Source organism: Balaenoptera acutorostrata, chromosome 9, assembly GCF_949987535.1.
Source record: "Balaenoptera acutorostrata chromosome 9, mBalAcu1.1, whole genome shotgun sequence".
NCBI classification, from domain to species: Eukaryota; Metazoa; Chordata; class Mammalia; order Artiodactyla; family Balaenopteridae; genus Balaenoptera; species Balaenoptera acutorostrata.
In genome coordinates this window covers 107,700,264-108,126,289 of record NC_080072.1, presented here as the reverse complement: position 1 = coordinate 108,126,289, position 426,026 = coordinate 107,700,264, and the positions used below count along the sequence as shown (strand labels likewise).

Here is a 426,026-nt window from a genome sequence, read left to right as displayed (position 1 = left end):
GGAAGCTGGGTCTCTGATGCCGTCGTGGAGCTACCATACCCACCCTGCGCTCTGTTCCTCTAGGTGCTTTGTAACGTAAGAAAAAAATAAAACTTCTAATTTGTTCAACCACTGTTTTTTTTGGTGTTATCTATTACACGCTGTCAAACTCAAATCCTGATTGTCATTTGTCTTTGACAAACCTCTTCTCTGGAAGAATCTTGCCCTGGTTCAAAGGCAGCTTGGTAGGAAAAAAATCTGGTGTTTTTGGAGAGCCCAAAGGTTCTCCAGGTCAGACCCCTGGTGTCCACATACCATGCTGTACACTCTGCCTCTTTCTTCCATCTCATGAACCTTCTGTAGGTGATATGGGATATCACCCAGTGGTTTAGGCGTTTTCGGCAGACTCTTCCTTGCTGGTGGAGAATTCCTGCAAGGATAAAGCATTTTAGTTTCTTGCAGTGGGGGGAAGAGCATGTGGCCTGCCTCTGTCCAAGGAGATCCAGAAGGGAAGGCAACTGGGAAGCTTCTCTCACAGAAAGGGAGCCGTGAAAACAAAGGTCCCTTCCTCTTCACTGGATATGTTGCTTAGAAATGCTGAGTCATCTTGTGATCAGTGACTCCGTGAGGGGAGCGAAGACCTGGATGGGAAACACTCAGGCCCTTGACCTCTCTCCAAGTCACGCCACCGATCCTGGACACGAACTGCCTTTGAACATCTGGTTAATTGTTTTTGCCACTTTCGGGTATATTCTGTTACTGGCACTTGAAAGAACTCTAAATGATACAGGGTTGTCAGAATAGGGCTGGCTGCCATCTTCACAATTTCTAGATCTGTTTCTTTGAATTAAGCTCCTCAGTCCCCTTGCCATGTAGATCCCTGAACCGCCTGTGTTGCTGGTCATCAGAAAGCCCAGACAGGCCTGAATCTGCAAGGAGTGTAGTTCAGGCTTTATGCTGGGACTCTGCTTTATAAGCGCAATGTAATTCCTATTCTAATTCTTGACTTTTTTAGTATTGTAAATTTTAATACAATCACCACTCTGTGGTATGTTATTTTTTAAAATAGTAAAACAATTTAGATGCTTGCTAAAAAGTCTTTACAAGGGAAACAGGATTGTTATAAAATACCAGAATTATATTAAGAAAAAATCCACAAACAGGAATTAAAATATGTGGAGTCAAACTTTTATTACCTAATTGAAATGTTTGAAAATATTTTGCAGGTTTTTAGGAACAATTAATAGCCTTCAAACAAGATACCAAAGATAAATATTTTATTTGCTACAGATAAGTATTGTCTTATTTCCATGGGTACATCCTAATATATCTCCAGATGAGATATTTGCTGCTAGTTAATCCGGTGGTATTAATTTATGCTTTATATCAAGTAAGGACTGCAGGGTAGATAGGCTGAATATTTAACATTTCCGTTCGAATCATCAAGATACATATAAATCTTAAATCGTTCTTCGGTCTCTTTTCCCACAGTGGCAGGAGCGCTGTCTAGATGGTCAGTTCTAAACCGAGTCAGTCCAGCTCTGTCTACCTGCACAGAACACTTGAGTGAAACATGAAAATTTCAGTCAGTCATCTGAATAGTTTCAGACTCACAGGCAAAGCATTGGAGTGATTAAACTTCTCACTTTCCACAGAGATTTGGGCAAGTTAGTGATACAGTCTTTGTTTTTTTCCTGAAGAAGATACCACATGACCAAGAGGAAAGCTCTGACCTGTTATAATTAGGTAAAATAATCCTGTATCTCTGTGTATTACAACCACACATTGTTACCAAGAATGTTCAGCTTCCTGAATGTTGAAGTGGTATTCCGAGAGGAAAGACTGCTAGATAGAGATTTGGGAATTATCTTTTAGACGAGATTAACTAAATTAGTAAGGAAATAGCGGGTTAGCCTAGGATTCTGGGTCAGTCAGAAACCAACCCTGGTCTAAATAAAAATTAGATAAGTTCTTTGTGTAGCTATTACTAGAGGGCTTTGACCCCCATTCAGACGACCCTTTGATTTTTATTCTACTGGCAAGAACCCCAGGGAGGGAGTGGGCAACTGGTGTCTCTAACCTAACCCCCAATAGCGACACTGCCAATGTTAAACTAGTTTAAGAGGTACAGGAGAAAGGAGAGCTTTTGAGACTTAAGTGTGGTGTGCCTTCCTTGGCAACACTCAGACCACGGGAGAGCATGTGACTGAAGCACTGTAGCCATAGAACCAGAGCAGGAAGTACTCTGAAGAGTCCAATCATCTTCATTTTCACAAATGAGAAAATACATCCAGGCAGATTCTGGATGAAATCTCAGATCTCTTGATTCATTTACTTCCACATTCTTCCAGTACATCATTGGACCAAAGGACTTATTAAGAGAGTAATGAAGGCAAAAAAAAAAAAGGAGATGCTCCAGCTTTGGATATCAATGATGTATATGAATTTACCCCGAAGAACACTGGGAAATAGAAAGGAATTTGCTATGGGTCTCAAAATCTAAGAAAAGACTTCGCCAAAAATGCCAAAATAGTGCCCCAAATAACAGTCTCACTTGGGTGTGAAGGACTACTACAAACGTTGTGATCACTGTAATAAAGTTGTTCACACATCTCCACCTTCAGGGTCTGGCCAATAGTGTATAAAAACAAAGGATTGGGCTACACAGGAGTTGAAGCATAACATTATTAGGACTTTGGTGATGGCTAGATTGGAAGCGGTGGGGCTGGATGTAGGGGGGAGCGGCGGGGGCGAGTCAGCTTGCTTGATGGAAGCAGGTCTGAGAGAGACAGAGAGACAGAGACAGAGAGACAGAGACACAGGTGGCAGCAAGCAAGTATTTATTGCCCAAATTTCAAAGCAGGGATGGTTGGTGAAAATGGATGTCAGATTCTCTCTAATCCCACCAAGGTAAGACATTCTCCTCCTGTTTATTATAGGTATTATTACCTATTATTATTATTTTTTAGAAATCTTTTTATTAATTTAATAGGTATGGAAAATTGCCCTTCCCTTGTTTTTGTTTTGTTTATTTTAGTTTTCAAAACTTACCTAGTTACTTTTAAGATTATTCTTTCGATGACCTTTTGAATTCTCAGAAAAATCATCCAAATCCTGGACATAAGACAAAGGTGAGCAGCACACCTTTTTAACGGCATATCACTTTAGGACTGTAGAGAAATGTACTTAGTTCATTGTTTACTGTTGATTAAGGCCCCAGACTTAGTGAAATTACTTGCTAAATTCTAAATTTTTGTCTGGTGGAGATACAAATAATTTCTGTCTTGTGAAACAGATCATCTCTAAGATTTACAGCCTGTTGGGAATTAATCAGTTTAAAAAGAAAAAAAATCAGACTTGGCAACCTTGGGACTTCCCTGGTGGCACAGTGGGTAAGACTCTGCGCTCCCAATGCAGGGGGCCCGAACCAGCGTTTGATCCCTGGTCAGGGAACTAGATCCCACATGCATGCCACAACTAAGGAGCCTGCCTGCCGCAACTAAGACCCGGTGCAACCAAATAAATAAATATTTTTTTAAAAATCTCATAAAAAACCCCAAAAAACTTGGCAACCTTATCCTAACATTTCTTTGTTAAATTGATTATATATACTGAATTTTTCAAATACTCTCTGAATCAATCATAACATCTTACTGGTTACCTCATTAATGATCTTTGACATGTGTTCATTTTGTATTTGCTGGATGATTATGATGTTACCTTTTTGAAAATTATCCTTTAACAGAATCTTTTTTTCCTAGTATCCCTCCAAAAATATCTTGTTGAGCTTTTGATTGGAATTCATTTCATTTATAGATGCTTTTGGGGTGAATTGACATCCTTACAGTACGGAGATTTACTATCCAAGAACTAGTCTTTTTTTTACTTCGCTTAGTTTTCTTCATTTAGGTACTACACATTTTTTATTCAGTTTATTCTTGGGTAATTTATGTTTTTGTTGTTAATGGGAGTTGTTTCCATTTTTATTTTCTAACTGGTTAATTTTTGGAATAAAAGAAAGTGTATGTGCAGGGTATGTTCTATAATGATGCCTTACTTTACTGAAAGTGAGCTATAGTTTGCAATAAAAAGGTTTTTTAAGCCACCTGATCATGTAAATAGTCTAAATATGGCAATTAAAAGACAAAAAGTTTCTCATCACACACCAAAAAAAAAAAATTGCAACTATGTATGGTGATTGATAGGTATTAACTAGACTTATTGTGGTCAACATTTCACAATATATATAAATATCAGATCATTATTTTGTACATCTGGAACTAATATGTTTTATGTCAATTATATCTCAATAAAATAAAATAATATCCATAATAAAAATAAAGTGTGTGTGTATTTATTGGTAACCTCCCATCTTAGTGAATTCTTATATTATTTCTAATAGTTTTTTAAAGTTTTTTTAGATATACTATAATATTATAATCAAATCATGATAATTTTGCTGCTCCCTTGCCAATATTTGTAATTCTTATTTTCATAAAGTACATTTAGAACACTGTTGAATAATAAATGGAAGAGTGGGCACCCTTGTTTTGCATAACATTATCATACTTGGTTTGAGGTGCAGTTTTTGAAGGCACTAGAGAAAGAGCGTGTTTTTAGTAAACTGACACAAAGGAAAGGTCTCCTTAAATAGCTCAATCTCTATTTTCACTTAGTTCTCTTCTCCTATTAATCGTACCTCAAACATTGACTCCTCTGTGTATTGAAGACAGGTCGGGAGCTCTGCTGATACTCAAGTGCTAACATACCAGCTTTATTATTGTTATATTAATCAACTCCATATAAGCAGCTGTAACGCTCTCTAAATTTACCTGGCATCTCAAAAAAAAAAAAAATTGCTGCTTTTGGAGGTAAAATAAGGTTTTTTATTTCTTTTTTTTTTAAAGTTGGACATGCACTTAGAGAAAGCGGTTGGAACAGGATGCACCATTCCTGCTGCTCTTTCTACCAGGGTACCCCATCCAGGTGAAGGGAAGGGGCCAAACAAACAGCTTTCCCATGTCTGCCAAATGGTCCTTGTCACCGCCGTGGCCTTGCCAAGGGCAGGGCCCCTGCTATAGACTCTGCGGAGCTGAAAGCTGAACACAGAATACTTTCCTGTGCTTTTGGCCTGTGGAGCAGGCTTGTCTGGCCCAGATCACACTTGAATAGATGAAAAGAATCTGTTTTTGCCTTGGCCCTCGGCCTGCAGTGGAGGCCACAAAGGCTAGTACAGACACACAGGAGTGGAAGGGCAGCTAAGAAAGGAGAGAGAAAAGACTTAGGAGATTTTGAGACGAAATAAACAAACCCTCAAGAACATTTCCAGCTGATGTAGATTACGAGTTATTCAAATGGCCCCTTTCCTCTTACTTGGAGAAGAGATGAAAATTGCAAAGAAACTAGTTACAGCCTCCTGTGGTTTCACTGGAATCCAGTCTCCCAACCTCTTTAAGGAAATCTAGGTAAAAATAAAGTCACAGGCCTAAAGGTGACCCTGGGAGATGAGAAACATCGTGAACAAGATGGATTTCTCCCCCCTCCCCGCCCCAGCTTGATTCAGGAATTCAAGAGTTTAACCAAAGTAAGAGAAATGCCGTTCGTGCATGATAATGATGTTGGGAAAACTAGCAGTGGTTTTTATCAATGTGCTTTGTTTGGTGGGTAATTGTGAGAAGCAGTCCCTTTGTTTAAAAGCTGTCTTTGGAGTAGCTGAGAGCTTTCTACTCTGGTTAGAACCAATGAAATGGGATTTTTCACATCTGAGCAGTGACTGTGCCTAACGTTGCCGCCTGCAGGGCTTTGAACACAGTCCCAGGGATGCACAGGGGGATCTGTCTGCAGCCAGAACCCAGGATGCAGCAAGGAAGTAGGGTCTGTGGGACATGAGGAAGCTCCATCCTTCTAGTTACCAGGTTGGTTACTCTCGGTTATTTCCACATGCTGGGAAACACGTGTTTTGGGAAAAAATAAGCAAACGATCAGAGCTATCAGAGACTATCAGGTGAAACCTCTTCTACATTTTTTCCACCAATTTAGTTCCGCCCTTGTTGCCCGTATGCTTGTTCCTGGTCTTTGCCTCTGCGTGGGGTAGTATTTTGGTATGTCAGGCGTGGGGACTGGAGTCCCCATGTTAACAACCTCCGGGATGCACGGTAAAATGCAGACTCCCAGGCCCCACCCTGGAACTGTTGAATCAGAATATCTGGGAGGGAAGAGGAATGTGCATTTTTAATTATCTCAGGTTTGAGAAGAACCGGGGCTCTGATGACACGAAGATATGACTTTAAACCATAGTGTTGCCGGGTATTACGTGGTCTTAGGCAAATTATTTAACCTCTGTCTCAGTTCTCTGGGCTGCAAAGCAGGGATCATTATACCTACTTAATATTGTTGTTGCAAATATTAATTACTACATTTTTAATGAATGTACACAGGATAGCATGTAAGTGTTGATTCTACATCAGCGATTGTATTTGCCATCATCTCAATAAACCTTGAAGGTCAGAGCCTCCTGCGGGGCTGCAGGTCAACTGGTTTACACCTTACATGTCTGTCCCCCTTCACCCTTTGGTACCCAGTCCCCCCCGACCCCCACCTTCATGAGCCAAGAAGAGCCAGCTGATAGAAGCCTTGGTCCTGATCTTGGGTGGCCTCGGCCTGCAGCGGCTTGAAGCAGGGTTTCGGTTCCTGGCCAGAGACTGAGGTCAGGTCGTGGCAGTGAGAGCGCTGAATCCTAGCCACTAGACCAGTGACCAGTGACAAGGCCCTGGCCCTTCGCTTTGCAGAAATGAATTCCCACAAAGACGGAAAGTAGTGAAACAAGTAAAGTGTTTATTAGGAGGAAAAATAGTACGTGTGGATAGACACACTGGCTGGCTCAGAGAGAGAGTCGCGCCCTCGTGGTAGTTTAAATCACTTATATGGGCATTTCTTCCCGGTTTCCTTTGGCCAGTCATCTTGCTGTGCCTGGTTCAGAGTCCATATTTGGTACGTCTTAGGGTCCTCCCCTGTGTGCACATCTCTCAGCCAAGATGGATTCCACCGAAGAGGCCTGTGGGTAGTTGACATCACTCCCCTTTTGACCCCCAAGGAGCTTTCTAGTCGGGAAGGTTTCCTTGACTTCGGGAATGAGAAATATGTGGTCTCTTATCTTCTATCTGGGCAGGGCCCAGCCCCCTCTGGATTGTCCTGCTATTCTCTTGGAGTATTGGTCCACAGGGAACGAATCTCCAACTGCTTACCCTGGGGGAGGGGGGGGGCGCCCATCTACCGCCTGCCTCAGTCCCAAGGTCAGAACAGACTCCCTTTTAGTTGTCGACCCCACTGCTCCCTGCTTGGTCCTCTTGTCTCTCTGCCCCTTGCTCTGGTCTCTGGCTTCCTCTTCAGCCTCCCTTGGCCGGCTTGTGATCCTTGCCTCTCTGTATCTGCATGCTGTCTCTGTTTGGCATTACTCACAATTCTCTGTGGAAGGCTCCTTCATCCCTTCTCTTTCCTGTGGATCTACCAGTGGTGTGACTACGTCCTCAATCCCTCGTCAGAGGAAGGGAATCCAGACAAACCACACTTTAAGCCCCAACTCTCTGTGAACTGACACAGACAGAACAGTAGAAAACAATTGGAGTATTTGCTTAAAAATACTGACCTTCTAGAGCTAGAGCCTTTGGTCCTTACTCCATTTTATGAAAGCCTTTGTATTTCCTTTTAAACTCCATTCCACTCTTTTGCCTTTCAAAGCCGAAAAGTGGGTCTGTGCTGAGCCTTTTCAGGAAGGAAGGTATGCTTGGTAGGGTGTGTGAGAACAATTAAAGCAGCATTGTAAGCAAGACAGCTTCCAACCTAAGGAGGTGGTTATTAACTGCTCAAAGCTTGAAATGCCAACTATGTGTGGGTGGGTGGTGATGATCTCTTTCTCTTTCTCTTTCTTCTTGTAATTGTGAAGCTTCAGCGATTGGGTGGGTACTCTTCCCAAGAGAGCAGTATAGAAAAGAAACATCTCCAGCAAAGTTGTCCTTCCTCAGTGGTTGAGTGAAAATCCAAACGATATAAAAGGAGCCTGAAGTAATAACGTCTTCATTGAATCTCAAAACTCCAACTGTAAATGAATTCATTCTTATGCCTTTGTGATGGAAGGAGTCGGAAAATTTTACTGTCCTTGGTCTCCAGGTGTGAGATGGAAGGAATGGAAGCATTCAGTCATTTCCCCAAGGTTGCCCTGTGAGTCTCTGGTGGAAAGAGGACTTTAGTAACAGCAGCAATTAGCACTTAAGTACCTGGCAGGCCTTGACATTGCTGACCCTCAGTCTCTGGAGATGGACGCCACTTCTCTCTCTCTCTCTCTCTCTCTCTCTCTCTCTCTCTCTCTCTCACACACACACACACACACACACACACACACACACACACACACACACACACAGGAAACTTCACTTCTCCTTAGGCTCTGCCTTTTACAGAGTAACCGGTATATTCTGATCACACACCTCAGAGACACACTGATTGGGACACATGAATAAGAAGAACTATACCGTCTCCGTGGGGATCAGAACGCACCAGACCGGAATTCTGGAGCTGGCCGATCGTAGTTATGCTGCTTGGAAGTGAAATAAAAAGTGAGGTCTCAGGTTAATTCACTGACTATGCAGTAATGAAGACAAACTATAAGGTAAATAGATGTACATTTACAGAAAACCAAAAAATGTACAATATAAGAAACATGAGAATAAAATTAATGAGTATCTGGATCAGGTATTAAGGGAATAAGCCAGGACTGAGTGCATTTCCTATACTAAACTAAATTTAGGTAGTAATTAGTACCAAACAGCATTAACTGTGTTACCAACTGCTCAAGGATTTTAGTCAATTAAAAAGTACAACCTGAGTGGACTTTGGAACTTTTCTGGTTTGATCAGCCAAAACTTGGGGCTAAGGCCTGAGCCTGGAACCCAGCTTTGAGGCCCTTCTCAGGAATTCCCAAAGAGAGGTTTAAGTTGGAAAGTGTTTAAGGAGCACCTCTCCCGGCACTCTAACTTTTTTTTTTTTTTTAACATTGGCTTTTTAATTAATTAATTAATTTATTTATTTTTGGCTGTGTTGGGTCTTCGTTTCTGTGCGAGGGCTTTCTCTAGTTGTGGCAAGCGGGGGCCACTCTTCATCGCGGAGCGCGGGCCTCTCACTATCGCGGCCTCTCTTTTTGCGGAGCACAGGCTCCAGACGCGCAGGCTCAGTAATCGTGGCTCACGGGCCCAGTTGCTCCACGGCATGTGGGATCTTCCCAGACCAGGGCTCGAACCCGTGTCCCCTGCATTGGCAGGCAGATTCTCAACCACTGCGCCACCAGGGAAGCCCCAGTCTCACTTTTTAACTAGACAAAATCCTTAAGCCAATGGCAGAGGCACTGAGCATGGGATTCTAGGCATCAGCTAGTAGGTGAGGGAAGACTTCAGACTCTCATGGGTCCATGATGTGCACACACTTTTAACATCAAAGATGACCCATCAGCCATTGCCAATTAGAGCAAAGAATCACAACCCTAGAAATATCCAACAATAAGAGAATCTTAGAGGAAGTATGTTTTGGACAGATGATCATATAAAAACAATGTAGATAAATATTTATCGACATGGAAAGTGAAAAAACTTGTTAAGGAAAAAAGCAGATTGCACACATTATTTTCAATATGATCTTTTAAAATTTTTCTATATAGACATGTTTCTAAAGATACGTAGGAGAAATGTACCAAAATCTTAATAGGGAATATCTCTGAACTGTAGAATTACGGATTTTTCCATTTTTTCTTTTTTTAAAAATTTTATTTATTTTTGGCTGCATTGGGTCTTTGCTGCTGTGCACAGGCTTTCTCTAGTTGCAGTGAGCGGGGGCTACTCTTTGTTGCGGTGTGCGGGCTTCTCATTGTGGTGACTTCTCTCGTTGTGGAGCACGGGTTCTAGGCGTGCGGGCTTCAGTAGTTGTGGCACATGGGCTCAGTAGTTGTGGCTCGCGGGGTCTAGAGCTCAGGCTCAGTAGTTGTGGCACACAGGCTTAGTTGCTCCACGGTGTGTGGGATCTTACCGGACCAGGGCTCGAACCCGTGTCCCCTGCATTGGCAGGCGGATTCTTAACCACTATGCCACCAGGAGAGTCCTCTCTGTTTTTTTCTGCCATTCTAATTTTTAAACAATGAGTTTGTATTGTTTTATCTTTTTAAAAAATCTTTGTTTTTTCAAATATAGGACACTCCTCAGAATGTTCCTGAATAACAATACCATTTTTATTTAAAATAAGCACCAAGGCCCATACTTCCTTTCGCCTCCTCAAGTAAGGAGAGATTCATGGGCAGCTTGGTAATTCATCAATCATTCATGTCTCCATTCATGATCCAGGTGTCGAGTATAGGAATTCAGGCTAAATAAAGCTGTGCTGCATCCCGAGTTCCTGCATAGAGAAGGCAGGAAATTTCCACGGTGTGGGCTAGCAGGCAGAGTCTCCAATGGCAGTAAGCTACTGTAGCTTCTTTAATTTCACCCCAGATACATCTAGAAGAGCAAGATATTCTTTGAGGTAGGACAGTTCAGGTCACCTCCTTGGGTTCCTGCTATTGCCCCATGAGGGTGGTCTCTGACTCTTTAAAGTGATTCCCTGACATAAATTCCTAGAAGCATAGTCTGCTATATAAAAGTAATTTCTGAGAAACAGAGTCACTTCAGCCTGAAGACCCGGTTTAGAGGCTGTGCATCAGCGGACAACAGTTACATAACAGTTTGTCTTTGTTTCTCTGGCCATCTGTGACCTCTCCACTCCTTCCTGCTGACACGATCCCCAACAGAAAAATAAAATCTGTGTAGCCTAATGTACCTCCTTCCCTCCTGAGCCTTCGCGGAGAATAATAACAGCAGCTGCATGACTTTTACTTGATGTAAATACTTTATTTACTTTTGTATTTAATTTATGCATCGGTCCAGTGTTTGCACAGCTGTTTGATGTCTGTGTGCCCATAGATTAGCCTTTGCTGATTTGATCCAGCTTAAACTCTAAGCATTGAGAAACGGAGAGGGCTCCCTGTTCACTTTTTTTTACGCAGCCTCCAGCATGATACCATACAGATGAAAACTTAATTAAGAATTCCAAGATTTAGACATCTCCTTGAAGATATCTTTCTCCCTTGATAAAAAGAAAGACCAAAATTTCCTGATCTGCTCAGGGAAAACATGATGGTTGACTTTGTTTTCCTTGTAAAAGGACACCATTGTCATATCAAGGTGACATTGTGGAGGTCTTTTCTCCCCCCAGAAGTGTACCAAATGATTTGGGGAGGTGTGGGATGTGAGAGCCAGCCTGGATGCAGGGCTAGTAATTAAGGGATGGGTTGGGACGGAAAAATTGCTCTTACTGAGGTTTACTTGCCCATCAAAAAACCAAGAAAGGACTGGGTAGTGAAATGGCAATGGTTTGGTCAACACATATACTGGAACTTAGTTTGCACCCCAGTACCTGAATGTGGATTTGTTTTTGATGCTGTCTTGTGGGAAAAGTCATGGTCAGCTGCACCAGGTATGGTTACTAGAGGCAGTGGTGGGAATGCAAGGGCAAGGACCCCCCAGTCTTCTCCCCTCCGGTAGGAGGGGAGACAGGGTACACAGGGGTTTTTCTGTTTGGCTGGGCTCTCTCTTGTAATGTACAGATAACATTATGCTTCAATAACATTTTTGTCAGTTTTATGTGACCTGGCCATCATCAACTGTTTATTTAAAAAAAGAGCAATAATAAAGATCAAGTACAGGGACTTCCCTGGCAGTCCAGTGGTTAAGACTCCACGCTTCCACTTCCACTGCAGAGGGCACAGGTTCGATCCCTGGTCAGGGAACTAAGATCCTGCATGCTGCACGGCATGGCCAAAAATAAGAGATCAAGTACAGGTTGAATTTTAGGCAGAATTTGAATCTCTCTGTGCCTCAGTTTCTCTCAATATTAATAGTGCCTCGTACCTGTTGATAATACCTTAGATCTTGTAGTAAAAGGTGAATCACAAAGCACAGAAAACTCTGAATTACCTAAAGTATAACTTTCTCAGCTGCTTGACCTTCTCTATCACTGTTGCAGTATTCATTTTTTTTTTTGTTTGTTTTTTTGGGCTGCGTTGGGTCTCCGTTGCTGTGCGCGGGCTTTCTCTCTAGTTGTGTTGATTGGGGGCTACTCTTCATTGCGCTGTGCAGGCTTCTCATTGCAGTGGCTTCTCTTGTTGCGGAGCACAGGCTCTAGGCGCGTGGGCTTCAGTGGTTGCAGCACGTGGGCTCAGTAGTTGTGGCTCGCGGGCTCTAGAGTGCAGGCTCAGTAGTTGGGGCGCACGGGCTTAGTTGCTCTGCGGCATGTGGGGTCTTCCCGGACCAGGGCTCGAACCCGTGTCCCCTGAATTGGCAGGCGGATTCTTAACCAGTGCGCCACCAGGGAAGTCCCCGTAGTACTCCTTAACGAAGTATTTTTTTTTGCCATGAGTAAGATGGTTGTCATTGCTTTTTTGTTAAAATTCATCAAGAACTAAAGAGAAATACTTTTAAAATTAGATCATGACTCAGGAAAGAAGGAGTGAACTGGTAAGTTTGAGTCTGTTATCAGCTTTGCTTGAGACTGGCCTTTTTTATCACTCTGAGGAGTAATGCTGTTTGTTTTCAGCATGAAATCCGTAAGAGAAAAAATTGAGAAGGGAACAGGGCAATGATATTTTGATAGGGTAGTTTTATTGTTTTGTCTGATGTATTATGATCCCTAACCCCCAATGTATTTAGGGATCATTCATATTTAAATACAAAATACCTTCCAAAGCCAAGTGCAAGTGGTTTTATAAAAACAGTAAAATGGCATATTGGATTATTCTTCTCAAGTTGCCCAGGAAACTTAGCATTGACTGCATTAAGGTTCAGAAACATAGGTACATTCTCAGCCAACATGTATTTTGAATATAGCAGGGAAACACAGATGGTTTAGACCTTCTGAGATGCATTAAGTTCTGGAAACTGGAAGCCATAAAAGACAAAATCGTGGGAGGGGAATTGCAGGGAGCACCCTGGGGAAGAAGCAGCCCTGGAGTTGAATGACCTCCCTTTGAACTCTAGCTTTCCCAAGTCACTTTCCCATGCACTTCCTCAACACTGGTTTCAGTTCTTTAGCTCTCATAAAAGGCTTTGGGCCTGGGAGCATCACTGCACAGCTGAGAAGAGTGCTGATTCAGGCAGAGCTCGGAGGGAGGGCTGGAGCACGCGGTGTGTTTACAGTGAAATATTGTGTGAGCTTGAGTGACATGCATGTGTATGTGTGAGTGTGTGTGACTGTGTGCGTGCATGTGTGTGTTTTCTCACGAGGAGTAGCGATATCTCACCACGGTCACAGCCACCAATGGGAGATTTAGTTTCCTCCAAGTCACCTCAATTAAACATACATTTTAAATAAAGCAGCATGTTTGCATGAGAGATGCAGCTTCTAAAGCTCCCCGAGACCTGATTCCCCTTCCAAACATTTCGCTGCCCCTTAAGGATCTCATATATAGAAATGTTTGAGTTGCTTCTTTGTTCATTCTTTCATGAGCCACCACATAATTTCGCTTGATAAGAAGTGGAATTAATACTTCTACATAAGCTTACATTTCAATGCAATTCCTTTCACTTCCTGGTCTAAGTTCACACCTGACTATAAAATGGATTCTGTAGAGCTCAGACAGTGGGTGATATACTCGGGTGACTGTATCTTGCTTTGCTACCTCAGAATGTTTTTTTCTGATCAATTTAGAAATGTTGAGTGATTTTCATGAGTCTTTAGTTGTATTTTAAAAATACATTCATTTCTTCCTCATTTCAAAATATTAGACAAAGAAGTTTGGGAAACATAATAATCATGGATAATTTCCAAATTTCCTTTCTTCCAAAACTTTTTCATGATAATTAAATTATTCTACTTTTATGATACCCAACTAAAGAAGAAATCGAGTAGGCCCATTTTGCAGATGGAAAAACAGATGTTAATTGACTTGTTCAAGGTTACATAGTGGGACAAGATAAAAAATGAAAGGGACAACTAGCCTCTCCTTAAATTTACCACATTCCTTTTCAACATGGTGATTATTTCAGTTGGAAGTGAAAAGGCACTTCATTTAATTTGCCTTTGATTTTCTGTGCCTCTTGATATGTAACTTCTACATTTCAAAACCTAATTGCAAGGTTAGACTATGATTTTGCCTTATAGGAATTAGATTATTCATTAATGCCCCTCTCCATTGAATCTTTATATAATCTTAGATTTCCAGTATAATTTGTTTTGATTTGATTTGCAGTGAATTGCAAATGATATAATTTTATAATTTGCACTTGTTTCCACTTGCAGTAAAGATACATCCATAGCAATAAAGAATGGCAGAAAATAAGTGAGGATATAGATCCTGTATTCTGACAGTACCATTTATTCATGTATTAGGCAACATGGATACAATGGTGAATAAACAAAGTCCTGCCCTATGGGATGTTCATTTTAGTGAGAGAGGCAAATAATAAATAATCAATTTCAAAACGCAATCATGGGGACTCTCCTGGTGGTGCAGTGGTTAAGAATCCACCTGCCAATGCAGGGGACACGGGTTCGAGCCCTGGTCCGGGAAGATCCCACATCCCACGTGCCACGGAGCAACAAAGCCCGTGCACCACAACTACTGAGCCTGCGCTCTAGAGCCTGTGCTCCGCAACAAAGAGTAGCCCCCACTTGCTACAACTAGAGAAAGCCCGCACGCAGGAATGAAGACCCAACGCAGTCAAAAATAAATAAATAAATTAAAACAAACAAATAAACACAATCATTGATAAGTGCTGTTAAAAAAAAATAGCAGAGGAAGGGGACAGAGAAGGCAGAACTATTTTAGAAAGTAGTTGAGAAGGTTAATTTAAAAGCCAGGAAGAGGGCCTTCCCTGGTGGTCCAGTGGTTACGACTCCATTGTTCCAATGCAGGTGGCACGGGTTCGATCCCTGGTGGGGGAATAAGATCCTACGTGCCGCCTGGCTCAGCCAAAAGATAAAAAAAAAAAAAAAAAAAAAAAAAAGCCAGGAAGAGGTGGTTCTCCCTGGTTTAAAGACCACGTAGCTGGAACAGAGTGAATGGAGAGGTGAGTGTTGGCTGAAGAGATTTGCAAGGCTGGAGAAAGGACTTCGGATTTTATTGTAGTGTTATTAGAAGCACAGAGCACTGAAGAGTTTTGAGCAAAGACAATGACTTCTTACTCATATTTTAAAAGAAATTCTCTGGTTGCTGAGTTGAGACTGGACTATGGAGGGGTAAGAATAGAGGTAGGAGACCACTTAGTCATCCAGGGGAGAGATTGTAGGGGGCAGACGTGGGTGTTAGCAGTTAGGAGGGAGGGAAGAGATTGGATTCAGAATATGTTTTGAAGGTAGAAGTGGAAGGATTTCCTGCTAAAATGAATGCGGTGTTTGGGAGAAAGGGTTGTTTTTGTCCTGAGATGGGGAAGACTTGAAGGAAGCAATTTTGGGTGTTGGTTTTAATACAGAAAGTCCAGTGTTCTGCTTTGGACACATGCAGTTTGAGATATTCAAATAGAGAGGTCACGGAGGCAGCTGGGTATAGGAGCCCGAAGTGCTGGCGAGAGGTCAGGGTTAAAGATATACATCAGTGAATGGAGGCTATTTAAGGGCAAGGGCTGGGAGAGACTGCCTTGGGAGGGCGCGTGGAAAGAGAAGAGGAAAGGCCCAAGGTCAGAGCCGTGGGGCAGTGGACATTTAGAATTCTGGAAGTGGAGAAGGACTCAGTGGAGGAGAGAGCAGTAGAGCTAGTATCTGGCTAAACATTCAACAGCAGATACGTAGATAGGTACAGCTGGTGTTAAGGTTTAGCGTCTGGAAGAAAAAAAACCTTTGTGGGAGAACAGCCAAAAGTTCTAAATTATTGTGATAGAGGCTAATGAACCAAAATGTGACCGGGAGAGGACAGAAAAGGGGAAGTTTATCATTTTAATGACTGCCCTGGGGATTAAGCACTACTGACCACTTCCTAAGATGTTGCCCAGTAGTAGTTTCTCGTGGTAAAGGGTTCAATGTTTAGAGAGGCTACTCCGTGGGCATCCAGCTTAGCTAGGAGGATGCTATACACAGACAACACACCTTTTTCAAAAATCTATTTTGTTATCCCGTTTAATGGGGACACAACATGGAGCTGGCCCTTTGGCCAGGAAGAAAATAAATAAACAAGGCAATGTCAAATGTCACTTTGGGAAAATTCTCTCTTAAGCCTGGCTGGCTTTCAGCAACTCATTTTTCTCAAGTCAGCTGTTGAGCCTTCAGTTTGGGGATGAGAATAAGTTTTCTCTCTCTCCCTTGCTCAAATTTCCAGGTTCTCTCTAAAACTCAAGGTTAGGCAAGCAATGCAGTCGTCTCTGTGGCTGCTCTCTGTGCTGGCTCGACTTGTCTGCACCGTGACGCTGCTTCAGTGCCTGGAGGGGACTGCAGTGCAACAGATCTGAGATGCCAGGAGTGAGCCCAGATGCTACTGTCAGGAAGACGACAGTGTCAAGGCCGAGAAAGGAGGCCAGGGGGAGGCCTCCGACAGCTTCAGAGACAGAGGGAATTTGCCTTCTCCCCGGCTCCCCCCAACCCCTCACCGTGAGAATACTGAATCAAACTATAGCAAATGCAGTTATTTACCGATTTACATCCAGACAGGCTTTTTCTTTTTTTAGGGAATGTTGCAATTATTGGAATATATGTATTGAATCACTGAAGGTGTTACTAGGACAGAGGTAATTGGTTACAGACTCTGAAGCACCAACTTCAGATGGCTGCAGAGTTGCCCAGAAATCACAGCCTTCTGTTTATCTGCAGGTATAGCAAGAATAACTACTTACCTGTAGGCTATCTGGATGTTTCTTTCTAAGGAGGGGAAGTGCTGGCTCAGAACGAGAGTAAGGAACATCAGCACCCTTGAGCTCGCTCAAACACCCCTGACATCTGGAATACACAGAAGGAATCCATTTCTTCTTTCTCTGAACTAGACAGAATACCAATGGCGGGAAAGTTACCAAGATGTTTTGAGACCCTGGAATAGAGTATCTGTGTCATCCAATGTATGTAGAGATCCCAGTTCCTGTAGGTATTATTCACCTTCTCCACCAGCTGAGCATAAACCATTTAACATTCAGTCAGTACAGCTGAATTTGGAGGTGTGATGGCCAAACTCTGGGATGTGAAGTCTTTCTGAAAGAATACAGAATGTCATTATCTTAGCTGAGAGTAGCCAAGGGATGAGAGCCTTGGGCAAAACTCCATTCTCACGGTGACTTGGTTGAATGTCCCATCCTGACCTCCTCTTGACATCACAGGAGATTTTATGTTTCATGCTCACCAATCCCTGGGAACAACACAAGCTATTAAATCCCTCTCTGCATACTCTTCTCTCTCTGGCAGAGATGGCTCTGTGTGGCCAAAAGGTGAACCCATGGAACTCCTGCAGTTTGGAGAAAGAGTAATTTTTAAACTATGTGTTTGTGTGAAGCTGCAGGTCTCTAGTTTTCTTCATTCACCTGGCTGTTTCTCCAGCACTTAGGAAGTACCCATTAAGACCATTACAGATCCTAAGTGTACCAGTTTCAAGTAGATGGCTACCATACCAGGATACATTTCTTTAAAGTACACGTCTTTCAATTCTCCCGTCCAACCCTGTGCTTCTATGGGAAACTCATTCCATCCTTTCCCTCCTTCTCTGCTAGAAAACATCTAGAATTTTGGTCTTTAAAAAAACTCTGGTTATACTGAAGTTGGCAAGAGTGAGATTATTATGCATGTTCACTCCCTAATTTCTCTCCAGGATGTGGTGAAACCCTGCTTCACATCCATGCCCTTGAAATTCTGCTAACTGTGGTCAAGGCCACGTTTTATATTCAGTGACGCCCACTGAAATGACTAAATGCTGAGTGGACCCGAATCTCTGCAGTGACATTAGATGATGCAGTATTTGGCATGGGTGGGTTCGGGTACTGGGTTAAATTATGTAGGTTAACCCCCTCCCCAACATTTAGATTCCAAAGGCGTCAGAAGGAGGGAAAGGTACAAATATAAAAGAAAAAGATCGAAACAAAAAAGGGAGAATATCAAGATCTGTTCTGTTACACAGACGCTTGTTGCAGGTCGAAGTGCCGCGCAGCCTTCAGAGGCTGAACAAAAGGAGCCCGGGGAGAACCAAGGGCAGTGCCATCTACGGGCAGGGGTTCACTTGTCTCCTGGCCATGCACCTTCGGGGGTTGCTACTCTTTCACCCTTTCTTGTCCTTCCTCTCCCCTGCCAGGTCACTTCCAATCTTCTGGTCCATAAGTCTGAATGAAGAAGACAACCAAAGGAACTTTTAGGCCCCGATTCCAAATAATAACCAATGCGAGTTGATTCTACACCAATATGCGCAAGAGATGGAGAGACGAGGAGCTTCCCGACTTGCGGCAACGCCCCCTCTCCTCCGCCGCGCGGTGACAGTACCCTGGGGTCAGCTGGCAGTGGAGAGGAGCCACTGCCATAGTCTCGGAGGATGTCTCTTCCTGCTGCTGCTGCTGCTGCTGCTGCTGCTGCGGCAGGTTCAGTGTTTTTGCACCGCAGCACAGTGCAGAAGCCGAGGCTGCAGACCTCGCCCAAACCCCCGAGCCGGCGTCCGGGCCGCGTTCCCGCGCCCCACCGGCCCCAGAGCCTCGGGGCGGGGGGGGGGCGGCGGGGACGAGCCGCGCGCCTCTCGCCGCCCTCCCGCCGCGCACGTGCGCTCCCGGGACAACGGCAGGCGAGGTCCGGGCGCGCCCCCGCCGCCCTCGGCCGCGCGCGCGCTCCGCCCGCCCTCCTCGCGCGTGCTCGTGCCCGCGACGACGGCGGCGCGCCTCTTCTCCCCGCTGCGGGCGTCGCGGGCGCTGGAGGAGGCGGAGCGCGGGAGGCGGAGGCCGGGCCGACGGCGGGCTCCGGCGGGCGCGCGCGCCGCGAGCGGGGCGGGGGCGCTGCGGGGGCGGCCCGAAGGCGGCGGGCGAGGGGCTCGGAGGCGGAGGACTGCGTCCCCGGGGCCGACTCGGCCGGGTGAGGGCGAGCGCGGTGCGTGTCGGAGGTGGGGACTCCGAGGCCGCGGCCCGGAGCCCGGCGTCCCCGCCCCCGAGCCTGACGGGGCGACGCGGCGGGATGAGGCGCTGGCGCGGGGGGCGCCCGGCCGAGCCCCCGCGGCTGCCCTGGGCGGCCAGGCGCTAGGCTCGGCGCGCGGGCGGTGCTCGGCAGCGGCGAGGACCGGGACGAGGACGAGGACGAGGAGGAGGAGGAGGAGGGCGTCGGGCCCGGCGCCCCGCAGGGCAGACACGGAGCGGCGAGCGGGGCGCAGCGACGCCGCGGCGGCGCGGCGGAGCCGCGGGGCTCGGTAAGGCGGGGGCCGCGGGAGGGCCGGGGGCGCCGGTGACGTGGGCAGGCGCCGCAGGGGAAGGCTGCGGGGGCCTGGGTTTCCTTGTCGGGAGAAATTCTTTTTAAAGTAAAGGTTCGGGATCGAATGTTCTTAGAAGGCCATCTCGGGTTTCCCCCGTCCCCGTCGACTCCCTCCCTGGCCTCCCGGGGCGGACCGCGCTCCGGCCGCTGCCTCCCGCGCCCGCCGCTTCCCCGCGGCCTCGTCGGAGCGGGCCGGGCGGTTCCTGGCCTGCTGCGGCGCTCCGGACCCGAGGCGCGGGCGGCGGGCCTGGGGGCTCCGGGGGCGTCCTCGCCGTGCCCGCCCCCTGCCGTGCTCGCCGGCGCACCCGTGGAGTTTTCCCTCTCATCTTTCTAATTGGCTGAAGTTGCCACTGCACATTGGACGGTGCTGGTGACTTAGTGCCCTTTTCCCCCGCCATCACCCCCCCACGCCCCCGTCTTGCCTTTCTCGTTTTGCTGACTTGAGTAAATATTCATATTAAAAAATTACCCAAACAGATGACGAGAAACGGCAGAGGGAGAAAGTCAAAGCTGATTTCTTAGCTGTAGTCTACTTCTGGACCCTTTATAACTCCACCTTCTGTTGCTGAAGCTTAAGGAAGGTGGGGGGGGGGAGGAGGAGGAAGAGACCCCCAGCAGGATGCTTGGGATGCAGTTTGATAGTTATCTTTTAGGAAATAGAATTTGGAGCATTATAATTTTGATCCGCATGCAGAATTGCAGTCTGCTTTTAAACTGCTTGGGGCACTGCATGATGCTACATGGGTAGCTGGCAGCTGGGCCACATTGCATTGTTGTCAGCACCTCTTTTATTTTCCATTCTTTCAGAGTTTTGTTTGGCACAGATTTAGACCTTTTAAGTCAGTCTGAATGGGAATAACTTCTGATACATTGGTTGCTTTTGTAAACGTTGTCTGTATCTGTATTTCTGTTGGAAGAAAAAAAGCATATGGTGCTGGAGTGCCGTGGCTCTTAGAGTCCAGAAAATGTGCTAGTTTGAATCAGTAATTGAATTGGTTGTAATATTTTTGGGTAGTGACTGTTGTGATTCATTATTTTTCCTTATTGGGTAAATTGAAATCTAACTCGGCATCTTGACATTTGGTCAACTTGAGAGTGAAGGAAATAGAAGCTTTAATTGCTGCTACGGCACGACCTCAAAGTTTTTCAGGCCCTCATTGGTGTGAATTATTTTTTAATAGGGCTGTTTGTGAAGATGGGATATTATGATGTTGTGATTACCATTTTCAGGAATATCTGGAGTCTACTTCATTCCTAAAATTGGGTGTGTGATGCTTTATAGAATAAGTATTCTAGAACGGTGTGAGGTTGGAACTATGCTCAAGCTGGTTATCTTCATACCATCGTTCCTATAGCCGTCCGTGGAATAAAGCAGCACTTTGGACAGAGACTTGTCCAGACCTAGCTGGGGTGGAAGCCCAGTTTTTTACTGTATGGTGATGCACATTGAGGTGGGTGATAGCGTGTAAGTGGGCCACAGAGGAAATGTTAGTTGGAAGAACCTTCGTTGGTTATATAACTTTTTGTTTTCTAGGGAGAGACCAAGAAGCAGACAGGCAGGCTCAACTGTCATTAGAGTCTTTGATGTTGGTTTGAATTCCAGTAGTTACGTTCCTCTTATTTTCTTTTCCTAACCTCCACATTATTTTCCAATCACCAGAAGCTATTCCACAGTTGGGCCAAGACTTTAATGGCAGTTCATTCATCTCCATTTCTCTTTCCCTTATTCTCTGTTCAGATGACTTGTTCAGCAGTTTCCCCTTTCTAAGCTGGTCTGGGTGTACTGTCTGCATAGTACACATAGATTCACTATTGAGTCTAAATGCATTTAACAAACGTCAAGAATTAGCAGCTGTTTTCTTCAGAAGACTGTGATAGCAGAATAAAAATCGAGTGAAATGAACTAAACGTTTTCATTGCATTTAAAGATTTTGACAAATATTCTTGAAAATCTTAAGGGTTTAACCCATTAATGTGAAATTTGATGTCCATGGAAGTAGTTAAGAGGCAGCGAGGACTTGAAATCAGGTCGAAGTTGCAGTTATGCTGCTCAGTAGCTGTGTGGCCTCGTCCCTGCTTTGGGCAAGTTATTTACATTTCTGAGCCTGTTTTCCGTAGGTGTAAAATGGGGATGAGAAGGTTTGCACTGTCTTCCTTACAGAGGAGGGGTCAGATGAGAGAAAGGGTGTGAAAATGCTTTGTAATACTTCTTATATGCGTAAGGTATTACTGTCATTACCTATAAACTTAGTATTGAACTGTTTTAAATGTCTTAATATCACTTTTAAAAAATGCACGTTAGGAATTAGAATGTGTTAGATCTCTTTGAGTTCCAGAATCTTGTGATTCTATTTCATTCTTAGGAAATCCATATGTGGTGTCTACAGTTTTGGACTCTGGAGTTTTTGAGTATTTTGGGACAGATGTCAAGTTTATTGAGACTTTGAGCTTCTTTAAAGTATCAGTTCAGAATATTAAAGGAGATTACAAGTTAGGAGTTATGAAAAGAGCTGTTTAGCAAAAAATATTTTGTATTTGTCTGCATTATTTAGGACAGACATTGGCAAAATTCAGCATGTAGGCCAAATCTGGCCTGCAGCTTGTATTTTATATGGCCTATGAACTAAGAATGAAAAATTTTTAAATGGTTGAAAAAAATAAAAAGAATATTTCATGATGTTCAAGTTACATGAGGTTCAGATATCAGTGCTCATAAATAAAGTTTTATTGGGATACGGTCATACTTGTTTATGTATAGTCTGTGGCTGCGTTGGCAGTACAGCAGCAGAGTTGATTTCTTGCAACAGAGACAGTATGGCCTGCATAGCCCCCAAATTTTAATAGCTGGCCCCTTCCAGAAAAAGTTTGCCAATCTTTGATGTAGGACTTAAAATTTTTGCTTTACTTAGCACAGTGTTATTTCCTATCATAGCATTATAGGGGTTAAGACCCCTGGAAAGGTACTAATTTTTGCTTTGGAGTCAGATAGACTTGTATTTGAGTACCAGCTGTGATATAAACTTTGATCCTGGACAAACAAATTAACATCTTGGTGTTCAGGTACCTCCTTTGTAATCAGAGAATATAGAATCTGTCTTAGAAGGTTGTGGTGATGATTAAATGAAATGTTACATGTCAAAGCTTAATACGATTTAGGCATACAGTAAGTACTTAGTAAGTTATACATGACAGTGATCATAAATTCTAGTGTAAACAATAAGCCTAAAATATTGCACATCACCTTGCCCCAGTATTGTAGAATTGTTCTCCTGAGTGGTATGCTACTTGGTATGGAATTTTCTCCTTTACTGAAACAATTAGTTCAGTTACCAGCTGATAATTGGAATAGCTTGAGAAGTTTCCCATATGTTGTACTGTATTTTTATTAATCACTTGCTTATTTAGATGATTAAGAATGGGTGAAAAGGTAATTCTGCTCGTTTTTCAGAGATCCTGGTTCTTGATAATTTCTTGGTATTAATGTATGTTTGCAAGCTGAATTTAAATACCAGTTCTCTGTTGGTTTTGGTGTTTCCTGTTTTTATTTTTTTGAGACAGATATTTGAGAAAATACATTAAATAAGGCCAGGGTTAGATAACTTTTTTAATGTATTTGATACTCTATGTCTTCCTTATGATTTGCATTAGCATCTCTCTCATATTCTCTTCAGAATTGGAATAATAAAACTTAATTTTTTTCCCTAAAGATAGACCTAGTGTACTATCTAGAAGCTTCGATGTTAAGCTGCTTTCTGAAGTATTTGGTTTAAATTATCTTACAATTGACAAATTGGATGTGCTTCCCAACTTCAAGTGCTGGTTTATTTAACATTAATCCTAAACTAAGAGTGAGCAAATAAACAGAGGCCATTGTTCTGACTGAGTCAAACAGAACAGAATTGGGGCCAGTGTGACTCTTGCCATCCTACAAATTGTGCAGTTTTACACCTTGGATGTTGCTTACATTCAGTGGGATGATCCAAGGGAGACATGGGAGGGCACTCATGCTGTCCCCATTCTGTCCTTGGTGGGGCAGAGGGCCTTTCATCAAACTGTAGAGCTGCAGCCCCTGGAAAACTACACTGCAGGGTTCTAATTGTAGCACCTCAAAAGCAGTAGAGGCCTAAAGAAGACCCACGTGGAGACAGTATTCTCTTTTGAGGTTAAAACATATAAACAACAAAACCAACCAGAGATTTCCTCTTTGAAGAGATGCAGGTTGAGAGGGGATATTCCCCATGGTAGCAAAACGTAAAGATTTGGTAAAATAGGTGTTTATAGTTTAATAGTATACCTGGACAAGGGGACTTCCTTGGTATTTAAAGGAGATTGTGTTAGGAAGGTAAAAGGAAGTGAGAAACAAGGTGTTTGGTCTAATTTCTCATAAGAAATTTATGAATCAGAATGTTCAGAGTGGAAGTAGAATTCTGATTTTCAGGGAGATCCTGTTGTTTGGCTTATGATCATATATTCATTTACTACTTTATTTTATGCCATGGATCATAGTATACATTAGTATTGGAGGCTGTGGAGATGGAAAGCACTGAGTGGAAAAGCATACGTGACCCACGTGGTATGATATGTTTACATTGTCTCTGTTAGGAAAGATAGGCACCACGCTCTGGGGAAGAATTCTAAAATAAATATTCCATTCATTTTCCCTTAAAATAGTAAAATTTTTATTATCTGGGGTTCAGCCTTGTGGTCTTGGGCAGGCCATTTGATTGCATTGTTTTTATTCCCTTGTGTGTAGGATGGAAACAGTAATTCCTGTTCCTCTTTTTATTGGAGAGGTATATGGTAAAAGGACTCTTAAGATGAGTAGTATTTTCAACAATTTTGAAGAACATATTATATGTACTTTATAAATTACCTAGTATATTAAGGACAGACAAAGGAGATTTTTGTTTAACAGAAAGGAGATTTGAACTTGAAGTCAGGACCTGGGTTCTTGTCTTGGCTCTGCTGTAAATAATCTGTGACTTTGGACGAGTAATTCATCTCTCTAAAGCTCATTTTCCTTATATGTAAAATGAGGGGTCAGACTACAGGTCTCTAAGATCCTTTCTTGCTCCAAAATTCCATGATTCTCTGATTATTATTATTTTTTTTTAAAGTAGGGACCATCCTCTTGCACTTGCCCAGTTTCCATTGACCTTCTACCTGAGGAGAACCTGAAATCCAGTGGTCTTCCGGATTCGGTAACAATCCTGGCTCCGGTAGGATGCAGGAAATCAAATCTCTTTTATCAGTGAACTGAAAAGTATCCATTCAGTACAAGTGAGTATTTTGTACCATGCTAAATGCAGTGGAAGATAGATATGAAAGAAGGTGGCATTGAGTCTCTGCCCTTAGGAAGTGTTCATTCCACTGGGGAGATAAACTATATTATGAAAAAGAATATCTATAAAAGAGTAGACAAGGGGACAGTGGGATGATCCCTGATCTGGCAGTTCGAGGACTTGGGTGTACTATTGGAGAGGATACTTTGTGGCTTTATGGCCTTGTGGCCTTGAACATTTGTAACATGAGCTTTGTAGACTGTCTCCAGCTCTGAAATTTGGTCATATTCTCTTTGACAGAGAGGCAGCATCTTTGAATCAGCCTGTTAGGAGACAGCTCAAGTGAGAACTGCTCAATCCAGGCCAGATTTTTATGCTCATTTTGCATAATTGCTTGATTTACTGGATAGAAGGAAAGGGTTACTTTAATTTGCTGGAAATGCATTCAAGGGGCAACTTTTCTTCTGGAAAAGTCAAGCATGTGAGAAGTGACAAGAGACCAAAGTGTCCCTGCTTCTGGGTCAATAACTCTGAGCCCTGGATCTCATTCATTTTTCCCTTAAGGCTTTCACTCCTGCCATTATTTTTTTCCTTGAATTATCATTCTCTCCTTACTGGATCATCTCTCTTAGTATGCAGACATGCCTTATATTACTTGCAGCAGTGATGATTAACTGTTCACCAAATGCCATTCTCTGCAGCTTCATTTCAGTAATAGGGCCCTCAGTTTTGCTCTGGCACATGGATGCCCAACTAGACTACATTTCCTAGCCTCCCTCTTACAGCTCGATGTGACCACATGATGAACTTTGGGTAAATGGATATGACCAGAAGTGATGTGAGTGATTTCTGTGTCATGGCCTTAGAAAGGAAAGCAGGTTGCTTTCTGCTTCCTCTTCCTTTCTGCCAGGAGAATGTAGTGCTGGTGCCTGTTATTCAACCTTGCTGGTGAGAGCAGCACTTTAGCGGGGATGGATCAGTAAGATGGGTCCTCGGATGGTCTCGTGGAGCAGAGCCGCCCTACTACTGCTCATTTATCTCTGGGTGGTTAAGTGAGAAGGGAATACAGTTTTGTCTTGTTGGAGCCCCTAATACCTTAACTGAATAAATCACCTCTGTTAAACCAGCCTCTCCTCCACCTTATGTTTCCCTTCAGCTGTTGCCCAATTTCTTTGTTCCCGTTTGCAACAGGAGAGGTTTATGTTTGCTGTGGCTACTTCCTTACCACTGATTCTCTCTTTAGCCTGATCCGTTTGAGCTCCTGTTTCTGCACTCACTGACATTGTTTTTAATCAAGGCTGCAACGACCTGTGTCTTGTCAAAGCCAGTGATCAACAGTGTCTTATTGACCTCTCATCAGCATTTCACATTGGCCAACTACTTTCTCTGACCTCGTAGCTACTCATTCTCTATGTCTTTTTGCAGCTTATCTCTACCCACCCCCCACTCTAAAATTTGGAGTGTCCCTGGGCTCGCCTCGTGTGATTTCATCCATTTTCATGGTTTCAGATACCATTTATATGCTGAGGGAGCTCAGATACCTTTTTTTTTCCCCTTGAGCTCTAGACTCATCTAACGCCATTCCTCCACTTGGATGTCTAATAGACACCTCAAATGTAACATGAACAAAGCAGAACTATGAGTTACTCTTTCTTTCATTTGCTCTTCCTCCACCTTTACGAAGTCTTCATCTTCTCAAGTGAAGTGACACCACTGTCTACCCAGTTGTGCAGGCCAAAACCCCTGGGGTTATCCTCCATTTTTTTCTTCTCATCTCATATTAAAGTCCCCTCAGCTCCACCTTCAGAATACAAACTGGACGTGACTACGTTTTTTAATAGTTTTTTCACTGTTAACACCTAGGCTGGCAGCCTTTCTCCTCTGGAAAACTGCCAGCAGACTTCCCTGCCTCTACTCTTGCCCTTATTTTCCTCACCTGTCCTATAACAGGAGCCAAAAATAATGTTAAATGTTAATCAGATTGTATCACCTGTTTACTGACTTTCCAATACACTTAACACTAAAACTAAAACTTAAAGGTTTATTATGGAAACAAAATCTCCACTGTGGCCACTTATGAGGCCTTGTATCAGCGGTTGTTAGTTGGGGAAGATCTTGCCCTTAGGGGACGGTTGGCAGTGTCTGGCTGTCAGGCCGGGGGGACGGGTGGCAGGGGGAGTGTGCTGCTGGCATCCAGTGGGTAGAAGCCCGGGATGCCGAGCATCCTGCAGTGCACAGGACAGCCCCAACCGCGACGAACACTGTCGTCCAGCATGTCTGCAGGGCGCGGTCTGGCGCCTTGCTTCCTCGCCAACCTCGTCGTCTTTCTCTGTCTTCTCCTTTGTTCACAGGGCTGCAATCACAATGATGTGATTCTTCTTTTTTTTTCCTTAATAGACTTTTTTTTTTTTTTTGAGCACCTTTAGGCTCACAGCAAAATCGAACAGAGGGTACAGGTATTTCCCGCATCCTGCCGGCCCTCACACACACAGCCTTCTCCACTGCCAGCGTTCCCCACCAGAGCGGGACGTTAGCTACAACTGATGGAGCTGTGACAGCACACCATCACCACCCAAAGTCCGCAGTTCTATTAGGGTTCATTCTTGGTGTTGTACATTCTGTGGGTTTGGACAGATTTATAATGACATACATCCACCATTATAGTGTCACACAGAGTGGTTTTCACTGCCCTGAAAACCCCCTGTGCTCCTCCTGTTCATCCCTCACCTCCCCCCACTCCCAACCCTTGGCTACTCATGATCTGTTTAATGACTCCAAAGTTTTGCCGTTTCCACAGTGTCTTATAGTTGGAATCGTACAGTATGTAGCTTTTGCAGATTGGCTGCTTTCACTTAGTAATGTGTATCTAAGTTTCTTCCATGTCTTTTCATGGTTTGATAGCTCATTTCTTTTTAGCACTGAATAATATTCCATTGTCTGAATGTACCACAGTTTATCCATTCACCTGCTAAAGGACGTCTTGGTTGCTTCCAAGTGTCGGCATTTATGAATAAAATTGCTATAAACAATCCGTGTGCAGTTTTTTTGTGGACATGTTTTCAACTCCTTTGGGTAAATACCAAGGACTGTGATTGTGGGATTGTATGGTAAACGTATGTTTTGTTTTATAAGAAACTGCCAAACTGTTTTCCAAAGTGGCTGCATTGCCACCAGCAGTGAATGAGAGTTCCTTCTGTCCCACATCCTTGCTGGCACTTGGTGGTGTGAGCTTTCTGGATTTAGGCCATTCTAATAGGTGTATAGTGGATGATGCTCTTTTTTTTATCTCTTGAAGAAGCTAAGCATGTACCTTTTCAGGGATTTACAGTTGCTGTTCCTTTTGCTTGGAATGTACTTCCTTCAGATCTTTGTGTGACTGCCTTCTACCCCAGAGAGGCCTTTGTGATTACTGTGTACATGCAGTACCGCAGTCTTTCTCTTCTATATTACCCCATTTTATTTTCTTCATTTTAGTTGATTTATTTGCTTATGTTTTACATTTATAATCCCTTTCTCTGCAAGCTGTTTGAGGGGCACGGGCTCTGTCTAGATATGTACTGTATCCCTGGCTTTCCTATTAAAACATATTTGTTGATGCCGGAGAGGTACCATCCATCGTGGGGATGGGAAGACAAGCTTTTCAGTGATAATGATAAATCAGAGCATCCTGAGAGCAGCAGGGAAGGTTGTGATTTTCCGGAGGATGGGAAAAATCCCTTGAGACAAGGCTGCTTTAGTCTTAAGTAAGTAATTTTGTAGAATGGAGGAATTTACCTCGATTTTTGTGAGGAGGCAAATGACAAGAGTAAGCTGACAGCAGGGACTTTTTAAGAGAGAAAGGTTACTTCAGGGTTTAACTTCCATTTTGCCTTGTGTCTTATACCACTTGTCTCTGCATATAGAGCTACACGTTCATACTGCAGTTATATAGGCCTTCTGGTTATACATAGTTTTACCTTTTCCCAGTATCAGAGTTTCTTCTGCATTTTCCTTGGAAGAGAAGCACATACCCTCTGCTTCTGTATTTTCAGTGACTGAAAACTCAGTTACTCACCTGACAGCCCAATTCTTTTTTTTTTTATTTTTATTGAAGTATAGTTGATTTACAGTGTTGTGTTAATTACTTTTGTAGAGCAAATTGGCTCAATTATACATATATATACACATTCTTTTTCATATTCTTTTCCATTACGGTTTATCACAGGATATTGAATATAGTTCCCTGTGCTATGCAGTAGGACCTTGTTGTTGCCCAGTTCTTTTTAAAAGTTCTTATTTTTAAAAATTCCTCATTATATTAGAGTGGAATGTACCTGCCTGCATTTCCAACACCACACAGATCTGCTCTGTTTTTCACATGATGGCCTTCAGCTGTCATGGAAAAATGGCTGGTTCTTTGATCTTCCCACCAACTTTTTCTCTTTCCAGGCTAAATATACTTATTTTCTTCAACTGTTCCTCATATGCCTAAGATTTTTAGCTCCTTTTCCAGGAGCTGTTTACAAGTTATTAATCAAGCTAACTGATACAGATGTTGCATTGCCTACCATAACAAAGAAAATTTCATAATGACCTAACTCAGGGTCAAACAGGGAATTCTCAGATTCCTCTGAGTTCTGCTCCAGAACATGGTAAAGGGCAAAGACCCAGCCTTCAACCCAAGATTCCATTCTCCCTCCAGGTTCCTTGCATGAGGGACTTTTTGCATGTGCACATATGTGGACACTTGAATCCGTGCATCCCCGTTCACCTTTCAGACAGCAGCTCTTTGATCATCCCTTGGACCCAGCGATGTAAATACCAGTGGTGGGGTCATCTGCCATTGGGAGGATCAACTCACTCAGGGAAGAGACCTGAGCAAAGCCTAGAAGTAGCCAGGAAGTTCTGGGGTCCTGGCAAAATGAGGGCTGGGTGTGTAGGCTGCAGTTGGGCATACCTTTTAAGTCCTGAGATCAGCTGGCCCCATGCATGGTCAAGGGTGTGGTCAGAGGGAGGCCAGTGCATGGCCCTTCAAAGATCCAGGCCTAGGACAGGGGTTTATTGCTTAGGTCCAAGGTATTACTGTTCTGTCATCGTCAGACTCTACTCTTGATTCTGTTTCCCAGAGCCAGTTATTGTGGAAAAAGTTAAATTCCCTCTTACAAGTGTTCCAAATTAGACATCGCGTTTTAATTAGAGCTTCCTAACGAGTGTGCCAGACAGCACTCTGAATGTGTTACAGATAGGGCAGAAATACTGATGTCCTTATTCCTCAGAGAGGATTATCAGTGACGGAGTGGCAAGAGCTTCTGCTGATCGCTGTTGACCAGCAGCAGCATGGCTTGCTTACTGCCGTGTGCCTGTATCTGGACTGTCATTTTCTGTATGTGTCCTAAGTGCAAAAGGCCTGAGAAACCCTGCTCTAGACTGCTGTGTGGTGACTATGCAGGTCTCATGGTATAACGTGTTTACATACAGCTTTGAGAGCATTTTTATCAACATTAATATTTGGTCCGCCTGATGATGTTGGAGGTGTCAAAGTAGGTTTGTGCCCTTCTTATTAATGAGGATATAGGTCCAGGTTAAGTGGCTTAATCTAGCTACACATTCTCACTCAAGTAGGGCAGTCGAAACTAGAACTCCATTCTTCTGACTCTTATTCTGGTGTATTCTCTCTACTAACCCAAATTCTTTTTCTTGTACTTTTTTTGGACAGCCTATCACTTCTGGTTCATTTAGGGCATGCAGGCAATTACATTTTTTAGAGTTTTTCTGTCCCAACTTCTGTTATGTTGTTTCCCTTTATTGTTACTTTTTAACCTGAAGACTCAGCTTGACATTTAATCTCTATTAATTGGTATCATTTTTATCAGATTCAAACAATTCATCCAGTGTCTTGCAACTTAATTGTATGTTATGCATTTTGATAGCTCTCTTCCCTAAAGTAGTGTCCTATTTAGTTGTTACAGTGACGTTTGTTTGAAATGGTCACCCTGCATTGTTTATAAAAGGTTAGATTACGTTAAAGCAGGAAAATGTGCAATACGTTTTAGAAATCTTTCTTTCCTAAACCAGTTATGATTAAAAAAAGTTCTGGCATGTTAAGTGTAAATTCACTTCCCTTTTTATTTAGTGCCCATTTTTTAAAAAAATTAATTAATTTATTTTATTTATGGCTGTGTTGGGACTTCGTTTCTCTGCGAGGGCTTTCTCTAGTTGTGGCAAGCGGGGGCCACTCTTCATCGCGGTGCGCGGGCCTCTCACTATCGCGGCCTCTCTTGTTGCGGAGCACAGGCTCCAGACGCGCAGGCTCAGTAATTGTGGCTCATGGGCCCAGTTGCTCTGCGGCATGTGGGATCTTCCCAGACCAGGGCTCGAACCCCTGTCCCCTGCGTCGGCAGGCAGATTCTCAACCACTGCGCCACCAGGGAAGCCCAAGTGCCCATTTTGTATTGATCTTTACAAAAGTTATTTTATTTAAACCTCAGTAACCTCACTTACTCATGTTACCTAAGTGCTGGATTGATTCATAATTCAAATCTAGGTCTGTTTAACCTCAAAGTACCTGTGCTTTCCCCCAGTACTAGTCTATAAATAATGTGAAATGATTTCTAAACATTTAACTTGAGCTGAGAAAGGGATGTTTCCCAGATTTATATTCTTAACATTTGGAATAAGTAATTCTCTGTTACTTATGCATAGGACAGGCCCCCTCACCGCACCCCCCGGCCCTCTCATTATCTGGTCTAAATGTCAGTAGTGCCAAGTTGAGAAACCCTGCTCTAAAGGTTTTAAGTAGTCAAGGTTTTACTTTGAATATGTGTGTGTGGTTTTAGCCAACAGCATCATGGTGATAGGTGCTAGAATGGATCAGAGATAGTTTCTCCTACTCCCTGCTTGGGAACAGGTTGTCAGTGACATTAGAGCATGATGTTTTTATTCATTTCTGTGTTGCTTCTAGAGAATCTGGGATTTAATGCTAAAGGCTTTCTGAGTTAGAAAAGGTTAGGCTTTTTATGTTATAGTACTTATGTTTGTTAGAACTTTTGATGGGTAAAAACGTGAAATATATGAAACTTAGCTGGCATTTTGGTATTGACCTGCTAACCAACATAACTTCTATGAGAAGTTGTATTTATTGCTTAAAAGCACAGATTTGAAGGGATGGTTGCTTAGCATTCTAACACCAGTTCTCTTTTCCCTTGTTTTTGAGTTGCAAGGCATGACTGGAACATCACTGTAGCACCTTTCTCAATTTCTTTACGTTAATTTTCCCAGACTTGATTTTGTGTTCCTTTGTTCTAGATTGCTATACCTACCTTCTTAAACTAAAGTTTAATTCTGTTTACTCTGCCTGATCAAGAACCATCAGAGGTTCTGTATTCCTGTTATACTTATTAAATGCTCTTGCTACTACACGTACTAAACTCTCTTGCTTGATTTTCAAGGAAAGCTTTTTTTTTTTTTTAATAACCCTCAATTCACGATTCAGTGTCACTAAATGATACATATCTGTCTTTTTAATACTATCAGTAGCTGCTGTTACTGCTAACATTTATTTATTATTGATATGCTGGAAACTATTCTAAGCCCCTTACATGTATTATCTGGTTTATTATCACAATTGCCCCATGAGGTAGTTACTCATACTGTTTTTTTTTTATTGTGGTAAAATTTACATAACAAAATTTACTATCTTAACCATTTTTAGGTGTCCAGTAGTTTTAAATATATTCACATTGTTGTGAAACAGATCTCCAGACCTCTTCCATCCTGCAAAACTAACACTCTGTGCCAATTAAACATCTCATTTCTTCCTCCCTGCAGCCCCTGGTACCCACCATTCTACTTTCTGTTTTTATGAATTTGACTACTTTAGGTACCTCATATAAATGGAATCATACACTGTTTGTCTTTTTGTGACTGACTTATTTCACTTAGCATAATGTCCTCAAGGTTCAACCATGTTGTAGCATGTGACAAGATTTCCTTACATTTTAAGGCCGAATAATATTCCATTGTATGTATATATCACATTTTATTCATCTCTTCATCCATTGAGGGACACTTGGGTTGCTTCTGTCTCTTGGCTATTGTGAATAGTGCTGCTGTGAACATGGATGCAAGTAGTTCTTTGAGATCTTGCTTTCAGTTGTTTTGTATGTATACCCAGGAGTAAAATTTCTGGGTCATATGGTAAGTCTGTTTTTAACTTTTTGAGGAACTACCATAATATTTTCGACCCCAGCTGTACCATTTCACATTCCCACCAACAGTGCACAAGGGTTCTTATTTCTCCACATCCTCATGAACATTTGTAATTTTCTGTTTTTTTTTTTTTTTTCTTGTACCATCCTTATGGATGTGAAGTGATATCTCATTGTGGTTTTGATTTGCATTGGCTTAGTGGTAGTGATGTTGAGCATTATTTTCAGAAGTTTGTTGTCAATTTTCATATCCTCTTTGGATAAATGTCTATTCAAGTTCTTTGTCCATTTTTAATTTTTATTTTTTTGGCCACGCCATGCGGCATGTCGGATCTTAAGTGCCCCGACCAGGGATCAAATGTCCCCTGCAGTGGAAGTGCAGAGTCTTAACCACCGGACCGCTAGGGAAGTCCCTGTCCATTTTTTTAAAATCAGGTTTTTTGTTGTTGTTGACTTGTTGGAGTTCTTTATATATTCTGGATACCAATCTCTTACCAGATATGTGGTTTCAAATATTTTCTTCCATTCTGTGGGTGGCCTTTTCACTCTGTCGATGGTGTCCTGTGATGCACAACAGTGTTTAATTTTGATGAAGTCCAGCTTATCTATTTTGTCTTTTGTTGCCTGTGCTTTTGGTGTCACATCCAAGAAATCATTGCCAAATCCAGTGTCCTGAGGTTTTTCCCTTACGTTTTCTTATAAGAGTTTTATAGTTTTAGCTCTTTTATTTGGATCTTTACTCCAGTTTGAGTTAAATTTTCTGTATCTTATAAGGGTCCAATTTTTTTTTTTTTTTGGCATGTGGATATCCAGTTTTCCCCAATACCATTGTTGAAAAGACTATCCTTTTTCAGTTGAATGGTCTTGGTACCCTTGTTGGAAATCATTTGCCCATATATGCAAGTATTCCTACTGATTTTATAGATGAGGTGATTGATATTGAGATGTGACTGATAGATAATACTAATACATTAAAAAAAAGAATTAGTTTACCGCAAAGTAATTTATATTTGGTGCAGTAAGATGAAGGAGGTTTGTAGGGTCGTGAGGTCTTTTTGTGTGTTGTAGGCTTCGCCCAGGAAAATTAAGTGTCAGTAACCTGGTTACTGTGTTTGCACCCCAGTTCTGATAGGTTGCCAACTCCATGCACTAAGTCAGTGATTTTTTTCAAACTTTTCCAGCAACAAAACCCTTTTTTTCCCCCCCCTCAAACAAAATCATAGGTGGACCTCCAGGGTTTTAGTGATAATTAGTATTTTGTTATTATGTATTCATCTAAAAAATCAGTGTATAATATTCACCTATTTTTGCTGATTATTATAACACGAATTCATGCATTTGTGGTTTCCACTGTGTTGAAAACATGTGCATATTATGGTTTTAAAATTTCTGCCTGTTATCGTTTTAAGCATAGGGAATGATGTATGGGAACACCTTCAAATCGAATGTTTGCAAAACATCTGAAGCTCTTCCATGGATGTCAGTGAAAAATGCTAGCTTATCTAGGTATCTTTGAGGTTCAACTTGTGATTATGGAGAACCATTTTTCTCTATGCAAAGTTGGCTAGAGAGTTAATATGAGAAAGTCTTGACTTCTTTAGTGCTGAGATGCAGGGCTAATTTAATAGCCTAACAGCTGGCTCAGACCGACTTCTTTTCATTTTTATACTCAGGATCAAAGGGTTAGTGCCAAAAGATATCTTTTTTCTGTGTGTCCTACGGTGGTTTAAACTTAAGGTCAATTCAGATCTTGTATTTTAAGATACTTACATTGATAGGGATACCAGAATTTGTGTAGCTAGTTGTAAGAATTTTATTCTTTGAGATTTGATTTTAAGTATGTCAGCGGCATTTGTTAAGTTTGGAAGATAGTAATTTTGGGTTTCAGCATTCTTATTAGATAAAGTAAGGTCTTCAAAAAATGAATCACTCTTTTTTTAAAAAGTTCTTTTTCCTAATGGAGTGTCTCCCATGAATTAACTGTATGTATAATGAAATATACTCTTTTCTAAAGCTGTAATCATTACTTAATCACTGTGCAATGGCATTAAGTAATTTTGCAGAGCCCAAGATGCTTGAAAATTGGTATAGTTGGTGATATTTTAAATTTAGCAACAATAAAAAATAGTCCTATTCAGGCTATATAATTCAAGTGTTGGAAAAGGTTTTGTTTGATTTCTTTCATACTCTGTTTTTTTAGAGCTTTCGCAGCCCCCAGCTTTATTGAAATATTGTTGACATGTAACGTAAAAGTTTAAGATGTACAAGCTGATAATTGGATACAGTATATATTGCAAAATGATTACCACAATAAGATTAGTTAATATCTCCATCCCCACAGGCTATTACCATTTTTTTTTTTTTTTTGGTGTGGTGATAACATTTAAGATCTACTCTCAATATCTTTCAAGTGTATAATAACAGTATTGTTAAATGTAATCACCATGCTGTACATTAGATCCCCAGAAAACATATTCATTTTATAGCTGGGTGTTTATACCCTTTGACCAATATCTCTCAGTTTCCTCCACCCCAGCCCCTGGCAACCACCATCCTACTCTCTATTTCTATGAATTCAGCTTTTTTTTGGTTCCACATATAAGTGAGAACATACAGTATTTGTCAGGGTCCATTCATATTGTTACATATTGTTTCCTTCTTTTTTTTTCTTGGCTGAATAATATTCTGTTGTATGTATACCACATTTTCTTTATTCATTCATCCCTTGATGGACTCTTAGGTTCTTCCCATGTCTTGGCTATTGTGAATAGTGCTGCTCTTCAAGATAGTGATTTCATTTCCTTTGGATATACACCCAAAAGTGGGATGGCTGGATCAGGTGGGAGTTCTGTTTTTAACTTTTTAAGAAATCTCCATATTGTTTTCTATCATGGCTGTACCAAATGACATTCCACCAACAGTGCACAAGGGCTCCTTTTTCTTTACATCTTTGCCAACACTTATTGTCTCTTGTCTTTTTGAGGACAGCCATTCTAACAGGTGTGAGGTGATATTTCATTGTGGTTTTGATTTGCATTTTCCTGATGATTAGTGATGTTGAGCACCTTTTCATGTACCTGTTGGCCACTTGTTTGTCTTCTTTGGAAAAATGTCGATTCAGTCCTCTGCCCATTTTTAAATCAGATTTAAAAAAAAGCTCTTTTTCTTTTTTGGTGTATTTAAAAGGTAGTGTTTAATAATTGACTTTGTTGTTGATACATTTGGGAAAACAAACAGGTTTCCATATGCATGTTCAACTGTTCTCTCTTGTAGGGATACATTCTGACCTGATGTTTTAAAAACTTCCCTAAGTGTGTAAACTGTATTTTGAAATGGTTTTAAAATAGTAGATTTAGCCAGATTTTACAGCTCTTTATTTGTAAATTTGGTTAAACTAATAACTCAGCATTCATTCAGTAGATATTTACTACCTACCTATTAGAAGTGGATTTGTAGGGGATTAAAAAGTAGGGGTTTTCTTTTGCTACCTATATTGTTAGAAGTTAAAAAAAATAAGACAGCTAGAATAATATTAAATATAGTACAGTATAAACTTTTTTAGAAATTGAAGAAAAATTAAAAGCTCAAAAGGTATATTTTAATTCTATTTAGTTTTTGTGGCATGCTCAATTTATTCTGTCATAAGTAAATATTTGTGAACATTTTGTTAGATTTCCATATTTTCTCTTAATTTGTGTGTGAAAGGCAGACATTTCCCTGTTTCTTTTTTAAGTAAATAAATATTTATTTATTTATTTTTGGCTGCGTTGGGTCTTTGTTGCTGCACGCGGGCTTTCTCTAGTTGTGGTGAGCGGGGGCTGCTCTTCGTTGCGGTGCGCGGGCTTCTCATTGCGGTGGCTTCTCTTGTTGTGGAGCACGGGCTCTAGGCGTGCGGGCTTCAGTAGTTGTGGCTCACGGGCTCAGTAGTTGTGGCTCACAGGCTCTAGAGCGCAGGCTCAGTAGTTGTGGCTCGCGGGCTTAGCTGCTCCGTGGCATGTGGGATCTTCCCGGACCAGGGCTCGAACCCGTGTCCCCTGCATTGGAAGGCGGATTCTTAACCACTGCACCACTAGGGAAGTCCCCATTTCCCTGTTTATATGAAGCTCCATCTTCACTTATCATATGGTGATACGGCAATGGCTAGCCATAAACATCAATACGTTTAGTTATAAAAATCACCAGAATTTGAATATTTTTTTCTATAGGAATTTCTATATATCATTTCTAGTAGCATATTAATTTCCTGCTAAATAAGATTCTAATATGATCAGTTTGCCCTTTTTTTCTTTGCACCATTAGTATTCTAGGAATCATTTTAGATTCCTAGACATGTTTAGAGTCTGTTACTTCGATAAACAGAACAAGTTGCTTATCAGCTCTTTGCTCCTCGTAGGAAGCAGTTCTCATACATTTAGTTGCTTAAGAGTATGTCTTGAAAACTATTTGGTGAATTCCTCATTACCTGCTCGCTTAGCATAGGAAGAGGTGGAAACAGAAAAAAATGCTTGGTTTTCTTTCTTTTAGCATTACTGTCTAATCAAAACAGGGGCCTGGGCTTCAGCATATGGAGAACTGAGTTCACGTAACTGGAGCTGATCTGTTTATAGGCTAACCTCTTGGAAGGTAGAAAGGGAAGGTCTGAAACAGGAGAAGAGGTTTAGAAAATCCTTTAGCTTAGTCTTAGCTAGATTAGTGATATGAAAAATATTATGATATTCTTAGTGTTTAGGATTAAGGACTTTAGTAGAAGTAGAAAAAAAGAAATGCTTGGTTAAATGAGGTGATAAAGGCCCTAGTGGTTTAGAAGTATTTCTGAGTCACTGAAGTTCATGCAACAAGATCTGGAATAACTTTTCCTTCACTTTAGACCCTCTTCCTTTGTTTAGCCCTGTCCAGAGCTACCTTATACTCCATTTCAGCAATATTTCTGTATTTCTGTGATCTTTGGTATATGCAGTTCATTCTTTTTGCTTCTTTCAGCTGTATTCCTTTCCACTGCATGCTCCTTAACATTAAAAACATTGTGATCTTGGACCCATTTGCTCTGAGGAGTATGGTGTTTAGCACACTGTTGGAGGCTCAGTAAGTTTTCAGAAGTCTTTTCAGCCTTCCAGAGTGTTTGCCTTAGTTAGAAACAGTTCTGGAAAGTTTTCTTTGCGGAGGAAACTGCCTCTTATCTTTGTACCGGCAGAGTCCTTCCAGCATCATGCTTCAGTTGATTTGTGTTCATTTAGCAGCTCTGCTGCTAAAACTTTTTTTTTTTTCAAAGATGCTTATGTAATTCCTTTTTGGATTACTTACTGGTTAATTTTTTGGGTAATTATGTTTTGATTAATTATTCAGCTATAATAAAAGTATTGTATGAGAATAGATTTTGGAGGTTGCTGTTAGCACATGAAAGTAGTAGGAATTTATTTAAAAATTGGCTTAAATGGACAGTTTTAACAATTAAATGTTTGACTTCTATGCTTAAAGAGTTGTTAAAGTATATGCATAAAGGTAAAATTACTTGTATTCTAAATTATATTACTGTATTTATACTATTTTTCAAACATATTCTTTAGACTCTTTTATTTTAAAATAAATTTTATAACTTTGAGATTTCTTATTTAGATGTATTTATTGTCACATTTTAAGAAAGAACTTTTAGATTTACAACTCTGTATAAAAGCCCATAATAAATTTCTTTACTTTTTATCATGTGGGTATGATTTAAAATAGAGAAAGGCAACAAGGATGAGAAAAACCCTGAAAAAGTCTTTAACAAAAACTTTACTAAATCATGTTATAGGAAGTATGATCATTATGACAAGAAATTGTAAGACCATTACTGTCAGTGATGTTCTTTGTGTTTGGCTAGAATCAACATTCATTTATGCCCAGGTAAATAAATTATTTTATTTCACAAAAGAGATTTAATAATTTATGGCTGAAGCGTAAATGAAATACTATGGCCCTTCATTTAAGTAATGCACATGTAGGCCTCAGATGTAAAATTTCAGTCAGTGTAGTTGTTGCAGCCCATGTCATTGAAGGAATGGGGACAAAAGTTTGTTTGTAACTACCATGGAACTGAGTACAAAGACGCCAGTGACCTTTGAACTTCTGTGGCTGTGCGTCTGAACAAGGAATTGTTTGAGGATGGGAAAAGCTGCCAGTAGACTTGGGATGTGCTTTTCCTTTGCTTTCTATGGAATTGTTGAGTGACCCTCCTCCAGAAAAACAAAAAAGCACAAACCCAAAAAACAAAAAGCTTAATTGGAAGAAATTCTTATTAGTCCCAGAGGAATCTCATGTCCACACAGCTAAATCTAATTAGATATTCATATCCCAAAGTGATAGTCTCTATAAAAATATTGTCTCCACTTACAAAAATGGCAGTGTTAATTACTGCTGTTTTATGCATTGACTAATCTGGTAGATGCTTGTGGTTTCTTCCTCTGCAGTTCTTGTTATCTTCTTCGTAAAAGCTATCCTGCAGCTCTTCTGGTTGAAAAGTCCTTCTGTATCCGGGTCACACTAATTCCTTAGCTTTCTTTTTTACATTGTTTAAAGGTTGGGCATTATTCAGTCAGTGAAACCTATAAATATTTGGCAAATGAATGAGTGGGTTAATAAATCTACAGGAAAAGTGTTATTTTTTTGTGTGAGAAAGTAGGAATAATGGCATTTGCATTAGTGTTTTTTTTCCTTTATCCCAAGGTGGTTAATAAAAATCTAGTAATATCTCTCAATATGAGAATACCATAAATGCAGTATCTCTTTTACAAATATAGAGTAGCTCGGCGTTTGAGTCTTGGTTGCATTAGCCAGTGTTCAAACTGGGCTCAGATAACAAGGTTTTATTTCAAGTCTGTTGTCCTTGGAAAGACTAAGGAATCAATACTAGTATTACCATTTCGGTGAAAAGCTGCCTCTGGCTTATGTTGTTGCATATCTCTCACCCATGATTAATAAAGCAGGAAGTTTGTATTTGAAACTAATGCACTGATTCACCATTGAGTAGTGCATGTGCTTTGAGGTAGTTCCTCTTTCCTATCAGTAATGCATTTGTGTATTTTTTTTGTATACTTTTGGGTAGTTCTCTTTCTTTTTTTTTTTTTTTTTTTTTTAAAGGATTTTCTTATTTATTTATTTATTTATTTATTTATTTATTTTTGGCTGTGTTGGGTCTTCAGTTCGTGCGAGGGCTTTCTCCAGTTGTGGCAAGCGGGGGCCACTCTTCATCGCGGTGCGGGGACCGCTCTTCATTGCGGTGCGCGGGCCTTTCTCTATCGCGGCCCCTCCCGTCGCGGGGCACAGGCTCCAGATGCGCAGGCTCAGCAATTGTGGCTCACGGGCCCAGCTGCTCCGTGGCATGTGGGATCTTCCCAGACCAGGGCTCGAACCCGCGTCCCCTGCATTAGCAGGCAGATTCTCAACCACTGCGCCACCAGGGAAGCCCAGTTCTCTTTCTGATTAGTGGTCAGCACCATGGTTTGGTTTATAGGTTATGATATATGTGGTCATATTGCTTAACCGGGGCCATTGGGATTGAGTCTCTGACTTTAGGAGGAGCTTTGTCTCTGTGAGTGGTAAGAGTTAAGGTGGGAAAAATGAGTATGGTAGTTATGATAACTCTTCTAAATGTCTTTATGTATTATGTATGTCTTTATGTCTTTATATATTAAAATCCTGATTTTCCAGAAGTTTAACATAAATTCTTATTAACTTATTGCTACTTGGAGAATTTTGTTCATCACACTCTTATGGAAAGTTACTTAGGAGGTTTAGCCTTGAGTCTTGATTTATCAGCTACTGTTATGAAATATAACAATTTTTAAAAATAAATGTATTTATTTTATTTTATTTATTTCTGGTTGTGTTGGGTCTTCATTTCTGCGTGCGGGTTTTCTCTCGTTCCGGCAAGCGAGGGCTACTCTTCATTGTGGTGCACCGGCCTCTCATTGCGGTGTCTTCTCTTGTTGCGGAGCTCGGGCTCTAGGCGCGTGGGCTTCAGTAGTTGTGGCACGCGGGCTCAGTAGTCATGGCTCGCGGGCTCTAGAGCGCAGGCTCAGTAGTTGTGACGTAAGGGCTTAGTTGCTCTGCGGCATGTGGGATCTTCCCAGACCAGGGCTCGAACCCGTGTTCCTGGCATTGGCAGGCGGATTCTTAACCACTGCGCCACGAGGGAAGCCGGAAATATAACAATTTGCTGCCAGAAGTTTTTCAGACTCTTGTTAGGCCTGTTTAAATTGCCTAAGATGAGCATGGCCTCCAGATGTTTGTTATCCTGGAGACCAGCTCCTCTGGAGGCAGAGATGTAGCGCGGAGAAGACTGTGGCTGAGACCCGAAGGAAGGGAGGTGAAGAGTGGGCGCTAGGAGACGAGTGGGGCTGAAAAGAGAGCAGAGGAGTTACAGACAGCTGCAGATGAGAGCCTCTCAGATCCCAGCTAAAGGAAACAGGAGAAACTGGAGGCATCCTGTAGAGGAGAAAATCCTTAAATGTTTTGAAGATTACAAAAAATTAAATTCAGCTTCCTTGGGTTAATTGATGTATATCTTTTATTCAGTTTTGCTTTGTTTTAAAGTCTTTCCTGTGATATGTATTGAACTTAGTTTAAACTTTAATGTGATAGTTGTTTAAGAGAGAACAAGCAAACCTTTGCACAAAATAGAGAATATATTTGACAGACTGCTCGAAAATTGCGACGTAACATTTAGTGAATTGAATATTCCCCTTTAAAAATCTTCCAGTAAATGTATTGTTACTGATTTGGATGAAAATAATTTTTTGAATAGTCTACTTTATTTTATTAAAATGGATGGTTTATTCAGGGGAAGGATAAAGAGGAGGACTAAAGAATATGGGAAATACTGGTTGAATATAGCATTATTCACATCTGTTACATCGAGAGGACATGTTTGAGTTCTGATAACTGTATTTCAGCAGAAAAGTGCCATGTTACTTTATGAGATGGCAGAGGCTAACTAAAGTTAATTTGGTTGAATGGTGAATAATGCTTTAGGTCAGAAAAGGGCAGAATGAGAATTCACTGTTCATTCTGAAAAAATTTGTCAGGAAATAAATACTCTCTTTAGAATTTAAGAAGTTCTGTTTTTGTTTTTTTTTTTTTTTCGGATTCATTATTACTACATCTAAGAACTGGGTATTTTAGAAATCATTCAACTTTTTTGTAATTTCCGGTTTAAAAGATTAAAATTGAAATATGAAAGGAAAACAATCTGGACATTGAGCTTTAGCTGCTAGCTGGAGAAAGGTGGGTGTGCCTGGCCTTGTGATGTTACAGGGCCTGAACTTTTAGATTTCTTCCTGTGGGAAATAGTGTGAAAAATGCTTCGGAAAAATAGTTGCCAGAGTTGTACCACAGAACATTGCCTCTAGTGCCATGAGCCACAGACTTGTAAATTGCTAGATTAAAAAAATATATTCAGTATTAGTAAAGACATCAAGTACTGATCATAGCTATGGCAGAGATTCCTCATTGCCTATCTGATATCCATTTCCCTATGTTTCCTTTCTAATAGAACTTAAAGTTTTGCTAGAAGCAGAAGTAGGCCTAGCTAAAACAACTATACATTTCTTAGCCTCCTTTCCAGCCCGAGCAGCCATGTAACATAGTTCTGGTCAGTGAGATGTAGGCAGAAATTTCTGGATGAAGTTCTTTTGAAAGCCCTTTTACCTGTTTTTTTTCCTCCTGCGTAGAAATCAGACCATGCCTGGGGCTAGACCAGTATTCTAGAGGCCTTTAGAGGAAAGCCAGGAGATTTACAGAGATCTTCCCCCATGTATTCCTGAGCTGCCAAACCAGTGTCAGCAAGTGCCTCTGTGCACTTCCATTTGATGAGAAGAGTAAACCCCTGTCTTGCTTAAACCAGTATAATTTAGGCTTCCTGTTACATGCATCAGAACATTATTCCTAACTGATATAATTATTTACATGCCCGTTATGATCTGCTTCCTGGAGATTTGGAATCGTCTCATTATAATTTAACAAGGGATTTTATCTAACTTCAAATCCGGAAGACCTTGGGAGTTTTGGAATTATTTCTGTCTTTTAGACTTGATTGGACCAGCTGGATATCCAGCTGGATGGATATTGGTTACCAAGGAGGTCTGAGGAAATGTGAGGAAGTATTCATAAATAGTCTAGCATCTCCCACTGTCACTTCATCCTCTCTTTCATTTTAGTTCCTGGCTTCATCTGGCTACATAATCTATAGTGAAACTACTGGAGCTCCCTCTGAATGGAGAGGATTTCAGGTAGTTATAGCACAGTCAGGAATCTGACTGATGACCTGATCTCCCTCCATACCAAGGTTAACTGTGGAGACCGTTTCCCTTTTAAAAAAAAACTTATTCAGGTGTAATGTACATACGGGGAAAGTACACAGATCATACATGTACAACCTTATGACTTTTCACAAACTGAACATATCTGTGTAACCAGCATCTTGATCAAGAAAAAAAGAAGTTCCTCTATTGCCCTCGTGGATTATCAGTGTCCTTCTAACAGCATACATTAGTTTTTACCTGTATTTGTATTGTATATACATGGAATCATACAGAATGTACTCTTTTGTGTCTGGCTTCTTTTGCTCAGCATTTCTGTGAGATTTGTCCATATTGTTATATATAATTATAGGTCATTCATTCTCATTGCTGTGTAGCATTCCATTGTGTGACTATATCCCAGCTTATTTATCTCATCAACTGTTGGTGGGCACTTGGGGTGTTTCCAGTCTTGACTTAAGAATACTGCTGCTAAGAACATTCTTTTGGTAAACATATGTAAGTATTCTGTTGGGTATGTACTTTGGAATGGAATTGCTGGATCATAGGGTATCAGTGCTTGAGAGTTTTAGCTCCTCTGCCTTCTCATCAGCACTTGATTTGTCATTGCTTTTAACCTAGTCATTCTGGTGGGTGTGTATTTTGTGAAGTGCCTGTTTGTCTTTTGCCCATGTTCTATTGAGTTGTAGGTCTTTTCTTACTGTTTGTGGGAGTCCTTTTTATATTCTGGATACTAGTCCTTTGTCAGATATTTGTATTGTGAATACCTTTTCCTATTCTGTGATTTGCTCTTTCACTCTTTAATTGTCTTTTGAGGAATAGGTCTTTATATAATCCAATTTATCAGATTTTCTTTTATGGTTAGTGCTTTTTGGGTAATGTTAAAAAGTATCTTTGCCTACTCCAACATCACAAAGATGATGATCTATATTTTCTTCTAAAAACTTCATTATTTTACCTCTTATATGTAGATCTTCCCTCCATCTAGAATTGACTTTTGTCTAGATATGAGGGAGGGGTCACAAAACATTTTTCTCCATATGGTTATGTAGTGGAGTCAGCACCATTTGTTAAAAAGATTATCCTTTCTCCTCCACTACAGCGTTAGGTTTGTCGTAAATCAGGTAACCAGATGTGTGGCTTGTTTCTGGACATGATTCTATTCTGTTCCATCAGTCAGTTTTTCTACCCTTGTGCAAGTAGCATACTGTTTTAATTATTATAGCTTTATAATGGGTTTTGTTAACTGTTAGTGTTAAGTTCTTTACCATCTTTGTTTTTCTTTAAGATGGCCTTAGCTAACTGGTGATTGTCAGCCGGTTATGTGGAGTTAATATTCATTCTGTATGCCTTCCACCCTCTACCATACACATCCCTCAACCAGCTGACTGAAATACTGGCTTAATCTACTTAGCTGTCAAGAGAACCCAGTAAGGACCTCTAACCTCTTAGTGGATTTTCAGATTTATTGAGTAAACAGAAAACAATTTTTTTTCTGTTATTGAGTAAACAGAAAATGTGATGAATTAAATTATTCATCACATTTAAACTCAGTGCTCACTTTTAGCATAAATCACTGCTGTGTGCAGTAATCAAATATTTAGTTCAAATGTGTATATTTAATTGCACTGAGGCTTAATTTTCTCATTTGTAAGTAATCAGCTGTTTTGTTTATTATGACCAACTCTGTGGATACTGTGTTTGGGATTTTTGAAGCAAAAAGATGAAACAGGAATAGTAAAATAAAAATAAGACGAATCCATCTGGAAGACTGAATCATCTGTGCCTGACATTTAAAGGCGGTGATCTTTGTTAGTCACAATGTGATATTGTCAGTTGGAAGAAATTTCTCCTCAGTATCCTGCCTTCTTTTCCCCTTCCATTTCATGTTGAATCAATTGGGGGAAATCATAAGTTTTTAAACTAAAATATTAGTTATTTTTCTTCAATATGAGTCATTCATAACTTATTTTCTTTGGGGGCTGGAGAATGGGAAGGAGTCAGGGAAGTAGGGGCCTTCTGGTGACAGTGTGCATTTCACGTTCCCATGTGACACACGTCATCATGTATGGTACGTCAGAGTTGGCCCTTGAACAGTGCAGGTGTGAACTGTGTGGGTCCACTTACATGTGGATATTTTCCAGTAGTAAGTACTACAGCACTACGTGGTCTGTGATTGGTTGAATCTGCGGATGCGGGGGTGGGAGGTGCCTATAAATTATATGCTGATTAACCCTTGCATTGTTCAAGGTCCAACTGTATTTAAAATTGAGATTGTCTTGAGAAATTGAAAATATATGAATTATTACAGTATCTTTAGGGAACTTTCTTTCTAGTTTTTAAACTCGGGGGCCAGACGATCAGAGATCTGTATACATGTGTGCTGCATGAGTTTTTAATTCCTCTCTCAATTAATAAATGGTGAGTTACAAGGGTTCATGTTTGCTTCAGAAGTTGGAATTGAACTGAATGTGAGTTAGGCACATAAGGCTCTAACCCCACCTATTTGCTTTTAATTACAAATAAAGAATATACCATTTCATTTATAATGTAATTTTAATATAATTAAGCTTGAATAGTTAAAAGTTGCATAATTATATTCTGCATGAGTTAGAATAACTAACCAATCCAAATCTGCTCAGATCCCTGGCAGCAGTCCATTTGTACAACCATGTGGTAGGCAGTTCTCCTGTGTTAGCAGGTCTGATACAGATTTTTGCCTAAAGATCTCAGTGGCAGCATTTTTGAACAGGTACTTACTGAGTGCATATTGATTTTCAAATACTTTGTAAGCTCTGGCAATACAAAGATGAGCAAAATAGGTGTGTTACCTGCCATCACAGAAGTTTCCAGCTAGAGTTGTATAACTCTGGGTTATAATGCGGTGTGTTTGCCTACTGGTAACAAGAAATAATTTTTTCCAGCTTTATTGAGATATAATTGACATATAATATTGTGTAAGTTTAATGTGATGATTTGACGCACATATATATTGCAAAATGTTTACCACGTAAGGTTAGTTAACACATCCTTCACCTCTCAAAATTACATTTTTGTTGTTGTTATGGTGAGACTATTTAAGATCTACTCTCTTAGCAACTTGCAAGTATACAGTGCGGTATTGGTGACTGGAGTCAGCATGCTGCACATTAGATCCTCAGAACTAACTCATCTTATACTGGAAGTTTGTACCGTTTGACTAACATCTCCCCATTTCCTCTACCCCCCAGCCCCTGGCAACCACCAATCTACTCTGTTTTTATGAGTAAGTGATTTTTGATTGCCCTGTGAGTATTCAGGCCTTCTGCTCCAGTTAAGTATAAAGTTTCTAGGACAATATATTAGTATCAGACTTCTACATATTGTGGACTATTTTTCCTCAACATGTAATTAGTTAATAGTGTGTAACGTAGCTGGATTTAGCCGTTTGCACTCTGTGCAGAGCATATTCTGTCTGAAAATATTAAGGCTCTGTTTCTGAGTGCTTCTGGAAACAGGCACTCAAAAATTAACGTGCACTGCATGTTCTTCATGTATCACATTTCCTTATCTACTGCTCTTTTTGCTTGGATTGGGAAATAATGAGGATGTGTATACTTACCTATCCATAGACTGTGGCCATATTTGGTATCAAGAGTATGTCCTTATTCATAGATAAGATCTGTCTCCATATATCACGAGTTCCTGTTTAAGAAGCAAAGTGAGGTAATGAACAGGGAGAGGGATGGATCCCTATCTGACAGAATTTAGGTGGCCACTCCCTAGGTGTCCAGGAGTAGGAGGGCAAGATTAGGACCAGTCTTCTTCAGAGGTATGTAGGTTTGGTGCCCCTTCCTTTCCTTGTTGTCTTCTAAAGATCCTCCCTCTGTCTTCTTAACTTACCCTCTGGCTCTCCAGTTCCTTCCCCCAAAGCACACCTGGATTTAATTTATCTATGTAGTTCTACTTTTACATCTTTTAAACCAATGTCAAGTTTGTCTGCCGCTTGCCATCTCCACTGCTGCATCTGATAGATATTCTCTTACAGTTATTGCAACAGCCTCCTTACTGCTCTCTCTGCCGAAAACTTTTCCATTCCAGCTCATTCTTCCTTCATTTTGGAGCCAGAGTAATTTTACTGAGATGCCCCTATGGGTATTCAGGGAGTTTCCCTAGGTGCTTTTCCCTGGTTGGGCTTAGAGTTTGGCCTAGCGAGAGGCTGAAGCATGCTGTGTAGAGGGAGTAGCATTTACAAAGCTTTGATACTTTAACTGATGGCAGCATCATTACATCAAGTAGACAGCCTCCAAGAAAGACTGCAGTTCTTTCAGACCTGATAGTCATTCACCTCTAGGCATGCTGGCAAAGGCAATTATATTACTTACTGGTGGTATAGCCTTACTTTAATTCAAGCACAAATACACTTGAACCTTGTTTCTCTTACACAGTTGGATTTGGAAGACCTGTTCTGCCATTTATATCTAAGAGCTTGTTCCTGTTATTTTCCTGGAGTATTTGATTCACTCTACTGTGTTTGTTTGGTTAAGAAGAATAACTAATTTGCAGTGGTGATCAATATTTTGCCCAGTTCAGCAAACATCTTTGACGTGTTGGAATCCCCTGTCGAGGAGAGAAGTTGCCAGTTAAACTGCTAATGGAAAGCAGTGTATTAGCATAGACAGCATCCTGAAAATGCACAGGTACCATCTACTAATTAGCTGACCATTGTTGCCTCTTAACCAGTTTGGTGACAGTATATCCTAGGAGAGTTTGTTATTTTCCTCCATTGATAATCAAAGATCAGACATGACTACAGTTGAGAGTAAAGCTGTTAAGCTGGAAGTAGACCAGTTAGTGTAAGTGATGGTAAAGGTGTTAGAGAAGATAAAAGTAAACTGTAGTTGTAAAGGTAATGTCAGTTTAGAATTGCTCCTAAACTATAAATTATCTCCCTTTTCTGTGGTGGAGATGATACAAGGGTGACGCATGTAATCACACTGGCATGTTTGAGATAAATGTCCTTTGTTGTTGTCTTCAACCCTGCATATTTTTTGCTCTATTTCTTCCATAATATTTTAGTTATAAATATGTGTAATTAATATATTGTTGATGTGTTTCATTCAGTAAGTTTCTGTCAAATATAATTTTAAAGTATAGTTGCATTTAAACATTGAGCTTAAGCAAATTAGATGTTTTCTGTGTTTTCATGAATACATTTACATGTATTCATATAGTCCACTTACTTTTAAAAGTTTACTGTTTCCTGCCATGTGTTTTTTACATTCAGAGACACATTTTCTTCTTATTGAAACTGTTTCAAGATTTTGTGATGTAGGCTGGTGGAAAAATGATTCATCTGACAGTATTGTATTCTACAGTCAGGGTTATTGGAGTACATCATATTTCATTAAGGGAGAAAAGCTTGAGAAAAGGAGAGTCTGTAAACCAGATAAAAGTAACAGTGTCTGGGGCTTCCCTGGTGGCGCGGTGGTTGGGAGTCTGCCTGCCAATGCAGGGGACATGGGTTCGAGCCCTGGTCTGGGAGGATCCCACATGCTGCGGAGCGGCTGGGCCCGCGAGCCACAATTACTGAGCCTGCGCGTCTGGAGCCTGTGCTCCGCGACAGGAGAGGCCGCGATAGTGAGAGGTCCACGCACCGCGATGGGGGGTGGCCCCCGCTCGCCGCAACTAGAGAAAGCCCTGGCACAGAAACGAAGACCCAACACAGCCAAAAATAAAAATAAATAAATTAATTAAAAAAAAAAAAAAAAAAAAGTAACAGTGTCTGTTAACTTCATTATCTTATCACCATCACCTTGGGAGTTACTTAGTGGTGCCTCATCAAGATAGGACCAGTCTACTTACTGTCTACTGGTTTAGAATTCTCTTAACCAATATCTAAGAAATCACAACTTGCTGGTTTAAATTATAAGGTATTTTCTGGATCTAAGCCAAATTCAAAGATGGATTTTATAGCATTCAGTGTAATTTTTTTAAAAAATTTACATTTATTTATTTATTTTTGGCTGTGTTGGGTCTTCGTTGCTATGCGCAGGCTTTCTCTAGCTGCGGCGAGCAGGGGCTACTCTTCGTTGCAGTGCGCAGGCTTCTCATTGCGGTGGCTTCTCTTTGTTGTGGAGCATGGGCTCTAGGTGCATGGGCTTCAGTATTTGTGGCTTGTGGGCTCTAGAGCGCAGGCTCAGTAGTTGTGGCGCATGGGCTTCAGTATTTGTGGCTTGCGGGCTCTAGAGCGCAGGCTCAGTAGTTGTGGCGCATGGGCTTAGTTGCTCCGTGGGATGTGGGATCTTCCTGGACCAGGGCTAGAACCCGTGTCCCTTGCATTGGCAGACGAATTCTTAACCACTGCGCCACCAGGGAAGTTCCCAGTGTAATTTTTAAACATCTGTTCCTTGAATAAATAATTCTTTAAAAGGCAAAAATAGTGTAATGGAATTCATACACTGCTGTGGGTGTGTTAAATGGTGTAATTTTTCTGAAGGGCAATTTAGGAATATGTATCAAGAGCCTTGAAGCGTTACCTTTGACCTAGTAATTCCACTTTGAGGATCTTAAAGATTTAACCAAAGATACTCATTGTAGTATTATATCTAATGATGAAAATTTGGTAAATCATAATGTCCAACAAAATATAGTTATGATATATCCATATAGAAGAATGTTACTTAGCCATTATAAACTTTATTACTTAAGACTTTAATAACAAGGGAAAATCATGATATAAAAGTGAAAAAGGTATGAAGAACTCTATAAGAAGTTGAGCTCTATCAAACAAAAGCTAGCAGTTAAAAGCATGAGTCAGGGGACTTCCCTGGTGGTGCAGTGGTTAAGAATCCACCTGCCAATGCAGGGGACATGGGTTCGAGCCCTGGTCTGGGAAGATCCCACATGCCGTGGAGCAGCTAAACCCATGTGCCACAACTACTGAGCCTGCACTCTAGAGCCCACGAGCCGCAACTACTGAGCCCGCGTGCCACAACTACTGAAGCCCGTGCGCCTAGAGCCCGTGCTTCGCAACAAGAGAAGCCACCGCAGTGAGAAGCCTGCGCACTGCAACGAAGAGTAGCCCGTGCTCGCAGCAACTAGAGAAAGCCCGCGCACAGCAACGAAGACCCAACGCAGCGAAAAAATAAATAAATAAATAAACTAAATTAAAAAGCATGAGTCAGCCCTGTATATAAAAGATCTGGAAAGATCATCAAGCCACATAAGATGCAGAAAAGCAAGGTATAGAATAATACACACACATGTACAGAAAAATAAGGTATTTATGAAAATACACTAAATGAACTATATTTATATTTGTATATAAGCATGTACAGGCATAAAGAAAAGTCTTTTTAGTAAAACTGTTAATAATGACTGGAACTGGAGATAAAAAAAGGCTTACTTTGACTCCTACTTGACTTTTAACAATGCGAGTGTATCCATATATTAATTTGTAATTCAACGTAATAATAATAAAAACCCCTGAAACTTTTCTATTTTATAAAGAAAAAAATTCACTGAGATGTAAGCAGTAGTTATCTCTGGATGGTAGGAGTTCAGATAGTTCTTAATAATCTTTGTATTTTTTTGTACTTCCCAGAATTTTGGCAATGAACAGGTATTATTTTTATAATCTGGAAAAGCAGGAAGATTTTTTAAAAAGCTGAAATCACAGGTAATAGCGTGGTCTGGAGTAAGGATTGCTGTTATTCAGATCCTGGCTGTAGCATTCTAGAGCCTTGTGACCTTGGGGCTGGGGCAGGGGGAGCTGCTTTACTTTTTCTCACAGGATTTTTTGAAGATTAAATTAGGTATGACATATGTAGGTTAATTTTTATACTGTCTGGCACGCATTTGGTGCTTAATGAACCTTAATTTCCTTCCTTCTTGTTTTTTCTCATTAATGACATAATAAACTCTTCAAAAGAGATGGAAAATACCATAAAGCTATTAACAAAAACACAAATGTATTCAATAATTAGACAGTTGAAGAGCTTACAGTGTGATAGTTTCAGAAATAATCCTGCTACAGTATACGAAGTGAGAATATTCCTTAGAGCAAAACAAAGAACTATGGTATTTCACTTCTGATGGTAGGAAGAGGCGGGTATCAATCCTCACCGTTCTGTATGAACCAGTTGTTAGCCAGCAGTAACATGGTTGTCTAAGTATAGTTTAAAAAATTCTCCACAGGTTCAACCTGAATAGTTTTTTTAAAGCTTTGTAATAGATAAATTGCTGTTTTTATTCATCATAGCTGTCAATATTAAGAAATAAAATTAAGATTTCAGGATAAGTCTTATATTAGTAAATTAATATGTAAAATGAGATACCTTAATTTCAGAGGCTTTATTTCAGTGACATAAGATAATTAGGGAAAATAGACATCAACATAAAATTCTCAAAGCAGTTAACGATTGTATTCTTCGTACACATTTGTTAGATATACAATAGAAAATACAGACATCTGCTTTTCCCTGTTTTGCAGAGGAGGTATCACAAGCTTAAAGAGGAAGATTGATTGATATCAGCTGGTGAGGTGGCAAAGTAGGATCTCATCCTAAATACATTGGACTTGAGAAGCACCAACATTGCTGTCTCTGGTATTGCTGCATCTGATGTTTTCATACAAGGAAGCAATTTTTAAAAACACGAATTCAAAAAGATACATGCACCCCAGTGTTCACAACAGCATTATGTATAATAGTCAAGGTACGGAAGAAACCCAAGTGTCCATCAACAGATGATGAATGGATAAAGAAGCTGTGGTATGTATATACAATGAAATACTACTCAGCCATAAAAAAGAATAAAATTCTGCCATTTGCAGCAACCCAGATGGACCTAGAGAGTATTATGCTTAGTGAAATAAGTCAGAGAAAGACAGATACTGTATGTTATCACTTATGTGTGGAATCTAAAAAATAAAACAAACGAATGTCTGTAACAAAACAGACTTACAGGTATAGAAGACAAATTAGTGGTTACCGGTGGGGAGAGGGAAAAGGGGAGGGGCAAGATAGGGGTATGGGATTAAGAGGTACAAACTACTGTGTATAAAATAGATGAGCAACAAGGATAGATTGTACAGCACAGGGAAATATAGCCATTATTTTATAATAACTAGGTGGAGTATAATCTATAAAAATACTGAATCATGACGCTGTTCACCTGAAACTAATATAATACTATAAATCAATTATACTTCAATACAAAAAAAGGAAACAATTTCTTTAAAGGGCTGAGAGGTTTGGATAGGTATCAAGTGTTCCTGTTAGTTCATTTGTTTCCTTATTTAGTCATATTTCTCAAAGGAATACATTTGATATCATGTATAGCTGGCTATGTTTCTTCTTATAATCTTTCTCTTGAATCGCAACCCTTCAAGAATGCCACATAGTGAAAAACAGTTTGGGATAGATTTTCGTGTGGTAGAAAATGAGTGTGCTTTGGGAAACCACTCTGCTCATGTGACTCTGAGTCAGCAGCAGGGTCTCAGCTGGGAGCCTGCACTTATGGTTTGGCATGAGCACCTCTTTTCTTGAGTATCTACTAGTAATAAAAATTTCAATATTAATGCCAATTCAGTGCTTTTTATAAATGTATGAAATCCTTTAGAATTGAGCCCTCTGAGTTTATTTCCACTCTGATATACATATTTTCCTTTATTCTATATGATTTTTTTTCTAAAAAGCTAAAAAAATATGTTGGAATATATTGTTCTTTCATACCCGTATCTGATTTTTTACCTTGTAGATTGGTCAGTGGTCAGTGTTTTTCTTTATGTCTCAGTAGTGTCTTTATATTTTTAATCTTGTAGTTGTTTGACTCATTATAGGTTTTCTAGGAAATTTTTTGCTGTTTTTAATGAATTTCAGAATGGTTCTCTTTTGACTTTGTCCCTTCTCTTAATGGCATCCTATTATTTTCCTTATCTAATTCAGTGTATTATTGTCACCCTTGCACTACAGCATTTGTTGTAAGAGGTAATCTGAGCGGCATTGTGTTACCCTTTTCTCTTGGTTGGCTAAATGACTGTGAGAGAGGCAGTGCACTCCAGGCTCCAGGAGGGCAGAGACCATGTCAGCTTTACTCACTGTGCACTGTGTCTTGCACAGCAGGTGGTACATAGTAGGCACACAGTACAGAAGTACACGAGGGTGTGTCTAAGCACGGATAGAGCAGAAGGAACCTTGGGGTCATAGGTCACTACAGCCTGAGTCATCAGCGTATTGTTGGGGGTGTGGAGCACAAGAAAATGAGGAGAGGGAAGATTCAGCCAGAATTTTAGAAGTATGTGGAGAAACGAGTAATAGTGATAACAGTACTTTTTTTTTTTTTTTAGCATTTTAACTTTTTTTTTAATTTTTGAATTTTATTTTATTTATTTTTTTATATAGCAGGTTCTTATTAGTCATCCATTTTATACACATCAGTGTATACATGTCAATCCCAATCTCCCAATTCATCCCACCCCCCCACCACCCCCCCGCCGCTTTCCCCCCTTGGTGTCCATACGTTTGTTCTCTACATCTGTGTCTCAACTTCTACCCTGCAAACCGGCTCATCTGCACCATTTTTCTAGGTTCCACATACATGTGTTAATATACAATATTTGTTTTTCTCTTTCTGACTTACTTCACTCTGTATGACAGTCTCTAGATCCATCCACATCTCTAAAAATGACCCAATTTCGTTCCTTTTCATGGCTCAGTAATATTCCATTGTATATATGTACCACATCTTCTTTATCCATTTGTCTGTCGATGGGCATTTACGTTGCTTCCATGACCTGGCTATTGTAAACAGTGCTGCAATGAACATTGGGGTGCATGTGTCTTTTTGAATTACGGTTTTCTCTGGGTATATGCCCAGTAGTGGGATTGCTGGATCATATGGTAATTCTATTTTTAGTTTTTTAAGGAACCTCCATACTGTTCTCCATAGTGGCTGTATCAATTTACATTCCCACAAACAGTGCAAGAGGGTTCCCTTTCTCCACACCCTCTCGAGCATTTGTTGTTTGTAGATTTTCTGATGATGCCCATTCTAACTGGTGTGAGGTGATACCTCATTGTAGTTTTGATTTGCATTTCTCTAATAATTAGTGATGTTGAGCAGCTTTTCATGTGCTTCTTGGCCATCTGTATGTCTTCTTTGGAGAAATGTCGATTTAGGTCTTCTGCCCATTTTTGGATTGGGTTGTTTTTTTTTTTAATATTGAACTGCATGAGCTGTTTATATATTTTGGAGATTAATCCTTTGTCCGTTGATTCGTTTGCAAATATTTTCTCCCACTCTGAGGGTTGTCTTTTCGTCTTGTTTATGGTTTCCTTTGCTGTGCAAAAGCTTTGAAGTTTCATTAGGTCCCCTTTGTTTATTTTTGTTTTTATTTCCATTACTCTAGGAGGTGGATCAAAAAAGATCTTGCTGTGATTTATGTCAAAGGGTGTTCTTCCTGTGTTTTCCTCTAAGAGTTTTATAGTATCTGGGCTTACATGTAGGTCTCTAATCCATTTTGAGTTTATTTTTGTGTATGGTGTTAGGGAGTGTTCTAATTGCATTCTTTTACATGTAGCTGTCCAGTTTTCCCAGCACCACTTATTGAAGAGACTGTCTTTTCTCCATTGTATATCCTTGCCTCCTTTGTCATAGATTAGTTGACCATAGGTGTGTGGGTTTATCTCTGGGCTTTCTATCCTGTTCCATTGATCTATGTTTCTGTTTTTGTGTCAGTACCGTATTGTCTTGATTACTGTAGCTTTGTAGTACAGTCTGAAGTCCGGGAGTCTGATTCCTCCAGCTCCGTTTTTTTCGCTCAAGACTGCTTTGGCTATTCGGGGTCTTCTGTGTCTCAATACAAATTTTAAGATGATTTGTTCTAGTTCCGTAAAAAATGCCATTGGTAGTTTGATAGGGATTGCATTGAATCTGTAGATTGCTTTAGGTAGTATAGTCATTTTCACAATATTGATTCCTCCAATCCAAGAACATGGTATATCTCTCCATCTGTTTGTATCATCTTTAATTTCTTTCATCAGTGTCTTATTGTTTTCTGCATACAGGTCTTTTGTCTCCCTAGGTAGGTTTATTCCTAGGTATTTTATTCTTTTTGTTGCAATGGTAAATGGGAGTGTTTCTATAATTTCTCCTTCAGACTTTTCATCATTAGTGTATAGGAATGCAAGAGATTTCTGTGCATTAATTTTGTATCCTGCAACTTTACCAAATTCATTGATTAGGTCTAGTAGTTTTCTGGTGGCATCTTTAGGATTCTCTATGTATAGTATCTGCAAACAGTGACAGTTTTTACTTCTTCTTTTCCGATTTGTATGCCTTTTATTTCTTTTTCTTCTCTGATTGCCATGGCTAGGACTTCCAAAACTATGTTGAATAACAGTGGTGAGAGTGGACATCCTTGTCTCGTTCCTGATCTTAGAGGAAATGCTTTCAGTTTTTCACCATTGAGAATGATGTTTGCTGTGGGGTTTTCGTATATGGCCTTTATTATGTTGAGGTAGGTTCCCTCTATGCCCACTTTCTGGAGAGTTTTTATCATAAATAGGTGTTGAATTTTGTCAAAAGCTTTTTCTGCATCTATTGAGATGATCATATGGGTTTTATTCTTCAATTTGTTAATACGGTGTATCACATTGATTGATTTGTGTATATTGAAGAATCCTTGCATCCCTGGGATAAATCCCACTTGATCATGGTGTGTGATCCTTTTAATGTGTTGTTGGATTCTGTTTGCTAGTATTTTGTTGAGAATTTTTGCATCTATATTCATCAGTGATATTGGTCTGTAATTTTCTTTTTTTTAGTATCTTTGCCTGGTTTTGGTATCAGGGTGATGGTGGCCTCATAGAATGTGTTTGGGAGTGTTCCTTCCTCTGCAATATTTTGGAAGAGTTTGAGAAGGATGGTGTTAGCTCTTCTCTAAATGTTTGATGGAATTCACCTGTGAAGCCATCTGGTCCTGGACTTTCGTTTTTTGGGAGATTTTTAATCACAGCTTCAATTTCATTACTTGTGATTGGTGTGTTCATATTTTCTATTTCTTCCTGGCTCAGTCTTGGAAGGTTATACCTTTCTAAGAATTTGTCCGTTTCTTCCAAGTTGTCCATTTCATTGGCATAGAGTTGCTTGTAGTAGTCTCTTAGGATGCTTTGTATTTCTGTGGTGTCTGTTGTAACTTCTCCTTTTTCATTTCTAATTTTATTGATTTGAGTCCTCTTCCTCTTTTTCTTGATGAGTCTGGCTAATGGGTTATCAATTTTGTTTATCTTCTCAAAGAACCAGCTTTTAATTTGATTGATCTTTGCTGTTGTTTTCTTTGTTTCTATTTCATTTATTCCTGCTCTGCTCTTTATGATTTCTTTCCTTCTGCTAACTTTGGGTTTTGTTTGTTCTTCTTTCTCTAGTTTCTTTAGGTGTAAGGTTAGATTGTTTACTTAAGATTTTTCTTGTTTCTTGAGGTAGGGTTGTATAGCTATAAACTTCTCTCTTAGAACTGCTTTTGCTGCATCCCATAGGTTTTGGATTGTCGTGTGTTCATTGTCATTTGTCTCTAGGTATTTTTTGATTTCCTCTTTGATTTCTTCAGTGATCTCTTGGTTATTTAGTAACATATTGTTTAGCCTCCATGTGTTTGTGTTTTTTACGTTTTTTTCCGTGTAATTGATTTCTAATCTCATAGCGTTGTGGTCAGAAAAGATGCTTGATCTGATTTCAATTTTCTTAAATTTACTGAGGCTTGATTTGTGACCCAAGATGTGATCTATCCTGGAGAATGTTCCGTGTGCACTTGAGAAGAAAGTGTAATCTGCTGTTTTTGGATGGAATGTCCTATAAATATCAATTAAATCTGTCTGGTCTATTGTGTCATTTAAAGCTTGTTTCCTTATTAATTTTATGTCTGGATGATCTGCCCATTGGTGTAAGTGAGGTGTTAAAGTCCCCCACTATTATTGTGTTAGTGTCGATTTCGTCTTTTATTGCTGTTAGCAGTTTCCTTATGTATTGAGGTGCTCCTATGTTGGGTGTATATATATTTATGATTGTTGTATCTTCTTCTTGGATTGATCCCTTGATCATTATGTAGTGTCCTTCCTTGTCTCTTGTAACATTCTTTATTTTAAAGTTTATTTTATCTGATATGAGTATTGCTACTCCAGCTTTCTTTTGATTTCCATTTGCATGGAATATCTTTTTCCATCCCCTCGCTTTCAGTCTGTATGTGTCCCTAGGTCTGAAGTGGGTCTCTAGTAGACAGCATATATATGGGTCTTGTTCTTTTTTTTTTTTAATTTCTTTAATTTATTGCTTTACTTTTTTTTTTTTTAAGTATTTGTTTATTTATTTATTTATGGCTGTGTTGGGTCTTCGTTTCTGTGTGAGGGCTTTCTCTAGAACTTGTGGCAAGCGGGGACCACTCTTCATCGTGGTGCGTGGGCCTCTCGCTGTCGCGGCCTCTCTTGTGGAGCACAAGCTCCAGACGCGCAGGCTCAGTAGTTGTGGCTCATGGGCCTAGTTGCTCCACGGCATGTGGAATCTTCCCAGACCAGGACTCGAACCCGTGTCCCCTGCATTGGCAGGCAGATTCTCAACCACTGCGCCACCAGGGAAGCCCTGGGTCTTGTTTTTGTATCCATTCAGCAAGCCTGTATCTTTTGGTTGGAGCATTTACTCCATTCACGTTTAAGGTAATTATCGATATGTATGTTCCTATGACCATTTTCTTGATTGTTTTGGGTTTGTTTTTGTAGGTGCTTTTCTTCTCTTGTGTTTCCCATGTAGAGAAGTTCCTTTAGCATTTCTTGTAGAGCTGGTTTTGTGATGCTGAATTCTCTTAGCTTTTGCTTGTCTGTAAAGCTTTTGATTTCTCCCTTGAATCTGAATGAGATCCTTGCAGGGTAGAGTAATCTTGGTTGTAGGTTCTTCCCTTTAATCACTTTGAGTATATCATGCCACTCCCTTCTGGCTTGTAGAGTTCCTGCTCAGAAATCAGCTGTTAACCTTATGGGAGTTCCCTTGTATGTTATTTGTCGTTTTTCCCTTGCTGTTTTCAATAATTTTTCTTTGTCTTTAATTTTTGCCAGTTTGATTACTATGTTTCTCAGCGTGTTTCTCCTTGGGTTTATCCTGTATGTGACTCGCTGCACTTCCTGGACTTGGGTGACTGTTTCGTTTCCCATGGTAGGGAAGTTTTCGACTATAATCTCTTAAAATATTTTCTCGGGTCCTTTCTCTCTCTCTTCTCTTTCTTGGACCCCTATAATGCGATGTTGTTGCATTTGATGTTGTCCCAGAGGTCTCTTAGGCTGTCTTCATTTCTTTTCATTCTTTTTTCTTTATTCTGTTCCACAGCAGTGAATTCCACCATTCCGTCTTCCAGGTCACTTATCTGTTCTTCTGCCTCAGTTATTCTGCTGTTGATTCCTTCTAGTGTAGTTTTCATTTCAGTTATTGTATTGTTCATCTCTGTTTGATTGTTCTTTAATTCTTCTAGGTCTTTGTTAAACATTTCTTGCATCTTCTCGATCTTTGCCTCCATTCTTTTCCGAGGTCCTGGATCATCTTCACTATCATTATTCTGAATTCTTTTTCTGGAAGGTTGCCTATTTCCACTTCCTTTAGTTGTTTTTCTGGGGTTTTATCTTGTTCCTTCATCTGGTACATAGCCCTCTGCCTTTTTATCTTGTCTATCTTTCTGTGAATGTGGTTTTTGTTTCACAGGTTACAGGATTGTAGTTCTTCTTGCTTCTGCTGTCTGCCCTCTGGTGGATAGTCTATCTAAGTGGCTTGTGCAAGTTTCCTGATGGGAGGGGTGGTGGTTGGTAGAGCTGGCTGCTGCTCTGGTGGGTAGAGCTCAGTAAAACTTTAATCCACTTGTCTGCTGATGGGTGGGGCTGCGTCCCTCCCTACTGGTTGTTTGGCCTGAGGCGACCCAACACTGGAGCCTACCCGGGCTCTTTGGTGGGGCTAATGGCAGAGTCTTTGATGGCTCATGCCAAGGAGTACTTCTCAGAACTTCTGCTGCCAGTGTCCTTGGCCTCACAGTGAGACACAGCCACCCCTGCCTCTGCAGGAGACCCTCCAACACTAGCAGGTAGGTCTGGTTCAGTCTCCCCTGGGGTCACTGTTCCTTCCCCTGGGTCCCGATGCACAGACTACTTTGTGTGTGCCCTCCAAGAGTGGAATCTCTGTTTCCCCCAGTCCTGTCGAAGTCCTGCAGTCAAATCCCGCTAGCCTTCAAAGTCTGATTCTCTAGGAATTCCTCCTCCCCTCCTTCCCCTCCCTTCCCCTCCCTTCCCCTCCCTTCCCCTCCCTCCCCTTCCCTCCCCTCTCCTTCCCTCCCCTTCTTCCTTCCTTCCTTCCTTCCATCAAAAAACATTTGTTGTTCACTCCTGTGCCGTGTTTTATGTTTTATATTGAGGATAGTAAACTTTATCATATTTATTGCTTGACCTGTGGTTGTTAGTGGTATTTCAGAACGTAGATGATGAAGACTGAAACTACTGTGGTGTTTGTAGGAATGAAATATTAGATGTCAAATGCGTTACAGAGGTGGCATGGCAGGCTTGATAACTTTGTATGTGGGGTAAGGGAGAGGTCCAAGTTAAAGACAACTTTTAGGTTTTAAACTTGAGTGACTTGGGGACTTATTGCACGTCTTGTTCCTAATGCACATTGGGAAATAAAGAGGGTGTGCTAGTGTATGTGGACAAGTGGGATTTTCTATTGGATTTATTTCGTTTGCATTGCCAGTGGAAAATTCAGTTGATTCCTTCTAGGAAGCAGGTAGCAATGGGGAACTGGGACTTGGGGAGTAGGGAATAGGGGTGGCCAGAGATGTTAAGAATATAGATTTGTAATCATGTCTGCAGAAGTGGTAGATAAAGCCTGAAGTGAATTAAACTGTCATGGGAGAATGTGGGTTTGTGCTCTTAGTGGGGGTGGGTCTGGAGCTGAATACTCTTAATTTTAAAAGAGTCACTTTATTCCTTAAAAAAATTATATATGCCCATTATAAAAAACCTGGTGGTATGGAGGGTATTTCCAAAATCTTACTACTCAAAAGTAACTGTCATTAATATTCAGGAAGATCATCCTAGACTTCTTTTTATACATATTTGTAGGTAGTTAGAAATAATTTTGGAAATTACTATTTATTGAACAGTGTATTTTGTTTCATACCATGACTGTCTTTAGCAGTCCAAATCCCTCAGTTGTTTGTTTGTGATATTGAGTTCCTACAACTGTAGCCCTGGATAGGGCTAGGAGGAGTACACTCTCGGTATGTTGCAAGAGCTTGCCTTGGGGGGCAGTGATCAAGGGAGGTGACAGGAATGTGACACATGATGGAACTAGTTGGCCTCAGGGTTCCAAGTAGAGCTGTGGTATGGTAGGTTAAAGGTGACTGCACATTCTTTGCTGCTCTTTAAAGGAGGCATTTAAATTATACTAAGAAAAACTTTTTTCTGTCACATCATTAAAAACAGTTACTTCTGATAGCACTTAGTGAATTTAAGTGGTATTTCAGGGTTAGTTTGTATTATTAATATTATAAAAGCTAGATTGCTACTATTGCAATTCCTGTCTTTAAGCTATATCGCATAGATATATTTTCAAGAATATATTATTCATATGTAGAAAATATAAAATTAAAATCTGTAAAGAGATATTTCATGAACTTAATGGTGTCCAATTATTTCCATTTGTATCATGCTGTTATATGCTCCCTTCTGAGTAGGGAAGAGTTTGATCTTGTTGACTAGCTATAAATGGGGAGAATGTGCTTACAGCTTAAGAATTAAACAACTTGGTTTAGGTATTGATATTTGATGGGGTTGGTTATCTGAAAGTCAAATCTTAAGATAGTAATCTCAACTAGTATAACTGGCAAGTGGGACCTGCATCTTTAAAAACTTAAGTTTTATGCCCAGAATTAATTCTACAAACATTTTATGTGCAGGTGATATGTAAGAAATGAAGATTACAAAAAACAGTCCCTCCCCTGGAATTTATATAGTCTGAGAGGTGAGAGAAGGAATTTGTATGAACAAGGTAGAATGATAGTTGCCTAAAAAACTACAAAATGCTGTGGGGTCTCCAAGAGGGAAAAATCTGTTTTTAAAAAAATTGTGTGTGTATGTCTTGTAAGTTTTTGGGAAAAAAATTTCAGGAAGAGTGGCATTTGAGTTGGATTTTAGAGAGATGGCTTGGTGTCAACAGATTGAGGCTGGTTTGATGGATTAATGTGAGAACAACACAGGTGGAATAGTATGGAACATATTTGGAAAATGGCCAGTAGTGTGTGTTGGCAGTAATGTGGGGAATGAGGAGGATTAATTGGAGATGATGTTAAGGCTAATATGCTAAGGAGTTTGTACTCTATTTTGTAGGCGTTTGAAAACACTTAGAGGTATTTTATTTGAGCAGGAACTGATATCATTCAATTTGTATTTTAGGAAGGTTTCCTAGATGGACTAAGAGATACTTAAATGGTAGGTAGGAGCATGAACTGTGGGGCCTTCAGTACAGGGACACCTCCTGGCTCTGTCACTCTTGGTAATCTGATCAATCACGGGTTTACTCATCTGCAAAGTGGTGGTAATGATAGTACTTAGCTGTTGTGATGAATAAATGACATTATGCAGTGGAGTGCTTACTGCAGGTCTTAACACAGAGTAAATGCTCACAAAAAATATTTGCTACAGAAGAATATGATTTTGGAAAAGGGCAAAAGCTAGAGGTAGAAAGAACACACAGGAAAGAGGAAAGTCAGTCTGTACTAACTAACAAGGTATATAATATGCCGGGCTTTTAAAAATTATGGAGATAACATTTTATTGCACTATTGAAAAGTCTTAATTGTGTTTGTTAGATATATGTGTGCATGTATTTAAAATAAGTTCTCTGAAAAGGCAGCTGGTTATATTAAATCTCTCCTGTCTTTGTATCAGAGTGACCTTAAGCCTGCATGAACGCATGGGTTAGTGATTTTTGTAGATACGCGGTGTTGGCGGAACAGGAGATGATTAGTAAACCCAGCTGCCTGGGAAGTCATTGATTGAAGAAAGACCATCGCTGAAGTTTTCACTCAGTGCTTCCTCACTGTGCAGCTTTTTTTCTTACTGGGTCATGAGAAATGAGAAGAGGTGGAAAAGAAAGGACATGAAAGGGCAAAGGCTCCATTACTTGGCTTTGTTGTTAGGAGTTATTCCTGAGAGGGTATAAAAGTTAGAAGGAAGAATCCTTTAACATAAAGGTGCTCTGTGTCCTCAAAGGGACTGTGAATAAATTCCGTGATTGATTGGCCTTAAGATGAGAGATTCAGGGTGAATTGATTTTACCTAAGTTTATGGGAAGAGTTAGGATTAGTCAGAACTGTGATTGAGAAAATTGAAAATTACCTTGAAACATCAAAGTCTTTGGGGTCAAATGCGACTCTGCTTTTTCTCCAGTTCATACCCACTATATCAGCAAACTCTGTTGTCCCTACCCTCAAAATAGATCTTGGCTTGGGGCATTTCTCACTTCCTCCATTGCTCCCACTGTAGCTCAAAATCACCACTACCTCCTTGACTAGACCAAGGCAACAGCCCTAAACTGGTCTCCTTGTTTGATTTGTGTCTAGCTCAGAACTAGTCTTTATATAGCAGCTGAGTTAAACCTCTTTAATATAAGCAAGGCCATATTCCTCTTTCACAGAAACCTTAGTAGATTCCTATTTCAGGTGTTCTTAGTACAACTTGGAAAGCCCTGCAAGGTCTGGCCCTATTTCTGGAGCCTTTTCTCCTGTCACTCCACTGATACTCTATTGCACACCCTAGCCATCAAGCTGCTCTTGCCCCAGGGTCTTTGCACTTGTGGATCCCCTTGCCCAGATGGGCTTTCCACAGGTACCCACGTAATTCACTCAGTTTATTCAGGTCTCTGTTCACAGGTCACCTCCTCACAGAGGCTTCTCTGGTTACCTACTGTAAAGCAGGCATTCTCCGTTCCCTTTAACAGGCTTTATGCACTTATCACTACCCAACAAATACATCTTTTAAGAACATTTGTCTTCCCCATTAGGATGTAAACTCCAAGAGAGCAGGGATTTTGTTTTTTGGAGTATTCCTACCAGCTAAGACTTAGTAAATGGCCAGTAAATATTTGTTTAATGGATGAATGATTTATAAGCAAAAGGGGATTTATATTTCTTTAAATCTGAAATTTACTATTTTCATCAATATTTACTTATTATCAGCTATGTACTGGAGCAGGCAAAATGAAAATATGAAATATTTAAGAAAAGGAACAACTAGGGAACCATAGGATTATAATAGGATATCCAAGCAGCTTTTGCTTAAGATCGTACTTGGTGGTATAGAGGATATAGTCTTTAGAAGCTTCTTTCCCTCTAGCTGTAAATTATCTTTCTTATGACATTGTCTATGCTAAACTTGAGGGCTGACAAAAATTGTTTGATTCTTACAAATTATTTAGTAGCTGACTGATTTTGTAACTCTCTGGTTAACAGTGTGGTCTTAATCTTGTGTGATTCTTTTCAGAAATACAATTTTTTAGGTCTTATAGTATCTAGAAGTTTTCAATCTTAAAGTGAATTTCAGCTCTAGATCTTTTTGACAAAGGGTCAAACTCTCAGTTCCAAATATCAGAGAACTATGTTGAATTTAAATGGCTAAGTGAGGGACTTCCCTGGTGATGCAGTGGTTAAGAATCTGCCTGCTAGTGCAGGGGACACGGGTTCGAGCCCTGGTTTGGGAAGATCCCACATGCCGCGGAACAACTAAGCCTGTGCGCCACAACTACTGAGCCCGTGTTCTAGAGCCCGCAAGCCATAACTACTGAGCCCACGTGCCACAACTACTGAAGCCCGTGTGCCTAGAGCCCCATGCTCTGCGACAAGAGAAGCCCCTGCAATGAGAAGCCTGCACACCACAACGAAGAGTAGCCCCCGCTCGCCGCAACTAGAGAAAGCCCACGCGCAGCAACGAAGACCCAGCGCAGCCAAAAATAATAAAATGTATAAACTTATAAAAATAAATAAATAAATGAATGAATGAATGACTAAGTGAAAAACAAACGTTGCAAACACCAGAATGCTCTTTGGGATCATTAGGAAACCCAGCATGCCTTAGTGCATAAAACTAATGTAAGTCATACTTAAATTTGAATTCTTCCTTACTAGTATTATAATTTTGCACAAGTTTTTTAACCTTTCTTGAGCCTGTTTATCTAATGAGTAAAATGGGTATAAAATTATCTAGCTACCGTACAGGGTTGATGTATGAATTAAGAAGATATTTGAATCATATAGTTTGTACATAATAAATGGTAGATAATATTATATAATAGTATATGCATGGGTTGCTGTGAGTGCATATGTTTTTGTATTTTGATAGTTGTGATGTTTCTAATTTTCCAAAGGTATTCGACAGTATTAACTAACATATTTAAAATCTATCCAGTTGTCATGAAATCCAGTCAATTTGTTTTATGCTTTTTATTTTAAAAAGCAGGTGTATTTTGAATTAATGCGTTATTCAAAATAGTATTAGATAGGGTGGGAGGGAGATGCAAGAGGGAGTAGATATGGGGATATAGGTATATGTATAGCTGATTCACTTTGTTATACAGCAGAAACTAACACACTGTTGTAAAGCAATTATACTCCAATAAAGATGTTAAAGAAAAATAAAAAATAATATAGTATTAGAAGTTATGAACATGAGAAAGTGACATAATTTCTGCTTTTAGAGATTAAAAAAACATTTTTAGGATCAATATTTTTGAAGCTCTGTAACTGTGTGTGTGTGTTTTTTTTTTTTTAGTTTATTTATTTATTTATTTACTTGGTTGCGCCAGGTCTTAGTTGCGGCAGGCGGGCTCCTTAGTTGTGGCTCAAGGGCTCCTTGGTTGTGGCACATGGGTTCCTTAGTTGCAGCATGCGAACTCTTAGTTGCGGCATGCATGTGGGATCCCTGACCAGGGATCGAACCCGGGCCCCCTGCGTTGAGAGCACGGAGTCTTAACCACTGTGCCACCAGGGAAGTCCCTGTAACTGTGTTTTAAAATTATACTATGAAGGGGCAGTTGGCAGAAGAGATCGTGCTCCAAGGCCGCCGGCTCACTTTCTGCTTGGAGTTCTCGTGGCCCGTGATTCGGCCTCTGCTCTCGACCCGGGGTCCATTTGTTGGGCGTCCTGGTTGCCCTCTCTCACCCGGCTGGGGCACAGCAAGGAGGCCCCATCTTCTGACGGCGTCCTATGGAGTAGGGTCCCGGACCGTTGTCCTGAAGAGCGAGATTGAGCTTGGCCCCCTCCCCCTCCTCTCCCTCCCTCCTTCCTTCCGCTGCAACGTGGCTAACCACAGCCCCGCGCTGAGCCGCAGCCCCAGGCGGCTCAGCAGCAGCAGCAGCAGTGTGGCGCGGAGGCGCCAGCGAGCCGGCAGCCCCAGGCAGGCAGGGCAGTGTGCTGCCGCTGCGGAGCCACGGAGAGACTGTGGATCTCCACCCCACGACCGGACCAGTATCCCGTCGTCGCCTTACTTCAAAGTGCAGCTCTATGAGCTCAAGACCTACCACGAGGTGGTGGACGAGATCTACTTTAAGGTCACACATGCTGAACCATGGGCGAAAGGAAGCAGGAAGACAGCTGGCCAAACAGGGATGTGCGGAGGGGTTCTAGGTGTTAGGACAGAAGGAATTGATTCTACAGCTTTTTGCCTGTTATACAGATTATTTACTCTGAAGTTAACTCGCAAGCAAGTGATGGGTCTTATAACACACACAGATTCTCCATATATTAGAGCCCTTGGATTTATGTATATAAGGTACACACAGCCACCTACAGATCTATGGGACTGATTTGAATCCTTCCTTGATGCTGAAGAGGACCTAGATGTGAAGGCTGGTGGAGACTGTGTAATGACCATTGGAGAAATGCTATGGTCTTTGCTCACAAAACTGGAGTGGTGTTCTACCTTGTTTCCAAGAATTCCGGTTCCAGGTCAGAAGAATATTGATCAACAGATTAAAACGCGGCCAAGAAAAATCAAGAAAGATGGAAAGGAAAGCACTGAGGAAATAGACAGATATGTTGAATGCAGGTGTTCAGGGTCTCCAAGGAGATCACTGAGTCCACGGAGGTACCCAAGAAGATCCAGAAGTAGAAGCCATCATGGGGAGGGCCATGGGTCTTCTAGTTTTGACTGAGAATTAGAAAGAGGAAAGAACGCTGGCAACCAGAGCGTGAAGCCAAAGAAGGAAAAAGAAAGGCGAAGATCCTGAAATATTGATCGGGGGCTAGAAGGTAGGCATAGCAGGAGTAGGGAAAGACATAGAAGCCGTAGTTGAAGTCGTGATAGGAAAGGGGATAGAAGGGACAGGGATCGGGAAAGAGAAAAAGAAAATGAGAGAGGTAGAAGATGAGATTGTGACTATGATAAGGAAAGAGGTAATGACCGAGAAAAGGAGAGGTCAAGAGAACGGTCCAAGGAACGGAGAAGTAGGGGTGAGGTAGAAGGAAAGAAATATAAAGAAGACAAAGATGATAGGCGGCATAGAGATGACAGAAAAGATTCCAAGAAAGAAAGAAAACATAGGAGTAGAAGTAGAAGTGCGGGGAAACGAAGTAGAAGCAGGAGCAAAGAGAAATCAAGTAAACATAAAAATGAAAGTAAAGAAAAATCAAATAAACGGAGTAGAAGTGGCAGTAGAGGAAGAACTGACAGTGTTGAAAAATCAAGAAAACGGGAACATAGCCCCAGCAAAGAAAAATCTAGGAAGCGTAGCAGAAGCAAAGAACGTTCCTACAAATGAGATCACAGTGATAGTAAGGACCAGTCTGACAAACATGATCGCCAAAGGAGCCAAAGTATAGAACCAGAGAGCCAAGAAAGACAACATAAAAGCAAAGAGGAGAGTGTGTGAAAATTTTTTGTATAAGTGGATCACATTGAATCCTGTAAATGTTGGATTAAATCTGCTTTTTTTTTCCTCCCAAGTTGAGATGGTGAAGTAGTTACACACTCTTCAAGCTCCCTGTAGGCTGCATTTTCATTTCCTCTTTTGTGTAGGGAAGTGCCTTTGTAATCCCATTTACTGCATTGATGTTTTCACCCAACTGTTGAGTTTGATACATGATGCACAGATTATTCTTGCATTTTATTGTTGAATTGTTTTTGAGATGTACAGTCTGTACATATGTCCTGAAAATGTTTTAATTCCTTTGGCATGGTTGCCATGTTGGTTAAATTTGTATAAGGCAATAAACTGCCACTAATTCTATTTTTGTTTTGTAGGTGTGGGATTATGGTTTGTGTACTGAAGTTAGCATGGCTGTGCTTTTCGTAATAGAATGCTAAAAACTTTGAAAATGGGTCTTGGATGTCTATTATAGGAGAATTACATGCTTTCAGTGTACATGAAGGCAGCAGTTGTAGGATTCACATTCTTGTCCACTGTATATTATCTTGGAAGGCTCTTGTTAATATGTCAAACCTAATATTCTCCACAGTTAACTTTAGAGAGAATTTAAGAGAAGTCAGTTTCTGATGCAAAGGTTTCAGTTAGGCTGTGACTTGATCAAAAGTCCTTTTAGCATTCTACCTCAAAGGGACACTGTTAGTATACCTAAAATTTATTCACTAAGTTTTCCTTTTTTATTTGAAAAAATACATGACATGTAATCTTTTTCTTGAATTTTTCAGATTTTAAAGTACTCTATAAAAGGAGAAAATGTCTAAAGCCTAGCATTCTTGCAGCAACCCTATGCTAATGTGAAATTGGGAGGGGGGGGCAGATGAGTAGAGAAATAGATGTAAGCCTCAAGCTTCCAAAGCATTTTTATAAATGGAAAATACTTAAATTATGAAACAGCTTGATATAGTGTCCTTTTTTTAAATTCAAAACTTTTTTTTATTGATAATGAAGATTGCTGTTTGAGGTTTTAAACTTAATCTAGAACAGAGAAGTATTAAAAGTAATGCTATGCTGCATTATTTAAGATTATCAGCAAATTATTTGATAGATTGTTCTAATGACTTGTATTCTGATTACAGAGAAGGATCGTGAGTGTGGAATAAATACTGGATTAAATCCTTTAAAAAAATAAAGTTATACTGTGGCTGTACCTGGTCACCTCATGGATGTCAGTGTAGGACCAGTGCACAGAATGGCTCAGTAAAATAAAATCACATATTGAAGTTTTCAAGTAGCAGATTCCAGCTTTATTAGATAATCTTTTGATGCTTCTACAAGCTTTTTTATGGTTAACATTTTGCGGTGTAGTTTTATTCCTTAGATGCTTTTTTAGTCTTTCATCTCTCAGGTGAGATAATTAGCTTCATTCCATGAAATACGGATTTTAATGAACCTATAGGTAACAATAAGAAAAACATTATTTCTCCTGAGTCCTCTGAATATGAATTAAGAAGGCAATAAGATGTACATAATAGACTTATAAAAACAGTGCTGCAGTAATGACTGATTTTAAAATATCCAGTTATATACAGTTCATTTGATATAGCAGTTATGGCAATATTCTGGTCATTGCCTATAGAATATATTTGACTTAGAAACTCCCTCTGAGTCTTCATACGCTACCCCCCTCTCCTCTCCAGCTGTGTAGAGAAATATAAAAATATATGGTTAAGCAGAGTCAGTGGGTGAGAAAATGGAATAGACACTCAGGAAGTAGGCAGTTAACTTGAAAGCTGCCTTAGAATAAGCTGAATGTGCTGTGTAGGAATTTTGCAAATTGTCATTAAGATTTGTGCAAATGTAAATGCAAATACTGGGTTCTTCTGATTGTTTGCTCTTTCAAGTACTATACACAGGGGTACACTGCTGGAGGCTACTGCAACAGAAGTACCGGTTGAGCTATATAGTCTTGTACAAAAATATAGAGAACTGGAGAGTAGTAGCAGGGAAAGCAGTCCAGCAGGGAGCAATCAGTGTTTGCTTAGAGGAAGTCATTCGACAAAACTTGGCTAAAAAACAGGTTGCAACTGCAACCTGCCTGCTTTATCTGTGTGAAATGATTTATCATTCTTTTATTTGATGTCTGCATATACAAATATAAAGGTGGTCCGTCACCAGTGGTCACCTGTTCTACATAGCAACTCACACATTGTGTGTGAATGTCAGCAGTTATTCACCAGGCAGCGGCATGAAAAGGCCAGACTCAAACGTGTCATCTTTAAGGGAGCTTCAGGTAGTAAGCATGGAAACCTTGTCCATTATAGCAAATCAGCAAAAGGTTATATTATTTTTTTCAATTTGTGCATTAATACCTGCTGAATAACTGTACTGTCAAGTACAATAAATAAATATGTCATCACCATTTAGTGGTAATTCAAACCTAGCAAGAACTGATAACCAAAATCAGGAATATTTTGAAATACACTAGCCATTTTAGTTGATCTGTTATCTTAACTGCTTTCAAATTAAATGCAAATTTCTGGGAAAAAAAAAAAGAATAGGAATCTTGTAAGCAGAACCCTATTTTATTATTTGTATACATTTTTACTGAACTGGAATAAAACCAGCTGATGGTAGGTTAGTAAGTCACAAACACTCTATCGAGGTACAGCTGATGTCAGATGTGAGTTAAGTAGCTCTAAATGTCTTTGAAATTTCATATCTGTCTTAAAAATCCAGATGACTTTTACAATGCCCACACCATAATATATTTAAATTTATATAAATATAACAGTGTTTAAAATTACCCCTCCCCTGAAGATGTGCTGTTTTAACTTCTTGTATTCCTTGGCACTTGTTATAGTACTTCCATTTTGAAAAGTAATGTGAAGATGGTAGGTTTTTGATTTAATTATCTGTTTTAAAATTTATTAGTTTGAAATGTCCCACACGAGGAAGTACAAATCACCATTTCACTTTTGAAGTCTGTGGTTGGGTGTACAGGCAGGTACAGGTCATTTTAGATAAAAATACTGTTATCTAACACTGAAGAAAAACCCCACAATTCTTATCAAAAAAGCAAATAAGGCCAGTTTTTAATTTCCAGTTAAAAAGGTGAACTATCTTACTAGTGATTCAAAAGTTAGACATGAATTGATACTGGTTGTTGGTACACTTTTGGTAATAATAGATATAAATCTTTTTCAAGCAGAAGAAAATGTAAGTAAAAGGAGAAATAAGCCAATCTTATTTACATGTAGGTAAGATATATAGCATTCAGGGACTTCCCTGGTGGCCCAGTGGCTAAGACTCTGCACTCCCAGTGCAGGGGGCCTGGGTTTGATCCCTGGTCAGGGAACTAGATCCCGCATGCTGCAACTAAAGATCCCGCGTGCTGCAACTGAGACCCGGTGCAGCCAAATAAAATAATAAATATTAAAAAAAAAAAAAGATATATAGCATTCAGAACATGAAAAGAGTTGTTAAAAAAAGCTTCAAATAAGATCTGTCAGAACCACTGAACAGTGCACTCCTTGTGAACGATATTTTCATCATCCGGATTGCGGGTGTACACAGTTAAGATAAGAATAGCTATCTTGGAGTAGTTTCTCTTTGAAAAACACCAGTGCTCTTCAGAATGTATTTGTTTTCCATTATAGTCTTCTTTTATTATTTTAAAATTTTAGAATTTATGTTTTGAATAATAAATACATTCAGATGTTCAAAATTCAAAGGAAATAGCAGAGTTTATAATATTCACTCCTTGTGTCTCCATCTAGAGATATTTTAAGCATCTGCAAGTATGAGTATAGTTATTTAACATGTATATGTTTTTCTTCTCCCTCCTTTAAGCAGAAATTCTAACCTACTGTATGTATTGTTCTGTACCTTGAAAACATTTTTTTTTTTTTTTTTTACATAATTCTGTATCATTATGTAAAGTGTCTCCCTCATGGTTCTTTTCTTAGGACTGCCTGGTATTTTCTTGAATGGCTGTATCCCATTTTTTTTTAACCAGTGCCTGTTGTTATACTTTCAGATTGTTGCCTTATTGTCTTGACTCCATAGATATTTTAGTGTTGAAAATCATTTGTTTCGTACTTTCAGGCAGAAATGTTTCGGAGTTATGAAAAGAATAAAGACTGTTGGGAGCTGGGTGAGGAAGGGTAGTCCTCAGCTAGTTTTTGATTGTTAAAGAGTTCATTTAAGGACTTTTAAAATCTGCTTTCATTCATGTCTGTACATAAATGATAGCATTCTACAGAAAGGGCTTAAAAAAAACTTGAACAGCCCCAGGCAACATTCAAGCATCCACTGGGAGAACCTTGTGTCACAGAGATCTGGGTTTTTATTTCCATTGAATTGGGACTGTGGGCAAGCCCGAAATTCTGAACTGACTATATCTTTTTTACTTTACTTTCTTTATATTGTTTTGTAATAATAATAATAATAAACCCCTAGTTGTAAACAGTTTAGACAGTGGTTCCTATATTCATTCTCTTGCTTCCCTTTTTTTTTTTTTTTGGAGGGTTTTTTTTGTTTTTGTTTTGTTTTGTTTTGTTTTTTTTAAAGAAATTCACGTTCTTTTATTTATTTAAATTTATTTATGGCTGTGTTGAGTCTTCGTTTCTGTGCGAGGGCTTTCTCTAGTTGCGGCAAGTGGGGACCACTCTTCATCGCGGTGCGCGGGCCTCTCACTATCGCGGCCTCTCTTGTTGCGGAGCACAGGCTCCAGACGCGCAGGCTCAGTAATTGTGGCTCACGGGCCCAGTTGCTCCGTGGCATGTGGGATCTTCCCAGACCAGGGCTCTAACCCGTGTCCCCTGCATTGGCAGGCAGATTCTCAACCACTGCGCCACCAGGGAAGCCCTCTTGCTTCCCTTTTAATATAGTTTTATTGCATCTATATATTCCTAAGAATATTTTATTTTTAAAAAACTAGTTTTAAATTTTATAAAAAGATTATGGGGCTTCCCTGGTGGCGCAGTGGTTGAGAATCTGCCTGCTAATGCAGGGGACACGGGTTCGAGCCCTGGTCTGGGAAGATCCCACATGCCGCGGAGCAGCTGGGCCCGTGAGCCACAATTGCTGAGCCTACGCGTCTGGAGCCTGTGCCCCGCGACGGGAGGGGCCGCGATAGAGAAAGGCCCGCGCACCGCGATGAAGAGTGGCCCCCGCTTGCCGCAACTGGAGAAAGCCCTCGCACGAACCGAAGACCCAACACAGCCAAAAATAAATAAATAAATAAATAAATAAGAAAATCCAAAAAAAAAAAAAAAAAGATTATGATGCTCTGTCTAATCTCTAGAATTTCTTCCACTTAATATTACATTGCTAAAATTCATCTATATTATTACTTGTCACTAAAATGTATCCATCTTATAATGTATGTATATCTCATTCTATGATTATGACTACAATTTATTTATCCAGTTTTCTGTTTGTGGACATTTGAGTTGTTTCCCAGGTTTTGTTATTGTGAACAGTGCTTCTAAGAATATTTTTGTACTTGTTTTCTGTTGCACTTGTGCAAGAGTTTCTCTTAGGTATAGACACTAGGTAGGTGTATAGCTAGGAAATTAGGAAATCCTCAGGTATGTACCTAGGACATTAGTTGCTAGGCATATGTGAATGTTCCACTTCAGGAAGTAATGCCAGACTGTTTACCAAAGTGCTTGTACTGCATGCAACAATTAAGTTTCTATTTCTGAGTTGTGTGTACAAATTGGGTTCCTGCTCTCATGGGAATTATATTCTAGTTAAATAAATACAAGAAGATAATTTCAGAATTGGTGCAGTGTTATGCAAAGGATAGATAATGTTGGGAGCTGGGCGATGGATGGTCTTTAGCCAGTTTCTAATCATTAGGAGCAAAGAGTGATGGCAAGTGATTAGGAGGGTTTGTTTTAGTTACGGAAGGCCTGGGGTGGGGTGGTCATTTGAGGTGAGACCTGGATGAAGAGGCAGCTGGGTCAAAATCAGGGACCCCAGGAGTAGAGAGCGCAGAGGCACTGGGGAAGGAACGAACAGGGTCTGTAGCAGGTGCAAAAAAGCTACTCTGGTTGGAAAGCAGTGGACCAGGAAGGAAGTGAGAGGTCAGCAGAGCTGGAGCATGACAGGGCGGTGAAGAGCCATTAGAAATTAAAATAGATGAGTGATGTGAGCTTATTTAGATTAAAAAAATATATATTTATTTATATTTATTTTGGCTGCTCCGGGTCTTAGTTGTGGCACGCTGGATCTTTTAGTTGCGGCATGTAGACTTCTTGGTTGCGGGCATGCGAACTCTTAGTTGTGGAATGCATGCGGGATCTAGTTCCCCGACCAGGGATCAAACCTGGACCCCTTGCATTGGGAGTGTGGAGTCTTACCCACTGGACCACCAGGGAAGTCCCGCTTATTTCTATTTTGAAAATATTACTCTCACTACCGTTTTGGTAATGAATACCAGATCGTGATGTGCAGGAATGGAGAAAGGGAGATGGGTTAGAAGCAAATGCTAGTCCAGTTGAAAGATGCTGATGGCTTAGACTAAGGTAGCAGTGCAGAGGAGAGAGATAGTGAGGTTCAGGATATGTCTTACAGGTAAAGTGACAGGATTTGCTGGTAAATTAGTTTTGGAGTTTTAGGGAGATAGAAGCTTTTAATTTCTAAAACATGGTCTTTAAAACCAGTATGTTATTAATTCAGAAGCTTTGTCTCTGCTCTAAATAATGTACTCAATGATTTTAGTAGAGTTAATTGATTTTCACTCATCACTTGAATCTGTTTTCTGGGATGTTGCAAATGTTTGCTGCACAGGTGTTAAAACTGGTTCCTGGTCTAGCTCCAGACCTTTCCTGTGCACTTCTATCACTGCAGTCCCTTTTCTGGCCTCTACCTGGGGACATCTGTCCTTGTTCCACCAGCCATTTCTTGTTCTTTGTTCTGCATTCTTTTTTTTTTTTTTTAATTTTTTAAATTTTTGGCTGTGTTGGGTCTTCGTTGCTGCGCGCGGGCTTTCTCTAGTTGCATCGAGTGGGGGCTGCTCTTTGTTCCAGTGTGTGGGCTTCTCACTGCAGTGGCTTCTCTTGTTGCAGAGCACAGGCTCAAGGCCCGTGGGCTTCAGTAGTTGTGGCTCGCGGGCTCTAGAGCGCAGTCTCAGTAGTTGTGGCGCATGGGCTTAGTTGCTCCGTGGCATGTGGGATCTTCCCGGACCTGGGCTCGAACCCATGTCCCCTGCATTGGCAGGCGGATTCTTAACCACTGCGCCACCAGGGAAGCCCCTGTTCTGCATTCTTGCTGTCACGCTTACTTTGCAGGGATGTGCAGAAGCTGCATCATTTGGATTAGGGCCATGACATCCAAACCTGAAACTGTGGCTGGTAGGTTGGGTCAGAACAGCCTGAGGCCTTGGAGATTTGGACTGAGGAAAGTAGTTGAGTCTTAACTGTCAGAATTTCTGCAGAATCCAATTACTTTTGTTTCTGTGAAATTAGAATTGATAAGATACAGCTGATTCATAAATTGATGTTAGGTTCAAACACATCTTTTAATGTAGCCTTTACATTTTAATCAGATTCTAGTTTTTATAAATCACATCATGTTGTACTTCTGCTCAGAAATTCTGTAATTGTTTGTGACTGGAGACTCTGTACTCCAATAATATCACTTATTCCTGCTTCTCTTTTTATATTACCACCACCCAGGGCTGGTTTTCTCTTATTTGAAGACCAAGTTCAATGGTACTTTTTACCCACACACCCGCATTTGTGTCCATGGTGCCCTGCCACTTTACCAGTCCTTTAATTCCAGCTGATAACAGCAAAAGTGGTACAGACCTACTTTTGCTACAGATGATGGAAGTTTCAGAATAGGTTATATTGCTACACATATAGCATCTAAGGGTAGGGGCTCAAGCAAGAGCTCGGGGAGGGGCACAGGAAATGTGGACTGAGATTCTACAGAGCAAGGAAAGTCATGGCAGGTACCATGTTGGGTAGCTAGTTGAATCGGTAGGGGAATGTCTGGAAGGGGAGATTGTATTGGTGCCTGGTGGCTGCTGTAACAAATGACCACAAACCTGGCGGCTTAGAGCTGCAGAGATTTATTCCCTCACGGTTCTAGAGAGCAGAAGTCTGAAATCAAGGTGGCAGCAGGGCCACACTCCCTCCACAGGTTGTAGGATCCTTTAGCTCTTCCAGATTTTGGTAGCTCCAGGCTTCCTTGGCTTGTGGTCACATCACTCTTGTCACTGCCTCCATCTTTACATGGTCTTCTCCTTTGTGTCTTAATCTCCTCTTCTGTCTCAGAAGGATGCTTATAACAGGATTTAGGGCCCACTGGAAATACAGGATGATTTCATCTCAAGATCTTTAACTTCAAAGGTCTTTTTTCTAAATGATGCAACACTCACTGCATATGAATATTAGGACATGAACATATCTTTTTGGGGACCACCATTCAACCCACTACAGTGATCAAAACCTGTGAAGTCCTACTTTAAACCTAGAAAACTAAGGTAGTGATCAAGTGGGGAATCAAAGATAGAAACAACTACCTTTGGGTTTTGTTTGTTTGTTTTTCCTAGAACACATTTATCCTGACAGAACCTCCCCTTTAAAGAAGCATAAAATTCATAAAGCATAAAGTTCATAATGCTGAGTAGGTCTTCCCATTCCACTCTGGAGAGGTGGTTTAGTTAGTATAAAAGTGGCCAGATTCGTTCAGGTAGAAGATTAAAAATAAATAAACATTTTTCTTTTTTGAACAGCTAGTATGGAGATCTTTGGGAAGAATTTCCTAGAATGCTGTATATGTATATATATGTATATACATATTATATATTTACCATTCTTTCTGCAGATATTTCAATTATATTTATTTTTCTCCACTTCGTAAAAGGTTTCAAAACATAAAGTACAGAGAATCACAGCACTTAGGTGCCCATCATCTAAACTTAATAAAATTTTGCATTTTGCCATATTTACTTTGGATATATATTTTTAAGAAAAATAATGTAGATATAGTAGGCTATTCATCTTACATATATATTTTATAATCTTAAAATTATTTGGCACAATGCTTTGACTACATTTTTGGGTTTAGTTATTCATAATTCATATTTTGTACTATGTGTTATTAGTGTTGTCAGCAGGACTTCTTTTAAATCAGTATTTAACTGTGGGTGTTTTGAAGTGAGATAATTTATAGTTCTGAAATAGTCTGTAATGTTTGAAATTGATTAAATTGATTCTTAAAATCTTGGGGCTTCCCTGGTGGCGCAGTGGTTGAGAGTCTGCCTGCCAATGCAGGGGACACGGGTTTGGGCCCTGGTCTGGGAGGATCCTGCGTGCCGCAAAGCAGCTGGGCACGTGAGCCACAATTGCTGAGCCTGCACATCTGGAGCCTGTGCTCTGCAACAAGAGAGGCCGCGACAGTGAGAGGCCCTCGCACCGCGATGAAGAGTGGCCCCCGCTCGCCGCAACTGAGAAAGCCCTCGCACAGAAACGAAGACCCAACACAGCCATAAATAAATAAATAAACAAATACTTAAAAAAAAAAAAAATCTTATTTGAAAACTTTAATGTTCGATAACTTGTCAGTTATCAAGTAGTAAACTCTCTTGAACTCTTGCAATAGCTTTATAGTTTTTTGTTTCGTGTTTTCCAAAAATTTTGAAATGTTTCAAACAAACAGGAAAGAATAGAGAGAAACATAAACCAACACACCAGCTTCATTAATTCCTTATATTTTACTAACTTGCTTGATATTAAAAAAAAATAAAAATAAAACATTACATATATAGTTGAACCCTTGATGTTATTTTCCTTTCTTCTTACCTAGAAGTAACCATTAACCTGAATTTGGTACACTGTCATACTCATTCATGATACCCTTTCTATTAAGTACATACATCTAGCCATAAATAATATGTACCGTTTCTTGGTACATATTACAACTATATAACAAGTATCATATTTATTACTCTGCAGCTTTTTTCTCACTTTTAAAATTAATTAATTAATTAATTTATTTTTGGCCGTGTTGGGTCTTCGTTGCTGTGCGCAGGCTTTCTCTAGTTGGGGTGAGTGGGAGCTACTCTTCCTTGCGGTGCACGGGCTTCTATTGTGGTGTCTTCTCTTGTTGCAGAGCACGGGCTCTAGGTGTGCGGGCTTCAGTAGTTGTGGCTTGCGGGCTCTAGAGTGCAGGCTCAGTAGTTGTGGCACCCGGGCTTAGTTGCTCCGTGGCATGTGGGATCTTCCCGGACCAGGGCTTGAACCCATGTCCCCTGCATTGGCACGCGGATTCTTAAGCACTGCGCCACCAGGGAAGCCCCCTCATCATTTTTTGATAGTCATGTAGCTATATGAAGATACAGTTCATTTTAACTATTGTGTATATTTTCACTGTGTGAGTATTCCACAATTACTTCATCCATTATCTCAGAGATGTTTAGATTATTGCAAATTTTTTGATGACTCTGCTGCATGGAACAGCCTTGAACGTTGACTTCTGCGTGAGTTTGTTATGGTGTCCTAAAAGTGAGTTGCTGGGTTGAAGAGCATATGTAGCCTTAGGTTTAGTAGGTTTAAACAAATTGATCTCTAAAGGGGTTGTACCCATTTGTACTCAGACCAATTATGTATTAGAATTCCTGTTGTTTTGTATTCACTGCCAAGAATAGGTTAGTTCAGCTATCTTTTTATTATGGACATTTTCAAATATGTACAAAAGTAGAGAGTAAATATAATGAATTCCCACGGAACCCTCACCTAGCTTCAACAGTCTTTAATATATGACCAATTTTACTTTATCCACAAAGCCGCTCCTACCACCCAGGATTGTTTGGAAGCAAATCTCTGCCGTTGTATCATTTCATCAGTAACTATTTTCATACATAATGCCTGTCTTCAGAAGATAAGGACTCTTTTTAGTAGCATTGGTATTTATTTAGCATATATCTTTTTAGATTGAAGTATAACTTTTTTTTTTTTTTTTTTTTTAATTCACGTTCTTTTATTTATTTATGTATTTATTTATGACTGTGTTGAGTCTTCATTTCTGTGCGAGGGCTTTCTCCAGTTGAGGCAAGTGGGGACCACTCCTCATCGCGGTGCGCAGGCCTCCCACCATCGCGGCCTCTCCTGTTGCGGAGCACAGGCTCCAGACGCGCAGGCTCAGCAATTGTGGCTCACGGGCCCAGTTGCTCCGTGGCATGTGGGATCTTCCCAGACCAGGGCTCGAACCCGTGTCCCCTGCATTGGCAGGCAGATTCTCAACCACTGCGCCACCAGGGAAGCCCTGAAGTATAACTTTTATATAGTAAAATGCATGTCTTAGGTGTACTGTTCTCTGTTTTGATAAATGGATATATTTGAGTAATTCATAGCCCAGTCCAGAGCAAGTCCATCCCTCCAGCTGGAAGAGATCTGTGCAGATCTGACCTCTGTGAGGGAGACGGAAGTAAAGGAAGGTGGGTAGGAAAAGCCCCAGACTGTGGCATAGTTTTCAGAGTTTTGGCAAAGCCAGTGGGGAACCATTGAGCCAAAGTTACCTGTCAGGGGAGTCACATGGTTCCCAGGGACAGGCTTGCCTTTACATCCCTGTGGCACTCAGTTCTTGTCTGGGGGCAGCCCGTGAGAAGACTGGTGGACAGAATTCCAAAGACAGCCCCCAGGATTCCTGTCCCCTGGCTGTTCCGTCAAACACTCATCTAGGTACTGTTGTGAAGGGATTTTTACAGATGTAAGTCCAAGTCAGTTGACTTTAAGTTATGGAAATGACATAGGCCCTTTAAAAGAGAGTTTTCTCAGGTTGGTGACAGGAGGGGAAGTCAGAGAGATTTGAAGGCAAGAAGGATTAGGTGTGCCGGTGCCGGCCCAGAGGTAGAAGGCGCACAGGTGAGGAAGAATGTGAGTGTCCTCTAGAAGCTGAGGGTGACCCTTGGTTGGCCGCCAGCAAGGAAACAGGAACCTCAGTCCTGCAACTGCAAGGAACTGAATTTGGCCAACAACCTGAATGAGCTTGGGAGCAAATTCTTCCTAGAGCTGACAGCTGAGAGTCAAGCCTGGCTGACACCTTGATTTTGGCCTTGTGAGACCATTTATTAATAATATCACTGATCTCATCAGAAAAGCTATCAAGCTCACAGTGTCAGATACAAATTTTTCCAAAAATCTAACTTTACTTGAAAGTTCAGATTTTATCATTTGCCACAGACACAATTTTATTCCTTGAAGTGAGAGACTTGCTTCATTTCTGAGAAAATTCCTGACAAATATGGTTTGAGTAACCGTAATTGGTTCTTCTTTCAAATAAAAATGTCATTCAGTGAAGAATGGAACTAGTTCATCCCTTATTGCAGTCACTCAAGTGATTTCCTCAGACACCTCAATCTGTTGTGTACTGAAGCCTGAAGTACTTTATGGGTACTTCCCATGTCATCACACAGAATATTAAAGAGATACATCGATTCACGGGTCACAATTGAATACAATTAATAATTTTTGCTGCTTCAAACGTATTTTAAATGAAAGTAGATTTTGCTTTTTGGAATTGTGAGTGCATGTTAGTGAAGAATACGATGACTTACTATAGTTTATTACACTGCCTTTGTTCATAGTTACACCAGTATTTTTATGTATCTGCTTTCACACCATCATGCAACACAGTGACAAGGTGATAAGTTATTATGAAAATAGTTTTACCGTGTCAGACCCCTGAAAGGATTTTGGGGATTCTTAGCTATACAGGTACACCTTGTTTTACGGTGCTTTGCTTTATTGTGCTTCACAGATAATGGGGTGTTTTCAAATTGAAGGTTTGTGGCAACCCTGTATCGAGCAAGTCTACTGGTACCAGTTTTCCAACAGGATTTGCCCACTTTGTGCTTCTGTGTCATATTTTGGTAATTCTCACAATATTTCAGACTTTTTTGTTATGGTGATCTGTGATCAGTGACCTTTGATGTTGCTGTTGCAAAAAGATTATGACTTGCTGAAGGCTCAAACGATGGTTAGCATTTTTTAGCAAAAAAATTGATATTAAATTGATCAAATATTAGTTAATTACATTTTTTAAGACATAATGCTATTGTGCTCTCAGTAGACTGCAGTTTAGCGTAAACATAACTTTTATATGCACCAGGAAACAAAAAACGTTTGTGTGACTTGCTTTATTGTGAAATTCGCTCTACTGCAGTGGTCTGGAACTGAACCCGCAATATGTCTGAGGTATGCCTGTACGTTGAGAAATGCTGCCCTACATCTTTTTGTCTTGTCAGTTCTTCAGTTTTAACCATCTAGTGGGTGTACAATTGTATCTCGTTGTGGTTTTAATTTTCATTTCTTTCATGACTAATGAGCATTGAGTACCTTTTTATGTGCTTATTGGGCACTTGGATATCCTCTTTGTCCAGGGCCTGTTGTCTTTGAAATGCCTCTTCTGGACCCTATGATGGAGGTAGATAACCTTGGAAAGCCCGCTTTTAGACCCAGCACACTTAACATTTTTACTGGGCATCTGCAAGTCAATTAGGAAAAAAATGTCATTTATTCAGTACTATGTAGTTTGTAATTTTTTTTGTTTTTAAAACTTTTTATTGAAGTATTAACATCAGTTCAGCAAGATGCTTTTCATATTTATTAATCTTTTAGTTTTTTAAGTTACTGATTTTCCGTTTTCTATTTCATTTATTTTTGCTTATCTGCATTATTTCTTTCTACCTATTTCTTCCTAGGTTATGAGTGGCAATTTAGATGATTGGTTTCAAGTCATCTTCTTTTCTAATTTAAGCATTTAATGCTATAAATTTCCCTCTAACCACTGCTTTAACTGGATTTTACAAGTTTTGATGTAGTATATTTTCTGTATTGTTAAATTATGAAATATTTTAAATTTCCTTTTAATATCTTCTTTGACCCATTGGCTGTGTATATGTTGCTTAATTTCCAAATATCAATATTTGAATCTTTTCTAGATATCTTATTACCGATTTCTAATTTAATTATGTTATCAGAAATTTTACTCTGTAAACTAACTCTTTTGAAATTTGAGCCCTGGTTTATAGCACAGCATATGCTCCATCTCAGTGTTATGTTCCACATGCATTTGAAAGAATGTATATTCTGTGTTTGTAGTGTTCTATTAATGTCCATTAAAGCAAGTTGATTTAATAGTATATTATCCAATTTTTCTATATCATTATTTTTTGGTCTAGGATTTTCTAGAGAGGAAGAGAGGTGTTAAATTTTCTAATTATGGTATGGATATCTGTTTTTCCCTTTATTTCTGCAGGCATACCTCAGGTTTTGTGGGTTCGCTAGACCACCATAATAAAGCGAATATTACATAAAGTGAGTCACATGAAGTTTTTGGTTTCCCAGTGCATATAAAATTTATGTTGACACTAAACTGTAGTCTATAAGTGTCTAATAGCATTATGTCTAAAAAAACAATGTACAAACCTTCATTAAAAAATAATGCTGTTGAAAAAATGGCTCAGATATATCGACTTGCTCCAGGGTTGCCACAAACCTTCAATTTGTTAAAAACACAGTATCTGCAAAGCACAATACAGGGAAGTGCAATAAAATGAGGTATGCCCATATTGGTGTCTACTTCATGTATTTTGAAGTTTTGTTATTTGGAGCATACACATTTATGATTAAGTTTTCCTGATGAGTTGACTTTTCTTATATTATTTGCAGAAGTCCCATTTTACCTCTGCTAGTACATTTTTTTCTTAAAAAGTGATTATATTAATATAGTCAAGTCAGCTTTTCTTGGGCTTACTATGTTGATGGTTTATCTTTTTCTGTTTTTATTCTCAACCTATCTTTGTCTTTATTTTTATCTTTTATTGAAGAATAGTTGATTTACAATGTTATGTTAATTTTTTCTTTATAGCAAAGTGACTCAGTTATACACATATATACATTCTTTTTTATATTCTTTCCCATTATGTCTTTATTTTTAAGGTGTATTGCTTGTCACTAGTATATAAATGGGCCTTGCTTTTTTATCCAGCCTGACAACCTCTGTATTTTAATTAGAATATTTACTCTATTTATATTTCAACTACCTGCTAATTCCAATATCTCGGCCATTCCGTGGTTTGTTTCTGTTGACAGCTTTTTCTCTTTACAATGGCCTAGTAATTTTTTGTTGTCTCCTAATCATTATGGATGATTGTTGTAGAGAGTCTGTCTTTTCTGTTATCTTTCTCTGAGTATCAATTTGGTTTTAGTAGGCAGTAAAATTACTGGGTGATCACATTGAACCTTTGGTACCTTAGTTTTGTAGTGTACCAGGGTGGGCTGGTTTTGCCCTAGTTCAAGAGGACCTCTTTAATCCTGGGGCATAGCCTTTACTCTTCAGGAAGGAGCCTCAGTGTAAAGCCTGAGGTTTTTACCCAGCAGTTTCTAGGCTTGGCTGAAATTCTGTTTCCTCTCGGGTGGCAGCAGCTGAGATACCGTCTCAGCCTCTTTCAACCTTCCAGCTGTTGCTCTCCGGTGGGCTCCGTGGAGTCTTTCTTTGCACATGTGAGTTAATGGGTCAGCCACGAATTTGAAGTGAGCTTATTTTTAGAGTATAGGTCTCCTCTGCAGCCCTCTCCTTTCTGGAATTTCTACATTCAAATTTACACTCACTTTGGTGACCCCAAACTCTGTCGTTTGACACCTCCAGCAAATAAGACTGTGGCTTTCTGCTGGAATTTTGGTTACTCCCACACTGTGGGAACTGGGATGTGCTCTCGGGAAGAGCTTAGATATGTGGACCTTACCCATGAGTGTGGTTGTTTAAGTGGTTGAATCCCTGATAGTTTTGCTGGTGTTTGGTTGCTTTTGTAGATTGGGTTCCTTTGGGAAGCAAACTCTGTGGGGCAGAGAGAGATGTGAAGGAAGTTTATTAGTATATTATTGGTATTGACACCTGAGGAAAAAGGGGGAAGAGAAGGGAAGGAAGAAATGGGTAGAGGGAGAAGGTGGGCTGTGATGCATTTTTAGAAAGGCCGTAGCTGACTCTGTAGGGGGTTCTGAAATGGGATGGCTCTTCAGAGTTCATAGCCATTCATTAGATGTTCTTCTTCTGTCTTTTCAATTACTTGTCTTATATTTTGTTCACAGTTGATAGTCCTTAACCTGTTGGAGATAGACAACGTGGTGGAAAAATATAAGCTGTTATACCATTACCAGAACTAGGATTTCCCTAGGTTTTAAAATTGAAAGTTATTTGATTTTCTGGTAGTGTGTCATGCTTACATTTGACAGTGTGAAGACACTCCAGGTGGTTTTCATTTAGTTTGAAATACTTGCTTGTTAGTGTATTTAACTTAATAAGAAAATGCTACTCTACTGAACTTTCATCTGTAATCAGAAAACATAATTGTTTGCCACATGTTTAATAGCTGTCAAAAATAGGGCAGGATTTCTTAACATAAAACAACGACATCAACACAACAGAGTAAATATTTGTATAAGAACCATAAAGTATGTGCTACATAACTATGAAAAGTTATTTTATATATTGAATACTATATGAAATTTTAGGCTCTTATTTGTTAGATTTTTACATTTTAAATGTTAGCCAATCATTGAATTGATTTGATGTGAAATCACTTAGTCCAAAGATATTTCAGTCTTATTTTAAAAAAAGTTTTACTGTCAGTTCTCTAAGTTGTGAAATATTACTTGTGAGAAATTTCACTTAAAAAGCATATTCTAGTTTAACGTGATGTCACAAATTTAGCCTGGAGAAGACAAAAATACCTAAACAGTTGTTTGCTTTCCTGCCACATCCCAACAAAAATGCTTTACCTTAAGATGTTTTGTAACCAGATTAAAAAAAAAAAAAGTAAATCGAACAAACTAGTAAATATGTTATGGAGTACAGTTGCATCATTCATTATATGTTTTACTTGCATCCTCACTGTAAATTTAAATGAGAGAGATTAGGGAGAGTGAAGATGAAAGCTCCTTGACCTTTGTCCGGGTCCAAAAAGAATGACTTTTTTCAGCAGCATCTGAAGCATTTCCTCAAAGATATGGATTGTGTATTCGGAAAAAAATTAAGTAGTTTCTTTTGAAGTATGTTTTATAAAAGAATCTGGATTGGCCACGTAGTGTAATGTTAAACTTGAGGTTCATGTTCTTAGCCTGTGTTACCATTGTTACCATAATTATTTCTTTTACAAGAGTGCCACCTGACGTTCCAGTTCTTCAGTAGCAGCTAACTGCGTATTTTCATTTAGCAGCTTAGACATAATTTTGTTGCTTGCTATCTGGCCATGTTAATGTAATATATATATATATATAATTATGCAGACTTTGTCCCAGTTAAGGTGATAATTAAAATCCTTAAGTAACTTAATTTTAAAAATTGGCTCATTTTAAGGGATTCCATTATGTGATTCTTTTCCTGTGTCCCCAAACCTTGCCGAGCCTCTCCACATCTTACCTTTTGTTGCCCTTGCAACCTCTACAGACTTCCAACCCTCAGCTTGGTCCCTGAGTCATATCAAATAAAGATAGCTGTACAAGTGGGGTGTTCTAAGGAGGTACCAGGTAGGTCCCTATGTTGAGAATTCCTTGGGAACGAAGCTTTCAAGCAGCTCCAAACCTCTGGTGTCTGCCAGGTTGCTGGTTTTCATGGGTTGTAGGTTGTTGGTTTTCAAGGATACCGTGGAAATGCGAGGCAGGGGTGGGATTAGGTCAAGTTAAAGCAACACAAAGCTCACTCTTTCTACTGAGATTCAGTCATTTTTATTGAAAAAAAATGCTCCCTGGATTGCTGCAAGCCTTTGGTTAATTTTCAGAATCTTTTAAAAACTGAGGAGAGAATTTTCAGAGGTTCTTTCTTCACCGTTTTCACTGGTATAACTCTCTTGGCCGGTATTTAAACCTCAATAAATGTGGGTTCCTCTCTTTGACTCTCTTTGGTTTGAATTACTAAGTTTTTAATACATAACCATTCCGTTGTAGAGCTTCTGTAATCTGAATGCAGGGACCAGAGCCTTCTAAAAGTTTGAATCTCTTGCCACGTCTTCTAGTATAATTCTGCGAGTTCTGCAGTGATGGCGGGGTGTGGATGCTGTCGTCCCCAGTGCGGTGGCACCGCCATCTGTTTGCCACTTCTCTTGTGGATGTAAAATTTCAGTTAGTGATAATAGTGCAGTTGGTTCATCTGTTTTCTTGGTTGGCATTTTATTACTTCACCGTCACCGTGGAGCCTGTGAGCTCATCACCAGTATTCAAAATGAAGGCCAGTAAATGGACTTGGCGTCTTTTTATTTCTACGCAGAAATTTCTGGTATTGGCTCTTTTTATCCTTACTTCAAGACAGTACCACAGTGTGATTTGGTTCAAGTGGCATATGTGTGGGCAGGTGTCCAGCTGATTCTTTTTTTTTTTTTTATTAACATATTTCCATACATATTTCCATACAAATACAAATATAAGATTTTTAGAAATTTCATGTAATGTCTGAAACATTTATATTAACATATTTCCATACATATTTCCATACAAATACAAATATAAGATTTTTAGAAATTTCATGTAATGTCTGAAACATTTATATTAACATATTTCCATACATATTTCCATACAAATACAAATATAAGATTTTTAGAAATTTCATGTAATGTCTGAAACATTTATATTAACATATTTCCATACATATTTCCATACAAATACAAATATAAGATTTTTAGAAATTTCATGTACTGTCTGAAACATTTATATTAACATATTTCCATACATATTTCCATACAAATACAAATATAAGATTTTTAGAAATTTCATGTAATGTCTGAAACATTTATATTAACATATTTCCATACAAATAACCCAATGAAAGTTTAGTATTAGTTGTTTTGTTTGTTTTTTTATACTGCAGGTTCTTATTAGGCATCAGTTTTATACACATCAGTGTATACATGTCAATCCCAATCACCCAATTCAGCACATCACCATCCCCACCTCATCGCAGTTTTCCCCCCTTGGTGTCCATATGTCCATTCTCTACATCTGTGTCTCAACTTCTGCCCTGCAAACTGGCTCATCTGTACCATTTTTCTACGTTCCACATACATGCATTAACATACGATATTTGTTTTTCTCTTTCTGACTTACTTCACTCTGTATGACAGTCTCTAGATCCATCCACTTCTCAACAAATGACTCAATTTCGTTCCTTTTTATGGCTGAATAATATTCCATCGTATATATGTACCACAACTTCTTTATCCATTCGTCTGTTGATGGGCATTTAGGTTGCTTCCATGACCTGGCTATTGTAAATAGTGCTGCAATGAACATTCGGGTGCACGTGTCTTTTTGAATTACGGTTTTCTCTGGGTATATGCCCAGTAGTGGGATTGCTGGGTCATATGGTAATTCTATTTTTAGTTTTTTAAGGAACCTCCATATTGTTCTCCATAGTGGCTGTATCAATTTACATTCCCACCAACAGTGCAAGAGGGTTCCCTTTTCTCCACACCCTCTCCAGCATTTGTTGTTTGTAGATTTTCTGATGATGCCCATTCTAACAGGAGTGAGGTGATACCTCATTGTAGTTTTGATTTGCATTTCTCTAATAATTAGTGATGTTGAGCATCTTTTCATGTGCTTCGTGGCCGTCTGTATGTCTTCTTTGGAGAAATGTCGATTTAGGTCTTCTGCCCATTTTTGGATTGGGGTGTTTGTTTCTTTGATATTGAGCTGAATGAGCTGTTTATATATTTTGGAGATTAATCCTTTGTCCGTTGATTCATTTGCAAATATTTTCTCCCATTCTGAGGGTTGTCTTTTCGTCTTGTTTATGGTTTCCTTTGCTGTGCAAAAGCTTTGAAGTTTCATTAGGTCCCACTTGTTTATTTTTGTTTTTATTTCCATTACTCTAGGAGGTGGATCGAAAAAGATCTTGCTGTGATTTATGTCAAAGAGTGTTCTTCCTATGTTTTCCTCTAAGAGTTTTATAGTGTCCAGTCTTATATTTAGGTCTCTAATCCATTTTGAGTTTATTTTTGTGTATGGTGTTAGGGAGTATTCTAATTTCATTCTTTTACATGTGGCTGTCCAGTTTTCCCAGCACCACTTATTGAAGAGACTGTCTTTTCTCCATTGTATATCTTTGCCTCCTTTGTCATAGATTAGTTGACCATAGGTGCGTGGGTTAATCTCTGGGCTTTCTATCTTGTTCCATTGATCTATGTTTCTGTTTTTGTGCCAGTACCATATTGTCTTGATTACTGTAGCTTTGTAGTATAGTCTGAAGTCAGGGAGTCTGATTCCTCCAGCTCCATTTTTTTGCCTCAAGACTGCTTTGGCTATTCGGGGTCTTTTGTGTCTCCATACAAATTTTAAGATGATTTGTTCTAGCTCCGTAAAAAATGCCATTGGTAATTTGATAGGGATTGCATTGAATCTGTAGATTGCTTTGGGTAGTATACTCATTTTCACAATGTTGATTCTTCCAATCCAAGAACATGGTATATCTCTCCATCTGTTGGTATCGTCTTTAATTTCTTTCATCAGTGTCTTATAGTTTTCTGCATACAGGTCTTTTGTCTCCCTAGGTAGGTTTATTCCTAGGTATTTTATTCTTTTTGTTGCAATGGTAAATGGGAGTGTTTCCATAATTTCTCTTTCAGATTTTTCATCATTAGTGTATAGGAATGCAAGAGATTTCTGTGCATTAATTTTGTAACCTGCAACTTTACCATATTCATTAATTAGCTCTAGCAGTTTTCTGGTGGCAGTTTTAGGATTCTCTATGTATAGTATCATGTCATCCGCAAACAGTGACAGTTTTACTTCTTCTTTTCCAATTTGTATTCCTTTTATTTCTTTTTCTTCTCTGATTGCCGTGGCTAGGACTTCCAGAACTATGTTGAATAATAGTGGTGAGAGTGGACATCCTTGTCTCGTTCCTGATCTTAGAGGAAATGCTTTCAGTTTTTCACCATTGAGAATGATGTTTGCTGTGGGTTTGTCATATATGGCCTTTATTATGTTGAGGTAGGTTCCCTCTATGCCCACTTTCTGGAGAGTTTTTATCATAAATGGGTGTTGAATTTTGTCAAAAGCTTTTTCTGCATCTATTGAGATGATCATATGGTTTTTATTCTTCAATTTGTTAATATGGTGTATCACATTGATTGATTTGCGTATATTGAAGAATCCTTGCATCCCTGGGATAAATCCCACTTGATCGTGGTGTATGATCCTTTTAATGTGTTGTTGGATTCTGTTTGCTAGTATTTTGTTGAGGATTTTTGCATCTATATTCATCAGTGATATTGGTCTGTAATTTTCTTTTTTTGTAGTGTCTTTGTCTGGTTTTGGTATCAGGGTGATGGTGGCCTCATAGAATGAGTTTGGGAGAGTTCCTTCCTCTGCAATTTTTTGGAAGAGTTTGAGAAGGATGGGTGTTAGCTCTTCTCTAAATGTTTGATAGAATTCACCTGTGAAGCCATCTGGTCCTGGACTTTTGTTTGTTGGAAGATTTTTAATCACAGTTTCAATTTCATTACTTGTGATTGGTCTGTTCATATTTTGTGTTTCTTCCTGGTTCAGTCTTGGAAGGTTATACCTTTCTAAGAATTTGTCCATTTCTTCCAGGTCGTCCATTTTATTGGCATAAAGTTGCTTGTAGTAGTCTCTTAGGATGTTTTGTATTTCTGCGGTGTCTGTTGTAACTTCTCCTTTTTCATTTCTGATTTTATTGATTTGAGTCCTCTCCCTCTTTTTCTTGATGAGTCTGGCTAATGGCTTATCAATTTTGTTTATCTTCTCAAAGAACCAACTTTTAGTTTTATTGATCTTTGCTATTGTTTTCTTTGTTTCTATTTCATTTATTTCTGCTCTGATCTTTATGATTTCTTTCCTTCTGCTAACTTTGGGTTTTGTTTGTTCTTCTTTCTCTAGTTTCTTTAGGTGTAAAGTTAGATTGTTTACTTGAGATTTTTCTTGTTTCTTTAGGTAGGCTTGTATAGCTATAAACTTCCCTCTTAGAACCGCTTTTGCTGCATCCCATAGGTTTTGGGTCGTCGTGTTTTCATTGTCATTTGTCTCTAGGTATTTTTTTATTTCCTGTTTGATTTCTTCAGTGATCTCTTGGTTATTTAGTAACGTATTGTTTAGCCTCCATGTGTTTGTCTTTTTTACGTTTTTTTCCCTGTAATTCATTTCTAATCTCATAGCGTTGTGGTCAGAAAAGATGCTTGATATGATTTCAATTTTCTTAAATTTACTGAGGCTTGATTTGTGACCAAGATGTGATCTATCCTGGAGAATGTTCCGTGTGCACTTGAGAAGAACGTGTAATCTGCCGTTTTTGGATGGAATGTCCTATATATATCAATTAAATCTATCTGGTCTATTGTGTCATTTAAAGCTTCTGTTTCCTTATTTATTTTCATTTTGGATGATCTGTCCATTGGTGTAAGTGAGGTGTTAAAGTCCCCCACTATTATTGTGTTACTGTCGATTTCCTCTTTTAGAGCTGTTAGCAGTTGCCTTATGTATTGAGGTGCTCCTATGTTGGGTGCATATATATTTATAATTGTTATATCTTCTTCTTGGATTGATCCCTGGATCATTATGTAGTGTCCTTCCTTGTCTCTTGTAACATTCTTTATTTTAAAGTCTATTTTATCTGATATGAGTATAGCTACTCCAGCTTTCTTTTGATTTCCATTTGCATGGAATATCTTTTTCCATCCCCTCACTTTCAGTCTGTATGTGTCCCTAGGTCTGAAGTGGGTCTCTTGTAGACAGCATATATATGGGTCTTGTTTTTGTATCCATTCAGCCAGTCTATGTCTTTTGGTTGGGGCATTTAATCCATTCACGTTTAAGGTAATTATCGATATGTATGTTCCTATGACCATTTTCTTAATTGTTTTGGGTTTGTTTTTGTAGGTCCTTTTCTTCTCTTGTGTTTCCCACTTAGAGAAGTTCCTTTAGCATTTGTTGTAGAGCTGGTTTGGTGGTGCTGAATTCTCTTAGCTTTTGCTTGTCTGTAAAGCTTTTGATTTCTCCATCAAATCTAAATGAGATCCTTGCCGGGTAGAGTAATCTTGGTTGTAGGTTCTTCCCTTTCATCACTTTAAGTATTTCATGCCACTCCCTTCTGGCTTGCAGAGTTTCTGCTGAGAAATCAGCTGTTAACCTTATGGGGGTTCCCTTGTATGTTATTTGTCGTTTTTCCCTTGCTGCTTTCAATAATTTTTCTTTGTCTTTAATTTTTGCCACTTTGATTACTATGTGTCTCGGCGTGTTTCTCCTTGGGTTTATTCTGTATGGGACTCTCTGCGCTTCCTGGACTTGGGTGGCTATTTCCTTTCCCATGTTAGGGAAGTTTTCGATTATAATCTCTTCAAATATTTTCTCTGGTCCTTTCTCTCTCTCTTCTCCTTCTGGGACCCCTATAATGCGAATGTTGTTGCGTTTAATGTTGTCCCAGAGGTCTCTTAGGCTGTCTTCATTTCTTTTTATTCTTTTTTCTTTAGTCTGTTCCGCAGCAGTGAATTCCACCATTCTGTCTTCCAGGTCACTTATCCGTTCTTCTGCCTCAGTTATTCTGCTATTGATTCCTTCTAGTGTAGTTTTCATTTCAGTTATTGTATTGGTCATCTCTGTTTGTTTGTTCTTTAATTCTTCTAGGTCTTTGTTAATCATTTCTTGCATCTTCTCAATCTTTGCCTCCATTCTTATTCCGAGGTCCTGGATCATCTTCACTATCATTATTCTGAATTCTTTTTCTGGAAGGTTGCCTATCTCCACTTCATTTAGTTGTTTTTCTGGGGTTTTTTCTTGTTCCTTCATCTGGTACATAGCCCTCTGCCTTTTCATCTTCTCTGTCTTTCTGTAACTGTGGTTTTTGGTCCACAGGCTGCAGGATTGTAGTTTTTCTTGCTTCTGTTGTCTGCCCTCTGGTGGTTGAGGCTATCTAAGAGGCTTGATGGGAGGCTCTCCAGCTGATTCTTTCTTTGCCTGAAACTTCAGTTCTGGTGAGCATGGTAGACCTTGTTAACTTAGTTCCTTAATTTTCTTTGGTTCTTTGTGGAATCCTGGCATATAGAAACTTGTTTTTGGAAAGTTGAATTTACTTTTCATTTTGTCCGCTTTTACTCCTTTCACTGTTTTTGAAATGAATGTTCGATATTTAAGTTGATATTTAAATCTTTATTTCAGATTTTAAAAAATGTCAGCAAAAAGTCTGAATTCATAAAAGTAAGCAGGTATCTTTTTCATTTTGTTTCCTGAATTATGCCAAGATTACATTTAAAAATATCATCAATTCTGCTTTTCCTATTAGCATTCCTGGTGTTACTCAGCCTTCCACCTTTTCTTTCCCTATAGTGCGAATATTTGACTAATTATTATGTTCTTCCTGTGCTTTAGCGCTCAGTCATGGATTGTCTGGCAGCCTGGGTAAAAGGAAAATGTAAAAAACAAACAAACAAAAAGTAAACAATCTGCTATTCCACTGATACCACAGATCAATAGCTAAGCTTAAATAGTTGGCTAATGAGAAATTTTCAAGCATTCAAACATTCTAAGCAAGCTAGAGGTGCAGAGTAGCTAAAATTCAATAATATACTGGGTCTGTTCTGTTCAAAATATAGCCACTAGCCATTTGTGGTTATTGAGCTCTTGGGATATGGCTGTTCTGAATTGACATGTGTACTGTAAGTGGAAAATTCATATGGGATTTCAAGGGCTTAGTATGACAAAAGAATGTAAAATAGATCATTAATTTTTAAATATTGAATACTTGGTGAACTGATAATGGCTTGGATATATTAAAGTAAATAAAATATATTATGAAAATTAATTTTACCTGTTTTAAGAAGTTTTATTACTAGGCTATTAAATTTAATATGTATGTCACTTACATTATTTCTATAGGGGAACTCACCATTGCACTAGACTCTTGCTAACGGATGTGTCTGAAATGTCAGTGTTCTCAGTTTCTAGAAGTTATTTTTTCATTTTTAATTTCTGTACACCTTTTTTTCCCTAATCAGAATGTATAGCATCATCTGAGTCAGTGATTTTTAAACATGGCCTCACATCAGAATTACCTAGGAGACTTTTAATAAATACTGATGCCCTCACCTTATCCTTAGAGAATTTGATTTAGTTGATGGGTCTCAGGCTTTGGAAAGTATTAAAAAAGCTCCTTAGATAATTCTAATGTATCGTTAAGTTTGAGAACTGTTGTACCATTTGGTTCAATTCTATTTGTTAAATAGTTTGTAGAAATGAATAGATATAACTTGGAGCAAAGGTATTATTACCATTATGGATTCTGCACCAAAACAATAACCAGGCTTTAACCTGTAAAGGAAATGCCTAGAGGTTGTTAACAATGCAGAGTTTTGAGTCGTGCTAACGGAATCGTTGCAGGGTTGATCCTGGAAATCTGCCTTTTTAATGGCCTTGTAGGTGATCGTGATGCAGGTGGGTCACCATCCGTTGAGTGAAGCCAGGCTGGATCCCAATCAGAGGACATGTGTTTACTGAGGAATTGATGTCCCTTCATGTTGGGAAAACCTGACTCTGGCAAGGCAGACATTTGAGTGTGTATTCTCCTCTCACCTTTTCTGTGTTGGGACAGCTTGTTTTTTTAATTTAGGTTGCTGTAGTGATTTCTGTATATACTGATTATTAAAAAAACATGCAGGTGTTGGAGAAGTTGATAACATTTGTGCTGTTTGCATTAAAAAGGAGTGTGTATGAAAGACGTTGGCAGGGCTATGTTTTGGCCATAATTCACAATTTCATTTTAATTGAATATTCGCAGTATGCAGTAGGCTCATTTGGACTGGAGAGTAACTTTACTACAGCTTTTGCCATATACCTGCTTTTGAAAATGACCCTCCAGCATTCTGCTGTAACACTCAGTTTAAAGCCTTTATTGGGCATAAGATATAGTCTCTGCTAGTAAGCAAAAAGTAGTAAGAGTAACATTTGGGCTTCCCTGTTCAGCAAGCTGTCTACATTTTTGAGTTAATAACCCCCTGATAAAAGTGGCATTTTTCGTTTTGTCTAGAAGTGAAAGGTGACCTTTGGTTTTCTGTTGTATTGTTGCACTAGGGCTAAAATAGTTTTTTCCTTTCCCTCTTTCTCCCAAAGCTTATTTACATGTCTTTATTGTTAGTCACAGTCTCTTTTACTCCAAGTCCTTTGCCATATACAAATCCTTTCTTTTGCCTTAAAATTCACCTGCAGTTTTAAAATCTTTTTTCTTTGTTTTGTCTATACTGTGCTCTCCTGGACGCTCCAAATGGTGAATGAACATATTATAGGTACTTAAGCCACAGTATTTCAGTTAATGATACTCTGGTTTTAAAAAAGTTAATTCATTCCAGAGAATGTTCCAGTTAAAGGAAAAGCATATTCATTGTTAAATGACCTGCTCTGCCTGATCCAGCTTTCTTAAGCAATTTATGCAAGTGCTGTCGTATTAAAACCCCCACTTACCCAGAGTATAATTCCTTTTCATTGTTTGTCTATGAACTTTAGAAAAAAAGAGATGTGTTTGGAAATGGGATTGCCAGGATTTGTTTTTTTCATGACAAAGTGGTTATGGCTCCCTCTGTTTGAGGCGGACTAAGTTGTGTGGGATTGAGAATGAGCGCTGCGTATGTGTGGATGGGTAGTTAACGTGAATGTTACTAATCTCTGGATTTTAGGTACTTTTTATTTGCAAGTAGGAGCACGTCTCTATCTTCCATTTTCAGTCTGGGAGAAAGAATATTAATAATTGTATGGCAGAAAAATAAAGTTGTGGTCTGACCTGAGAAAGTTTGAGGCAAGTCTTAGTAATTATCTTTACAAATAATGTTAATGTTTTTGAAATTATCAAAATATTAGAAAAGTTTGAAAATTACTGGAGAAATTATATTTCTGGGCCAGAAGAATAGAGATTTTGGCCAGCTAGTCTGAGAGACTGCCTAAGAACTGGTGTGAGATTGTAATTCTCTGCTCTTTTGTGCTTCCTAAGTAAAGTATGGTTTGCATAACAGGCCTTAGAAACATTTAGCTGAAAAACAGGTTTAAGCTTTCTTGGGTATCATTTGGAGGAGAGGAATAATAGAAAAGTTACAGGAAAGGTTCCTCAGCCTGAACTCAATAAAACAGTAGGAGCAGAAGGAAAAGATATGCTTTGTTTGTAAATCTTTAACCATTTTTATATTTGATAATTATAACTACCGAAACATCATGGAGAAAGTACGAGAAAACAATTTTTGTATATGTATTCCTTATGTACACATAACTGAAATTTGCATTTTCTGGTAGGATAAAAGTGCAGCTTTCAAAATAAAGCTATTTCTATTTGAACTAATGCCCCAACTAAAAGGTGAAAAGAATTTTGAAAATTCAGCTATCAAGTTCTCCAAGAGCATAATCTGAATTTGAAACCTAGCTGGTGTGTGTTTGTGAATTTAGCACCCCTTCCCAGTGTGGCCCAAAGACTGGTTGGTATAGGATATAAAGGGCCCTCTTGCCCCTCCTCAGTTTTGGGGGCCACGTCAGTGCTGCCCGTGGGATTGGTGTTGACTGTCACTAGGTCTGCAGTGCAGGCCGGCTTCTCTCCAATCCCCCCATCTTCTCCAATCCCCTGGCCGGCTTCTCTCTCTGCTGAGTGTTGCTTCTCCCCCTCACCACAGATGTTGATCCCTCTGGTACTTCCTAATAAAGAGTCTACATGCCACCATCACCTGGAAATTAAAACTCTGTAAATAATTTTTGGATCAAAGAGGAAATTTTAAAATGTAGAAAATGACAAAATATATTAGACAAAATATATTAGAACCTATGGGATCTAGCTAAAACCATATTCTCATTTTATTGCACTTCACTTTATTGTGCTTTGCAGATACTGCATTTTTACAAATTGAAGGTTTGTGGCAACCCTGTGTTTGTCAGATGATGGTTAGCATTATTTAGCAATAAGGTATTTTTAAATTAAGGTATGTGCATTGCTTTTTTAAACATAATGCTATTGCACATTTAATAGACTGCAGTATAGTGTAAACATAACTTGTATATGCACCAGGAAACCAAAAAATTCATGTGACTTAATTATTAAGATATTTGCTTTATTGCGGTGGTCTGGAACAGACCCATAATATATCCAAGGTATGCTTGTGTAGGAAGATTATTTGTCTTAAATATGCATATAATAAGCAAGAAAGAATTAATGAGTTATCCATCTAACTCAAGGAGAGAGGAAACATCATAAAATAAATCCAAAGAGAGCAAAGGAAGAAATGAATAAAGACCGGTGGGCATGAATAATGGCCTCTTAAATATGTCCCTGTCCAAACCCCAGAACTGTGAATGTGTTGCTTTACATGGTGTGTTAGTTTACCATGGCTGCTCCAACAAATTACCACCAACCTGGTAGCTAAAACAATGTAAAGCTGTTCTCTCCGTCTCGGAGGCCGGAAGGCTGAAATCAAGGCATTGGCAGGGCCATGCTTCCTCCAGAGGCTACAGGGGAGAATTGGTTCCTCACTTTTTCTTGCTTCTGGTGGCTGCTAGTATTACTGTGCTTGTGTGCTTCACTCCAATCTCCGCCGCTCTCTTCACATCACTTTTCCCTCTTCTGTGTGTCTAATCTCCCATTGCCTCTTTCTTATAAGGATACTTGTGATGGCGTTTAGGGACCACCTAGGTAATCCAGGGTTATTTAATTATCTCAAGATCCTTAATCATATCTGCAAAAATCCTTTTTCTAGGCGTTGGGACATGGACAAGTCTTTGGGACTCATACCAGATTACCGCACATCGGCAAAAGGGACTTTGAGATGTGATTAAATTAAGAACTTTCGCATGGGGAGGTTATCTTGGATATCTGGGTAGCCCAAGGGGTCCTTAAAAGTGAGAAGCAGGAGAATCATTGTGAGTAGCAGAGGTGATGACGGGAGCAAAAGGTTGGAGTGATGTGTGGAAGGGGCCGTGAGCCAAGGAGTACAGGTGGCCTCTAGAAGCTGTAAAAGGCGAGAAACAGATTCTCCTCTCTCCCCAGGGGACCAGCCCTGCTGACACTTGGACTTTAGCCCAGCGAGACTGATTTTGGACTTCTGATCTCCTGAACTTTAAGATAGTACATTTATGTTGTGTTAAGCCACTAAGTTTGGGGTGATTTGTTCCAGCAGCAGTTGCATATGAATTCAAAGATCAAAGCAGAAATGAATACATAACAATGCATTGAGTGCTAGGGTGTGTTCTAGGCAATTTGCATATATGAGCTCATTTAGTTCTCACAGTAACCTTATGAAACAGGAACTTTTATTGATAAACCGAGGCACTGGAAAGTTACATAACATTTTCAGTAAGGTGATAGATCTATTTAGAGAAATTGAATAACTGTTTTGTTTTAGAAAACAATGAAATAACTAATCTGTTAAGTTTCATTTGGAAATGAACATAGGTACAGAATGAATTTAAAGAATCATTGGATTTGCTCAACTCTGATGAAACAAATATGAGAAACTGAATGAATTGGATGATTTTTCTAGGAAAGTTGTTGTAACAACCAAGCTTACCCTAGAAGATAGAGAAAATGGAAGCAGAGCGATTACCATAGAAGAAAGAGAAAAACTTGTTAAAGAGAAACCCTCCTTTTTCGCATCCTAATCTACCAGACTTGGGTGATACTGGAGAGGAAATCTACCACAGCTTTATGAACTGGATAATACCAGTGCCGTTTAAACTGGTGGAGAGAATAGAAAAAGAAGGAACAGTTTCAAAAATTTTAAAAGATGCTAGCGAAACTTGGCAAAGATTGTACATTGGAAACTTGATCAGTCTCACAAATGAATAACAGTGTAAAAATCCTATAAATATTAGCAGAATCAAAGCTCATTAAGGAGTAATGCACCATGGTCAGATATGATGATTTACTAACCCCAGGAATGCAAAGATAGTTCCTTTTGTAAATCACCATATGAATAAATCAAATCAAAAGTCTGATTTCATCACTTATGTAGATTTTTGAAAAACTATTTGTTAAAGGATAAAAGGAATAGATGGCTGTTTGCTCCAAAATGATTAAATCTGTGTGTGTGTATGTGTGTGTGTGCGCGCGTGTGTGTGTGTGTGTATATGTATGTGTATGTGTCTGTTTCCAAAAGCCAGCATCATGATTACTGAGCCAACACTGGAAATGTCATCATTAACCAGAATAAAACAGTGATAATCAGTGGCAAGAAGGACTTCAAGAGGAAAGTGTTGCTTGAAGGATGAGTCATTGTTTACCAAGTGAATGAGTGAAAGCCTCTTCAAAGGAAAGGGGCTGAGCAGTACAAACATAGTCATGGCGATGTGAAAAAATTGGTGAGTTCAGGGAAGTAATTTTCAGATACGATTTGAGTGGAGCTGGTAAAGGGAAGTAGTCATCCCTTTGTACCTGCGGGCTCGGCATTGGCGGATTCAACCAACTGCAGATCAAAAATATTCAAGAAAAAAAGTTACAGAAAGTTCCAAAAAGCAAAACTTGGATTTGTTGCAACTGTTTATATAGCATTCACATTGTATTTACAACTATTTACATAGCACTTGTATTAGGTATTATAAGTAATCTACAGATGATTTAAAGTAAATGGGTTATATATGTTATATGCAAATACTCCATTTTATATAAGCGACTTGAGCATCCTTGGAATTTGGCATCCCCGGGGGGTCCTGGAACTGATCCCTCAAGGATACAGAAGGATGACTAAATTTTATTTATTTATTTATTTATTTTTGGCTGCGTTGGGTCTTCGTTACTATGCGTGGGCTTTCTCTAGTTGCGGCGAGCGGGGGCTACTCTTTGTTGTGGTGCGCGGGCTCTTTCTCATTGCGGTGGCTTCTCTTGTTGCGGAGCACGGGCTCTAGGCGCGTACGCGGGCTCAGTAGTTGTGGCTCACGGGCTCTAGAGCGCAGGCTCAGTAGTTGTGGCGCATGGGCTTAGTTGCTCCACAGCATGTGGGATCTTCCTGGACCAGGGCTCGAACCTGTGTCCCCTGCATTGGCAGGGAGATTCTTAACCACTGTGCCACCAGGGAAGCCGAGGGATGACTAATTTTTAAAAAGCCTTTCATATTGATTTTTAAAATCAGTATATAGTGTTACCTGGAGAAACTATAATTCAAAAAGATACATGCACCCCAGTGTTCATCGTAGCACTATTTACAATAGCCAGGACATGGACGCAACCTAAATGTCTGTCAACAGAGGAATGGATAAAGAAGATGTGGTACATATATACAATGGAATATTACTTAGCCATAAAATAGAATGAAATAATGCCATTTGCAGCAACATGGATGGACCTAGGGATTGTCATACTGAGTGAAGTAAGGTAGACACAGAAAGACAAATATATCTCTTATATCTGGAATTGAAGAAAAATGGTACAAATGAACTTATTTACAAAACAGAAGTAGAGTTACAGATGTAGAAAACAAACTTATGGTTACCAAGGGATAAGGGGGGGAGGGATAAATTGGGAGAGTGGGATTGACATATACACACTACTATATATAAAATAGTTAACTAATAAGAACCTGCTGTATAGCACAGGGAACTCTATTCAGTACTCTGTAATGGCCTATATGGGAAAAGAATCTAAAAAAAAGTGGATATATATATATATATATGTATAACTGATTCACTTTGCTCTACACCTAAATCTAACACAATATTATAAATCAACTATAATAAAAATAAAAAAAATAAAGTCAGTATATAGTGTTGATGAGAGGAACTCATTGGACTTAAGCAAATTTCCATTGTCCTTGTAAGCTTTAAGAATATATTTTTTGGAAACTCTGCTTGCTTGCTTCAGTATCCGTGAGCTGCACTTTATCCATGGGTTAGTTCTGAAGTCAGTGGGCAAGGTGATGTGAATGCCTAGTTAAAAGTATCCTTGAAAACCCTTTAAATTTGCTGTAAAGAACAGAATAAAAACATATTGTCGTCACTAAATTCATTATAGTTTTTTCCCAGCAGTGAAACAGATTTGCTATTTTTCTTTTAATTGAGCACCAAGTGAAATATATTGTCAGATTTTTTAAGAAGCTCTGTTATATTAAAAATGCATGTCTTAAAAAAATGCATGTCTTTAAATTACTTGGAATCAAAAACCCAGTGCTGAATAGGTATTGTTGAGTTTGCATAAATTAATCACATGTGAAACTCTGCCACTCTAGCTCTTGTACATAGAGGTTGTACTAGATACTTGTTTTCTCCTCCCTCCCTCCCTCCCTCCCTCTCTCCTTCCCTCTCTCTCCCTCCCTCCCTCCCTCTCCCTCCCTCCCTCCCTCTCTCTCTCTCCCTCCCTCCCTCTCTCTCTCTCCCTCTCTCCCTCCCTCTCTCCCTCCCTCCCTCTCCCTCCCTCCCTCCCTCCCTCTCTCTCTCTCCCTCCCTCCCTCTCTCTCTCTCCCTCCTTCCCTCCCTCTCTCTCTCTCCCCCCTCCCCCTCCCTCTCTCTCTTTCTCCCTCTCTCCCTTTCTCCCTCTCTCCCTTTCTCTCTCTCCCTCCCTCCCACCCGCCCTTTCTCTCTCTCTCTCTCCCCCCCTCCCCCCTTCCCCCCTCCCTCCTTCCCTCCCTCCCTCTCTCTCTCTCTCTCACTCTCCCTCTCTCTCTGTGTCTCTCTCTTTCTCTCACTTGCTCACGCACTGACTTTCTCACTCCCTTTTTGCAATAGCCCTTGATTTTGGTTTGGGAGTCCTTTCTTGCCCCAGTCTTGGTTCCTTAGGGACCAAGCAGGACTCCACCTTCCTGTTGCAATGATAAAGTCCGTGACTCAAGCCCAGGCCAGTCAACAGAGTGTCTTTCAGACAAAGTGATCTGTTCAGAAGTGGGTAGGAAATCTTAAGATGGCCCAATTAAATGGACTCTGTGGTGCTACCGGAGGAGGAGGTGGTGTGGGAGTGTGGCCCCCTGTGGTTAGGGCTGAGGAGGCTGGTCAGAAATCAGATGGAAGTGGTAACAGCACATGTGGCTGGGCGCGGCTCCTTGTCCTAGGGAGTTGTGCACGGTCTCTGTGTTCCTAAGCGGTTTGGTTCAGCGGGGTGCAGCTTTCTGCATTCGCTTAGTGCCTGGTTGTTTCAGTAAATAAATTGTATTGGAAAACATCCGTGCCCATTCATTTACTCTTGTCTACGCCTGCTTTTCTTCTACAAAGGCGGAGTTGAGTAGTTGTGACAGAGACCATACGGTTCACAAAACCTAAAATATTTATTATCTGGCCCTTTACAGAAAAAGTTTGCTGACTCCTAACCTAGTGCTTCTGGCAGATGAAATCATGTATAAGCAGATGCAAAATTCATGCTGTGTATAAATTGGTCCCTAATATAACAATAACTTTGGAACAAATTTGCCTTTTCAAAGCAAGTATTGTAGCAGAACTGTCTGTACATGAAACCTAAGACTGTAGCCAACATCTGGAGAGACACCTTCCTGAAGCCATTTGAACCCTCTGAATGTCTCTGTACCTAAAGTGAGAGCAACCTTTAGGTATTTTCAGTCATATGATCCAACAAATTTCTTTTATGTTTAATCCAGTTTCAGTTGCATTTTCTATCCCTTATAATAGAGTTCTCTAGAAAAATATTTTTTTGGAGTAGTTTTAGATTTACCAAAAAGTTGCAGATAGTTTAGAGTTCCCATTTATCCCATTCCGATTTCCCCTTTTGTTAACATCTTACATTAGTATAGCACATTTGTCACATATAATGAACCAATATTGACACATAATTATTATCTAAGGTTCATATTTTATTTGAATCTTGGTTTCTACCTAATGTTCTTTTTCTGTTCCAGGATACCAGATACCTTTAGTCATCATTTCTTCTTGGGCTCTTCTTGGTTTTGACAGTTCTCAGACTTTCTGCAGTTTTGATGACCGTGACAGTTTTTTTTTTTTTTTTTTAAGATTTTTTTTTTTTTTTTTTTTTTTAAGAAATTCACGTTCTTTTATTTATTTATTTATGACTGTGTTGTGTCTTCGTTTCTGTGCGAGGGCTTTCTCTAGTTGCGGCAAGTGGGGACCACTCTTCATCGCGGTGCGCGGGCCTCTCACCATCGCGGCCTCTCACCATCGTGGCCTCTCTTGTTGCGGAGCACAGGCTCCAGATGCGCAGGCTCAGTAGTTGTGGCTCACGGGCCCAGTTGCTCCGCGGCATGTGGGATCTTCCCAGACCAGGGCTCGAACCCGTGTCCCCTGCATTGGCAGGCAGATTCTCAACCACTGTGCCACCAGGGAAGCCCGATGACCGTGACAGTTTTGATTAGTACTGGTAGGTTATTTTGTAGACTGTCCTCACTTTGAGTTTGTCTGACTTTTTCCTCATGGCTAGAGTGGGGTTATGGGATTTTTGGGGGAGTACTACTGCAGTTCTCTTTTAAAAATTGCTTCTTGAGCAACAAGCATGGACAAGATAAGATAAATATGAGTTATTGTTCTTCCCTTCAAGATTTTTATAATTTTTATTTTTAAAAAAATATTTAAAACATACCTACCTTCCTCCTATAAAACTAGAGTGTGTAGTCTCCTTCCCTATCTTTTCCTGCCCTCATTTAATGCCTCATTTATCATTCCTGTAGCATCTTCATGTAAGATTTGTCATTTTGGCTATGCAAAGCACTGTGTTTATTTGAAGTAAATCTGTTTTTAAATGGCTTATGTAGGGTTATGAAAATGTTGCACTATTAAAATGTTATCTTTAACATAAAAATTTAATTCAAGATAAGGGAACCTGTCACATTTTTAGGAGTTTTGGTTTAATATTTATATTTGCATAATGCAGAATTCACCTAATGCAGCTGAAATAGGGCACACTATTTTTGGCATGTCTCGCAGTACGTTACTTAATGTGGGTTACAGGGTGCTGGGGTGATGTCTCAGGCTCTCACATCCGTCATTTTTCTCCATTACTGTTACCTGCTGCCAATTGCAGGAAATTTCAGTACATTATTAACGTTCTGTCATTTGCCTTTGGCAAGTAGTTCTGACAAATGGAAGATTAAAATTTAGCTGCTATAGGTTTAAACCACATCCTTTGTGTCAGTAATACCCAATACCTCCTTGGGTATTTTTCTGGTTTACCTGAAGCAGTGATTTTGTCCATTTTCAATGAAATGGGAGTTTCATTGAGCTTCGCAGTGTGGTCCTGCCTTGGGGACATCTCTTGATTACCCTGTATCTCAATTTACATCATTTAAATTTCAAATAGCAGCACTTCCAAAGTGAGTCAGAACATTTGAGGCTTAGACAAATGAAAACTCATTGATTCTTTTTTTTTTTTTTAAAGATTTTAATTAAAAAAAAAGTTTTTAATTTTTATTTTTGGCTGCGTTGGGTCTTCGTTGTGGTGCGCAGGCTTTTCCTTGTCGGGGCTTCTCTTGTTGCGGAGCACAGGCTCTGTGCGTACGGGCTTCAGTAGTTGTGGCGTGCGGGCTCAGTAATTGTGGCTCGCGGGCTCTAGAGTGCAGCCTCAGTAGTTGTGGCGCACGGGCTTAGTTGCTCCGTGGCATGTGGGATCTTCCCGGACCAAGGATAGAACCCGTGTCCCCTGCATTGGCAGGCGGATTCTTATCCACTGTACCACCAGGGAAGTCTCACTCATTGATTCTTTATACTATATTTTATTTGAAATGTACAGTTATGAAATATAAACCTTTGATGTGGTTTGGAAAATAAAATTCAGATATCATATATATTTTGGGGACAACTAGGTAAAGGCCAGATAAAAATATAATTTGAGACCCAATTCAGTCATGTTTGGTGGTCCAAATAAGGTTTGTTTATATGTAAAATGAGCAATTTTTTCGCCCCCAAACTAAAACTTTTTGCCTTCTTGTAAGTATCCTGGATTACAAATATTCAACTACAATTACTTAAGTACATAACATGTTATGCAGTTTCCTAGAACATTGTGTATAAGCATACTTTGCTCTAATTGCCATCTAGAATGTTTACAGTTGTACTACCTTATGTACTGTAGTAGCTGTAAGAGTCTGCCAACTGTGGTGGATTCATACGAACATTTAAATAAGAAATATTAACGGAGAAATAGTGTACATTATGTTGAGGCAAATTAAGCAGTATGGTTAGTAATGGTTAGTATAGTAGTACTGGTATAGCCTTAACGAGAATAATTTGCCTCAATAGATAGAATAACTCCAAAATAAAAAAGTCCAAAGGTTGTCAGAGCTCTGAGCCAAGAAATGACAACTTCCTACCTGTCATATATTACAAATACCATGTGTTTCCTTCCATTTCCCACGATGAGGGACTTATTTGTATATCAGGCAACTGGTTAGAGGGTATAGTTGATAGTTATGTTACTATTTCACTCATTTCCAGCCTCTCAGTAACCACATACATCTCATGAACAACCCTTCATATTTGAATTGATAAATTCTGAGTTACAGGATTAAAAAGTGGTATTTTTACAGTTCTAATACTCTTCATTTAGGAATGCTATTTCTTTCACTTGGATTATTGACCATTTCAGAAAGTAAAAGCATATCATTTGGGAGGCTTAATTTTTGTTCTTATTGCTCTCTTATGTGAATACCTGATCATTATACAGCTGGGCTGTCGGATAAATAGAATCACCTGAAGAACTTCAAATGCAAATCCTAGAATTTGGTCTCTGGAAATACAGTAGGTCTGTGTGTGTGGGGGGGAAACCTGTCTTTTTTTAAGCTACTCATGTAATTCTGATGTCTAGTGGTACATGTTTGTGTAGTTCTCTTACGTACCTCCTGAGGAGTGCCTGCATTTGGTTTATATGGAAGGCACTGAGATGGGTAGGGAATGAACAACTGTTCTGTTGTGTTAGGTGTCCAGTAGTTGCGACGGTAGCAGTTTTATTTTGTAGTAAAACTCTAATGGGCCATAACGGAGTATGTAGTAAATATGGTAAATATTGATACCGTTTTTAAAACATTATTTTTTATACAGTTGTTTTTGCAATAATGTGTAAAAATACGGTTGCACAAATCACTCAAAATCTATACAGCTTTGTATCCAGAGCACTAATAAAAGCAATAACGATCCTAATAATAGCACAGTTAAGAAGATATGTCAAATTTTGAATAAGTAAAGAAATATTACAGTTAAGTTAGGATTTTACCTTTTGATTAATTAATTAATTAATTAAAAAAATTTTTTGAGCTGTGCCACGTGGCACGTGGGATCTTAGTTCCCCAACCAGGGATCGAACCCACGCCCCCTGCAGTGGAAGCGCGGAGTACTAACCAGTGGACCACCAGGGAAGTCCTAGGATTTTACCTTTTAAATAGGGTGATGGTTGCTTGATAGAAAGTGGTGGAATGAAGGGTTGAGACTGCTGATAACAGAGACAAAGGCCAAGCACACCAAAAGGAGGAAGCACCATGCGAAAAGCCCAAGACGTAGGATGGGACCGAATTGAACTAGCAACAAAGTGGTGCGAGTGGGCGTCACGTGCAGTCCACGGGTCCCTGTGTTTCGCCTCTACGTTCACCCGCTTAGAGAACTTTGTGTTAAACTGGATGTACCCGGCTGAAAACATAAGGTGTGGGAAAAATTGTCACATATAATCTGAGTTATGTTGACACATTCCCCTACTTACCAACCTCATATGAACTAATTCGTGTTACAGAAATGTGTTGTAGCAGAACAAATCATACTTGGTGACCATTTTGGGGGCATGACTTCGTGGTTAAGTGCATAGTCTCAGGCTCACTCCACCCTGGTGTCCCTTGGGCAAATCACTTTACCTCTTTATGCCTGTTTCTCTTGTTTTTTTTAATTTAAATTAATTAATTAATTTATTTATTTTTGGCTGTGTTGGGTCTTCGTTTCTGTGCGAGGGCTTTCTCTAGTTGTGGCAATCGGGGGCCACTCCTCATCGCGGTGCGCGGGCCTCTCACCATCGCGGCCTCTCCCGTTGCGGAGCACAGGCTCCAGACGCGCAGGCTCAGCAGTTGTGGCCCACGGGCCCAGCCGCCCCGCGGCATGCGGGATCCTCCCAGACCAGGGCTCGAATCTGTGTCCCCTGCATTGGCAGGCAGATTCTCAACCACTGCGCCACCAGGGAAGCCCTCTATTGTATTTTTAAAAGTATTTTGAAAGTGTGTTTTTTTTTAAAATTTTTATTTATTTATTTATTTATTTATTTATTTTTGGCTGTGTTAGGTCTTCATTTCTGTGCGAGGACTTTCCCCAGTTGTGGCGAGCGGGGTCCACTCCTCATCACGGTGCGCGGGCCTCTCACTATCGCGGCCTCTCCTGTTGCGGAGCACAGGCTCCAGACGCACAGGCTCAGTACTTGTGGCTCACGGGCTTAGTTGCTCCGCGGCATGTGGGATCTTCCCAGACCAGGGCTCGAACCCGTGTGCCCTGCATTGGCAGGCAGACTCTCAACCATTGCACCACCAGGGAAGCCCTTGAAAGTGTTTTTGAAAGTATTATGGGAAAGCAGAAAGGAGAATACTTTGGACTGGGAAATAATTTGAAAATTTCTTGGTGGAGGAGATGTTTTACCTCTTCCTTCTCAAATAACCCAATAGGTTAATGCCACTTATAAATTGTGTGACTTTGGGTAAGCCTCAGTTTCCTCATATGTAATTCAGAGACAGTGTTTTGATCACAGCATCTCATCAGAATTAATATGAGATACTATGTGAAAATTTACCATATAGTTGAAAGGTAGAAAAAGGAAACATGCATTTCTGGAGTTAAGTTTACTAACTGACTTCAGAGTAGATGGTCTTAAAGATTTCTTCTAGCTCTGAAAGTACTGGAATCTCTGAAACTTCTATAAGTTCTAATAGTTGTTTCCAGTTCTCTGTGTTCTCTGACACAGATATTTCTCTGGCCCTTCATCGTCTTCAGCCTTAAGTAGCCACTGGCCAAATTCTTCTTTACTATCATGTCATAGAGATTTGCACGAGATACTCATTCAGGCGAATGTTCCTAATTTCAGAGAAGATTGCCTAAGAAAAAATATCAATAACAGCATAAGAATTACCCGCATATTGATTCACAGCCTGTGTCCATGCAGTTGAGCATTCTGTCACTTTGGTGTCATTTGTAGAATGTTTTGAGGAAGGGTATTGATACCCTTACTGATAGCCCCAGATATTCTGGTTAATGATTTACATCTATTTCATCCGTTAATTTTTAAGGAATTAAGACAGAGTTTACTTTTTGCCTTCTGCCTTTTTGCCCTCATATTGCCTTAGCTGATCAGAGACTTCATTTCATCCAGCTCTTCCTCCCTCCCGATCCTTTAAAACCAATTTTTGTGTGTGTGTTGCTGATTTCAACTAAATTAAGTTCTCATTAAAATAATTTTCACCTTAAGGTTTGAATGCTCAACAAGCTTGACCCTCTCACAGATAATTTGCTTTTCAAATGGTTGTTCATCAAAATAAATCTCTAAATAGTTTATGAGTCATTGTTCCTAATGAGTGTGTGCATATCCTTGAACTGTTTTGGGGCAGAAAAAAGGATTGAGAATCCTCTGTTTTAAAGCCACACTTGGAGAAATAGCCTCAGTTTTTTCCTTGGAAAACAATGCTGTAAGTGACCATACTTTCCTGTTTGTTTATTTTCCTGTGTTACACCTGTTTTTATTATTAAGCTCTTTAATGTTAGACTATATAGTTATTGAAAGATTATAATGAATTCACTTCTCAGTGCTTTTTCTTATAAATTTAGTTTTCTAAAATCTGTTATTTCAGATGTAAAATTCCCACCCTTCACTTGGTTTAGTTTCTTTTCGTCACTTGTTATTTGCTTTGAAATATGTCAGAGTGCTTTCAAAACAGTAAACCACTGTAATAGTCTAAGGTGGTATTTTTGTTTTGCTGGTAGCTACTTTGTATTTTATATTTGAAAATGACAGAACGGGTGATGATACTCACTGGCTGGTGGTTCAGCTGGCAGAAAAGCCAGTGCATGGCGAATCGCCTCTTCCATGTGTTCACTTAAGAATGCCTTGTCAGTTTGTGGATATAGTTGCTACTTGTAGAATCTTTCACTGTTTTAGTAGTTCTTTGACTTGGAGATTCTGATAGACTGGCCAAATAGCTAACAGTGTTTTCTTGGGGGGCAGGGAATGGGGAGGAGATTTGTCTAGTTCTCCTTGGCAAATCTGTGTTACTTGATACTAACAGGTTGGATTTCCAAGCTCGTGAAGGTTTATTAATGTTTACACCTCTGTGTTACATTATATCATGAATCCATGTTTTCTCAGATATGCAGCCTGTTATAGATATATCTTTGATCTCTTGATTCCTGCTAATCATTTAATATCAAATGTTTAAGAGTTGATGAACCTAGGTTTAATATACTAGAGTGGGATAAGTCCTGCATTTCACCTGTTTTCACGTAATTGATAATTTATTCCAGTATATCAGTTGTTCCTTTTCCTGCTCAAAGAGGAGTGATTATAATGTTTCTGTCCTTTAAGAATATTTCATAGTTCACACAGCTTTTGTGTTGTCCTAAAATGTAGAAGCTAATTAGTGGCAGACATACTGGGTAAAGTCTTGGTATTAGTCATAGATTGTTCAGGTGTGTGCAGGTATTGCCATTGTCCTTAGCAGATTGTGTAGGAGGACATAAAAATGTCATAGATGATGGTAGAGGATGCAAGAGCCCTTTTAGGTTAGAAGTTAAACAACACTTGAAACTTCTTAATGTGCTGTACCTTGGATAGCTACCCCACTATGCCTGGTTAAGTCATGCAAGAATATATTATCTATGGCCCTTTGGTTACTTGTGTCTTTGCATTTTGTATCATTTTACCATTTTGCTGTTCATTTGATTAATGTTTATTTTAGAAGGCTGGTAGGTAAGGCAAAAAACATGAAACTAAAGCATTCAATGTAGCTTTTAGGAATTAATGCCTGTAAAGGAAATAAGAGAGCTAGAGGAACCGGTAGAACAACACTGTTGGGATAGATATAATCAACAAGGCCTGGAATACTAGAGGTTATACAGGACCTGATTTCTTCAACAAATATGTGACAAAAAAAGGAGAAGAGGAAGCCCGTAAATCTCAAGATTATTAAGTAAATTATTAACTAAAAACGTATTAACTAAAATGTCATGTGTGGTCTTTCTGATTCAAACAAACCAACTGTTTAAAAAACAGGTTTGTAACAATTGGAAGACTTTGTACACTGAACTGGGTATTTGTGATATTTCTTCAGGTGAGATAGTGATATTTTAGTAATTTATAAAGGAGCCCTTATGAGAGTTTTGATTTCTCTTCTGAAGGAGTTTAACATTTTTTTTTGTAGATCCTAAACCTAGATTCATGAAACATCTTTCTTTTAATTATACCTTCCATTTTTTTAGCATCTTTTATTTACAAATGTTGTGTTCCATAGGTGCTTTATGTATACTGTTTCATCTAATCACTTTGATTGCAATATGATTGGGCATGTTTATTTTGTTCAGATGAGGAAATTGCACTTCAGAGATGTTAAGTAAATTGCCCAAGTTCATATAGGTAATAAGTGGCACGGAAGGAATTTGAATTATCTGAGCTTCATCAAATTAAAAAAATCCAACATTATTTCTAAAATGGAAACCATGGACTCAAAAGTAGTACTGTTGTTTTCAGTTGCTTTGTATATTTAACTTGAATACTACTTGTAATAGTGAAACAGTAGCTTAATGAATGGTATATCAGTAAGCAGCAAGTTAATTCAGTTTCTAAACATACTTATCTTACCGCAAAGGTATAGTGATATAATTTGAGGATTCTGAATTGACACTTAAAAACAGCTTTATTGGGCTTCCCTGGTGGCGCAGTGGTTGAGAATCCGTCTGCCAATGCAGGGGACACGGGTTCGAGCCCTGGTCCAGGAGGATCCCATATGCCGTGGAGCAGCTAAGCCCGTTCGCCACAACTACTGAAGCTTGTGCGCCTAGAGCCCATGCTCCGCAAAACAGAAGCCACCGCAATGAGAAGTCTGCCCACCGCAACGAAGAGTAGCCCCTGCTCGCCACAACTAGAGAAAGCCTGCGCGCAGCAACAAAGACCCAGCTCAGCCAAAAATAAATAAATAAATGCATTAAAAAAATTAAAAAGAAACTTTATTATTTTGCAAGTACTGCTTGAGACATCATAAAACGTACTTTGTATTCATCATATCTTTTGAAAATATCATGTGAAAAGCACCACAGATTATAATATCAATGTCTGGTTCTAGCAAAAACAGAAGAAATCGGCAAATAGTCAATTCTTAATGTATCATTCAAATTTAATGCCCATACTATAAGTGTAAAGACTGTATCAAATTCATAAACCACTTCGTTTCACTGTTTCCCTTTTCAAAAATTCACAAAATCCAACCCAGGAAATACCTTGTTCCAATACTCAAGAGCTCCAGGTGCTCTTGCTCAAAGGAAAAAAAAAAACCCAAACACCATGGTAGCAGCATTAACATATTCTAGCAAGTGAAATTAAAGTAGTCAGAGGCTGCAGAGAACTCTGCATCCACCTTGACACTGGCACACAGAACAAGCAAGCTGCACTAAACTTAAGCATTCCACTGGCTGACTCAATGAATAACAAAACACTTGCTTTATGAGACATGTTCAAAGCTAAGGATCTCAGGAAATCCTCACTGGCTAAGCAACCACCTCACTAAATATGATAATTACATCATCATTTCTAATCCATGCATTAACCTTACAAGGTTGTTATTCCTCTTTTAGAGATTACCAGACTGAGACGCAATTTGTTACTTGCCCCAAACCATACCATCTTATAAACAGTATAGTTGAGATTTGAGCCCATGTCTGTTTGACTTCAAAATACTTCCACTTCTATTGAAAACTGTTTTTTTCCCCCCAGGTTTTACAAACGGAACTTTTTATGAAACGGAACTTTTTTTTCATGAATATATTCTTGTGATAGGGATGACACATTCAGATAGCCATTCTGGGGGGAAATTTTATTTAGTTCTTTTGAACAGTTCAGAGAGCTGTCCTTGAATACAAGTTTCTAATGAAGCAAAGTCTTCTCTAACATCAAATGTTCCATTTTCTAGCCAAGCAGACCAAGGTTGTCCACAGAATGCTTCACAGCTATGACTCTACACATAGATATACCAAATGGACTCTTCAGAAAATTATGTATTCTAAACATGAATAGTGCGTGTCTGAGTATAATGTATACATGTGTATCAAATAATTGTATCAGAAAAATTAAGCAAGAATCCTTCTAAAATATTTCCAGTGACTGAAGATTTTCCTCAAATGTTCAAATGCCATCCATCATTAACCATTCTTACACTATGTATTCATTCTAAATTTTAGTGGATTTATATCTTTAAATTATTTTTCTCTTGAAAAAAAAAATGCATTCTACTTTGGGACTCTTCAACTGTTGCTAAGAATGCTTTTCCTCTTCCTGCAGGGATTAGGAACTTCTCTTTCCTTCACCTTCCTTACCTGTCTTGGTCAGTGGAAGATGAAGAATCAGCTGGTTCTAAACTGCTGCTGATGACTCCCTGGGTTTAGGTCAGAGACTTGTGCTCTTAAGAAGCTTGTTGTGGAAATGGAGTCTGGTCAGGTTTTAAGCCAATCAGGAAAAAGGGTTAAAGCCACCCTGTGGTCTGCAGGAAGGGCCAGTCCCTGGCTCAGCTTCTGGTGCCCTTGGGACTGACTCTGCCTGGTTCCTGTCCTGCCTCCCTGCTATTCATTATCTTTTGTTTTTTTCTAGATTTTCATAAACTACCAAAGAAGGGAACAGAAAAAAGAACGCATGTTGATTCTGAAGTTAAAAACATTTTTTTAAAACTTCTAATAGCAGAGTCAAAACTGTGAGAACAAGTGTTGGGAGGTCTGCTTGGTGTGTAAGTCAGCTTGGGAGGGGAGGAGGCTCTCACCGCAGCAGGGGCGCGGGACAGGGAGGTAGGGTTCTGACGCGGCAGCAGAACTAGAAGAGACTGCCGGAGTGATCTGACGTTAGTCAGGCTGCCCGCAGTGTGCTGTGTACAGACACTGCTTACAGGTCACTTTTTCTTGTTTGAAAGGGCTTGAGGAAGGGAGGTAATCAACCATGGGAGTGAAAGAGCAAAAGAAATGATTAAAAGGAAAGGTAAGTAGAATTCATGAAAACACAGGATTTTTTTTGCCAGATTGCCCTGCAAAGAGGTTATACCAATGTATATTTCCACCAACAGTCTATATTTATTTTCCCACATCTTCTTCCAAACAGCTTGTTAAAACTTTAAAAAATCTTTGCCTGATAGATAAAAAAAAATCTTACTGTGTTTTTTTGCATTTTTATTATGAGTGAAGTTAAATACTTTTTTTTATGTTTTAAGATTCTTTCGTATTTTTCTATTATTATTCTCTTTATGCCCTTTGCCTAGTTATCTTTTGGGTTGTTGGGTTTTAAAGAGTTATAGGCACTTTTTAAATATGTTAAGGAAATTAACCCATTGTGATATGTTCCAAATATTTTTTCTTAATTAATTACATTTTACTTTATTCACAATTAAAAACTTTTTTTTTTGGTTAGGGAAGATTTTAAAATTTGTATGTAGTAAAATGTATCAGTCTTTTGTGGTTTCAGGGCTTCTTAAAATTATACTTAGAAAGGACTTCCTCGCTGTGAGGTGATAAAAGCTTTCCCATGATTTTCTTTTATGGTTTTCTCTTTACATTTAAATCTTTGATCCATTGGGAATTTATTTCAATGGATGGAATGAGGAAGGGATTAAATTTAATTCCATCTCTTTGGAATCTTTGGAAAATGATAGGGGATTTATGGCATAGAGAGATCTCAGTAATCCTTTAATTTTTTTTTTATAGTTATTCAGGCCAAAATTTCTCTGGAATTGTCTTGAGTGAAAATCATTAGACTAGTTTGCAAGATATCTCTGTATAAATTGTTCAGGAGTTTTTCCAGTGTAGCTGCTCTCAAGAACAGTTTGTTTTCCAGATTTGTTCCCAGACCTGATAACAAATTTCAGTTTCTAGCAGGAATATATGTAATGACCACACAGTCTGTAGATTAAAACTGTATAATTTTTGAAGCAACAAGATTAAAACAATAACACATAATGTAAATTGTAGTTTTGTAGAAAGGAAGAAGTATCGTATAAACAAAGTCAGCTAGAGGGTTAACTTCCCTTATTTTCAAATATGAAAATTCAAGGGTATCCCAGTTGATGCCTTTTAAAATTTCATCTGGTCAGATTTAACGTAAAACCAGGCTCGTCAGTGTTTGGCTGCTCAGTAAAGGGCAGACGCCCATGCATGGGTGACATGTCAGTGGTTGGTACCAGCATGCTTGATTTTTAAGTAACAGTTATGTTGTTGCCAGTGTTGTAGATGCTATACTTTTCACTCATTTCCCAGCGAGTCATTTTATTGCTGCTCTAGGCATCTGCAGTTTAAGTTATGTGTGAAAATGTTGCATGCTTTTATTTGCTGTAATTGTCAGCATCTTTTAACTTACGATATTTACTTTTTTTTTTCTTTAGAAAGCCATGGACAAGCCTGGCTGCTGTGTCCCACTTTGGATACTTGAGCAAAGGTGTATATGGCAGTTATTATTGTGGGGAAGGAAAGACGGATGTAATACTAGAAGGCACGAAGTTGGGCAGGTCCCTAGACCATGCTTATCTTCTCTATAAATTGTGATCCTCCCTACCTCTGAGATCTATAACTGTGCCTCCCATTGTGCTTGGCCCAGGAGACCTTTTCATGCAGTGTTATCCTTTCTAGTTTTTAGTTGACCTTTCTTAAGTCTGAGATAGAGCTTTTAAGTTTAATTAGGTCCCATTTGTTTATTTTTGTTTTTATTTCGATTACTCTAGGAGACGGATCTAAAAAGATGTTGCTGCGATTTATGCCAGAGAGTGTTCTGCCTATGTTTTCCTCTAAGGGTTTTATAGTATCTGGTCTTACATTTAGGTCTTTAATCCATTTTGAGTTTATTTTTGTATGTGGTGTTAGAGAATGTTCTAATTTCATTCTTTACATGTAGCTGTCCAGTTTTCCCAGCACCACTTATTGAAGAGACTGTATTTTCTCCATTGTATATTCTTGTCTCCTTTGAGGAAATCGTAAACAAAACAAAAAGACAACCTACAGAATGGGAGAAAATATTTGCAAAGGATGCATCCGGCAAGGGATTAACTTCCAAAATATACAAATAACTCATACAGCTCAATATCAAACAACAAAAAAAAACCCAATCAAAAAATGGGCAGAAGACCTAAATAGACATCTCCGAAGAAGACATACAGATGGCCAACAGGCAAATGAAAAAAATGCTCGACATCACTAATTATTAGAGAAATACAAATCAAAACTACAATGAGTTGTCACCTCACTCTGGTCAGAATGGCCATCATCAGAAAGTCTACAAATAATAAATGCTGGAGATGATGTGGAGAAAAAGGAACCCTCCTGCACTGTTGGTGGGAATGTAAATTGGTGCAGTCACTGTGGAGAATAGTATGGAGGTTCCTTAAAAAATCAAAAACAGAGTTACCGTATGATCCTGTAGTCCCACTTCTGGGCATATATCTGGAGAAAACTATAATTTGAAAAGATACATGCACCCCAGTGTTCAGAGCAGCACTATTTACAATAGCCAAGACATGGAAGCACCCTAAATGTCCATCGACAGGTGAATGGATAAAGATGTGGCACATATATACAATGGAATATTACTCAGCCATTAAAAAAGAACAAAATAATGCCATTTGCAGCAACATGGATGGACCTAGAGATTGTCATACTGAGTGAAGTAAGTCAGAGACAAATATCATATGATGTCCCTTATATGTGGAATCTAAAAAAAAAAAGGATACAAATGAACTTATTTACAAAAGAGAAATAGACCCACAGACATAGAAAACAAATGTATGGTTACCAAAGGGGAAAGAGCAGGGGGAGGGATAAATTAGGAGGTTGGGATTAATATATACACACTATTATATATAAAATAGATAACAAGGACCTACTGTGTAGCACCGGGAACTATTCTCAATAATTTTGTAATAACCTATAAGAGAAAAGAATCTGAAAAAGACTATACACACATACATACACACGTATAATAACTGAATCACTGTGCTGTATACCTGAAACTAACACAACATTGTAAATCAACTACAATTTAAAAAAAAAGTCTGAGAGAAAAAAGGATATAAGTAAGAGAAGTCTGCATCTTGAAAGCTTCTATTTTTTAACTTATTAGCTGGAAAGTTTAAGAAGAGAGAAATAGTTATTAAATGAATTATAGTGAAAACTCACCTTCATTTGGGTTCTGCATTTGGTTATGTAGGTCACAGAGCCTAAGGCAGTGGGAGGGGTCCGGTATCACAGGTGTAGCAGTCTGACACAGTGAGGGTGCTTCATGGGATTTCCTGTCTTTGCCTCACCTGCAATTAACCTAGCACGTAATAAACTTCGGCCCAGCATGATCACATATCACTGATGCCTCAGCTGCGCACCTGTGTGTACATCAGTAGAGCTGAACAGCCTGAACACTGCTGTTCTTTAGTCCATGGCTTGAGGTTTACATTTTTGAAGTACAAGATGGAGACAGAAAGTGAGAGTAGCACTTCAGGAGATGACAGTGTCTTTTTGTTGGATTCAGAAGTTATAACTCAGGTGAATGACATTGAAGAGGGAGAAAGGGAAGAACATTTCAGGTAATTATGGAATTTGCTGTCAGTTCTCCCTCTCTCACCTTTGTCCCTCTGTCCACATCCTTCATTTGTGCTACTCAGCCCTCCCATCCTCTTTGTTTTAATCTCTTTTCCAGTAAGACTTCTTTTCTCTGGGGGAAGGTTTGGAGCTGAAGAGGACAGGTTTCTAGTTGTATGTAGCACTCTTCATTTCACAACTTGTCCTGAGCTTGTAAAAGACATTTTAAATGACTTGTTAGAACACCAGGAAGAGAAGGTGTTAGACAGGTTTTGTAGTAGCATTTCAGGAATTTCAGGTAGAGACTGAACTACTACCCCTTCGTATATCTGATTTGTACCTAACATGTGATTTGGATTTGAATCTAGTAGATTTTTCTTCTTTTTCTTGGAATATGTTCCTGTGTGTGTGTGTGTGTGTGTGTGTGTGTGTGTGTGTATGGCTGCTTTTGTTGCCTTATTCATGTGTATGAAACATTTTGATTAAGTACAAATTAATTGTTTCATGAATCAAAGCCTCTGACCTTATATCTCACTCCCCTTATATCTCCCCTGCCCCCCGCCCTGGCAAATCTCTCTTGGTTTGATCTCTAGCTGTAACTTCATAATTGAAGTGTTTGCGAATGCCTCCTGATTAAGCAGCTCTCCAAGTTCCTTTCATTGGTGAAGAAAGAGGTCTCACCCAGCTTGTAGACACAGTGCCATTTGTGTATTAATTGTGTTGTGCTGTTACAAATTTTAGGAGGCTTTCTTCTGGCTTTTCTTTCTCAACACGGTTAGCAAATTAATTCTTTTGGAGGTATTAAAAAAACTCTTGAAGTTTGTACTGCATATTATCACTGTCAGCCACATGGGCAGTTAAACATCTTTTACAGTTTTATCTATGAGTAATTGGGTAGGAGAACAGATCATTATTTTCATCAGATCTTGTCTTTTTTTTTTTTTAATTTTACTTATTTATTTATTTATGGCTGTGTTGGGTCTTCGTTTCTGTGTGAGGGCTTTCTCTAGTTGTGGCAAGTGGGGGCCACTCTTCATGGCGGTGCGTGGGCCTCTCACTATCGTGGCCTCTCTTGTTGCGGAGCACAGGCTCCAGACGCGCAGGCTCAGTAGTTGTGGCTCACGGGCCCAGTTGCTCCGCGGCATGTGGGATCTTCCCCGACCAGTGCTCTAACCCTTGTCCCCTGCATTGGCAGGCAGATTCTCAACCACTGCGCTACCAGGGAAGCCCAGATCTCGTCTTTATGTTTAGTGTTCAAAGAGTCTTTCCTTTCTCAAGTTAAAGGATTTCTTTATCCACAGATTTTATTTTTAAAGTCTAGGTTAAATTACAGAAGAGATTGAATATTAGGAACTCTTGATAACCCATACTAAATTTGTTAATCAGTGGTTAAAATGAATAAGAAGTATGTTTTACATTTTAAAGAATAATTCAGTGTTCAAAGTATGAAAATGAACTATTTTATTAACATATGAAATTCTTTTTTTGTGTCAGCCTTCTCATTCTCTCCATAATTTTATTTTAGCCTTTAAAAAAAAAAATGTTTACTTATTTGGCTGCTCCAGGTCTTAGTTGTGGCACACGGGGTCTTTTGAGTTGCTGCATGCGGGATCTTTTAGTTGCAGCATGCAGGCTCTTAGTTGTGGCATGCGGGATCTAGTTCCCTGACCAGGGATTGAACCTGGGCCTTCTGCATTGGGAGCTCGGTGTCTTTTAACTGCTGGACCACGAGGGAAGTCCCTAGGCTTTCTTATTTGAGTAAGCTACTTCTCTCCCAAGGTGTGCTGATGCTTCACATATTGCATAGTTTTAAATATGGTCAGTGTGTCATGAACAATTAGTAGGAATGAGGTATTTATTATGTTTGTGTTAAAACTGTTTGGCCTGGTGTTAAAATTGTGGAAGTTATTTTGACATATTTGTCAAAGGAAGAAACAACCTGGACTTTGTTGTTGTGATAGATTTGGTACTGTGATCCTCCATGTACTTGTGAGGCAACAGGAGGCTGTCTGGGATATTCTTTTGACAGCTCATTTAAAAGCAAATCTGTGTAAGATTGAGCTTTTCTTTTCTTTAGGACTATGTGACCACGTTTTCATCCTGAGAAACTGAGCTAGTGTATGCATTGTTTTAGGAAACCGTGATACTTTAGGGCATTTGTCTGTTTACAGTATTATTTCATAGCTGAATGTCACCGTGACTCTCCCAAACCAAATATGTCTTTGAGGTTTGATCTTATTTCATTTATAAGTACAACAAAGAGATCAAGGTAAGGCCACATTCCAAGTAGTGTTTCTCACCTCTTCAGCAGTCAGACGTAAGGAAATGTGGCATCAGAGTGCTTGCACAATGTTCACAGTGGCGTTCCAGCTGAAACGCCTTGCAGAAAAAAATGTGTGTGGGTGTCGAAGGTGGTGAGGGGCGGATAGTGGGAGTTGCAGCTGTAACCTTGGGAGAACCAATTATAGATTCAGTGCTGTATATGAGAGTTGTTTCTGTAAAAACAATTTGATAGTTAAAAATATATGTAGAAAAGTTTTATGTGTTTCTTTAAAATCTGTGCTAATACACATTAACCAAACTGTCATTATGGTTACATACTCATTAATTTCCATGCATGCACACACACAGAATAAGGGCAGAGAAGATTGTGTGCTCTTCTTTTTCTCTGAATAGCTTCTGATCTGGGTTTTAAATTCATTCTTAAGAGAATAGCATTGTGTCATTTGAGGCAGCATGGCTAAGAGGGTAAAGTCATAGCTGCCTGAAATGTAGGTTTCTGGTACTTCTAGTTGTCATCTGCTTTAGGAGGAGGTACTCACAGAGGAGCACTATGCCCAGTAGCTTTTGGAATAACTTTTATTTTTGGACTTGGTTGGAGTAAGGGGTACCTTTTCTTACGTTATAGCTCTGTGGGAAGTTGGTCAGTCTCCCTTCATGGCAGTAGTTCTAACCTGCCTACCACTGACTCACAAATCTCTCATTTTCTGATTTCTAATTTTGTGAAGTTAATATCTATCATACCATTACGGTAAAAGAGTTCTTAGACTAGAATATTTCGAGATCCTCAGAGTCTTTAGAATAGTCCTTAGGGATCATTAGAAGAATGCTTCTGTAAATATGAAAGGGGAATATAAGGCAGAAAGGAAAAACAAAAATGTTTTAATTCTTTTAAGAGAGAAAAATTTATTTAGGAGTTATATGCAGTGTACTAAGCCAAATATGATATAGTATATCAGTTATATGTTTATTAATCATGTAAAGTAGGTGTTATTATTTCCTATCTTCCAGATGCAGAAATTGTAGCTCAGAAAGCCACATACACCATATCGTCAGTATATGGTAGAGCAAAATCTTGAACCCCAGGGTAACTGATGTTAAAAGTAAAAGACTTCAGTTCTATAAAAAATTTTCATATGTCTGCTGCTAAATGTTATTTTCTAGTAAGTAATAACTTTTAAGAGGCTACAGCTTATTTCTCAGTTCTGAAATTCCTTCTTTGAGCACCAGTGGTGTATAAATTATGCAGCCAACATAAAAGTGAAGTAGTGCATACGGTAATGTGACCTTTTAAAAATATGACCTCGAGGACACCTGGGAATTATTATTAACTCACGATCATGAGAGGTTCTAGTTCTTTGGCATTTGAGAGTAGAAATGTTTATCATATGATCTTTTTTTTAAAAAAATTATTTATTTATTTATTTATTTATTTATTTATTTATTTATTTTTGGCTGTGTTGGGTCTTCGTTGATGCGCGTGGGCTTTCTCTAGTTGCGGCAAGCGGGGGCCACTCTCTGCTGTGGTGCGCGGGCTTCTCATTGCAGTGGCTTCTCTTGCTGTGGAGCACGGGTCCCAGACACGCGGGCTTCAGTAGTTGTGGCACGTGGGCTCAGTAGTTGTGGCTTGCGGGCTCTAGAGCACAGGCTCAGTAGTTGTAGTGCATGAGCTTTGTTGCTCCGCGGCATGTGGGATCTTCCCGGACCAGGGATCGAACCCATGTCCCCTGCATTGGCAGGCAGACTCCCATCCACCGCGCCACCAGGGAAGCCCTATCATATGATCTTGTTTAATGTTCTCTGGTATCTCATTGTTGGCAGATTCATAGCCTAGTATGTATGACAAACAATGACATATAGTTTGAAATGTTTACAGAGATAGTGCATAATTAAACCACATTTCTAGAACTTGTATACCTTTAAAATTAAGAGTATACAGATGCCCAGGTCTCTCAGTCAGATCTTCACTTGTATCTCCATTATAAGACAATTGATTTTAAGTGAGAAGAGAAGCTTCTGATTTGAGTTAAACCAGATAATTTGGTGTACATATTTTAATTTTTTTGCAATGTCTCTATTGGTTTATAGCATCAGAGAACTAATAATAATGGCTCATGCATTTGATTGGTTGGTTGGTTGCTTGCTTTATTCATTCTCTGCCTTATTTGAAATGAGGCCATGAGTTAGAAGATACTGCAGCAGTCCAAATAGGTAACAAGGGCTTGGAATATGGTATTTCTTCTATGTTCTTGCATTTCTTTCAGGTCTAGGATGGCTATTTTAATGGCTAAATTCCTCTGGAAACCCATAAAGCTATTTCACAGTTCTCTGCTTTTAATACCCTGACTGTTATTTTGTCTTCTATAGAAATTCCTCATTTTAGGGTTCCCAGGATAGAGAGGTAGCATTAACAGCTTACCAGTGACAGATATATCAATATCACACCCAGGCCTATTTTATACTCTGTGACTTTTCCTAGTCATCACACCCTTAATAATCTGTTATGTATGATACCAAAAAAGATGTGTATTTTTGCATTAAAAAAAAAGATATTTCTATTACTGTGTAACTTTGGATGTGTGATCTGGAGTATAGTTTAGCCCCTAAAATATTCTTTCAATATGAAATAGAACTATCACCCAATATACTCTCATTAGTGTCACAAAAATAATAAATTTAATGATAATCAGCAGAGTCTGATGTGAACATTGCTTAATCTCAGAAAATTTTATTCAGTATTGGAGTCTAGCCAATTGGCTGCCTTTGTAATTAACCATGAAGCATGCTCCTACAAGACTTTCTTGGTATTTCAGTAATTAAACTCTTTGGGATGGAATCCAAGGTATGTTTATCTGTATGAGTTTTATGATGTACAAGAAGGACCTTAGAGCACAGAAACTGTATAAAACTATATAGAAGTTCCTGGTTATTAAGTTATTAAAGTTAAAATTTTAACTTTCTTTTTCTTTCTATTTCTCCTTAAGCTTTGGATTCAACTTAACATTAAACCCTCGTAAACAGTCAATTGCATGTTCAAACTTAGTAAATGAAAATCCCTGAAACACTTAAAGCTCTGTTGATAAATGTAATATAGTCAATTTCCTTTTTTAAAAAAAATACATAAAGTGACAAACCTGGGAAGATTACAATCAGAACAAGCAAAACCTTTCTAGATACTTAATTTTAGAAGTTCTGCTATACTTTTACTTTCCATTAGTGATTAGCTTCCCTTTTCCATGCTCTTATATGCAGATATGCATTTTCTGTATTAATAATTTGCAAATCAAACAGTTTCTTTAACTTAGGTAGGCTGTTTTTTCCCCTCTTGGTGCTCTCTTTTCTTCCCTATTTCCCTTCCTTTTAAGATAAGGTCTTTAGAATACTTCTTTCAGTCCCCTTCTCTCTGGATGAGACTTCTGGTACTCTTCTGTTTAACACCATTCTCCCCTCACCCCCAGGCCTAGTGTTTTGCTGTAATGCTTTACTATTTTTTATCATTCAGTCAGATTCAGTTATATGTGTCATTGTTGTTTGCTCTCCTTTTTATCATATTACATCTTAATGTATCTGTTCTAGTTCATTTGTTATTTGGTTGATATTTTCTTGTGTATTTTGTTCAGATAAGTTCTATGAGTGATGTACTCTGATTTCTTGCATATACGCAATGCTGTTTTTTTCTTTTCCGTTGTAGGCAACTTATCCTTTCTGAACGCTTGTAAGATTTTCTTTTTATTCGTAGTTATGTGTATTTTGTCATCAAATCTTCAGCTTGGAGCTCAGTGACTTTCAATCTACAGATTCAGGTCTTCATATTAGGAAAGATTTTTTAATGTTATCTATTATTAATTTAATTATTACCTCTTTTATCTGTAATAGTTTTCTCCTTGTGGAATCTATTTATTGCATATTTAGTCCCCTTAATCATTTTTTCATGATGTATTTATCTTTACATTTTGATTTTGTGATTTGAGGTATTTCTTGTACTTGTTCTTTAGGCCAGGGGTCCCCAACCCCCAGGCCGTGGACCGTTAGGTACCAGTCCGTGGCCTGTGAGGAACCGGGCCGCACCGCAGGAGGTGAGCAGGCTGGTGCGCGAGTGAGTGAAGCTTCATCTGCCGCTCCCCACTGTTCGCATTACGGCCTGAACCATCCCCCCCTGCCCCGTCCCCATCCGTGGAAAAATTGTCTTCCATGAAACTGGTCCCTGGTGCCAAAAAGGTTGGGGACTGCTGCTTTAGGCCACTGATTTCGTCCTTTTCTTTAATCTTTCAGATTCAATTTGAGTATAGAAGTAATTTCTAAGCATTCTTCTTCACGTATAGATATAACATATCCACTGACATAATATTTATACAGTGATAAATTTAGATTATTGTCTTTCTTCTTCAGCTTTGTAGCTTGATTCATTCAATGTACATGTTCTGTTTGTTCTGACTGAACAGAATTGAAGCTTTTACTGCTAAGCTAAATATTGCCCTTCTTTGTTTCCTCCCCCTACGGTGTTTTCTCCAGCAGTCCCATGATGTGTATAGCTCTGCCTTCTCTTAGGTGCAGATACCCACATTAGGAGCCCTAGTCCTTCTAATTGACTGTTACATTTATTTACAGAGTAATTTTCCAGTTTTTACTAATTCCTTGGGGGCAAGTACCTCTTTTGTTGTGGAGAGAAGTGGGAGTGTAGCCTCCTTGAACCTCTGTTTTTCTCTGCCGGTTTACCAGTCAGTATGATCCCATTTGCTTTTTTGTCTTCCACAAGTTGATCGAGATTTCTGGCCTGCTGATCCCACCCATATTAATCTCTTAAGGAGTTATTTCCTTTTATTTGGCTTACTGGCTTTTCAGAGACTTGGAGAAGGAGAGCTCTGTTTCTCAACATATATGAGGTCTTGAATTGGAAGTCCACTGGTAGTTATTTTCATGGCTTTTGAGAGGAAACTTCTGAAGGGGGCATTCAGTGAGGCAGAATCTTGGTGTCTGTCACCTAGTCTAGTGGGTCTCTAGAGGTGAGAATGGCTTGTTTCAGTGTCCTCTTCAGGCTGGGAAGTGGGAACTTCTAGGAGAAAATGGTCTATCACATCTGGAGTGACTGAGATGTGCTAATATATTTCAGTCTTCCCATCTGCAAAATAAGGCTAATAACAGTGTATCAAACAATAACCAGTTAGAAGATATAATGGAAGAAAAGGTGCCATTTTTAAGAGCAACAAAGAAGATAAAATACTCAGAAATAAACTTAATAAGAAATTCTAAAACCTATATGAGGAAAATTTAAAATATCACTGAAGGACATGAAAGAAGTTTGGAATAAATGAAAAGGTATACCTTGTTCATAGCAATATATTCAACATCATAAAGATGTCAGTTTATTATAAATTTAATGTGATAATAAGAATCCTTGTAAAAACCTAGGTAAATTGGTTTTGAAAGAAATTGACCTTGACCAAATAATTTAGCAAAGAAACTTTGGGGAAAAGAAAAAAGCAAGGATGTTGGATACAGGATTAGTGTGAGCAGACATTGCTATAAAGTGTCAATAGTTAAAACCTTGTGGTACCGGTATGAATAGAGGGCATAAGGGAGTAAAATGGAAAGCCTGGAAATACACCCTAATACATAGGCAGGTATGGCAAAGATGGCTTCTCAAAAACCAACAGAGACATTATGTTTTTGATTTTGTTTTTTTAATTAATTTATTTTGGCTGCATTGGGTCTTCATTGCTGTGTGCGGGCTTTCTCTAGTTGCGACAGTCGGGGGCTACTCTTCACTGCAGTGTGTCGGCTTCTTGTTGCAGTGGCTTCTCTTGTTGCGAAGCACGGGCTCTAGGTGCATAGGCTTCAGTAGTTGTGGCACATGGGCTAAGGAGTTGTGGCTCAGGGGCTTAGTTGCTCCGTGGCATGTGGGATCTTCCCGGCACAGGGCTCGAACCCATGTCCCCTGCATTGGCAGACGGATTCTTAACCACTGCGCCACCAGCAAAGTATTCAGGAAATACTTTGGGGGAAACTGGATATGCATCTGTGGAAAATAAAATTGGAGACCTGCCTCATACCAGGGATAATTTCCAAATGGTTGAAGATATAATGTATTAAATAAAAACATGAAATATTCAAAAGAAAACATGGGAAATTTAAAAAAAAATTGTTTTAGATCAGGAAAGGCATTTTGAACTGACTTAAAATGCAAAACTCCCCGTAGAGCTCTGTCAGCTTCTGGTCCGTCAGGAAGTCTAAGCTCTGCTCTGAGTCTGACGTGGCCGACTGCAGGGAGCTCTGCAACCCGTTGGGACCAAACCACACCCCTCGAACATCTGTGTGGCTGACAGGGTCTTGATGCTCCGGCTGGGTGTCAGGCCTGAGCCTCTGAGGTGGGAGAACTGAGTTCAGGACATTGGACCAACAAAGACCTCCTGGCCCCATGTAATACCAATGGACGAGACTTCGCCCAGAGATCTCCATCACAATGCTAAGTCCCAGCTCCACTCAACGACCAGCAAGCTCCAATGCTGGACACCCCATGCCAAACAACCAGCGAGACAGGAACACAACCCCACCCATTAACAGAGAGGCTGCCTAAAATCATAATAAGTTCACAGACACCCCGAAACACACGACCGGATGTGGTCCTGCCCAACAGAAAGACAAGATCCTCATCCACCAGAACACAGGCATCAGTCCCATCCACCAGGAAGCCTGCACAACCCACTGAAGCAACCTTACCCACTGGGGGCAGACACCAAAAACAGCAGGAACTACGAACCTGCAGCCTGCAAAAAGGAGATCCCAAACACAGTAAGTTAAGCAAAATGAGAAGACAGAGAAATACACAACAGATGAAGGAGCACGGTAAAAACCCACCAGCCCAAACAAATGAAGAGGAAATAAGCAGTCTACCTGAAAAGAGGATTCACAGTTATGATAGTAAAGATGATCCAAAATCTTGGAGATAGAATGGAGAAAATACAAGAAACATTTAACAAGGACCTAGAAGAACTAAAGAGCAAACAATGATGAACAACACAATAAATGAAATTAAAAATTCTCTAGAAGGAATCAATAGCAGAATAACCAAGGCAGAAGAACGGGTAAGTGACTGGAAAGGTAAAATAGTGGAAATAACTACCACAGAGCAGAATAAAGAAAAAAGAAAGAAAAGAATTGAGGACAGTCTCAGAGAGCTCTGGGACAACAAAAATGCACCAACATTTGAATTATAGGGGTCCCAGAAGAAGAAGAGAAAAAGAAAGGGACTGAGAAAATATTTGAAGAGATTATAGTTGGAAACATCCCTACTATGGGAAAGGAAATAGTCAGTCAAGTCCAGGATGTGCAGAGAGTCCCATACAGGAGAAATGGAAGGAGAAACACGGCAAGACACATATTAATCAAACTATCAAAAATTAAATACAAAGAAAAAATACTAAAAGCAGCAAGGGAAAAGCAACAAATAACATACAAGGGAATCCCCATAAGGTTAACAGCTGATCTTTCAGCAGAAACTCTGCAAGCCAGAAGGGAGTGGCAGGACATATTTAAAGTGATGAAAGGGAAAAACCTACAACCAAGATTACCCTACCCGGCAAGGATCTCATTCACATTTGACGGAGAAATTAAAACCTTTAAAGACAAGCAAAAGCTAAGAGAATTCAGCACCACCAAACCAGCTTTACAACAAATGCTAAAGGAACTTCTCTAGGCAGGAAACACAAGAGAAGGAAAAGACCTACAATAACAAACCCGAAACAATTAAGAAAATGGTAATAGGAACATACATATTGATAATTACCTTAAATGTAAATGGATTAAATGCTCCCACCAAAAGACACAGACTGGCTGAATGGATACAAAACAAGCCCCCTATATATGCTGCTACGAGAGACCCACTTCAGACCTTAAATGTAAATGGATTAAATGCTCCAACCAAAAGACACAGACTGGCTGAATGGATACAAAACAAGCCCCATATATATGCTGCTACGAGAGACCCACTTCAGACCTAGGGACACATACAGACTGAAAGTGAGGGGATGGAAAAAGATATTCCATGCAAATGGAAATCAAAAGAAAGCTGGAATAACAATTCTCATATCAGACAAAATAGACTTTAAAATAAAGACTATTACAAGAGACAAAGAAGGACACTACATAATGCTCAAGGGATCAATCCAGGAAGAAGGTATAACAATTGTAAATATTTATGCACACAGCATAGGAGCGCCTCAATACATAAGGCAAATGCTAACAACCATAAAAGGGGAAATCGACAGTAACACAATAATAGTAGGGGACTTTAACACCCCACTTTCACCAATGGACAGATCATCCAAAATGACAATAAATACGAAACCAAAGCTTTAAGTGACACATTAAACAAGATGGCCTCAATTGATATTTATAGGACATTCCATCCAAAAACAACACAATACACTTTCTTCTCAAGTGCTCATGGAACATTCTCAAGGATAGATCATATCGTGGGTCACAAATCAGCCTTGGTAAATTTAAGAAAACTGAAATTATTTTTTCCGACACAACGCTATGAGACTAGATATCAATTACAGGAAAAAATCTGTAAAAAATACAGACACATTGAGGGTAAATAATACACTACTAAATAACCAAGAGATCACTGAAGAAATCAAAGAGGAAATCAAAAAATACCTAGAAAGAAATGACAGTGAAAACATGATGGCCCAAAACCTATGGGATTTAGCAAAAGCAGTTCTAAGTTGGAAGCTTATAGCAATACAAACCTACCTCAAGAAACAAGAAACATCTCAAATAAGCAACCTAACCTTACACCTAAAGCAATTAGAGAAAGAAGAACAGGAAAACCTAAAAGTTAGCAGAAGGAAAGAAATCATAAAAATCAGATCAGAAATAAATGAAGGAAACGATAGCATAGATCAATAAAACTAAAAGCTGGTTCTTTGAAAAGATAAACAAAATTGATAAACCAGTAGCCAGACTCATCAAGAAAAAAAGGGAGAAGATTCAAATCAACAGAATTAGAAATGATAAAGCAGAAGTAACAAGTGACACTGCAGAAATACAAAGGCTCATGAGAGATTACTAGAAGCAACTATATGCCAATAAAATGGACAACCTGGAAGAGATGGACAAATTCTTAGAAAAACACAACCTTCCAAGACTGAACCGGGAGGAAATAGAAAATACAAACAGACAGTCACAAGCACTGAAATTGAAACTGTGATTAAAAATCTTCCAACAAACAAAAGCCCAGGACCAGATGGCTTCACAGACGAATTCTATTAAACATTTAGAGAAGAGCTAAACCCTGTCCTTCTCAAACTCTTCCAAAATATAGCAGAGGGAGGAACACTCCCAAACCCATTCTACAAGGCCACCATCACCCTGATACCAAAACCAGACAAAGATGTCACAAAAAAGAAAACTACAGGCCAATATCATTGATGAACATAGATTCAGAAGTTGTCAACAAAATGCTAGCAGACAGAATCCAGCAGCACATTAAAAGGATCATACACCATAGTCAAGTGGGGTTTATCCCAGGAATGCAAGGATTCTTCAGTATACACAAATCAATCAATGTGATACACCATATTAACAAATTGAAGGATAAAAACCATATGATAATCTCAATAGATGCAGAAAAAGCTTTTGAGAAAATTCAGCACCCATTTATGATAAAAACCCTCAGAAAGTAGGCATAGAGGGAACTTACCTCAACATAATAAAGGCCATTATGACAAACTCACAACCAGCGTCATTCTCAATGGTGAAAAACAAACCATTTCCACTAAGATCAGGAACAAAACAAGGTTTTCCACTCTCACTGCTATTGTTCAACATAGTTTTGGAAGTTTTAGCCCCAACAATCAGAGACAAAAAGAAATAAAAGGAATCCAAATTGGAAAATAAGAAGTAAAAGTGTCACTGTTTGTGGATGACATGATACTATACATAGAGAATCCTAAAGATGCTACCAGAAAACTACTAGAGCTAATCAATGAATTTGGTAAAGTAGCAGGATACGAAATTAATGCACAGAAAGCTCTTGCATTCCTATACTCTAATGTTGAAATGTCTGAAAGAAATTAAGGAAATACTCGCATTTACCATTGCAATGAAAAGAATAAAATATCTAGGCATAAACCTGCCTAAGGAGGTAAAAGACTTGTATGCAGAAAACTATAAGACACTGATGAAAGAAATTAAAAATGATACAGAGAGATGGACAGATATACCATGTTCTTGGATTGGAATAATCAACGTTGTGAAGATGACTATACTACCCAAAGCAATCTACAGATTCAGTGCAATCCCTATCAAACTACCAATGGCATTTTTCACAGAATTAAACAAAAAATTTCACAATTTGTATGGAATCACAAAAGACCCTGAATAGCCAAAGCAATCTTGAGAAAGCAAAATGGAGCTGGAGGAATCAGGCTCCCTGACTTCAGGTTATACTACAGAGCTACAGTAATCAAGACAGTATGGTACTGGCACAAAAACAGAAATATAGATCAATGGAAGATGATAGGAAGCCCAGAGATAAACCCATGCACATATGGTCACCTTATCTTTGATAAAGGAGGAAAGAATGTACAATAGAGAAAAGACAGCCTCTTCAATAAGTGGTGCTGGGAAAACTGGACAGCTACATGTAAAAGAATGAAATTAGAACACTTCCTAATGCCATACATAAAATAAACTCAAAATGGATTAAAGACCTAAATGTAAGGCCAGACACTATAAAACTCTTAGAGGAAAACATAGGCAGAATACTCTATGACATAAATCACAGCAAGATCCTTTTTGACCCACCTTCTAGAGAAATGGAAGTATAAACAAATGGGACCTAATGGAACTTAAAAGCCTTTGTACAGCAAAGGAAACCATAAACAAGACGAAAAGACAACCCTCAGGATGGGATAAAATACTTGCAAAGGAATTAATGGACAAAGGATTAATCTCCAAAATATACAAGCATCTCATGCAGCTCAACATCAAAAAAACAACACAATCCAAAAATGGGCAGAAGACCTAAATAGACATGTCTCCAAAGAAGATATACAGATTGCCAACAAACACATGAAAGGATGCTCAATATCACTAATCATTAGAGAAATGCAAATCAAAACTACACTGAGGTATCACCTCACACCGGTCAGAATGGCCATCATCCAAAAATCTACAAACAATAAATGCTGGAGAGGGTGTGGAAAAAAGAGAACCCTCTTGCATTGTTGGTGGGAATGTAAATTGATACAGCCGCTATGGAGAACAGTATGGAGGTTGCTTAAGAAACTAAAAATAGAACTACCATACGACCCAGCAATCCCACTACTGGGCATATACCCTAAGAAAACCATAATTCAAAAAGAGTCATGTACCACAGTGTTCATTGCAGCACTATTTACAATAGCCAGGACATGGAAGCAACCTAAGTGTCCATCGACAGATGAATGGATAAAGAAGATGTGGCACATATATACAATGGAATATTACTCAGCCATAAAAAGAAATGAGATTGAGTATAGTGAAGGGTATGGACCTAGAGCCTGTCATACAGAGTGGAGTAAGTCAGAAAGAGAAAAAGAAATACCGTATGCTAACATATATATATGGAATCTAAAGAAAAAAAAAGGTTCTGAAGAACCTAGTGATAGGACAGGAATAAAGACGCAGACGTAGAGAATGGATTTGAGGGCACAGGGAGGGGGAAGGGTAAGTTGGGATGAAGTGAGAGAGTGGCATGGACATATATATATACACTACCAAATGTAAAATAGATGGCTAGTGGGAAGCAGCCGCATAGCACAGGGAGATCAGCTCGGTGCTTTTTGTCCACCTAGAGGGGTGGAATAGGGAGGTTGTGAGGGAGCTGCAAGAGGGAGGAGATATGGGGATATATGAATATGTATAGCTGATTCACTTTATTACTCAGCAGCAACTAACAGAAGAGTGTAAAGCAATTATACTCCAATAAAGATGTTAAAAAAATGCAAAAGTCCTAAAGGAAAGGGTTCTGAAATTCAACTACATATAATATAAAACATCTGCATTATAGAAAACAATAAGCAAGGACAAATGACAGCCTTTAAAAAATACTTGGAATTCATAATACAAATGAAGAACTAATCTCTTTAGTATATAAAGAACTAAAAAGATATAAGAAAAAGACCAAGAACCCAACAGAAAAATGGGCTACTGTATAAAAAGAATTTTTTACACTGTATTGTATTTGTCTTTCAGGTATACGTGAACATATATAAAAATGACATCTTACAAACTTGTAGCATAGTTAGTAATAGCAAAAGATTGGAAATAATTGAAGAATTCATTAGTAGGGGATTGGTTCAATAAATTATGGAATATCTACACAGTGGACTATTACACAGTTGTAAAAACAGTGAAGAAGCTCTTTATATACTGATATGGAAAGTTCTGCAGGAAATATTAGAGAACTGCACAACAGTCTGTAAACATACTTTTTATGTAAAAAGTGGGGTGGAGATGGAGGAATAAAACTGTTCTAATGTTTTATGCAAAGAGTAGCATATTTACACATTGCTTTTTTACTTTGCTTTTTGTGGATATATTCTTTAATATATATGAAAAAATTATATACGTAAATATATATATTCATAAAGTCTGGAAGAGTATATAAAGTGGGGAATTTAATGGGTAGAAATTGGGCAGACTGGAGGCAGGGAAGGGAGGAAGATTTTTCACTATATACCTTTTGATACTCTTGATTTTTGCATGATAAAGTTATACCTGCTAAGAATTATAGTATATCAGGCATTTTCAGTTGGAAATAACCAAAACTCGATTCCTCTGCCTTCAGTAAACCTCCATTCTGTTTTCACCACCAACATAGCTAACCCTGTTATTGTTAGAAGTTCAGTTTCTTTATTTTCTGGGAATTCTAAGAATATTAGATATTTGTAAGCGCTTAATAGTCTGTATAAACGAATCAGAACAGAGCTCCAGTATTTTAAGGTGCTTTATAATCTAATTTATTAATATCCTCTGAAGGTAGGAAAATATATTACTCCCTATGATGACAGGTAATAACTCTTATCATTTAGAGACACACACAGCCACCTTGTAGCTTCAGTTTTACAACTTAAACAGAGAACACCAAACTCACCAGTTTAGGTATATCTCAACGAGATGATGTTCTCTTCAGTAAAATTTAAATATATTCTTTCACAAACAGACAGACATAAATAGACTAAAACCCATTTCTCTGACAGAGAATAGGTGCCTTTCTCTGTCAAATATCACCACGTGGTCAGACCATAAGAAGACTTCCCAGTCATTCCCTATACCAATGGGGAGTAACTCACTGGCCACCAGTGTCACAGAACCATACCCAACTGGGCAAAGAACCAGAAATGAACAAAAAGCAAAGATTGGGGGATACAAGGAAAAAAGTTCTGTCGCTGCTCGGAATTCACTCCATGGATCAAGGGAAGATATCCCTGGGAGCAAGCAGTCCCTTAGGCGATGTGTCACTTGGGCTTCTCTGTGGAACTTCAACTCCGTCAAGTATGATTTTTCATGTTATGAACAAGAAGCTCATAAAATATAAAGTGAGTGTGTGTCAGAGATTCAAATAATTTTTTAATTAGGGAAGCAGTAAGATGGTAAGGCTAGTTCCTACAATTTGAAGAAAGTGTTGTCTCTCTGCTTTTTCCTTTTGATTGAAAATATCCAGGTTCAAGTCTGGAGATGTTTTACACAAAACTCTTGTAAATATAGCATTAGATTCTTCAGGTTTTATGGTTAGTAATCTTAACACTTTGTCTTTTCTGTTAGATATGCAACTATAATTAATCACTTTAAGGGTAAAATCTGTCTATAATTTTAAAAGCATAGAAGAAAATAGTCAATTAAAAAGATACTAAGTTTTTGTGGAGTTGATTCATTGTTATATGACACAAAATGTATATAAACATAATTTTTATACCTTTTATGATAATGTGTGACATTTGCCAATAAATTTTTATTTTATACTTTTTTAAGGTATAACTTGCATATAAATAAAGTCCACAGATCAGAAGAATGGAGCTTGAAGAACGTATAGAAATGTATACATTCATATACTCACAACACAGTCAAATATAAATTATTCTCAGCACCCTACAAGACCCTTGCCCCTTCTATTCATTACCTCTCCCAAAGGTAACCATTCTGACTTCTGTCACAGTAGATTAGTTTTGCCTGTCCTCTTACTTCATGTAAATAAACTACGGTATGTACTCTTCTTCCCTCCAGCTTTATTGAGATATAATTGACTTATAACATTGTGTAATTTTAAGGCTACAAAGTAATGGTTTGATACACATATATACTGGGAACAGCACGTACTCATATCTGGCTTCTGTTTCTCAACATTTATGAGATTCATCCACTTGTTGCAAGTTGCAGCAGTAATTTTTTTTTCTCTTCTGTGTAGTATTATATGGAAGATAGTACTAATTATTTATCTATTGTATTTTTGGTGGGATTTTTTTTGGTCTTAATAAATAATTGTATGATACTACTGGTATATATAAATACATTCTATTTTTGCATTTGACCTTATATTCTGTGATCTTGCTAAATTATCTTATTTATTCGGATTGTTTTTAGAGTCTGTTAGATTGTTTGCATACTGTATCATTTTCAAATAATGAGAATTTTATTTTTTCTGTTCTAATTTTTATACCTCTTATTTATTTTCCTTACCTTTTTAAATAAAACTGATTAAGAGGGACTTCCCTGGTGGCGCAGTCATTAAGAATCCGCCTGCCAATGCAGGGGACATGGGTTCGAGCCCTGGTCCGGGAAGATCCTAAATTTCGCGGAGCAACTAAGCCCGTGTGCCACAACTACTGAGCCTGCGCTCTAGAGCCCATGAGCCACAACTACTGAAGCCCACACGCCTAGATCTCGTGCTCTGCAACAAGAGAAGTCGCCGCAATGAGAAGCCTGCACACCGCAACAAAAAGTAGCCCCTGCTTGCCGCAACTATAAAAAGCCTGCGCGCAGCAACAAAGACCTAACACAGCCAAAAATAAATAAATAAATTTAACAAAAAACACCTGATTAAGATCTCAAGGACAATGTTGAATAGAAGACATTCTTGTCTTGTTCATGACCATGTTGACCATGCTTGTCAGCAGGAAAGCATCAGTTTTACCATTAAGTGTGATGCTAGGTGTGTGTGTTTGTGTGTGTTTTAATAATCCTCATCAAAACATACGTGTAGTTAAAAAATCATGAATAAGTATTAAATTTTACCTGTTGAAATTATATATGTTTTTATTCCCTTATTTTAATGATGTGGTCAGTTTATAGGGACTGATTTTAGAATATTAAATTAATTTGTATTTTGGACTGAAACTCACTTGTTCACTATCCTTTTTGCTAATATTTTGTTTAGGAGTTCTGCAACTATGTTCATGATATTGAACCATAATTTTTTTTTCTAGTAGTGTCTTTATCAGCTTGTTATGAAGGCTGTCCTGGCCTCATGGAACAGGTTGGTAGGTCTTCCTTTTAGTTTTATACTCTGGAAGAATGTATGTAAGGTTGTTATTATTTATTCCTTAAATGTTTGAAAGAATTCACCAATGAATCCATTTGGGCCTGCAGTTTTCTTACAGATTCAGTTTCTTTAATAGCTATAAGACTATTTAAATCTTTTGTTTCTTGTTTCAGTTTTGATAAGTTGTGTTCTTCAGGGAATTCGTTCATTTAAACTAAATTCTCAATATATTGGAATAGAGTTGTTGGTAGTATCTTCAGAGTCTTTTTTGTTTTTTTGAAGTATTTATATATTTATTTGGCTGCGGTGGGTCTTAGTTGCGGCACGCAGGATCTTCGTTACCACGTGCAGAATCATCTTTGCGGCGTGTGGGATCTTTAGTTTCCCATGCAAACTCTTACTTGCGGCATGTTGGAACTAGTTCCCTGACCAGGGATTGAACTAGGGCCCCCTGCATTGGGAGCGCAGTGTCTTAGCCACTGGATCACCAGGGAAGTCCCTCTCAGAATCTTTTTTAATGTCGGCAGGCTTCTAGTTATATCTCCATTTTCATTCTTTATATTTGTGTTCCTTGTTTTTTTCTCAATGTTTCTTCCTAGGCGTTGTCCATTTTATTAATCTCCCAAAGAATCAACTTCTGACTTTGATTTCTTCTATTATACACCTGCTTTCTATTTCATTGATTTCTTTATTATATTTTTTTTCTTTCTTTTTTGAATTAATTTTCTGTTCTTTTTCTAGATTTTTATGAAGCATAAATCATTTATTTTTCAACTTGTCTTATTTCAGATAATATACATTTAGAGATGTGAATTTTGCTCTGTTTCAGTTGTATTCTACACACTTTAATGTGTTTATTTTTGTTTTTCAGATCAAAATATTTTCTAATTTCTATTGTGATTTTGTGTATTTGACTCATGAGTTATTCAGAATTTTGTTGCTTAATTTCCAAACATTTGGGAGAATTTTTAGTTATCTTTCAGTAATTGATTTTTAAAAATATTTATTTATTTATTTTTGGTTGCGTTGGGTCTTTGTTGCTGCACGCAAGCTTTCTCTAGTTGCGGAGAGCAGGGGCTACTCTTTGTTGTGGTGCGCAGGCTTCTCATTATGGTGGCTTCTCTTGTTTTGGAGCATGGGCTATAGGCGTGCAGGCTTCAGTAGTTGTGGCTCACGGGCTGTAGAGGGCAGGCTCAGTAGTTGTGGTGCACGGGTTTAGTTGCTCCACGGCATGTGGGATCTTCCGGGACCAGGGCTCGAACCCATGTCCCCTGCATTGGCAGGCAGATTCTTAACCACTGTGCCACCAGGGAAGTCCCTTTCAGTAATTGATTTTTAGTGTAATTCTATGGTGGTCACAAAACAGTTCATTCATGATTTAAATTTTTTGTATTTGTTGCTACCACTTCATGGTCTAGCATGTGGTCTTTTTGTAAATATTTCATATACAGTTGTAAAGAACGTATATTATGTAGTTGTTGGGTTTAATGTTCTAGTTCAGGTTGGAAAATTGGGTTGTTCAAATCTCCTATATACTTACATTTTTTTCTTTTCGCTAACTTATTCTATCAGTTACTGAGAAACGTTTGTTAAAATCTACAGCTGTAAGGTGGATATAGCTATTTTCCTTTTAGTTCTTTCAGATTTTGCCTTATGTATTTTGAAGCTGTGTTATTTGTTGCATATGGATTTTATTATTTACTCTGTTGATTTGACACTTTTATCATCATGAAATGTCCCCCTTTACCTATTTTTAATTAGAATTTTTAGTCCATTTACTTTTTTATTGAGATATAATTTACATGCCATAAAATTCACTCTTTTAAAGTATACAATTATGTGGTTGTTAGTATATTTTCAAACTTGCACAAATACCACCACTACCTAATTCTTGAACATTTCAGAAAGAAATCTCTTATTCATTGGTAACAACTCTCCATTTGGTCCTCCCTCAAGCCCCTGGTAATCACCAGTATACTTCCTGTCTCTGAATTTGATTATTCTAGACATTTTGTATATATGGAATCACACAATATGTGGTCTTTTGTGTCTGACTTCTTTCATTAAGCATAATGCTTTTACTTTTCATCCATGTGGTAACATGGATTAGCACTTCATTCTTTTTTTAATGGCCAAATATTATTTTATTGTATGGATCTGGTAAATATTTTGGTTCATTTTTCAGTTGATGCTTGTTTCTACTTTTTGGCTATTATGAATAATATTGGTATGCATATTCATGTAAAAGTTCTTGGTGGACATATGCTTTTATTTCTCTTGGTTAAATACGTAGGAGTGGAATTGATGGCTCATACAGTTTTTCTATGTTTAACATCTTGAGAAACTGCCAAATTGTTTTCTATAGTGACTGTACCATTTAAATTCCTACCAGTAATGAATGAGGGTTACAGTTTCTACACATGCTTGCTAACTAGTCCAGTCATGTTAAAAATTGTTAATAATATCCTTGGACTGAAGTTTACCATCTTGATATTTATTTATTTGCCTTGTTTATTCTTTGTGCTTTTATTCTTCCTTTACTGCTTTCTTTGGGATTAATCAAGTATGTTTTATTTTTCAAAATTTTCTCCTCTATTAGCTTTTTAGTTGTACATTTATTATTCTTTTAGTGGTTACCATAGGGATTGTAACATATATCTTTGGAATGTTGCATTCTTCTCTAAAATAGGACTTATTTCACTTCCCAACCAGTAGAGGATTCCTAAATTGTTTGGCTGCATGTACCCCTCCTATCCTTTGTGCATTTTTATGTCTATTATAAACCTTGTAGAACATTATTATTGTGTTTACATCCATTTTTACATCAATATTTACTTATGTTTCCCCACTTTTTGTGCTCATCATGCATTTCTGTAGATCTGGATCAGTTTCTTTTGGTCAGAAGAACTCTACTATTTCTTTTATTGAAAGTCTTCTGATAATAAATTCTTTTAGCTTTTGTTTGAAAATAAGTTATTTTACCTGATTTATTAGTGGATAGTTTTGTGAGGCAGAGGGTTTTATGTTGGCAATATTTTCCCTTTTACTGTGCTGAAGATTTACCCTATTATCTTCTCATTTCCATTGAAATGTCCTCACATTGTTATCATTGCTCCTTTGAAGTCAATTTGTCTTTTATTTTCTGGCTGCTTTTAAGAATTTCTCTTAGTAATTTTTTTTTTTTTTTTTAGCAGTTTGAGTGTAATATAAGTGTTTATTTTTTTTAATCCTGCTTGAGATTTGTAAGATTTATTTGATCTGTAGTTTGATGACTGTCATCAGTTTTGAAAATTTTTCAGCCTTTATTTTTATTTTTTAAAGATTTATTTATTGATTGATCGCTATGTTGGGTCTTCGTTTCTGCGCGAGGGCTTTCTCTAGTTGTGGCAAGTGGGGGCCACTCTTCATCATGGTGCGCGGCCCTCTCACTGTCATGGCCTCTCTTGTTGCGGAGCACAGGCTCCAGACGCGCAGGCTTAGTAGTTGTGTCACACGGGCCCAGTTGCTTCGCGGCATGTGGGATCTTCCCAGACCAGGGCTCGAACCCGTGTCCCCTGCATTGGCAGGCAGATTCTCAACCACTGCGCCACCAGGGAAGCCCCTCAGCCTTTATTTTTAAAACATTGCTTTTGTTTCTTTTTTAAATTCATGTGTCTTATCTCTGAGTTGTGAATTTAGACATATTTGAGGCCTTTTTCGCGTATTTTATGCTGTTTCGTGTATTTCTGTCACTTTTTTCTTAATGTGCTTCCATGTGGATATTTTATACTGAACTGTCTTCCAGTTCACTAATCCTCTCTTTAGTCATGTTCATTGTTCTATTAAACTGACCCAGTGAGTTCTTAATTTCAGATATGGTATTTTTCAGTTGTAGGATGAACGTTTTGTTGTTTTTCATAGATTACAATTTTCTGTTGGAATTCTTCATCTTTTCATCTATTTCTTTCATTTTATTGAACATTAATCATAAATGTTTTTGGCAACTTGATAAAAATGTAGCTGAAGTTTTCTTATCAAGTTGTATATTACTCTTCTCCCTCTGCTTTGTCCTAGGCAAGTAATTGTTTGTAATTCATCTCATCTTGGAGATTCCTGTTTTACGTTACAATTTAGGCTAGTTGGTTGCCTGGAGACCTCAGTTTTCTGATGGATCCAAAAAAAAGTTATGATTTCATAGATTATCTGCTTTTTCCTCTTGTTAGGCTGGGAGCGATGCTCTTTACAGCTTTCTGCATTGGAAACAGAAGCCAGAAATGCATGATAGCAATTTTAAAGTCCTTTTCTGATAATTCTAAAATCTGAATGAAATGTGAGGCTTTTTCTGTTTTGACAATTTATTCCCAATGTTTATTCATTTGTTCCTGTTTCTTCTTCTTCTTCTTATTAATTTTGGAGGCAGTCCTTATCATGTTTATTGGATGCCACACAAGGTGGATGAGAAATTTGCAGAGGGTCTATAGGATGTTATTTTCCCTGAGGACAGTTAATTTTTCTCCTGGCAGTTCTGATCATGTCAAGCCTTGATTTTAAGCTCTGTTAGAGCTTGTTTATTGCTATTTTGACCTTACTCCCAAGGCATGACTTTTCTGGAGTCTCAGTTGAGAGCCCAGCGTTTTTCTTTTCAGTACTCCTCTGTCTTGGCAGTGCTTGCCTGCCAATCGCCATCTCCTCAGCATGGCTGGGCTGTTTAAATATCTGCTTGGCTTTTTGTTGCCCATCTGCTGTTTTTTGATAGGTTTCTTTGCATCTTGTCCTATATACTTATGTAAGCTTAGGAATCAGTTAACAATTTGAGGGGAATTTTCATGTGGATTTTTAGGCTCCTTCTATATAGGTCTTTTGGGAGGCATTTTTCACTCTGGAGCCTCCTCTGCTTTGGCAACCCCAGTCTCCAGGCTCTGCCTCCTCAGCCCAGTTAAGGTACAGCAGTGTGCTTGGGCTCTATTTCCCATCGTTGGTCTAGAAAATCTCTTATACCAAAGAATGATTAAATGTGGAATTTGCTTCATGGGCTCCCCTGCTCTCCAAGGATGTAGCCCCAGAAATCCTACCTGTAAAGCTTGCTTTCCTGTGCCTTCAGGCAAGTAGTTTTATATGTTTTTTTCAGCATTCATAGTTGTTCTCCTTGAGAATGCTCGTTCAATACACTGTGTTCCATAAATTGGAACCAGAAGTGCCATATCTCTTTTCTCATTTTGCATGTTCGCTAATGCTTAGCAGAGTTCTATAAATATTGATGGCTGTTGCAAATCTTTTCAAGGTTCCAACTGTGTTGAACAGATAAAATCAGTACTTATATAATAATTACCATAGACAATAAAGGATAACTAGTTATAAACCTTAGTTTTATCTCCTGGAATAAAAGCAGGTGTTGGTACATCAGGAAAGAGCTCTGAAAGCAGAGCAGAAATGGAGAGCCAATACTAGCCACTAAAGCTCTTTTAACTGAACTTCAAATCTGGTATGATTATCTGTTCTTTGAATTGTGGTCATTGGAAAGCTTTCCTAGAAACAGGAGCTCTTATCACAGTCTTTCATGTTTTGATCTCTAGGAAGATGAAGTCCTCAGTACATTCTGAAGAGGATGATTTTGTTCCAGAACTACACAGAAACGTTCACCCTCGAGAGCGGCCTGATTGGGAAGAAACACTTAGTGCAATGGTAAATCAGTTTTATGCATATGTATGTATGTGTATTTTACTTACATTAAGAAAAGGAACTGAGGAAGCATTACTCACATAAAAAATTTTTTTGTCGTTTGTTGCTTTGCTCATTTGTTCAGGAAATATCTGTTGAGCGAATTATCTATTCAAGGCACTGTTTTAGACTCTCTGGGCAGAGCTGTGAATAAAACACACACATTTCCTGCCTTTGTAGCTTATATTTTAATGAGGTAGGAGGAGAAGCAAATAATTAAATATATAATCTGTCATGTGGTGGTATGTGCCATTGTAGAAAATTAATGCGGAGTGGTGGGGTTACAGAGTGGGAGGAGAGAGTGTGAAAGAATAGTTGCTAGTTATATAGGATGGGCACAGATGGCCTCTGGGAGAAGTTGAGATTTGAGCAGACACCAGAGGGATGTGAGGGAGTGTGTTTATCTGGGAACCGATCATTTTAGGCAATGGAAGAACAAGTTAAAGGCTGTAGCATAGAAATAAAAAGCAAGTTGGAAAAAACACAAGTAGGACATGTGACTGAAACTGAGCTGGGAAAAGTAGAGGAGATGAGGTCAGAGAAGTGGTTTGTTGTACTCCATTATAAGGACTTTGGTTTTTTATGCTGAGTGAGCTGGGAAACCATTGGAGGATTTTTAGCCAAGAAGTGCCATGATCTGGCTTAAAATTTTAAAGGAAGTCTCTGGTCGCTGTGAATAGGCAAAGAGGGAGGCAAAAAGAGGAAATAAGGAGACCAGTTAGAAGGTTATTATATTAGACGGACGGTGATGGTGGCTTGAACCAGGACGGTAGATGGGGAAAATGGTTCGAGATACTGGAAGAGCAATCCTTGTTTGTTGTGAGTTAGGTGGGAAAATCCTATGCAGAGTAGTTTTTCCACATAAGTTTGAGATAGTCATTTAATCTATTATAACTTTTATAACTTTTTGTAATTCAGATCTGTTAATAAGAACAATGAAATTTGTTTTGCAGAGAATAACATTTTACTTAATTGGAGTTAAAAGTTAGTGATTCTTATCAAAATTGAATGCAAATGTTCATTTGTCAAATGCAGGTTTGCAATGAGATTTTACATATTTCATTTTGGAAAATGCCTTTTCCCTCAGGTACTGCCAAATATATCAGTTTATGAGCATATGATTTTAATTGAGCATATTCATTGCTTAGAAGGTGTTTATGGAATTCTTTTAGTTTCTTCTCTTGATATTTTCCTTTTAGCATAACATTGCATTGCAAATTTCTGCGCTGAGGAGATGCGAAATAGTCTCATCAAAGACAAACATGCCCCACACCCCTGTTGAATCCAGTAATCCCTGGAGGTGCCAGCGCGCCACTGAAAGGATATTCAGTAAATTCTTTTGCTTATTTAGAAATCTTTCACAGTTTTCCTGTGCATTTTGATAACCTGCAGTCAGTCTACATTGAACTTATCAATGGGAAGAAAGGTGGTATCTGTTATGTGGTGGTTTGTTTACTCTGTATTAAAATGTCATATGACGCGCAACATAGAAAGTTACTGAATTCTGTTTTCTGGAGTTCACATTGATTTGTCTATGGAAATTACCATTTGTATCATATGTTCTTAGCATCTTTTATTATTATATTGGTACTCTAATTTCTTTATTTGTAAACTTTTTTAAAAAATTAATTTTATTTTATTTATTTTATTTTTGGCTGTGTTGGGTGTTCGTTGCTGCACGCAGGCTTTTCTCTAGTTGCGGCGAGCGGGGGCTACTCTTCGTTGCGGTGTGTGGGCTTCTCATTGCAGTGGCTTCTCTTGTTGTAGAGCGCAGGCTCTAGGCGCGTGGGCTTCAGTAGCTGTGGCACGTGGGCTCAGTAGTTGTGGCTCGCAGGCTCTAGAGCACAGGCTCTGTAGTTGTGGCGCATGGGCTTAGTTGCTCCATGGCATGTGGGATCTTCCCGGACCAGGGCTTGAACCCGTGTCCCCTGCATTGGCAGGCAGATTCTTAGCCACTGAGCCACCAGGGAAGCCCTATGTGTAAACTTCTTGAAGACAAGTGCTATGATTCTATTTTTTGAAAAAATCATTACACTCAATAAATAGTACATTGCAGGGTTGCAAAAAGTGTACAGTGAATGATGAAGAGGATATAAATGAGATTAGAGCTGCTGTTTAACTACACTTACTCTAGAAAATTATACTGATTTTAATGAGGAAGTAAGAGTAAAGAAAGTTTGGGACCTTTTTCTCTTTCAATAATAATATGTGTGAAATATTATGTTGAGAATGAAGTTTATTAAGAGAAACCCTTATAAAATGTTTTTCCAAAACAATTCCATTTATTTAATTTTTTAATAGTTTTCAAAATAAAAGGGCTTAAGTGTTGAACTTTTATTGATTTGTGTGGTGTGGCCAGAATATTAGTTTTTTAATACATATCTAAAAGAATGTCAGAAATTTCTGAACTGTTAAGAATTTTAAAAAGTTTGTAAACAGTCATTTTTAAATTGAGGTATAATTGATATGTAACATTATATTAGTTTCAGATGTACAATATAATGTTTTGGTATATGTGTATATTGTGAAATGTTCACCACAATAAGTCTAGGTAACATCCATTACCACACATAGCTGCAGATTGTTTTTCTTGTGATGAGAACTTCTAAGATTTACTCACTTTGCAACTTACAAATATACAACTCTGTAAATATTGTATATTTACTATAGTAACCATGCTGTACTTTATGTTCCAGGACTTATTTTATAGCTGGAAGTTTGTACTTTTTGACCACCTGAACCCATTTCGCTCACCCACCTTTGGCAACCACCAATCTGTTCTCTGTATCTTTGAGTTCTATTTAATTAATTAACTAATTAATTATATATTTTTAAAGCCTCCACATACAAGTGAGATCATATGGTGTTAGTCTTTCTGTTTTTCACTTATTTCACGTAGCATAATGCCCTCAAGGTCCATTTATATTTTAACAAGTGGCAAGATTTCTTTCTTTTTTATGGCTGAATAATATTCCTTTGTGTATATATACCACATTTTCTTTATCCATTCATCAATCAATGAATACTTAGGTTGCTTTCATTTTTTGGCCAATGTAAATAATGCTGCAATTAACAAAGGGGTGCAGATATCTTTTCGAATTAGTGTGTTCATTTTCTTCAGATAAATACCCAGAAATGGAATTGCTGGATCATATGGTAGTTCTGGTTTTCATTTTTTTGAGGAACCTCCATAATGTTTTCTGAAGTGGCTGCACCTTTTATATTTACACTACCAGTGCACAAGGGTACTGTTTCTCTTTTCTCCACATCCTTGCTGTTACTTATTTTTTATCTTTTTGATAATAGCTATTCTAACAGGTATGAAGTGATAACCCATTGTGGTTTTGTTTTGCATTTCCCTGATGATTAGTGATGTTGAGAACCCTTTCATGTATGTGTTAGCCATTTGTATGTCTTCTCTGGAAAAATGTCTATTCAGAGCCTCTGCTCATTTTTTAATTGGATTTTTTTTTTTTTGGCTATTGAGTTGTGTGAGTTCTTTTATATTTTGAATATTAATCCCTTACTAGATATATGATTTGCAAAAATTTTCTCCCATTTTCTTTCCCTTTCTTCCCATGAAAGGTTACCTTTTCATTTGGTTGATGGTTTCCTTTGCTATGTAGAACTTTTCAGTTTGATGTAGTCTCACCTGTCTATTTTTTGCTTTTGTTGCTTTTGCTTTTGTTGTCAAATGCAAAAAGTCATCTCCAGGACTGACGTCAAGGAGCTTAACTACCTATGTTTTTTCCTAGGAGTTTAATGACTTCACGTATTATGTTCAAGTCTTTAATCCTTTTTGAGTTAGTTTTTGTGTGTGGCATAAGATAGTGGTTCAGTTTTGTTCTTTTGCATGTGGCTGTCCAGTTTTCCCAACACCATTTATGAAGAGACTGTCCTTTTCCCATTGTATATTCTTGGCTTCTTTGTCATAAATTTATTGACAGTATAGAAGTGGACTGATTTCTGGGCTGTCTGTTTCCATTCATCTATGTGTCTGTTTTTATGCCAGTATCATACTGTTCGGACTACTATAGCTTTGTAATATAGTTTGAAATCAGGAAGCATTATGCTTCCAGCTTTGTCCTTCTTTCTCAAGGTTACTTTGACTATTCCATGTCTTTTATGGTTCCATATAAATTTTAGAATTGTTTCATTTCTGTGAAAAATGCCATTGGAATGTTGGTAGGGATTGCATTGAATCTGCAGATTGCTTTGGGTAAAATGAGCATTTAATTCTTCCGATCCATGGGTACGGAACATCTTTCCATTTGTTTGTATCTTTTTTACTTTCTTTCATCAGTGTCTTATAGTTTTCAATGTTCAGGTCTTTCACTTCCTTTGTTAAGTCAATTTCTGGGTATTTTATTCTTTTTATTCAATTTGTTGAATCTCAATTGTAAATGAGATTGTTTTCTTAATTTCTCTTTCTGATAGTTCACTATTTGTTTACAGAAATGGAACTAATTTTTGTATAATGATTTTGTATTCTGAAGCTTTACCAAATTTATTAGTTCTAACAGTTATTTTTTTGGTGGAGTTCTTAGGGTTTTCTTTATATAATATCATGTCATCTGTAAATAGTGATAGTAACACTATCACTTTCCAATTTGGATACCTTTTATTTCTTTTTCTTGCCTAATTGCTCTGGCTAGGACTTCCAATACTGTGTTAAATAGATGTGGCAAGAGTGGGCATCCTTGTCTTGCTCCTGGTCTTAGGGGAAAAACTTCCACCTTTTCATTGTTGAGTATGATGTTATCTGTGGTTGTATCAGATATAGCCTTTATTATGTTGAGGTACAGTCCCTCTATACCTGGTTTGTTGAGAGTTTTTATCATAAGTGGATGTTCAATTTTGTCATTTGTATCCCTGGATGAAATCCCACTTGATCATGGGTGTATGATCCTTTTGATGTTTTGTTGAATTTGGTTTGCTAATATTTTTTTGAGGATTTTTATATCAATGTTTACCAGGGATATTGGCCTGTGATTTTCTTTTCTTGTTGCATCCTTGCCTGGTTTTGGTATCAGTGTAATTCTGGACTTTTAAAATGAGTTTGGAAGAGTTTCCTCTTTTATTTTTTGGAAGACTTTGACAAGAATTGGTATTAATTCTTTCAGTCTTTGGTAGAATTCACTGGTTAAACCACCTGGTTCTGGACTTCTGTTGATTGGGAGCTTTTTAATTACTCAGTCTCCTTACTGGTAATTGGTCTGTACTACATAGTCATTTTTAAGTCAAAACAGCAACAACAGTAAACCCTAAAATAGGGCTCTATCCTTTTGTGATTTATGGCTTATGATTTATTTATTACTCTTCATAAATGTGTAGCTAAAACTAAGTTTTTAAAGAATAATACAAAACTATAGAATTTTTCTAAATTACTAAATTGAAATATTTATTTGCAGTTATTTAACAATGAAATCATTTAGGAAATAAATATTAGGATCTTAAAAAAATAAGATTAAAAACCTGAAAAGAGAGAGAGAATCTTTCACCAGTTTTGACTATTTTAACTAAAATCACCTTAATTATCATACTTCTTAGTGTTTTTCAATTCCCTTTATTTTTAATATTGATCATTGCAAAATTCTCAAAGTGGAGCCTGTTAATTCTTGAATTTTTTTGTTAAGAACAGTTTCAGTTGCCTTTTGTACCATTAAAATAAACGTGTTCAAGGCTCAGCACTACAGCAGGTCATGTTGTAGCAAATGAAGTTATTATTGATAAAATAAAGTCAATGGTCCTGGCTGAAAATGCTCACACATATGCTAACAACCAGAGTCAGGAAAATTAAAACCAGTTACAAATTTTTTTTTTTTTTTTGAAGGGAGAATTTTTTTTTTTTTTTTATAGCTACTTTATTTATTTATTTCTTTATTTTTTTGGCTGTGTTGAGTCTTCGGTTTGTGCGAGGGCTTTCTCTAGTTACAGCAAGTGGGGGCCACTCTTCATCGCGGTGCAGGGACCGCTCTTCATCGCGGTGCACGGGCCTTTCACTATCGTGGCCCCTCCCGTTGCGGGGCACAGGCTCCAGACGCGCAGGCTCAGTAGTTGTGGCTCACGGGCCCAGCTGCTCCGTGGCATGTGGGATCTTCCCAGACCAGGGCTCGAACCCGTGTCCCCTGCATTAGCAGGCAGATTCTCAACCACTGCGCCACCAGGGAAGCCCCAGTTACAAATTTTGAACTTCCAAAATACCAAAAAATTTAAAAAGGAAGACAGAAAGTTAATGCTCAGTGTTGTCAACACTGTGTGTGCTCAGGCACATGCTGTCCCCCTCCTCTGCCTTCTCTCCCTCTCCAGCAACAAGCGGGTGCTGGAGCGTGCTCTCTCTCCCTCTCTCTCTCTCCCTCTCTCTCTCTCTCTCTCTCTCTCTCTCTCTCTCTCTCTCTCTCTCTCTCTCACACACACACACACACACACACACACACACACACACACACAAAGAAATTCACACTCGCAAATCACAGTCACACCCACTCACTCCTGAAAGTTTGGTCTTTTCCTGTCTCTCTTCTTCCTACCTGCTAAATGTAGGCATGCACAGGGGTCTGTGCTTTGTCTCTTAATGTTTGTTTCTTGCTAGTTCTTTACTGTTCCTGTAGATTTCACTGTCATCTCTGTACACATGACTGCCATGTCCATAGCTCTAGCCCTGTAAGAGTTCATTCCCTACATGAAGGTCCTGTAGAAACCATGGGGTACACATTTTCACTAAATCCCGTCTTTCCTCTCCCTGAAATGAGTTGTTTCTTTTTAACATTACAGTTTATGTTAATAACGCTAACTTTATTCCAGTCCCCCAGGTTCAAAACCTTGCATTTGTTATAAATGGTTTCATTTCATTTTTCTTGAAAGCAAAAGCATTTTTGCTCCAGTCACAGTGGCCTCCTTACTTTTTCTCAAATAAGCCAAACATTCCCCTACTTTGGGGACTTATATTTGTGTTCTCTGCTCCTGGAAAGTGCTCTTCCTACACAGTCTGCAAAGATTGCTCTCGCTCTGCCTTCAGACCTCTTTTCAGATGTTACACTTCAGTGCTGCCTTTACTTGCCACCTTAGGTGAAGTAATAACCCTATCCTCCGCTCTTTCTTTCTTACTCTGTTTTAATTTTCTCTGTAGTACTTGCAAATCCTGAATATTTGTATGATTATTGTCTTTCTTTTCCATTAGAGTGTAAGCTCCTTGAGTATGAGGACTTCATCACTATTGTTTACTGTTTTAGCACCCGTGCCTGGCATAGTGAATTCTCAGTAAATAGTTTTTGAATGAATGAAATTGTCATTTTCTGGACAAATTGAACCATTTGTTTCTCCTTGAAAAATGCCCTGAATTTTCCTACATTTTTATATCATTTCTCAGATATTAATATGAAGTCTTTTTTCTTTTCCTCTTTCTTCTCTTCTTTTTTTCTTTTTTCCCCCTTCTCTCTTTCCTTTCTTTTTTTAAAACAAAAGTGAGACCATTGGTATACTTTTCTTAGACTTTAAAAAAATACTCTTTGTATTTGGAGTTTTTCCCTCTCTAATTGCCTACTTTCTTTTTTTTAAATTGAAGTATAATTGACTTACAATATTATGTTAGTTTCAGGTATACAACACAGTGATTTGGTATCTTCATACATTATAAAATGAACACCAGGATAAATCTAGTTACCATCTGTCACCATACAAAGTCAGTAACTATAGTCAACCATGCTATACATACATCCTCGTGACTTATTTGTTTTATAGCTGGAAGTTTGTACCTCTTAATCCACTTTGTTATTTCACTCATCCCACTACCCTCCTCTCCTCTTGTGACTACCAGTTTGTTCTATCTGTGAGTCTATTTCTGTTCTGTTCTGTTTGTTCATTTGTGTGTTTTTTTTTTGATTCCACATATAAGTGAAATCATACAGTATTTGTCTTTGTCTGACTTATTTCACTTAGCAAAATAGCCTCAAGGTCCATTCATGTTGTTGCAAATGGCAAGATTTCATTCTTGTTTATGGGTGAGTAATATTCCTGTGTGTGTGTGTGTGTGTGTGTGTTCTTTATCCATTCATCTATTGATGGACACTTAGATTGCTTGTATGTAGTGCTGCAGTGAACATAGGGGTGCATATATCTTTTGAGTTAGTCTTTTTGTTTTCTTCAAATAAATACCCAGAAGTGGGATTGCTGGATCATATGGTAGTTCTATTTTTAGTTTTTTGAGGACCCGTCATGCTGTTTTCCACAGTGACTGCACCAGTTTACATTCCCACCAACAGCGCACGAGGGTACCCTTTTCTCCACGTCCTTGCCAACACTTGTATTTCTTGTCTAATGCCTGCTTTCTAAAGAGGAATGAGGATTGATAGAGCAGCTGGATTATTTCTTTCAGAATAAGTTTGAGGAGGAGGTAATTTTGGAGGAGGTGTGTATTTTGTTTGTTGTTCCTTGGATTGATAGGTGTCCATCATATGTGGTGCTGAGACTGGTTTCTTTTACCCATCAAGCTAGGAAGACATTTGCAATTTGAACAAAAGAAAAGAAGGACATTGCAAATGCTCCTTAAATGAATATCTTCAGCTCTTTTATTAATGTGTGATGTTTAACAGTGTTTTTGACTGATGGCTGGATTTTAATTATGATTCATAGACGCTGATAATGTTTAGCATGCTTACATAGAAAATGCAGAAGAGTGGTTTTAAAAAAAAAAGACCAGTAATCCGATTTCGCATAGTGGTGAGATTATTTTGGTATGTTTCCATCATGATTTCTTTTTTTTTTTTTTAACATCTTTATTGGAGTATAATTGCTTTACAATGGTTAGTTTCTGCTTTATAACAAAGTGAATCAGTTATACATATACATATATCCCCATATCTCTTCCCTCTTGCATCTCCCTCCCTCCTACCCTCCCTATCCCACCCCTCTAGGTGGTCACAAAGCACTGAGCTGATCTCCCTGTGCTATGCAGCTGCTTCCCACTAGCTATCTATTTTACATTTGGTAGTGTATATATGTCCATGCCACTCTCTCACTTTGTCCCAGCTTACCCTTCCCTCTCACTGTATCCTCAAGTCCATTCTCTAGTAGGTCTGTGTCTTTATTCCCATCTTGCCCCTGGGTTTTTCATGACCATTTTTTTTTTTTTAAGATTCCATATATATGTGTTAGCATACGGTATTTGTTTTTCTCTTTCTGACTTACTTCACTCCGTATGACAGACTCTAGGTCCATCCACCTCACTACAAATAACTCAATTTCGTTTCTTTTTATGGCTGAGTAATATTCCATTGTATATATGTGCCACATCTTCTTTATCCATTCATCTGTCGATGGACACTTAGGTTGTTTCCATGTCCTGGCTACTGTAAATAGTGCTGCAATGAACACTGTGGTACATGAGTCTTTCCGAATTACGGTTTTCTCAGGGTATACGCCCAGTAGTTAGAGGAAAACATAGGCAGAACACTCTGTGACATAAACCACAGCAAGACCCTTTTTGACCCACCTCCTAGAGAAATGAAAATAAAAGCAAAAATAAACAAATGGGACCTAATGAAGCTTAAAAGCTTTTGAACAGCAAAGGAAACCATAAACAAGACGAAAAGACAACCCTCAGAATGGGATAAAATATTTGCAAATGAAGCAGCTGACAAAGGATTAATCTCCAAAATTTACAAGCAGCTCATGCAGCTCAATATCAAGAAAACAAACAACCCAATCCAAAAATGAGCAGAATACCTACATAGACATTTCTCCAAAGCAGATATACAGATTGCCGACAAGCACATGAAAGAATGCTCAACATCATTAATCATTAGAGAAATGCAAATCAAAACTACAATGAGATATCATCTCACACAGGTCAGAATGGCCATCATCAAAAAATCTACAAACAGTAAATGCTGGAGAGGGTGTGGAGAGAAGGGAACCCTCTTGCACTGTTGGTGGGAATGTAAATTGATACAGCCACTATGGAGAACAGTATGGAGGTTCCTTAAAAAACTAAAAATAGAACTACCATACGACCCAGCAATCCCACTACTGGGCATATACCCTGAGAAAACAATAATTCAAAACGGGTCATGTACCACAATGTTCATTGCAGCTCCTTCATGATTTCTTATAATCAAGGAGTTTTTAATTTAGCATCCATATAACCATGATTTTCTTATATAAATTTCCCCAAATTGTTAGTTTCAAAGAATATTGCTTTGTTGATGTATTTCGCTTTCTCATCATGTCTGGGAATATGATTTGACAGTTGTGAACCATATACAATTTTATGTTTCCTTTTTTTCTCCATTTAATATAAGCTTTCTACCTTGTTATTAAGGTGCTGCAGCAAAGAGAAAATTGAATAGTCCCCATTTTACATTATGGGAAGTGTCATAGGTGAAGGAGTTGGCTGGTTTACTGGAGGGAAGAGATCTCTGGAAAAGACTGGCTGGTGGACATAGTGTAGGGACACCTGTGAAGGGGGAATACAAAACATTGCCATGGATAGGGAAAGAAATTAAGTTTTCCTCCTCATAGCAGAAAAGAGTGAGGGTCTTGAGAGCTGCAAATGGGAAATGGAACAGATTTTAGTGTGCACAGTGAACACAGGGTTACAAGGGAGAAGGCAGAGGTGCCTCTTGCACTGGGTCAGATCTGTATATCCCCCATCAGACACCTGCAGATCTGTATACCCCCCATCAGACACCTGCAGATCTGTATACCCCCCATCAGACACCTGCAGATCTGTATACCCCCCATCAGACACCTGCAGATCTGTATACCCCGCATCAGACACCTGCCCCACCTGCAGAATTTGCACTCTCTTCCAGGGCTCGCCTTCGCGTGGGCAGCGTACTCCTGTGAGGGATGCTTCAGCAGAGTCTTGGGCAAGTACTGAAGTCAGTGCATTCTGTGGAGTTCTGGAAGGCATGAGCTTCTGAGGCTCTGCATCACAGTCCTGGGAAGAGAGAGAGTTTTAACTGCATGAGAAGTAAAGGAGCACGTAAAGCCTGAGGTCACTTGGGAATTTCTAGGGTCTTAAATGTCCACATTGTTAGTATTCATTTTCTATTGCTGTGTAAGAAATTACGACAAATTTGGGGGCTGAAAACAGTACCCATGTATTATCTTACAGTTCTGTCGGTAGAAAGTCTGGGCAAGCTGAGCTGGGTTCTCTGCTCAGGGTCTCATAAGGTTGAAATCAAGGTGTTGGCTAGGTTGGGCTGTCATCTGAAGACTGAAGAATCTGCTTCCCACATCATTCAGTTGTGGACAGAATCTAGTTCCTTGTGATTCCTTCTGGTTCCTAGGTCTGAGGTCCCTGTTTCCTTGCTGGCTGCCAGCAGGGTGTGGGGTGGCGTGAGGACTTTCTCCTCCTATTGGCTGTCTGAATTCCTTCTCACTTGGTTACCTCAATCTTCAAAGCCAGCAGTTGCACCGCAAGTCCTTCTCATTCAGTAAATCCTCTTTGACTTTCCCTTTTGCTACCAGCTGGAGAAAACTCTGGTTTTGAAGTGCTCATGTGATAAGATTAGGCTCACCCAGATAATTTTCATACTTTAAGATCAACTGACATGAGACTTTAATTACATCTGCAAAATCTTTTCACAACATTACCTAGGTTAATGTTTGAATAACCAGGAGGTGGGAATTTTGGCAGGGGTGGGGTTGGGGGCCCTTATAGAATTTTTTTGCTTAACAGTGTTATATAGTTTTTCTTTGTTATTTATGCTTCATAACATGTTTAACATATGTGATAACATTAGTTGATGAAAATTACAAATATTCAAGAAATTTTAAAACCACTAATACTCCATAAAACCTATTGCTTGGAAGAAATATATGTATACAGTGTGTTGTAATTGGTATTAAATGAAAACTCTTAATAAACAAATGTAATAACTATATAATACCCTATAATACAGAATGTGTTTTTGATATTTTATTAATTAGTAGGACCTTGAGCTTGTTTTATACTCTTCACTTTGATGAATATCTTTATGGTGAATTTTGCCTTTTCTTTTTACTATTATGGGGAATTACTTAATCAAAGAATGTGAGGATCCCTACATTACTTATCAAGAAGTTTTGTTAATTCATATAATAATGTTTAGGGTCTTTTGTGCCATATATTTTCAATCTTAAAAATTTTTAGTCTTTCATATTTTGATAGGAATAGAGCTGTTTCTCATTGTTGTAATTTCTCATTTAAAAAAATTCCACTGTCTTTGAACTTTTTTCCTTCCATATGCCTATATTAGAGGTAGTAGGTTTTGTGATAAAAATTCAGTTTAACTCGTGCAGCTAATGCACTATGGCAGGTTGCTTCTTTCTTGGTCTCAGTTTCCTCTCTACGGTGGAATGGCTGAATGAGATTTCTTGCAGCTCTGTGATTATGTGTTAAATACCTTCCCATACTCTTTTTTCCTTATTTAAAAATGTGTAATACCCATTAGCATTCTGCTGGTACCTGTTAAGATAGACTTATAGTATTTGGAGAAGATAGTCACACACATAGACAATATGGAGGGGGCAGGCATTGTGTGGGCTCACTGTGGAAGCAGCCAGTGCTATGGTTCTGTATCAGAGGGTAGTGTGTTACACTGATGCTAAATCAGTTTACAGTTAGCCATTCAGCATTAGAGTTTTATTTGGATTTGGGATCAAGAGAATTGGCATTTGAAGGATTGTTTAAAGATCTGTACCAGTGGTAGGAATGAGAGAATACTTTTCTGGGTTAGGGAGCAAAGAAGCAGACAGGATAAAACATTGCCAGTTCCTATTTTTGCAAGTTTTCAACATCAAATTATGTTTTCCTGAAAGGGATGAACTCTACAGTATGTGGTTAAACTGGTTCAGATCATGGAGAAACAAATACTTTCCTTGTTATAGATGACACATTGTTTTCAGACTGCATTAGTTTTTACCAGTGAGGGTTTTTTTTTTTTTTTTTTTGGCTTATATTTAGCTTGTGGTAAACTATAGGGCTTAGATTTTGTTACAGGAATTCTTGTCAAATAAAGTGTGTTCCCCCATACTTATGTAATTGAGTTTTGAATATAAATTGAAGGCTTTAATTTTTATTCTTGATGAACTTCATAATCATTTTAGTTTGTCTTTGCAACCTATTTAATAAAATCTCTTGAACTCTGTCAGAGTATTAATATGCTTTTAAGTTTTCTCCTGTCTATAAAATTGATAAATATGTCATATATGCTTTTGTCTTTTATAAAAATTTTGATAAATTTGGGAATAAAACAGCCCTGTGATCTGCTGCCTCTTTCCTGTCACACAGTAACTTGCAGTGTCATTGACACTTACTTCACATTCTTGAGTATATGATCAGCTCCAAATTCATCTCATTGTAGTAATATTGAATTCCCATTTTAAAATTGTATCCACCAGCCTATCATAGAAGACTCAGCTATATGCCTGGCTGTAATCTAGTTTCAGTATGCCTTCTACATTTGTCTGTTGCCATTCTGCCAGCCTTATTTAAATACTGCCACCCGCCCCCACAAAGGAAATGAGTAAGGGTTTCTACGTAATGTCTTTGCTTTATATTTGAACTATGTCTTATGCTGAAAACCTTTTTAATGACGTTAACAATTACTAGTTTGCTTTAATCTACTTTTAATAGTTTCAAAGGAATAATGCAACTATTATTGAAAACAATTTGTTTCCTTTCATCTCTAGGATCTATCATATTTGGATGTATTACTTTGCATTACTGTCATTTGAAGTAATTCCTCTCTGTGTGCTTAAGCCTCCAGCTTTAAATGATTATGTTCATTTGTTTTATTTGTGTTTTGATTTTAAGAGTTTGCCTTCTTCCGCCATTTTAATTTAACTTAGTTTTTACAAATATTTAAAACATTTACATGGCCCTAAAATCTGAATGACCGAACAAAGCATTCAGAAAAATCTGACTTCTATCCCTGTCTCTTTGTTCTTCATATGTGAACATTTTATTATTTTTTTCATATGTGAACATTCTAATTGGTTATCGTTTCTCACTTTTTTAAGTGTAACAAATTATACATAATATACATTTTATATACAAAATGTTCATATTTACCTTCTTTTTAGATAAAGGATAGCCTGTTCTTATGTAATGTTTTTTCCCCCACTCAGTATATGCAGAGGGTTACTTCATAGCAATAGATCGAAATCTTCCTCATTACTTTTATAGCTGTGACTATTCCATTGTGTGGATGGAACACAGTTTATTTAACCATTCCCTTTTTGATGGGCACCTAGGTTGTTTCCACCCTTTACTTACTAGAGATAGTCCTGCAAAGAATAACCTTATTCATATGGAACTTTGTACTTTTGCCATTATAAGAAGAAAATGGTAAAAAACAAAAAAGGTTCCATTTATTAAAATGACTGTCTTTTTTCCTGACTTAATTGCAGTCGTGCCTTTGTCCTGAATCAGATGGCCATATTATTGGCTGTTGCCTGAATTCCCTAATGTGCTCTATTGATCCACTTTTCTGTTCTTGGGGAAATACCATATTTAGTTATTTTAATTTTGTAGCAAACCTTGTTATCTGATAGAGTAAGTATTCCAGCTTTGCTCTTCTTAGCCTTGGCACTTCTATGTCTTTTGCATTTCCATATACATCCTTAGAATTAGCTTGCCAATTTACACAGGTAAATCTGTAGATAATTTTGGGGGAAACTGACACCCTGACAGTATTGTGTCTTCCAAGCTGTGCAAATGAGATGTGTGTATGTGTATAATATATCTATTAATCTACATTTTCTTATATTTTGAAAAACATTTGTAGTTCTTAGTGTAGAGGTTTTTCATATAATAGGTATTTTCCTAGGTATTTGATGTTTTCCTCAATGTTATTGTAATTGTTGTAGGTAAAAATTTTTTGTTGTTTTAAAATTTTATTTTCTGCTAATATATAGATATGTAATTAAGTTTTGTATATTTATTTTATGCCGAGAGACATTGATGCATTCTTTTGTTAATTCTAAGAGTTTGTAAATTCTTTTGGATTTTATATGTGTACAGTTTTTATTCCTTTTACCTTCCGTATTGCACTGGCTAGGCACTCTATAATGATGTTGAATAGATGTGGTAATTGCATGCGTCCTTGTTTTGTTCCTGATATTGGAGGAGGGAACTTTTAATATTTCATCATTCAGTATGCAGTTTCCTTTAGTTTCTTTCTGGATACTTTTTATCACCTTAAGGATGTTCTCTTCTATTTTAGTTTACTGATTTTTATTTTTTCATGAATAGGATTTGGAATTTTTTCAAATGTGTTTACTGCCTCAGAGATGATTATGTGATTATTTTCTCCCTTTTTCGGTTAATGTGATGAACTACTTTGATTTGTTTTCAGATAGTAAACTGGTCTTGTATTCCTAGGATAATCTACCTGATCATGGTGTTTTATCTTTTAAATCTATTGTTGGTTTCATTTTTCTAACTTTTTATATTCTCCTTAGAACTATTATTTTATACTTAAAGTAAGATGTAGAAACCTTGCCACCGCATAGGTTCTTCCTTCATCTTCCCCCTTTATGTCGTACTTTTTTTTTTTTTAAAGCTAAATAAAATCTGTGTTAACCAGCAAAACAACAAACAAACTTCTGAAGTTTAGAAAAAGAACTAAAGTACATAAAAATAACATTTGCATAAGTCAAGATTTGATATGATTGGAGTTAAATGTATGAATGTCTTTATGTTTTTCTGGAAGATGGTGAGGATATTGATTTAATTTTAACTTTGGTTGGTTACCAGCTTTAATAGGTTATGCCACAGCAGTAACACCAAAATTTCACTCGTTTTTCATCACAAGTTTATTTTTTCTTATGCAATGCCTGTTGCAGGTTTGGGTGACTCTCCGGAATACTGAAAAAAGAAAAAGATTAAAATGAAAAATAGCAAATAAATTAGAAAGAATGTTATTTTAGTTAAATGAGTTAAGGTTCCTGTATTATTCTAGAGCTGTGCTACCCAGTAGAGTACCCAGATGTGACTTTTTGCGTTTAAATTAATTAGTAAAATTTAAAATTCAGTCCCTCAGTTTACAGCCACATTTCAAGTGCTCAATATTAGTATGTGGCTGGTGGCTACCATATTAGACATTTTGGGGGTTTATATTTGTATCTTATGTAATAAGATCTTTTCTGGAATTTATAGGTAATATCATTAGGTCCATATTGTGAGCAGTGACAAAATTAGTTTACACCTGTTTTTCTTCAACTCAGATTATAGTGCTTAAAAGTATTATCTTTTTTTTTTTAGTTTTTTTTTTTTTAAATTCAAACAGAAAGTCACAAAAATTATAATCATCCTCATCAGTTCACTCAGTCCCATGTAATTAATTTTTTTTTATCTTGATCTTTTGTTAGCACTTTTATGAGTTCATCAGTTTTTCATTAGAGTTCTGAAAATGCTTATTCATTCAGTTCAGCAGTACAGTCAGTTACCAGAAACCTGTACTTGTCAGAGTCTTTTCCATGAATTCCTTGAAGATGAAACCCTTTTATAGGAACATATTTGCAAAAGCATCAGAGTACACCCAGAACTGTCTGTAAATGACAAAAGACTTAAAAATGACCACGGTTAAAGATTTGATGAAAGTTCATAATCAATTGTATGTCGTACTTTTTTAAAGTATTACATCAAACAGTGTTATAATTTGGCTTTCAGCTGGCACATATATTTTTAAAAACTTCAGAGGAGATTAATGATTTATTACATTTATCCAATTATTTACCATTTCTCTTGCTCTTCCTTTATACCAGAAGTTTCAAATTTTACTCTGGTATCATTTTCCTTTTACAAGAAGAACTTTCTTTAACATTTCTTTTGGAGCCTATGGGCTGGTGATAAATTCTTAATTTTTTTTCATCTGAGTATGTTCTTTTACTTCATTTCTGAAGGGTATTTCCACTTGATGTAATTTATGGGTTGAGAGTTCTTACAGCATTTTATAAATGTTTCTCCACTATCTTCTGGTCTTCTTGGTTTCTAATGAGAAATCCAGTAAGGATTTAAATACTTATTACCTTATACATAATATTTATTTTTTCTCTGGCTGCTCTCAAAATACTTACTTTATATTTGGTTTTCAATAGCTTATGATGGTTTGTGGTGTTCTTTGATTTTATTGTTTTAATTTTGCTAATCTTCTTAAATCTGTAAATATATATCCTTCAACTAATTTGTAATGTTTTCTGGAATTATTTCTTCAAATAGTATTTTTTTTTTCCTGTGCCACTGTGTTTCTTTACCATGGGTATATATGGGTTTATTCACATTTTTCAACCTTTTAAAAAACTTCTGAGTATCTGCTCTTTAGATTGGATAAATTGTCAGGTTCACTAACTCTTTTCTCCTGTCATCTTCATTCTGCTGTGGAGCCAAGACAGCATGTTTTATTTCAGATACCACATTCTTCAATTTAAAGTTTTTCATTTGGTCTTTCTTTTCAGTTTACATATTTCATTAAGGAGTTACTGTTTTTCTGTTGATTTCAATATCTGATGCAGCATGTTTATAATGCAGTTGTCTGTTGAACAACATGGGTTGGAACTGCATGGGCCCACTTACATGCAGATTTTTGTCAGTAGCAAATACTACAGTATTGCTTGATCCATGGTTGATTGAATCTGCAGATGTGGAATCTTGGATATGGAAGACCTGCATATACGGAGAGCCGACTGTAAGTTATACTTAGATTTTCGACTGTGTGGAGGGAGGATCAGTGCCCCTAACCCTGCCGTGTTGTTCAAGGGGCAACTGTGTATGAGTATATATGCTTTAAAATTTTGGTAAGTCCAACATCTGTTTCATCTCATATTTGGCACTTCTTTATTATCTTTTCCTTTGGGAATTGTTCATATTTTACTGGTTTTTGGTGTATTTAGTAATTTTGGACTGTATCATGGACATTTTGAATGTTATGCTGTGAATCTGACTCCTGTTGAAATCCTCTGGAGAGTGTTGACTTTTTTATCTTATCAGGCATCAGCCTGATTGGGTTCAGATTGAAATTTCTTTCTGGACTTCTTTAGCTGGTGGTTTCAACGTCAGTTCAGTTCCATAGCATTTGCTGTACTCTTATCTTTATTGGGGATTTTGCACACACTGTCTGCTCTCAGATGATGCTTTTCATGGTTTCTCTGGCTGGAAAGATGGAGCTTTAGCGCATGCAGTTTTTCCTAACTGGGGCTGCTGTTAGGTCTAAGTAGAGAGAGAAAAAAACGTGAGAGGAAAAAACCCCAAGGATTACCCCCACAGTCTTTACACAGCAGGGTCCTCTTTTATTGTTTCTCTCTTCAGAAGAATGGATTCTTCACTTAGGGTCTTATGTGCCCATGCTGCAGCTGAAGTGCTGCTCTCAGGCCTGTCCTTGGGCCATGTTGAAAGAGGAAAGAGGAAAAAAGTCTCTTGGTTACTTTCCCCACATTTGAGGGGCATTTCCCCCTCAAGTCCTCTGGCCAGAAAGTTGGACTTCCTGAAGAGTTTTTCTCACTGTGCCTGTTACTCATATCCTGATTCTGCCTGTCTTTGGGTAATTCAAGAGGTAATGGGTGGGGAAAAAACCAGGAAGTTCACGTTTTAACTTTGCTCCCCAATTCACCTGCTCTCATTAAATCTTTTAGAGTAGTTGCATGTTTTAATTTTATTTCATTTTATTTCCTGTAGCGTTTTTATTGTAAACAGTAGAAGAGACTGGAAACCTCACATTCTGTTTTTGAAATAAATTTCACTGCATATAGAATTCTATAGACAGTTGTTTTAAAAAGCAGTTGAAAGAACTCAATCCAGGTGTTCTGCCTTTCTCATATTTATTCCTGTGAATGTAATGTGTATCCTTTTTCCCCAGCTGCTGTTAAGATTTTCTCTTTATCAGTGGTTTTCAGCCATTTGATTATGATATGCCTTGTTGTTTTTTAAAGTGTATATCATACTTCACATTTATTGAGTTTTCTGGATAACGTGTTTATAATTTTCATGAAATTTGGAAACTTTTTACCCATGGTTTTTTCAAAATTTTTTTCTATGCCTCTTCTTCCACCAGCCTCGGGAGAGGACGGCATTTTCCTCTCCTTTTTTGCCTTTGGTTACACTTATATTAAATGGCTTGATATTGTCCCACATGTCACTGTGACTTTTTCCTGTCTTTTTTCTTTCACAAAGCACAAAAACTAAAAAACCAAAAAAAAATTTAGGAGGGGATAGTTTTTCTTGCTATTTCTTTAAGCTTACTGATCTTTTCTTCTGCTATGTCTAATATGCTCTTAGGTGTTTTTAGTTACAGATGTATTTTTTCATCAATAGTAGTCCCTTTGATTTTTTTGTTTAGTTTTCATTTCTTTCTTCATTATGTTTGTTTTTTCCCCATCCTTGAGCATATTGAGCATATTTACAAAGTGTTTTTACATTTTTTTCCTGCTTGTTCCTTTACTTTTGTTATTTCTAGGTCTGTTTCTAGTTAGTGAGTTTTCTCCTGGTTATACCATTTTGGCTAGATTTCTTAGGCTTTTCCTGCATATGTGGAGAATAGGAATGACAAATTATTTCAGGTTCATTTGTATATGAATATTTTCATTCACTTGTAGTAGTTTTCTCCTTTCTGGGAGTTTCCCTTTAAGGGGCAGTCAGTCATATGGCAGCTTTGAAATGTGACACCTGTTTCTCCTCCCCAGTAATACTGCTGCTTTCTGTTTGGGCTGTATTCCTTCTTGCTGTGGTTTGGGAGTGTTTGCAGCTCAACAGTTTGGCTGAATATGGAGTTCATCTTACATAATTTGTTTCTCTCAAAGATCATATCACCTCTTATGTCTTTTCTGTATGGTTGAACTTTAGTGCTTAAAACAGTTGGTTTACACATTTTATCCAGCTTTTCTGGTTGTTTTAGTTTAGTTCTAGATCTTAGTCTAGTCCTGGCTGGTGTTGAAAGTCTCTTGGTTGGTTTCTTTTTTTTTTTTTTTTTAATTATTTATTTATTTATTTATTTTTGGCTGTGTTGGGTCTTCGTTTCTGTGCGAGGGCTTTCTCTAGTTGCGGCAAGCGGGGGCCACTCTTCATCGCAGTGCGCGGGCCTCTCACCATCGCGGCCTCTCTTGTTGCGGAGCACAGGCTCCAGACGCGCAGGCTCAGTAGTTGTGGCTCATGGGCCCAGTTGCTCTGCGGCATGTGGGATCTTCCCAGACCAGGGCTCAAACCCGTGTCCCCTGCATTGGCAGGCAGACTCTCAACCACTGCGCCACCAGGGAAGCCCCTCTTGGTTGGTTTTGATGTCTGTATTAACTGGTATCGTAAAATAAGTTAGAAAACAGTTTTCTTTTTCTGTTCTTTGGAATTGTATTCTTTCCTCATTCCTCATTGTTTTAATAGTGATCATTAACTATTCCAGGCAAATGTAGAACCAGCTTAAGTTCCATAAAAATTTCTTTTGATATTTTTCTGTTAATTTTTAATTGAAGTTTAACTCTCTTCTTTCACGTACTGTAATAACAGCTAGATTTAGTCATGTACATCAAAATAGTAAGAGTAAATATTTTTAACCATAAAAACAGAGCTGTTAAAATGAATAATTTTATTTTATTAATTTAGACTTTCATAGATATTATTTATTAGCAAGGAGAATTAAAAAACGAGAGATAAAAGTCTTGATTTGCTTTCCTGGGGTAGTACAGTACTGAGTTTCTTTGAGCCTTTTCCTTGAATGATACTAAATTTTAGTGTTGTAATGGGGGTTGGGGATGTTAGGTATTAATAAAATATGTACATATATCACTCCATTGGCTCTTGCATCAAGGAAGTTATCTTCTTGATGAATGGAAAAGTCTTTGGAGAATGAGACAAGGCAGTTTGCAATAAAATATGATTAAAAATATAATATAATGTTTCAACTTGCTGTATATAGGGTGAGTCCTGTGGATGATTTAAAAAAAGAAAATATCAGAATTTGGCTAAGTTATTGGGATAGGCTTAAATGGTAGGTAGATTTTAATTGCATTTTGAAGATAGGGCTATCTTGAGGGGTAATGAACACATCAGTTACATTACACAGTGAAAATAAGAGGTGTAAAACTGAGCCATGGGGAGGAGTGAGGAGATAAAAATAGTTAATAATCTATTAATTCCCTTTATCTTCTTGGAGCACATCTTTTGTGCCTGTTGTCTGTAATTCAAGGGTGAATGAAACTCTCCAACCTTTTAGGAAGTCAGTTTATTGCTGGAGATAAGTATATAGGGAATTTAATTTAACGGTGGGTGCTTTTATGAGCATGCTATGTTCCTTAAGTGCTATTTTCCATTGCCTCTGTTGTCTCTTTAATTTTCTATTGATGAATGGCACTGTTTCTGTGGAGGTGATACAAATTCTATTTTGGAAGCATAAATAAGTGACGATTATAACATGAATAAATTGGGAAAATTGTGTGTTTTCCAAGAATGAATGTTACTTAATGAATATTTTCTAAAAGAGAACTTTCTTAATTTTTGATTTAGAGCAACAGAATAAAATGGCTCAAGCTAGGTGCTTTCAGTAGAAATTTAAGAAAATTTATTTTATTAAAAAATAATATGTAGGTAAAGATGTTAGTTTATCACACAGTGGAGTAATAGTACTATATTTTCCTTTTAATTCTGTTTTCTGAATCTTAAAAGAATTAATGATACCACTTTTTATGCTTGGGACCTTTCTGGACTATGGGAAAATATTGCTGGACAAAACATACATGGTTACAGGCTTGTTGAACTGTTGGTTCAAAAATATTTTCTTGACTCCTCTCAGGCTTCTTGGACCATTGCTTTGTTCATTTGCCTAATTATTACCATTTTGTCTTTTTAGGCAGAGGTCTTCCTGTCAGGCCCATTTGGATAGCCTGTGAATTTACCTTTGGGTCATGTTTCTACCTACAGTCCAGTCAGTTGTGGTTGAAGAGGTGTGTGGTCCATAGTGTGTCTCCCCATGTGGATCATGGGCCTGGCAGGCTTCCTCATTTTCTCCTTGGGTGTGTGTTAGGGATGATGGCCTATCTAGCACAGTGAGCTTGTTTGCAAAGGACAGTTAATATTTTAATTTTCAATCTGCCAAATAAAGTCATCACCATCTACCAACTGGGGCCAGTGCACCCTTTTCAGCTCTTTTATATTTAAATTTTAAGTCAATTTATGAATAATTTACAGAACAAATATTGAAAAACCATTTTGTTAGAAATTTTAATATGAATTTAAGCATAGCAGACCTCTTAATGTCAAGTGAATTTTGGTGCACAAGCATCATAAAAGCTGAAAGAACATTGCCACCCATTATTTTAGCAAAACAGGTGATCCAGGTTGTTGTTGCAAAATTTTCTGTGATAAAATCCTTTCAGTTGAGTGAACAACTGGAGGAAAATACCGTGTTTTCTTTTTGTCCTTAGAAATATATTACTCACTTATAATTTTTAACAGATTGATATAATCATCAATCTGAGATGTCATATGTATGCGACCAATGTCACCAGCGTTATTAAAGTCTAGAGTGCTGCACACTGTCTCTTTGCACCCATCCTTTGATGTGTCTAATCATTGTAAAAAATCTTTGTCAGTTTTCTCCTCTTTTCTATTACGGATGGAAAATGAAAAATATGGAATTCTTAAATATATTCAATGAAAGCAAAATGTCAACTACAAAGATGGTGTCTCCAAGCTTTTAAAGTGTGTTCTTTTTTTTTTTGAGGTATAATTGATTTACAGTATTATATAAGTTTCAGGTATACAGCATAAAGTACCTTCTTTAAAGATGATGCAGCAGTTTGGGCAACACAACATAAAAACTAGATGATGATTTATTTCACTATTGCGTCAACATTGTGGGTCAGTGGTTGACAAATTCAACTTACTGGGTGCCTGTTTTTGCAAATAAAGTTGTACTGAACATGGATCTATATTCAGTCATTTACACATGGCTGCTTCTGTGTTGTAACAGAGTTGAGTTGTGGGAGAGACAGTGTGGTCCATAAACTTAAAATATTTACCATCTGACCCTTTAAGAAAAAGATTGCCAATGCCCTTTCTAGGTGTTTCCCTTATTTTTATTTTTTTAAAAAAAGTATTTTAAATTTTAGTCTTTTCTAGTGTGGTAGGGTTAAGAATCATGATGAACACTGATGAAACAATACCTAGAATTTTGAAAGAACTCTGTTTCAAGATAGAGGAGAAATTATACTGAGACTCTATCTTAGATTTATGAAAAGGTCCAGTGAATCCATAATGTAATTGCAAGACAGAATGAGTTCTATTTCATTACTAAAGAATATAATAAAACTTTTTCTCTTTGGAAGACCTGTAGGACAGAATAAAAAGACTCGATGAACAATTAATGATGGAATATCTACCATTATAAATAAGCTAAGGAGGTTTAACTATTATTGACTATAGCAAGTTTAACCATGCTAAAGACCAAAACCTAAAAAAAAATGGGCCCAGTGGTTCCTGATGGTATATATATATATCACGTGTTAATTCTTGTAAGTTCATACATTGTTACCTCATATTTTTGAGAAGTCATGGTTTTTAACATTTAACTAAACTGTCTTTGCTATTTTTTTTAAAACATCTTTATTGGAGTATAATTGCTTTACAATGTTGTGTTAGTTTCTGCTGTATAAAAAAGTGAATCAGCTATACGTACACATATATCCCCATATCTCCTCCCTCTTGCGTGTCCCTCCCACCCTCCCTATCCCACCACTCTAGGTGGTCACAAAGCACGTAGCTGATCTCCCTGTGCTATGCGGCTGCTTCCCACTAGCTATTTTATATTTGGTAGTGTATATATGTCCATGCCACTCTCTCACTTCAACCCAGCTTACCCTTCCCCCTCCCTGTGTCCTCAAGTCCATTCTCTACGTCTGCATCTTTATTCCTGTCCTGCCTGTAGGTTCTTTGGAACCATTTTTTTTTAGATTCCATATATATGTCTTAGCATACAGTATTTGTTTTTCTCTTTCTGACTTACTTCACTCTGTATGACAGACTCTAGGTCCATCCACCTCTCTACAAATAACTCAATTTCGTTTCGTTTTATGGCTGAGTAATATTCCATTGTATATATGTGCCACATCTTCTTTATCCATTCATCTGTCGATGGACACTTAGGTTGCTTCCGTGTCCTGGCTATTGTAAATACAGCTGCAGTGAACATTGTGGTACATGACTCTTTTTGAATTATAGTTTTCTCAGAATATATGCCCAGTAGTGGGATTGCTGGGTTGTATGATAGTTCTATTTTAGTTTTTTAAGGAACCTCCATACTGTTCTCCATAGTGGCTGTATCAATTTACATTCCCACCAACAGTGCAGGAGGGTTCCCTTTTCTCCACACCCTCTCCAGCATTTATTGTTTGTAGATTTTTTGATGGTGGCCATTCTGATCGGTGTGAGGTGATATCTCATTGTAGTTTTGATTTGCGTTTCTCTAATGATTAGTGATGTTGAGCATCCTTTCATGTGTTTGTTGGCAATCTGTATATCTTCTTTGGAGAAATGTCTATTTAGGTCTTCTGCCCATTTTTGGATTGGGTTGTTTGTTTTTTTGATACTGAGCTGCATAAGCTGCTTGTATATTTTGGAGATTAATCCTTTGTCAGTTGCTTCATCTGCAAATATTTTCTCCCAGTCTGAGGGCTGTCTTTTCATCTTGTTTATGGTTTCCTTTGCTGTGCAAAGGCTTTTACGTTTCATTAGGTCCCATTTGTTTATTTTTGTTTTTATTTCCATTTCTCTAGGAGGTGGGTCAAAAAGGATCTTGCTGTGATTTATGTCATAGAGTGTTTTGCCTGTTTTCCTGTAAGAGTTTTATAGTGTCTGGCCTTATATTTAGGTCTTTAATCCATTTTGAGGTTTTTTTGTGTATGGTGTTAGGGAGTGTTCTAATTTCATTCTTTTACATGTAGCTGTCCAGTTTTCCCAGCACCACTTATTGAAGAGGCTGTCTTTTCTCCATTGTATATTCTTGCCTCCTTTATCAAAGGTAAGGTGACCATATGTGCATGGGTTTATCTCTGGGCTTTCTATCTTGTTCCATTGATCTGTATTTCCTTTTTTGTGCCAGTACCATACTGTCTTGATTACTATAGCTTTGTAGTATAATCTGAAGTCAGGGAGCCTAATTCCTCCAGCTCCATTTTTCTTTCTCAAGATTGCTTTGGCTATTCGGGGTCTTTTGTGTTTCCATACAAATTGTGAAATTTTTTGCTCTAGTTCTGTGAAAAATGCCATTGGTAGTTTGATAGGGATTGCATTGATCTGTAGATTGCTTTGGGTAGTATAGTCATCTTCACAATGTTGATTTTTCCAATCCAAGAACACGGTATATCTTTCCATCTGTTTGTATCATCTTTAATTTGTTTCATCAGTGTCTGATAGTTTTCTGCATACAGGTCTTTTATCTCCTAAGGTAGGTTTATTCCTAGGTATTTTATTCTTTTTGTTGCCATGGTAAATGGGAATGTTTCCTTAATTTCTCTTTCAGATATTTCATCATTAGCGTATAGGAATGCAAGAGATTTCTGTGCAATAATTTTGTATCCTGCAACTTTACCAAATTCACTGATTAGCTCTAGTAGTTTTCTGGTAGCATCTTTAGGATTTTCTATATATAGTATCATGTCATCTGCAAACAGTGACAGTTTTACTTCTTTTCCAGTTTGGATTCCTTTTATTTCTTTTTCGTCTCTAATTGCAGTGGCTAAAACTTCCAAAGCTATGTTGAATAATAGTGGTGAGAGTGGGCAACCTTGCCTTGTTCCTGATCTTAGTGGAAATGGTTTCAGTTTTTCACCACTGAGAACGATGTTGGCCGTGGGTTTGTCATATATGGCCTTTATTATGTTGAGGTTAGTTCCCTCTATGCCTACTTTCTGGAGGGTCTTTATCATAAATGGGTGTTGAATTTCGTCAAAAGCTTTTTCTGCATCTGTTGAGATGATCATAAGGTTTTTACCCTTCAAGTTGTTAATATGGTGTATCACATTGATTGATTTGCGTATATTGAAGAATCCTTGCACTCCTGGGATAAACCCCACTTGATCATGGTGTATGATCCTTTTAATGTGCTGCTGGACTCTGTTTGCTAACATTTTGTTGAGGATTTTTGCATTTATGTTCATCAGTGATACTGGCCTATAGTTTTCTTTTTTTTGTGATATCTTTGTCTGGTTTTGGTATCAGGGTGATGGTGGCCTCATAGAATGAGTTTTGGAGTGTTCCTCCCTCTGCTATGTTTTGGGAGAGTTTGAGAAGGATAGGTGTTAGCTCTTCTCTAAATGTTTGATAGAATTCGCCTGTGAAGCCATCTGGTCCTGGGCTTTTGTTTGTTGGAAGATTTTTAATCACAGTTTCAATTTCAGTGCTTGTGATTGGTGTGTTTGTATTTTCTATTTCTTCCTGGTTCAGTCTCAGAACATGCTTTTCTAAGAATTTGTCCATCTCTTCCATGTTGTCCATTTTATTAGCATATAGTTGCTTGTAGTAATCTCTCATGATCTTTTGTATTTCTGCAGTGTCAGTTGTTATTTCTCCTTTTTCGTTTCTAATTCTGTTGTTTTGAGTCTTTTCCCTTTTTTCTTGATGAGTCTGGCTAATGATTTATCAATTTTGTTTATCTTCTCAAAGAACCAGCTTTTAGTTTTATTGATCTTTGCTATTGCATCCTTCATTTCTTTTTCATTTATTTCTGATCTGATTTTTATGATTTGTTTCCTTCTGCTAACTTTTGGGTTTTTTTGTTCTTGTTTGTCTAATTGCTTTAGGTGTAAGGTTAGGTTGTTCATTTGAGAAGTTTCTTGTTTCTTGAGGTAGGATTGTATTGCTCTAAACTTCCCTCTTAGAACTGCTTTTGCTGCATCCCATAGGTTTTGGGTTGTCGTGTTTTCATTGTCATTTGTTTCTAGGTATATTTTGATTTCCTCTTTGATTTCTTCAGTGATCTCTTGGTTACTTAGTAGTGTATTTTTTAGCCTCCATGTGTATGTATTTTTTACAGATTTTTTCCTGTAATTGATATCTAGTCTCATAGTGTTGTGGTCAGAAAAGATACTTGATATGATTTCAATTTTCTTAAATTTACCAAGGCTTGATTTGTGACCCAAGATATTATCTGTCCTGGAGAATGTTCCATGAGCATTTGAGAAGAAAGTGTATTGTGTTGTTTTTGGATGGAATGTCCTATAAATATCAATTAAGTCCATCTTGTTTAATGTGTCATTTAAAGCTTGTGTTTCCCTATTTATTTTCATTTTGGTTGATCTGTCCATTGGTGAAAGTGTGGTGTTAAAGTCCCCTACTATGATTGTGTTCCTGTTGATTTCCCTTTTTATGGCTGTTAACATTTGCCTTATGTATTGAGGGCTCCTCTGTTGGGTGCATAAATATTTACAGTTGTTATATCTTCTTCTTGGATTGATCCCTTGAGCATTATGTAGTCTCCTTCTTTGTCTCTTGTAGTAGCCTTTATTTTAAAGTCTATTTTGTCTGATATGAGAATTGCTACTGCAGCTTTCTTTTAATTTCCGTTTGCGTGGAATATCCTTTTCCATCCCCTCACTTTCAGTCTGTATGTGTCCCTAGGTCTGAAGTGGGTCTCTGGTAGCAGCATATATATGGGGCTTGTTTTGTATCCATTCAGTCAGTCTGTCTTTTGATTGGAGCATTTAATCCATTTACATTTAAGGTAATTATTGATATGTATGTTCCTATTACCATTTTCTTAATTGTTTTGGGTTTGTTATTGTAGGTCTTTTCCTTCTCTTGTGTTTCCTGCCTAGAGAAGTTCCTTTAGCATTTGTTGGAAAGCTGGTTTGGTGGTGCTGAATTCTCTTAGCTTTTGCTTGTCTTTAAACGTTTTAATTGTTTAATTTCTCTGTCGAATCTGAATGAGATCCTTGCTGGGTAGAGTAATCTTGGTTGTAGGTTTTTCCCTTTCATCACTTTAAATATGTCCTGCCACTCCCTTCTGGCTTGCAGAGTTTCTGCTGAAAGATCAGCTGTTAACCTTATGGGGATTCCCTTGTATGTTATTTGTTGCTTTTCCCTTGCTGCTTTTAATATATTTTCTTTGTATTTAATTTCTGATAGTTTGATTAATATGTGTCTTGGCATGTTTCTCCTTGGATTTCTCCTGTATGGGACTCTCTGCACATCCTGGACTTGATTGACTATTTCCTTTCCCATATTAGGGAAGTTTTCAACTATAAATCTCTTCGATATTTTCTCAGTCCCTTTCTCTTTCTCTTCTTCTTCTGGGACCCCTATAATTCAAATGTTGGTGCCTTTATGTTGTCCCAGATGTCTCTGAGACTGTCCTCAATTCTTTTCAGTCTTTTTTCTTTATTGTGCTCTGCGGTAGTTATTTCCACTATTTTATCTTCCAGGTCACTTATCCGTTCTTCTGCCTCAGTCATTCTGCTATTGATTCCTTCTAGAGAATTTTTAATTTCATTTATTGTGTTGTTCATCACTGTTTGTTTGCTCTTTAGTTCTTCTAGGTCCTTGTTAAACGTTTCTTGTATTTTCTCCATTCTATTTACAAGATTTTGGATCATCTTTACTATCATTACTCTGAATTCTTTTTCAAGTAGACTGCCTATTTCCTCTTCAGTTTTTTGGTCTGGTGGGTTTTTACCTTGCTGCTTCATCTGCTGCCTATTTTTCTGTCTTCTCATTTTGCTTAACTTACTGTGTTTGGGGTCTCCTTTTTGCAGGCTGCAGGTTCATAGTTCCCATTGTTTTTGGTGTCTGCCCCCAGTGGGTAAGGTTGGTTCAGTGGGTAGTGTAGGCTTCCTGGTGGAGGGGAATGGTGTCTGCCAGTGTCCTGTGGATGAGGCTGGATCTTGTCTTTCTGGTGGGCAGGACCTTGTTTGGTGGTGTGTTTTGGGGTGTCTGTGAACTTCTTATGATTTTAGGCTGCCTCTTTGCTAATGGGTGGGGTTGTGTTCCTCTCTTGCTAGTTGTTTGGCATGGGGTGTCCAGCACTGGAGCTTGCTGGTCGTTGAGTGGAGCTGGGTCTCAGTGTTGAGACGGAGGTCTCTGGGAGAGCTCTCACTGATTGATATTATGTGGGGCCGGGAGGTCTGTGGTGGTCCAGTGTCCTGAACTCGGCTCTCCCACCTCAGCGGTTCAGGCCTGACACCCAGCCAGAGCACCAACACCCTTTGGGGAAGTCTGAGGTCTTCTGCCAGCATTCAGTAGGTGTATTGTAGGAGTTGTTCTGCATCTAGATGTATTTTTGATGTATTTGTGGGGAGCAAGGTGATCTCCACGTCTTATTCCTCCACCATCTTGAAGGTCCTCCTTGGCTCTTTTTTTTTTTAATAAGAAAACATTTTAAAAAATTGAACTGATGTTGTGAATTTCTTCTCTTTTTTATTTTATTGAGGTATAATTGATGTGTAATACTGTATTAGTTTCTGGTACACAATATAATGATTTGATATTTGTATACATTGTGAAATGATCACAACAGTAAGTCTAATTAACATCTGTCACCATACATAGTTACAAATTTTTGTTTTTTTCTTGTGATGAGTACTTTTTTTAAAAAATTAAAAACACATTTTTTTTGGCCATACCACACGGCATGTGGGATCTTAGTTCCCCTACTAGGGATCAAATCCATGCCCCCTACTTTGGAAACATGGAGGCTTAACCACTGAATCACCAGGGAAGTCCTGTGATGAGCACTTTTAAGATCTACTCTCTTTGTAATTTTCAGATGTGCAATACAGTATTATTAATTATAGTCATCGTGCTGTACATTAAATCCCCATGACTTATTTATTTTATTGCTAGAAGTTTGTATGTTTTGACCTCTTCACCTTTTTCACCTATCCACCACCCCTACCTCTGGCAATCACCAGTCTGTTCTCTGTATCTATGAGCTTGGGTTTTTTTCGTAGTGATTTGATTTTAGATTCCATGTATAGGTGAGATCATACAGTATTTGTCTTTTTCTGACTTAATTTCACTTAACATAATGCCCTTAAGGTTCATCCATGTTGTTACAAAAAGCAAGATATTGTTCTTTTTTTTATGGCTGAGTAATATTCCACTGTATATATTTACTGCATCTTCTTTGTGGATCTCCTCTTAACTCAGTTTAAATGCTCAACCCGCATTATTCTCCTCTATTGCATTATGTGACATTGGCTATACTAATTTTTTCTGTTACAAGTCATAGATTGTATAGCATAACTTTGTTTTTTAATATAGATATTTGGATTTGCTGTTTGCTTTCTCCAGAGTGTGAAGAACTTTTTCATTTTCCAGTTTCTGTTGTTAAAATGATGCAGGTGAATGTTTCACTAAAGTTATAAAATCACTACTATGAAAACTGGCAGAGTAAGAAGTAATTTGGAGGTATTACATAGATGGTACTTTCAAATTTTAGTGTGAGAAATGTATGTTGTGGTCTCCTAATTATGTTCACATATACCATTTAAACTTTTATTAATCATTGTAACCGTGGTTATTTTGTTCCAACAACTCTTGGGGGAGATTTCAGTTTGTGCTGAGGCACATAATATAATAATTGATTTCAAAATTTGATTATAAGAGAATGAAAATTCTTAGTTTAACAAAAAATTTTTTCCTTTTACAGTAAAGTTAAATATTTTTAGGTGAATATTTTTCCTTATTCAACAATTAAAAGTCAAGTAAGTTATAATTTTAGGAAGAGATTATTAAATCTGTATGTGTTTCTTTTGGTGTGGAGTCAGCAGAACCATTGACATGAACTATAATCTGCTTTTTTAAATCTATTCATAATAAAGGGATAGTCATAAATCTTTTGTCTTTATTTTTTTAAGGCAAGAGGAGCAGACATTCCAGAGATTCCTGGAGACCTTAGTCTTAAGACATGTGGCAGTACAGCCAGTATGAAGGTTAAACATGTGAAAAAGTAAGTATAATTTTACAGCGGGTTTTAAGTGAATTTCTATAAATGGAAATCAGTTCTTTAGTTCTGTTAAAACTTTTATCCAGATTTCTTACTAAATGAGCTCTTACTGTCCATACATTAAATTATACTGTTAAGCCTTTAATTATCACTCAACTATTAGCAGAGTAGGTCTGAGGATTATCTGCTTATCTAAAAATACACTTTAATTTTGTTCTTGTAACAACTTTTATGTTATTGTGTATTAGGTTGCATTTGTTCAATAGGAACAATCCAAGTATGTCTTTTTTGGTACCTTTAATACATGCTCTCAGTCATTTGGAAAAATCACTTTTGGTATTTGAGTTATGAAATTGCTGTTTCTCAGCTATGCCTTTGAGAAAGCCTGAGATGGATGCCAGTATTTGACTATTAAGTGAAGTATCTGAAGGTATCCGTTTCAGTTTTAGACAGAAAAACTCTTTTCACCTGGTGAAGTGTTAGATAGCTATGTTTTTATTCTAAGTAGAGGAAAGACAAGGATAAAAATGTTCATTCTGTATACAGACCCACCAATCCAGGACTGATGGGCTGTGACAACATTCACAGGTAAAATCTGGTTTTGTATATTGTGGTGGGAATGCTGCTTCTGCTTAGAGCAGGCTGTTGACAGTTTCCGTAACATTCACTGAAAGCCTAGTTTTTCTAGGGCCATTGACGTGGGTCAAGATTAGAAGAGTACTATAGTGATGCTTTTTATTTTACTTTATTTTATTCTTTTGGTTTTGACTTGTGCACTGAATGTAATTTCCATTTGATCCTGTGTATTTCTGAAAAGGTATGTGTGGATATATGTGCTCATGTGCATGTGCTTATTAAATAGTTTTGCTTGTTGCATGAGCTCTTCAACCTGTTTTATTTCCCCCTTAAGTTTAGTAGTTTTGACTGTTCCAGTATCTTGTATCTCATTTATTTCATGTACTTCAGGTTACCCTTCACTAAAGGTCACTTTCCGAAGATGGCTGAATGTGCACATTTCCATTATGAGAACGTTGAGTTTGGCAGCATACAGGTATATTCGAGATATTTCCTGCATACTGAATCAAGACATATTTATATCTTTATCTGTGTATCTGATAGGTGACACTTAGAAGTAGTTTTTTCTATTGATGTCTTATTGGTTGATGTGAAGACTTTTTTCTCTTCTATTGACTAATATTTGACACCTGATGACTCCTGTTTCAAGTGGAAACAGTGTAAAAGAATCTGTGTACATTTCAGAATTTCTATCAGATTCCTAGACAGAGTTTGCCACTGTTTGACAGCATGAACTATTTTAGTCGTTACCTGACTCTTGTGTTGGGTCGTAGTGGTGATGGATAAATCAGAGTTGGGGTGAAGGTGGAGTAGGGGTTAGGGAGAGAAGTGCTAATGGAGTTTTTTTTCAATATTTTTCTTATTATAAAGTATATTATGTATATACATGTATATAAAACACATTTATAATATATTTTATATACATATTTATGTACATTTTAAAGCCTAGGTTAAGAGATAGAAATTTCCTGTGTCCCTCTTGTGTTTCATTTGCCTTCCCTACCCGAGAGGTCACTTATACCATGACTTTTGTAATATTCATTACCTTACATTTTTAAAATAGTTTTACTCTCTTATATGCATTCCTAATCAATATGGCATTAAGGTTTACCTTTTTGAACTTAACATAATTGTAATTATTCTAATTTGTTCAGCAAATACTTACTGAACAAGTACTATGTACAAGGCGCTGTTTTAGGTGCTTTGGCTATATTAGTGAACAACAACAACCAAAATCAAAGACCCATTCTTAAAGAGCATAGAAGACGGCCAAGAAGATAAGAGTTATGGTAAAAAAGTAGAACAGGGTTAGAAGGATCAGGGGTTCTTGGGGGTAAATTGAAATATCAAACCAGTTTGGGCTTCATTATTGAATGTATTCCTTCTTGCTTCTTTCATTTAACATTGTGAAATTTATCCTTGCAGATGTATGTACTCATAGTTTGTTCAGTTTGTTCACAGCTGTGTATTAATCCATAGTGTGCATATGTCACAAGTAATTTATTGATTCTTTTATTTTTTTGAAATTTGGGTTATTGTCAGTTTTTGGCTGTTTTAAACAACATCTCAGTGAATATTGTTCTACGTGAATCCTGATGTACAAATGCCAACTACTTTTTAAAGTGGTTTACAAATTTATACTCCCATAAGCAGTAAACGAGAGTAGTTGTTCCACATCCTTGCCAACTCTTGGTTGTTTGATACTTGTTAATTTTTACCAATCTGATGGGGATGTGATTCTCACTGCATTTTGATTTGCAGTCTCCTGATTTCTGATATGGTTGCTCAGCTCTTCAAATGTTTATTGGGCATTTGAGATTCCTATTTTTTTAAACTCTAGATCAAGCCTTTTGCTCATTTTGTTTTATAGATTTGCTTGTATTTTTCTTATTCATTCATGGGAATGCTTTACATATTTTGGATCTTAGTCCTTTCATGTTGCATCTAGTCCTTTATTGTTTTTGTATGTGAACTAAAAACACTTTCTCTCACCCTGTGGTATGTTTCTTTCACTCTCTTTATTCTGCTTTTAGTGTTCAGGCATTGACTATTTTATTCTTTATTTTATGTAGTTGTATGTTTGTACAAATCTTCTAATTTGTAGTTTTTCTGTCATATTTAAGATGCCCTTCCCTGCTCTGAAGTTACGAAGATATTGTCCTATGTTTTTTCTAAAAGTTTCATAGTTTTGACTTTAACATTCAAGTTACTTGTAATTGATATTTATGTATAGTGTGAAAAGGAGTGCTGTTAAAAATTTTGAACCCTTAGTGTGACAACCAGTCAGAGTAGATATAAACCATAGCACTGGAGGTGAGTCCTGATGGCCTTCTCCTGTGCAAAGCATTGCCCCTGTAGTTGCGTGGATCATTGGTGGTACAGTATCTCAGTATTTTAACACTGTGATACCCACCAGTCTTTTTTAAAAGGAGTCCAATTTTATTATTATTTGAAAGTGTGATTAGCTATGTTAGAGTTCTGTAGTGAAACAGAACGAATTTGTGTGCGTGTGTGTGTGAAGAGAGAGAGGGAGAGATAGATAGATACTTAGATTTTAAGGAATTGGCTCGTGTGGTTGTGGAGCTTTAGTAAGTCCTGAATCTCCAGAGCAGGCTGAAGACCAAGGGAGGAGTTGCTGTTGCAGTTTGAGTCCAAGGGCACTCTGCTGATAGCGTTCCCTCTTCTACAGGGAAGGTCTGTCTTTTTTTCTATTAAGACCTGCAACTGATTGGAGGATAATCTTCTTTTCTCCCTCTGCCTCTCCCTCTCCACTATGGAGGGTCATCTGCTTTACTCAGGGTCTACTGAATTAATGGTAATCTCATCTAAAAAATAAGAGTACCATTCGGAATCATGTTTGCCCAAAAGCTGACACATAAGATTAACCATCGCAGTCTGCCCCGTCTCAACTTGGCACCCCTTAAACCATACTTATCGCCAAATAAAGACAATAACAAAGTCATACTTCTGCCTAGCACTATCAACTATTTTTCATACAACCAAAAACATTAACCCTTTTCCTAGAGGAGGATGCAAAGTCCTTGGGTAATGTTTACTCTTCTTGATAACCCATAACTAAAATACTGTGATGTAAAGTTAAAAATACTTAATTAAATACCATGATATAAATCTTACATTATATAAGGTGATAAGAGAGGGAAGAAAACAAAGATATTTGTTACACGTGCATGCATGCACACACACACAGGAACATATTCATAACAAAATAAGGAGGAAATGCTCATGGCAAGTATAGTTCTTGATTCTGTAAACAGTCATATGGTTGTAGGTGGTGTTACAGTTACCTTCATCCACTACTCATTCTGTATTTCCCTCTGCCCTCAGCAAGAACCTCGGCTGGTTGTGGTTCTTTACCTGGTGAGGCAACCCAAACCTTCATTCTGGGTCTGGCCATTAATAGTCCTGCCAGAACTGGGTTTTTGTTATTTTCCATTGAGTTTAATGATGGGGCATGGTGATACTAAGGACACCCTAAGGGATCCCATATATTCCAGACATACTCTGCATTACCTCCATTGTGAAGTAGCTGTCCAGTTTCCCCCTGGTAGTCAGGATCAGGATCAGTCATACCAGCCAGTACCGTAATGCCCTTCTTTTCCTGTTGATCTAGAGGCATGAGGAGCCCAAAGTGGCTGAACAGCATTCTTAACTTCCACATCATTGGAATCATTGTTGTGTTTTCTGGTGGAAACATTCCTCCCCTTGGAACTAAGACTACTAGGCCAGTAGAGCATATAGTCATGGAGACAGGAAACACTAATTTTGCTAGTGAGTCACTATGAGTAACACTGAGTGGTACCACTCCCATTTTCACCCCCTTGATTCCTGGTTCTCCAGTCTGATTAAAGACACTAATGACTCTATGTCCAGTAGTAAAGAGAGCATGGATAGTCCATGGCATGATGGGGCAATAGAGATATGCGTGATGCACCATTGGATGCTTGGAATCAAACACTTGTAGGAGACAAGGTTCTGGATGAACATATAGATGATATAACATTTGAACATTTTTGTCAAACTAATGAGTATAATAAGGTTTTCATTTCCCTAACGATTAGTGATGTTCAGCATCTTTTCTTGTACTTATTGTCCGTTTGTATATCTTCTTTGGAGGAATGTCTATTGAAGTCCTTTCCCCATTTTTGAATTGGGTTGTTTAGTTTTTGTTGTTGTTGAGTTTTAGGAATTCTTTTTATATAACCTGTTTGTGTCTTTTAATCTAAAGTGAGTCTTCTTTTAGACAGCATATAGTTGGATCACTTTTTTTTTTTAATCCATTGTGTCCATCTTTGTCTTTTGATTGGAGAGTTTAATCCATTTCATCTAGTGTAATTGCTGATTAGGAAGAATTACTTCTGTCGTTTTGCTATTTGTTTTCTCTATGTATTATAGATTTCTTGTCCCTCATTTATTGCATTAGTCCTCTTTTGCTTTTAGTTAATTTTTTGGTAGTGAAATGTTTCAATTCCTTTCTCATTTCCTTTTGTGTCTATCTATAGGTATTTCCTTTGTGGGTATCATGGGGGTTACATTTAACATCCAAAGTTATAACACTCTAATTATACCAGCTTAACTTCAATGATATACAAAAGCTCTGCTCCTTTACAGCTTGGTCCCCATACCTTTCAGTTGTTGATGTCATATAATTACATCTTTTTACATTGTGTGTCCCTAAAACTAGTAATTCTTTTAAATACATTAGTCTCTTAAATTATGTCAAAAACAAAATGTGGGGTTACAAACTAAATTTCCAATACTTGCTTTTAGACTTATAATTTTAAAAAAGTATTAGTTTCTTAAGTCATGTAGAAAACAAAAACTGGTTACAAAGCGTTGTTACACAATCCCAGCTTTTATAGTTGCCCATGTATTTACCTTTACTGAGGTCTTTATTTGTTTGTATGTTTTCTAGTTATTATCAAGCATCATTTCATTTCAACTTGCAGGACTCCCTTGAGCATCTTTTGCAAAATAAGCCTAATGTTAATGAACTTCCTCAGCTTTTGTTTATTTGGGAATGTCTTATTTTATCTCTCACTTTTGAAGGGTGGTTTGCTGGATATGTATTCTTGGTTGACAATTTTATTCTTTTAGCAGTTTGAATTTGTTGCCCCACTACCTTCTGGCCTCCAAAGTTTCTGATAAGAAATCTGATAATCTCATTGAAGATCCCTTGTATGTGACTAGTTGCTTCTCCCTTGCTACTTTTAAGATTCTTTCATTGTATTTGGATTTTGAAAGTTTGATTATAACGTGTCTTGTGTGGGTTTCTTGAAGTTCATCTTACTTGGAGTTTGTTGAGCTTCTTGGCTATTTATATTCATATCTTCAATCAAATTTTGGAAGTTTTCAGGAAGTATTTCTTCAAATATTCTCTCTGTCCTTTGTCTCTCTGTTTCATTCTGAGATTCCTACCGTGTGTATGGGATGGTGCCCCAGAGGTCCTGTAGGCTCTGTTCACTTTTCTTCACTCTTTTTTTTTTTTTTCCTGTTCCTCAGACTCAGTAATTTCCATTGTCATATCTTCACATTCACTGATTCTTTCTTCTGATTACTCAATTTTGCTCTTAAGTCCCTCTTGTGAAATATTCATTGTTGTTCTTGTACTTTCAGGTGCAGAATTTCTTTTTAGAAACTTGTCTTTTTGTTGATATTTCCATTTTGTTCATATGTCATTTTCTTTACTTTTTCTACATTGTCCTTTAGTTTTGGAGGGCATCTTAAAAAAGTTATCTTAAAGTCTTTTCCTAGTAGATCTACTATCACTTTTTTTTTATGGTTGTTTCTGTTGATTTATTTTTTTCCTTTGGATGGGCTATAGTTTTCTATTTCTTTGTGTACCTTATGGTTTTTTGTTGATTCAGACATTTGAACGTGGTAGTAGTAACTAAGTTCGGAAATCTGATTTTTGCCCCTTCCCTGAGGTTTGCTGTTTTTTGTTTTTGTTTATTTTATTTTATTTTTAATTGTTGTAGCCTCACTCTGTGCCAAGGACTAGCCTGAGGTTTAAACTTAAGGTCTCCTCAGGTATTTCCTGAGCCTGCACGTGTCCCTGGGCATCTTCCCCATGTATGCAGTTGGTTTGGAATGTCCTAGTCTATAATGTCTGGCTCCCCAAAGGGGAAGAAGAAAAATTAAGGAGGGGAAAGGGCACTGGGCCTTTAAATTCTTTGGAAGTTGCTTCAGCTAGTGGGGGAGGGGCTTGCAACAATATGGGGGGTGTAACAACATGACTGTCTGCCTGTTTGCGCCTCTGCTATCAGGAGCAGCCATCAGAGCCCAGGTCCTTCGTATTTATGGGGCAGGCTCCTTTTTGCCCACCCTGGCTCTCACAAGCTGCATGCAGGCTGCTCTTTTTGAGTGTATGCGGCGTGTGCTGAGGGGCTGGGGATGGGGAGCTGCCACTGTGCTAAGAGCTGATTTGGACCAAAATTCTCTGCAGTGTATCCTCCAAGCCTTCACCTGGAAGTCCCAAGCCTTCAGTAGACTCCAGAGTTACAGAACAATTGCATCAGATTCTGCCAGTGCAATTACTGTCTAGGTGGGAGATTCCTAATGCTTCCTACTCCACCATCTTCCCAGAATCCTCCTTCTCAGAATCCTTACTTGTTTTTAATATAGGATTGACAGTATGTGCTGTGGAGAAAATAAGTAGGAAAACTTAGTAAAATGTGTTTGGAAGACGTCATCAGCCTTAAGCTCGGTAGCTCTGTTATATCCTCATCCTCATAGGTATTCATACTGTCAGTTGACTGACTCAGTTGTTGCCTATTAATATGTCCCAGTTGTGGGACATTCTGCAGTTGCATACCTTCTTTTTTTTTTTTTTTACTCTGATCTGAGGAATTTCTCTTAGACTTAACGGATTTCTTGTGCTCATATTTATAGCTCTTTCTCTTCCTCAGATATTGAGAATTTATAGTTTCCATAGGCCATTGTATCCTAGAAAATGTCACTGTCCACTAAATTTTTAAAATCTGACAGTATTATATTTAACTTAAAGGCTTTCAGTTATAAAATGAAAATAATTATTCTTAATCCTATATGTTATAAATTCTGATTCTCAATTTTATTTAGACTGAGAGACACAATTGCTTATAAACTAATTTAGATGTAAGGGTTAATTTGGGCGAGTAGTATCATTACCATATAACATACAAAGGAAATTTTAATGGTTTCTCCTTTGAATTGTGGCATTGTGTCTCTAGCGGACTTCTCTGCATCTTCACTTGGATGACTAATAGCCCCTTAAATTTAGCATACTTAGAACAGTCCCCTCTCAGACCTGCTCCTCCTGCTGTGTTCCCCAACGTGATGAATAGCAACTCTATCTTTCCAGTTCCTGACCAGCCAAACCTTGGAGTCGTCTTGGATTTCTTTCCTTTTGTTACTCCTCGCATCCAGTCCATCAGCAAAACTCTTGGCTCTGTCTTTAAAATATATCCAGGATCTGGCCACCCCTGCCTGTCTCAGCTGTCACCTTAGGTTAGCTGTTGTCCTTTCAGGGGGATTATTTCAGTAGTCTTATATAGTTGGCATAACAGCAAGAATGATTCTTTTCAAATGTTAAGTCAGATCATGTCACTTTTTCAGAACCCTCCAATTATTTCTCCTGTTTTTCAGAGTAAAAGTCAAATTCTTTGAAATTCCCTGCATGGATTACAAGCTCTACCTCTATCCTCTTTGACCTCATCTCTTACTCCTCCTCCCCTAAGACTTAGAATTCTGGCCACAGTTGCCTCTGCTCTCCCTCCAGTGTACAGGCTCCCTCCTCAGGACCACTGGACTCTCTGTTTCCTCTACTTGGAAAGTTCTTCTCCCTGGATATTCACATAACTTGCTACCTTCCCTCTTTTAAATACTTGATCAAATGTTGTCTTCTCAGAGCAAGTGTACTTTCTGCACATAAGATGGCAATTCCTGGTCACCAGCATTTTTCATCTCTCTTCTGTAATTAATTTTTCTCCATAACATTTACCACCATTTGGCATGCTAAATATTTTATTATTATTTATTCTTTTATTTTCTACCTCAGCATCTGTCTAGAACAGTGCCTGACACATAAAAAATCACTCAATGAATATTTGTTGAATGAATGGATGAATAAATTTGAAGAAGAGATAAAATTTGCTTTAAAAATGCTTTTTTAATATTTTGGGTTTTTTCACCATTTAAATTTGCTCTTATAGGATAAGAATATATTTTCCTTATGAGTATACATTTATTTATTTATTTACAGTAAAGCATCAAATAGAATGGATGATGAAAACTACAAATGCAAGTTAAAATTCCCTTTATGCCCTATTTCTTTTATTAACTATTTGTTATGTGTCTGGAATTTTTCTATATATTTATAAAATAAATAGCAGTATCTCTAGATAGAGCTATAGCTATAACTATCTACCTAGCTATCTATAACCTTTAAAAAATATAGCTAAATGGAATTCTATACATACTGTCTTGAAAATCGCTTTTTTTCTTGAAAGTATATTTTGCATTTTTTTTTATTTCAGTAATTTGGATTCACCTCATTCTTTTTCACAGCTACATAATATTTCATTTTATTATTATACCATAGTTTATTTAATCAGTTCCCCATTGACGGATATTCCAGGTTTTATTGATATGAATATATCCATTAAATAAAATCCTGTAAGAGGATTTGCTGGGTCAAAGGGTATGTACATTTAAAATGTTGACAGTTGTTGCTAAGTTTATTTGCTTTCTGTCTCTGTAGATTTGCCTATTCTTGACATTTCATATAAATATAATCATACACTATGCTGTCTTTTGTGCTGGCTTCTTTTACTTGGCCTAGTATTTTCAAGGTTCATCCATGTTGTGGCATTTATCAGTACTTCATTCCTTTTTATGGCTGAATGTTATTCTGTTGTGTGGACCTACCACATATTGTTAACCATTCTTTAGTTTGTGGTCATTTGAGATGTTTCTGCTTTTTGGCCACTATAAACAATCATGTATGATTTTTTGTGTGAACATATGTTTTTGATTCTCTTGGTTTTATATGTCTTGTTGAATATAGCACCCTAGTGAGTGTGACTAGACAGATGTGCTGTTGGCCATTTACATACTTTTTTGAAGAAATGTCTATTCAAGTCCATATTTTAATTGGGTTATTTGTTTTTTGTTGTTGTTGTTGAGTTGTAAGAATTCTTTATATTATTCGGAATACTAGACCCTTATACATAATTTGCAAATATTTTCTCACATCCTGTGGATTGTCTTTTAACTTTCTTTATAGTGTCCTTTGAAGCGTAGAAATTTGTAATTTTGGTAAAATCTGATTTATCTGTTTTTTTCTTTGGTTGTGTATGCTTTTGTCGTTACATCCGAGAAATCATTGCCTAACCCAATATGAAGATTGATATGAAGATTTATTCCTGTGGTTCCTTTTAAGAGTTTTATGGTTTTATCACTTACATTTATGTCTTTGATCCATTTTGAGTTAATTTTTGTATATAGTGTGATGTAGGGGGTCCAGATTCATTCTTTCAGATGCGAATATCCAGTTTTCTGAGCACCACCGTTGTAAAGACTGTTCTTTCTGCCTTGGTCCTGGCACTCCTGTTGAAAATCTATTGACGATAGATGTATGAGTTTATTTCTGTACTCTCACCTCTCTTCCTTTTGACTATATATATTCTATGCCAGCACCACACAGTTATTATCACTGTAACTGTGTAATGTGTTTTGAAATTGAGAATTGTGTGTCTGCCAACTTTGTTCTTCTTTTTCAAGATTGTTTTGGCTATTCTGAAGTCCCCTGGATTTCCATGTGAATTTTAGGATCAGCTTGTCCATTTTTGTTTTTTTTTTTTAAAAAAAAGGGCAGTTAAAATTTTTATAGGAATTATGTTGATTCTCTAGTTCAATTTGCAGAATATAGCCATCTTAATAATATTGTCTTCCAGTCCTTGAACATGGGGTGTCTGCCCATATTCTTTAATTTTTTTCAACAATATTTTGTAGTTTTCTGCATACAACTGTTTCAGTTTTTTGGTTAAGTTTATTCCTAAGTATTTTATTCCTTTTGATGCTGTTGTAAACACTGAGCAGCCTCCAGCATTCCTGTTTGTAATTTAACTTGTGCCTGATAAAATAATTACCAAGCCTGTGTATTCTTTTCCCAGTGAATTTGGCAACACATATGCTTTAGATTGCACAGCTGTGTTCAAATCCTACTTCAGCTCAGTTCTAGCAGACCTTAGCCTATCTCTGATTTTCCTGTTCAAGTGTCAGTTCACTATTTTCAGTTGTAACACGTGACATAAAATGGCATTGTCCTGTTGAGAAGAAAGGATACTGGTGTGGGGTGGAGTGGGTGTGGCCAGCTGGCAGGACGCTCTCATTGTGCCACACAGTCTTGACCTTGAGGGAGATTGTCAGTTAATCTAGGTCTTGTTTTCCTTATCTTCCTACTGGATACACTAGAATAACCAGATGACAGCTGATGATCCTTCTAGCTAAGATGAACTCTGAGCTCCGACTTAAATGAACTGGGGATGTGACAAGGTGAAGAGGTAAAAGGTTGTAATGACACAGCAGGAGAGACTGTACCATGTCATGTTCTTAGTTCTTAGTCCACTTTTATATAGAGCATGACTAAGCTGTCTTTAAAAATTAGTACAGATCATTACTCTGGTCACAGAAATAGATTGTTGAAGCATCTTTGTTTTCCTAGGACACACTCTACTTCTGGGCTAAATATTTAAAAACTAAATTCCCTTTTTCACTCTTACCAGGATTTTATGCTTTTTGTGTCTGTGTTCATTAGTGCTGTTGGTCTGTGTATTGTACTTGTCTACTAGCCTGAGTGAGGGAACTTCACTGCCCCATACCCTTTAAAAAGTAAATGTCTTGGGGCTTCCCTGGTGGCGCAGTGGTTGAGAATCTGCCTGCTAATGCAGGAGACACGGGTTCGAGCCCTGGTCTGGGAAGATCCCACATGCCACGGAGCAGCTGGGCCCGTGAGCCACAGCTGCTGAGCCTGCGCGTCTGGAGCCTGTGCCCCGCAACGGGAGGGGCCGCGATAGTGAAAGGCCCGCGCACCGCGATGAAGAGCGGTCCCCGCACCGCGATGAAGAGTGGCCCCCACTTGCCACAACTAGAGAAAGCCCTCGCACGAACCGAAGACCCAGCACAGCCAAAAATAAATAAATAAATAAATAAATAAAATTAAAAAAAAAAAAAAGTAAATGTCTTGGAATAGTTTGTGGAAATGGGAATTACCTGTTCTTTGAAAGTTTAGTACAATTTTCCTGTTTGGTTCCCATTTGAGGACTTAATCTTTAATTACCATTTCAACTTATAATTTGATTATTGGTCTAGTCAGGTTCTTTTTAGGTCTAGTCAATGTCTCCTTAGGTCAGTTTTTTTATCTTTTCTGAGAAAATTGTCCGTTTAATGTAGGTTTTCAAATTTGTGGGTATAAATTTTTGTGTACAAGGTATTCTTAACACTTGGTCTTACCAAGAAACCAGCTTGGGATTTTATTCATCAACGTGAAACTCTTTGTCTTCTCCCTCCCTCCTTTCATTTCTCCCTCCCTATTATTAACTAACTATTAATTCCTAAGCATACTTTTTTCCTTAGATAAATAAAATTGTATAGGTACTATTGATATTTTATTTGTTTTTGGTCACTGTTTTTTAATAAGTGCATTTGAGTTTGGACATTTTCTCCCTGAATAGTACTTTGAACAGACTCTACAGGATTTGATGTATAAGTGTTATATTTTATTTACAGAAATTGAAACCTGAAGAAAAATATAAAGGTAAGCAATTGCTAGAAAGGGCTTCTTATTATTTATTAAGTAAAACCACATGTAGTTTTAAATTCTGTATATTTATTATCTTTATTGCACTTCTCCTCATTGTATCATCTCCATTGTCCAAAAACAAACATTTACTCACATTCACGAACTATTTTTCAGTAAGAAGGAAAAAAATCTCTTGCCACATGTGAAGATATATAATCAGTTTATTCAGCTTGATGCTATTGAGTCGTGAGTCTCTTTGTGCTGTGCTTTATGTGATACCGCCATCTAGTGTGTAGAACACTAAGTGACTATGTGGGTTTGCATTTTCTTTTATCATTCGGTTATCTGAAGCTGCGAGTTAATGTTTCTTTTTATCCAATTTCATATAAAGCATTAAGTTAAATTCACCTGAATGCGAGAGCTGAGGTTTTGTCTGAAATACAGCACAGAAAAAATATGGATGTAATACCTGTTTCCTGAGTGTTCTCTACTGAAGCTGCTGTGCAAGGGGCTCGGAAATGCTCCTGTGGCATAATTCTCACCTTTCAGGGTGTGCTTTTTCTTCAGTCGACACTTCCTATCAGCAGACACAGTCTTGCCTTGATACTGAGAAATGTGGAAAAAGTAAAGTTTGATCTGAAATGTTGAAATGTTGAGGAGTAAAAGTATAAAATAAACGCCCCTCAATCTTCATTTGAAATGAAGTAATTGGAACTATAAGCCAGTATTTAGTGAATGCTTTCTGTGAGCCAAACATTATACTAAGTACTGTTTGTATGTTGTCTCATTGACCCTTCATAACAGTTTCAGTTGAGGAATTTGAGGCAAAAAGAGCTTGAGAACTTACCTAGGATCGCAGCTACTAAGTGGTGGGGGTCTGTGTTTGCATCAAGGCTGTAGAGCTGTTCTGCACATTCTTTTGTAAAAGTACTAGAGGAGGATACACTGACAAAACTGTTTTAAGCAGGAAGAAACCATAGTTTCGAAAGGCCTACATCTTTGATGTATTTGAAGGTAAAAAAGTATGATGATTAATAGTGCAGTGTAACCTGTGTGCTCTTAAGTAAATTCTTTAACTTTTCTGGGCCTGTTTCCTTGTTTGTAAAATAGGGATAAATATATCAATTCCAAATATGTATATATATACTTTCCTGATGACCTGAGGGTAGTGGTGTCAGGACTGAGGCAGTGGATAAAGAAAAGCTTTGCAAATAGGAGGCTTTATAACTGTAAGGAATTTTGTGACAAACTACCCCTCACAAGAGAGACTGTATTGATAATATTCTTGTTGATCTAGTAATCAGTTTATTTAGATGTAATATTTCTTTTAATATAAAAATTGGCCTTATATAAAATTGTGAAATGGAGAATGTTAAAATAACAGGTGCATTTTCTGTAATTATAATTAATTTAAAAATTTAGTTCCAGTTTCAGATAGAATTAAACCTATAGCTTAGAATATTCAAATTGTAATGTATTTAGAAGGTTTCAGGTTTAAAAATAAAGATAAAGGAAACGGAAGAAAACACATCATTGCATTTTACCCTATTGAATAGTAACATTGAAAATCTTTTGTTAACAAATCGTTAACAGGTAAGATCATATATATGGATTCCACATTTTCAGTTTCAGTATTTCAGTGTACTGGTATGATAGTTAACAAGTTCAATGGACTGTTGACTAAGTGTGGTTTCTTTTGGAAACAGACTGAGTTTTCTTCCTGATTAAGAATTCGTGTAAATATAGGCATTAACGTTTATAGAAATAAATATCAGCAACAAGTTTTGGTAGCTATCTGTGAGACTTTCAGACATTAATAAAAATGAAGTAAGTCAATGAAATGGTATTTCCCCCATCTTCTTAATACTACCTGCAGTTTCAATATTAGCTTGTAGATGTTTCCATTTAAAAATATCTTATTTACAAGTATATATTATTATGTGTGTAACCATTTGAAACAAAAGCTGTGATAATTTTACTATTCCTAACCCTACCAGAAAGTTAAGTTTTCCTCAAACCAAAACAAACGTATTTCACCCCTACTTTTCTGCATATTCTGTAGTGACACCTCCTCTTATTCCTGGAAAGCTTTGTCATTTGAGGGGAGGATTTAAAATGAAGAGCTCCATAGTGAGTTATCAGTGCTGCTGTCATCCAGGTACTAGATTTTAACTGTATCTCATATGAGATTATCCAGTCCAGGAGTTCGGTGTGCGAAATTGGTTGAATGATGAAAAAATATATCCTGTGTTGGAGTCACATTACACATGCGGTTGACTTCCAGGAATTTGACTGAATATTCTTATAAAAATAGTATTGTTGAGTCTGAAACTGAGAAGGGTCCGAGAGACTAACAAGTCAGCTCGCCACAGTTTCTCTCTCTCTCTCTCTCACACTCTCTCTCTCTCTCTAACAGAAATGTGAGGTCTCTGCATCAGAAATCAGACCTTTTATAAACTCATAGTGTAAATCGTGTTGGTTCCTTATGCCTCGGTTCTCCATGAGGTGATGTGAGAACGAGATATACCCTATGTGTACACTGGGATTTTGTACCACGAGAGACAAACGCTGAAATTATGAAACTTGGAGTTTATATAGGATAGCTGGCACTTCTGTCCATTTGCCTTTCTGGAGATGGAGAGAGGGAACACTGCTCTGGAATGTAAACACATCCTCTCTGGGGAAAAGAAGGGAAGGTGTCTTTTTCACAAACAGATGGCTCTGGGGAGAGAGAAGACTTTGTGTCTCTCTGGAGGGCTCTATTATTTGGGTTCCCATTCAGTCTTCCTTTAACCCTGCTGCTAAAGCTGTTTGTTCAAAAAGTTCTGACCATATAGAAATGTGAAAATATTCTTGAAGTATTGTTTCCTGACAAGTATATATTCTGGAGTGAACATCTGTAAGATGGGAGGTGTGATTCTGCTGTTCTGTCATTTAATCTCATTTCCCATGTATTCTTCACGCTGTGGACCTCTTGTTGAGCTGAGGGTGGTTCTGGTGTTTAAGGATGAGCAAAACAGTTCCTTCACCTGGTACTCACCTGAGGAAACAGTGCTCTATTCCGGTTCTGGAAGGAAAAACTGACTGTTAAGTTTATTAAGATGCATGTAGGTCTCTAGCTTTTTCCTAAGAAATTTGAATTGCAGTTTTGTCTCATTGATTTTTGCCCTGTGTTCTGAAATTAGAACTTATTTCGCTTATTACCCACCTAAGATGTAACTCAAATATAGGGTTGTTCTTCCAGTTGGTGTCCTCAGCTCCGGTGTTTTGAAGTGGTATTTTCAGTGTTGAGTCTTAGGATGTTGATGGTTGGGATGAGCAGACCACATAATATTGTGCAACAGAAATTATTTTTCATGTTTACATATTCTACTACAAGCTATGGTGGGTGAAGAAAACTGTTTACAGACTCCATAGGTATGTCATAGTGAAACCATAATAGCATTATAAAAGGTGAATAAAAAGAAGAGAACTCTTTCTTTGCCCCATTTGCAATCTGTTGATTAAACTTTGATGAATGGTTTTTATGTGGGTGGGGTGATGTATTTTTACCCAGCTTTACGCTGATTTCCATTCTCCATGCAGAGAAAGGACTTTTTTGAACATTTGAAGGCTTGCTGAATAGAGTTGTATTTTTAAAGATCCTAACAACACTAATTTCAGATTTGTTTCCATGGTGATAGAAAGTGAATTCAGTATAGGAAAAAAACCTCCAAAAATAGATTTGTAAGGAATCCAGAAGTATGGGACTTGGAAATTCTGTTTTCCATTTCTTATAGGCTAAGGATTGAGATATCATTAAGTTGAAGGAAGTAAAAATAAATCATTATGTTCATGTCATAAGTTTCTATAGGCAAACGTAGCCTAATCTTTCATAGTGGTTTAGAAGATAATTTGGAGAAATGCCATCCTTCAAGGCTCATCTAAGGTATTTGGACTTTGCCTTTAAATTAATTTCTTAATAGGAACTGACAAAGTATTGAGGGATTTTGAGAAGAAAGTACCATGATCAGTGTGTAGTAGGAAGTGGAAAGAGACCAGTTAGAAGACCACTGTAATCATCTAGTCTGCAATTGTCTAGACCAGGGGTCCCCAACCTTTTTGGCACCAGGGACGGGTTTCGTGGAAGACAGTTTTTCCACGGACCGGGGTGGGGGGGGTGCTTTGGGGATGATTCAAGCATATTACATTTATTGTGCACCTTATTTCTGTTATTATTACATTGTAATATATAATGAAATCATCATTATGCAGAGTCAGTGGGAGCCCTGAGCTTGTTTTCCTGCAACTAGATGGTCCCATCTGGGGGTGATGGGGACAGTGACACCCGAAGTGTGTTGCTTATGTCCATCTACTCCGTAATCTCGCTTTGGTTGCCGTCCCTGCAGAAAACCCTGCTTCACAAGGATAGGATGTTGGAAATGGAAGAAGGCTTTTCAGTGCTTTTGTGGCAATCTCAGGATATTCCGCCTTGACTTTAATCCAGAACGTATGGAGATCTGAAGTTGTCTCAAACATACTTTTAAGGCCACCGTCATTTGCAATCTCAAGCGGTTGATCATCTTCTAGCACGGACAAAGTCGATTCACCTGGCTTATTCACAAATGGGTCACGGATCCGTTCCTTCCCAGTTCGGGGGTCTTTTGTGGTAGTGAAGTAATGCTCAACCTCTTTTGAAAGCTGAGATAGGTGATCATGCACCAGCTGGGAGAAAGAAGGCCCTGGCTCAGTCTCTTTCAAAATCTCTGCTAATGTTTGAAACATGTCAGAAATCCCAATGTTCACTCATTGCCCCATAATTCCAGTTTGGCTTTGAATGCAGCCACTTTATCTGCCGACTTGAACACAGTTGTCATTCTCCCCTGAAGTGACAGATTGAGTTTGTTGAGCAGGTTGAATATGTCACACAAGGAAGCAAGTTTTGCGACCCATTCTCTGTCACTGAAATGTGCTGCCAGTGGTGACTGTTTTTCTAAAAGAAATCTCTGGAGCGGCTCTCCTAACTCAGAAACTCTGGCCAGTGATCTACCTTTGGAAAGCCATCTCACCTCTGTGTATAAGAGAAGACGTGTGTGCTCTGTGTCCATCTCCTCACAGAGCTGCACGAACAGATGTGAGTTAAGGGCGTGTACTTTAATGTGGTTGATAATTTTAATCACATCCTGCAAAACGTTGTTAAGTTCAGGTGACATTTTTCGGCTAGCCAGCATTTCTCTATGGATGACACAGTGCATAGGCTCACATTCAGAAGCGACCTCTTTGACCCGAGTAGTGAAACCAGAAAGCCGTCCAGTCATGGCAGCCACTCTGTCCGTTCATATGCCGACACAAAATAACCAATTCAGTTTTCCTGATATGTAATTCAAAGACTTGAAGAGTTCTGCAGCTGTGGTGTTGGTTGGCAACAAAAGTGCACATAACATATCCTCATGCACATGCTCCTGAAAAATATATCACGCAAAAACAAGCATTGTTGTCTTGTTGTCAACATCGGTAGACCCGTCAACCTGGATTGTGTGCCACGGTGACTCATTAATCCTCTCTAACAATTGTGCCTCAATATCCTCTGCTATTTCATCAATTCGTCTAGTTATGGTGCTAGCCGAAAGGGGAACACGTGCCACCTTTTGAACTGCAGTGTCTCCTAAAAGTTCACGACACGTGTCCTTAGCAGCAGGCAGGATCAACTCTTCACCCATAGTAAAGGGCTTCTCTTAGCTTTAGCAATGCGGTTAGCCACTAAGAACGATGTTCTCAGGGCAGACACATTTGATGAAGTGGCGGCCTTCAATAATTTCTTCTGTTCTTCGTGTTCACGTTTTTTTCTTTTGAAAAACTCCAAAGGCTTGTCTTTTAATGCAGGGTTCTTGGTCTCCACGTGGTGAAGCAGTTTTGAAGGTTTCCTGGCTTGGTTGGATAGCCAGTTGCCACATATTATACAAATTGGGCTTGGAGAATGTGAATTACCTGTTGCGATGAACCCGTAATTTAAGTAGGACTCTTGGTATTTTCCTTTAAATGCAGCTTTCTTTTTGTTGGCAGTCTTAGAGTCTTCTCCTGTCTCATCATTGGGTCTTCCCCCCTTTTCAAAGAAGCTCTCCAGTGATGTTTATTTTTTACTCATTTTGGCTAGGGTTAGCTTGTGGGCTTACCAAAACTATGACTGAGACAACTGCGCAGTATGGGAAAGAGGCGCGGACGGAAGTGGTGAATAAAATAATGGGCGGGCCATGGGTGGGCTAAAACAAGTGTCGGATTCTGACTTAAAGCCTGTAAAGCCTGCCACCAGATGCAGCTGTACGATTGAAGTACAGCAACGCACTTGCCACTGTAAAGCCTTCACCAGATGCAGCTGTACGATTGAAGTACAGCAACTCACTTGCCACTGTAAAGCCTCCACCAGATGCAGCTGTACGATTGAAGTACAGCAACTCACTTGCCACTGTAAAGCCTCCACCAGATGCAGCTGTACGATTGCAGTACAGCAATGCACTTGCCACTGTAAAGCCTGCCACCAGATGCAGCTGTACGATTGAAGTACAGCAACTCACTTGCCACTGTAAAGCCTGCCACCAGATGCAGCTTAATTGTCACTTGCCACTCACTGATAGGGTTTTTAAAAATATATATATATATATTTATTTATTTTTGGCTGCATTGGGTCTTCATTGCTGTGCACGGGCTTTCTCTAGTTGTGGCGAGCGGGGGCTACTCTTGGTTGCGGTGCGCGGGCTTCTCATTGCAGTGGCTTCTCTTGTTGTGGAGCATAGGCTCTAGGCACGCGGGCTTCAGTAGTTGTGGCATGTGGGCTCAGTAGTTGTGGCTCGCGGGCTCTAGAGCGCAGGCTCAGTAGTTGTAGCGCACAGGCTTAGTTGCTCTGCGGCATGTGGGATCTTCCCAGACCAGGGCTTGAACCCGTGTCCCCTGCATTGGCAGGCAGATCTTAACCACTGTGCCACAGGGAAGCCCACTGATAGGGTTTTGATATGAGTCTGCAAGCACTTGATTGATTATGGTCTCTGTGCAGTCACACCTCTCGTCTAATGATAATCTGTATTTGCAGCCACTCCCCAGCACTAGCATCACCGCCTCAGCTCCACCTCAGATCATCAGGCGTTAGATTCTCATAAGGAGCGAGCAACCCAGATCCCTCGTGTGCGCAGTTCACAGTTGGGTTCGTGCTCCTAAGAGAATCTAATGCCACCGCTGATCTGATAGGAGGTGGATCTCAGGCAGTAATGCAAGCAATGGGGAGCAGCTGTAAATACAGATGAAGCTTCACTCGCTCACCTGCCACTCACCTCCTGCTGTGTGGCCCGGTTCCCAATAGACCACAGACTGGTACCAGTCCGTGGCCCGGGGCTTGGAGACCCCTGGTGTAGACCAGATGCAGCGAGGCCCAGGACTAGGGAGGTAGCAGTGGAGAACAGGAAGAAAGGAACAGGTGTGAGAGACAAGTTTTGGGAGACAGGAGAGATCAAAGGTCTAGGTTAGATCTTAACCCTGGGAATATGAAAAGGAAGGATGTGTGGAGAGGAGGGGGTGGTAGAGGAATCAAGGGTGATTAGGTTGGTCAATTGGGTGAATAGTTATATTTATTTACTTTGGGAATTCAAGAGGTAGAAGAGAATATGCAGGGAAAGAGAATGAATTCAGCTTTGAAAATGAGTGCTGTATTCCAGTGAGACAATGTTTGCTTATTCAGTCATTCATCAAATAATTAGTGATCCCCACTTAAATTCCAGATACTTTTCAAGATGTTGGGGTGGGTATACACCTATCTCATTTTTTCCACTATATATTGTGTTTAAGAAATCTGTCAATGTGTATTACAAAGATTTTTATCCCCATTTGTGACTCATCTTTTCACTTGGTTTATTGTGGCCCTTTGTGATAACTTTGATGGACAGTTGCTATTACCTGTTTTTGTGAAGGGGTCTAGAGTTGGGGCTCTCCTCTTCCTGCATCTTCCTAATATCCCTCCTCAAATAATCTCTTTATGTCTGTCTTTTTCTTTTTCCTCTGGGATTCCCATAATGTATTGTTTTGGTCCTCTTTATGGTGTCCTACAGTCTCTTAGTTACTTTTCATTTTCCTTAATTCTTTCTTCTTTCTGTTCTTTGGAGTGTATACTTTCTTTTTTTTTTTTTTTTGGTTGTGCTGAGCGGCTTGCAGGATCTTAGTTCCCTGACCAGGGATTGAACCCAGGCCCTCAGCAGTGAGAGCGTGGAGTCCTAACCACTGGACCACCAGGGAATTCCCTGGACTGTATACTTTTATTTGCCCTTTCTTTAAGTAAACTGATTCTTCTTCCTGCCTAAATCTGCTGTTGATCTCTTCTAGTGAAATTTTCATTTTAGATAGTGATTTGTCATCCCCCAAGTCTGTGTTTGGTTCCTTTTTTTCCTTTCTTTTTATTGATATGCTCATTTATTCATACATTGTTTTCCTGCTTTCCTTTAGTTCTGTGTAGTTTCTTTGAGCTCTTTGAGTGTATTTTATGTAGTTTGTTTAAGATCTACTAAACTGGAACTTCCCTGGTGGTCCAGTGGTTAGGACTTCTTGCTTCCACAGTAGGGGGCATGGGTTCCATCCCTGGTCAGGGAACTACTAGATTTTGTATCCGGACTTCTCAGGGATATTTTCTTTTGTTTTATTTATTTTTTCTTGTGAATTCTTTTGTGCGTATCTTGTGATTTTTTTTTTGTTGTTGTTGCATACTGGATATTTGACTGTTGTAATGTGTAACCCTTAAAACCCTTAAATCAGATTCCACCCCTTTATACAGGTTTGCTGTCTTTTTTTGTGAAGGCTGCAGTTGCCTGTTCGTGACTTTTCCAGACTGTTTTTGCAAAGACTGTATTTCTTGTCATAGGTGCTCATTGAAGGCTCCCTTCTTTTAGCTTGTGTTCCAGAAGGGTTTTGTCAGGGAATTCCTTGAATGCCGGGAGCTAAAAATAAAACAAACAAAAAGCCACTTCTCCAGTCTTTGCACATTTCCTTTGTGGTGGGGGTGCTCATTCAACACTTAACCAAGCTGTTTACAGCTCTGTCTTAGCTAAAGTTTAATTAGAGGTTAAAGCTTAGGGTCTTATTATGTCCTTTGCATGCATGTGTCTCACCCTGAACATGTTCATGGGTTTCTGCTGTTTTCTAGAGTAGTGAGAAAGTTGGTTCTGAGAGTTTTTGCTTGTTTTTTCATGTTTCTGTGAATGGACTGGAGTTTGGAGCTGCCTACTCCACCATTTTGTTGATACCATTTGACTATACTGTTTTGCTTTTAATGCCCCCCACCCCATCTCCTTGCTTTAATTTGGAAATTTGCTCTCTCCTTCCCTCCCTTTCCTTTCTCCCCCTTCTGTTCTACTTAGGAAGACTGATCTTCGTCTATTCTTAATTCTGTTGCAGGTATTGACATTTAAAAATTTTACCTCGCTCTTTATTGTTTGGAAGTTACAGCGGGTTTTTCTGTTCTTTTAGTGGCTACCATTAAAAGTTTAACTTGAACACCTAATTTTTAGTCTAAGGTGTTTATCAGTGTCTTTTTTTCTCAAACAATACCAGCACTTAGAATGTTTTAAGTGGGATTACTCTTTCTTTCTTCATGGTAGTGTTGTTCAGGATTTATAGTTTCATCTCTTTATTTCTTATAATTAATCATTATTTTTGTTATACGTTAAGATTTGTTTAGATGTAATACTTATTTGCTGAATTCTTTGCTCGATATTTCTGCTTTATACCTTAGTTCTTTATCCTGGAATCCTTTTTCATCTTTAAGTACATATTTTGGAAGTCTTTTTAGTGAGGATTTATTGATGGGAACTAATGAGTTTTGTGGGTTTTTTTAAATGTAATTTATTTATTTCTTTGCTTACTTATTTATTTATTTTTGGCTGCATTGGGTCTTTGTTGCTGCGCATGGGCTTTCTCTAGTTGCAGAGAGCGGGGGCTACTCTTCATTGTGATGTGCGGGCTTCTCATTGCGGTGGCTTCTTTTGTTGTGGAGTGCAGGCTTAGTTGCTCCACGGCATGTGGGGTCTTCCTGGACCAGGGCTCGAACCCGTATCCCCTGCATTGGCAGGTGGATTCTTAACCACTGCGCCGTCAGGGAAGTCCAAACTCATTAAGTTTTTATTCATCAGAAAATGCTTTTTTTTTTTTCTTCTCTTTTCTTGTAGGTTTAGGTATGAATAAAACCTAGGTTAATTTATTTTCTTTTCTCAAAACTATTAAGATAGTCTCAAACTTCTACTGTCTATTACTGTTGAGAATTTAGGTGTTTTATGTTTACTTACATATTTACCCTTTCTGATGTTGTTTATTCCTTCCTGAAGTTCTTGGTTTTTGTCTAGTACTATTTCCCTTCAATCTTAGAAAGTTGTATTAGCTTTTATTGTTGCACTGGTCTGTTAGAGACAAGTTCTCTCAGCTTTTGTCATTTGTAAATGTGTTTATATTTCTTAAATTTCTGAAGTTTATTTTAGTGGGATATAGAGTTGACAGTCTTTTTCTTCCAGCACTTTAAATCTTTTTCTCTTTGTCTTCTGGCCTCTCTTATTTCTGGTGAGAATTTAGCTGTCACTTATCTATTTTCCCCTTAATGTTATATGTTTTTTTCTTTGGCTGCTTTAAAGATTCTTGTCTTTATTTTGTTGTTCAAAAGTGTGATTATGATATGCCTAGTAGTGATTTTTGAAATTTATCCTATCTGGGGTTCACTGTTTCTTGAATTTGTTAGTTGGTATCTTTCACCTGTTTTAGAAAGTTCTCATCTGTTGTCTCAGCAAATACTTATCTGCCCCATTCCAATCCCATTTCCTTGTGGTACGCCAGTTGTACATATTGCTTGTCTGTTTGGTATTCTTTCAGAGATCTTAACTGTACTGTTATTTATTTATTTATTTATTTATTTGGTCATTCTTTTTTTTCTCTATTTTTTTTCAGCTTGGATACTTTCTGTTGACCTGTTTTCAAGTTCAGTGATTCTTTCATTTACTGTGTTCAGTTTGCTGTTAATATCTGACATCATAGTTTTATTTTTAGCATTTCTTTTTAATATATTTGTAGATCAGTCTCTGCTAGGATTCCCTGTATTCTTATATTCTTACATATTATCTTTTCAGATTAAATTTTAGAATTTCTACCATAATTAATTTACATTCTTTTTATTATTTCAATATCTGGGCCATTTCTGTGTCTTTCCCTTATCCTGTTTCCTCTCTTGACCTTGGATCACAATTTCTGGCTTCCATGTATGTTTTGTAATTTTTTATGCCAAATATGTTATATAAGAGACAGTAGAGACTAAAGTCAATAATTTTTATCTTCAGGAATGGGCATATCCCTTCTTTTTCCATTCTGTTAGATTGTGTGGTAGATTATGTTAGTCATGTTTGACGGGGCCCTGAGTCAAACTGACCTATGGCTGATATAGACCTGGCCTTTGGCAACTTTGCTTTAGTTTATCATTACTTCTAAATATTTTGAGTGTAGGTTCAGGAAGTTTTTTTTTTTTCAGCAGGGAAAAGTGAAAATTGGTGAGATCTCTTTGTGCTTTACTGCTAAGCCCGTAGTTTTCTGAACTGAGGCAGAGCAACCCACCTGGTTGTTAGTTCTCTTTGCTCCCCAGCTTTTTGTGCCAACAAGTGCTCTCTTCCGGCTACCCTTGCCCAGGTCCTAGTGTGTATCTGCCTTATACTCTTATAGCACCCGTGATTCCTCAGTGGGGTTTCTCTCAGCTTTTCTGTGCCACCTCCAGTCACCAGTTGTTAAATGCCCCGAGAACCTCAGAGGATCTTTCTCAGCTTTCTTGCCTTCTCTCCATCTCCACTGCGCTGCCTTGTGCTTGGGGAGACTCCACACACTTCATGGGTTCGTATCTCTCAGTTCTCCTGCTCTCTCCCCCTGCCCCGCCATTGCTGTACTGACTGTGTCCACTCGGTGAATACCTGTGGGAGTCAGTTGCTGGGTAGGTGTTGATGGTGCTCCTTGGAATTTTAGTTTATCTGTCACTCCAATCCACATGCAGTCAGTTGGGGTTTGGCTGGTTTCTCCTTACCGTGTCTAAGGCAGGTTCTTTATTCTCCTGCGTCTTTGCCAGGTGTCTGAGCACATCCATACGGATCTCTTCTGTCTCAGGGAAGTCTTGTCCCTGTTTGCAACTTAGTTTGTGTAGGTTTCTTTTCACTTTTTAAAAAACTCATTTTGTAGTTAATCTGGCTTATTTTTGGCTAGTGTGAGAATGATCATTATCCTCTGAACTTCTCCTACTTAATACCAGGAGTTTTTTGTTTTTTTTCTTTTTTAATACTTCCAGTGATACTGCTTTCAAAAAATAGAGACTATATTCTCATCAACTTTATATTTCTTATAATATTAACTATAATGATAGGTAATGTTTATTAAGTACTTACTGAGTGCCAGGCACCTTGGTAAACACTTTAAATGCATTATCTCATTTAATGAACTTGAGAATAGGTGTTATTATATCATTCCCATTTTCCAGATGAGAGATTAAGTAGGTAGGTCAACATTATATAACCAGTTAGTGGCACTTTTGAACTCAGGGTTGTCTGTATCTGGAGCTGAGTTTGCAAATTCACATCCTTAGATGGGAAGGATGTAAATAAATGTAAATAAATGAGTGAAGTGAGTAGGGTGTAAAAAAATAACAAAGCAAGTAGCATGATAGATGACACTTAACATTCAACCTAGCTATTGACTAAAAAGTAGAGAGTAATCACTTCTGTGACAAAGTCTCTGGGAGAATTCTTGCCTCATTCAGAGGGTGGTGGTCACTTAGCTCCGGCCACTTGTTGCCCATGTGAGAATATGGGTCTAGTAGTTCAGATTTTCAGATTTTTCGGTAGAAGTCAGAAATCTGTATTTTTCATATGAAACCGCTTAGTTTCTAAATGTTAGCTGCTGGTTCAAATGAAATCCAGTGTTCAGACCTGCATGGTGAGTCTGAAATAAAATGTGTCTGCGGGCCCAACCTGTTCTCTGGGCAGCCAGTGTGCAGTCTCCGTAATAGAGCCTGAGCTCATTTAGACCACCGGTCACGCTGTCTCTCAGGGCCCACCTGAATGCCTTCCTTTCACATTTGTGCTGTACCTCAGGGACGTGAAGGCCTGCTTTGGAATGAATGTACTATTTTATTTACTGCTGTTATACCGTTGTGCTAGTTTAGATATAAGCTACAAAGAAAATTTTTAGAAATGTATTTTAAATTTCTTATTTATTTTTTTAATTTTTATTTTATATTGGAGTATAGTTGATTAACAATGTTGTGTTAGCTTCAGGTGTACAGCAAAGTGATTCAGTTATACATATACATGTATCTATTCTTTTTCAAGTAGAACCATATTTTTAAAAAATCCTGAAATTCCTCATTTTATCTGCTTTAAGCAACAGAGTTCTATTATAAGGCATATCTTACATTAAGTTGATGGGAGGGACAGGTATTATTGAATGCTTATTTTATTTTGTTCATTAATCATGACTTTCTCTTCCTCTCTTTTGCCCTTTCTTCTTTGACCTAGCTTTCACTTTCAGAAGAACAGAATGAAGTAACAAAAAATGGCTGTGAATCTAAAGAGCTGGTCTACCTCGTGCACATTGCTTGTCAGGTAATTTTGTGGATGTGTTCTCCATTTCACATAAAATTTAATGAGAATTAAATATGAATGAATAACATTGAATAAATGAATGAATAAATATGAACAAATAACATTGACTGTGGTAACACAGATGTTTTATTTTATTCTTTCTCCCATTCACATTGGCATTTCTGCATATACTTAGAGTTGAAACAATCAATTTAATAGAGTCAATTTAATAGATATTTAATTTACAAACGTAAGTGAAAATTCTTCCTGTAAGAGTAAAGGAAATAGGACTTCCCTGGTGGCGCAGTGGTTAAGAATCCACCTGCCAATTCAGGGGACATGGGTTCGAGCCATGGTCCAGGAAGATCCCACATGCCGTGGAGCACCTAAGCCCATGCACCACAACTACTGAGCCTGTGCTCTAGAGCCCGCGAGCCGCAGCTGCTGAAGCCCGCGCACCTAAAACCTGTGCTCTGCAATGAGAAGCACGCACACCGCAATGAAAGAGTAGCCCCCGCTTGCCCCAACTAGGGAAAGCCTGCGCGCAGCAATGAAGACCCAGCGCGGTCAAATAAATAAATAAAAATAAATAAATAAAATCCTTTAAAAAAAAAAAGAGTAAAGGAAATATATTGTTTATTGATGATGAGATTAAATGAGTCAGCTACGGGTCACATATTACAATAAAAGAGCAGACTAAGTAGTGTCTGCATCAGGTGCGCACTTTTCTAACCAAGATGGTAAGTTCCGCTGTGGTGTAACAATGTGTGTATATTTCAGAAGTGTGCTATTTCTTAACTCTTAGTATTAGAACTTTTTTGGTGGTAATTACCATGACTTGCTCTTAATGAGATTTAAAATATGTCATTTGTAGCATTGATTATTTCCTCCATCAAGTAAGCAGTTAGTTTCTTTATTTATTCTTTGTTCATTGAGCCTTCTTGCCTATCTATGAACTAGTCATTGTAAAGCAAGTGTTTTCGAGGAAAGCTTTCTTATGTACAAAGTTTTTAGTTTTCTTTGAGAGAGTAAGATAAGGGAGTTTATGGGGTTTTTTTTCCAAAAAGTATTATTCATGTACCTGAAATTAAAAATTAAATAATCTGGAAAAGTCTAATGGCTATTTCATATGGGAAATACTTAAGTTCTTAGTCTTGGTGTGACTTTAAGGGCAAACCTTTTATAATTAAGTGCTTTTATTTGTAGGTGAGAGAATATGAGATTGGAAATTGAACTTAGCTTATATATATATGTTCAAAGTTACATATCATTTATACATGTTTTACTGTATGTCATCTTGGTTCCTTTGAGGAAGTGGGCAGCTCTGAATCACTGTTTCATGTCATATTTCATAAAAATGCTTCTATTTGGTGAGTTAATTTTTAAGTGAAAATATCAAATGCTTTTATGATGAACCATTGCTAATACAGGGATATAAAACATTTTTTCTTTATCTAGAGTACATGATTGACATGTGAGTCATGAACTTATTATTCCATCTAAAACCTACACCTTATAGCATCTTCTCTTCTTACCAGTGATTTCCATTTGTTCTGACAATGCAAATATTTTTATTCTCATAAGCAAAACATAATGTCAAAAATACCTGTGCTGTGGACATATATACACTACGAAATGTAAAATAGATAGCTAGTGGGAAGCAGCCACATAGGACAGGGAGGTCAGCTCGGAGCTTTGCGACCACATAGAGGGGTGGGATAGGGAGGGTGGCAGGGAGACACAAGTGGGAGGGGATATGGGGATATATGTATATGTATAGCTGATTCACTTTGTTATAAAGCAGAAACTAACACATCATTGTAAAGCAATTATACTCCAATAAAGACGTTAAAAAAAAATACCTGTGCTGTTCTTAAAAAATGACCTTCAAAAGGTAAGCATGGTATTTTGGTACCATACATTAAAATGTATAATCGTTACTTGATTATGCCTCCATGAATTAGTGACCTAGATAATTAAGGCTATTTCCTGGTTGTAAATATCTTGTCAAGCTGCTTAAAAAATTTCAGACTACTTGTTATACTATTTACTACGTGAAAGTAGTAATTTACTGCATTGTCATAATGCTGTCACGTTTCTCCTCTGCCTCACACTGTAAGTAATCATTGATATGTTCTCATGGCTTACCTTCTGTATTCTTGCCATATATGTCAGCCATAAACCACATTAAACTAGAATCTTTTTTTTTTTTATAACCAAGAGAGACTCACAATCAAACCTTCTAATTTTGCAAATGAGGAAGTTGAGGCCCAAATTATGGAAGTTGCTTTCCTAAGCTATATGAAATCTTAGCGGGAGCTACTAAGGGCTTCAGTTTCCTGATTGCCAGCTTTTCTTGCATCACCTTGGAATTTGCAATCTACAACAGATTTTAGAGATTGCTTAATCTTCAGATGAGATACGATCACCCTTACGCCCTGTAATCTGTTCATTATAGAAGCCAATTTCATACTTCATATCTTTGCTAATTTCTAATTTTTAATAATGTGCACTTGAAATTTTTTTTATTTAACCAAAATCCTTGGTCCTTCATCTTAACCCACTTTCTTCGCTTGTTCTTTTATCTTAGAAAGTGTCCAATTAAACAGCTGTGATCTTTTTCCTTTCTGTAGGTTAAGTGATACTGATTTCTTTAGGTATTACCTTTGAATCTTGTAATGGAGTCTTTGTCTCTGCCTTTTACAGTTTTAATTTCTTTTTAAATTGTGAACCCAGAAATGTAAGCAATATCTTCCATACTGCATAGATCCAAATTCAGTAGGCATTTTTTGATCACTTATACATCTAGTACACAAGTATTATGGCATGCAGCATATCATTTAATTCTTAAAACCTCTGTGAGGCAAATAGTCTGGTTTAAAAACATCAGTTTTTAAGTGTTAATTTTTTTTAATATATTTATTTATTTATTTACTTATTTATGGCTGCGTTGGGTCTTCATTGCTGCATGTGGGCTTTCTCTAGTTGTGGCGAGTGGGGGGTACTGTTTGTTGCGGTGGCTTCTCTTGTTGTGGAGCATAGGCTCTAGGCGCACGGGCTTCAGTAGTTCTGGCATGTGGGCTCAGTAGTCGTGGCTCATTGGCTCTAGAGCGCAGGCTCAGTAGTTGTGGTGCACGGGCTTACTTGCTCCGCGGCAGGTAGGATCTTCCCAGACCAGGGCTTGAACCCATGTCCCCTGCATTGGCAGGCAGATTCTTAACAACTGCACCACCAGGGAAGCCCCTAAGTGTTAATTTTAAAATGACTAATTTAAACCTAGCTGTTGCAAGAATTTATTCTAACATGTGCCCTAATGAAAATTCTGTTCTGATCTTTCCCCCTCTGAGTATAGTTTTGTTGGTTTAAGAATAATTGTTGCTTAATGAAATACTTAGTATTTTATTGTTCCATAGTAAGCTTTAGAGAAGTTGAAATGAATGGTTCTTATTGAAGTTGAATTGTTTGAACTACCTTTGTATTTACCAGAATTCATCAATGTATAATAGTTTATTTTTTCTGAAGATCAAATTTTTCATAAATATTTACATTAGAAGGAAATGGACTGTCAGTCAGGAGGCCTAAATTTGTCCCAACTGTGCCATGACTAACCAGCTGTGTGGCTGACAGGGTCTTGGTGCTCTGGCCGGGTGTCAGGCCTGAGCTTCTGAGGTGGGAGAGCCAAGTTCAGGACACTGGTCCACCAGAGGCCTCTGGGCCCCACGTAATAAAAAAAAGGCGAAAGCTCTCCCAGAGATCTCCGTCTCAACACTAAGACCCAGCTCCACTCAATGCCCAGCAAGGTACAGTGCTGGACACCCTATGTCAAACAACTAGCAAGACAGGAACACAACCCCACCCGTTAGCAGAGAGGCAGCCTAAAATCATAAGAAGTTCACAGACACCCCAAAACACACCACTGGACATGGTCCTGCCACCAGAAAGACAAAATCCAGCCTCATCCACCAGAACACAGACACCAGTCCCCTCCACCAGAAAGCCTACACAACCCACTGAACCAACCTTACCCACTGGGAGCAGACACCAAAAACAACAGGAACTACAAACCTGCAGCCTGCAAAAAGGAGACCCCAAACACAGTAAGTTAAGCAAAATGAGAAGACAAATACACAGCAGATGAACGAGCAAGGTAAAAACCCACCATCCCAAACAAATGAAGAGGAAATAGGCAGTCTACCTGAAAAAGAATTCAGAGTAGTGATAGTAAAGATGATCCAAAATCTTGGAAATAGAATGGAGAAAATACAAGAAACGTTTAACAAGGACCTAGAAGAACTAAAGAGCAAACAAACTGATGAACAACACAATAAATGAAATAAAAAATTCTCTAGAAGAAATCAGTAGCACAATAACTGAGGCAGAAGAACGGATATGTGGCCTGGAAGATAAAATAGTGGAAATAAGTACCGCAGGGCAGAATAAAGAAAAAAGAATGAAAAGAATTGAGAACAGTCTCAGAGACCTCTGGAACAACATTAACCACACGAACATTTGAATATATAGGTATCCCAGAAGAAGAAGAGACAAAAAAAAGGAACTGAGAAAACATTTGAAGAGATTATAGTTGAAAACTTCCCTAGTATGGGAAAAGAAATAGTCAAGCAGGTCCAGGAAGCACAGAGAGTCCCATACAGTATAAATCCAAGGAGGAACACACCAAGACATATTAATCAAACTCTCAAAAATTAAATACAAAGAAAAAATATTAAAAGCAGCAAGGGAAAAGCAACAAATAATATACAAGGGAATCCCCATAAGGTTAACAGCTGATCTTTCAGCAGAAACTCTGCAAGCCAGAAGGGAGTGGCAGGACATATTTAAAGTGATGAAAGGGAAAAACCTACAACCAAGATTACTCTACCCATCAAGGATCTCATTCAGATTCGACGGAGAAATTAAAACCTTTAAAGACAAGCAAAAGCTAAGAGAATTCAGCACCACCAAACCAGCTTTACAACAAATGCTAAATAAAGGAACTTCTCTAGGCAGGAAACACAAGAGAAGGAAAAGACCTACAATAACAAACCCAAAACAATTAAGAAAATGGTAATAGGAACATACATATTGATAATTACCTTAAATGTAAATGGATTAAATGCTCCAATCAAAAGACACAGACTGGCTGAATGGATACAAAATAAGACCCGTATATATGCTGTCTACAGGAGACCCACTTCAGACCTAGGGACACATACAGACTGAAAGTGAGGGGATGGAAAAAGATATTCCATGCAAATGGAAATCAAAGAAAGCTGGAGTACCAATTCTCATATCAGACAAAATGGACTCTAAAATAAAGACTGTTACAAGAGACAAAGAAGGAGACTACCTAATGCTCAAGGGATCAATCCAAGAAGAAGATATAACAATTGTAAATAATAATGCACCCAACACAGGAGCACTTCAATGCATAAGGCAAATGCTAACAGCCATAAAAGGGGAAATCAACAGTAACACAATCAAAGTAGGGGACTTTAACACCCCACTTTCACCAATAGACAGATCATCCAAAATGAAAATAAATAAGGAAACACAAGCTTTAAATGACACATTAAACAAGATGGACTTAATTGATATTTATAGGACATTCCATCCAAAAGCAACACAATACACTTTCTTCTCAAGTGCTCATGGAACATTCTCCAGGATAGATCATGTCTTGGGTCACAAATCAAGCCTTGGTATACTTAGGAAAATTGAAATTGTATTTTTTCCAACACAACGCTATGAGACTAGATATCAATTGCAGGAAAAAAACTGCAAAAAATAGAAACATAAAGGCTAAAGAATACACTGCTAAATAACCAAGAAATCACTGAAGAAATCAAAGAGGAAATAAAAAAATACCTATAAACAAATGACAATGAAAACACAACATGGGATGCAGCAAAAGCAGTTCTAAAAGGGAAGTTTATAGCAATACAATCCTACCTCAAGAAACAAGAAACATCTCAAATAAACAACCTAACCTGACACCTAGAGCAGTTAGAGAAAGAAGAACAAAAAGAACCAAAAGTTAGGAAAAGGAAAGAAATCATAAAAATCAGATCAGAAATAAATGAAAAAGAAATGAAGGATACAGTAGCAAAGATCAGTAAAACTAAAAGCTGGTTCTTTGAGAAGATAAACAAAATTGGTAAACCATTAGCCAGACTCATCAAGAAAAAAAGGGAGAAGACTCAAATCAACAGAATTAGAATGAAAAAGGAGAAGTAACAACTGACACTGCAGAAATACAAAGGATCATGAGAGATTACTACAAGCAACCTTATGCCAATAATATGGACAACCTGGAAGAAATGGACAAATTCTTAGAAAAGCACAACCTTCTGAGACGGAACCGGGAAGAAATAGAAAATAAAAACAGACCATTCACAAGCACTGAAATTGAAACTGTGATTAAAAATCTTCCAACAAACAAAAGCCCGGGACCAGATGACTTCACAGGCGAATTCTATGAAACATTTAGAGAAGAGCTAACACCTGTCCTTGTCAAACTCTTCCAAAATACAGCAGAGGGAGGAACACTCCCAAACTCATTCTGCGAGGCCATCATCACCCTGATACCAAAACCAGACAAAGATGTCACAAAAAAAGAAAACTACAGGCCAATATCACTGACGAACATAGATGCAAAAATCTTCAACAAAATACTAGCAAACAGAATCCAGCAGCACATTAAAAGGATCATACCCCATGATCAAGTGGGGTTTATCCCAGGAATGCAAGGATTCTTCAGTATGTGCAAATCAATCAATGTGATGCACCTTATTAACAAATTGAAGGAGAAAAACCATATGATCTTCTCAGTAGATGCAGAAAAAGCTTTTGACAAAACTGAACACCCAGTTATGATAAAAACCCTCCAGAAAGTAGGTATACAGGGAACTTACCTCAACATAATAAAGGCCATATATGACAAACCCACAGCCAACATCGTTCTCAGTGGTGAAAAACTGAAACCACTTCCACTATTATCAGAGCAAGATAAGGTTGCCCACTCTCACCACTGTTATTCAACATAGTTTTGGAAGTTATAGCCACAGCAGTCAGAGAATAAAAAGAAACAAAAGAATCCAAATAGGAAAAGAAGAAGTAAAGCTGTCACTGTTTGCAGATGACATGATGCTATACTTAGAGAATCTTAAAGAGGCTACCAGAACACTACTAGAGTTAATCAATGAATTTGGTAAAGTAGCAGGATACAAAATTAATGCACAGAAATCTCTTGCATTCCTATACACTAATGATGAAAAATCTGAAAGAGAAATTAAGGAAACACTCCTGTTTGCCATTGCAACAAAAAGAACAAAATTCCTAGGAATAAACCTACCTAAGGAGACAAAAGACCTATATGCAGAAAACTATAAGACACTGATGAAAGAAATTAAAGATGTTACAAACAGATGGAGAGATATACCATGTTCTTGGATTGGAAGAATCAACATTGTGAAAATGACTATACTACCCAGAGCAATCTACAGATTCAGTGCAATCCCTGTCAAACTATCAATGGCATTTTTCACAGAACTAGAACAAAAAATTCCACAATTTGTATGGAAACACAATGGCCCCGAATAGCCAAAACAACCTTGAGAAAGCAAAATGGAGCTGGAGGAATCAGGCTCCCTGACTTCAGACTATACTACAAACCTACAGTAATCAAGACAGTATGGTACTGGCACAAAAACAGAAATACAGATCAAGGGAAGAGGATAGAAAGCCCAGAGATAAACCCATGCACATATGGTCACCTTATCTTTGATAAAGGAGGAAAGAATATGCAATGGAGAAAAGACAGCCTCTTCAATAAGTGGTGCTGGGAGAACTGGACAGCTACATGTAAAAGAATGAAATTAGAGCACTCCCTAACACTATATACCAAAATAAACTCAAAATGGATTAAAGACCTAGATGTAAGGCCAGACACTATAAAACTCTTAAGAGGAGGGGGCTTCCCTGGTGGCTCAGTGGTTGAGAATCTGCCTGCCAATGCAGGGGACACGGGTTCGAGCCCTGGTCTGGGAAGATCCCACATGCCGCGGAGCAACTGGGCCTGTGAGCCACAATTACTGAGCCTGCGCGTCTGGAGCTTGTGCTCCGCAACAAGAGAGGCCATGATAGTGAGAGGCCCGTGCACCACGATGAAGAGTGGCCCCCGCTTGCCACAACTAGAGAAAGCCCTTGCACAGAAACGAAGACCCAACACAGCCAAAAATAAATAAATAAATAAATAAATAAGAAAATCCTTTAAAAAAAAAAAAAAAAAAAGTAGTAGTAAAAAAAAAAAATCCTTTCTTTAAAAAAAAAAAAACTCTTACAGGAACACATAGGCAGAACATTCTATGACATAAATCACAGCAAGATCCTTTTTGACCCACCTCCTAGAGAAATGGAAATAAAAACACAAATAAACAAATGGGACCTAATGAAACTTAAAAGCTTTTGCACAGCAAAGGGAACCATAAACAAGACAAAAAGACAACCCTCAGACTGGGAGAAAATATTTGCAAATGAAGCAACTGACAAAAGATTAATCTCCAAAATATACAAGCAGCTCATGCAGCTCAATATCAAAAAAACAAACAACCCAATCCAAAAAGGGGCCGGAGACCTAAATAGACATTTCTCCAAAGAAGATATACAGATTAACAACAAACACATGAACGGATGCTCAACATCACTAATCATTAGAGAAATGCAAATCAAAACTACAGTGAGGTATCACCTCACACCAGTCAGAATGGCCATCATCCAAAAATCTACAAACAATAAATGCTGGAGAGGGTGTGGAGAAAAGGGAACCCTCTTGCACTGTTGGTGGGAATGTAAATTGATACAGCCACTATGGAGAACAGTATGGAGGTTTCTTAAAAACTAAAAATAGAGCTACCATATGACCCAGCAATCCCACTACTGGGCATATACCCTGAGAAAACCATAATTCAAAAAGTGTCATGTACCACAATGTTCATTGCAGCTATATTTACAATAGCCAAGACATGGAATCAACCTAAGTGTCCATCGACAGATGAATGGATAAAGAAGATGTGGCACATATATACAATGTGCTACATATATGCCACATGTATGTGCCACATATATATATGCCACATATATATATGTGGCATATATATATATGGACCTAGAGACTGTCATACAGAGTGAAGTAAGTCAGAAAGAGAAAAACAAATACTGCATGCTAACACATATATATGGAATCTAAAAAAAAAAAAAAAAGGTTCTGAAGAACCTAGGGGAAGGACAGGAATAAAGATGCAGGCATAGAGAATGGACTTGTGGACACAGGTAGGGGGAACGGTAAGCCAGGACGAAGTGAGAGAGTGGCATGGACATATATACACTACCAAGTGTAAAATAGATAGCTAGTGGGAAGCAGCCGCATAGCACAGGGAGATCAGCTCGGTGCTTTGTGTCCATCTGAGGAGTGGAATAGGGAGGTTGGGAGGGAGATGCAAGAGGGAGGAGAAATGACGATATATGTATATGTATAGCTGATTCACTTTGTCATACAGTAGAAACTAACACACCATTGTAAAGCAATTATACTCCAATAAAGTTGTTAAAAAAATATTTACAGTCATGTGAAAGCTTCTTTATGTCCCCGTTGATGGAGTAAACAGTTGGTTTTAGGGGAATGCTTTTCTGTCTCAAAATATCTCCTGTACTCTGATGCTTGAAATTCCACCATCAGAAATGCATTCCTCGGTATTAAATAACTCCTCCACTTGGTCGGTTTAGAATATGTTGTTACTAAGGGGGTGGAGTTGATTATTAACGTTTGAAGAGCATCTGTGTATGAACACAATGTATTGAATATAAGCAAGTTGCAGACATTCTTATTTAAACCTAAAAACTTTTCTCTGAAATATATGTGTTACTATTCCCATTATGTAGAAGAATAAACTGCTGTTCGTAGGTGTTAAGTAACTTGTGTAAAGTCCCCTATTTGGGATAAGGCCAGGCTGAGATTTAAATCAGGTCTTTCTTTTCACTGAACTTCATCATACATACAGTTAATTCATAGCACTAATTCTTTTGCGTGATATACTTTCTCATGATAAAAGAGTCTTCAGAGGACATGGGTGAAGACTGTTCTTCTCAGAAAGGACCGCAAGTATGTGTAGATTTTGTCTAACTCTTTCCACCTCTATTATTACCAAGCTATATCTCAAACGCTGTATCTTGTTAGGCCATTGTTGATAGCATCTGCGTTTGCACCCTATACTTGATTATAACCCTTCAACTGCCAGAATGAGGTAAAATGTAAATTTAAACATGTTACTCTCATGGTTAAAACTCTTCAGTAGATTTCCATTGAATTTAAAACTAAACCCAAACTGCTACCAAGGCCTGTGTGGGCCGTGCAGGATCTGGACCTTGCCTACTTTTTCTAAGCATCATGGGACAATCTTCTCACTCCTACGCTTTGGTCTCACTAGCTTTCAGTCAGTTCCTAAAAGACCCTGAGTTTTTTCCTGCAACAAGGCATTGACCTTTTGGTCAGCTCGTCACTCCATTCACACACGCAGTTGCTGTGTCTGGTGCTTGCTCAGTTCTCAGGAGGCAGGTTAGATATCACTTCTTCATAGCACAAAAGTATCATTATTTTATTTATGTATTTATTAACTTAAAAAGTATTTTTTTCCTCACTAGAAATAAATTCTAAGCAGTCAGAGGTTTGATGGTACTTTCTCTGTTGTATCTCTAATGCTCACTCCAGGGCTTGGTACTATGTAGGTGCTCAGTAAATATCTGGTGAATGAATGAAAGAAAGAAGAACAAAATTTTGTCTTAGAAATTTGATCCTATATACACTGGTATTTTTCTTTTTCTCTCATTCTTCTTTATGAGCCTTGTTAAGAATTGTTGATTTTTGTTATCCTTGGAGAGCAATACTTACTTGATAGTAATAATTATTAAGGTTATAAATTAGCCACAAATTAAAATTTAGACAGATGTATATAGTGAATTTTTTGTCCTGTTCTTCATAAAATAATTGAACTTCTGAAATACTCTGATCATTTACTTTATTCAGCCCATTTAGAAATTCCATGATTAAGGTTGTTTTTTTACATATGAAATTTAAAGTTTTTCTTCCACATCTACTGAAAAGATAGGTATTTTACTATTTTTAGAATTTTACTCAGTGACTTTAAAACAGTTTGAGAGAATTTGCAAATTATGTGTTACGGTTTTAATTTCCTGCATGTAAATCTGTATAAAAACGCAGACTTTTTACTAGCACAAGAACAGTTTTTAAAAGTTGAAAGAAATCAGTTTATTGATATATGAAGACATGAATTTTGAAATCCAGTCCCCAGTATTTACCTTTTGAGGCTCTGAATTTTATTTCCTTTATGTGGTTGCTTATTGATATTTATTTATTTCAGCAAGACTCTATAGAGAGAAGAGAACATGATTACTTTTTATAAATTTAATAAACTTTTTTTTTAGACCAGTTTTAGGTTTACAGCAAAATTGAGTGGAAGTACAAGGTTCCCTCGTATCCCTTGTCCTCACACATGCACATCCTCCTCCACTATGGACATTCCCCTGCTAACGTCGTACATTGTTACAACTGATGAGCCTACGTTGACGTACCATTGTCATTAAGGGTTCATTCATGGTGTTGTGCATTCTGTGGGTTCAGATAAATTTATAATGTGTATCCACCATTATAGTATGTGGAATAGTTTCACCGTCCTATAATCTCCTGTGCTCCACCTATTCATCTCGCACTTCCCCCTCGTCCCTGGCAACCACTGATTTTTTTCTTAAATTTTCTCCACACTTTTGTATTTTCTACAGTGTCATATGGTTGGAATCATATAGTATGTAGCCTTTTCAGGGTGGCTACTTTCACTTAGCAGTATGCATTTAAGTTTCATGTCTTTTCATGGCTTGATACTTACTTTGTTTTAGTGCTGAGTCATATTCCATTGTCTGGATGTACCACAGTTCATTTATCCATTCACCAGCTAAAGGACATCTTGGTTGCTTCCAGGCTTTGGCAGCTTTTAATAAAGCTGCTGTAAACCTTTGTGTGCAGGTTTTGTGTGGACATAACTTTTCAGCTCATTTGGGTAAACACCAAGGAGTGCAATTGCTGGATCTTGTGCTAAGAGTATGATAAATTTTGTAAGAAACTGAAAAGTCTACCTAAATGGCTGTACCATTTTGTATTCATACCAGCAGTGAAGGAAAGTTCCTGTTGCTTCCTATCCTCTCTAGCATTTGGTGTCATTAGTGTTCTGGATTTTTGCCACGCTAATAGATGTGTAGTGATATCTTCTTGTTTTTATTTGCCTTGCCCTGATGTCATATGGTGTGGAGCATCCTTTCATATGCTTATTTATCATCTGTATCATCACCTCATCTTTTTGGTGAGGTGCCCATTTTAAAATCAGTTGTTCGTTTTCTTATTGTTGATTTTTAAGGGTTCTTTGTATATTTTTGTTAAAATTCCTTATCAGTAGACATGTTATTTGCCAATATTTTCTCCCAAGTCTGTGGCTTGTCTTTTCATTCTCTTGACAGGACAGAAAATCTTAATTTCAGTGAAGTCCAGCTTATCGATTCTTTCTTTCATGGACTGTGCCTTTGCTCTTGTATCTAAAGAAAGTCATCACCAAACCCAAGGTCATCTATATTTTCTCCTATGTTATCTTCTAAGAGTTTTATTGTTTTGTGTCTTATGCTAAGGTCTTTTTGAGTTAGTTTTTGTGAAAGATGTAAGGTCTATGTCTAGATTTATTTTTTTGTGTGTGGATGTTCAGTTGTTCCAGCACCATTTGTTGAAAAAAAACATCTTTTCTGCATTGTATTGCCTTTGCTTTTTTGTCAAACATCAGTTGACTCTATTTAGGTGGGTCTGTTTCTGGGCTGTCTATTCTGTTCCATTTATGTATATGTCTATTCCTTTCCTAATACCATATTGTGTTGATTATTGTAGCTTTATGGTAAGTCTTGAAGTTACATACCATCAATCCTCCAAGTTTGTTCTTCTTCTTTAATATTGTGTTAGCTATTCTGGGACTTTTGCCTCTCCATATACACTTTAGAATCAGTTTGTCAATATTCAGAAAAATAACTTGCTGGGGTTTAGGCTGGGGAAGGATCGTGAATCTGTAGATCAAGTTGGGAAGAATTAACATCTTGGCAATACTGAGTCTTCCTGTCCGTGAACATGGTATATCTGTCCATATTTAGTTCTTTGACTTCTTTCACCAGAGTTTTATAGTTTTCCTCATATAGATCTTGTACATATTTTGTTAGATTTATGCCTAAGTATTTCATTTTTGGGGTGGTAATGTAAATGGTATTGTGTTTTTAATTTCAGACTCCACTTATTTATTGCCTGGTATATAGGAAAGCAATTGATTTTTGTATGTTAACCTTGTATCCTGCTACTTTGCTATAATCACTTACTGGTTGTAGATGGTTTTTTTTGTTTTGTTTTGTTTTGTATTTTCTACCTAGATGATCATGTCATCTGTGTACAAAGGCAGTTTTATTTCTTCCTTACCAATCTATATATCTTTTATTTCCTTTTCCTGTCTTACTGCATTAGCTAGGAGTTCCAGCACAGTGTTTTAAATCAGTGACGAGCGAAGATATCCTTGCCTTGTTCCTGATCTTAGTTGGAAAGCTTCAAGCTTCTTACCAAAAGTCAGTTCCATTTCTATAAACTATAATAACAGATTATCAGAAAGAGAAATTAAGAAAACAATCCCACAATTGCATCAAAAATAATAAAATACCTAGGAATAAATTTAACCAAGGAGGTGAAAGATCTGTACACTGAAAACTGTAAGGCACTGCTGAAAGAAATGGAAGATGACACAAATAAATGGAAAGATAATTCTTTGCTCGTGTATTGAAATAATTGATATTGTTAAAATGTGCATACTCCCCAAAGCAATCTACAGATTCAGTGCAATCCCTACCAACATTCCAATGGCATCTTTCACAGAAATAGAAGAAACACCCCTAAAATTTGTTTGGAACCACAAAAGACCCCAAATATTCAAAGCAATCTTGAGAAAGAAGAACAAAACTGGAGGTATCATGTGCCCTGATTTCAAACTATATTACAAAGTTAAGTAATCAAAACAGTACAGTATTGGCATAAAAACAGAAAAATAATCAATGGAGTAGAATAGAGAGCCCAGAAATAAACCCACACGTATATGGTCACTTAGTTTTTAGCAAAGGAACCAAGAATATACAATGGGGAAAGCACAGTTTCTTGAATAAATTGTGCTGGGAAAACTGGACCACCACATGCATAAGAATGAAAATAGACTTATACCATACACAAAAATTAACTCAAAATGGTTTAAAGGCTTAGATGTAAGACCTGAAGCCATAAAACTCCTAGAAGAAAACATGGGTAGTATTCCCCTTAACATCAGTCTTGGTGATGATTTTTTAAAATCTGATTCCAAAAGCAAAAATAAACAAGTGGAACTACAAAAAAACTAAAAGGTCTGAACTGCAAAGGAAAGCATCAAGAAAGTAAAAAGATAACCTGTGGAATGGGAAAAAATATTTGCAAACCACGTATCTGATAAGGGGTTAATATCCAGTATATACAAGGAACCCCTACAACTCAATAGCAAAAAACACTCTGATTAAAAAATGGGCAGAGGTCTCTTCAGTCTCTTTAGCAAGTGGTGTTGGGAAAGCTAGACAGCCTCATGTAAATCAGTGAAGTTAGAGCGCTGCCTCACACCATACACAAAAATAAACTCAAAACGGTCTAAAGACCTAAATATAAGACATGACACCATGAAACTCCTAGAAGAGAACATAGGCAGAATATTCTCTGACATAAATCATAACAATATTTTCTTAGGAACATCTCCCAAGGCAAAAGAAATAAAAGCAAAATTAAACAAATGGGACCTAATCAAACTTAAAGGCATTTGCACAGCAAGGAAGCCATCAACAAAATGAAAAGACAACCTATGGAATGGGGGAGATAGTTGCAAGCGATGTGACCAGCAAGGGGTTAATACCCAAAATATATAAATAGCTCATACAGCTCCATATCAAAAAAAGCCAAACAACCCAATCAAAAAATGGGCAGAAGACCTAAATAGACATTTCTCCAAAGAAGACATAGAGGTGGTCAGCAGGCATATGAAAAGATGCTCAACATCACTATTAGAGAAATGCAAATCAAAACTACAGTCAGGTATCACCTCACACCAGTTAGAATGGGCATCATCAGAAAATTTACAAACAATAAATGCTGTAGAGGGTGTGGAGGAAAGGGAACCCTCTTGCACTGTTGGTGGGAATGTAAATTGATACAGCCACTATGGAGAACAGTATGGAGGTTCCTTAAAAAACTAAAAGTAGAATTACCGTATGACCCAGCAATCCCACTACTGGGCATATACCCAGAGAAAACCATAATTCAAAAAGACACGTGGGGACTTCCCTGGTGGCACAGTGGTTAAAAATCTGCCTGCCAATGCAGGGGACATGGGTTTGAGCCCTGAACTGGGAAGATCCCACATGCCGCGGAGCAACTAAGCCCATGCACCACAACTACTGAGACTGTGTTCTTGAGCCCGCGAGCCACAACTACTGAGCCCGTGTGCCGCAACTACTGCAGCCCGTGTGCCTAGAGCCTGTGCTCCGCAACAAAGAGAAGCCACCACAATGAGAAGCCTGCACACCACAACAAAGAGTAGCCCCCACTCACCGCAAAGAGAAAGCCCGCGCACAGCAACGAAGACCCAACGCAGCCAATAAATAAATAAATAAATTTATTAAAAAAAAAAAAAGACACATGCACCCCAGTGTTCATTGCAGCACTATTTACAATAGTCAGGTCATGGAAGCAACCTAAATGCCCATCGACGGATGAATGGATAAAGAAGTTGTGGTACATATATACAATGGAATATTACTCAGCCATAAAAAGGAACGAAATTGGGTCGTTTGTAGAGACGTGAATGGACCTAGAGACTGTCATACAGAGTGAAGTAAGTCAAAGAGAAAAACAAATATCATATATTAACACATATGTGGAATCTACAAAAATGGTACAGTTGAACCTGTTTGCAAGGCAGAAATAGAGACACAGACGTAGAGAACAAATGTATGGACACCAAGGGGAGAAGCGGGGGGTGGGGTGGGATGAATTGGGAGTTTAGGATTGACATGTATACACTAATAAGTATAAAATAGATAACTAATAAGAACCTGCTGTATAGCACAGGAACTCCACTTAGCTGTACAGTAGAAACTAACACAACATTGTAAAACAATTATACCCCAATAAAAAAATTAATATTAAAATTAAAAAAAAAATAGGTATCCCCTCACTACTGTCAGAATGGCCATCATCAAAAAGTCTACAAATAATAAATGCTGGAGAGGGTGTGGAGAAAAGGGAACCGTCTTGCACATTGGTGGGAATGTAAATTGATACAGCCTCTATGGAGAACATTATGGAGGTTCCTTAAGAAACTAAAAATAGAGCTACCTTATGACCCAGCAATCCCACTCCTGAGCATATACCCAGAGAAAATGTTAATTCAAAGATACATGCACCCCAGTGTTCATAGCAGCACTATTTACAATAGCAAAGACATGGAAGCAACCTAACTGCCCATCAACAGGTGAATGGATAAAGAGGATGTGGTATATTTATACAATGGAATATTGCTTAGCCATAAAATATAATGAAATATTGCCATTTGCAGCAACATGGATGGACCTAGAGAATATACTAGGTGAAGTAAGTTAGATGGAGAAAGTATGATATCACTTATATGTGGAATCTAAAAAACAATACAGATGAATTTATATACAAAGCAGAAACAGACTCACCGACATGAAAAACGAATTTATACTTACCAAAGGGGAAAGGGAGGGGGAGAGGGATAAATTAGAAGTATGAGATTAACAGATAGAAACTACTATACATAATATAGATAAGCAACAAGCATTTACTGTATAGCACAGGGGACTATATTCAATATCTGGTAATAACCTATAATGGAAAATAATTTTAAAAATAATATAACTGAATCACTTTGCTGTACATCTGAAACTAACATAATACTGTAAGTCAACTATATTTCAATTTAAAATATCCAGAGCTTTGAAATAAAAAGTCGACATCTGTTTAATCTCTGTGATGGAGATATACATATGTTAAATTAATTTTTGTAATTTTCTGATATTTGAAGTGTTGCATAATTTTTGAAATGTTTTGTGTGAAAGAAAAAACATTTGCAACTATGCGATAAGTTATTTTTCTTTTTTTCTGCTTTGTTGTTCATTTTTATTTTTTATTTTTGCCATTCCAAAGGAACAAGTATTTAACCACCTGTTGTCACTCAGGAATGCTTTGGGTAGAAGGCAGTGGTAGAACTGAAAAAACAAAGGCGCTTACTTGAGCGAAGAGTAAAAGAACAACTTTCCATAGTAGAAGAAGAGCACTTAAAAATCATGTAGGCAAGAAAGGGAACATTTCACACATGGAAGAAATGCAAGTGATTGAGCATAACTGGAAGCAAAGACACGGCATGGAGGAGTAGTGAGTGGGATCACACTGCAAATTTAGAGAGGCCCAGACGATGCAAGCCCTGATATGTGCAAGTATGTTTGCACTTAATCTCGTGGGGCAGCGGTTCCCAACTCAGGCTGCTCATCAGATTAACTGGATCTCATTCCGGATTTATTGAACTAACATTTCTTAGAATAGGAACCAGGAGACTGTTCTTTAAAAATATCTGACACATCTGTTCTCTTATTTCATTCTAACAGCCCTCTGAAAGAGGGAGGTGGTATTGCTTTCCGTCTGTGTAATGGAGAATTGCAGTCCAAAGTAGGACTAGACAAGTTTATCCTGTTAGTCATGGACATACCTGTGTTTAGAATTCAGCACCTCTCCCATGGAATGGTACCTTCTGCTTCTGCCCCGTCTGGCGGAGGCAAATGGAAAAGAGCTACAGTAGAGATGTTTCCTGCAATTCGGAGATGGCTGCTTTGTCTCCCAGCCCCTCCAGATTGCTATGAGATGAAAGCCTCCATGTAAAAGTGGATTGAACTGTCAAACCAAATGGTGTGGAGTGGGGACCAGCTCATCATTACTGCCCACGGGAGCTTTTGAAGGCCTTTTGTCAGTGTGACCTGACAAACTTTGTATTTTGTGTTGGGGGAGAAGATCAAAAGCAGGGAGGTCAGAAATGATGTCGGTCCTTAATAAAGCTCGGGCTACAAAGTGATAGATTCAAGAGAAACTTAGAAGACAGTGTGTAATAAATATGCTCTGTGAGCAGATTTTCATTTCTAATGAGCTTGTGAGTTTAGGCAAGGAAAGGAAGAAAGACTGAGAAGTGGGGAGATATAGTGGGTTCTAGATAATATATGCACACCAAATGCTTCTAGATGAAATTTCAGTAGTATTAATTTTCAGTGTATTTCCAGTTTCAGTCACAGAAATGTTCATGGTAACTGATCAGTGACCTGGTTTTATTTTTCTTTAATTTCTGGTAATATTCTCCCACACAAAATCATTTTATGGTTCTTTCTGTGGGTTTAAGGTCACATGCTATCTTCCCATCTACCAGTTATTATTCCCAAGGAGAGCCAGTGGGCTTGATCAGTGGTAAGAAGAGGTTTAGTGGACAGTTCTAGCTTATTTTCTATTTTTGACATTTTAATATAATATAACTTACTATAGGGTTTTGGAGTTTAACTATTTATTGTCAAGTTAATTAGTAAATATAAAATCTCATGAATAACATATCGTTACAGAACAAATCCTGGTTCCTAACCATTCCTAATAGAGACAAATTATAGGAGTCTTTTTTTTTCTTACTCATAGGGCAAAAGTTGGATCGTTAAAAGAAGTTATGAAGATTTTCGGGTACTTGATAAACATCTTCATCTGTGTATTTATGACCGACGATTCTCCCAGCTCTCAGAGCTTCCCCGTTCTGAGGCCCTGAAGGACAGTCTAGAGGTAAGCATTCAGTACTTTGCAGAAGTAATCACTATAAATTAGCAGAATTTTTTTTGCCAGTATACTAAATAAAAGCTTATATTGAGCACTCAGGAAGATTCGTGGGATTAATTATTTCTTAACTGAAAAATTAGTAATGCTGTTAGGATATTTCGAATTGAAATAGGTTCAGTGTATAATTTTATAAGAAGAATCTCATATCTTAATATATAAATGGGCAATATATATGAGCAGATCATTTTTCAAAGAGAATGCAAAATATAGAAGCAAAAATATGGAAAAATGTTGACCTCACTAATAATCAAAGAAATGTGTATTCAAATGATGCTGTTTACTCAGTTTATGATGGCAGGCTGTGCCCATGCACTTATTTCCACTCCTGCCAAAAATTTCTAGTAAAAATATGAGAGCTTTTTTTTTTAATTTAAGAGGAAAGAGATTCTTTTATAACATCAGAAAATAAAAAGAACCATCAGGGAATCAAAACTTGTGAGGAATCTTTGAAAGTAGATGGGATGAAATTTAAGGGGGCAAGAAAATACAGCATAAGAAACTTGTACAGGAGGACTGCAGAGGGACAGGTAAACTAGAAATCTTCAATGTGAAAACCGAATAAACGAAGTAACAGAAGAGCAAACAGAGGGCTTTCGGGCTTCCCTGGTGGCGCAGTGGTTGAGAATCTGCCTGCCAATGCAGGGGACACGGGTTCGAGCCCTGGTCTGGGAGGATCCCACATGCCGCGGAGCAACTAGGCCCGTGAGCCACAATTACTGAGCCTGCGCGTCCGGAGCCTGTGCTCCGCAACAAGAGAGGCCACGATAGTGAGAGGCCCGCGCACCGCGATGAAGAGTGGCCCCCACTTGCCGCAACTAGAGAAAGCCCTCGCACAGAAACGAAGACCCAACACAGCCATAAATAAATAAATTTAAAAAAAAAATTAAAAAAAAAACAAAAAAAAAAACACAGAGGGCTTTCAGAAGCATAATTACCACCCTCAGAGAGAAAGTGAGGCAGTCACATTCATGGAATGAGAACAGAGTTTTAAAAAATAAAATAATCAGAGATCTTAGAAATGAACATGTGGTTTTAAAATTAATTTTAATAATAGCAAATCTTAACAGCTGGACTACATGCAAAATGGACATAGATGAAGAGAGAATTAGTGAGCAGGAAGGGCCAGCTTTGTAAGAACACAGCCCCAGAAGGGACACAAAGTTGTGAGAGAATTGTTGGGAATCACAGAGAATAGATCCAGAAGTTCCTCCAAGTTCCTGTTCCTCTTGTAGGAGTTACAGGAGGAGAGAGTGGTTGGCAGTAACTAAAAATATAATAAATTCCCCTAAATTAAAAAAGGGCCTGTTTTCAGATTAAATGGGCCCATTAAGTGCTAAATATAATAAGTGAAAAGGCACACATCTAGAAACATTGTGGTAAAATTTCAAAATGCCAAAACAAGAGAGGAAACCCAAAAGGCTTCCGGAGAGCAAAAACGAGGTTTTTCTCAACGGAACAAGAAACGTATTGGCGTTAGACTCCTTGGCAGCCACAGTGGATGCTTGAAAACAGTGGAAGTCCTGAAGGGAAGCCATTTCACATCTATAGTTAATTCCCAGGCGATCACGTAGTGAGGGCAGAGTGGAGACTGCAGTCATGCAAGAACTGACACCGCGACACGGAATGTCCTCAAACCTCAGGAATGTCCTCAAACCGCAGATCCTTTCATACCATAGAAAGGCTGGACGTCTCTCTGCCTCCTTTTCCCTGTCTGCCTTGTCTGTTGTGTATTTCTTTCTCAGACTGTCTCAGAGCATGACCACTCCCAACAGGGGCCAGGTTCTCATTTCTTTTTAAGACAGCAGCCAGACTGAGCTGAAATTTTGTGTCACGGTTCCTAATTCCTGCAGCAACTCCTGTTAGGTCAGCTAATGTTGGGTCCCATTCCCGGACCCATCCGTTGACTCGTGGTGTAGGATCACGTACGAACTGTCCTGCCATGGCTGGGTGTGTGAAGACTGCAGCAGGCCTTGAAGAAAGCATTTCAGAGTAGCAAGGGGAAGCCGGGTGGAAAAGCAAGTATGTCTCTGCTATCGTTTTACACTTTCAGTACAAAAATAGAAAGAGAAGGCAACCAAATTAGAAGCTGTACAGTAGTATGAGCCCTGATGATGAGGGGCTAAAGTGAAAGTTCTGCACCAGACAGGAAGTTATGTAAATGCCTGTAATGTCAGTTCATGGAACTGTTAAGCCTCTGTGAAGAACCTCCGTAACTATGAAAATGCATAAAAATCTGCAGATTTTTTTTCTCCCAGAAACAACCAACTCACACCAGTTTCTTTAACAAAGAGTGTAGTATCTTTATTCTGTTACCACTGAATCTTCTCTTTTTCTTTAGTCAGTCACTCAGATGCTTATGGCTTACCTGTCCCGCCTTTCAGCTATTGCTGGCAACAAGATCAATTGTGGACCTGCCCTTACTTGGATGGAGGTATTAATCCAGTTCATCTTTTATTAAAGTTAATTTTTAAATTCTCTACTTAAGAAATTTAATATTAATTTTCATAGCTGTTGAGTTTCAGGAATTGAATAAATGGTGCTTATTCTCCTCTTCTGGAAGATAGATATGTGATACATTAAATATTTTTCATCTCAAATCTTTCTTTGATAATCCAGGAAGCTAATTTTAATATTATTTTATGAATCACAATGACACCTGTTATTTTTGTATTTAATATATTAAATAATATTGATATATTAATGTATATACATTTAGCAAGGTGTATGTGTATATATATGTATATATATATTTAATTGGCTTAGTAACTGAAAATAGTTTTTAGTCATTGATGAACAAGAGACAATTAACCTTTTAAAGAGTCTGATTTAAGAATGTCTTGAGTGATAGAGTATCCTCCTGTCAATAGGTTAGGTTTTTATCCTTAATTTGCATATGTAGAGTTACATTATTCTCTCCTCTCAGTGGAAATTGGGAAGGCAATGAAAAGTAGAAAGAATATAGACCTTAGAGCCAGGCCAACTTGCCCTGAGATCTTGGTTCTTCATTATTGGCTGTGTGATCTGGGACAAATTATTTAATCTCTCATAATTTACATAACCTCTTTTAGCTTTAGCATCTTCATCTTTAAATGTTGATAATGATGATAAGTATCTTTTAGAGTTATGAAGATTAAAGTGTGTATGTTATATGTATAATACAATGACTGGCCTATAGTAAGTACTCAATAAGTGGTGGGTTTGTTTTTTTTAAAATATTCTTTGGGTTATGGTTTTTCTAAGTCAAGTTGAATTACATAGATACACAAAGAAACTTGCAAGTCCCATGTCTTTACCCATCTCATAGTACATTTTCTTTGTTACAGATTGATAATAAGGGAAATCACCTTCTAGTTCATGAAGAATCATCCATTAACACTCCTGCTGTTGGTGCTGCCCACGTTATCAAGAGGTACACTGCTCGGGCCCCGGATGAATTGACCTTAGAGGTAAGTGACTAAAGCTGCCGTGTGTTAGCTCAGTCCCTGCTATCTTTCTAGCCTCAATTATAGCTGTTGCAATCATTTCCTTAATGAAAAGCACCAGGTTTTTCTGTGCATCATTGTCCTTCAGCCTGGCATGCCATCTATTTTTATTTTAATGACTGTACTCATTCTTGAAAATCCAGCTTAAATGTCTCCCATTTCTTCTAGGAAGTCTCCTTGATCTCCTTCCCTCTACTCCATGGAAATACATACCCCCCAGAACCTGCACTGAACGTCATTCTGAGCTGTTCTCAAGGCTTATCTCTGATATGTCACTTACTACATTCAATCATAATTGTTCTCCTGTTTGTCTCTGTGAGCTTCTTGAAAGCCAAATCCTCTTTTGTCTGTGTGTTTTTAGCACCTAAAAACAATACCCAGTGATACTTTCTTCTCATTGTTCATAGATTGAGGTAAAGACCAGATGAAAAGTGAAATGAACATTTCTTGCTATCAGATGCAAAAGGAGGAGAATTAAGTTTCTTCCTTTAATATTGGCTGATGAGAGACCAAAGAAAATGCTGGCAGTTATTCAGTTTAAGAGGAAGCAAAGTATAAATTTTTACTGTATAGAATTCAAACTGTTCTCAAACTAAATTTTTAGCTCTATACACAAAGGAATCCTTGGTCTTGAAAGATACCATGTCTGTTAGCAAATATGGTTCTGTGAAGAGGACTTTCGTGACTGGAAAAATTAGTTGTGAATATACAAAAAAAATTCTTAAAGCAATATTGTGTACATTAGCAACATTGCTCTGAAGTGCTTAACTGGTTTATCACAGAGATCATCAGTTATTTTGATTGAAGAATACAACTTCCTTTAAATATATTATTAAAAACTATTATTGCCATTTTCATACTTACAATTTTGTAAAAGTTTGTACAAACTCATTAGTTTGTCTTTTAAAGTGAAGAAAGTCAGCTATTTAGTGGGAATGTTATATTGAACCATCTATTAAAAGAAGTGTAGTTGTCATTCAGTTTTACATGTACTAAGAATAACCCAGTAATTGTAGACATCTTAGAGCTTTCCTATATGATGAAATAAGATATGTCAAATGTTTAGCACAGTGCCCGGCACATGGTAAGTGCTCACTAAATGTATTAATAGAAGCTGCTGTTGTTCTAAATATGAGTATTTAAAATTGCCTTTTAGATTCACTATAGTGAATCTGATCACCTTTAGTAACAGCAGTTAACAGAGTATTTTAACAGAAGTAATGATGGTATGATGCCTGATGTTCAGACATCTTATGCTATCAATCAGGCTTTCTGAAGTTACTACAGGTGTTAGTTGGACCACAGTCTTTGTGCTGCTTAACTTTTTGTCAACCTCTCCTTAACCAATGGTTAAGATTATTAAATTCCTTACAGAAAGAAGTGTTAATGTTTTACCAGAAATAATGAGCCAGAAAATAAGATAGTACTTTACCGTTTTGTTATAGTTAAGATTTAAATTCTAGACAGACAATTGCTTTAAAAATTGATTTAAAACGTTTCACTTTAAATTTTTTCTCCTAGGTGGGAGACATTGTTTCTGTTATTGACATGCCCCCAAAAGTGTTAAGCACATGGTGGAGAGGCAAGCATGGATTTCAGGTAGGCAGCAAAGAATTTGGTGTGGAAAATTCAAAGATCGTTTTTTCTTTCAGTAATATTTCTGTTTATAATATGTGCTGGCAGTGGACTTTGTCATCAGAAATTTTGTCTGCAGTGATAAAAAAAAATGTAGATGATGTTAGACGTGGGTTTCCTTTTCGAGTTACTGTTGTGGTTGTTTTGATCTCCTTCTTCTTTCCTGTGTGGTGGTGCAGCCAAAGTGTGAGCAGAATCACATGCCTGGTGGCCACTTCTAGGTTATCGGGACTGTGCTTCTGCCTTGCTTTTCACCGTGGTTTAAAGTCATGAATCACATATGTTTTCTCTCTAGAATTAAGTCAGTTTGATCAATATTTTTTTAATGCATTGTAACTGTTAATGTAAACAATGTATGAATTGCAGAATAACAGCAGAATCTAAAGCTGTCTCTTTTTCCTTATATGCCTAAGTAATTTGAGACCTGATAAAAGCATATTTTAGATTGACTAGCACTAATTTCCATAGGATAGAAAAGTTTCCTTTTATCTTTTAAAACTATCACTAGAAGAGCATCTAAATATGCCTTAAAAGTGTATCCTGAATATATTTGTTGTCTATTTATAAAAGTGTTCCTAAAATGCTGCATAGATTAAATGCTCATGCTGTACAGTTAGAAATATTAATAACTATCATAGAAATATCTTGAGCTTTAAGTGCATATAAAATAAAACTATTAGGTTTTTATAAAATGTATTTTATCAAAAATAATCATACACTTTAAAACAGGATAGCATGGTGGTTAAGAGCATGGGTTCTGGTGCTAGATTGCTTGGTTTTAATCTTGTGTTATGTTGAGCAAGTTATTTTACTTCTCTGTGCTTTAGTTTCCCCAATTGTAAAATGGGGATTGTAGGACAATTCTTAATCTCATAAGATTATCGCAAAGATTAAATGTGTCAGGATAAAATATGTAAAGTATCTAGAGCAGACCTGATGCATATTTTTCACTCAATAAATGTTGATTTTTAAATGTAAATAATTCAGTTTTTTATTTTGCAGATTTAAGTTTATCTCTTTATCTGTTATAAAAGCATTTATAGCAATTTAATTTGATGATTAAAAGCAAAAAAATCATCTTTATTACCCCACAAATTTTCTTATTTGTATAATTTGCAGTCCTTCTTTATCTGTGCTCTGATTTCTTAATTGTTATGAATAATTGGTGCTTCTGATTAAATATAAAACTAAATGGAAAACTGGTGTTACCTCTTTTTCTTATTAAGAGGTCAATTCTCCATGTTCATGGAAATGAGCTATAAATGTTAGGGTCCCAAAGATGATCAAAAAGTAAATTTGGCTTTAAAATGAGTTATGTTTTATTCTTGATATTGCTGCCTTTCTTATAATCTTAGACAAGTCACTTGCTTTCTTAGACAGTTCCGCTTGTAATCCCGTCAGTCCTTCTTAACATTTTAATTCCATGATTGCAAAATAACGGGTTTTCCCTTCTTTCATATAACAGATATTTATTGAGTATTGACTCTGTGCTAGGTATAGATTTATCTTTCTAACTTTTATTTAGAGTTAAAAATTAGTTTATTCCCCAAACAAATTATTTAATATAAAAACAGGTTTTTAAGCTTTCAGGACTGATTTATAATTGATAATGAAATGTTTTTCGTACAGGATTGCTGGTCTGTTTAGACTGTGTTGGAGTATGACTGTGAGAAGAGGAGTTGCTTTGGGGGCGTGGGGGCTCCCGTGAAACCAGGAGCAGGTCTTTAAATGTCACTGTCAAAACTTCATTTAAAAAAGGAACTGAATACTTTAAGGGAAGGACCCACACAATTCAGTCCTCCTCGCTCCTGTCTCCAAGTACAGTCACACTCTGAGATACTGGGGTTAAAGGCTTCAGCATAAGAATTTGGGGAGATATTATTTAGCCAGTCCCGGATGGCTAGGTGGGTGGGGCCACTCTTAGGGCTGCTTGAAGGCCTTTCCTGGACTCTCTCTCATAGACTTGATAAAGAGTAGGGCCCTGCTTGAGCCAGGCTGGCTCCTAGGCCAAGGGCAGGCAGAGTGTAGGGCTGTTGGCCATGACTGCAGAGAGCTTGAGGGCCTTGGGATGAAGGAGCCCTGGGAATGACTGCTTCATGGGTGCCCCTCCCCACCCCACTGTCCTCAGGCAGCATCTGAGAAGGGGCCAGTGGTACTCACAGGCTGGTACAGGGCCTTCGTTTCACTCATGGCAGAAGGCCCTCTGGGCACTGACACCGTGCCCCGAGGCAGGACGAGGAGGACAAGCGGTACTGGTCCCCTCCTCAGGGCCTCGCAGATGAGTGGGAGGTTCTGAGCCCAGCAGGACGCCCTAGGAAATCTAGGAGGGGCTCCTGGAGGTGGTGACTTTGAAAGGCAGAGTCTTGTGCATGTCTTCAGAGGAGAGGATGTCCAGATGACCTGGGTAGACCGGCTAGACGTGAAGCAGCCATGTGACCGGTTAGCCAGCTTGACCTGTCCTGGTCACACAGATGGACTCTGTAAACTGAGCTTTGTCAGTGAGCCATGAAGGAGGAAGCACAGAGGCAGGAAACCTGTCTTCCTGATACAGTAGCAGGAGACGAGGGGCTGGGCTTGGCCTTGGGGTAGCTTGGACAGTGGTCTTCCGGGAATCAAGGCCATTTAGAGCTGACCACTCTCGGGAGAGAGGGTGAAGGGGAGCAAAGATGTGGGCTGTTGCGTCCCAGGATGGAGGCCAGCTCTGAGCTGTGGCGCTCTGACCGCTGAAGGGATGTGTTCTGGGAATGCGGCGTCGGCGTGCAGGCAGGTCTGCTCAACCTGATGTGTTTATAGCGTGTTATGTGGACTCCGCTTTCCTTTTTTCTCAGTCTCGTGTGTTGTTTTCTCCGGCCAGCTGTCGGGGCATGACAGGGTACGTGTGGCGTGCGGAAGCCTTTCCCTCAGAGCCCTGTGAACTGATGCTGTGCAGTTGCTGGCTTGTTTTATTTTTTTTTATTATTTAAAGATAATTAACAGATTTTATCATTCAGTACAAGTTTACAGAATAGTTGACCAGATAATACCCAGAATTTCATATACTCCCTGCCCCACACATGTATACAGTTTCTCCTATTAACATCTTGCTTTACAACTCATTGGATAGAATTGGCAAAATGCTGAACTTTATTACCCACAAGCTGATTAGCAGAGTTTACCTACAGCACAGTGTAAGCACTCTTTCTAGAAAAGTGGTCTGAGGAACACCGGGGCCAGAATCACAAGGATAAGAATACAGTGTGTCAGTATCACATCCTCCTCCATAATGATGGAAACAGTTTTGGGGTTTGCTTTTTGTTACCTTTAATGAACCAATATTCATACATCATTATTAACTATAATCCATATTTTCATTAAGTTTCACTCTTTGTGATGTATATAGTTCTGTGGGTTTTAACAGATGCATAATGACATGTATCCACCATTACAGCTTCATACAGAGTAGTTTCACTGTCCCCTAAATCTCCTGTGCTCACCTATCCATCCTTCTCTCCTCCTAACCTCTGACAAGCACTGATTGTTTATTGTCTCCATAGTTTTGCCTTTTCCGAAACATCGTATAATGGGAATCATATGGTATGTAGCCTTTTCAAACTGGCTTCTTTCACTTAGCAATATGCATTTTAGGTTCCTCCATGTCTTTCATGGTCTGATAGTTCCTTTCTTTCACTGTCTAATATTCATTATTATGGCTATGCCATCATTTATTTTTCCAATCACTTATTACAGTGCATCTTGGTTGCTTCTAGTTTGGAGCATTTATGAATAATGTTGCTGTAAACATCCATGGGCAGGTTTTTGTGCAGATGTGTTTTCACCTCCTTTGGGTAAATACCATAGAGTGCACTTGCTGTATTGTATGGTAAGGTCATGTCTAGCTTTGTCAGAAACTACCAAACCGTGGTTTAAAGTAGTAGTTACCGTTTTGCCTTCCCACCAGCAGCGGCGGTGATGGTGCTCCGCGTTCTCATCATCATTTGACAGCTCTCAGTTGTCGTTGTTGTGGTTTTAACCATTCTGATAGGGCTGTGATGGTATTTATTGCACTGTTCTCTTAATTTGCAAATAAAATTAGTCCAAGGAGTAGCATTTACCAATATAGTTAAGGGTGCTATACTGCCATCTTCACTTGTTACCAATGTTACCATAACTCCTGCTCTCCCTTCAGCACTGATTCTCGAACTTTACTTGATACGCTTATGACATGTTACATGGGGAACACGCTAAAACATAAAATCCTACGACCTAAGCCCTGAAATTCGGTTTCACTGGTTGTGGGATGGGATTAAGACTGCATCTTTATCCATGTGATTCCGGCCCAGGTGTTCCTCAGACCACTCTTTTGGAAGCAGTGCTTACTCTGAGCTGTAGGTAAACTCTGCCAATCAGCTGGTGGTTGATGAAGATCAGCATTCTGCCAGTGTGTGTGTTGTTCTAACCTAGACCATAATTTTGCTATGGGGACAGAAGGATTAGTTCATCCATGTGTTTAAATTATACTGTGACTATGTTTCTTTTCTTAAACTTCTGGGAGTAGGAAGTGTGAAATTATATTAACTATAGTAATTTGAAATGCTGAAATCTGTTTTTTACTTGTCTTCTAAAGAGTATATTGAATCTTTTACCTTTGTTTTCTGAGGTGTTTCATCATATAATCTGTACTTCAGCAAAAAAAAAAAAAAAAGCTCTTTGCTTTTTCTTTCTTGTTAAAAATAAATGTCATCAGCTTTTGTACTTACCTGGGGACCGTGGTTGGAAATGTGAGGTGAGGTGTCTGGAAAGTCTTTTTTTCTTATGTAAAAGCCATAACACAGATGTCAAATGTTAAAATCTTTGAGGATTATTTGTTTGTTAGTGCCACGTTTGGCAAAATTTTATCTGGGAGCCACTGGCATCAGAATGACCCAAGAAACATGTTAAAGCCAGATATTACTAATCAGAATCTCCGGGGATGGGGACAGGAATCTGAATTTTATCAAGTTCCTCAGGTGATGAATAAACACAAAATGTGAGAACCACTGACCAAGCCTCCCATTGTTTATCCTGTGCACAGATAAAGGAAGAAATTAAACACAGTTTAGTGAGTGTTCTCCTTTCCCCCCAGAAAATCTTCTAAAACGTATTTGGGATACAGTCAATCTAAGAGATAAAATACCATTTAGAGAGTGACAGAACTCTGTACAGCTCATGTTCTCTTGGTTCTCCACAGGATGATCAAGGATCGGCTATTTTATTTTTCAGAGTTACCCCAGAAGGTTGTGTGAGGACTTCTGTGTACAATGACAGAGAAGCAAATCTTGGACAGTAAACATTCCCTTACCTCAGGAGTTTAATGTGGTTCCAAGTAGCTTATTTTCAGAAAAGTATTCTTTATCCCAAAGGGAAGATATTTGGAAACCTTGTCACTTGTAGTAAGTAGTTTAATAGAGGAAGACAATTTACCCACTTATTTATATGAAGACCATCATTTTATGTACGGAATTCAAAGCTACACCTTTTCATTACTCAAAATTAAATAGAGCAAAATATTTCCTCTCCAGTTAAGTAATGGGAAATCACATACTGTAATTTTTCATCTGTAATGTTATAGAATTTCAAGGGAAGAGGGAGTATGTGGTACTCCAATATAAGGAATTGTAACACTTCTTGGTGCTCTTACGTGTGCTTTCTAAGTGCTTTCCATTAACCTTTAATTCTCACAGTCTATGAAGAAGGTACTATTATTACCTCTCTTTTACTGACAAGAAAACTAAAGCCAAAGGGGACTAAACTACAAGCCCATTGTTATTTCGCTGTTTAGTGTCAGAGCTTAGGTAGAAATTTAGGCATTCTGGGCAAAGAACAGATCATAGTAGTAATTTAATGAACCAGTAGTGGCTTCTGCTTGTCTACATGTGTGAATCATAGATTTCTATATTAGAAAAGATGGTCGTGGATCATCTGGTCCTAAACTGTCATTTTAAAATTATAGAAATCCTGAGACAAAGGAATTTAGATAGATTGTTCTGATTTACAAAGACAGTAAGTCAGTGATATAGCCAGAACACAAGCTTGGTGAGTTCCAATTTTGTATTTTTCCCCCCTTGGATCACAAAAATTTGTAACTTTTCTTAAATTATTTTCTGTGTTACTTACTGCAGTTTTTTATTTTTCTTATTAGTGCCATTAGCAGCTGCCACTGATGTTTAGAGAGAAATTAGTTTCTAGATAGCTCCTTTTGTTAATTTGTAACATCAGAATATGTCCTAGCAAATGATGCTTAAACACTCAGTTTCATGGAAATTATTGACAAAATGGCTTAGAGTAGTAGTTCTTAACCTCATCAAACCCTATACCCCCTTGTTACGATAAATAATTTCTGAAATCTTTCCTTATGATCCTGAAATGAAATTTACAAATGATATACCAACCTACAAGCGCAATTTCAAAAAAGTCAGTATAATTTTTCACATATAATATAAAGGAGAAATAAAAGGAAAGTAGTTGTGTATTTAAAATACACAGTGTATATTTAAAATATATATACTTGGGACAACTGCATGGACGTCTTGTTATTTCATATCTAGTCCACAGACCAGTAGCCTTAACATCAGTCAGAAAATATAATAAAACCCATTTGTAATAGCATCAAAACTATGAACTACTTAGGGATATATCGGAAAAAAAGATATAAAAGATCTGTGTACTGGAAGCTACAAAGCATTTCTGAGAGAAATTAAAGAATATTTTAAAAATGAGAGATATATACCTTGTGTATGGGTTGGAAGTCTTTATATTGTTAAGATGCCATCTCTTCTCAAATTGATCCCAATCAAAATCTCAGCAGATTTTTTGTAGAAATTGATAAGCAGATTAAACAGTTCATATGGAAATGCAAAGGACCTAGAAAAGAACAGCCAAAACAAATTTGAAAAAGAAGAACAGAGTTGGAGAACTAACACTAATTGATTTGAAGACTCAACTATAAAACTGCAGTACCAAGAGAGTGTGGCATTAGGGGAAAGATAGACAAGTAAGTCAACAGGACAGAATAGATTCCAGAAGTAGACCCACACATACATGGGCTGCTTATTTTTGACAGAGGTTCAATGTCAGTTCAGTGAAGAAAACATGGTCTGTTTTACAAATGATGCTGGAACAGTTGGATTTCCTTATGCCTCCAGAAATCCTTTGATTTATTTCTTGCACCATATGCAAAAATTAACTCGAAATGGATCACGTACCCAAAATGTAAAGCTTAAACTATAAAGCTTCTAGACGAAAACATAGGAGAAACTTTTGTGACTTTGGGTTAGGCAGAGTTTCTTAGATTAATATCAAAAGAACAATTCATAAAATAATAAATTGAATTTCATCAAAATTTAACACTTCTGCTCTTTGAAAGACATTACTTATAAGACAATAAAAAGACACACCACAGACCGGGAAAAAATATTTGTGATGATTATATCTGATGAAGGACTTGTATCCACTACATATAAAGAACTCTCAAATTTCAACAAGAAACAGAACTCAATTTAAAAAGTAGCAAAAGTGGGAGCAGACACTTAACCAAAAAGATATATGACAAAGAAACACATAAAGAGATGCTCAACACCAGTAGTCATTAGAGAAATGCAAATTAAAATGACAGTGAGGTCTTGTTACATACTTATTAGAATGGTGAGGATGTGGAGGAATTGGAACGCTGACACAGTTGGGGGGAATGTAAGATGCTACAGCCAATTTGGAAAACAGTTTGTCAGTTTCTTAAACATACACTGATGACATGATCCAGCCATTCGACTCCCAGCTGTTTATCCAAGAGAAAAGAAGGCTTACATTCATACAAAAACTCACACATGACTGTTCATAGCAGCCTTACATATAATGGCCTCAAGCTGGAAACAACCCAGGTATCTCATGAACAAGAGATTAATGCATAAAGAAATGGTGGTATTTGTACAGTAGAATATTACTCAGGAATAGAAGGAAAGAATTATTGATAAATACAGCAACATGAATGATCCTCAAAATAATTAATGCTGAATGAAAGAAAACAGACAACAAAGAGTACATTCTGCATGACTCTATTCATATAAAATTGTAGGAATTGCAAAGTAATGTATAGTGATAGAAACTAGGTTAGTTGCCTGGTGAGCAGGGGTAGGGGCTGGTAGGGAGAGGGAAAGATTACAAAGAGATACAAGGAAACTTTGGGGGTTGATAAATATATTCATAAATTTAAGTGTGGTTACAGTTTTATGGGTGTCAGAACTTATCAAAATGTACACTTTAAATATGCACAGTTTGTCAGTTATACCTCAATAAAAGTGGGAAAAAACTGCAGAAGCATCTGATTTAACTTTTCATGTATCTAATCCTATTGACAGTTCCTGTGTTTTCTACCTCTGTGTCTCTTACATTCATATACTTTTCTTTCTTCCTCATGCCAAATTGACTTGGGGAAAAACTACTAAATTGAAGGTTCTCTTTCTCTCCTTTAAGCCCATCCCTAACCTGTTCCTGCCTTACCTTTTTCTTCTGTTACTATATTTTTATTACCTGCTTCTCTACCCTCATGGGCCCTAGATGCTCGTCTTTTCTTTTCCTTCCATCTTCCTAGAGTAGAAACTCATTTTGAGTGCTGCAAAATATACTGAATTTCCCTCACCTTTCTCAGCCATTTACATTAGAGCTTTAGAAAATGCCACTGCAGCAGAAAGAATAATATGCTGAATATAATTATAATAATATAATTTAACATGAATAAAACAGGATGATATAGTTCATACATCATATTGTTAGAGTTCCAGTCACTTTTAACATTGGACATTTTGAGTTTATTAGAATTATTTATATTTGGTGAAATACTAGCTTAAGTATGCATCAGAAAAGTATAAATGTTCATTAACTATATTTTTAGGGTTAGTTATGTGTATATTTTCAATAGAACACAGTTTCATTTTTTATGATGGAAATTTTATAATAGGAAAACAGAATCTATTTGCTTTTCACAAGTATACAGAGTTAACTCTTTCAAATAAAAGTTATCTTAACTGTAAACAGTTACAGTTAAGAGTGATTTTGGCTTCAAGAAACAGAAGTGAACAGAAAAGGTAGCATTGCTGCAGTTGAGTCAGCAGCGTAATGATGCTAGGCAGAATTCTCTAAGATTCTCTTGGCCTTTCTTTAAGGTCAAATGATGGCTACTGCAGATCCAATCCCAATACCTACGTACGTACACAGCATAAAGAAGAGACAGAATGGTAGCAGTAAAGCTTTTTGCAGGTGCCGTGGCTACACCTGAATACAAGGAATCTGGGAAACTGAATATTTAGTTTAGCTAATATTTAGTGATATTACACTTTATAATAAAGGGAGACAGGTGAGCAGGGATTGGAATTAGGCGTTAGATGAACCTATCATGGACCTACCTCTATATATTACACAGTAGCATTTCCCCCATATACCTAGACCTGATGCATTGAGACATTCAAAAAGTGAAAGTGTAACTAGTATGTATGATACAGTTCCCCAAAGAAGATCATTAAGCTTTGTTCAGTCTTTGTGAAGAAGTGATGGAAAATTAGTTTTGTTTGCTGACAGATGCTTGAGCTTATAAACTAGGCTAGGTGCTTTCACACACATTATTGAGGTAGCTAATGTTGTCCCATTTTTACAAATTAAGAAACAGACAGATGTTAAGCAATTTGCTCCAGATCACAGAGCCTAGTAAATAGATGGTCTTTTCTCTATAGCAGATTGCAGAAAATGTTTACAAATTGAAATGAATTAGAATTTTATGGAAAGAATGGTATTTGACAGTGAGGAAACTTAAGTATACACAAGCAAAAGGTGGTAGGTATTGTGTGTCATATCCATACCGTGGAGGGACTGGAGCCCTCTAGATCTTCCAGTGGCCAGCATATTGAGATAATAAAGAATAGACAGCATTTCTCAAGTGCTTACTATATGCACTTTGCTTATACTGATCCATTTAATTCTCATAACAACTCTTACGAATTAGATGCAATATTATTATGTTTAGAGGAAGAAACTGAAACATAGAGGCTAAGTTATAAACCCGACCTAGTAAGTGGCAGACCTGGAGTAGAACCCAGGCCCTCTTAATCCTGGGGCTACACTTAACCATAAGTGATTATCTTATAACTGATTTGCATAAGAGAGAATGAGAATGATCTTTCAAGTTGATTCTTGTCTGGTTCTAACCAATCTTGGAAGAATTTCTACTTGTTATTAGTTAAATAGGAAGTTGGGTAAAGTATGATATAGAATTTCACCAATAAAAGCAAATACTTGGAGCATCATTTTGGAAGGCAATGCATATAGGAACTCTAAGACCCAACTTTCACATATTTCAAACAAAACTGATAATTTGTTAATAAGCCCTTTTCAGCTCATGATAACTAGTTACATCTTAATAATTTTAAGAACTAACATAGAATATCGATCAAGAAATTGAAGTAAGAATGCAGCAAGTGAGCATGTGAAAATAATCCCACACAGGTGGAAATTATACAGCTCAGAACTTCACGATGAATCATACTCTTGGAAGACCATTCCTTTCTTCCCCAGAGTCTGTCAACAGAGGGATGTACAAAGTGATGTAGTTTTCTTGTTTCAGCGTTAACATCTGCTGCTTGGCAGCCCAATTATATTCCCATCTAAGAAAACATCTATAAATATTGGTAAAAATTCCCTTTTTACTTTTGTTTCCTGGCTCTTTGTTTCTGTATTCATTCTGTTGGCTATGTAGTATCTTTGGGTGATCTGGAGCTCAGTATTTTACTAATAAAGCTCCTTGGGAATCTACCTAACACCATGAGCAATTCTGCTACCAGGTCAAATTGGTGTGTTTTTTAAAGCCAGAGTCTGTTACCACTGCCGGGATTGGTTGTTTTCTTCTCTTGCTTTCCCACTTATCCACGCACTACTGGGCTCTTTAACAACAGTGGATACCAGGATTTTAAGTGAGCGATTGTTTCACCAATTTATTTTAGTCTTGTCATTTTTCATGGAACCTGTGAGAGAAAGAAGAGAAAATTTGCAAAAAAATTTGAATGAGGTTTAACGTTGATTTTTTTAAAATCATATAGAGAAATCAGTAAATATGAAAATTGGCAGTAGAGGTGTTAACACAACTAGATTGAAATTTCAGCAAAGTAATTTATTAACAGGTATAAATTATACCTCTTGCACGCATAGCTTGGTATCAGACTAAATATTTTAATTGGTGTAAAAGAAGTTTGGGAAATTAAAAGGTAAAACTAGGAAAGCAGGCTTAGATATTTAGACAAATAAAACACGTAACTCTATATACTCATAGCAACAGATTGTTTTATTGTTTGTATAATTGGCATCATCAGTGATTTAGAGTCTTGGAATAACAGAATCATTGGGAGGGGCTGTGGAGCACATTACTGGAATTGAATTGGCAGCGTTCGTACACTGGTCTGTTCTCTGGTTTAAAATCCTCTTTTTGCTGCTTTTCTTCTTTAGGTGGGACTCTTCCCTGGACACTGTGTTGAGTTAATTAATCAGAAAGTTCCCCAATCAGTGACCAACTCAGTGCCAAAACCAGGTGAGTACACTTTTTCATTAATGTGGTTATTTATCAGCTGCTTAAAGATTAAGATTTTCTCTTCCAGTCAAGCACATAGCTTGTTTAGCTATTCTTTGCATTTATTGTCATAATGTGCATTCTTAATTTTATGTGGTTTTGATTTTTAATATATTCTTTTTTCTCTATTGATCATTTCACAAAGGTTTACATGCATTCAAAATTTTAGACAATTTTAAGAACTGTTTGCTCCATTAAGCTTTGTCATTATTTGTTTTTACAATTATATAGTAGGAATGTAGCTTATTAATGAATAAAATGATAAAAGAAAATACGAGATTTAAAGAACTGACGTGGAGATAGTATGATTAGCTGAAAATTAATAAATGAAGGGAATGTATATTTTATCAGTGCCTGTGAACATCAAAATTATTTTAAACAGCATTTGTTATCATTTATATAGTATGTTTACAGTGCTATATAAGTATGTGGAGTTATTTTACAGATATGTAGAGCAACGTGTTACAGGGGGTAAAAATTAAAAAATGAAAATTTTTGTTTTTATTGGGGTGATTTAATCTGGACAAATTTTACAGAATACCTCATCTGGAACTTTTTAATGTGATGTAAATTTTTGGAAAGAAAATAAAAACAAAGACTAAAAGATTTTAGAAGGAGGAGGGAGTAATCAAGTGTATTTCTGCTGATTGTATTACATTCCCTCTGCCCTTCTCTACCCTCACCGTGGGATTCCCAGTCTCTTTGCAAGGCATTTTTATCCTCTGTTAAATCCCCCTTCTTTGGGTAAACTTGTTAAACATAAAAACACTTTCTCAGTGAGTACTTATTCATTAGTGGTTGTGATGGCTGTAGTTTTCTTTCCTTGTTTAAATATGGCATCAGTAACTTAAAAAAAAAAAAATCCTATGCCCATTAGCAGACACTGCCCCATCGTCTCCCTTCCCCCCAGCCGTAAGCAACTACTAACCTACTTTCTGTCTCTAGATTTCCCTAATCTAGACATTTCACATAAATGGAATCATACAATATATAGTCTTTTTGTGACTGGCTTATTTCACTTAGCATAATGTTTTCAAGATTCATCCATGTATCAGTGCTTCATTCTTTCTTATGGCTAAATACTAGTCCAGTGTATGGATATACAATATTTCTTTTATCCATTCACTTTGGGTTTCCATTTTGGCTATTATGAATAATGTAATACTTAGTGTACAAGTTTTTGTATAGATGTATGTTTTCATCTCTTGAGTATATATCTAGGAGTAGAATTGCTGGGCCATATGGTAACTCTGTGTTCAACCTTTTGAGGAACTGCCAAACTGTTTTACAAAGTAGCTGCACTGTTTTACAATTCCACCAGCAGTGTATGAGAATTCCAGTTGTTCCATATCCTTGTTACTTTTTTTTCTGTTGTTGTTATTGCTGTCTTAGTGGGTAATAAGTGATATATCTTTGTGATTTTGATTTGCATTTCCCTGATGGCTAATAATGTTGAACATCTTTTTATGCGCTTATTACCCATTTGTATATCTTTGGAGAAATGTTCAGATCCTTTGTATATTTTTTAATTGGGTTGTCTTTTTATTATTGAGTTGTAAGTGTTCTTTATACATTCCAGATACAAGTCCTATATCAGATAATATGATTTGAAAATATTTTCTCACATTCTGGTTTGTCTTTCGTTTTCTTGATGATGTCTATTGAAGCGGAAATGTTCTTAATTTTGATGAAGTTCAATTAATTTTTTTCTTTTGTCACTTATGCTTTTGATGTCTTATCTAAGAAGGTGTTGCTTAACCCAAAGTCAATATTTACTCCTATGTTTTCTTCTAAGTTTATAGCTTTGGATCTTATATTTTAGTCTATGATCCATTTTGAGTTAATCTTTGTGTGTGGTGTGAGGTCCAACTCCATTGGATATCCAGTTGTCCGAGCGCGATTTGTTGCAAAGATTATTCCTTCCCCATTGAATTGACTTGACTCCCTTGTAGAGAATCAGTTGACCTTAGACACATGAGTTTATTTCTGGATTTTCAGTTCTCTTCCATTGATCTATATGTCTGTTTTTATGCTAGTACCACCCTGTCTTGATTACCATTGCTTAGTAGTAAATTTTGCAATTGGGAGATCTTTCTACTTTATTCTTTTTCAGGATTGATGTGGTTTTTCTGGGTACCTTGCAGTTCTATATGAATTTTAGAATCATCTTGTCAGTTTCTACAGAGAAGAGAGCTGGGATTCTGATAGGGATTTACTGAATCTGTTTATCAATTTGGGAAGTATTACCTTCTTGCCAGTATTTATTAATAAGTCTTCCAATCCTTGAACATGGGATATTTTTCCATTTGATTATTAGACCTTTCATTTCATTCAACATTTTGTAGTTTTTTTTTAGAGTATAAGTTTTGCATATCTGTTGTTAAATTTATTTTTATTCTTTTTGATGCTATTGTAAATGGAATTGTTTTCTTAATTTCATTTTCTTATTGTTCATTGCAAGTGCACAGAAATACAATTAATTTTTGTATATTAATCTTGTATCCTGAAACTTTGCTGAAATTTTGTTAGTTCTAATAGGTTTTTTTAGTAGATTTCTTGGGATAGGCTAAATATAAGATCATGTCATCTGTGAATAGAGATATGTTTACTTCTTCCTTTCCAGTTTAGATGTTTTTTATTTCTTTTTCCTGCCCAATTGCCCTGGATATGTTACATTGTTGCATAGAAGTTCTGAGAACAGGCATCCTTGTCTTACTTATGATTTTAGGAGAAAGTTCACCGTTAAGTAAGGTTTTAACTGGGGGGTTTTCATAGATGCCCTTCATCAGGTTGACAAAGCACCCTTCAATTCTTAGTTTGTTGAATGATTTTATCACAAAAGGGTGTTGGATTTTGTCAGATACTTTTTATCCATCTACTGAGATGATCATGGGTTTTTGTGGTCACTATTTTAAAGTTATTAAAATTCAACATCAAAAATTTATTGTTATTTCTTGTGCTTTATTTTTATGTATTTCTGCTGCATAAGCTTAACTTTTATTAATTATAAAGTCTTATCTTTGATAATTTTGCTTCAGAGATATACTGTTTTTAAAAATTAGCTTAATATTTGTATTAAATTGTATCAATCAAATATTATACTTTCTCATGTTCTGAATAGGAAAGTGATTTTCTAATAGTGATAACGTTCAAAACTTCTAAAACTTGAGAAAGTTAATCAGTTATTGGCAGTTCTAGAAAATAGGTTTCTGTTAATAGACCTGTATGGCATTGTTAATTCTAAATTAGTAATGATATATAATGACAGCACACCTTCAAAAGCTAGTATTTTATCTTTTGTGAGCAGCATTGCAGGGTTGGCATAGGAAAATGTGTATTCTTACTACATTTTGAAAAGGATGAAGTGAATTCTATCAGCCTCAGGCTTGTTTCACACTTTAAAACTGTCTTTGCCTGCAGTACAAATAACTTTAATGTTCTATTTATTTTTAACATTGCCATCTGTCACTGTTAGATGCCAGGTCTGAAAGATGCAGCTATAGTTTGAGACTGCAACTTAAAGCTCCCTATATTATTGCACAACAAGGGCAATAGGGAAAACTTTCCCTTTGGAACTCTTCTTAGTGCTCTCCATATGTCCAATTATTTGTGTATGTAAAAATAAAATTAATGAGTCACTGTGTCCTGACCAAGATAGCATGTATCCATGGTTCCTTAAGGAAAAGAACGTGTGTGGGGTGGAGGGGGCAGAGAAAAGAAGAGGAAAGAAGAGAGGAAGAAAGGTAGACGCTTGTCCCAAAGAAATTGGCATTTAGTTCAGTCCCCACAGGTTCTGGTTGAATGGCAGGTGAGGCTGAGGTGGGAGGAAGAGGAAGGAAGCCCATGAGGATTTCTGTGTGTTTATCCGGTGCAGCATTTACTGAGCAGTTATTTACTGGTGTCTGTCTGCACGTTTTTAGTGTTCTCAGCTGTTATCTCCTCGGATATTTGTTTTGCGCCCTTCTGTCTCCCTCCTCCTCCACATGTCAGTTACGTCTTTGATGTTGGCTCATTGGTCCTCTCTCCAGCTTGGGTGCTTTCTGTTGACCTCTTCCCTCTGTGCAGGCTTCTCTGAATTCTAATGAATTCTTCAGTTCTCATATCAGGTATTTCATTTCTAGGATCAACATTTGGTCTTTTTTATAATTTCCATGGTGGAGTCCCCACCTTCCCAACCTTATCCACCTTTTCTTCCAGAAAGAAAGAAAGAGGGGGTTTGGGGGAGGGAGGGAGAGGGCGGAAGGTGGAGAGAGGGTGAAGAGAGAAGAAAGGCAAAGCTTACTTTTGAAGCATGAGCTTCTAAAAATGAAGGACTAGGGAATTTAGACAAACCCTCCCTCTGAAAAGAGAAAATTTGGACAGAAATGTAAAAATATAATATCTCTTTGAAGCACTGGAGAGTTAACAAGGTAGTAAACAATTACTGAGCTAAGATTAAGCAGAAGAAGGATATCCAGAGACGTGACCCCAGTGTATGGGGACATTAGCCCCCTAGGGTATCAGCTGATGGAGTAGGGGATGTCGCAGCACTCACGGAACGACAGATGGAGCTCAGAGCCCAACAGGGCAGCGTTGCTGATAATGCCCCAAGCTTTGAGTTAGGAGTTTTCTCGAAATTGACAACTGATTCTAAATCGATTCTAAAATTTGTATAGAAATGCAGAGCCCAAAACACACAAGACAGTTTTGAAGAACAAAAAAGTGGGAAAATTAATATAATAGATATCAAGACTTATTGTTAAAGCTTCACTCATTAAGATACTGAGATTAATGCAAGGATAGACAGATAGAACAGTGGAAAAGAATAGAGTCCAGGAACAAACCTGTGTCCATATAGATGCTTCATTCATGCACTGCAGAGCATTGTGAAAAAGACAGCCATTTCTATAAATGTTGCTAGATCATGGAGAATTATAGATCTGTATATGAAAGGTAAAACAACAAGACTTTTAGAAGAGAATACTATAGAATATCTTCATGACCTGTTTTCATGATCTTGGGTTAGACATAAAGCAGTAATAATAACTGAGAAGCTTAATCATTAAACTTAATTAAAGTTCAAAATGTCATCGTAATATGCTATTAAGATAGTGAAAAAGGCAAATCACACAGTGAGAGAGATATTTGCAGTACACATATCTGACAAAGGTCACGTAACCAAAGTATGTAAAGAGGCAGTAAGAAAAGGACAGATAAACTGATTTTTTTAATTGAATGAAAACTCGATCAGGTATTTCACAACAAATATCAAAATGCTGAATAAGCACATGACAAGATGTTCCACATCATTAGTCTTTAGGGAAATGCAAGTTAAAAACTTTATTAACTCACAAAAACACACCCACCAGAATGCTTAAAATTTAAGAGTAGCAATACCAAAAGTTGGCAAGGATGTAAATCTGTGGGAATTCTCGTACGCTGCCAGGGAAGTGTAATGCAGGACAAGCACTGTTTGACACTGCCTACTAAGTTTGACATGTATATATACCTTGTGACCCATTCTTAGGTATATGTATAGAATGTTCATAGCAACCTTATTCCTAATTGTCAAAAAACTAAAGAACTCAAAGGTATATCCATAGTGGAATGGATAAATAAAGGCATGTTCATTCAGTGGATTCTTCTACACCAATGAAAATGAAATGAGTATGGCTGTGCAGAGCAACATGGATGAGTCTCAGAAAAATAAATATTGAGTGGGAGCAGCCTGATGTATGTGCACACGTACACTGTGTAATTCCGTATATATAAAGAGGGAGTTCAGAATCGTACGGTTCACACTGTGTAATTCCGTATATATAAAGAGGGAGTTCAGAATCGTACAGTTCACACTGTGTAATTCCGTATATATAAAGAGGGAGTTCAGAATCGTACAGTTCACACTGTGTAATTCCGTATATATAAAGAGGGAGTTCAGAATCGTACAGTTCACACTGTGTAATTCCGTATATATAAAGAGGGAGTTCAGAATCGTACAGTTCAGGACTGTTCTGTGGTGACAGAGTTTGGACAGTGGTTACTTTTGGAGAGGAGAGTGAGTAGATGGGTAGGAGAGAGGATTCTGAAGTGCTGGTAATGCTCTGTTCATCCAGACGGTGACTATACAGAAATGTAATGACGTGGAGCGTCTTTTCATGTGCTTATTGGAGAAATGTCTATTCAAGTCCTTTGTCATTTTTGAATTGGTCACTTTGCGTTTTTTACCTCCTATCCAGGTAAATATTCCTTACAGTATCGCTTTAATACACAAATGTTTGAGATTACATTTTCAAAATAGATTTTATACTTCCATACTGTGAAATACTCTGCAACCCTCAAAAGGAATGAAGTAGAAGCCTATGTGCTAACCCAGGGAATTTTTTCTGTGACGTATTGTTAAATGAAAAAGCAAATCACACAACAGTATAATCCCATTGTAAACTCATAGAAGAGGATCAGGAAGGATACATACCTAACTGGAAAGCGGAATGAGATTGTAGCTATAACAAGAGACATTTCATTTTTTTTCCTCTGCTCCTGTATTGTTTAACTACTTTACAATGATCATATATTACTTTACATAGATTATAATCTACCCTTCACCCCACCCTGTCCAAGTAGGTAATTTCTTAGGGTCTTTCTTAATGCAACCACCCCATAAAATAGATATTTTGTGATAACAGATTTATTTAATGTTTATACCTATGTGAAAAGCAGCTCAGAGAGGTGAGAGCACAGGCCTCAGCCTTGAACTTTAATGCCTGTGCCATGTGTTACTGTCCATATGCATGTCATTTGGCTTCTCTGATTTTTAATTTCCTCATCTAAGAAGTGAGGCAAGATTCTTTTAAAGATTAGAGATAAGGCATTTAAAGCCCCTGGATACTTAATAAATATCAGCTGTTATTTTTTATCGACATGTTTATTTACTATGTTATATCATTTAAATTCAGGAGTGTCTGAAACTAGGTCTATTTAGTTTATGTAGATGCTTATTTAATATATTATTTGTTGGTATAAATCTATATGCAAATATTTCACAGTATACCACTGAAACAAATGAATTGCAGTAGTTTTCATGGGACCATGGTGAGGAAGGGAGCTTCTCTGCATGGTCACTTGAATAGAGTTTGCATCACAGATTTCTGTCTGAATTTTTTTGTTAGCAGACATAGAAGTAGCTGAGGCTTTTTTTCATTTTGGGGGAAGACTTAGTAATCAGGTGTAATGCTGATGAAATCCTTATAAGTAGTTTATAAGGTAACACAGCCTGAATTTGTGGCATAATTTTGAAATTAAAAAGTCCTTGTATTATCCTTTTAGGAAACTGGTCCTCTAGTATCTTGTGTTTTGTTGTTGTTTTATTTGCAGTTTTGCCTAATTATAGTTTTTTTTCCTTTGTTTTCATTTGTTTACTTCTGGATTATTTCCATTTTCTTTCTTTGAATGTCCAGCACTTTGCTCTTCTGTAACCATGTTTCCTCATGTCACTTTAGTATGAGGTGACCACTCTATAGCAAGTAAAAAGGTTCAGGTTTTTACTTACCCGAAATGGAATGTTGTACTGAATATTCTTCCCATTGAACACATTACTTTATTACTCTGGAGGCAAATACCTTAAGAATCAGATGTGAAAATCAGTACCCTAGGAGGCATTGATGTAAGATTTAAAAGAGTTCCAAAATGCTAGAATGCCCGGGTGGTTTTCTCTCCGAATACATGGTAAGGGATACATCAAGATAATACTTTCTCACTCTGCATCAGGGAAAAACAGAAAATTCATAACATCACATATTTGCAGTTGCCTTAGAGTTTTTGAATACTGTATTTTTATTATTTAAATTGGAATTTGAATCTCGATACAGCCCTGCAATGTACTAAGGATGCAGAATGTATTTCTGTCCCCCACACACCGCTTTTTTTTTTTTTTGAATTTTATTTATTTTTTTATACAGCAGATTCTTATTAGTTTTTTAACTAGTGGAGTAACTGAGACTCAGAAAACTCCACGCTGTGCCTGAGCTTTCATAGCTGAACTTGCAGAAGTCTCTGACCTCTCCTAGTAACCACTGTCCACACCTAGGTAGCCCTGGCTGTGCACCAGATGGATTACACTCATTTGCGATTGTTTAACTCAAAACCCAGAATTTTCCCACCATGGAACACTGAATAGAGGTAAAATTTATTGTTTTCTCTCTAAAAACAAACATTTTGGTTTTATTACAACAAGCGTAAATAAAACTGTATTTCTGTATATGAACAGAAGAGAAATTAGGGCAAAAGATGTGTTGAATGGAAGATGAAGAGAAGTGCTTATAGGAACCTACTTAATTTGCTAATTTTGTTTCAGCCATCATTCTTTCTAAGGCTTCTCTAGTCAATTAAAAGAAATCTTTCCATAGTTCCTCATTGCCTATAAAGCATACCTCCAGACTACGTTATTGTGTCATTTTTGGCCGTCTTCCTTTTCCATTCGCCTGTTCTGCTCTTTCTCCCTGTGCTCGCTGGGCTCTATTTCTGTGTCCTCAGAACATACCACGTGGTCTCATAGCTTTCCCTCTGTTCCTGCAGTCTGAAATGCCCTCCTCCCCATTTTGCCCACTTGAAATTTTCCTTGTATTTAGACTCAGGCCATAATCTTCTTGTCCATGAAAGTTTCCCTGACCATCTCTCCCCGGCCCGACTCTCCCTGGCTCATCTCTACCTGACCTGTCTCTCCCTAGGCCTGTCTCTCCCTAGGCCCATCTCTCTGGGCCCATCTCTCCCAGGCCCATCTCTCCCGGGCCCGTCTCTCCCTGACCCGTCTCTCCCAGGCCCGTCTCTCCCAGGCCCGTCTCTCCCTGACCCGTCTCTCCCTGCCCTGTCTCTATCTAGGCCCATCTCTCCCTGGCCCGTCTCTCCCAGGCCCGTCTCTCCCTGGCCCGTCTCTCCCTGCCCTGTCTCTATCTAGGCCCGTCTCTCCCAGACCCGTCTCTCCCTGGCCCGTCTCTCCCTGCCCTGTCTCTATCTAGGCCCGTCTCTCCCTGGCCCGTCTCTCCCTGGCCCGTCTCTCCCTGGCCCGTCTCTCCCTGCCCTGTCTCTATCTAGGCCCGTCTCTCCCTGGCCCGTCTCTCCCTGGCCCGTCTCTCCCTGCCCTGTCTCTATCTAGGCCCGTCTCTCCCTGGCCCGTCTCTCCCTGCCCTGTCTCTATCTAGGCCCGTCTCTCCCTGGCCCGTCTCTCCCTGGCCCGTCTCTCCCTGCCCTGTCTCTATCTAGGCCCATCTCTCCCTGGCCCGTCTCTCCCTGCCCTGTCTCTATCTAGGCCCGTCTCTCCCTGGCCCGTCTCTCCCTGGCCCGTCTCTCCCTGCCCTGTCTCTATCTAGGCCCATCTCTCCCTGGCCCGTCTCTCCCTGCCCTGTCTCTATCTAGGCCCATCTCTCCCTGGCCCGTCTCTCCCTGCCCTGTCTCTATCTAGGCCCGTCTCTCCCTGGCCCGTCTCTCCCAGGCCCGTCTCTCCCTGGCCCGTCTCTCCCTGCCCTGTCTCTATCTAGGCCCATCTCTCCCAGGCCCGTCTCTCCCAGGCCCGTCTCTCCCTGGCCCGTTTCTCCCTGGCCCGTTTCTCCCTGGCCCGTCTCTCCCTGGCCCGTCTCTCCCTAGGCCCGTGTCCTGTTTGTCCTCAAGTCAGATCTAACAGCAGCTGTTTCACTTGCTCACGAAATTGCAGTCTCCTCACAATTGACAAGTGTGTCTCATTCATCCTTGTCTCCCCCACAGGATACGTGCACAGTGGATGCACAATGAATGCCTGTGGAATTACTTTATCTTAATATTTACTACTAAAATAAAATTTTAGAATACAGCTTTTAACTTGTAATCCCTGACTTCAGAAAACCTCAGTGATTTCCCTTTGTGCCAGAATTATATACAAAATCTTTAGCCTAGAGTTTAAGATGCTCCATAAATACTGAGAACTCACTTATCTTTGTAACCTGTTTTTCCCTTTTCTCCTCTCTGCTCAGCATCAGAACATGTTTCCTTATTCTCCACTCATTGATACTTTGGCTCTGCCCCTTTCCCTGCCTGTGATCTTCCTTCTGCCTGAGATGACTTACTCTGTTCTTCACGAAGGCTCCTTAAGCTGCTGCTTCACAAACTTGATTGCGCATTCAGTCTGCCTGAGAGAGAGAGAGTTAAAAACTGTAGACTATCATTCGTTAGGGTGGGGCCTGACATTCTGTATGTCTAAGAAACTCCCAGGTAATTCCATAATACTGGTCCTAAGACTATGTTTTGAATAACGAAGGACTACATTTCAGCCTACGGTAGCTATTCTTTGTGTCACTCATTTGGAAATAGTGTATGGCAATGAGTTATTTTGAATTTGATGCTTTACTTTTTTGTGTGTCTTTCTTCTTCACCTACATCGTTTTGCTTGTGGATAGATATTCTATTTTATATTAATTTGTATCCTTTATACATAGTGTTTGTATTAAAACAGTTGATTAATAATTATAAACAAGAATAATGTCCACTAAAATTATCAAAAATGTTTCCTAAACTCCCATTTATGTTTTAGCCAGTGCTAGGGGTGGGCTCGATCTAATCCTTGCCATAAATAAAGCAACTGTTCCATTTCTGATCATTTCCAATATTCGTTCATTCACTGATCAGACATTTATTGAGTGTATGCCAAGTACTAGGGCTAAAATGGTGAACACAACAGACAAAAATATTGTTATTTTGTTGTTAGTATTCAAGTGGGATGAGAGGCAGAGAAAGAGGCAAACAGACACATTATATATATACTAAGGTAGGTAAGTGCTCTGGAGAAAAATGAAGCCTGGAAGGGGGGTTGGTACAGGGGTTAGGAAGTACTGGGATGTGGTTCATGTGGGGTTGTCATTTCAAAGGAGGGTAGAGTGGTTGGGGACAGGCTCATTAGAAGGTAGCTTTTGAGCAGAGATGTGAAGGAGATGAGGAGCAGAGATACGCACGTACCTGGGGGAAGAGCTTCGGAGAGAGGGAACTGCAAATGTAAGGGCACTGAGCCGAGTGTGAGTCGGGGCTGTTGAAGGATCAGTGGGAAGGCCAGCTTGACTGGAGCAGTGAGTGAAGACATAGGATGAGGTCTGGAGGCGAAAGGGCATCAGATTCTCCTTGGGGCTCGGGTGCCAGTCTGTGGATTGTGGCTTTCATTTAAAATTAGATGGGAAGACGTTAGAACGTTTTGAGCAGAGCTGTTTGACCTGCCTCACCTTACGTAAAGGATCACCTTGCTTGCTGCGTTCGGGACAGGAGATGACATGGGTGTACGCTGTGGTGATGAGCCCACCAAGAGATGTTGGTGGCTTAGACCAGGAGGGTAGCTGTAGAAGGAGTGAGATGTGATCTAATTCTGGATATGTTTTTGGCCATGAAACTGGCAGAATTTACAGACATACTGTCAAGGGTTTGAATAATTCGGGTAATTTTTATGACAGAATGATCGGAAGGTAGCCTTTGCCTTTCCAGTGAGTTGTCTTGTTGCCCCCGCTGCCCACACGGACACATCTTAGTCCTTCACAGGATAACCTCCATTTGTTAAATACAAGAGGAAAATAACAGGTGACCTCTCCGGTGCCCTCAGCAGTCTTCAGAAGACAGAGCATCATGCTTTTCCGTCAGCCATATTTTTTAACTTTTTATTTTGAAATAATTATAGTCTCAGAAGAAGTTGCCAAAATAGTACAGACAGGTCCCATATACTCAAAACCCAGCTTCTCCCAGTTGTAACACCCTACATAACTATACTGTACATTATCAAAACCAGGAAATCGACACTGTCGCAATGCAGGGAACAAGATTGACAGACCTCCCTCCAGCTTCACCAGCGTTTGCACACACTCATTCTTACCCTGTGTTTTTATGCGGCACAGAGTGCAGCCTTTAGGTTACAGGGGAGGGTCATTTTGTCACTCTCCTGCACTCAGGCAAACTACCGTCGAATTTATTTATTCCTCTCTGTGCTCATATGTTAAGCTGTACTGAGTATTCCCCCAAATGGCTTTTCTACAGCATGGATTCCTCTTCCCCTTCCCCCTTCCTTCGCTCTCTCATTCCTCTTTCCCTTGCCTTCCCTTGCTGTCTTCAGTGCTGAGGAGGGGGTGGAAGGAGGGGTGGCTTTGCTTTCTTCCACCATGAATAAACTTTAAGAGCCTCATTTCCTATTCAACAAAATCCATAAATTCCCAGCTGTTCCATTGGTAAAAATTAACATGTTTTGTTCCTGCCACACACTGGAATTCTCTGTGGTCTTTCAAATTGTGAAATCACATCAGTTCATTGTTTTTCTTATTGTGGCCTACCATTTATCAACACTTCTTTATTCACAACTATGATCAGAAAGGAAGGAATGAATACATTTGATCAGTAGCAGATTTTGGCACTGTGCGTGATAAATGCTCCCTGGGTATCTTTTTTTTTTTTTTTTAATTAATTAATTTATTTATCTATTTATGGCTGTGTTGGGTCTTCATTTCTGTGCGAGGGCCTTCTCTAGTTGCGGCAAGTGGGGGCCACTCTTCATCGAGGTGCGCGGGCCTCTCACTATCGCAGCCTCTCTTGTTGCGGAGCACAGGCTCCAGACGCGCAGGCTCAGTAATTGTAGCTCACGGGCTTAGTTGGCCTAGTTGCTCCGCGGCATGTGGGATCTTCCCAGACCAGGGCTCGAACCCGTGTCCCCTGCATTGGCAGGCAGACTCTCAACCACTGCGCCACCAGGGAAGCCCGCTCCCTGGGTATCTTGAATTCAACAGTTCCTACTTGTTTGGCCTTGGTAATTGCTTAATCCTCCGCCTTGGCTTCCTCATCTCTAGCATGGGAATAGTATTCGAATCAACTTCATAGGGTTATAATGAAGACTATCTGTAAAGTACTTAGAATCTGTCTGGCATGTGTAACATTATTTTGTTTACTAAAAACAAATATGTGAACATGAATTTACATTGGTATTAGTAAAAAGTCATTTGGAACAGAAAATAACGTTAATCTCTTCCAATTCATTTATTTCTTCCAATAATTCTAATTGGGTTAACACAGTATAGTACTGTTATTTAGTATAAATATTGAATCTTTTCAATGTTTTTATGAGTAGAGCTACAATTTTAACACTTGGGCAGTGTATAAAGGAGGAGGTCATAATCGGGAAAATTTAATTCTGAATTTTTTTGGTATTGAAGTATAGTTGATTTATACTTTTGCATAATTCTGGATTTTTAATCCTGAAAAAACTTTTCAGGTTTTAAAACTTTTTATTTGCATATTAAAGAATTGTGCATTCCAATCTCAGAATTTTTCACACAGAGGCAGTATAAGTTGATAATTTTTTTTGTCAGTCTAAGTAGAAAGCAATCACAGCTCATTATCAGCAAAGATATTCAGAGTTACGTTTTCCTAGCCTGTTGCTGCCAGTTTAATGATTCAGCCGTTTACAGACATTACTTCCTGCTTGATCAGTTACTTTTCTTATTTTATTTGGGCGTAAATACCATCATTTTTATAGGATACATTGTCTCCCATGTGGATAGCAAATATAAACAACTGAATAGTAAGTGACTTTTTAAAAAATTAAAGACTGAATATCGATTTCATAGTGGTGTTATTCTGAGCAGAAAATATGCACCTGTGTGAAGCTGGTGGGTGGAGTCATACTGGTGAAGCCTGTTCAGCAAGTGCAGTTGGGCTGGGGCGGTTCTCCTGTGCTGCAAAGCAGGATGTGCAGAGAGAGAGGATTAAGCTCCTCCAAGCAGCACTCTCGCACACACAAGCTGCTCGGCTTGACTAAAGACCAGAAACAGGGCCAAGAGAACTGCTGAAAGGGGCCCCGAAAGCAGAGCTGGAATCTCAAAGTGCCGTGAAGATTTGACTTGGAGTTACCCCGTGGTGGACAAGGTCTGAGCCAGTGTGATTATGATTCATTTGGCACGCTTTTGCATGGAATGCAGAGCCGTGGTATCCTGTCGGATCTACTGCTAAGTGCAGTCATCTGGAATAATTGTAATTATTGATCCTAAAACTTGTGCCACAGCAAGAGGTAAGGACATCTCAATTATTCAAGTGTTTGACCCCAGCAATACTCAGAATATTTCACTGAGACTATTTTTATATTACATTTGGGCACATGCTTCTTTGGCTGCTTTTAGGTGAGTGGTTAATTATTTAGTTATCCAAAAAATTGAATAATTGAGCTTTAAGGTTTGTCATGTTTGTAGAGAGATGATCATTTTTTCAAGTAGATCGTACTACGTAGGTATTATCTCTTACTTTCCTAGTTTTAGGAAATAACTCATTTTAAAATTTCAAATCAGCTTATTTCTTAATGCTTTCTAGACCTCAGGTTAATGTACAAAAGTTTGCATGTTTAAAAGAACATACCTTTGTTTCATAAGCAAGAAGTATATATCATATTTAAAAATTTTTCCTTGCTGGGTAAATAGCATCTCAATTATTGACTAATAGAAAATAGGCAGCACTGCTTTACCATAAAGAATTTGGTAGACTGTATAAAGAGACTGTTCAAATTAGCACAAGGAAGTAACCCTTCTGCCCTTTTATCTTCAAGTATTGGTTTTTTTTTTCCTCATTGACATCAGTAAGGATAACTGTCTCTATCCATGATATATTTGTATTAACTCTTTTTTCCTCTTGCAGAGATTTTCTTACCATTAGGGTAGTATTCCATATTTATATGGTGCTTCTTCAGATCTTGGTTATAAATGCTTTTCATTAAGATAACATGGAGACCACAATTTTCTCTGAATCACAGATTAGTCCTGTTAAGAAGCTGAACATTTTTCTTTTCTACTACTCTTTAAATAATATTGATATTTTAATTTTCAAAACCACAAATGGGGGAACCTCAGAATTTACAGCTCTTTTTCACTGTCAACTTTTAAAGAGGCACCAGTTGCTCATATGATAATGGTTTGAGACTATAACTTCTCTTTTTTAACATATTATGTAGTACTATATGATATTCAGCAGGAGAGAGCAGAAATCTAAAGTTTCTTAGGTTAAGTTTACACATAAGACAATTAGAGGGGGAAGAACTAGGAAGTGGCTCTGTGTTTGTGTGCACCCTTCCTTAGTGACCTCAGCCCTGAATTTAGGAGGTACAACCAGATGTGATCAAACCTGGTTTGGAAAGCTGACTCAGGTTCTGATTAGCCCTGTACTGTGGAAGATTATGAAAAGTGTTCAGAGAAATTATAGTGGTGAAGTAACTCCTGTTTATTGACACTTGCTGAGTTAAGTGGTTGGCATATGTAATTTCATGTAAGCATTGTAGTAACCCCGAGTGATAGTACTGTTATAGTCATTCTCATTGTGTATTTGAGGGAATTGAGACTTAAATTTGCCCAAGACCTTGCAAATTGGGAAGTGATTAGAGAATGGATTCAAGCCCTTAGGTCTGTCTGACTGCAAGGCCCATGTTCTTATTTCTCATGCCAAAGGTCAGGTCTTTTGTAGGGCAGGCTTCTAAGACTTCTGCCTTTAAATAAAGAGTTCTTGTTATCAGTTCTGTCTTCTTCAAATATGGAGCTTTGCCCCTCCAGCTCCTGCAAAAGAAAATGTTGGGGTGGGGAGTGGGTGGAAACAACCCACAAAAACAAACAAAACCCACCCTGATCATAATCAGTGTTACACACAAAACTTCATAGCTTAATAAAGTGCAGAGGGTTATTTGACATCAAACTGAATATGATTACATTTTAATCTAATAAAAAATAATTTCAAGAAAAGTATTTTCACACTGTTAAGATTAAGGTTCTACATGTTCAGACTTATAGAACTTTATGATGTTACTGAATTCCTAAGAATATGTAGTTACTATAATTTAATTTTTATAAGAGATATATAAGTAAGTGTTCTCTTAAAATAGTACTAGTTTTTAAGCTTCATATCAAATAGTACTAGTTCATCCTGGAAAAATAAGAGCTCAGATCACTTAAAAATTCTTAGCAGAGATGCCTCTATAGTCTTTTTATTATAACCCACTCTAGTATTAGAATCCTTTAGTGTCAGGAATTTATAGCCACCTCATGTTTCCTCCTACTCTCCTCTGCTAAAATGCAAATCTTTTTGTTCTGTATTTAGAAATGAAATTAGTCAGAGTCTTTTATATAACTAAAGGGGTAAAGTTAAAAAAATTTCTTACTTTGTACAGAGTTGAGGAACAAAACCAATCACATTTATTGTTTTAATTTGTAATTTAAAATTTTAAAATAAAAAATCAGTATCAGGGGCTTCCCTGGTGGCGTAGTGGTTGAGAATCCATCTGCCGACGCAGGGGACAGGGGTTCGAGCCCCGGTCCGGGAAGATCCCACATGCCACGGAGCAACTAAGCCCGTGTGCCACAACTACTGAGCCTGCGCTCTAGAGCCCGCGAGCCACAACTGCTGAGCCCACGTGCCACAACTACTGAAGCCCGCGTGCCTAGAGCCTGTGCTCCACCACAAGAGAAGCCACCACAATGAGAAGCCCGGGCACCACAACGAAGAGTAGCCCCTGCTACTTTTCTCTGCAACTAGAGAAAAGCCCGTGTGCAGCAACAAAGACCCAATGCAGCCAAAAATAAATAAATTTATTTTTTAAAAAAAATCAATATCAGTTTTAGCAGGAAAAATGTAAAATTTACTTATATTACCCTAAAATCACATAAGCTAAATTTGAGCATTCTTATTACTATTATTTTTAACATCTTTATTGGAGTATAATTGCTTTACAATGGTGTGTTAGTTTCTGCTTTACAACAAAGTGAATCAGCTATGCGTATACATATATCCCCATATCTCCTCCCTCTTGCCTCTCCCTTCCACCCTCCCTATCCCACCCCTCTAGGTGGTCATAAAGCCTTTATGTTCGTTACTGAAATTCATAGCTCCTAGAAAAGTAAATGTATCATGTAAATAATGTCTTATTTTAACCTGATGCCCATTTTCCCAAGGGAACTATGATTTTTAAAGCTTTAACATAGCACGCCCTTTGTGGTTTATCACTGTTTATGTCCTGCTTTATCACTGTTTATGTCCTGCTCTAGCAAGAGCAGCAGCATGAGGTTGCTTTGGTTTCATTCTTAACCCTGAAAAACAGACATATTTTTATTCAAATACTCAAATATTTTAGTTAACCACAGGCATGCTATTCCACGTAAGAGTTGTGTTGGATATTCTGAAGAAGCAATTTGTTGCCCGTTTTCTGCTTCTCTTTTTCCAGATGAATTGTTCTCATCTCCTCTGTGTCTGAAAAGCTCTTCTCTAAAATTTACTACAGATTTATTTTCTAGATCTATTAGTGTCACCCATTTGCATTCCACTCAGTAATGCCTTTTGAAATGCCTCCTCTTCTCTCTTATGAGTAAATGGAAGCCTATTTGACTTATGTAACTGTTAGTAGCTTTACAAATTTTCAAACAAGAGCCATTACTGTCAGTGCTATTTTAAATTCAGTATTGCATGAACATGACATTTCTCAAATACCTGGTTTCCTCCCTTTGAGGCTGGAATGTACAGATATCAGAACTGTTACAGCCGTCCACATTCCAGAGCCTCATCCCTGGGCTGGCCCCAGATATTGCCCTGGCAGCTGTTACACACATCAGTTAGAGAGCTGTGCTTTTTCTCTTACTTCTGGAATTGTTTATGATATATTGATCAAAAATGATTCTCTACTTTATTATTCCATAATAACTTCAACAGTATGTTAAGATTTAATACTCAAGCTTATCTACATATTTTCTTTGACATCTACTTTGGGATGGGTGCGGGGCGTCAGTGAAACTCAAGGCTGAAACTGCTTTATTCCTGCTTTAAAAATTAGAAGAAAACTCAGTAGTTCCTTTGAGACAGTGAGGATTTTGCATTTTTGAGTATCAACCTGGTAGAATATAAGTTTTCAGAAATTCCAGAACGTATAGATACTATTTACCTTTTTTTCTCTTACTACGGTGAATTCCTGAAACATAGTTCAAAAATTAATCTTTATAAAGTATATGGCACTTTCTAGTAAAAACAATATTATAAATGGCCATTGTAGTGTTCACCAGGGACTTGCTAGCAAATAAATCAAAGAAACAATAGTGTATCATATATGATGATATTACTGGAATTTCTATATTTTCCTTCAATTTTCATTGGAGATCTGGTTTAGGATTCAGTTTATCTTTTTCTTTATCTTGCCTTTTTTAGGACTGGGAACAGGCCAGTGAGTGGAGGCAGGGAGAGGGCAGATCTAGCAAGATAGACCAGAAGATTTACAGAGAGAAAAATAGAGTCAGTGACAGGGTTTCTTAGATGTGTCCTTATTCCATCAAATAAAAACCTACTCTGAGTTTGGTTTGCAAGAAACTCTTTAACTCTGATTTGGATGGTGTTTTTTGGAAGACTAAAAAAACATATCATCAGAATCATTCATGTGTATTTTCAGTCATTGGCTTAAAGAACTTCCTTTACATCATTATTCATCCTTTTGCTTTATTTATGTTAAAGCTCTTCTATAGTATGAAAAAGGAAAAGTTACAAAAGGTTCTATATTTCAGTTACTGGAAGAAGTGTTTTTAGTTCAGTTTGTTTAATATTTGAGTAACATATAATCTTGCTCATACAGAAATTTTTCTTTAAAAGTTTGTCAAATTACTACTCTAGTGAATCAGTATAATTTCTAAGTCCGTTTATTTTCAAATAAAAACTTTGTTGGTTTAGTTTAAAACTAATTTAACTGATATACTCAAAGCTATAAACTAAGTAAATATTATATCATATTTTTCCCAGCATGAGTGCTGACTAAACTGGTTCAAAAGCTATGTTTCTGAGTTGCTGACAGATCCTTTCAGGACATGCTAAAAATAAGTTAATTTTGGCATCTCTTCCCAATATCCCTTTTAATAAATTTGAAAATGCTAAGTAACACAGTTCACTTCAGCTATTTAAGAATGTAAATATAAATCTATATCATATTTCTTTGCTGCTATTTAAGGCATCAGCAACCTATTAACAGTTTTCCCATTTTTAGAATTCTTTGTCTATACTTGTACCCTATAGAATTCTTTTATGTTTGTGTTCTTTTATTGAATGACACTTCTAATATGTTTGCAGGATCACTGTGTTTTTTACAGTTTCTAAGAAGGACTCTTGCCTTGGCTTAAGGCTTTAGTTTTTTAAGTTGCCACTTGCCTTCTCCAGTCTTTCATACTCATTTACATCCCTGCAATGGATACAGGGCAAGTAGGAGTAAAGGAGATTTACCACATGAGTATAAAAGCAAGACTTTAAAAGTGCATCTAGTTTGTCACGTTCAAAACTTAAAAATTAAACAAAACAAACTAAATGATTATCTTAGTAGATACAGAGAAATCATTTGATAAAGGTCAACGCTTGTTCATTTTATGTATCTTGGCAATTAAGAATAGGGAGTTTTTAAAATGTATTTAAGGTTTCTACCCAAAAACCCAAGAAAATTTTATTCTTAATGGTGAGGCATAAGAAACAATCTATTTGAAGTCAAGAACAAGATCATCATTTATTCAAGGTTCAGTGAAATTAGACAAAAAGACATGGAAGGGATAAATATGTACTATTTGTAGATGATTGTCTACAAATCCAGAAGAATCTACTGTCAAATTATTAGAAGTAATAACAGTTGAGCAAGGTTGCTGAATGAAAGATAAATAATACAGTGACAACAGAGTACCTAATATTTATTAAGGTTTTTTTTTTCTATCCAGCAGAAAAACAGTGCTTTATATTTAATTCTCACAACAATCCTATTAGGTAATTACTATTTTTAACTTTTTCATAGATGAGGAAAATGAGGTCTGAGAATTAGGTACCTTGTCCACAGTCGTACAGCTAGAGGTCACAGAGGCATGATTGCAACCTCAGTAGTCTGTCACACCATGCTAATTGTGTTTCTATATACCAGTAATAAATTATTAGAAACTCTCATTTAGAAAATAGTACCATTTACAATAGCAGTGAAAATCATAAAGTTCCTAAGAATAGCTATAACAAAAGTAAGTAAGACCTTTATGGAGAAAGATTAGAAAAACTTAAACTGAAGGACATAAAAGAATCTTAAATAAATGGAGAGATATACTGTGTTCATGGTCAGGAAGGCTCAATATTGAAAAGAAGTCAGTTTTCCTCTAAAATAATCTGTAATTCAGTGCAGCTTCCATCGAATTCCCCAAAGTTTTTTTTCCTCCTATAATTAGAGAAGCAGATGCTAAAATTTATATGGAAGAGTAAAGGGCTAAAAATGTAAAGGCAGTTTTGAAGAATCAGAAAAAGTGGAGAGACTCATTTTTCCAGGTATTAAGACCTATAAAATGCTAGAAATGAAGAAAGTGAGGAATTGATGAAGAGAGACTGGTAGGATTGAGAGAACACAGAAACAGACCCTCACATACTGTACACACTTTTCATATAAGAATTAACCTTACAAAGCAATGGAGAAGGAATTATCCAGTAAAAGGTGATGAAATAATTGGTTGTGCATAAAGAAAAAAGCAGTGCGATTATATCTCTGCCTCATCCTAAACATACAAAAAAGTTCAAAGTCAATTAAAAACCTTAAAGTGAAAAAGGTTTAGGAAATAAAAGGTTTAAAAGAAATAAGACGGTATGTTTATGACCTTGGGTAGGGAAAGATATCTTAAAGCATGGAAACCGTACACAAAGATGTGATTAGAAATTTAGACAAGATAAGCCAAAGTCTGGGAGAACATGTTTGTAACATGAGTAACGGACAGGGGACTCGTTTCCAGATTATATAAAGAATTCTTGCCCAGCAGTAAGAAAAAGACAACCAAATAGTAAAATGGGCCAAGGATGTGAACTGTTATTTCCCTGAAGAGGAAGACTGAATGACCAATGAACATGAAACAATGCCTAATCTCATTAGCAAGCACAGAAGTGCACTTTAAAGTGGAATAAAATTTCATACTGATCAGATTGATAGAAATGAAAAAGTCTGACAGAACTGAATAGGACAAAGAAATGAAGAGTGGAATCCTGAAGTACACCCTATGGGAATGTTATGTTGGTAAATCATTTTAGAGAATATTCTAGCAAAGTTGAAATATGGTTGAAAAGTACATACTCTACAGCCCAGATGTCCTACTCTTCAGCATGAGTGCCAGAGAAATTCTCTAAGCTGTGTCAGGAGACACCAGATTGCTCAGTGCAGTACTGATTGTAATAACAAAAACTTCAAAACCCTCTGAATGACAGTCAACAGAATGGGAGTGCAGCTGTAGTATATACTTACAGCGGAATACTATAATGCAATTAAAATGAATATACTGGGCTTCCCTGGTGGCGCAGTGGTTGAGAGTCTGCCTGCCGATGCAGGGGACACGGGTTCGAGCCCTGGTCTGGGAAGATCCCACATGCCGCAGAGCAACTAGGCCCGTGAGCCACAACTACTGAGCCTGCGTGTCTGGAGCCTGTGCTCCGCAACAAGAGGGGCCGTGATAGTGAGAGGCTTGCGCACCGCGATGAAGAGTGGCCCCCGCTTGCCGCAACTGGAGAAAGCCCTCGCACAGAAACGAAGACCCAACACAGCCAAAAATAAAAATAAATTAATTAATAAAAAATAAAAAATAAAAATAAATAAATAAAATGAATATACTGAGCCACAATTATATATTCTCAAAACAGATAACTTTGAGGAAGGTTTGATATAGTATGATTCCATTTCTACAAATTTTAAAAACATGCAAAATGATAATATATATTGCTTATGGCTGTGTACATGTACAGCTAAAGTATAAAAACATGCATGGAAATGATATAAATCGCAGCAATATCTTTTTGGATCCATCACCTAAAGTAATGGAAATAAAAACAAAAATAAACAAATGGGACCTGATTAAACTGAAAAGCTTTTGCACAGCAAAGGAAACCATAAGCAAAATGAAAAGACAACCTACAGAATGGGAGAAAATATTTGTTGTTTTTGTTTATATGTATCTGGTAGGTTGGTTACATTTCCCTGCCTTGGAGAAGGGGCCTTTTGTAGGAGGTGTCCTTGGCGTCCCAGCAGCGAACTCCCCTCTCATCACCAGAGCTTTGTGCTGGGCTTGGGTCACAAGCGGCTGACTGTGGAGCCCCGTGGGGGCCTGGGGCTAGTGCTGGCTCACTGGGGCAGAGTCAGGGTTCAGGAGAGCCCGGGGCTGTTGCCTGCCCACTGGTGGGTGAAGCCAGGTCTCTGGACTAGTGCTGGCCTCCTGTAGGGCAGGGCTGGGTCCTGGGTTCTGGCTGCAGAGCCCAGGGGTCCTAGAGCTGGTATCAGATGGCTGGTGAGTAGGGCTGCTTCCTGGCACCCTTGGCTGTGGAGTCTGGGATGTCCCAGACCTTGTGTTGGCCGGCTGGAGGATGGGGCCAGGGCCCAGAGGATGCTGGGCCTGCTGCCTGCCTTCTGGTGGTTGGAGCTGGGTCCCGGGGTCTCTTTCTGGAGGTCCCTGGGGGGTCCCAGGTTTATTGTCTGTGCACTGTTGTGTGAGACCGGGTCCTGGGTCCTCTGGTGGGCCTGGCTGTGTCTAGGGGTGGCTGTGGGCTTTGGGAGTCTTAAGCAGCCTGTCTGTTGGTGGGTGAGGCTGTTTCTACACCCAGTTAGTTGCTTGGCCTGATACGCCCCGGCACTGGTGCCTGTAGGCTGATGGGTTGGGGGCTGGGCTGGGTCCTGAGGCTGATAAGCTGGAGAGAGGATTCCAGAATGGTGCTTGCCAGGACCAGTGTCCACATGGTAGACCGGACTCCTCAGAAGTGGCTACCACCTGTGTCTGTGTCCCCAGGGGAGCTGCAGTTGCTGCCTGCCTCAGAGAGACTCTCCAAGATCAGCAGGCAGGTCTGACCCAGGCTCCTTTCAAATCACTGCTTCTGCCCTGGGTCCCGGAATGTGTGAGATTCTTTGTGCCCTTTAAGAGTGGAGTCTCTATTTCCCCCAGCCCTCCGGGACTCCCAAAAGTAAGCCCTGGTGACTTTCAAAGCCAAATGCTCTGGGGGCTTGTTTTCCTGGTGCAGGACTCCTGAGCTGGGGAGCCCAGCATGGGGCTTGGACCCCTCACTTCTTTGGTAGAAGCTCCACAGTTAATACTCATTTCCCGCTTGTGGTTCATCCACCCCGAAGGTTTGACTGTATTGCAACTCCACCCCTCCTACCTGTCTCGTTGTGGTTCTTTTTTTATATCTTTAGTTGTAGAAGATCTTTTCTGGTAGGTTCTGGTCTTTTTCATCGATGATTGTTCTGCAAATAGTTGTAATTCTGGGGAGCCCATGAGAGGAGGCGAGCTCAGAGTCTTTCTGCACCATCTTGGCTGATCTTGAAGAGCAGAATTTTTTTTAGAAAACTGGTCTGTGTATATAATAACAAAGTAAGGGAAAAATCAATTTGACATTGCTTAGAGAAAAGTCCTTTCTCCATATCTATTGGTATGAATATATATGTTGTTGTACGTTAAATGAAAGCAAGTTTGTGGAATTTTGTATTAAAATTTGAATCTTTTCATGTTTATTTAACATAAAATATTTCAAAGTATGCAACAGAGACAGAATTTGAGAGGTTATAAAGACCCTTAAATATCCCAGAGTCCAGTTGCCTGTATTTCTATTCCAGTCTCTTAAATTTCCATCAAATGGTCATCTAATCTATGTTTGTAAAAATTTGAGAAAAAGACAGGACATTGTGTACAATTGTGAAAATCCACTGGACATGTAAACCTTACACTCGTACTTTATTATAGCTTAGGTTAACCAAGATAACCTCCTCGGGTATTATACATCCCACCTCTACCCTGTCACTTTGTCTGCTTGGCCACATGAATTCATTACAGATCTTAGAACTTGATGCATATAATCAGATAAACCTAATGCCAAGGCCCTTATCTGACACAAATCATCTTCCTTTAATTTAATTTACTGAGAAATTACTCCAAGCCCAGACTTCTCTCACATCAGTCTAGAAGATTTCTAAGACCCAATTTAGAGAACTCTGATTTAAGTGAAGTATTATGAAAAAGGAGAATTCTTAGGATTTGCTGGAGAAATACTATACTTGCATAGTTAGAAACTCCCGGTGCCCTGCCTCTCCATGTCAAGGTTCACCGTGCCCCTATAAACTGGTTGTTGGTATCATAAAGATTTACCTTGGAGATACTAAGTTGTGTGTCATACTGCTAAAGCTTTTAACTACTGGAAGAACTGGTCTGGTTGGATTTGTGTCAAGTTTGAAAGATGATTGCAAGCATGAAATCTTGTCTAAATGATATGGAAGAAAGTAGCCTTGTGGCACATGTTGCATTTTAACCCTAGAGTAGGGAATTTGAATACACAGTGGTATGATTTGCTTTTGTCTAAGTACTGTTTTGTGTTTTATTTTTTATGCATTTTATCTGTGGAAATGTCTGTTATCATTTTCATTTCTCTGATCCACCATATTTGGTGGACCTTAATCCTAACACACTTCCCACTGCATTCCAAGGTTCCTTTGCTGAAGTGGGTTTATAAGCACTTACCTGTCTAAAGCCAGTCCCCCACTCTCCCTTCCTCAGGAGAAGTCTCCTGATTTCATTGACAGTATTCTGTACTCTGTTCCTCGAAAGGTAGTTTTACTAAGAAGTTTACTAGTTTGTTATAAGAAAATGGGTGGGGGCAGTGTAGTGTCCAAAAGAAACTTCTTTTAGCCATTTTATTGTCTAAGAAATGGGAAGAAAATATAAAGTGAAGAAAAAATTAATATGAAGAGACATTTATATTTGGAAGTGTTGTTAGATCTTCAAATTTGTAACTAAATTGAGTATTTTTATTAGTTTAAATTTCCAGTGCAATGAAATTTGTCTATCTCGATAGGTAATTGATTATTTAATTATGGATGCCAGAGTTTTTCACCATAACTATCTCTAAATTGGAATGCCAATTGTAATAACAATAACAGCAACACTAAAACTGTGTAGAACATAGTTCAATCTTTCTTTGAAGACTTAGAAATTATTTAAGATTGTATGTCTAGTCACCATTATGAATATTAGTTATTTTGGTATCTCACATTGGGATATAGGTTGGCAGGAAGAGACCACACCCACCCCTCTTTCCCATTACAAGTTTAGGTTTAAAGTTCCCAATTTATTTAGTAGTGTTTTTGGAAAGGTGACAGAAGCAGCGTGGCCACGCCGAGTAGAAGCCAGGTTACGTGCATATCAGCACAATTTCCCAGAACCCACAAGTGCCAGATGGGGGCACAGAGTTGCTAATGACACTCTCCACTGGTCTTAATTTTGTGTCATACTGCAAGCTCCTACTTGAGTCTTAGGTCATTATTTAGGAAAAATAAATATGAATGGTCTTTACCCTACAGGAAAAGATAGCCAACTTTCCTTCTTCTTGAGCCCAACTTAGGACACCAAAGACAGTCAAAGCTACCAGGTGCCCTGGGAAGTCCTGTCCTACCCAGGTTGCCCTCTGACTAATGTAATTTTATTGTGTATGAGAGTTTGGTCGGAGGAGCATGAATACAAATCTATTTCCGTACAGGTATCGCTGAATTGTGAGCGTATTTCCTGGTTAATATATAATTAATTTCAGTCAGTAATTCGAGATACGATACTGCTAACTGATGTGAAAGAAATAAACCTATTGCTCTCTACTTGCAGGGAGCCCAGTTCAATATGGCAAACTATCACGGCAGTTTTTTTTAATGTTCTAGCTCCATTTATGCTGAAAATCGTCACTCCCTTCCTTCCTTTCTTCTGGGGAGTATTTTAAGAAGTCATAGTCGTTCTTCATGATATTCAAATCTTTATGACGTTCCAAAGCTGGCCAGTGGGAGTGCATTCAACTCAGTTCTTTTGACATGGCTCCTGATGGGTGTGGGTGCTTCCCCTGCTTTCTGTCTCAAAAAAATATCCCAGTCTCACCTTGTGCTTGCTTGCTATCAACTTGCAAACAGGCATTTCTCCAAGGAGTCCTGGTTTATTTTGTTAGGGAATGATATTTAGAAATCCAGGTCTGAGACCAAAGGCATTCATGCAACTGGAATGTCATTGTTTCTAAGCCTTTTCAGTAGCAGAGCTTAGGGAAAATGTGTGTATATTTTAATTTTGAGTTCATGTTCCAACTCATAGCTAACATTAGGGTTATTTTTTCTTAAATTCCTTTATTTTAGTATTGTATCTCCTTTCTCTCATACAGTTGAAAGAAGTTAAATATTACTTGGTAGTTGTTTCGTCCCTAGAATATACCCCGGTAATCATGTTCAGTTAGTTTATTGTTTACAAGGCATTTAAAATATTTTCTCTCTGTTGGCAATGTTACCAATTTGATATATTATTAGATACATTTCTTAGGTTATTTTCAATCTTAGGATTTTCTTTTTTAACATTCTAAATTTATATTTGAACGTGTAGAAAGAACATTAACATAATTCAGAAGTCAAACTACATAAAAAGGTATATTCAGAACAGTCTCATTTTTTATCCCCACCCTTTCCCCACCCATTTTTTTTACCCATTATTATTAATTTCTGGTTTATCCTTCCAGTGTTTCTCTTTGCAAAAATAAGCTCTTATGTACACACATACATGTGTTTATTATGTGTTATGAATTTATGTGTGTGTGATGTATTTATTCCATATCCTTTCTTATACTAAATATACTGTTCTCTACCTTCCTTTTTGACTTAATATATTCTGGGGATTGCTTCATATCAATAGTTAGAGATCCTCCTTTTAAAAAAAAAAGCCAAACAGCAGTCCTCTGTGCAGATGTATCTATTAATAGTCAATCAATTTCCTGTTAATGCACATTTAGGTTTCTAATACACATATTGGGTTATTTTTAAAGTAACCTTTCTAAAGTGTTTAAACTCTTCAGTGTGTTTTCATTGCATAAAATCCAGACTCTGTATTATGGCCTCTAGTGCTGGCCTTTATCTACCTCTTCAGCCTCATTTCATACAGTCTTCCTTGTTCACTATACTCGCATCTTCCAGTTCATATATGACTTCCTCAGACCTTCCCTGACCACCTTATCAAGGTATTGGGTTGGCCAAAAGGTTTGTTCGGTTTTTTCCGTAAGATGGCTTTAGTAGCGCTTAGTTGTCTTTAACTTCATTCGAAACAATTTTGTTAGATTGTATTGTGGCAGCTGTCATATCAGCGTGCATTTTAAAAAAACTTATCAAAATTGGTGAATTTTTGTGTAGCCACTTTAATATTGAAGATGGAAGAAAAAAAGCAACACTTTAGGCATATTATGCTTTATTATTTCAAGAAAGGTAAAAACGCAACCGAAACGCAAAAAGAGATTTGTGCAGTGTATGGAGAAGGTGCTGTGACTGATCGAACATGTCAAAAGTGGTTTGCGAAGTTTTGTGCTGGAGTTTTCTCTCTGGACAATGCTCCACAGTCGGGTAGACCAGTTGAAGTTGATAGCGATCAAATCGAGACATTAAATCAAATCGAGACATTAATTGAGAACAATCAATGTTATACCACTCGGGAGGTAGCTGACATACTCAAAATATCCAAATCAAGTGCTGAAAATCATTTGCATCAGCTTCGTTATGTTAATCGCTTTGATGTTTGGGTTCCACGTAAGTTAAGCGAATAAAACCTTGACCATATTTCTGCATGAGATTCTCTACTTAAACATAATGAAAATGTTCCATTTTTAAAACAAATTGTGACGGGCGATGAAAAGTGGATACTGTACAATAATGTGGAACGGAAGAGATCGTGGGGCAAGCGAAATGGGCCACCACCAACCACACCAAAGGCCGGTCTTCATCCAAAGAAGGTGATGTTATGTATATGGTGAGATTGGAAGGGAGTCCTCTATTATGAGCTCCTTCCAGAAAACGAAATGATTCATTCCAACAGGTCTAATTGGTACTGCTCCCGATTAGACCGACTGAAAGTAGCACTCGACAAAGAGCATCCAGAGGTAGTCAACAGAAAATGCAGAATCTTCCATCAGGGTAATGCAAGACCTCATATCTCTTTGATGACCATGCAAAAACTGTTACAGCTTGGCTGGGAAGTTCTGATTCATCTGCTCTATTCACTAGACATTGCTCCTTTGGATTTCCATTTATTTCGGTCTTTACAAAATTCTCTTAATGGAAAAAATTTCAGTTCCCTGGAAGACTATAAAAGGTACCTGGAACAGTTCTTTGCTCAAAAAGATAAAAGATTTTGGGAAGATGGAATTATGAAGTTGCCTGAAAAATGGCAGAAGGTAGTGGAACAAAACAGTGAACATGTTTTTCAACAAAGTTCTTGGTGAAAGTGAAAAATGTGTCTTTTATTTTTACTGAAAAACCAAAGGAACTTTTTGGCCCACCCAATAGTTTCTTTTTCTCATCACTATTACTACACTCTGTTTATTTCCTACGAGCAGTTAAAAGCAATCTGAAATTACCTTGCTGTCTTAATTTAGGCTGTATCATACAGTGGCTAAGAACTTGGGTTTTGAGCTACACCACCTGACTTTTAATCCTGGTTCCATGACCTTAGACATGTTACTTAGCACTCTGTGCCTGAGTTTCTTCCTCTAAAAAGGGGGTAACAATAGTATTTTCCTTATAGGATCCTATGAGAAATGAATGGTTAATAAATATAAACACTTATGCAGTTGTTGGCACGTAACTAAGCATAAAATAAATGCCGGCTATATGGGTATTATTATTTGTTCATTGTCCTTCTCTCCTCAGTAAGCTCTGACAGCAAGAGCTTGTCTCACTTGTTGCCCACTGTACTCTCAGTTCCTGAGGTACAGGAGGCACTTACATGTTTGTTGCTAAATGAATAGTAGTTAAAATTCAGTTCCCATCCCTTTGAAACATTCCTGGAAATCTGACTAAAAGAATGTTTTCTCATGTACATCATATGCAGTTGCCAAATCCAACAGATATTTTCATCAAATTCAGCGTCAAAGTACAAATGCCTACTTTTTAACATGTGTCTTGGAAGTTCTGGCCAATTATTAAAATCTGAAAAAGAAATCAGAAACAGGATGGAATTACCATATTTGCTTTAACACAATTATATATCCCTGAAATCCGAAAGGATCAACTAAAATTCTCCTAAAATTGTTGAGAGTTTAGAAAATGATCAGATTTGAGCCATACATAAAGAAATAATTTTCCAGCATACCAGTACTACCAGTTAGGACTGTAATTGAAGAAAACTATTATTCTACAAAAGCAGCAAAAAAAAAAAAAAGGTAAAATACTTAACAATATCCCTAACAAGAAACATGTGGAATGTGTCTTTTCATAAAGAAAATTAGAAAACTTTACTGCAAGATATAAAAGCTTTAGAAAACTGATGACACACCCTGTTTCCAGGTAGAAATATTGACTATTATAGAAATTAAAATTCTTCCAAATATATAAATGTAATGTTAAATTACTGTAAAGCAAACTCATTTGTTTTTATTCATTAATCTTCTCAAAATTATTTTAAAGTTTGTTAGAGAATGTTCAAAAATGAACAAAAATGGTTTGATGTCCATACTTTTAACAACAAAGATTCATAACACACAATCTGGTAGCAACTAGGGGAGAATAAAACTCATACAAGTTCAGTAACTTTTAATATACTAATATTACAAGTGTGACATACTTCTGAAGTTACCGCAGTGTGCTATAAATGTCTCAGCAGACAAGAGACCATGTCATTTAACTTCGTAGCAAGGATCTCAGATACAGGCGAGGTTGTACTTTACCCAGTGTCACAGCGTGTTAGAGATAGCATCAAAATTATACTGACGATTCTAAGTAAACTTTAAGTAATTGGTATAGAAAAAATAAATTTCCTCTTTAATCTGCGTACAGTCTAGGATGACTACCTTGTCCCAGTTTGCTCAGGACTTTCCTGGTTTTAGCACTGAAAGGCTCGTGTCCCAGGAAACCTCTCAGTTATGGGCAAGCCAGTTACAGTTGATCACCTTTGTACAGTTCATAGAGAAGATGCTTAAGTCTGTAAATAGAGTTTCCCCCAAAATGTAAAGAGAGTGTTTAATCTGGTCAGAGTAACCCATCTAGTGGTCCATTTAGGCCACAAGTTAATCTCAGTACACAGAATTCCTACAGGAGGATTCATCAGTTCAAGGGATTTATGATTTGGGTTCACTCAAGAAACTATAGCAGGGTTCAGTAAGACTCCTGTAATCATATACAAACTGAGTAGGAGGATTGAGGCCATGTGGCTTAGTGTTCTATCCTGCAGCTAATCTCTGATCTTATGGTAATTTGTTGTGTGTTGACTTCTAGAGTAATTTTCCCTGCAGGCTGCACTTCTCAGCAAAAGTCAGTTTTCTAAGGATTTGTTTGCTTTCAGATCTTTTGCTGTTATCTTTCTAACATATAAGTCAGTGGAAATATCTTACTATATGTAACTTATCTCTTGCCTTGATCTAAAAAGGATTTAAGGTGACATATGTGGTGTACTATAGATGAATGTTAATAGAAAATCTAATGCTTTTTTATGTGTGTGTGTGTCTTGTACTTACATAGCCATTAGTTTGACAAATGTGATCTATATCATAATGCAATGAGAAAGAGGGAGTTGTTTATTTTTTCAGTTTTACATTCCAGATTGTAAATGTCATGAAAATTTCTAACCACTAAATAAAATATTTTAGAAATTAACTAGAAATGCAGTTTCTAAATTTACGCCATTTTAAGTCTTACTTACCATGAAGATCTCCAAAGCAATATAAAACTCAGGTCCCAGTTGTCATCATGTAGCACACTTGGGTAGCATTGGGAAGGTGGCTGGTTTACCACGCTTGATTTAAAAAAGTCACAAATTATAATACTTCAGTTTGCTCACAATCCCATCAAATAAGATCACAGGCTCTTGAGAAGAACATGCAAAACCCTGATATTATTTATAAAGCAACTGTTTCTGCAACTTCTGCTGAAAATTTCCTACAGAATATAAAGTATACTTGTAATAGATTATTTTGTAGTCAGCTGTTGAGATCTGCATTTCTTTTCATACTAAGTAAAAATGTGACCTCTTGCCCCAACTAAGGTATTTTCTCTTTATTATTATTTTATAGTATCTAAAAAGCACGGCAAGCTCATTACTTTTTTACGGACATTCATGAAGTCTCGTCCAACAAAACAGAAGTTGAAGCAGCGTGGGATCTTGAAAGAAAGGGTATTTGGTTGTGACCTGGGGGAGCACCTTCTGAATTCTGGTTTTGAAGGTAAAAATAAAATTTATGAACTCATAATTTTAGTTTCTGACCTCTCCCTGTTGATTTCCTATAATCAATTAAAGTAGATTAGACAAGCAGTACCTATTCCAAGTAAGTTCAACAGCACGTATTGAATGTTCTCAGGTACTCACCTGAGTTCTGGGGTAGCTGAGAATCAAGAGGGGTCTAGGAATGCACTTTGGCATCAGAGATGCTTGTGATCTGTTCAGGAAGAGGAAAACATTCACACAGAGGGTATAGTAGCTCTGCTAGTTTACGTTATTTTCATATCTGTCCAGATAGCTTCCTCAGCCAGTTTTCCTTCTCACAGTTTATTCTAAAATGTTTATTTCTCTTTTGAAAAAAAAGTCATAGTTTTGAGACTGTATATTACCAAGACCAGCCTCCCAACTTTTATAACTAAAAATTTAAATTCCTTTTTCTGTAAATTAAATTCTTATTCAAGAATTCAGTGCTTGGATGAATGGATGGATGTGATCATTATGAGGGAGTGCTTTCCAGTTTGTTATTAGCTTTCAAATATCAATTCATTAGGTTTTAGTTGTGCTTAGAAGTTTTGGTTGTGTTTCCATTCTTAGTAAGTATGGTAGAGAGGACAGATGCCAATATATAATTTCTTTATGAAAAATAACAGGTTTAATAACTGTAATGGTTATATATCCCCTAACTATGATAAAATCTATTCTAGTGGAACAAAGGGTTTGTAGGTGTCATTGATTTTTTCATAGGACTTGTTTTATTTGCTGTACATATTTGAAGCCAAATATCCTTAAAATGAGATCGCTTTTTTAAAAAGTGAGAACTTTGTAGAAAACTAGGTAAAACTACATTTGGTACAAAATGTAAAAAATATTTTAAAACTCAAGGTGAGGAAACTCTGTTGCCCGAATGTATTTCTGTTTGAGTTTATTTGGCCCTTTCAACAAGAGGCTTTCTTAAACTATTGTAAATATACGGGGATTTTATAATCAGAGCACACTGGAAACAAGCAAGGCCCAAATAACCCCTGAAATTAATCCTTTAGGTAATCGTATTTTTCTAACCAAAAATCATGATGCACATTCTAATGTGTAACACTGTACCGTGTACTCCTGGCCTGGAAGCCACTGCCTTGAGAATGGAACTTGCCTTTTTCGTCTATGTTACACAATGCTTGCATGATGCCTGGCATATAAAAGGCTGAATGTGTGAAGGGAATGACTGACTGAATAAGTGAAGAGAAAAGAACAGAAATGAAACTGAAACTGTCAAGAAAAATAAAGGACCCATTTTTGTCATACTTACTTATACTTCTTTTAGCCATGATTCTAATTTTAAGGGTCATCAGTTTAATTTAAACATTTACTTCCTATTGTATTGTCATTTGATGATAAAAATACTAAAAATATTAAATAAGAGTGGTTGAGAAGTGTATTATTTGGAGTGTGGGAATAATTCTTAAAGTTATATCACCTTTTGGAAGAACCATTTTGGAGGTTTCTGATGTTATGTTTTGACTGGGTTATTATTTAATGTGCACTTGGCTGGTTGGTTAGATGGTTTGAGGGAAAAAGGTAGTTAATAAAATGCCTTTTTATACTAGGATTTCTTCTAATAATGTATTGGGTTCTCATATTACTTTCTTATGTTAGTGAAAAAAAGAATTCAGATCTTTTCTCTTTTTATCTTCCTGTACTGTTCTTCAGTTTCTACTCTGTTTTTCAAAACGAAAGTTTATGCTCTTCTCTTTCATTTTGCTACTAATTTTAATTTTATGTCTCATTAGTCTCTCTTAAAATTCTAAGTAATAGCAATGTTCAGTTATATAGTTTTATTTATGAAGCTCTATGATGTGATTGTTTTTTGGACATTCAGTCCTTTTACTTAGGGAACATAAAGTGTAAAGAAACAGTTCAGATGTTTTCCATGAAGTATGATGTCTGTAGAGGCTTAGCTGTATAATCAGGGAAAGACCTCTAATTCCCCATATTTTCAAGTTTGCCTACTTGTTAGGGAGAACATAAGCAAGTATGAATATAGTATCACATGGTTGTAAGAATCCCAGAGAAGTTATCTATACTTTTTGACAGATGGTACGTTATTTTTTTTCAGGTTTTTTTTTTTGGAGTATAATTGCTTTACAATGTTGTGCTGTACAATGAAGTGAATCAGCTATATGTATACCTATATCCCCTCCCTCTTGGACCTCCTTCCCACCCACCCCATCCCACCCATCTAGGTCATCACAGAGCACCAAGCTGAGCTCCCTGTGCTATACAGCAGGTTCCCACTAGCTATCTATTTTACACATGGTAGTGTATTTGTGTCAAATCTAATCTCCCAGTTTGTCCCACCCTCCCCTTCCCCCTCTGTGTCCACATGTCCATTCTCTACATCTGAGTCTTTATTCCTGCCCTGAAAATAGGTTCATCTGTACCATTTTTCTAGATTCCACATATATGCGTTAATATACGATATTTGTTTTTCTCTTTCTGACTTACATCACTCTGTATGACAGACTCTAGGTCCATCCACATCTCTACAAATGACCCAATTTTCTTCCTTTTTATGGCTGAGTAATATTCCATTGTATACATGTACCACATCTTCTTTATCCATTCATCTGTCATTGGACGTTTAGGTTGTTTCCATGTCCTGGCTATTGTAAATAGTGCTGCAGTGAACATTGGGGTACATGTGTCCTTTTGAATTATGGTTTTCTCAGGGTATATGCCCAGTAGTGGTATTGCTGGGTTGTATGGTAATTCTATTTTTAGTTTTTTAAGGAACCTCCATACTGTTCTCCCTAGTGGCTGTATCAATTTACATTCCCACCAACAGTGCAAAACGGTTCCCTTTTCTCCATACCCTCTCCCGCATTTATTGTTTGTAGATATTTTGATGATGACCATTCTGACCGGTGTGAGGTGGTACCTCATAGTAGTTTTGATTTGCATTTGTCTAATAATTAGTGATGTTGAGCATCTTTTCATGTGCCTCTTGGCCATCTGTATGTCTTCTTTGGTGAAATGTCTGTTTAGGTCTTCTGCCCATTTTTTAATTGGCTTGTTTGTTTTTTTGGTATTGAGCTCCGTGAGCTGTTTGTGTATTTTGGAGATTAATCCTTCATCCGTTGCTTGATTTGCAAATATTTTCTCCCCTTCTGAGGGTTGTCTTTTCGTCTTGTTTATGGTTTCCTTTGCTGTGCAAAAGCTTTTAAGTTTAGTTGGGTCCCATTTGTTTATTTTTGTTTTTATTTTCATTACTCTAGGAGGTGGGTCAAAAAAGATCTTGTTGTGATTTATGTCAAAGAGTGTTCTTCCTATGTTTTCCTCTAAGAGTTTTATGGTGTCTGGTCTTACATTTAGGTCTTTAATCCATGTTGAGTTTATTTTTGTGTATGGTGTTAGGGAGTGTTCTAATTTCATTCTTTTAAATGTAGCTGTCCAGTTTTCCTGGCACCACTTATTGAAGAGGCTGTCTTTTCTCCACTGTATGTTCTTGCCTCCTTTGTCATAAATTAGGTGACCATATGTGTATGGGTTTATTTCTGGGCTTTCTATCCTGTACCATTGATCTATATTTCTGTTTTTGTGCCAGTACCATACTGTCTTGATTACTGTAGCTTTGTAGTATAGTTTGAAGTTGGGGAGCCTGATTCCTCCAACTCCGTTTTTCTTTCTCAGGGCTGCTTTGGCTATTCAGGGTCTTTTGTGTTTCCATAAAACTGTAAAATTTTTTGCTCTAATTCTGTGAAGAATGCCATTGATAGTTTGATAGGGATTGCATTGAATCTGTAGATTGCTTTGGGTAGTATAGTCATTTTCACAATATTGATTCTTCCAATCCAAGAACATGGTATATATCTCCATCTGTTTATGTCGTCTTTGATTTCTTTCATCAGTGTTTTATAGTTTTCTGAGTACAAGTCTTTTATCTCCTTAGGTAGGTTTATTCCTAGGTATTTTATTCTTTTTGCTGTGATGGTAAATGGGATTGTTTCCTTAATATCTCTTTCTGATCTTCCGTTGTTAGTGTATAGGAATGCCAGAGATTTCTGTGCATTAATTTTGTATCCTGCAACCTTACCAAATTTATTGATTAGTTCTAGTAGTTTTCTGGTGGCATCTTTAGGATTTTCTATGTATAGTATCATGTCATCTTATTTTTATGAAAATTCTGTAATGCAAGCTAGGAGAGCCTGATAATGCAGAAATAAAACCCTGTCCTCTGAAGAGTTTTCTTCCAAGGCAAACCTTTTGTGTACTTCCTTGAGTTAGCATGCTAACTTGGAGCATGCTTTATGAGAAACATCTTCTAAAAAAAAATACAGCTTTGTTTTCCTTTCTCTCTTTAAGTAATTATGTTAATTGCCCCAATAATCTCTAAGTATATTTTCTTTGAAATAGCTGATAGAAATTTTCCAGCCCCAGATTTTACTATTCTACTTCTCGTTTGCAGAGTAGAAGCCTAAAGCATTGAGGTTATCATTTGATGGAACAATTTTAGAAATAGGAGTCAAACTCATAAAGATACTTTATATTTTGCATTTTGCATATCATTTTGACATAGAGATTGCTTATATTATCAAAGTCAATCCACAAAAAATACCCAACAATTCTGCCTGCCCTTTATCTCTACCACATATACATATTCCCTTTCTTGTTACTAAAATTCTTGAATGCTTTTAGAAGTAAAAAGCATACAGCTGAAAATGAATACAGTTCTACATGAAGACCAAGATCCCTATTCTGCTGACTTGGTCAGATAACTTCGTCAGGCTCACAGGGTCCTGTAAATTAATTCATTTGCTAATTTTCTACATTGTGTCAAGACAGTGCTCCTGGATTTTGAGTACACAGGGATGAACAAAGCATGTTTTTTTGCCATTTAAAAGTTTGACTAAGAAGGAGTAATAGCTGTATAAACAAATAAATATTAATTCAAAAATGGCATAGTTCTGTGGGCACCTAGAACTTAGTGCAGCTACCTCTACTTGGGACTTTGGGGTATATTCAAAGAAGGCTTGCTTAAGAGTGATAGTTCAGTTGGGTTTTGAACAACAGCCAAGAGTTTTCTATAAGAAGATGGTAGTAGAGGAAGAATCCAGGCAGAGGAAATTGGTTTTCCATCACCTGGAAATTGATGGACTTATAGAATGGCTGGTTAGTATGGTAAAAGATGAAACTTCACTTGGCCTAGAGTTATGAAATATGGTAATAATAAAATAAGTGCAAATGGCAAAGGACCTTAAAATTCAGGCAGTGTATTTCCATAGTTAAAATGTGTCTCTGTACTTGGACTGCTTGAGTTAGCACCTTATTTCTGCCATTTGTTTACTGCTTGTCTGTGGGTAAATCTTCACCTCTCTAAGACTCAGTTTCCTCTCTGTAAAATGGGGATAATGATAGAACTTCTCCCACAGGATTTCTGTGAGAATGAAATGAGAGTATCCGTTGTAAAGCACTTAGCCTGGCACCTTATACATGCTCAATAATATACCTGCTTTTTAATAAAATTATTCAAAGCTAAGGAGTCTTAAGTTTTAAATGTAAGTTACAGGATCTGATAGAATTTAAAAGACAGGATGCAGGAAGTACAACAAAAGGCAGGAAAACCAAGGAAAAGTTTTCTGTAGTAATAATGATAATATGCTGTAAGTGAAATACATTAGCTAAAATTATCTTATTAAAATATCTTAATTGTTTCATTCCCCACTCTGCATGTTTCATCCCTAATATAGTAGTTTTTTGCACACCAAATAATGTTCTTCCAAGCCATTCTTTTCATGGATTGTAACTTAAAACGATGAAAGGAACATAGCTACTAAAGCCTGTGAATTCCTCAGTCTGCATTGCAAGACAAATGAAGTTCAGATTTCAGTAATTGTAAATTTTTGAATGGTTAGAAAAATGTTTTATCATAGACTTTAAACGTTCTGTTCTAGACCGTTGTTCAGAGAGGTAACCAAAGTGCCTTTCTCTTCTTCCTGCTTGTGGTTGGTGTCATTTATGACGAGCTGATACTGTCGGTCAGAAGTCAGTAATTTTAATGCAACGATAGGCAGGAAATTAAAAGATTCCATTTACTTGAAATTGCTTTGACCTTCGCATTATGTTGATGTTTTGTTTATTGGATATAATTGGAATTAGCATTAACTATAAAAATGATAAAAGAAACTTTTAAAAGTGAAAAATTGAAGCACTTAGAATAGGTAGTTGTCAGGCTGGGATAAGCATTTAACTTTGCATATTCATTCACTGTGTACGAAGTTCAGCTGAATAGCTGTATTTTTTAAAAATTAGAATGGTTTTAGAACTAAACAGTTCCCCTTACTAACATGATCTAAATGAGTCTGTTGCAGAAGATCTTAGAGAAACTATGCTAATGATGTATGAACTCTTCCACTTACCTAAATGTAACAAGATAGAGCCAGTCTTGATTATTTAGCAACCAGTTATCTAGCGTAGATGTGAAATTAAGTAAATATGCCTTTGTCAGTTTTTGTAGTAGATTAATCTCCCCCCCTTAAAACTTTAATTTGCAAATTTCATTTTGCTAAGACATTCTCATTTTTTGTGACTTTGTTTCCACTTAATACTCTCAGTTTAAATCTTCAAAAATTCTCTCTAGTGCCCCAGGTTCTTCAAAGCTGTACAGCATTCATTGAGAGATATGGCATCGTGGATGGAATATATCGTCTCTCTGGCGTTGCCTCCAATATCCAGAGACTACGGTAAAACCTAATTTGGCATTTTCTTTTTCGTTCCTACTGTAATTCATTAAAATGAAACTGTTTCAAAATTAAGTCACTTATATTGATAACTAATTTTCTGTAAGATAGTTTAGATAAAGTAGGAAATAATATCCATATTGTTCTCTGTGTATATTTTCCTAAATGCCATCTCTTCGTTTGTAGTATCAGAAAACCATGTCCCCTAATCTCTTCAGTACTTGTATTTTCTATTTGCAATATTTGAAGATTTTTAAAAATTGAATTTGAACCTATGATAACCATGAGAGATGATAATTTACATTATAATAGAATTATTCTTTAGTTAATTACAATTGATGAGAGCGAACTTTCTAATCTCCTTTCACCTGAGCTCTGTAGTATATGTTCAAGTGTGCATGTATTACATATTGCACATCCTCTCCCATTATAGTCTCAGAGACAAGAATAGTGATATCCTTTACACCAGCAATAGAATTTTTAATTTTTGCTTAATCTCTTAGATTCTAGTCTATTCTTAATATGTTATTATCCTTTATTTTTCACTGTGGTGCATGATAATTGCCGTTATTCTATAGGATTTTAATTGTTCTGATTTGACCACAGAGTTCATCTCTATTTTCAGGAATACATGTTTCGAAAATAACTGAAATTGATTCTTTTCTTTTTTTTTAATAGATCTTTATTGGAGTATAATTGCTTCACAATACCGTGTTAGTTTCTGTTGCACAACAAAGCGAATCAGCCATATGCATACACATGTCCCCATATCCCCTCCCTCTTGAGCCTCCCTCCCATCCTCCCTATCCCACCCCTCTAAGTCATCACAAAGCACTGAGCCAATCTCCCTGTGCTATGCTGCTGCTTCCCACCAGCCAACGGTTTTACATTTGGTAGTGTATATATGTCGATACTGCTCTCACTTTGCCCCAGCTTCCCCCCCCACCCCATGTCCTCAAGTCCATTCTCTATGTCTACCTCCTTCCTGCCCTGCAACTAGGTTCATCAGTACCTTTTTTTTTTAGATTCCATATATATGCGTTAGCATACGGTATTTGTTTTTCTCTTTCTGACTGACTTCATTCTGTATGACAGACTCTAGTCCATCTGCATCTCTACAAATGACCCAATTTCGTTCCTTTTTATGGCTGAGTAATATTCCATTGTATATATGTGCCACATCTTTATCCATTCATCTGTCATTGGACATTTAGGTTGTTTCCATGTCCTGGCTATTGTAAATAGTGCTGTAGTGAACATTGGGGTACATGTGTCGTTTTGAATTATGGTTTTCTCAGGGTATGTGCCCAGTAGTGGGATTGCTGGGTCATATGGTAGTTCTATTTTTAGTTTAGTTTTTTTTTTAAATAAATTTATTTATTTATTTACTTATGGCTGCGCTGGGGCTTCATTGCTGCACGTGGGCTTTCTCCCGCGATGAGTGGGGACTGCTCTGTTGTGGTGTGTGGGCTTCTCATTGCAGTGGCTTCTCTTGTTGCAGAGCATGGGCTCTAGGCGTGCAGGCTTCAGTAGTTGTGGCACACGGGCTTAGTCGTTCTGGCTCACGGGCTCCAGAGTGCAGGCTCAGTAGTTGTGGTGCACGGGCTCAGTTGCTCCATGGCATGTGGGATCTTCCTGGACCAGGGCTGGAACCCGTGTCCCCTACATTGGCAGGCGGATTCTTAACCCCTGCACCACCAGGGAAGTCCTATTTTTAGTTTTTTAAGGGCCCTCCATACTGTTTTCCGTAGTGGTTGTATCAGTTTACATTCCCACCAACAGTGCAGGAGGGTTCCCTTTTTACCACACCCTTTCCAGCATTAAATTGTTTTCTAGATTTTTTGATAATGGCCATTCTGACCTGTTTGAGGTGATACCTCATTGTAGTTTTGATATGCATTTCTCTAATAATTAGTGATGTTGAGCATCTTTTCATGTGCCTCCCAGCCATCCGTATGTCCTCCTTGGTGAAATGTCTACCTAGGTCTTCTGCATGTGTTTTAACTGGATTGTTTGTTTTATTGATATTGAGCTCCATGAGCTGTTTGTATATTTTGGAGATTAATCCTTTGTTGTTTCATTTGCAAATATTTTCTCCCATTCTGAGGGTTGTCTTTTTGTCTTGTTTATGGTTTCCTTTGCTGTGCAAAAGCTTTTAAGTTTAATTAAGTCCCATTTGTTTATTTTTGGTTTTATTTCCATTACTCCAGGAGGTGGGTCAAAAAAGATCTTGCTGTAGTTTATGTCAAAGAGTGTTTTTCCTATGTTTTCCTCTAAGAGTTTTATAGTGTCTGGTCTTACATTTAGGTCTTTAATCCATTTTGAGTTTATTTTTGTGTATGGTATTAGGTAGTGTTCTAATTTCATTCTTTTACATGTAGCTGTCCAGTTTTCCCAGCACCACTTATTGAAGAGGCTGTCTTTTCTCCATTGTATGTTCTTGCCTCCTTTGTCGTAAATTAGGTGACCATATATGCGTGGGTTTATCTCTGGGCTTTCTATCCTGTACCATTGATCTATATTTCTGTTTTTGTGCCAGTACCATACTGTCTTGATTACTGTAGCTTTGTGGTATAGTTTGAAGTCGGGGAGCCTGATTCCTCCAACTCCGTTTTTCTTTCTCAAAATTGCTTTGGCTATTCGGGGTCTTTTGTGTTTCCATACAAATTGTAAAATTTTTTGTGCTAATTCTGTGAAGAATGCCATTGGTAGTTTGATAGGGATTGCATTGAATCTGTAGATTGCTTTGGGTAGTAGAGTCATTTTCACAAATATTGATCCTTCCAATCCAAGAACATGGTATATTTCTCCATCTGTTTATGTCATCTTTGATTTCTTTCATCAGTGTTTTATAGTTTTCTGAATACAAGTCTTTTGCCTCCTTAGGCAGGTTTATTCCTAGGTATTTTATTCTTTTTGTTGCAATGGTAGGTGGGAGTGTTTCCTTCATTTCTCTTTCTGATTTTTCTTTGTTGGTGCATAGGAATGCCAGAGATTTCTGTGCATTAATTTTGTATCCTGCAACTTTACCAAATTCATTGATCACCTCTAGTAGTTTTCTGGTGGCTTCTTTAGGATTCTCTATGTGTAGTATCATGTCATCTGCAAACAGTGACAGTTTTACTTCTTCTTTTCCAGTTTGTATTCCTTTTATTTCTTTTTCTTCTCTGATTGCCGTGGCTAGGACTTCCACAACTATGTTGAATAATAGTGGTGAGAGTGGACATCCTTGTCTTGTTCCTGATCTTAGAGGAAATGCTTTCAGTTTTTCACCATTTAGAATGATGTTTGCTGTGGTTTTGTCATATATGGCCTTATTATGTTGAGGTAGGTTCTCTCTATGCCCACTTTCTGGAGAGTTTTTATCATAAATGGATGTTGAATTTTGTCAAAAGCTTTTTCTACATCTATTGAGATGATCATATGGTTTTTATTCTTCAATTTGTTAATATGGTGTATCACATTGATTGATTTGCGTATATTGAAGAATCCTTGCATCCCTGGGATAAATCCCACTTGATCATGGTATATGATCCTTTTAATGTGCTGTTGGATTCTGTTTGCTATTATTTTGTTGAGGATTTTTGCATCTATGTTCATCAGGGATATTGGTCTGTAATTTTCTTTTTTTGTAGTACCTTTTTCTGCTTCTGGTATCAGGGTGTTGGTGGCCTCATGGAATGAATTTGGGGGTGTTTCTCCCTCTGCAATTTTTGGGAAGAGTTTGAGAAGGATAGGTGTTAGCTCTTCTCTAAATGTTTGATAGAATTTGCCTGTGAAGCCATCTGCTCCTGGACTTTTGTTTGTTGGAAGAGTTTTAATTATGCTTTCAATTTCATTATTTTTGATAGGTCTGTTTATATTTTCTAATTCTTCCTGGTTCAGTCTTGGAAAATTGTACCTTTCCAGAATTTGTCCATTTCTTTGTGGTTGTCCATTTTATTGGCATATGGTTGTTTGTAGTATTCTCTTATAATCCTTTGTATTTCTGCTGTATCAGTTGTGATTTCTCCTTTTTCATTGCTAATTTTATTGATTTGCATCCTCTCCCTTTTTTTCTTGATGAGTCAGGCTAAGGGTTTATCAATTTTGTTTATCTTCTTAAAGAACCAGCTTTTAGTTTTATTGATCTTTGCTATTGTTTTTTCATTTCTCTTTCATTCATTTCTGCTCTGATCTTGATGATTTCTTTCCTTCTACTGACTTTGGGTTTTCTTTGTTCTTGTTTCTCTAGTTTTAAGTGTAGGGTTAGATTGTTTGTTTGAGATTTTTCTTGTTTCTTGAGGTGAGATTGAATTGCTATAAACTTCCCTCTTAGAACTGCTTTTGCTGCATCCCATAGGTTTTGGGTCATTGTGTTTTCGTTGTCATTTGTTTCTATGTATTTTTTTATTTCTTCTTTGATTTCTTCAGTGATCTCTTGGTTATTTAGTAGCACACTGTTTAGCCTCCATGTATTTGGGTTTTTTACAGTTTTTTCCTGTATTGATTTCTGATCTCATAGCGTTGTGGTCAGAAAAGATGCTTGATATGATTTCAATTTTCTTAAATTTTCCGAGGCTTGATTTGTGACCCAAGATGTGATCTATCCTGGAGAATGTTCCATGTGCACTGGAGAAGAAAGTGTCTTCTGCCACTTTTGGATGGAATGTTCTATAAATATCAATTAAATCTATCTGATCTAGTGTGTTATTTAAAGCTTGTGTTTCCTTTTTATTTTCTGTTTGGATGATCTATCTGTTGGTGTAAGTGGTGTGTTAAAGTCCCCTACTATTATTGTGTTACTGTTGATTTCTCCTTTCATGGTTGTTAGCATTTGCCTTATGTATTGAGGTGCTCCTATGTTGGGTGCATAAACATTTATAATTGTTATATCTTCTTCTTGGATTGATCCTTTGATCATTATGTAGTGTCCTTCCTTATCTCTTGTAACAGTCTTTATTTTAAAGCCTATTTTATCTGATACGAATGTTGCTACTCCAGCTTTCTTTTGATTTCCACTTGCGTGGAATATCTTTTTCCTTCCCTTCATTTTCAGTCTGTATGTGTCCCTAGGTCTGAAGTGGGTCTCTTATAGACAGCATATGTATGAGTCTTGTTTTTGTATCCATTCAGCCAGTCTGTGTCTTTTGTTTGGGGCATTTAATCTATTTATATTCAAGGTTATTTTCAATATGTATGTTCCTATTACCATTTTCTTAATTGTTTTGGGTTTGTTTTTGTGGGTCTTTTTCTTCTCTTGTGTTTCCCGCCTAGAGTAGTTTCTTTAGCATTTATTGTAAAGCTGGTTTGGTGGTGTGAATTCTCTTAGCTTTTGCTCGTTTGAAAAGCTTTTGACTTTTCCATCGAATCTGAATGAGATCCTTGCTGGGTAGAGTAATCTTGGTTGTAGGTTTTTCTCTTTCATCACTTTAAGTATATCCTGCCACTCCCTTCTGGCTTGCAGGGTTTCTGCTGAAAAATCAGCTGATAACCTTATGGGGGTTCCTTTGTATGTTGTTTTTTGTTTTTCCTTTGCTGCTTTTAATATTTTTTCTTTGAATTTAATTTTTGTTAGTTTGATTAAGATGTGTCTTGGTGTATTTTTCCTAGGGTTTATCCTGTATGGGACTCTCTGTGCTTCCTGGACTTGGGTGACTATTACCTTTCCCATGTTAGGGAAGTTTTCAACTATAATCTCTTCAGATATTTTCTCAGACCCTTTGTTTTTCTCTTTTTCTTCTGGGACCCCTATAATTCGAATGTTGGTGTGTTTACTGTTGTCCCAGAGGTCTCTGAGATTGTCTTCAGTTCTTTTCATTCTTTTTTCTTTATTCTGCTCCTCGGCAGTTATTTCCACTGTTTTGTCTTCCAGAACACTTATTCGTTCTTCTACATCAGTTATTCTGTTATTGATTCCTTCTAGTGTATTTTTCATTTGTTATTGTGTTGTTCATCTCTGTTTGTTCTTTAGTTCTTCTAGATCTTTGTTAAACATTTCTTGTTTTTTCTCAGTCCGTGCCTCCATTCTATTTCCGAGATTCTGGATTATCTTTACTATGATTACTCTGAATTCTTTTTCAGGTAGATTGCCTATTTCCTCTTCATTTATTTGGTCTTGTAGGTTTTTACCTTGCTCCTTCATCTGTGATGTATTTTTTTGCTTTCTCATTTTTTATTTATTTATTTTTTTGAGTGGGATTGTATTTCTGCCTTACTGGTTGTTTGGCCTGAGGCTTCCAACACGGGAGTTTGTAGGCTGTTGGGTAGAGCTGGGTCTTGGTGCTGAGGTGAGGAACTCCATGAAACCTCAATCTGATGAATATTCCCTGGGGTCTGAGGTTCTCTGTTAGTCCAGTGGTTTGGACTCAGAGCTCCCACCACAGGAGCTTCGGCCCAGCCCCCGGCTCGTCAACCAAGATCCCACAAGCCGTGTGGGGTGGCCAAAAAAAAAAAAAAAAGAACAATAACAAAGTAAAAAATAAAATTAGACTAGGAAACTAACAGATATGTTAGAAAGGTTATAAAAATAAAAATATAGATGAATCAACATCCAGAAGATACCTCAGTACCACGATGTAAAAAAGAGGAGGAGGGAAAAGGAAAAAAACTTTTAAAAGGGAGAAAAGGCCTTGGCTGTGGAGGGCAGGGCCTAAGGAAGGGTGAGGTTTGGGTGGTGGGCGGGGCCTATGCTTAGGACCCACAGGGCTGGAAAAGGCCCTGGGGGCTGTGGGGGGTGGGGCTTAGGCTCAAGGAACTGAAGGTCTCAGAGGGCGGGGCACCTCACCTGGGAGTCCAGTAGGCTTCCTGGGCTCTAGTGGGCGAGGCAGTCGCGCTCCTATCCTCTCCTGCTCCTCCGGTCTGGGAGGCCCTCCCGCCTGCCTCTCCTGATCTCCCAGCCTCCCTCCTGTGCCCCCAGGACCAATGCGGCTGGGGGTAGGGGGAGGCCTTGGAGGTCAGGGGACCAGCCTGGTAGCTCAGCAGGCTCCCAAGGGGGCGGGGCAAACGCCTTCTTCCTCTCCTCTCCCGCTCCTCCTGGAGGCCCCTCCCACCTGCCTCTCCTGATCTCCCCACCCTCAGGGACGCCGATCCTGTCTGGCCTCTACTTCTCCTCCCCCCTCAGTCCCCCTGCGTCCTACTCGTTCACTTGCCTCCTGCCTCCTTGGGGTCAGAGCCCCCCACCAGCAGCCAGCAGGTGCCCTAGTTGTGGGGAGGTGCTGACTCTGCGTCTTCCCACACCGCCATCTTGACTCCGCCTCCACAAATTGATTCTTGTACAGAAAAAGGTTTCAGTCTCTAGTGTCAGACACAGCAAATCTCATACTCAGATTGTCCACATACATTAATCCTCTAGGTTCATGAGTGGTCTAATGTCTGTAGATTAATATTAGTTAACCTCCTCAGCGTGAGCTTAATCTGCCTTAGTGTTCTGAGCACAATTTTTATTTCACTCACTTTAATGCTGCAGATTTTGCTTTCTTTTAAAATTTGGTGTTGGCTGGGAATTGCTTTATATTGTTTCTGGCTTCCTTATCCGTCTTCCATAAAGCATTCCTGAACTGTACTTCTTGTACCTGAGGAATTTCTGCACATAGTCACACATGGACCAGCTGCCATTCAACTCTAGTTTTCTGAATTGCCAAAACATTGGGTATTTAAACCATTAGGAATTAGAAGTCCTGTTTTCAGATCTGTGTGGTAAGAGCTTCTCTTTCACACACATTTCAGAGATTTCTGTCCATTTTAATATTAAAACTATTTCCTTAATTTCCATTTAGAAAAACACTTCTTTCATGATTAGACATTTGATTACTACTGAAGTCCAAATATAACTTGTATGAAATATAGTCATTTGAAGAAAATATTAACTCACTGAGGTAGAGGTTAATACTTTGGACCTTTCCTTTCTGTTTTAAAGTCATATTTGCTTTTCTTTCAAAAAAATAGTTTTGTTGTCTCTCATCTATCTTTTTAGCCATGAATTTGACTCTGAACATGTTCCCGACCTGACAAAAGAACCCTATGTTCAAGACATCCATTCCGTGGGCTCCCTGTGTAAGCTGTATTTCCGAGAGCTCCCAAACCCTTTGCTCACCTACCAGCTGTATGAGAAGTTTTCTGTGAGTACAAGTCACTTTTAAGTCAAGTTCTGTTTGGAGTTTTGCTGTGGTTTTTTTCCAAAACGTGTGAAGATTGGTTTGGTCATATGAGATAGTTGTATGAGGAAGAGGGGTCCTTTAAAGAAAATAAAAACACTTTACTGCTAGCTGGTCCACAGTCTTCACTGTTTTCACATTTTCACTCTTTCGGTTTCTGACTTTGAGCTGCTAATCTTATAACCCTTGATACTGGTTATCATAAAGTTTTTAAAATATTATCTTTTAATAGATTTCAGTATCCATTTAGTGTGGAAACAAAGTTTACTTCCTTGAATACTACATTGCTTTTCTTCATAGTTCAGCATCAAAGAGTAAAGTCAATTAATCTCAAAGTGAAACTGAATTGTAAATGAAGAACTTTCATCTTTACCAACAAAGCCTAATAGTTTATTTTGCGTTATGGTTGTTCTAGGATGCTGTTTCAGCAGCAACAGATGAAGAAAGGCTGATAAAAATTCATGATGTCATCCAGCAGCTCCCCCCTCCACACTACAGGTAAACCACATGTAAAATACCAGCCAAAAGTAGAAGTCAGTTGTGTAAAAGTGGGTTCTGGGGTTTCTGTTTAAATTTACTTGGAGTGCTAACTATTTAAACTTCTGTTTCTCCATACGTTTGTCTTTATTTGTCTTTGTATCCTCAGGGTCCGGCACAGTGCTCGGCATCCAGCAGGCACTTAACAAATGTTGTATGAATGAATGAACAAATGGATGGTTGACTGAGGCTGTTTGTTCGTTTGTTTTTTGAGACACTGAGAAATTGCTGAAGGTAGTGGGTGTATGACCACAGGTGTGAATACTTTGTGAACTGCTTTGCTTAAATCCAAAATAAATCCAAAATATTGACACAGTGCTGGGTGCCTGTTTACTTGTTTACCCAGAAGATGACCCTTAAGGAATCTTCACTGTTTTAAATTCCTTTTTTCTTTTTGCTGTTTTGTCTGGGGGATTTCCATTGCTTTGTCTTCTGGCTCGCTAATCCATCCTTCTGCTTCATCCAGTCTGCTCTTGAATCCCTCTAGTATATTTTTTGTTAGATTATTATATTTTTCAGCTCTGTAACTTCGTTTAGAACTTTCTTATATTTTTCTCTTTGTTGAAGATCTCTCTGTTCATCCATTCTTTTCTCAAGTTCGGTGAGCATCTTTATGACCATTACTTTGAACTCTTTATCTCTGTTTCATGAGCGTCTTTTTCTGAGGTTTTGTCTTACTCTTTTATTTGGAATATAATCCTTTTTCTCTTCGTTTTGCCTGACCCTCTGTGTTTGTTTCTATGTATTAGTTGAAACAGCTGTCTCCTCCAGTTTTGAAGGAGTGGCTGCTGAGAGATTGCAGAGGGGGGGGTCTGTTGTCTCTGCAGAGCCCTGGGGGTGATAGCCTGACAACATCTGTCTGTCCAATTGTTTCAGTGCTCTGGGGCTCAGAAACGCAAGCCCCCCAGTCCCCAGTACTAGGCGTTCAGGGGGGTGCTCACACCTTCCAGATCTGGCAGAGGTGGGGTCAGAGCTCAGGGAGGAGGGAGCTCCATGTTTGTCATATCCCTCCCACTTGTGGGCCACCCGCCATGGGTGGGGGTAACTGGCACGACTGCACCTTTCCCCTCTGCTCCATCCCAGTGGGGCTTTCCCACCCTGCTTTTTTGTCCTTTCTGTAGAAGAGCTGCCTTGCCAGCCTTTAGGTCTTTTGTGGAGAGAGTCAGCCTATGTGTATCTAGTTATAGCTTTGGTGTGTCCGTGCCAGGAGGTAAGCTCAGGATCTTCCTACACCACCATAATGAACCCTCTCTTTTGTTGCTGCTTTTTAAAACCCAGTTTAATTTGTATGTTAGCTTCGACTCTCAGAAATACTCTTGCTATGTCTGAGAAGACAGAATAAAATGGAGGATGACTGCCATTTAGTGAGAGAAAGAAAATGGCATAAATTATGGATTGATTATAGTGCAAAGAAGCAAAAAGATAAAATTTTAAAATTTCAGTTATTGACAAGAAATTAAATTCAGTAGGTGTTTTAGTAATTCACAAATTAAGTAATTTAGTGCTGACCTTTTCAAAATGACATTGTTCATATATATATTTTTTAAATTGGCACTAAATCAACATGAAAATTTTCAATCAGCATTAAAAATCAACACTTTTTTTAGTCAACTCTGTAGCTGTAAATGCCTGGCAGTCGAGTCAGGAGGTGACTCAGCATTGGCTTGTCCTGTTACTGTGGCCTGTCTTAGGAGGAACGTGAGAACTTTGCGGGGGTCTTAAGGACCCACTGAAGAGTGGGAAAAAACCTCAAAAGAACTTTCGTGAAGGAAGCTCAAGAAATTTAGGTGTGTAGCCCTGAAAAAGAAGGTTGAGAAGACAAATCTGATCAATACACAGTTATTAAAAAATATTTTTAAGGGGGACTAGGACTTTCTTTAACTTACCAGAAAAAGAAACCTAGCGCAATACAGAGAATATTGGCTTTGGTAGATAGACCCAAGTTTGAATTTCCAGCTTCATCACTTACTTGCTGTGTGGCCTCTCCAAGCATCAATCTCCGTATCTGTGAAAATACTAACAATACTAACAATACCTTCTGAAGAGGATGCTTTTTAATGTAATGAGATCAAATGTGTGAATGAGTCTGGCCTTTAATATTTTTTTTAGTATAAAGTGTAGCAAGACAGATGATTAGATTTAAGCCGAGGCTTCTTTATACTTTTACATGAGGTACTACGCGAATATCTTTTCTCTCTAAATTAAAATGGTCAATATAACTTATATACATCGTTTTAAAAAGTCAAACCCTTATGCAAAGCTGTCAGCAAAAAGCCAGCAGTCCTGGGGCTTCCCTGGTGGTGCAGTGGTTGAGAATCTGCCTGCCAATGTAGGGGACACGGGTTCGAGCCCTGGTCCAGGAAGATCCCACATGCCATGGTGCAGCTAAGCCCGTGTGCCACAACTATGGAGCCTGCGCTCTAGAGCCCGTGAGCCACAACTACTGAAGCCTGCATGCGTAGAGCCCATGCTCCGCAACAAGAGAAGCCACTGCAATGAGAAGCCCACGCACTGCAACGAAGAGTAGCCCCCGCTCGCTGCAACTAGAGAAAAGCCTGCGCGCAGCAACGAAGGCCCAATGCAGCCACAAATAAATAAAATAAAATAAAAAAAACCCAGCAGTCTCTTCTCCCCATTCTAATTTCTCTTACCCAGAAGTTATTATTCTCAACTCTTACTTCTAGAGTTTACTCCCCTGTTTTTAAATAGCACGCTTATGTTTTTATTTCCTGATTTTTCATTTTTAGGTATAATTATTTGCCTTCATTTTGTGGTAAATGAGGATGTAGCTGTAGCTCCCCTCCCCCAATAGCACACAAACACACGGCCCCTTCTCTCCTCTTCCTAGTCTGGTTGTATCAGCATTTGGTGTGCAGCCCGAGTTCATTTTCTATGTTGTTGTAACTACTTAACTGTTATTCACAGCTGCATCTAATAGTATACTAGGATTTTATTTACCTTCTGGGATAACTGTGTGTTTTCATGGAGTGATGGCCTGTTTTTGGTTTGCTGAGTATCTGTTGATTGCTGGTCTGTCCCCTGACTCTCTCACAGAACTGTGTATGTTCCCTTAGTTGTATTTAAACATATCAAGCAACCTTTTAAAACAAATTTTTCCCCATGAAAACACCCCTCCTGGTGCCTTCTGTCCCACTGCTCTGCCCGGGTTGATTGCTCTCTGGATCTCCACGCAGCTCCAGCCCTTCACCTTCCTCCTGGAAATTCCCTCCATCACTTTCTTCACGAGTTAGATCCCTTCTCTTCTGGATCTCTGGCTGTCACCTTCCATGTTTTACTCCCTGCTTTCCTAGTGTACGTCTTCGGTAGCTCCGTGAGAAAAGGTGTATGGGAGGTAAATGTTTTGAGACTTTGATATGAAAATGCTCTTATTCTCCTCGAATATTTGACTGATAGTTGGCTATAGAATTTTAGTCTGTAAATAGTATTTTCCCATAATTTTGATGGTATAACACCATTGGCATCTAAGCAAAAATGCTGCAGCAAAGTCTGATACTAGAGTGCTACTTTTTTATATGATCTATTTTGTATTGTGTATATCCTTTCTGGATGTTTTTAAATTTGGAACATACCTAGTGGTCCGTTTCCTTAGTGACTCATCTTGGAGTGGGTTCTTTTTCATTCTTTGCTCTGGGCACTCACTGGGCTTGGAAACTGCTGAGAAATTTTCTTGTATTATTTCCTTGATGGTTCTCACTGCAGCGTAAACCTCATCCCTTTTCTTCATTCTCTTTCTGGAATTGTTTTAACTCTTGAACTAACTCTTTTAGTTTCTCACCTTCTCTTTGTCAGTTTCCACATGTGGGTTTCCTCCAGTCCGTCTCATGATTAAAAAATAAAATTGCTTCTGAGAGCTAACTGCCTGCCTTCCCTTGCTCCCTCTCTTTCTTGTTTCTCCGAATGTTTCTGCTTTATAGCATCCTATTCTATTCTTATTCATAGATCTGTCTCTTCTCTCTGTGAGAATATTATTGGTCAGTACAGGTTGTGTTTTGTTTTAAATTGTTCTCTGCTCCTCACGGTACTTGTTTCCTCCTCATGTGGCAGCTCATCTTTATCAAGACTTTGCAGAGCATCCACTGAGGTTTCATAGAAATCTTTTTAAAATTTTGTTTTATAAATGTTGATAGCATTTAACTTAACTATGAATTAAAGTAACCTTGCATAAACAGTCATAGAAACACTTAACATTGGCTTTAGGTAAGCTTATAATTCAAATGATATTAGTCGAAGTATTCAGTATGTTAGCCAGAGAAACTTATTGTGCCTTGGACATCAATCATCAGTACGTTTTACAGAGGGAATTGAGAGGGTTATTGGTTAATCTTGTGGGTGAATTAAGAGAACATCAGTAAGAAGAGGAGGAAGAAACCCTATCATATATCATACAGAGAGAGAGTATATATGTGTGTATATATAGAGAGAAAGAGTATGTATGTATATACATATGTGTATATACATGTGTATATTGTATACATATATATGTATATATTTCTCATATAGTGAAGTACAAATGTCTTCTATATATTTTATATTTTATACAAATAATCTCCCACCATTTGTTTTATTTATATTCCTTATATATTTATCCCCTGCAGTGTAGTACATTTATATCACCTATTATATATAATTTCTATATATTATAGAAATTATAATGTAGGGCTTCTGGAGCCAATGGCCTGTGTTAGCTGTCTGACCTTGTGACCTTGGGCAAGTTCCTTTGCCTCTGTGGATTCAGTTTCATTGTTTGTAAGAGAGAGATAATAGTACTTTTCTCATAGGATTGTTACGAATATTAAAAGGAAAGCACTCAGAACAAGGCCTGTTAAATAATTACTATTTATATGAGTTAATAACCATTATTATTATCATTGTTATTGTCTGCCGTGTACCTTTATGTTTTAAGTTTGTTATGTATTTTATCTCTACAAACACACATACACAGAAACATAAATGTGTGTGTGAATATATATATATATAAAAATATGCTCATACACATACATATATATTTCCTACTATATTGATACATATAGCTTTTTTACTATATTATGCTTATCTTCTCTACTATTATTTATATTTCTGCTACCAAAGTATATATTCTTCTTTATTATATAGATATTTCTTAATAATATATAGGTATTTCCCCAGGAAATTACACGTATAGCTCCCTTGCTATCTGTTTAATCTTCCCTCTTGAACATTATGTACCTTTCCTGCTGTATATTATATATTGTACAAATATCCTTCTATATGTTTTTTATATTTACTGTATTGCCTATTCTAGATATAACCCGTCTAAAATATAAGCTTCCTGAGGTCACGAATCCTGTCTTATCACTGTATTCTCAGAATAGAAACCTTGCACATAGTAAATGTGCAGTTATATATTGCATATGCATTTTACATATTTTGTACACTATATATTTTATAGATTGCTGATATATGTCTATGTATATAGAATACGTATATCCTAATATTATCCTCTTTTCCTGATGTGCATTATATTACCTACCATGTATGCCCACCTGTTTCATACATATTACTCACTGTATACATATTTCCTCCTTGGCATCTATCTCCTATGTAATGTGTTTTTATATTCTAGTTTCTTCTATGTAATTTGTGTATCTCCTACTTCATATATCTCTTTTCATTCAGACTTTCTAAGATTTAACATTCACATTTTCTAATTCCTTAAATGTTCTTGAAAAACATGATTCTTAATAGTATTCTTTCATGTGAATGGGCCATATGTTATATAAACCTTTCCCCTAATTTGCCTATTTAATCTATTTGTATGGTGGGAGTTTTTTCTCCAATTTTGAACACTGCTATGAGGACCATCCATTTACCTGAATCTTTTGGGGAATCAAGGTTATTTTTTAGGATAAAAACCTGGGAATTCTTGGAAACCAAAAGATCTTAAAAGTTTCTTACCAACATAAAGCAGTTTTCAACTTGTATTCCATAAAGGTATATGCAGTTTATACTCTGCTAAATATGAAATGCTCATTTCATGGCACTCTGACTAAAATCCTCCTTTAGCTTTAAAAAAATCTTTACAATTAGATGTAAAGATTTACAGTTAGATGTAAATCTTTACAGTTAGGTGTGTGAATAAAATGGTGTCTTTTGTTTTAATTTGCATTTCTTTTAAAATACATTTCTGAAGTGCTTTAATCTTTACCTTCCTTCTTCTACTCCTCCGACTCCAAATAATAAAATTTTACATTGTGTTCTAAATACATTTCTCAAGCTTCCTGTCTCTACATTGTCTCCAGGCCAGCCTCACTTCTGTCTGTGTGTCTTTCCTTATTTAACTTGTACAGAAGAGGGACCGAAAATTACCCTTTTTTTTTTTTTTTGGCCAGCTAGAGTAGATACTCAGTGCTATTGACGAGCACAGACTTTTGGAGCCAAGCTGACCTGGATTTGATCCCAGCACCACTTGTCTCTGTAACCTGGGCCAACATTGGCTCTCTCGCCCATAAAATGGGGATGGTAACACTGTGCTTGTGGGGTCTGTTGTGAGAATTTGGTGAGATCCCCTGCAGAGGCTTCTTGAACAGTGCCTTGAGCTGTTATCTTCCTTTTCTCAAATTCATGTCAGGCTCATCTGAATCTTGAAGGCTTATATGTTGACCACAATTTAACTTTAATTTCTGTTTCAAATAATAGTCTTAAACTTCTGTCTCCTGTTCATTGTCTTTAACAGTTTTGTAAGCTGATAGGTAATACCTCTGTGTTTATCTGACTTGACTTACATTTAAGCTGATCATGCTTTATTTCCCAAAATACTCTGCCCTATTGTTTAATCTCTCTCTATATAAAAAATTATTTAAATAAATCACACTTAGAATGTACAAGATAAACCAGGATATTAGGATTTGAAGTAGGCTTTCTATTCCAAGAGCATGTTATTTGTTCAAATATTTTCCCCCTTGGTACCTACTGGAATTTTTCTTTTAACTCTTTTTAGGCTTGTGAAATGTTGTTTTCTTTTACAGAAGAGAAGTTTAAATTCTTTCCTGTTAGCATGTCTGCTGCAAGTAGAATAGCATAACTTCTTGATAGTATTTGTCTAGAAACTAAATTTTGTGGAGGATTCACTTCACAGGTGTCCCTGAAACTAAATTTCTAACAGGCAGGAACAAATATTCCTAAAGATTTCTTTAAAACTAAAGCTGTTTCGTTTTCTGAGCCAGTTCTATCAGAAACTTGCACTTCTTACTGCATCTGCCTTAGACTTTTTTTCTTAGTATTCTGTAGATGTAATTATCGTACATAAAATGTAGAATCCATAATGTTCGGACAGTTCTGTAGCAGTAATAATACTCAAACCTAATAGGCAGCAAAAAAATTTGCTGGGGTTTGTATGGTTTCTTTTTCCATGTTGCCATTGAAAACTTACAAGTTAATTAGTGGAGCTTTTATGCTCTATACTGATACATGGTGTTTCTTTTTTTTAATATGTTGTATTTCATTTTCCAGAACGCTGGAGTTCCTAATGAGACACTTGTCTCTTCTAGCTGACTATTGTTCCATCACAAATATGCATGCAAAAAACCTAGCAATTGTTTGGGCTCCAAACCTGCTAAGGTAAGTTGCATTTGACTTATGACCTGAAGTAGAAACAGAGTGACCTTAAATAAAAGTAATTCATCAGTGTTCCTTAAGGAAAAATTTTTTAAATTAATTAATTAATTTATTTATTTATTTATTTTATTTATCTTTGGCTGTGTTGGGTCTTTGTTGCAGTGCGCGGGCTTTCTCTAGTTGCGGCCAGCGGGGGCTACTCTTTGTTGTGGTGCGCGGGCTTCTCATTGTAGTGGCTTCTCTTGTTGTGGAGCACAGGCTCTAGGCGTGTGGGCTTCTGTAGTTGTGGCATGCGGGCTCAGTAGTTGTGGCTCGAGGGCTCTAGAGTGCAGGCTCAGTAGTTGTGGCACATGGGCTTTGTTGCTCCACGGCATGTGGAATCTTCCTGGACCAGGGCTTGAACCCGTGTCCCCTGCATTGCCAGGCGGATTCTTAACCACTGCGCCACCAGGGAAGCCCAAGGATAATTTTAAAAAGTAAAACTAATATGTTGTTTTTATGAGCATCTTCCTAAAACAGGCAATCGGGGTTTAGCCAAGGCACTGTAAAAGTATGCTTTCTTCCTCTGGTTTGTCTGTGATTTACACTTAAAGCAAAAAATAATGCTCTTTAAGACTGCTGTTTTGGGGACCCTATGATGGTAATGTTGTTTACCCCACAGATCAAAACAGATAGAATCTGCCTGCTTCAGTGGGACGGCAGCTTTCATGGAAGTGAGAATTCAGTCTGTGGTTGTTGAGTTCATCCTCAATCACGTTGACGTCCTTTTCAGTGGGAAGATCAGCGCGGTCATTCAGGAAGGGGCAGGTAGGGCTCTAACAGATGTTGTTCACTACCAGGAACATGTATTAAAACCTCTACCAGGTTGGGAAACTGCATTTCTTATCTCAGTTTAATAAATCTGTCTTAGTAGAAAGCAGCTAATTTATATCTGTTCCCCAAAATGCACAATATAACAGTTATTTTGTATGTTTTTAGTGACTACTAAGTATTAGACCTATCATGATCTAAGTTCATGGCCCATAAAAAATGTATCATGTCACCTATTATTGATGTATATAAAGATGTAATATAGAGCAGCAGAAGTAAAATTCCTTCCAAAACTAAAAATACATGAATGATACTAGGCCTTGCCTAGAATCTTTTAAGAAAGGAAAATAGTTAAATTACTTAAGGAATTTTATATTTATATCTATCACTGTTAATAACCTGGTATGTATCTTCTATTCCTCACTTAGTATAAGGCTCTATTACTTTTGCCATTTAAAAAACTTAATGAAGAAAATATAAAACAACACAGAAAGGGAAATAGATGGATGGACAGGTACACAGATTGTTGTACACACCCACAGATACTTATATTTTTTTCCCCCCGTGTCATAAAGTTTGACTCTCTTCATTGCTTTTTTTTCTTTCCAAAGCTTCTCTATCAAGACCCAAGTCCCTGCTGGTTTCATCTCCATCCACCAAACTGCTGACACTGGAGGAAGCCCAGGCACGAACACAGGCTCAGGTCAATTCTCCAATTGTGACTGAAAACAAATATATCGAAGTAGGAGAAGGACCTGCTGCACTTCAGGGAAAATTTCACACCATAATTGAGTTCCCACCTGAAAGGTAAAATTCATTTAGTCCTCCTCAAAAATGTGCGTTTCATGGCTATTTGTTATTTTCTTTTCTTTTACTTTTGTATTTTCGTATTACTATATTGATTCTGTGCCAGTCCCAGAAAAACCTGTTCCTTCGACTCTGGATGTTACTTCATAGGGACTGATGTGAATGATTCTCGAAAAGCATTACAACATCATGTCATTGTTGGAAAGGAGAGGAAGGTCTGCTGTACAGGGAATATTGTTAGGAAAAATGATACATTTCCTCTATGTCGGGTGTCATTTTCTCTCTGAAATATGTTGTTGAGAAATTAGTTTAGAAATAAACGTTGCGACAGCTTATTCAAAAAACAGTGAATGGATAATGGCGTGACGTTGGTTCCCACTGAGTTCAGAGTAGACCAGCGCTCCTCACAGGGCACCTCCCGACCAGCAGATCGTTCTCGGCCGGCCCCAACCCCAGACCCACTGAACCAGAACTCCGGGGTGGGGTCCCGCAGTCAGTCTTTTATCAGACCTTCCAGGTGGTTCTGATGTGTGACAGAGTTTGAGAACCACTGCTGTTCACTCTCTCAGTGTCCTTTCCAGCTCCTATTCTCTGTTTCTCTAAAGAAATGATAATAACACGGTTTTTATATCTTCTTTACTAAGTTACTGTGGGAAGACTAATGTATGTGAGTTAATTTTGACCTCGGGTTCCTGCTTTGGCTATTACATAGGAATGTGAGGACTTCAACTCCGTGGATTTGGGTAGTACTAATGAAAGTTGAGAATTTATTTCCGCATGTTAGTATACTTCTCTAAATTCCTTTCATTTCCCTTGATTAAAATGTCCTGACAATAGTAAGTTAGAACATCTTTGTCATTCTAAGTTTATCTTCAGTTTCTTGAATTTATATGATACCTCTACAATTTTCTCAAAAACCTCTTTATAGAATAGTAATCAAGAGTGTCGATGCTGGGATACAGATAGACCTGGGTTCCAACTCTGACTCCATTATTTACTAGTTTTACAACATTAAGGAAGTCACTTAAACTTCTTAGTGTCATAATTTCCTCAGTTGTAAAATGAGAATAATAATACCTACCTCATATGGTTTTATATAACTTAAATGAGATACTACATATACAGTTAGCATAGCGCCTGGCATTCAGTATATGTTAGTTATTTTTCTTAATACTTTTCTTCTTTTTTGGCTTAATTCTCTTTCCTCACACCTAAAATCATTTTCTTCAACTCTGTTTTATTTTTGGAGTTTTAATATTTTCTATTCCCAAATATGTCTGATTCTCACTTATTTCATGGATTGTGAGGTTAGATCCAAATATGAAAATCTGTATAAAAGTTATCTTTGTGAAACTAGTTACTACAATTAAACTTCGTACATGTAATTTTCATTTCCTGCTTCAGCTGCACGGCTCAGCTGCACTGAGTGGAGAGAGCTCTGTGGAGGGTGGGGTTGTACTGTGTCGGCTGGGCCTCTCCAGGCTGCTTGCTTCTTTCCATCGTTTATTCTTTGTCCATAAGTAAAGGTGGCCCCTTGGGTGTCTTAATACAGATTATTTTCTCTCATAGGAGGAGGCCTCAAAATAAAATGAAAAAATCTCCTGTGGGCAGCTGGCGTTCCTTTTTCAACCTGGGGAAATCATCATCTGTTTCTAAACGAAAGTTGCAGCGTAATGAGAGTGAGCCCTCAGAGATGAAAGCCATGGCTCTGAAAGGTCAGTGCGTCACGCCTTCCCTTCTCTCTGCGCTGCGGGAGCAGTTTGCCTGTGGGGCCACGCTTCCCAGCCTAGAATGCGGCTATTCTCTAACTCAGACACAAACTCACCACATTGTTATAACAGGCTTCAACAGGATGCGTCCTAGTTGTGTTGTTACACGTGAATTGTCTTCTTTGATCAGTGCTTCATCCCCAAATACGTATTATATATAAGTGTGTAGAAGTTCCCAATTCCTTTGGAAACTATATAGACTATATATAGTGTGAATGTGGTTAAAAATTCACAATATATTTGTAATGTAGTTTGTATATTGTTGGTAATAAAAAATAACTGCTGTGGTATTTAAACTTACTAGTCTACATATTTATAGATTTTAAAAATGACAAAATCATATTTCAACATGCCTTTAAGAGTTTATAAGTCTTATAACCAAAGAAGGTATCTTTTTACCAGATGATTCATTGATGAGAGTATCTTATTGGATAGATAAATCTATTACTGTGTTGTTGAAAGTACTGCTCTTTTAAAAATCATTTAAATCTACCGATATTAACAGGTTCTGAATCTAGGAAGGAAAGTAGTGCTTACATCTTGGGTAATGTTAGAAATACAACATTCAGTTCATTTAATTCATCATTCATTCAGTTTGCGATCATGTACATCTTTTCTTCTTAAAAGGATACCGGTCATTGGATTTAGGGCTCACCCTAAATCCAGTTTTGTTGCCGCAATATCGGCTTCCCTGTGCACCGATGCCGAACAGAAATATGGAGACAGAGATTTTGGAGGAAGAGAGAGATGGCTTTATTTTTCTGCCAGGCAGAAGGGAAGACACAGCAGGCTAGCGCCTCAAGAACTGTGCACCCCTGTCCTGGGGAATTACAGGGGTTCTTATAGGTGGAACTCCCAAGGATAAGTGATAGGATCAAAATGGTGAAGGTCTTGCATTCTTCTTCTTCTTCCAGTATTTTAAAACAGTCACTGCTGGCGTCAGGCAGCCTGTTAATTGGGTCCGTTCATCTCTGGGTCATCAGCCTGCGACCTTCTTTCTGAAATGTAAACAGCTACAAGGGGTGATTTGCTACAAGAGAATGCAGCAAGAGTAAATGCCAGGTGCAGGGTACAATACATATGGAATCAGAGAGAAATTAGCTTTGTGAAGGACATGTCTAGCTACAAGTATTTGTTAGTAGTAACAGCTAAAGAATAACCAGGATTGCTTAACTCTTTCAGGGCTGTTTATGCTGTTTCCCCAGCCTGTGCATTGTTGCTTATTTTTCTTGTTTATCAGAAAAGTCTCATTTCTATTTTCGCTGCAACAGTATGAGATCATCTCAAGACATACTGATCTTTAGGAAATATAAAAGCAAGTTTTAAAACTCATCTCTATTCTCAAGTTCACAATCCTTTAGAAAAGATTTTTCACATAGGAAACCACTTGAGAAAACAGTACAACACATTATAAAATACAATGCAAAATTGAATATGGTTGCAAAAATATGGTTACTCTTGGAAGTTTAAATATGTGCACAGAAAAGCACTGTTCCCTTTCAGTACATATGTAACGGTGGATAAAGCCTGACACTGTTTGGTTTCGACTCTTCAGGTGGCAGAGCAGAAGGGACCTTGCGCTCAGCTAAGAGTGAGGAGTCCCTCTCTTCCCTCCACGCTGCCGATGGTGAGACTAAAGCATCAGTTGTTTTATTCTAGAATATATTTCATAAAAGGACACACAATTAAGTATATTTTATAAATACATGCTTAATAAATAGGCTATAGACTATAATTTCCTAAAAATACTAGTATCTATTGATATTTAGCATTGTCCATTGATGTTTTAATATGGTACCAGTCTTTAATTTCTTCACTTTTGACATGATTGCTATTCAATTTACATAAAAATAGGTGAAGTGTTTTAAGTTAACCATTTATATTTATTAATGCCCAGCGGAAAATGGTGTTAATAGTATTTCTTTCTTTAAATTTCACAATGAGAGCACAATGTTTGTTACAAAGTATAAAATTAAGCAGTTTTGATGTTTAGACCACTAGTCTTTTGTCTTGCCAATTTAACCTGACGTTAAATCTCATGCATCACTTTGGTTAGAGGCAGCCCTCATTATCTGAGGATGATTAGTACCAGGAAAAGGCAACTTAAAGTGAATCTGCTTTAAAATGGGGGCCGAAATTTTACGGTAAATAGTACAAAAGGATTTGATCGCAACTTGAAGAACAAAACTAAAAAATTTTGAAAATAACTTTTTAGCTTCCGTTTAGCGTAAGTCGGGTTATAGTTGCAACTCTGTACTAATTTTTAGAATGAACAAAGATTACTTCCACGTTGACTTGGAGGGAGGTAGAACTTTTTTGACAAAACCATGTAGTTTAGCAAATAGGACGTCCTCCACGTCACGTTTGGCTTGTACAGCAGTATGGTAAAAAAGGCCCTTGTTACAAAAATAATCAAGAGCTGCATTGATTTCCCACGGACTTTTCTTAATCCACTGGTATTAAAATTGTGCTCTTTTGAAGTTTCCTGGGGTGTCTTCCTTCCGGTCAACTTGCTCATCCTCATTTATAACTTCTAACTGCCAGGTCCTTATTGACCGATGGCTCTGCTTGTGATTCAACAGATCCTCGCATTTCACTTCTGTTGGGTGTCTGACATCTTACTGGTTTTCCAAGATTTTCCATTTCACTGAAGTTAAGAGAATGGTTCACAAAAACAATGCAGTGGGCTGCGTAGGTGCTTGTATTAAGCAGCAAATAATATTTGAGTAGGGATTACTTTTATAAGTGGTCAACACATTAGTGGATGTATTTGTGTTAAGACAGTGCCTCTTTATAGTACATTTTCACTATGGCAATTCTAATCATTGTAATAGAATAATGAGATAGAGGACTTCTTTTACCAGTTGGATGTTTAGCAGTATCATAAAATCAGGTAATACTCTACCACTCTTAAGGCCTCTCCTTGAGGAACTTAAAGCCTGTTCTTGTTAAAGAAAAAAAATATATTTTTAAGTATTTGAAAGGAATCCTTCACTAAATATATGTAAACACTTCTTTCTGAGAAGTTCAATTTTGTAGAAATTTGGGTATGAGGATTTTTCCTCAGAAAAACAAACAGAAAACCCTTTTTGCTATTGTACATCCAAAGTACCATTTAAAGTGGTTAGTTCTACCTCACACATCATGTGTGAGGTCAGTGATAAAATCAGACAAAAAGAAATGAAAAACTTGGGCAAAGTCACAAGAGTCAGTGTTGGACTAGTAATAGAATCTAAGACTTTTGAGTCCTTTTTCCTATTGAAACCATCAAATGCATTCTCCCTCTGATTGTATCAAATGTGTTTGTTCTTTAGCATTTGCTTTGGGAGTTCCGTCTGTGTGCCCCAAGAGACAATTATGTTTTCTTACTGTATATGGTATGTTTCTGCTGTACTAAGTAGATGATTTGTCACGGCACCGTGTATCCTGTGACATTCATACTCTGATACTGTATCCATTTTTACCAGGTGATTCCAAGCTGTTCCGACCCAGGAGACCCAGATCTAGCAGTGATGCCCTGAGTGCCTCTTTTAATGGAGAGATGCTGGGGAACCGCTGTAATTCCTACGATAATCTGCCTCACAGCCACGGAAGTGAGGAGGAAGTAGGGCTGCTGCACATTCCGGCTCTCGTGTCTCCTCATTCAGCTGAGGATGTTGATCTGAGCCCACCAGACATCGGGGTAGCCAGCCTGGATTTTGATCCGATGTCATTTCAGTGCAGTCCTCCTAAGGCCGAATCAGAATGTCTGGAGAGCGGGGCTTCCTTTCTAGACTCATTGGGATACTCCAAGGATAAACAGAGTACCAATAGAAAGGACACGGAAGCAGGTGGTAGCCAGTCTCAGACTCCAGGAAGTACTGCAAGTTCTGAACCTGTCTCTCCTCTTCAGGAGAAACTGAGTCCATTCTTTACCCTGGACTTGAGCCCAACTGAAGAGAAGTCATCTAAGCCAGCCTCTTTCACTGAAAAGGTCGTCTATGCTTTCTCTCCAAAGATTGGACGGAAATTAAGTAAATCCCCCTCTCTGAACATATCTGAGCCAATTTCAGTGACCCTTCCCGCTCGGGTGTCAGAAGTCATCGGTACTGTCGCAAACACAGCAGCTCAGAATGCACCTTCTCCGGCCTGGAACAAAAGTGGCGAAGAAAGTGATGTCATAAATAGATCCCCCACCCAGGTAGTAAAGATAAAAGCAAACGAGAGAGAGGCCCAGGAAGGGTGTGAGTCTGAAGTCCAGCCCCTGGACCAGGTGGCTGCTGCAGACGCAGACCCGCCAGGGAAGGAGGAACCTGCCTCAAGCAGTCAGAGTAAGGCTGTACCTTCTGGACAGGCTCAGACAGGTACCATTTGCTTTCCTCCATTCTTTCTGTAAGCTAAGAGGGATCTTCAATCCTGTGTGCCAACTGTGCCTTTTAAGAGAGAAGTTTACTCCACAGCTAGCCTTTAATCAAACAGAATGTTTTTCTAGGTGGTGCTGATGGCTCAAAGCCCTAAATTAAAATCAGTCAAACAAAAAATCCCCCAAAGGGCCAGTGGTCCTGCTTCAGACCTTCATAAAGTCCCCTTATCTCCTTGGACAGTCAGAATTCCTGGATAATTTTTGCACAACTTCGTAGCTCTTGATTCTGTTTTGTCTTCTGATAAAACACCTATATTATAGCCTTACAAGTTAACCAGCCAGCCTACACCATCAAATATAAAAACTATTCTTAATAACAATCTGCAAGCACTTGAAGCTTGTTTTCTAAGCAATCTTTTCTGAGCCAGGTGAGGGACCTGCTTCACCCCCATCTCTGTAGCAATCCAAGAGGAGATTGCAGTCTTAAACACTCTTTGTTTTAGTTTTCCTTCTGAACCAGATGTGTTTTCTACAGCATTTGCATGTGGGATAGAAGATCGTGGATTGCCATTTTGAAATATGGAAGGCCCCCAATTTTTTTAGTGATGAAATGGGGAATGTTTGGCTTTCCGTATAGGATAACACAAGCTACCTTTTCACTTTCATTTTTTTTTCCCAATTTCCCACCAGGAGCAGATACCCATGACCCCCCTCAGGATTCCGTTCCTGTAAGTTCAGTCTCTCTTATCCCACCACCACCGCCTCCGAAAAATGCTGCCCGCCTGTTGGCGCTGGCCTTAGCTGAGTCTGCACAGCAAGCCTCGACCCAGTCGTTGAAGAGACCGGGCGCTGCCCAGGCTGCTTGTACACATTACGGAGACGCAGCAGTGGCCGCGACCGAAGAGAAACTGCCCACTGCCTACTCTAGTGCTACCCTAGATAAAGCCTATTTCCAAACCGATAGGCCAGCTGAGCACTTCCACCTCCAGACCAAGGCCTCCGGAAACTGTGACCAGCCAGCACCGGATACGGCAGCTACTGGGGTTTATACCCATTCCAGCGCCACTGAATCTGGGGAGCAACGACACCCAGCAGACATACCAGGCAATCAGCCGCCTCGAATCTATTTATCTGGGGACCCAGAAAAGGCCAGGGTCGCTTCAGCTCCCTTAACAGATTCTGAGTCTGATGATCACATGAGTTTCCCTGAAGCCCAGCCTGTGAAGACCAGTATGCCGACTGTCTCCTTTGTGGACCAGGGTCAGCTTCATTTCTACAGTGGAGATCAGCCTCCTTCTTACCTTGGCGCAAGTGTGGATAAGCCCCATCACCCTTCAGAACTTGCAGACAAAGCTCCCGCACCTTCTAATTTGCCTAGGGACAAAATCTACCCTCCTTCTGGGTCCCCTGAAGAGAATACCAGCACAGCCCCCGTGGCGTACATGACCACTGCTCCAGCAGCAGCTGACGTGAGCGCCAGGGAAGCCAACTGGGATGTGGTCGAACAGCCCAGCGCAGCAGGGTTCACCGCTGCCACCCTCCAGCTCGGTCACAGAACTCATCGTCCCCTCCCCCCGCCTCCTTCCCAGAGACCCTCAGAGCAGCTCCCAGTCCTGGGGCAGGTACAAGCCGCAGCCAGTATAGGACTAAGCAACGCCCACAAGGTAAGAAGGGGGGAAGTCAGCAAGGGGAAATGTGTATTTTTCCGAAGGTATGTCACTTTCCAGCAGGGTGTGTTGTTATCTTGAGTGAGATCTGACATCTGCCTTGAAGTCCTGTGGCAGGTTTCCATGAAGCATTTCCCAGTTGAGGTTGGCATCTGCCTTTATTGTGATGCTGGTTTTCCTCTGAAAAAGGCGTGGTTACTCGATGGCTCTAGTTGAACGATACCTGCTCCCTTTAGTTCCCAAGCATGTAGGTAGTTTCTTCATAAAAGTACGAAGAGATTGTGAACGAACGAGTCAAGCCGGGCCTTAGGTGTCAGGGCTGCAGGGCTTTCCCGGCTCCGTCACTGATTCACTGTGGCTCTGGGCAAGTCGTCCAACCATGTCTGCCAGTTACTCACGTCTGCACTACCAAAGCGCTGTATTCTCAGGACATTTGAAAGACTTTCTGCCTTACAGACTTTTTAGCAGTATCAGAGGTGACAGTGTCCTAGGACTTTTTGTTATTTTCTCAACGTTAACCAGCAGATTGTTCTATAGTTAAGCACCTGTTTTGATGAGAGAATGTTATACGCAGAATGCTAAGGGTTTTTGTGGTCACCTTGAACTAAAAGGACTTCGCTATCTAGTCTTCTGTGCGGGATGCTCGTTCTAGTGGCTGCTGCTCAAGGGGAGCGTGCCTGCAGCCCTGCAGTGAGGACCACGTTTGGCTTCTGCTGCCACAGACCAGCTGGAGCACAAGGAGGGAGGGAGAGACAGGGGCTGTTGGATGCCACCTAGACGAGTCCCTTCCTGTCCTTCCCTGGACTTGGGGCTGAAAACTGTCCACTGGGCAGCCGTGAGTCACTTTAAAAACCTCTCCAGATAGAATCAATGCTTCTTGTTTAACAGAATGTTCTTGGTGTTGAGACTGAGCTACACAGGTAGACCAGGTGTATGTGTTTAACCTGGTGGTTATTTGGCTAAACTTCTGTTTGGTCTGCACAGTAAGATAGTGTCATGGGCACCTCATCTCACGTTGAAAACCTGTCGTTCGTAAATTGGAACAGCTCTCCAAAGGTGGGATGGCTGCTACACCAGATGGCTGAAAAGAAGGCAGTGGGGACAGGCAGGTCTCTGTCCTGTCCAGGGTATCCGCACAGCTTGGGAAATTTCAAGCTGCTGCCCAAATGGCCTCACCTTGTGAGTTGTGAATTTAATAGCGTTTGATTCCATAGAGGGGAGCAGAAAAAACAAACTCATAATGTTTTCATCTTTCAATAGGTTCAAGGAGTAGCTCTGGCTCCAGAGAGGCCGCCTGAACCCAGAGCCCTGGGTGAGCCCACGCCCGTCCTGGTCGGCGACGGCGGGGCAGCTGCGCAGTGTGCCGCCTCTGCCCCTGCTTCCCAGCCCAGCCTCCCCGAAAAGGTGCGGGAAGGCGCCAGGGCCCCCCCGCTGCACCTGCGTGGCGAGCCCATCCCCGTGCACTCCTGTGGCTTCCCTACCCCGGGGCCCCCCACCAGGACCGTGGAGAATAAAATCACCGCTGCCATCCACTCCGGCGGCGCAGACACGTCCAGCAGCTCTGGGCACCATCCCTTTGTCACGACTTCCTCGGCCTCCGTGGAGGACGTTTTGCCTTTACCACTCCCTGTCCCGCAAGCCAAGCTTGCCTCTCAGAAAACTGCTTATTCCACCTTTGCTAGGCCTGATGTCTCCACCAATCCCTTTGGTCCAGAAAACTGTCTGCATTTCAGTTTGACTCCAGACTGCCAGTACCGCCCCCAGAGCGTTCCCCCTCATCACGGCAGAGTGGAGCAGCGCCAAGCGTGCGGTTCCAGATCGGAGACACCGGCCTCCGCGGGTCCTCGGTACAACACGTACGTGGCCCCGGGAAGAAACGTGTCTGGACACCACCCGAAGCCGTGCAGCCGGGCCGAATACGTGTCCGCTCTGAGCTCCTCCGTTAGGGGCAGTTGTTACTCCGAAGAAATGCCCCTGTACCCCACCATCCGCAGGGTGCAGTCTCTCCACACCCCTCCGTCGTCCATGATTCGCTCTGTCCCCATTTCGAGGACAGAGGTGCCCCCAGATGATGAACCAGCCTACTGCCCAAGACCCCTGTACCAGTATAAGCCATATCAGTCCTCCCAGGCCCGCTCAGATTATCACGTGACTCAGCTCCAGCCTTACTTTGAGAATGGCCGGGTGCACTACCGCTACAGCCCCTATTCCAGTTCTGGTTCCTATTACAGCCCAGACGGGGCCCTGTGTGACGTGGACGCCTACAGCACGGTGCAGTTGAGGCCCCTTCACCGCCTGCCCAACCGCGATTTTGCTTTCTACAATCCTAGGCTGCAAGGAAAGAACGTGTACAGCTACGCTGGTTTTCCTGCACGTCCCCGGGCCAACGTGACTGGCTGTTTCTCTGCTAATGACCACAGTGTAGTCAACATGCCTCCAGTCGCCGACGTAAAGCACACTTACACCTCATGGGATTTTGAGGACATGGAAAAATACCGCCTGCAGTCCATCCGGAGGGAGAGCCGTGCGCGGCAGAAGGTGAAAGGGCCCGTTATGTCCCAGTATGACAACATGACCCCCGCGGTGCAAGACGACTTGGGTGGGATCTATGTCATCCACCTGCGGAGTAAATCAGATCCTGGGAAAACTGGACTTCTCTCGGTGGCAGAAGGAAAGGAGGGGCGGCACCCAGCCAAGGCCCTCAGTCCCGAGGGAGATGACCGCCTCTATAGGAAGCATCTGGAGCCAGAGTTCGACAGAGCCCACCACCACGGAGGACACGGCAATGGGCAGTCAGAGAAGCCGACCCTCCCTCAGAAGCAGAGTAGCCTCAGGAACAGGAAGCTGCACGACATGGGCTGCAGTCTCCCCGAGCACAGGGCACGTCAGGAAGGAAGCCATAGGCAGCTGTGTGAATCAAAAAACGGGCCACCTTACCCGCAGGGAGCCGGCCAGCTAGATTATGGGCCCAAAGGGATTCCGGACACTTCTGAGCCAGTCAGCTACCATAACTCTGGAGGGAAATATGTTCCATCAGGGCAGGAGTCTCTAAGACTGAACCACAAAGAGGTGAGGCTCCCCAAGGAGCTGGAGAGGCCTCGGGCTAGGCAGATGGCAGCCCCAGAGAAACACTCCAGAGACTGCTGCAAGGAGGGGGAACACCTCACGCAGTCAGCAGTCCCGCCCCCCAAGCCAGAGAGGAGTCACAGCCTGAAGCTCCACCACACCCAGAACGTGGAGAGGGACCCCGGCGTGCTGTACCAGTACCAAGCACACGGCAGGCGCCAGGGCAGTGGGACCGTCGGGCCCCAGTACGATAACCTGGAGGGCTACCACTCCCCGCCCCAGCACCAGCGAGGAGGCTTCGGAGCAGCGGCGATGGGCACGTATGTGCCCCCCAGCTTTCCCCACCCACAGAACAGGACATACGCTACAGCTCTGGGGCAGGGTGCCTTCCTGCCCACAGAGCTGTCCTTGCAGCATTCTGAGACACAGGTCCATGCGGAATGAGCCCCGGGAGCAATAGAGTTGAAGCAGCCTCTGCTGGACAGTGGACTGTTCTATTTTTTTCAGTAACCAAAAAAAAAAAAAAAAAAAAAAAAAAAAAAAGGCTACAAAACCCCCGACCACATTTAAAAAATAAGAAGAAAAATAAATCGCCATCTTTTTCCCCCTTCCCTGCTTCATCACCACCTCTTCCATCTACAGACTGTGTCATTTTTGTCATTTAAAGATCTGAAAGATTGTACAGCACTGTGTTGAAAATCTCATAAAGAAATTTGTTACAGACCATACTTGCCATATATAAGGGCTGATTTGTAAGAGCCTGAGGACTGCCTTTAACTGAATTTGAGTTTGACTTCGTCCTTCCTAGCATTTTCTGTGTCCTTCAGAGCAGCTGCTGCCCACTTCCCTGAAGGTCTTTGTGTGTCCTGTCTGTCCCCACTTGCTTTCCCAGTAGCCACGTCTTGCCTAGAGGGACACCCGCTTTTCTCAGTTCATTCCCCCTGTCTTAGAAGGGGCTGTGTGTTATGTTAGAGTGGAGAAAAACTTCTCCTTGATCCTTCACATAAGTCTATTGGACATTTAGAAAATTATAACAAAAAAAGGAATTAAGACTTTAAGCATTTAATAGTCATCACAAAATGTCAGACCACTCAGATCCGGGCTGAACCATGCTTTTCACACCCTTCCATAGTTTCTCCTCACAGTTCGGTGAAGAGACTCATCTCACTGCAGAGGGATTTTTAAGTTAGAATTAAAGAAACTTCTTAGGTGGACGTCAGTGACCTTTGTTAGTACCAGAAAATGACATCAGTGGTTCTAAGCTGCTGCCTGCCTTCAGGTTTTTTTTTTTTTTTCTCAGTAATATTTGGTAAATTGTGATCCTAGTGAAATATTTCACACCATTTGTTTTCCTGAAGCAACTTTTGTTTTTCATTTAAAAAACAAAACAAGACAGCATGGTTTGACTGGATAAACACATAATTTATCATGATTACAAATTTACATGTTAATTTGTTTCTAAACCAGGTGTCCTGGGAATTCTTAAAATAGCTACAGGTTATCTGTTAGTAAACTGAGCGTTCCTGCAATAACCACTTAGCACAGCCCGTTTCACCTGCTGGAATTCTGGGCAGTGACCGTTTACACCCTGAGGAATGAACGTACTGTTTCTTCCCTCTGTCCTTGTGCGATCACAGTCTTACTGTAATTGCCATCCACACCAGCATTTCAGGTATAGTCCTTACAACGCTGGAGACATGTTAAACATGTTCATACCCAGGACTTTCTTTTGAAAGTTGCATTCCATTTTCTCAACCCACCTCACCACGTATGCCAGACTAGAAGGCAGTCCTGTATTTATAAAACGAGTTGAGATTGTCATGTCATTCCATAGCTCTTTATAATACTTGATTTTTATACATTCACATGTTTTAAATGCTCAGTTTGTAGAAGATACTAGAAGAATTTCATTCCATTTACTGGATGGTTGCTGCTCTGGCTTTTTAAAACTTGGAATTTTATTTAGAGCAAAGAAAAATCTTCTAAGAGGCTAAATTCATGCTGCTATTATTGCTGTGAAATTGTATAAAGATTAGGATTCATGCCAGTTTTTTTTAATCTAAAATATCATGTGATTGCATTTTAAGGGTTTATATTTAGAAAATAATAAAGTTTTAAGAGCAACACATTTACCTATATGTGGAAATATGCTGTAAGGTTTTCTTTCGTTCCCCCAGAATTGATCAGAGAGATTCAATAAAGATCATGGTAGAAATCCTAAAATTATGGAAAAGGTCTGCAGAAATTCGGGCCTCTAGATGAAAGGTGCAGACCCACCTGGTATATAGTCACAATGGTAGGGAACCTGATAGGATACTTCCATTTAGCACACACACATCAAGAGCTCTGTGCAGGAATTTGCTCTTTGGTGAATGTGCAGCACTAATATTTTTTCAACCACAGCCATCTTTTTGTCAGTAGGCAATCCATTGTCCCCTTGCGATAATACAAGCCCTGTAAGCTCTCACCAACAGCAGGGAGACTAGGAAGTGGAGCTGGTGTGACCCGGAGATACAGATGGCTTTAGGAACTGAGAGCCTAGAAGGGTGTGGCTGAAGGTGTCCAATTTTAACATGTGTGGATTTGTCATGCACATTATTTACTCCTGAAACTAAGGTCTATTTTATAAATACTAAGCTTAATTCTTGAAGGCGGTTACTTTATTAAAGTGCTGTGGGTTTAGAAATGTCAGGTAAATATTTTGAATACAGAATAATGACTCAAATTCCTGGTATAAGTGTGAAACACAAACTTTAGGTAAAATCTACAGTTGTTGCACTTAGTGTAGGTACAGCCTTAACTCTGGGTTCAGTTATTTGAAGGACTTTGCCAGTATCCTTCCCTTTCTCATATTGTGGGTAGACGGCAGGTCACTGTGACCCGGTTAGCTCAGCATGGTTCACCTTGTGTGTGACTTCACAGATTGAGTAACTGTTTTGACATGGAGCATTATGATGAGGAAATGGAGCTGCCTTATGCATTAAACCCAGAATTTAATTCTGTTGGTATTTTCATAGCCATGTCTCCAGATTTTATCCTTTTTGGAAAAATTCTGATACCACAGCTTTGTTTGATTGAAATAAATATTCCCTGGATGTCTGGCCAGAGACTTTGCTAACAGCCCCGGAGATGCCATCTTCTTTCAGTAAATTTCATCTGAGCCTTATCACTTCCTGTGGTCAGTTTCCTTCTAAACATGCAAGTCCCTGGGGACGGTCCCAGGATAGGGCCTGCACGTTTTTATAATGGCAAAGCATTTTTTAAAAGGGTCAGGTTGAAATGTTCTAGGACTAATCCTGTAAAGAAGAGGGACCATTAATGTGAGTGGGGGTAGAAGAATAGGTTATTACCACATCTGAAGCAGCAATAGACATATACAGTGTAAATTTGAAATTTGCCCTTTCGTTTAAAAAAGGAGCCTGCAAAGTCCATATATCTGTTCCCAGCCCTATCAGTCACCCATTCAATATGTTGGCAAAGTATCGTCTGAGCAGTGTGTGTAAGAAGTAATGAAGAAAGCAAAAGGATGTCAGAAAGTTAATTCCAAATGGTTAGAGGCATGTGATTTTTAGTACTGTGTGTTACGGAAATGTCAGGAATGGTATATTTTAACCGTGTGCAAGCTAATGTCAGTGTGCACAGAGGGTCTTTTTTCCTTTCTCGATTAGTGCTGTTAGTGTTCAAAGAATAAAAATGGTTGTTTTACAGTTTAGATTCCAAGGTAGCAAAATCTGATTTTTCAACCATGACCTGCATGAGAGAAGCATCCTAGGAAGTCTTAGATCATACTTCTGAGTTCTTAACTTTAATTTATATAGTGTTTTTTTATGTTTTAATATTTTTGTGAACTGGTGTAAATTGTTAATGCATATAAGCTTGTGTATTTTTGTAAATAGTTTGTGACTTATTTCTTGACCCATATGTAAATATTTAGAGTCTCATTTCTTCAAAAGTTATTTGAAGCTGAGTTGTGGGTTTGGGGTTTTGTTTGTTTCTTTGTTTTGGATGGGGGTGGGGGGAGAGAAGGGATTTTGTACTCTGATAACCCAGATGGAGATACCTTGTGGTTTAAAGCAAATGTCCCACTGAAAGCAATTCAGATATCAACAAAATTATTTCAGGTTAAAACAGACTTCCTTGTGTATGTGTTTCCTTTTTAACCTAATATGAATTATAACAAAATAGATGGGGTAATTGGGGGTATTCAGACCAAAAGATTAGCATTTGTATGACACAGACTATTATACCAAAAGGAATATTATTTTATTTGAGGGAAGGGACTTAATGCCTCCTGTTTTTATCTGTCACAGTACGCTGCCTGGCCGACTCTTCCCCAGGTCAGACAGTACCTTTAGAACTGCAGAAACCTTGACCTGCACCGGAGGGTCTGGGCAGACTTGCTGCACGTAGGGCCGCCCTCAGGCATCTGTGCACTGGGCTGCCGCCTGGCTCCCACACTTGCAGTGTCCAGGAGGCTGAACTGGCTTCTTAGGGTTCCCCAGAAGGGGGCTCTGAATAGCAACCACATTTCTAAAGATTCCCACACAGCATCTTGGACATCCTGTGTACTTTGCAGAGTGAAATGACCAGAAAAGAATCAACTCCTACACTCAGTCACCTGTGGCCAGGTGGTTTGTGGATAAAAATAAAGCATTCAAATGTGACAGCTGCTGCCAGTAACCCACCTGCCTGATGGGGGTCCAGACGCCTTCCTGTGCCAACGTTCTCAAAAGAAATGCTTCATATCAAACCAGGACTTTGTGAAGGAAAAAAAACAAAACAAAACACTTCAATATTAAGCTATTGGAATCCTAGTTTTCCTACTAGGAAAGATAAATTACAAATTATTCTTCATCCTAAAATATTAGGGCCTGTCCCTTTTTGCCAGTAAAAGGGAAGTTGCCTGTTTAGTACAGATGGCCCTGGAATGCCAGCCATCTTTTATATATCTGTGTACCACACTCCAGACCGGAAGCAAGATATAACATCTGCTTTCAATAAACACTCCCAGCCTGAACATGTGTTCCCACGGAAACTGCTCAGATGGGATTAAAGACATGTATGACATTGCCACTGGGTCTTCTACTTAATTTTCTGAAATTCTCAATACCAAGTATTTCATTACCAAATTTCCTTCATACTGATGAAAATATAGTACCTACCTCTTAAAAATGTGTATTTATTTGTCATGGAGGAATCAATGATAAATACATTGGTGGTGTTTGGGATTTTAGTCATTCGTGGTCCTGTGGGAAAAGGCACACTTTAAAGTGATACTGACTCCCTATTACATTAAAACTTTGGGCACCTGCATCCACCTGAAATAAGACATTTTAGTTGCTATGTTTCTCACATAATTGAGAGTGTACCTCTTAAAAAAAATTGTGAGGTTTAATTTTTATTTTAAATATTTTAATTAAAATATTTCCAGAATATATTTCAAACCACAAACTTTGCTGTCAGTATACCTAACGATTCACCATTTACATCTATAGATCACTATACCACAAGATAGTGATACCGTTGGGACACACTGAGATAAAATGTTCGCTTCTATACCAAATACTCTACCACCGCTGTCCTATTATGTTCTTGCGGGTTTTTTGTTGTTTTTTTTTTTTAAATTTCCTATATCCTCCTTTTCTTTCTGCTGTCACTGCCTGCTACCACTACGTGGTACCTGTAAAACTCCCTCTTCCTCTAAATAACCATTCAAAATAAATAAGCTTGTCAAATAGGTGAGCAAAAAAAATTCTGAACTGGGGCCCTGAAAGATTGGGACTTTGTGTCATCTGTTTTTCATTACTTGGAGCCTCTGATTCTTTTCTCCTAACAAGGTACTTGGGTAGCCGAGTTTCAGAAGGTGAGATTATTATATAAGATGCTTAGAAGGGAGAATGAAACAAAAACTCTTAAAGAGTTCTCCCTGTGTGTGACATTTTGTGAGAAAGCTACATGATTAGACAGACTGGCATTTTCCATGTGAATAACTCCCCATAGAGGAATGCTGGCCCACAGAAGACATCCAGCTCCACCATGAACTCCAGTGGGAAGAGAGAAGGGAGTGCCAGGCACATACAGCTTCAGCTGTCATCAAGTCATTCAATTAGTGCCCTTTTTTTTTTTCATTTCCTAAAAACATTTTGCAAAACACCCTGAGATTTCCCAGCCACTTGTTCATGTTTTAAACTGGGCAAGAAGTTCTCAAACTTTGGAATCCATATAAAGCACCTGGATAGCCAGTTAAATGTAAGATTCCTTGAGCAACCGCCAGACAGTGATTCAGTAGGTCTCGGACTGGACTCAGGAATCTACAATTTTAGCAACCACTGTGTGATTCTGGTACAGGTGGTTGAGAAATACTAGACAGCAGCTGTAATAGGCTTCTCGCAGAGGGAATACCAGTTCCAGTTTATAGAGCTTCGCCACTTTTTCGCATTTGCACTTTGGCTCCCCGTCACTTTTGTGATGGCTAGAACAGAAGTTTATCATTCATTTCTCTGTCCCCGGTGATTACACATTAAGCCCAGATTCAATTATTTATAGCAATGACACATAGAAATTAGGTCTAACTGGGCTGACGTGCAATATATAAAACACTTTAACATTTTCTAAAACTGGTAAGATGCTCATGACTCCATACCATTAACTCCCATTATATACTTACATAGTCAAGTCTTGGGTGTGAGCCATTCAGGCTGGTTAGGAAGAGTAGTTCACGCATATTGCTATTCAGACAGTCAACTCAAATACTGTATTCAGGGGAAACAAATAACTCTTAGAACCAAGTGATCTGCTTTCCTTTCGCACCAAAACTTTTACAAGAACTACCAGCACATAATTAGCTTATTTGACTTTTTAGTTTCATGTATTTTATCAGTTGTGGGCAATGGTATAGAAATGTTTTTAACAGCCAATGGTGACACTATGCTTACTATATACAGTGCCAGTCACTGCTGTAAGCCTTGTACATCTGTTAACTCATTTGTTCCTCATGGGTTTATAGATGAAGCCAAGGCACACAGAGGTTCAACTCTTCACCCACTGTCGTACAGCTGGTAAAGAGTGAGGGAGCTGAGATCCAGACCCAGGCACTTCTGACACGAGTTTAGGCTCTAATACAAGCAGACTTTAAGGTTGGGTGATTGATTCCCGACTGCTACTAGTTTTAAAACCCTTAACTGAACTACTAAATCCTTCTAAAACTATTTCTAAAACTCATACTAAGCCATGACTTCCTCATCTCTAAAATGGGAATAATAATAATATTACCTACCCCTTGGGGTTGCTCTGAGGACTAAATTAGATAATAGATGTTCCTAAAGGGCTTAACAAGAGAGCAAGTACCCAATAAAAGTTATCCAGGCTTTGTACTGTGAGATGGTGCAAGACCGCACAGCAGTTAAGGGAAAGTTATGTTATGCTTACACAATTGTATCATTAAGAATTTAATCAGTTGGGTCAACTTTTCTGAAAAACTGGAAGGTTTCACATAGTTGACATATATCTTGCAGGAAGAGAATCTTGACCAGTAGAGATGCAAGATGTAATTTAGTGGTTAAAAGGAAACTTCAGAGTGAGACTTGGAGTGGGACTGGCAGTGGAGGAAGCCCTTGCTTTCTGAAGATCCTTGGCGGTTGTTTTGTGGACACCTTTACGTAGATCGCCCGGGTTACGACCACTGATGACGCTACGTCCGTCCTGTGCTACAGCAGGGTTCTCTCCGTCCTATTCCATTGACTCATAACTGCAGCTCAGGGAAGTGGTCTCATGACCCCAGGGAGCGGTGCCTTCTCTACTAACGGAGCAGCTGTCAGCAGGCCTGGCTTCATTGTGTGGCCCCAGCGGCTCGCGGGCTGGTTAAAGCACACGGTGGCCGGAACAGGAGCCGCGCTCAGACTTGCCGCAGAAGAATCACAGGGGAAAACAGACAGCGTGCTTTATGCAAGAGTGGCTAAAGCTAGATGACTTTGTCTCTCCACTTTTGAAAAGGAAAACTTAGGGTCAGTTATAAGGGTCTTTCCGTTATTCTTAAACACACGACCATTTTTCTTGATTCAAGATCCGTGGAAGGAAAATGCTTATTCAGAGAAGAGAGTGTAGTGACTGAAGTGATGGCAAATATCGTGCTAACAATTTATTGGTCGATTACCATATACCAGGCCCTTCTAGGCGTTTACATGTATTAATACTAACTCGGCCTTCCAACAGTTATGTCAAGTAGCTTTGTTACTTTTATGCCACTTGACGGATAAAGAGACTGAGGCCCAGAAAGTTTCAGTGGTGTGCCCGAGCTCGTTCCTCGGAGGTCTGGGGGATTCAGGCCCCAGCGCTCTGACTCGGAGGCTGCACTTTTATCACTTCTGTGCTGCCCGCCCAAAGGGGGTCTTCAGAGGTCGCGAACACCCTGACCCTGGACCGGCCAAGACACCGGGCTGTGAACTTGCAGGGAACTCACCCCTGCCTCAGGCTCGGCTAGGCTTATGCTGTGGTGACGTCACCCACCTCTCAGTACCTTCGCCCCAAAACGGTGCACTTGCTGCTCAAGCCAAGTCCGCCGCAGGTCGGGCGACTCTCCCGGGAACATCTTCTGTGCGGCGGCCGGCTGCCCACCTTGAGCCGCCTCATCTGAGACGCGTGTCCCCGGGGTGGCGGCTGGAGGGTCCTGGACGAGGAGCTGGAAGGCGGCCCCAAGGCGAGGCAGGGGCTCCCGCGCACGGCCGGACCGGAGCTGGTCTCCAGGCCCCGCCGCCCCCAGGCCCCGCGAGGCCGCCGCGCGCCTGGAAGGAGGCGAGCCCAGGGCAGCGGGCAGCTCGGCGCTCTGCGCACCTTCGACGGTGGCAAGAAGCTGGCCCTGCGCCCACGAGGCTCCGGTCACGGGCTGGAGAAAAGCCTCTGGAGGTGAGGAGCCGGCGTACCTCGCTCAGTCCCGACACACGCAGGACGGCTTGCGGTGCGGCGGGTGCTCTGTGAGGGCTGTTGGGGTCAAACAGCCCTCTGCCCACCCCTCACCCGCTCCATCACTGCGGCCTCACGCAGCGCCTGGTTCTTCCCTAGACGGGCCGCGTCCCCTCGCCGCACCTGTGCACGCGCGGCCCTCCCCTGCACGCTCAGGTCCCAGTGTTCACCCGGCTTGCTCCCTCACTTTAAATCTTTGCCAAGTGTCACCACCTTAGAAATGACCCCCCCCCCATCTAAAATAGCATCTCGTACTGCTCTCAACCCACTTCCTCCGCTTTCCTATGCTACACATGTACACCCGTGTCTCCTCGAGAATGCGCACTCCGCGAGGACAAGGACTTTGTTCACTATTATATTCTCACGCCGTAAACAGGGCCGTAGCGGAATATGTGCCTCAGTGCCTAGTGAACAAATGACCGATGGGTGCCCGTCCTCCATGGTAACGCAGTGCAACGTGTGAGCTCAGAAGCCTTAGTCTGGACACTGGAATAGAACCGGTTCTCTCTCCTCAGTGGCAAGAATGGACCCAACCTCACTTGTTTGCTTTGCTTCCATGTGTTACAAGCGCGTTTGGACTAGTAGTGTTGCTTGATGGCCCCAAAAGGAAAGCAAGTTAGCTTAAGTTATTTCAAATTCAACTGCCAGAGTGACTAGATGCTGCCAGAATTCGTCAGAAACTCTTTTTTAAAGGAGGTCAGATTTGAAAATTGCTTGCAAGGTAGTGAAGGGGAGTTACTTGGAAGAGAGGAATGGAGATGTTCTAAGTGTCCAGGAAAGACTTCCCTCCCACTTTCACACCCACCCTACAAAGCATTTTAGAGTGTGGGCCTGAGAAGATGTAATGAACCCTTTTCCTCAAGGCCACAGCAACTTTGGAAAAGAAGGAAAAATCAAGGCTTGAATCGTTTTCAGCAAACATACAGAGTAACCTATGTACCAAGGGATGATAGCCTCCAGAAACGTAAATGGGTTAGTGCCTGAGTGATCCACTTCTCTAAGTTACAGGAGCTTAAAGGGGATAGAAAGTATAGGAAACCATCTCACTGATGTTACTTGGACCCTACAGGTTAAAGTTGCTGGGCCCCCGGAACTCTCTGAAAGGAGCTGCCCTGGCTCTGGATTTCACTGTTGCCTGGCCCCTCCTGATGTAGGAACTACCCTTTTTCTTGGTGCTCCTCTCAATGCCACTTAGCAAGTGTTTTATACTGATTAATGGGGGGAAATAGTTCTCTTCCTACCAGGGTTTATGATGATTAGGGTGCCAAAGGCTATCTTAACTCTTAAATAAACCTAGAACACGTAGGAATAGCTTCTAGCCAAAAGCAGCCAATGTTGGACTCAAAAAATTTTTTGCTACCCTAATATGAGTATTCCAGGATAGTGTACGAATGTTGCCAAAGCCAAATTCGTGTGCCTGATGCACAATGAGGCCAAACAAACTGAAACATCAGTTTGGAGCAGAGAAAGGTTTTCTGCAGGACCAGGCAAGGAGAAAGGGTGGCTCGTGCTCAAAAAGCTCAAACTCCCCGATGGTTTTCAGGGAAGAGTTTTTATGGGCAAAATTTGTGGGGAGCTCTGCAGGGTGTATGACCTCCCTCTGACTGGTTGGTGGGGAGGTCACAGGGTGGTGATCCAGGAATCTCAATCATCAGCCTTCTGGTTGCAACCAGTCCGCTCGGTCTGAAGTTACCGTCCTCCACCTGGGTGGAGGCCTTCGTTACTGTAGAAGAACTCAGAGATTGTTATATATTGTTCTGTATATCCCTTGAGGAGGAACCAGGACTCTGCCCCATCTCTGCACTATTGTTTCTTCACTGCCTTTCCTTTGTTTCTGCATTCCCTCACTCCTCTAATTAGTAACTGTTTGAATCTGCCCTTTGGAACTCAAGGAAGGTCTAGGAGGCTGAAAACCTTTTTCCTACAAACAAGAAACAGGGGATGCAGGAAGGCTTTTGTGCTCGGGAAGGCCCCACAGGTCCTGCTCGGTTTCACTAATACCATCACTTTCCTACTTTAAGGTAATTTCCTTGGTTTTCTGGTGTGATTACACCTCACAGAGATGAGCACCTTTTGTCCCCTATCTTAGAGAATGGGATGCTTGTCCAAAGACCTCCTTATTGTCCAGGAAGGTTCCTGATCATCTATGCTGGCTTCTCCTCAGTTCTTCAGCAACGAGTTCCTCTCACCTGTCACCCACATCCCAGTGAAAGAGGGGAGGCTTGGGAGGGAGGAGGCGAGCATGAGAGTCACAGCCCACGTACACACAGGGCTCTCAGGGGAGAAGGAGGTAGGCTTGTTCTGATTGGCCCTAAATGGTGGAGGCAATCAGACATGAGAACCATGAGCAAGGATGCTGTAAGAGGGATGGGAATGTTGGATGGGTAATTAGAACAGGGTTGTGAAGACCCTCCGAGCCCTGAGGGTGTGCGGTGTTCCTGAAATCTTGACGATTGGTGGCCGATGCCACCTGGAGGTCCTTTGGGAGCTGCCTGCTTTGCCACCCAGTGGTGCCCTGTTCTCTGCACCTGGAGAACCCTTCTCCCTCTCCCGCTGCGGGCCACTGCCCCTCCAAATAGCACTTGACGTTAAATCCCAGCTCTTCAGCCTGCTCGATATGATCCGGCTCCCTGGCGCCTCTGTCCCTCCCCCCGTCCCGTCACAGTCAGACGCTGCCTTTTCCTTATTCCTACATCCCAGGTCCGCCAGGAGCGCCCTTCTCATGGGAGGCCACTTCTCTTCACCGCGTTCTCACTCCATCGGAGAGCCTTCCTTGATGACCCAGTTCAAGGCCACTTGATCATCTCACCCTCTTAATTCTCTAAATAGCACTTATTATTCAGAAATGGTTTGTATTTATTGTCTACTAATTGTCTGCATCTCTTAACTAGTTTGTAAGCCCTGCGAGCGGGGGACACACGGCACATATGCAAACAGGTTTGTTGAATGAACGAATGAATACATAAATCATTTTAAGAAAGAAAGGGGTCATGGAAAGAAGAACTTTAGGAAACTGTTATTTTGCCCATGCTCAGCCCTGCGCGGAAGGGCTGCCTTTGTAACCACGGGCGTCTCCAGATGCCAAAATCTGACCTTCCTGCTGCCTGGAGAGCGGGGTTTTGAAGAAGCCGCCAGATGGCGCTGGTGACACGCTCGTTCCTCGCCAGCGTCCTGTGTGTGGACCCGGGCGGCTGGGGCCCCCCGATGCTCTGTAGGCTGCTTTCTCCCTCCTCTCTTCGCATCCACTACCACAAGTCCGGGCACTTCAAGGGCACGGCCCGGCCTCAGAGGCTGGGAGCTGATGTGAGGAGCCAGTACTGAAAGCAGGAGGGTGAGATTGGAGCTGTGACACACAGCACTGGGATAAAAACGCCATCCGCCCAAGAACGCTAGTGAGGGGTTGCCTTCATTAGGAGACTCCGTGATTTCTAAGGATGATATCATGGTTTTCAATTCTTGAATACTGTTTATTGCTATTTTTAGGAAATGGCATAAACATTTAGAGACTAGCTTCTCCATTTTCACATGCTAAGTCCAGACAGGGCTTCTGAGCCCCAGCAGAGTTTCCAAACTCTGATGTGGACACACATCAGAATTCCTTGCAGAGCTTTTTCATTTTTTATTTTATTTATTTTTTTGCAGAGCTTTTTTAGAATATAGATTTCTATGCGCCACTAAATGAATTGTCTCTGATGGCCAGAGAACTTGTTTTTTAAATTAATTAATTAAAAAAAAATTCTTATTGGAGTATAGTTGATTTACAATGTTGTGTTGGTTTCAAGTATATAGCAGAGTGAATCAGCTATATGTATATAATACATATATCCACAGAACTTGTATTTTTAAAAGGAACTCCTCAGAAGAATCCGTGTCATCGTGATTTAGATGCCATCGTTCCCAGAGGGGAGCCATCCCCTCCCCCAGGCTCCGTTCTAGAACCGGGCGGCTCTGCCCACCACGCCCCTGCTTGTCCAGGGTTCACCTGGCACCAGCGCAGTGTCACAAGTTATGTTTCACAGTCGTCACTGTAAATGGGAGTCTCCCCAGCCCACAAAGACCACATGGTCCCAAGGTTTGGAAAATAATGGATTAAATAGGTTTGTTTGGTTTTGTAACTGCAGAATTTCTTGGAGATCCACATGGCACGTGTACATGAAAACCTCTAAGAAGGAGTATTTGGTGTTGGATTGTAGAGCATTTGTTCACAGAATATTCCTTCTGAACATGTTTTAGGAAACATGTCTGGTTGCATATGGTCTGGACTGGGTGTCAGTTATTTTTGGTTTTGGCCACAGCTGCTTTATTAATAATCATGTGACCACCTTATTTATCCCCACCTGATTCCACACCAAATTTGAGGGAACCGGCCATGGGACTTTGCTAAGTTACTCCATCTCTTGAAGCCACCACTGCCTTGTCTGTAAAATGGGGAGAGTGACCACAGTCAGGACAGCCTCAGAAGCAGTGCGGGACAAATGAAGCCCCTCATCATCTGAGAAAGCGCTCTGGAGACAGCGAAGTACCAGATAAGTAAGAGGCGGTTGTGCGGCTAGCAGAATGCGAGCCTTAGTCCAATAGCTCCAAAGAGTGGAATGTTTTCAGGCTGGCATATAAATTTATAACCATTATCATAATAGCTGTCATCTGTAACAACTTTTCTGCACAGTAAGTCCCCTACATACGAACAAGTTCCGTTCCGAGAGCGCGTTCTAAGTCCAATTTGTTTGTAAGTCCAACAAAGTTAACATAGGTACCCAACTGACACAATAGGCTATATAGTACTATACTGTAATAGGTTTATAATACTTTTCATGTAAATAATACATTAAAAAAACACAAAAATAAAGAAAACATTTTTAATCTTACAGTACAGTACCTTGAAAAGTACAGTAGTACAGTACAACGGCTGGCATATAGGGGCTGGCATCGAGTGAACAGGCAAGAAGAGTTACTGACTGGAGGAGGGAGAGGAGGTGGGAGATGGTAGAGCTGAAGGATCGTCAGCAATAGGAGACGGAGGACAAGCTGCAATTTCACTCACGCCTGACGTTGACGGCACAGGTTCTGGTTCCTTGCTGGATTCAATTCTATCTACACTCCTGAAAAAATGATCCAGTGACGTCTGGGGAAAAAGCAGTTCTTTTTTCTCATCATAGATGATACGGTAGCACTGGATTGCATTCTGAACGGCTGCTGCAACCTTCATGCACAGTTCGGGTCCTGTGCCTCAAAAACTAACAGTGCCTCCTCAAATAAAGAAAACCCCCCTTGCCATTTCCTGTATCGTGAATCTCTTCGGTTCTTTAGTTACTTCTTCCTCTTGTCTCTCTTCATCCTTCCTCTGGGCCTCCAATTCCTGGCACTTCTTAACAGTACCAGCTATATCACTGCTGCTGTTTATGCTTGCTTCAGGACACTCTGGGCTTGAAATAAAGATACTGTACTCTATACAGTACTGTATAGTAAAGTACACAAAAGCACAACCACTTTCAGAGGATGCACACATGTGACAATGTAGGCCAGATACTTGAACTAACTTAAGTGATTGGACACGCAAATGCACGTTTGCATCTTTGAAAGTTTGCAATTTGAAGGTTTGTATGTAGGGGACTTACTGTAATGAAAATCATTCACATAATTAGTTTTGAAAGTCAAACAGGATCACAAACCTTATAATAAAACATCAGTTCCCACTCACTTTCCAATTTCTACTGCCCAGAGCAACCTTTTTCAATTCTTGTAGGTGTGTCTCTGGTATTTTTTTTTAATTTAAAAAAAATTTTTGGCTGCACCACGAGGTATGTGGGATTTTAGTTCCCCAACCAGGGATTGAACCCACAACCCCTGCAATGGAAGCTCAAAGTCTTAACCACTGGACTGCCAGGGAAGTTCCAATCTTCTGGTATTGACCACCTAATTTTTAAAGAACAAAGTCTTAATTTTAATCTAGTCAGATATATCAATTTTTTCATTTAGGGTCAGTGAATTTTATGTCCTATTAAAAAGTCATTCCCTACCATAAGGTCACAAATTTAGAAATTTTATTGTTTTACCTTTTATCCTGTGACTCAAATCTAGCTAGAATTGATTTTTCCATATAATGTGAGATGGAGTCAGCTTAGTATTTTTTTTTCTATATGGATATAATTGTCTAACACCAATTATTGAAAAATATTTCCTTTTCCCAAAGCTCATCAATGCCATATTTTTTATAAATCAAATGTTTGGCTATTCATTTAGATTCACTCATATTTATCATTTCCATTGCTCATACCTTACTGTATCTTTGAACTTCTATGTGGGATCATTTCTTTCTGCATGAATAACATTTACTATTTCCTTTAGTGTGGGTCTGATGTTAATTACTTCTTAGTTTTTGTTTATTTGAAAATGTTTCTATTTCACCTTCATTCTTGAAGGACATTTTCATGGATATAGGCTGGCTATTATTTTCTTTCCATTGTCTGCTGATTTCCATTATTTTTTTTTTTTTTAAGATTTTTTTGATGTGGACCTTTTTTTAAAATAATTAATTAATTAATTAATTAATTTTTGGCTGTGTTGGGTCTTCGTTTCTGTGCGAGGGCTTTCTCTAGTTGCGGCGAGTGGGGGCCACTCTTCATCGCGGTGCGCGGGCCTCTCACTATCGCAGCCTCCCTTGTTACGGAGCACAGGCTCCCGACGCGCAGGCTCAGTAGCTGTGGCTCACGGGCCTAGTTGCTCCGCGGCATGTGGGATCCTCCCAGACCAGGGCTCGAACCCGTGTTCCCTGCATTAGCAGGCAGATTCTCAACCACTGCGCCACTGGGGAAGCCCATGATTTCCATTATTTTTATGAAGAAGTCAGCTGTAAGTCTAATTGTTACTCCTTTGAATGTATTGTTTTTTCACCCCTCAGTCTGCATTTAAGATCTTCTCTCTTTTTTTTTTTTTTAGTATTTTTACAATAGTGTGCTTAGATATGGAGATGATGATGATGATGATGTATGTGTGTGTGTGTATTTATACAAATACATGTAATATATATATATATATATATATATATTTTAAATTTTATTTATTTATTTATTTATTTATTTATTTATGGCTGTGTTGGGTCCTCGTTTCTGTGTGAGGGCTTTCTCTAGTTGTGGCAAGCGGGGGCCACTCTTCTTCGCGGTGCGCGGGCCTCTCACTATCGTGGCCTCTCTTGTTGTGGAGTACAGGCTCCAGAGGCGCAGGCTCAGTAATTGTGGCTCACGGGCCCAGTTGCTCCGCGGCATGTGGGATCTTCCCAGACCAGGGCTCGAACCCGTGTCCCCTGCATTGGCAGGCAGACTCTCAACCACTGTGCCACCAGGGAAGCCCCCCGTGTAATATATTTTTAATGTAATTTGCTTAGGGGTATAGAACTTTTAAAATCTATGGCTTAATATTTTTCAGCATGTTTGCAAAGTTCTCAGCCATTATATCTCTAAATATCATTTCTGCCTTGTTTTCGCTCTCCTCTCCTGGGATTCCACGTATGTGTATGTTATACTGTTTCACTATATTTTCTCTGTCTCCTACTCTCCTGTTTTCCATTGTTTTGTCTCTCCATGCTTTATGCTGGATATTTTCTTTTCACCAGTTCATAATTCAGATTTTTAGCTTTTCAGAGTAATCTATTATTTAATACATCACCGAGTTTTAAAAATCGACATTAAAAATTTCTCAGTTCTGGAATATCCTTTTTTCCTTTAATAGTTCTACTTCTCTGCCAAAATTCTTGATATTGTCTTTTGTCATCTTGAACACATATGCATAGATATTTTAAAGTCTACGTCCGATAAGTGCTATTTCTGTAGTCCCTGTAAGTCTGTTTCTATTGTCTATTTTTTCTCTTGCTTGTTTTCTTCTTGTGCACTAGTTATTTCTTATTGTGTGCTGAACATTCTTTTCAAAAAATTGTTTGCTAAAATAATTTGAGGACTAGAATAATATCACCTTCCTCCAGAAAGGATTTATGCTTGCTTCTGCTATACATCTACGGATGCCAACACTTGGAGCTACCTAATCCAGTACCAGACTTGGAGAGAGCTTGAAGCTGAATTGCAGTCTCCTTGAGAACAATCTGGTTCTGTTCAGTTTGCTCCTAGGGTGCAGACTTTCCCAACCCAAAAGGAACTGGGTTCATCAGGCCACTCCTCTATATATTGGCTCATCCCTATGTTGGTGAGCTCCACACTGCAACTCAGGTGCATTAAGCCCTGCAATGTGTCACATGCAATATGCAATGTGCCCTTCAGCCAACTCCTCTAGAACCAACCCACACTCCGAAAGGGGAAGTGGTCCCAACTACCGGGCTTACCTCTCTGGGCTTCTGCTCTCTCTCCTAGATCTTCTCCCAATAATTCATCATGATCTTGTTCGCTTACTATCAAGAGCTAACAGTGCCTTTGAGAGCAGTTTTTAAAAGATTTTTATCTACCTCTTATATTTGTCCTCAGTCAGAGGTTTGTTCTAAATTACTGAATCTCCATTACCAAGAGCAGAAGTCCTCTTGGGACTTTCAGCATAGGGCCTCTGGCCACCAGCATTTATGCTTTAACATTTCATATCAGACATTTCCAGTAGGCAGGGGTTGTATTTGAGAATTTACTTGATGGAAAGAGAGAGAGAGGAGCATTCAGTATGGTGGTTCAAGAGTTTGGGGTAACTCTGAACCACAATCAACCTTCAGCTACAGCCCTTTGGTTCAGAGATTGGCTCAAGTAAGAAATTTTGTTCTTTTCTTTAAAAAAAAAAAAAAGATTCTTAATACCATGGATTCCATAGGGTCCTTTCAAAATGAATCATGTCTATATGGATACATTTCTCTTGAAGTTATAAAAATGTATTTAAAATATCTTCTAAAAGAGAAATAAATACCAAGCCCTGAAACATATTTTAGATTTAGATTTTCCAACTCAGGCTATTTGGAAAAGAACTGAAAAATATTTGTGTGACTAAAAGAAGCTCTTCCAAGCTCCCCTTCATTACCTGATTTGTTCATTAAAAATGCATCAATGGATTTTCACTGCTTTCCTGTGCCAGGCTCTGAATATTAAGAGTATGTACTACTTTGCCTCAGAGAATTTATAATCTAGCTAAAACCAGACAGGTGAAAACCATCTAAAGTAATAAATATGCATAGGGTCATGTAATGAAATGTACATATATTATAGAGCCTAACAGCAAGAGAGAACATTTATGAGTTATTCCGCCTCACTGATTATTTATCATAAACTCTCATGGCAGTTCCTAGTTACTGACTACCTTGGGCTTCCTCTGAGAAAATCAAAAGTAACTGGGTAATCTAAGCAGCTTCTATTTATTAATAGTCACTAGGACCTATGAACTAAAAGTGGTATAAAATGATAGACAAAGGAACAGGTGCAGGATATAGACTGCCTGGGTGTGAATTTTTATGTGGGTGTCTTAGTTGGGTGACCCTGGTTAAGTCACCCCAGCCCTCTGCTTACTTTTCTGTAAAATAAGGATGAGTGTACCTAGTTTATAACATGCTTGTGCAGAACGAATGGGTTGAGATCAATAATGCACTGAAAACCAATTCTGGGGCATGGTTAAGACTCTCAGTGTAAGTTCTTATTTTTCTTAATGTGTAATCATGGTTAAACATTTACTTGGGGGAATTGAGGTGTAAATAGGAAAATATTTGTGAATTATTAGCAACAACATACACATAAAGAAGGAAAGGGGAAAATCCATTTTGTTCCCAGCCAAGAGACGTTTAAACCAATAGCCTTCCTGCCTCCACTCACATGTGAGGTGTAGAAAAGCAGTTTCCACTTTGTCCTTCCAAAATATCTCTTTGATTTTTCTTACACTCATGCCTGAAAGAACTGGCTGGTGGCATTTCTTACTGAAGGCAATTTTACTGAAAGCATTTTTACTTTGTGCGCAGCCTTAATGAAGAGGGTTCACTTATGTCCGTATCCCCTGAACTCTCACTGGTGATATGGCTGTTCTCCCACCCAACTCAATTCTCTCCTCCTGCCCCACCTGCAAAATTGAACTCTGGTGCTTGCATTCATCTCATTAAATTTATTAAATAGCCTGGGATAAATACTTAAATAGAATTGTATTTCCTAATCACTACCTACGCAAACATGCCGTCTTGTTAAAATTTAAATTGATCTAAAATGGACATTAAACTCTTATTTTTAACTTCATCCCACTGGCTTCATGGACTATCATGTCTATGTTCTTTTAATCAGGGTAACATTTTTGCCTTGACTCAGCATATGGATAATTTAGCAGTGGTTACATTCTTGTTTATTAAAACACTTTGTATTCAAATTAAAAAAAAATAAAATGGACATTAAAAAAGTTACTTTCCCTAATTTTAAGCCCCATTCATCAGGCAACTTTTCTTCTGCTTCGCCCTTTGATGTTGACAGTCCTAAACATTTTGTCCTCAGGCTTTTTCTTTGCTCTCGAATACTTCCTGAGAAATCACATCCGCGCCAAGGATTTCCTTCCCCGTCTCTCTGTATCTTTTGTTCAGAATTTCCTCCTGAGTCCAAACTTCCGTCCAACCTCCCCCTGGACTGCTCCCCTCGGGGTAACCCCAGGCTCCTCAAACTCAGCATATCTAAAGCAACTAAGAATTTTCCTCCGCAAGTTACATTTCCTTTGAATCCCCCTAATTATCCTTTATTGACTCAATCACTCAAGTTGGAAACTCCAGAGCTGACCTCCTCAGGTAGCTGCAGCCCCACCGCTGGTGCTCAGTTCAGACCTTCATCATTCCTCACCTGGAGTATTACGATAATCACTTGTCTGGCCTCCAGTTTTTAAAATACGTCCCACAAAGTGCAACCAAAGTGATCAATCTGATTACGTCATCCCTTGGTTTAGGTTCTTGAATGAACCTCTCAATCAATGGTGCCATTGTTTTCAAAGTAAAGAGCGCTTGAGAATTACCCAGGCATCTTGTGACTACGTGGGGTCCTGGATCCACCACAAAGATTCAGAGTCTGTAGACCTGGGAACGGGGCTCAAGAATAACATTGTTGGCAAACATGTCAGGCTGCTCTGTACAGGTGGTCTCTGGGTCGCATTCTGAGAAGCGCTACTCTGCAGGACAGTCCCGACCCCTCGGGATGGCAAGAGTGCGTGTTACTTTCTGGCGTGTACTCACCTCTCTAACCCATCCATGTCTATTCTCCCATTCATGTCCTAAAACCCAGCGTTCAAGGTCAAGCCCAGGAGGGCATCAGGCCTGAGTTAGAGGCCTGCTGCTCGCTCATTCTCACTTTGGAGATCTAACAAGAGGAGCGCTACGTCCAAGCTGTAACAGGCAAAAATGAGAAAAGTACCATATTGCCAATAGCTCAGACTATGCTAATACCTTGCAGTCACGGTTCTCTTATAAAAATAGAAATGCTGAACACTCCTGAGCAGAGGATGAAGGGAAGGAAGCCAGACGCCTCGCCCATCAACAGTGTCCAAGTCTAGAAAGTCGCCCTCAACTCACGCGCCCAACTGGTGAGCTTGGCCGGCCTGTGTCCTGCAGCGATCTGAGAGCGAGGACGGTCGCCGAAGTCTGTCCGAGGGGACAGCCTTAGAAAGGTGTGCTCCTTGCCTGGGAGCACAAAGTTTAAGAGATGTACCCCACGTGGCTACGATCGTTAAGCCACAGTAGCGGCTCGCTAGTGAGACGTGGCTAAGTAGAACTTCTCCTGCCTCGCTTTGGAAGGGTGTCAGAGGAGGTCGGGGAGCCCGGGTGGAGGGCAGAGGTTCTCTCCCTGCCACCTGTGGCTCCCAGCTTGCTGGAGAAGCGATGGAGGCAGAGCCCCTCGTGGGCAGAGGCCCACACGCCTTGCCATCACAGACTCTTCGCGATACTAGAGAGAAAACATATTTAGGCAAAAACCATTCTCTGCAACATTATAACTTTTGATTCAGGAATGAGACAGGGAAATGCAGATTACATCTCTCAGAGGATGTAAATGAATTTTTAAGCAGCAAATGAGAGTGTTTGTCAGGGTAAGATGTCTCATCCGGTTTAATTAAGAGCCCCAGGATTTCTATCCAGTGAGCATTCATCACATCAGCTTTCCTTGCTCTGTAATAAAGACACAGTCAGTGAGAAATCCCCTCAAGACAAAGAGCTCCCAAATATAAGCATCTTTCCAAGAATTTGGAGGTAGAAGAAGGAGCTGTATGTCTGAAGGTTGGAAACATGTATGGGGGATAACAGTTAATATTCTGCCTGTGACAGTATCTTTAGTGGGTAGTGCTTCATTCAGAATCAGATATGTCTCCCTTCCAGATAGGAGCCGGCATTCACGGGCTAACTATAAAGTACATTCAAGCTGGTCCAAAATTAGGATCCACACAACGGCCAGCTCCGCTCCCGGAGAAAGCTGCCCTTTCACCTTCTGCTATCCTCCCACCCATCCCTCGTTTTACCTGGGGTCTGAGTTGCGTCTCTCGGTCGGGCCTGGTAATTAGGATGAGATGAGGTCACGGTGAAGCCAGGGCTGGGTGACAGCTGCTGAAGACGGCCCGCGTGGCTGGGAACCGGTCTGCAAGGTGAACACGGTGCGGTCAGTTTCCCGAGGCTGAGTGGACACCCCCTGCCTGCTCTTCATGTGCCTTCCTGGACCTTGAGAGAGGCCTGCTGTAAGCCGAGGAGGGGCATGGAGCAGTGCTAGAATCAGCTTTCTGGAGAAACCCCCGACTTCCCCGGCACGCGGGAGAACGATGTGCACATGGAACCCCGGCCCCGCCGCGGGCTGACTTCCCAGCTCCTGGCTGGGCAGCGACCTTGTCTCTGCTCACCCGGCCGTTGCCTCTTGACCTCTGGCACTGGTTGCAAATGGGGGGCTGGTGTTGTGCCTGGGTCACCCCCACAGGCCAGCGTGCCAAGAACAGGCGAGGGCCCAGCCCATCCGCCAAGGGCCCACGGGCATCTCCAGGGAGGCTCTGGACTCGCTTCCGGGGAGCTAAGCCCTGGGTCACCTTCCTCTCTGGCCTTGGCCCGTTTAGAAAGGCCAGACCTGCACCCCTAGTCAGCTGGGGAACAGTGTGCAGGAGACCACTTTCACAGGACCTCCAAATTCTAGGAAGGAGAGGAGGGGTGCGGAGCAGGCAGTGAAGAAGGTTGGATGCCTTATATTATATCATTCCTCTGTCTATGTATCTCTATCTTATGTCTATACTGTTGCCGCCATTATTGTGCTCTTACTTTGTACCATCTTATCAAATCCTCACAACCATTATGTGAGGAAGATACAGTCATTACCATTTGCAGGTGAGGCCTAAGAAGTTAAGTTCCTCCATACCAGTGGTTCTCAAACCCTTGCTAACATCAGATTCACCTGAAGGGCTCGTGACAGCACAGAACGCAGAGTTTCTGATTCACCAGATCGGAAATGGGGCCCGAGAAGCTGCGTTTCCAACCAGTTCCCAGGTGGTACTGTTGCTGCAGGTCCGGGGCCCTCACGGTGAGACGCAGAGGTGCCCACAGCCTGTGGGGACACAGACAGTGGCCGGCCACCTGATCTGTGAGAAGTGCCGTGGCAGCGGGGCCGTGGCAGGGCCTCGGAAGGCCTGGGAGGGACGCAGGGCTCTTGTTTACACAGCTTCTGGGCAGGGGCGCGGGCCTTGTCACATGACAGTCGAGGTAAGCGGCACCTCCTCCTCCTCCCATCCCTATTTTTGGAGCAAAACTACTCCAGGTGTATCAGCATGGGTTCCATCCCCACATGTAATTTGTACAGGAAAGTTTGATATAAACTACTAGTAACTCTTTACAGGAGATTAGCTACGAAGAAGGAATAAAGCAGCTCTGAAGACCATCCTAAGGCTGAGTGAGGTAGATGATTGCAAGGGGGCCTCCTTGCCACCCCGAGCCTAGAATTCCAACCTTCTTTAGAGCGGGTGAGGCTGAAGCCTGCTGGACGGTGAGAAGATGACTGACACGCCCTGGGCCACAGCTGGGCCACAGGTGGCAGACCGTGGTTGGAGAGCAAGGAAACGCAGGTGGGGACCGGCAAGCTGCGAGCGCCCCACTGGGTTAGCAGGAGACCAAGGAGGGTGGGCGGGGGATCACGGGCCAAGGCTGGCCAGCCCTCCTGGGGAGCCAGCAGGCCGGCGACCCAGGGGGGGACTGGGAACGACACTTGCTGGAAGGTGAGCACCATGGCGTATTCAGCTCCCACACGTCTGGCAGCCCTGGGTAAGCAGGAAGGAAGCACAGACCCGGGAGAGAGGCCCCTTCCTTCTGCGATGTCCGGCCAGTGCCCTGTGCAAGCTTAACCTCATGCAGGCTGGCGAAGAAGAAATATTTACAGGGCCCGGTTTCGTTATCACAGAGTAAGGCGCCGAAGGGTGCAGTTGGAGCTGAGACTCAATAAATAGATAACTGCACACGCCAGCGATCCACTTACTTAGACTACAATGTGAATGGCCTTTTGGAACTGAGAAGGCACGGCGGCCCTGAGAGAGGCATTCACCCCAGTTGGCAGGTGGTTAGGAAAGTTGTCCTTGAAATACTTTCTATTCTGTCTTGGAGAACCCATGGAAATTGGCCAGAGGAAGGAGAGGAAAGGCATAGTATGAAGGCACAGAAAACGGGGAAGATGATGGACTTTCCTAAGAAGCCAATCGGGGAGAGAACTGCAGATACTGAGGTTTCATCTTCTCAAGAGTAAGTCCCATTGCAGAGAACACCACCTCCTGGGGCCAAAGTGGATGAGAGAAAGCTGTTGCCTCTTGTCACCCTCACTCCTCTCGACCCCCGCCCTCCCCCGCGGCCATCCTCCCGCGGGCCACCCCACTCCGCTCTCCTAGCTCTGCCCCCTTACACTCCCGAGCCCCGTTCCTTCACAGCCCTCCCAGGAGTTTTGTGAGTCCCCAGGATGTGATCCGGGGCCCTCACCGGAGGTGATTCTTTGCCCCCGCGTCCCTGCTCTCTTCTTTGGCGCATACTGGGTGAGCCTTCTAATGCTACTGGTGCCACAAACCGCGCAGGCCAAAGGCCCTTCCGCCACAGCCAGTGCCCCTGCGGAGGCCTGCTGTCCGGGGCCAGGGCCCCCAAGGTCACTGCTGCCTGCGACGGGTGTGCTAATTCCACCTCAGTGAAGGGGGCCCGAGGCCGCCTGTCCTCCCTGCCCTGGGAGCGGGGACAGAGCAGAGGCTGGTCACCTCTCCCCTCCAACACCAGCTCAGGGTCTTGACCGAAACTTAGCCCTTGAATCCTCCAAGGAGTGGGTTCCCATCCAGGAGCCCCTGAGGTTCACTGTGATAACAGACCAGGGGTGGCAAATGGGTTTCATCTCATATTTAGCCCCCAGATGTTCGAGAGTAGCTGCCCAGGGCACCTCACTGAGGACCCTCTAGGCAGGTCCAGAACCGGGAGGGAAGAGGGCGGTGATGCATTCCCACGACCCATGGAAGCGTCACCCTTGAAACTCGACTTGGGCAGCCCCCTGCCTCTGAGCTGTGCGCCGTCTGAGCCCCACGAGCACAGCTGGGACCCCTTCTGCTCTTAGTTACCTCACTTCTCCAACAGGAGATGGAAAGGGAATAAAGCTTGTTTTGACGTGAAAACTGGTTTTTACGCCACGTGTGAGCTGCAAACACCAGCCAGCTGGGGGTAGGAACACCCAGCTCTTCAGAAGAAGCGGCTGTCTTTTCATTGCATGGAGGCCTCACGTTTCTGGAAAGGGCACCCAGGTGTTCTGAGCCATCTTCCTCCTAAATTAAGATGGGTTGCAGCAGGAACTCCTAGAGAACCAGACAGGTCCGGACAGGAAAGCAAACCCCCTAAGCTGGGTCTAGAGGTGGAGGTGGCCCCTGAGGAGCGCGTGCCACTGTCCTCCTGCGGCTGACGCGGGGCAAGACGCTAGGAGGGAGGCGGGACGGTGGACATGAACTCCCGAGACCCTGGCTCCCAGAGGCTGCAAGGCAGGGAGGGAGGCGCGGCCCCAGTTCGGCTCTTTGCCCTTCAGATCACGCGGGCCAGTCGGGCGCTCCGCGCCGCTGCAGGAGCAGGGCAGCTGCTTCGCCCTCAGGAGGGGCCGCGGGCGTGGCCACGGGCCTGGAAGCAGCTCTTCCGAGGGTGAATGTCTCGTGGCTGCCGAGCTGGGGTCCCCCCAAAACGGCGGGGAGAGGGGGCCTCGTGGGCAGAGCGTGGCCTGCGGGCGTGGCCGTGGCCGTGAACGCGGTTCTCACCTTTTCCTCCGTGGCTCACTGGGCAGCTCCCTCTGCGTCTGGTTGTTGCTTGATCACATTGGGAAAGAACTTGCTCAGGTCGCAGGAAGGATGCTGGGAGCCGGTCCACGCAGGCACTCCGCATGGTCGTCACCAAATCGGCTGCGAGGACAGATTCGTGCGACTCGGGCTGGGGCCGGGGCCGGGGGGCGAGGCGCTGCCCGTCCGTGCTCTTCGGCCCAGGGCCTGACCCCGCTGCTCTCAGCCTCCGGCCGGAGCGCGCACCCCCCGCCGCTTCCGTCCGGCGCCGTCGGCTGGCTCTTTGCCCAGCGCCCGCGGGCAGAGCCGCCTCGTCCGGGGGGCCGCGGGGCGCCGGCTCCGCACCAGGCTCTTCCCGGGGAGGACGGGCCACGCGCCCCGAGGGGAGGACACGGGCCGGGGCGCGGGGGGCGCGGGGGCCGTGGTCCGGAGGCGCGGCGCGGGCGGCGCGGGCGGCGGGAGGGCGGAGGGGCTGGGCCGCGTCCCGGCCTCACCCGCGGGGCGCACATCCTCGCTCCTCCCCGGGCCCCGCCGGCTCTCGGGCGTAGTTTCAACCGCGGCGTCAGGGACGAGGGCCTCGCCGGGAGTCCCCTCCTCAGGGCCGTGTCCCGGCAGCGGGGAGCAGTGCGGCCGCCGCCCCCTCCCCACGCCCGCGCGGCGGCGACCCCGAGAACGGCCGCTTCCGGGGACGGTCCCCCGCGGAGGGCGCGCCCGCCCGGCCCGGAGAGGCGCGCGGCGGCGGGAGCGGGGCGTCCTCGCCGAGCTCGGGCTGGCTGGCTGGCTGCGTCCCGCACACAGGCCTGGGCTCCGGCCCCGCCGGGTCAGGTAACCTTGCCCTCGCCCTGACCCCAGCTCCAGAGACTGCGCCGTCCCCCGGGCTCCCCTGTCACTCACATCCCTCAGTCGTGTTGGAAGGTGCCGTCTGTTTCCCGCTGGGACTCCGCGGGGCCAGGCCCTCTTAGTGTGGACTCTGAAGCCAGACCGTTGGCATCAAAATCGTGTCTCCACCCTCCCAGCTGGGACTCTGGGCCCCACCTATCTCTTCTCTAAGCCTCACTTTCCCCACCTGTGAAATGGGCACAAAAATTGTCATTCCGTCTCCTCCATCTCCTCTCCCCCCTCCCCTCCTCCCCTCCTCCCCCTCCTCCTCTTCCTCCCTCCCCCCTCCTCCCCCTCCTCCTTCTCCATCTCCTTCCCCACCTTCCCCTCCTTCCCCTCCTCCTCCTCCTGAACTTACCCCCCCACCTCCAGCTCCCAGAGGCTCGGTCCACAGCTCTCCATTTGGACAGCTGGCATGTGGTCTCCAGGTAGATGGTGCAGGGAGTTCAGCTTCAGGGCAGGCAGCTTTCAGCTCTAAGCCTGGGCCCTGATGAAGTGAATGTTAATCATTAATATAATTTCTTTCCGGAGAATCATAAGATTTTACAGCTGGAAGCGGCCTTAGAGAATCATTATAGCCCACAAGTTACACTGTGGAAACAGAGGGATGTTGCAGTCCCTAAAGTCACAGGGCTAGCAGGCTAGTAGCTGACTGTGCTGTGGGCCCCACTACCCCACGCCCTTCCCCCAAACCCAGTCCAAGCTTTTGAGTTTGTAAAAGCATCGCCTGGATGCGTGAGTATAGCCCAGCCCTGCAATATCACTCTGGGTGGATAGACCTCTCCCCCGGTGATCCAAGGAAAACTGTAGAAGGAATAAACCAACCCTAACAATATTAATAATCGTTATTACCCCAGTGCTGTCACCACCGCTTCTGTTTGTATCCTGCACTTTTTTTAACCTCTTAAGTACTGGCCCTAATGACAAATGAGGAGAAGCCAATTTCAGCAGACAGGGTCTCCCCAGGGAGCTCAGAGATGCTCAGGCTTCAAGCAATGGGGTCCGGAGGCAGGGCCTGGGCTGCTGGGAGACCCAGAGCCCCATGGTGATGCTGCAGGTGCCTGGCACAATTTGGAGCCTAATGAAAACCAGAAGCGACCTCGTGGACTTGTCTTTGCCAGTCACTGCCAGAAGACTCTGTCCCCGTTAGGTCGTTCAGTCTCTGAGTCCGATAGCTGGACTCCCAGCCTCACGTGACTTGGTGGCAGGGTCCTCAGGTTTGGTGACCTGTCCCCCCACCCCCCAGCTCTGGGCCCGGACAGCGCTGGGGATGTACAGGCCTGATAAACAGTTCCAAGGGAACGGCCAGCCCTGCTCTGAAGCCTGGGCGGCTGGGAGGCAGAAAGGTCTTTCCTTGAGGCTTTTGGAAGGAAGGAGAAGTTCACGGCCGGGGTGTTAAACACGGAAGGGCTGAAAGGAGAGGGTCTGCAGCAGATAGACACACGCACGGGGACGCGCGGTGAGGACAGCGAGAGCGAGATGAAGCCGTTTCAGCATCCCCGCGGCCCTGGCCCTGAGCTGGCCCCTCCCACACCCGGCTTTCTGATCAGAGGATCCTCAGGGTGGCAGTCCTCGACTCCGGGACATCTTCCGGAAGCTGGTAACGAAGACGGCGCTGGAAGCTTAGTGGCTCTGAGGAGGGGGGAGGGCACACGGGGACAGACATTCATCTCCAAACTTGAAGGGCACGTCTCCTGGAAACCGGACTCAGCGCTGGGCCGGGGGGCCGGAGGAGCAGCCCCCACCCCCAGCCTGGCCCTGGGCCGCCCCTGCACTTCCGGCGGGGGGGGGGGAGCGGGCGAGGCGGGGGGGGGGGGGGCGGGCGGGCGAGGCGGAGGCGCACAGGCTCCTCCCCCAGAACTCCCCGCCTGGGGCCCCAAGGTCGTGTTGCTGATGGAGCCATGTGTTTCAGCGATGAGAGGGAGGAAGCGCTCCCTTTCCTTGCTGTCCTTGTCTCCTCTCTCCTGTGCTCTGATGACCTTGAAGAGCCTTCTGTTCCTTCTGTCCCAGTTCGGTTTCCATGGGAACCGGAGTGGCAGCGTCATCTCTCTGCTGAGGTGAGATGCCCCCAGGATGCCATGAATACCCAGGAGAAAACTATCAGAGAAGAATAAACCATCTCAGAAATTACTCTGCAGGGTCCTTCCTTATATTCTGCTTCCGTCTTCTCCTGAGTTAGGTCTTTCGTTTTGCATCCTCAACTTCAGGGAGGCCGCGGGGAATGGGCATTCGCTTCCATTTCAGCTGGATCTTTGGTCCTTAGCAGCTGTCCTGCACCTGGTTGGTGTGATAATTACTTACTTAGTGAATTCATGGGTGAGGGCCGTGATAAGATGAAGTAATGTGATGTCCTCTCAATAAATCCAGATAACCACATGTAGCTCCTTGAGTTCTGTCCTCTCCCCAAATTTGCCAGCTGACAAAGTGACTTCATGACAGAGTCATGAACTGCTGTAGATATATTTTATTTGAACTTCTCAAAAAAGCTGGTGGTACATTTACGAGTGGTCACTTACAGTCAAGCCGATTGACAGCCCCTGGACTTTCTAGAATGGGCCGTGGGCTGCTCAGCAGGTCCCTGGACAATGGGACAGATTCGGAATGAGCTGTCTCCTAACTGTGGTTCTTATAGAACTGTTGAGAGCATGGACTCTGGAGCCAGTCTGCCTGGGTTTAAATCCCGGCTCTGCTACTTAGGAGCTGAGTGAACCTGGGCAGGGCACTTAGCCTGTCTGAGTCTCAGTGTCCTCATCCATAAAATGGGACAATAATGGATTCTATCTCGTAAGTTTGCTGTATTAAAAGAATTAATACACGTAAAGTGCTCAGAACAGTACCTGTGCATAGCAAGTCCTAGACATCTTATTATTATCATTATTATCCTATTTTATTCATTCTGAGATGCATTTTTTCCCCATTTTGACATCTCTGAAATCTGAAGTTTTTTTTTTTTTTCTGTCTTCTGGGAACATAAAATATGGTGTGCCTTACAATGGATTGTGTTTCAGATTCAATTAAACTCATTATTATTGTTGTTATTATTCCATCTCTAGCACAGTCTCTGGTCAATAACAGGCACCATATACTTTTGCAAAGACTAAATAAATTCTCTCTAGGTCTTCCCTTCCTGGAGTCCTAGTAATGAAAGGTTTGCCATTGTGATCATCAGTGTGGGCTCAGCTGAATCAGGCAGACAAACAGCACTGATACTAGAGGTGCAGTCCTTTCCTTTTCTTCTCCTTAGCCATCAGGACAGACATTCTAGCTGGTCCTGCAGTGTTGGGGAGGTAGGGGATCTCAATCTGCATCATTCTGACACCCAGAGGGAGTTTTGTGTCTGTTTTAGACAGAGTTCTCTAGAGAAACAGAATCAATACGATGTGTATTTAGGTTTATTTTAAGGAATTGGCTCATGAGATTACGTGGCTGGCAAGTTCAAAATCTGCAGAGTAGCTTAGCAGGCTGGAGCCCCAGGAAGGAGCCGATGTTCCAGTTCAGGTTTGCTGCAGAATTCCTTCTTGCTTGGGGGTGGTCAGTCTTCTGTTCAGGCCTTCAGCTGATTGGAGAGGCCCACTCACATTATAAGGGGCAATCTGCTTTACTCAAGGTCCACTGGTTTAAATGTTAATTTCACCACAAACACCCTCACAGAAACCTCCAGAATAATGTTTGACCCAATATCTGGGCACGTTGGCCCAACCAAGTTGACGCATAAATTCACCATCACAGTGACTTATAGGGGAGATTCCTGGTGTGAAGGGTGTGCATTTGTTAAGACCATCTTTGCCTTGGAGAGCCCACCCCTCCTCCCTTGGGAAATCCTGAAGGGCTCGGCTGGACTTTACAGTAGTATCTTCTGTTGTCCCCACTGCAGTCCTGCACCCTAGGCAGGAATAACTTCATTTTTCAAATGAAGACAAAAAAAATCTGAGTCTATATGTCTTATTATTAATAGTAGATAACTCTGGGAAACTAGAAGATGCCTTATTCAAACCCAGGTTTCTCTGACTTTAGCTCTTGCTTGTCAAGGATACTAATAGTTTTTACTGTTGCTATTTCATTATTGTATTTCACACTGATGCTTACTGTGTTTCAGGCCCTATTCTAAGCACTTTACATAGATTGACTTTCTTTTAACTCAATTTCCTAACCTGCCCCTAGAATTCCGAAGACAGATGTGACAAACAAGTCATCTGAAGGTGAGAAGTGCCTGCAGCGGACATTGCCTGGGCGTGGCCATGGGCAGGGCTCTTTGCTGCCTGGGGCTAGTTATCGCTCTCTCTCCGGCCAAGCTTCTTCCCTGCTATTTTCACTGAGCAACTGATTAATGTCTGTGTGGGGTGGACATGCCCACGCCATGGTGTTCTCACCTCGTCAGTTCTTAGCGCCTTCTAATGGCTTCTGAGATTAGCTCCTATCTTAGTTTGCCACGTTTGATGAGGCCGGGGAACATAGACAGGAGCCAGGGATGCTGTCAACGCCGCAGGCTCTCCGAGCTCCACCGTCCTGCTCTCTTGTTTTGCACGTCTTCTTAACTGCCAGTAGCTCAGCCCTACCAGCCTCCTGAGAAATGAGGACCTTGTTAGCAGGACATCCGTCTGTCTCTGAGCATTGCTTGAGGGCTGGAGTCCTGATGTGCATAGGGGAGCTATGAGGTTTTCTCCTTACCTTGACTCCTGTATGGGTTCATTTTGGCAGTAAAAATCCCCTTTATCTTTCATGTTAGGTCAGAGGTTGGTGTTGAGGGAATCAATAAAAGAAAGGAAATGCTACCTTGATGGACAGGCTAGCCGGCAGGTGTTCAGCGCATCCAGAGGACATGGGTCATCATTTGGTGTAAGTGATGAGTGCCACAAAGCCCCTGGGCATTCAGTGGGACGAGGAGGATGGAGGTTGGGTTGGGGAAGAAGAAAAAGGGGTGCTAACTTCATCTGGGCAATGAAGGATGAACAGGATTTTAAAGGTGTGAAGGGAAGGGAGAAGGAGGTGATGGGAAAAGCCCGGGAAGAGTGAACGTCTCTCGGAGAGGGGTTCTCCACTGTGCTGCGCATCCCACCCTCCCTTTTTCTCTGGGATTGTCTGTTGATGATCCCTTCACTGCTGGGCGTTGTCTGCTTCTCCTCTTTGGTTGATGTTTCCCATCAGCATTTAAATACACTAAGTCTGTAGCATCTTCAGACAGCAGCACACAATCAAAACTCTAAAACTGTCTTCCCCCAATCCATTTCTCTCCAGACGCCCACTGCCCGACTTATCACGGTCATCCAGTGGCTCAAGCCCAAAATGAGGGAGTCAGTCTTTACATCTCTCACCCTACTCTGTCCACTTCTCTCATTCCTTACTAGGTCCTGCCAAGTTTAACTCTTAAATATCACCTGAAGCTGTCCACTTCTTTTTATAGCGAAGGTTAATTTTGTGAGTTCACTTGACTGGCCACAGAATATCTAGATTAAACGCTGTTTCTAGGTATGAAATTAGCATGTGAATTATTGGACTCTATAAAGTAGACTGCCCTTCCCAATGTGAGCGGACATCCTCCATTCCATGATGGGCCTGAATAGAGCAAAAGGCAGAGGCGGGAGGAATTTACCCCTTTTTCCTGCCTCACTGCTGAGCTGGGACACCTTGTATCATCCCCTCCTGCTCTGGGGCTGGGATCTAAACCGCTGGCTCCCTTGGTTTCCCAAACGTTGGACTCTGAATTATACCACCGGCAAAGGCAGATTATGGGGCTTCTCAGCTTCCATAATCACATGAGCCAATTCCTCATCATACATACTTACATACATACCTACATACCTACATACATACATTCATACATACACACTCTCCTGTTGGTTCTGTTTCTCTGGAGAGCCCTGACTCATACAGATGTGGGTACTGACAGTGGTTGTAAAGGAACAGAATTTGAAGGATGAGTTTTCTGAATTGGTTGTGGGGTTTCTGGAATTGGTTATCTAATTTGATTAGATTTAAAAATGCTAATCACTCTGTTTCCAGTAGTAAAGTGAGCACTGATAGTCCATGACGTGAACTGTTTATGGAGATGTGCAAAATATCTTCACTGGATACTCCTAGTCGATTAAGAAGTAAGGTGACCAAGATACTCCTAGTTGAGGAAGAAGCAAGATGCTGCGTGACCGTGTATATGATACTTTTGATCTGGAAACCATTTTTGGAAATGCATATAATGACCTTAGGCGGTTGCTCCTAATGTCACTGGACAAAGTGGCAAAAGAAAAGGATGAGCTCAGGGATTGGAATTCCCAGCTCCAGTGCCACATGTAGGACCTGAGAGTATCGGGGTGTGCCCTCAAGACACCCTCAGCTCCTGGAGCTGCAGGGCTGAGATGGCTGAAAGTCAAATGCAGATCTCTTCCTGCTGACTTACTACGCAAAGTGATGCAAGTTGACTTACAATGCAAGTGGCTGACTTACTATGGAAGTTGAACTCCCAGCCTCCTAGGGTGTCTGCTGTTAAAGTGAAGGCATTGGTTGGGGAAGAATGGGATCCTGAGTTGAGATGGGGACCTGTGGGAAGATCATGATGAGGCTGGGGACATTAAGCTCCTGAATTCTGATAATGTCATCTTTACCAGTGGAAGAGGACTCGCCACCCCAGAGGCCGTGGCATCCTGACCCCCGTCTGAGGGGATTAACCCTGCATTGCCTGGAGAAACTGTGATGGCCTCCCCTGAGGCAACTGTCTTGCAAGACAATACTGATTCTCTTCCTGCAAACCAACCCCCCATATATACACACACACAACACACACGGCAGAACCTCCTATGGCTTCTGTTCCTCTGGAGAACCCTGACTGATACACACATCTACTGATTTACTTCTGCTGCCCTAGTCCAAGCTACCAGCATCTCCTCCCTGGACAAGTACGTCTCTTCCTGACCAACTTCCCCACATCTGCTCCTGCCCTTCCTCCATCTTATTCTCCACACTGCAGTCAAACTGATCTTTTAAAAGTTACAAATATAATTTTTTGCTCCCCTGTGCAAAACCTGCCAGCAGGCTCTTCTTGCTCTGACCAGAGCCCTGAACGTGGCCTGGAGGCCTGGCGGGGCCACTCCCGAGAACCTCCCCAGGCACAACCCACGTGACACTGGGGCTCACACCTGCCCGTTCCTCCAACATCCCAGGCTCCCCCTCTTCCTGGCTTTTGCGCAAGCTATTCCTTGGGACGTTTTCTTCTAAACCTTTACCTAACTCATTCCTGCTGGTCCTTTGGAGCACAAGTCCAGTGTTGCGACCTTGAGGAATTGATCAGTGACCACCATGCCCAGCAGCCCTCATTCTCCTGCTATACGTTCTCTCGCAGCCCTCGGTCCAGAGCGGACCTCAAAATGCTTATTCAACACTCATTGTAGAATTCCTTTTTGGAGTCCCCCCTGTCACCCCAGAATGAGAACTTTGGTTGGTCTTGCACACACCAGGCCCTCGGTGACCCCTAGGGCACCCGACCTCTCTCTGCTGCTAGCTTCACCCTCCAAACCACGGATCTGCCCGCTGCACTTTCTCACCTAAAACTCTTCAGTGGCTTCAATGACCCACAGCTCTACTTGTCAGTCTTTCCACTTGGATGACGGGGGACTAGGAGGCCCCATAAGGCCGCCAGTGTCAAGCATGACATTTTCTTGAAGTTTCATGTTGTTTAAAAATGCATGTGAGGTCTGCATTTCAATCTATAGTATCCATTTGCGGAAAAAAAAAAAAAAATTGTGCTTCCCTACAAAAACCTGCAAGAAAATGGAAGCTCCAAGCACTTGCCTCGCACTGACCATGGGGCCTTCACAAACCACCATGACCACCGTGCACTCCCAGAAATACGAGTCCCTAAGTCTGAGAATTGCTGCTCTGATGTCATTCATCACAGATGATGTTGAGGCCCAGCCCTATGCCCGTGGTCCACTTCTGGGTTTTCCACAGATGCAGCGAACAATCTCTACTCCTGCCCACAAGTTCTTGCTTCTCTCTGCTTCTCTGCCTGAGAGTATTTTTTTTTCTTCAGTACAATAAGAGCTTGCTCAGCCAGTGTGCAGGGCAGCCCAAGCCTGAAAGTCTGGGGATTGAAAAACCCCGGGGCCACCCTCAGCTGATGAGGGAAGAGCGTTGGTGTGTGACTCGCCTCACCAGCTTCTCTCCGTGGGCCAGTCGTGAGCAAGTAGCATCTTCCAGGAAGAATGTCCAGGAGATGTGCGGGGAGGGATGGTCCTGAGAAAGGGGAGGCTAAGCAGAAGTGGGCAGAGGGCCCCCAGGTCACTGTGTGGGTCTGCAGTCTATGAAAGGAGGGGGAGAAGGAAGGAGGAGGGGGCAGGAAGACCCCCAGACTGCGGCGGTGCGGCTTGGAGAAATTCTTGGGGGCCCCGGGGAGCGGGGTGTGGGAGTGGTGCCCACAGGGGAGCCTCACGGACACAGCAACTGATTGCCTGCCTGCGGAGCTCCTGGTTTTGGGTTTGAAAGCTGAGGCAGAGCCTCGAGTCACCTGCAGCTGCAGGATGTGAGCTAACTGCATTCCTCCAGCCGGTCTGTCACGAAGGGAAATGATTATGTCCTTTTGCAGAGGAGATTAAGTAACTGGCTCTAGAACATGGGCAAGCTGTAGATCCAGGGCTTAACTCCAGGTTCTCTGGCTCCAGGGTCCGTATGCTTTTATTATTTTTTAATTAATATTTATTGTAGTGTAGTTGACTTACAATGTAGTGTTAGTTTCAGCAAAGTGAATCAATTACATATATATTTATCCACTCCTTTTTAGATTCTTTTCCCATATAGGTCATTACAGAGTATTGGGTAGAGTTCCCACGCTATACAGTAGGTCCTTGTTGGTTACCTATTTTATATATAGTAGTGTGTATAAGTCAATCCCAATCTCCCAATTTTTCCTTCCCCCACTTTCCCCCAGGGTCCGTAGGCTTAATCACGAACCTGTGAGGCCTTGGAGAAGCGGTCATGCCATCCAGTATGCTGAGCAAACAGCAGGATTGGGAACCACAGGAGGTGGCAGCCCCACGGTGCACGTGCGGCGGGCAGCCCGAGGCCATCAGCATCCGGGCATTTCAGAGCCCTCGGAGCCCCGGTGGATCTCCCAGGGCCTCTGCTCACATCGGTGACCACGGACAGTTCAGAAGGGCAGGGTCCCCAACGCTGCTGCAGCCCTAGAGCACTATGTCCCAATCAGCCCCACCCCAAAGGCAGCACGTGCCCCCAGGGCCGCCCCCTGTGCCTTCTCCCGCCACTGCCCTGAGTGACAGGACGGGGACCCCCACCCCTCCAAGGTCAACAGATGGTGGCAGCTGAGTGAGCAAGGAGGTCGGAGGGACCTGGTGGGTCTCTGAGCACAGCTGGCCTCTGGACGACTCCAGTCTGCGGAAGCTGAGCCCTCCCTCAGAACTGTTGCCCTGTGTGAAGGAGCAAAGGAGACCTGAACCCTGCTGGCCAGGAGGGGCCAGTGCCTGGCTGCCCTGCGCCAGAGCGTGGGTGTGGAGCGCGGCTGGGCTGTCCCGCAAATCCCGACGCCAAACCCTGAGCAGGGCCTCACGCAGAGCCGGGTGCGCGCTCTGTACATCAGGGAGGGATCGGGGAGTGAAGGAAAGGCCGAGATGCCTTTGCCGAGGAGGAGCAAGCAGGAGTGGGGGGAGGGGGAGGAGCAAGCAGGAGTGGGGGGAGGGGGAGGAGGAAGCATGTGTGGGGGGAGGGGAGGAGGAAGCAGGTGTGGGGGGAGGGGAGGAGCAAGCAGGTGTGGGGGGAGGGGAGGAGCAAGCAGGAGTGGGGGGAGGGGGAGGAGGAAGCAGGTGTGGGGGGAAGGCAGGAGGAAGCAGGTGTGGGGGGAAGGCAGGAGGAAGCAGGTAAGGGGGGAGAGCAGGAGGAAGCAGGTGTGGGGGGAGGAGGAAGCAGGTGTGGGGGGAGGGCAGGAGGAAGCAGGTGTGGGGGGAGGGGAGGAGGAAGCTGGTGTGGGGGGAGGGGAGGAGGAAGCAGGTGTGGGGGGAGGGCAGGAGGAAGCAGGTGTGGGGGGAGGGGAGGAGGAAGCAGGTGTGGGGGGAGGGGAGGAGGAAGCAGGTGTGGGGGAGGAGGAAGCAGGTGTGGGGGGAGGGGAGGAGGAAGCAGGTGTTGGGGGAGGAGGAAGCAGGTGTGGGGGGAGGGCAGGAGGAAGCAGGTGTGGGGAGGAGGAAGCAGGTGTTGGGGGAGGAGGAAGCAGGTGTGGGGGAGGGCAGGAGGAAGCAGGTGTGGGGGGAGGAGGAAGCAGGTGTGGGGGGAGGGGAGGAGGAAGCAGGTGTTGGGGGAGGGCAGGAGAAAGCAGGTGTGGGGTGAGGGGAGGAGCAAGCAGGTGTGGGGGGAGGGGAGGAGGAGCAGGTGTGGGGGGAGGGGAGGAAGAACATGTGTGGGGGGAGGGGAGGAGGAAGCAGGTGTCGGGGGAGGGGAGGAGGAAGCAGGTGTGTGGGGAGGAGGAAGCAGGTGTGGGGGGAGGAGGAAGCATGTGTGGGGGGAGGAGGAAGCGGGGGGCGGGCAGGAGGCCCTCGCAGTGAGGGAGCAGAGGTTCCTGCTTAGAGGACCAGCCCAAGAGGAAGGCTGTCGGGTGCATAAGACGTAGGTAGGAGGTGCAGGAGTTTCTCAGAAGCCCAGTAATTGGGTGGAAAACTCTAGTATGGGGAAGTAAAGGACAAGAGAACAGGAGGGACTGAGGGAAAGGTGGGAGGGGCTAGGATGCCTCCTTTAGAGGCTGGTTAAACGGAGGGGGGATCTGAGGGGAGGGGAGGGTGGAAAATGAAGGTTCCTTTCTCTGCAGGTGGCCAGCAGTTTCAAAGGAGAGGAGCTAATATTTACAGAGATGCCACTTTGAATGGGGCACTTCCCATGAAATCTCATATAATTCTATGACATTCTGTGAGGTAGTTATCGCTGTTCTCCAGCAGGGAAAGAGATGTGGAGGTTTAATGTGGCTGAAAAGGCTTTTCTCCTTCCAAGATGGTGTGCACACTCCGAGTTCAGACAGAGACACTTCCTGCATTAGCACCTCTTGCTCCTCGGCTGTGTGGCATTTAGATACTGGGGAGATGTTAATGCAGCCATAGGATATTAATGTTTGTGCGTGGTTTTCTATTTATAACTCTCATTGAAATCAGTGCATAAGGCAATGGTTATTATAATCAATTCAAAGGTCAGTAAGGAAAAAGTGAGCTAAAGAATCATGAATTAATGGTGACTGCACATCTTGGAGGGGTGTGTGTCTTGTGTATCTGTGTTGTAAATGGGTGAATGAAAAAAATCACCATCTATTGGGCTTTTTCTAAAACGTGGCTGAAGGATTTTGCTACAGAAACTTGAAGCACAACTGTCCTGCCAATGAAAAGTAATGATGGGTGGTCACCCTGAAAAAGAAAGGCATGACTCATAACACACGAAGGCCATCTTTACGTGAATAAAACGAATGAAGTGGAACTATTTGGGACAGTTCATTGAACTGCAACGGAGGCTGCTTCTGGATTACCTTCCAGAACAGGCTATTCTAGGCATAGTGAATATAAATTAAGAGAGATGGGGTAGAGTGAGAGGCAGTAACGTAGGAATCAAATCTTATATTATCTATTGATCAAGTTCTTCGCCCCTGGTTAATTCCTTACGTTTTCTTCCATGAATCTCATACTGCAAAAGAAGCCCATTGTTTGATTCAGTACACCTTTCTGCCCACCAGCTATTTCAAAGAATTCAACAGTCTGTTCTCCAGTTGATGTGAAAATGCAAATCTGTAAGGAGACTATGGAAATTTCACTCTTTTAATGAGCTACCTGTCAGACATCACAATAAAAACCAACCAGGTGACATGAGTTTAAAAGAATGCTTCAAAAATGAAAATAAGGCATTTAAATGGGCCGTGGAAATCAAAAGAAGTTGCAAAGCTACAATGTAAAAAAGAACTAATTAGGAGAGAAATTTAGAGCAATCTAGACCAGGCAACATGCAAGAAAGAAAGCAAAATAGGCCTGATTCAGAGGGAAGAGAAGAGGTTATCCGCGTGAAACCCAGGGATCCTCTTGTTTGAAGATGGATCCTCTCTTGTTTGGCCTTCCCGGGAGCTGGCGTGCTTGGGAACAAGCAGGTCTCTGTGGTGGGAACTCTGAAGAATGTGCTCTGCTTACGGGTGGATAAATGTTGGGTCCTTTTGTGTTCTCACCTCATGGCTCTTCCATGGGTTCCTTGCTCAGCAGCTCCATGGAATCCTGTGGGCTCTAGAAGCAGTATTTGTGCATGTCTGTGGGAGGTTTCCCTGAAGCTATCATCCCATGGAGAGCTGGAGGCAAGGAGCCCTCAAGATCTTCTCTAGTTCCTTTTCAGACTCCTCCTTTCCAGCATGTCCATTAAATGAAGGAGTGCCTCAAGCGCTTAGCAGGTGTTTAATCCTGTCCAAAACGTCCATTAGACATTTGGTCCATAAGCCATTTGGTCCAAGCCAAAAGACCCTTGATATTTGGTCACATTTGGTCCTGTCTCAAACATCCATGGAAACATTTGGTCCATGCCAAAAGTCCTTGATATTTGGTCCCATCCAAAACCGCTCGGCATGGACCAAATATGCTCATGAACTTTTGGATTGAACTGAATTTCAAGTACCTTTTGGCATGGACCAAATGGCTTATGGGTGTTTTCAGCAGGACCAAATGTCCTGCAGGACTTCAAGGATCAGCCCTACACCTGCTTCTCTTTCTGCTTCTACTTTCTTCAAGGACAATTTCATCTGTGAACTCCGCTCCAATTCCCACTTCTTTAAAAAAAAATAATAATAATTAATTAATTAATTTATTTATTTATTTTTGGGTGTGTTGGGTCTTCGTTTCTGTGCGAGGGCTTTCTCTAGTTGCGGCGAGCGGGGGCCACTCTTCATTGTGGTGTGCGGACCTCTCACTGTCGCGGCCTCTCTTGTTGCGGAGCACAGGCTCCAGACGCGCAGGCTCAGTAGTTGTGGCTCACGGGCTTAGTTGCTCCGCAGCATGTGGGATCTTCCCAGACCAGGGCTCGAACCCGTGTCCCCTGCATTGGCAGGCGGATTCTCAACCACTGCGCCACCAGGGAAGCCCCCAATTCCCACTTTTATGCTGATACAATCTACTGTTCTGTCCTCTGGGCTCCAAACTTATATATTCAAATGGTTAATTTTGAGTGTCCTCAACCATACCTCAAAGGCAAACACGCAAATGCAGTGGTTTGGTCTGAAACCAAGCTCATACTAGTCTCTCCCTTCCCACCACCGCCTAGATTAGATTCTCCTCCAGGGCAGCCAGGCTCAGGGGATGACCCAGCTGTCCAGTTGGTTCTGCAAACCAAAGGCCTGGGGGTTGTCCCTAACACTCCTCTCTCCCCAGGGTCCTATCATTCTGTTCATTATTCCGCTTGTATTTTCTCAAACCTACTTATATCTTTTCAGCTCCTCTGCTGCCTTCTTAGTTCAAGTTGCCATCATTTCTCACCCAACTGGCCTCCTAACACATCCTCTTGCCATTCTCCACTCTTAATCAAGAGTAATTATTTTTAAAAAATGATAATCTTTTGGTAGTGTTCTATGGCTCTTAAGATAATCAAAATCTCCACCACCACGGTAACCTTGTACAGCCCAGCTCCTGCCACCCACCAGACCCCGGCTCCCACACCTTCCCTCTGCCCCTATGCTGTCCCCCCCACCTCCCTTTTAGATCCTCCAGAATATCTTTCCCCCCTCACCCAATGTGAGTGTTTCTCAAAGCAATACCTGCACCTGGAGGGCTTTCCTTCACCCCGACTCTTCCTGATTAAGCCCTTCTCATGCTTCAGATCTCAGCTCAAATGCTGCTTCTCCAGACCAGAGAAGATCCCCTGTTATACGCTTTTTGTACTTTCATTGAACCATATACACAGGACAGACCAAAAGTTTACACTACGTGTGACTTTATTAAATGAATGCCTGGCTCCCCACTGGAATATAAGCTCCTCAAAGACAAGAGCTGTGTCTCTTTTGTCCAGTGTGGAGACTCCAGTCTTGAGGGCTGTACCAGGTTCATGGTGTCCTCCCCGCCCCCGGTACAGGCACTCCGTGGAGTTTGCTCAAGGATGGGTGTGTGAGTGAGAGGGCTGTTTCCCTCTGTGGACCTTGAGTTTCCAGTTGGGAAACACTTCCTCTCTCTGGCTGTCTTCAGGGATATGAACGAGAGGGGGCGGCAGGGCAGGGGGCAGGATGGCCAGAGTTTTTCCAGGTCTGTAGAGGAAAGGCTGTGATTCCTTTGTTTTTACTTGGAGCATGAAAAACATCCTAGAGACTGTGTTCACAATTGTTACATCAGAAAAAGTGATGCATGGATCCAATCCATGCCTATGTTTTAGCCGGGAGGAAGCCAGGAAAAATCCGAATACTCAGACTTGTTCTCTGCATACTGTGAGCTCTGTACACATTGCAGATGGTAAATGGCTAATGGAACGTAGGGTTAAGTGCTGCTGGTCGACCAGTTCTCCACAGGCTAAGCTGAAGACGATGAACATGATCTGAAAGTGGTAGGTGTGGAGGGTATGAAGGTTTGGCCTGGAATGCCTTTTAATAGCACATTCTACGCGTGCTAAATCATTAATACTGATTTGACGGCCAGTCACTGATTTTATAGGCAACACTTGCATTTTGGGTCTTTCAATAATTCTTCATGAGCGTCTTCATGTATTTTACCTTGTTCTTTCCTCTAGTCGCCAACAACATGGGCGTTTCTGTGTCTATAAAACAGATTGAGATGACTGGTCAATGAGATGAATCAGAGAAACCTCTGCCCAGTTCTGCTGTGGGCTCCCTAAGGGCAGGGACCACGTCTTAGTCAATTCTGTGCCCCCAGCTCCTGGCAGGATGCTCAAATCATAGGAGGTACTCATCAAATGTTTGCTGAGGAAGTGATTGCAAGTTAAGTCTGGCCTGAAAGGATGCCTGAAAAGACTTCTGGGGACATCCTAATTCCACTCATAAAGAACCGTCTCCTGAACGCTTTCATCCTGAAAATGTTTTGGTTTTGCTGTTGTTGTCTTAAATACAACCTTATTGCTTATGCAGAGGAGGAAGGAGAATTAAGTTTAACTTGGGGGCTAATATCCTTGGAGTAGCCTTTAGAGAAAAAAATCTAGAGAGCAATGAGGCGTTAAGTGGCGGAAAGTGGCTGGGGAAGGAGGGCAGAGTGTGGGCATCTCGGGGACTCATGATTGAAACTGGGGAGGGAAATCCTGTTGGGAGCAGAGTGAGAGCTGGATTTCCCTGGGCGTCACACAAAGCAACGCCAGTTTTCGAGGTGTCATGCACATGTCATACACACGAGCAGCGCTTTACAGAATGAAATTTCCTTTTTTAAAGTGGAAACTTGAAAGGCTTTGAAAAGAGACTAGTTTTCTCTTTCGGATGCTGCCTGGAAGTGTTGCCGTGAAGAGAGCCTGCTGTCTGTGTGAGATGAATGGGAAGAGCTCAAGGTCAGGGCCACACAGGAAGAAGCCTTTTTCCACATTCTTAAGTAGCCAGAGCGCAGCCCGCGTAGGTGGCTCGTTAAGCTGCAGCCCAGGCACAGGTGAGAAATGCAGCAGGTAGACATGGGTGTGGTTAGTGGCACTTATAAGGGTCCTCACACATCTGATCAGGTCTGACATGTATGGGATGGGCAGTCATACTTGGAATGAATTTGCTCAGAATGGCTCCTGAGTTTACAACTTGTTAATGTTTATGATGAAGTATTTAGAATTATCTGTGGCTTTTAGACCTTAAGGTCCAAGGTTGAGAAGAGCCAGACTGAGCAGCTCAAAGCGTCCCCATGTGGCCGAGAACCTGTGAGCCCCGGGGGGAAAAGGGGCCCCGCTCCTGAGCCCACAGCATCTCAAAGAGAAGCGTGCCTGGCCACCTATCTGATAAACCCTCTGCATTGCTTTCCCCTGTCATTGGAATAAAAGCCACACCCACAGCCCTGTCTCCCCATCAGGCAGGTCTAAACTCTACTTGCCCCGCCCCCAGGGCTGCAGCCTCCTGGCCTTTCCTCCCAGTATCTTCCACTGCAGGCCTTTCAGAATCACTCAGCGCCACCACTGCACCTGGCAGCCCATCCCTCCTCACGAGCCCGTCCCAGCCCCGCCGTTCTCCACCTCAGGCCCCTGCGTGTTTCCTCCACAGCCCTTCTTGCAAACTCTCATCCTTTCATTCATTTGGGACTTTCTCTGTCTCCCTCTGTGATCCCCACCAGATGGGAAATTCCAGGGGAGGCAGAGACATATCGGTCTCCATCGCTGCTGAATCCACAGTGCCTGTTCCTGCTTCTGGCGCCTAGAAGGTGCTCCGTGAACATTGACTGGGGAATGTGTGGGAAGATTGGGGCAATGAAATCAGAGATCCTTTGGATGTGTGCAGAGTTGGTGCCACGTTTTCTGAGGAGCAGTTTTTAACCTTTAACGGATGAGATGGCGTTGGAATGCCGAGCACACCTCCGCCGAGCCTGGAGGGAAGGTCGGGATGAACCAGGGTCCAGGTTCTCCTGCTACCGTGGACCCGCTGGGATCCTGGGACGCTTGTGAAGACCAGCTACCCCACGGGATTCTCTCCTTATATATGAAAAGGCCACAAGGACCCCTGAAGGTGGGGGTCTGTCCACTGGGCAGAGTTCTCGTCTGGCGCTCACCCTGGAGAGGAGGCAGGTGAGGGCTGCACCCAGGCTGGTCCCGATGGGAACGACAGGCAGGTGAACAGCTAGGTTTCTACCCATCAGGTGCATCTGGATTCAGCAAACACCCCTCCCCTCCTTCCCATCTGTCTCCATGGGCCAGATCCAGCTGGACTTTTCCTCTGTGAGCAGACAGATGGGCGAATTCCTCAATAACCATGGCTGATGGCTTCCTCAGGTTAGGAGAGAAAATGGTCACTGCTGAGAAGGGTCAAGTCACACAGGGCTGACTGTAGTCTATCCATGAACATGGTTAAATTTTTTTATTTTGAAATTTTTTTAGTTTTACTATTTTTAAAAAATTTTTATTGGCATATAGTTGATTTACAATGTTGTGTTAGTTTCAGGTGTACAGCAAACTGAATTAGTTATACATATACATATAGCCACTCTTTTTTAGATTCTCTTCCCATATAGTTCATTACAGAGTATTGAGTAGAGTTCCCTGTGCTATACAGTAGGTCCTTATTAGTTATGTATTTTATATATAGTAGTGTGTATATGTCGAAAGATGCTCAACATCACTAATTATTAGAGAAATGCAAATCAAAATTACAATGATGTATCATCTCACATGAGTCAGAATGGCCATCATCAAAAAATCTACCGGACTTCCCTGGTGGTGCAGTGGTTAAGGATCTATCTGCCAATGCAGGGGACACGGGTTCAAGCCCTGGTCCAGGAAGATCCCACATGCCATGGAGCAACTAAGCCCGTGCACCACAACTACTGAGCCTGCACTCTAGAGCCCGTGAGCCACAACTACTGAGCCCACGTGCCACAACTATTGAAGCCCGCATGCCTAGAGCACGTGCTCCACAACAAGAGAAGCCACTGCAGTGAGAAGCCCACGCACCTCAACGAAGAGTAGCCCCCACTCGCTGCAACTAGAGAAAGCCCGCGTGCAGCAACAAAGACCCAACACAGCCAAAAAAAAAAAAAAATCTACCAACAAGTGGCCTAGTAGTTAGGATTCCAGACTTTCACTGCTGTGGCCGCAGGTTCCGTCCCTGGCTGGGGAACTGAGATCCTGCAAGCCACGCAGCTTGGTGGCCAAAAAAAAAAAGTGAAAAGACAATAAATGCTGGAGAGGGTGTGAAGAAAAGGGAACCCTCCTACGCTGTTGGTGGGAATGTAACTTGGTAAAGCCACTATGGAGAACAGTATGGAGGTTCCTTAAAAAACTAAATATAGAACTAGCATATGATCCGTGAGCATGGTTATTTAAGAGGCGATTTGGAATGTGACCATGACATTCGGTGTGTGCACACAAAGGGCTCCTTAATGCACGTACTTATCAACCACGTTCTTACTACCAGCAGCCTCGCAACCTCAGCCCTGGATTTCTCCACTTACATTGTTGCCACGGGATAGAAGAATGATGTTCAAAGTACCATGTGCCCACATTCTCATTAATTCCTCCCCTGTGATTTGGGATGTTTGCCTTCACTAAGAGAGTTGAGGTTATTTTAGTAGCAGTTTCTGAGTAAAGGTAAATAGTTCCTTAGAGAAAAAAGTCTGCAACATTTCTGTTTCTGAAACTCCTTCCTAGACATTTATCTGCTGTACAGAAGTCAGCACGCTTTACAGCAGCACCTAAGGGTCCAAAGGGATGCCCAGGGCACACGTCTCACCCTGCTCCTCTGACTGGCACAAGTGAAGACTGGACCTTCTGGGCAAGGTCGGTTTTCTGAGGAAAATGTTCAGATTTTTGCATTTTACTAGAAACTTGTGTGTAGTTCTCCTTCCCCAAATTGTAATCCAGGCTTGAGTGGCAAATATGTCTGTTGAGGGGCCATTTCTTGCCCCTGACTTGGAGTTTCCCTTCTGATGCTGAACAGTCTTTGCAGTACAATCCCCAGCAAAGAGGTATCCCTGCAGGTGAACAGCCAACCGTTCCCAGAACTTCCTGGCCTTTGTGCGTGTTTTGTATTCCACATCACCACCGTGAAGCCCATTTCACCCTCAGTATTACCAGGTGCTTTTGCCCAAGGCTAATTTACCTGCTATGGCCTTGCTCACATGCACTGATCTGCTTGTGCTTACATATGGACTGAATGATTGTGTCCCCTCCAGATTCACATGTTGCAATCCTGACCCCTAATGTGATGGTACGAGGAAGTGGGGTCTTTGGAGCTGACTAGGTGATGAGGGTGGAGCCCTCACGAATGGCATCTGTGCCCTTGTAAAAGAGACCCTGGAGAGCTCCCTCACCCCTTCCACTGTGAGAAGATACAGTGAGAAGACAGCCTTCTAGGAACCAGGAAGCAGGCTCTCATCAGACACCAAATCTGCCGGAGCCTTGATCTTGGACTTCCCAGCCTACCAAACTGTGAGAAATAAATGTTTGTTGTGTAAGCCACCCAGTCTGTGGTATTTTTGTCATAGCAGCTGGACCAGCCTAAGCCATGCCTGGTCACATGGGTGGGCCACAGAGCCAGACAAGGAAGATGCTCCCACACGTCAGTGCTGCATTTCCTCCACAACTGAAAATACCGCATCCCGTCCTAAATCAAAGCCCTGGAGAGCTGTTTTATCCTTTCAGAATGGTTTCAGCGAGGGACCTTTCGTTAACCTATTTCATAGATCTGAACTGTTCAATTCCCATCGGGTGGACTGGAGCGGAAGGGAAGCCAATTGTAAATCCTCTAATGACAATCTCGGCAGAAACTGTTGGCCTTCGCTTGAAAATCCTGAAGTCCGGTGCCCATATGACACAGCCCAGCCTCCTCTGCCCCTCCCCCATCGTTCAGTAAAATCAATCCTTTTGCTAATTAATGTGATGAATGCAGACGCCAGTGCAGGGTCTCGCTGCACTGGGTGCTTTTAGACACTCATTATTATTATTATTATTTTAACATCTTTATTGGAGTATAATTGCTTTACGATGGTGTGTTAGTCTCTGCTGTTTGACAAAGTGAATCAGCTATACATATACATATATCCCCATATCTCCTCCCTCTTGCTTCTCCCTCCCACCCTCCCTATCCCACCCCTCTAGGTGGACACAAAGCATGGAGCTGATATCCCTGTGTTATGCGGCTGCTTCCCACTAGCTACCTATTTTACATTTGGTAGTGTATGTATCTCAATGCCACTCTCTCACTTCATCCTAGCTTAGCCTTCCCCCTCCCTGTTTCCTCAAGTCCATTCTCTACGTCTGAGTCTTTATTCCTGTCCTACCCCTAGGTTTTTCAGAACCATTTTTTTTTTTTAGATTCCATATATATGTGTTAGCATACGATATTTGTTTTTCTCTTTCTGACTTACTTCACTCTGTATGACAGTTTCTAAGCCCATCTACCTCATTACAAATAACTCAGTTTCGTTTCTTTTTATGGCTGAGTAATATTCCATTGTATATATGTGCCACATCTTCTCTATCCATTCATCTGTCGATGGACACTTAGGTTGCTTCCATGTCCTGGCTATTGTAAATAGAGCTGCAGTGAACATTGTGGTACATGACTCTTTTTGAATTATGGTTTTCTCAGGGTATATGCCCAGTAGTGGGATTGCTGTGTCATATGGTAGTTTTACTTTTAGTTTTTTAAGGAACCTCCATACTGTTCTCCATAGTGGCTGTATCAATTTACATTCCCACCAACAGTGCAAAAGGGTTCCCTTTTCTCCACACCCTCTCCAGCATTTATTGTTTGTAGATTTTTTGATGATGGCCATTCTGACCTGTGTGAGGTGATACCTCATTGTAGTTTTGATTTGCATTTCTCTAATGATTAGTGACGTTGAGCATCTTTTCATGTGTCTGTTGGCAATCTGTATATCTTCTTTGGAGAAATGTCTATTTAGGTCTTCTGCCCATTTTTGGATTGGGTTGTTTGGTTTTTTGATATTGAGCTGCATGAGATGCTTGTATATTTTGGAGATTAATCCTTTGTCAGTTGCTTCATTTGCAAATATTTTCTCCCATTCTGAGGGTTGTCTTTTCATCTTGTTTATGGTTTCCTTTGTTGTATAAAAGCTTTTAAGTTTCATTAGGTCCCATTCGTTTATTTTTGTTTTTATTTCCATTTCTCTAGGAGGTGGGTCAAAAAAGGATCTTGCTATGATTTATGTCATAGAGTGTTCTGCCTACGTTTTCCTCTAAGAGTTTTATAGTGTCTGGCTTTACATTTAGGTCTTTAATCCATTTTGAGTTTATTTTTGAGACACTCATTATTTAGGTAGTGTAGATTCTGAATATTTATTAATTTTTTTATTTTTCTTTTGGTCCATATGGCATGCAGGATCTTAGTTCCCCAACCAGGGATAGAACCTACGCCCCTTGCAGTGGAAGCGTGAAGTCTTAACCACTGGACAACCAAGGAAGTCCCAGATTCTGAATATTTAACATGAAAGAACATGTGAGAATGATCTGGGGGAGGGAATGAATGATCAGGAGAAGCACATCTCTCACATCCTCTGGGCGATGGTGCCCTCACCCCGCCCTTTGCCTGGAGGCTGAACCCTGACCCCTGGTCCAGCTCTCCACCTCCAGTTTCCTCACCCAGACTCCACCTCCACTCTAGTTTAGATATTGATACTGTGTTTTTAGACTGGTGAAAACAAGAAGGACAAGTTTCCTTAAACTGGCAGTGAATTCGAATGGGAAACCAATGGCCATCTACTTAAAACGAGAAAGAGTTCTGTAAGATCAAATCCACTTTATTGGATGATGTTTTTTTTAGCAGTGTAATGGTGTTCTTTTTAATAAGAAGACTGACAATTCCTACACCGGGAGGAAGGGATTTGACACAGGAGTTTAAGAGGATGTCATTAGCAAAAACCAAGTTGAGCAGAATAAGTGGCTTCTTCCCCAAAGCAATGACTCCCCATCTAATCTCTTCTCACGGCTCATTAACTCTCTCAGGATCAGAAAAGAGGCGTTTCCCAATTATCCTGCCACAGGAGGACGTTGCTGGGGGCTGGAAGCTGACGGTCCACAGCACGGCACAGGGGCGACCGGAAGAGGTGGGGCGGCCTTACCTCTGCGGCACAGGGGCGACCGGAAGAGGTGGGGCGGCCGCAGCCGAGCTCAGGAGCTGCCCTGGGGGCGGGCGTTATGTAGGATGAGGGCACGTCTGTGTTTGTTTGGGAGACTCTGCTGGGCCCAGAGGCCCTGCCTCCTCTGATTACCTGTGGCCTTGAGCCAACGAACTAACCTTGCTGAACCTCAGTTATCTCTGTGGTAGCAAGGGGTTCCTCAGAGCTTCTCTGCAGTGTTTTGAGAATTCAGTGCCATCTTCCAGGCAAGGGCCTAACCCATCGCTGGGCACGTAGTAGGTGCACAGTAAATGGTGTTTGTGCAGAGATGTGTTCAGGGCATATTCTTAGACAACAACAGGCAACTTTTGGTGGGGGGGTTCGTTTTAGTTTCTGGCAACTTCCGTACAAACACTTCGAGTTTCTGTGGCTCTCAGCTCACGGGAGACACAGGGCGGAGGCACGCTGGGAGGCAGGCGTGGGACCAGCATGTGGCAGAAGGTGCCCAGCTGTTACCGATCACGAGCTGGAGGGCTCCCCCAGACAGGCCAGGGCTCCTTCCCCTCCATCAAGGCCAGCTGCTCCGGCCAGGGCCTCAAGCAGCACGAGGAAATGACAGAAAGTGGGCTGACTGCACAGCAAGGGTGGCATCTGGAGGGGAGAGTCACGGGCAAAACCCATTCAGCCTGGCCCAGGACCAGGGGCCTTTGGGCAAGGCTGTGGAGACCTAGCAGGTGTCAGACTGATGGGGAGAGGACGACTAGGGGGGACTTACCTTCTTCTGAGCTCCTGGGGGCTTCTCCCTTACAGGGAATGGTTCCAGAGAGGAAGGACGTGGAAGCTGAGGCAGGAAGTTAGCTCCCAAGGCTTTTAGGGTCTGACCCATGAGAACAGTCTTTGGGATCTTGGAGATGCTGAGGCCTGTGGGAAGCCCCCCTTACAGCCTGGCTCACCTCTCTGCGGCCCATCAGAGGCGATGGGTGATCTCAGAGCCGTGCAGCTAAGGGCTGGGACCCACAGGTGGCTTGTGGGCAGATGCAATGTTTTTAAAGTGATCTCCACTGAGGTTCCGACCTTCGTCAGACTTCACATTGAGTGAGTCCATGTTTATACAAGAACTTCCAGGAAATGATTTGAAGAATGTTTCAAAACTTTAGTTAGATCAATTGGTCATCAAGAAAGGCTTGCCTTGGGATACAAAGGGCAGTCGTCTCGCATTTGAATTTTCTTGAGACAAAGCAGCTAATGTGTACACTGGGATTACTACCTGCTTCATCCCAGTAGAGTGAGCTCTGGCCCGTCAGAGGGCTTTCGAATAGGACTGTGCTCATCTCTTCCTCTTCTGTGGCCTCCACAGCGTCTGTAGGTGGCTGACGGACGTGATGTGGCCCAGGTCCCTGGAGGCCACTGCCGAGCTAGGGAACAGGAGAGTGGCTCACGTGGCCACCTGGGGATGCTGAAGAGGCAGGTGTGAAACAGGCCCAGGACTCAGTCCAGCTGCAAGGCTAGCTTCTCCCGTGGTTTCCCCATGCTTGCTTAGCTGCCTCACCGAGGGCGCTAAACCTGCAGGCACTGATGATCGGTTTTGACAAAAGCAGCATTTAGATCTGCTGGGGGTGGGAGGGGCGCGGGAACAGTCCTGCAGTGCAAGCCTTGGATCTGGCGGGCCTGGGCTGAGGACCGGCCCTCCTGTCTGACAGTTCCAGCTGTAGCTCCTCCACCTGCAAGGCATCCGGTCTTAGTAACGGGCTCCCTGCCTTAGATCCCTGATTGTGAGCAGTTCCCCACTGCGGTGCGCCAGCCTGCCTGTTCCCCTTTCCCCGGAGGGCAGGATTCCAGCCCATTCCCGTTCCCTCCAAGCCCTGCTTCACCGCAGAAGGATGCCAGGAGCCAGGACTCAGCACCGCACCTCTGTCGGGAAGACCCCACCGCTCACTGATTTCCGGCGCCCGCCTGTCCAGATCCAGCCCCCGGGCCCAAGCACCGGGGTCTCCCTCCCCCCACGTGTGGATGCCTGCTTCTCTTCTCTGCAGCCCCAGGACCTGGAAAACCCAGCCCCAGGGGAACTGGGCCTGAGCTCCAAACCCGGTCCCCTTGGCTCTGCCTTAACTTCCTGCTCTTCCTCCTGGGGAAGGCCCTTCGTGTCTGGGGCAGGAAGAGGCTTCCATTTTCAAAGGCCGGCTGAGAACTGTGCAGTGGTGCTGAGGCCTCCCTAGTTCTGTGGCCAGAACATCTGGCAGCTCTCTCCAGGTCTAGGTCAGCTAATGAGGAACCGGTCGGCCTCCACCCATGCCAGACGTGCCCCATCGCTGTGACCGCTGCACCGTCTGTCCGTCCTCTTCCTGCGCCTCTAGACTGGAAAGGAAAAACCTCTGCCATTGTCTTTTTTTTTTTTTTTTTTTGGCGGTGCCACATGGCTCGTGGGATCTCAGTTCCCCGACCAGGGATTGAACCCGGGCCCTCGGCAGTGAGAGTGCCAAGTCCTAACCACTGCACCGCCAGGGAAGTCCCATGCCGTTGTCCGCTCAACTGTCTCTTAACGTTCACCCCCTCCCTGATTCTCCGTGTCTGCAGGGTGAGGGGGACGCCACCCCCTCCCCTGGCCATCATCTCTGCTCTCCGGGCCCAGCCGCCGTGTTACACTCCCGCCCGCCGGAGCGGAGGCCCAGGGCCCAGGCCTAGGCACCAGCTGAGGGTCGCCAGCCTGGGCTCAAAGGCGCCGCCGCCTCTGCGGGCACCTCTCCCGTTGCTTCGTGTCCGTACGTCGCCTGGTAACAGAGGTTGAAGTCAGCGATCTCGGCGACAGTTGCTGCTGCTGCTGGTTTTAAAGTTCGAGTTGCCTGCCTTTCTCTGTGCTTCGTCCCTCCCCCTCCCTGTTTCACACCCACTGGCTCTCCCCGTCCTCTGACCTCAGCATTCTCCCTGGATCGCACCGTGGGCTTTCTGAGATTGTGAGTGAAACCACAGTGAAGCTTAGAAGAACTTTGAGATTCTTGGGCCAACAGTCCCAGCAAAGATCCCGCTGCCGGGGTTCTCTCTCGGTTGGGAGGTGCAGGCACGGTGTGGCTGGGAAGGCCAGGAAGTGACCGACGGAGACGCTGCCCATGCCCGAGGTGCTCTGCGGCCCAGGGCCCCGACTAAATGTCACCCAGAGGAAAGCAGTGATCTGTAGGCTACGTTAGACACGCAGAACACAGCAGGGGAAAACACACACTTCACAGGTAATGCAGGGATCGCCCAGCAAGGGCCTTGCACTCTGTAGCGCACTAAGTGGTCACTGGTCACAGATTTGCAAGGAACTGCTGCCAGACTTGGATCAACCTTAACCCCAAAGTCTGTGAGCTCCCCCGAGGACCGGGGGTTTGAGCTTCCGGGCAGGCAGAATCTCCCCGCCCTGAATCCACAACAAGCCCCAGAGTGATCAGAATGAGGGGAAGGGGGCGACAGCCCTCTCTAGGTGTCACCCCTGGAGGGCTGCTGCCAGTGGGTGTGTGAAACCCAAAGAGAAAGGTGATCTGGGCCAGCTGGCAGAGAGAGGGGTGTGAGGACAGAGGCCACCTGTGTGTTTCATTGTGGGGCAACCCCTCCTGGCCTGGCCCTTAGCCAGTGTGACAGAGGCCAGGGGAGAAGAAGCAGCCCTGCTACAGGGGCCCAGGCAAGAGCCGGCAGGTGCCAGGACTGGGTTACTGCTCCTCGCCACAGAGCCTAACGGCTCCTGGCTGACCCCCAGCACACTCAGCTGGTTCACCCCTCCACCCCCAGCCCTGCAGCATCTGTGCTCATGAGAAGCCAGTGAGGGGAGGTCGCGGGGAGAGTGCCGTCCTCACACCGAGCCCCTGGTCTCCCGGGACCCACTCGGACCCTCAGGCTCTTCCTCTCCATCCTGCTCAGCCTCCGCGTCCAGCTCTGCTCCAGCACAGCCTCCCGGCAGTGGGGGACTGGGGAGGTACTGCAGGAGCCGGCCTTCCCGCTTCACTTCTGCCAGCTCCTTGGCACAGCAGCTGGGCGTGTTGGTTTCATAGGTGTCGTGGAAGGTGTTGTAGTCCACCTCATAGAAGCCCTTTTCTAAGGTGAGGACTGGAGTGAATCGGTGGCCCCAGAGCACCTCCGTATCCATGTAGGAGCTCCGTGCTTGGCAAGTCATGCCTGGGTGAACAGAAGGCACACGTGTTAGGAGTGGCCACAGCTATCCATCCATCATCCACCCATCCATCCATCCATCTATTCACCTATCCATCCAATCACCCACCAATCAGTCATCTGTCCATCCATCCATCCACCCATCCATCCATCTATTCACCTATCCATCCAATCATCCACCAATCAGTCATCCATCCATCCATCCACCCATCCATCCATCTATTCACCTATCCATCCAATCATCCACCAATCAGTCATCCATCCATCCACCCACCCATCTATCCACCTATCCATCCAATCACCCACCAATCAGTCATCTGTCCATCCATCCATCCACCCATCCATCCATCTATTCACCTATCCATCCAATCACCCACCAATCAGTCATCTATCCATCCATCCATCCACCCATCCATCCAATCATCCACCAATCACTCATCCATCCATCCATCATCCATCCATCCACCCTATCATCCATCCCTCCATCCATCCAATCATTCATCAAGCGCTTGTTGAACGTCTGCTTTGTGCTAAGCACGATGCAGATAGAAAGCTGAATAAGACACGGTCCTTGCCCTGAAGGAGCTCAAGGAGTGATGGTGGCAGAAAATTAGAAATTAACAATGCAAGGTTTTGGAGTTGGTTCCTAGAGACTGGAGTGGATAATTCAGAAATGGACGTGGTTCCTGAAAATGCATTAAGTTCTAGAAGAGTGACACAAGAAAGGAGGCAGGAAAAGTGTTTGAACAAAGATAAATTCAGCATGGCTGAACCCAGAGAAACTGACAGGCACTTAGAACACCCAGGGGTTGTTTTGGGTGGATACACATGGGCAGAAGCCTACATGTGTGTACACACACACACACACACACTCACAGCATGGCTCCTTGATTGGAGCATGCCCCAATGTCTCCATTCCCTGTCCGCTCAGCCCTGGCATGCCTGTGTTATTTTTAGGTGCTGCTTTCTCTCCAGAGAGGGCAGCTTTGTTTATGGATGAGGACGCCTTTGAGCTCAGGGCCATGGGGAAGCAGCTTTCTGATATTTAATCTTTCAGCCAAGGAAGGTCCTAGCCTGTGCTCTTCAGGGACTGCTCCAGCCCCCCAATTTCGACGTTCTCTGGCAGGGGTCTCATACACACCAGACCCAGGGCAGAGGCTGCTCCCCACTCTGTGCTCGGTGCTGGGCAACTCCAGTGTACCCCACATGCTGCGGCTCGCAGCCTGCTGTCTGCTCTCAGGGTGCTGCCTGCACCAGGTCTCTCCCCTCCGTCCTTGGACAAGCCCCCCAGCTCAGCAGAGGTGCAGAGGCCCAAGCTGGGCACTGACCAGCCTAGACACGGGCCAGGTGTCTGCAGGCTCGGGGACCTCAGGAAAAACAGCAGGACAAGACCTCCATGGAAGCTTTGGGCCAACCCTCTTGGGGTCTTCCTGCCCTTCTTCTGTCCCCCCGCTTGGGAGGGGGCTGCCCCATGGCTGGAAACCCACCTGTGTGTCTGGCAGTCATGTTCCAACACACTTGGAAAGGACAGAAGCCCCTCTGGGTGGCAGGCACTGTGCTTCACATACGCTACTCCATTTCGTCACTTAACCCCGAGTGAGCCTGTGAAGTTTATTATCCTCATCTTGCTGGCAAGTTGAGCAATCTGCCCAAACTCACACAGGCAGGCTGCACAGAGCCGTGCTGGTCAAACCTCGGCCTGAGCTCACGGCCCGTACTTGGCTCCATGGGTGTGGCCAGCAAGCTCTTAGCGATGCTGAGATCAGAGCCAGGGTGGGTGGGTGGTCTCCTTCTCGTCTCCCTGCAGACCCAGGGTTACCCAGGTCATGCGGGCAGAGGAGGTCAACCAGGTGGGGGGCCAGCCTCAGGACCTGACTTTGAGGCATCGTGAGGGAGAGGCCAGCGGGTGGCAGTGAGGGCGGGGGTGGGGCGGAGGGGCCGTGCTTAGGCACCGCTTTCCTGTTTGTCCCCGCATCTCTGACCTGACCCCTCCTTTGTGGCCTCCAAGTGGAGCTCTTTTCCCAGAATCTCAGCCCACGTTCTGATCCGAGCCCGGCACCAAGGTCAGGGTGACCCGCAAGCCCCTGGCACTGTGGGAGGAGGCTCCCTGCATCCCAACTGTCCTGGCCCCAAGGGCTCCCTCGGCTGCCACCGTATGCCGCCTGGCCAGGCTCGGCCCCCGGCAGATGGCCGAGCAGCTCCCTCCGCCCAGGTCTCTGGGGCCTGTTCGCACCCCAGCCGGTTCCACTGGCTCTGATCGGGAGGGTCTGTGGCTGCCCGGTCCGAGTCTCGCACCCAGCACCCACTTCTCAGGAGGCCAGGAAGGCTTGTTGGCCACCTTTGTGCCAGGCCCGCAACGTTTTGGGGGAGAGTGTGGCGTGGCAGACAAGCTGTAGTCACAGACCTGAGCATGAACCCTTCCTGTCTGCACAAAGCTGCTACCACGTCTTTAACAGGAGCTTAACGTCAGCCCTCCGTGTTGTTGCCAGATTAGAAAAATATGTATATTGTGAGCCCGGGTGAGATTTCTGCAAGTCATCCTTAGGGTCAGACCTGTGGCTCAGACTCCTTCGTGAGTGAAGAGAAGCGGGGCAGGGGAAGGGGAGGAAGCAGAGGTGGGTGCAAGGTTAGGGAGGGCTCCTCGGCCCAGGGAATACAGCGGGGACACGGGGTCCCCCAGGCCTTGGGCTCCCCGAGCCCCGCACAGAGCTCAGCCTTGGGAAGCTCTCGGCTGCCCGTGAGTCCGTCGCTGGGCAGGGAGGGGCTGGCCGGGCACGTGTGGGTGTGATGCACGGTTTTCTGCACACCTCGTGCTCATGGAGCCCTTTCCACAGGGAAGACGAGGGGCAGCCAGCTCCACAGGGGCCCACAGGGGCCCACAGGTGTCTCTCCCCAAAGAGGATTCTGTGACTTTGGGAACCTTGAGTTTGGGAAATGCCACACCCTGTCCTCTCCTCAGGAGGTGATTCACACGTAAAAAGGCAATGCCAAGTCCTACCGTAAGAAGCCGGTTCACCTTTGTTTAACCCGGAGTTTCCCAAAGTTATTTGCTCACAGAAGTCTCTTTGGGTGACACCTGCTCCATGATGGCAGTTAGGTGTAGCCTGTTGGAACCCAATGCTGCCTTTGGGTCACCTGGCTTTGACCTGCATCCTGGCTCCATGACTTAGGAGCCCTTGCTCTTGGGCAAATAATTTGCCTGTGTCTCTGTTTCCATATCTGCAACTGAAGGAAAACTATCTCACTCGATGAGCTACTGCAAGTTTAGAGTCTGGAATGGGCCCAGACGTTGGGCGGGTTCTGTACACCTTAGCTGCTCTCATTCCTCCATCTTGAGGAACGGTACCCCCCCAGATCACCATGCAGGGGTCGGGCCGGTTGAGCTGCCGTCTGGAGACTCCACCTTCTGGAGTCCTGGCAGTGGCCTGAGGGGAGGGGCCGAGGAGGAGAAAGCATCTCACCTGTTGCCTCCACCATCCCTTCCAGGATGACCACGATTTCAAACTCCTCCTGATTCAGCTGGGCCCGCGACATCTCCCAGAAAGGGCTCTTCTCGTTGATCTCGTGAGAGATGATGAGCGGGGACACCAGGAAGAGGCGGTCGTCCCCCGTGTCGAAGCCCACGTTGATGTCGGTCTGGTTCAGCGGGATGAACTCCCCCTCCTTGGTCTGCCGGGACTTGATGAGCTTGGCGCGGATGGAGGCTTCCACGATGTGCGAGTTGCGAAGGTCGCCCACGCGGAACATGAGGCAGAGCTTCTCGTCCCGCAGGGAGATGACAGCGTTGCTGGAGAACATGAGGGTCTCGGCCCTCTTCTTGGGCTGGCTGATCTTGACGAACATGCAGCCCACCATGAAGGCGTTGACGATGGAGCCGAGGATGGCCTGGACCAGGAGGAGGAGGATGCCCTCCGGACACTTCTCCGTGATCACCCGGAAGCCGTACCCGATGGTGGTCTCGGTCTCGATGGAGAACAGGAAGGCAGACACGAAGCCACTGAGGTTTTCGACACAGGGGATCCACTCCCGGTCCCCGATGTGGTCCAGGTCACCCCGGATGTAAGCAATGAGCCACCAGATGAACCCGAAGAACAGCCAGGTGACGGTGTAGACCATGGTGAAGACGAGCAGGTTGAAGCGCCACTTGAGGTCCACCAGGGTGGTGAAGAGGTCGCTCAGGTAGCGGTAGGTCTCCTGGACGTTGCCGTGGTGGACGTTGCACTTGCCGCTCTTCTCCATGTAGCGCTGCCGGGGCTTCTTGCCCTCCGCCAGCAGGCGCGTGCGGTCGGTGGCGATGGGGATATAGTCGCGGGCCTGCTTGGGAACCTTCTTAGGGTCCCTGGGAGTGACCCCAATCTCCATATCCTGGTTCATGGCATTCCTAGAATCGCCAGCCATAGCTGGGCTATGCTGAATTAAAGAAGACATCATCAGAGGGCCAATAGGCACAAGAAAAGATGCTCAACATCGGCTAATTATTAAAGAAATGCAAATCAAACTATGAGGTACCATCTCACACCAGTCAAAATGGCCATCATTAAAAAGTCTATGAATAACAAATGCTGGAGAGGGTGTGGAGGAAAGGGAACCCTCCCACACTGTTGGTGGGAATGTAAGTTGGTGCAGCCACTATGGAAAACAGTGTGGAGGTTCCTCAAAAAACTAAAAATAGAGATGCCATATGAGCCAGCAATCCCACTCCTGGGCATATATCTGCAGAAAACTCTAATTTGAAAAGATACATGCACCCCTGTGTTCATAGCAGCACTATTTACAATAGCCAAGACATGGAAGCAACCTAAATGCCCATCAACAAATGAATGAATAAAGAAGATGTGGTATATATATACAATGGAATATTACTCAGCCATCAAAAAGAATGAAATAATGTCATTTGCAGCAACATGGTTGGACCTAGAGATTATCATACTAAGGGGAGTAAGTCAGAAAGAGAAAGACAAATACCATATGGGATCACTTATATGTGGAATCTAAAATACGATACAAATGAACATATCTACCAAACAAAAACAGACTCAAAATATAGAGAACAGACTTGTGGTTGCCAACGGGGAGCAGGGGTGGGGGGGAGGGAAGGAATGGGAGTTTGGGGTTAGTAGATGCAAACTATCATATATAGAATGGATAAACAACAAGGCCCTACTGTATAGCACAGGGAACTATATTCAATATCCTGTGATAAACCATAATGGAAAAGAATATGAAAAAGAATATATATATATATATATGTATAACTGAGTCACTTTGATGTACAGAAGAAATTAACACAACATTGTAAATCAACTCTACGTCAAAAAAAAAAAAATCATCATCAGTGGGGTGGACCATTCTGATCCACAGAAACCCTGAACTTCAAGGTCACTCTGCCTTTGTGCCCTCAAAGGCCTCTCCTCTAGTATACAGTGGACCAGCAGCAGGCTGGGAGATGCTCAGGGCAGGGACCATGTTTTCTTATATTATTCACTTATACCCCTGGTGCCTAGTACAGGTTCTAGCATATAATGGACGCTCAATAGTTGTTTGTTGAATGAATAAATGAACACATTCCAGGTGCAAACTCCACATTTAGTGTTTAAAGGCTTTAAAGAAATCTGGGAGCAATTTAAAAAATAGTAATTGCAACACTTTATTAAATGGCTACTGTATTCCATGCCTGATACATGGACAGTCACTTGTTATCTCCACAACAACCCGTGGGAGTGAGAGCTTGTAATCTCCATTATAGAAACACTGCACTGTTTGCTCAGGCATCAGGCTTATTTCCAACAGTCTCTCTCCCTCCTTTAGAATATAAGCCCCCCACCCCCCAGCTCAATTTGGGGTCTGTTTTGTTCCCTGATACATCCCAAGTACCCAGAGCATAGCCTGGCACATACTGTGTACTCAAAAATTACTATTGAATAAATGGATGAATAAATAAGAAATGAGTCCCAAAGAGGATAAGTGACATCCAGGTGGAAGAGCTGATATTTGGGTTCTTGCTGGCCAGGCCCAAAGTCTATGCTGTTTCCTTTATCCCTCCCTGTCTTCTTTCTTTTTATCTGAGATCTTAGCAGCAGACAGAAAGGAAAAGGCAACATGTGTCTGATTCACCTTGCGGTCACTCCTACCGTCTGAGCCGAAGGTCTGTGGCCGTTTGAACCCTTACGAATATGAAAAATTGCTGTGTAGACCCACCATTAAAAATTCTGATACAGTAATTCCTTGCCCTCTAAGAAATTGAGATGGGCAGGCTGTTAATGCCCCAAGGTTTTCAAAAGGGCTATAAAATATTTTTGGAGTATATGCTGCACTTTAAAGAAACACCCAGAATCCTGTAGTACTCAGTCTACTGTTTTTCTGATATTCTGCTCACCGTCATTTAAAATGCTCCCAAGACATGAAGCTGGGCAGGACCGTGAGACTGCAACAGCAATAGCGTCAATGTCTGCCCAGTCCTGAGCCAGGCACCTCGCTAAGACGCTAATATCGTATGAGCTCATTTAATCCTCACCACAGAGCTCTTACACTGGTACTGTATCATCACTCCATTTTCAGACAAGGAAAATGAAGCTCAGGTGGTAAGTGGCTGACTTAGGTTTGGGATCTAGGTCTGTATGGCTCCAGCCCAGGGGGTTCACAGCCCCCAACACCCAATGGCCTGCAGACCTTGAGGTTCCAAGGAGCAGACTGAGACTGGTGAGCTGCTCCTTCCAGAAGGTTCTAGGAGCTTCTGATCCTGGGGATACTATCATTCAGCCCTTCTTCATCTCTATAAGCAAGTTCTTGACTCCACAGTTACGCCCCTTCCCAGGAAACTGTGTCCCTGATAGAACAACCTAGATGAATGTTCTATAAACCACGAGTCAACCGCCTGATTGACTGAGTGAGGAAGATCTCACCCATCACAGAGAGGCAGACCTTTCCTCTGCTGCCTGAGTGGCTGCAGCAATTCCAGGGTAACCTTTAAAATATCATAGTGAAGGGTCATAGGAAGTGCTGTTTGTCTCAGACATCCACTGGCCATTTCCCGTTCTGCACAGGCCACTTGCTCCTTGCCCCTCGCATGGTGGTTACAAAGATAAATGGAACTAGGAGGGCATGCTTGCTGCTACTTTGCAGAATCCCAAGCACGATTTTGCTCTGCCCCTTAGCCAGGAGACGATTGACTGAAAACTCGACCAGAGAGTGCCCAGAAATGGGGAGAAATGCTGCTGATCTTGAGGCTCTGGGTGCTCCTGGGGACCCCAGCTGCTGGAACCCAGACGGGGGTCCGTTAGGAGTGCTGCCCGTGACTTCTCAAGACCCTGACGTTGGGCAGGGCAGGCTCAGCCCCGGCAAGAATGAGTCACCGGCCAGGGCGCCTGGAAAGCACATCAGCTGCCCTCAGCTCTTTCAGGAAAGGAGCTTTCTGCTGATTTTCTGCACTATTTCCTTCTTTACTTTTAAGCATACTTTCATACGTTCTTGCAGAAGAAGGCCTTGTTCTGTGATGGAAACAGAAAAAGGCTTTCTGGGACACCTCAGCCCACATCTGAAAACGTTTTGTCTCCAGCAGACAGGAAAAGAGGTTGGCTTCTGATTTGATATTGGCACCCGTTCTCCACGTGAGCTCGAATCCTCTGCAGGAGTTATTACTCGTTCATCCCAGGGTGAGATCTGGACTCTAGCTCAGCTTTCAACACACCTGCTCTGTGATCCAAAGTAAAAGTCTTAACTTTCTTTGCTTCAGTCTGATCTGCTATAAACCTCGGATACTATTCTCCACCCCTCCAGTCCTGGCAGCCATTACGGGGACCCAGGGAAAGGATATATGAAAATAAACATAAGTATAAATGTAAATAGTTACAAACTCTCCTTGAATTGAAATTTAATGCAATTTCCCAATAACCCCATTCTAAAGAAGACAGAGGCCGGGAGCATCTAAGTCAAGTATTTAAAGCCCCAGTGTGCAATCTGCAAGGCAGGTATCAGGCAGGGTCCCTTGACTACCTGGATTCCTTCTAAGAGTAAGCAAATTGCCCACCCTAGAAATCTTGGTCTCCAGTGTTGTGGCCCAACAAGTCAAAGGGTTTTCATGGACAATGAAGATTCTTTAATCAGATTTTCAAGATCCATTCTATTAATTTATGCATCCATTGAGCAAACACTAATTGATGAACTATTAATAGTTCAACTCGTGTGCTAAGAGCTGGTGATAAAGCAGTAAGATGAATGCAGACCCAGGCCTTGTATAGTTTGTATTCTAGCATTGCCTCTTTGAACCCAGGGGTCTGTGGAGACAGAGGCAGGGAGAAAATGTTGGCCTGGCCGTGGCAAGCTGCTTGTGGGCACTGATCTCTTCAGAGCCAGGAAGAGGGCCTGACTTGAGCAAATCCCATTCAATCTCATCAAGCCCAGCACTGCTCTTCATCTTTCATTCTCTCCTGCGTCCCTGAATGGAAAGCTGTGCCGAGACACGATGAAAGCTCTTGGGAAAGGCAGAGCTTCAAGTCCAGCAAAGTGGTTGAATCTCTTTGATATAAAAACACAAGTGGAGAAAGAATCAAAAGAGGCAAAATCAAAGGCAGTTGTATTTTAGATAATGCATTAGTGAATCTGACATCCATTTAAATGCACCTCTGCATTAAGAATTCCAAAAACACCTCTCACGTCCCCAGTGAAGAAAACTCTGTGTCATGGGGGTGCTTTGGAAAGTCATGGACGCAGCAGCTTGATAGAACTGCACTTGGGGGCCAGCAGGGCTTCCTGAAGACAGCACTGGCCTGGGAATCTTGTCTCAGACTCAGTTCCCCTACTGTGAAATGGGCATAGCAGGCGCCGTTAGCAATTTCCTCCTTTCTCTCTTAGATACACTGGATCAAAGTCTGAGTTCCCTGAGATTTGGGATTTGGCGTGAGATTGGAGGAAGAGTAATGGAAGGAATATACCCATTTCTCAGACTGAGATATTTGTCTACTGTTCTATATGAGTCTATACGGCTGTACTGCTTGTTAAATATGAAAAGACTCCAAACTGGTTGATGAATAAGTTGCTCCAATGCCCTCAAAGACCCTCAAGGTGAGCAGGAAGTATAAAAGTTCTTACCAGTAGAATATGTACTTGGAACAGAGAGGGCACATGAGAGTAGGAAGAATTCTTTTGTTTTGTTTTTTTTAAAATCTTACCTACATCTTTTTTTTTTAATATTTATTTATTTATTTGGCTGCATCGGGTCTTAGTTATGGCATGCAGGCTCTTCGTTGTGGCTCTCGGGCTTCTCTCTAGTTGCGGTGCGTGGGCTCTAGGGTGCGTGGGCTTAGTTGCCCGGCGGCAGGTGGGATCTTAGTTCCCCGACCAGGGATCGAACCCATGTCCCCTGCATTGGAGGGCGAATTCTTAACCACTGGCCCGCCAGGGAAGTCCGGAGAGTAGGAAGAATTCTGAGAGGCCCCCATGATTCCTGCCCCCATACACTCCCTGTACACCCCCGGACGTGGGGGTGGGGTTCTCACTCCCGTGCCTGGGTTTTGTGCTGGCCCAGTTGACTCTAAGCGAGGCAGATCGTTTGGGGGTGAGCCAGACCTAGTCAGAGAAGCCCTTAAAAGGACTGGGCTTTTCCTGAAGCAGGATACTGGAGGCACGAGAGGAATTTGACGAGACAGGTGTTTCCTTTGCTGGCTTTCAAGACGGAGGGGCATTGTGGCGAGGAATGTGGGTGGCCCTCAGGAGCCGAGAGCAGCCGCTCACTGACAGCCATCAGGGGAACGAGGACCTCAGTCCTATAGCCGCAGAGAACGAGATTCTGCCACTACCACAGGAGCCGGAGGAGGGCCTGAGCGCCAGACCCCGTGCAGCTGCTGACACCTGGGTTTTGGCCTCGTGAGACTCTGAGTGGAGAACGTGACCATGTGGCGTCTGGACTTCTGACCTTCAGAACCGTGAGCCGACCAATGGCGTTTTAAACCAGTACGTCCGTGCTTAGATGTGACGGCAGAAATAAACAACTAAAACACGACAGAAGAGGAAACCAGGTAATGACGAGTTAGGCACCAGATTGCCCAGCTTCCTACTTTACCTTGAGCTGAGGGACTTCCGGGGAAGTGACTTCTCTGTAAGCCTCAGTTACTTTATCTGTAAAATGGGGACAATAATAGTGCCGCAAAGAGGTTTGCTGTGACGATGAAACGAAAGGGGTGTGCACGGTGCATGGCTGATGGGAGCTCTCCTAAGTGGTAGCTCTGTTATCCTCTGTCTAGGGGTGGGGGTGGGAGTTGGATGGGGGCAGGAGAGCTTCGAGCATCAAGGACGAGGAAGGAGGACCACCAGGGCCTTGTGCCTGCCGCGCCAGCATCGTGCTGCCATGTGGCTTCATTCCATTCACTCCTGCGAGGAGGGCATCGTCTTCATCTTACAAAGGCGGGAGCTAGGAGGGAGCTTACATAGCACACCCAGAGTCACACAGCATCTGCTGGGAGCTAAGACCCAACTCAGTGTCTAGATTCCACAGTGGCTGCACCAGATTGGCGCCTGCGGCTTGGAGAGGAAGAGGTCTTAGATGGCTCTGGTCTCTGTGGGGTCCTGGTGGGGAACCCCTCACTCTCTTTCCCCAGAAGCCGTGCCTGAAGAACTTTCTAAGAACCTTCACTTTTGGTTCTTTTCACACCGAGGCCGAGACGGTTCTGGTGCTCAGATCAGGGCGTTTCTCTTGCATGTGACCTGCCTTCTCCACACAGGAGCGTGGGAAGAGGAGGAGGGGAGGCACCGGGGCTGGGGGGACAGGGGACCCTTGAGCGCAGTGGCCTGAGCATGGAATCGGGGTCACCAGCCTGGCTTTCCGTGACCATGACCCCTCTTCTCCCAGCCACCTGTCTCGGGACAAATACCCCCACTGGGCTTGGAAAGGGCTGCTCCGGCCTCCTTCCTGCCTTCGGGGCCCCGGACAGTTCAGAGGCCCGGGAAGAAGCAGCAGGCGCCTGGCCTCAGCCCACAGGCCGCCCACCTGGAGCCTGGTGTAGAAACAGCAGAGAGACAGGCCAGGGCCCATGGACGCGGGAGACCCAGTGGCTGGCCCAGAATGGGTGGGACTGGCCCGGAAACTGATAGCCGAGCAAGCCCCTCTTCAGCCAGGAGAAATCGGCCAGCAACTCCAGCCCCCTAGAGCCTGGGCCCAAACCGCACGATGGGCTGGCTCCTCCCAGGGCCCAGCCCTGGTTTCCCAGCTTTCACGGTTACTAACGTTGAAAACAAAACCAGAACTCTTTGTAGTGCATTCTGAGGTTTAATGGCAACGAGTCAGAAGTAATACATCTTTAAAAACCCAGCAGATATTTTGTTTAAAAGCCTCATCATTTTGCAGCTATTTGCAGCTATCAACTTAGGTGGGAGTCTATTCTCTATTTCCTGGATGTTTTGTGGTTTTCCTTCTTGAACCCAAGCTCAAAAAGTATCTGGGTGACATCACACGTGTGAAAGCCCATTGGAGACCGTGGCACACAAGATTCCTTCATTCCTTCATTCCTTCATTCAGTGAGTCGGTGACCCCCACTGAACGTCCCCTGCAAACGTGCATGATCGCCCTGGGGGGTATAGAAGGAGGTGGCGAAGCAGTTCACCCCTTTCCTGCGCTTTCCATTCACATTCCCAGGGGTCTTGTTAAAATGCAGATTCTGTTGCAGTAGCTCTGGGGTTCCCAGAACCTGCGTTTTCTCAAGGAGCTCCCAGGGACCTCGATGCTCTGGTCCTCAGGCACCCATTGTGGGTGCACCCATTGTGGGTGCCCACTGTGACCAGCTGGGGGGCTGGACGCCATGCTGAGGCCCAGGTCCCACAGCCCAGAAGCCCGACCCTGGCTACTCTCATGGCAGTGGAGACGGAGGACCCCTGCTCTATTTTCTGCCCTCAAGGAGCTCACGGAATGGTGGGGACACACAGGCAGACGGGGCACTAGAGAGTGACAGAGGGACCAAGGCACAGTTCTTGATTCAGCCTGGCCTGAGTGGGTGAGGAGTAAGGAAAGACTTGGTGAAGAGGGTGCCCAGCGGGCGGGGTGAGGTGAGCCCTCGTGACACGAGACACGGGACCCTCATAACAGCTCAGGCACTTAACGCCCACTACATGCCACCGCTGTGCTGGGTGCTTCTTACGCATTGTCTCATTTAGTGCTCAAACATCTTAGCAGTTTCATTTACAGATCACAAAAGCAGAGTGATTTAGTAACGTGCTTAAGCCCACTCAGTGATTAGGAGGCAGGACTAGACATGTTTGACTCCAAACCTCTAAATGCAGCTCTAAAACACCTGGCCCAGGAGGCGGCGGACGACACATTCCGATCCGTGCTTGGAAACCAATTCATGATTTACTGCCGTGCTGCCCGTTCTGCCTGGGCTGCAGAGTAGAGCTGGGGCCGTCCCCCCTCTCCTCCATCCACCCTCCTGCTTTTCGCCTGAGCTGAAAGCTCCCCGTGCTTACATCTGCTCCTGGACTTTTTCTCACCACAGCAGTATTTGCTCACACAGGTCCCCAGTTGCTCCAAGGAGACAGGGTGTCCGCATATCCCAGCCAACACCTGGTGTCTTGGTGCAAATCACCAAGCGCCCCTTTCACTCCCAGAAGCATCTCTGTGTGGATGCGCTGGGCTCTCCCAGGGCAGAGACCACTAGCCGGCGGCCACTGATCTCACTGTGAATGACTCTGGCTGGGCTTCCCTTCATGTCAGGGGTGTCTGCCTCTGCCGGGAGTGGAGCCAATACCTGTCCCTCCCGAATGGGATGAGCACGCCGTAGTGACCAGAACCCAGGAGGCTGGTACCCAACTCAGCCGCCTCCAAAGGCAGATGAGTGAGGCCAGCGAACGGAGCTGCTGCTTCTCTGAACACAGACACACCTCATGTGCGTACTGACCAGACAATGTGCTTTCTCTTATTTTTATTCAAATATGAGACTTCTCAGAACTTCTTCTCCACATTTTTGATAGAGAAAAAGATTTTAAAAGATATAATTCCTATTCTAGGAAAAGCAATTACGCAAACCCATGGTAAATGCAATCAAAACTTGCTCTGGGTCTTGGGGACACTATAGGGAGTGGTGGGGACTGAGGTGAGCAAAGTACACGTGTGGTGCCGCAGGGGGCAGCGTTACTCAGCTGCAGCTAATTACGGTCACGCAAGAATGTGGAGCCGGTGCTGCAACATCTTCCACTTTCTTTTTCTAGAAAAGCTAGAAATGAAGACTTTTAAACAGGAAATTTTTTCTTTTCAATGTTGACAACTAATTCAACGATTTCTGAAACACCGAGCGAGCCAAAAAACATCTATCTGTGAGTCAGATTCAGTCTGTCAGCTGCCAATTTAGACTCCTGGGCTCCCGAGACAGAGAGAGGCTCCTTCCCCACGTGGACATGTTGGCTGGGACTTTGAGTTACGCTGAGCGTGGTGTTAGGGTTGTGGTCATGCCAATAAATTCTCCTCAGAGCCTCCTGTTTGCACTAATGAGTCTGCCATGTACACCGCCTGTCAATCCTCAGTACAGAGGAAGCCAGGAGGCCAACGTAGGACTCACACGATAGCAAAGAGACAGAGAACGGGCTGCTGCTCGGTTCCCACCGTGGTCCTAACCAGCCCCGTCTCCCCTCCCATAGCCTTGTCCCCCCTGCCCAGACCCCTCCGTCGTGCAGAGGGCTGCCGTGGCCCCCTCTTCTCACCGTGCATCCTCTGCCTACCTGCCTTCTCCTCCCAATCACACCCCGTGCAGTTATGCTGCAGGAAACAGGGTCTCCGGGAAGCATTACGCTCTCCACTTCACTGATGGCAGAAGTGGTTCCCAGTGGGAAGAGATTCTGACTAGAAATGCTTTGAGAAGGTGGAGGGAGCGCCCTCTCTGGGGCAGGGTGGTGGGCTGTGGGGCCAGGAGGTGGATCAGGTCAGGAGTTGTCTCTGGCTGGGACGTAATGGAAGCTGAGCATCCGTCATTAGGGGATCCTGAGCCAAGAGGGCTGTAGAGCGCAGCGGGAGGAGCGGGGCGGACCCCAGGCGCTGGCCTGTGCCCAGGAGGCTCTTCGCTGTCGCAGGCTCACAAGGGCTCAGGACGTGTGTGCTCCTTGTAGCCCTGCTCCTGGACCAACGCCCAAGAAAGGGATTCTGCCGAGGTCTGCTACAGCACACTGAACATTAGCACCCCTCTCTCTCAGATGCAAAACTGTCCCGTGACAAGGAAAACAGATATCACATGATATCGCTTATATGTGGAATCTAAAAAAATGGTACAAATGAACTTATTTACAGAACAGAAATAGAGTCACAGATGTAGAAAACAAACTTATGGTTACTAAAGGGGAAGGGTGGGGGAGGGATAAATTAGGAGATTGGGATTAACATATACACGCTGCTATATATAAAATAGATAACCAATAAGGACCTACTGTAGTAGCACAGGGAACTCTACTCAATGCTCTGTAATAACCTATGTGGGAAAAGAATCTAAAAAAAGAATGGATATATGTATACATATAACTGAATCACTGTGCTGTACACCTGAAACTAACACAACATTGTAAATCAATTATACTTCAATAAAAATTAAATAAAACAGTCCCGCGACTGCATGAGGGGGGCATGTACCAGGAGAAGGGCTGGGGGCTTTCAGCGGAACGTGGAGCCGGGACCACGTGGATGGAAGAACAGGCCTTGCCGGGCGGGACCCCCGGTCACCGCGATGTCCCTGCACCCCACCATCCTGACTGCTGAGCTGCTGAGGCTGTGGCAGGGGGGCCGCTGTGTAAGGTGTGGGAGGCTCAGGGCATGGGTGTCCTGTGCTGCCTGCGACTGCTCAGAATGACCTTCCCTGGGGAGCTGTCACAGACTGCCCGGTCCCACCTGCTCAGGCCTCCCGGGTCTCCTTCCTGGGCCTGCCTCTGTCCCTCCCAGGGGAGCCCTTGAATCTGGCCCCTCAGCATGGGTGGGACTGTTGAGCAAAGTCAAGGTAGGGGTGTGGCCGCAGGGCCGGGGTCACTCCTAGGTAAGTCACCTGTCCCTAGGTTTGCCTCAGACATGCCCTGACCAGAGCCAGCTCTTTAGGGAGCATCTATCCCATGTGTGCTGCTTCCCCCATGCCCTCTGCACTCATTTTGTTTTTGTTTTAAATATGTGTTCAGTTTACTTCCTGCAGTGGGTTATGCTGACTGATTTTTATTTAAATAGCCCTGGAAGTGAAATGTGCGTGTGTGCGTGTGTGTGTGTGTGGCTTTTTTTCTCTGAACCAGATGTATATTAACCTTATGCGTATTCACTCAACTAATCAGCTCCGCAACACTGTGGAGAAAGCGCAATGCGTCCATTATACAGATAAGGAGACTGAGACTCAGGGAAGGTCACGTGGCTGGGAAGCCGCAGGACCCGCTTGAACTGACACCGGGCTGACCACAGGGTCCACGCTCTCCCATTTTCCCACTCGACATCCATCCAAGTCCGGAGCACTAGACAGAGTGCAATCTTGATCCTGAATTATAATCCCAACTCTCCTGGCCACATACCTTGCCCTGAACTACACATCATTCCACAGATCCCTGGGTCTCTTTCCTGTATAAGAAATGGAAATATCCACAGGAATCGTAGTGTCAATGAAATACCTGCTATTTTATCAGGAAAATTTTACTCCACCAAATACCAGTATAAGGCACTCGGCCCCCTAATCCAAATTGTTACTGGATAAGGGCAGGTATGAGGTATGAAATAATAGCAGTGTTATTACTCTATGGAATTATTATGGAATAATAATGGTAATTGCCATCTCCGTGGCGCCCATTCATAACTCTTGGGCTCATGAGAATCCTATGATTTTAGTCCCACTTTGTAGTTGGCTAGCTGTCCAAGGACACACACATGCTGGTTAAATCACTCCCACGACAATGACACTTGACATGGAAACACAGACTATGAGGTTTTGGGTAATAAAAATGCTGGAAGATTTAGCAATAGGTCTAGCAGGTGGCCTTGACCCCTGGCCGCACAGAGAAGGGGCTGGTCAGTGCCAAAAGGGTGAACCTGGGCCCTCAGAACCTCAGGCAGCCCAGACCAGGCCACTCATTCAGACTGCATCCTCGGACGGGTCTCCACCACGATTCCAAGGAAAGAATAAAAGCGTCTGTGTTATTTTTTGGTATCTGGAGAGGAGCATGAACCTTATTTGAAGTGCTGTGGACTAATCCTATGCTTACTTTGTCATTAAAGACACAAAAACGTGGGGAGTTTGCGATACAGATAAAAAGCAAAGAGAGAAGGATTAAATGGTGTTTCACTGAAGGGTTTTTAAAGGAAGACAGAGTTCTCGTCTGAAATGAGAGCAGACAGATCTGGCATTTGCTTGTGGAGTTCAATTCTTTGGAGGAAACACAGACAAAAAGATCATTTTGATAGTATGTAAAAGATCTGGTTGAGTATATCTGAGTGAGTCCAAATATGTTCACTAATTTTTCTAAAATAAATTTATTTATTTATTTTTGGCTGCTTTGGGTCTTCATTGCTTCGTGCAGGGTTTTTCTAGTTGTGGCAAGCAGGGGCTACTCTTCGTTGCGGTGCACGGGCTTCTCATTGCGGTGGCTTCTCTTGTGGCGGAGCTCGGGCTCTAGGTGTGCGGGCTTCAGTAGTTGTGTCACACAGGCTCAGTAGTTGTGGCTCGCGGGCTTTAGAGCATAGGCTCAGTAGTTGTGGCGCATGGGCTTAGTTGCTCCGCGGCATGTGGGATCTTCCCGGACCAGGGCTCGAACCAGTGTCCCATGCATTGGCAGGAGGATTCTTATCCACTGCGCCACCAGGGAAGTCCCTATTCACTACTTTTTAAATGGGCGAAAATCAGGCTTAATTTGAGGTATGGACTATGGATTTGAAAGGCTTAATCACATGTACCTGTCAAGCAATTTAACATTCTGTAGCACCTCATTGTTGGGCAATGCATCTATGGAACTGCAGTTGTGACTCAACTTCCCAACTCAAGTTCCCAACTCGTTTGGCTCCCATTTGCTTAAGATGGAACATTTGTTGCCCTCCTTGGCAGGTGCTGCGGGACCTCATGGGTCCTTACGTCTATTCGTCTTAATACTCAGCCATGGTTTACTGGCCGCAGTCCAGATTCACCCTCCCAACCCCCTGCAGGAGATGCATGAAAAATCATGAATAAAAGGGCATGAAAATCAAATTAATTCATTTTACATTTTCCCCCCATTTGTGTCTGTCCAGCCAGTACTTTTCCCTTTGAAGCCGGCTAGCTCTCTGAAAGTGAGCAGAATCGTTGTAATACATTCTCTTCACTGTAACCCTGCACTGTGAGTATGTATCCTGCATTAAATAATAAAGCAGATTAATAATCAAATCAAAATGAAAAACCACTTGTTTCCTCTCAACAGCCCCAGGGACAGATTTCCTGGGCTGGTATCAATTTATCAATGACGATCAAAGAATATCAGATACAGTAGCGCAGAGAGATGGTAGCAAGAAAGCAAGATCATGTGAATACAAACAGACTTACATACAAGTGAAAAGATGGCATGGTGACAAGAAGGTAAGAGAACCAGTGGGAAAGGACCAGAGACTCAGAGCGTGACAGTAATACTATTATCCCAGATTGTATTTTAAATGATTTATATGTCTTGACTCATTTAATCATTTCAGAAAAGATGTGACATAGGTACTGTTTTTCCTGTTTATAGATGAAGAAAGAGAGTGAGTAAACTGCCCCAAAGCTAGTGTCGTGGGTCTGGACTTGAACCCAGGCTGACTGGCCCTAGCATCACACGCTACATCTACGGAAAAGAAGGAAAAGGGAGCCTCCAGGTGATGCAGTAAAGAGGAAGAAGACGAACATCACGGGAGGCTGAGTGACCAGGAGAAGCAGTGAGAATATAAGAGAAACAGGAAGCAAAGAGAACCGAGTAAAGGGCTGAGCATGAAAGACGCTTAAGGCAGTACAAGATGAAAAGAAACGACACAGTGATGAGAAGTGAGTGAGGGCATCAGAACGTGAGTTGGGAGAAAGAAAAGAAAGAACAGAGAAGAGAATCAGTCAAGGGGAAATAAGCCTATCTTACTTGCCCTTTGCTATGCCATTATACCCATTTTACAGAAAGTAAAATGAAGGTCTGAGGAACTAAGTGATTCGCCCAAGGTCACACAGTTCCTGGCAGATCAAAAGGAACCGTGTTAAGTACAAAATGCCAATGAAAGAAACCAAAGAACATCTAGAAAACGGAGACACATGTTCATGTCACTGCTCATGAACGGGAAGGCTCAGCACAGAAAAGATGTCAGCTCTCCCCAGGCTGATGTATAGACTTAATGCCATTCTTATCAACCTCCCACAAGATTTTTTTTGTAGATACAGAGAAGATTATTCTGAAATTTATATGGAAAGGCAAAGGAACTAGACTAGGGAAAACAATTTTGCAAAAGAGTAAGATGGAAGAAGCCAGTTTACTCAGTTTCACAACTTACTACACAGGCAGAGTGATCAAGACCATGTGGTTCTTCAAGCCCCTTGGAAAGCCTTCTGCGGCCCAGTGGGACCTCCTTGGCCCCCGCATCTCTCTGGCGAGGCTCCCCGCCCCCCGACGCTGTGGCACGGCTGCCTCCCCCAGTCAGTCCTGGGAGAGGCTCCAGGCAGGACAGACAGGGTGTGTAAATGACCCAACCTGTATCACAAGTTCCTACACAAGGTCTGGCCTGTGGTAGGAGCTCCATACACATTTTTGAAGGAATATGCGAGCGACTTTTTAAGTTCATCCAATAAAGGGCACTTTCCAAAGTGACTGAGGCAACCTGACTCGGGACTGTGTTCCCTGATGTCCAGTGGGGTCGTCTGCGATAGCCCAGGAGCGCTGGCTGTCATAGCCTTGCTTGTGAGGTGCCTTGGACCTGGGCCCCGGTGGACCTGTTACCCCAGCTGGACAGCAGCTTCCTGGGGCAGGGGTGGCCCCTCGTCCCTGCTGCTCTTGTGACCCCCCAGCCAGGCTCTGGGCATTAATGCTCAACAGCCCAATCTTGGGGGAGGGGGGAGCAGACTCCAAGTGCAAGACGTGGGGCACAGGTTCAGCCCTGGATGACACGTTTCCACTCTTGCCTTTTCCCCTCTTTTCCTTTATGAGCAGCAAGAAATAACACAGGATGATGGCTCTAGGACCTACCTGACTTTAAACGCTGGGAGCCTGAAATGTAAGAGAGGACATAGTGGCAGGTGGCACACACAGCCCCCAAACAACCAAGTCTCAGGAGATGAGAGTGAGAACCTAAAAGCTTGTCCTTGTCACCATCGATCTCTGACCACCCCCCTCCACTTCCCTTTTCGGTATCCCCACCAGCTTCTCTGGCCACCATACGGGTTGACCCTTGGTGACCAGGAAGTGCCGTTGCCACCTGCCAAACTGGTCAGATATCCCTGACCTCTGCCCCTCAGCCTGCTCTGGTCTGGAATGATGATGGAACTTAACATGGATGCACAAGCCAGGATCTCCAGGGTCATGTGTTAAAGGTTTGGCTCTGACATTTAGCTCAACAGGGCCGTTGGCCAGTGTAGCTGCCGTCCTGGGCTCTGGGGACTAGAATAGCTCACTTATCAGAATGTCAAGGTAGGAGGCGCTAGATAAGCTGGGCTGCACTGGCAGAGGCCACCACTCGGTCCCTCGGCAGCCAGGGCTCCGGAAGGGGAAGCTGTCCCCTCTGGTTTAAAATTATTCCAGAGAAAGCCACTCCACAGGTCTCTTAGAGAAATACATTCAGGTGTTTTTTTGTTTTTTTCAAATGTCTCCCTTCAGTCCTTTGTGTTGGCTCTCCCATCCTTCTTATCTTGTCTTTAGGAAAAACAGAGCAATTCCTCCATGGCTGACAACAGTCTTACAGACAACTGATGATGGGGCCCTGGCTCCCAATGGCCCGTCTGTAGCTCAGACACAGTGGAAATTTAATCTAAAAATGGCTCCTTCCAACCACCTAATGGATTCCTGGGCCACACCCTTCTCTCCATCATCCTCCCATCTGCAGCCTAAATATTCAACCAGGATTGCTCAGAAAATGCAAACTTCTGCTAACGTTCTCCTAAGTGGAAAGCATAACCCTCTCTGCCCGAATGATCACGTTCCAAGGTTTTCAAAAATTAATTATTCCTGGCACATGCTCGGAGATCAAATCGATGGTTGCTGAATTGATTTAAAAACAAAAAACAGACATAGACGCAGTTTTCGAGTACGTGAACGCACAGGACACTGCTGGTGGCTTTGACCACAGGACGCAACGAGAGCTTGGCCGTATTTGGAGCAAACAGGAGGGAGGGTGGCACCCCTGCTGTCACCTCGTGCTCCTGGTCAGCACCCTCACGGGCCACTGGGGCACCTCTAGTGTCTCCTGGATGGGAAACCCAGGAGGGTGCCGACAGAGCGCCCCAGGGGGATCTTGCTACGCAGCCTGTGGGGTGGGAAGAATGCTGGTGACAGGGCCACACTGATTCTGCTGGACCCACAGATAGAGGGAAGAGCTCTGCCCGGCTCAGGGTGTGCCCGAAGACTCCGGGGAACCCAAGTCGGGGAGTCCCACTGGGATCTGACCCTGGGCAGTGCGGGCCCTTCTCTCCCCTCCCATTTCACCCTCGCCTCTGCCTCCTGCCGCGCTGCTTGCTGCATGGAGCTCACCCATCTCTGCTTACTGTCGGCGGGCTACTTAAACAAGGAAGGCTGCGGGAGAGTCTGTGTCTGAGTGATGCCCTTCCTGTTGGAGAGCTAGACAGGGATTCTAGAATATGGTTTGGGGAAACTGGGAGCCCCGTGCTTTCGTGGAAAGCACAGACCGTTTCTCTATGGGATGTTTCCTCTTTCAGCGATGGCCCTGGTGCTGTTCTAATAATTGATGCTGTTTTAACAATTTATTATCAATCTTGTGGTGAATGAACGGAGCCTGAGAAGTAGTAAACACTCGATAAATGCCCCAAAATATTCCTTCCAAGGTAAAAGAATGCTTGTCTTTTTCTAGCCTTAGGTTCCAAATCTCTACTCTGTGAACTTAGTTTCAGATTGTGTGGGTACAGGATGGTGTAGGGGGGGCGGGATGAGGTGAGGTCAGGGAAGGCTGGGAGGAATAGTGGGAAAAGCACTGGATGGGAAAAGAAAAACACAACCTCGTTACATACGTAAAATGACTTAGGTCACACAGGAAGCGTTCATAAGTGATGATTCCCTGATATCAGTGCCAAAAAGCACCCCTGCCCTGCACCCCAGCACTTCCTCTGAGGGCCCTGCCTTCCTCTACCTGGAGTGAGGGCATCTCAGGCAGGATCAATAGCTGAAAATCACAGCCGACCAGGCTTCTCATGTGGGAGCCCAGCCAAGGGCCCGTCTCTCTAACGCCCACACCAATGGCTCTGCTAGATTCTCCCACCAGATTTTAGGAAGCCCGAGGGCCTCTGTCAGCCAGCTGATGGGATTTACACCTGGGTTTTAAGGAAAGGTATAGATATGGGAAGGTCAGAACACCTTTCAGGCTTGCCGTTTGACAGTGGAAACAATCCGGATTTGAAGCCAGAGGACAAGCATTTAGAAGTTAATGGCTGCTTACTAGCGCTCAGAGCTCTCCAAACTTCAGCCTCATCTATAACGTGGGTGGGATGAGCTTCACGTCACAGGACTGGAGTCCAGATTACCGCACATGAGCGTGTCCAGCTCAGTATTTGGTTCATAAATATTAGCTTCTTTTCACTGCCTCCCTCCCACATGGAGAAGTACTTTGGGAAGCAGAAAGCCCTACGATGCATAGCTTAGTGATGAAAAAGAGGTACGGTTTGGAATCAGGCCCAGGTGAGAATGTCACTTGAAGTCTGTGGACCTCCAGCAAGTGACGTCGCCTTGCTCAGCTGCACTTTCTCCCCTGTAGAACGAGGTTGGTGATATCTGCTCCATTAAAAGGCTCAGAAGACAGCAAAGTGCTGGGCATGGTTTGACCCAAAACAACCACTCATGTGCCTGTGGGTCTGCTGGTGTTTGAAAGGACTCTCAGAGCAGGTGCTGAGCTGGCCTTGTCCGACCCGATGCTTGGCACAGACCCTGGAGCTTCGGGGCCAGAGCTGGTCCAAGGAGCCGGCAGCGCACGGGCCGCCCCGCAGTCCAGGGCGGAGGAGAGACCTGGGTGAGGGGAGGCACCACAGCTCTCCAGGGAGATGCGTGGGTTTGGGGAGCACGGGAATAACGGTGCCATTCCCTGGTCCCTAACCCTGCCCTTGGAGCTTTGCCCCCCACCCCCGGCCTTTCCGAACAGTTTGAAAGATGTTTAAGAAGAGATACGGAGGCACGCAGGAGGTGACGGGGCGGCAGGAGGGCAGAATCAGCAAGGCCATGTTGCCAATTTGGCCGGACTTAAAAGGAAGCAAGACTAAGCTGAGGATTTAAGGCTAAAAGGGCTGGCCGCCCGCCCCGGCTCTCCATGCCCACACTTGAAGGCAGAGCGGCTGCCCAGGGGAAGGATTCCCCCTCCCCACTGCCCCGGCCTCGCCCAGCCTGATGCGGGTTTTGGTGCCACAGGATCCCAGCTCTAGAACAGAAGAGCCACATTCACAGCCCTCTGAAGCCTAAGCTCCCAGCCCAGGGCAGCGCGCCGGCTTCGGGGAGCTCAGATTTCCTGGCTGAACTTTGGACCCATCCTAAGCCCTTCCCTGTCCCCAGGGCTCCCAAACTGGCAGGTGCCGGGGGAAAAGCCAGCTGCTCGGGCAGTGGGCACCCTGAGAGCGCCCGTCCTGCCTTCCAGAACCGGTGAGCTGGGGAGAAGCGGAGGAGGAAAGAAGACAACTTACTTGTTGAGATGGGAGCTTCCACGCCACACTGATGCTAACTTCTGGGGTGCCCCTCCGAGGCGGTGCAGGAGCCTTCAGGGCCCGGGAGGGGATACTCCAGCCCCAGCCATCACGGCAGCCTCGGACTCTGCCGGGAGCCTCTGCCTGCGTGGGGTCCGGTGGGCAGAGGCTTCTAAGCCATTCTTTCCCTTCCCTCGCCAGCCCCTCCGGTCCCAGCCACTAGTCACTCCCTTTCTCCAGCGACAGTGGCAGGAGGCGCGCGCTCTCTCTCTCTCTCTCTCCCTCCCTCCCTCTGTCCCCTCCTCCCTACCTCCCCTCCGCCCTCTTCTCTCCCCTGCTTCTCCTCCCCTTCTGCCCCCAGTACAATGAATCTCCGTGTACTGATGTGTAATAACCGATGTAAAGGACCACGGGCGAAGCGATGGGGAGGGGGACGGGGCCGGGCGGGGGTTTTCAGTGCGACGTGATGGGGGCGCCGTCCGTTCTGAATGAATCCGAGGGGGAAGGCGGAGAGACACCCCGCGGGCGGGGGCCGGCGGCCCTGCGCTCCCTTCCCCGCGGGCCCCGCCCCTCCGTCCCTCCCCCAGGTTCCCGCCACCTCCCTGCCGCACCTGCCGCTGGAGCCGGGGCTGCTTCTGGTCGTGCAGGTGCCAAGGACAGAGATCCGTGCGCGCGCGCCTGTGCGGGTGTGTGAGCGCGTGCACGCGTGTTTAGGGGGTGCGGTGCCGCCGACCGAAAGAAGGAAGAAACTAGGCGAGCAGAAATCTTGGATCAGAGCCTTGCTCATTCACTCCTCCGTGCGTTGATGGGGCGGTTGGCGGAATTTAGTTGCGCTTCTTAGATGGAACCCAGCAGGTGAGAGGCTTTCCTTGGGAAGTTGGAGGGGCCACAGGCTTGGCGCTGCATCCCCAGCCCCACGGACCTTGCTCCCATGGGTGGAGTGAGGGTCCGGGGTGCCCTGACTCACGGGCTGGAGATGGGGCAGGTCCAGAGACAGGAAACAGGCCTGCGGCTCCCAGGCTCTGTGCTCACCCCTGGCCATCCTCTCCAGAGGCATGTGGCCTGTGGCCGCGCAGGAAGAGCAGGAAGTGTCCCCTCTGCCCCAGGAGAAGCCCGGAGCAATCCAGATGCAGAGCCATCGCCTAGCAGTCGTCTCCCTTTCCTCCCTTTTTGAGCTCCTCCCTGCCTGGGGGAAGATGAGTGCCTACGTTCATTCTGTAACTCCCGTGAGTTGTAGGAAAGCCAGCTGCTAACGTCACATCCCCTCCAAAGGGAGGGCTGCTGTCTGGGCAGGGCCTGCAAGCTTCTCCGAGGACTGGCCCACCAGGGGGGCCCTTCCTGGCCTGTCTCTGCCTGTTGCCCAGCCTTTGGGGATCCACAACCCTGCCCTAAGCCCCGAGCCTGTCTCCCCTCAGGGGCAGGCGCACCAGATCAGGCGTGTGAAACCAGTGTCTGCCAGGGCAGGGACCCTGGCTGTCATGTTCTCTGCTGTGCCCTCAGCACGTAGCACAGGTGCTCAGTGAATACTTATCACGTGAACATTGTCAAAAACAAGAAAACCGGTTTATTAATTAGAAGGAGATGACAAATGCTTGTCACTGGGGCTAAGATGCACCAAACCTGTCCTCTCCTCCATGCACAGTAACGTGGCAGCGACCGAGCAGCTTAGTCTCACGGTGGCAACCTGGGGGCTCCTCTTGCCGTGGACCAGCATGTACACAGCCCACCGTCCAGGCACCGTCCCCAGGGATAGAGCTCAGAGCAGCCGGGGTTGGTCTCCTGGATGCACCCCCCCCACCTCTCTCTGCAGAGGGTCTTTATCCAGTGAGGCTGCAATGGTTCTGACTAACCAGGAAATCTCTCGGTCCCCTTAGGGGATGTAGTCTGTCTTCCTGCTCATCCATCACAGGCTGATCTTAGGGTTTATCACTCTGAGAAGAAAATTCCCAAGTCCTACATTTCCTAGTTCTCAGAGAGGCCTTGGCGGTGTAGGTCTGTGGACCACATGACACATGCTGTAAGCATCTGCTGAGCCCAGGAGGTGCTCTGTCTTGGGGTGGCAGCTGCCTTTGGGTTCAGTATAAAGACCATGGCATTTCTTCTGCCCTGATGGAGGGAGCCTGGCTGATTTTGAAGCAAAATGTAGGGTAAGAGAATGTTATTCTGTAAATATTCTCACAGTGATGGGCCTTGGACCAGGAGGCAGAGAACCTGGGTCCAGTTCTCCGCCTAGACCTGAAAAATGAGAACTAGTATTCTATTCTTGGCTGGTTTTTGCAAATTTAGGTGAGCCTTGACTTTTTCATGTCCAAATCCCTCAAAGATCACAGGTGACACTTGAGCATGGGGGACACAATTGAAGAACTACTCAGGGGGCTTGGAAGGTATAAGTGCATCTTTCATTGTCTGAAAATTGATGAGGCTGGGACTCGAAAGCAACGGAGAATTCAGGTGTGTCATCACCGGTAATTAGCACGCAGAACCCCTGACTCTGTGCGCCCTCCCCTGCTTCTGACCTTCCTTCATCGAGCAAGAGATGAATTCACAATTAAAGTTTTCTCTTCAGAATATGACACACAGGAAATTATTTTTTCTCCTATTTATAGAAATTCCATTTGCATTTATGAGGCTGGTAATGAGCCAGATAAAATATTAATTAAAAGAGTTTGTTGAGTTAGACTCTGAAGTCCTAACTAGAACTCTTCTAAGACAAATATTTTAAGTATTGTTTTTCATGTCAGGAGAATTCTTCATACATCGGTTGTGTGTGTTAATCACCTCGTCTGTAAACAGCAGATATGTCTCAGTCAGTGGTACTTCTCTTTCTCATGGTTTCTTTATGCTAAAACCGCTCCCCACATGTATATACATTTTGTATATATTGAATGTGTATATTGAATAGTGACTATTGACCATATATAAGTTAAGGTCTGCTATGTTTGTGACACTCTGATGGGCACTAAAAAGTGTAATGGTGGGCTTTGATCTCAAATGCCTAACAGTCTAATTGGGAGGGTCAGCCTATGTGCAAGAAAAGTTAGCAGACAAATTAACAACTTGGGATTTTAATTCCCAGGTGCTAATTGATGGGATGGTGGTGCAGAGTTGATAATAATGCTAACACAGCTTGGAGAGGAAGCCGAGTGCTGACATCTGACTGCAGAGAGAAGTGGGGCATGAGGAAGACTAGGATTGGAATGTGAGTGGGCTTGTATGAAAAAGCCTTGGGGAAGTAAACTCAGGGGGAGGCAAGCACTCAGGGACCCGCAGTGAGGGAGGGGTTGCTGCTGGGACGAAGGGGAGGTCAAGGGTAAGAAGTGATGACAAGTGGCTATAACTGACAGTGCCTACTATGTGCTGAGCTCTGCTGGGCAGGTGCTTCACAGAAGTCAATGCTTTTAAGCTCCTTAACAACCTCGTGAGGGGGGTAATGTCATCACCCTTTCTCAGAGAGAAAAACGGAAGCTCAGGCAAGTATCCTCTCATTGGCACAGTTATTAATAGTGAATTTCCAAACCCAGTCTTGTTAGATTGCACAATCATATTCCTCACTGCTAGGGGCTGAATGGTGTGTCCCTGCTCCAGATTCAGATGTTGAAACCCTAACCCCCAGCCCTGCAGACTGTGACTATCTTTAGAGACAGGGCCTTTAGAGAAGTGATTAAGTTAAAATGAGTCTGTTGTAACAGGCCCTAATCCAACTGGGTTGGGGTCTTTTTAAGGAGAGGAAATTGACACACAGGGAGATAGCAGGGAGACACACACGCAGGGTCAAGGCCATGTGAAGACTCAGGGAGAAGACAGCTGTCTGCAAGCCAGGGAGAGAGGCCTCAGGAGAAACTGATCCTGCCCGCACCTTGATCTTGGACTTCCGGCCTCCAGAACTGTGGGAAATTTCTGTTGTTAAAGCCCCCAGATCTGGGCCATTTTGTTAGAGGGGCTCTAGCAAACCAACGTGCTAACATGATGGATGGAACTCTGCTTCTCAGAAGGACCTTGCACCCCAGGCTGTGGAATTTAGACTTTCTTCCACAGATGGGAATAAATGTTGAAGATTTCTGAGTCGGGGAGAATTATGAAAGTCATTTTTGAAGATTTTCCTGGAGGTGGTTTGTATATTATTCACCCATTTGCTTATTTTAAGGAGCACCTATTTTGTGACCTCCGCCATCGCAGGGACCATATCCGTGTGGTCCCCCTCTGAGCACCACTGGCTCTGGTGCTTGCACAGCTTCTGGCACCTAGATGGTGACAAACAAATGTTTGACAAGTGAAAGAAGGGTTAGATTCTGAGGAGAGAGAAAAGGCATACACAGAGCTTGCCTTCAAAGAGCTTCCAGTCTGCTGAGGGTGGCAGTCAGTATATAACTAGTTCCACAGACTAATCAGTTTAGGTGGGGCAGCGATGAAGCAGTACCATCCAACACAGCTTTGGCGATGAAGGGACGTTGGGTATGTGTCCTGTAGACTGGGGCCCATGTGGCTCTTGAACGTCTGAGTTATGGCTGCTGCAGATAACAAACTGAATTTTAAATCTTACTCCGTTTTCATTGGAATAAGCGGGACGGTTGGTGGCCACCACGTAGCACAGTCTAGGATTAGGGAGGCGCGTTCGTGGGCCACGCACTGGTGCTGCCCTGCGGTGACAAGCGCGGGGGGGACAGACCCTGAGGATGCACAGTGTGGGGCACAGCCCAGCAGCGTCAGCACCATCCCAGGCCCCTTGTGAGAAATGCAGAGTCTCAGGCTCCGCCCTAGTCCTGCTCAAAGAGCAGCTTCATTTTAACAAGATCCCCGAGTGATTCCCACGCACACTGGGGTTTGAGAAAGAGAGAGAGAAGACACAGCTGAGAGGGACTCAGCAGACGCCAGTGCCTGACAGCACCCAGGGAACAGGGAGAAGAGGAATAGAGCTGTGCTTGCTGCTGAGCTGGGCTAAGCTTCCCAGAATCCCCGGGGGCCCTGAGGCTGGCCTCCCCCTGTGCACACGGAGTCCCTTCCGGTCCCCACACTACGGCTCTGATCACCGCGTGCTGGGGCGTCTGTTTCCTGTCTCTTTCCTCTACCTGGAATCTCTAAGTTCCTTGAGGCAGACGACCTTGCTTTTTCAAATCCGTGAAATTCGCAGAGTCTGACACCGTCCCTTTTATTCAGCAAATGCTTACTGAATGCATGCATGTCTGATGATGGGAATACGAAAGGCAAGAGAAAGAGGGGGCTTGGAAAGCAGAGATGCAGAGTGTGATTTTAGACAGAGCATGTGCTAACCAAAGGTTGGGTGAGTCGCCCAGATGGAATTGTCTGAGAAGAGGAGGGAGTGGACGTCTGGGGTTGAGGGAATCGGGGACAGAGGTGTAGACTTTGGGATGCCATCCACGGAGAGGAGGAGACTGGGACTCTGAGGCCAGTTTAGATGTTCGGAGGAGGGCGGAGAGGGATAGGAGATGTGGCCAGAGCTGGGGGCCATGCTCACACCCGGGGGGAGGGAGGAGGAGGCAGGTCCAGAAGGGGACAGAGGGTCGTGATCAGAATGACCGGTGTGGGGGTACCACCCTGAAAGGATGAGGGTGGCAAGACCTCAGAGTGGGCGGTGTACCAGATTCCATCTCTAATAAAATATTTACTAAGTGGTACTTATCTCACGAAGACTTGTGCTCAGCACAGCAGGGAGGCAAGAAACATGTACCCACAGCTCCTGCTGCCCGCAGAGCCAGAAAAATCAGGGACAGTAGAGCTGAGGGTAAAAGCCACTGCTCCGGCTTTCCAGATGTCACTAGTAACTTCGCAGGTCATGCTAAACGTGCCTCGGGCTCATGCCTGATCGCCAAGCCGGTGCCTCTGCTTCCCCGAGTAGATAAGCATCTACCTGTTGGGAGACGATCCCAGATCACCTTTCAGGGACTTTCATGGAATTCTGGCTGTAGCACAGTCGTAGCTTCAGCTTTTCTAACAACAGCTTCCCGTTCCTGAGTTTCCTCTTATTCCTGAGTCTGGGCCCAGGTGCCCGAGGGAGACATTTACCACAGTCGACTGCACGGTTGATTTTATTAAATCACCGCCTGTGCGCCTAGAGGCTGGGGAAACCCAACAGCCAGAGGACTCTGGATTTTGTCCCCAGATTCCAGTTTTCAATTATTGCAACAGTAGGAGCAAATAATTTTTTCTTCCTGCTCCATGAGAGGGACAATATTTGAAGATAAAAGAAAACAAACAACTTTACTTCCTTCCTATCCTTATTGATCAAATCTCACTTTATTCTGTTTTATGGAAAACACCATAGCGTTACTGGCCAGCCAGCACTGGCCTTGCTCTGGCAGTTTCCACAAGTGACCAATAGCACCATCTAGTGGCTGAAAAGGATTTCTCAGTAGGTAGAATACCTTATTGACTATTCATCTTAACCTTTAGTTTTGGTTTTATTAAAGTAACATATGCTTTTATTCAAAGCGTCACATTGTTCTAACTAGTTTGATGTGAAAAAGTCAGAATTCCTCCTCCTCCTTCTCTCAATCTCCAGAGGCTACCATCTTTCCTCTTCGGTTATCTTTTCCCCTTGGTTTTACCCATTGTGTCTAAGTACCATGTTTATAGTCGTACTTTTAGATGCTTCGCTCTTAGAGGCTATCACTGAAGATGGAACTTAGCTTTTTCCTTCCCTATCCGTACCACGTGTGCACACTCTTCCCACGTTCTGTTCTCCCAGTGGAGTGGTATTGCCATTCTCCTTGGATAATATTCAAGTTTAATGTTATCAAGTCTACAAAATTCTACTCATAGCTGATCCGTGCAGTAAGCCAGACTACTTTTTCTTTCCTGCACAACTTTTAGTTTTCCGTGGAGTCACTAATTTTCTTGGTTCTCTTTGTTCTATCGCCAGTCTCAAGGAAAATTCTCCACCTACGGTTTCAATCTCCTCTCAAGATGTCCAGGTATGTAATGTGTCCTATTAACTTCATCTCTTAGAGAAATCTCCCCAGGAGCCATCCACTCCCTTAGGTCTGGATAGGTTGCCCTCTGCTGATGCACAGCTGGCCTCTGGCATCTCTTTTCCCTCCACCACCCCCACTTCCTGTATCACATCCTCTGTTTCCTGTGTCTCCTGAACTTTTCTTCCTTGGTTCGCTCTCTCACTTTGGAGGAACACATTCTATAGTTGTTTTGTGGGAAAGAGAGCATTCAAGGTAAATTTTCTGAGACTTTGCTTATCTGAAAATACCTCTACTTTACTTGATTGACAGCTTGGCTAGGCATAGAATTCTAAATTGGAAATCATTTTCCTTCAGAATGTTAAAGGGGTGTCTTCATTTTCTTCCACCTTTCCATCATGTTGTTGAGATGTCCAGAGCCAGTTCCATGCCTGATACTTTTACCTGTCCTCTTTTTACTTTCTGAAAACAAGTGAGACCCTCTGTGTGTCCGTAGTGTTCTGAAATTTCACAGTGATGGGACCTGGTTGGTGTGGGGCTATTTATACCTGTTGCTGGGCACTAGGCAGCTCTTTTCACCATTGCCTTCCATTCTGGGAAATTCTCTTGCCATGTTTCTTTGATGGTTTCCTTTTTCTTATTTTCTTCATTCTCTCACTCTGGAATTCCTGTCACTTAGATGTTGGAACTCAGAAAACTCTCATTTCCTTATCTTCTTCTCCCGATTTCATCTCTTTGTGTTTTGCTCTATGTTCCAGTAGATTTCCTCAACTTTTTCTTTCAACTGTTTCACTGAGATTTTTGGTTTTCTACCATATTTTAATTTCCAAGAACTTCCTTTTATTATTCTCTTAAAGTTCATTATTTTGGTAGCATCCTTTCCATTTAAGGTTTCTTCCCCCTGCGCAGTCTCTGTTTCCTCCAAGACAATTTTTCATGTCTGTTTGTTTTAGCTCCGCAGATACCTGGTAACCTGCTAAGAGGAAGCTCTGGGCCCGAGGATGGGGCTTGACAGCTGTCAGGCACTCTGGAAGATGCTCTGTCTGGACCATTTTACTGCAGGCACCCCCTGATAGTATTTTTCCTTTGGGGATATTCAGATTCCTCGGGAAAAACTCTCTCAGTCTCCTGCTTGGAGGGTCAAGTCCTGACTGCCAGCCTCTGGAATCAAGTTGGGGCGAGATCTGGGGGCCTTGACATCTGTGATGGGTATGTTTACTTAGCCTTGTTTTTCTCAGGGTATGAAAGTCCATCCTTAATGGTGCTGTGCGTCCCTCCATCCAGATGCCCTTTGTTTTACCCTAGAGAATAAACCTCCAGTCTTGTGCCAGGGAGGCCGGGAGAGGTTTCCTGCCTGGGCTGAGTCAGGGAGAGGATCCTTCCTAAACAGACTCAACCAATCTTCCTCCTTCTAACTGCTTCCTTCATCCCCCACCTCCAGAGGCAGACTGTGCTACGAATAGCTACACCTCTGGGGATTCTAACGTGTCAATTGTGCTGGTCCTGGTTTTTTCCTGTCCAATCATAGAATGTATCTGTTTTCTGGTTTTCAAAAATGTTGTTTTTATTGTCTCCTGTCTGGTTCTTTTTACCTTTAAGGGTTAATGCCTGTTTAAAAACTGTTATTTTATTGGGATTTCAGATGAGAGCAAAAGTAGAAGCATTTCTTTAATTCACTCTCTTTATACTCAAGTCAGTCATTCATTTTGAACCAACCATCCTACTGACATTGGTTGACCCCTCGCTCTGCAGCAGATCCTGTGCCAGGTTCTGGATGTGCAGTGATGAATAAGGCCATATTCCATGCCCACAGGGATGCCTACGCTTGTGGTAGCAGATAAATAAATAGTTATGCCAGCGTATATACATAGAAAGGGCACACAGCTAACGGTGATGTTTGGGTGTCTCCGTGGAGGTCAAGTCAGCTGTCTTCCAAGAGATCCCAGAAAGTGACATCGCTTAGAGCCTTTGCCAAGACCCCCTTGCAAGTTCAATCAATCACCTGATTTTTGAGTACAACCATCTCCCAGCAACACCCGTTCAGGTCTAGCTTCCTAATGTCTAGACGAGAATGCTAACTCATTAATTTGCAGTGAGCACTCTTCACTCTGCTGGGAGCTTGAATCCACATGAGGTCAACACATCTCTCCCTACAGAGGGAGGCAGAGGGGAGGTCAGCGCGTGATTGGAACATTGCTAGGTGAGCCTGGACTCCAGCAAAGGGCATGAATTGTAGATCGACTAGGTGATTATTGGTCTTGGCTATTGACCAAGAAGGCAGGTCATGTTCAATGGACTGGAATGTTGAAGTCTGTTGAATGAGGCTTGCTCTTCCCTAGAAGATGCTTGATTCACAGTGCACCGGGGGATGTTTTTAAATTCAGATACATTAAGTCGCTCTCTGCATGAAGATCCCAAGGGCTTGGGATTTTTCTAGAGCGGTTCACACTCTCTCCTCCCTGTATTCCCCTCTCCCTGCCCACAGCCGCTCAAACCCTCCCCAGATGCTCTGGTAATACGAGATTGTATTGGGTCAGGGGACATGGTTACTTATTAAATGGCGGGTTCTGAATGAGATGCTCTAAATCTGTCTGATGGTGGACACACCTGCTGGGAGATTGAAGAATCATAAACGTCGCTGTTGAGCTCTAGAGGTCACAGAAAAAGACCACCTTCACTCCTTTTGTAGTGACATCAGAAAATACCCACTGGGCAATCGTTCCCAAAGAATTCACTTCCCCTTAGCTCCAGAGAACTGGGCTGTTATTCTCCTCAGCGTCCTTTTGTAAAGGAAGGAATCGAGCCCCAAGGCTGTTGGTGAGAGTGGCGGGTGGAATCTTTCTCCTCCGCTGAGGATTTCCAGGCGACAACTGGAGGAGACCTGGGGAGGGCGCTCCCGGCTTCTGTTTGGTGAGCCGGGAGGATGGGTGAGGTCAGGATGGGAGGGGGCTTGCACAGATGGGGGCGGGGATGGGAATAGCCCGTATGACCTCTTCTCCAGGGCAGCTGTGGTAACAAGGACAAGACTGTTAACCGGACACGGAGGCAGGAGGCCACCTTCCTCTACAGCTACTCTCCCTTGTTTAAGTGATCACATAAGGTCGTGTTCACAAAAGTGCTTTGCAAAGGACCAGACAGAAAAAGGGAGGCTACTGTGATGGTTGTTTTATAGGCAGTGCTGAGACCCTTTTAAAGAGCAGAGTTCACCCTCGGGATTCTTTCGCAGGAAGGTAGGAACGGCCCTGCATCATGGTCCCCAAGCCTAGGTCAGGCCCTATGTGTGCTCTCCGATCTCCAAAGAGTGTCCCAGCCGCTCGGCACCTCCAATTCCGCAGCCCACGCAGCCCCCCGGGGCCACTGGAGACAGCTGACTCTCTTCCCCCGTCACAGTCTGGGGAGCACGGCATGGCCTCTGTTGTGCGTTCGTCGGTGCAGGACTGAGAACTAAACCCAGGATTCCTAGTCTCTGGTTCTCTTCGACCTTGGTATTCCGCATAATGATAAAACGGCAAGTGATGTTCATACAGCGTTTAGCAATAACAAGACACTGTCACACAATACCGTGTAAGGCAAGTGTAATTTGTCCTTTTTCAGATGAGGAAGCTGAGACTCAGAGAGGTTATGTAACTAACCCAATGTGACACTGCCACGAAGGGGCAAAGGCACACATCAAACCCAGATTTTTCTGACTGCAAGTTCAGTGTTTTTCCTACTAACTCGAGCTCCCTGAGGCTGTCGCCCTGAACTTAAGGCCCTTATTCTAAAGCATGTTTCCTCCCCCTGCATGAAATCTTCATGACCTTGCACCCAAAGTCACTGCGGGGCCCGAGAGACAGCAGGGACCCAGGCCGGAAGGCCAGTGAGACCCGCTCTTTGGAATCCAAGTTCTTAATATTCTGGGACGGCCTGGGCGTCGTGGCTTGTTCTGTAGGCACCGCGGGCTCTGACGATTGTCCCAGGGCATTCCTTGTGGGTGGATCTTTGAGCAACGAGGTGCAGGGCTGGTCACCGTGGTAGGAAATGATTGTCACATCGGCTGACTTGGCTGCAAAGGCATCAACTTCAAGGTCACTGGACTGGCCCAGGGCACCTGTGCTTCGTCACTGTAGAAGTTGGCAATTTCCAGAGCCTGGGTTTGCATGCCCGAGTCGAGAAGCTGACCCCCATAAATAGGCGAGCCTGGGCCAAAGTGCCTGCCAAGTACCGGCTCGAGGGGCGTCTGGTCCCTGCCCAGCCCTCCCTGCTTCCCGGGGCATTCAACGAACAGAGGGGTGACTAGCTGGGACCGTGTGAACTTACTTGTCTTGACTTTTGATTTTATGGGGACACGTGTGAGCAACTGAGAATCTGGAACAAAGTGTCCGAGACACTGAACTGAAACTCTACAAAACCACAGGCCAGTGTTGCTGCCACCCTTCCCTCTACCTTCCAAAGGATCCCAGCAGGACCCCCTGGTCCTACGTCCGCCCATGTCCCCGCCTCACACCTGCTCCCCAAACAGACGAGTGTGAAAGGCAGGCATCCACCATCCCTTCCTGCTCTGGTCTGCCCTCCTGGCTGGACCCGCATGCTCTGTGGGCTTCCGGTGAGTCTGGGCATGCCTGAGGGCGTTACGGGTGGTCCTCGGAGCATCTGTTGGTTGCCACAGGGATTGTAGCTCTAAGAGAAAAGCATCGGCCAGACTACGTGACCAAGGAGCCACCCTTGGTCTTCAGAGTGGAGGCATGATTATGACCACCGCGTGGCAGGGGCCACTCAGCCCCGTCCTTCGCTCAGGCCCCATGGATGTGTGGCTGGGTCCTGGCAAGGCTGTCTCGGTAGCTTTCCAGCAAACAGAAGTCCCCACCCCTACCCCAAATGAAAATTGCCTCCTCTGCTCACTTGGCCTTAGCATGGCGCAGAATCGGGACCCCTGTGTGTCTGAGTGGCCCCGAGCGAAGGAAGGCACAGGCTGCTCTGTGGATATGATGTCACCACTGTGTGCCAGGGCAGCAAATAAAGAAAAACCACAGGATGCCTGTACCAGCTGGGAACTCCAAGAAGTAAACGTCTTTTGTGGGCTGGCGGGGCTTTGCAGGGAAACAGCCATCCTGTGCTCGCAGGCTGTGCACCGCAAAGGGGAGGGAACTCCATTGCGGTCGTTCATTCATTCTTCGGACAAGGTTTCAAGCTTTGGAGCTTGGGAGCTCAGAGAACTCAGGGGATGAGGAACCCGTTTCCTGGGAACATCAGTTCAGCGAGAGAGAAAGCCATGCTGAGGCATAAAAGCGGCAAGAAAAGTTCCCCAGAGACTGCACGAGTTAGGGGAGAAAGACTTGGCTGCTGACAGGGGTCTGGGATTCTTCGTGGAGATGCCCAGGGAGACAGCCTGGAGGCAGCACCCTGTCTTCCCTGCGGCCCCCTGGGGACAGGAGCCAGGGAAGCGGTGAGGCTTCAGAACGCAGGGCAGGGTTTCTGTGAAGCCACCCCCGGACCTCTTGGGCTGTCTTCCTGCCCTGTTTGTATTCACCACTTCAGTCCACGAGACAACCTCTCTCTCCCAAGTGCTAGGATGACCTATATATTTCATCCTTTCCCAAAGATTTATTTATTTTTTATGATTTTTTAAAATTGAAGTATAGTTAATTTACTATGTTAATTTACTTAGTTAATTTACTAAGTATGTTAATTTACTAACAAACTAATGTGTTAGTTTCAGGTGTACAGCAAAGTGATTGAGTTTTATATATATTTAATATGTATCTATGTGTGTGTATACATAAATATACACACATATATATGTTCTCTTTCAGATTCTTTTCCCTTATAGGTTATTACAACATATTGAGTATAGTTCCCTGTACTATACAGTAGGTCCTTGTTGTTTACCTGTTTTATATATAGTAGTGTGTATATGGTAATTGCATACTCCTAATTTATCTCCCCCTCCCCCCCCTTTGGTAGTCATGTTTGTTTTCTATGTCTGTGAGTCTATTTCTGTTTTGTAAATAAGATCATTTGTATCATTTTCTTTAGATTCCACATATAAGTGATATCATCTGCAAAGATTTATTTTTATATGCTTATTCTTTTAAACTTATAGTAAGTTACTCAAGTTTGTTTTCTTCCAGGAATTCTCCCATTAAACAAGCACACACTGCAAAAAGAAGAGAAATGTGAAAGAAATTTAAAAAAATAAAGAGGGCGCGCTCTATAACCTGCGTTTGCGATTTCACCATCAAGCCCAGGGCGGTCTCCCCCAGGCGCTGGGAGAGGGAGTCTGGGGTCCTTCTTGAGGGTTACCGTATTCTCTGCCCGGTTCCTGGATCCTCAGAGACAGGAAGGACACTGGGGGAGAATTCTGTTGATGAGATTTGCTCGGTATTTACACCTCCACAGCACCATGGAGTTAGTCTTGGATTTGCGCGTTCCGCTTCCCCGGAACTCATTGTCTGTGCAAGCCAGCCCCAAATGAGCCATTCCTGTGCAGGCTGGGGGAACGAATGGATTATTTCCATTTGAAGACAAAACAAAAGTCAGCTGTAGCTCACCAGGAATCACCCTGTGAGTGCAGAGGGGCGTTGAGAAGAGCATCACTTTCCAGGCCAAACTGGCTTCCTCTCCTCCTTTCCCCAGCCCCACCACTCTTAAGCATTGAATGTACTTTGTATAATTTTAGTGGAATTATTATTGTTATTAAAGAGAATAAAATTTTTACAGGGCTTCCCTGGTGGCGCAGTGGTTGAGAATCCGCCTGCCAATGCAGGGGACACGGGTTCGAGCCCTGGTCTGGGAAGATCCCACATGCCGCGGAGCAACTAGGCCTGTGCGCCACAACTACTGAGCCTGCGCGTCTGGAGCCTGTGCTCCGCAACAAGAGAGACCACGATAGTGAGAGGCCCGCGCACTGCGATGAAGAGTGGCCCCTGCTTGCTGCAACTAGAGAAAGCCCTCGCACAGAAACGAAGACCCAACACAGCCAAAATAAATAAATAAATAAATTTATTAAAAAAAAATTTTTTTTTACAATCCCAACTGGCTTTTTCCAAGTAACTAGCTGCAGACTGAAAGGAACAAGTCCCCAGCACATACTGTGTGGTAGCCTGCCCCTAATTCCTGCTCTGATTTTTTGTACTGTGACCATGTTCTATTTGTTATACCCAGGGTAATAAACAAAAGCATCACATCTAGAATGACAGAGGTGATGGTCCTGTCCCACGTGGGCTGGCTGGAGGGCAGCTCTGCAGAGCTGGGCTCCAAGGGCCAGGTTCTTAAGAAGACTATGGGCAGGCTGGAGAGTCTGGGTGGAAGTGGTTGAGGAAGGAAGCTTGGAAAATGTGGGCAACAAGGAGGTGACCTCTAGGTTCCCTTTCAGTGCGGGAGGTTTGCGAATCTATGAACCTCTCTTTCCATTCCAAGAAGGCAGCTGCCCCGGGAGATGGGGGTACAACATCTTTCAGATTGCTGGTCTGGTGTCTAGTGATCAAAAATACGGGGCCAGCCAAGTTCACGTAGGAACTGAGCCTGGTCTCAACCCCAGTCTATCCTGGGTCCCTTTAGGAAGGGCATTTGAGGCCCTGTGGGAACTGATCTTGCTAAGCCTCTGTGTCCTCTTCTCTAAAATGAGGATTAGAAAGATACATCTCTGCCTCCTTCACAGAGACACAGACAAGACAAAACAGCAAAGTGCCTTGAACTGCAGATCAGAAGAGATTACAGTAAGTCCCCTACATACGAACGAGTTCCGTTCTGAGACCGCGTTTGTAAGTCCAACAAGGTTAGCCTAGGTACCCAACTAACACAGTCGGCTATAGAGTACCGTACTGTAATAGGTTTATAATACTTTTCACACAAATAATACATAAAAAACAAACAAAAAATAAAACATTTTTAATCTTACAGTACAGTACCTTGAAAAGTACAATAGTACCAGTTACATCACCACTGCTTTTACGCTTGCTTCTCGACATCCTGGGCTTGAAATAGAGATACTGTACTACTGTACTCTACACAGTACTGTACAGTAAAGTACACAAAAGCACAACCACTTGTAGAGGATGCACGCATGTGAAAATGTATGCCAGACATGTGAACTAACTTACGTGATTGGACATGTGAACACACGTTCGCATCTTTGAAAGTTTGCAACCTGAAGGTTTGTATATAGGGGACTTACTGTGTTACCTTTACCCAAGTGCTCCCTGCCACACCTCTCTCTTGGGCTCGTCCCGAGTAACAGCTGTCACAGAGCAACCCCTCCACCATGGGACCAGGGACCCCGACTCCAGCCTGCTGATGGAAGACATGGGGACCCACAGGGTTCAAAGCACACGGCCCTGGGGAGGCGTCCATTCTCAGGGGAGGGACAACCCAGTCCTGGGCGTTACAGGGAACCCACCTGAAGGAACCCCCTGCAGCCGTGCTCTCTGTATCTCAAGGGTTGGGAGGTGGAAAAGTACATTGCTGCTGAGTATTGAAGTAGCACTTGCTTCAGGGGAACTAACATCTATTTATTCTTGGGAGCTTTCCTGAGGGGCAAGAAGGCCTCGGGGCACGGCTGAAGGCTGCCGCCTTTTCTAGAAAGCCTGGCAGAGACAGAAAAGAGGACAAATCTGCAGCCTCTGGGCATCTTTTCTTCCTTGTTTAATGGTATGAATGGCAGGGCTCTACAACGAACACGAGTGAGACTCTGTGTGTGAGATTTGGGTTTCCAGGATGTGTCCCCACCGTGTCTTAGAGGAGGAAACACTTTATATTTGTCAGAAATGTGCTAGAGATGTCAAAATAGGCAGCAATATACGTAAATACAAAAGTCTGGATAAAACATGGCAAAATTCCTCAAGATAGAAAATACAAAACAAAGAAGAACTCTCAGCATCATCTTACGTTGAGACCCATGGCTCTTGCATTCTGAGTGTCCGTCCCCTCACCCTAGAGCCAGGTGACTCCCATGGAAACGTGGATAAAGGTCAAATCCAAGCACAGCCTCTCCCTCTGCCATCTTGTCCCCACCTGCCCCTCTTCTGCCTCATCCGCCAAGACGTCTGTTCTTAAACCGACGTGTCTCCCCTCACGTCCTCCACGTGCTCCAAATTCACTCTTGTTCTCCAGCCTCCAAGCTACTTCTCCTTCATCCACTTCCCACCTTCCACCAGCTAGTTGCCAAGTAACTAGCTGCAGACTCCAAGGAGTGAGTGTAATTCTACCCTCCTGATTGCATCCAGCTATACATCACCATCTATATGAGGCTCCCCCAATTCCTCCAGCCAGAAGTAACCTCTTCTTCCATTTATTCATGACACTTCCCATGAATTTATGCCTTATTGTGTCTGTGATGTCTTCTCCCCTACAAAGCATTAAACTCTTGAAGGGCAGGGACCATGTTTTATTCATGTTGTAACTTCCCCAAGTGCCTGGCGCTGTGGCTTTTACAGGAAGGCCCTCGACAAGATTTTAGTGAATTAAACGGAATCATCAAAATCCTCCCTTTGTTCAATCCTTTTTTTTTTTTTTAAATGTCCCTTGACCTGGAATTTCTCACAGAGCCATGGGTGCACTACCATCTTCAAAGGCAGTAAATGTTTCAGAGGGAAGCATTTCATCTCTTGCACACAGATTTCTCAAAACCTTTCCATTGTGAAGCCCTTGTAACGGTGTTCTTTCCTTTTTGTCACCTCAGTGGGATTACCTAGCTCCCCTCTGAAGCAAACATGTTCAGACTGTACCACATCTCTTTCACCAGACACCTGTTCTCCGAAAAAATCAAGGCACAAAGATGAAAGAACATGTTCCCGCAAAGAGTCCCTCTGTCTTTCCCCATTTAGGAACTGGAGGCCTGTCTGAGGGGCCATGTGTTCGCTTGTCGTGGAATCACCTTTGCTGCCCTTCCTAAACCAGAGGACACGGGTCACATCTGTAGGAAGGCGGTGGCCTGGGACACAGGAGATCTCTCCCCTTATGTGCAGAGGGGAGACAGCGTGTAGATTAGTGGCTAGGAAAGTAGATTTCAACTCTGTGTTAGAATAACATGTCCATGTGCTTGTTTTGCAAAAAGGACGTGTGCAGGAAGGGACTCATGGTCTCCCACTCAGTGCGAAGATTTTCCCACAATCCCCCTTCTGTCTCCAGTACAGGGCTTCACCCCCATCCTCAGCTACATTTGAAGAACCCCAGTCCACACTCTCCCTGGCTTTCTCAAATCCTAGGAGTGGGGATTTTGTTCCTGATAAGGAATTTCAACCGGTTTTCCTGTCTTCCGCCCCGACATGAGCACTGCCTCCAGGGATTCCTGGGCTCCCACGCCCTGGGCTTTGAGAGCTCAGCTTGCCCCTAGATGCCGGCTGACTTGTCCCTCGGTGGGTACTTGTGTTCAGCCCTTGCTGCTCTACCCTGTTCATATATTCTCCAGTGTCTTGAATTTTGTACAACTCTCTTGACCACTGTTGTTCCCTTTCCTGTGCTCTTTGTCTTTGGGGATTTTCACCTTTTAAAATTCCTTTACCCCCATTTTTGTTGAGTTCAGGAGGGAGCAAAAATAAACATTTGTTTCATCTACCGCATTTTCATCTTACAATTCTTTAAAGTTTCCTTTCCTGATTCCCAAAATGATGAGTTCAGTGCTCTGCCAAGAATATATGCTCTACTCAAAGTGTGCACTTAGAAATGATTTTAACTAACCAGAGCAGAGGCAGGACAAAGACTTGCACCTCTGTTTCCCCCTATGGGAAACTGTGTCCGCCTCGTGGTCGATCATCTCAACAAGGCAGTGGTTGTCAGGGCCTGAGCTTCTCACATAGGCGTGAATTTAACCTCCGCCTGGTCACATACTCAATGTGTCCCCAGAGACGAGTCTTTCCCTCTTTATCTGTGTGTTGATTAAAATGACACTTTCCCAAACGTTAGGATGACGTGAAGTGACACGGCACAGACTGCGAGCCCACCCCGGGTCAGGTCCCCCCTTGCTCCGCGCAGACCAGGAAGAATTCGTCTTGGCAGTGTTGCTGTGATTTGCTGCTCTCACCTGCTATTCATCGCATACCCACTCCTGGGACCCAGAACTGGCTCCGTTTTGCAAGGCCTGCCTGCCTTCCCTGCTGTGTGCTCTGCACCTGGTCCCAGCCTTGCAGAACTCGCTGTGAGCTGCCCTTTGTTGTGTGAGTGGAATGCCGCACATCCCCTAACCAGACGGGCACCTCTAAAGACCGACTGTTTATCCAAATTGCTCCCGTTGGAATATTAGTCGTGAATGGGATAATATCTTTGAAATGTTCCAATTGTCTTTAAAGAAAAGAAAAAGAAAACCAGTCCGTCGACTCTGGTCCCCCAGCTCAGGTGCAGAGGTTGGGGCTCCTGGCTGTGTCTGAGGAATAAACGCCTGTGAACACCAGCGGGGTCAGCGCAGCGGGACCAAGGCAAAGCCCGGGGGAAAAGGCACTCTGCTCACTGTCACAGGCTGCCAGGCCCAGGATTGTCTCTGTGACCGCAGAGGTGGGAGAAGCAATGGATGGTGGAACAGGAGCAGAATTTCTCCATGAAGACCGTGGGTAGGAGGAGAGACTGAGAAAATGAATCATGTTGGTTTCATGCAAGATGCAGCGTTCTATCAGATCAGGCGCCTTCACTGGCACCTTATAGCCAAGGCTCCTGGAGCTGGGAGAAGCAGCTCCCTGTTGCTTAGCAACAGCCTCTTTCTTATTCCCAGATGGTCCCCAGGGGCCGTTCTGAATTGGGGGGCAAGGAGAGGGAGGACGGAGGTAAGATAACTACCTGGCCTCCATAGTAATGAGACTCCTGGCTCTATCCTGCGAGGGACCTGACTTGCAAATGAATGAGGCACTTAAGAAAACGTTTGTTTTCCTCATTTTGGGTCTGTTCTGTGCTGACTCCGAGAATTCATGCTTTCCAGTTGTCGGGAGGCTGATTGGAGAATGAAAGGCACATCTGCGGCTCACACTGGCCCGGAGACCCACCGTGGCTCTTCGGGCCCCTGCTCTGAAATTGAAGATGAGAGCCCTCTTCCTGGATTGCCCTGTGTGAACCCGGTGCCTGCCCTGCAGTGGCCCTGACAGCTCCCGTCCTGTCTGAACAGCCCAGGAGAGAGGGAGGGGAGGTGGAAGCACCCGAGGCTGCCCTGGAGTCTAAGGAAGGTTCCAGTGGCCATAGGCGAGTCCTCCAGCCACGGCTGCTCTGGAGGAGCCCCCTCTCCACCGCCAGCTCCCTGGGTGTGTCCTGTGCTCAGCCTTTATGGGGCGCAGCTGCTAGGGCCCCCGGTCGCCCACTCTCCCTGCACTGGGCGTCTGCAGGCTGCATTCCTATGCTCCCCACACCCAGACTTGGGGCGATGTGCTGCTCAGGGGTGGGGAGGGGGAACCTGGGGTGGGAGGTTATCCCCCAGGTGGGGTAGGGATGCCAGAGAAGGTAGGTGGAGGACCACACAGTGCGGGATTGAGAAAGGAGGTAACTTTGGAGAGAGGCGTGAGCCTAGGGAGAGGGGGCAGGGACTGCTTACCCACAGGGGACCTTCTGTGAAGGCAAGAAGTCGTATTTAGCGCAAGCTTTGGGACTCTCCTCTTGTTCTGTTTCCCGTGGCACTGCTGCGTCCTAGAATAGGTCTCCTACAATCAAACTTCATATGGGAAGTGCTCCTATAAGATCTTTTACTTACACCTACTCTATTCTTTTTGCTCTATTATGAAACTGATGATACTGATACAGGTTTGAAAACACAATTTCCTTTCCTCATGTAATTATCAGTTTCTGTTTTATCGTCTTTACGAAAATCAAAATGTATACCTTCTCCTGGTATTCCTGTGTCAGAATCACTGGAATGTGGCCTCCAAACTACAGTCCAGCTCGGCAGCTTCTCCTGTTCTTTGAGTCACTTAGACTGGAGTGAAATCTGATACTTAAGATCATCTCGTGAGGTGCTGAGTGGAGGTGCAAGAAGGTGAAGGTGAAGGGTGCCTGCATTCACCCTCCAGCCCCGCGTGGCCCCCCTGACTGCTACTCCACGAGCACAAAGTGACAGCTTACTAGGGGAACTGTTTTCTGACGCTCCAGTGGTGACTAGCAGTGAAATGAGTGAGGGTCCACAGGGGCCACTAGGACAGGGAGGAACCCTGACACCAGAACGGCCCAAGAGGGCATAAGACACCAAGTATGAACCAGAGGGAGATGACCCTAAGGGGTGGGGTGGGGTTGGAAGGAGGAAAGAAAGAAGATACTGGGGTGTGTTGATTTCCCAAGCCTTCACTCAATGCCAAGTACGTGCCAAGTCCATTCCATCCATCCCCTCACTACCCACGGCAGACCTTGAGTGAGAGAAGCTAGGACCTTACCCCCAGTGAGGCGCTAGTGCCGCCGGGCTTCCTTGCCTTTACAGGGCTCTTCTGTAAAAGCTCGGCTACAGAGCTCTGCACTGAACGGGGACCAGAGTGGCAGATAATGGCCGAGGGAAGGTCAGGCCAGCCTGACCTGTGGTCACTGAGGAGCGTCCCTGAGCAGGAGACATTTTGGAAGGGCTCCTCGGGGACCCCGGGGCCCCCATCCGGGAGCATCCAGCCTTCACGCATGCATTTGGCTGGGACCCTCAGCAGGTACACACTGGTTCCAGCACGGATCCATAAACAAATCCCTCGTAATTAGCCCTGGCGGCTCAACACCTCTGCTGTATCCGGCCCACTTACCTGCCACGCCTCCTCTTATTGGAACTGGTTCTAAGTAAACTGTGTTCTCTGAGAGCCGTTGCATACAGATGAGTCGGCAGCCGGTCTGAGCTGACCCACAGACTCATAAAAACGAACAGGGCCCCGGGCCCCGTCACCTGGGCCATCCAAACTCTTGAACCAAAGGTGCAAGGACTCGCTCACATCAAGGACCCGGCTGCTTTCTCGGGGACCAAGAAACTGGGCTTTTGTCTCTGTGTTCACGCTGGCAATCCATGAGGTAAGGGGAGAAATGCCACATTGCTCCTTTGGGGAGTTAATGAGAAAGGAGTTAATTCTGGTGGAAATTTAGCCTTCTTTTCCCCACCTCAAATCTAGACAGACTGTCCACTGTTCCCAGGGGATAAAAGTGTGCTTTTAACTCCCTTGCTTGATGCTCTGTATCTTTTGGTTGCATGTGGATGACGAGCCATGAGCTTCCTCCTGGCCACCCTTGGCCATTCCATAGCCCTGAGCATCACGCCTGGTTCCACCACCTTCTCCTCGTGGTGGTGGAGACAGACGTGCGTGGGCTTCTGTCCCTGATGGCTTCAGCTCCTGCAAGGGCAGACCTCTCTCTGCCTTTGCTGTCATTCAGGTAGAGGGTAAGGGTGCTAGTGAGGTCCACTGTGGAAAACGCTGAAGGCTCGACTGGGTGGAATGCGTTAGTAAGACTCTTTGCTTACCTGCACCAAAATGCCTTTCCTTCATTTGACGCAATGCTGCGTGATTCCGAGTGGATGCATCTGGACTCCTCACTGTTTGTTCAGCTCCCTAAATACAGCTTTGACAGATGCTCTGCACAGTGAATGGCAGTGTTCCCTGTGTTCCGCTTCGTACGAGCCCGAGAATGAACAGGAGTGGAGCCCCCTTCTCCAAACATCCATGTCGCATAGATGCTATGCATAGTTGCTCAAAAGATGTCTGTCTTTTGCGATTGACAAGCTTTAGGAAAATTGTGTTTGCATTTTTCTGTAGTTGGGCGAACAAAATGAAGCCAAGCATCGTGATGGGAAGGACACCATTGTCAACAAGGACTTACCCAGCCCACTGGCAGGTGTCCTTCAGTCATACACTTAGCTTGAGTTGTCTTAATCTGCCCTGTTTTGTGAAAATGTATCCCCACTAAGTTAGCTTCAGTTTTTCAAAACACAGTGGAGTGGAGTGTCTGGGAAGGTGTGAACCATCAGAAAAGATTTTTTTGGAATACATAAGGCATGAAGATGGCTTTTCTCCTGGGTAAGAAGGACATCAAGTCAGTTCAGGTGCAGGACTGAATTCGCAAATCAGCACAGGGAGCAGATGATTTGTGAATGGTTCTTGGAGCTTTGATGCTGTTGGTGGCTTTGGTTTTCCGTGATTTTTTCCCAAATACATAAGATGCTGTAATTGCCAAGAAACACTCTGCAGAGTTGAGACTCAGGATTTCTCAGGCATGCCTTTTTTCCTTTTCCCAGCAATTCATTTTTTCTGTGCTGGGTTACAAATCTACCCTGGACCTTTTCACAGCTCAGTGATTTTCCAAGGATTCAGCTTTGGTCACGTGCTTTGCCTCTTACCTGGCATGTGGCTTCCGTGGAATGAATGCTCCTGAATTCCTCCGCTTACAGTTCTCACTGGGATTGCTTATATGTCCTGAGGCTGATCCAAATTTCACTCCTCCTGGTTCTACAATTTAAGATGCTAATCATGACCACTGCGTTCTTCTCTGCATTATTGCCCTTTCCATTAATATTATCATTAGGCATACAGGTTTTTTTCCCATTTGCCTTGCAACAAGCTTATAATGAGCACCCACTGTCTTCTGGGAACTCTTTGAAGTCCTGGGAAATTACTAAACAGCCCCTGTCTGCATGGAAGTTACAGTCTGGGGGGGTGGGTTGTGCACACGGAGGTAGACTGTTCCACTCCAGCAGGATAAATGCCGCAGTGCAGTCATGATGTAATCGTTGCCTGTACGGGAAGGACTGCCCAGTTTGCCTATGGAAGGCCTCCTCGTGGAATTGTGACCCTCAGCTCGCTGGGTGGGCAGGATGGGGCCGCTGGAGACAGGAGGAAGGGCATTCCAGAGCAAGGAAACAGCATTTACAAAACCGCAGAGGCATGAGAGAACATGGCGTATGCAGGGAATACTGAGCTGGCACGGCTGGGGTGGGTGGACGGGGAGGGGAGAAGAAGGGCGGAGCTGCGGCGGGAGAGCTCACCACGAGGGACCTCGTGCGTGATGCCCAGGAGCGTGGCGGTATCTTGAAGGTAGTGGGAGGCCACGTGAGGTCATATGTACAATTTAGGAAGGCTGCTCTGTCTGCAAAGTGCAAAGTGGGTTGAGCTGGGATACGACCATTGCCAGGAAACCAGTTAGGAAATTACTAAAAGGCAGAACACCCGAGATCTAGGACAGACTGGCTGTGAGGAAGAAGCATAGCCCTGACACGGGAAACTGAGGGTTGGCTGGTCTCATTCTGGAAATTTCCCCAAAGTCCAAACGATGAGCAAACTTTGAATGGAAAAGAGCGTTTTCTCTACACTGAGCCTCACGCACCCACCACGGCTTCCTGGGCCCAGAGAAATGAGTTAATGGGCCCGGATGTTACAGGAGGCCGGTGCTGTGTAGCGCAGAGGGCTGGCCTTGCGGGGGTCCCCTCCTCAGAAATGTAGCCTCCAATCATTTGCTTTCCTCCGGCACTGAAGTAAGTGCCTGCCTGTCTGCGGTGAAGGAGTATCTCTTTCTCCTTCTCTCCTTGATCACCCGGCCTAGATGATGTGTCGCCCTGGATCTCTGCTGAGCCCCAGTGTCACCCCTTAGGAGGTAAGGCAGAAAATGTGTCTTTCCCGGTGGTGGAGCTTAAAGTGGAGACAATATCAGAAATAATAACAGAATTGCTGAGCGTTAGAGGCCCTTGTCACTGTTAGAAGTACCGGTTACAAGTACCGTTACAAGCACCATTAATTGCCCCAAAGTATTCCCTACTCACACTGAGCAGATACTGAGCTGAATCTTCCTTGTGGGTCATTCCTATGAGTAGGTGCTCTTTTCTTTTTTTCTTTTTTTTAAAATATAGAATAATCTTTCTTTTTCTTTTCTTTTTTTTATTGGAGTAAAATTACTTTACAATGTTGTGTTAGTTTCTGCTGTGCAATGAAGCGAATCAGCTGCATACATACCTATATCCCCTCCCTCTTGGACCTCCTTCCCACCCCCCTATCCCACACATCTAGGTGGTCACAGAGCACCGAGCTGAGCTCCCTGTGCTATACAGCAGAGTCCCACTAGCTATCTATTTTACACATGGTAGTGTATTTATGTCAAACCTAATCTCCCAATTCATCCCACCCTCTCCTTCCCCCCTCTGTGTCCACATGTCCGTTCTCTACGTCTACTTCTCTATTCCTGCCCTGCAAATAGGTTCATCCGTACTCTTTTCCTAGATTCCACATACATTCATTAATATACGATGTTTGTTTTTCTCTTTCTGGCTTACTGCACTCTGTATGACAGACTCTAGGTACATCCACGTCTCGAGTAGGTGCTCTTTTCAGCCCCATTTTGCAGGGAGGTAAAGATGACAGGGACAAAGGGAAGGGAACTTAAGTCCGTGTCTCCTGAGTTTTTTCTAGGGGGCCACACGGAATAGGATGACGTTGATAAGACAATCACCCCGTGCTGGGGTCAGTGGAGAGGCTGCCATCTCAGGCCTGGTCACTCACTCCAGCCCCACCCCAGGGCAAGGGGACAGCATCTGGGTCCACGTGACCCCTGTCCAGTCACAGCGTCTGAGACGCTCTGGGCGGGTCCCACAGGCAGAGAGCGACAGAGCTGGGATTCAGACCCGTGTCTATCTGACCCCAGCATCCACCATATATCCCTCCTCCTTCCACTTGGCAGGCGGGTGACAGGTCCCGGATAGTGAGATCTCACAGTTCAGAGGATCTGGAAAAAGCAGCCCGCTGGGGTTTAAGTGAGGATAGACTCATGTCAGACTAGCCAACTTCGGGTGCCCCTAGGACTTTTCTGCCTGGACCTGAAGTAACTCCTGGGATCCAGACAGGACTCAAAGTGTTCCAGTTTAGTTTCTGTCAGGCCCGAGAAGAAGAATATGCCAGAATATGTATCGTGTTGCAAGTTCAAGTCACAGCCGAATGAATTTATTGGCACAGAAATCAAAGTTTGCCCAATAATTAATTGAGGATAGTTGAATATATTAATTAGTTTTAAAGACTCTGCTTCCCACTGTCTCTTTTCCCCACATCAGCTCGCCGTCTTCAGAGGTGGAGGTGATGGTCAGCCTGATAAGGGGGTCAAGAGACAGCTCCAAGGGACCATCCATCTACCTTCATCTCAAGGTCAATAAAATCATTAAAATTTCATAGGTTGAGAAAAGAAAGTACAGGGCAGTGATGACTTAGGCTAAAGCCAAAAGTAAAGAAAAAAGGACCAGACCTTCCCAGTCTGTTCTGTCTCCTGGATTATATATGATTCATGAGTAATATTAGCTCTGCTCCAGACAGCAAAAGTGGTTGGCTTGATTATGTAGTTCATAATCTTCATGAACAAGCAGGGAGTGTGTATGGAAATGGGAGAAACAAAACAGAATAAAAACAAACAACTTCAAAAAAAGAAAAAAGATGAAAGAAAAATTCCTGGGGAGACATATAGGAGGTAGACCTAGAAAAGTCAACAATAAGCAAAAAATAACCTAAGGTCAAGGGGCTCAGAAAAGTCCATTCTCTGCTCCAGATGGAATGATCCTAAGCCATCCTCGCTGGTTTTGTTATGAAGGATGTTCAGAGAACTTTCCCCATCCTCGCTGCTGCGTTGTCAGAATCCACGAGCAGACAAAGGGAGCGATGCCCTCGCCCCTGAAACTCCCTGGGTCTGTTTGAAAAACAGCACAAAAGAGCCAAGAATAATGCAGACAATGGGCAACTTCAAGATTGCTGAGAATCCAAAGATGTTCTACCCCAAGTAGTTCCTTCTCGAAAACTCTAACTAAGGGCTTTAGCTGTTAATATAAAACTCAACCCAATACCATCCCATTAAAAAACAGAGCATTGAAACGAATTCTTGTTTTGGCAGATTTTTACAAGATTTTTATTTTATATTGGAGTAGTATAGTTGATTCACAATGTTGTGTTAGTTTCATGTGTGATTCAGTTATACATATACATATATCTACTATTTTTCAGATTCTTTTCCCATATAGGTTATTACAGAGTATTGAGTGGAGTTCCCTGTGCTATATACAGTAGGTCCTTGTTGATTATTTTATATATAGTAGTGGGCACAACTAATTTTAAACAATCATTCTAAGGGTTCATTAGAACCCTCGCTCACTCATCTTAGGAAAGAAGAAACTAAGGGCTAGAAGGGTCCAAGACTTTCCAGTGTCCCCAGGTAAAGCAGAAACCTGAATTCACCCAACAGGGCTTTGGATCTGTAACTTCCTCACTCAAGGAAGCCTGTTGTTTTTTCCCTAAATTGGTTCCCCAGTGTGCGGTCTGCCCCGGTGGGCATGTGTCTGCCCAGGTTCCGACCTGCAGTTATTCAGCCTTGTAAACATTCATAGAGGCAGGTGACCCATTTAGGCTTTAAGAGAACATTCTTTTTGAATACTCTGAAATATACAAGCCAGAAATTTCCATGTATTCAGAATTTTCCAATGTCCATCCGTGGCCTTCCCTCTCTTCCAATTGCACAAACACCAATGTTTCTTAGCTCAGGTTCAGGAATTGCATCTACCAGGGGGTATCAATGTGCCACCGTATCCCCAGGCAGCAGATTTAAATATGCAACACAACACGGTTGAAAGCAACAGGTTAGTACGTCTTTGCAGCAGGAACCACCACAGCTCTCTCAGGTGACTACCCTCGGGGAAGACTCATGCTTCGCTGCCCTTGATTAAACGCTCGGGAGCTTTCTGGCTCCGTCCAGATCTGCCATTTGTCCTTGAGGAGCTTGACAGAGCTTGGAAACTATGAATAACTGTTGCTAGATTCTCACAGGCAAAGACTCCCCGAAATGTGGCCTTTTGGGGTCCGAGTCACTGATAAGATGTTGGGAGAGATAAGAGTAATCCCTGGCTTGCGCTGGAAGGCAATCAACCGTGTCGGGGATCAGGGGATTCCGAGGTTCTGAGGGGCTGGACCGCTGATGAACTACGCATGGGGTGGAGAGGGCAGGAATCGGATTCAGAGAGAAGTCACAGGAGTGGTCAGGGGGTCACCCGGAAGACCTCTGGGGAAGCCCACGCTGTGCTGGGCTTTCCAAAGTGGGAGGTCCCTGTCCCTACCTTGCAGAAATTTCAGGCCCCTGGGAGGACAGACAGGTGGGAATGAGAGAGGCTTGGGAGGGGCACATTCTACCCGATGACGGGGCTGGGCTCTCCCCTCCCACCCAGTCTGCTCCCAGAGTGGCCCCAGTGGGATGGGCGGGGGGGTGTCAAGGAGAGAAGGCTCATCCCCTTTCCCAACTGCTCCATCCCCTTTGATGGAGAGGAGAGGGCAGCTCTGAGAGATCCTAACTCAGAATGCTTACCTGGACCATTCCGAGCATCCCTTTAGAGCCTGGGGCTCTTGCGCTCCTTTATCCAAAACCATTGTGAGTGAGAGCACGGGGTTTCCTTCAGGCGGTGCGGGCGCTCACCGCTGTCAAGACACGGACAGGATGGAGTCCCCTGGGGAAGGAGTCCAGCTGAGAAGTGGAGAGAACTGTGTCCAAGATTTGGATTTTATTCACCTTTTTATTAATACATGATTTCCTTTGGCCTGTGGTGCTATTTGAAGTTTTGGATTTCTACAGACAAGGATGTTTCTTTAAGGACCTGGTGGCAGTGAGAAGGGGGTGTGGGGAGGGTAGGGAAGGGGGCCCAGGCCAGGCTTGTGCCTGGAGCCATGTGAGCGGAGAGATTCGTCACTCAGGGCATGAAGTGGGCAAATTCCTTCCCAGGAGTTGACTCTAGTGACAGTGAAGGGAAGCTGAGAAACAGGCTGTCATTTGAGAAGGTCGCCGAGGGATGTGGGCTAAAATTGCTCCCTAACATGGGAAGGGCTGGCTTTCTCACATCTGCTGAAGGCAAGAGGAGAGTAGATGCAAATCTCAGCCTGAGGATGTGGGTTAGGTATCAGGGGGAATCTGGGTGCTGAGAGGCAGGAATGGGTTTCAGAGGGAGACGTTCCTTATACAGACAGGGAACCAGCGTCCGTCTCTCTGGGAGAAGGGTTCAGGGGCTGCCTGCCCACAGGCAGGGTGGACTTGAAGTCTTTTCCCACCCCAGGTCCTGGAGGGAGCAACCATGAGCCCCTCACTCTTGGTCTTGTGTTCTGGCAGCAAGGAGGCGAGTCCCCAGCGATCCCACTGCCTTTGGTGGCTCGAAGGGGCAGGTATCTGATTCTTAGCTTAAGTGTGGACCCGGGACAGACACTTCCGGCCACCTCCCCTGCCTAAGCCTTTCTTCAGGCCGCCTGGAAGCACCCCATAAACCAGCCACCTGGAAGCTTCCTTCCTGCCCAGGCCCCAGAGACCCCAGAGGTACCATAACCCTGGCAACCAAGGGGTCAAGGCCCCATCTCTTCCAAGCATCCCCTCCTCTCCCTGCTGACTCCTTACTTGTACTCTTGTTCTGTCCCCACCCCCTGCCTGATCCCTGGTCCCCACCTGCAGCTACCAGACAGAGCTGCTCGGGGAAGCAGGCCTCTTTAATCCCCTCGGCTGCCTGCTTTACTCGGGACGGAGCCTGGGCGGAAGCTGGCGGTGCAGCGGGTCCTGCCTCTGCCGGCTTAGCCCTGTGGGTGAGGGGCCGCAGGGACTCCAGCAGCCAGACCGCAGGCAGGCCAAGCTCCCAAGACAGACACAGTAAACGCCATGCATCTGGTGACCAGCGAGCAGATGCTGAGCCCTTTCCAGGCCCGGCTGTGACGGGGGATGGAGAGAAGGCACGACACCCACAGAAAGATGCCGGTTTTGCCTGTGCACTGTGGACGCTCCCTGGTCGCCGGCCCGGAGTTAATGAGAGTAATCGCGGGCAGGGTGTGCAGTGGGATTGCAGCGCAGGTGCGGGGAGGGCTGGGGAGGGGCGCAGTCGCAGGAGCTGGGTCAGCTGGTCTCCAGGGTCCTGTGTGCATGGGGTCCAATGGGCGGTGCCTTCACTTTTGTTCAGAGAGAAGCTTCTGGAATCCCTGACTTAGAACTAGCAAAGAGACTTCTTGAGTTCTTTAAGCTGCCTCTTCCTGCGTTAAAAAATTCATCTGTTTCTACATTTATTCACTCCACACAACGAAGCCTATGGAGGGTCAGGCACTTATTTGAGACAGATAGTTATTACTTCTATTTTATTTTTTAAAAATTATTTTTATTTTAATTTTTTAAATTGAAGTATAGGGGATTTACAATGTTGTGTTAATTTCTGCTGTACAACAAAGTGCTTCAGTTATACATATATATACATTCGTTTTTCCATATTCTTTTCCATGATGGTTTATCCCAGGATATTGAATATAGTTCCCTGTGCTATACAGTAGGACCTTGTTGTTTATGCATCCTGTATATAATAGCTTACCTCTGCTAACCCTATTGCTTCTATTTTAAATGGTCAATATAGATAAGATTCTTCATTGGAAACCTGCTGTGCATCATATCATCCTTTCCATCAGAAAGTTCTTCCTTGTGTCTAACTGAACTCCCTCTTGCTACGATTCCAGCTCACTTTTCTATAGTGTGTCACTCATTCGCCTGAACTCTCCCAAACGCTCCGTCATTTAATTTGTATGATGGCCTCGGGAGGTAGATATGTTATTATTGTCATCTGACGAATGGGAAGACTGCAGCTGGCTTTGTGCCCAGCCAGGGGTGCAGGCAGGGCAGGTTTCCTAGGTCTGCCTGAAGTGCTAAAACTCTCTGAGCAACGCCCTGGGTAGGAGCCAGCAGGTGCGGCTTGGGAGGAGGCCGAGTTCGGCTCGCCTCCGGCCTTGGGGAGGACCTGCCCTCTCTCATCGTGGCATTGCTTCCCCCCACCATCTTTAGCTCCTGGTGCCCTCTACTCACTGCCACTTGTCAAGGTCACCCCTTGTTGCCATGGCTTTCTCAGCCCTTATCACGATCTATAATTACCCTGTTTATTTTGTTCCTTTTTGTTATCTGTCCTGTTCTCTCCACCTCCCTGAATACCAATCTTGTTCCTGCTCTATCCCCAGCTCGCAGCACGGAGCTGGGCATGTGATAGACTCTCAGTAAATATTTATTGACAGAAGGAAAACAAGGAAGGAACAAGCAAGGAAAGAGCAAGCAAGGAAGGAAAGAAAGAGGGAAACAGAGGAGGGCCTGTCTTTCCCCAAGGCCTTCCTGCCGTTCCTCCCCGACCCTAGATCAGAACTGATTCAATCTTTATGGAACTTCTGGTAGAAGGATCCAAGAAGACTTGGGTTCCCATCCCAGCTCTGCCTCATCTGAGCTGTTTAACCTCTCCATACCTCAGTGCCCTTCCTTGTAAAATAGAGATAATTATACCTACTTCATGGGGTCGCTGTGAGGATTGAATGGACTGATTTCTGCAAAGCCCGCATCACAGTCTCTGGCATGTGCAGACATGCAAAAAGCGTTCATTCTTTTTCCTCCGCCATGATTTCAACCCTTCCGCCCCAATCCTGTAAAGCAAAATCAAACTCTGCAGCGTCCCTCCAGCCACGTGTGAGAGGTGCTCTGCCTGGCTGGAAGGGGATCTTTTAGGGAACACACCGCCCGCCTTCCGTCTGTGCCAAAGAAAGTCACATTGGAAGGCATGCATTTTAATGAGTTTCTTCCAATAACTAAGCAGAAGGTGGACACATATCCCACCAGAGGAAGCTACAGTAGGCTGAATTCTAACTTCCTAGCTCCGGGAACATGGGTCAATAACTTGGCTACTCTGACCTCTGATTTTCTCCTCTATACCCTGGGAATAATGATGATACTGTGTAAGTCACAGAGCAGCTGTAACTGTAGAGTTTACACATGGAGAGTGCCCAGAACATAAATGTTCGCTATTGTTGATCTGTGGGTTAGAGGAAAAACTACCCTCACACTAAACTAGATTCAAGAAAGCTTGATAGAACTTTCTTTCTTTCTTTCTTTCTTCCTTTCTTTCTCTCTCTCTCTCTTCCTTCCTTCCTTCTTTGTGCGAGATCTTAGTTGCAGCAGTCGTGCTCCTTAGTTGCGGCATGTGGGCTCCTTCGTTGTGGCATTAGAACCCTTGGTTGTGGCATGCATGTGGGATCTAGTTCCCTGACAAGGGATCGAACCCGGGTCCCCTGCATTGGGAGTGCGGAGTCTTAACCACTGCGCCATCAGGGAAGTCCCTGATGGAACTTTCATTAATCGCCAGTTACTTTTGTACATCTTATCTCCTTTTCTCTTCAGATAACACGGGAAGATTGACCCGCTTCCCATTCTTCATTCATTCATCAGTTCACTCATTCAACAAACACTAACTGTAGCCAGAGAGACAGATAGCTTTCTGACAGTGGTTAACTATCCATAAAACATGGTGGTGTGCAGATGTAGAAAACAAACTTATGGTTACCAAAGGGGAAGGGTGGGGGAGGGATAAATTAGGCGGTTGAGATTAACAGATACACACTGCTATATATAAAATAGTTAAACAACAATGACCTACCATATAGCAGAAGGAACTGTATTCAATACCTTGTAATAACCTATAATGGAAAAGAATAAAATATTTAGATATATACATATACACGTATAACTGAATCACTTTGCTGTACACCTGAAACTAACATGATACTGCAAATCAACTACACTTTAATTAAAACAAACAAGCAAACATGGTGGTGTGTAGGTGACTTCTTTAACAGCCATTCTCCTGTGTCCTTTTTTTTAAATTTTTTATTTATTTATATTTTATTTTTGGCTGTGTTGGGTCTTCGTTTCTGTGCGAGGGCTTTCTCTAGTTGCGGCAAGCGGGGGCCACTCTTCATCGCGGTGTGCGGGCCTCTCACTGTCGCGGCCTCTCTTGTTGCGGAGCACAGGCTCCAGACGCGCAGGCTCAGCAGTTGTGGCTCGTGGGCCTAGTCGCTCCGTGGCATGTGGGATCTTCCCAGACCAGGGCTCGAACCCATGTCCCCTGCATTGGCAGACAGATTCTCAACCGCTGCGCCACCAGGGAAGCCCTTTCCTGTGTCCTTTATTTCAGGACTCACCACTGTATTGCTTGTTCCCTCAGAGCGGGGGTTTTCCACTGGGTACCCCTGCTTGGTCAAGTGTCCCCTCATTTCCAGCTGCTCTTGCTGGCCAGGGCTGCCTACCATCCTCTCCATCACCCAGACTCCCTGAGCCTTGCACTTCATTGGATCTATCTCATTCACATTTTCGTCAGAGTCTCTGAGCTTTGAATATATTTCAGCTGCTTCTACACTTTTAAAAACTTTAAAACCCTTGACCAAGTGAATAAACGCTAAAAATAAACGGTAAAAAAATTTTTTTTTTTTTTTTTGGCCACGCCATGTGGCATACAGGATCTTAGTTCCCCGACCAGGGATGGAACCCACGCCCCCTGCATTGGGAGCACAAAGTCTTAACCTCGCAACTTCCAGGGAAGTCTCCAAAATGGGTAGTTTTTTGATCATGGAAACGAACACTCAGAAACACATCTATTTCTTACACACATTTCCATGCACAATATTGAGTTCAAAATACATGAAGTTTATGTGCCACTGCACATTGTAGAAAACCTAAACTTAACTTTAAAAGATTAGGGGGGAAATGCCCACAAATGCATATGATAGGAGCATGCACTATCTCCCTGTCACCTCTTAGACTTGGCATTTATGAATTCACCACGAGTTGTTTTCATACCATCACTGGATGTTTACTTCATCATTAGTTGCATGAACAAGTAAAAATCATGTTCAGCTGCATCTTGGAGGAAAATAGCTTCTCTCTCTCTTTCTCTCCCCCCTCTCTCTCTAGAGGGGCAATGGAGTCCAGTGGGTGGCACTGGATATAAAGTTGTGAACAGATCACACCACGTCCCCGTGCTTGTGCACTTCCAGCCAGAGGAGGGCACGAACTTTTACTCTTTTGAGAACTATTTGTAGAGTTTCTCTAATGGTGGATCTGGGAGCTGAGAATTCAGAGGAAAGCAAGACAGGCTGCTTTCGTGGAGTGGATATATTCGACTAGAGGGGAGCTAGACAGGAAGTGAGCACATAATAAATAGGCAGATAAATGAGATGACATCTGATATTGATGAGATGCGAGCAGCGGGGTTGACTGAGGCCATGGTGCTACCTGGGATTGGATGCTGAACGGCCCTCAGAGGAGGTGACCACGGAACTGAGTCCTGACGGACGGAAAGGAGCCAGGACAGCCCCAAAGGAGGGAACAGCAGGTGCGAAAGACCAGGGCAGGGGCAGTGTGGCACGTGGTCTGAGCAACACCGTTGGTGGAAGCACAGTGACGTGAGGTAGGTCTGGGCAGAGCCCGGGTTATACAGGACCTTGTGGTGGTTAGGACGAGGGGATGCCAAGGAAGGCTTCCGCCAGGCAGCAACACGATCTGATTTACGTGAGAAATACCTGCCTCTGACCTGGCGAGTGTGTCCGGGTGAGGAGAGAGAGACAGCAGAGACATGAGTGAGCAGGTGATTTCTGCAGCTAAAGCAGGAGTGATGGTGGTTTGGACAGCAGTGGCAGTGATAGAGATGGAGCCAAGGGGACAAAGAGCTTCTGAATATACTTTGTAGGAAGAGCAGAGAAGACTTGCTGATGGATTGGATGTAGGGATGAGAGACAGAAAAGAATCAAGATTGAATCAAGTTTTCCTCAATTGTTTTGCCATTGACAGAGCTGAGGAAGGCACGAATTCAACAAAATAAATATATAATACACTCTATTTGGTGCTAAGAAAGAAAAGAAGAGGGTGCTAGGGACATTTTTTAAGAGTAGAATCTCAGCCACTGATGCCCGGTGGAGATGCACCTCTCAACCCCACCCAGGGCTCGTGGGGTCTGAACTCCCGCTAAGAGCTTTTGGAGAAAGGATTGTGCCAGGTGTCAATCACAAGCCCTGTGCTCCAGCAGCCTCTGCTTCTGGAAGGCTGGTCATGCTAACCTCAGAGGAAATTCAATTGGTCTGGCATAATTGGATCTTCGTGGTCTAATCTAATCTGGTCGTTTTATGGGCAATCTTTTTCTTTTTGATCGTCAGTCTTTCCCCCCAGCTTTGTTATTTTTCCCTAGCAGACAGATAAACAAAGTCTTCGCCCTTTGGGCTTCATGTTTGCAAACACGCTCCTTACAGACCCCCTTAAAGCAACTAGGAGCCCACTGCCTTCCCCTCCCAGAGGTTCTGGGGGGAGAGCCTTCTTGAAGAGCCAGGCAGGACAGGGCTAACAGAGGCAGAAGAATACTGCCCATGGCCTGGCATCTCCCCCCCGCGGGGCCACACGCCCGCCCCTGCATTTTCTTTGCAGCTCACGTGGGCCCTTCTGAGTCTGTCCTTGGATCTGGCAGGCGAGCCAGCCGCCTCCTCCAAACCAGACCTGGGAGTTCAAATTATTCCTCAAATGCCAAATCAACACTGGCTGTCTCTTCATGAAGGCTCCTCAACTCTGCCAAGCACGGAAGGAAGCTGACCTCACTGAAGTCCCCACGTGCTGGACTCTCTGCTGTGTGTTCTTACACTGAAGCCCGTCTCAGCTTGTGAAACAGGCATTCTTATCTCCATGTTCATGGAGAACACTCAGGTTCAGAGAAGCAAAGTCATTTATCCTGTTGACAAGTGGAAGGAGTGGGGTTTAAACGGAGTCCACACCACCTTCCAGCCTGACCTTCACTACCTTTGTGACACCTGCTGAACCCCCTCTTTGCTTTGCCAGCCCCACCTACTGGCCTTCTGCAATGATGTTCTCAGTCTTAGCGCCCACAGCTCGGACCCCACACCCCACAGGCACCGGGGAGCCAGCATTTCGGTCAGTGCTAAGCCCACTGGTCTTTGCAATTCCTAGTGGCCTTCCTTCCATCCTTGCTTCTCCATCTGGCCCAGGGGAGCCCGAGCAAAGGGGACCAAGCCAGGACTAGGGTGATGCTGTGAAAAACCCATTGCTGAAAATGGGTTCAGTTATTGGGAGTGTGGATGGACTGGAAAAATGAACCAGGAAACAATGGCTTTGGCTCTGCAATTTAGGGCTGTGCAGAGCAGCAAGATACACAGACAGAAAAAGAAAGGAAGGAAGGAAGGGAGGAGGGAAGGAAGGAAGGAAGGAGGGAAGGAAGGAAGGAAGGAAGAAGCAAACATAACTCACCACAAACTCCAGGGTCTTTATTGATCCTAAGCTTTTCTTAGTGACTTTCCGTTTTGTCTTGTTTATTTCCAGGTTTAATAGATTACATTGGGAAATTAGGTCTGTGAAAACGCAGGCGGTCAGCTCAGACGGGCATCAGTCAGCAGCAGAGCTGGAATTCAAGTCTGACTCCAGACCACGTGTTTCAAGGCCAGCAGAGACTCCGGGGAGGCTGTACAGGCCCTCCAGGTAGACTGGCCTCTTCTTCTTTTTGTAGGAAGTAGTTCTCACCACGGGACAAGGGCCATACTTTAGTTTCTTTGCCCCCGAAATGTCATTTATTTGTGATGATCCAGGATTGGTCCTGATGGTGTGTCATCAAACAGGTCATTGTGATCTATGTTAATGCAGGTGAGGTTTTTTTTTTTTTTAAGGTCGGCAACTGAAAATAGAGAGGGGTGACCCGTGTTCAGGAAGCATACATGGAAATCCAGCCCTGCCCTTGAGAAAGGGGCCGGGCCAACCTCCGGGAATGCACAGTGGGTGGTTTTCTGTCCCTCCTTTGAGAGGCCCTGAATTTGGCCTCCACACAGCTCCTCCCCCCAGCTGTCACCAAGGAGGCAGCCAAGACCCCCCTCCCATCCTAAGCTGCTCCACGCCCCCTCCTCCCTCCTCCGTGTGTGTGGGCAGGCGGAAGGACGTGGGGGAATGTGGCCTCGCGAGTGGTTTCAGTGGTGCGATGGGATTCTGGCTCATCTGTCAGGTTGCTGAGTGTCCACAGAGGTCGGTCTAAGAATGGATAACTAATGTCTCTGACTCCAGGAATACAACAAGGGCCATGGGCAAGGAACAAAGGTCAAGAAAAAATGAAGATTAAAAAATGTACTGAGTAAAGGGGACTGCCCTGGCGGTCCAGCGGTTAAGACTGCACCTTCCGATGCAGGGGGTGCGGTTCGATCCCTGGTCGGGGAGCTACGATCCCAAGAGCCTTGCAGCCAAAAAAAACCCATAACATAAGACAGAAGCAATATTGTAACAGATTCAATAAAGACTTCAAAAATGGTGCAGATCAAAAATAATATTAAAAAAAAAATGTACTGCATGAAGGAAAGAGCAGGACAGAATGGAACTGAGCTCCCACGAGGGTGAAAGAGGGTGAGGGAGTGTGGGCAGGCATGGCCAGCACAGTGGGCCAAGGGGCAGCCTGACGAGGCCAAGGCCACGTGAATGCCCGTCCACCTCCGGGCGACCCATCAGATGGCGCGTGGGTCCGCGGGCCTGTGGTGCTCGGGGGACGGTAGACCTGCCCCCAAGCTGAGGACCTTGGCCCGACCTCCTGCCCTGGGAGCTGTGAGGGGCGAGTGGGCAGAGCTGACCCGGGGCTAAACCCTGAGCTGCCAGGTCAGGGTCACGGCGTGTGGGACCCAGGTGAGGGTGGACGGCGGGGCGACACCACGCTCTGCCTCTGCCGCTGCCCCAGTCACCGCCGGCCGGGCTGGAGGAGAAGGGCTTGTCCCACGGATGCCGGGAGAGGCGCAGTCTCTCCTTTGCTGGCAGAGCGCATGTTGAGGGTGAGGATGGACAGAAGCACCTTTGGGCGCCTCCAGACTCTTATGACCAAGGAAATAACTTGGACATGGTGCCTCCAGAATCACGGTGGCACTTGCTATAGGAGGAGGGGGCCAAGGTCAGCCGAGGGCCCTACAAGGGCCGAGGGTGGGGCTTCCGGGTGGCGCTGGGAGAGAAGGCAGGAGAAGAGATGGAGAGGAAGGAATTGGAGAGGCAGGGCACAGATGGGGGCAGTTTGCCAAGTCCTGCCGTGCAAGAGGTACTTGACGTGGATTTTTCCTGTACCGGCTCTATTGAAATAGTACAATATGATACGATACAATACAATATTGATATAATATAATATGAAATAATATATAATTCCTATACCATGAAATCCACCCATTTAAAGCTACAATAGTGGGTTTTGGGTATAGTCACAAAGTTGGACAACCATCACCACCATCAATATTAGAACTGTTTCATCACTTCAAAAAAGACACTCCGTACCCATTACAGTCACTCCGCACTTCCCTCTCCCCCCACCACTGGGAACTACTGATCTAACTTTCTCTCTATGTAGATTTGTCCGTTCTACACATTTGTACAAATGGAAAAACTCCATATCTGGCCGCTTTCACTTAGCACAATGCTTTCAAAATTCACCACGTTGTAGTAGGTATCAGTACTTCATCCCTTTCTTATGGTCGAATAATATTCCATTGTATGGACAAACCCCATTTATTTATTGATTCATCGGTGGATGGACATTTGAGTTGTTTCCAATTTCTGGCTGTTACGAACAATGCCACTATCAACATTTGTGCACAGGTTTTTGTGTGGACATGTGTATTTTCCAGTGAATCCCCTTGGCAACAAATAGGCGTTATAATCACCAATTTATTAGGAAAAACTGCGGAGAGGTTAAGTAACGTTTCTGAGATGGAAAAACTTCTCGTGATTCAGTTTGATTACGACTAGAAGGGCAAATAAGAGGAAGTGAAGTGGAATTTCACTTCACCTTTTCCAGGACACTGTACACACCAGTGAGTAAAAAGAGAGGAGAGGAATGAGGAAAAGTGCGTCATTAGGGCTGCCGTGGGCTCCGTGGGCCCTCTCGGGGGCAGGTCTCGGCGAGGCCTCGGGTTTGCCCACCCTTGCCTGGCTCTGAGTCTGGGGGAGGCCCGCCTCCTGCTCGCTCTCTTGTTTCAGGGGCAGACACTTGCCAAGAGCCGCGCAAGACAGTTGCTGGTATAGCTCGTCAAACTGTGAGGAGGCAGGTGGGACGTCTCTGCAGCAATGTCCCCACTCTGAGAGGATCCCCTGGGGTGGGCCCTGCCCGGTGACAAGAAGAGCCCCAAAGAGAGGAATTCAGCACAGGCCCAAGGGCGGCTCTAGGACACGGAACTACAGGGTCATGGGGGCTGCTGAGTCTGCCTCCCTCTGCCTCCAGGGCTTTCCCAGAAAGTTCTTGGACATGGGAGGGTGGGTGACGTGCCGCCCCATTAATGCAACTCCCTTGGCTCGGCGGAACCCAAGCCAAAGCTGGTAATCATTGACCCTCAGAAGCTCCCGGGGCAGAGCAGCAGAATCCACAGGAGGGTGGGCTCTGCAGCTAATCCCCTGCCCTGTGGTTAGAGCCTTGCCCTTCTCATTACCTTTCTGGGAAGCATGCTGCTATTGCAGCCCGGACACTGGTGAAGAGAAGCCCAGAATTTAAAGGCATCACAGATAATGACACGGTTGGATCTTTCATTCAATGTATGGCTGTAACTTGACAGAGTAATTAGAGCTGGAGGTTGCATTCCTGAAGGTGTTAATGGCTGGATCACTTTCCATGCCTAAGTGCTGCCTGAGCTCTTTCCACCCATCTGTAATAGATATGAATGGGCCCATTTTTCAGATGAGGAAATCGACACACTGAGAGATTGGATGGTACCCTGAGTTAGGGCTAGTGAGTGACTGACTCCAGATTTAAACCCCACACACCCACCTCTTAAATCCTGCCCTGTAGACCCGTTGCTGGGGCAGTGACAGGAAACAAAAGCTAGGATATAGGACTGAAAGGCCCCCAGGGGTCCCCTCCAAACTCAGGAACCTGGGGTTCTGCACCTTCTCTTTGCATGTCTCTTGGAGCGGGGATGGACCAACACGACACCCTTCACCTGTGGGCACAGCATCATGACTAATAGCCCCCCAGGGCCAAACTCGAGGCATCAGAATGATTCCTCTATATTATAAATCTTCAAGGTTTGGGATTCTATATGTTTTCTTAAAAACCAAGTGTGCTTTCTGGTTGCAGACACTCAGGAAAGCATGTTCAGGGTCTCTAGTCCACATGGAATTCATTCCTTTCTGGGGCTGGAAAGACTGAATTGATGTAATACCAACCCAAACCACAGAGAGCTAGAAGGGTCAGACTAATAACGGGGTCTCTGCACACATATAAATACAACTTCTGGTAAACATTAAACTCTTTTATTAAACGTCAGTGCCATTTGAGGCGGGTGCTTGAGAGAAATTTAAAAATTATTTTATTACATATGTGTCCAGTTTTCAGAAAAACAAACTACACTCATCCCCCAATACACATACTTTTACAAGCCAAACAAGTGAGAAAATGATTTTTTTTATTTGAAAAAATGGTTCTTTGCTTTATAAACTTATTCAGTAAAGGATTCCTTTAAATATCTAATATTCTAGTGCATATATCATACAACTTACTATACACAAGCAATTTCTGTTTATATACTATCTTTCGAGAACACAATTTATTGGTTTTGGTTTCAGCATAAGGTTTATATCTAGACTTGTATAATGATCTTTTCATTGTAATGGATTTCTTTTGAATAGAAATGAGAATAAAAGGCCATGAGACTAGAAATGCCTTTGGGTCCTTGTGTTAATTTAATTCTCAGCTATAGGTTCACCAGAAACTAGAATTCAACGGTTAGGGCAGTGAATCGCAGGAGGTCTGGCCTGAGAGGATGGTGGAGGCCTGAGAACTGACCCTCCCACCCTTTCCATGGCGGAGGGTTCCATCTGGTCCTGGGACAGACTGAATGGAATTTCACCCAGGATTCTCTAGGGACCTGTCATCTCTCTCCAGGTGATAACCATATTTGTTGTGTTTTACTAGGTATCTTCCATACTGTGTTTTCACCCCCAATCCTGAGCCCAGCAAAGGCAACTTGGCAAATTCCAAGCCCAACAACTGGAATCCCAAAGCCAGCAGCTCTTGGGTCACTGCAAATTCCAGTCATACATGAAGCTTTGAAAATCATCTCCTGCAGCTCTTCAGACAGAGGCAAGTGACTTCATGTCCACACTGGACTCTCAGTAAACAAGCCAGTGGACAACCCAGGTTGCAGGAGATTTCACACTTGTGGCTGGGCAGACACTGTGGGCTTCTTGCCCCAGAAGGTCCCTGCTTCAGGGCACCATTGCACTGTGCTCTAGAGGGCGCTGTTCACAAAGGATACAGCTGGGAGGCCCTCCACCCAGGTCTTAATGACCATTTCACAGTCTGCAGAGGCTTTTCTCAGCCCTGGGCTTCCCTTCCTTCTCTTTGAGCTGTGCATCCTCACGTTTCCCTTGGTTTATCCTCTTCACTTTGGCTCAATCCATGCATAGCCAACAAAGCCATGCCTTCTTTTGGTAAAGTACAGAACTCCCTGAAGTTGAGAAGATAGACTCCTTAGAAAATCTTTAGAATAAAAGCCAAGAAGACCCAACTCTGCGACTGTGGGTTTCTCTCGTCCTCTAGGGTCCTCTCACTCTGTGGTCACCACCCACAGCTCCCAGGGATGTGTGACTGTCCCTTCAAAACTCTGAATCAGGCAGAGATGAAGGGACCCCCCTAACGGGGGTCCCTTTGCAGAACCGAGACATGCTAACATTTCCAAAATACTTTAAAAAACAACTTGGAAGAACAACAAGGAAACAAAATTGAAAATACACATAGAATTAGTGTCAACTTCCAAAGCACAGGTTTCCTACTCCACAGCAGAGGCATGCTGCCACCAAAGACTGGTGAGACCCTACGGACACCTGGCTTGGGGCCAGCCTCACAGACTCCCAGGCTGGCTGTCCTGGTGGGAATATCACATCTCTTGATGCTTCCTGCTGGGTCCCAATCCAGGTGCCAGGAAGTGATACAGGTCTTTGTGGGGAGAGTAGAATTATCTTAGGATGACCAACGGCCCTTGTAAACTAGTTAGCTAGATAGAACTTTAAAACTGAACTTGAACATTTTAACTCCTTTTAATGACTTTGTATATTTAAATTTGGTCCTTCATTTTCACATCCTGATACAAAAGCCTGCAAATATACATATGCGAGTGTGACTTCTGGAAGCAATGGTATGGAATCGTCAATTGGTTATGAAACGGCTTTATGACCTCTTAGTTACACTTCTTCTGTGTGCTCTTCTGCCTTTTGGGGTGTCAGTGCCTTCCAGCCAAAGAACACCAGGAGCACCCCAGCAGTTGAACAAGTTGGCTTGTTGCAGCTAGTGCGCACCTGCACCCTGAGGAATTGTGGGGGCCTCGCTTGAGAGAGTGTTAGGAAGCACGTAAATAAGATTTGGGCTTCTTCTAGGTGATTTGGGAGAGTTAAGGAAGCAATACGCTGCTCTGGGTTAGATGTCAAGAAATAGGGGTAATTCTGTGATCGAATATGCTAATAAATCTTATTATCTAGAAGCAGAGAAGACCCATGTAAGGCTAAAGCTGTTATTGGTAAAGAAGCAGGGATCACTCACAGTGCCAGCACAGGGGGACATTTGGTCATTCTCATGGTTTGGACAATGTTCATGTTTCTGTCTGTGTTCAGACATGATTCTGATGTTGATATCCTGTGAAACTGGGTTCAACAAGAGAACACCAAGACCCAGCTGTGAGCCCCAGGACAGTTCCCGACAACACCGAGACCTAGATGTAGTGCCAGGCTGGCTCCCAGCTGTCTGGCGCTGCTTTCTCCTTTTCAACGGCATCTGTAGATTGTCAGTGATACAATCAAATGCTACTTAATGTCTGTGGTAAGAGAAGAAGGGCATCACCCCTGGTAGTGCACCAAGGAAAATTCTCTCTCTCTATCCTGTTCTCACCTCTCCAGGATAAGGCTTCTGCCCTGATGATGGACAAATCCTTTATACAAATGTGTTTGGCTTTCTCAGGTCTTCTATTCCACAGGTCAGGATGGGCTCTGAAGCCAGTACAGTTCACAGACATCGACGTGTTGTCAGAACCTTTGTCACCCTCTCTCTCAGGAGCCTTGTCCCTCGCCTGGGTGTCATTTCCCCGCACAGCCCCTGTGACTCTGCAGAGCAGACCCTCAGTGGCCTGGGTCGGTGATGCCTGGTTAAGCTGCTGCACAGGTTTAAATTTCTGAACTAATAATAACAGTTGCTACTATTTATTGTTACTACTATTTATACATTTATTGTGTAATTGCTGTGTTCTAGGAACTTTGCATATGCGATTGCATTTAAAACACACTACAGCCTTTGAGAGCACATTCTTACAGTCATTTCACAGGCGAGGAAGCTGAGGCTCAGTTAGCCTAAGTGGCTTTTGCTCAGGTCACCTGGCTATCAAGTGACAGAACCGGGATTCAAGTCCATGTCTGCGCTCAGCCCAGCTGGACTTCCTCCAGTCTACCCACTGCCTTGGTTCTTACCTGTGCCATGAACATCCTGCGCCAGGGCTCCCACCCCCTCTTGATCCCCATGCATGGCAGATCTCTATAGTTATTCGGGTGATACTTCTGGACCGGCAGCCTCCGGAGATGCCTACAGAAGCCGGTGTGACTTAGGAGAGCACCAACACCCCCAGATCTTATGATTCACTGGCTCTTGTTCCCAAACTCTCTTCTCTGCAAGCAACTGGACACCTAGGAAAGTCTGTGCTGCATTCCCACCCTGGACACAAGCAACTTGTGGCTTCACAGGGGAGGGGGCCGGTGAGGACACTCGGCCCCAGGGAAAGGTGGGGTATTACTGAGGTGCAGTCCCAAATCTAGCCTGGAAGGGTCCTGAGGCTCATGCCCTTTCACATGCCCATGAGGCCAGGAAAAATTATTTCCACCGGCCTTGCCAATTTCTATGTAAGAACCCAGGCTGAGCCCAAGGGAGCAGCCTGGTAGAGCTAAAGACATCAGAGGTGATTTCTCTTGGAATATGGAACAAAAAGGAAACAATGCCCTCTGTCGACAATAGGTCTCCATATAAGTATCCCCAGGAGCTGGCTGACTGTATGCTCCTGGGCGCTGAGGGTTTGCAAATCCAGCTGGGTGGCCATCCTCCAATAGCTTGAGGCCGTTTTCATAGAAAACAGGAAGTCCTCTGCGGTATCAGTTAGATGCATTTGTTTTAGCTCCTCTGCAAAGGTGTGTTAAAGAGTGTAAGCTTGACCTTCCGCCTGTTGTGTCTCCTTTCTGGTGGATGCTTGAAAACCCTGTGCTTGACCCCTTCCGGGCAGCAAACCTGCCGCATTGCAATTACTGGATAATGACTGAATTACTACTCATCCTTGAGCAGCTTGACAGCAGGGAGTTACCTCTTTTGCTTCCTAGTGTAGCACCTGGCATGTAGTAAGTTCAATCAGTAGGGAGTTTGCTTGATTTCACTGATTAAGAAGGCAGAGACCTTGGGCCATGATCCCATTGCATGCCTTGCTACGGTAGGCCCTCAGGAAATGTTGGTTAATGGCCTGAAACAAAGCCATCAATTTTCATGGAAGCTTGAATTTCTCCTCCAGCACCGTTGCAAAGGGACTACAGAAAGTCATTTGACTTCTGCTCTCAGGCTCAATAACTCCTATTTTCTACCTCTGACAGACAATCTTGACTCTCAGAAATGTCCCGAGCGAATTCAGGCTGTGTGTGAGCTGTGAGAGGTTGGACTAAAAGGCAGACTACAGCAACTGTTTTTTCATCTATAGAGAGGAACGATAGCCTTTGTGATTCTAAATAAGAGATAAAAGCAACATCTATGGGCTTCCCTGGTGGCGCAGTGGTTGAGAGTCTGCCTGCTAATGCAGGGGATGTGGGTTCGAGCCCTGGTCTGGGAAGATCCCCCATGCCGCGGAGCAACTAGGCCCATGAGCCACAACTACTGAGCCTGCGTGTCTGGAGCCTGTGCTCCGCAACAAGAGAGGCCACGACAGTGAGAGGCCCGTGCACCGCGATGAAGAGTGGCCCCCACTTGCCACAACTAGAGAAAGCCCTCGCACAGAAATGAAGACCCAACACAGCCAAAAATAAATAAATAAATTAATTAATTAAAAAAAAATAGGAGGGTCATTAAAAAAAAAAAGTACCTATTTAAAAAAAAAAAGCAACATCTATTTGCCGTCTTCTCTCTGGTACGGTGGTTGCTGCGTGCTGGGGTGGGAAGAAGGCAGTGTGATATTGGCCACGGGAAACCCCAAGTTCCCAATTACTTGTTCTCAGGGGGTTGCCTGCAAAAGAACGACCTCTGTCCTGGTTCTTTAAATACCATCAAGGAGCACAAACTGTAGGTACCTCACTTAAAATGCAGAGGGGTTTGGTTGCCATAGGTATTGTATGCAAATAAAGCATGCATTTTTATGGAGAAAAGGAGATTCAGGAGGAAAATGTTTATTTTCAAGAATTTGAAAGGCTGATCACCGGAAGAGAGTTCAGACTTCTTTAGAAGTATCATGAGTTGTCCCCGAGGCAGAACTAGACCGGGTGTTGTTGGTATCAGTTTCTCCTCTAGGTCTAGATGAGAACATCTCGCAGGGCACACAGATGCTAAGTGAGCTGGCCCTTGCTAGTGCTGGCCCTTGCTGGTTCCAGCCGGTGTCTCGCGATGTCCCCCAGCACTGTCACCTATTTACTCAGCAATTCTTTCAGTTCCTCTGTGCCCCTGCCTCTGTCACATACACAATTTACAGTTTCAGTGCCGCACAAAAATGTCTCTTCCAAAACATCTCTATTGGACGGGGAGCCGTGTAAGTGATAGCAGACTCATTGCTTTCATGCATGCTTTGTTTAATTGATTGATCGTCATTCAGCAAACAGTTACAGAGTTCCCACCATGTGTGACGTTAATGCCATCTCCAGGCCTTGGTCTCCATAGCACTTCTCTGCTCCTCAAATAAGATGCTCCCAGAGCACTTCCATGGTTTTCTACCCTGGCAGGTATCATACTGCGTTTGACGGTTTATCAGCTCGTTTGCATCTCCCACCCAGACTAGAAGCTTTTTCACAATGACAGGGACTGTACCCATTTGGTAAATGATTACTTCCGTGATGTCTAACACATGTTAGAATCCACACATTGCTTAATGATGGATAAATAAATTAATCGACACAAAAGTTGAGTTTTCTGTCAGTTGAGGTGTTTTTGCAGGGGGTTGGGGGATGCCTGTCTAATAGAGATCTTTGAGCAGAGACGTGTCCTTTGGGTATTATATAAACCACACCACATTGTAATTGCTGATTTACTGAGCTCACTTCCCCCTTCGACTGTGAGCTCCTTGAGAACAGGAACAGAGTTCTATTTGTCTTTGAAATCCTACACAATACACTCAGTGTTCAGAAAGTTCATACAAAGTCTATTTTTTGAGAATGGACTGTTTACAGAAAAAAAGAATGCTGGAGCACTGAAGAAAAAAGATGGCAATAATATAATCCACTTGCTTTGCCAGACCATTAAGAAGACTTTGGTAAATATTAGCTAATGTCCAGCCCTATGCTTGCTATTAAGATTTACTGATTTCAATAGAAAGTGACCTAAAAATTGTGCATGTTACATAATCCAGGGCCAATTTCTAATCGCCCAATAGTTCCAAAAATACGTATTGTATCTGTCTGTGGTAGGATTAAATGCCATTGTCTAAGCAAAGTCGGATATAGGCTGTGTATAATGGGACTGCCATGTGACTGATGGGTTTGGTCAGAGGATGAATTTATCCTGTATTCTTGCATTCTCTAGGTATAAATCTTCTCACTGTCTGAGTAAATAAATCAACAGCATTGGTTAACCCAGTGCATGTAGAAAGTACCTTCAGTAAATGCCAGAGTTTACAAAATAAATCCAACAATAAAGGCTGCTTTTAAATATCAATTTCTTAAACAACAGTGACTGCTGTGTACAGAGATTAACATGGTATCTTGTTTCTTCCTGGTGTGATCTTATTTTTGTCTTACAAATATGTACTTACCTACGCCTGTATCATTCACCTGTATCTTTGTGAACACTTAGAAATCTGAGTATCTCAGTGTGTTTCAGGGAATACGCTGGGAGATTGATGATAGCTAATTGTTTCTGGTGAAAGGTATTGGGCACAGACTAGGAGAAAGAGCGAGAGAGCTATAGAGCATGGTAAAGGAGAGGAGGAAGATGCCAGAACAGAACCTGTGCCTGCTGCCCAGGGACCTTAGCTGGTGGCTTGTCAAGTCTTAGCATGATGGTATTCAAGCCATGTGAGGTTTGGGAAAAAAATACATACCCAGCTTAGGGCTTGGTCTGAGAAAGACCAATTACCTTGGTTTAAAACACACAACTCCACTATCAAATTAATGTTTTCAGGCTAATACAAATTAGCATCAGTCCACTGGCCAAAGCCTACCATAAATTAGGCTGGGTTTAAAAGAAATCAGCCTGCCTACAGAGACCAACTCCCAACACTACCTCCTTGCTTTCCCCAGCCGTGTATGCTGCGGGTCGGAATATGTTTAAGATGTTGGTAAGTGTGGGCGATCTGGGGAAAGCTCTTTTTAAGCTGGTTGCTTTCGTTCCTGCTCTTTCCAAGGCCAGGCAGATAATATTTTCTTAGTAGTCCAGGCATGGAAACCCACACTCATCCAAGAGATAAATCAGGGGGGACAGGCATGGAAACCCACACTCATCCAAGAGATAAATCAGGGGGGCTCATTTACTCTACAGAAGTACTCTTTCTCTTCAAAAGTGAAATGAATTTAGGTGGGACTACAAGAGTAGTGGGGGAGAAAAGCTCAGAGGTTGGTGTGTTAGGAGATACGTCTGGAATTATAATGTATGACAAAGAGGATGTGGATTCGACTGATGAATGTTGGCTTTAGAAGTTATTGTTTTAGGTGAGATCCATCCTAGGAAGAGCTTTGTAAACAGTATGAGCTTCCACGAACCTGGGAAAGGGAGAGAGTCCCCAGTGGATGGACACAAGGTTAGGGGAGATGTGAGCAGAGAAAAGGGAGAGATTGGGGAAGGAAGAGACCACTTCCCTTGGTGAGCCACACTTGGGACCATCCCCTCACATTCTTTGGGACTTGAGGTCAATGAGGGTTGGGTGAGATGAGGGGCAGGCCCCTCTGAGTGCACTGCTGTCTGCTCTCCTGGTTACATTTTCTTTTTTTAAATATCTTTAGACCCTGTCCTTCCAATCACCACAGCCATGGTTTTCTCATCACCACTTCTACCTGGGGTCTTCTTGTGTTTTCACCTGGTTTAAGGCCATGAGCAAGACGTGGTAGGATATCACTTTTGTTTAAAATTTATCACTAAGTTGGTTTCGCTTCCTAGTTTGTATGAATAAACACATTTTTGAAGGGGGATTTTGAAATCTATTTTAGAAACATGTTTGCATTTGATTAAAAATACCACGAAGACAACCATAACAGGCACACCTTGGGAGTGGGGTGGACACAGCTAGGGGAGGAGACCATCTAGTGTTTATGACCCCGGGGGTTCATCAATGCTCTCTGTTTGGGGGAAATCCCTTCAGTTTTGTGCTGTAAGATGGAAGTTACAATAATGTCATCAATGAGACCTTTGATCAGATGGTATTTTGAAGTGCTTAATTCATCCACGGGATGATTCCATTTATGCTTATTGAATAAATAGTAAGAGCCCATGGTCTGTGCTAACAGCTGGGATAGATGAGTGAATAAAACATGGTTCTACCTTTGCGCAGGATTCTTTAAATCAGAGTGCCACATCCTTCAGCTTGCGGGCAAGGAAGGAAGTAGGAGATACCGATGGTGACCATCTTACTATTCCTTTTGGGAATCTTGGCATCCCAGGCTTGTGATCCACTGAGAAAACTTCTGAGATCTTATGATATAACTTGACCAAACAGTATTGAGGAACTCGGTTCTAAATAGTGTCGAGCAAAAAAAAAAAAAGGAAGTTGACCAATGCTTCTCTTGAAATGTTTCAGAGAAATCTGGTGTTAGAATATAAAATGGTATAACTGAGACACAGTGAGGTAGAGATTCCTCTGACCTGGAAGCAGGGAGCCTTATGCTCTAGTTGTCATCTTGCCATGGTTAGGTCCCTGACTTTGCTGTTGTCCTAATTTTATTGAAGTATAGTTGATTTACAATGTTGTGTTAATTTCTGCTGAGGGACCTGACTTTGGAAATGTCATTAAAATTTTCTCAATTCCTTCACTAGATAAATGAGAGAACTGAACTGGATTATAATTTCTCTTGCTATGTGAGTATCCATAGCAGTGCACAAGATGATTTAGGTAGTATACTGATGAGCCTTTTTTCATGGTTATTTATTTCTATATATTAACAAAAATGTAAATAGTGCATCAAGCTTCTGTTTTCACAGATATTTTTGCTTAGCTTAAGACTAAATTTATTAAAGAAAAAAGGAGAATTCATTTAAAGAATGCTATCAAATAAATCATAGTACAGGCCATAATTTGTTATCATAAACATTTTAAAAAATTTATTTTATTGAAGCATAGTGGATTTACAATGTTGTGTTAATTTCTATTGTTCAGCAAAGTGATTCAGTTATACATATATATACATTCTTTTTCCTCTTCTTTTCCATTATGGTTTATCACAGGATACTGAATATAGTTCCCTGTGCTATACAGTAGGACCTTGTTGTTTATCCATCCTATGCATAATAGTTTGCATCTGCCAACCCCAAACTCCCAATCCATCCCTCCCCCACTTCCCTTCCCCTTGGCAACCACAAGTCTGTTCTCTGTGTCTGCGTTATCACAAACATTTTTAAGGTTGGGTGTGACTAAGGTCAGAAAACACATGGATGTATGCTATCTCAGGTTCCTTTACATTTCTATCTCCCTGTAATTATTTTTTCTCTTTATCTTTAAGCAATATGGTCTTGTAGCAGAAATTTTCTACTGACAATAACATTATGGTATCCAGAACAAGGTTGTCAGCTTGCCCAAGCGATCATTCACCCAGATTGTATTGAATGGCCGTTTCATAGACAGTTAGCTCTTTATGTGAGTCACTTAGTGCACTAGTGTTACACACATAATTTTGTTCTATTTTGTTTTTCTTTGATGTGATTTCAGGTCGGGTGTTGACAGAAAGAATGTTCAAACATCTTCAGAAATGGTTTGTCACTCACTTTCTTGGTCATTCTCGGCGAAGAGCAAGGCTGGTCTCCAAAGATGGAAGGTGTAACATTGAATTTGGCAACGTAGAGGCACAGTCAAGGCTGATATTCTTTGTGGATATCTGGACGACTGTGCTGGACCTCAAGTGGAGATACAAAATGACCATCTTCATCACAGCCTTCTTGGGGAGCTGGTTCTTCTTTGGCCTCCTGTGGTATGCGGTCGCCTACATTCACAAAGATCTCCCTGAGTTCCATCCTTCCGCCAACCACACACCTTGCGTGGAGCACATTAATGGCCTGACCTCAGCTTTTCTGTTTTCTCTGGAAACGCAAGTGACCATCGGCTATGGATTCAGGTGTGTGACGGAACAGTGCGGCACTGCCATTTTTCTGCTTATCTTCCAGTCTATTCTTGGAGTCATCATCAATTCTTTCATGTGTGGCGCCATTTTAGCCAAGATCTCCAGACCCAAAAAACGTGCCAAGACCATTACTTTCAGCAAGAACGCAGTGATCAGTAAGCGGGGTGGGAAGCTCTGTCTCTTGATCCGAGTGGCTAATCTTCGGAAGAGCCTCCTTATCGGCAGTCACATATACGGAAAGCTTCTGAAGACCACCATCACTCCTGAAGGAGAGACCATTATTTTGGACCAGATCAATATCAACTTTGTGGTTGACGCGGGGAATGAAAATTTATTTTTCATCTCCCCACTGACAATTTACCATGTCATTGACCACACTAGCCCCTTCTTCCACATGGCAGCAGAAACCCTTCCCCAGCAGGACTTTGAATTAGTGGTGTTTTTAGATGGCACGGTAGAATCAACCAGTGCTACCTGCCAAGTCCGGACATCCTACGTCCCGGAAGAGGTGCTCTGGGGCTATCGTTTTGCTCCCATGGTGTCCAAGACCAAGGAAGGGAAATACCGAGTAGATTTCCATAACTTTAGCAAAACAGTGGAAGTGGAGACGCCTCATTGTGCCATGTGCCTTTATAATGAGAAAGATGCTCAAGCCAGGATGAAGAGAGGCTATGACAACCCCACCTTCATCTTGTCCGAAGTCAGCGAAACAGACGACACCAAAATGTAACAGTGGCTTTTCAACACGAGTAAAGCAAAATCTCGAAGATACCTAGTGACTAGAAACATTATGGAGCAATCAACAATTTGGGGGTATGACAGTGGGACAAGAGCCTTTAAAATCTCCCTGCACAATGTCCCTGAACCCCATAACCATGATCCTACAAGACATATAGCTCTACAAGGCAACTGCATGAGAACATGCAATGGGTTTATAGGAAACTGGAATATGGGGGCCATAGGAGCTCACATAAAATCTTGAATAGGATTATTTGAAATCACGCAGTGTTGATGGAAACAGACAAAAATCATTGAAAGCCTCATGGACAGACCAAATGAGATCTTTTTAAGAGTCTTCCCAAAGAAGATATAAGCTTTAGACAGGATCAGGGAAAAACGATATTCTTATTTTGGTTCTACTGATAAGAAAGAAGCCACGTTTATTTTAACATTGGCTTGTATCAAAGGAAAAATTGTGTTCTGAGTTGGGGGAGATGAACCAATCAAAGTAATAAGAAAAGACGGATGCACAGTGAACATTTGTGAGGCGCTGGCCTTCTCCAGCCCTGGTTGTTGGTGCTTTCATCTAAGTCTGGGTCATGCTGTGTTTCCAGAGGAGCAAGGGGGAGGCTTGGCCCATGGACTCCGCATCTCTACGTACAGGAGAGGAGCACAAGGCCCAGCCTGCTAGACGGCACCTGCAGACCCTGTGGCCAAGCTGGGTGTTGCCCCAAGGACATTTAGACAGAGGCTAAATCACCACTCTAGAATCTCAATGAACACTTTGCTGCAAGAAAGAATGTTTGATTTGAAAATGAGGGTGATATTTCTTCCAATTTGTGTTAGATGGGATAAGGGGCTTCAGATCTGTTAAAACAGTATTTCCTGATCTTCCAAGAAGGCAGTGAGGAGTTTGAAGGAGCAAAGACAGTTTAGAAGGGAAAATACTGCTAATGCTTCTGAGAAAAATATATCTTGTGTTTGTCACCTGAGGGTTTGTAACTGAAATGCTGTTTCTAAAGGAGAAGAAGTATGAAAGGGAAGGGAATGGGATATGACCCCACAGTAAGGAAAGTGCTAGGTCTTCCTTCCTCTGAGGGCCAACACCACATCTTCATCAAAGAGACCAATGTAATATAAGGATTGATCTGCAGGGGAAGGTTTTACTGTGAATGTCTTGTTCAGTTTCCTACTTACGTTATTTTGAATGCATACTGGAAAAGATGGTAGGTTATTTTGAATGCATACTGGAAAAGATGGTAGGTTATTTTGAATGCATACTGGAAAAGATGGTACCCAAAGCTGCTTAGGAATCAAAATGTTTTCAGTGTGTTGATTAATACATTAAATCTCTGAAACTGTGAGGTACTTTCCCCAAGTGTCAGTCATTGCACATTAATTGTGACAGACCACTTGGTAACAATCCTCCTGCGGAGGGTGGGCTTTCTCCTGGGAGAGGCAAGAGTGGTGGCCCGTTTCGTCTTGAATCCAGCGTGCCCAGGAGGACACGACCTCAGGTGCAGATGTGCCCCATCCCGTGCAGCCCCATCAAAACGCTCCGGTGTGAGTCTAGGCACATAGTCGTGGATACCAGTGATGTTGTTTTTGCAGGCCTGGGGTTGAGGTTGTACAGATACACACACACACTCTGGTCCTTCCGACAAAAACGAGTGAGGAGTCTGATGGGTTCAGAGTTGCGCACTTTGTCCGTGGCCATAACGGTGGACACGATGGGACCACGTGGGAGATTACTCTGTGCCTGTAAGTGTGTTGGCATCGCCATTTATTCTGCTGACAAAGCTAAAGGGAATCAGGTGTCACAAGCTCGAGGGAGCTGGAATTCTCTGCTGGCCCACTGTCACGAGGGTTTATGACTCTGTAGTGTCTTTATAGACGGAAGGGTCAGAAGACATGCCTTCTAGTCTGTTCTGCTCCTTTGAGCAGATGTTGGGGGATGCTGGTAGCGAAGTGATCACAGGCAATCCATTCCTCTTGATCGTTAGGAGAGCAGAACAACCGGAATCTTTGCGAATGGCCTTTCTTTCTGGGTTATTCGATGGAAGACGTGTGCTTTCAAATATTCTTTTATTAGGATTGAGGCATTCTGCCCTTTGAAGTCTACTTTTTAATGCAAATTCGCATTGAACCTTTAGTAACTGTTAACATGCTTACATCCAACAAAGCCCCGAGGAGGAAATGAGGCCCTGCAGGCACCATCCAATGGTCCGAAGGGATGGCTGGAACCCCAAAGCGGCATAAGAACTCTGGACATTTGGAGAGAAAGGGTTACCACAGGCATAGGGACCCAGTGAGCAAATAAATTAAATGGAAAACAGAAGGTTCCAGAAGGCCAACTTGCCCATAGTTGAATGCCAGGGCTGAAGGCAGGTTTTTTATTTTTGTAAGTTTTTTTTTTTTTTTTAAACAACAGCTCCTGTTTATTCTTTTATTCTTTTTATTTATTTATTTTATTTATGGCTGTGTTGGGTCTTCGTTTCTGTGTGAGGGCTTTCTCTAGTTGCGGCGAGCGGGGGCCACTCTTCATCGCGGTGCGCGGGCCTCTCACTATCGCGGCCTCTCTTGTTGCGGAGCACAGGCTCCAGAAGCGCAGGCTCAGCAGTTGTGGCTCACGGGCCCAGCTGCTCCGCGGCATGTGGGATCCTCCCAGACCAGGGCTCGAACCCGTGTGCCCTGCATTGGCAGGCAGATTCTCAACCACTGCGCCACCAGGGAAGCCCCTGAAGGCAGGTTTTTTTATTCCAATGTGGTAACAGCGTTCCCACCAGGACCTGATCACATAGGCGCTGCTACTGCTGCAGGCATGCCACGTAATTCTATTTGCTGATTTACCCATTTTTAAAAGCGATTCAGCATTTCTTTTTCCTTTCAAGAAAAACTGCATCTCATGATGCATCACCGCATTCAGAGTTTCCCTTGGTACTGATTCCTCTTGAATGGGCTGTTTAACTCTGTTGCTCTGAGGTTTTGACTTGGAGAGTCTGATCCTGGTTTAAACTTCCAGGACTTCGGTTGGCTCAAGCTCCAGTATTTAGAGTTAAGATGTGGGACACTGTCTAAAAATTTATTCCTCAAGACAGAAAGGGTGGAAGGAAAAGATGCTAAGTTGCCAGATCTAAGGAGTGAGATGCTCAGCTCATCTGTCTGTTTTCACGGACAGCAAAGAGCTTCCCTGGTAGATCGTGGGGACCGCTGAGGAGGTGTCTTCCCTCGAGATTTTTCATAAAATGGGAGATGGGTCCTCCACAGGGTGACTGTGAGTAGCGCGGGGGCTTGTCCCCTGTCCAGAGCAAACGTGATGAAAACCTCGGATGCCCAGAATGCAAATGAAGCCCTGGCCCCGCCCCCGGGCCGTTGTCCTCCCCATTCCAGGAAGTGTATGTCAATCAAAGCTTGACAGGGGAGATAGAGCATTTTATTTTGGAAGCCAGAAGTTTGAGAACAATGACTGGAATTTCCTCTTTCTGTCCAGCAAGGGCTGTTTGTCACTGGGGAGATAAAAGTCCAGGGGTAGGGAATAAAGGTTATCGGGATCTGCGCCACACAGAGCCGCGCTGGGGGGCGCCGCGGGAGGAGGGGTTACGGAGGAAATCTATTTCAATGCCTGTCATTAAGTTTCCATTAAAAGAACATTCAGTTAGGAATTCAAAAATAATTTAATCTCCCCAGCCAGATGCACCCAGCTGGACTCCTTGGAGCTGAGCCCTGCAGAGAGGGAGACCTCTCATGGGGGCTGCGGGGGCGAGGGACGGGTGTGGG

General features: G+C 41.6%; 3 protein-coding genes, 1 long non-coding RNA gene and 1 pseudogene across 14 annotated transcripts; 3 read left to right on the top strand and 2 right to left on the bottom strand.

The window, feature by feature from the left end:
- The first annotated feature begins 18,902 nt into the window (after positions 1-18,902).
- Positions 18,903-301,851, top strand: ARHGAP32 (Rho GTPase activating protein 32). Of its 6 annotated transcripts, XM_057552726.1 has the most exons (24): positions 18,903-19,396; positions 51,695-51,974; positions 138,180-138,288; positions 169,144-169,235; positions 169,779-169,820; positions 170,199-170,283; positions 195,150-195,236; positions 214,111-214,248; positions 216,641-216,733; positions 217,626-217,748; positions 219,306-219,383; positions 230,919-231,000; positions 262,099-262,248; positions 268,873-268,975; positions 276,927-277,071; positions 277,523-277,605; positions 285,154-285,261; positions 285,920-286,065; positions 286,680-286,875; positions 288,445-288,590; positions 290,200-290,271; positions 292,112-292,987; positions 293,677-294,650; positions 295,914-301,851. In XM_057552726.1, the coding sequence occupies exons 3-24, from the start codon at positions 138,184-138,186 to the stop codon at positions 298,161-298,163; spliced, it is 6,174 nt and encodes a 2,057-aa protein (XP_057408709.1). In that variant the 5' UTR covers positions 18,903-19,396; positions 51,695-51,974; positions 138,180-138,183; the 3' UTR covers positions 298,164-301,851. The 6 variants fall into 6 exon arrangements, with proteins under 6 accessions (XP_057408709.1, XP_057408711.1, XP_057408708.1 ...); XM_057552728.1 differs by lacking the exon at positions 51,695-51,974 and having other exon boundaries at positions 18,903-19,068; XM_057552725.1 differs by lacking the exon at positions 51,695-51,974.
- LOC102998628 (pre-mRNA-splicing factor 38B-like) lies at positions 65,914-67,149 on the top strand (annotated as a pseudogene).
- A 15,000-nt stretch (positions 301,852-316,851) lies between the features above and the next one.
- LOC103004898 (uncharacterized) lies at positions 316,852-323,923 on the bottom strand. Of its 2 annotated transcripts, none has more exons than XR_451097.2 (4): positions 323,796-323,923; positions 322,884-323,024; positions 319,116-319,231; positions 316,852-318,547 (listed from the first exon to the last, which is right to left on the bottom strand). It is a non-coding gene; the product is annotated as an uncharacterized LOC103004898 (long non-coding RNA). The 2 variants fall into 2 exon arrangements; XR_003623518.2 differs by lacking the exon at positions 316,852-318,547 and adding an exon at positions 318,561-318,768.
- A 14,555-nt stretch (positions 323,924-338,478) lies between these two features.
- KCNJ5 (potassium inwardly rectifying channel subfamily J member 5) lies at positions 338,479-372,619 on the bottom strand. Of its 3 annotated transcripts, none has more exons than XR_451101.2 (4): positions 372,400-372,619; positions 353,068-354,016; positions 346,242-349,612; positions 338,479-338,516 (listed from the first exon to the last, which is right to left on the bottom strand). XR_451101.2 is itself a non-coding variant. In XM_007183361.3 (3 exons), exons 2-3 carry the CDS (start codon positions 354,002-354,004, stop codon positions 349,290-349,292), a joined length of 1,260 nt encoding a protein of 419 aa, XP_007183423.1. In that variant the 5' UTR covers positions 354,005-354,016; positions 372,400-372,619; the 3' UTR covers positions 345,515-349,289. The 3 variants fall into 3 exon arrangements, 1 of the variants encoding a protein (XP_007183423.1); XR_451100.2 differs by lacking the exon at positions 338,479-338,516 and adding an exon at positions 345,515-346,117; XM_007183361.3 differs by lacking the exon at positions 338,479-338,516 and having other exon boundaries at positions 345,515-349,612.
- Positions 372,620-393,069: 20,450 nt separating this feature from the next.
- Positions 393,070-423,561, top strand: KCNJ1 (potassium inwardly rectifying channel subfamily J member 1). Of its 3 annotated transcripts, none has more exons than XM_057553148.1 (3): positions 393,070-393,248; positions 407,373-407,528; positions 421,121-423,561. In XM_057553148.1, exon 3 carries the CDS (start codon positions 421,141-421,143, stop codon positions 422,257-422,259), a length of 1,119 nt encoding a protein of 372 aa, XP_057409131.1. In that variant the 5' UTR covers positions 393,070-393,248; positions 407,373-407,528; positions 421,121-421,140; the 3' UTR covers positions 422,260-423,561. The 3 variants fall into 3 exon arrangements, with proteins under 3 accessions (XP_057409131.1, XP_057409132.1, XP_007183424.2); XM_007183362.3 differs by lacking the exon at positions 393,070-393,248 and adding an exon at positions 411,967-412,134 and having other exon boundaries at positions 407,408-407,528; XM_057553149.1 differs by lacking the exon at positions 407,373-407,528.
- The last annotated feature ends 2,465 nt before the right edge of the window (positions 423,562-426,026 follow it).

What these genes read in the sequence shown, in the direction of transcription:
- ARHGAP32 (XM_057552728.1), top strand. Translation starts at nt 138,184, where the DNA reads ATGAAGTCCTCAGTACATTCTGAAGAGGATGATTTTGTTCCAGAACTA. An exon ending in CAACTCAGTGCCAAAACCAG is followed by an intron (nt 231,001 to 262,098) that starts GTGAGTACACTT and finishes ATTATTTTATAG; the next exon opens with TATCTAAAAAGCACGGCAAG. An exon ending in GAAAGCCATGGCTCTGAAAG is followed by an intron (nt 288,591 to 290,199) that starts GTCAGTGCGTCA and finishes TCGACTCTTCAG; the next exon opens with GTGGCAGAGCAGAAGGGACC.
- KCNJ1 (XM_057553149.1), top strand. Translation starts at nt 421,141, where the DNA reads ATGTTCAAACATCTTCAGAAATGGTTTGTCACTCACTTTCTTGGTCAT.
- KCNJ5 (XM_007183361.3), bottom strand. Translation starts at nt 354,004, where the DNA reads ATGGCTGGCGATTCTAGGAATGCCATGAACCAGGATATGGAGATTGGG. An exon ending in AGGGATGGTGGAGGCAACAG is followed by an intron (nt 349,613 to 353,067) that starts GTGAGATGCTTT and finishes CTGTTCACCCAG; the next exon opens with GCATGACTTGCCAAGCACGG.